This window comes from Zosterops lateralis (genome assembly GCF_965231275.1).
Source record: "Zosterops lateralis genome assembly, chromosome: 1".
NCBI lineage: Eukaryota > Metazoa > Chordata > Aves > Passeriformes > Zosteropidae > Zosterops > Zosterops lateralis.
In genome coordinates, this window is record NC_139762.1 from 82966278 (window position 1) to 83509388 (window position 543111).

The following is a 543111-nucleotide window of genomic DNA, read 5'->3' on the forward strand; positions in this document are numbered from 1 at the left end:
ATTATTAAAAGTAGTGGAACTTGTAGACATCTCATATACAAAAAGGCAACCTCTATTTCCCTCCAAGGCAAAATATGTGCATCAAAATCTCTGCAGAGCTTGCAGGGCAAAGAAATTGATATTTTCAAAGAGATTTTCAGAGTTTTTTTAAACAAAACCAGTCTTCTTTCCAACATTTTGAAACAAGCTTCATTATAGGCACCTTTACTCAGGATATTTTAGATTAAATTAAGTAATTTGTTTTTATTTGCCATGATTTAACTCCAGATGTAATCTCAGCCCCATGCAGTCACTTGTTCCCTCACTGGTGGGGTGGTGAGGAGAATTGGAAGAGTAAAAGTGACAAAATTCACAGGTTGAAATAAAGACAGCTTAATAGGTAAAGCAAAAGCAGCACACATAAGCAAAGCAAAACAAGGAATTCCTTCACTCCTTCCCATGGGCAGGCGGATGTTCAGCCATCCCCATTGGAAGCACGGCTCCACCACATGCAATGGTGACTTGGGAAGACAAACTCCAGACTTATTCTTCATCTCTCTTCATTATTCCTCCCCTGGCTTTACACCCCAGCCATGATGCCACACAGTGTGGAATGGGGTCAGTTGGGATCAGCTGATGTGGCTGTGTCCCCTCCCAGCTTCTTAAACCCCCAGTCCCCTTGCTGCTGAGTGGGGTGAGAACCAGAAAAGGTCTTGGCTCTGTGCAAGCACTGCTCAGCTAAAATGAAAATTTCCCTGAACTATCAACACTGTTTTCTGTCACGACCCGCACCGGTCCCTCGCTGGGTCTTCAGGGGCCGCAACCTTCCCCGGCGAGCCGCCCTTAACAGGGCAGTCCCAGCCCAGATGGCACAGGCACCTCGGAGAGTGATAGCCCTTTTGTGAGGGTAAAGCCTGGCAGCTCTTTCCAGGCTTTGCTGCTAAAGCAGCTCCTTGAGGCAGGTCTCAGGCAGTGCTGAAGAAAGACAGGAGCCAGGGATGATCTCCGAAGATCTTCTTTATTCGAGGGCTTGAAGACTCGAAGACCCCGACGGGGGCTAACTGCAGGGATTTTATGCTCCCAGGGAGGGGGCGGGGTTTTACAGGACAACCAATCGGGTACAGTTGGGAAACTTTTTAACAAATGGGGTTGAGAATCAAAACTTTTGGCCAATCGGGGGGAGGCTGATAAACAAATTAGGGGATCGAAACTGAACCAATAGAAAGGGAGAACTGCAGAACCATAACAACCAATCACAGAACAGAAATTAACATAAACTCTTTCAAACCTTTGTGTCCCTCCAAGGGAGGGCTGGGTGCACCAGTCTGTCAGTGTCCTGTTCAGGGGTACAGTCCTCCACAATTTTCGGTACAAATCAAAACCACCTACTGTGAAGCAAATTAACACCACTCCAGTCAAAACCAGCACAGTATTAGATTTATATTTTGCTTAATAATGAGACAAATCATAAGCTAAAGGGGAGTTCCTAGAACATAAACCAGTAACAGCAAAAATCTTGTTACAAAGATGTTTTCTAAACCTATGACTTCTAAAGTTCAAATCTCCCCTTGGTCTACAGAGTTGGGTATTTTGGTGAGTTTTTGTTGTTGTTGTTGTTGGGGTTTTTGGGGAGGTTTGGGGGGATTTTTGGGGGGTTTGTTTGGGGTTTTTTGTTTGTTTGTTTGGATTTTTTGCTGTTGTTTTGTTGTTGTTTTTGAGGGTTTTTTTGGGGGGGGGTTGTTTGGGGTTTTTTGGGGTTTTTTTGGTTTTGTATTACAGGTAATAAGCAAAACTTAAACCAAAAATTCATTATTATTTTTTTTCTATTTATTTATTTCCTAGCAAAAAATATTTACAGGAGAGTAGGAGCGTATTGAAGATCCTAAACTCTAAATGACAGAGGGGGGTTAAGTTTTCATGAACACAAAGCAGAAAAAATAATATTATAACATATCAACATTTGTGGAAAAATTAAATAATTTAAAAACAATTAATGAAGACAATTGTAAGTACAACTTGTGCAATACTGTGCAATAGTTCTTCAATAATTACTAATTAGAACTAAAGAGATCAGAAAAGTGAAAAAGAATGAACAGGAACATGTCTCGAGTATCCTTTGACAAGTGGCATAAAGAAAACAAGAAATAAAAATGAAAAGATGAAAGCTAACCTACTTTCAAAATAGTTATGGAAGCTTATTTTTCTTTATTTATTTTTTAAGAGTTGTTTAAACTGCTTATTCATAATTGAGCCTTTCAAATGCACATGATTTGTTAGAGTAATATGTACTTCAGCTTTGTCTGTCTCTTTCTGTCTTCAGTCTGACTGCTATTTGAAGGCCTTTTTTTATATGGCTGGACTAATGTTATTGCACAAATTGTCACCTTTTGAAGGCTGTGATTTCAACCTGCCTGAACAACTGCCACTTTAGTACCACAACAACAACAAAAAAATACCTTTCATGTAACAACTCCCTTCCTTTCAGAAGGAATAATGAAACAAAGCAAAATAAAAAGGCACAACCATCCCTGTTCCCAGAGGAGTCATGCTTTGGGGACATCTCCCTTCTCACCTTCCAGAGTTTCAGAGCTGCTGCACTGACATGGGCACTGCACTGCTCCCCCTGAGCACGCCCTGTCCTCACCCTGGGCTCTGCAGATAATCCAAATCTAAAGCCAACCTCGCTGTTGTGTGGGGCTTTCCAACACCCACACCCCCTCCCCACTTGCACTGGGGCTCCTCCTCTGCTCTCCCTGCCCTGCCCAGCTTTCCAGGATCCCATGGAGTTTTCTCCTCTTTTCTCTCTGTGTCTCCTCACTGGAGGCAGGGGACACTTCCTTCAATAAAATGGTCCTTGCATGAGGACACATGAAGGGATTGCATGTTTCAGGTGATTCCCTGGAGCAGAGGGTTGCTTGTCTACACTGCATGTGCATATCCAAGAGTTTATCAATACATTAGGCTAAAGCTGGTTGTCTTTAGTACTCTCAGATGTCCAGATCATGTCTGCCTAGCTGTGATGTTTATGTTGTAATTACCCAGTCAGAGGATCAATTTTAACTTGGAAGAAGATCCTACATTTTAAATCTTCTTGTTAATACAAAGGTCACTTTTAAAAAATATTCATCAAAATTTTAGTCCCCCTGAACTACAGGAGTAGATGTTTAATTATTTTTGACTAATAGCCAGCTACCTTCAGCATGGATGTCCACTCTCGCTGTCTTGAGTCTGGTCTAATGGAAATAGTCAGCCTAAGTTATTCCTTGCCAGAACAATTTTAATTTCAACTACTTTTGTTTTCCATTCAACTGCATCCTATAAAATTAGGCTAATTCTTAGTAAAACTAAGCTAAAACAGTGAGAACTGTTTTCTGAATTACTGGATGCTGAAGATCTCAGATTTTTTTCCAAAGTTTCACCTGGGAACGCATGAAAATGTCAGAACCATAAACTGGCTTCTCTCTGCTCTTTATCACAGACATAGTACTGCCTTCCCAAGGCCCTTATTTTCCTCTGCCTTGCTCGAGCCACAAGCAGCTGCTGAACAGCAATGCTCACTGGCTTTTGAACTCAAAGGTATATCCGTCATTCAAGTTCCTCTACAATTGGCAATGGGGTGTACTGGTTGCTCACCCCAAGTCAGGGTTTAAACTATGTAAGGCATAAAATTTTTTAGGTTTAGACACGGAAAAGATTGAATTCTTTATTCAGAGGTAATGAGATGGTAATTTGAAAGGAAGTACTTAATTATTATTAGTCAGATAAGGAGAAAAGTCTTTCTTAACTCCTTATGAATTTGTCTGGAAAGCCTCTAGCAATATGGATTTTCATTTTATTAGTGCGACCTATGGAAAAAACTTGACTTCTTCATATTCTTCAAAACTTAAGGCTTCTATTTTAAAGTTTCAGAGAATCAAAGCATTATTTAGCTGGTGAACATCTGATTGGAAGATATGAGGTCGTTTCAAGAGAAATATTTTTGAAAATTAGACAGGAGTCAATACTTTTTAATAGCAACAAGCCAGCAGCCAAAAGGGTTTAGTACCTGCATCCGCCTGTGGAGGAATTTAAGTATCCGGGTTGTGACAGATAACAGGCACTCAGGAAGGTACTTAACAATGAAACATTAGTATCCAGCAGATTTTCATTGCTCACTTGAGTACTGATATTGCAGTGCTACCATTTCAATGGAAAAAAAAAATAATAAAAAAAAACCACCCGAAAATTGTACCTAGCCTAAAAATTTCACATGCAGTGCCAAATACATTGGGAAATCCAGCCCCAGTCATGAGTAGGGCAGAGCGGATGTTGAAGCGCTACTGCAGCAGAGGGTTAGTGCAGCTGGGACTGTTCTGGAACATCTGTAAAGAAAAATTCAGAAAAGAAGATTATACTCCTAAGTTATCTAATGCAGCTTAAAAATAGATAACTACATAAATAAATAACCTTTTGAGCTCCAAGCCCCTGCTTAGATCCTGAACAAAAGTACCTCCAGCTTTTCTTGTGCATTTCTGTCCCAACACTCTTTCAGCAGTCATTTCATAACAGATCATCCTGTCCTTTTTTTTTTTTCTTTTTGTATCAAAAAAAGTCTAAAGGAGAAAAATGCAACTATATTTAACTTCAAAACGGTCCGTCAGTCAGCCATGCAAAAGCCTAAGTAAGTATTTCAACTAGTAAAGCACGCACCAGTTCTCTGCTGGAGCGGGTGGCAGGGGAGCGCTCACACACACACACACACACACACACACACACTCCTGCGCGATGCTGCGGCGGGGCGCCCACAGAGGGCACAGCCCGCCCGTCCCGGCCAAACGCTGCCCTGCCGGCCCTGCCCGCCCCGGGGCGGGTCTGTCACCGTGTCCGGGCTGTGCGCGGCGGTGCCCGCCGGGCCCGGCACCGCGGGGAGGGAGAGCGCCCATCGCCGCCCGAGCCCGCGCCCCTAACACCGCCAAAAGTTTCGGCCGCCGGCGTGCGGGGCTGCCCCGCCAGGCCCCGCTTTCCCCGCTGGCCGTGCCCTGCGGCAGGGCGGGCTGTTCCCCGCGCTCACCCCCGGCCGGCGGGGCTGGGCCGGGCTGGGCCGCTGCTCTGCCGCCCCCCGGCGGGCACCGCGTCCCCTCCCCGCCCCGCGCCGCCCCGCATCGCACCCGGGCGGGGAGAGGGAGCTCGGCAAGGCAGGGAGCGCCCCGTCCTGCCCCGCCGGCCCCGGGGACGGGGGCGCCATGTGAGAGCAGCGGGGCCCGTCCCCGGGGCCGCGGGGCTGCTCCGCCCGTGCCCGCACCGCCTGCGGCCGCCGCGGGATCGGCAGCTCTGCGGAGGCCACCGGGCACCGACGAGCCTCCGCCACCGCCCGCGGCCCCGCCATGGGAGCCGGGCACAGGGCGAGGCTGCCCAGCCCGAGCCGCCGCCGGGGCTGAGCGCGGCGCGGCGCAGGTACCCGGGGAGACAGCCAGGGAGGGAAGGAGGGAGGCGTCGCGCCGGGCTGCGGGGGAGCCGGGCGGGCTGGGGAAGGGGCTGGCCGGGCTGGGGAAGGGGCTGGCCGGGCTCCCCGCCGGCTCCACCGGAGGGGTCTGGCGACGCCGCTGGGCCCTCCGGAAAGTTTGGGCGGGCGGCGGAGCCCCGGCTCCTCCAGTGCGGCCGGGCCGGGCAGCGCTGGCGGGCGGGCGGAGCGCGGTGCCCCGCGGTGCCCTCGCCCAGGGCCGGGAAGGGTGGAAAAGAGCAGCTTTTCAATGGCTTTGAGGAGCGGTACCGAGGAGGTTGTGCCGGGAGGCTGCAGCAGCATCGCTTGTCGTGGCCAGAGTAGTGTACGTATTGTGGTTTGGGGTTTTTTGGGTTGGTTTTTTTCGATTTGGCGTGCAGTGTTTGAGGGAGAGGAGCCGGCGGGAGCGCCGCCGAACTCCTGGAGGATGCGGGTTAAAAGCCTCGGCTGCGGAAACTCGGAGCGGCTGTGCCTTGTCTCTAGAACACGGGCAGGAAAAGGTGCTGCTGTGTGCTGGTTTGGGCAGTTCAGAGGGGAGATAGTTTGTCTCTGCTCGCTTTGGTTTTAGTTGTCTGTAAGAGAACGGTGCTCGCCGGCAGGTATTTACACAAACCCCAGAGCAGCGCACTCAGACTCAATAAGAGGTTAATGAGAATCACCGTGTGTGCAGACAGGGAACAGCGCTCGGCTGGGTAATTTCTATCCCGGACCCTGATGGATTTTGGGGAGCTCCATTTAATCCATCGGGCGTCCGTCCTCTTCACACGTTGTCATTCGAAAGTTAAAAATAACTCCCAAGCGCTGCGAGTTTTGCCCGCACCGATCCCCGGAGTTGTGCGTGGGGCTCTCCTGGAGCCGCCCGGGCCGTGCCCAGAGCCCGCTATTTATGAGCCTTGGCAGAGCGGGGGAGGAGGAGGAGGGCTGCAGCAGCAGCAGCCTCTTCGCCTTTTGCATAAACTACCCGGGCAGGTTGCATATTGTTTGAGATGTTGCCTCGGTGGAGGCGAGGCGGGGTGCGGGGGGGAAGAGGTGCAGAAGCTGAAGTGTTCCTAATCCTTCTTTTCCTAGGGACTGTGGATCTACGAAGCGCTTCCCTCCGATGTGAACGCAGTGTCCCCTGTGGGATGCAGTAGGTGATGCCCAGCTCTACTGCAATGGCAATTGGAGCTCTCTCCAGTTCTCTCCTCGTAACCTGCTGCCTCATGGTTGCCCTCTGTAGCTCCACCGTGCCCGTGCAAAAACTGGCCAAGGCTCAAGACAAACAGGAGATAAAGGCGAGCCAGGAAAAGAGGGACCACACGTCTACAAGGGACAGCCAGACAGGTCCGGGGAAAATGAATGAGATCGGCAGGAGCGGGAGGGAGGAGGGGAGCAGGGACTGGAAGAGCAAAGGAAACAGGAACTACTCGAACAAGGAGTCCTGGACTAAGCAAAAGCAGGCGTGGAACAGCCAGGGGACGAGCAGTAAATCTGGAAGCATTCAAGTGCAAGAGCAGAGGGATGCTGCTGCTCCCGAGGACCCTCAGGTGGCCGAAGAAGACTCATCCCTCCCGGCCTCTGCTCCGAGCGCCACGGCCGAGCCCCCGGAGGAGTACGCCTACCCCGACTACCGCGGCAAGGGCTGCGTGGACGAGAGCGGCTTCGTCTACGCCATCGGGGAGAAGTTCGCGCCGGGCCCCTCCGCCTGCCCCTGCCTCTGCACTGAGGAGGGCCCGCTGTGCATCCAGCCCGAGTGCCCCAGGCTCCACCCTCGCTGCATCCATGTGGACACCACGCAGTGCTGCCCGCAGTGCAAGGAGAGGAAGAACTACTGCGAGTTCCGAGGGAAAACATACCAGACCCTAGAGGAATTCATGGTAAGGAATGAAGCCAAAAGTCATTTCGTGGGTTATTCTCTTGTTTAAAGTGGGATTATGATCTTTAACTGCTTGCTCAGAGAGTGTTCTGTGTCTCCCCCTCCTCTTTCCATTCTTGTGTTAATATTACTTTTGCAGTCCTGTGAAATATTCCCCTTAAACATGACCTTTCTTGCTCTGTGGAACTCTTAATATTTTCAAATGAGGGTGCTGATCTTTATTAATTCCTTTGGTATTTACAGTAAAAAATGCTACTTGGAAGGATGCTGCCCAGTGGTGTTACGGATTTTGTGAAAATTTTCAGCAATACATTTGTTTCCTTTTTAACTATTTATTAACTGGTAAACTTCTGCCTTTTAGTGATCAAGCAGGATTTTGTGGGCTGACTTCTATTCCTAGTAATCAGTCTGTGGTGATCCCTTCTTTTTTAACAGTCTTTTTTATTTTTCCCTTTTAACTATTTAGGTAGTGCTGCCAAGGTTGCATAATGTTTGCTTTCTATGAATGGCTATAGGCCTTCTTTTTAATCATAGCATGGTTTGCAGTATAGATTGCAGCGATACCTAAAGAAATGACTTGTAAAGCTTCATGTTCAGAGAAATCCTTTTAGACTAGGGTCTTTTTAGCATTGCTGTGCAAGGTCGTTACCATTGGAAATGCAAGATATTACAGTGCACTCAAAAGTTTTGGAGTTGGGGCCAGTTTTCTGGTTGTTGACCTTGTCTTTTTCCATTTAGTATTTTGTTGTGGTTGAGACCTGTGACCAGGCTCTAAGAATGGCTTGTCAATTTCCTTGTGAATGACAGATACAGGGCTGTTCCAAACCCGATTTCTGAATACACCACAGAGTTTCATGCTGAATATATTGAGGGGGATATGAAATATAATTCAAGGTTCTGGAAGCTGAGCCCCTCTCAGGATGGAGGAAAAGAAAATGTATTTTCGAAGGCTGAAAGTAGGTTGCCACCTTTGCTCTCTGTTATTTGCATTATCCTGAAAACTTAGCTTTGGTTCATATGTCTTTCCACATTCTTCAGTTTAAGAGAAAATGATTAACAGAGCAGAGCTACTTTCTCCATAATAATTAAGAACGTTGTCATTTGCTCTTCTTAGGCAGCAAGGTGCAGAGCACGGGTGAGTTGCAAGGTGTGGCAGAAAACATTGTATCATCCTCTCTTTTCCATGTCACCCTCAAGGATTGCATTCAACTTCAGGGTGGCAGTTTTCTACTTAAGAAGGAGCAGCTATTTCAACAGCAGCTAGTTGGTGTGACCTTTTCAGAGGTGGCTTGTAAGATCCTTTCTTTCCCAGCAAACTTAATTCTTGAGGGGTTGGCCAAAAGATGAAGCTTCTCCGCACTTTCTCCATAGGTCAGCATCTTAAAGACTTCTCCATGCTTTTCATTCACATTCTTCTACAGAGTTCAATTTCTTAGCCTTTTTCTGTAGTGGTGTTGTATTAATGGCTGTAAAACAAACCTAAAATATTGCGTTAAGTGTGTAGTGAGCGTAGAACCTTAATGTTCTCTGGTACATTTGAATATGGCTGACAGTCTTGGTAAAAATGGAGTGTTGAACAGTGACATTTACAGACAGGATCTGAAAAGATTTGGGGTTTCAGCTTTTAGCCCTTGTCTTCATATCTTCCTCTAATGAAACGTTGGTTCCCTTTGTTTTACCCAGCTTTGGACACAGAAGTGAGAAGGGATGACTGCCCAGGACAAGCAAGGCAAGTTATTGACACAGTTAGGCACTGGAACTGCAGCCTGATTATTTTCCTATGTGAGAACCTTGGTTTTTAGTTGAGCTTCAATGTTGGTTCCAATATTGTGAGCACAAGCTATAAAGGCAGCTGTTTGCCCAGGCCCCTGCAATCAGTGGAGCTGTCTGGCAACACAAGGTGCAGATGTAATCAGGTTCCTGCTGCTCAGTGGATGGAAGCAATGGCAAAATGCAAGCAACTGCACAGTTTCAAAGGTAATTTTATGAGTTTAAAGTTGATGGTCTTAGGGACATTACTAATATGCTGTCTCTTTATTAAGGTCAGAGAAGAAGTTATAAATGGATAGTGATGTGATTTTTCTCTATGTCTGTACCTACTGTTTGTGGCAAAGAGTACCAGACATCAATGAAGGAAAGAAAAGTTGACCTCCTAACATTTAAATGAGATTTTTTTCAGAAACATTTATGTATAGATGTGTAATTACACATTTTGAATCTGCTTATATAAAATTCCTGTATGGCTTGGCATGGCAAGGAATTGCCCTGACTGGAGCCAGAAGCTGCCAGGGAATTTGAGGTTTGATGAGTTTCTTTGATTTGCAGTCTGTCCTTCAGGCTTTGCTTGTGTGTGCATGTATGCATGCATTTTTGTGTTTTCAAAATGAACATGGATGTCAGCACAACACAACTTGGGTGTAAGGAAAGGATGAGGTCTCATAAAGCTGCTTCCATCAGCACCACTCTGGGCACCTGTGGGTATTGTGAGGCAGAATAGCAGTGTTATCACAACATCCATATTGGTGGAACTGGTAGCAAAATATTTGGTGAGATGCAGTGAAGCTGAAGATTTCTAAAGCACATGGTCCAAATCTTCCAAGTAAGATTTGAAAATGAAGGCTGATGTATAAAGTCTTACAAGGACCAGGAATTATTTTCAGAAGTGCAATATTTTGGAAAAGACCTGTAATTTTGTAAGCTGTTGCTATGTGTCTTTTAGAATTTCCTTGCTACCACTAATAGTATTTTTTGTGGGTAAGTTACTTGGAAATCTAGAAGTAAACAAACCCAAATGAGTTTTGAAAGATCTGTGGTATTTTGAAGGCACAGAGGAATAAAGCATGGCTGGTATGTTTATTAATGTCAGTGTAACCCCATTTATGTTCTCCTGAGTTGTATCAGTGGCAAGAAAATTTTAGTAAAAAATTCCAGCATGAAAGAAATTAATTAGGGATTATGACTGATTTCTTTTTTCTTAAATTTAGGTATTTTCAGAGCTTAAGGAACCAAATGTAGATTGTATATCTGGTTTTAATACAGCTTTTTTGTTGGCTTTATTTTGAATTTTTTGGTTTGTAATTAAAGTTGGACATGTGGTAGGAGAAAACTCAAGTTACTTTGGACTGCAAATGATTTTTCACTTCTTAATTATGATGATTTACATGAAGCTGCTGGACAGACCTATTACCCTTACTAAGCTGCAGCTTTCTTCACACCCCACTAGTGGAAAACCCAGCAGTTTACACAGTAGTGTGTTTGCTCTTTTACAGTGCCTGCAACTCCTATACCTCTGCTCATAAACTTCCCTTTAAACAATTCTAAAGGACTAGAGGTTTTTGCCATCTGCAATCTATTTTCTGCAGGTTTTGTGGCTGCCTGGTGAATACACAAGACTTCCATTGCCTCTTGTCTTCCTGCACTCTTTTCATAGGCAGAGGTACTGCTTCTGTAGAGTTAACAGCTTCATCTGTAGAGTATGGAGACATGGTACCATTAGTCATCAGAGAGAGATTGATAGCTGGTATTATTTCCAGTCTGGCCTGGTGATGTCAGAAGTGTTGAGTGTGGGTATGTGAGTGCTGCTGAGCTGGTTGCTCCCCACAGGAACAAGAGAGATGCTCCTTGCATTGGCTGCCACTAGGAACTGTGCTGCAGGGAATGCACTGGCATTGCGTGACTAGAGAGGGGAAATGAAGGACCAAATGTGTCTTTTCATTCTGATTTGTTTAGCTGCTGTTACATACAAGCACTGTCTTGTTGTCTCTCTCTCTAGAGATAATCGTGTCTCCAAGTATCGAGCTGCCATTAAGGTGCAGAAAGTGGGGCTTTTCTACAGTTCCTGCTGTATCCTGATGATCAGTAAAAAGCAATGTGCTATTGTTTAGTCCAAAGATGGACAGATAATGGCTGACAGTGATACCATTTTAGCAGCCACTGTCTTGCATGCCTGAGAAGAGCTTTGTAGGAATAAGCTCGTGGAGACCTTCCTTTTCGCTGCTGCCATTACTCAGGTTGGTGGGTTGTTACAGATGACAGTACTTACCAAGGTGTACTATAAGTACTCCCCTGAAATCCCTATTGCACTAGAAGTGTCTTCATTACCGCAGTATCACATTAACAGTGCACTCTGTTCATGAAAGATGTGGTCTTCAGGTGTATATGTTGTACAGGACAGAAATCTGTATCATGAATCATCATTATTAGATAAGAATTAGATCAGTTTTGTTTCTCAATCAATAGTAAATGACTTATTTTTCTGAGAATTTCAGCCTTTGTCAAATCTGAAATCTAGTAAACTTATAAAATTAGAATATGCTTTATTTTACAGAGGAGAGATTTTAGGAATAATATTTGCGTGCTGCCTTGTTTCCTGATTGTCATCAGATACTCTAGTTTTTACACCCCTTCCAATATTGAATGACTCAGCTACTAAGCAGGGTCCTGGACTGAGGAATGTCTGTTGTGGTGGATACTGATCTCATTCAACTTTGATACTTGGCAAATCTGCATCTTTTCCAAGTCATGGCAAAAAGTGTTAAATTTGATTGAAAGCTGAAGGTTTGCCTTGTTGATCCTGATCTTTGAAACTGAGTGCTGCTATCTTTTTTCAGGTAGGATTATATATTGCATGATATTCCTTATATTAAAAATAATATTAAAAGATCAGTCCTACTTAAACCCCATATTTTTATAATTTAATAAGTATTGTTTCTAGATAAAACTCTAGAAGGAAGGATTCTTATTACTGCCTTAATACTTAGGAGCTCAGGTTTGCTGACACTTAAAACTTCACGTGTGGTTCAAGTGATTACTTGAAATACCTGAGCCTTTCAACTCTGAGCACTGGATCAGAAACCTCCTCATCTGCCTATACTCCACTTCTGGAAGTGAACGTGACAGTTTAAAAACAATTACTGGACAAAGTTGTCCCAAAGTCTGCAATAAAGATCTTCTGCACTGGGCTGTCAGCCTCAGTGTGGGATTTCATAAATATATGCCATGGTGTTATCCTTGGTAAAGCAAAGACAAAACATAAAATGAGTAGCTAGCAAAGGAAACCTGAAATAAATAATAGTAATAAAAGCAGAAAGCAACACAGCAGGAGACCCTATTTAGGCTTTCTAAGCAGAGGGGAGGGCGTGAAAGATATATGAGTGCATAAGCAAATAAAAGCCTTGGCAGGTGGGAAGGGAAAGTAGCAAAGCATGAATGAGCATTTAGTTTGAGATGATGCTTTGCAAGCATCAGCATGTTTGAACTTTGGAAGTGAGAAGGATGTGAGAGGCAAGCAAGCAGAGAATGGATTTGAGGAAAAAATGTGATAGACTGCCTAAAAAATAGGGAGAAGAAGCAGATGATCTGCAAGTTAGACATCTGGGTGATTCTTCATAGTGAATAATTATTTTCTTTTTTATGTTTTATTTTTTTTTTGTTCTTATTGGAGAAGTGCAATGGGGGATCGTCTGCATCAGCTGGAATTGAATGAAAAAGGGTCCATAAAAAGAACAATGTCCTCCTTAAGTAAATCAATATCTGCACAGATTATAGATTTAGAGGATCACTAATAATAACGTTCAGCTGCATTTTTATCCTGTGTTCTGAGCATGGGTACCCATGGGGTTTTTTCGAGGGCAACAATGAGATTTACAGTACAACATTTATTACTCTTCACATCCTTGCTTCCCTCTATCTGGTGTGGTATGAAGATGTCAGCAGTGTAAGTGTGATGTGCCTGGTCAGGAATGCTGAAGGGACAGCTGGAATTGTACATGTGGCAAATGCAGACATTTCAAAGTCCATTTTTTACTGAAGAGAATCTTACTACTCTTTTGTTGGGAATTAATTTCTTTGAAGCAGGTCTTTCATGTAACCATCTCATGGTGTTCCTATTCTGTAAGAGTTCTTCAAACCCAGTAACATTTCACTAGGTATAAAGGATTACCTGTATTTTTCTTCACCCATTTCTTTGAATTTCAACTTCCTTTCTGAAAGTTACAAGTATTCGAAGAGTTGTCCAAAAACAATTAACCTATGGGAAATACCTGAGTTCAAAAGGATTCTTTTTTTCTTGACCTCTCTTTGAAAAAGATAATTTTCAATAAAATGTAACTTCTTGCTACCAAAATACTTTCAAACCTGAAAAAATTACAGTAGGGATTTCCATTAAAATAAGTTTTAAACTTCATGTAGCGAAACTTTTCTTCTTAAAATACATTTTTTCTCTTTAAATTATTTTTTGAACCTCTAATAGAACTAAACTACATTATGAACTTGATTTTCAGGAAGTTCATTAGAAATTCAGTAAGGTAATTTTTTGTTTTATTTGTGTTACAAGTCTTCACTGTTCTTGTTTTCAACATCCCTCTGACTGTCTCATTCGGTGTGTAGGTTCAGAGAAGAACTTTCTTATTTTGGTTTCCTTTTCCTGCTGTGGTTCCATAATTTTGCAGGAGCCTAGTCTTGCTTTCTGCCTTTTTTAGGCCACAAAACCCATTTGTTTTAGAGCGGGGAGAAAAAAGATGTGAAGGAGAGAACATTGCAGATGAGAAGGTGGGCACTGCACGCTCCAGGAGTGCCTGAAGTGAAGCAGTTAAAGGGTGACTGACCGGGTTTGTGTTTCAGGTTTCTCCGTGTGAAAGGTGTCGCTGTGAAGCCAATGGTGAGGTGCTGTGCACGGTCTCCGCCTGTCCCCAGACCGAGTGTGTGGATCCGGTGTATGAGCCTGACCAGTGCTGTCCCATCTGCAAAAACGGTGAGTGATGGCTGCAAAACTGGGAGGAGGCCTCTGTCGGAAAGATCCATGCTGCTCTGTTCTGCTTTTGAAAAATAATTCAGATTTCTTTTTTCCTCGAATGGAGATGGGAAAGAGTTGTGTGTGGATGGTGTAATCCTGTTGTGTGGAATCAGATCTCCATTGACTGGGGTGTGCTCAATTATGACCTACGGGGATTTTTGTTACTGCTGGGATATTAATACCAGCTGTTCATGTATCTCTTGGATATATAATTTGTCCAAACTCTTTGTGGCTGTGTTTTATATAGGCACACAGAATGGAACTCAGACTCTTCATATTATCCACCTTTCAACATGAGCAGGAAAAGCTACTTTTGTTCTCCATTCATATTTGTTTCCCTTTCAGATATTCTTCTACATTTTTTTTTCCTTAAGGCAAATCAAATGTACCTTATTGAGCTCATCTAATTTTCATAACTAAATGAATTAAACTCCCAAGTTTAATTGAATATTTTTTGTAACTAAATTAGATAGAAAGTCTCTCTACTCCCAGCAAGGGCTTGCATTAGATCAAAGTCTTAGTCTATTTAGAGGAAAGAAATTACATGACATACTAGCTCATCACTTATAAAGAAGAAATGATAATTTATTAATAGAAATGAAAGCTGCAAAATCTCAAATGAAATTATATTTAAAATTAAAAAAGACATTTAAAAATACTCAGATAATGTGCGCACATCTATTATTTCTCTTGAATAGGTAGGTTTCATTACATTACATAAAACAAACTGCTTAAAATTGTGGGAAAGTTGGGGGAGGAGAGAGTGTACAGCATACGGTTTCCGCAAATTCAACAGTAGATGATAAGGGATTGTTAATTGCATTGGAGGAGTTTCATTTGTATGGATATAAAAGTAATTGCTTCACATCCCTTAATTGGTTGTTACAACCCTGAAGGAATTTATTCTTGACTGTACAGCTTAAGGGCACTCTCGTTTCTGGAGATGAGGACAGGCATTTTTCGAGGCATTTAGGGACAGTTCCTGACAAAGTCTGAATTTTGAAGCTGCTGATGTCATAGCTAGCTAGTCTGAAGGATCCTTTAGCACTTGTTTGATGGCAAGAACGTTGCTGACATTGTGTGTGACATGCTCTGCTGCAGTTCCCCAGGTCAAAGTGTCTTTAGCTGGCAAAAGGTCTGTTTTCAGTGGCAGGGATGGAGTTACAAGCAGAATACGTTAAGACTCTCTAGTCTTTCCCACTGAATTTTTCCAGTGATCTTCACAGTGTTTGGAGCTGGGTACACCTTCCATCAGCACACATTCTCCCACAAGCAGCAACATAATGCACAGTAGTGGCAACCTGTTGATGGCTCTCTTTTGGATTAAGGTGATGTAGCAGTGCAGGGCTTGGCTTGGCTCTTCACACAGATTCCCTGACACTATTCCTAGAAATGAGGAAAAGTTACCAAAAATTGTACATGAAACATACCTTTTGTTGTGAGGAAGCTGCCTTTTCAGAACTGTTAAAGCTGTATTACCTGAAAGCTGAATTAAAGCTGAGTTCTGCCAGCAAGAGAAGGATAATCTTGTCCTCAGCCTCTGAATCCCCAATATTACTTGCATATTTCTCCCATATAACTGTGAGCTGACATCTCTGACCCAGTTTCAGAGCAAGGTGACCACAGCTGTCTGTTTCTAGTAAGCTGTACTGTCACTTCTCAGCATGTCATGGAACCAGCAGTGGCTTTGCTTGTTAGTTTTTAGATGAAGAAGAAAACCATTAGCTATAACAGCAAGACCAAGATAGCTCAGAAGCAGCTCAACTTTTCTGGTTCAGCAATTTCAGTATAATATCATAAAGAAAATTGTGAGGAAAACTCTACATCTGAGGAGTGCATTTTAAAAAAAAAAAAAGTTTGCTCTTAGAGCTTATCTTCAAGTATGGTACATGTGCAGTTCTCTAGGAACTTCAGTGAATTGTTGAATGTTTTTAATTAGATTGGAGCAAAAACCTACTGAGCAGGAAAACCTAGCCTGCCTCATGCTCTCATTTTCAAGCCTGCTGGAACAAATGTGAGTTGGAGAAACAATCACTGCGTTGTGCTTCAGGGTTGATTGTTACAGCGATGACATCAATGACATCATGTTAGTGACACAAAAGAGCTTTGGGTGATATCCAGGGAGCTCAGCCATTTAACCTGAATGGTGGGAAAGGTGGAGCCATAGAAAGCATCCAAGTGAGGTAACTGCCATCATGATCTGCAGTAGAGCATGAAGGGGTGGGAGGTGAAGTCTGGGTTTTCTACATTTACTAGCATTTGTGTGTTGAAAACGCACACAGTCAAACTGATTTCCCTCCCTTTCCTGCCACTTCTTAACATACAAGACCTTCCCAACTTGCCTGGTGTGAGATCGCTGGCAGTGACCCAACAGTGAGAGCTGAGCAACTACCTCTGTCCCTGGTAAGAACCTGTACAAAGGCTCCGTTAAGAAGTATGGAGGAGATCTAATGAAAGCCTGTGATTATTAGAAATTAATGAATTCAGTGTCCTGACAGGTGTGAGACCCTGTGCCTTATCTCTTGTAGGAAGGCAGGTATGTAGTTGACTTCTCTATTTTCACAAATTTGCTGGCAGCTCTTATGAGGTGGGGCAGATGTGTAACTGCACACTGGGCTTACACAACTGTGCATGTGTGTAGGTACAGGCTTGCTTTGGATGTAAGCAGTGCTGAATGAAAGACTTGTGGAGTTAAAGAGTAGTTGTATGTGTAGTGTTTAATAATCTTCTGTATCGCATCCTGACTTTTAGAAAGAAGCCTGGATAGTTCCATAGCTGAAGATGTTATTTTCTCCTTTGCGGGCAGGGACAGGGTGTGCTTTAAAAGAACATTTGCTCTGAAAAGTAGTATGTAGAAGAGACAAAGGATAACACTTCACTGAGAAGATCTTGGGATTAGGGGAATTTTCCTGCTTTTTATGTCTCAAGTCACTGCAACTAAGGGAGTTGTTTTTGTGTTTAACTTATATAAATGCCCTGAATGGAAGCAGGGGGAGGACAGAGAGGCATGGAGGAGAGACTTCCTTCTCATGTGGTTTGGCAAGTTAAGCTTCATTCTTTTGGTAGCCATCAGCACCAGCCATGAGAAGAAAAAAATCCAGAAAGTTAAATTTGACTTCAGAAAGTTGCATTAAGTAACAGGTGTCCAGTTCAGATCTCCATCCTGCTATACAATATTAGCATTGTGGTTACTTTTGTGAAAGACATCCCTGTTCACAGCAATATCACTAACCTTAGATTCTGGTACAGATTTTTCTACAGTTTGTGCAGAGTTAAGGGTAAAGATAATGGACATACAGTCACTCTTTCATTGAGAAAGGTCTGGGTACTTGTCATTGATGCGTTTGGGGCTGTGGAAGGTGGCGGGGGGTAATAGTGGTAGTGAATTATCTTGCTCTAGGTTAAATTGCCTTGGTTGTGTGTTCCACTTCCATTCCCAGCATTAGAGCCCTGACAGGCATACACAGCTGAATTCTGCTGTGCCTGAAGCCTGCAGCCATGGAGCAGCCGACGGAGTCAAGGGTGGCCCCACTCCTGCCGGTGTGCTTGCAGGAAGATGAGATTAAACCTGTAACCCACGTGGAGCCTGAGGGGGAGTTGTGGTTGCTAGACCAAAAACCATTTTGATCTAAGGTCCCCAAGAGATTTTGATTTCATTATATGGCTGAAAGATTGCCCCAGATAAAATGAAGAGGATCCCATTGCTTTCCTAGCGTTCATCTATCTGTGTGTCAGTGTTGTTTCTCTGTCTGCGGCAGGGAGAGCCAAGGTTCTCCTTTCAGCAAAGGCTCACAGCTGTACAGTCAAAAATAAAAACACTGTTGCCTGGAGGATCAAGTATGTTCTCAGGGCTGTAACACTTGCAGGAGATGTCTATTCTTACTGGCTGTGCAGTAGGGAGACTTTACTGATTCCAGTTATTTCAGGTGCCTTAGGTGGAATGAGTCAGGACCATATTAAATATTTGTGTTCACAGTTATGGTTGAAATACATGCATCATTTGGTTGAAATGATTGCTGCTAATGAGGTGCAGGTGTAATGTACTGTGTCCAGGAAGGACGGGTGGTGATGGTTTTGTATCCATGTCCTGTGAGGTTGACTCACTGAAACTTGCTATAGTACCTTTCCGTATACGTACACTATTTAGGCCCAAAGTGACTTGAAAGTGCTTCTGAATGGCAAGTGAGGACATCCATCCGGGAGAAGGAGCTCTCCAGGGAGCAAAACCCTGGTAAGAGCAGGCAGAGCTGCTGTCTCGTTTTGCCACTGTTCGTATAGCAGGACTTTGTCTCCCCTCAGGACTCAAGTCTGTTAAACAATGGTGCTGGTTGATGCAGTACTGTTACCCCTGGCATTCCTCTAAGACCCAGGTGAGAGAGGCTGTGTTGGGCTGAGAGACCTGTCTGGCCATAAGAGAGAAGAGGATGTTTTTCTGGGCTCATGAAGGGAAGTTGCACGTTGGCAGCTCTCACGTGAGCTGGCTCTTTGCTCTGCCCTGCAGCCCCAGCCTTGCACAAGTACCATGGTGAATCTGACCTGTAAAATTTAATGTCCTTCTGCAGTGTGTTTAAATAAAATATGATAGGACCTTGACCATAAGTGCCTTAATCTCAGCAATGAAGAAAGTATCATCATGCTGGTGTTCAGGTAGAGGTCAAGGCAGGACTATTACAAACATCAGGAATGTAACTGCTGTAAAATTTAGGTGATTGGTGCCTTTGATTGTCCTCTCTTCCTCTTTCTATTGTCACTTTAAATAGTAATAACCTAATGAACAAGAAATTATTTCAAACTAATCCCAGTTCCACCCACACAGTGTGCACCAGTGTGATTTGTTCCCTTCTAATATGTTTACTTGAGTCATTTGAATGCTTGTGTATGAAGGGTAACATTTGCTCCATGTTTCTGTGTGCATGAGTTGCTTAGCAAAAACTTCTGCATGGACTCTCCACTTTAGTAGACTGTATAAACCGCAAAATGGTTTATAATATGGGACTCAAACCAAGAAATATTAATGTTCTAGGGAGAATAAATATTTCAGGGAGAAAAGCACCATTTAAGTTGCACAAACAGCTGTACCTGGTTAAAATGGCCTAGAGATTATGCAAGTAGGTTGAAAAACTGTAGCAGGCATCTTGGCAGATGTATTGAAAACAACAGTCTTGCTTCTTTTAGTCTGCATTGGGTGTTTAAGTGGCTTCCAAATCTGGGAGATGAAGTTTGTAAACTAGTTGCAGTAGTTTTATTCTTGGTTCTGCTGTTGATGAAGTTGAGTTTGAGCGGAAGCTTGGTCTGTATTGTCTGAATTCAAGGAATTCCTTTAAACTTACTTCATCTTTATGCTTACTTTCTCTCTGTGAGAAAGTTGGTGGCTGCATAGGCCACATGTACTTTCTGTGCAGAAATCACAGACTTTTATTCTTGTGCCATTTTTTAGATCCAAAGCTGTTTAAATGCACATGGATCAGTACTGCAAAGTGGGCTGAGCAAAACCTTATGTCAAAACCACACAGGTCTTGTTTCCAGCTCACATCCGTGTGCATGCATGCATGTGGATAATAAGATCCACTGTTGGCATTGCTCAGGTTCAGCTGGCTAAGTATTGGTGGGTGCTGTTATTTCCTCCAAGGGTGTTTATTTAGCATACGAGTTATGTTGACTTCTAGGGTATATGTATTTTCCTAAATATAGGAACCCATCAGAGCATGGAAAGGATCTGTCTGAAAATATGGCAAAGTATCCAGTTATACTGAGCCTAGATCAGCTGCAAGGATAAATCAGTTTATATAGTGTGTATGTATTTATTGCAAATAAATATTGTGTGCATTTTTTTCCCTTCCAGGGGCCAAAATGCTCTCAGTTGGGAGTTCTGCTGTCAAGAGGCAGCTGTAACTGCCCCTGAGTATATAATGACCCATCATTTTGCTCAGAACCCATGAGGACAATTAGAAGTTATACTGATCTTGGTGTTTAATGTGATACTTTATACTTAAGTGGAAGGATGTAGAAGAGCCTATTAAACTATAAAAGCAGTGTATCCTCTAAAGTTTTCAGAACTCACTTTGCAATAGTTTTTCATTACAGGCTGTTACAGTAAGCCTGAAGAGCATTCCATTTTTTGCCTCTTACTTGATAGTGGATGCTTAAGTTGTATATCAAAGCTAAATTCTGCCATATCAGTTGACTTTTGGGGCAAGTGCTTGCAGGAATTATCATTTTACTGTAAGTTGAAGCAAAAGCCAGTGATGATGTGCCCCAAACTGTTGTTTAGTGGTGATGGTTCCAGGTGAGTGTAGGAAACAAGCCACCACTTCCTCATGGTGGTCAGAACTTCCATGTATCACAGCTACCAGGTTTCTTAAAGTGTGTTTTGTGTCAGCCTCAGGAGCAGAAAAATGAAGATGCTTACTGTGCTGATAGGAAAAGAATAGACACTGAAATCCTGAGATGGGAGAAGAAAACTTTCTAGCTACTTTCATGTATCTGATGTACTTTATAGTGTTTGTCACAGCAGTTTCATGTATCTGCCATCCTGTGTAGTTCTGGATGCTGGTTAGGGTTCAAACAGGGAAGTGCCTTCATGCCAATACCCATCAGAGTATTGGAGTAACCAGTGTGCTATTGCTTGATCTTTCCTGACAATTTCTCTGTTACACAGAACCAGATTTGGGGAGCTAGCCCATGTTCCCCAGAATGAAGTCATCAATTGCTTTAGGGTTTTGTTTGCTTGTTTGTTTTATATTTTTAAGTTCTTCATGTAAGAATTTTGTGAGTGTATATTACAGTTTCGTTTCCACATACATTGAGATAGGTAAGGTGTAAAAAGAAAAAAATAGATCTCACATGTCATATTGTGGGCTGCCCCTGCTCCACACATTGCCCCCAGCATTAGTTCTTTGCTGTTCAGGGGAAACAAGCATTAAGGGAGTCGCCTTGTCTCCTGCATCCTGTATTTCTTTATATGCTTTTCATTAGAGAAAATATTCCCAATGCTTATTTTGCTCCCCCATTCTGCTATTGGACATCTATTTTAATTTTGTATGTGTCACCAGCTGAAATTGTGGCAAACATTTGGGGGGCATGTAGACTTCCAAGGTCTGAAACACTTGTGTGCATCTTGCTGTATGCTGCATCCTTGGAGTAATATTTCCTATGAATAGAACACTTTACTATTTGATTAAATTGTGAGCTCTTAGATTCTGAAACCCTGTGCTGGTCCAGATTGAGTTACCATAGGTTAATTCATTATCCACTGTCAGCTGAGCTACTCTACTGCCCAAATGAGCTCTTAGTTGTGTTCTTTGCAGATACTCCTGTTTGTAAATAGAAGCTGTTTACTAGCTAGGTGCGACAGTAATAGGTCTACATGGCTGATTAGTATTTTGTGGTGTGATCAAAAGGAGCAATGAAGAAAGATACACACCTTGTGCATTTTGCTTTATGTTCTTTTGCGTTTTTTCATTGCCATTTCATTATGTTCAATGAGGCATCCAGGAGTTTGCCTGGCTTTGAGGAGAAATGGAGACTTATACTAAAGTGCTGATCTCCTATAGTTCTAAGTGCAGTGTAATTTTCTCTGCTTTTTTTTTTTTTTTTTTTTTTTTTTTTTTTTTTTTTTTTTTTTTTTTTTAATAGGAACTTGAGATTTAGACATTGAGGAAGATGTGAATTGATCTAAGTGACTTACTGGTTGAAGGAAACAGAGAATTAGCTGATTTCATTAGATTTCATTTCCTTACCACCTTGCTTTTCTGTGGTTGAGCTTTGCAATCATGATGGCCTTTCCACGCAGTGCAGGATTGCTAATGCCAGGTTTGTCCTAACTCAATGTAACTCCTCTTTCTTTTGAGTTTATTGAAGGTCTTTCCATGAGCATGGCAGCAATCTCAGAGGTTTTCTTCTAGTCCTGCTGAACTGTAATTGTAAATGAAGTCAAAATCTGATCAACAACAGGAAAATCTGTGTGCTTTCCTGACATGAGCTTGACCAGGGGCGGACTGTGACACCTCTGCCAGTGTTTGGAAAAGGGTTCTGAAGGAAAAGGGATGATAAGTTCTTAGGGAAAAGGCTAAAAGCTTCTCTTATTTTTTATTAATATTTGTAAAATTGCAATCCTTGTTTTTCTTGTTGCTCTAAGCAGCCTCTTACTGTTTCAAACGGCTGCAGTGGGGATCCCCCCTGTCTTGTGTGCTGTGAGAGTCCTGAATTAAGTCCCTGGCGATTACCTTTGCCCAGCCGGTCAAACATCTTTATCAGCGGGAGACTTAAGTACTTTCCTAATTTAAAATCGTGATCTTTAAGGTGGAAGGAGTTTTTACTTTGTGAACTTTTGGATTAGTTCCACAAGGGTAATTATCCATACAGTTTTGTTTCCTTGAGCGTGTGCAGCTGTAGAGCAGCAGTGATTAAAAAAAAATAAAAAAAAAAAGCCCTAAAAAAAGAAAATAACACACTTTAAGTAATTCCTTACCTTCACCAACACAGTTGCCATAATGATTAGCATTTCAAAGCTGATAGGCAATCAAAAACTTTGATTGCTATTTTCATTTAGGGAAGCTCTAATTTTTTTTTTTTTTTTGGTCTACACTGGTACTTGTTAAATTTTCATTAGAGGAATGACTTCCTAGTGGTAAACATCACTTTCTTCTAAATGCCCTGTTCTTTTGCTGAGTCTTCAACTCTATTTGGTTATTTCTGTGCTGCTAGCCCTTGGATAGGGGCCCATTACAAAACCACATGCATAAATTCTACTTACCTAACAGTCTTGTAGATGATGAGTGCTTTTTTCTCCTGCAGCATTTCTTCTTGCTATTGCACACTAGTTCCTGACCACTTTTGCGAGCAAGTCACACATTCTTTATTACCCATGGAAAACATAACTATGTCTTCACTGTGTGCTCACCCAACTCGGTTTTTTTTTTGCTTTTTTTTTTTGTTTGTTTGTTTGTTTTCTTTTCAAAATGAATTGATCAGATGGAGCAGTGGCAAGAAGAAAAGAAGAAGCAATGCATTGTAACAGGATTCAAAATACTGTTTGGTGAATAGCATTGAATAAAGAAGATCCATATCCAAACAATTGCTTTTGGGCCTCCTGTGTTTCAAATACTTGTAGTGTTATCTCCTTTCTCAAGAGGTAGTTTCACTGAAGTGTGATGTTAATTGCTTTTTCCAGAAAAAGTAACTTGTTATGCTCTAAAGTGGTTCCCATTCCTTTCTGCTAATACAATGTCAGGCCTTCTTAAACATTTTGAATTCAAAAGGAAAATCACTGGTTAACCTGGACAATTTTGGGGGAGATATGCAAATAATGAGTCCTGTTAAACATAGAAAAAGAAGGAGTAGTGACCATTAATAATATCTCATGAAGCCAAACAACAAGGCAGCACAATAGTAAATGAAATTCAGTGAAACCATGTGTTAAGTAGTGAAAGAAATTACCTGGGTATTTTGATGACCTTTTGTTAAGATTTCTGCCAAGTGGTTTTCTTTACACATCAGTGTGAAATATTGTTTGTAAACGCCTGTCAGGCTTCATTAAGAAAGGCTTTCATTTATTAGAAGTACACTGTTATTTGAAGACTGGTTCCTCCCACCTGGTTTGTATAATCTTCCATGTTTGCTGAGCACTCAGCAAGAAGAGGTTGCAGAAGTACAGAGAAGAGCAGCAAGAAATTCCCCTGAATATTCCAGTGAGAACAGATGAGGCCTCTAGTAGTGATAGTGCATGAATTAAAAATCATGTGGTAAAGTGTGGTACCAGGGGAGAGGGATAGTACCAAGGAAAATCTTCCCTGTGCTCACAAGTCAAGGGAGAAGCAAGAAAATCAAAAGATATTGTACATGAAGTCTTTAAAGCACCACATAATTAACCCATGAACTCACTGCAGAAGATAGTGCTGATACACAGTTTCCTAGGATTAGAATAAAGATCATGTCTTTGATAGAAGGAATAAAATACCTTAACCTGGCTACCATGAAACTGGCTGGGGTGGCATACTGTAGAGCCTCCCAGAAACCTGCTCATTTTCATGTGAAGAGAAATATAACATTGTTTTATACTGTCCACACCTTACAATTTCCTTTTTGAACTGCTGCTTTTTAAATTACTTTGCAGAAAAAGGATTGGACTATCTTGGCTTTAGCCCAGCCAAACCCATCCTGGATGGGTACTTTCTTGTGAAGGCAAGAAGACAGACCTAATGAAGGGATGTTAAAACAGCAGCAGTCCTTTTCCTGCACAACCATTGCTCAATCACTGTCTTGTGTGCTGGGCTACAATAGCACCTTATTCAGTACTTGTAGATGATAGAGATGAGATCTAATGAGAATGCCTTTATGGCATGGTGTGCTCTCACCTATTCTATCAACCTTTCTTTAAATGACCTAAAGGCAAGTCTTCAGTCATTAACTGCTTGTGTAATAGCTATCCATGCTGTCTAAGACTTCTGAGATTGGTCAAAGGACTCTCTGTTTTTATAGTGTGTGCATGTTTAATGAAATCTGCTGAAGAACTAATGGAAAAAAAAGGCTCAGAAGCAAATAAATTATAGCAGTTTATGGAGTTATTATGTCAATGTGATACAGGACGTGCCACCCCACAATGAAAACTAATTATCAGAAGGCCACAGCAGCTTGCTAACCTGGTATTTTGTTAATGAATGGATTAGATGGAGCTTTGACAGCCACTAACATGAGCAAATGATTGTTTTTAAGACCACTTTCTGCTGATGCCCAAGCTAGGCGATGATTATGACAACTTAGAGGCAATTCTGTATCCATTATTAAGCCTCTGCCCCTTCTTTCTCTCTCCCCTCCACTCTTCCCCACTCTTCGATAATGAAGTCTAATTATATATGTACATTTTTAAGCACTCCTACATGCGGCTGGCATATACAAGGAAGCTTCATTTACCTAGTTTGTAGGCTAGACATTAAATGTGTAAGTTGGGGTTTGATTTCAGTGTGTTTAAATAAGGTATGCTTTCCTTCTCACATGACTGTTGTGTTTTGCTGTGATTAGATAAGCTGCTAAGACATTGGAAGAATCATAAAGTCCAAGTGTTGGGGGAAGGAAAGATCCAGGTTTTCTGCCAAAGGCTGCCTGGCTTGCTGGCAAGCAGGTGTTTGTCAAGTGTACCATTTATGTGCCTGTGGTGCTGAAAAATAAACACTTCCTTGGATTTTCTTCTGGCAGCTTGTTCAGCAGAGATGTTTTAACCACTGTGCAGTCTTCATTATGAGAAGGTGATATATTTGTCAGTATGAGAGAACTTTTTAATTTCACATCAGCTGAGTGTTTAATCTTCAGTCTTCTGAAGTTAAGTCTGTTGTGACAGCTGATTCTTTCCAGTCAAAATGACTGAAGAGTCAAGTCAATTATCTTGAAATACATGGGTTTGTGTTTGTGCCTAGGTATGACTGATTAGTTTTTGGCTCCATGTTCTGTTGTGGTGCATGCTTCCTCAGGGCCCTGGGGCTCTCTCCCTGACTGTGCTGCTGTCTGTGCTGTCACCTGGCCATGGCTGTGCAACAGAAGATGCTTCCATAAAAATCCCTGTGTTATCAGCTAAATGGAGGAGCAGTCTGGAAACTTTTACAGTCCTTTAAGCAAGCTTTCAGGAAGGCAGAATTTTTCTCAAGTTTGGTTTTGAGGACTCTACCAGAGACAAATATTTGGGGTGGACAGTTTACAGAATGTGAAAATCCCCTCTGATGCCAGTCACGTCCGTGTAAATGATATACACGGGTTACAACATCTGGACAATGCAAAAGGGAAGACACATTTGGTTACAGATTCAGATAACACAAAACCCACTTATATTTACCCTAATCTGGGATCAGCTCCAAAGGGGGTTCTCACTCTCTGAGATCCAGCTGGCAGATTTCCAGACGAAAACATTTCCCACTTTGGAAACCCTCTCGAAACAGTTGTCTACAGTGGTCTATGGCCATCACCCTTTTCCTTTGCCTCCCAGACACTGGGACAAACTTTTTAAGTGAGTCTCTTGTGATAGGACAAGAGATTTTAAACTAAAAGAAGATAGATTTAGACTCGATATAAAGAAGAAATATTTTATGATGCAGATGTTGTTGATGCTCCATTGTTGGAAGCGTTCAAGGCTGCATTCTGGAGTGGCTGCTGTCATTTCGTCCCTGCTTTCATGCGTGAGGTGGTTGGTGACTTGCTGTAACCTGGGTATCCTTCCATCTGGACTATGTTGCAATGAGTATATGGGGGAAATGCCTGCCCCCAAGGGCGCATCACACCCTTGTTTTGCAGAGGAAGCTGCAGGAGTATTGCTCAAGCTGCAGGGCTGCTTTTGCTATAGAGCACTAGAGGACAAGAGGTTGCCTTGTTATTATGGATCTGGAGATGAACAATGACATTTTGGTTGTCTGCCTGAAGATGTGGGCAACTGTCTGTCATTAGTTGTGCATAGCTGATACTGTAATGCATTTGTTAGTGTTACAAGGCTCAAAATCTAGTGTTTGTATTTTGTTGCCTTTTCTGCTTTTTGATAAGTGAAAGCAGAGGTTTGGATTTAATCATAACATTTCTACAGACTGTGGTGAATCACTCTTGATTCACCTGTGACTGTAATAAATGGGAGTTCAAGGTCTCTTCTTGGCTGCACACTCCTTGCGGTGAGGATAGCTTTGAATCAGAGCAAACTCTGTAATTATAGAGAAGCCCAAAGATGCATTACCAAATGGGCAGGCCCATAAAAAGCTAAATTCCCATCAGTTGTCACTAGAGGTCAGCATTAAAGTAATTTTAAGATCAAATCTCTTCTTACCATGTAGTGAATCGCCTGTAGATTTGAGCTGTGGGTGGTTGTGACACAGGTGGCACTTGCAGAAAATGAGTAAAATATGGAGCTTAAATAGTTGGGTTGAGTCATTTCATGCATTCTTTTTTTCTTTTATTTTGATACTGCTTTTGAGGTAAGAAACAAGATGATTTGACTTCTTATCTTTTCTTTTCCCCTCCATGCTTATTTGCCTACTTTATAATTAAAAATCTGTGCTTCTTCTCAAATTTGTGGGTCAGTTTTTTTAGCAAAGTTCGAATTGAATGGCTGTTAACATTATTTTCAGTCAGGGGTTGGGATCAGAAGTTGGATGTACAGATGCCCTTCAATTCTGTTGTGAATCACTGGTTTTTGCAGGACAAGCACTGGATATATAGGAAGTGGTGTCCATGTGTATAAGTGCATCTTGTGTGGAATCAGGCCTGAAACTTTCTCACCAAAGCCCTGCCTCTAACTTTGGTGTAGGTCCCTTCAATCTCCTCTGAATACTCCAGCTAAAGAAGCACTTTTTGTAAAAGGTAGATAGTGCTCTGAGTTGAATTAGAGTATTTAGTTAGTTTGATTTTTCGAATATATGTGTTTTAATGAAGTGAAGACTAGCCCTTGATGCCTAGTTTTCCCTTGTGGAAACAATATATATAGATCTAAGTCTCAAATAGTAAGATGGATCCATGCCAGGGTGTCCAGTGCATGGCCAAGTGGAGCTGCCTCTCTGTGTTGGGGTATGCAACGTGTCTCTAGGCTGTGTTCATAGAAAGCTTCTGGATACATTAAATATTTGGCTGCCTCAGAATGCCAGGCCATGGGTGTACAAGAAAAGATGCTGCCGGTTGCTGCAGCTCACTGAGCCAGGCCTAATCTCCATGGGAGTGATGAGCCTCTTGTGGAACTGCAGTTATCTTCTGCCTGTGAACTTGCAAAATTGCTTGTCTTTGGGCTTGCCGTGTGTGCTTTGTTCGTAGCAGATTGTGCTTAGCAATAATTGGCACTGTGTCTAATCCTTTCTGGTTTAGGACATGGAAGAGAATTATATGACATGACAATGCCTGGAAAATAACAGAGTAGTCTTGTGTGAATGTGGTTATTCATCAACATGGGTTTAAACACTATGGTACACATCAAGGAAGGAAAAATAGAATTGATGAGGAAAGGATGGAAAGCTCCCTGATTTCAGGGGGAGCATAGTGTCTCATATGGCCTTTGAAACTCTAAAATAATGAAGTTATTTTCGAGCATCAGATTATTTGATTATATTTACGTTTTTAATTCCAGATAAAATGATGTTATTTAAATGGGTGCCAGACTTCCATTTATGGAAGGTTAAATGGCATTTGCATTTTGTGATGTTTGAAAGACTTGACTTCTCCAAAATTGTTTTAGTGTGAGAAACCAGCCTCAGTGATAATTACAGAGAGAATAGCTTAGCATAAATGCATATATATGTGCTTTCATCACTTTCATAGAAAGACAACTGAGTAGTTCCCAGCAGTGAAATCTCAGTGCCTGTTTTCCATAAAGAAAATTCAAGAAATACTTAAGAATGCCCCAAACCAAGTGATTTGTACCCTCACAAGATGCACCTGTAGGAACACCAAGCTGCTGGGTGTGTCAGTAGATGGCTTTCTATGAGGAGTTTGGTAACATGACACAGATTTCTTCAGTCAACCTCTATTTCTGGGTTATTTTTATTAGGAAGGTCAGTGATCTGTCTGAGCCTAATTATCCCATCTGGTGACTATGCTTGAGGCACACAAGTTTCCTGCCGTTTGTGTGCACAAAGAAATGATGTGGTTACCATGTTATTTAGTCAGCTCTGGTTCCTTGGCTGCACGGGAAGGTGTCTGCTGGCAGCTGCCTTGCCTGGGGTAGCCTTATATGTGATTCTGGAAAAGAGTTTGCCTCTCCAGTTTTATGGGGAGAGCTTGCTCTACTGCTCTGCTATTGGGATTTGCATTTTCATCCCATAATTTTATTTTTTTAATGCATTCTTTTATTGGTCTCAGTTAAAAGCTGTGTGTTGGTTCAGAACTTCTCTTCAGTTTTTCAGAAGTTTCTTCCATTCTTCTTGTACCACTGAGCATTTAGGTGGGCGTTTCAGAATGACCTCCAAGTCTTCCAGCTGCATCATTTTACAGCTAGTATTGTCTATTTTAAGTGTTTATACAGAACTCCACAAGCACAGTATGTAGTGAACCCAACCATCTCCAGCTGCACAGTGCCTCTGTAACACACAGAACTTGTGTTGGAGAAAAATCTTGGTGGATCAAGTACCATGTCATTGGCCATGTGCATATGAGACATGGATGGAAAAGGAAATTATGTGTTAACTCCTCTTGGTTTATGTTTTAGCTTATGAACTACTAAAGCCATCTGTTCTTTCCTAGAGCATCCATTGAAAATGCCAGCTGAAAGAAATATAGATTACTGACATGTACTGTCACTATATATAAACCTTCACCAAGACTATGCACATACCCCAAATCTTGAGAGACATCTTCATTAATGAAGCTTGTCAGTCACAGGCAATAATATAGATATATATTTTAAGACATCCAATTCCATGCTTTGTAATCCTATTTCAGCTCTAAAAAGAATGTAATATAATTCTGGCTGGAAAATGTTTTAGATAAATCTATGAATTCAGTCAAAACTGTATGTTCTTTATCTGCTGCTAATCTCTTTCATTAGTGGCTCTTGACAAAACAGTGCAATGTAGAAGGTGGCAGTGAAACTGATAAAAATCCAATTTTCTTTGTTTAACCAGAAACAGGTGTGCAGTCTGTGTATTTTCTCTGTCAGCTTTGAGACTGCTGGTGGGACTGAGATAGGTCTGTAGATATGAGGTTTGCAGCTTTAATTCTGTCAGTGGCCGTTTTCCCACTGGTATGAGCTATACCTATTTGCAGAGGCACAGAGTAAAGCCGTGCCAAACTGTGATAAAGATTATGTGCACAGGAATGATAAAAGGATACAAAATATCATTGTATCCCAGGAACACCCTGATATGAGGAGGTTTGAAAATCTGTAATAAGGGAGAGAAAGCTTGCTCTTTTTTTGCCTTCTTTTTTTTTTTTTTTTTTTTTTTTTTTTTTTTATTTTATTTTATTTTATTTTTTTTCCCACCTCTGTCTAAAACAATTTCAAACAAGAGTGTGCTAACCTGTGTTATGTCCTTGTACACATGCAGACTTGAAAAGAGAGTAAAATCCTCTCTTCTGGTGTTGGAGTGAAAAATGTGGGCACTTTTTCTGATATCATCATTGAAATATGAAATATTTAAACAAAATCATTTCATTCATTTGTTTGGAATATAACTCAGAAAATGTCTGGGGTATGGAACAAAGTAGTATTTTTTCCTTTCCTGATAAATTTGTTCTGCTGCACCTGTCTAGCATGGATATTTCTTGGTCATCCAAGCTGGTCTTTAACTCTGCCAACATCTCAGTTCAAATATTACTTAAGTAACTTAAGGAAAGGAAACGGAAGGTATGGGAATGAGGAAAAAAAGAGAGAGAGAAGAATGAAGAGGAAGAAAGAGAGGAGAAGGATTCAAAGAAGATGGGAGAGGTGAATTAGAGACACACATTTAAGAAAAATATTGTATCCCCCATGGTGAAGTAGCCAAGAAATGCTTTTATTGTAGTCTGATGTATCTTGTTATCTGTGTTTGGAGGAGAAGAAGATACCCAGCTATAGGGTCAAGTCCAAATGTTTGTCCAGTGAAGAATTAGGGAGTGGGAGGCATGGAAAGCAGAGCTGTGATGACCATATATTCTACACTGTGATGGCCACATATTCTACACAGACCCAGCCTGCATCTGCTTGCCTGGCCACAACTCTGAAAGGCAGATGGGCACAAACTGTGTGGTGCTTGTGTCTCTGTCTTCCCTGGATCTGTCCTAAACCCAATTTCATTGAAATCATTGTTTTAATCATCTTCAACAAAGTGATCCATCACCATCTTAAAACTTTCCTCCCAGCATCATAGGAGCTAAGCAGCCATTATACTGATGAGATTATTGAGATTCTGTATGTGACTTAACATGTGGCTTTCGTCAAACCATAATTCTGTTGCTTTGGCAGGAGATTTTTTTGTTATTATTGTTTTAATGTATGAAACATAGCAGCATATTGCACAGCTAAATACTTATTAAAAGAAAGGGAATGTGGTAGTAGAGATCTGTAGTCAGTAGAGGCACTGAGGTATTCAAGAAAATTGATAGGGTTTTTTTGTTGGTGATTTGATTTTATTAAATTTCTAGTTATTGCTTTTAGTCATAATAGATTTTTCATGACCTTAAAACTAATTGTGAACAACAGAGGAACTTAAGGAAAGATTGAATGATTTCACATCTGAGTTGTTTTTTTCTGGATGAACAGACATGATGCTTTTCTTTGTTGGCAAAAGTTTTCCATGCTGCAGGTTGTACGATACCATTTTCTCTTTTGCAAGTACAAAAGTCACAAGAGAGTGTAGGAAAGAGGAGAACATCTCCTGTTGTTCTAAGGTCAATATCATATGCAAATTCTGTGTTAGGTACTGTAGGGACTCCCAGATTTTCAGTGTCTAGTGCAAGCATCCTGAGCATGAGAAATTTGAAATGGGGACCAAGGGCATCTCATCTCCAGTATGAGTCCACAATATCCCTTTGCTATGTTTTTTGAGGGAAGCCCATGATGCCCAATTCTGCTTGTAGCCATCAAAGCTGACATTGGCTAGAAAAAAATATTTTGGGTTTGAGGAATTATTTGCTTTTTCTTTCCTCTTTCATTGTAAGGACATGCCATCTGTTTCAAACAGGAAGTTCTGAAATGAGCATTTCATTGTCTGGTGACACCTGTAGTTCATGTGATTTTTTTGGCAATGGTAATGAATTTGTTGCTTGGATAAAATTACTTTCAGATGGTTTGGGGTGGTTTTATGTTTACTTGAATAACACAGAAAGGATTTATAGCACAGGTTTCTTGACCAGATCAAGCATTGTATCTCAGCATCTTAATACCTCCTTCCTCACCCCACATGATCAGAAATGTCTCTTGCTTAGAGAGGCTTCTAGTCTTGGGGAAACTTTCACTACATTTACAATTGGCTTATATTGGCAACACCACTAGTGTTTCTAAATCCATGAGCATTTGCATGAAGAATAAAAAGTAAATCCCTGCTTTAACCAGTATACAGTCTACATGCTCACTTCTCATAAGGAATACGTTGTTATTTTCATTTATACAGTTCTTAATGTCATTGTCCCCACACTATCATTACTTAAACTATCAATTTTCTATCCTATACACTGGGTGGTTTTGTCACCCTGACATGTCATCCTTATAGCTACAAAACATAGGGGATTTGGATAGCACTGAAGGATGTGTATTGAATATGGAGGGAAAAAATCTTGTTGTTATTATTGTTATTATTATTACTTGTGACCAGAACAATTCAGTACATTATACTGATAATCCTGTGCCAACGTGAAGTTTGAAAGTATTGAAAAAAAATACCGAATGGTGTCAATCATTGATCTCGAAGCTTGGCCAGTGAAGGAAGCAAGAAACCTTCAGGACACCTTTAAAAGTAATTATTATTTGTAAACATGCTTGTTCCAGATTAATAAGCTTGTTGGTTTAATCCTGACTTCAGTTTCTTTAATTGCTTTTATTAAACCACAAAGAAGGTGTACATGTCTAAGTAAATGGGGAACCTTCCACTTCCACATTCAAACCCTTTATTAAGAACATGTGTACTCAGGCATTTATTAGTGCCACCAATATTGCCATGTTGCCTGGTTCCTTTGGAAAAAAAAGTATGAGAGTCATTCTTAGATAAGGACTTACATCTGAATGAAGTGTAGTGTTTCTCAGGTAATTTTCTTGGAATAATTCTAATTGCCAGCTTACAGACTGACTGGTTTGGACCATAGCCAGGTTACATTTGGGTCATTGCCTATTTATAATGTTTTCAGAATAGACAGTGCAGGTGTTGATTTGTGTGCACTTTCCTATGGGCTTCTGCTGTTTGCAGTTGTGCAGAACAGGATAATTCAGATTGCCATTGCAACAATTTTACCAATTTTATTTAGCAAAACTGCAAGGAAGGAGTGCCTTGTCCTGGATATAGATATCTAGATAGAACAGCTGAGCCCTTTGGGTTAGCTAGTCTGATTTGACTGTGTTGCACAGCCATGGTCATGCAGTCATAACAAACTGAAACTAGGGTACACCATGCTCCAACCTTATCTCTGGAGAAAAATGAAAAAAAAAAAAAACAAACAAATAAACAAAACAGAAAAACCAAAGAAGAAAATAACAAGAAACAGCACTCCATGCTCCTGATCTAGAACAAGGTCTTTTGTTGCTACCTGTAATAAACATCAACAGTTGAATTTCACCACAGAAAAAAATACCATTAAGTGACCCATGTATCTATATTACCTGTGCTTTACAGTAAAGATAGAGTTCGGTTATTTTAAGTTTTTTGATAATGGAAGAGTAGCTGTGAGGTGAGAAAGCAGATGGTCCTTCCTCTGAACAACTGACGTCTTAAATAAAAAATTGTGCAAGCATGAGGAGAATGGGAGAAAGAAGAGTGTGTTCACACATCGTCATGGTGTGTGAAGATGCACTGTAACCCAGGACTTCTCAGTGTTGAAAGAGTTCAAGGTTTTGAACTATTCAGATCTCTTTTTCCCCTCTGCAGCCTGTGAGTTTAGCTTTCTATGAGCTGTTGACCTCTATGTCAACAGATGACTTGGACTATGTCCAACCATAGGAGATTTTCCACAGCATTGCTGTGTCCCCCAAGCTGTGATGTGGATGGCTTGGGAAGATTTGACTGAGGAGAGGTCTCTCCACTCTTCCTTCAGTCAAGATTTCACATTACCTACAGTACTGACTGCTTAGTCTACTCCAAGACATTTAGGCCTCTCTTTTATTTCTATCTTTGTCCAGCAGTTTTCTGTACTTTTCAAGTTCTTACCCACCTACAAAGGGGCAGGAGCCCCTTCCCCCTCAGCTCTTCACATGTGGATTGCTGCTACCTCCTCTTTTGGCTTCCAGGTGTCCCAGCAAGCAAAAAAGGGTTAAACCTTAGTCTCAGCAGCTCATGTAGCACCAAACAACTGGCAGAGGAGAAGAAACCAAGAGATTATCTAATGTGAATGCAGAGGGAGTTTGCACATAAAACTGGAGCTGAAGGAATGAGTGCTGCAGTGCCTTGGGAAGCCGAGCCAGCCAGCACTGCTCACCAAGGAGCCTCTGTGGCACCAGGAAGCTGCTTTCACACAGAGTAGGGTAGAAGCAATTCATCTCAAAACTACCTTGTGGTTTAAAGGTTGTACATTACTATGTGTCAGTGTCACAGTCAGGTGGGCCCTCCTCGCATGGTCAGAGACAACTCCGCTAAGTAGTGGAAATCAGGACAAAATCAGCAACAGAGAGTTGGTGCACAAGAGTTGTCATTCATTTTCTCTTCAAGTCATCTTTGGATTACTGATAATTAGAGGACGTGTTGACTCATTTGCCTGTGCTGTGGAGCTGACGATTATTTGAAAAGGAAATAAAGCGACCTCTGAGAGAGGTGGTGCTGGCTGCTCTCAACTGGGGGCTGCCACTGTGAGAATCATGTACCCAGGCATTTAGGATTGCACATCTGTTCTTTGCTGTAGGTTTAATGTGATTTTAAATAAATGGGAAAATTGAAAGGCATGAGACAAAGAGAAAAGTGCATGAAAGGAAAACTGGATGTCATTTAACTGAAAAAAAAAAAAACCAAAAACCTGTTAGAAAATGCTAGTCTTTGATGTCGTGGTTGTTTAGATCACATAGCATTAAAAATGAGATTAAAAACATGCTCATTTTATACATCATATCTTCACCATTGCAAGCACTTTCAAGTTGCAGTCAATTAAGGAGCTTTTAATGATAATGATCCAATTATTTTTAAGACTTGGTAATAAATACATCATGTCGATATTTTAAGGGTTTAAATTAATGATTTCAGTTTTTACAACTTGGTAAAAGCTGTTGTGAGAAATAGGCACACCATATGAAATTCCACTGGCCAGGCACCCTTAAATCATACCCTATTCCTGCTGCATTACAAAACATAAATCAAAATTGGAAGCCTGCAAGTAATTATTTCTTTACTTGCTATTTTCTTGGAATGGCATTATAATGTTCAAATCCTGCATGGAGGTCATGGCTAAGATGTTTCCAACAGCAGTGAATAGTTCGAGTCTTTCAGAGGTGAGGATGCACAAATTGGTGTTTTCCTATGCAGTATTCTGTCACAATTGCATGATTCTTTCTTTTCCTTAATTTTATTATTAGAGTTTTTAAGTACTTCCTTAAAAGTGGAGGAGGAAATTAAAATGGATATAATATAATGTAATTAGTGGATGATGAGCGCAGGCTCTTCTAATTATCTTTTGGGGATGACAGTAATTCTGGACAGGTGGTATTACAGATATCACCCCTGTAATAATTGCCCATAATTACATGCTTAATAGTAAAAGCACTCTGAAGTAGTTCATTCCTGTTTTTGAGCTTTGTGGAGAATCCAGCTCTATTCATTGCAGGGATCAGACTCCACTGCTGCTCTTGGCTTCCTGGCACAACAGCCCAAGTCCTGACCCTTGATCAGACCTTAAGTTATTCTCTTGAACCAGCTCTGTAAAGCAGTTGCTGTTTCTGCTTTAGGTAAAGATTCAAGAGAAGTGGCTGAAGAAGTAAGAATTCATCTGAATTGTCCTTCTGTTTCCTTGGGTGCAGTTGTTTTTTGTTCCAGCACAGCACTGTTAAAACTGACACACCTATCAGGATATGGATGAGAGGGGAGTGTGCTAGCTGTGTGGAGAAAGAAATCTGTACCTGTGCAGTCATTTATTTTATTCAGTGAGGGAAACTGAGCTCTGCTTTGGGTTTTTTGGATAGCATAGTCTTAGTTTTAACAAACAAACAAGCAGTGATTCACAGGTAAGCCTATAGTTTCAAATTTCATCTTGAAGAATAAAGACTTCATCAGTCTTTTTGTGCTTTCCTTTGCTCTGAGTTTTCATGCCAGATAAACCTAAACTGTTTACTCCCAGATTTAAGTATTCATCTTACACTGTGGGCAGGTGAACACTGGCAGAGCTGAGCTCTCTTCATTGACAGCTTCAAATGAATCATGCTGAGCCCGTGGCCTCAACACACTTCCCACAGAGTCTGGTGTTCCTCTTCTGGAGCTGGTTACAGCAGCTAGAGCAAGTGTTTATCCCTGCAACTTGTGTGCTGCTTTAGTGTTAGAAAAAAACCTCAGTTGTTTCTAAAGCGGCATGGTACAGGAAATCCAGATCTTACAAAAGAAGAAAATATTGTCACTGATAGGCTCGTGTTTGCTGCTGTATTTTAATATTTTAACCAAAATATATGCAGGTTTGTCCTCTGATTTATAATACTACGTAGAATACTATCTTTCCTTTTGCACTTTATACAATACATACAGGTGATGTAGTACATAATACTTGTATGTATAATACGTTCTAAAATAATGTACTATATAATACACACAACATAAAGTTAGTTATGTGCATGTACATGTATACACAGATGTATGTCTGCACAGACGTATTTTGAAAACCCTACTCCTGCAGGGCTAGTGGGTTTAGTTGTAATTACAGCATCTCATTGACCAGGAGAGGGTGTAACTTGTGTATAAAATCATCTACTTACAATAAGTTAATGGTAGGATCACAGCTTAGTCCATTAGTAAATGTCCCTTGGTACATATTCTGTAATTGATTTAATTGGTCTCTCTCCTAGCTTCCTTGAGCAGAAAATGCTTCTGAAAGGCTGCCATAATACATGGAAAATATAATTCAGTCCATACTTCTAATAGAGCAGGTGTCTCCCCCAATCTGTTTTAGTCATTGAGCTGCACTGAGAAATTTCAGCTTGTTACAGCCTGGGGTGATAAATTTTGGGTTGTTTCTTTTTGAGTTGTGCCTATTTGTAGATTCTTATTTGCCCCTGATGACTACTGCTCAGTGGTAGCCGAGGAGTGATAAATACATTCTTGTTCATGGCTTACGTTTATATGTATATATATAGAGAGAGAGCATATTTATGTGCTTGCAAGAGACAACCTTACTCTAAATTAATTATAAGCAAAAGGAAAAAGTTTAATATAAATATCTGAGGATAACATTGAAATACCACAGGGAAACTAAATGATTCCTGTGACTGATTTGATAAGAGAGGATGTACATTCATTTCAAAAGCCCTGGGCTCCATCCATATACTTTGTTGGTCCTGCCAGGAGGTTTTTGCCTTACAGGAGCCATCTCCAGCTGCTACTTTGTTCTCCAATCTGCTGGGCCAGTAGATAGTGTTTGGCAAGGGAGTTTGCAGAAGTGTTAATTGGTAACAGTCATTGTGCTCTTAGAAATGGGGAGGTGGCACATGAATTGCTGGTTTCTTCAAGAGAACAGAAGTGCTGATAGGAACTTTTCACACATAATGAAAGGAGTATATTCCCCACTAAATATTTGTCCAGCTGTGTAGATTTCCCAGTTTTCTTGGCCTGCAAGTGCACTAATTGATTATCACACCAAAAAGGCATTTTAATCTGTTAATGCTGTGGAGATTTTGAGCCCAAATATTAAGAACATGATTCATTTTTGGTTAATTTGTGTTGCGTGTTCCAAATTTCTGGTATCCTGGACATGTTAGATCACCAAAGAGCCCAAGCACTGTGTGCACTAATATGGGGACTGAATTGGGTCTGCTAGGTGTAGGATGAAGTACAAGCAAAGTAATTTGTGGTATAGAGGGATTTTGAGAAGGATATTTTGTCTTCAGTCAGCTGGAAGAAGAACTCATCAAAGATGTGGAGAAACTTGTTTTGCAGTTCCTTTGTGTTGTTAGATAAGTTGAGCTAACTTTCCTTGACCCCCAGGTTTATGAGCCTTCAAATATTGACGAGATGATAGTTTTTTTGACCTCTATTACTATAAGCTGCAGCTGTTTGCTTCTGTTGTGGTTTAACCCCAGCATGTAGTAAGTACCCTGCAGCTGCTCACTGGCTTCCTTCCCTCCCTGCCCCCAGTGGGATGGGGAGGAGAATCAAAAAAAAGGTAAAACTCGTAGGTTGAGATTAAAAGAGTTTAATAACTAAAATAAAGTAAAACAACAAGAAGAAATAATAATAGTAATGAAAATCAATATCTCAGATCTTTTCAGATATTAAATATAGAGCCAAAATGTGTCTGTGTTCTGGGATATTGTTCAGTACAACATGTCCCACAGCAGTCTTTGACAAGTTCTTTGACAGCCAAAAACCTGTGCTATATCTGTGTAAATTCCCAAAGTGATACCAGCACTCTTATCCACTAGTATCTCATATCTCATCTTAATGCAAAGTATTGTCAGGAGCTGAAATTGCACTTTGGATACAGATCTGTGCAACTTACCTAAGAATATTCCATGAAGTTATGTCCTGTGGTGAGCTGAAACTCGGGTCTTCTATAGTGTGACTTGTAGTGTCCCATGTGTTTGGAAAACTTTGTTGAGAATGAAGCTGTGGAGTAATATGTGACACACTTCAAGCAGCTTTTTTTTCTTTTTACTTTATGGAACAAAATCTTTCTTTTTTAGCCAAGTCCCTAGCTATCAGTAGAAGAACATGAGGCTGAAGGACACTGGCTATCAGTACAATTGTTTTCCATTGCAAGGAACTTATTTCTGTCTATTGTTGTTGTGAGAGCATGATCAGCACAGAGCAGCAATTCGAGGAGTTACAGGCTGGTATATTGTGCAGACCAAAGAGTGCCAGCTGGGCCTGAGGAGTAAAGTGATCCCTGGTTGTGCTTTCCTGAAGGTGCTTGGACAAGTTCCATATTGTGAGAAAGATGGACAAAACTCATACATCCAAGAGCAGTCCTTGAGGCACTTTTTAAGTGTGCTCACCAGCTGTGTTTAATTACACCTCTAGCTGGGTAAAATTTCCCACAAGTTTTAAAAGTCCATGGCCCCGTACCTGGATTCATGCAGCTTAAGGTATGTCACACTGTTTGAAACTTCCTACTATTTGTCTTCTAATCCTTAAAATAATCTTTCTATTTTAATCCTTCAAACAAAAATATTTTCAAAAGCCTTTTTTTTTTTTTTTTATATAGTCAACTGCTAAAATGATTTGGCATCTTTGCCTTTTTGCATCACCTATTGAGGGAGCAAGAACTGATAGACAAATGCTAGTCTAGCATGTCCAGTGATGAGTTCTGAATGATGACTGCTTTTCCACCAAACTCTTGTCTGTCTTTATAAAATTAATGTAATTTCTGCAGGCAGTGTAAAGCTCTGATGGGGGAAGGGGAGTAATTTTGGGGGAGGTTTCTTAAAAAATCAAATGGTACATGTTCAGGAGGTTGCATAAAATTTTTCTTATAATAAAACTAGAGCATCAGACATTTGCTATTTTGAAACATATGTACTAGTGAGACAAAAATCTCAGATGAGAATTGTCAGCTGCAAATGCTAGAGGAATTATCTGAAAATCCTGTCTGCAGCTGCTGAGGACAGAGCTGAGGTTAGTCAACCTGCAAGCTGTGCTCGTTTCTGTGGGTGGTTCAAATTGTCCAAATGCTTCCCCAGCACAGGGATGGTTTGGAAGGTTCAGTGCTTATCCTGTGCTGTTCTTCTGGGCTGTGCAGAAAGGTATTAGGGTGGAGAAACTGGTCTATTATGTAGTCTCTGTGTCATCAACCACCCCTTTGCCCTGGGGAAAGGGCAAACATGCTCACTGCATGTTTCCATGCTTTAGTTCAGATTCCTCTACCTGTTCACCTCCCATGAATCCCGCTCTGGCTCTTCCCTTTTGGGAGCACTGGTCACTGGCAAGGACTGGAGGACATTCTTGGTGTGCATGGATCTCTGAAGGGCTTGCAAGCTGGGTCTGCTGCAGACTCATGTTTGAATCAGTTTCAGAAGATGTTCCAGAAATGTTTTTAATCACAGACCTGGCCACTGTGTGTCTTACCCTGATCCATTTCAAAGGCTCATGCAATTGTTCTCCCCAAGTTATACTACAAAAAAGTCTCTCTTCGTTGGACATTTCCTGCTGTGCCAGGCTGTGTGTCTGTGCTGCACGCCCTGTACCAGTTAGGCATCACTGCACCTAGTAGCTTTATCTCCCTCAGGCTGGACACAGCTTTGCTTCATTTCCATTTGCAAAGGTGTTGGCTATATGCTAAAACATTAATCTTGGTTTCAAAAGAAAATGCTTAAATTCTCACCCTCACTCACGATCGTATAGTTAACTACTTTACAGCAAAGTAGCACTGGTCTGCATTCATAGGCAAGGCCCTATTAATACAGGTCATTCAAGCTCATACTTCAAAGCCCATGGAGGTAATCTGGTGTCTAACAGCCATGGATCTGCCTCATTTTTCACATGCTGTAAACACCACTAAACATATTCATACAAACCTTTGCTTTGCCGCAGAGTTTCCTCATGACCTTGAAAAAAAGGTTTAGAACTTTCTTATGTTTAAAATTATGAGAAGGAAAATCTCTCTTCCTTCATCTGTTTTTTCTTGCTTGAATTTGAATTATAGCAGAACAAGTTTTGTTATACAGTAGTACATTGTATCATGATTAGGGTCTCTGCTGGAGCATTAAATATTACTATTCTACATAATTTTCATTTAAGCAATTGTTCTTGCTCTTCAGTTGCCTTCCATGCTGGTCCTCTGTTTATGTGTGTAAGCACAGGTGCTTCATTTCATATTGCATAGACAGGCAACACTAAATTTCATAGTAATTTGAGTGTGTGTGTCTGTGTGGATGCCACCCGAACACAGAATCAACAACAGAGGTCATGTGTATTATCTGAGACTAATCTATTTATTGAACAGATGTTCAAGGGAGGGAGCAGAGCAGTCTTTCTTCAAAGTAGCACTTTTAATTTTGACTCCAATATATTCTTACTTTATGAAGCCTTGGTAGAATTTTATTGACTCGATATGTTCTTTGCAAATGAAAGTTTCAAATGCATACAGAAATTATCATAACAAGCACCAGTGTGTGTTCCTATTTGAAATTGATCAGGTTTTGAATAGCCATATATAACATTTTAGTGAAGTAAAAAATCTTCCATGGCGTGAGTTTGGGAAGGCAGTTTGTTCTGTTCTCCCCTTCTTGTCAAGCTCTTTAAAAAAAACACACCTTCCCTCCATTTGTCCTGGGTATTATTTTGCTGAATGTGTAGATTTGTTCTGACATCTCATTTGTTCTTTGGAATGATCAGCACTGCCCATGCTGCACCAGGGGTCTGCAGGAAGACAGGCTGCTTTAGCCACATGGTGTTGTGGCTCTGGCTGATCATATATTTTGATTTCTTATGTGCATTAAATCTGTACCAAAATAACCTTGAAGTAAATCTGTTAGAAGATAACAGGTGTGTCTGTTTGTCCCCTCCTTGAAAGTTCACAGGCTGCTATTAATGCTCCGAAAGGTGCTTTCTGCTTGGCCTGTGATTTCTGCAAGTACCATTATTCTAAAAGCATGAATTAGGGAACATCCATATAATATAATATACTAAAAGCATAGGTTAAAAGTGCCCAAATGCCCATAATTATTCACTGTCTCTCCTCAGTTTAATTATTTTTGGGAAAGAAGATTTGAGTCCTCGATTCACTGAACTACTTTGGAGTTAATGGTTTATTTGGGTGTGTGCACAGGTGCATGAAGACAGCAGTTTCCAGCAACATGAAAGAGTTTTGGGTTGGAGTTGCATGTGCAACTTTTTTTCTTAAAACCTGTAGGGGATCTTTAGGTTTTGGATGGTTTAGAAAAGTCTATCAAAATGCAGAGGCCAAAAATGAGCAAAAATGTAGATGGTCAGCAGCATTCCATGCCTAAATTAGCAGCTCAATCTATGTAATAACTATAGGGCAAAAAGTCATACAGCAGGGGACCCCCACAATTGTGAGGTGACACAGCAAATTGGATGGAGAAAAAGAAACAATTTAAACTTTATTAAGGTATTCAATATGATACATATTGGGTAAGTCCTTAAAATAAAATGTTACTGATTGAAAATAAATTATATGAAGAAGCTCTGTATTACCCCAGTGCTATCAATTTAAGCCAATGAACCTGTCATAAAAAAACCCAAAAAACAAACAAACAAAACCTCACAAAACAACAACAAAAAAAAGAGGCAATTATTTTTCTAGATTTCCACTAGGATCTTAATGAGACTTTTTGATTTCTGCTGAGGAAAAAAGTAAAAAAAAATGCCCCTCTGAGAGATGCAAACTTACACTAGCTGTTCGAAAGCACAAAAGTGGTTGTAATATTTTTGATCTGCCTTGAATATACCTCAGAATGTCAGGGACAGCCAAGATGTCAGGACCAGCTTTTTTTATCCATGTTCTGCCAGAGTTCAGGAGATACATGGTGAATTCATGCAACATGCACTACTATAATGAAAGCCATAATATTCATGAAGAGAAAGCAAGTCTCTAACCAAGGTGAGGAATTCCTGAGGTGAATGTGCAGCTGGGCAATACCTGTGGTGCCTGCCTGTGAGAATGTGACACCGTGCACCTTTCTGATCAGGTCAGCTGTCTGTGCTTGAGCAGGCAGCAGGAAGTGGTGCTACTGCACAGCAGATGGGTCCTGCAGCTGCCTCAGAAATCAGGAGGGGTTAAGGGCAAGAAAGGAAGCAAGGTAAATCTGACTGGAGCAGAAGGAGATGGAAAGACTAGAGGTGAAGACAGAAAGATAAATGGAATGAGAACTTGGAGATCTTCACTTACCGTAATTTTATTTTATCAACTTTAAACTTTATTAAAAGGTAGGAAAATTGCTTACAGATTGTACTTGTGTGTAGATGGCAGGTGAGGGACTTAGGTAGTAAGAAAAGTAGTGTGCTAAGGGTGATGCTGGGGGCTGCAGCACATAAAGACTTGGCAGTGGGATACATTTGAGAAAACTTGTTTAGATGTGATGTGCTCATGCCATGATAGCTGGAGGAAGAGAAAGTGCTTTTAAGTTTCATTTATATTGCATGACCTCTTTTGAAATCTCTTTAGTGCCTTGGGCCTGGTTTCCTTAACATGCAGACTTGCACATTTCTGCATGGGAACCTTGCAGATTCTTTCATTTCCTTCCTTTCTTTTTTTTCCAGGAGGTTTTTTTTTTGTTTGTTTTTGGTTTTGGGTTTGTTTTTTTTTTTTTTATCATCCTCATTACTCTCTACTGCAGTATGGCCAAGGTGCTCTCTTCTCCTAAGTCGATATGCTTAAATGCCCTGTACAGTCTTCCTACTATCCTTTCACACAGCTAATGTATGGAACGAAGGGCAGGACTGTGTCTTAAAGCGGAAAAATAAATGTGGTGAGGGTTGAAGCTTTTCCTAAAATATTTTTCTAAACGCTGGGCAAATGAAAAAGAAACCAAGCCATAGGCATTCTGTCCATAATGGGAGTCAAATATGGTCAGATATGGCTAGGCAGGCCAGCCCTCTCCTTTAGACATTTTTTCTCACTTTTTAACAGCCTGGAAGTGGAATCTGTCTTTTAACCAGAAACCCTTGTTAGAAATGATCTTTTAAAAGCAATGTCATCTGCAGGAAAAACCCACAACAGATTTGTTATTGGGGAAAAATAAGTGACTGAGTACAGCTTTTAGGAGTTCCACTTTGAAAAGAAGTGGAAGTTAAGGAGGGGAAGTGCTAAAAAACTAAGTTTTTATTCCTGACTTCCATTATGGCTGCCATTTTATCCTGTTTTAAGAGTTTTCCCCTTTCTTGCTTGTCAGCATCTGTATTCAGTCATTACTTGACAACATGATTTTGTTCAGTAAGAATATATATTCCATAATTAGCTGAAATATCATTCTCATAATTACAGGTATAGACATGTTTTACTTGATAAGACTTTGTGCACAGAGGAAAAAAATGACATAATCTGCCAAGAAGGCTTAAAATCTGAAATCTAAATTTACCAATACGATTATTTGACCGTGATTAGGGTATTTTGACTTAGTTTCAGTATCCTTTGACAGTTCTGGTGTTTGCATCACTAGCCAAAGATGAAGATGTGTTTAACCGTGGTTTTTATTGCTGGCATTTTTGAAGAGATGTTTGAAGCAGATGTTTGAATATGATTCCCTCATGGAATCTCATCTTTGCAACTGTATTATTTTGCCCTGCTACTAGATGGTTTTACCTGGAGCTGTGTTCCTAATACAGTAGAAATCAGCTGACAATCGTGCTTGAGGAAAGAGACTCTTTGATGTATTTTATTCCTTGATGTAATGTGCCTGGAATGATACATATTCTGTATAAAATTTTCCATTCCCAAGTCTTTTAGTCTATTTTAAAGCATTTACATGCTTTATTTTTTATTTACATGCTTTATTATTATTGATTTGTCTTCTTCAGAGTGTTGTGGTCAAGATTTCCCTTAAAAGTTGTTGCAGAGTTTTAGTTTTGGTTCAGGTTTTTTTGTGATTTTCCTTCTGTTCTGACCAATTTTCTCTCCTCTCTTGAAAATCCATCCACAGCTTTTGTTCCACAAAGGTTCTTTACAGAATTCATTTTTTATGCATGTTAATACAAGGATTTCAATTGCACATGCATAAATTACATATAGACTTGGAATAAAGAATCAGAAAATAAATTACTAATGCAGTAATGGTTGTAGACTTTACAAGTACATATCGTGCTATTAATGGTTATAGTGTCAAGTGCAAAAGGAGTAATTGCAAATTAAACCCTAGAGGAAGACAGGAATGAGCCTCACCTTACAAAAGGGAGTGAATTTTAGAAGATCTGCTGGTTTCTTCTCATTGGGCTGATATCCCTCCTTTTCTAGGACATCAGTTCTTCTGCAGGAAACATCTTCTTTCCACATCTCTGAATCTCATATGTTTTACAATGCTCCCATCTACTCTGTAATTAAGAGCTTCTCATTTTAATTTAGTTTTGTCTTCTAGGGAGATCCTTGGAAATAATAACTTTTACTCAACACAAGCTTCTCAAATCTTCTTTACACTGATGCTGGTGTACAGTGATCATTTTTATCACCAGAGAGTAGAAGAATACCCCCAAGACTGAGTAGCTATCACTGTAATCATGCACTAAGTGTTTAATTGTTGGTTGTAGGACATTCTGGAGTAATAACGTCATTAGAAAAGTAAAATTTAAGTCTTAGTTATACCACTTTTGTATTATTTTATTACTCTTTTTCTAGTGCACTAATCTGAGTTTCAAAAAAACCAGTCCAAAATGTCTTGGGAATCATTTACAGTTTCATAATGCTTTGGTTTTGCCTAGGAAAAAACAAACATGGCTTTCGGATAAACATAAAAGCACCAGCTATTTTCCTCCAGAACTTTTATTTCCATAATAATTGCCTTTGGAGATAATTTTACAAGAAGAAGCATATAATATGTGGAAATATTTAAGAATAGGTTTACAATAATTCTATTACTGTAAATACAAAGACTGCTTTTCATGCCTCAGTAACTGCTCCAGAGGTCTTACATGTTAGCAAAAAAAAAAAAAAAAAAAAAGGAAAACAAAGTTCTAGGAAGCAGCCCAGCTTCCCAGTGTCAACTTGGCCATCTTGGGGGCCATTTCTGGAATCCAATTTGATTTTTTTCAGGATTTTCTGGACAATTAATTTGATGAAAGGCCTGATTCAATTTCTTACTTTTCCCTGAGCATCTTTGCAAGAGCTTGATGGCTACTTCTGTGACCAGGATCCCCAGAAATACTGGAAGTGCTTGTCTCCTCTTGGGCTTAGTGCCTTGCCTTAGTGGTTGGGCATTTAAGTAGTTCAGCCTCTGACTGGGAATATCTTGTCTCTCCTTAGAACAGCAGACATCTTTGCAACCTCCATTACATGAATTTTGGCTTCTTAGATTGTGAGTTTGCATTGGCTAAAACCAGAGGGCTCTACATGAGCCCTGGTGTTTTTTGAAGGTGTCTGTATCCTGCTCTGTGACTGGGATGAACTGTTAAATCTTCCTAGCCAAAACAGCCCACCCTGTGATGTTAATGTTGGTGGCTGAATATGGAGACTCGATCCACTGATACCCCTTAACAAGTTGCCATGGGAATGTTGAAGGGAACATTGAGCTTATCATCCTCACTCTGTTTCTTTCACTAGCCCCTGGCTCAGCTGGCATATGCCCAGGAAGCCAAAAATCTTTCTGCTCCAAGGGGATTGTGCTCTGTGCTGGGCTCTGCCCAATTTCTCACACCTGTGTAATGGAAATAAAGAGGCTGCACTGACAATATCATGGGAGGAGAGCACTGCACTATCAAATGGTGCTCTTGGCTTCACAGCACCTGGGAAAATAAATGCTGTTTAAGGCTCTAAAAGTGAAGTTTAGTGGTGTTATGTAGAAGATTTTTTTCCCTTTTATATGTGCCCCTGTGAGTGACATGCAATCTCTGTCTGCTGCACTCCTCTTGGATGAAAGGATTTGTAAAACTCACAGAGGCAATCCTTATATTTAAAAAAGCTGGTTCTCATATCTTTCATGATTCATGTCTCGCACTTCAAACCATCTGTCTTTCTATCTCAACAAAAAGGTGATTCCTTAAAATAATCTTGCCAGTCACCCTGCCTGCTTTCTTCCTTTTTCCTTCCTGTTTGAAATCACACTAACTTGGTTTCTTCCAGCATCAGTGGCTTCCTGATTTTTTGCTTTTGCAATGAATCGACCCTTCCATCTTCTGGTTTCCCACTCGTCCTACTCCAAAGCATCCCTGTTAGCAAGCTTTTGATTCATGAGTTGTGTGAGGGTGATGCAAATGGAAATAAGAGGAAATTAACTTCAGGTAGTGATGGATTTTTCATGTTGCAACTTAATATATTTAGATTTGCATAATATCTGGTAGTATTTCTTAAAAGCTGGCTTTAGACATGATCCTAAGTGGAGTGTGTGAAGTCTCCTCACGAATGGTGTCTCAAATTTTCAGCTCTGACTTGTTGACAGTTTCTGATCAACAGAATAACTAATATTTGGTGCACCCATTCCTATCCTGAGTACTTCTTTCATCCAAATGGTGTTGTCTTAGTATCTCACTCAGTATTCTGTATTAGACCTTGATGAGGTAAGAGAGTGATACAGGGAGCCCGTGTGAGAAATGGGGCTGAAATGTGGGGAGGATGCCTATGTGCTGGTGAAGAGCTCAACCAGCAGACCAGACTAGTGAGCAGCTGTGCAGCACCTGTCTGCAGGATGTGCAAGGACTTGTCCCCAAGGATGCCTCTTCCTTTCCCTCCAGATACAGAGTCTATAGATGGCTGGCTTGGACCAGATCCCTCGTTTTCAGGTGGCAAAGCTGGGTGCCTGTCCCCAGAACTGTGTCTGTCCAGAAACAGTGTGCTGGAACAGGGATCAATGCCAAACTTTTCCCAGACTACATTCCTGGCCAGCCATGGGAGTAGGGCTGCTCTGGGAACCTTACTTGGGGTACCAGGGGCGGGAAGAGCATGCTCTCACAGAGACATTTTCCTGTGATTTTATATTCAGCTTTCTCCACGGGTACAAAATGCAGTCTTTCCAAAGCAAGCTGTGTCAGGGCTGTGTTTCATAACCACCAGGGGAAAATCGTTAAAGGGGATAAAAAGCTGGAATTATTGATTGAGGAGCATGGAGGGCAAAGCATAACTTCTTTTTTGCTCATAAAAATACTGTGATTTTTCTCAGTTGTGGAGTAACTTAGGTGCATCTTAAAGCTAGCTGCTAAGGAATTTTTTTCCTTACATAAGCCTAATAACTCCGTTTTCTACAAGTATATTCACATAGTAATAGTATGACATTAAACCAATTAGCAATTACAAAATTTTCTAAATTTTCACACCTATAGAAGTAATATGTTAAGACTGGTAACTAAATAGGTTCTCCATTTTCCTGTTCTGGTTCCCATGCATTACACCTGTTTTTCACAAGGACAGCTTTTTATTTCAATCAGTGAAGCTAACAATGCGCAGCAAAGGACATTGTTAGAATTCATTGAATTTTAAAACGATGCATGACATGCTGACAGTTGTAATTCATTCTTTGGCACAGATCCCTGACACTTTTATTCCTGTAAGAAGGGGTACTATTTTTCTGGTTTTAGGAGGAAGATTATTGGAAACATTCTAAATGAGAAAGATAGAAGAGGAAAAAAAGGTGGTCAGTCTTCAGTATAAATTGAAGAATATTCTTTATGGAAATGTTTGGGGTTTTTTTAATGTTTTAAATAACAGTTGTCCTTGTATTGGTCTTGGCTGGGTACTTACCTTCTATAACTCAAAGGAAATTTTTAAAATAAGCACAAAATCACTGATACAATCAACGAAATGCCACAGGGCCAAAGTCTTCAAGTACAAAGCTGAGCAGTTCAGATGTGACAGACCACTTATTTCTGTTACTGCACAAACTTTATTCCCTTCAAGAGTCTTAACCTCTGTTTCCTCTTTCTGCAGCTGTCAGCTTTGCTCACAGTTTGTCTGTATGAGAGGGTTACACAGGTGTCTGAGATTCCAAACTGCAGCTCCTTCAGTAATGACATCTTTTTCTCATTGCTGTGTATCACTTCAGCAGCAGATTACCTAGAGAGAGGCATGTTAGGGACATCTGTGCACCTACAACCAGGACAAATCAACTCCAGTGAAAAGTGGCTAGAAATCTGTCTTCTTTGTATGCAAGCCCCTAAGATCATAAGTAAAACAAAAATAAAAGCCCAAAGAATCAGTAATGATGACACAAAACAAAAAGCAAAGCCAAGCCTTTATAAAGTACCTAAAATTGCAAGGGGACTGTGTAATTGAGAGAGTTGTCACTGTCTGTTGTCACAGTCTATCAGGACTTGAATGATACTGCATTTAGGATTTTGGTATAAATCATTCTCAGTAAGAAAGATAACCTCTGGTTTAACTGTATTCAGTGTCTATATTCTGAAATGTGGTGAAAAAATGACTGATGCTTGACTGATGATGTTTTTTGTTTGGACTGAATAATTCCTTGTAGTACTAAGTAGCCACTGGCCATCCTCAGATATTGTATTTTCAAAACCCAGTGATTTACAGTCACTGGAAAAAATATACTGATTTAGATTCTGCTTCATTGCTAAAGCAGAATTATACTGTATTTTGGTACCACTTTAGCTTTTGATTTAGTTGAAATCTTTAGGGATTTTCCCAAAGTAGTTCTCTAAATCTTATCCTTTATTAGTATCCTGTATTTAGCCTGTGTTTCAGGACATAGATAATCCTGACTGTATGTGCATTTTTGCTTAAGTTACTGACCACTTCTCAGCGACCTAAGCTCAATGATAGACACTACAGCCCACCAGTGTTGCAGTGTTTTGGCTAATTAAAATGTGCTTTTAGTTACAGTGTTTGCAGCAAATCTCTGAAGCCTGTGTCATGTTTTTGGAAGAGCAGAATCTTTTTAAACTTGCATAACAGTTTTTAGGATAACTTGTTGAGGACCTTTCAACAAAGGCATTTCACATGGCTTGCTTAATCTGAAGGGTAAGCTGATGTTCCCCACTGCAAAGAAGATGTCTTAGTGCTGAGCAGGTCTTTCACCAGGGCCCCAGTTATCCTGCCAAGCCCAGCAGGGTCACTGGGATGAATAAACAGCTTAAGAAAAGGAAGGATTAACCCCGTTAACCTCAACAGCAGGGTTTTTAAGCTCCCATGCTGCAAGTGCTGGAGCAAGCAGGCTTTTACCCCACTGCAGCCCACAGACTGCCCCATTACTGTTGCCAGTCCCTGCAGTGCCTGGCAATGCTTCTGCAGTTTCTGTAACAGAGGGAAAAATTAGCAGTGATTGTTTGTTTTTAGACATGACTGCCCTCTCTGGGCTTCTGAAGTAATTTCCAAGTAGCCAGTGCTACTCCCACACACTCCCTGGGCTCCACTCCATTGCAAGCATCTCTGCAGAATGCTGCACCACAGCTCATGTCCCAGACAAAACCACCTCCTCTCTTGCAGGCTGGCTTTAGCCCAGGCTGGTTCACAGCCTGGGTGGTGCAGGGGGAAGCAGGGAGGGAAGGAAGGGGAAGCTAAGGGAAGTGCAAGCAGGCAGCTTTCTGCAAGCATGACTGGGCTCAGCAGGCAGGGACTGTGGTAAGCAGGGTAAGGAGTGCCAGCCCCCAAGAGTTCCTGTTCCTCCCACAGCATTCTCCTGGAGAAATTGGCTGCCCATGGCTCAGACTGGTTCACTTGGTAAAAAAACAGCTGGATGACCAGACCCAGCGAGTGATGGTGAATGGAGTTACATCCAGCTGGCAGCTGGTCACTACTGGTGTCCCCAGGGCTCAGCATTAGCATCACACCTGGAATCCTGTGTCCAGTTCTGGGTCCCTCACTACAAGGACATTGATGTGCTGGGGCATTTCCAGAGGAGGGCAGTGGACCTGATTTAGGGACTGTGTGTCCTATGAAGACTGGCTGAGGGAGCTGGGGTTGTTTAGGCTGGGGAAAAGGAGGCTGGAGGGAGGCCTTGTTGCTCTCTGAAACTGCCTGGAAGGAGGTTGCAGCTAGGTGCAGGTCACTTCTCCCAAGTAGCAAGTGACAGGATGAGAGGAAGTTGTGTCAGGAGAGATTTAGACTGGATATTAAAAATAAAATCTTTATAGAAAGAGTGGTCAGGCATTGGAGTAAGCTGCCCAGGGGAACAGAGGAGTCACTATGCCTGAAAGCATTCAGTAAGCATGTGGATGTGGCACTTGGAGATGTGGTTTAGTGGTGCTTGGTTAATATATGGACTCAAGGATCTTAGAGATCTTTTCCGACATAAACATTTCTGTGATTCTTTGTTATCTCAGGCATCTGACATGATTTTTCTCTATACAATCAAGCCTGATGTCTTTAATTTCCTGATCATCTGGGCTGTGACAGACCTGCAAGAAAGCTGAGCCTAAAATCAATGCACAGCTTGTTGGCATCTAAGTGTTTGTGTAATTTTCTGTGAGATACCCACAATGTTCATCTCATGTCTAATTGACGCCATTCCTGGGTGGAATACAATGTCCTTTTACAAGACATAGGACCTTTGAAAATCATTTTAAGTAGCCTATTTGAGTCTTTCTGTATTTTCTCTGATAAAGGAAGTTGTTTGATGCAGTTTATTTTTATGGCAGTCAAGCCTCATGTTTAATTGGACCCTTTTATGCTTCAAGGCTTTCTATTTGGCTCATGTGGTATTGGATTGTGTTGTGTTCGATGCTCCTTTGCTTCTTTGTATTCAGTACATAAAAAGCAGATATCTGAAATGCTGCTCGCTGGATACACCTGAAAATCTAAGGAGACAGCAGTAGTGGCAGGTTGCAGACTGTTCCCTTCCTGCAAGCCATTTCTGTCTGCAAAACTGTGCATCCCTTTTTGGTAGTGGTACTGTTGGCATTGTCAGTTGTTCTGGTAGTATTTGGCATTGTCATTCCAGGGATGCTAACGTTACCATCAAGTGCAAGGTGATAGAGAATCAGAGCTGGGAAGAAGCAGTGGTGGAAAAGATCAGTCCAGTGGCTATGATGGCATTGTTTCATGTTCTGTGGGCCTTTTTGGACACCACTGCGATTTCTAGAATTGGAGCCAGAATAAAATGTTCATCGATGGTGCTGTCAGATGTGATAAATGAAAAAGTAAAACAACAGAACATGGTCGTAAACAGGGCTCGCGAGTCTCATCAGCAGAACGTTAAAACTCAGCTCTTAAGTAGATTATAGCTGGTTTATGTTCTGGATTAAAGCACATAAACACACACAGAGGGATATGTAGGCTACAGCAAGTACCAGAGCTTTGATACCCACTTTGCCACAGCACTGATGACATGGTCACCTTGTTTAGATACAGAAGAGCTTCCTTGGCCTCTCTTCTATCTGTCCGCTCACAGCAGACACTGTTATACACATCCTTCTAAATGAGTTGACAAAATTTTATTTTAAAGTGTTTATTCCAATCTGTCATTTCTCTATGCATCTAAAAAAATATGGCCCTAACAGAAGGAGGGGTTTTATTATTCTTAAAATCGCCAAAGCTTTGCCTAGCATGAAAAAAAAATGATGCTTTCATGGTAGGTTGCATATTGCACCCACAGCTTTTTTGTTACTTCCCATAGTAACTAGGAAATATCACAAAATAGATATACTTTTGTTTTGCTTTTCCTTGTCCTGCATATATATACACACATTTACAGGAAGTCTGTTAGGATATTTGCCATGGTTCTCTGGCTATCTTAAAGCATTGATAAACTATGGAAATAGTACGTGATTTTCAGGATCTCAAATTGCTTTTAAGATTGGGTTTACCTGAATCCTTCTTCTGTAATTGAAAACTCTCTTTTGGACTTGGTTCAGTTGTGTCCAGAGGTACTGAGGCAAGTAAAAGATTTCGATGGATTGGAGAAGTCAGAATCATGACAGTAAGCAGGGGTGATGAACTTATTTTTGAGAGAGAATGAGAGTCTGTTGTAATCCTGGTCACAGACTCCTTTTGTCAGCTGCTTTTCATGCTTTGTCTTCTGAGCTGACATTTCACAGGAGATAGATGTGTTACATAAATACACACAAACCTCCACGTGAGAGGGAAACAAAATCAAGTCGGGGAGATATAGACCCTTTAGAAGAGATTAGAAGGACAAAAAGTAGGTGCCAATACTATCTCTGGAGAAAGTGATTAGATTTGAGAAGGATGAGGGAGATAATGCCCATGTCTCAGAAATCTTTCTGTTGTGGTGCTACATGGCACAGCAGCCTTATTTTAATGTCTCACTATGCAACATTAGCACAAACCCATCTCGAATATCTAAGCAGGTAAGAAGGGGCTTTGTGTCCCTGTGCACTGGGAGGTAAGCACAGCCAGCATCGGTCTGTGGTTTGGTCCTTAGCTGTCCTAGCTCCCCAGTGTAACTTCCAAAACATCCTTGGCTTTTTATTGTGGCATCGCAGGTCCTCCGCAGCAGTAGACAGCTTGAAATGCAGGCAGGTGGTTGGCTACATTTTCCAGCTCTGTCGTTTTTTAGTCTCCCTGGCATCCTCAAAGTCTCAAAACCTCAGAAAGAAAAAGGATCTGAGAGTTGGGAGGGAAGGCCTTGCTTTCTCCACCATGTTCCTGAAATGATGGAACAGCAAAAACACTTTTGTTGTACATGGGAGACTGTCAAGTAGCATTTCTGGACAGTGAAACTTTCACATAACACAGGCAGCGGCAGATTTTACTTGAGTGCAGTGATACATTTGTTTCTGTAAGATTTCTATCTGATGTAAAATTCATAAATGTAATGGAAGTGTCAGCTCAACTTTTTCATCAGTGGTCACAATAGAGGGGCAAATATCAGGAAGTAGGAGGAAATAGGAAACAAAACAGGGAATATCACTGTGCTACTGTACAGGTCCATAGTGTTTCTCCAATTTGTGTGTAGTACGCAGGTCTGATCCTCACAGCTCCAAAAAGAGGTAGCAGAACTGGGGGAGGCCTGGGGAGGTCAGCAGAAACAGTGGGGGTGCAGAATTGCAGGTGAAGTAATGGGGTGGAAGGGAAGCATAATATAGGTCAATAAGATCATGAACAGCGTGACAGAGATGGAGATGGTTGTTACCACTTCTTCTACTATGAGGATTTTGAAATGCCAAGTTTAGGTAGTGGGTGGACAACAAAAGAAAACCGCTCTACCCTGTGCACAATAGCCCTGGACCTCCTTGCAAACCAATTCTGTTTGTCTGAGTTCAGTAGGATGTTGGAGGGGTTAATCGTGAAGTAACCTTTTAACTCCATCCATTAATTCCAGTAATTCAGCAAGGAGGAGCCATTTACCAAATCTCCAATTCAGACAGTGCTGGAAGCTGGATCTGTGTGCTTGCTCTGTCCCTGTATATTTCCCATGCATCTCCTTCTGGATGCTGCTGGTGCAGGTCGACCTCTGAGCTCACCCAGCACAGCTCCTTCTTGTATATTTTCATGATTCTCAACACTTCCAGGGCAGTGTAGGACCTCTTTCCGTGTTGTAACTGTTGGAACTGTCTCCATGAAAAATGAAAAAAAGAGTAAATGAAAACAAGGGGGTGAGCTAAATGTTGAGGTTGTGTAATTTATGATGTGCACTAATACCACATGAATGATGCCAGAATGAATGATGCCAGAGATGAATGCCAGAAAACTGTCAGGGTAGATGGGACTGCCGTCAGGTGTCTTGGAAGTGGCCTGTTTGACTGTGCAAGGAGCTGTTAGAGAGGCAGCTGTGAGGAAGTTTAGTACAAACCAGAGCCCAAAGCAATCTTACACCAAAGTGTTGCATTACAGAGGTTGTCACTGTAGTTTTAATTGGCAAAAATCAACTGTGACTTATTCTCCAGGCAAGCACATTAAGTTGCAGTTGAACAGATTTCTTTGTCCATGATTCAGTTTAACACATGATGAAAACAGTTGATTAAATCGTGACTTACCAAATTGCCGTATCTCATATTTTTTACCTGATTGGAACATGTGCCCATTCAAAAGCAAGACCAGGAGGAAGAGGAAACAGGAACAGCTCCATGACATACAGCTGTGGTTTTGTGGAAGGAGGGGAGGAGTAGTTTCAGAGATGCACTTCTGAGGTTGTCAAGGTTACAGGTACTTCTGTAGGTGAGTGGTTTGGGCATTCTCTACTGAGAATTGGCATCAGCTGTTTCCTTCTGAGATAAAAAAATTTGCATTTTAATTAGATTGTTGTCTTTGTCAACACTGAAGCATAGCATATAAGTCATTGGAAATTTTCCACAGGACCAGCAAAATGATTTTAAAAAAAATTACAATAGCAGCATTTACCTCAATAATATTTTGAAACTTTTTTAGTTTTTAAGTGTTTCTGAGATGAGGATCCCTTTTATAATCACTTAATGAATTAACCACCCAAATCTGCCTTCTTAGTTCTTTAGGTTGCAGTAAAAATGTTGCTTTTAGAAGCTAGGATTCACTGTTTCAGATGCAGAGAAGCCAAGAGCTGCATGCCAATCTGGTGCTCAGTGTGAGAACTGAGGATTTGCACTGAACTTGCTGCTCTAAGACTTCACTGCAATGGCAGCAACTGTGCCTTAGCCCTGGGAAAGAAATCTGTGCTGATACCAGCATGGGATGGCTCGAGTGGAGTCTGACAGCACCAGTTGTATACTTTAAGAAAACAAACAACATCGTGGAAGATTTCAAGCTGCACTCAGAATTGATACAGTCATACAGTCATATGTCATAATGAATTTTCTGCCAGATTTAAGAGTGATACGGCAAGATCTTCATCCGCTTGAAAAAGTGCAGCACTACTGACTGTCTTAGTCCTATATAAGTGTACACAGTTGAGGATGGGGCCAGGAGGTTTATACTGCAGAGCCAACCAGCCAGTGCTGCACTGAGCAAGTACCATGTGCTGAAGTTGGGCAGAGTAGTGGTGTAGCCAAGAAGGAGCTCAGAAAGCAGATAACCTCCTCTGTACACCAAGGAGGTCAAATGCACTGCTCCTGCAGGAGCAGCACCTAGTGAGAAAGCCCACCACTGCTGTGGGGTTGGAACAGCCCCAATTTACTTGAAAATGCTTTTCATGTGCTAAGTCAGGTAATTTTGCAAACTTAAAAATGGCTAAAATGGCTTATGTTTTTGAAATCTCGCTAAATCAATATAAACTGCCCAGTTTTAAATAAAGCAGTAGTTTCAGCAAGTGCCTTTCCACTGGGGCAGCTCATCCACTCTGAATGTGGAAGACAGCCCTCCTCAATGGGAGACAGAGATAAAGGCACTCTTAAGCTTTTAAAACCAGCCTTTGTGTGCCTGCCATGCCTCCTGGCTTTCCTACTGTCTGTTCAAAATCTTCAGTTCCTCATTTTTCGCACTCTCCTTTTAGACAGGCAGAGAATCATTAGTGGCTTCATCATCATTGTCACTCCAACTGGACTTGATGATCCTTGTGGGTCTCTTCCAACTTAGAATATTCTGTGATTGTGTGACAGGCAGGGGCCAGGTAAGGGCTGCTGGAAGCACAAGAGCAGCCAGAGCAGCCCTTCACCAAGGGTCCCACCAGTGCTGTCCCCCATATACCCCATCACTGCAGCTGATCTCATCAGTCCAGCCATGTAAGTCTGTGTTCTGTCTGCTCCTCAGAGGAAGAGGAAAGGGATGAGCATTCCCTGCTTGGTGGGAAGGGAGCCACAGGACACCAAGAGCCTAGACAAGCTCATACAGCTTCAAGTTTGAATGAGGATTTAGGGTGAAGCTCAGAGTTATTTTCCCTAGAAGTCTGAGAGTTTGGAGAAATAATAAGAGGAGAGTTGTGGAATTGTTTTCCCTTGTTTGGACACTATATTGCACTGACATTTATGTGCATGATGTTGCAGTAATCCAGTCAGTTCAGCCTTTTCATTCATGACCTTTTCTGTGACATTACCCTCAATGTTGTGAGTGATATTGCAGAGAAAAAGATGAGGGCAAGGATGCCAGCTGACTGTTGTCAGCTTAAATATGATATAAGATTTGTACTTACAGTAATGGTGGGTGCAAATGCAGAACCAGAAAATGGGCAATTTTCTAAGGAAAAGTTCCATGGTACTAAAACAGTATTTGTTGCTGCCATTTATTTTTTCAGGTCCCTTTCTCAGGTAGATGGTTATTGCTCTTCTGTAGATTTACCAAAGCAATGACTTACCCCCATATAAAATAGTTTAACAGTTGAGGTCTAACCTGTTGAATCTTTACATTAAATAACTTTCTGGTGTAAAAAAGACTCATCACATATGACATTAAAGTGTTATTAATTGTGACTGGAGGCTTTTACATTCTGAATCTGAGTGAATTATGTGTATTGCACCCTTTTTACTTCATTCCCCAGTTGGTTTTTATAACCAAGTATAACCTATAACATTTGCTTTTCCAAGAATAAAATAAATCCTGTAGAGGGGATTGACATCACTTTTTCCTATGGTGCCTTTTAAATAGTGTTTAAATTTCAAGTGGTCTTGGAGGTTTCATACAAATTCTCCATGGAAAGTAGATTCTGCTTTTAATATTTTAACTCTTTATATTTTATAACCTTGTAAATCATGGGGCTGTTACAGTCCAGCATGCAAAACATTCAGGTTTCTTTACCTAATGTGCAGGTGAACTCATTTTGGGATGAAACTTTATTAGGTCCAAGAAGAATGCTGTATTTCACAGAAACAGAATTATACAGATCGACATTCAAATATTTTAAACAAAGTTCCATCAAGGACAGCATGGTTAACTCTGCTTTACCTTGGCTGAAACCCAGGACATGTCCCAGTGTGCAGTGGGGACCCAGGAGCATTGCTTCCATCCCAAAAGGCCTCCTTTCGGTGTTTGCGTGAACAGAGGGACTGAAAACACAGAACTATCCGCAGTAACATTAGGATTGTTACTGTGAAGCAGGTGATTTTAGATGAGAAATGCTGTATTTTGCGGCACTTTCTGCATCCACATGGGCAGGAAGTCACCCAAAATTGTGGAAGAAGCCATATGTTGGAGGTAATTGTCAACAGTCAATTCCAAAATTAGAATAGACTGCCCAGGGAAGTGGTGGAATCACTATTCCTGGAAATGTTAAAAAGGTATGTGGATTTGGCACTTGGGGACAAGGTTTCATGGTGAGCACAGTGGTGCTGGGTGAAGAGTTGGACTCAGTGACCTTTAAGGTCTTTTCCAACCTCAATGGTTCTACAGTCTGTGATTCTATGAAAAACAAAGTATGGGCTTAAATATTCAGAGAATTAAGAAGGAGTACAATTTGGGAAAGCAAATTTCTGCAGGTCCTGCAGGTCTCTTCTAGAGGTAACTCTTCAGTGAGGAAAGGCTTTCTTTATGGCCAGTTGGGCATCTAATTCTCAGGCTGTTGTGTGCACACAAAGGCATAACCTGTTTCAATGAGGTAACTGTTAAAACTGATTTGTGAACTATTTGATTTGTGCTTTAAAATGTGCAGCCCATGAGGTGGGCTACATTTCTGTAGAGGAAGAAGCAGCCATGCTTTTTGGGAAGAAGCAGCCATGCTTTTTGGAGCAGGTCTTGTAGTAAACCCTCAGCAATGGAAGACTGAGCCCATCTGGGATATATTTACTTCTATGGCAGCCTGGCTGGCAGTCAACAAGTGTTTTGTGCATCCATAGCCTTTAAGAATGTCAGCAGTACCAGATCAGTGTATCCTGGCTCTTCCTACAAATCCTGCCCCAATGACAGTGATGCCAAAGTGTTGTGAAGTGGCCAGGCTGTGCCTGAGCAGCTGCTGTGTGTGCTCATTGAATGGAAGGGCCGAGTTCCACTGGGGGCATGACAGTAGATAGATACATGGTTGGAGGGCTTAATGCTGCTCTGCAAGTGCACGTGAATTTTCAGGGTACAAATAGATTTCTTTTTTGACAGAAATATAGATAATACAGCCCTCACAGCCTTCTGCTTTTTGAAAGAACCAGATTGATCTTCTGAGCCTTGTGCTGGTGGGTTTTTCTCCTGCCTCATCCTTGGAAATGAAGTTATTTCAGTGTACTATGAAAAGAGGTGTTTGTAGACTTCCTGACTTACATAAAATGGAATATTTCATTTTATACATGAAAAACGTTCCTCATTCAGAAGAGGCTGAAGCTATTCCACTCTGCTGGAAATAGGCTATTTTCTCATGAAAGGGAAGATAAACTAATGTGATACTATGATTACTACAGTAACTAAAATGCTTGCTTCCAGTGGGAAAAAATGTAATAAAATGTATAAGTGGCTCTAGTAGCTGACAGTAGCACTGTTAAATTATCAACAACTGGCATTTTCTCTAGCTTCAGTCTGTGTTCATCTGCAGCACCAGGGTGTGCCCAGGTCTCTGTCACAGTTGCATGTTGCACAGAAAGGTTTTATTGCACCTTCCTGCACCGAGGGCAGGGACAGTACCACAATCATCCAGCCACCTTGGCAGGCAGGGTCCTTGCGTTCTTTGCTGCTTTTCTGCCTTGTGCATGATGCCCATGGTTGTTTAATGTGCCCAGCATTACTCAGTTTGCAATAGGTTTTCCATGCCCAGGTCTAGGACTGTGCTAGGCTGAATTGCAGTGTTCTGTTGGTGTCACATAATGAACTCTCTCCTTCTTTCAGGCCCGAACTGCTTTGCAGAAACCCTTGTCATTCCAGCAGGCCGGGAGGTGCAAACTGATGAATGCACTATATGTCACTGTACTTACGAAGAGGGCACCTGGAGGATTGAACGGCAAGCAATGTGCACTAGACATGAATGCAAGCAAATATAGGAAATCTACAAATCTACGGACTTTTCGTGGTTTTTATAAAATATCCCACAGCAGTGAGCACCCAAGATGACCCAGGGAAATCCAGATGAGAAGATTCTGGCAAGGAGCAAGGAATAAAATACTGATATTTTCTTTTTCAAAGTAACATAATACTGCAAGGCAAAGAAGTGCATATATTTAAAAAGTTTGGACATAAGAATACCTGTCTTAAATGTGTTATTTTCACAGTGAGTACACTAAAATACACTATAAAATATTCTATGTATTTCTATAATACCATTATAGAGCTTAAAAATAAATGTTTTATATAGACAATACAGATTGAAGTACTGCATTATTGCCCCTCCTCTTGTGTACGTGCGCCATGGCTAAAACATTACATTTCTGTTACAGTTTCACTATATGAGGGTTTTCTTGTATGTTTTTTGGTTTTGCTTTGGGTTTGGGGTTTTCTTGCTGCTGCTTATTTTGAGTTTATTAGAGTAGGCAAGAGATAGCACACAACAAAACTTTGACATTCTCAATTTTGGAAAAAAAGAGAAGAACGGGCTTTCAGAAAACATCTGTTCATTTATGAACATAAATGACCTGTAATGTAGAGGTGGGTCAGCTCCATATCTTGGTTTTACTTGTGCTCCTGTCTCCTGCTCCACAGCCAAGAAAACTTGGATCAGTGGGTAATACAAAACTGGTCTCTCATAGCTGCTGCTATTAAAGTTTATTCAGATGAATTAAAATTTTAATATTAATTTCAGAAATAAAATTTATCAGCAGGACAAATAGCTCCGTGACATAATATGGCATCACCAGGCTGGTGGAAGTGATGGTAAGTAACCACAGAGCATCATGGATGTGATGCATAATGAATATGGAGAAGTGCAGTTTGGAAGGGCTACAGCAGCCAAACAAGCCTTAACTGAAGTGGCTCCACATTGCTAAGTTGTGGGTAGGAGAGCTGATTAGTAGCTGCACCATTCCCTAGACCCTGCTCTTGCCACCTTGTTGGAACCTGGTTCATCATTTTGTTTGGCAGTGTGTACGGGATCTCTGACACTGTATTGAAGTGAAAGGTTTAAAACTCCATCTTTGAATCCATCAGGGGATTTCTAGCACATAATCTGACCCTGACTGCATGGGATGTGAATTACATCTCCCTGCTTCAGCCACCAACAACCTTTGCTTAAATTCGTTTCAGGTTTAGTTTAATTTGTCACCAAATCCAACAATATGTCTGCTTTGGATACCTGTTAAGGCAGTGGCTCAAGAAATACAGATTTAATTTTAAGCTTTTGCTGGAGGTAAGATTTAATGAATCAATATCTGAAACTAGAAGGCCATTCCTTAAATTCCTTCTTACCCTTTGCTAATTTCTCCTGTGGTGTAACCTGGTTACCAGCTTTGCATCCATTTAAAGTATGACTTTCTGCTGCTTCTAAACACTAAGGGACTTTTGCCAGTGACTTCAGTGGATCCCAGTTCCACTGGGATCAATCACCTCATGTCCTTATTTTGAGCATATTTCTATCACTTGGAGTTATTTGGGAGTGAAGGATGTATGTTTTCCCTAAGACATGCGATAAAGTACACCAATCCATTTCATAAGAATTAGTAGTCATATGACAGAGAGCTAGCTCCTAAGTCAGTCATGCCTCATGGCCATGTATGCTTCTGCTTACTGAAATCAAGGGTCTGCAATGCTCTGAGAGAGTGCCATGAGTGCCAGTGGTCTTCCAGGCATGACTTCTCAAGACAAGAAGTACCCATGTAGGAAGCAGCCATGAAACTTGCACATGGAAGGTGAACTTGCAACTCAGCGTGGGCTTGCCTTTCCAAGTAGACTGCTTGGTGTCTCTAAGAGACACAAATGTTTTCAGTGAACTGTGAGAAACTTATTATTTGTGTCTTTCAATCTATGGCCATAATGAGTACGTTTTTGGAAATCTCGCCTCAGACTTGTCACACTTTGCTTCTCCTTCACTGAAGGTTCTTGTTAAGCCTCATACAATTTCCTAGGTGAATTTCTGCTCTTTTAGGCAGTTCTCTTTGTTGAAGTAGTGAGTACAAAGTGAAACGGTTAGTTTCTAGTGTAGCTTTTATAAATATTTTCTACTGCACTTTTTTTTTTCCAAAATATTTTTCTTTCAGTCCTGGTGCCAACATAATAATATTAATATAATTTTTATTGTAGTAATAGGATGGTCCTTTCAGTTGCATATGCAGACTCCAGCCAGTGACTGCACCAAGCAGCACGTGGACCTTTGGCAGCAGAGTTGGGGAGCTGAGATTTGCAGCCTGATGAGTGATGTCACTTCATGCAGACAGGCTTAAATTTTTCTTCTTGTTAGAGTTGATAATGAAAATAGGGAAAGTAAAATATTTAAAGTTAGCCCTTATGGAATGCATTTGGGAACCATTTGCCTGTAAACTAATTTAATCTCAAAGCAATAAAAAACAACCCCAGAACTACTTTGGCGGTCACGTGTACTAATCTAAATGTTACACTTTGGTTGTGTAATATACCTGTTCATATGTAACATTAAAAAATAAGATAAAAGCCATCTGCATCATTTCCAGCTAAACTCCAGAGACTATTGTCTTTCCTACTGAAGCCTAGATACTCAGCTGGTTTTTTTGCTTCAGTGCAACAGGATTATGCATCCTACACATGAGGAGTTCTTCAGCTTTGCAGGTGGGTTGTGTCTATTAAAGCTGTATTTCCAGACACACTGATAACTCATGAATAATTTTGTATTTGAAGGTCTGTTTCTTGGATAATGAATATTCTTCTCAGATGTTCCTGTGTAGCTGCATTGGCATGAATATGAGATTTCTGCTTCTGCTTCACTTGCTTCTGCCTATTTCCCAGTTGAAATCAAGACAATCCTTTTCTGTAGGAGTGCATTATACATGAATTTGTCTTCCAACCTGTGTAAGCAGGTGCCTGAAGAGATTACATTCTAGATGGCTTCAGGTAATTACAAAATTGCACAGTTAGTGTGCAGTAGGATTCTCTATACTACTCATTTAAACTACAAAAATGGAAGAGCTGATGCTCACTTAAATATTATGTGAAATTCAAAAGGCAAAAGTGGACAGAGAGGAAATGTGAGAGACAGATGGGCTGACCATTACAATAGGAATGTTTAAAAAAAAAAGGGGGGAAACATAATTTTCAAAGAATATGATAAGAAAAGTAAATGAAAAAAGTATTTGGGCACAAATCGAAATACAGGAAATTCTAGTTGGCAATGAAAAAAATCATACAGTAAAGGTGAATGAATACTGGAGGATGCTGCCTAGAGATGTTTTTGGAATCTCCATCTTTGAGGATGGCCAAATTTCAACTGGGCACAGCCCTGAGCAGCCTACTGTAGCTCAACTTTCATTTAGCAAGATATTGGATAGGATGATCTCTAGAGGTGCAAAATTAAAAACCAGGTTCTAATGACACTGAATTAAAGTCTTTAATACATACAAGAAAGAAAAATGATGAATGGTTCCCTCCCTTTGGAAAAAATATGGGGAACTGTACAGTTGTACTTGTAAAGTATTTGATGTTACTTTTGTCAGTAACCTTAATACCTAAGTTAACATAGCTCCATGATACATAGGAGGCTTTTAAAGGCACACATTATTTAAGAATCTAATGTAATCCAATTAAATGCTCCATTTAGTCTCCTTATCAGGCAGTGAGTTTTCTTCACAGCCGGTGTTAACATGGGTTTTCTCTCTGCAAAAATACAACTTCCTGCTGCATTAGAAACCAAACTCATACTGGGGAGACAGCATTGAACTGAATATCACAGACTATTTTCCTGGCTATTCAAGAATTCAAAATTTTCATCACTTTTTGGTTAAAGTAAGTACTACTTTAGAAAGCACATACCTTGTTCAGTTTTGAGATGGCAGCCACTCCTTCCCAGAATCTTCTTTCCTTTGAAAATATGTTTAAGCTCAACCACACTGAAAATGAAAATTTGCAGTCTCTTGAAATGTCACATTAAACAACTTTCCTAGCAGGCAAAAAATAAACACAATCTAGTATGTTATTTATTTATTTATTTATCTTGTTATTTATTTGATATGCCTGTAAAATAAATACAGGAAAACTCAAAATTTGTGTGTCACTCACTAGTTACAGAGAAATGGAAATAGTGATATGGAATATTAAATTATCAGTAATAGGAAAAAAATCTTTTCTGGGCTAAATCAGCATAAAACAAGATTATTTCAGAATCCCAGGTTAATACTGTTAACTGAGATCAGGATTCCTTCCACAGGTAGAAATAATAAAGTCTCGGTACTTTACTACAGTCAGTGAATGAGAGAAAACATTCACAAATCCTGGTGTAAAGTGCCTTTGTTCATAGTAGGCAGAATTAAAAAGAAACCTTTATAATAATTTACTTTGTTTTTTTCCAGTAAGTTCCAAAGGGTGTGCAAACTTTGTGAAATAAAGTGAATTTCACCTATCAGGAGAACCCAATCCCAAAATATCTACTCTGCTAAAATCCATAAATGCATGCACAGAGAAGAAATTCAATATTCCAGTGTGTATGATACTCCAGGGAAAAATACATCAGGTTTATTATTCTCCTTCCAAGTATAGATGCAAATCTATAAATGCCTTTAATTGATGAAATTGTCTGCCAACCAGAGCTTTCCATTTCTGATATAAAGGAAGGCAAAAGTATAAAAATGTCAGAGTCCTGCTTAATCTAAATGACTATTTCCTTAAATAGCTGCATCCATTTCAGAGACTGATTCTCAAATTAATTTGCTATCCATACCTCAGTAAGGTCTATGTGCTGTAGTACTTGTTACAGTTTTTTTTAACAAAACCAAAGTCTGTATTTTCGCAAAAGCAATAGTGCATATTATGTTCTTTCGTTAGCCACTGCTAGTTCAAATGAATGCTTTAATTTAGTGTTGGCGTGAGTGAGAGATCATGGAGATAACATGATCTCTCACTCATGAGACATGCAGTGCTTCTGCCTAATGTAACAACCCAGTAGTTTGTTTAATTCTGGTTACCGCAAGAGAATAAGGAATCGGTGACCTTTAGTCATTTTAAGGGTTACAGTAAAAGAGAGTTCAATTTCTTAACTGACAAACATTTTGTAAGGTTCTTTCCCAGCTATTTATTTTCAAATGGCATTTCATAAAAAACTGTATTTTTTTACATTCTGCTGGTTATGCTGTTTGTACTAATGTTTGATCAGTTAACAATGTAATTCTGTAGAATTCTAATAATGCTTGCTTTCCATTTTCTTTCAAGTAGCCTTAGTTGTGTATGCCTTATAGTTACTTTCAAATGTACTGTTTTCAGTTTGGTATCCTTCAAATCAAAAGATATTTGGAGCTTCAGGGTCACATTAACAAGATATTAGTGGGAATCTTATAGAATAGTATCTTAAGATAATACATCATATTGAGAAATTATTTCTTAGCTGTAGGACAGTATTTCTTTTTAGTCCTTTTTTTTCAGAGTAGACTTTCTGGAGACATATTTACCTCTGTGGGCCATATCTGTGCTTGAAAAGCAAATACTTGCAAACCTCATTTTCCAGATATGACAAAGAGGTGAAAATGGTGTCATGGTTTCACCCCAGCCAGAAACCAAGGCCTGTGCAGACACTTGCTCACTGCCCCACCAGCAGGATCAGGGAGAGGATTGGAAGGTTAAAAGCTGGAAAACTCGTGGGTTGGTTAAAGACAGTTTAATAGGGAAAGCAAAAGCCACACAAGCAAGCAAAGCAAACCAAGGAATTCATTCACTGCTTCCCATGAGCAGGCAGGTGTTCAGCCATCTCCAGGAGAGAAGAGCCCCATCACCCATAATGGTTACTTGGGAACACAAACACCATCACTCCGGGTGTTCCCACTTCTTCCTTCTTTCCCCCATCTTTATATACTGAGCATGATGTCTTGTGGTCTGGAATATCCCTTTGGTCAGTCGGGGTCACCTGTCCTGACTGTGTTTCCTCCCAACTTCCTCACCAGCATGGCAGTGTAAGATGCAAAAAAGGCCTTGACTCTGTGTAACCCCTGCTCAGCAATAACAAAACCAACTCTTTATCATCAACCCTTCAGCACAAATCCAAAATACAGGCCCGTAACAGCCACTGTGAAGAAAATCAATTCTACCCCAGCCAAAACCAGCACAAATGATATTCACATCTATCATTGATAGATGTGTTCATCATTGATATAGAGGAACCAGATGGAAAAAAAGAGTTAAGTAGAAGATGATTATAAACTCTGTAATATTTGTTTAAAACTAAGTAATTTGTGAATACAAAACAAATAGGATTTTAAACAGGAGTCCACTAGTGAACACCATCTTAAGCAAGGCGCTTGAATGATGATGACAAGGAGTGTGTTGAGTCAACCACTTAGTAATTCTGAGCAATCTTACAAAAGTAAAGAAGATGAGTGTCAAGAAATGTATCATGGTACTTCATGTAGCTGTTTACTTCCTTCAGGTAAGAGCAGTCTTGTGCTCAACATGGTCTCCTAAAGATGGACAGATGGCTGACCCAAGTGGAATGTTCCATCCTTTGGGAAGAAATCACCAGTCAGTCAGTAGTGATATATAATTAACCCTGAAAGAAAGACTTCAGGATGCTTTTGCATTGGAGGCTGAAAGGGCAATCAGGGAGCTGAAGACTGCAGTACAAATTCCTTCCATGAGCTGACATGGAGAGAACTGACATCTGTCAGCAGAGGTCTAAGCTAAGTATGCAAAATACAAGCTCTGCTTTTGCATTCAAATAGCTTTGTGATCCAAATATTTGTCTAATAGTATTAACCTGGCAGATATTCTGAAGACCTTAAAAATTTAGTCCAAAGTGGTATGACCTAAAATATTTTACCAATATGACAATAAATCATTATTTCTTAATAACATATGTATTAAGATTTGTATTAACAATACATATTTATTGTTATTTATGTGAACAAACTGTCAACATTTTGAAAATATTCATATTACTCCATTAATATACTTAATGCAAGAGTGCAAAGAGTGAAAATCCCTCAGATGTTAGCTTTGTTACTCCATATGTCAAACCACCATCGCACTGAAGACAGTGAATTCCATTACTGCATATAACTATGGCAAAAAAAAAAAAAAAAAAAAAAAAAAAAAAAAAAAAAAGAAAAATATGGAATTTCAGTGACATTAATAAATAATATTTACATTCAAAATGTTCAGAACTCATCTTTATTTGAAATAGATTTCCTCAGCATTCTGAGTTGATGATGAAAAATTTATATATATTTTATACATCATCCATTTCTTAAACCATACTTTTCTTCACTTTTTACTCCATTTAAATATGGGGGATATGTCCATAAATTACATTTTAACATGGCCTATATGCAGTAATATTTTAAATACACTTCTATAGCTCCTTGTGTAAGTAATACAAGACAAAATAAAGCTGAAATCTATGCTCTGGTAATTATTAAGTAATAGTGCAAAAATAATACATCAAACCAGAAATAAATGTTTGATGCAGAACAAGTGTTCTGAATCAAATCTTTTTCTCCTGTTGGCTCATGTTGTGCCATTTGACAAAGTCTGCACAGTCACCTGCAGAACAACTTCACTGCAGAAGAATAACAGCTTTGTGCTCTTCGCAGAAAAAAGCAGGATTTGAGCTCCTTGGTTATGACTGTCCTGAATCACACCTCAATTTCGCAGTGGTAGCCTTTCTGTGGGATAGACCTTTAATTAACAGTATTAGCATTCAGTATGCAAAGATAATTAAGGCTTTCTTCCCTTTTGCAGAGTTGGCATTTCTCTTGTTACTGGGTTCTGCCTGTCTCAATGTTGACATCACTGTCACTGCTGCACAAACCTCCAGCAGGATTTCCAGTATTTGGTTTGGTTTATCTTTGTTTGTTGAGGCTGGCAGGATATCGTGGATCCCCAGTGGCTGTTGCTAACTCTCCAAGCATTTTTTGCCAGAGCTATTGATTGAAGGGGTTTTAGAGGTTATGAAGTGTAAGAGAGAAATCCTCTGCAGGTGATGTCAGAAGCTTGCCTTTTGCTGTACATTAGTACAGGCAGGCCAAGATGGCTTCTTTGGAAAGAGAAAGCTTTACAGGTAACTAAAGGTATTTTCCAACCTTTCTGTCTGTAAAATCCATCATCTTGTATGTAATCCTCACCAGAGGATTAATTCTTCTCTTTTTATTGAAGATTATAGGCACATTTCTAGCAAATCTTTCAGAATTTTCAGTTTATTTAATTGTAGGAAGGTGGACTTTTCTTACAATGGGGTAAAAACTTTATTTCTCAGAAGTGTCATCTGCTTGTTATCCATCAGAAATCATGAAAAACAGAAAGGAATCTGAAGTAAGGACCAGTAGCATAGTTAGCTAGCTGCTGGAAACTTTCTCTAACTGTTATATTGTTTCAATCTTTTCACTAATGGAAAACTCCTATTTCTTTATAGCTACTTTGAAAGCATAAAATCTTAACAAAATACTCTTTACAGCATATTTTACATACTTGCAACATCACACTTCACAAACCAAAATGAACACATCCTAATTTGTTCTTGTATCCTATAAACTAAAAAGTATCTTGCACTTTTTTTGTGATTTTTAGGACTATTTCAGTATTCTTTGAATAATACTTTTCCTTTTGAACTTTCAAGTTACTATATTTTGCAATATAAATAATCACCATATTATGAGAAAGAGCTGAGAAAAACCAAATTAGAACTGACTATTCAGTATCTAGTCTACTAAAAATACCACAGAAATCAAGCTCTGCAGAATAAAAATATTTCATTAATTTACTACAGCATCCCATATCAAATTGTCTCTCTAGAGAAGGCCTAAGAAACATATGACATTTTGTACTGCATTAATCTCACAGCTGCATATGATTAATATATATTTATATATATATATATTTATAAAGCATACAAGTTATATTTAAAAGTTTTGATGACATGAAAGTGACTCCATTGCTTATGTTAAGTAAAATTTAAGGATGGATCAAGCACGTTGCCAAAATACTTAATTAACTTATTCTGAAATAACTTTTTTTTTTAACATAAAAGAGGATTTTTAAAGCAGAAAAGCATTAAAAGTAATGCAAAAATATATAAAATAATTTCTCAGATGTTTGTGCTTATTAATTCTGTTAATTCCAGACTCTTTTACAGAAGCAGAAGACTAAATGGAATTATTAATCATCATTAACTCTATGTCTTTAAGACATTGCCTCTACAGAATTGCTCAGTAAAGGGCTGGCCTGAGGCTTATCTAATACTGGATGAACAAAACTTTGATGTATTTTACCACCTATGTTTTCTGTCAAAAATATTTCTCAATAGATAGGTACAGCACATAATGACTAATCAGGATAACACATTTAACTAATTCAGAAAGAGATTTAGGCTAAAAAACAGGATATTGTTTGATACTTAAGAGCCTGAGCGTGGAGAGGAAAATGAATGCAAGTTCTGATACAAAGATTTAGATTGGCAGATGATGCAGCAAATGAAAGAGGTTTATGTTTAGTGCACAGATTGTTGTGATGGCAGTGTGAAATAAATGATGCATTGCACAGCAGAGCACTGCACAACAGTATGCAGGAGCAGAACTACTGAAACACCACGTGGAAAAAGATATTCTAAAAATAATAGAGGAAAGAGAACAGGTGTAACTGAACATCAAGCTATCTTGCTGTATTGAGAAGTAAAAATAGAGCAGCCTTGGTTATGAAACTTGCAGAGACTATGCATAGATTTTTTTAATTTTTCCATGCTCTTGGGTCTACTCCATAACCTCCTTCATTCTGTCATACCCTTTTTGAGACATGAAGATTAGAAACAGATGCACTATTCAAATTTTAATGTACTTTAGAAACCCTGAGTGAGATCTGTCTGCATGTTACAAAATAGAACTGACCCACAGATGATAATATGAGGTTTTCAATGTGTCTGTGGTGCTAGACTATGACTGGTAAAAAATGTACTATAAACTTTTCAGAAAAGGAAAAAAAATCCAAGAAATCAGAGACCAGCTTGATCAGGTTTGTACAATATATAAAGAATTCATGAATGAATGCTGTAAACCATGCAGGTAAGTGTAAAGCAATACAATCTGATGTGTTTTTTAAATTAAGACAAATGTAATCAATTTGAAGGTGCCTGATATGGCAGCAATGGAATTAACTAAAAAAAGACAATGTTTAAAATGAAATTTTTAAAAGATTACTGAATGATCCTAAAAGAGAAATGAGAGTTAGAGAGAAATTGCTAAAGGGGTTACTCAGGAGCTTGCACTTAGACACACTTATTAAATATTTCCATTAATAAAATTATCAGAAAAAGTCCCAATGGACAATGCTGACAATAAAAGTATGAGAAGCTGTGAATAAAGGCAATGTGTAAATAGACAGGAAGAAACAGAAGAATGAGAATGGCCTGTATATTTGTTTGAGTAAAGAGGACTATGAGCACAAACAGACAAAATGGGAAGAGGAAGCGTGTGCTGTGACATCTTTTACGAAAGAGGTTCTTTGGACCAAGAGAAAAGAACTAATGACGTAAAAGGCACTGGTAAAAGCTCATATGAGATACCATATTATTATTATCTAGTGACTCCTGTGTAAGGATACTAAATCAAATGTGACATGTAGGATACAGGTTTGCTTTCCAGTGGTGAGGATGTGCAGTACAGAGTTTTATTTCCTTGGGAGTCTGTGTAGCCTTCTGGGGTTTTTAAAGATTATGGGGGATGCATCTCTCAGGCATAGCTGAAGCTCATATCTTGCCTTGAGGTAGAATGATAAGCAGAGGATGATAAGAAATGTGATTTGAATTCTGAGGAAGGAAATTCCTGATTTTACCAATACATCAACCAGGGAAAAGAATGCATTTTTGAGCATACTGACCCTCAAACTATGGGACATCCTCAGCTATGGGAAGTAGTAGTCAGTCAAGTTTCAGGACTGACAGTTTCAGATTCTTGGGTTCTTCAGATGTGAAAGCTTGCCAAAGCCTCTGCCAAAGATGTGTCTTGTTGCAGTCCCTGCTGAACAGGGATCAGCACCTTGGGTTGATGCTGGTGTAGGGCTGTGTAATGCTTCTGTCTAGTGCAGGAGGTAATGGAGCATGGGAACTAAGAAAACAGTATTATCTTTCTCTACTTATGTTAAATAGCCACCAGAGCTAATCTGAAATTTGTGTTTTGAAGAAAAAAGAAATACAAATTAGTTTAGTCCTGAGTAAAATATTCTCAGGGAAAGGCCAAAACAAAACTGCAGTCCATGCAAAGCAAGCGATCCTAAAATACCCCTGCTTTTCTAAACTTGATTTTCAAATTTAGATTTATTTTGAAATTTATACAGAGTAATTATTGTACCTGTCATCCTTACTATACTTAGATTTGGAATGGAGCATTTGAATTTCTAATTAGATGAAAGCATTGCATTATCATGACCCTCTTTATAAATTTAAGAACAAAAATAATCACCTTGTTTATCTCACTATAAAAGAGCCCTTGAAACATACCTTGTCAGATTACAGATTTTATATCCCAATTTAAAAAACCCACCATTGCTACTTAGAGGTCTGAAATCAATCTGATTGGTTTTAATTTGAATCAGGCCACAGAAATTTAGAGTCTGGCTTGAAATCTAAATCAACAATGTCTTATTAAACATCTGGCTAAGTACTAAGCTGATCTAGGGCTTGTTACCTTGACAGACTTGTCCCAAAACAATCCAACATGATAATCTTATGAAGTGTCAAAGTACTGAGTCCAAACGGAGCAAAAAGCTTTGCAGTATTTAGTCCTTCATCTGATAAAATAATCTGCCACTTAAGACAATAGTATGGATATATTAGAGTATTCATTCCATGGATTTCCCCTGGACAGCAGCCATCAACTCATACCATTTGCAGAGTATGTTCAATGTGATGTATTACAGAGAATAAATCAGGACTTCCCCTTCTGACTTCAGGCACTTCCTGTGGAGATGGAAACATCTCCATACAGTTTTTTGCCTAAATTGAAGCAAACATTTTTAACAGAATCTTTTATTTGAAGATGTCAGAATACTAGGAAAGACAAAAACATCTAGGTATGAGTTAGGATTGAGATGTAAAGGAAGTACCACTGAATCTTTGGGCTGTAGCTAAATGTAAACAGGACAAGTCACATTCTTGGATATGTTTGGTTTAGTTTAGATAAACCTTGATCAATTAGTTAAATGTCTTTGAAGGTGTTCAGGATAGAACTTTCAAACAAATGAACAAATAGAATTTTCAAAGCTAATTTATGGCAACTTTGCCTAAATTAGAGAGCTGTAGCCCACCTTCAGTAAACTTGAAGCTTTCCCATCTGCATAAACACTATTATATCCACTTATATTTCAGAAATACTTTCTATTTTTATTAGCTATTTTTCTTCAATAAAGAGAAAATGCCAGAAGTCTCTTGAAGCCAAGTTAAATGAAGATGATGATGATGTTGATCATGATGATGATAATGATAATGATTAATCAAATATAATCATGAAAGTCTAATGCCCTTACTAAAAAATATTTGTACAAATACAATCCTAGATAGGAAAAACATTAATTTCAATCAGAGTAGAATCTGCAGCACAAAACCACAGAAATGTTAGGATGCAAAGGAGCTCTATTCCATCACACCTATTCCATCTCCCTAGCCAAAGACAATGTTTGTTTTTAAAAATGCTTTATTTTCTCATGAATTTTGGACTATTTTTATACATGTTTTCCATGTGACTATTAAAGGTTTTAAGTGACTTCTAACTGGCTAAAATATATAGAATACAGAACAACAAAAAAGCATAGCAATCTGACAAAATCTAACATTAAAAGTTTTCGTGCTTCATATCCACACAGTGCTTTATTTGTATAAAGAGTATAGTTATATAGAGAGAAAGCTAAGAGAAAAAAGCAAATAAAAATCTTTATAATGCTTACAAGGTTCAGTACACACACAAATTGGCAAAAACAAATTCATTCATGCTCTCTTAATTTCATCCCTTTGTATTGAAAAGATGCACTTTGGTCATGAGGCTTCCCTAATAATTTAGACTCTTTTTCAGTGGACGAGATGGAAACTGCTTAATGACTACAATGTGATTTTAGAGTCCCTCGTCCCTCTGTTGGAATCCTAAGGCAAAAAAGGTATACAAAAGTATACTTCTTTCTTGGTATTGCCCCACTCTTCCCCTTTGTCCTTTCCCCTCTAAGAATCTTTGAATTAACGGTTAACTTGGTAAAAGCAGGACTCTAGCTTGTGGTTCTCGAGTGTAACAGCCAAATGCCCTGAGGCAGCTAAACCTCTGCCCAATCAATAATAAAATTACTTTGAAGTGATGGAAAGGCACTCCCATTGCACGTTAGTTATTTATAAGATAGCACACGTTCAAAGTTTCCTGGTTGGCTTGCTACTTTTTATACTCTTAATATAGATTGATAGTGTGATCTGCCTTACCCATAATGGCAGTAGAATATTAGCAATTGTAACTGATAAAATTCTATATCCACTAGGGCTTTCCTATCGATTTAATAATTTACTAAACAAAGTAAGCTTCATTTTTTTAGTGCTGTTATTCTTTATTGTGAGAGTAGCTTATTATGTTAGGTGCTGTTTTATTCTTCCATCTATAGTACTTTGCTTAATCTCTGAGGTGCATCACAAGCACTCTGCTGGCATAGGCTGATTTTTTTTCTCTGTCTAAGGAAGCAACTTTAACAAAACATAATCTGATTGTAGAAGAACAAAATCAATGAAATAATTTACTTTTTTATTTACTTGTTTAAGATGCTAGTCAGCTTTGATACAAGTATTTAGGAAATTTATCCCTTGAATAAATATCACACATCTACATCTAATTTTCAGTACACTTAAATATTTCATAGGAAATGTCATTTATTTGCAAATAGTAATGGCAAGGAACTGTATAATTTTGGACTCTTCCCAGATTTATATAATCAGAATTGCTTAAAAAAATAAGCTACTCCCTCTCAAATTCTCTGCTGTTGTGGTTTTGTGAAGATTTCAGCTTTATAAAACAGTCATACAGGAACCATAACAGTTCCAGCTCCTGGCTGTTTCTGTTATGGACTCAAGTTCTCCCTCAAGAACAATTAATCAGGTTAATATCTAGTGCTTTTAAAAACTTTCACTGCTCCAGCCCCCTACACAAACATTTCAGTTCTTGAGCCTCCTGCACTCAAACCTTTGCATTCTCTCTGGAATGTCTCTGACACATAGGAGCAAAGGGAGATTTCAAGTCCAGACTGAAGAAGAAGCATAATTACATTTTAGTAATCCATTTGCATGGGTCCACACTCCAGATCAACTAGCTGACTAGTATCAACATGTTGTGGTCAAGACCTGGGGAATTATTAACTAAACTGCTGGACTGCTCTCCAGGACTGACATTAGAGTAAGCTACCACATTAAGAATGAAATAAACTGTTAGCATTTGAATTTAACTCTTTATATTACAAGCTTTGCCTTCCTTTGTCATGGAAGTTATTCTGAAACACCAAATGTTATGTAGAAATCAAAAAGTACTTTCTAAGACTTGAAGCTACTTAAGCCATGTAATTTATATGGCTCATATTAAAGTTTGCCTTCATCAAAATCTCTCACTGAAGAATTTCTCCTACTAACATTCCAATTCTATAAACCCTGCCCACTGGCCAAATCTCATTTGTGTAGTCTCAATAACCTTAGAATTAACCTTAACTAACTGCATATGAGAGGAAACAGATTTTTGGGTACGTCAAGCGCCATCTGCTACAAATACACTTTTCAGAGAGACACAACAGACTAAAGATTTCATTGTTTAATGAAAAAGAAAAATGAAGCCTAATTGGTACACTTTGTTCAGAAAGAGATCTTTTCAAATTGTATGTCTTGGTTGTCTAATCTAACACAACATAGGGAAACAATGGCCCTTTTAGAATCAAAATAATTAGAAACAGTAAGTCCAAGAAAATACTGCAGATGTTCTTACGTACATTCAGCTCAACAAACTGACTAAGTAGCACCTCCTTGGGGTTTAGATATCTCTTTTAATAAAAAAGCAGTTCCATAAACTGATTGTATATTGGAACACTGTTAAAGGTTCCTTCAGAACTCACAGCATAAATGAAACTTTTTTTCATATGGATTCGGTGTTTAGAATGAAGGGTTTAAGAACAAATCTCAGGGAAAAAAAATCTCTTTTGGATTGACATGGCACTGAGATTTCTGACTTCCACACTTAATGCCTTTTGTGAAAATCTGGTAATGAAAATATTTTATAAAAGCAAATTCATGTTGAGGCAAAAATATTTTTTAACAACTTTATCAAAGAAGAATGAGTAACTAAAACACTGAAGGGTCTTCATTTATGTATTAACTCATTCATATTCAAACATCTAAATACCTGGATATCAAGTATAAAGTTTTATAATTATTACAATACATAATCACACTTCTTAAGAATCCTTAATTATCCTGTAATTTGGTGACATATTCCCAAGACACCTAATCGCTTGCTGTAAATCAAGCCAACTCAATATTTCTGGCAACTCAGTTTTACCCAGGTCTCCCTTAGGCTCCTTTTGTTTTAAAGAAATGTAAAATTATGAAATCTTTCTCTTTGACTGTTGTCACTTAAAGAAGAAAAAGTATTTAGGTTCATCTCATTTAATTTTAGTTCTTGACAATCAGATATCCAGCCTTAGTCTGTCATTTGGAAGCTGGTTATAAATCCCAAGGCACATCCATGGAGTGATTTATATGCTTGCTGTACGTGGCTGGATGAAGGTTATAGGGGCAGTTAAAGAATGGACTGTATCACTTTCCTTCCTGTGTTCCTCTGGAACAAGGGACATTATAACAGTTTATGATACAAAATTAACAACATCTTGATCTATCCACAGCTATAAAAAGTTCTAAAGCTATTTGAAATAATGTCAAATATGCACTTTTAAATAGATCAACTATCCTTTTGCTATCAACATGAATTTGACATTCAATACTTGGAAGCACTTTTACAATTGAGAAACTTTATTATTAAATCTTTATGATATTTTCTGCATGTAAGCGGTAAATACTGTTAAAAATAAAATTCTAATCATACTTTCAAAGCAAGGCAGATTTTTACCTGACAATGTAAAATTCTGTAGACCTCTCTGCATTTTTATGTGATGGCAAGTTGACTTAAATAGCCACTCACAAACTTCAGAAACTAGTTTCCTTAGTATCAGAAGCAATACTCCCCCAGAAGTGTTATGGGAACTGTTGCAGGGGACTGCTTAATACCAGGCTATAAACTCATGGTAATTTTTAGAATCAGAATAAGATTCAAGAAAAAATGTGGAAAATTATGAGGAACAGATATAAAATTGAAAGAAGCAAATATTTTTATATTTGAAAATAAATTTTCCAGTTTAAATCCTCAGTGTATAAATGAAACTTATTTTGCATCCATACAGAATTTTAAATCATAAAATAGCATATGCTAGGCCAGTTGGAAACACTAAAGAAATTTTTACATTTTTACAATTCAGCATTCTTATTTACATCCATAAGTAAGCCTTACTCTTTATTATTGTAACTTTTTAATATAGTTTTTAAACTAACAGAAGATTACAATAAGAGACTTGGGAATATGAACTCTAAGGTTAAGAAGTGTACAAAATACACTTTAGTATGTGGCATGATATTTCATCTCATACATTTTGGTCAGTTATAGTACATATTTTTAGTCAACTATCACAAAAGTATTTTCAAGGGTGTAAAAACTGAATCCTCTTCCCAAAAGATCAAGAAGATTAACTACTAGATTAACAACTAGATGAAAAGCAATTCCTTCTCTGCGAGCAGAAGCAACGAAACAGTTTCTGAATAGGTAAGAAATTTACTTTTATGGATGGATTGGCTATTTCACATTTACTGTGAAGCTCAATGCACAGCTGAACATCTTTAACAAATAATCTGATGTATCATGTACATGTTTCTAGTTATTTCATGTTAACCACTCCACTTATCCAAAGCTGAAGATCAACAGAGCACAATGTTACATAGAAAATACGAATAATAAAAGGAAGAAGAGGTAACATGGTGTGGGTACAATCACAAAAATGAGAAGGGATGGCAAGGAAGAAAGAAAGAATAGAAACCAAATCAGCTAAAAGGAGAAACATAACACCAAAAATACAGTACCAAATTAAGTCAGCTCATTAAAGCCTCCATCTGAAATATGCTGCTGCATATTTCAGAAAAATTTTTGTATATGTGTAAACTGCAACTTTTCTGTCAAAACTGTTTCAAAGAAACCTTTTCCTTTCTTGTTCTGTCAAGGAATCCAGGTGCTAAAAGTCATTATTATTCTGAATGAAGGCTACACAACCAAATTTTAAACTTCCTCAGAGGTTAACTGAAGTTATTGGGCTATACTGGGTTTCTAAATGAGCACTGGTATGCATTGTAAATTCAAGAATAGATGTAATTCCTGCTGAGGGCAACAGGAGCTCTTGCCTACATGTCCCCAAGAACAAAATATCCTTTAAAGAAAAGAAGAGCTAATAATTAATAAATAATGTTGTCTTTACAGTCTTTCACTTTGTTAAGGACTTTTTACCTGCTGACAGAAGAAAATGTAATCAGAGCAGGAAAAAATAAGCTACAAGTATTATATAATCAAATTATATGTTAAAAATGGAATCAGATAATAATCATGGCATTAACATGTGTGAAATAAATTCATATGGCTTTGCTAAAATTAACATTCTAAAGAATAACTGTTTAAATTTATAGTATTTTAATGTTATTAAGGAATACTGCCTATTCAATTTGTTACATTTGGGTTTTTGGGGGTTTTTTTTAATCAAGAACTGTATCATATGTTTCTCAGTCAGCCACTGAGCTTCACTTATGACTCTGTAAATGGCATTAAACAAACTGCCTGGTAGTCACTAATATTAAAAACTATTTCCCAGAGAAACAGAATGTTCTTATCTCTGCATATTAAATTCTAAGTAAGTCAATTTATTTAAAATAAGCAAGACATAACTGAAAAAGTAAAACTTCTACAAGGCAACACCACCCCACTTACATGGACTGATAACTCAATATAAGCAAAGTAGTTTATTATGAGGATTCTGTCAGGTTTTACTGCTGTTAGTTTATAAATAATGGAAAAAATTGTGGACTCCACTCAAAAATATTACTGGGAAAAAAAGAAAAAGTGTGTAAATAATCTCTTTTTATACCTCTGTGTAGTAAAACAGGATATCAACATTTCAGTCTTCGGAACTGCTTCATGAGCTAGCTGCTGCTGGTGTTTAACATGCAGTAAACCTCAAAGTAAGCAAGACAGGAAGCTTATGTTAACCAAGTACTGCACAATGGACCTTCAAAACTTATATATCTATGCCAAAATAAGAAATGTGTTTAATATCATATTAATATCCTTCTGAAATAATACTTCTGAAGAGAATACTATGCATTGTCATGGTGGCCAAAGTCTTAACACAACTCTTTAGTTCAAGGCAAAGCGGAAGTAAGCTCTACTTCAAAGGACAGATCATGAGCATGGCTCTTAAAGTAAGTTTTTCAATTGAAAGGGAAGCACTGCTGAATGTCTGGGTTGAGCACTGATCATGAGCCAAAGAGATGTCCCATGCATTCTGAATGTGGATCACTTGATGACAGTTGATGAGTTCTTTCCTCAAAAGTATTCAGGTAGTAACGAGAAAGGGTTTAATAATCATATGCAGTGCATCTTGCTGCTGAAAAAAACCCCCTATATTAGACTATAATAATTGTAATAGATTTTAAGGTTAAATTCTCACTTTAATAAAATATTTTGAGAAAAAAATATTTTAATTCCCTTTTCTGCCCAAACCCCCCCGCCAAGACTTTTAGCAATCTAAATAATTCAGACCTTTTATGCAGACAATGCAAACTTAGACAATTAGTGTGGTGCAAAAGCAGCATATTTTTAGACTGAAAAAATCAGATATCTATATTACACACATCTTAGGGCTTTTACTTCAGACCAGTCCTAATCTGGTTTTACAGGCTGAGCACAGATTTCTTGAAGCAAACCTCTCCAATAAGCTTCATCCAAAATGAATCCAGTTTGTGCACTCAAGAAACCAGACAACGATCCAAACAAAATGTGGTAAGTGGGTACAATCAAGCAATTCACTTCAAAGTCACACTCCTATTCAAAACAACATGTTGCTGTAGCTGCATGCTGGTTTTCTTGGTTTATGATTTTAAGAAAGATATTGAGGAATAAAAATGACACAATTGAAGTGCATCTCTTTACATTATTTGCAGGAAGATGTAGGACAACTTTGTTTCCACAAGAAACTGTTTAAGCTTTTAATTATATAGATGACTGTTTTAAAAAAAAATGAAGTGCTAATGAAAATGAAAACTATTAAAAAGAAAATGTAAATTCTTTAGCAAGAACGTTATGGGATTCCATATTTGCCTAGGCTCTCACAAGAATGGTGCACTGTTCTTCATTTTTTGGATGATGGTTTGGTTTTTGTCTGTGAAATAGATGTCATTTTCTCCTGTGTGCTGCAATAGCTAATAGATTAACATTGTCAGAAAAACTGCATAGATTTAATAACTACATGTAGTTCTGATGTTTGACATATGCAACCGTGTGGGCCAAAAGCAACAACACTGTTAGTTGATTGATGGCTGGAACACCTTTAAGATGTATCAAGGACAGCTTGGTTATATGTATAACATATGTAACTGAACTGAAAAGATGACAAGAAGTCTGAAAAAGATAAAGGTTGGAAACCCAGTGAAAGTGCCAATAATATTTTTTCAAAGTACATCAGCAGCAATGGAAAAGTAAAGTGTTCTTCTAATGGACTGAGTCACTGACTTTATTATAGAAATTTTTTATCCTACCTAGAACAGTGAATGCTTCATATACCAGAATAGATCAGAATTTCTACATGGGAACTATTAATTATTTTACTGGTATGTCTGAGTGTAAGGAATCTCCTTTCAGATCATGTAATCATGAGCCTGTTATATTGTTGGTTTATGTGGCTTTTTTCCTCAGTTCTATAATAGAAAACAAACTCAAAATGCCTTGCTCCATGGGATTATCTAAATGAATATTGCCTACTCAGCTGAATTTGGGTTCTCATACAGTTATTTTCAAAGCAAAATTTTTAAAGTGACTAAGGTATACACCCTTCCCTGAAATCTAGAATTTTTTCATGTTACTTTTCTGCAGCAGATTCAGTAAGAGAGGCTTTTAATGTGAATCACATTATATATTAATCAATATGTTTTAATGGCAAGTTGAACATGAGTCAGCAGTGCCCTGGCAGCCAGAACGGCCAAGTGTGTCCTAGAGGGCACCAGGGACAGCATCACCAACCGGGCAAGGGAGGGGATTGTCCTGGTCTGCTTTGCACAAAGGTGACCTCAGTACAGAGGTGTGCAGTTTGGGGAGGCACAATATAAAAAAGACATCAAGCTCTCAGAGTGTCCAAAGGAGGGCAACAAAGATGGTGAAGGGTCTGGAGGGGAAGTTGTATGAGTAGCAGCTGAGGTCATTTGGTCTGTTCAGCCTGGAGGAGACTGAGGGGAGACCTCACTGCAGTTACAGCTTCCTCATGAGGGGTAGAAGAGGGGCAGGCACTGATCTCTCCACTGTGGTGATCAGTGACAGGACCCAAGGGAATGGCCTGAAGTTGTGTGTGGGGAGGTTTAGTTTCAATATGGAGAAAAATTTTTCTCCCAGCAGGTGTTTGGGCACTGGAACAGGCTCCCCAGGGAAGTGGTCACAGCACCAGCTTGTCAGAGTTCAAGGAGCATTCTGACAATGCTCTCAGGAACAGGGTGTGACTTTTGGGGATGGTTCTATGTAGACCCAGGAGCTGGACTTGATGATCCTTGAAGATCAGTCCCAACTGAGCTTATTCTGTGATTCTGTGAACTGTAAAACTAAATGAGGAAGTGAGTTAAGGAAAATATTTTTCAGCTCTTATGCTATAGAAAACAGGGGTACCCATTGAAAAGTGATCAAGTTTAAAGCCAAACCCACTGTTTTTTAATATTATACATACTTGGATGGTTGGGGTTTTGTTAGTATGGTTTGTTTGTTGTTTTTCTGATGGGTTTTTTTGGTTGTTGTTGGTTTGGTTTTGGTTTTAGTTTAGTTTTTGTTTTGTTTTTAAAGAACAGTTAAAAATTAAAAAAGTAATGTCAGAGACTAATGTCAGAGAATTTGGTTCAGGGTGTATCTAAACTGCAGACTGCCAAGAGCAAGAGTCAACACCATGAAAACTTCATTCCATTTTTGGTCTGTTGTTACATTTTTCCCCTAACAACCTTTATATGTTACTGTAAGAGACAGAAAAACAAAACTACAAATGGACCTCTGGCAGTTCTCTTAGGTAAACCTGTCTTGTGGATTTTGGGTTTACATGTAGCTTCTCATTTGCTGTAGATGTCAGGAAAAGGTTCTTCCCCTGGAGAATGGTCAGGCACTGGAAAAGACTCCCCAGGGAAACAGTCACAAGCACCAAACACGACAGAGCTCAAGAAATATTTGGACAATGCTCTCAGGCACAGGATGTGATTCCTGGGGATGGTGCTGTGCAAGCCCAGGAGTTGGACTCAGTGATCCTTGTGAGGCCCTTCCAACTCAGATTATTCTGTGATTCTGTGAATATGTCTCTATTGCACAGGACACTTTTCACATGCCCCATGGACCAATGGCGAATTCAGAGGTTCCCTGGAGTCAGTGGAAATTGGCATGTCTTAAAACTGAAATTCTTTTTAAATTAATGATAAGAGAGAGAGCTAGACTTTTTCCAGGACCCTCCGGAATTAAAAGGATGCAAAGCAGAGCTATTTCTGTGAGAACTATGTTATGGATTCTAAATCCCACTGAAAAAGCATGAGTGATGTATCAAGCAAGGTTTATGACTCCCTTAACTTTGTATAATTTTATTTAAAGCTAATGTTCCTACTTTTAATTTCTCTGTTTACTAAATTTTAAACCAACAGATTGATTCTTCTTTCAGTTCTTTCAGTGTAAAAAATCAATTACTCCCCATCCTTTCTCCCCATTTCTTATTCAGACCAGTTTTACAGTAGATCAACTTCTGTATTTTGAAATTATACAATAAGAACAAAATTAAATGTCAGCAGAATCCTGCTGATGGGCTTTTTAGAAACAGAATTTTCAGATGTTTAGAAGCAGCTATCAATCCAAACCATAAATGGACATGCTCAAATTTACTATTGGGCATGCTTAAATTTAAGTAAGGAATATATAAAGATGTCCAAATAGGGAAAATCAGCAATTAATTATTCATGTACAGAAACAAAAGGTAGCATATACATTTATATATGCATATGTAAAACTTACATATGTATATATATGTACATATGTACATATATGATAAACTTGAGTTCACTGAAAATCTTCTTAGGAATGAAACATGCTCTATTTTGTAGGACTCTGACAGTCTCATCAGGAAATAACTCATGTACCAATTATAAGGATAAAATGAGTATACAGCTAGACACATCTGCTAAAAGCAGTTTCATACTTCTGATTCTCTTTTGTTTCCTATCTACAGAAGAACTCTTTTATATACCAACAGAAGGTTTTAGAATGTCTGGGGTTTAGTTTGTACTTGAGAGGCTGAATGCAGGTATTTAATTTCTCAGTTGCTCAGTTGCTTTGTTCTACAAAATTCTGGGATGCTCTTTTTTCAATATGAAAAGACAATCACAATCTTGCCACACATATATTCCTTCTATGCATGTATTGGTAAGTGATGTGCATGAAAAGCAGTTACTTTCCTGTAAATCTAAATTCCTATGTTCATTTTCACCAATTGGAAGAGGCCTATTCCAGTGTTTGCATTTGGAAATAAAAATTGAAATACTATTTTTTGTTGTTTTTCTATTTGGCTGCTTAGAACATCAAAAATTCTGGTTAATGCAGTAAAACTCTAAGATCTGAACTTAAGAAGCAATTATTTTGAGGAGGTTTTTTCCTTCATTCAAAGTGTATTTTAAAAACCTCTTATTCTCAGCCAAACCAAAAGCTGCTCACAAACTTCAAAGTACAATTTCCAGATCTCAGTACAAAAGAGCCACTAGGCCAACTGAAGAAAAATGGTTTGCTAATTTTAAAGTTGTAAGGATTTTAAATTAAATTTTGTGCAGTATTTAATTTTTCATTACTCTATATGTGGACTGGAACAATCTGTGAAAAAGGCTGCTTGTTCCAAAAACAATTGGGTTTTAATGCTACAGAAAGGAAAGTGCTTATTGCAGTTTGTGGGCTTTTACTGTAGTCGTGTTATTTGAATGCATGTAGCTAGAGAGACTTTTGGGGCACAAAACACCTTCTTAGGAAGTGTATGTGTCAAGAGTTAATGTGTTTGAAAGAGAATCTAGTTTTTCTAACTCTGACAGATCGTTGAATGAAAGGCTCTCTTCCTGCAGTTGTTATGCTTAAGCAATTGCATTTATTTATTTTAGAGCATCCCAAGAAGAGGTGTTTTATTAGTCTTTCCTAAAACTTGATTCACAATTCATCATTTCCATTCTTTCTTTCCTACAACCACATTGAAAATGAAATCATGTATCAAGTAAAGTTTATGAATCCTAATTTTCCACTGTAACAGAGACTGGTTATGACAGATACTAGAAGGCTCTGTGGTCACAAAAAACCCAGATTTTCTTTTACTATTTAGAGAGGATTACATCCATTGTTAAAGGAGGCCAAATGATCAAATTCTTCTTTTTACACAGCAAACATTTAATGAGCTAGAAACTTTAAGTAGTTTTTTGTCTGTTTATATTTTCTTTGAATGAAAAAAATAAAAATGTATCAGGGCTCTAAAGTAAGGAGTGTCTCTATGGTATTTACAAAGTCTGTGGTGGCTGAAGATGAAGTCCTTTGATTAACATTTTTTAAAAATTCTTTTTCCCAAACCTAACTCATCCCTGTACAAAGTTAAATCAGGGAATCATAAGTTTTTTTCTTTTTCTGAAATGGTTTTTGCCCTCCTACTGCTGTTTGCAGTACACTTGAAGTTGCCACAGAGCTGAGAATCCCTACCACCATAGTTTTTTTTGCTAGTGAACCAAGGTTGGCATAGCAACTTGGGATACTTCTCAAGCAATCTGCCCTAAGGGACTTAACCCTGTCAACTGGAAGAAGTCTGAGGTCTCCATGGTTTTCTGTTCTACACAGATGAAACTGCAGTTTGAGTAAACAGGAGCTAGAGGAGTGAAACAGGGAATTTTTGTTAATTGTGAATCAGAAGTTTTCTTCTGTCAGATCAAATTAGGCTCAGTACTTAGATACATGACAACACTCCTGACTGTGTCTGTCATGCATCACAGACTGGGCATCAAAATATATCAGTTACAGTGCAGGGCATTCAGATAACCAGAATACATACATCCAAAGGGAGATTAGCAGCTTAAACCACAAGGACATCGCCCACAGCCTTAAATACAAACAAAACCATTTTGAGGCAAAGAATGCTAAGAATTCAGAGGGCAAAGTCCATCATCAGATTGAGAGCAAAAACATAGGGTAGTATTAGATAAAAATCATGTAAATGAGAGATGCTCTATCATGATGGTTGGCATGTAGAGGATTAAGAATGAAGAACCACTATGATATAGATGATATTTTAGATTGTGTAATAGGAAAATATCAGACCAAGGACATAGTTCTGATAAATGCTAGTATAAAGTAAGAGGAAAGCAAATAGGATAGGATTTGCCTTGTAAAAGAATGAATGGTTCACAGCCTAAATTGTAAAATTAATAAGAGATTAAACGGGCTTATCATTTAATCATAATACTTCTTATTCTTTTTAAAAATGAAATTGCATTAAAAGGTAATTGAGACATATGTAGGAGGGAACAAAAAGCATAACTTGGGTTCCCTGCTCAGACTTCAAAAGATGTTGTTGACGAGCCAATCGTGATCGCTAAGCAATCCTTTTTACTTGATAAGAATAACATATATACAAGTAACCCAACATTCTCCATGCAGAAGCAATGATATGGGGTTTTTAGTCATACCAGAATATTCAGACAATGACATCACTAGAGGCACCTTCTGAAAAAGAATTTTGATACTCTTAAGATCAATAGGTCGTCCTAGCTGATACTCAGATTTTTTACCATACCGTTAATGCAGAAAACAGCACACTATGCATTTTCATTGTACCATACTATATCATGGAAATAAATGCCATTTACAGGTTTCCATTTTTAACCTTGAAGCAAGAAAATTAATATTAATTCTACATGTTAATGCATTTGCCAATCTGATTAGTCATTTTCCATTGCAAATCTTTAATACTTTTTCTCAAAGTTTACTAACCTGCAGGTTTATTAGTAGTTTATTGGGGCAAAATTTCATATGTTGCAACTGTTTCTGTCTTCACATTTTTTTATTTCCTCAAAGTCACTTTGTTCCCTCTTAGAGCAATAAGAAAAAAGCCCTCTGTATCCATAAGTAGCAAAATTATTCTGTCATTATCATCATAACCTGCCAAGGTGGTAAATTCTATCATACCACTGTAAATTTCCATGACAGTTTTGCAAGCATGTCTCATAGGATACAGAAGGACATCTGATAGAAAATGAAGGCTGAAAAAAATATCTGCACCCTTTTTTTTTTTCTTCAAAATAAAGTCTTACTCTTTAATTAAAGTTCTTTGCTACTGTTCTTATTTGTTCATATTTTCTCCATCATGAAAATATTTATCTTAGATTAAATAGTGTTCAAAAAAAAAACCAGTAATGTCAGATATTTTAGAACTGCAGAATTTTAAAAGTGCAGGATTGTATTGAACCAAATTTTTGTGGGGAAAAAAGAAAAACACAATTTAAAATAAAGATGTTGCCCTGCATCTCAAAAGAACACTGAAGACAAGCCTAGTATACTCACAATGGTCTGTCCCAGATATAGTGAAAATATTCTTTTTAATACTGAATTGTTTAGAAACCGAGTTGGGATAAAACACTTAAATATTACCTTTTAACTTTCAAATTTCACTGAGCCATTTAAGTAGTATTCATATTTACAGTTATTAAAGTCAGAGGATAGAAAAAAAAATAATAGGATGAAGCTTTATACCATTCAGAGCCATTACTGAACATTAAATAATATTACAAACTAATAAAAGAAATCTTCAAATTATTTCCCAGAATTGTTTCACCTTTAGAGAAAAAATTAACTCTCAGATTTTCCAGTAATTATTTTGTTTAATGAGAAAATAAAGTGGTAACTTTGTATTCTGAAGTTAGATACATGCAATTTAGCAATACATTCTTAACTCTTCCTATTTATTTACTTTTTTCACACAAACTTCAGACTTCAGGTTCTGTGAACATAACAAGTTAGATGAAGTTGGAATATCTTCAGTAGAAGAAAGCAATATTTTGAAGTAAACAATCCTACAGATGAGTGAAAGAGTACAGAAAATGTTATTATTGTTAAAACAATCACAGAAAATAATTACCTTGGTTTCATGAAAATTATAAGCAAGAATCCAAAGAAATATTAAAAACAAATTTAAATTCTGTGGGATGACCTAATAAATGTAATCAGTCAGTCCAGAATTGTAATTATCAAAACACTTAACATAATTAAAAATCATTCAGTAACAAGGGATTTGATAAAGAAGAGCCTTTTCTTTTAAAAATATTTTCTCTTCATACTTAAAGAAAAGCAATGGAAATACAACATATCCCACTATTTTTAAGCTGTTTTGTCTTGGTGCCACAGTTAAAACTCTTTAAGAGTTGAACTTGGAAGAGGGAACAATGACATTAATACAACTACTTAATTTATAAGAAAAACCAATCAGCATACTTTAGGTTAATCTACACTTTTTAAAAGTTGTTTTCTTCAATGGGTACTCAGTTAATATCTGCTTAATATTTTTACAACCATGACTCATTATAGCAACAAAAAACAATGCCAAGGCCTAATATCAAAAAAGCGCCCTTATGCTAAATAGCACTTAAGTTTAAACTTAGTTTTATATATATACATGTTTCTAAAAAGACCTGTTACATTTTAAATTAAGGCTGTCCATATTGAGGAAAAGGAGAATAAGCACAATATCCAAAATGTGGATAAAATTCAGCTGCCTTGTTACAATACCCTCAGTCAGCAGGTCAATCCATATATACATCAATCATCAATCAAGCAGTGAACTTCTGTCATGACTGTGACCTCCTTAATTTCTTCATGAGATGAAATATGAGGTATTTTATTTCTGCTGTAAATTGCTTTTATTTGAAATAGAAATGAAAAATGTTTATAAAGATTGCAGAGATCTGCAAGAAGTTCAAGGCTTCCAGAAGAAAAATGAATTTTTTTGGTTTTTTGTTTGTGACATTCTAGAGCAGATCAGATCTGAGGTTCTCTGACAGAGTTTTCCTGAACTGAAGCCAGCAGGAAGATAAGAACAGCTTTCAGCCTCTCAGCATTTTGTGTTCTTTGTCTCCACCTTCTGCTTGGAAAGAATGTGAGTTACAGGGAGTTAAGGCATTGGGGTTTCTAATACTTTTGGAGAAATCTGGGAAAGAAAGTAAATAACAGTGGAGGAGAAACTCACAAATACAAAAAGCAACAGTAAAATACTGAACGTATCATCAGTAGTAATTATTTTATGAAGGCAGGCTAAATAGCCATGTGACTTGAAGTCAGTGCCTGTTGCTAACTTAGATTCAGTAGTCAAAAACTAAAAGCAGCAATAAATAGTCAATGAACAGGTTATAGATTGAGATATTTGCTGTGGACAAGAAGAAATACTGGGTCGAATCACTTTGGATTTATCTTGATTTAAACAATAATTTAAGCAATAATGGGTAATCATGAAGTCATTGCTTCTATTACAAAAAATTGCAATTGTACTTCTCTACAGTGTTGTGATGGAAAACAGAAGCAAGGCAAATTCTCTGGCTCTAAGGACAAGACAATGAGAGTAAGTTAAAAGGACTGTACTTGTCATGTCACAATGTCACCAGAGTATGCCACTGAAGATACTTAGAAAGTAGGAAGAAATAAAACTTCACTTGAGAAGGAAAGGAAAAAAAAAAGAAGTATCTTATAGATGGTAGATTTCTGTGATTAACAGTTTAATTAACTTCATAATATTTTTTTGTTATGTACCACTTTCACAACTTTGTTTGAGGCACAAAATTTTTTAAACAACTTTACTTTCCCCAAAGTCTTCCTGGAATAATTAGATGCTTTTTATTGGAAAATAAAATGGATTAGAATTTTTTCACTGTAATATTTAAGTCTTTTAGAACTCTTCACTGGCAGAAACAAAATTAGTGTTTCATTAAAATTCTGCTCCCGAAAGAACATGAATGCATTCCCCATTGACAAAAATGAACATATGTTCTCATTTTAATAAAGGCATACTAATTTCTAACAAATAACAAAGCTACCTGAAAAACAGCCTGGTTTAAAATTCCATCTGCCATTATTTTCTGTCATGGTCCATAATATTTTATGAACAGTCAAATTGATTTATGAATCATAATTGAAAGGAAAAAAATCATAATCCACCAAACCCAAGTAAGTTAATGAAAGAAAAACTGAAAAAAGTGATATTTTAAAAAGAGTATTCAAAGTTTAACATAATGCAATGGAATAAATGTATCTAGAAATATTAAGCACTGCAAACTGACAAGGTATGAGAAGATGTAGATTAAATAACTTGTGGGGGGTTCTCGTACTACTTAATGCAAAATTTATTTTTTTTACAATAGCACCTTAAACCTGAAGATGGAGCTCTTGAACTGTTTATTTAAAAGAACTAGGCAAAGAGAAAGCAATACAGTTACCAAAAGAAAATAGTGTAGAACAACTGGATTTACTTTCTTAGTATTTTCAATGGCATTGAATGTTCCATTGTGAGAAAGTCACTTTAAATGCTCTTTCAGGCGCATACACATTTCACTTGCATAGCAGCCGTTTCACTCCACAAATCTTCCTGTCCACAGATGAATTACAACTCTTAAACACTCCTTTCCTCACATTTGAAACAGTCTTTCAAAATTTTTTCTGAATTTTTTTTTTTTTTTTTTTTTTTTTTTTTTTTTTTTTTTTTTAGATTTCTTACTGGAATTCCTTTGGAATTGAAATGGTACTTGCTGCAGCAGTGTCTAGTACAAATGATTTTCCTATTCCTTCTCTCTCTTTAAAGAGTGCGTGTGACCAGGTTAAAGAGACACATTCCACAGGGGAAAGAAGAAAAGGTGTCAAGAAGTCAGTAAGTCCCACAGAAAGAGCCACAGAACATGAAATATAAGGGAACAGCTTGAACCAAATTTTAAAGCCATTAAATATATATATTCCATCTCTTCTGTCTGAATCCATCCTTAACAAGCAGTGGGAAAAATCCTTTGTTTCAGTACTTTCTGAGAAAAAATAAATGAATTTCTGAATTAACTCCCAAATTAAGTTTTTTAATCAGACAAATACACTAGAAATACATAGGGTCTGATTCCTCATTGGCTTGTATTTTTACAGGTGTTACACAAAGTATGAACAACAGTTCCTTTTGCAGAGGAACATAGATGAAGAAATGCAGTTTACATCACTATCAGACAAGTAGAAGTTTGGGGCAAATCACCCCCAAGTCTAGGTAGTTCAAACCTCCCAGTTTTATGTGACCATGCCCTCAAAAGGTACATTTGGCATACAAAGTATCTGTTGTTTGAGGATCCCTTACTCAACTTTAAAATCAGACTGAGTTAATTCAACAGCTTTGCTACTAATTTATGACATGAAAACAGGCCAAAAGAGCCTGCAGTGAGTTAAATTCAAGTGTACAACATTAACATCTTGTTCAATGCATTTATAATCTACTTGGGCAGCAGTACAGATACTACTTAAACACAGGCAAATTGAATTCTCATATTTCTAAGGGGCTCTGAATATTGGACAAGTCTCAATTCAAGATGAGAAATAGTAGGTGGATTGTTCCCACACAGGAAAACGAACTTTCCTGCTCCACCCTGAGGAGGAAGTTACAACTGTCTCAGGTAAAGAGGGGTCTCTTCCCACTTCTTGTTCACAGGAGGAATCAGGATATATTACACCAATTTAACATTATTCCTTTGTCCATTGAGTTGAAAGGAAATGCCATTCACCCCCTAGAGTTTCACAACAAGTACATCCTATTTCATAAAATATTTTTTTTCTAAATCTTTCAGCCTTAAAATTAGCATTAGAGTTGCAAAATCAAGTATCTTCACAATAATTCAGCAGAAAATTAAATTTAGTCTGAACCTTGCTTTGGCAGGAAACAGTTTAGAATGAGCCATAAATAATTAAACAGTCCATTTATTAATTAATAAAGTGCTGTATTATAATAATATTCAATTGGCATAGTTTCAATTGATTTATTTTGAAATGAAAATTCTATAAAGTGATAGGGAAAGATTTAAGTCATGGTAACTGCTAAAAGTTTTTTCAAAGTAATTATATTTTGAGATAGTTTTTGTAAAGAGATTTCTGTACCAAAAAGATTATATAAATAGCAATTCTACTTACTTAAATTATTTTCCTCAATCATGATAATAGTCAAGTGGTTTTCTAAGTCGAAGTATTTTAATGACAGCTGGTATTTCTAAACTGCCTATTCATGGTAAGTGCTGTGCAGAAATATTACCATTTCTATTACTTGTTGTTTTAAAGTCATACAGGAGAAATAATTTCAGTTTCCAATCTGTCTTATTTAGAGAGTAACCCTTTAGACAAAAAGCCTGCAAGATATAAACTATATTATGTAGATATTTATATTTTCTTTCTGACAACTACACCATTCATGTGTTTCCTAAGTTCAAAAATAAACTTCTTTATCACATAGCATGCTAAAGTTAAAAATGCAGTATCTTTTCAGTAAAACAGAAACTTCCTTCAGATGGCTCAGAAAACTCAAATGTAATTAAGACACTTCAGGAAACATGTTCTACATTGTCCTCAAAAAGTTTAATTAATCAGTTATTTAAAATATAGTGCCAAAATTGTCAACATTAGTAATAAAAAACTCCACAAAAACCAAGAAAACAAAAAAACCCCACAAATAAAAAGACAAACAAAACCAAAACCAACATGCACACACACACACACCACCAAAAAACCCAAATAAACAAACCAAAATTAGTCTTGTATTCTTTACATTAGTAAAGATGTAAAAATCAGATTGTGCTAATAACACTCCAGTGGAAGTGTCTTTTTTGGAGCAGACAATGTCTATTATGCCTACTCAAACCAAAGACATAAGAAATATTCTGATGTTTTAGTGACTATGTACTAAAATACTGCATATGTCAGGATATGTACAAAATACCTTTTTTGTCAGAGAGTAGAACTTTGAATTTTGTCTTTGATCACAACCAGACCACAGAATAAGAAGATCCACCATGTTTGTACACTAAATAAATAGCCTACTTTAATACTACCAGCAAGCTGAAGCAATTTACAATGTTCAAATTTCAAAACCTCATAAGAAGCAGAGACTATCACTCCCACAATGGCATGCAACTTCTTTGGCACGTGGGAAAGTGAAACACCCCTCTCTCTAGCACCCTCTGCTCGTTTTTTGTGGAGGAAAAAGATCAAATTAGATAATCCTTTAGCTTTCCTGCATCCATCTGCAAATTGATACATGGGAAGGAAGTTCAGTCCCACGGCTTGAGTGTAGATGGGTAAAGCACTGGCAGGTGTAAAACAAAACCCACAGGGGAAAGAGAGCTCCTGTATTATGGAACAGCATATCCCAGACAGCACCACAAACTTAAACCCAGCAGGCTACAAAGAGGGTCCTCCCAAGTAACCAGCGACAGGACCAGAGGAAATGGCCTCAGGCTGCACCAGGGGAGGTTTAGATTGGATAACAGGGAAAATGTCTCCACTGAAAGGGCTGTCACGCCTGGAACAGGGCGCGTGGGTTGCCTGCAGGAGGGTGGGCAGGAGGAGGAGGAGGAGGAGGAGGAGGAGGAGAAGGAGAAGGAGAAGGAGAAGGAGAAGGAGAAGGAGAAGGAGAAGGAGAAGGAGAAGGAGAAGGAGAAGGAGAAGGAGAAGGAGGAGGGCGGCCCCTGGCCCCCCAGGCTCCCCAGGGCACACTGCCCTGCCCTGCCCTGTCCCGGATCCTCCCGGGCGGAGGCGGTCCCGGGGCTTTCCCGGCCGCAGCTCCCGGCTCGGCGCTTGCACCTCCGGCCAAAGCAGGGAAGGGAGGGGAGGAGAGCAGAGGCTTTCACATCCTCAAACCCCGGGGAAACATCTGCTGCCGCCGCCGCGGTGCCATCCGACATCGTCCCGCCGGTGGGTTTAGCTGATCCCAGCCCATCCCCGCTCCAGGGGCAGCTCCCCGAGCCAAGCCCGGCTGGCGGAGCCCGGCCAGAGGCACCGGGAACCGGCCTCCGCTCCCTGCAGCTCCTCCTTAAAAAAATAGGAGCCAAGGAAGTTCCGGGTGCAGAGCCAAAAACCTAAAGTGTTAAACCAGACACTGTGGTGGGGCATCCATCGCTCTGCTGCTCCCTCTTCATTGCACTGCCACAAAGAGACAATTAAAGTGTCTGAAATCCGGGGGCATTTCCATGCTCCTGTGGCATTCTGGTATTAAAAATTTGTGCTGGAGTAGAGAAAGGATTTTCTGAAAGATGGAGGGAAGGAGAAGAGGGGTGAGACATGAGGAATTCTCTGGGGAGCAAATAAAGTCTGATAGAAAAATAACATTTTATTGGAAGATTCAGTATATTGTTACTTTTCCAGAGAATGAAAACAGTTGTTTATGTCAGAGAAGCAAGAATAATCCACAGGAGTCCTGAAGCAAAGTAAAGGGCAGATGTAGCAGAGAGAACTAGCCTGGACACAAAACATATCCATCCATGAGCTTTTTTAGGCGTGGATCACTTCAGAATGTTGAAATAGAATGTAGAAACAAGTCGGCCTTCTTTGGCAAATTCACCAGGATGAACAGGATAGAATCCCTGTCAATAAAATCCGAGGCAATTTAAATTGCATTTCATTCTGTGATGGATGCAACACAACAAGAGTCACTCTTGTGATGTCTTCCATCCTGGGCTGTATCTGAGTCCTCTGTCTTTACCTCTCCTGTCACCTCCTTCTAAAGCTCTCCAGGAGGAGGTAAGAAGGTAGGGAGGAAAAAGTCAATCTGCACCACTGAATGTAATTTCTAGTGTAAAACATTACATTTGATATGGAAACTACTGAGAGTCAGTAAATAAAGACATCACTATGGCATTTTAAAGGCTTGTTACTGGTAGGAGTCAAAATTTGGAAGTTTTTTTTCACTTAGGTACATGTAGAGTTATGATAGGAAGTGGACACAGGATGTATCAGACAGAGCTCTCTTTTCAGTGTGTCGGCTTAGCCTTACAGGGCCCACACTGCATATAAAACATTCTCAGGTCTCACTACAATTTGTTATGTGTGTCCCCTTGAAGGACTACATTACAGTGACAGGCATGAACTGAGTTTCCCACCAGGATAAATTTCATTAGGAGGTGTTTTCCATCATTACCAAACAACAGAAAAAATCTGAGCATGCAATGGCACTCTTCTTTATGTACCATACTTGATAAATCTCCTTTCAGGAAAGAATTCAGTACTTAAACACTGCCATGCTCTTCTATGTACCTTTTTTTTTTTTTTTTTTTTTTTTTTTTTTTTTTTTTTTTTTTTCTGGAGAATGACCTCTACTTTTACTGTGATTTATTGGCTGAGACTTCAGATCTTGGAGAAACAGGAGCAAGTTGCATCTTTTAAGTTTACTGCCACACAAGGACAATAGAAGAAAATGACTGGTTTTTGATGGACTTGAAAGGCAGCAAGTGCCTTTGAAAAGTCTTTAACTGCCTTGTCAGTTGAATGAGTTTACAAGATGCTCACCAATGGTAACCAAGTCTGTTGAAGAAGAAGTGTATGCCTGTTATGAGGGGTCTTGAGAGCAATCACGGTTTTGCCACCTTTGAAGAGAAAACAGTAATTATTTCCTTAAATTCTATCTAATAACTCCTCCAGAAGGGGCAAATGATCCTTTATTTCCACACCAGGATGTTGTGCCTTTAATAGATCCGTGCTCAGGTGTTGTGAGTCCAGCAGCAGGTGCTGAACAGCAGCCCAGTGTTGGAAGAACTATTGAATCCATGGCAGACTACAGTGATAGGAAACCTCACCAGTGTCCCCATCACAAGAGAGAGCCCAGCCTGACCACAGGAGACCTCCTGGAGGAATCCAGCCCAGACAGAAGGTGGAAGTTCAGGATATGACTCAGAGGTAAACTATTTTTTTTTAATCATCAAAGAAACTAGTGGTGCTTAACAAATGAATAAAATGAGTTTCTGAACTCCATTCCCCAGGGTCCTAAAGGAATAGTCTTATAAAATACATTTGTCCTGGGTATTTGAAGTGAATATAACTGCAGTAGAGTGTTTGTATGATTCATTGTTGCTGCTGTAGCAAAGAGTTACCAGTCAACAAATTCTAATGAGAATTCTAATGCTAAAAAACCCAAAACAACTTTGAAGGTAATTAATGGGTTTTTTAAAAAATCAATTTATGTAAAATGTGAAGTTACTTACCATAGTTCTAATGAACACCTACTTTAATGCAAACCAAGAAACCCAACTCACTCCAAAGCCAGGAAATCCCCTGGATATTTCTGTGTATTCTAGTATTTCCTGACAAGTTGCAGTGCAGCATATTTAGAGACCTGTTCCAGTGTCTAGCTGATCAGACAACAAAAGTTCTTGAAGACTGCCACAACATATTGGTCAAAATACCACATTTCCCTCTTATTTTATATCAGTGTCTTACACATAAATTTGGGTCTGATAATTTTGTAGTTATTTTAGACCAAAATGGGAATTAATTCCTTATAACATAATGTAAAATTGGCTTGATGCTTTCAGAATTTTCTGATAAAAATTGTGGAAAGCGGAAATACCTGCCCAGGGCTTATAAGGATAGGCATAATTAACAATAAGCAATATGTTTGAAGTTAATTTCAGTGACTTGCATAGAGAAAGGCTCATTACAGATAGAACAAAATTTTATGGTATCTCACACTACATGCATGAGCATGTAGGATGAGGAGAGGCATTTTTTAGAACAAAACAGAGAAATGTAAATAAATGTCTAGTTCCATTTTGCTATGAAGTAGTGCAGTTACTGCACAGTTAGCAATACTTTATACATGTTATTGTCACCAAAAGGTCTCTAAGTGCCATAAATTCTGGCAGTGGTTTTGGTTCCCGGCTTCTGTCTTCCAACTTTGCATTTTAAATCACTTCTTGTTACTGTAGCTATATAAAAGAACTGTAAGGAACCCAAGAAACCACAAGGCATAAAAAATAAACTACATAATTTTCCTTTTTTTTTTCTTGCCCATGCCATGTAATTTTCACTCTTATTTCTCATTTACTTTTTTTTCATTTACATATGAAAATTAGACTTCAGACATCAGTCAGAAATGTTCAGATTTTTTTTCTGCAAGCCTCTGGAAAAGTGAAGGGGAAATAAAGATTTTATATAAGCATTTTTATCTTCCCATTAGTTTTTCCAATGCAAAGAAAAGCAGGCAGAGAGAGACATACTCTGAGAGAGACATACACAGAGACAGACCTGAAACAAACACAGACAACATCTGAAGCTGGATGCCATCGAGTCAGTAATCTGGGTTACAATCTAGAAAGTGCTCTGAGATGGACAGTAGTTTCAGGAAGCAGATAGAAACTGTCTGGTGGCTTTCTGATGTTATTTTGTTCAGGAAAGTTCACTATTATACTAAAATGCTGACCCTGCTGAAGTTGTCCGGAAAAGTCAAACTGAACTTGGGGACAAACCTTGAAACAGATACAGTGCAGCATAAATTTCTTAAAGGAGTGGTGTAAGTGTTTTTCCAAATCTTATTTGCATTTACAAGTTTTCCTGTGATGCTGAAGTATTAGTTACAAATGTGTAAATACTGATATAAAAAAGTAGATGAGTTGTTAGGTACTATTTTTAATGAGACTACATAAACAAATTCCATATTTTAGCTATATGATTCAGGGCCCAACTACCAGGCCCCAGGCATGTGATGTAAGTTGCTAACCTTTCTAGATACCAGCCCCAAGACATTCCACAATGAAGTCATTTAGGGAAGTTGTGCTGAAAGAGAGATCAGTCGGGCATTTTGCAAGCAAATTCTACAGTCACTTTCTCCACTGTGTCTGGGATGTAAAAAAAAGAGACAGAAGCAGCCTTTGAGACAGATGAGCTGTGGTATATAAAATATCTGCAATAGAGGAGCTTCTCTATTGTGAGAAGATGTAGCACTATGGCTTTGGCAGCCCACAACTTTGAACTTCTCTAGCAGTCTTTTGCATCTGCTGAGCAAAGCAAACTCTGTGAAGCTCTGTAATAGCAAAGCAAATGTGAGAAGCTGATGGTGAAGGTCATTCTAAGACTGAAGAATCAGAGGAAGGACAACAGATGAGGAGCTATTCCCCATGTATTCTCACTCCGTATAGGGGAGCTGCTCCATGCTACAAGACCAGGCTTCCAAGTGTTTGCCTGGAGTCCCCTTCTCTCACTTATATAACAGTTTTTTTCCCCTTTTCTCTCTGGTCTGAAGTTTTCTTTGCAGTGGTTAGGAGGAGGATGATCTCATAATTTGACCATACAGGTGTATTTGTATTGGGGACCTGGTGATGAAATCCCCTGACCAGTTTGTAAATATTCTATTTGTAGGCCTTAGCACAGAGATTATGGGAACTGCAGAACTAACCAGGTTATCTGACAAGTCTGATGAAGAGCAGAGAGGATTTCTTGCCCCTGCTGGAAGCTAACACTTCTGAAGACAGTTTTGTCCAAAGCTGAGAAATGAGAAATAGGAAATACTATAGAGTTAACTTATAGACTTGGGAGTAACCATTTTTTAAAAAAATAAGTAGTTTACTCATGCTGCTACTAGATTTTTGGATTTCTCCAAAAGCCTAAGTAGTCCAGCATTTCATTCAAGACTGGATAATTTGTAAAGTCATAATCTGTCCTCCAAATATTTTCCTGTCATGCAACGGTTTGTTGATCAGGGATTCATTATCAGGAGATTGTGTGTTTTAGTTAATAGTCACAGATTTATAGCTTTGTGTTCATGAATCAAATATACATGTCAAATATGCATTTGCTTTTTGAGCACATCACTGACTTTCCAACTCCTTTCTTACAGCTAATATGTGAGTATGTTAGGCCAAAATGTCCTAGGCACAGATGTGTTATCTGAAGGCTCTCTACCAGCGATCTCTATCCACCTGAAAACTGATCCTTTATCCCTTCTTTCTATCTGTGAACTTCTAACCAATTATTTATCCATGTTAAGATCTTATCTTTCTTCTACTGTTTCTTTAAGAGGCTCAGTTGAAGAGTTTCATGTAGAACTTACTGAAATAGTTGTGGTCATATTATATTAATTTCCCTGTGGTCTTTGCATAGGAAGACTTCCTTTCTCAGTGGTTCCTCTGCTGAAGCAATAAGTGTTTTCTCCAGAATAATCATTATTCTGGTGAAGTAATCATCCAGGATTAATGCAGTATTAAGCAGCACGTTGAGTGAGAGGTATCTCAAAGTAGGATTCCAGCCTCCTCTACATTTCAAATATTGATAGAAAATTACCTTAGCCAGTACTTATATACTTAGTAAGTTAGAACTTTTGACTGCCTGTAGAAATAGAAAGAAGAAAGAAGGAAGTTTAATCAGAAGTAACAAAATATAAAATAAAGCGAAAAGAATTGCGCAACTTGAAAAACAACGGAACTATTTATGGCCATTCAGACTTTGACAAATTAGATGTCTGGACAATCACCAGCCAAATTAAGTTCAACTAGGGGGAGTGATGGAATCTGCACTCTGGTTGTACAAAGAAACTAGGGAATGAGACGCTAGGAAGCAGTGCTGTGGAAAGGAACCTGGGGGTCCTGGTCAATGGCATGTTGAACAAGTCAGCAGTGCCCTGGGACCCAGGAGAGCCAACCTGTCCTGGGGGACATCAGGGACAGCATCACAGCTGGGCAAGGGAGAGGACTGTCCCACTCTGCTCGCACAGAGGTGACCTCACCTTGAGTCCTGTGTGCAGTTTTGGGAGCCACAATATAAAAAAGACATTAAGCTATTGGAGAGTGTCCAAAGGAGGGCACCCAAGATGATGAAAGGCTGGAGGGGAAACCATGTGAGGAGCAGCTGAGGTCACTTGGTCTGTTCAGCCTGGAGGAGACTGAGGGGAGACCTCACTGCAGTTACAGCTTCCTCATGAGGGAAAGAGGAGGGGCAGGCACTGATCTCTTGTCTCTGTGGTGAGCAGTGACAGGACCTGTGAGAATGTTCTGAAGCTGAGTCAGGGGAGGTTTAGGTCAGATATTAGAAATATGTCTTTACCCAGAGGGTGGCTGGACACTGGAACAGGCTCCCCGAGGAAGTGGTCACAGCACCAGCCTGACAGAGCTCAAGAAACATTTGGACAATGCTCTCAAGCACATGGTGTGACTCTTGTGTATGGTCCTGTACAGGACCAGGAGCTGGACTCGATGATCCTTGAAGATCCATTCCAACTCAGATTATTTTGTGATCCTGTGAAAGATGGCCTACAACATTCTCAAAAATATCTGTGCTGGTAAATACCCATAGAACAATGAAATGTGTAATAGCATACTGCCTAATAAGCTAGTAGTCATCTGGAAATAATGTAAAAAAATTGAAATAATCTCCTTAAGGCCAAGTGCCATTGAATAAAACAACTGTAGTTTCACTAAGGGTTAGATTATTTATCATGCTTACAGTTAGGTATTTCACTTTGCATTTGCTTTTCACTTGCCCAGTACCAAAAGATTCTTCGTTAATTCAAAAAGTTCGGGTTTTTTCTATTGTTTGTTTTGCCATGTCCTTTCTAATATAAACTGGTGGGGGTTATGCTTAGTTACAAGCAGTTTTCAGGGAGTCATTTGTATCTTCTTCTTCCAAAAGACTAAAAGAGAGACAAGAAGTAATGGTAATAGGTTATATTTATTTAAGGGGTCAAAAACAATGCAGTGTCCACAAGTCAAATACTAAATGAGCTACCATTTATTTTTAAAAGTTTTTTCTCTACCTTAACAAATATCACATTAAGTTAGTTTACTTGGGGTTATTACCTGTAACAATTATGATTTTTAATAAACTAAAATTCAGTGTTGCAATTGGTTCCGATTGCTGCCTAAAAAAAGCCTATTAAGTCAGATTAATTAGCTAATGTTGCATAGAAGAAGCATGTAATTACAATTTTAGGTTGTTGGAGGCACAGATTTCAAATAGGATCTTTTACCTTTCCACAGAGATTTGGTGATTTATAAGTTTCAGTTTTTGTGAATATTGGAGATGTCTGAATAGTCCTTTCACAAAGTCTGTGAACAGTTAATTATCTCGGAAGACTAAGTTCAACAGCATTCTAAAAATCGAGAAGATATTCAGTTAATACCTATATCAAAAAATATGTTCTGCATGCTTCTCCTGTGAGAGAGTTATATATAAAAAGCAGAACAGAAGAAATCTGTAAAGGGAATGACTGTCATGATTTCATACATCTGATGTTTGCATTAAGACATGACATTTATGAAAACACCATGGCAATCATACCCACGCACAGACTCAAGGGGTTTTTTGCTGTCTGTCCAAAACAATCACTTCTGCATTGGTGTCTTTTATTTACTCTGTATTTCACCTATTCAAATTTATCTCAGAGTGAACCATTTTAGATGAGTCCAGTAAAAGTTCATCGAAGTCTTAAAAGGGGTCAAATAAGAGCTAAGTTGAGACAAAAAAAAAGAAAAGATGCTCAAAGTATGATAGAAAAATAAGAACATATCTCCTGTCCATACTATGGGCCAGAAGGTTTGCTCAGGCAAACTCAATGGATAGGTGAGTTATTGGCAGAGTGAGACATACAGTGGGAGAGACAGGTACCTCAGCAGGGTGGAAAAAAAGCAAGGTAGATAGATAATGCTATCATGATTTCTTGAATGATGCTCTTTAGAAGGAATATAATTGTGGACAGTGAGAATTGCTTGCAGGGACAGAATAAGAAAGAAATTCAGACCTGATGTTAAATTTTCCTGTATTCTCAAGAGCTCAATGAAATAAGTGCTGCTAGAAGGGAAGTAGTTTAATTGTAAAGAAAACTTGTTTATACTGTCCTATGAAATTTACTGAAGTCCTAGTATCAGAAGAGGCTAAAAGATAAGATTCTGCCTGCTGAGCTGGCAATTCAGCATATATGTCAAACTAATCATTTGCCACCGTCTTTTAACAATTTCAAATGAGCACTGCATTATTCCAAGAGCAAAACTTTGACTTGTCACCACCTGTCTTTTGGGACCTCATAAATATTCTATCAGAATGTTCTGCCTGGTGAAAAAAAAAGTGATTGATCCATTTTGTCTGTAAAAGTGTATCCCAAAGCTCTCAAACCTGTCCTATCCCTTTGTATATGTAAGTACAGTGTCTCTGGGCTGTTTAAATTTTTGTAATTTTTAGTTAAGTCCAAGCAGTCCCTCTCTCACTTTCTGAAACAATAATCATAGCTGGACTATGTTATTAAATCTTAAGGCATTTTCTGGTATCAAAGGAGAGTGTATGCTGAGTCTCCACAGCTTGTGGGTATCTCTAACTTTTTACCTGTAAAACAGAAATCAGAATCTGTTATGTCCACTTTGTAAGAGTATCCCAGTCTGATCATAAGAATAGCCAAAAGGATGAAAGATGACAAATTTCCATCTTATTTCCATTTTTCCCCAAGCCTTTCTGCACATATGTATTAGAGTTGTCATTTGTTATGTGCTGCAAGTTCAGCAGATGATTGTTTTCATCTTGGGATATGCTGAGCACACAGGGCCATTCATCTCTGTGCTTTTTCTAGTGCACCATTTTAATAAATAACTAGGAGTTTGGAGGATGCAGTGTATGGTTCAGCTGCCTCCACCAGCTGTCTTATGAATAATGTACATCTCTTTGATTTACATTCTATCTGCTGTGTTGGTGCAGTAAATTTTGAAGACACTGCTGGTGTAGACTTAGTTCCACTTAACCATGTGCAAACTTCAAAGCCTCACTACACAAGCACTGCACACTATGTTTCATTTCTTAGCATGATTTTGATAGAGTCTCTTGAGTTCTTGTTACCTGAGAAGAGGGAAAAAATTGTTAAAAATCTGATCTTGGGTGAAAAGAATGGAAACATGCTTATTTTTCAAACTGTACCATACTTTCATACTTCAAATGTTTCCTGTTCTATAGTACTAATTGTCTGTTGCATGTTTGATGAGTAATGTGATTTGAATATTGCTGTGTCAAAAGTGTGTGATTGTTAACTTTAGTCACTAGATGGCCTTTGAGTGTGCAAAAGCTCCCTGAATGCTGTTGGAAAACTATACTTTTAGCTAGATCATTAACTTTGCAGTTTTTTACTATAAGGCATCCCTAAACCTGTCTTTAGTAGCTTGAGCTGATAATTAAATGCTTACTTGCAAACTTTTGGGAAAGGAAAATGGTAAAAGTAGCAGCTAAATGATAAAAGAGGAACTAGACTGGTTTTTTTTGGTTTTTTTTGACTTAAACAGAATTTCTCTTTGCATCAGCCTTTCCTGTGCTCCCTTGGAATGGTCCTCCTCAGTTCACATTTTTGAGGAAAGTACAGAAAGGATACTTCACTGGTAAAGCAGAAATATTGCCCTCCCTGTTCTGAAGAAAAGACTTGATGCTGGCTATTGCATCAGAGTATATGCTAAACACTCCTGGTTGTTGGAATCTGCCTTGTGAGTAGCTCAAATTTCTGAGCTACAACTTAGATCTGTTCATTTATGTTTCTTACATCTGTTTCTGGGTGAATGTATATCCTTCTGCAGTGCATCACATACTGTTACCTGTGTGGGGAACAGCACATCATTCTTCACACAGCAGCAGGTTCCCAGGTAAAGTGAGGTGTTAATCATTGTAAGGTCATCACATGTGACCCATATTACTGCAAACAAGCCTATTCATCCCAAGCTTTTCATGCACCATTCTGATTATTTTATCTCGCCTTCTGCACAAGTCATCTAGTTTCTCAGAGCCGGCATCTAACTTTTCTGCTTGAATTGTAACAAAAATAGTATAAAATGGTTATTGAGAAATGAATGTGGTTTCAAAATACAGCACATACAGAATACAACATTGTGCTGAACAGAGATGTCTGAGTTGCTGTGAAGTTACAGAGTTGTTAACCCTTATTCTGCTAGATTGTACTGCTGTTATGGTGGAGCTTTGAAGAAGAAAAGCAGATGTGTGCACTCTGCTGCAGGCAGACATCCTATCTGGGACTATCTGCATCACGTGTTATCATGGAGGATTTGTAAGTTTGAGCAACTGGTTCTGCATTGCCTTCTCTGAAATGATGCATCTCATTTTTAATGAGTGAGGCTATGGATTTCATTGATTTCTGGCAATAAGGAGACCAAGATCTCTGAGATATAGAAGATTCTGACATCTCAAAGCTCAAAAAATCTCAGTTGTGAAAAGCTTAATTCCATCTGAAAAATTTTATTAAGTTTCTCACAATTATCTGTCCATGACTGGCAGACATCAAGATTGCTATGATTTTGAGCAGAAGAAAGTCAGAAGGCATAAAACTTTGCCTATAATTTATTTTTCTCACTTCATGCATTTGCTAGTAGTTTTGGAAAGATGTGTAAAGGCCTTGAAACTTGACCAAAATCCTTGAATAGTCAGATACATACTTTGGACTGAGAAGCCTAAATATGATTTGTAAGTATAAAGTGTAAAACTCTTTTAGTAAAGAGTCACTTTCACTCTCACAGGGTAGCAGCAGCACTTCCTGCTTGCTGCACTTGGGCAACAGCATCAGTGCCTGGGCATTACTCCAGAGTGAGACAGTGTCCTTCCCCAAACCATGCAAGAAAGTGGTTACCATTCAAATTATTAGCAAAGCTGAAAGTAACTAAGAGTCATCTGTCATGTAGCTGCAGAGACAAACAGGAAGAGTGGTGAACCTGGGCATGTTTTTTATGTTAGCCTTGCACCCACCCTCTCTTCCTTTTGGCAGAACAGGAAACCATCTTCTGTTTTTCTTCTTTTTTTTCTTAAGGAATTAGAAAAAAGATAAAATCTTAACCTGTGCTGTAGTTGAGCCTAAAAGCCCCTAATACAAGATCAGCATTGTGGAGAGCTGCTGTGCATATATCCAGGACCCTAGATAATATTCTGAATTCCTTACCCTGCAACTTGGAAGCTTTATAGATGTAAATCCGGGTGCAACAGGTTAAGGTCATTCAACAAATTCCCGCTGGGAATCTGTAGCAAAGGAATGAAACTTCTCGTATCCTGAGTCCAAGCATGTGCTATTTTTTTAACTGAACTCTCATCTTTAGGCAATAGTGCTGTACTCAAACTCGGTTTGTATTATATTAGTTAGGACAAAGTGATGGTCATAGTCCTTAAAAATTAGGCTGAAATAAAAATGAAATTTAGGAATCATAATCACGTGTTATCTGGCTTTTCTCAGTGGTTCAGATACGGAATAACTGTGGGAGCTTTCAGCACATGTAAAGAGCCATGACATAAATGTTGTGATTCATCTAGAAGTGTAAATTTAAAACAGTAAATTTATGAATGTGAACCTATTAATAACTGTGTGTGTAATCTGGTGGCAATGGTCACCAGACCTGGAATGGTTAATGAAAATTGCCCAAAGAGATCTATGGATGTGCTATTTGGGTTAGAATCTTCATATTTGGACTTGACCAAAAATCCTGGATCATAATTAAGTTCTTCTCATTCTCTTTCCAGCTGTCATTAAAACCTGGCTCTGGGGAAAGTCATAAATGTCACAGTCTCTTGAGGCCTATTCTAGCCCAGGAATGTAGCATCCCCAGATATGTTGCAATGTATGCCTAAAAGCTGGAGTCTTCTATCATTTCTTTGCCAAGGATAACATAGAAATAAGTTTTTTTAAAAAAATTTACAGTCAAAAAATTATAAAGCTATTGTGGAAGAGCATTCTGAAAATCTTTCTCTGATGCAGTCCTCTTTCACCAAGAGACCTCATGAATATTCTTATAAAACTTATAATCTCCTTGTACAGCTCAGTGCTTCGCTGAATGGACTACATTGTCAAAACACATGTGGTGTAGGCTTGAAACTTATCTCTTTATCCCACTAATGAACGAGGTTCCAAGTTGAATGCATTGACTTTTTTTTTCTTTTCTTTCTTTTTTTTTTTTTTTTTTTTCAATGTATGTTGCTTGTGTGATTTTTTCAGATGTACTGGATAACAGTTACCCAGTGTCTCAAGTGGCTTTTGTGGTATTTTGAAATGTACTAATTTTTGTGCATACCTTCTTTTTCTTCATTTTTTTCCCTACCTTCTCTACTTGTCTGCCAACTGTAAATTCCCTTGTATTTGCATTCTTGTTTTTTCAAACCCATGAAGTGTAAATTCCATTGGAATCAGTGAGTTAAAGGTATCTGCTAAATAAGGTTTCCTGAACAGGGATAGGATTGAGAATTTGTTCATATATTTTGCAGAACTGAGACTTTTGGGATTTCATTTACAAGACATTAAACTCTGAATTGATTATGTCTGTTTTCCTTGGTTATTTTTGCTTAGTTTATTACTGGTTTGATTGCTAATGATTTCCTTATAATATTCATTTATTTGTAGAAGATCAATACAGCATTTGGATTTATATGCCACATAACTACCCATGTATTAGGTAGGTAAGCAACTGAGTGCTAAATGAGTATGTTTTGTGCAGCTAGCCAGGCTTTCAAAAATAGCTCAGCAACCACACATGAAAACCAAAATTCTGAAAGAGCTCACATTCTGGGTGCACGTTGATCGCTTAGCTCCTGCGAAAATCTGACCACAAACACCACAATCTGATCTCCTGTGTCTAACTGCTGCTCCAACCCACATACGTACCAAGGAAGAGGAGGACAGTCCAAATACTGGAAAAACATTGTGTTTTCAGAGGAAATTTTGCAGCAGAGCTACAGTGACTTCCAGGAAGGCTCAGACTGACAAATTCTCTAAGCACTTTTGAGAGGTGCCATGTTATTAAAAAGTGAAAATAAATAATGGCCCAGATCATTGTTTCTTACTAATAACTACTTTGAAATATTGCCTTTCTTATTTAGAAGTAGATTTTGAACTCAACAATTTCAAAAACTGTAGGAAAACTGCTTTTATTGGATCATGTGGGTTTTCAACATAATCATCCAGTATTCTTCTTATCCTAAAAATCTTTATATGTATATTTTATTTTGTATAATTCTACTTCACCCCCAGCCACCAGCTTTTTTCCCTCTGTTGGCTTCTTCCCCAATCAGCTACTGAAACAAGGTTATGCTCTATGTGGTATTTTAGATTCTGCAGGTGTTTTAAGGGTCAATGGAAAAAAGCCTCCCACACTGGTGATGGGGATTTCCTCTGTAGCATTCAGGGGCTGGGCTCTGGTCTGACAGGCACAAATAACTCTTCTCCCTGGTATTGTTAGAGCTCCCTTACACCTTTAGTGAGCTGGCAGAACTTAATGCAGTAATAGTGTAGCACATTTAGTGTATTCCAGCATATGCAGCAACAGTTCATATCAATCAAAGTTTATTTCCTGTATCTGACTTGTGCTTTTCTCTTTAGTGTGTCTTTTGTGTTATGATACAACAACTTCCTGATTCACTGCAGTGCCCATTGGAATCTGCCTCTTGACATTTGACAAAAGCATTTAGGACAGCGTTAATGTTTTCTTCTTTCACAGAAAGGCCTCTGCCTCCTCAATTAAGTAAAAAAAGTGGCGCTCATCAGCTTTTCAAAACTTTCTACTCTTTCCTCAGCTCCTAATCCACAGTAGAGGGCAGTGCTTACACAACGCATGTGCATTCTCGCCAAGTGTTAGTTACATAGTAGCACTTCTGCAACATCGACTGATGCATTGCCAGAACACTGATAAAACAGGTTACAGTGTTGGTTTTTGACAGGCACAGACTGACAAGGCTGAAGTGAACTGTCCAACGCCAGCAGCATTGTGTGTGTGAGGAAGACAACAGGGTCTGATCAAAAACGCTTGATCGAAATGGGAAACATGCAGTTGCTAGGAAGACAGTCGTAAGTGTTTCAAGTCCTGCAGGTCTTGCACAAAGTTATTCTCTGATACTACCAGTTTTTCATGGTTTCTCAAGCACATTGAGCAAAATGCTACTATCACGTCAGTGTATCTGTAGTGACTTCACATATTTCTTCAGTGTAGTCATTTTCCAACTGACTGTGTGCATGCATCCCTTGGAAATTCAATTTATCAGAAACCTCACAGGCCACAACTAGCTGTGAGCAGGACTCTCTGCTGTCTTGCACCTTGCACAGTCATTTCCAAGGGCTTACTGTAGAGTTTTCTCACAAAGTATTCTTTCTTCAGAAACTGACAGCTTGTCTATCGTATATGCCTGCTTAGTGGTTCTCCAGTTTGACTCATTCAAGGGGTTGTGGAGGGAAGTGTGTGTTGAAATATCCTACTTTGGCATTTTACAAATGAGATTTTATTGCTGGCCTGAAATGCTACACAGAAAAGATACTACATACTGAAAAATTTGAAAGCAGAATAAAATTATTTGAAATTGTAGAAACAAAATTTTCCAGTTCAACATAATTCAAAATATTTGAGAGAATTGCCATTTTGATGGTTTTATCTTTTCAGGAACATGAAATCCATTTTTAAGTACCCATTCCCTATCAGGCTTTGATGGCTGAGGGAGATGGGTGTGAAATGAAACTCAAAATGCTGTCAGTCCTATTCTTCTCTCTGCATTAAAGCATTTTGGGGTGTCTTCACAAGTAATCGTAGGTATATTCTTTCACAACATGAGGGAATGTATGAATTTCCTGACACAGGATTGTGCCTGAGGCATTTTACCTCCAGTTGTTCTTTTTGGCAAATAGGATCCCAGATCCACCCTTTTGGATGTAGAAGGGGACAAATGTTAGTCACGTTAGTTACATGTTGGTCTTCCTGGAAGAGAATTTGAGGTGGAAACCAGCTGCGAACCTGATATACTGTGAGTGAGATCCAAAAAGCCTATTTTATAATAGCAATAACCAAAAGAATTATAAATTATAATGACTTCATATGGTGATTTAGTACTATTACAGGAGTGTCTATCAGAAAGAGTAAGATGTTATGAACTCTTTTCTTGTAAGTGTTAAGGTAAGAGTCTACCAGGTATCTCACTAGATGGAATTTTTGCACAAAGAACTTGGGTACCTCCATTGCTCAAGCTGAAGTGTTAGATCCAAGGTTTTCAAGAATTACAGATTATGTGGGGGAAATGTAGATTTCACTCCCATATAAACAGGTGATGTGGAATTTACGTGGCAAACCTGGGCATCCAATACCCTGGAGGCACTCTAGACTGTCACTTCCAGCTTCTGAACAGTGTGAATCCCCTGTGAGTCCTGTGTTATAGGGAATTATCTCAGATACCTTAAGGCATCTCAAATAGCTCTAAATATCATTATGAAGGGCCTACTAAATTAAGTCCACACTGATCTTCCTGATCATTGCCAGGAAATAAAAATCTACAAAGACATCCCAAGATGGTGAGGCCCCACCTCAAATCTGCTGTCCATTTCTGGGCCCCTCACTACAAGGGGACATTGAGGTGCTGGAACGTGTCCAGAGAAGGGCATGTCCAGACTCTTCACCATTCAGAGCTGGTGAAGAGTCTGGAGCACCAAGTCTTTTGAGGAGCAGCTGAGGGAGCTGGGGTTGTTTAACCCAGAGAAAAGGAACTTCGGGGGGAACCTTATACCTCTCTACAGCTACCCAAAAGCTAGGGAGGGATCAGTGTCTTCTCCCAGGTAACAAGCAATAGGACAAGAAGAAATGGCTGCCCAGAGAAGTAGTGGAGTCACCATCCCTGAAGGTATTTGAAAGACATGTAGATGTGGCACCTGGGGACATGGTTTAGTGGTGGACTTGGCAGTCCAGAGTTAACAGTGCATTTGATGATCTCGGAGGTCCTTTCCAACCTTAGTAATTCTATGGACATAAAAAGTAGAGGCATACCAATGCAGAGGCACTCAGAATCACTACAATTCACTTGAAAAATCTTAGTGCCTGCACAGATTCAACTATCAACACTATGTATTTGTTACTGTTGGTACTAAGAGCTGCTAGGATGATAACAAGGAAGTGCAGGAACCAGAAAGATGTCATGGTTACAGAAAGAAAGCTTGATGACGGCAGCATAACCACAGAGGAGTTTTGTGTGTTGCCCAGTGGTAGGCTGGCACTTAGTTGTTTTCTTCAGCAGCAAAAACATGGGTTAGCAGCTCATCAGAGAAAGCACACAGGAGCTAGACGGCATGATCCAAAAAAACAAAAAACAAAGGGGTACTTTTTTAACCTCAGTTTCTTCTGCTTTATCACCTACATAACCGCAGCACAGTTTTGCATCTTCTTCGCAGGTTCCCAGGAAAGCAGATGCTTTACTGTAGTCTAACCTTGCTTACTTTCCTGGTACCTTTAGCTGCTCTCTTTTCAGCTCTCTTCTTCTACAGATCCTCATAAATCCCACATAATATGAAGGTTCCAACTTCTCTCAATTGTTTTTAATAGTCTAGAACAAGTCTTCATCTTGGATCATTTCTCAGATCAACTTTTGGGTCACATTTACCAATTTATGATGCTTTTGTCTTTTCTTCTACTTTTGCAAGTTTCAAAAGTGAGAAGTTTTTATCAATCAGATGCCTCATAGGTGTATAGTTGTTATGTGATTTAACTTCAAATAGGCTTATAAAATGCTGCAAGCTAATATAGGACTTCTTGTTGTCATCTACTTCTCTTTGTGATTCCCGTACACTTCCAAGGAATTTCATTACCTGTGACAGATGTATCTCGGAATGTAGCCCATCTCCAGGGTAATAAAACTGGGTTCACAGTTTGACTGATCCCTTCAAAGTGATATCCAGGTATATTTTCAGTTTTGGATGAGTTCATGTGCTTACAGTTGCAACCACCCAATGTCCATTGTGTCCTTGGTGGAATCCTGATGTACAGAGAGAATTTTCTACAGAGTGACCTAATGTGCACATAATGTAACAGTTCTCTACTTTGACATGAAAAAGCAAATTTGAATGCAACCCATTTTGGCCAACTCTGAAAACATGTTCCACTACTGAAAAAGATTTTCAAGTCATTTTTTTTTTCCCTGCACAGCTGCTGTAAAGACAGAGAGCAAATTTGTTCCTTCCCGAACTAACTAATTATTGATTCCATGTAGGCAACAGCTTCCTAAGTGCTACAAAACCTCTGTACTGATTCTACAAAGCCACCTTCTCTGGAGACTTGTAGACTGTAGCATGGTCCAGGGAGTGTAGCAGTTTATGAAGGTATGGGTTAGTGCAAGATTACTCCAAACTAAGAGAATTAGGCAGTCCTTCTGCTAACCGTGGCCGCAAGGACTACAACATACGCCACCAGTGCTCCCATGCCAAATACAGCTGACTCAGAGGCCTGTGTTATGACTCTGGTAGGTAGATACAGCATTCTATCATTGCCTTTGCAGTTCCAGTGAGGAATTTCAGAGCCAAAATTCCCACTACAAAAGTCAGAGATACACAAAGTCTAATAAACTGTATCTCTCACATGCGTCCATTTTTTGCATCCTGTTTTGAACTTGGTTGTGGAGAAGGAGCTCATCAGCTGCATGATACTAGTAACTCTATGCACTTCATAATAAAGGAAAATATTTATTTTTACACAGAGTACAGCAGAAATGAAGAATACCTCAGAAATTATTTGAAAGGAGGCACTGCTATCAGTTATATGGTGTGAAGACTCACAAATGACTAACAAAGGCAAGGTGTATAATCCCAAATATTTAGTTGATTCAGCAGATGAAACAGTTTGTTGTGAGTCTTTATCTCTATGAGCATGGACAGTCTGGATGTATACGCATGATTCATGTGTGTCCTATGTATAATTGTATAATTCAGCAGTGTCCTACTTTGAGATGTGAATACAGAGCAATATAGATGATATTCTCTGAAAAACTTCGAGTTGCAAAAAAGGTACTCTGTTGGGGGTTTATATTGCTTTATTTCTAATAGTCATGGGTTATTTATCTGAATGCATATTAGTACCTATTTTTTCTTTAATTTTGTCCATCTCTGCTTCATCTTGCAACAACTGCTATCAATTTTTTATTTGTGCTGCTTCAGATAAGTAGAGGGGTTTTTACTCCATGTCTTTAAGGAGTTCTGCTTTTCATTTTTACATTAAAACAGCATCAGAATTAACAAAAGGCTTTCATTTTCCAAGATGTGGTGCATACTATCTCAGTTCACTGGTGCACTCACACTAGAATTTAAGTTGGTGTCTAAGCAGTGTTGTTAATACTACATCTTAATAAATTCTAAGAGAAATTTTAGAGAACCTTAGAATAATTTGGGAAATCGTTTCTGCTTAACCCATGAGAAATCACACCTGTTGGCTTAAAGTTTGTTATGTAAATTCCATATTTGAAGCTAGAAACTAAATATTGCCCAAATCTGTATCACATTTTTAAAGAATATTTCCTTGCTTTTTGTGCTCTATGTAAACTCTGTGACTTCATTTCTTCTTTGTGATTAAATGTTGCTTCTAATCATGAATATCATACAGATACTAAACCTAAGCAGACTGAAGAAAAAAAAAAAATCTCTAAAGAGCTTGCCTTTACAATGTCTAACCAGAGACTTTGGCCAAGATCATCAGCTAGATCATAAAGTTGTTTCCCTGACCTTAAAAAGCTATGACAGTTTATACATTCTAAACACTTCCCATTCTATTATTAAGAGATTTTACCCCATCCATCTTTGATAAACCCTATCCATTCTAGAACTTGTCTATAAGTCATATTTCAAGCCTCTAGTCATTTAATTTACCCTTCTCCAGCCCCATTCCCCTTTTAACTGTTTCCTTTAGCACTCCAAATATTCCTGGATGCACTGCCAAGGTTCATTGGTCAGCAACTCACCCGGCAAATTCTAATCTTCCATCAACAGCCCCATCAGTAATTGCAGGAATGCATGGGTAGGTATGAGGTATATTTCTCAGCTCATTCAGAAAAATTACAGGGAAAATCATAATTGCATTTATTTAGTTAAAGAACAATTAAATGATACACATGATGTTCTATTGGCTTAAAAATTACAGAACAATTGGGGTTGGATCCCACCACATTACTGTCATGCTAATCTGAAATCCTTTTGAGGTTTTAGAATTTTTCTGTAACATTGTATGTTATATGTTGAAAAGGTGACTTTTTTTTTTTTAATTAACAAATGTCTTTGTTTTTTTCAAAGAGGCCCACGAATGTCAAAGTTATCAATTCCCAGAAGAAAAATGTGTGGAGTTTCTCAACTGGTCTTAGCAGACTTATGAAACAGGTATTTTGTATGAAAAAATGGTGGCTAAAATGGGTGGGTTCACTTAAAAGGCAGTGAGAAGCAAAGTCATGCCATGCCACCACATTGATGTAGCCTGGGACCCTGTGATGGTGAAATCATCATAGCTCCCCATCACTATTGTGGCCACCTCATGGTGAATTAGTAATCTTTATTCTCTCTTGCTCTTCTATACAAGGCTGCTTAAAACTATGGGCCAATGTAAGTATTTAGGTGTCTAACTTGTTGATTTCAAAAGATCTGGACACTTCAAAATTGCTGAAAAATCCTTTTCCTTTTCTTAGCATGAAGAGCTTCTGATGCTGGCAAAGAAATAACTTAGTCTTTCTCCCTAATAGCTTAGTAACTATTTGTGTCTCCTCTCTCTTTTATGATTTTGTGCTTTAGATTCTGCTTTCTTGTTATCAATAGTGATCTAGGATATGGTGACACTTTTCCAAGTTTCCACATTTTCCTGAGATATTAATCTTCTAATTAGACTTTTAATTGGCCTTAAGATTCTATTCACAACACATCACAATTTTTTTTCAGCACTGTCAGTGAAAAGTATCCAGAAAAGGCTTAAGGAGATTTAGGGTGCTGTATGGCTTTTAAAGAGTTCACCTTGTCAAGAGTTTCATCTTTTCAATGAATGCCCTAACTTACTTTTCTGCTGCCCTCCACCCAGTCACCTCTGCTCTCTTTCTCTTGTGATTATACTTGCAAAATAGGCAGTCACCTGTAGTTATGGGCTGCTGTCGACAGGGAATGGAAACATGCAACAAAGTCCTGCGTCTCCATAATCTGAATAAACTGAACCCAAACCAGTCTCGTACAACTCTAAATTGCTTGTGAATGTCACAGACAAATAAAAAAGGCAAATGCATCTTAGCAAAGATCATTGAGAGGCTTCATTCACGTACCAGAATTCAAGAGCAAAAATGACAGGCACCGCTGCAACCTGAGGGAAATATATCAGTTACTTCCTTTTACTTTACACAGATGTTACTGTGGGTGTAGTTCACAGTGGAGGAATTTTCTTCATTTTTAGTATATAGCAAGAACAGGGTTCTCATTCTGTGCCAATGGATACTTCCCAGAATGAGGACAGAATCTCCTGACCTTTGTGAAGAAGGTTGTGTAGGAATACACTAGCAAGCATAATCATATCCAGAGATTGCAGAGCAGGTTTTTCCACCCTTTGCCTGAGCTTTATGGTACATTTCTCGGAAGAGATAGTATCCCTGATTGCAAAATTGCAATAGGTCTGTGGTCCTACTTGTGGAGTAAGTTAGTGTTCACTGAGCTAAGATGGAACATTCTAGGCCTTCATGAAACTGTTATATAAACCTATGACAGATGCTGAGATCTCCCCTCAACACTAGGTACTGATGCCTATAAAACAGACATGCATAACATTTGATTGCTTCCCTTTATAAAATAAATTATAAGAATTCCAGCTGATTTCAGGGTCACAGGTCAAGCTAGATTATAATGGAGAGGTGAAGAGAGATTATTCCTGTAATTTGGGGTCAGACAATTTGCCTCCACATGCTTCTGATGTAGGACATGATCTTATCCTTACCATTTGTAAAATGGTGGCTCCTTTCTTTGTCTCTTGGACCATTTTCAAGCAATGATTGTAATAATTTCTCAGAGAGTAGCAAGTGATGGCATGTAGTGGATGTTTTTCAACTGCTGTCTACAACATGTGGTCAGTGTCCTGAAGACAACTATAGATATCTAATGGAGTCTCTTGTGTACTGCTATCCTGTTCTAATATTCCTGTCAAAAGTATCAGCAATATCAGATTGACCAGGCAGCATGCAACCATTTCTGCACTGTATTTCTATTGCACAGTGCTCCCACAGGATGTGCAGCAAAATCCTGTACACCAGTGCCAAGTGTTCTGAAATCAACAGGATCATATAGGAAATGAAACAGTAGAAATACAATTTTCTCATTTTTGAATATGAATAGTGTTTTTATATGTCAAGCTTTATTGTTGTATTTTAATCTGTTTTTATTTCCAGGTAATCCCAAGATGGACAGAAAATTATGTTTTAAAGTCTCCTAGTGTAATTAAATTCTGTCAGATCTGTTTAGCTTTTGCATAGGAAGGAATGTTTTATGTGTTGTTTTGTCTCGTGTCCATTGCTACCTGGAAAATGTAAATCCAATTGCATCCAATTTCCATGGGTTGCATGGAAACCCATTGGTTTCACCAGAGTTAATCTAAGATAGTGCTAGATTTTGTTTGATTATTGAGAGAGTAACTTTCTTGATTATTGAGAGAATTGAGAAGCAACTTTCAGAAAGTTGCTTTGAAGATTTCAGAAGTTATCTTTAGGTCAAAAAATGTTTTTTATGTGAAGAGTAAGTGAACATAAATGTCTGTGGTCAGTTTTGTGTCAGCTATGAGAATTGGGCATCTAAAGCAGAGGTGACAGTGCCAACAAAGTATTTTTAGAAGGCTTGAAAGCCAGATCTCCAGCATGAGCTTCAGGCACCACAGGGTCTTATGTGCTTGAAAACATTTGGCATGGTCATGGCATGTCTGCACATGTACTGTGCAGGTTAGCTGTGAAATAGCCGTGTGCATGAATGAGTGTGTGTGTGTGTGTGTGTGTGTGTCTGTCTTGTGTCTCTGTGTGTTCAAGAAAGGCTGGAGAAGCTCTTCAGGAAGATTTACCACCATTTATCTTAAGGGGACTGATTCTAATACTATTGAATATTGCAAATTATTAATATTTGCTGTGGCCAATGGGCATAAGTGTTTGTGAAGAAAGCGGTGAGAGGGGGAAAAAGAGAGAACATTTAGGAATATGACAGCATGTTTTAAATGTCCTTTTTGTGACTGCAGATACATAGCAAAACATGGAAGTTGACTCAGTAGAAACACTTAGGACTTTTCTCTCAACTCCAGTTTGTCCTCAGATTTCTATCAAAGCAGAATAAAAAACTATTACAATTTAGAGAATGCCAGTCCTTTTTATCTGGATAACTGAGAGCTTCGGTGTCTGACAGTGAGGAGGAAGGAAATGTATGAAGATGTGCAGATGCTTTAAATACAGAACAAAATAATAATAATAATACAGAAGTGTGTGTTTGCGGTAGTCCTTACTGCATTATTCTCATATTTATGACTTACTAACATTGACAGTTAAAACCATATTAAGAACAAGAAGAGACATAATTCAAAGTCTTGAAACTTGTCTGTACTAGATTGCCTTGTTAAGTAAGGTTGAAAATGATGCTGTAGCTGCTCCATACATTGACCTAAACATTTTGTGTACACACACACACACACACACACACAAATGTGGACACGCTTATGTGAATGTATTATTAACTATGAAATCATTACAGGGCCACAGCCCTTCTCAAGCTGTTCTGAGTGTGCCTTGCAAAGATGGTTAAATGTCACAGAATGAGATTTTAACCTTTACCAGTACTGGCTTTGTGTGTGTAGTGAATAAAAGGAGCCAAGTTATGTTCCCTGGTTTGGAGGCTAATTAAGAATGTGTGCCTTACATGCACGCCTAAATTCTTTTATTCTTAACCTGAACAGGGAAAATTTAAACATGGAAGATGAAGGACCTCTACTTAAGCATTTGTCTTGGTACTGTTCATTTTCTGATCTTGGTGTAGACAACATGAGGAAGGAGCATGCCAGAGAAAGAGAAGCTCAAATGCAAAGTTGTCAGTCAGGAAGTTCTACTGTGCTCCAGGGCCAAAATAGTGCAAATTGTTATTCTAATTCAGACAGCCTTGTAGATTCCTCAGAATTTTCTGTCCTGAGGTCTGTGGTATTATCTGAATAATCTATATTTCTTCTCTGTTAACTCTAATGCCTTCTTTTCTCCAGTACAGGCTTCTCCAGGCTTTTAAGGTACATACATGTGTCAAAACAAATGTTTGTAAGAAGAAGATTTTCCACAGCCACTTAAGGGCTTTCGGTGAAGGATTATAAAGTGTGCCAATGGTGAAAGACCCTTTCAAGAATAGACTGAAGACTTATTGGAAATACTGAAAAGTAGGGAGAACAAACCACAGAGCCAAAAGACACACATTACTCAGAAAGAAGTAACATCCCTTAACAAAGGTATTAGATCCTCAGCTACAAAAATGGGAACTAAGCATCCAAATCCCTGATACTGCTGTGCGAATCTCAGTCAGAGAGGATATACAAACCCCTGTGTGTAACCCCTATGTGGAATGTGAGGTGACACCTAAGCAAGACATTCCCCTAATAAGATTGTGGAAAGTCGTTTATTCTGAATTGGGGTAGGAAGATACCAGTCCTTAAAATGTCTGACTTACACAGAAACTTCTACATTTCTAGCTTTCTGTATTTTTCTCATGCACAAATCACTAGTCCCAGATTTTTAAAAGTAATGTTTTCATCTAATCACTTTCTGTGTATGCATTGAACTTATACCTAGCATGTACATGTGCAAAATTAAAACGTATGTTGAGGTGGAGGAAGGTTGCAACCTGCTTTTGCCTTTTGTTCTTCTCCATTTGGAGCTACACATGTATACAAGCCAGTGAATATTTTAGATGAAAACATAGCCACTTTTGCAAATTTGGCTTATTATGTCCTATCAAATTATTATGTACAATGTAAAAATATTTACAGATTTGTTACTGGTTACAAAGGCTGTGTTGTTCTATGCTTGAGAAGGATTCCAATTAAATTTTTCAGAGCCCCAGTTGTGTAGTGCAAAGAGTGATGTGACATTAGGTACAAATGTAGGAACTGACTTTGTGCAATGCAGTGCAGATCCCTGCTGTATCTTGAATAAAAACTTAAGTTCCATTCAAACTAGCTGATGAAAACAGATTACATTTTAAACCAGCACTGCTGGGCTGAGAACATTGACTACAAAGACAGATGCCATTGCTTGAGTAAGTTCAGATTGGTTACTTTATGTATAAAAGCATTTACATATGGCATAGTTAATGCACAATAATCTATGAATATGGGAGATATATTTAAAATGGGTGGGTTCTCAGCTGGATAACACAGCATATTTTCCTCCAACTTTATGGATTGACTAAAAGCCAGAACCTCTGGCTCTAATGAGGGGAAGATGTGTCTTAGAAATCCTCTAAAGAAATCCAAATTGTAAAAAAAAAAAAAAAAAAAAAAAAAAAAAAGGCATGTTTTACATGTCTTCATACTGATAGATCAAGCTGAGGACATTTATTAAGAAACAAAACTAAACTAAACTAAACAATGAGGAGAAACAGATTTTTTTTAAAGCTGGTTTCTAGTTATTTTCAGTTTCTCGGAACATTTCAATAATGAATAAAAATCTCTAGAACTTAGAGACCAACTTCAAGGGAAATGCTTGTATCCAAACTATAAAGAAATCCCTCATTTCACCTAAAATAAAACTAACTAAAACAACAATAATCATGTTTTCAAACATTTCTTTCCCATTAAGAAGTTCTCATGCTTATAAAAAAAATCTATTTTTTTCCCTAATATTAAAAGACAGTACTCCCTGAAATCTCAAGGAGGGAAAATTTTCATGTAGAAGAACTAACAAAAATAGCAATTAAAAAATAAGTATGTGACACACTCAATATAAGGTCTAGCCCAATTCTACGGGATGCAGTAACATTGCTCTTGATACTAAAGATGGAGAGGAATTTTTGCCATCATGTCCATCCTGTAAGTTGTACTACTTCATTGAATCTGAACCCGTCTAGATTCATGAGATTCATGGTGTGATGATCTGGTTATTGCTATTTTATAATTTTATGACTCTTCCACACTGCCCTAAAGAGAATTAACCCGCACATCCTCCCCTGCCCCAAATATCCTTTCACTTGATGCTGTAGCATATGATATAAAGTATATGTTAGAAAGTTTATGAAAGACAGTTTTTATTAAGTAATCTCTTTTCCCTCAGGTGGAAACCGGTGAATAAATACTTTAGTTCATGGGACAACCTCTGCCAAATGCCTCGCTGTATCGTAGGTGGTGCTAAAGTGTACACAGGGTTCATAAAGCAGTCACATTTCAAGTCACTAGAAATGATTTTTGGAACTGTTCCTTTGAGAACAGATCCAAAAATCGACAGCTAGATGAACAGGAACAGACTTGGCTTCCGGTGTGTAGTAAAACCACTGAAAAACAATGCTGCTCTGAGAGAAATGGTTTCCTGGGTAGAATTTAGCTGGTTTTCCTCCTACAGTCATCTAAAGCCTTCTGAAAGTATAGTTTTCTAAAGCAGAGGATTTACACCATGCACAAGTCATTTCATTTGCATCTTGTTTCACAGAATTTCTCTTTAGAACCAGCAGGCTTTGGAAGTTAAATGATTTGAAGTTGTTTCGTGTAAAGTAGTTGTTAGTATAGTGACCATGCTTTTAATATGATCACTTTGACGTGCACAGTAAATAATCATGTCTTAAACTATTCTATTTCTTTCTAAATATCTCTAAATAGTATCTATATATTTTTGTATGCATAGCAACTAAACCCTTTCAAATATATTTATGCATTATACTGAGTGGATTGGTCATAAAGAAGCATTTTGATATGGGAAAATAGGTACAATAGAGCAATTATCATAACCCAAGTAAAGTTCATATTTTTCAGACTAGATTCTTTTTCCTCTTGCTCCTTTCAGAAATACACATTTTAAAAAATTGGTTTCCTTTGGTTTGTTTGTTATTTCATTCCTAGTGCTTCTCATCTGCCATCTAGTAAAGGTCATAGAAATATTAATGTACTTCCAAAGCAAGAGGACCAAAAAGCTTTGCTTTCAACATAGCTTAGAGTATGGGGATGCAAATTGCAAAAAATCAGTGGCCTGTATCTTCTCACAGAATTATTTAGTAATGAATATACCAAGTGAAAAGGAAATGTCTGTTGGGTAAACAATATACATAAACAACTTCATGGTAGGAAAATTATATAAGAGGCAGTGGTGATCCTAGCTTGAAATCTTGAAAATGACTGGAGAAAATAAGGTACTTATAGAGAAGTCAGAAACCAAAAGCTTTTAATAACTGGAAACTTTGGTTTGTTTTACTGCAGATGGAAGCTTCTCTTATTTGATAAAATCCAATTAAAACAGAAAAACATAATCAACAAGTAGAGGGGTTTTTTTTGCTTTCATAAACTGGGAGACTACGTATGATTTACTTGGCAAAGTCCGGCAAAGCAGAAGAGGAAAAAATGTACAGTTGGGGTATTCCCCTTCATTGGTGGCTAAAATCCCCTTGTTTCAGGTCTCAGCGTCTCTTATCCCTTGCTGTCTTTTCTGCCACCCCAGCAATGTGGGACTCAAGAGCCCTGACTTACACTTTAGAACAGGACTCTATGTTTTGTCCAGTGTGCAGGAACACAAAGCAGCCCTGCAAAGTACCTATCAAGCCATCCCAGAGGAGATTGCTCCCAAAACACTGGCCTGAGTGCTGAGGCAGGATGGCTGCTTATCACCTCCTTCATGTCCATTTGTAGTTCGAACATGTAATTGCTGGCTTTGCAGTAAGGACTGAGGACACCCCTGCTTGTGCAAATACCAGTGTGTGACATTTAATGGCAGTAACTCTGTGCCTCATATCTTCTCTGAAAAACACCAGCTCTGAGAGCATCCTTAGAAAATAGCTGTAAAGGCTGAGAAAAGAAGTAAGTGCCCAGACCATCCCTCATTTACAAAATATGACTTTCAGTGGGGCTTCTCAGAGAAATAGGAAGCAAGCCTAATTGTAGTTATGGAACCAGACAAAATCATTGCAGCTGCTCCGTGCTCATTACTTGGTCTAGAAATAAGCATATCTAGTAAGTTTATCACATATAGGCCCTAAGAGTCAAAGACCTTTAGGCATCCGCATTTCACTGACTGGTAGTTTTGTGTGCCTGCAAGGGCAACTTTGGAGTATCACTTATTCAGCAGCTGGTCACACTGGGGTGTCATAAGAGGTGCCCCTGCTTGTACTGCAAGCCTCTGGTAGTATCTGTCTTATACATAGACGATTTTGTCTATAATCTGTCTTATATACAGACAATTTTCAGCCATTAAAAAGACAATAACCAGGTTCCATCTTTAGATGAAAGGCATTGCATGGCTCCTTGTTGTCATCCTGTATGAAACAAATCTATATATGTAAATTACATGTACATTCATTATCTTAGGATTTTGTCATGAACTCCAGCATTCTCAGAATTGGAATAAATGGTGAATGTATCTCAGCTCATTGCTGGCTCTCAGTTTTAGAATAGCTTACAGCTTGCTGAATCCTGTAGTATAAACCTTCTCATTGATATTTATGACCTCTAAACATCACACCCCCCCAAGTGTAGAAGATTTACTCTACATCACCTAAGCTAGTTAACTGTTTTGTTGCTAGTATGAAGTCTAACATTCAAATATTGCAGTTATTCAATAAAGTAGGTAGTGCATTTATTAAATCCATGAATTTCCTCCAACAAGGAGTTTCCTTGAGTATTCAGAGAGTCCACTTCTTTTAGGTCAAAAAAAAAAAAATGTTATTAGACTTTCTCAAAAACTGAACCAAGTTTCTTACAGGACCTTTGTATTTTTGAACAAAGAATGTCCAGAGTATTCTGCATGAAGTAAAGGTAAAGCTCTCATCTTTCTGTCATGTTCAGTTCACCAATGACAGCCAGTCAATTCAGGATAAAAAGCCTATCCAAATCAGAAAGAAGTCCTGTCCAGTTAACCAGGTACAGACCTAATTTCCAATTTTCCTACATCATGCTTTCAGTTCTCTTAACTTTCTTCTGCTACACACACACTCCTTTAGTATGGGATAAGAGAGCCTTGCTTTGTAAAAAAATGAGAAAATCAAGGAGGAAAAGGGATGGACAAAACCTAAGTGTTCCTACTAATATTTTATTGAAATTAAAATGTAAGCTAGTTTCTTTACCTGCAGCCTCCAAGTTGCTCTTGCTATTTCTCTGTCTAATTCTAGCCCTAACCTGAAGAGCTATTACTGTGAAATCTCATAGAACTTACTAGGCTCATTTACATTTTTTTTTTTCTGACAGCCTTGCATGGAACAATTAAATAATTTGGGTAACCAGTCACCCCAATCAAAATATTTTCCAGTTAATTAACAGATCAGATATCAGTGAAGAAAAGCATATAATTGTATTAGCCACTATCAGTTTGAAAGAGTAACTATGCTAGTATGTACACATCTCAAATAATGACACAGCCAGCAGACTTTAGATCAAATTAATTTACATTTAAAATAATTAAAGAATAAACGACAAATGATTGAAATTAGTGAAGATTTTGTAGAAGGCAAGCCACAACACAAATGCAAGTGATTAAAAAGAAAAGCTTTAATGAAGTGTCCCATGACTTCAGTGCTGTGTAAATCAGGCTGCAGCTTTCCAATGGCTAAAAATTCAGTGCATGGAAGGCAATATATGCCTAAACCAGAATTCAAATGGGATTTAATTATTCAAATAAAAAAATTGAGGTTAATTCTCCTCCCCACAATATGCATCAAGCTGCACAACTGCCAGCACATTTTGAGGCTGTCCCTTTGGCCAGAAAGTTGCCTAAACACTGAGGCTGTGACCATACTGGTGAATTAAAATACCTCAAGTGCCATTTGATGGAACTTTGGTCAAGGAATAGCCAATATCCATGCTGTTGACATGACTCCAAAACAAGGGTACCACAGATAAGAAGAGTTGATAATTTCTGCGTATTTTGATATTTATGTCTGAGACATTTTTGGGTGTGTGAAGAGTGCTGTTCAGCATGGAGCAAAAATGTGCAGAATGCCAGGCTAAAAATCTAATAGTGTAGCTATTTCTGCTGCATAGCCAGGAACAGTCTCCAGTGGTGTTTAGTTAGCACATATAGACAAAATGGCAGAAATTTTCTTCAGAGCTTGCATAGTTACCTGATAGTGTACATACATAAGCCAGATGAAGCTGCAGAGGTGAACAGCAATAAAAAAACCTGTTTCCCCAAGCTACCTGTCCCCTGAGAATTAGGGTATGTCCTTGGGAAGAAGAAATATGGATAGAACTCGCAACTGTGATGGGAATAAAATGGCCATAAGCCTCAGAAAAGAAACATGGCATCATAAAAAAAAATTGGTTTGGAGAAGAGCTCTGGAGGTCGTCTATATTAGCTCCAAATTCACAATGAGACCAATGGTAAAGACAAAACATATTGCTCAGGCCCTTGCCCAGCTGGATTATAAAACTTTTCCAAGAATGGAGGCTCCACAACCTCTGTGGGCAACATGTTCCAATGCTTCCCAACTCTCCTTTTGAGCCTATTTTCCTTGTAGTGCTTTTGTTCCTGTTTGTGACCATTGACTCATGTCACTTGGCCCTGAACCTCACAGAAACATCTGGCCTTGTCTAATCTGTAACTACACCCTCCCATCTGACTCCTCTCCTTCAGGGTAAAGTAACCCAATAATTCCCAAGTCCTTAGATGATGTGATCCAGACCCAGAACCATCTCTGTGGCCCTCCTCTGGACAGCCCTGTTTGTCAGTAGTCACCTCCCCTATCTCCTGACATCATATGGTTTATCCAGGCTACTTGAATCCTTTAAGCCAGGACACTGATGAACTTCCATACCACATAAAGGAGATGTGAGAAGCAGGAGGAAAGAAGGGAAAGTAGTTTCCCAGATTCTTTTTTATTAGAAAGTAATCCTGTAGATTTTTTTTTGTTGTAAAGGCTATACTCCTAGTAAAAATAATAGGGTTATATACTGACACAGTAAATCTGCTAATGCACATGTATCAGTGTGTGTCTATTTATGTATAGATATGTATGTGTGTATCTTAACTGTCTGGGTTAAAGTGGCTACACACCAAGTGCTGCAGACAGCCCAGCTTCAGGTTTGCACCTGCACCTGCCATTCCTGCCTCTCTTTAGACACCCTTCCCCACGCTCCTTTTGTTTAAATTAGGGATGTGGCTTTCCCTCTGAGAGAAGGTTACCTCAAAATTTGATCTTCCACTACCTTCAAGGCACTTGGTCTCTTTCTTTCTCTGTTTTTGCCCCAAGTAACTGCTCATTGTAAGAGAATTTACTGACACTGATTTTTGCATTGCTCTGAGAGCAATATAGTACTTTACAATCCTAAACTCTTTTTAGAGGCATTTCTGTAGCATGGATGAGTTTTTTTAGTACAGACAGGGTGTCAGTTGACTTGCAACAACTAACCTGCCTCCATATAACACTTGCTGGCAGAGTGCTATGAATCTCCTTTATATCAGCTACTCCTCACTCTAATTTACCTTTCAAGTGGGCTAATGAAATGCATTGCTACAGTCCATCTGTCTTTAAAAATAAAAAACCAACTCACTACCCCAATTCTGCAGTACAGAATAGCAGAGAAAAAGAATCTAATATGACAGAGACAGGCTCCCATCATATTTGTAAAACTTTCCTAGGAAGGAAATCCTGTCAATTTTCAAAAGTTCCTCGCCTATCCAGACATTTCATTTAGACCTGTGTTTTTGTGTATAATAAATTGCTTCTAGTTGGCTGAAAATCATTTTTAGCTCTTATCTCTGTGATCGGTTACCCCTGCTGTTCTTTAATGGCCTTCACCTCATTATGCAACTAGTCATTAAAAGCTTACTATACAGTACAATGGTAGCTTATGTAAAGTGATCTATGAGAGCTTTATATAGGCTTACCAGCCGCAGCCTTAATTTTACTCATTCGTCTTAATTTTTTGTAATCATTTTTTGTAAAAAGGGTATAATGTCAGGCATGCTTCCCTGCGACTGACAGATCCAATCTAGCAGATAATTACCATAAGGAAATTGATGTTTTAGTGTGCAGGGGAGAATTTAATTTACTCAGACATCCTACAGTACAATACATTCCAAAAGATATGAGGATTTAAGTTTTTAAGAAATTAAATTTCACTATTTAACATGATTACTTATGTTGAACATCATTAACTAGCTTTTTTTTTAACTGTTTGATATAATTACAAGAGCAGCTATGTGGTCTAAAATCCAAAGTTGTCTTTAAATAAGGGTTAAGGATCCATGAAGTACAGAAAAGAAGGTTGCATTCTTTCTCTCTCCCTCTCCAAGACTAGCCTTCCAGCAGCAGCATTAAAAAAATCTATAGAGATTAACTGAGCCAATGTATGAACTGTAGAGCTTTTTCCAATGATGTTTTAATAGATACTTTATTATCAGCCCATTCCACCTCAACTCCAGAGTCAGGAAACTCTTTAGTTGTATTCACAAATACAAATTCCTTATCATGTTTCAAAATTATAGAACCATGAAAGAGTTGTGGATATCCCAATTAAACAAGGTAATTAATTTATGTTTAATTTGAGGCATTTGATTACTTTAATTGAAACTTGTGTGATTTAGAATTAGATTAATTTAGTTAATTTCTATAAAACTCTTTACTCTTTATGAGAAAGCATCATTTCTAACACACAGCATGTGTACCTTGCAAGGAGAACACACACAAAGCACAACCAGGAAGACCCAAAAGGTTGAGTCTTTTGAAAAAAAAAAAAAAATTAATCTTGAAAAGCCTTCTCATATGAAGTCCAGACGTTTTGCTTGTTCACTAAGCTTCCATATTAGTAATACCTGAACCAGACAATTAGAGCAATGGAATTTTATAAGCCTTCTCTTTTTCTTATTTGTTTTTTTGAAATTCTGATAAATATTTTAACACGACTTTTCTGTCTTTCATTTTGTCATGAGGTTTTACATCCAGATGACAAAAAATTCAAAACTGTTGAGAGTGTGTAACAAATACTTGTAAGATGCCAGATCTGTCAATAGAATTTGAATAGCATGTGCACAAGTGTTGTACAAACAGAGCTAATGATGATTTAAAATATTCTCTTATGATGCTCTTTTCATTCTGGATTGAAGTGCCCTCTCCAAGAGAGGAAGCTCCTATCACATGATGTTCTAGGAATTATGCTGGTCAAAACCTTGACTGACACCCTACCAGGGGCACAGTCAGGACAAGGGATCTTTTTCTCCTCCTGAAACTGGAGAAAACTCATGGGCTCCTAACCACCTTTGGTCTGATGGCATGGTACAGAGAATTTCTGCTCAGATATCATTTTCTCTTATTCTTTATTATTTAAATAAAAGAACTAAAGCCAAAGAAGGAATTTTAGTATGGATAGAGTAAGACCAACCGTTGGTGCCTCAGATAATCTACTTGAAAACAACTTCTTGAGACAGCTTTGTCAAAGGCATGCTTTTCATCTTTGTAGAAGAGAAGGTAAGAAACTGAAAATAGAAGGAGGGAATTATGTGACTCAGTATTATTTCTAAAATTAAATGTAAAACCGTGCCATTTTTAGTTACAACCAGAGATACGTGACGTAAAATGGAAAGAGCATAATGTCAGTAATGACATCAGTCCTAACTCCAAATTAGTTGTTTTTACGAAGAACTGGGCTCATAAGAAGGCCCCAGAATACAGAGAAGAGCCAGTCAATAACACCAGAAATATAGCAGATATGATGACTCTGAAGGGACTGCAGGTCACTGAAGTCAACATCTCTCCAGGTCATGGCTTACCTGGGGGATACAGCAAGGAAGCAAGAGCGAGCAGCAGTAGCTATGGCAGACTTCGCCAATTCCTGGCATGCTGTCTCCACCAATTTCTTTTCCAAGTGATTAGATGCACTGACAACATAAAATGTTTTCTCAGTTTTTAACCATGACCAAGTTTCTGCTAGCAAAATCCTTTTACAGAATTTCTTAGGAAATTAAAACAGGAAAACAATAGTTTAAAAGGAATTATTTCACTTTCTGAAGCTTGCCAAAGATTCACCAGCTTGTATAAAAATTCCTTTCTCTGAGAAAAGAAGGAAAAGGCCTTGCCTGGTAGATATTTGCCTGAGCTTGGCTTGCCTGTGATTAAGGCAGAGCCTTGGGACCTGAGGAGATGAGCAGCTGGGAAAGCTACATTTATCATCTGTGCCAACACAACAAGGCCTTTCTCTCACAGGTGTTTGCAGCCTTCAAGAAATCGTAGTCCTAAAACTTTCGAAATAAGTAGAGGAAAAATTATAAAATTCAATGAGCCCTCAGTCAGTGACCCTGACAGTACTTTCTGAACCATTGCCTACCTTAGGCAGTCTAGACAGGAACTGGGCTGGTGCGTGACAGATATCCCAGCTGTGCCTCTGCCAGGCACTGCATCTCCTCCCCTCAAAAAGCCAGATCCTCAGTGGGCACCCTGAAAACTTACACATGCAGTATCTGTATGGAGAACAGTGCACACTTGTACATAATCATGCACATTTTTATTATATGTATGTATAAATGTGTATATAAAAGGATACATAGTGTCACAAATATGTACTTTGTACACTATATATATACAAAAGTATATAAACCCACATTTCACCTGTTTACTAAAGCATGCAGATTTGTGGGGCTGTCAAGTCCAACCCAGCAGCCTTTGAGCATAGGTAATATTCTGCTCTTTTACAAGACTCTTTTTATAATGATTTTTTTTACACCATCCCTAGAGTTGTGAAAAAAGCAGTGAAATTTTTTTAAATTCTGTTCTGGGTGAGGTTTGTTTGGTTTTTTTATACAGAGAAGTGTGTTTTCCTTTTCTCTTATTCTCAGAAGACAGTTTTACCTCATAATTCCAAAAAGTTGTCGTTTAATGCAGAGGTCAGGCATGGAAATTTTTACCCTGAAGGGTAAAATTTGCACAAGCATTTTAGGTGGGTGACCAAGAAAAGTGGGTTAGAGTGGAAATTATTGCACAACATGGACAGAGACACGTAGAGAGATACCACGTCTGTCACAGACTAGTTTATTAATGAGGGTATGCCGTATCCTCCTGGCATGTAGCAAAAACCCTAACTTCCACTGAAACTGCATCAGAGATCAGTTTTTAAACTGGTAAGTGCTCTTGTCCTTTTTCCCTTTCTTTTTATTTGTTTTTGTTTTTCTTAAAGAATGAGAAGTTTGATGTCACCGTTTTTAGTCAGAGAAGGAAAGATGACATCCCCTATACCTGTGCAGATCTGGGACCAGACCACCAGAGATTTCCCTGGGAGATCTGAGTCTCACCTCTCTGTCTGAGGTCTTTGAAGGCACGAGGTGTGTTTAGAAGACATCAGGATATAGTTCACAAAACAATCCCACCAAATAAAAACATGTGGTCCAGGATACACTTTGGCTAGAGCTGTACGTGACTGATCCTGTCACCGCACATTGCAGGGAGCCATGGACGTGTCTGAAGGGAGCACTATTTTACATGGCAAATGAATTTTAAATGGAGATTTGGAAACTATGGGATGGTTACCTCTCACTCAGGAAAGAAGGGCAGACGGCATCTCATCTCGTGTTTTATAGGGAGACAACAAATACGCTTACTCTAGGATAAGGTCCTGGAAATGACAGGCCCTGCCAGAGCCATACATCCCCCAGCACAGGGCCGTGTCTCCCGGGAGGTGTTGGACGAGCGGGCAGCCCTGACCTCCTCTGGGCCCTGCCCGGCCTCTCCCGCTCTCCCACAGAGCAGCCATTTTGCAGTTGTGACCAGCCCTGTGCTGATAATTCTTTTCCCTCCTCAGGGAGTTCCTGTGAAATCATGCCAAACCCCTGACAGCCCTTTATGGTCCTGTGCCCAGAGGCCAGGGGTGCACTGCAGACACCTGGGCAGCCCCAGGCCGGGGGCAGCAGCAGCAGGAGAGCCCGGCCGGTCCCTGCGGCGCCCCTGGAGAGCAGAGGGCCACAGGCTCCGTCCCGAGCACCACAGCTCTCTCCCAAAGGTATGTGCTTTATATTGTTTGGGTTTGGTGGTATTTTATAAAGTACAGGCTTCTGGAAAGCTTGCTGCAAAGTTTCTTTTAAGTTGGTCTTAAAAAAAATTACCCCGTAACGATTCTTCCTTAAGGCTTTCTCCGAGTTAAATTCATCGCAATTCTGGTTTTCTTGTCATTAAATAAACTAGTTTGATTTAATAATTGTGTTTTATTACACCTGAGTGTATCTAATACAGTAGAGGGCGGGTTGAGTGTTTCTCTTTGGCCGTGAGCCGTGTTTGTTCCCGGAGCCTCCCGCAGCAGCTCGAGCAGGACGTGCCGGCAGCGCCGCCATTTCCAGAGGCCGGGCCTCGCTCTGTGGGTTATTGCACACACACTTCACTTTGTCATGCTAGGAGTCCCTGTTAATTGCTTTTCCTAGTAAATATGTACATAAGCAGACCTACCAAATGATTGGACAATCTCTTTTCCAGGTATTTTGACTTTGCTAGAGAGAAGGAGGTCAGGGAGAGGGGTGTCCTCAATGGGGCTGCAAGCCGGCCTGAGGGAAGGGAGCTTTCCTGGGTGCTGGGGATGCCCAAGACTGGGGCACATTGCTGCTTTCCTTCATTACATTATCACCACAAGCCTTTCCCTGCCATACCTTTGCTCCAAAAAACCTGCCAAAGCGGAGTATTCATCAGTGCCCATATTTGACACGGCCTTCATCAGTGAAGCAAAGTTACTCAAGGAAGAAGCAGTAAGGGATGATCAAGGTTTGGAGAAGTGCAGGAAATGAGCATGCTGACAGTGAGAGAAAGAGTGCAACCAAAGTGCTGAACCTTGACAACTTTGAGAAAGAGGGAGATGTGGCTGGACAATACAATGACTGGAGGAAGAAGTGGAGTTGAGGGTAAAATGACTGGTGACAGCAGGGAAAGGTAAAGGGAAGGGATGCAGATGTGAATGTGAGTTAAAGGGCAGACCACAAATATCACTTTGTCAAAGAAAAGAAGCAAGTGTCTGGGTGTGTAAACAGCTAGGAAAGAATAGGTGTATAGGCATATTATGTAAAAGTTTCTTTCTACTAAGGGCAAAGGCAAAATTCCCATGGCTTTATGAACAGATGGTCATAGATTTGCAGAAGCTGCCAAGCCCAGAGCCCCAGCCTCACTAAGCTGTCTGAAATGCTGTGAAGCCAGACATAGGAACTGGTTTGGAGTTTTGGGTTTTGTTTCTGCTTTGGACATCAGCTTCAAGAGCTTCAAGAGGAAAAGGGTATCATACATATAAGGACTAAAACTGGGAGAATGCATCTGCCCCAGTAACAGCCATAGGGTTTGGTGTGAACATCTGGAGTAACTTGCAGAACTTGGTGTTCTGAACTCTGACAGCTGGAATGAGCAGTAGGTTGAGTACCACCTTGGTATTTTAAGTATTCTTTTATTCTTTTTCATGAAAGTCTATAAGGAACTGAGTAGTCTTTTCCTTCAGTGTGTATACTTAGTTAGCAATAATGATTGCTCACACGAACTGTGTGACTAACATATAACTTACTTGGATGTAAGGTAGACTGACAATGCTGTGGCCTAAAGCCTGGCCTCTTCTTCCAAAAACATGACTTTAAAATGACAACAAAGAAAGCCTCCTCAAGAAATATGTTTTAATTTAGCATTCTTACATGCCGTTAGATATTCTGGTTTATTTGTGTTAGAACTTTATTTAACTGTGATGTGTCCAACCAGCAGGAAGGCTGTTCCTGACTTCTGTGGGCTTGGAACAGGCCGTTTTGCTGGCAGATAGATCATGTACTTAACCATGTCTGCACTGAAAACAGAGCCAAAGGTATAATATCACACTGTGATACCAGTTGATAAAGAAGGCTGCTGAGCTGGTTTCTCACTAAAGTCACAGAATTCAGGCAGTGAAATCCCTGGAGCATTCAGTCTGCTGCAAGCTGTGCAGGTGAAAAAGAATCAAACTAGTGGATTGGTAGCTAGATGCTAGAGAGTAGATACATAACTGCTCAGGATAGTTATTCCTTTGAAAACTTGGTTATTTTTAAAGTAAATCCATCCTTGTAACCAAATAAAGAAAAATATTTTAAAATTTACTGAAATCCTTTTTGGTTTTTTATTTCTGCTACTACTTCCCTTTTATATGGCAGTTCACTCACACTTAGATTCACTTTCTCCTGCTTACAGCAGCAATTTGATATAGTAGTGAATATCTGCCATGATTTCAAAGAAGTTTTCTGCAAGTGAAGAAATAAAAATGAATCATCATAGTCTTCAGTTTGAAGGTGTCTAAAAGCACATGAAAATATTTCTGTTGTGAAATCAAGTGGACAGTTTAGAACTTGATAAGAGAAGATCTAGTAGACATATATTTTTAGACATTTAATATTTAGTAACCACTGAGATTTCTCTCCAGCTTGAAGGCAAAGGCTCCAAGTTTGGGAGACATCTTTTGACCCACAAGTATTTCCCTAACCCATTGAAAATAGAACATGGAATTAAGAGAGCTTTAGATACGAACTGACCTATGTCTGATCAGCAAGGCACTTTCTCCAGAGAAACAGGTTTGAGTTGAATATGTGTAGATATTCAAGAACTGCCTGGATGCAATCCTGTAAAATGTGCTGTAGTATGACCCTGCTTGAGGAGGGAGGTTGGACAGGATGTGGCTCTCCTCCCTCACCCGTTCTGTGATTCTGTAAGACCTCACAGATGAAAAAGCCCTGCAAGCATTTAGTTACAAGGGAGATGGCACTCCTTCTGACAAGGTGCTTGTCTCAAATCCCCGATCCACATCTCTGTAGTCTATTCTTGGGACAGGGGGAGAAGTTTCTCATTGCAGGAAAAATGCCTCCTGCTCTCCTAGCTGGGTCTGCAAGCTGCACTCTCCTCCTCGGCAGTTTTTGTGTACTCCAGACAGTGATTTTTGTGGGATACTGTGTTATGCACAGACTTCTCTCTGTGCATGATGTAAGGGTTTGAGTTCCCCAGTGAGAGCAGTGACCTCTGCCAGGTAACAAGGGGCACCTCTCAGTGCCTTTGTTCTGCAAATGTGGCTTTCTGCCTGTATATCCTAATTCTTCATCTAGGGACAGAGACACCTTCTGGTATCAGGTACTTTTTGGAGAGATCCTGATTCCTGCTGCATGCTTTCAAGCCAGAACTAGACTATGGCTGTAGGATAAATATCCCAGACAATGACTAATTCCAGTTTGGTACACAGTGAGGAATAGCATGCAGTTTTAAATATCAATCATTTGTGTCTAGTAATGAGCATTTCTGGTTTCAAGATGACTAGCATAAAGACATCTGTGTTCCATTTTATGGCCAAGAGAATCCAAAAAATATAAAAGGACAAAAAAAACTAAAGTTAGAGATAACTCATTGTGTTCATTTGCCTGTGAAAAAATTATGTACCTTGCCTTAACATGGGATGCAGGAAGGGATCACATGGAATCAAGTTTGCATCCCTGCGTACCAGAGTGCCAAAGAAAGCCCACATCTCAGCAGTTCCCTTGGCGCCAGAGGAGTCCTAGGTTAGATTGAAGCCAGTATAGTAGCTCTGTTGTGCTGCCTCTCTGGGGAAAGAGGGGCCATGGGCAGAGATGTGCTTTATAAAGAAGATTCTCTCTACCAGCACAATCAGTCGAGCCCAGAGCCGTATGGACTCTGTGCACAGCAGCTGGACTTGCTGTGCATGATCACAGCTCCAGCTCTGCCTTGATTCAGTCAAGCTCCAGTGCCCAGTGCCACTGTAACCAAGTCAGGAAAACATCAATCACTGTGTGCTGTAGGGATCTGCCCGGAGCCCAGGGCAGCCAGAGCAAGCCTGTGCTGGAATCTCAGCTCTTATTGTAGCCCTGCCAGCCTGAACCTGTCTTGGCTAAGTCAGTCCATGTTAGGGGCTCTATCTCCAAATGCAAACACGACCTGTGAGTTATTACAGGGCCTTCATCCTACCAGCAATCCTGACATAACGTCAGCTGTTGCTCCCAGCCATCCTCTCACACAATCTCATAAATACCACTGCAAAATCTCAGGTGTGCTGGAAACACTGCTATATCAGAAAGAAGTGTATTCTTCGTGTTTTCTTTATTATCTTAAGTCCGGTGTGGAGGAAATCTAAAATTTTCTGTTTCATCTCTCAGATTTGGCTTTGTGTTTTGTCAGTGGATTTTGTTTTGGCAAATTATAGGAATAGATGCTCTTGATGACGAACTCATCCCTCCTAGATTTAAACACAAGTTTATTCAAACTTGTCTTTTTAAGATCAACTTGACATAAGTTCAGAGTTCAAACTGAACAGTGCAGTGTTTTCTCCCTGTTGAAGAAGAGAGAATTAATGAGGAGAGGCATAGCTAAAAGGCTCACTGGAACTTTTATTGGAATCCTATCTAAATTTGAATAGCAGAAATCATTAAGAATTCTGCTACTTATTGAGAGTCTCACTACTTCCTTTTTTCAAACAGGCTGATATATTTCTAGAAGAATCTTTCCCACCATATTTTTCACATGTACTTCCCATTCCAAACTGAAAAGAACACAGCACAGATTTCTTCTTGATAAGTGTGTGCACAGGCAAGTTCCTTAGCATCCCTGTTCAGGGAAATCTCTGCCTTTGTTTAAAAGCACATGTTCTCTGAGCAGATAGTAATTTACATTTTTTGGGATGCCATCTGCACTTTATCTTGTAATCCCAGGATGGGATAAAGTACACTTAAATGTTGGTGTTAAACTTTCAAAACTTTAACTTACAAGAGTGTGAGGATGTTCTGTCAGTGAAAATTTGAGATTTTTCAGCTTACAGGAACTGAATGAATTGCATTTTATCCTAGGGATATGTAATCAGTTATATTTTCTTTGATCTTGCAGATAAGTATTAATGATAACCAGAAGGAGAATCAACAAAGAAGTAGACTCATATCTATTCTCAGAGTACTTGATCTGAAACTGGAAGATTCAAATCTTGTGGACTTATATTTCATCCATAGTTTCTTGGTACTCTGTATTTATGATAGAAGGGTAAGAGAACCTCTGCCTCTGGACAGTTACCTACTTCTTCAAAGCAGCTGTGTAAAGTGGTTTCTCTCACAGGACATGATTTCAGGAGGAATGAAGGGAAAAAGAAAGGAATCTCATCAATTGAGAATTTGATTTATTTTATTGAAAGAAGGCTTTGATATTGTTATACATATATATAAATATATGCATATACATATATACATATACACAAATGCAATTTCACTACACTTAGACAGTGCATTCATTGAGTTTAATGCGTTTGAAAATGTGAGTTAGTTCAAAGGGGATTTCTGTTTATTAAATGAAATTATTTTTTTCCTCTTCTGTCTGCTTTAGCATTCATAGGAACAGTTTTCAGTTGTGATTCTCCTATTGCTAGCTCTCCCCCTGAAAAAAACAACTAGAGTATGTGAGAACACTTACTGTAAAACAGAGGTTTCCCAGCAAGATCACGTTCAAGAATTGGGCATGCCCATCTATAGAGTAAGTGTCTTTTAGTGGTCTGATGATCATTACTCCTGCAACGGAGGAAATTACTATATTCCTTACTCAAAACATTCTTACAAACTCAAGCATGACTATCAACAGTACATTTATTCGTGAAAAGGAGCCTAAAAATTGTAGGTGTTCCTCTTACATCAGCTTATATCCTGTTGACAACTCAAATGACACTAGGCCTACTTATTAGTTTCTAGTGGTTTAACTGACAACTTTTGGTCTCATAAATGTACTATAAATACTATCTGCAGCCCAGCCTTGCTGTTCAGTGGTACACCAAGTGTTCAGATGGCTGAGAATGCTGTTTCCCAATGGGAAATGTGGCATTTGGCAATCGTTTATTCTGATTTCCTTTGAGGATATGAAGGAAAGATTTTACCAAAGTAATACCTGAGTAAAAAATCAAGCAACAAAATGATTAATACCAAAGCACAGACTGTAGAATGAATGCTAAAGTGCAGATTTTATTATATCTTTAAAGTAGATAGGGTGATTGCATACTTTTACCTCTATAGGGAAATACATTTGTGCTTTCCACACATGAGCTTGTGGGAAAATTGCATGGGATTGATTTCATGAGTTTGGAAATGAGCCCTGGTGTTGAGAACTTCACAGCCCCAACTCTGAACTCACTTGGCAGCATGGATGTAGGAACCTTTTTCTCCCAATGAAGTCACTCCTGCCAGTGGTTACAACACAAAGAGGCTCATAAAGGACAAATCGTAATATAACAAAGTCCCACCATAGGGTGAAAAAAAACCTGGATTTTTTTTCATCTGGAACAAGACAGTTTTTAGAGAGAGAGAAAAGAACCCACCCTAAATGCTTACTGGTTTTGGTTCCTGTGGAGCTATGCTGCCCCTCTCTTGTCAGGAAAAATCAGGGAAATTATGAGAGACTGTGAAGTGCAGGTTTAGCCAATGTAAGATTAACACATTTACTGAACTTTAACCTCATTTTTCTAGTACCTAAGTTTACCATGTTCCTCATTGCAGTGAGGAACAGTCAAACTGTCAAACAGTCAAATTTCTTTTGTTCTTGGCCTCCTTCTTAAGAACATGAGAGTTATGGGGCTTTGCTCCTACACCACCTTAGGCAGCAGACAAATTGGCTGGTGACTTTCATCTGAAGTTGATGTGATGTCAGGATCACAAGATACATTAAGTTCCTACCAGCCATTTTAGGGAATTCGTGCCTATAGGTAGAAAAGAGTCTGAACTGAGAGCAAACAGAGGTTGATCCCTGCCCAAACTTAATGGCAGAGGGAGGTGACCAGGAAACCTGTGCTTATTGCTAGGCTGCCAAGAAGTGTCACCCAGAGGCAGCCACCGAGTCCCTCTGTCTCGGATAAGCGTGCAGAGGATGTGGGAAGAGAGCAAGAGGAGGGGAGAGTGATGGAGAGACACATGGGAAGGTCAAGGTGGCTTAGGAGGGGTTGGATTTTGCAGGAGTGGAACATTTGAAGAATAGGAAACTTCATTCCAGAAGAAACAATGCTCCATGTTCAAAGAATTATTTATTTTTTAATATATATTCAAAATTCTGTTTCTTTTTTTGTGGTTTCTTTTTTTGCTGCCCACATTCATTAATGAAGCCTGTGACAAGATGAAGTTAGCAGTTTGGGCTGTATATTTACCTCTGGAAGATTTTAGCCATCACTCAGAACAATATATTAAAACTCTCAAGAGAAGATGCAGATGCATTGCACTGAAACAGATAAATGCTGATCTCAGAATAAGACATGAGACTTCAACCTCTTCTTTTCAGTCTCAGAATAATAGACTCCCTGCTGAAGCAAACAGAAAATGTGTTGTCAGTGCAGATAAGAGAACCTTAGAATACCTTGAAACTGTGATTCAGCACACTTGAAGTTGCTACTGTTTTACAAGAAGGTGCTGACTCATTTACTAACTGCATGCAAAACAATCTAGAAGTGCTACTCTTTTTCTCCAGAAAACTTTATACATTACTATCAATAGCAATCACAGAATCACAGAATGGGTCAGGATGGAATGGACTACACTTCAACAGCTCCAACCTCCCTGCCCAAGCAAGGTCATCCCAAAGCTCATGGCATAGGATTGCAATCAATTGCAGTCATGAGCAAAGGATGGCCAGAAATGAGTTTTGGAAAGGCAAATGATTCTACACTTGCCAAAGCTGATCAGTTCTTGTTGGGGATTATCAACAACTTTCAGGAACAAATCTGATCACTGGTCACAAGAGACATCCTTGTTCATCCCTGGTTCTAGAAGCTTGTTCTCTTGTGGTGTGATGAGGTAGGAAAGGGATTGATCAAACTTGGAATGTTGTCAAAGGAACTGATAGAGACAGAGAGAAGGCAGTCAGAAACAGGTACAAAGTTATTCTTTCTGTTGTTTCATGCTTTTTAAGGCAGACTGACAGGTCAGGTCAACAACCAGATTTTTCTGTCTTTTTTATTTCTTCACAGCAGCAAAGAGATAAAGACTGTCCCTGCAAAGAATTTGGTAAATGTCTATAACCATTTATTTGGTAAGGGTTTTATTGTGAGGCTTTTTTCATAAAAAATAACATGCTAACTGAAAGGTAATTTTGTTCACATTTCCTAACAGTGAATGCCCTAAAAGTCTAGGAAATGCCAGTGAAGGAGTCCTTAGTATCTGGATAATCAATATCAGATGATGCAGCATTCAGCACTGCACTCTGATTTCCTCCAGCAGAAGTAATACTTGCCCTCATGCAGCATCTGACCACCCATACTGCGAACCTCCAGTTACTGCCACACACGTCCAAACTGACTCCAGCTTCAGTAATGTGAGATGTCGTATGGAAAAATACTGCACTGAGTGAACACACAATGTGCCTGGAAGTTTTGAGCTGTGTTGAAGTTGAAAAGCAGTGCTCTGGAGTCCTCCATCACCTGTGCCTTTCTTCCTGATTTCACACCTCCTCACATATTAAATATCTTTTCAGCAATTTTGAAGTCCTTGTACAGTCTATCTGACTTTTACTAGGGAACTTACTGAAATGGATGCCAAAGCAGCTCTATAGCAAAGACCCAGGTCAAACTAGTATTGATATAACCTCCTCAAATCTCTCTAGATGGAAACAGATGGTGAAACTATCCCATGCTCCTTCTTCAAGAGTTTAATCAAATCACTTTTTTTTTTCTTGTAAGGTAAATGACGGCAGGACAGGTACGAAAACCGTGATCAATGATCAATTTGCAAATTGTCAGTCTCATTCTTCCTTTAGGGTCACACCCAGGGAAACTGTCTCTCCTCAGCAGACCTGGGAAGTGGATTCAAAGTGCTTGCTCTGCATCTCTCAGGGTAGTATCTAAACTTCCATTTTCTGTATTCTAGCTGAGCAATTTATCTCATTTATTCAATGTGTAACGTGAGCCTACTACTGCCATTTGTGCTTTTGTATAGGACTGGCTGTATTAAAAGCTGCTGATATAAAGTAATATGAATCCCACCATGGAGAGGCAGGAATGAAGTGCATAGCTGCTCAGAGGGATCTGGACTCCAGCAGTTCTGAGATGTGTCTGGAGATCAGGGGTTGACTGGAAGAAACAAAAGTACCAGTAGGGTTAGAGTTTGGTGTTGAGTGGAATGGATGAGGAATGAGTAGCACATAAATGCTGGATTTGTGTGCCCCAGTGCCTCTTGTGGATCCAGCCCAAAGCTTTCCACTACTGCCCCGCCAAAGTGCCTCAAGTCTGTCCAGCTGGGAGATGAGAAGCTGTGCCACTTTTTATGCCTTTTCTTACAGTTCCCTGAAGGGTTAATTAGTACACAGAAATAATAGTAATTCCTTGTTCTTTTTACAGGGCCTTTCATCAATAGAGCTTAACCTTAGTTTTAGGGAAACTAAGGCAAAAAAGCTGATATTTGCCCAAATTCACACATCTAGTGAGGCTTAACACTAAAGGTAGCTTAGTTTTGTGTATTGACTTTTCTTTGCACATGCCCCTAAAGTCTGATTTTGGAACTGAAGAATTAAAATCAGCCTGTACTGCACATTCCTGAAGACTTGTACAGCTAGAAATGAGAAAGACCACAAAATATTGCATAAAAATATCTCCATTGAAACTGGAAGAAACTTGGACAGCAAATTCACTGGAGCAGGATTTTAATCCAAAATAAGAAATGCATATTCTCCCATAAGTGCGTATATGATATATAATTGTAGTATAACCTTATGACACTACAGAGCTGCACGACACTACAGGAAATACACAAGCACAGGACAGTCTCCACTGGAAGAGTTTCACACTCGAGTATTTGCACCCAGTCTCTTCTGCATTTGGTTTTCATGGGGTCTACAAGAGACAGGACAATGGGCAATCATAGCCCTCCTCTCCTTACTCAAGAGAGACACAAAAATATTAATCTAGTTTAAATCTATAGCATAGTGATTTAATATTTGGTGGTTTGTTGTTTTTTTTTTCAGGAAGGGAGTAAGATTGATTTGTAGATACATCCATGTCCTCTTGTCATAATTTATTTTGAGAAAAACTATAAAGCACTGATTTTCAAATCTGACCTGTAGCTAATTACTCAAGTGTATGGCTATAATGAAGTTTATTGCACCATGCCCTTGGTCTTCTCTTCTCATGGAAAACTTATTTTTTTTATTTTTTTATTTAATTTTTGCCCATCATGTAGCATTTCAATATTATCCCTTTAAATATGTAAGTCTTTTGAGGTTCTTGCAGTGCTTCTAATTATGCTAGCTGCCAGGAACTACTCTGAACATCATCTAAAACCTAAGGTTTTTTAATTTATTTTTTCTTGTTTGTCTGTGCCTTGAAAACTGTTAGTTACAGCTGTGTGGCTTCTGCACTTTGTTTTTATCATCTAAAGACCTAAAGATAGAGTGTATTTTCTCCTCTAGTGATCTGCTACCTGGCCTTTTCATTCTCTCATCCTTTGAAATGCTTCTGTTCTGCTTCCTCCTAAAGATGCCTCCTCCCCACCTCTCTGGTCCATAATTTCCCACTATGCCTTGTAGCATTCAATCCAGCACGGGAGGTGTTAAAGCTGCTGTAGAAACAGGAAAAGCTGCTGCCAGCTCCCCTGCTGTGGAGGATCCCCACAAAGAGGGGAATTCTCTGAGGGAAAAAATGGGAGATGCAACTCTCATGGCTCCAGCTGTGCTGCACAAACAGAATCAAAGGATTGATGGAAAACCCAAGCAAATTTTATCTTGTTGGAGGAATACCTGTTTGAAGAATAATGTGGTGTAATTCAGAACATCACTTTGGCTGATGCCTCACTGTTGCTTTTTGCTTTCCCTACTGTTTCGCATTTCTCTGTGTGGCACTTACAGAGGCAAAAAATAGGTGTTTGCAAAGAACTTCCAGAGCAAAAGCAGAGGGAGTGCTTGTTTCCTGGAGATTAGTTTATACATGGTGTGACTCAACCCTGATAAGATCAGCTTATAAGAGGATAGCTGATCATGATTTCTGATTAGGTTTTTTTCTTTTTATTTATTTAGAAGTTTATTTTTGACCTAGAGCGATATTTTATAGCTGGCATTCATTCCTACAGAAGTTGGAATCCTATCACAGTCCACAGTGGAAGAGTTGGATTTTAAAGGATGAGTCTTCATAACCCATGGATTAGCTCACCTTTGTCACACGGCTCACTGAGGTGATGCAGCCAAGGTGGCTGTTCTTGTACTCAGACTCTCTGTGTTCCAGAGGAAGTCTGTGCCTGAATGCCTCTGGTCTGCAAGACACTGTACAGGCTTTTGATTTCAGGAAAAAGAGTTGAATCCAGAGGCAAAGGCACAGTCTCCAGCTACACAGGGCCAGTGGTTGGGCACTCTCAGAATCCAAGCCTAAAGCTTCCTTGGTGTCACCTCACATAAGTGTGTATGGATGACTAGGGAGCTTAAAGGTCCATGTGTAGTGCAGAGAGGAAAACTCTTAGATGGGAAAAGACTCAGCCAAATTAGTGCAGAACTCCATTTCAATGGGAGAATTTTTGAGCTGACAAAGCCATCACTGCCAAAATTACCAGTATTGCCACGTTAGTTAAGGGTGAGAAACTAACCCCAGAGTTGTCACATACAGCTGCCAGGGTGCTGCAAGCAACCACTGCAGTCCTTTTTCTGGCAACATATGTGGTGTATGAGACAGGCAGTTTAGGAGTAGTATCTTTTAGCCAAGGCTGCTTCCAGTGCAGGTGGAGGATTTACAAAATGAAAAAAAAAAAAAAAAAATTGGGGAAAGTAATTTAAAAAAAAAGCAAAAGAATGTGGATTGGATTGCTGTTGCTGAATTATTAAGAATTATAATTATGTGCAAATTGTTCATTTCTGGTGAATATTTAGCGCATGGAGTAGGTGAGAGAGAATGGCTGAAAAAGGACACAAGACAGATGAAAAATTTCAAATTTTGAAATCTGTTATTAAAAGCTTTTACTTTGTGGTGGGGGCTTTTTGGCTGGTTGTTTTGGATTTTTCTGTCAGTTCTTCAGAAGGAAAACAGTTTCTCAGTAAGGTCTGAAGTTGAATGGTACAGTGAGAATTGACATTAATTATATGACACTTACAGTAATTGATGTTTAAGATCAAATTTAGAGTAAAATGTAGTTTTTGTTATAACTACTATTTCCCTATGCAGATACGAAAATGTTGTGTCCGTAATTAAAAGACAAGTCAGAGATGTGTAATGGCTCAAGTTTACAAGTTTATAGTAGATGAAGGTGTATTTCGAAGTATTTACACTAAAACTATTGATATTTAGGAAGAGCAACTTTTTTTGAGGCAAGTCTGAATGTGCTCCCTTCCAAGTAGGATGCAATTCTCAGTGCTCTCTTCTCCCACCTTCTGCCCACACAGATTATGTGAGAAATGTTTCAGTGCCTTACTATATATAGTCAAGGCTTCTTAACTCTCCCCTGGAGGTCAGTGGGAGGTGCTGAAACCGAGATGTGGGAGGAAACGAGCCACGTGGGAGTGAGCAGCAGCGTCCTGAACCTGGGAGGCACTGGGAAGAGATGGGTCAGCTTCAGCCGTCACATCCAGCAAACGTCTCAGTGGGGGTGCAAGGGAAAGAGTTGGTGCAGAAATAACTGTTGTTAATAGTCGTGTGGAGGTGGAGTGGGGCTTTTGCTTTAACTGAGAAGTTTGAGCTGTCTAAATGAAGCTGAGGGGAAAGGTGGGACTGAAGGATGCCAGTAAGAGGAAATTGTGAATACGCTTACAGGTCCCCTTTGTGAGCTGGCAGACTGTGTACTGGGACAATCTCCAAACAGGCTGGGCAGAAATGATGTAGGAAGAGTCATGTATTCCAGTGATTTATGATAGGAAATTTCCCATGGCTGAAATATTTGTCATTACTGGATTTGTCTTGCTCTTGTAGTAGGTATTATTGTTATAATCTATATAGCTGACCAGAAAATATTCCTCAACTCTCAGAACTTTCCTACCCTCCAGTTGAAATCTGGAAATGGAGAAAGACAAAAATTTCAAGTGACTTTTTTTTAATAGTTTGGTGGACTGGTTTTTTGGCTTTTGAGGGGTTTGGGTTTGGGTTTTTGGGGGGAGTTTTTGTTGTTGTTTTGTGGGGTGTTTTTTTGATTTTTTTTTTTTGTTTTGTTTTGTTTATTTAACAAATTTTTTTTATTGGAAATATCTATCTGCACTAATGATTGACTCTTGCACTGAGATCTGGCTTGAAGGGCTGTGTTCTCCACAAACAGGTGCAAAAATGAGAACCTGCTCCAAGCATCTCTCAGCCTTGGAAGCTCAGGGACAAATTATCTACTTTGGAGGAAAATGTGTGGTGTGTTAATATTTTTTTAGATAATGAGTTTTAATTGAAGACATGTTAAACAGCAAAATTGCAGGGGAAATCTCACATGGCTTTGAATGGGACCTGCAATTTACTCTCCCTTTAGATGATATGTTGAATCTGATGGCTAATCATGACCACTGAACAGGGTTTAGAGCAGTTTCTATGTAACTTGGCATGCACTTTTCAAATTATTCTTTTTCCCTCAGGCAAAGATTTCTTCTGTGAGGAAGGAATATTCATTGCCTAATTTTACAATAGGAAAATGTTGTGGGTTTTTTCTGGGTTTTGTTTGTTTGTTTGTTTGTTTGTTTTTGGTTTGGTTTGGTGGGGGGTTTTTTGTTTGTTTTTGGGGTTTTTTGTGATTTTTTTGGTGTGGTTTTTTTTTTTTTTTGTTTTGTTTTGTTTTGTTTTGGATTTTTTTTTTCACAGAAGTAGAAGTAAGTGAGGAATAGGACGCAGGTTCTCTTATGTGAAAAGCCTTCCTCTGTCGGTTTTAGAATTCAATGAACTTTTGTGAGTTTGTATATGAAGTAAGCTCCATTGGGTTGGGCATTATCCATTTCCATCTCAAGGAATCTTACTCAGCTTTAGGATGTCAAATAAGGAAAGTTTTCATTTATTCATATTTCAATAGAATACACGTGACTGGGTATAATCATTGAGTAGTTTTTTCTTTCAAACCCAGTAAAATGAAAAAGGAGATGTGTATTGGACAAAACACTAATATTTCAGAATTAGAAAGGAAAAAAGTAGGGTAGAAAAGAGGAACTATTTTATTGGGTTGCAACTTGCATTCTTTATTTGGCATCTATTTCATTATCTCCTATTTCCTGATGATAACATAATGTCCTCTCTTTTCCTGTTACCCAAGCACTTTACAGAAGATGTGTTGCATGCCTGTTGGCAATCATGGACAATTTGACATTCACAGCTTCTTTTTACATGACTTGACACCAGTTCTTTTTCAAAATACTCCCTCCCTCATCAGTGGAATACATCTCCCCCTTCCCATTGCAGTTTTACACACTGAAGAGCAGCAGATATTATCTGCAACAGGTTTTAAGATCCAATTGTGTGCGTTTGGACTGAGTTCCTGTTCTTGGATATTACCCTTTTGGAAGTCAGGGGTGCTCCTGGTGGTCCTGGGGACATGGGAAAACCTATGACTTACTAGGTGTCAGAAGGAAACAACTCTGTTTCAATTTCTTCCCGGGTTGGTTTTAAACAGCAGGTCTAGAGGAGCTGTAAGGTCTTCTGTAATCATGGTGGGTGCCTCATTGCTTTGTGAGCAGCCCAAACACATTCTTTATGTGAGACCAAGAGACACGTTCCCTCACTCATGTCAGGTGTATTGCCATATGTAAATATAAAGCCAAGCTGACATCTGCTCTTAAACTTGCTGAGAAAGGTTCCCCTTCACCCTGGAGACTCAATTACCTTCCAAGCAAGGTTCCTCCCCTGCCACACAGCACACAGCTCCCTCTATACAGCAGGCACAGATCTTGGAAATGTTCCATCTCTGAACTGCTCTGACTCTTCTCTCCCACCTGGTGCTTGGTCACAGTGTCTATCCTGGGCCCTCAGCAAGAGACAAAGATATGTTTTGGAAAGACAACACATCTACTCTCCTTTTCCACAGCCCTCTGTTCCACTGATGGGAAAACCTGCCCTCCTCAGAGTGTCTGCCAGTACTGCTACCTTGGCTTGACCCAGCCTTACCCTGAAAGTTAACCTTTTGGTTTCAAATGTGTGGGTTGTAGCTGTATGGATCCACAGAACAGAGATTTTATTACAGCTTTCTCATAGGTCCCAATCTGATGGAATCATCACTTCTGAGGTCAAGGGCAGGACCTCCAAAATTATTACCTGAAACTATCCTCCCCCATCCTTTTTTCAGTCACCCAGCAGACACACAGTATCTCATCCTTCCATCCCAGCTGGTCATCTTCTTTGGGATAAGAGTGAAGACACAAGTAAGTACCTCAACTATGGGAGCAATTAGTGACTTGTTTTCATTAACTACTGGTTTGGGGTCAATGGAGGTCCACAGTCAATGTCAATATTTTCTGTCTGATGAAAGTTTTCTGAGTTCAGTGATGCATTTTCTTTTCAGGTTTGACAGTTCATTCTGCAGGGACTCCAGTGCAGACTGTGAAGTAGTTAGATTTTCTTTGCCACTTCCACTCCTGCCTTATGTCCAGGCATTTTTTCCTCCATTTTTCATTATTCATTACACAATGAATATACTGAATTGGGATTGTTGTGCACATGTTCTTTATGGATGTCCATTCGCCCTATTACCAATGCTTCTTTTTTTTGGACTGAGCTAGTAGCTTTTAGGGCTTTTTTTTTTTTTTTTTTTGCAATTTCTTGACCCATAAAGATGAAATTCTTACCTGGACTTTCACAGAGTAAGGCTTGTTTCTTCTGTGACTTTATTTTAAGAGAAGTCTTGTTGGTGCCTTCAACAGTGCTGAGCAGGGATTTGTGTGAATGCTCAGCTATCTAACAGAAGAACCTAGTCTGCTTTTTTAATTTTGGGGTTCAGTTTAAAGTAACAAACCCCAAATCCTGAATTTCTCAGATGTCTGATTCTACCAGTGGTCACTGCAGTGGTCAAACCCAGTTAGAGGCTATCCTGCTTTTCCGGCACCAATCCTAGCAGCATTCACTGCAGAACTGCTACAATGGTTATTTAACTTCCAGTAGGCCCTGAGCTGCTGAAGATCACACTTTGTGTAAAAATATTTTAAATAATTAATATGTGGATATTAGATATTATTATGCTGAGCAAGAAGCTGATGTAGCCAGAGAAAAACTATATCTCATCTCTAATGTATAGAGTATCTATTAATCGTCAATGGTTCCTGAATTGCTAGTAGGCAGAAGTTAAATATAACCTTATATACAGTCTTCTACTGAATTCCCTAAATTCTCCTTATTTTAAGCTACTTTTAGGGAGAAGCTGAGTTATATACTTGCTAGGGTAAGTCCAAGCTTTTGTTTTGTTTCTGTAGATATTAAGACACACCTTGTCCCTTATCAAAGAGAATGACTAGATCTGAGAAGCACTTGTGTAGGAATGTGGAGAAATACTTAGGATCTTGATTGTTTTTCCAAACAGGATCCCAGGGAAAAAAAAGTTGTATTCCATAGATGACATCATATAACAGTATCATATCATGTGTCAGTTGACCTGCCAAACCATTCAAAGTGCTTTCCAGGGCTATGCTTTTTTTTTTTTAATTAGGCATCATATTCAACAAAAAGAAAGTTTTCCTCCTTAATAATTGCAAAATTTGCATAATAAACTCATAATCTTACTGCACATGACATTTGCAATGGTTCAAGCCATGGGGCCTTAACTGAGAGACATTCATGTCAAGAGGACATGGATGGTAGAAATGTCCTTTTAAATACAACCAGCCCTTGCAACTGGGGCAACTTTCATGTGTGAATCCACTGTTGGTGCTTAAAGCAGCGAGTGAGTTTGGGATGATCTGGTCTAAGGGCAGAGACTGTGGAACAAGAAATTTCTGTCCATCGGAGTTTTCTGTCTCATCTGGAACATCTAGTGCTTCAGTGGGTGGGAAATACTGTGGCAATAAGGAGGCAGAGGAGAAGGTCTCTAGCTGCCCACGCTTTTCCCCATAAAAGTACACCAGCCTAGTGTAACGATGGGAACAGAGGAGAACTTAATAAAAGAACCCCTCTTGTCCCTTTTGAACTGTATAAGCATGGATCTTTGGCTAGGACACCTATTGTATTGAACAGTGAGCAGCTGCTGCCAATACACAGTTGAGAACTGAAGGCTATTTAGAGAAATAATTGCTTTAGTTTCCAAGATGCTCTTGGAAATAGGATCTAAATTTCTTATTATAATCTTACCTGGCAAAATACAGTATGTTCTAAATAATAATTAAAATTCTTAAATGAAAAATTCTCAAAGAAAGCAGGTCAGTCTTTCAGGTTTGAAATGGCAAAAAAGTAGGAACAAACAATCCTCTCGTAAAAGGGAGAATATTATTTTTGTCCTGTTCTCTCATCAGAGTGAGAAATGGAACACCTGCGCTCGTCCTCTCTGGAGTAGTGCTTGGGACTGTATTTTTCACTGGGAGTATCTTTCCTTCGAAAGAAAAATGTCAAAAACAAAGATAGAGAATTGGATACTTTTATTTTTCTAGCCCACCCCACAGGATATGATGTAGAGTGCTCTATTGTTTACATTTCTCCAGATTAACTATTGTATTTTGGTAATTTTTTTTTTAAGTTGTGCCTTCTTAAATTGTTTTTAAGGAATAGTGCTTCTCAAATGCATCCGAAGTTACTGAAAGTTTTTTAAAGTGTTGGCAGCAAGCAGTTTCTTGCCTCTTGCAATTAAATGCCCATATTCCTCTCTTATGCTGATAATCTTAATAATACTTTTTCAGAATGGCAGAACTGAGAGTGTACCCAGTGAGGGAACACAGGTAGGGCCCTAAATACACAAAAAAATCCTTCATCTGAGTGTAATCTTACAGTCACTTCCTAAATACTATCTAATACTGGGAATCAGGACATTGGTTAAGAGGTTGCAAATTCTGAGAATTCATCTCCTGCATTTTATAGTTAAGCATTTCTTCCCTTTTTTTTTTGTAGTTCACAACCAAAAATTTAAACACTTGCTATCTATCTCCCTTTTAATTGAGACAGCAGGATCTTTTCTAAGATTCAGCTGAAACTGAAAAACAAATTTTCCTTACATGGCATCCAAGTTTTGACTCAAACATAGATGCTATTATTTGTATATCAAATAAAAATAGATGGCATAGTATTTTAGGACTTCACCTCCTACCTTTTTATTTCCTTTTTCCCTTCCTGTTCCTACTAGCCCAGATGGTTTAGAACTGAGAACTGCAGGATTAACCTTCAACAATTTATTTATTTCCAGAATTTTTACTTTGTTTTCATCTCCATCCTTTAAAATCCTTGTTTTTAAATGAAAATTCTACAGTCCCTTCCCAACAATCTTGTCTTACTCTGAGTGTTCACTCAACTTTTTCCAGAAGTTTGGATCACTCATTGGTCTCATGGTTCTCAGCTGAAAGGAAGACTTGTGCATGACATTTTAAAAAACACTAGTTTTGATGAGTGAGATAATAAATGTTCAGCATTTATCTCTTAATCCTCTGGCTGATGCCATGCAAAGATGTGAGTACCAAGGAAGAGAGCCAGCTGGGCTTCTGCCTCACGAAACATAATCGTTCCCTTTGCTGTTTATCACACCAAGCACCACACTACCATCTTCCTCTGTGAGGAGCCTCCTAAGGGCTGCCAGCTGAAGTCTGCTGATGGCAAGGGGCCTTTGGGGACTACTGTGCCATCCACACTGGAAAAATAGCCTCCCACTGCAGCACATCTTGTTTCTGTGGAACTGTCTTGGGGAAGGACAGTGACAATTCCTCTTTAGAAATATAGTATCAATGTTCAGTGTCTATAATGTTCGGGTCAGAAGCTCACCTGTGTTATATCACAAAGTATAATTAAATTATTGGAAAAAGAAAGGGAAACACAGAGAATAATTGATAACACATTTCTGTGGGCCATCTATTTTCTTTGGGGAAAAAGAATAAAATCTATTTTTGAGGGGCAATCTATTTTCATGCCTTACCTGTTTTCCACCAATGTACACAGATAAGACAGATGGCTCACTGTCCGTTTTAAAATTTGCTGGGGAAGCAATTCCTTTTGTGAGTGAAGTTAGTCTTCCCAACAACCAAAGAAGTCCAAGCCTAGGATTTTCCCACTGTAACCAGGTCTCCTTTGCCTGAAAGAGCTACAAAGAAGAGATATGCAGACAACTACATGTGTAGGTTTCCCTGAACAGCAAAAATTAAAGGGAAACAGGGTCTTAAACTAGGGGCAGGAAATATAATTTACCAGCTCTGTGAACTCTGTCTGGGTTGAAACCTGTTCATTTAGCAGGCATTGAACCTGTTTGGTAATTTTTTATTTCCTGCACCCATTTTTTCTATCTCACCCTGTTGGAGTGCATTTCAGGGATGCCTGGAGGGATGACAAGTTACATCAGCCAGCAGTGAGAAGTGTGGGTGATCAGCATCTCATAAGTTTGGACCCTTCTACGAAGACTTTTTTGGCTGGAGTCAGAGAGCAGGGGCAAAGCACTTTGCCCACAGCCTGACTTGGAGTTCTCTGTGCTTTGAGCGATGCTGACAGCAGTCAGAAAACTATAAATCCATCCTGTGCTTCACAACCCCAGCAGCAAAATTGCATCAGTTTATCTGTGACTTAAGAAGGAAGACTCAAGAGCAGTTAATGTATAAGGGAGCTGATCTATAATTACCCCAAGAATGAGTTTGAAAGCATTTTTAGTGATATAAAATGCAATAGCAGTGTTACATAAGCACAGCAACAATCATACCATCTCTAAATGGTTGCATACTGCCTCTTTTGACAGCTGTGGTGGAAAATGGATCACTGGATGGTCATGAAATGAATATTTTCCCTAATCAGAATGGAGAGCTTTATTACCCTTATAATTACTTGTTTAGCAGTCACTTATTAATTTTTTTTTAATCCATGAGTAATAAAATGGGCCTGTTTATTAAATAACATTTTAATTGGGAATCATTTTTAACATGTGCCAAGCTCTTAATGTTTTCTCCTGTGCAATTACTTAGATAAATGCTTTTATTTCTGATAACTCCATTGACTCCATAAGACAAACAAAGCCCTCCCTGGTATACAGCCCATCTAACAGGCTCCAGAAGCCTTAGCTTCACTCAAACAGCTAATTTTTAACATATTGCAATAGAATATTGCTTATTTTACTAAATCACTTTAACAGACTCCTGATAGATACTGTGTATTTACAGCTCATTTGAATTCAAATTTAATATTTTTGCTCAGCTTAATTTTTTATTGAGTGCACTGGAAACCTTGCATTTAAACTTTTTTTTTTTTATTTTCAAATTTCACATTTTCATTAAAACACACCTCAGAGGCAATGTTGACAAATCATTTTGCAAATGTCTGCATACTACTTGGCCATGTATAAAACTTGTTTAAAACATTATGAATGTTGATGTAGTGTTGAGTAAATATTTTAAGTGTTGATTTCAAAATAGTCATGCTCATTCTGAAGAAATGAAAAGATCTTTCTTTTGTCTCCACAATAAAATCTGAACTTTAGAGGTGGAGGAGGTTGTTTGTTTTTTTCTCTTTGCTATTATTTTTCAAAGTAGGTTCAGCATAATCAGGGTGCCTTCTCGCTTACATAGACATATTAGCACAGTTTCTTATTTTCTCCTGAGACTGAAACCCTCACTCTGATCAAAATGAGAGATGGCTGTCTTTTCACTAACACAGAACATGAGTAAATCAAAGACCCTGTGTTTGTGCAAGTAAAGCCATTTGGCCGTGTAGGGCACTTAGGCTATTGGGGTAATGAAGTTTACATTCTGGTAATAGCACAGGACCTACAGATTCCTTGCCCAGTGCCAGCTGATTTTAGTGAGACTTTACAGATTTCTGTTCACCAACATTTTCACTCTTACTCTGCAAATACCTGTTTTCCAGATCTCCTGTTTTATCCCTAACCTTTCTGTACAGGTTTGAGGTTAAAACTGGCCATGATATGTAGCAATACAAATTGTATAATGAGACTAATTTTCAAACCTGGGCTTATATTTAAGTTTTCTTTGTCATTTTTAGGACGGTGAACCTTGTGTCGTAGAGGCATCTGGAATACTTGCCTTTCAAAAGTAAATGCAGTTTCACCAGGAAACTTTAGTCAATGTGAGGTATCACTGTATAAGGGAAGCCATGTGTTCCCTGATTTTTATGAAAACATTTTTTTGGAATTATTCTACTATGTGGTATTTACCATTTCTCACTGGAATGCATAAATCCAGTTTAAACCTAGTTTTGAAGGACGATTGAAGCAAACTAATGGTTCTCATTTAATGACTAAAATGAGAAACAGAATCTGTTCTGAAATTAACATTTCCATTCACTCGCAGGAAAAAAAAGGGGAAAAAAAAGAAAAAACAACTGAATTTGACTGAGGAGTGGTCTGCACACCCAACTGAAGGCTTATCTGCATGTCAGATACATGAAGCAAGTCTTACCATCCCTTATGGCTTTGGTGAAATCTTCCCTGCTTACAGTTATATACTGTACCATGTAATAGAAGCACTGCACACAATAAAATCACCTTTGATTCTTACAAGAGGATAATGCTTTGACTGGCATTGCTTCCAAATGAAGCCTTGCCTATACTGATACTTCTGTGTATTTTCTCCCCATTTGTGTCATGACAGAGCAGGGTGGAACTCAATTCATATTTTTCATGTGGTTAGAAATTAGATTTGAGATCTACATCTGGATCCTGGGGCTTCTTTGGCCTTTTTGGATATTCTCCCCGACACAAAGATGTTCCAGTGTTGACTTAAAAATGATAATTTGAGAAGTTCCCTAGACTGCTGCCATTTAGAGCAAATCTTATTGTCTCTGTGATGTGCTGCCTAATTCCCAGGAGTAAGAAAAACACCTTCATATTGTCTCTGATATTGTCAGAGCCCTTTGGAAACTTTCTAAATTGACTTCGAGGTTAATCAACCTTAGTTTAGGCTGGGAGCTGAAATGTCACTTGAGCACAAAAACCACAGACAGTTCTGGGCAGTGTTGCTAAACTTCTGAAAACCAAATCCACCAAGTTCATTGCATGATGAGGGAAACAACTCAGCTCTGTTCATGGCTGTCTTGTGGTCTTTTCTTCATCCATTTCAGCTGGGAAACACAACCTGATATTTGATAGTCACAGCCCTGAAATCAACTTTGATAGTTTGGCTTTACCTACAATGTCTGCTTTTCTTTCCTGATAAAACACAGTAAAAGCTCCTCCTCTCACCCTGTTTCCTGCTCTCCCCACGCAGACTTTTATCTGATCATCCCTGTTGCAGCTCTAGGAGACTGAGGCTTAAGTTTCCCATCTGCCTATGGAGAAGAGCCTGTATTTGTAGTAAGAGAACCTGGTCATTTGGTTGAGCTGCTGGTGTATTGGACATTTGGGTTAACACTGTCTCTGTCTTGTCTATTAAATCCCAACAGTTCTAATCAAGTGAGGACGAGGCTTGAAGCCAGGTCCTGTAGCCGAGCACTTTTCCCGACTCCACAGAAGTGCACAGGAGATGTAGGGATTCAACCAGCAGGGTGCACAAGTAAATCTGAGTTTGCTCAGGCAGAGGAGGGTTATCTCCGTGGATGCACAGTATGTGCATGGTCTTTAACTGCTGGCTTGCAAAAAAACCCAGAGTGCTGACCTCACTGGGGGGCTGCCAGATTGAGGTGGGAGAGGAGTCTTGATTTGAGTCTGGATTGTTCTACTGAGTTATCTAAGCAATAGCAGCAACATAAATGCCAGTTTAAGACCTTTTGTGCATCAGCTTCCTTGACAGTTGAGTCTGAGGCTTGGACCCTGCCTGTGTCTGAGCTTCTTCTTCCTCTCTGAAAAAGTCTCCTGATGTGAAGATTGCCTTATCAGGACAACCTCAACTCAACTGAGTGTTTGGAGACATTCTTTAGATGAGATAAGTTTCCTTTTTTGCATGAAAGAGAAAAAAAAAAAGAAAGAAAGAAAAATGAGGAACACTGGCGCACTTAGGATTAATAGAAGCTTTTCTTCTTAAACAGTTTTAAAGTCTAAGAGACTGCTACTATGTCTAGCTGTTCTGGTTTCAAGGAGAGATGCAAACAATGCTTATCAAACTTGACTCTGAAAAGACAGTAGGTTTTTCTGTGGTGGTACTCCTCAGTTTCCATTGCACTGGCTTGTCCTATTTTAAATTTGTAATGAAAGAAAAATTTCTAAAGCTGGTAATCATGTGCCTTCCTTGTATAAAAACACATCTTGTTTTTATCATCAGTAACCTGCACTACACAAGAGCTCTGACACATACATTTCAGGATAGATTAGGAATTGCCTGCTCCATTTGCATAACATTAAAATCACTGTCTAGATACACAAAATAAAATGAATACCTTCCTGATTCTCTAGTATGGGCTTGCATGAAAACGATTTTACTTTTTTTTTTTTTTTTTTTTTTTTTTTTTTTTTTTTTTTTTTTTTTTTTTTTAGTGAAAGCAACAGCCCCTCTCTTTATTTAGTAGATTGAGAGAGAAGGATTTGATAGCTGAGTGAGGGGATACCTATGTAATTCATTTTTCTTGGACAACATGCTTACTTTATTCTTTTAAAGAATAGGGTGGGGGGCAGGGGGGAAGGGTTGCAAAAAGCATATGGAGAATGTGACAGGCTGCTGCTATCTGAGTCCCCATCATTCCTTGCAGCTGCCAGAAGCCAACCGCTCATCTTTCCAAACCACAGGCTCATGCTGGTAATGATATGATTTCCTCTATCTTATATTTTGTGCTTCAAGAAAAGCAACCCTCTCAAAATTCTACACACTCAGTTAATCAAGGTAGCATTGGCTTCTCTCATCCTACTAAAGTGATTCTTGCAGTGGTGGGACAAGGATCTGGAGGCTTCATCTTCTGTCCCAAGCAGTGTTCGCCACCATTCGTGTTTTTCTTGATTGCCTTGAGCTTTATCCTCCTTCTGACTACTAAGTAGCACCCTCGCCAACTGAAAAAAAAAATGAAGGGGACTTCATATAATTTGGTTTCATACTAGTATAAAATGTTTAGTATTTCACTTTCTTGGGAAAGTAATCTACATATTACAAGAAAAAAAAAAAAAGAAAAATTGAGATTTTGTTGTTGTTGCATTATCACCACTGTTCTGTATTGAGGGCTTTTAAAATGCTGACTCTATGTCTATAAATGTTGGAAGCAACTGGTATCTTACAAAGAGAAGTAAGGCTACACTGGTGTTGAAAGTATTCTTATTGACTGATTTCTTATGATTAGAAATAACTTCCAGTTTATTCTTCAAACAACCAACTCATAATCCACATGAAGCCTTTCTACGCCTATTAAAAACAAGCTGGTTTTTTTAACTTTAAGAAACCTTAATTTTGGTTTCCTCAAGGCCAGAGAACGAGAACTTCAAAACAACAAAGGAAATGGTAGATCAGGAGCTGTTGTCAGTGAGGATCAACATGGGTGAGAGCAAAGATTCTTGTTTGAAAAAGAAATTGCTCAGTGGTGGAGGCAAGTCGCAAAGGCCCATTGAATATCAGAGCTTACATTTTGATAGGCAATAAAAATTATAGGTCAGAAAGGGCACCAAAAAACCACTTGGAGACTTTTTTTTTTTAAGTGATGGAATGAATTGTACATGAAGGATCTAGGCAAAGATTCCATTTGGTTAAAAGGGCAGGAAAATGTAATGAACCTTCTATCCATATTCTGAATGATTGTGATTGGAGCTTGTCATGATAAAATATATTTTATGAGAAAGAATATTGCAGTAATCAAGACACAAGGGGATGAGAACCCAGAGTTAGCTGTTAACAACTGTTGGATGTATAGAAATAGTTTTCAAGTCTTTGAAATAGACTGAATGTGAAAAAACATGAGAGAGTTCTGAGTTCAGGATGGGGGTTTTGGGTGACAATGTGAGAAAATAGGCAGGATGCTGATTCTGCACACTATTATTCAGAAGGAGGTAGTGGTCAGAACTCAAGGGAGAGAAGTGACATCTGGTTTGGCACTGTTGAACTTGGGCTTAGAGAAATATTCTCAAAAGCATGTAAGAGGAGGCTGAATTTTCAGTTTGAACAGAAAATTACAAAAACCAGACAGTCTGTCAGTTTGGAATTGCTACCTATAACTTTAATTGGAAAAGCACCTTACATCTTCTTATTTTGGAGGAGAAGCATGGGATGAAGAGGTCTAGGACAGATCCGAGAAATCTGCCAAAAAAAAAAAAATGTTAAAGAACAAGAGGGACTTCCAAAGATCATAATGAAACTAGGAGGAGAACCTAAAGTCAGCAATGGTTTTAAAGCCAGCAAGTCAAAGGGAGATAATGTTAAAGAACGCAGACAGGGCAAGAAGAAAAAGAAGAACAAGTTCTGGCTGCTAAATTGGCTGTAAAGTGATCATTAGAGATTTTGACCCAAACAGCTGGGGGTGGTGAGAAGAATATCTCTATATCCTTGCCCATACCGATTATACTTCACAGGCATCTGGCTTGGCCACTGTGTAAGACAGAATATTGGGTTAGATGGTCCTCTGATCTGACCAAGTTCAGCTGTTCCCAATTTCAGTGGAGTAAAAGGTGCAGAAACTAGATTAGACACTCTTAGGGTGGAAATGGAATGCAGGAAATCTTATCAGTGCTTGCAGACAGTACACTCAATGTGTTCAGATACAAAGGGGAAATGTAGGAGGTAACTAGCCAGGCAAGGGAAGTCAAGGATGGGAGAGCCTGCTGTAGAATTGGCATGGGAACAGGGGAGATGGATTAGCACAAGTAATGAAGGGAGTAAGAATGGGTGTGAGGGAGATTGAGGGAAGATTTGGTGGACAGTTACTTGGGAAACTGGAAGAATTAGAGGAAAATAATTGCAAAATTCTTGTGCCTGTGGGAGTGGTGAAGGGAAGTTGCAGGACATGGAGGAAGAAATGTGGTCTGTTGGGAGTGTAGAGGTCACACCAAGCTGATTTGCAATTGTTACACCTTTGCAAATTGTGAACAGAAATAACACAGTGAAGTAAAATTGAAGCCATCTGATATTTAATTATTACTATAAGGATGCAATATAAGCATATTTGTGCACACACAGCTTGCAGTACTTTGGTACACAGTGGTGACCAAGTGCTCCAGTTGCCTCAGAATAAGTAAAGAAAGCACAATACCTTCAGTGTTTTGGATTTACCTTCAGGGCTGCCAGGTGCCATTCACACTGGGGGCTGCTGGACAGGTCGCTCTTCCTACTCTGCATCAGCAGCAGCCAACTTTACCCCCCACTCAATCTCCATCTTGCTTGTCAGTGGGAGACTGGGTGTGTAGATTGCTTAGCCCTGAGCAGTGTCAGAAATCCAGTGTATAAAATGGGTTGGCAAGTGCTAGAATGTGTTCATTATACTTAACAATTCCCTAGAAAAAGTATTTTTGGAGATTATTTCTCCCCAAAGGATCTAACTGAATTTTGGAAACCCATGCCACTGTATGCTGGCTTTCCTCGAGGGAGTCTGAAAATTCCATCCTGGCCAAAATAGCAGCCTTGTGGCAAACTAGTCCTAACAAGAGTACCTTAATTTGCCATAGAGCAGTCAATTAAAACTACTTAAAATAAATTGAGATCTCAACTCACTTGAGGGATACAAATGTCAATATGTAGTGGTATAAATGTATCTGATGAACCAGAACATGTTTTCACCTGGAGAAATTCTGGCAGTACTGGAGATTGAAAAATAGAGGTTCCTCCTCAAAAGCCAAGCCCAGCAAACAGATTCTGACTTTGCTTAACTATTTCTGCAGGAGGAGAGCAATGAGAACCCTAACTACAGTTCTTTAGAGGGTGCAAGCAGTATTTTATTGCATTATTTCGTTATGTATTTATTCATAAGATAAATTAAAAGCTGTGCATGTTCATGATTTTTTTCTTGCATTGCCTTAATGTAGTTAATAACCTGAAGCTACTTTATTTTTGTAAAGCATTTCTATTCTTAAATTTTCCAAATATGACAATGTTTCTAATATTTCTTCATGCTCTGAATTCTTCATGGAAGGAAAGGCACTGAAAGAGTACCCATAAAGGGGGCTAATTTGTCCAGTTTTGTATATTTAAATAGCATTCTTAACTTGGTTTTCTGATGAATTTTTCCTTGAAATATTACCATTTTCAGACTGAGATCTACAAGAAAAAGATCTCATTTACAGTAGACCAAACTAGCACTTTCATAGCTGGCTAATTTTCCTTTTTTGCCTTACTGAAGTGTGGAATCTAGTTATGTTTGGGAGTAGAGAGTTTTGATTTTTTTCTTGGGTTTTTTTTTTTTTGTTTTTGTTTTTGTTTTTGTTTTTGTTTTGTTTTGGGGTTTTTTTATTCATATTAACCTGTAGTGGCAACCACAAGAACAACAAAGTGAGGAAAAGCTTTCGTAGTAAATGATTTCTACGAGTATTTCTAAAATAATGGGGAAAAATGAAACTGCAGATTCTGAAAATTCTGTGATTCTGAAATAATGGTCAAATTCTCATCTCCTTTTTATTTCGAAATCAGGTGATCCACTGCAACTATCAGTTGCAAGCAACAGTTAGGACACAGAGCTTGAAGATCACAAAACAGGTTCCAGGATTCCCTGGAAAACTGTAGCTGTTGTTTAAACATCCACACAGAGAAATACACCAAGAAGTTAAAAATTAAAAAAAGCAGAGAAATTAATGAGGAATATTGACAGCTTCATCTGAGTTCAGCAAGCACCATTGTCCTCTGACTGAAAAACTGGGTCATATATGTGGATGTGTATTATACTGGTTCAGCAGATATGAGTGATAGTATTTTTTGAACCTCATATGCAGCATTTTACATGTTCAGTCTGGCTTTTTTTTTTTTTTTTTTTTTTCAGAACTCTGAGCCCTACAACTGTTGGAGCTAAGCAAGAAAAATGTTCTCATTTGCTATATACCCAATTTTATCCAATTTTGAGACAAACTTTTCCTCTATGTAAGAATAAGTACTTATTGATTTAAGAAGAAACAGGCATATTGATCCAAAGGAAAAATACACTGTACATGTTGATCAATATTTACCTTGCAGGACAAAACATCCTGGTATTCACTTCAAGGCATCAATATATACATATTACTGGATGTTTGTGTCATTAAGTTAGGTAACTGGGCTAGATCTCCATCTAACAGTATAAACTCTCTTAATGATTATTTTTCTAGTCAAATGTTAGTCTCTAAAGGGAAGAAGGAGTTAGAGAACCAGAAAAAAGAATAATTGTTCACCTCCCTCGAGATAAATAATACTTTTCATTAAACTCAGCTGATGCCTATCAAGAGACGCTAGACTGATTATAAAATATAAGCCGTGAGAAATACTCCAAATTCCTCCTAGAAGTATTTACCTGTTCTGAGGTAAAACTGGAAATCTAAGCATAGATGCTTGAAGATATTGAGGTGCAGAGCTTGTAATTAGTTTGATATCAATTAGCTTGTAGAAAAAGGAGTAGTTTCCTCTTAATTTCCAAGGATGGGACACATCTGAGTTCACAGAATACTTTTTAAAATTCTTTGCTATCCAGGGCTCTTGTCTCTTTCAGCCTTGCTGCAGGCCAGAGGCTTCTTCTGTGTGGAATTCATTGACATAGAGCTAAGCATAAATTACACAAAGATAAACTAATTATAGTGTAATGGGGCAGTCATGGTGCGCATTTTTTTTCTCTGACATTTCTTTTCTGTCCCATAATAGCTCTAACACTGAGTTAATCATTTTTATTTAAATGTTTTCTTTATGGTTAATTTCACCCTAATATCACCCATCTCCATCTTGAGTCTCCTGAGGCACTCTCCATAAAGGACACACCCAGGGAAGGGGCAGGCATGGGACAAAGAGCTGCTGTGACAGTTACACACTTTGTATGTATTCTCAACAGGATCAACATCATAATAACAATGTGTAATACATGTTGCTTCAGACCAGAATAAATAAGATGACCCTCCCTTCAAAAAGCCTTTATTATATCCTCATCTAAGGAATTGGCTTGAAAGCTGTGGATTTTATCTGCATGGCTTTGCCCAGATGAAGCCCTTCCTAAACCTGTCTGTAGCTGAAATTCATGTTTAAATTCTCATCCCTTGTGTCTTACCCTTGTCAGAGACAAACCTGTCCTCTCCTGTTCATGTGCATTCAGAATACTGGGAACATCACTGCACATGGTTTGGAGAGTTTTATCCACTTCAGGGTCTCCATCTTTGATTTAATCTAATACTTACTGTACTTCTGCTGGAAGGGTCCTGTGTCCCTGACTGCTCTCCCCAGCCTGCTTGTTCTCTTTTCAAACCATCATTTTCTTCTTGCAGGGCTGGGAAGGATATATCTGTATGTTCTACCCCAGCTAATTCGTTTTCTCCTTTGAACCTGTTTTTATCTGTGGGATAAGAGAAACTATACAAATAATATAAAACCTGATAGCAACTACAGTGAGGCTGCACTTCAGTCCCTGGCCTATTTATTTGCTTGATAGGATCTCACCTCTTCCCTGGGTTCCCTGAGCTGTGTGTAGCTGTTGTTTATCTGTTGTCTGACTAAATATAGGTCATTAACTGTTTGCACATTGCCACACGTGATGGACTCCTATACCCTGATTGGCATCTGCCTGTTTTCAGGTAATGCAAATAATAAAAATAATCTGAAGTACAGCTTTTTAGAAGCCCAGATACTGCTTATCTGCCAAACAGGCATCCCCTGCACCTGGATGAAGGGAAGAGATACAATGTTCCCTACCTCTGCTGTGCATCCACAGAAGTGAGCAGCCGTACACTGAGAGTTGGGCAGCTGTGCTGGTATCTACAAGCTTTGATCAGAGTTTACATGGCATGGCTTTGGTAGGGAGGAAGCTGTAAGGCATCCCTTCTGTGAGCTGCTGCCCCTTGTCAGAAAGATGCAGTTCCAGCCATCCAGAGCCAAGGCCATCAGCAGTGCTGGTGACAGCTCTGGGGAAATGTCTGTAAGAAAGCTGAGCTGCAGCTGTGAGCAAATGTGAGAGAAGGAGCAAATACCAAGACCAGCAAAGAAGGAAGAGGGGGTGCTCCAGGTGCTGGAGCAAAGGTTCCCCAACAGCCCAGAGAGAAGACCATGGCAAAGCAGATTGTGCCTTGAAGTACATGAAGAATCTCAGTGGAGCAGATATCCATGAAGATCATAGAGGACCCTATGGCACGGCAGGTGAATGTGCTCCAAAAGAAGTTGGAAAACTCATGCTGAAGCAGGCTCCTGGCAGGATATGAAATGCAGTCCAGGGAGAGGAGCACACACTGGAGCAGGTTTTCTGACAGGAATTGTGACCCCACAGGGTATCGAACCTGGTATAATCCACTCCTGAAAGACTGCAACCCATGGGAAGGATACATGTTTCCTAGGGCCAAATGGGTGTACTTCTTGTAAAGTTGAATTGAACTTTATTAATACAAATGTTCAGTGAAAGTGATTCAGTCACAGAATGAATCCTTTAGATTCACTAAAAGGTAAATATTCTTGCCATTTTTGGACAGTTCAGAAACAAACATATGTGATTCACATAATCAAATAAAACAGTTGAATGTCAAAACAGCAGGCAATGCAATTGGTTCAGAGATCTTCACTAAATATATATCAGTAGTAAATTAATTTTAAAATTAGAATTTGTTACTGGATATTTTGTGAGCAGTGATGTTGAATCGATCCTTCAGATATTAGCAGTGCTGTAATAGTTTACCCTTTCTGAAAATTGAGAGTAACATACTTCTGAATCTTTCTAATCTGACTTCATTAGAGATTTGTGAATTGAAAAAATAAACAAGAGACTTTAAGAGATTTAAAAGAAAATGCAAAAGCAAATCTCTGTGATGAGTACATCAGTTCATTAACACAACCTTGCATTGCTTTCTGCTTCTTAGTAGACAGCGGAGTTACAGCGGAGTTGTGGCATTTCACCTTTGCCAAAAAATCCACCATCTATCTACTTTCAAGCTTTTTTATCTATTCATATGAATTTTTAGGGAGGAATCATAAGAGTAGTTGAGAAAGAAGATGAAGTACCCATTTGCCAACCAACTACAATTCTAAATTTCTGATGTCTTCCTTATTAAGTCAAGATTAGGACTATGCAGAAATGGACTTATATCTTTTTCCTACTTCCAGCTACCTTCTCATGTAGGATTAATTTTGGCAGTAGACCCTCAAGAGAAACATCAGTCAACCCTTAGACAACTCTATTAGTGGAGAAAGACCCAATTAACAATGCTGTTCTTGGAATAGGTCCAGTGTCTGATTAGGCTCAGGAACATCTTTGACTCTGCCTGAATATATAAGTTGTAAACACTGTGATCTTCACCTCGTAAACAGACAGCTCTAGCACCTCCATGTAATATATGTAAAAAAAACCCCAAAACAAAACACAAAAAAAAAATAAAATAAAAAAAACCACACACACAAAAAAAGATACAAACCAAATAGTTTGATCCCCAGATGTAATGGATGGCCAAAGGAAGTGTGCAACAAACCCTCCTAATTCAGCCTCTTTTGTATAGAATACTTTTACCACACTTTTCTGAGAAGAAAATCAGTTGAGACATTTAAACTGAAGTATAGCCTGAACTGTACAAGTTTGGAAAGGATCAGTAACAGAAGAATTAAGAGCAGAGAACATTTTTCTTTTTAATGGATGATTGCCTTTTTCTTATCATAGGCTCTTTAGATCATATTATCCAACCCCACTGCTGAAGAAAGCTCAGCCAGGGCAGGTTGCCAAGGACCAAGTCCACCTGAGTTTTGAACATCTGTACAGATAGAGACTCCTCAACCTTTCTGGCAAACATGTTCAAATGTTTGAACACACTCAGAGTAAAAAAAGGACTTCTTTGTGTTCAGGTGCAATTTCCTTCATCCATTGTCTCTTGTCCTGCCAGAGAGAACCACTGAGGAGAACCTGGCTTCTTCTTCTCCCTTTTCTCCCATCATGTATTTAGAAATGGAGATCCCTTTGGGCTGCCTATTCCTGGGCCTGGACAATTCCAGCTCTCCCAGCCTTTCCTCAGAGAAGAGGTGTTCTAGTGTCTTCATTGTCTTTCTTGCCCTGTGTTGTACTCTGCATGTTTTCCCTCATCTGATCAAAGAGCTCTGGAAACCTTGCAGATATGTACTAGAAACAAGATACGTATCATTACATAAATTACTGAGGTACTGTTCTGAGGCATTTTAAGAAAAAGGAATATCAAATAATTTTACATTTGTAATTCTGAACAAAGTATTTCTGTTCTTAGTTTTGTTAGAAATCTAGAGTAATTATTGAACTTCAGTAGCTGTCTCCAGACGTAAATGGAAGTTGAATTTTACGTATATTCTATGTAAAGCTAGTTGCAAAAAAGAAGCATAAACTGAACTTCTCATTTAAAATAGCTGAAGAAGCAAAATTTTTTCTATAGGCCATAAGAGGCATTTCAAAACAGAGAGACTGAATTTTGGTTTCAGTTACATTAGACTAAATTCTACATGCCATGTTTTTATTTGTAGAGTCATTGCTGGGTAGTCTTTGAAGCAAGAAGTGTGGTTCCTGCCAGTCTAGTTTTATCCTGGCTGAGGGTGCTGTTGGTGGCAGCAGTGTCTTAGTCTTCCGTAGTCAGAACTTTCCTATTGTAGAAGGAAATTGTGTCCTGTTTTCCTCCCCTGACACCAAGGTTTTACTGTATGTAACCAAATCCCTGACAAAACAAATTAGCCTGTGATCAAGAATGCCCCGTCTTGCTCAACAGACTGGGCAATTCATGTAGCCTGAGAAGACATCAGCTTGTGATAAGGTGACACCTATTACCTAGCACCACTGTGCACAGCCTAAAGATAAACAGCAATAACTAGAGTGTGTCTATCCTATGAAATGGACTGGTGGTGTGGCTGGTTCCTATCTCCATCATACTTGTCCTGTAGGCAGACCCAAAGCCCATGTTCTTCCAACAGGTTCTTCAGGTTACCAAAGCCATCTAAGTGAAAATGACAGAGGTCAACCAGCAAAACAAGGAGATAACAAGTTCAATGTGAATGAGACTTCCTGAATTCGTCCTGAGTTTGTTCTTAGCTATGGTCCATATCCAGCTATGAAAAGGAAGTTTTAGATGGGATGCTTTTCAAACAGTGATATGACAGAATGTGTGGGATTGATGATGTCTCCAGTATGCCCCTTCCCAAGTGTTTTGGGCATGTGTACATGGGTGTGTGCATATGCACACCCATAACCAGAGAGTTTGATTCCATTAAAATTGTAAATACATGAAAACTTGAGATTCTCCTGGCTGAAGAGCAATATGATTCAACTTCATGGTTACACATGAAGTCATGCAATATGCACCTCTCCTTGATTCCAGAAGTGTCTGTAGTCATATTCAGCCTATTACATTTCCTTACTGTAAAATATTCCCTTATTGTAAAATCCTTCTACATTAAAAAAAAACACCAAGAAATCAAACAGAAAATCCCCAAACAAACCTCCCTCTCTTCCCATGCACTATTCCTAAAAAGGAAAGAAGTTAACAAAAGCACAGATAACAAACCGTTATTCTCTTCTTTCACCTACACACAGATTAAAATCTCACATTCCTGTCATCCATATTTCCTTGCATTAGTACAGCAATTATTTATCTCATGTTTGTATTATTGTCTATAAGGCACTAAGAGATTCTCTGGACTCTCAGCAGCTCACAAAGAAGGAATGGAGAGGCTGAGGTACAGAAAACCATACGAGGGTGGCTTTTGAATCTTACACAGATGACTAAACAGTAGCATGGAAGAAATTAGTGGAAAATACACAGCCTGGAGAGAGGAAGGGACTTGTAGTTGAGTTCGGGGAAAAAAGCCTGAAATGCTTATACATAAATGAAATACTTGAATTATGAGAGAGATGATGTAAAGGACAGTGGGAAGCCAGCATTGGGAGAAAGGTGAGTAAGTATGATGCAACAGTGCCTGAGGAATCAGCACAACAATGCAGAGAGGAAAATTACATGAATAGATTGATGGGAAAGAAAGAAGATCTTGGTGGGGATATTTTCTGTTTATGTATCCATAGCACAGGTGATATTTCCCATGATGCATAAGGAGAGGAATATGAGGAATTTTGAGACGCTTTTGAGGTCAAAGCATTAGGGCTTTGCTGAGAGGTGACAGACTTCTTTTCTAAAGATAAAAACATGAGACTACAGTTTCATGGATCAAAGATTCTAAACAAAAGTCAGTTAGATGTTAGACATTATGTGCAATTGGAGCAGTGATCTGTATTTCCTAAGTAATATTCAAATACCTGCCAATCAACTGTTTAGTGCAAGTCCATGATATTTTTTAAGCATTACTGGAAGTCCAAAGTATGAAGAGCCATCTGAGAGGAATTTCTCAGGGTAAGGGAACTAGCTGTGATAAGGACTGAAACAAGCTGGTCACACCTGGCATTATAGTAGAAAGCACAGTTCATGGGAGACTTCTGATTGTAGGATACAACATCCATTACCCTTTTGTACCTCTGAAAATTCATCATGTTTCTGATAAATCTTCACCATCCTCATCTTGATCAGAACTTCTGTATTCCAAACGGAATGAGAACTTATCACCCAACCAGTTCAGGATCCCACAAGCAAAGCCTCTGAATAATTAGAACTAGAATAAAAATTTTGTGACGGAAAGCCAAGAGAAACACCTGCCTGGCACGCTCCAACTGTTGCACCTAATATGCATGCTCTGTGCTTAACATTTTTTATTGATTCTAAATTTGCAAATCTTTCCTGTTGTACTTTTATATTTAATCATCAGCACCTGCCTCGTAATGGACTGAAGCAGCATGAATGTGGCATGCTGTCCATTTTGGGGATTCAGGTTGGTAAGACTGCTGCAGTCTTAAAAGCAATAAATGGGAAGTGGTAATACACAGCAGTAGAAACATAGTACCTCCTGCAATAAAAATTGCTATTTGTATTTAAAAATAAATCTGAAAGAAACCATTCATTGTGCAGTCTTGTTAGATGCTTCCCACAATAAATCTAGCAATGGAAAAGTCTCTCCGGCAGATTTCATCGGCCATAAGATTTAGCTGGTAGTGAATTAGACAATTCTAAGGCCATTCTTTTGTTTTGTTTTCTTTGCTCTATATTGCTCTCCCTTTTCAGTCCACTTTAGCTCATCCAAAATTCCCAGTAATGTCACTGGAAATACTGCAAGAGGAGGATTATAGAATCCGACTCCTTGGGGAAGTGCCTGAGTGTGTATCTGCAACTATCCTTAAACAGATTTGTTTGAAGCAGCTCTGGGCTTGGGGGACACTACTGGGACAGTGAACCTCTCTTTACACTGGCCACTGCTGCTCTCCCAGCAAGGAACCTGCTGTACCTGAGAGCAGCGTGGCACCAGTGAGCTCAGTGCTGCCGGGGCTGTGCTGCTGGTCACTCTCCAGGGTGCCAGCGGTAAAAGGATTTTTCACAACCTCTACTAAGTATAGGGAGCTCCTAGGAGCTGTTAACAAACCTAAACACAGTGAATTACAGAGGATCACATCTCGCAGTACTTGACTTTCACAGGCTCGACTCACACATGTCTAGCAACTCAATTTTGACCTTAAAACTTTGTCAAGTATTTAATGGGACATGGCTTGTGCAGTGTAAAATCTGCCTTTAAAAATATATGCCAGATCAGTTCCCTTTTGGTGTGCTGGAAGACAAGGGCCCAGTGGCAGCAGGAGCACAGGAGAGCAGCAAACAGCTCCTGAAAGAGCCATTCCCCAGTGGAGTGTCAGTCCTTTTACTTTGAAATATCCAAAGTAAGTTGGAAAGTTGCTGAGTTCCCTTGAGTTAACTAGAAGCTTCTGCTTTTGACGGTATCTGGTGAAGCTCTTCCTGCCTGTATTCCTGGTCCTGCTGAGGATGAGCTCTTTGTGATTTGCTGGAGAAAAGCACTAACTGCAAGGCACATGGTGCCTTGTGGATCTTTTTTGTGGACCGTTTGTAAATCTCTTTCTTTTCTTTTTTTTTTTTTAACTACCTGGGAGTGTCAGGTGTTCTACTCAGCAAATGCTCTTGATTCCCTGCATGCAAACCTGCTGGAAGATATGGGGGTTTTCTGGAGTAAATATGAGGAGAATCTCCCTTTGAATTTCAACCCCATCAGATCCATAAAGCCTACTTATAAGTTACAATAAAAGCAGGGTTCTACATCTCTTTAAATATGCAGCGTGAAAAATCAAAATATTGAGAAGCACCATGTCTACCTGACTCATCTCAGGCATACCCAGATACTGTCCCAGTTTGTGAAGCACACAGCAGTCACATCTGCAGAGCTTCTCTGAGGGAAGGAGTGCCTGAAATAAATCCCCGGGTACAGTCTTGCCATTTCTGTTCTAAAAAAAAGCCCAACTTACCCTCGGAGACCTAATTTTGGTGTACAGTAGAAACTTTTAGGAAGCAATAAACAGTTTCTGTTTCAAAAAGCTTCCATTCTAAGCTCCTGAGCTTTCAAGTACCTACGTGCTTGTTTAACTTTTTTTTTTTTTTTCAGTTTAAGTCCATGAGCTCATTTATACACATGCATAAAGCTATGGCTAAACTTTTGTCACATGAGAGCAGAGATAAAGGTAGGATGTGAGAAAGGAAGTATTTGTTATCCACATCTTGAGGATGAGGAACTGAAGCACAGCAAAAAACTGAGATCCTCATCCTCCACAGAGTGTAAATGTGCTTAATTCTTAAGCATGAGTAATTTCCATCAGGTTTGCCGTGCCCTCCGGACTGAAGAGTAAGGTCTGGATTGCAGCGACTGTCTCCGCTACCGATTTTAAGTAAGTTACTTAAATTCTGGTCCGGCCCTTGCATTCAAGTGCGCAAAAAGCGCGGGACGCGTTTTGCACGGGATACGAAAGACCGGGCTGAAGTAAAGAAGGATAATCTAACCCCTCAGCTCTGGAGTATTACAGGTGGATGTCTGCACCTGCCGGCCCGTGACTCCCAGCAGTATCGCTGTGCCCGGTCGCCGCCCGCCGTGCGGGGACAGCCGAGTCCCGGCACCGAACGAGCCCGGCCGCTCTCCCGCTCTCCCAGCTGCGCGCAGCCGGCGGGGCGCCCCGGGAACAGGTACCTCTGGGCAGGTCAAAGTCCCTCCGCCCCGGGGGTCGCCCGCCGCCGTCCCAAGCCCCGGCACCGGCGGCGGGGGGATGGAGGGGCGTGCGCGGGTGCGGAGCGGGCGCGGCCGCGCGGGGCGGGCGGAGCGGCGGGGGAGGGACCGGGCGCGGAGCCGCCGCCCGCGGGGCAGAGCCGGCACATGGAGCGGCGCCAGCCGCGCCGCCACAGCTGCCGCCCGCCCCGGCCCCGGCCCCGGCCCCGGCGTAGCAGGTACCGCGGGGCGGGGGGCCCGGGCGGGCACCGGCCCCCAGGGCGAGCGGGGGGTCAGCCCCGGGTGAGGAGGGGCCGCGCAGAGCCCGGGCTGCCGCGGAGAAGTTGCCGGGCGCGTTAAGTGGGAAACTGCGGAGCAGAGTCATCCCATCCAATCCCATCCCATCCCATCCCTTTCTCCCCTTCTCCCCGTCCCGCACTTCTTTTTTTTTTTTTTTTTTTTTTTTTTTTTTTAATTTGAAAACATGGAGCCGAACATAGAGCTCGAGTGTAATCCAGGCGTTTTAGAGCGCTTCCTTAAAATTTCAGAGATGAGTAGCCATGAGGAGCTGGCCGAGGAGTATTCATTGATTCAAATGCGGATTGGTCTGTGCTCTCCTCGAGTCAGCTCCAGCACTTAGGTTCAGTCAAAGCCCGCGTTCCCAGTGCTTGCGCCTGTGCTTTGCAGAGGGGAGGCAGGTACGGACGTCGTAAAAACTATTAGGAAACTGTAAAATTAGCAGCCCCAGTGCGTTTGAGGGGAACGGCATTAGAGAAGTTGCTGACTTCCGAATAGCGGTGGCACCAGAAGTTTCCCTCCTTGCCATACAGCCTGTCGCACAGCTGGAGGGTTTTTTCACCCTGCTCGGCAAAGTCACCCTCTCTGTGAAGGGGCAGTTTCGCTCTGTTGTCGTTGCTAAAGAAGATGCGTGTAGTTAGAAACTTTGTGTGTGAAGAAATGAGTTCCCACTGCAGCAGTCGGTTCTAAGGAAACTTTAAATTTTGTGCTTCGAGAAACCTGATTACTTCTTGGATTACTTTTCTACCTTGGTTAAAAAGGTATGGTATCACTGCCAGACATTGTGCAAAGCATTCTGCTTCCAAAATTGTCAATAATACTGCATCAGAAAACTTTGTAGTGTATGATTGCAAATTATCGAAAAAAGTGATGTTTTGTGGAATGGAGGAATGTTTAGACCTGTATGGCCACTGGCTTAAACTATGTAAATTGTTGTAGAGGAATATAATGTTATCTCTTTTTAATTTTTCTTTCTTTTTTATGTTTATTTATTTATTTATTTATTTCACTGAATCTTAGTGCAAGAAGTGTCTTCAAGGACTTTGTGTGGAGGCTAGAAGTTAGAGCTTTTTGACTATGTATTTTTTTCTGATATCTGGATGGTACCAAGGTTACATTTACTGTCCGGATGTCCAAACCCTACCCAAATTAAATAAACCAGGTATATAATATTTTGTGCATTCACATTAACAACCCATTTTCTGGACTTTAATAGTTTAGTTTTAAAATTTGAAGCTGTAATGCCTTGTAAGGTCCAAATCCTTTAAAAGCCACGCTTTGTTAGTTTCAGTTGACTGCTCGCATCAGTTGTAACTCACGCGCACTCTGCGGTACCACGGAGTGTGACTCGCTAATGACTATGGCTGTGTTAAACCTTATAAATTATCATTGAAATGTAAAGAAAAAGCGTATTAATATGCTGCATTTAGAAATAGATACTAAAATTCCTTTCAAATACTTGGAAATACTTTATGTGAATCAGCTAAGCAGGAGCATGTGCTGAGTGGCTTGTGGCACTGCTCTCTCACCTTGCTAGTGAATCGAATAGTTTAAGGTATTTGAAGCCTTAGTGAAATAGAAAAATGAAGGATGCAATGCCTTTAGCTTCTGAATTTTCCAAACAAAATTTTCGCACTTAGGTAACTTTGCTTATTCTCTGTTCTCTTCTTTACTGAGGGAAAATATAAGTCCAAAAAGTGGGAATGAATTTGCCCGTGTTACCATGAAAATGGCCCATTCATGGGTTAATATAATAGTAGATACAGTAGTTGACACTGTGTCTCTTTTAGAAAAGGTTTCATTGCTTCCATGCATAGACTTCTTTCTAAGATTGGCATGTTCTGCTTTGATTTTAACTCATGGTAGTCAGAAAACTGAATAAAAAACACAAGATATACTGCTTAGAGTGCCTTATGTCCCCACCCCCTCAATTCTTAGCAAAACTCTACCAAGTTTTAGTTAGATGGCTGCATGCCTTACTTCTTTATCAAAGCCTTTGAAACTGAAGCCTGGAGACATGAGAAACCAAGTGCAGACCATGTGCAAGACCAAGAATTCTTAAAACAGTTTATGTCCTTATGATAGCTGTCTGTAGCAGAACTGCAGGGGCGAAGTGTCCCATATACTGCAGAGCTCTGCACTTCACGTAGTTCATGTTTCTATTACCCCACCCTTCCTTCCAGCCATAAAGATCTTCTCACAAGTCTTAGTATTGATGACTACCCGTGTGGTGTTCTTTTTTTCTTTTGAGTAAAGTAGGTGAAACTCAGAACATGATATACTGCAAGTTTATTTAAAAAAAAAATTAAAAAGTAATTATGTCCCTAATTATAAGGTAAATTTAAGATGAAATCCAAGGAGAAATCAGGTTTATCCACTGAGTGAGAAGACTGACCAGACTAAAGTCAATGGAAGTCCAGTGCTGGGCATCCCCAGCATCCAGGACTTCAAACCTAATGCACTGATCCTTACAAGAGTCCTCTACCTACTGGGTATGGCTTCCAGGGGAAATGAAAGGAACACAGAAGCGTAGTATGAAATTGTACTGACTGTCCTAATTCAGTCAGGAATGACTGATGGATCCTAGTATTTGAAGAGGAATCACTAATGTCTCTGGGCCAAAGTAATGATAAGAAGACAGGGCAGAGGACTCTTTTTCTTTTTTCTCTTCATCCTATCAGTAACTGGAGAAGCTGAGGCACTGATCCTATGTGCATCCTTTATTCCAGCCGAGTATTTCTCAGGGTGGCTACTTAACTACAAGTGAGCAAAGTGCCTTGGTGTGTTTTTACTAGGTCCCATACTCCTGAGTTGCATTAGAGAGACAAGCTTGTCATATACCTCAGACTTTCCACTCCAGCTCCCAGCTCCCTCCAGGAATGATCTGGTTGCCTGTTCTCTTATATAAACATGAACAACACCTTTGTCATTTGTGTTGCATTCAGTGTACCATTAAAAAATGCAATAGTCTCCATCTCAGCATTACTGTAGCAGTTTTCCTTTCCCTTGTGGACCTTAATGCCAAAAACCTGGTCTGCTTGCCGCCTCCACTGCATAGCAATGCAGAAATGTAACTGGATAACCAATCCACGGAGTTTTACAACAATGCAAACCTTCTTTCTCATCATTAAAATTGGATAACTCCAAAATGAGCCAAAAACATTTCCAGACATATTTTATTTGAGCTTAGGTACTTCTTATACTAACACCACAATTTTGCAGAAAAAAAGGAAATGGGTCCAGTCTGTATTTCAGCAACAGAAAACAAGGTCATAATGAATTGTATGCTGTTCTGGCAGACAATTCTTGGCTATGGTCTCTCAAAAAGTCCAAAAGATATCGAAAGTCATGGATCATAGCCTAATTGTGTGGCTCTATGTCAGAAAAAACTTCCATTGAAGGCTTGTGGGATTTTTTTTTTCCTCCTGTTTTATGTGCAAGAAGAGCTGGGTCCATAGTAATTTTTGTTTTTTGGTCAAGATTCACATATGTACTTCATTACATTTTGACCAGTCATTACTTTCTACTATTATTAAAAGTAATAGAATTAGACCAAAAAAACATCATAGTAAAATAGTAGAATTTAGTGTAGCAATAATGGAATCTTTGGAAAATGTTGTCATCCTTGTGAGAGTAAAGCAGGATGCGCTGCTGGCTCCCCTGGAATTCCCCTCCCAAGTGACAAACACCACTTTTCTAGCAAGTATAAAATTACTCAGAAAGAAAGAACACTGGGAATACATTATGCCAGTTGAGAAGTGGAAGATAAATACTCTCATCAGTATTTTCTGGGACTATAATTCTTTGGGAAGCCTTTTAAAATGCTTGAAACTCAATACAGGAGTCAAAAGAGGAAAGACCATTTCTTCACTGGTATTTTTTCTGTAATCCAAAGACTATTTTTGCTCCCCCACCCGACACTAGAATGGAAAAGTGTTTAGAGATGAGTGTGAATGCCACCTGAAGCAAAGCAGACAGCCTCAGTCTTGTCAGCTTCATGGCATTTTTTGAACAGGAGGCTACTTTAAATACCTTCCACTCATCCAAAGTAGCTGCAGGAGTTTTCTCTCTTCAGTGGCTATCCAGCAAAGTGGACTGACTTCAGCTGGAAAACTCCCTTCTTCCAAGGTCAACTGTGGCTTCTTGTCCCTACATCAATCTGTACATAAACCTAACTACAACTCAACAAAAGTTTTGTTTGCTTCCTAAATTGAAACAGAATTATGTGTACCCCTTAAGGTACATTGCAATGCATCTTTAGTAAAACCTCGACAACTTCTGCCTTACCCTTTTCCTTCAGAATGCAGCTTCCTCCATCTTTAAGGTGGTGAACAAGGAGATAGTGGGTTTTTGCACTAAGCAGTTCACTACCAACACTGTAGTGGCTGCAAAAGCAGGTCCTAGTCCTGAAAGATACATGCATATTCTTAGCTTTGTTTGTACCATTGCAAATTCTTGGGGATAGGACCATGCCGGCTCGGGAACTGCATGGCACACTCATGCTTCCTGTATAAATGCTTCCAAAGGGCGTTCAGACTGCGGGTTTGGATGAGCAGTCACACTGAAATCATTGTATTTTTTAAGCTGTGGGAACTGTCCAGTTCTTTTGCTTATTTCACTTATTTCATGTGAAAGATTTATATTTCTTCTTCTGATCCCACTTACTCCAGCTTTCTCAGTGAAAGAGAAACTTGCTCTGTAAGAGAGATCAGATTCCCCACTGAGTTGCTTCATTTTTCTGCTTGTTTAAACTCACTGAGAGCAGCAGAGCAATCGCAGTATAAAGCTGGAATTGACCATAGTGGATTTGACCCAAAATATTTGCAAAAGCAAAATAAGTTAATTAAAATATGTAGTGTAGAGGAATTTGCTAATTTCCCTTAATTTTAGGAGCTATTTTTAGGTTTATTTAAGGGCAGGAAAAAAAAAATCACACCAATCTCTAATATGCTTATTCAGGCTGGTAATGTCCTTTAATAAACCATAACAGCCTGAACAGTTTGAAGGGAAATTAGGAAGCAATTCTGTGATCATGAAGCAGAGTTACTGAAACCTCCTGTAATTCGGACAAATTGACTACTAATATATTGTACAGTACACTTGGCAATTAAAATTCTCAACATAAAGAGATGCTTTTATGTTTTCTCTATTGAATATTTAGATACACTGTGGTGAGGACATCCTACGCTTTTTAAATCAGATAAATAAAGATATAGAAAAAGTACAGTTCTTCATCTGCTGTGTGCCTCCCCTTGAGTGAGAGCTCTGGAAGAATATCCAAGAGCTCGATTTGGCCTCTTGAGAATATGCTGTGTTCTTAGATTGAGTGCCTTAATTTACACCCCTCACCTTTTATAGTCGGTTTATTTATAAGATGGAAGCGTGTGCATTTTCTTTGTCCTGGTGAATTTATTCCACTTTTCTGCTTGATTTTTAGTGAATAAAGGTGACAGGGTTTAATGAGTTAATAAAACTTGCCCTTAATTAGGAAAATTGCCTTCATATTTTTCTCATATTGTGGAAACAATTTATAATGACTCTGGTTGCAATTCAGAAACTTGAAGCAAGAACGTTTTTCATCTTTGCAATGATATCAAGTCCAGTAATTTGTACACAAAGTCAATAAAAGAATGGATTTTTTTATTATCTCCTTTAACAATGAATTGTTATGTGAATGTAGCTCAAGCACAGAAAATGGTAGGAAGAGCACATATGAAAAACACATACATGATACGTGATGCACCTTTTATTATTTGTCAGTGATTTGAAAAAAGAATTCCCAAAGAACTGAGAATTATGTAGGATCTTTGACACAACTTTTTTTACATCCTCACAATTGTTCCCTAACACAGAAATTAATTTTACATGTGCCAGACATTTAAATGTTTCACATCTGCACTGTTAGCAGAGTTCTTTTCTTAATCTTGTGTGTTGAATTACAGTGCTTCCTTCATTTTGCAGACAGGAGCTCTCCATTGAAATTTCACTGTATGCTCATAATTGTATTGTCAATTCGTGTAGTTAACCAGCATTTACACTAGGCAGGAATAGAGAAATGACTGAATAAACTAAACATCTCCCTTTACTATGTAGAAAATGCTGAATACAGAATTAGTGCAGAGGGAAAAAAAATGATCCACTTAGTTTTATCCTTTTGTCTGTTTTAATGTAGTCCTTTAAAAGACCTGGAGTATTTGGTTTGTTTTTTTGAACAGAAAGGGAAGGACGTTGAAGTGCTCATTACTTCTCTCAGTTTTCAGAAAGGACCACCCCTCACCTTGGTAGTTATTATTTACATTGAGCTGTGTGATGAGGCGGAAATTAAAAATAGAATTAAAATGGTTCTAAAGTAGAGTCATTCACAGAGATTGTGAAGTGTAGCATATTAAATTACTATAATAAAGCTAATTATCAGCTGCTTGCTGAGATATTGAATGCTTTTAATTAAAACGAGTTTGTAGAATTCTAGCAGTTTTCTTTAAGTATTCAAAGATTGGTTATACAATACAGATTATCTTTTTTGCATGTTTAACAGTCTTCCTGTTACATGTTTAACCTATTTAGCACATTTGTACATGAAGTTACAAGTCTGTTTGTTTATATATATATATATATATCTTAGCTCTTTGGTTTAAAATGAAGCTAAATGTTAAATCCTTTTAGAAAGGTGTCTTTATTCACCTCTTGTCTTGGTTGTTGCCCTATATTCCTTGACTTCCATGGATACGAGGGGCTTGGTTCTGTTAGGTTGAGACCCTCTGGTGCAATTAGAAATGCAGCTGAACTATTGTTCTTCAGGCAGATGCAACTTGCAGCCTAAACTCCAAAAAACTGATGACACATGTATGATGATACCACTCCTTACCTGTTTTTAATGTGCAAATTCTCCTGTCAGGTATGTTAAGGGCTATAGGAGTTTACTGTGTTTTTCAGGCTGCAACGTCCTTTTCCTTTATGAATTTATTTATTAAACTTCTATTTATGTGTCTTAGGTGCTTGAATCTAGGACCCCATTTTAGGAGCTTCACTTCAATTTATGTTTTCAAGGAAATTGGGGTTTTATGGTTGTAGTTGTTGGAGTTCTAGTTTGCTAAAGGTGAAGCACCAAGTGTGATGGGGAGCCAATGAGACATGTGAGACCTCAAAGATGAGACGTGCTCACGCACCAGAGCTCCATTAGAGGCAGCTCCTCCAGTGGCCAGTGTGAGCAGTCCCTTTCCTGCCATGGGGCTGCTTACAGAAGTCGGGGTGGCACAGTCAGGCCTTTCCCCAAGGTGGCTGTGGAAGTAAAGCTGGGGTTTGCCTCTTTGCTTGTTTTTCACAGTTAACCCAAAGTTGCCACCACTGAGGAATGCATGTTCCCCTTACTTCTTATATTTGTAAAAGCACCTGCAGAGCACCAGGTCCCTTGTAGAAAGTTTATTTCCCCTCCCCTCAAGACTTTGTGAGTGCTTATTTTCTGTTTTGAGGTTCCATGGATGTGTACCTGCCCCTTGCGGGCAGCACCCAGGACAGAATTGTTCCTTCAGGCACCTTTCTGTCTGCTCAGCATGGCTACACCTAAGAATTGTCAGGAAACATGCAGCTGCATGTGGTGTACGTTTGTGGAGTCCAGAGGTAGAGCTCTCTGTAGATGGAAGGACAGCTCTGAGTTTAGGTGTGCTGGCATAGGACCAAAGTGGCTCCACAAGTATCAGCATTTGTGTTTTCATTTCCTTAGCGTGAGGTTCCATTGTGCTGAGTGTGCAGCACATCTTGTCCCAGAGAAGTCAGTACATATGTAGCTTGGGAAACACAGAAGAGAAGAAAGGATAGCTAGTCTTCAGCATTGGATTAGGTCATTCCACTGAATCACATCAATGACCCAATCTTACAATCTTTTAATATCCTCAGAGAATGGGGTTGCAGAAGGACTGACATGCTTACTCATGTTTTGTATCAATTGATGAAGCTTTGTATAAATGCTAAGCATTCATTTTCTTGGCAAGGAAGTTTACTTTTGAATTTTCTGGGAGACAAAACAATAAACCAAGATTTTCCAATAATTAATTTGCTGTGTTCTGAAAGACTAGAAAATTTTGACCTTACAATGACTTCTTCCTTTTTACACTTGGAACTCTAAAATGTCCTAAATCTACTTCTGGTTGTAATTTACATTAGGTGTAAATGCAGCAGTACTTCCAGTGATTCATGGTGTGTATTTTGATATATTATTAAGACATAACATGAGTTATATTGTATAGAAAGTTGCAAGGAGGGAAATTCGTGACGTGTAAATTTTCTTCAGGACAAATGCAGACTAACTTTAATCCAAAATTTTTGTGTGATCATAGTCACTTAGATGCTTCCTTATTTAAAACAAAATAAGCATAATCCTTCAGAAGGGCAGGGCTGCATGTTGATCATCCGGTAATTTAAAGTTGCAATATTTGATTCTTTTTCCAAAGGGTTGTAGTAGCTTCATCTTTGAATCTGGTATTCATACTCTGAAGAGGAAAGCGTACAGGTTGGAGTTCCTTATCCAAACAGCCTTGAAGAAATAATTTTATCTATTTTGAAAGGAATTTTATCTATTTTGTAGCTCTTGTAATAAGGGGGCAAACTTTGAAGCTATTTGTATTCCTAAATAGAAGAATTATCTGTTATCACCTAGGTGCTAATCGCTTTCCTGCTGTAAATGACAGTGAGACAGGTTCAGCATTTGAGAGTAAGATTGTTTCAGTCAGGTGACCACCCAGCTTTTGATTTCTAACTTCAGGCTCCTAAATTAGCTGATAACCTGAAGAGATGTGACTGCATTGAAGACAATGAAGCCATGCACACTTCTTACTCGAGTGACAAATTTGATTCATGGTTAAAACTTAAACAGTGAAAAATTACAAAATATCTTTTTCATTGCAAACCAAAATAGACTGTAATTTTAGGGGTTTATGTCAGAAACATTTCTAAAACATTGTTCTTTTAGATAAATCATTGTAAAGGTTTATTGATTTACAAATTGATAACAAATAGATACTTTAGTGCAAATTCTCATATCCATACATAGGATCTCTTATTTTCCAAACAGTGACAATTCTTGTTTCTGCTGATTGTAGAGCAGAGGAAAGGGAGAAAAATCAGGGCATGGTTTCCTATCCACGGATTTACCGTACCAAAGGCAAAAGGATAAGTTCTACTCTTAGCACTTAAAATTTAGCCCAAAACCTGTTATGTTCAAGTCTGGTGTGACAAACCTTTTAACAAACACAGACCCAAAACCTACACGTGGCCAATTGCAGAACTGAGATGGGGTGCCAGATGTCCTGTCATATATTCTTTGCTGATACAGGGCTTAAGCTGAAGTTAGCTGAGATTTCATTGGTATCTACCAGATACAATAAGAGTACAATCTTCCTCTGGGAGGGATTCAAAACACCCTTGAGGATTTTTAAAAGTTCTTTTTCTTTTATCAATTTGTGTAGTGCTTGTGGATCTTAGTCTACATTTAGGAACTATGTTTAATAGTTTTAAGTAATGATTGGGAAGGAAAAATATTTTCCATCATCACTTTTCCACCAGCTCTATTTCCTCTCAGTGCTTCATCCCTGCAGAATGGATCAGTTTTGCCGAATGTCTTAAAGTCACCTAATTTGGGGGTAAATCCTGATGCCATCAGTGTGAGATCTGAGGGTGTCTGTTTCAGGACAGTCAGTCATCTAACCACACAGAAAGCAAGCTAAGACTATTCCACTAAAAAATACCCCAAACCCCACAACAAACTGTACTCCAGTTTACTTTCATAAAAACAAAACAAAACAAGCCACCAAGCAAAAAAGTCAGCCCTGTAGTTTAGCTCTTCATTTAAGAAATCAGGAAATGGGACTTCTCCATTGGAAAGTGTTTTCCAACAGAATTCTGCTTGATGACAGCGAGAGGCAGGAAGGAATACAGCTGACAAGTGTGTGGCTTAAGTTGCAGAAATGCTGAGTGTAAGGCTTGTCATGACAATGGCAGGTAAATTCAGGAATACAAAACTAGAAGAAACTTTCTTCTTTGCACCTTCTTCCCATGGCATCCCAGTCCTGCTGAAGCCCCAGCGGCAGCGAGAAGGCAGTTGCAGTTGCAATAAAGGGCCATTCCTGAGTGTGACCCCTTTCTGGTGGGTATATTCTTGGGGTGGTTTTTTGGTTGGCTAGGGTTCACTGTCCTCTGGAAAAATATGTACTAATCAACTGATTAATAGTAGCTGGGTGACCCCAGAAGGCAGTGATAAAATGCATTCACATTTCTTTCTTTGCTTTCTTTGTGTTCAGTCATAATTGCAGGAGAAGTAAGGCACTTGCACCTTACCACCTGCCGTAAATACACCATGCTTCCAGTAACTGAGCAGGCAACAATTATAGGGTTTTCCCTCCTGCAAGAGAAGCTGCTTTCCCCACTGACTACTTTATTAAAAATGGACCTATTGAAAGCTCTTCAGTCCCATAGGAACTGATGCAAATTATTGAGTGGAAGGTGGCTTTTTGCATTTTGCAAAAATGGCTGTAGTAATTTCTGAGAACTATATATAGATGTTAAACAAATTGCTTGTCTGGAATTAAAGTTTAGGTGCAGAATAAAGCAAGATGGAGCATTACTGGATATTAAGCAGTGTTGCAGTATGTGTACAAGAGCCAGAATCCTCTTTAAGAACACCCGATGTTTTTTGCAAACTTGATAGACCATAAACTGTTCAACATCCTATCTTCTGTGGCCCTGCAGCCTACACACTCTCTTTTTACCATTCTAGCATGGGCCTGATGAGGAAAGCCAGGATTTGTAGGTTGGAAGGGGGGGGCAGCAATATATTGGATTTGAGATGTACTGTTGACATTCAGAAGCAAGTGAGTAGACCATAAACTTTATGAAATTATTAAATACTATCATTAATAGCTGTTACACTTTCCTGCTTCAAATTTTTGGAGACCAGGCTGAGGATCTTGTTTTGGGAAAAGAATCATCAGGGAAGTTGGGCTAAAAACGTTATGATAAAGTTGAAACCTTTCCCAGGAGCTCGAACTACATCCTTCTCTGCTTCCATCCCTCAAGAAAATGCTGGTTTAATTCCAGGAAGCAGGCTTGACAGTGCAAGCATCTCAGTTACAAGGAACAGCAAAGAACAGCTTCTCTGCTTGGTAGGATGTGGAGCCAGCTGCAGCAGGTGAAGATGTGACCTAACATTCCACGGCTGAACAAAGAGCTTGTTGGCTCTTTGTCCCCTCCCCACCTGAGGCTGCCTCAGCTGCCCAAGCCATACTTCAAGGTGGGGAGCAAGTTCTGATGGGACTACCTGCTCCAGCAGCACATCTGTTATCCAAGGGGCCACCAGCTGTCTGTAGCCAGTACTCGAGCCCTGGGACCTGTAGGGTCCCCTTCTGATTGAGAACCTGAGTTTTGCTTCTACCCCAATAACTCTCCACACGCTTCTCCCTGGTGCTTGTGGTCACTGGTCGCTGGCTCCTCGGAAGATGGTGTGTTGCAAGCAGAGGGCAGGAGCTTCCTGGTATCGCTTACCATGCCGTGGAGCCAGCCATCTGTCAGCAAAACAGGAAGGCATGGGTTCCTTCTCCCTCTTGGGCTTGTTTCGCTATTTTCGGGAGCTGCACTTCTCCCCCGTGCAGCGCCAGGCTGGTGCGATCTGAGGGAAGGGCTCCCGGGCGAGTGAGGGGCCAAAGCCTGGAGCTGCTGCTCTGCCCATCTGCTGTGGCTGGAGGTGTATTCATTATTAATGGAGGTAGTGGCTGTTGCTGCTCAGATATGCAGCCCTGCCTGGGTAAATGAGACATTCTTCAGCAAATTGCTTCGGTTTTTGATTGCTGATTGTACGTGTGTCACCAAGCTGACTCAAGGTTCATCGATGCATGCTCAGTAAATTAGAAAGAACATAACTATGGATCAACCAAGAGAATGAATTCTGTGCCTACAATGACCCAGGGCCATTTAATTTTCTGCTTAATTTTGTTGCAGTCAGTTTGCATTTTGGGTTATTATGCAGTAGGAAATTAACAATAAATAACAAATTTGGTCCTCCTGTGCTTGTAATGATATTTTTATAAATCTTTGTAATGCTGTTTTTCAAAGGATCAAGGTCTGTGCCAGTCTGATACTCCAGCAAGTATGCAGGGAGGAAATAAAGAGAAAAATACATTATTCTTCCCAGATAATCTTATAGTTAAATAGCAAAGGGGATTTTTTCCTTTCCCCTTCTTTCTCTTTCTATGTGTGTGAGGTGGGTTTTTTTTCTCTTTTTCTGTGTGTGTATGTGTGTGTTATTTTACATTAACATAAAGCTTTTCCTCTCTTCTCAGATAACTTGAGGAAAATGGAAACAGATGAGGCTCAAGATATGTCCCAGGTTTCAGGTGAGGTCCTTACTTCTACAAAAAAAAAAATACTAAATTCCTGCTCATCTTTCTAGCACAATACAATGTTTTTCTTTTTGTCAATAAAATTGCTTTAGTTCTTTTTTAAAACCAAAGCGGGAATTGAGATATAATTAATGATATCTCTTGATATCAAGCCCAATGGTGCATGGATTTTTTAAAAGGGACTGTGTAAATACAAACATCAAGGGAATATAGAAGCATAGATGTAATTTTGCATTAAACCTGTGGTAGCGTATCCCTAAAGCATGGTCAGGTGCAAGTTTACACCATTTCTTTTGGGAGCAAAATTTTGATTGTTACAAAATAAATATAGAATAAACGAAGTTCACCAAGTGAGAGGGGGCAAATACTAAAAGCAAACAAACTGTATTTACTATATGGGATTATTTGACTTTTTTCCAAAGCATTCAGTTTTCTTTAATCATGTTAAAAACAGAAAGGAAAAAAAAAAGGAGTCAAAAGAGCAAAAAGAAAAAAGAAAATGAAAACTGATTGGCATGAGTCTTTATGCTTGTAATTGTTTTTGTCCAAGATGAAATTTTGAAATATGTTTAAATGGAGAGAATTTGGGATTCTAAAACTTGCCCTGTAGTTGCATGAATAGGATTTTGCAGCCTTACCCCATATTGATATTCTTTGGGGTACCCTTGACTTCCTTGGAAATTAGTTCCTTAAAAAAATGGCTTAGTGAGATAAAACATATTCATATTGTTGTGCCTCTGCAGTTGAAAAAGGCCAAGTTACTGTCTTTCCCAGTTTCCCTAATATGTTGGTAGCTGCAACGGTCGATGGCTTTCAGTTTTCACTTTTAGTGTTCAGCCTGGAACACAACAGCCCTGTCGCTGAGCCCACTCACAGCAGACACCTGGGCCTGCAGCTCTTGCTTCAGAGGCAGCTCTTGGGCACTGCTGCCTCAAGACCTGGGGGCTCCAGCCCTAGGAGGTAGCTGGTAAAGGTCTGGGCACAATGTGGGTGACTATGTCACTGGGTTTTCCTGAAATAAATGAATACAGTTTTCTTTCCCTCTCTCTTTTGTTATTTTTCTATCTTTTTTCTAAAAATTTTTGAAAAGTTTTGTCAGAAATTGGAACCCAGAACTTTCAATGTCATCTGAGAAATAAAAATCAAACACATTTTCTGTCTGAAATCAGTGTAATGATCTTCCATGCCAACAGAAGATTACTAGTTATGTTTATTATAGGGAAGTCATTCCTAGTTAGCCCTGTGGAAATATGTTACACTTGCTCCTCAGGTAACAAATTTGGAATTGTAAGTGGATAAATGTACACATCACTGCTTTGTTGCATGTTTACCCAATTTGTAAATGAAATAAAATCTGTCCTATACATGCAGTTCCTGGAGCATTTGTGGCCTTAGCAGAAAAAGCAGTGGGGTTTTAGTCATTTATTCACTTTGCATCTGCTTGGAGCAGTGAGAGGCACCATGATTTGAGTCCAGCTCCTCTTCCTGCCGCAGAAACCTTCCCTGCTTGCGTGAGCTCTTTCAGACGGGAACGCTGACCTCCTCTTCCTCTGCAGCAGCACAGGCTACCCTGGATACCCCCACCTAACCGTTGTGGTGTTCTTTACCGTGGTGTGAATTTGAGCTTCACACCTGCTACTTCTTACTAGAGCCTTGCTTGTTTTTCTTTTGACATGAAGAGCAACAATAGGGGAGATGCTGCCTTGATTGGATTGATAGAGCAAACACTTTGCATTCCTTGTGGTCTCCCTCTCCCCTTCAGAGGGAAAACTTACGAGGAACTTTGCCATTTTGAATGCTTGTATATATGTAAATATATACATAGTAGATTTATGCCTGTAATTTGTGAATCTCAAAGTTTTCTGTAGTTGAACCACTGTAGTATTTTGCTGTGCCTTTTAGCTTTTCTAGCATAGCATGCAATAGTACTATTCTGCAATGAGAGAGGGTTTTCTTGAAAAAGAAAGTTACCTTTGATACGAGGGAGACCTACACAAACAGATTAAAGAAAGTCTGCTTTGGACTCTTCCTGCCGTTTCTGTCACTGAGCATCTGGTACTTTCTGTGAGCTGTGACTTGTATTGGGTTGTTAGCTGGATTTATGAACAACTGGCCAAAGAAAGAACTTCCTAATTTACTTTCATTTATGGTAAGAGTTATGTGGGAACTCACCTTCTGGTAATGAGCATTTGTCTGATTAGGTTCAGATACTGACTCTTTGTAAGCTCTTACTAGACCTCAAAAGTAGAGGATCTGGAGGTACAGGGATGTTACCTACTTCTTCCTCATAGTCTGGTGAATGCAACCCATGAGAAAGAAGTAGGTAACGTCTACTACTGATTAAAGGATTTTTTTCCCCTTGTATTTTCCTGGGTTTCTACTTGCTTCTGGGATGCTTCCTTGCATGATAAGGCAGCCCTGTTATAAGTTGGGAACCAGTTAAACAACTGCACAGTTTCAGGAGTGTGAGATGGTCCTGTCAACTGTAAAACACTTACTTATTTCTCCTGTTTTATCAGTATTGCTCATCAGGTATAGCTGGCTCTCTGGGCCTGTGAAATTAGGGGACTTGGTTCACTGGCACACTTGGTTGTGTTTTTAAAAAATGTAAATTAAAAAACAAATTTGGTTTGGTGGGTTTCTTTGGGGCTGTTTTTGTTTTTCAACCCAGAAATGAAGAAGGTCTCTAGAAAAACAGTCACCCCAGCTCAGACACAGCGTTGTGCAGCCATGTGCTTTATGCAGCTGCAGCTGACTCAGGTGTGGCAGTGGCCAACCAGGCCAGGAGAGTATAAAACTAATGTGAGTGAGCCAAACCCTGCATGCACACAGACATTCCCACCTCGGGGAATCCAGGCATGGCTGACTCCTAGAGGAACTGAAATACTGTGTGACTAGCACAGAGTTCACACTTTTTATTTTTCTCCTGAAAGTGATATTTCATGAGACAAGCAGTTGCAGTTCTGAAATGAAGAAAGAGCTGACATACATTTAACCAAATGGTATCCGGCACCCATACAGAAGAGTCAGAAAACACAGATAATATCTCACTTAACAAGCAGTATTTTTCCTGCCTTTTTTTCTTTTTTTGCTTTTCTTTTTTTCTTTTTTTTTTTCTTTTTTTTTTTTTTTTTTTTTTTTTTTCCTCAGTTCTGGGGCCTAACAGTTAAGGAAGGTGAAAAAACGGTACAAATGTTTCCACATCTAACATTAAGAGATCTCCTAGAACAAACCAGGTTGTGCTGCACTCTGCAAAAGCAGGAAGAAGAAACCCTCAATATTAAATACACACACCCAACCTTTGTTTGTGAAAGGATAGGGAATGAGATTTCTATAAGACATCCTGCCCTGGCTTTCTTTTCAACAGTCATAGCACCAGCAGCACACTTCTGGCAGGAACTGAATCATTCTCAGATCTGGATGTACATGTTAAAGGAGCACCAGGACTTTGATAGAAATAAAGGATACTAAAACCTTATTGAACTGGGCAGCTTTTTCCCTTCCTCTCTTTCTTTATGTCTTCAAGTATATTTCTGGGGCAGAGATGAGGAAACTCAAATAGAGAGAAGTTGAGGGTCTTGCCAGGCATCACTAATAGGTTAGGCTTTTCTCTGACTATTTTTATACAGAAATGGCAGTGTTGAAAATCTGAGACCATCTTGCAGAGATGCAAATTGAAATGAAGGAATATTTGATACAGCCTGCAGTTGTAATTCTTTCTATTTATGACTTAACCAACAGCAACACAAGTCAGTGGCAGTACCAGAAACAGAACTTCAATTCTACAGCTAAGTGGCTCTTCATAATAATTAATCAGTCAAAAAAACCAAAAAACCCCACCCCCTTCACCCCAAGATTAGATTCTATTTTTTATACCTCACTTCTTATGCTACTTTGTTTTGTTATGTGACTTGCGAATAATTTTCCCCGGTAGTGGCCACTAGGTATTGGGGTTGAGTTTACCTCCTTTTCCTTTGACCAGTTGTTGTTCTGGGTATGTCTGTTTGAAATTAAAATGGAAGCATTCCTACCTTTCCTCACCCCACCTTCTATTTCTAAATTCAGTGTATGTGTAAGATTGCCATGCAGAAATGAACTTACCATGGTGTAATGATTTAAATGCAGTTAAGGCATGAAATACAAATACGATGCTCTATCATATTTGAATAGAATCCAAGAGACAAAGTTCAAGAAATAGATCTATTTTAAATCCACTAGTTTTGCCCTGTATTTTTGCATGTAGGGATTTCTCAATCATGTGTAACAAGAAGAAATCAAATTATATTAAATGGGTCATTAAAGACAAATTTACCAAATTTTCTTAACTGCAGTCTCCTGCAAAGAGAGAAGCAGACTTGATCTCCAGCTTCTGCCCCACCAAGTCCATGAGGCGAGTCTGATTCATACTGGGCAAACTGCTATTAATTTAGCAAGTAGAAGACTGATACCCATTTAGTGAACCAAAGAGTTCACCACTGCAAATGTACTCTTCTGCTAACAGGTTTCTATTCCAAAAAGACTACTCTGACTTCAAAGTATCCTACTTAGACTATGTATAGTAGGATGCCTAATAGCACACTTTTAAAGATATTATTTTGTCTATTATCTGTTATCCCATAGTTCTGATATTAGGAGTTTATATTGGTTTGTAGTCAAAAATAGTCTTCAGATTTTTAGGATAATTGTTCTTCTCAGCCAAGATTCAGTCAAAGCATCAATGTCCATTGTTGTAACTGGCAGCACACTTTGATCCTTGGAAGATGCAGGTAGCTTTGGATTACTGTTACATCTTAACAAATTTCCTTAACTTACATGTAATGTGAAGAGAGCTGCCAGGCTCTTGCTTGCCCTCTAATTGAACCTCTGGGGTTTTTGGGTTTTGTTTGTGTAGAGTGAAATGTATTGAACAAACTGAAATATTTCAGCTTGTGCATCTTATCTGTAAGAGATATCTCAGCTTGGCAGGTTAGGACTTGCAATGGAAAGTTGCTCTCAGTTCTGTAAGTTCCCTACATCCCAGAAATCTGAAGAAATAACTAAATAAGGAGCTAAATAGTGAATGGCAAAAAAAAAAAAAAAAAAAAAAAAAAAAAAATTAACTTACTTCCTTCTTTTGTTTTCCTTTGCTGTAAAATTCATATTCCCTCTTGTACATTTGTGCAACCTGCTTTTGCTCTTGCACTGGGATCCAGTGGGTGTGATTTTGCCCATTTAAGAATACCCCACAGAAGGGGTATTCTTATGAGGGGACCTTATTAAATCATGTAGTTTGTCCCCGTGCCAGTGCAGGATTGTTTCTTCAATGCTCTGGAGTCCTCTGGCCGCAGTTTGGGATGGTTTACCTGATGCTGCTCACAAAACCCTTGCTCTGCGATTATTCCACATTTTGATAGGCGTGGCATTAAGAAATGCAGTCACATACTCATTTCATTCAATTAAACATAGGTTTGTGCAAACAACCCAAAACAGCTAATTTGGAAGATGGCTTAAAACTACCTGTAATTTTTCCCCATTATGATCAGTATAGATGGGAAAACACAATGCTTTGATCCATCCTGAAGACAGGGAGGAAATCATTTATTTCATTCAGATCAAGTCCATAACTGGCACCACTAAACTGCTATCACTAAAGTAAGCAACATTTGGTTTATTTTTTCCATTTATGGTAAGTGTTTTAAGGTTTAATTGATGTTTATGTTTTAATGACAGAATTCTTGTTAGGAAAAAAACCCACTAATTTGCCAGAGCTTTGTGCCATACAATTACTTCCCTTATCAGTGTGCCAATTGCCACAGGATGTCTAACAGATTTCATCAATGCAATTTGGTAACATCTCCATTTTTGAGACAAGGGTCTTATGTGAACATTACTGCATTTAAATTGTGCTCTGGGTCTGTTCTATTCTTTGCTATTAATGCAAAGGCCAGTCTTTTAGTAATAGTCAATGAAACTAATCACTTAGATAATTCCTTCAGTAGATGTTTCCAAGGCATGCTTTTGTTAGAGATGTATGCAGTCATTTTAAAAGAAGTTCTGCAAGACAGTGATAGTTCTGTGGGTAGGAGATGTATGCTGTGACTGAGGGCTGAATCAGGAAACCTGGCCATTTCTGGAAGCACAATACTTAGCAAGAGAGCACTGAAACAGTTCCACAATACCTAGAATGTGTTAAAGCACTAAACTACCTCTGAAAAACCTTTTGTACTCAAGATATTGGGGCGGGTTTTTTTTCCTATTTGCAAATAGAAAACAATAAAATCCTCGAAATTACGTGTTTACTGAACTCTGCCAATACTACATGTTTAAGAAGTCCTTGTACCTACAGGCGCTTCACTACTTGTAGGCACAATGACCAGCCAGTTCTTGATCTATGGGTATTAGTGAAGCTTGCTGGCATTGTAGCTGCATTTTTAGTTGAAGATAAAACTTTATTTTTGAGATAGTTCTTTTGGAGCCCCAGAATTACTGTGGTTTAACCTTCACTATGTCTTTGAAGAAAATATAGATGTGTTCTCAAGGACAACTTGTGGAAGAAAGAAGAGTTTTTACGAATGATGTCTATTTAAAGACCTTTGTAATCTGTCAGTCTGTGTTGGCTAACTTGGATCTTCTGAGCATAGTAGCTGGAAAACATCCATATCTCACAAATATCCAAAATGGTAGGGCTAATAACTGTGTATCCAGACTCAGTAAATTTGTTGGAGACATTGGCATGCATTCTTTTAAAAAATTTAATTCTCCTGTATTCATAAGGAGTTTTCTCTGCAGGAGAGTAGGGTTTGGTCCTAAATATCATGATTTCATAGGGCTTAGGGGTTTTTTTAAGTTTTATTTGGTTTGTGGTTTCTCTTATTGTATTATGTGAAAATGAGGCTACTCTGACAACTAACTGATGCTCTCCTCACTATTAGGAAAGGAAAGTCCTCCAACTAGTGATGTCCCTGATGATCCAGATGAACCTATGCCTATACCAGAGGACCTTTCAACTAGTACTGGAGGTCAGCAGAGTTCTAAGAATGACAGAATCTTGGGTAAGATGACAAATACACTGTGTTAAGAAATACTAGTAGATAATATAACGATAAGTTACTTTTTCACAAGTTGGTAAACAAGCAGGTCCTGTGCCTTTTCATCTTCTTCAGGTGCATAGTGGTTTTTGTGCAGCCTTTTCTTTGGGAAAGGCATCTTCATCCACAGAGAACTTATAAAGATCCTACTATTTATCTTCTTTCTAAAGCATGACTGTTGCATGAAATTCTTCCCAGGAGTTTTCATTCTGTTTAGGAAATGGAATTAAGTATGGGGTTCCAGGTCAAAATTATATGAAGTTAGATTTGATAAAAATTCAATAAATGTGTGGGTATTTTTATTATTATTTTTATTATTAATTTGAATTCTATCTTGAATTTTATTGTGTTATCTGCTATTCAGACTTCTTCAGAAATGCCTATCAGAACATACATAGTATTTATATATTTGCAGTTCCAATATCTGATCTCCATTTATCCTTGATTTTTTTCATGGGAGAACTTTAGAAAACACTTGACTTTTAGATAAAAATCCACAATTGATAAAGTCTGTTGGGTTAAAATTGTTGTCCAGAGATGATTGTGCAAAATGCTGATTATTTTTGGACTCACACAAAGGACTAGTAGTGCTGCTGACTACTGCATGCACCAGCTCCCATGTACTGCACTAAAAAGACTAAATATTGGTTGAGACCATGCCTATTTACTAGTAGGAAAGAAAAAAAAAGGAAAAGAAGGGAAAAAAGCACAGTGACTCCCAGAATGCTGTGATCAATGCCCTATATGACAAAAGAATTTCTGTAAAGGGATGGCTATCAAAGTGTAAGTACTTACCCACAAATAAAAGTATTGCTCATTATTCTTATGTGCTCACATTATTGTAAGAGTAAGGGTCAGGGTGGATGATTTACAGAAAGATTGCAAGTGCCTTTAAATAATTATTGTCTAAGGAAATCCAGTAAAGGATACTACGTGGAAAGGGAGGCACAGAAGGCAAAATAATGAATTCAACATAATACAGCAGGATGGTGTCAGAATTAGGGATAGAAGCTACTCCCATATTCCAGCAATAGCTAGTACTGAGTGCATCATCTTATGCATCTTCATTTTATTTACCATTTGATCCCCTCTTATCAAAAATGTGAGCAAAAATTTCAGCTCCTACATGCATATTGACAGGCTTTATGGAAAAAATATTTTTAAAATGCTTTTTAGCAATCTGATCACTTAGTAAATGCTTTATTTTTCAATCCAGAGAACTTTGGACAAAATCTTTCATTAAGTGCTTGTCTGTCAATTAATTAAAAAGAGTTATGTCTCCTTTCTCCCACAGTAACTAACCCTACAAAATATTTAAGTCTTGAGTCAAAAATTAAAATTTTAAGTTCTTTGTTCAAACCCAAACAGGACTTCATTGTGTTGAATTTTCTTTAATATACACAAATATCAGCAGATTCAGCAAATTTGAACTTTATATTTGCTGATGATGTAATGATTCTGCCAACAGTTCAGTCATATATCAATATGTACACATATTCTAAATATAAGTTCCATCTGTTATTCTCATTACTCAGCAATAAATACAGATTTTCCATGTCCTGACAGTAACAATTTTTCTACATCCACTTCCTCTACCCATGGCTCTTTTGTTACATCTTGTAGTGAGACATTTACCATAGTCAACAGAAACAAAGACAATTCACAATACTCTGCTTTATGGATGATCTGTAGGTATCAACTCTAGTGCTTGTAATGTTTGTCTTTTCTGTAAAGCTGCATACACTTTTACCTCTTCTATTGCTCCTTTTTGCTAGCCCTAAGCTAGCTCTCTGAAAACAGCATACTAAAAAAAGTTAATTCTCCCTTTTTACAAAAAGGATCTGCACACATGCCCCGGGCATATCAAGAGCCATATGATTGCTGTGCACATTCTGGATCTTCATTAAAAGAAAATCTCTTAGGAATAAAACAACACCTTAGGAGTGGTGTTTGGCCTATATGATCCTATAGGTGTGAAGGGGTGAAGGAAGCTCTCTTCTTATGTAGGCAGTGGCATGGCAGTGTAGACAGGCTTGGTGTTTATTGCACTGTCATTTCCAAGTCCCAAGATCTGTTCCTCACTGCTATTTATCACCACACTTAGGTAGAGAAGAATGATCTGAAAAAGTAGTTTGAAGATTGAAACATAGACAGGAGAACATTGTAAAGACCCACTGATGTTATCTGTGTGCATCTGTCAGGTGGGAGCAAGATTGTGGCCTGTGGTAACTGACAGGCCCTGCACAAGCAGATATGGCCAGCTAACAATTTCTCTGTATGACTTTCCTAATGTCCCATCTGTTTCCTTCATCAAAAGGGAATCCCCTAGCATTTGGATTTATTTCAACATAGGATTTACAATGCATTCCACTTAACCCGTAAGACCCTGAGAGATCAGCTGTCCATACAGCATACACCAAGGAATTTGAGTCAGACATTTAATGAAGAGGGTCTCTACGTTCTGGAGGACTTTTTTGTACATGTAGGGCTATGAGGTAACAATGGGAATTGCAAGTTTGTTAAATGAAAAGAATAAATATTTACCTCATCCTACTGAAATTAGGTGAGAAACCTGTTTTTAATTTTAATCAGCCTGTGAACTAGAAATGTTCAAGTGACAGCTTGCTTACTCAGATTTGTAGTAACACTTAATGAAATGATTTTTAACCCTGGAGTCAAAAGTTTAATTACCTTTTTCATCGATTTAGCATTTCAAAGGTCAAAGATTACAGGAAATAAGTTATTTTTAGAAAAGAAAGATAGGGTCTACTCCTCCATGTGTTTTCAAAAATCTCCTTTTGTACTTCTTCCAAGCCTGTACTGAGACTTTAATGTGGTGCTACAAGCTGATAGAAACATTTGAAGTATTTTTGCTCTGAGAAGGAAGGTGTTTAAGTCCCCTACTCGCCAGATTTTATTGGGTGCCTTCAGTTTTTGAATTATCATTTAAAATTACTAGATAGAGTGCAAATTTCATAAAGGAGGTGGGCTTGTGAAATGTATGTTTTGAGTTGTGTCCCCAGACAAGGAGGATGCCCAAAACATGGGTTTCTTCTGACCAATACAAAAATGATCAAGGGTGTGAAAGGGTAATTTACGGAAGTACAGTCATCAACAGTTTCTAGTAATAACCTCAAGCAGCACAGCAAAGCAGAAACATATTGGAAGAGATGTTCTGGTCACCATCAAGGCTCTTCATTTCCTTGATGAGCTTACTATGATTTTAATGTTGCAACCCCCAGAAAGCCACTATGTGTTGAGCAGCTTCCTTCTGCATGCTTAATTTCTGCTGCTCTGTCCACTAGATCTTCCTCCTTCCTTGTACTATTCTCCACCCCAAATTTACTTCTCAGGTTGATCTGGCACCTGTAACATTTTATTATTTTCTTCTTATTCTTCTCACCCATGTGCTCTACAGATAGTTTCTCTAGAAAACACAGTGACTATTTTCAGCAGGATGTGAGATTTTCACAGCTCTTTAAGTCTGTAAAGACTCTGTTGTATCGTCTCTCCTACATATCCTTCTGAAATCTTGGTCTGAGTTATTTAGAAATACACATCCCACTGAAAGTCCATTCCATTAAGAATTAGTGCTTTGCAGCCTATTTTGAACAGCCCTATTTCCCATGGCACCCTATTGGATAATTTGATTATCATTTGATAGTTCTCAGAATCCGCAAGTTTCAAGTTAAACGTGGTGTGCACCTTTTGTGGATGATCAGTACTGAACATCCTGTATGTGGTAAACAGTTGCATTTTAGGGCTGTTTGTGCACTTAGGCTGTATCCTAATTCAAGCTATGTGTGGGAAGGTAATGACTCAGTGAGCTGTAGATCAGACCCTACTTCATGGAGAGAGAGCCATTTGCTCCAGTGGTGGCATTTGTCTAGAAACGTGGGCAGTTATGCCTTCCTTTATCTTTAACTGCCCATTCCATAGGTGCCCATCACTGGGTAAAAAAAGCCATCTCACAGCGTTAGTGGCCTCCAAAAGAGGCTGTGGGCTCACCATTTCTGCACAGATAGCTGTTTGGTGCTGCAGATGACCATAAACTTCTAAGACAGAAGTCAAATGTTACCACTGTAGTCACAGATTACAGTCTGGGCCTGGAATAAATAATGTTTAGAGATCTTCTTTTTAAGAGGTGGGGAGAATTCATCACACAAAATTGGGTTGAAACTGTCGCACAATTGACAGAGTATGCCCAAAGTAACCAGTCAGGGTGATCACAGACATCAGTAAAAACCAGACAAAATTCATGTGAAGTTATGAAATCTATTTGTTTAAAATAAATAAGTATGGGGAAAAACATTAAAAGTAAGATTTTTTTGACATTTTTCTCTCCTAGTGGGAAATACCAGATGATGATGTTGCATCCCTCCCACAATTCAGTTACTGAAGCAGAAGCCTGTGTAGCTGCAGGCTTCGGTGCCTGGCATCACTGGCCCCGACATTGCCTTCACACCCTGGTGACTTCCCTCCCAGCCATGGGTATTCAGAGGTTGTAACCTGCATGAGGAGCTACTTAGTGATGCAGGCAAGTGTCCCCTCTCTGAGCAGCTCTGGTGCTTTATTTCCTTAAAAGGAGCTCAACCATTTGAGAGCATGGACACAAGCATTGCTGAGGGGCCACCAGGCAACCACAACCATTGCCATTACATAAATCTACTGCAATTCACACACAGCTGGGTGGAGACAGAGTAAAAGTGTGGAAAGGGTGCAGACAGAGGGGGAAAGCAAGGAAAGATAAAAGGGGAAGTGCCCCACCCCAGCTTGCAAAATCAGTCCTGTGGTTCAGACAGGTCCAGCTCACTGCTGCTCTGGTAATTCTGCTGGGCAGGGAAAGGGGCAGAAGAAAAAGACTGCTGGAGCTAAACATCTTTGCACACTCCTCCTTGTGTGTGTTCAGTGGCTATGAAGGCAATGTCTTGTGTATGAATAATAAAGTGGGGCATGTGTGTGCCTGGACATTCAGAGAACCAAATTCCGAGACCTGAAGTAACCTGGAGGGCTGTGTAATATGTTTTATTTACTCAGGTTTCAGATGGACATCTCTGCTGTTTAGAGGTATGGAAGTGTGTAGAAGCTGATGAGCCTTTTCTAAATAATTGGTGATAATTGCTGTATTACCTGATGTAGCCCTCATGAGAGCAGAGAGAAAATTTGTTTTAAGATGGTTTGGGGAGCTTTGAAAATTCTCTTTAACCCTCTGTGATGAAATAAGGCTTGAAAGTCCAACTGAGGAGGCTTCTGAAGGAATTGAAAAACTTGAAGCTGAAATGTTTTAGGAACTTTTAAAAATAGGGAAGTGAGGAATCTCCCCTCTTGTTTGGTCTGAAGCCCCTATTTCTAACCCCAAAGTAACATTCCCCATATGGACTGGTATTGTATGCTCTGACAGCCTGCCAGTATGATGTATAATTTTTTAAGGAGAATGCAGGAGATATTTTGTCAGGATTATTTTCATTTTGTCTGCAAAACTCTTATGGGGATTTTTATAGAAGAGGATGGGAGTGGTTTCATTGGAGAAGGCATGTGACAAGTTTCATGAATGCCCTTAAATATGCCATACAGGATATAAGTTATATTCCAGCCTTCAAAGGTATGTATTGCATGAGCATAGTGTGGAACAGTGTGCTAGAGTGAGGTGCAGAAGACCCAGGTATATGAGGCCATTGGGAATTTCCTGTTATTCCAGAGACAAGCTCTGATCTTTGTAATGACTTAGGACTCAAAAAGATGTGCACAGAGGCAAATGGAAAAATGCCCTATCACTAAAAGTAAATTCCTCTGTCAAATTTAAAAATGCTCGCTGCAAGTAATGGAGGGTGAACATTTTCAGAATAAACTTGCAAGAAATTTGTGGAAGTAAGGATTACCCAGCCTGGAAAACAGAGCTACCACAGCCCCAGAGTAGGCTGTGCTGCATTATGAGCTCAGTTCTCTCAACCCATGCAAAGCCACATCAGGCATGCAAAAATCTGCCCTCTTGATGCAACCATAGCACATGACAGAATCAAATGCTTGGGAACAGAGCTGATCCTAAAAAGGGTTGTACTTTTACAATTATTTTTATTTAGTTTTGTGAGGAATTTTTTTACTCAGAAGTATGACAGCAGGAAGATTTGTGTTGCCACTGTGTGGCAACATGATATTGCAGGAGGTGCTGAAGCTAAGGGCTTTTTCCTCCCATTTCTACAGAGCTGTGTAGCTTGTGGAGCTACAGCCTATTTCATGAGCACCTGCTGGGTAGAGCTGTGTTTTCAGAAAAGAACATCAGCACAAAAGTCAGGAAAACCCTGGGAACTGTGAAAATTTTGTTTCTTCAGTGTTGGAGAGTGGCGAGCATTGCTTGAATTGGAGAGATGCAGTGTGTTTAGCTGTGTGGCTTTAGGTACAGAGATTGAGTCTGCTGATCTAAACTGCAGTGAGAGGAAGTTCTCTTTATCTGAGCAGAAGAGATGTGCCTCAGAGATAAGCCCCATTCTAGCTCAGGAGTTAAATTTATCTAGCAGGATCTCAGCAGTGGCTGCTGCTCAACTCAGAAACAGCAGGCTCTGGCTGAAAGATGGGCATATTTTAAGCTGAGGAGGATGTCTGTAACTGTGACTTGCAGAAAATTCAGGTTATTTTAAAGGAATGGTTCTTCATCAAAAGGTTGGATTGGCCTCCCATCACCAGCCACCCCTCTGTTCTGTGTTAATTCTTGCTCCCTCTTTTTTTGTAGGCTTGCTTTATACCTTGAGCAAGTTTTCTTTCACCCTAAGTGCTCTTCAGGACTAAACCATGCGACTTAACTGCTGGGCTGAGGCACAATGCAGGAACTGCTTGCCTCTACAGAGGTGCTGTTTTGGAACCAGCTGCTCTTTTGGTTTTGTTCAGCCACTCCTCACATTTCTGTAATTTCAACTCCTGCTATGGTGGCTCCCTGGGAAGAGATGGTTTATGGCTGCAGAGGATCTGCAGCTGTGCTCTCCCCTCAGAACTGTGAACTTCCCAGGCTCTGTCCCACAGTAAAATGGGCAAACACAGTGTCACTTTGGCTTGATGCACCACATCTGAGATTTGCACGGAAGGACCTGCAGCGTGGCCATGCCTCCATAGTTTTCTCCAGTGTAGAATAAGCCCTTTATGATAAAGAGAGGGGATGGAAGAGTTCCTTTTTGGAGCTGTAGTCCTTAGACCAGGCATGAACACCACTCATTTCAGCAGGACAGAGGTTTTTTCCCAAACCTTTTCCTTTGAGCTTGCTACATGAAGTTTCTTGAAGCCTCAGATAGTCTCTCAGTAAAAAGCTTTGCCTGGCAGGCAGTAAGTAGGTGTGACAGCCACCAGTGCAGGCTTATCCTCAGCACGTCATTTATGATGAAGATGTGAGACCACAACAAACTTTTAACTCATGAAGGTGGATCAGCTAGCGTCCCAGGATTTTGGCTTCCAGAGACAGCTTATTGGAAACTTTCATGCCTCATCCAGCTGCCTCCCTGAACAAGCAAGTGAGCAGAGCAGCAGCCCAAAAGCAAGCTAGAACTCAGCCTGCAATGTGAGACATCCTGCTGCCCCCTCCCTCCCGCCCTTGCCTCCTCCATCACCCATAGGTGGATTCTGTGTTGTGAAGGTGCCCATGCAGGGACATAATTCTTCATAAATTAACCCCAGCATGTGCTTCTTTCTTGGTTTTTCTATACCTTTTGAAGTTAGGAATAGTGCCCAGTTCTTGTATTGCAGTTTAGGGTCATGTTTCTCAGAAATATTGAGGTGTCTAAGTTACCTGCATAAAAAGAGATTCCAATAAGATATCTAATCTATCATTTCACCATTAGTGAGGCACCAAATGGGCACTATGGGCACCAAATAGGATTTTTGGAAGTGAGTAACTCATGCGCTGTTGATGCAAATGAGGTTGCAATCCTAACATGGCAAAATCCATGCCTAAAAATTGGATTAAGAACCTGATTGAAGGATTGCAGAAAAAGAAAAAAGGCAGAACAAGCACAGATTTATTCTCAATTTCCAGCAAAAACAGGCCTGATCCAAAAAGAAAAGTTAAGGCACACGTTTTTCTCTTTGTTTTTCACATTCCGTTTCCCTTGTTTCTCTTTCCCCAAAGATAGTCCAAAATTATTTCACTTGGGAAGTGTAATAAATGTAGCAAAAATGGAGAAATAGGACAGCATGAATTAACTTCCATTCTTCCAAGCCACACGTTTTTAAACGCAAAAAAAAAAAAAAAAAAAAAAAAAAAAAAAAAAAAAAAAAAAAAAAAAAAAAGGAGAAGAAACTGAAGAGTAAGGAGAACTTTCACATGAACCATTTTTTTACCCTGGAAATGTTACTTCTGAGGAAGTGGCTCTTACCAGAGTTTTCAGTAACTTCTAGATTATTTTATGGAATAATATGAGAAACTCACTTGTTCCGTGACACTTCCTAAAAAAAAAAAAAAAAAAAAAAAAGATAATTGAGGTCTTTAGAATAAATTGCTAATTCCTTCATATAACAAGAATTTTCCCTCCCTGCTGATTAAGTAACAACAGAAATATTTAATGCAATGAAGAGGTGGGTTTAAACTTAAGTTGGCCACACTTTCTGCTTGTGTTGCAATTAATAGAAGAGGAAATATTCATTCTCCATATTTCATCATTTAAAAGCATCCTGTGTTTGTAAGAGGCTGTGATCAGCCAACATCCCTGCTATGGATTTGAACTTCCCAAATCTTTGGTGGTTTTTGAGTTTTGGGGATTTTTGTCTAAGCTAAGAGTTTTGTGTTCTGATTTTTAATAGTGGCTTAGGGGTTTTTTGGAGGGAGATCTGTCCCTTCTCATTCACAGTACTGTGCATCTCAGCATTATATGGGCCAAGTTATGGAACCTGTTTTTTCCTGCTGTGATCTATGTTGCAATGCTCGGAAGTGGTGGCAGTGGTTGGCGTTGAAGTGGGATGGTTTCATTAGCACCAAAATGGGGACTGCGAGCTGGGGAACGCTGTGCTGTTCCTGTACCCCTCATGCTGCGTCTGCATTTCAGATGCATCCTTCCAGTTCTTTCCATGTGAAAATTTATTTTCAGGGGAAAACAACACACGTGCATATAGAATTCACTATGAAAAATATGTTTGCATTATTATGGGGTGCTTGGGTTTTGTGCCCAGGTTTGCAAAGCAAAAACACCAATGAGATTGAGGGAAGTGTCAAATTGTGCATGATCCATCTGTACCCTGACCTTCAGCTGGCTGTTATTCACAATTCAGGCTGTGAATGTCTCTGTCTTTCCAAAGTAGAGCACTCCTCCCAGTTTCCCCAAACTGAAGCCAGAGGTGAGAATATCCCTTCTCCACTGATATGACACCTTCCTTTCTGAGTCAGGGTTTGTCCTTTTTCCCCTGAGAATCCAACTAATTTTGTAACTGGCACCTCCTGTGGGTGGTTGGTGGAGGGGATGTGGGGAAGCCCCATGGCCAGCATGGTCACTGGAGCTTTGTCCGCTGCAGGTGTGGATCTACAACAATTTATCTAGAAGTCAAATGGGAACTAGGCTTTTCTGGGGAGGGGTTGAATTTCCTGCCCATTTGTCCACATAATGGCAAGTAGAAGTAAAAATGAGAAATTATAATTGTTCTAGAAAAAGGCTTCAGTGGCTTTGGAGCCCAACACATTAAATATATGAGGGAGGAATAATGTTAATGAGGCATTACCTCTGTTGTAGTATCACATTTGTTTAATCTTGCCACTACATTGCTAGTAGATCCTTGTAAAATTGGTATCCTATCATAGGCTTATTGTGGTGTTAAGTGGAATTCTTTTTCTCCTTGCAAAACAGACTGGAGAAGTCTGATATTGTTTATTCTGTAATTACACATTAATGAGTCTGTACATTTGCTGTACAGTATAAGCATTAATAATAAGCTCTTTCCTGTATTCAAAGAAAGAGACTGATTTATGCCGTACATGATACAGCCCTTGGTGTTTAGAAGACAATGCAAATACGTTTTTTATTACTAAAGCTTTTTACAATTCATTTGTTCTTTTTAATACTGCCTTTGAAATTTGAAATGGCAATGTACTTTCCAGCTGTCAGGAGCCATTCATTCCATATTCTCCTCTTTGCATGTTTATATGTACACATATGCACATATGTGCCTGCAAATATGTGTCTGTCAGCACACAAAATTATGTGCCTGCAAAACCAACCTCCTCTATGTTTATGTCTCTGTGAAAACAGTCCACATATGCAAAACGATGTTTATCTTGAAAGCTGAGTTTTCCTTCTTCTTAAGACCAAGCAAACATACTCTCTGCACATAAACACATGCCATGAAATTTTTTTTCAAACCTAAAAGAGGAAAAGGTTAGTTCCTGCTAGCTTGTCTGTATCCCTATAAGAAACCTAACCGTAAATTCCATTTGGGAAGTGGGTAACAGCTGAGGAAGATCTGCTTGTACACGTTGTGGCTTTTGTAGTCTGTGTAAAGCTGCTGGGCCAAGGCAGCTGTGAAGGTCATGGTACTAGAAGGACCACCAAGGGGTTCATGAAGATAGAGGGAAATGGAGAAAGGAGTGAGAGAAACACTCATGCCCCCAAGTCTTCCTGCCAGCATTCTTTGCTTGAAAAGGCTCTCCTGCCTGCCACGACTGCTTAGCAGTGAGGGGTATGTGGGTCCTCAGAATTCTCTCCTGCAGCTCATAAGTGCTATTTCTTCTTGCATTCAGGTGTTCTATTAACTTGATTACTTGTATTATATAAGTAAATCCCTGTAATGGAGAGACAGGGAAACTGTCATGAAATGTTTTTCTCCAGAAGATTCTTTTGCAGTCCTATACCAAATTGAGGATCACAGTGAAGCATTAGTATATAGTACTCAGAGATGAGGGAAATATGGGTGACACATTGAAATAATCTAGTGGAAAATGCAGATATAATATCTTGTATCTCTCCTTTGAGATACAGCTTTCCACTAAAAGCTTATGGATGCCTAACTTGATATCTTTCTTAGAGATATTTCTGTAACTAACTGAGCTGACAAATACAAAAGCACAGTTAAAAGTACCACTGTAATAAGGGTAGTGATGGACCCCTCTGCTCTTCTGTAATTTGTAATTTGTATTCAGGGAATCTCCTTACGCACATCTTGGGGAGCTTCAGGTAAGTTCAAAATATAACTTCTCACAAAGACCAGGCTAGTTGAGCACAATGCAGTCCCCTGCCTTCCTGTGTGAGAACTCATGTTTTCTCTGCAATGGTGGTTTTTTTTCACCCCTCTTTTTTGTCCTCAGTGAGACAGAGCACAAATGGTTGCCTACTTCCTGAGAACACAGTGATCCTCACATTCTGGGCTGTGGGTTGTGTTTTTCACGTTCAGGCATAGGATAGGAGTTAATCAGATAGCCATGGGCAGCTCTAGCAAATAGCACATTTGCATCAGCAGAAGCTAGTTTCAGCAGACTTGCTGGGAAGGTTTGCTGCAGCGTGCCACCATCCTGCCCCACTGACAGGCACTGCACATTCTTTTGATAAAACAGATGACAGTAGAAAATGAAACTTTTAACGTTCTCTTCTTCAAATGCTTGAGAAACACCTTACCCTCTAGGTGTGAGTCTGTAATTCACATCCGCTTTCCTGGTACTCCATGATGACTTTGAGGTAAAGGAATTTGAAGCTATGGATGAGCCATACTTCATTTATCCAGGTGACAAGGAGAGCTCTTAGAACCACTCTAATGCAAGTGACAATCCTGATGGCTAACAGTTTCCAAGAGTACAAAGGCCTTCAAGTAGAATATGGGGATTACTGGCATTTGAGTGTCTTATGTGCTCAGAAATAATCAGCCATTACTTCTTTTTTCTTTTTTTTTTTTCTTTTTTTTTTTTTTTTTTTTTTTTTTTTGGTGTTAGACAAATCACTTCAGACTCAAACTTGATTTTTTTCTCTCTTCTAAATGAATGAAGAATCATTCATCAGTCCCAAATTTTTGTCTCCAGTTGCTGACCAGTTTACCAGGTAAAGGGTGATTTTCTGAAAACCGAATCTGCACACTTTCTGCAGCCTCTGACAGACTTGCCTGGCCATGACTGACGCAGCCTGTATGACCAATAGCTCAAACTGTATTTCTGGATGTATGTGTTTGTAGGTGATGAAGTTAGCAGGATTTCATTTCCTTTCTTGACCTCACTGTGCTCCCCAGCACAATCATGTCAGATACCAAAGTTTATTTTAGCTAATAAGAAGTAGCAACTTCTGTAAAACTGTTTTGCTTTTTAATGAGGATAGTTTTTCAACATTTCCATTTGCCTCACACTTGGTCCTACCACACTCTCTGGGTATTAGTATGAAATTTATGTGCTTTATGAATCCTGGGTAGGGCACTGCTGCTGTACTGTCTCTGGCTTGGTTACAACAAGGAGCTGCAACTTGGTAGCCCATGGGAAAGAAGATTTCCTAATACGTTATGGCACATTAGGACCCACATTTGTGTGTTTCTACCCTGAGAATCCATCATATTTGCTGAAAATACAATGCAATGTCTTTTCCTTTGGAATATTTGAAAAACACTTTAAACGTAATCAGAGCAGGTGCTTTTAAAAGGATTCTTCCAAGTAAAAGGCACTTACACTGGCTGGAGCAGAGCACATGGCTAGGAGCAGAGAGGAAGTTTGCCAGAAACTTTGCCTGCTAGACACTTTTAAATATTCCATAAATGCTGAGATAGCAGGAAATGCCAACAATGATAGTCTAAATAGATCATTAACCCTTACAGGAGACCAAGTTTTGATCATCCTCTGAATGACTGGCACCAGTTTTCACAGCACAGATCTTGTTCTTGTTGCATATAATTGTGTGTCCTCTGGCCATTTTAGCCCTTGTTGTTGGTGTAAGACTGAGAGAGAATTAAGCTTGGGGATTTTCTACTGGCATTTTTTCCCAATTGTTTTGTTGGGACTTTTTTTTGTCTCTGATTTTATGTTGTGGCACAGGGCTCCTGGAAAAGAACCTCTGTCACTCTAAACACTGCACAAACACCAACAGAACACCCCAAAGAGTTTACAGTCTGATTAAGGCTATATATATACATCATTGATTAATTAAGCTTTACAAGTCCTAGCTGAGGTGTGTAAGGTACAGCAGAATGAAATGTAATCAATTGTGCTGTGAAATCTAAACCATATACAGTATTCTGGAGACCAGAGAGCAAATTTGTTTTTCTAACAGATGCAGCAAAATAGTCTTGTGTGCTCTTCTCCGGGATGCAGTGGGATTGGTTTGGTTCAAAGTACTCAACTTCATTTTAAACCACATCTCTTTAGCTTGAAAAGTAAGATTGAAAAATATAAAGCAGGTAAAAGTAAATAAATGAAGGATTTGGTGATTGTACATGAGAGAATAAAATATTGTCAATGAATTATTACATCACTTGGGAAATCACGAAATAATTAGTTTCCTGCCGTATAATTAGTCTAGATCTTAGTACAGAGGAGCAATTTACTGTATCACTTGGACTTCTGGAAAAAAAGGAGAGCTGATTCCAAGCTCTATGCCTGATTTGGAAAGGCAAAATCCTCGGTTGTACCAGTGCAGTGAGTGAACTTCCAGCCTGGTGCTGATGTGACAGAATTGAATGAGGCTGGTCTTGGGAATCTGGGCAGCTGAATATAAAGTAGGGACATAGGCCCAAATTTCAGGATATCAAGCCCATACTCTGGTCCAGACTTTTCTTTATGCTGAGATGTTTCTGAAGATCTTTTGAATTAAAAAAAAAAAAAAAAAAAACTCTAGCAATTTGGTTTTGGAGTGAGATTTCACACCTCATAACTGAACATGTATTAGAAGCACTAAGCAGCTGAACTGGAGATGACACAGTTTTTAGTTTTAGGTCATTTCCCACACCAGAGGTACAGGCTGAACCCCTCTCTTCTCTCCTTTCTCAGACCACTGATTATTTTGTCATTCTGACTTCAGTGTGGAGGATAATTAAAAACTGCTTTGGCTATTAAACAGCTTATGTTTTTTTCCTTTCTTTGAGTTGGGATTTTTACATCTCTCTTGGAACAGAGTGATAACATGGGAAAAGGTCAGCTGAGGAAAGATAATTTTTTTTTCCTCCTGCATCAGTCTTAGGAAGAAAAAGTTTAGTTTTTGACCTTGAACAATCCTGGATAAGGGAGAGCTGGCTAAGGGCTCCAAGCATTTGATAACCAGTATTTTATGGGTAGAACGAAGGCTTATTAGACTGGACAGTAAGCACAGACTATGAGTAGCATTTTCACAAATACCTAAGTTAGAAAATTTTTTGGAGCTACAACTTCTGCCTTCTCCATGGTCCCTAATCTTCTGTGGAATACATACCAGGAGGGTGACCAGTGCATGGCCAGATTTCAGCTTTATATTAGGACACTTGAGAGGCACATACCTGAATATGGGAATCACTCTAAGTGGCAAAATGGCTTTTGGGTTCCCCATTAAAAAAAAAATAAAAAATATACAAACCAAAGAAGTCTTATCCCCATTTAAAAAGAATTGAAAAATGTGCAGATAGGGAAGTAAGGGCACATGATGGATTAAATGCCTTTCCCATGGCCACACAGGAAGTCTGTGGCTAAGCCAGGAATTAAACCTAGATTTCCTCAGTCTACATCCAGTGCCTTGCCCCCATTTCAGGCTGTAAAATTTTATTTGTTACCAAATTCTCTGTTGGCTGAAAGCAGTAGGACACTGAGTGTGAGAATGAGAAATATTAGAGAATAAATACTATTAATAATTGGTGAGAAACTGAGAATATTACCCATTTCTATTGCTATTTAATGTTCTCTTTTTTCCAAGTTTACGTCAGCACAAAAATCCCCTTGTGGTATTGTTCCTTAACCAAACTACTTGTGCCTTTCCCTATGGCTAGGGTTGCAGTGGAGCCCAATGCTTAGCTGTTTCCAACTGCTCTGGTTTAACAGTAAGTAACATTATGACTGGATTGGCAGAAAAATGTTTCTATTTATGCCTCTTTTGCTTTACAGTTCACATCCAAAGTCAAATAGAAAAATTACATCCATTTCCTGTGGAGAACATCCATATCTATGTTCTCTCTTACCATGCTCATTTGATTTAACAAAATATTCTTTTTCTTGAACTGCTGCATGACTGAATTTTATCCTTAGAAATCCTGAACTACATCCAGAAGGCCTCCACTGAAGTGAAAACCAGATCAGGACCAGTAAAGCCAGAAGAAGGCAGGTCGTGCCCCTCAGATCTGAGATAAACAGAAGCCCATCTCTACAGTAGATAAGATATGACAAGCTAGGCAAAACCTTCACAGTGGTTATAGTTCCTCTCAAATAAATGTGGTGGGTATTGCACAGCTTGGTCACTGCCAGCCCTACAAGAACAATGTGCTGTATAAACTCTGCCCTTGTAGACTAGAGGTACCTGGTCTGTACCTGTAGGGAACTGGGAGAGCAGTCACAGCTGCAGGAGGGGACATGCAGTGCAGGGCTCCAATAGTGATTCCATCTCAGGGACTGTTGCCATTCACTGGACTGTAGTGCTGACTCCTTCCTATGCAAGTAGGAAGTCCCACATGTCCCAAATTACACTGACTTTAGCTGAAGAAATAAACAGTGCTCAAGTGGCACAGAGGATATTTTCTAATTTACAGATAAATGGTGGGGAGAAAAGCTGAACCTGCTGATATTCTCTGTTCAAGAGTATTTCAAAGAAAGTGAAGCCTTATTAAAACCCATTTCTTATCATCTTCTGACAGCCTCTTTTGTGGGGAATAGCCCCAAATGGTTTTGACAGTTCTTTCAATAAGGTAGCTTTTATGCAGTGATGAACAAATAAATATATCACAGTAAACCTTTGTGTAACACTCCTGTCTTAATTTACATGCAGGATTTCACCACTGTCTTCCTGAGAAAGAAGAATTCAGTTAGCCAACAGATAAGACAAAAACTGGAGCTTGACTCAAAAATGATGCATAACTGTTAGTGTTGTGATATTTATGGAGGATCATTTCTCACAATTTTACTCCCTACTTAGCTCTTTATCAGATATTTTTTTGCTGAAAAGTCCCCAGGAAATAGAAGAGTGTAAAAAGCTGGTATTCCTACTCTGTTCTTAAAGAAGTCCATGTTCTGTTTTGCATCTATTTTGCCTGGAAATGAAGAAGAGAAAATTCTTCATGTGAATCTCAAACACTTTCTGCTCCAGCCAAGTTTCATTCTGAACAAGTGGGACACATGATCTCTGTGGAAGGATTTCCTAAGTTGTCTGCTCCATCCACTGCCAGCCAGGCAGGATTGCCCAGTTAGGCAATCCTTACTCTGCTTTAGCCAATTTCCTTCTGTACTCTTCCATCACTCTGTCCCCCACAGCTGCCTTTAGTAAAAAAGGCCATTGCCTAATCATGCCTTAGATATGAAGGTAAGGAATGGGCTGTGGGTTAGTTCAGGTTTGGAAGAGTCCAACTGCACACAGAGCAACACAGTTGGGTGCCTGTCTTAAAGTAGGTGGGGGAAGGAATACATGTCAAGTGGGTGAATGTCCGAGAGCAATAGTAATCTGGAAGATTGCTGGAGAGGCAAAAAGGGCTAAATCCCTCTATTTTTGTTAGTTTTAATATTTTTTTCTACTAAGCCACTAAGTATAATTCCTTGTCTATGCTTCCCTTTCTGTCACTTCTCCATAATTCTTAGCATTTCAGTTGGGCTGCTGTCTCTTGGTTGCTTCCTCTTTTCCTGCTTTCCTATATTTCATTATTTGCCCTTCTTCCTCTTAGAGTACTTTTATAACAGAGTGAGGAGGATGTGGAAATGTTACAATGTGACACACAAACTGCAGTGTCACAACTGCAGTTCTTTTGTTTCACCTCCAGGAATGCAAAGAAGCAGATCAGGGTGGAGAGGCAGGAGTGGGTAGCTGAGTGAAGGAAGGGAGAGATTTATAAATAGGGAAGAGAAATTACAAAGAAGTCAGAAAGTTTCCAGCTTGGTAATTTGAGATAATAGCTTTCCACATAGTTAAAGATAATCCCAAACTGAACCATCACTGTGTTCTTGAATTTAAGGATAGATGCAGGCAGTACCAGTGCGGGGACCTTCCACAATACTGCTGCAACAGAGGAGATATAACCATGATGTGTTTTTGAACTTGCTTGTAGAGATGAAAGCTGAGCAGAGATCTAGACCTGTATTGTGCACAGTTCTTAAAATTGTCCTTTCAAAACAACAAACAAAGAAAGAAATAATAAAACCTCAAAAGAAAAAACTATTCTTGGGGCCCATGTCTGTATGTGAAGTACCTTTGGAAGATAACGTGGTTCAAAATGAGATGCTCTCTCCCCTCCCCTCCCCTCCCCTCCCCTCCCCTCCCCTCCCCTCCCCTCCCCTCCCCTCCCCTCCCCTCCCCTCCCCTCCCCTCCCCTCCCCTCCCCTCCCCTCCCCTCCCCTCCCCTCCCCTCCCCTCCCCTCCCTTCCCCTCCCCTCCCCTCTCCTCTCCTCTCCTCTCCTCTCCTCTCCTCTCCTCTCCTCTCCTCTCCTCTCCTCTCCTCTCCTCTCCTCTCCTCTCCTCTCCTCTCCTCTCCTCTCCTCTCCTCTCCTCTCCTCTCCTCTCCTCTCCTCTCCTCTCCTCTCCTCTCCTCTCCTCTCCTCTCCTCTCCTCTCCTCTCCTCTCCTCTCCTCTCCTCTCCTCAATATCTGTGGTCTCCTAGAAACCTTCCAACTTGAGTGGTTTAGAATCATGTCATAGCAACTGGTGTAGGAGTTGATCCAAACTTGTAGGCCATGACAGATGCTAAGCAGATAAACAACTGTGGGTAGGGAGGAAATACGTCCAGACTGCTCTTTGTGGAAGGAGTTAGAGGAACAGTAGGTAAAGGTTTCCTGTTAAGCCAAGGAGACAAGGGGGAAGCTGTAATAGCTTCTCAGCTATGGCTGCAATTGGACTCAATTTTCACAGCATTGTTAGTGTGGGTTTATTTTTTCTCCACTTCCCCCAGCCCTCCACCACAGGAAGCTCAGGTTGTCTTAAAAATTTGAATATCACTAATAGTCTAAGAGATTTAAGCTCCCATATAATTTTGATACTTCAAAATTGCTCTCCACTGCCACACAGCTGCTTCCAGTCTGTGTGGTGCTGCAGTGGACCAAAGATTTCATAGTCTTCCTCTGCTGCAGATTGGAAAGCAATTGCTGAGCCATCTCTGGGATTTGAAATGCCAATACATGTCCCTTTTGTTATCTACTGCAGTACTGATCAGCTTACAGGTTATATCAAACAGAGTTTGTGAGGAGGTAACAAATGCCTTGCCTGCACATGCAAGCTAAACTGGATGCCCAAGATTCAAATACAGAGCTTGAGACAGTGGTCTAATTTCTTAGTGGATCTGCATTTGCCAGGGTGATCTGTTTTCTGATAATCTGGTTTCATTAGTATCTGAAGTTTGGGGTGCCTCGTTAGTTGCTTTTGTAAAAATCTTTTGCTGATAGACAAATGTTAAAGCAATTGGTAGGCCTATTGAAATAGTGTTTGAACACTAGTTGGGCCATATGGGATTAGACCATATTCTGTTCTATACTTCATCCAGAAATAAGGGTTTTGATGTGATAATTTCTGTGGTCTGAGTTATGTAAGTTTCTGAGGTTCATAATAGTCAGTTTTGGGTTCCTTGTCACAATTTAGTTGAGTGATTTGAGCTATTGGAGACTATTCAGTTTAAAAACTATTATTTTGAAAGACTTGCCTCTTGAAGCTCTGCCAGCAAAGTGTTGACTTGGATGATTTGTTGTTCTATTCAAGTTAAGAAAATGTTGGCCTTTTGAAGTAAGATCACCCAGCATAGTGATTGTGACTGTCTGAAGATGGTGATCTTGACTGTGCTCCCAGTGAGTTTCAAATGTCAGATTACTGATTCACCTTTCACACTCATCAGCCTTAGGTATTGCTGAAGAATTGTTTGGAGTTTGAGGAGGGTGCACCTGAGTGGATTGGCTCTGTTCTGGAGGCATGGTGATACCTGCACCAGAAACTTGGCTAAACTTCAACTCTGCAACATAGTTACTTTCTGGTTTTGGAGACACACTTCATGACAGAAATAGAGATTCATAAATTCAGTATTTTCAAATCACAGCTGAGGTGTAATTGCAGGTCAGAGTTAGGAAGTTCAGGTAGGATGCTGTAATAAATACCTTTTATATATAAAATTAGTCTTAACTTCTGACATATTTTTCTCCACATCTTTCTGAGAAACTGATCTTTTTAAAATATTATCTCCTTTAGCTTTTGCAGAAAGCTAGTGAAATCTATGTTTTTCTCTTAGCACTTCACTCAAAGACCCAAGAAAACAGTATTCAACTCTGCAATTCCTTTATGCCTCACAGAAGAGGCATCCAATGTCAGGGACAACTTATCATAGCACCAGTGTGGTTAAGGATGGATTCTGTTTAGGAAAGGGAAGGTATGCTTGTTTTTCCTGAGGCAAAAGCAAGAAAACTGCAAGCATGAAAAATGGTCAAGAAGTGAGGAAATACAATAAGTCTCTTAAAAATGTGTACTAAACTGTGTTTGTAGACTTTCAGAATAATCCTGATCTCTGAGAGTCTGCCAGCATCATTTGGGGTTTCTTGCCATTTCAACATAGAGGACTGATTGCCAGAGAGGGAATACAGGTGCCTGTAGCAAAGCATTGTCTGTGATACACAGTGGGAAAGAATTGATATTGTCCTGACTTTTTTCCCCTCAGCAGCTATCAGATATATACATATTCAGAGAATTTCTTTGAGATTTCTGTAGAAAAAATTTTGCCTCTCCCCCAGAAGATGTAGATTAGGATTTCCTGTTTTTTGGAATGTTGAGTAAACTAATCAAGTAAACAGCAGTTTAGATTGCAAAACTTTCTCATAGTATCTCTGAAACCCAAAAAAGAAGAACCTTCAAAAGCATCTGGAAAAATAACTAAGCACTCAGAGTTAACAGACCTAAAGCAGGCTTCGTAACTCAGCATCAACTTCTTTGCACGGTCCTCAGAGAGAACATCTACTTTATCACTCATAAAGTGATGACTGTATTTAATTTGCTTTAGTCTAAAATAACTTTCAATATCCCTGGGTTTTTTTTCCTCTGTGTCAGATGAGGAGGGGCACAGAAGACTCTGCTCAGCAATTTGTTTTTAGAGTAGGCAAGATAATAAAATTTTCATAGTGTGTTCCCTCCCAAGTGCTGAAATGGCTGGGTTCCTCTCCATTTCATCATCTGACCTCTTCTCAAAAGAGGACATTGACAGTGCACAGCTTTGGCATGACACCCAGAGGCACCTCCCCAAACCTAAACACAGCTGCTTGGTCTAAATTTAGATCTACTGACCCTTTGACAGCTATGGGGAACTATGTACAGTGGCGTAAAATGTTGCTTAAGGCATCTTCATGGTAGCTGAATGGCCCCTGGAAAAGCCCCTGTGGGTCCATTCACTGATCATGAAGGCACAGCACATTGTTAACATCCGTGGACTTGTTAACGCCCACAGACTTGCAGGGGCCTAACCCTGAACTAGAGTAGCTCTGTGCCACTCCAGGCAAAAAAAAAATAAGGATGTGCAAGCAGCTCACTGAGCTAGAACATGAAAAGGGGAGGATTTGCAAAGAAGGGCTAACTTTGTATCCAGGGCAAGGCAAAATCAGGTTCTCAGAAGCAATGTATAAAATAGTTCATATCCCTTTCTTTCCCTGAACCACAGAACCAAGGGCACTTCATTGCTCCCAGGTGGTAGTTTTGTTCTTCAGGGCAGCAACTGTTGCCTTCATCTGGCACCTGACCAATACCCTCTGTGTGTATTCAGATTTCATAGCTTTTCTCTTGGTCAAGCAAGCTTAAAACTTCCCCTCTAACTACAGTTCACATTATATATACGTAACTAATCACCTTGTCTGGTTTTAACTGTGTTTCTGCACTTTTTAAGCCCTTTGCCTTGTTAAGGAATGCCCACAGTAGCTCCCAGATAAGGACAACTTCCAGCCATTGACAGTATAGCTTCATAGAAGAGCCTAGCTGTCTCTTCCACCTTTGTGGAGCTTCTGGTCTGCCTGTTGAATTTCAATATAGTCATTCCTCTTCTCCAAAACACTAATCTTTGCACGTGCATATTCCCTTCATATTCTCCCAGCTGCCACATGCGACTGCCTCTAGCTAGAATTTTGTTGCATTAGTTGAGGATTAGAGACTTTCACTAAAGCATGCCTTGTGGAAGGATTAGAGAAGGGAGATGCCTTATAAATGTTAGGATATCATATATCTGAGGCTTTGCTTTTCTTGAATAACTGTTACTGTGTGAGGAAGAGCATAAGCCACAATGATTGTGCCTGTAGTCTTTTTGAAGAATGCAGCTTCAGAGGTTCCAGTCTCAGCACATAAGCACATGTACTCACAGACACACCTGTGTGAGCTGAGAATGTTTTCAAGTATGGTAGTGTTTTCACCTTGCTGTTGTGCGTTGTTATTTAAGGTAACTTTGCTTTTAAAAAATTCCTGGTAAGGGCCCTTTTACTTCTTCCTCATCCTTTAGTGTCCATATTTTAAAAATTTAGTGAAAGCAGAAGAGACAAAAAATTTGAGGATGAAAAGTGCTGTTCTTACTTCTCAAAGCAGAGAAGTGTCAATAAAGTCTGTTACCAGCAAACCTGCAGCAGTTCCCTTAGCTTCTCCATCATGCAGCCAGTAAAAAATGCAGAGCTTTTCCAATATAGGAAGCATGGATTACACATACATGTAGAACTTGAGAAACAGGTTTAGTATGGCATTTCCTGACAGTGCTCTTTCACTTGCCTTTAAAATTTAGATTTATTTGTAGTTCAGATTAAGAACATCAATCAGCCAGGTAGTTAACCGCTATTTAGAAAAACAACTTGAATCCAGTACAAAATGTACCAGGAAGTGTCACAACAAAGACAAGAAATATGAACTAGAACAGCCCCTTGGTTTGGTTACAGATCATTTCCTACTGAAACACAAATTTAGAAAGGTAAATAAAAGGCACAAATCTTCAAGTGTATATTTGAGGGCATTATTTGAATCTGTCTTTAACAAATGCATCCTTACTGGTCCTTTAGAAAATTCCTGTAGATAACTAACAGGAGGCTGCTGGGAGAATGCACAACAGAGCAAAAGCCACTTTTTGTACCTAGAGAGGACGTACTTTGTTCGTTGTTTTGTTCACTTGTTTGATTCCGTGCAGTTTGACTTCACTAGAAAATCCCCTAGAAAAACATGTTGATGTGCTTTGCAATGCAGTGAAGCACAGTTCCCTGCTCCTTTCTGCTGAGGACAGGCTGTGTGTGCTGACAGGCGCTGGTGCTGGCACACGGCGTGGGCACCCCACCAGACAGCGGCAGGGAGAAGCAGCAGTCATGGATGATGACATGGGTGGAGCTCCTCACACCAGTTGTCCCATGGGAGATAGCTTATCTGTGGATGCCTGTGTTTCTGGAATAACATTAATTTGATTGAAAGCCAGAATTAGAGTAGGGAAGAAATTGGCTGCCAAGGGCTGATTGGCACTTGGAGTCAAAGGAAGCAGCATGGTCCCAGCAGGGAGGATCTCCTTATCCGTCAGCACCAGCCTCTCTACCTGCAGGTGTGTCTCAGCAGCTCCTGCTACTACTCTTCCTTCTGTTATTTTTATTTCCCTTTGAAAATGCCCTCTAACTTTCACCATTTTACACAGAGAGACCCCACAAGCACTTGATTAACTGGCCAATGCAGTGCTATATGTAGAAAGGAGGGAACAGAAAGTAATTTTTTAGAGCACTTGAGTGCATCTGTAACTAAATAACCAGTTAGTTTGATCATCCCATCTGTGTTCTGTTATGTCATCTAAATTATGCTGAAGAAGAGCTCAAGGCATTGCATTATGGTTCTTTTGCCCAGACCTTTTGTTGTCATTTTTCACACCCACACAATTCTTCTTGTCACTTCAATACTCATAAGGGAAAGATACTATTAATGGAAACATAATTTAAGTTAAAGAATTGGTCTTCGTTGTTTGTTGTCAAGTTTGGCTGGTGAATAATGACTCCTTAAATATTCTGTGGAAAAACAACTTTCATTTCTGAGAATGGCATCCTCTACCTGCAGTGTTCTTGTGGGGTGAGAACAGAACTGACACCACAATAAGTGACCTTGATGTGAGAAGGAAAAGAGGAAGGTTTTCAGTGCATAAAGCCAAGTGCTAGAGCTTTTGTATGCCATTACAAAACAGAATAGTTGTTACATCTTGTATCAGAAATAACAGGTGGGATTGGTGACAATTTTCTGTTTTCTGAGTACCTACGTAAACACGAAGAGATCCTGTCTGCATTTATTGACACATGTTGGCATGCTGAGGTGATTTATTTTGGCCTGATAAATGGGGTTTCTTCATCTTATTCTGTGTTTTTAGCAACATTTTCTATAATTTGTTAAAAAGGATGGTGTTTAATATTTTTTTTTTCACCATTACAGCGATAAGGTACTGCTCAAATCAGTCAGGTATGGCTTCTGGTTGATTAGTTATGGTGTCTTCATGAGGTTGGATTTTAAAACTGCCATTTAAGGATCAACTAACATCAACAAAATACTTCTGACTTGTCTTAGAATAACAAGTGAGCCATGAGAACAAAAAATTACATGCACCCGAACCATTTGCAGCCACTTGAGGAGAAATCTTTCTCTGCTCTTGGCTACAAAGTACAAACAAGACATTGCATGACACAAAACCAATTGGGGTTTTTTTTCAAAGGAAGTCTAAAGGATAAGTTCTTAAAGGCAGGTATATGTCACATGAGACAATTTAGTACTTACTGGGATAAAAGGTCAAATTCCATTAAAAATCAAAGGGAGTAAGGGAACTCTATTGTTTATATGCCTTAGATGCTTCAATGTGATTTGTCTTTCTCTGTTACTCTTTAAATACCTTCAATAGCCAGGTCTAATGCTTTTTACTTCTTTAAAAATCCCACTGGAGAACAATATGACTTGGGAGGTGAATTTCCCCCTTCCAAATGTAATCATGGCCCCAGTACTTAGACCTATGCCATTGCCAAAGTCTCACAAAACTGAAAGGACTTTATAGCTGGGAGGGAGTCCCATAGCTAAAAGAGAAGGTAAATTTGATTAAAAACAAATTACTAATTGTTCCCATGCATCTTTTTTCCAGCTGCCTATTTCTCTGTCCTTCGAAAGCCACCCTCTACGTCCAGTTTCCCAGGAGGTCTGTTTGGTTTCTCCTTTCCTCTTACTATCAACTCTTTCACTCATTGCAAAGTGCCTCCCTTACATGTCCATGTTGCTCAGCTCTCTCCAGGGAAGCGTGACGCTGTCTGCTGTCATACCATCCTGCTTTCCTGACTGTCCCGGCCCAAGTCTGATGTGGAGCCAGCAATGCTGCTCTTCAGTGATAAATTATATCATCACCTCTCTCCCCTTCGACATACCAATTTATTTTTTTTTTCCCTAAGAGTTGTGTAAATCACCTTTAGCTATAGAATACTGAACAGATGTTTTAACATTAATTTAAAATGCTCTTCAGAAAATCCAAGTGGAATTCCCAATAAACATAAGAGAGCACAAGAGACCCAGCCAGTGTCCTGCTTTTGGGTAATTTTTTCACACTCTGGATATGTAAAAAAGGAGTGGGAGAAAGCTGTCAGTTCAGTGACATTAAATAACTCTGCACCCCTTCCATAGAAAAAAGGGTTTGTATTAAACACCTTTTAATTGTGATAATGTGTACAAAGGGAATAAAATACAGAACCCTTTAAGGTCACCTCCAACCAAGTTGAAGTAAATTAATTAATGAATAATTTATTAATGGTGTTAGAAGAGCCAATGAGAAATTATTACCATGAGTTATTTTAAAGCTAATTAATATCTTCATATGTGTGTACATAGCTATGGATGTGCACAGAAATTATTCCTACAAAACTCTATTGGGTAACAGTTTCAGAAACCAGTACAAAGTCTGAGCATATTCTTAATCAGTGCGCATGAAAAATAAGGTTTACAAGTATTTTTCACATTGCTGTTGCTCCATAAGTGATTTCTCCATGATTACAAGGGAGGGACAAGAATCACTCTCACAAAAGTAGAAAACACTGATGATTTTTATTTCCAGTATGAGTCCTCACAGAAAAAAAAAAAAAAAAAAAAAAAAAAAAAAAAAAAAGTGTAAGAAAGTATATCCTGCCTTCCCTGTTATTCAGATTTCGTATCAGTGGGGCTATTTTCACTAGTTCTCATATTACAGACAGATTTGCAAGAAGTTTGAACAGGGAGAGATTTTTTTTGTTAATTAGACCTATAAAATTTCTGTGAGAGCCGGGGTGAATCAGGTGCCCTCAATGTCTATCAGCTATATGTAAACCTGAATACCCTCTTCTTCCATTGCATAAGACCAGTGGGCGTGAGAACAAAACAACACAATTTCACTTTTTTATAACTGCAGAGACTAGAAACAGGGATGTGTAAGGAAGAGATCTCTGTCACAGAAAGAGGGCATATTGGCAAAAAAAAAAAATTCTGAGGAAGCTGCATCGTAGGGGCCTGCATTGACCCTTTTGAGACACATTAGCAAGAGTTCCTCTTGACTTCAGCAGGAATTAATGCTCAAGCAAGGGGAATACCCAAGAGTACATTATGCTTCTAGAGAACATGATAAAACTTGTTGGCTGCTTTGGAAGAAAAGGGCGTTTTCTCAAATGGGAATTGTTCTAGACAAGTCAGGATTCCCCTGCCAGCTGTCCTTCTCCTGTTCCTCCTTCATCCTAAACTGCTTATGTTGCTTCTGTGATGATAGTTTTGTCTTTCTCCTAGGTATTTTTCTTATAGCAATAGTGCCATCTTCTTTTACATTTACTGCTAGCAGTACCACAAACCAGCATCCTGTTTGCCTTCTTTATTGCAGCTGCATACGGGGCGGAAGGCTTTAGGGACTTTCATGCAATAATTCCCAAATCTTTTTCCAGTAAGTATACTGAAACTCAGTTAACTACAGAGCATTTCCATCTAGTTCCTACTTTTAAAATTTTTGTTTGTGTCATTTCTTTTCTGAGTAATGTATGTTTGTCTGCATGCACGTAAGTAGTCTGATCTTTTTGTTTTGTTCATGTGTATTTCGTTTTAACGTAAAAGAAAATCTGCTTCAAAAGCCACCTTCTCCAAATCCCTGGCAAGCAAGGAGTCTATAATTGTTTAGTATAAATATATATTTATTATTCTTACAACTGAAAGAAAAAAATTACATATAAATTGTGGGAAATCTTGTCATATACTCAAGCCAAACATTTCAATTGCTTCCATTTGCCATGGCAAAAACAGCAGTATGAGGTTGTAGCCCATTAAATTTGCAGAATCACTTCTGTTTAATCAGTCATATCATCTTTTTAAGTCACTGTGTGGTCCTTGATTTTTATTTGTCTATAAATTATTCCCCTTTTTAGAACATACATTTTAAAGGAAAACTGCTATTTATTTAAAACACTTATTCTGTTTTGCACATGATTTCTATTAAAAGTGCAATACTTGAAAAATCATTAAAATACCTAGATTGATAGACTTTTTTAAGAGGTGTCAAGCAGTATTCATAAATGTGAACACCTTTAGGCTTCTGTTTCCCAGTAGGATTTTGAGTCAGATACTCTTGTCAGTTACATGTCCGTGCAGTCTTTTCTGGGACACCTGTGAGGTTGCAGGATGTATCAGAGAAGAGCTCATCAATCCTCTCCATTTCAAAGGAATATCAAGGTCTTTCAACCTCTTGCAGAAATTATTGCCTGTAGTTTATTGTTATCACATTTCTAGACCATCACTTTTGAATAAGGTTACCATAAAAATGTTGTTCCACAGAAGGAAAAGACCTAGACTTTTTTGGATTAAGCAGATACCCTATATTCTTAGCTATCCGGAGAAGCAAATTCTTTCCTTTTTTTGGGTGGAGTGGGATGAAGGTAGAGGGTTTTTTACTGTATGGAAAGTAAGATTTTGGGCAATGTAAATGGTCTTTTTCAGCCTAGTGAAGTATTTCTTCACCAAAATCACCAGATCAGAAAAGACGGAAATAACAGCAAAGATTATTTTTTTTCTACATAAAACACCACACAATCATACAATCGTGTGGAAAGAAGAGAAATGCATACTGGCATGAATTTTTCTGGGTCTTGACCCTTTTCCTTCATGTTAAATTCTGCTGTATTCATATCAGATCAAATTTACTAACCTCTATGTATCACATGTTGTGAGGCTATGGCAAATTTACACCTAAATTCTTCTTCTGGCTGCAAGAAATTGTCACCTATGGGATTACAACAAAAATTATTTATCCAATAAAGTCATAACTGTTCTTCCAGACATCTTTCCTTTTTTTTTAATGTTTTTTTAATCATAACTTCTGACTCTAGTTATCACCTCCTATTACTCAACAATCCTAATCCTGCTGTCCTAGAAACACAACTGTCACTCTCATAATTTCCTTAAATTCTTCCTTCCGTCTTTCCCTATATCAGTGCTTCTATATCAGTGTTTGTACTCTCCTCTTCCATTGTTGCTTATCCCATATAACTGCAAACCAAAAATTTGGATTCAGTACAATCTTTGGAATCTTCCTGCCAAGTGGAGAATGTTGCATTTTCTGTTCATTTTTATCCATTGAGTTGAGTTACTTACTTTCACAATTGTTTTGGACAAATCCCTATGAAGTGGATTAATTTTAACTTTCATTCCAATTAGCTTGATTGTCAAAATGAAAGCTATAAACACAAAAATATCAAAGTGACCTAGAAACAGACTTGTAATATTGTTTGGGTTCCCTGCTCCCTGGATGCCTTGTATTTGAATTACTGATATTCACTGTTCATTGCTCCATGTGTTACAAACTCATCACATTGCCCATAGAATTATAGTTGAGGTCATAGCATTTATTTAGTGATACTGTACCTGCTGTTTAGAAGTTAACTCCTTTCATGTGATTGTTTCTTTGCCACGTTATTTGTTCTGTAACCAAACTGAGTGGCATCCTGTATTGTTTCTTTCAGCTGGTAATATTAAAATAGAGACTCAGAGTGATGAAGAGAATGGGCGTGCCTGTGAAATGAATGGGGAAGAATGTGCAGAGGATTTACGAATGCTTGATGCCGCAGGAGAGAAAATGAATGGCTCACACAATGGCCCAGGCAGCAAGGCTTTGTCAGGAGTTGGAGGCATTCGACTTCCTAACGGAAAGCTAAAATGTGATATCTGTGGGATAATTTGCATCGGTCCCAATGTGCTCATGGTTCACAAACGAAGCCACACTGGTAAGGCCTGCCATAGTTTTTCCTGTAGTTGACAAGATCTGGCCACATATTAGTAACTAAGACTTATTTTCTGTATCATGCACATGTTGCCTCTTGTAAGGTAATGCAGCATTGATGAGCCTTTGGAACTCAGTTATTTTGGTACATCCTTTTGGCCTGCACAGGAATTGAGACTTCTTCATGGAAGTCCATCTGTTGAGCTAGAAACAGTGCTGTTTGGTTTGAAACAAAAAAAGTTTGAAAAATCAAATTTAAAAGAAAAGTAAAGCAGTCTTGTATAATTTCTAAGAAATTTCTAAGAACTGCTGAACAAAAACCCATTTGTAGCTAACTCGGAAATTAACCCAACTGTAATGTTTCCAACAAAACAGCAAAGCTCATTATGGATCAGTGGTTATGTAAGTGATTGGAAAAAATACATATTAAGAGAACTGTATTGACAGACTTATATTTCATGTCCAATGTTTCATGAAGTAAAAACAAATATTGTCACAGGTCAAATGTGCACTAAAGTGTTTCCACCAGGACACTAAAAGACATGTAAAGATTTTGTGTCCCATAGAGATGGTTTTTAATTATACCATTGCTGTGAATATTCTTGTCTTATTTTTCAAATTCTGATTAGTCTCAAAGAGGACCAAAAATGAAGAGTCTGAACAAATGAAAAAGTTAAAAGTGAGGCTCACCTTGCCTGATATAAGATGTCTAAAATTTAGGCTTCCAATCTAAACTTTAATGTCATTCATAGCTAAAAGAGAAGAACCGGACTGTACTATTGTTTCACAGAAGTTGCTTTGAAAATTAATTGGGGATTTGGCATTTTTACATGAATATTCCAATGAGAGGGAATTTTAAAATATTTTAAGGTAAGAATGGTCTGTCTTATAGTTACATTCGACTGAAATAGTTGTGCCAATAAACATTTAGATACTTTCTTCCTCTATATCCTCACAGTCTTGCTTAAGTAACTTTCCCAGAATTACTAAGTAGTGAGATTAACAAAGTGTTTTCAGAGTTTAATGGAGAGGATCCATGAGAACCCCCATAGTGTGTTCCATTGCCCTCAGTGTTACTGTCTCTCACAGTAACTGTGTCTGTTCAAGCTATGGAAGTGTGGGTTCTGTTAGTGTAACATGGGTTAGCCACATTCAGAAGCAATGCTGTTACATTGCCTGCTTCAAAGTATTCTTCAATTCTATGTGATAAATCCCTCTGTCAGGGAAGAGCAGATAATTATTGGAAAATCCACAACTAGTACTCAGAAGAGAGGCTGTAGCCTACTTCCGGGATATAACAAAGCGTTTCTTGTTTCCTTTTTCCTTTCCTTTCCTTTCCTTTCCTTTCCTTTCCTTTCCTTTCCTTTCCTTTCCTTTCCTTTCCTTTCCTTTCCTTTCCTTTCCTTTCCTTTCCTTTCCTTTCCTTTCCTTTCCTTTCCTTTCCTTTCCTTTCCTTTCCTTTCCTTTCCTTTCCTTTTTCCTTTCCTTCCCTTTCCCTTTCTCTTTCCCTTTTCTTTTTGATAAAATGAATACTTAAAATGACTTGTACATGAGGCCTTTTAAACAGACCCATGGGCTGAAGAGGACGCTGTAGTGGTTGAAACAGTATGTTGCCACTTGAAATGCACTTAGAGGTAGAAGTCTTTGTGCTTGTTTAAGCAGACTGCTCTTTAGTTAACGCCCCGCCCCCCCCCGCCCCAAACACACACACACACACACACACACTGTGGCTGGAACAGAGGAGCTGTTTCAGGTCCCTAAGGGTCCGTGGCAGTGTTTGGACCAGGGCTGAATGCCCTGTGTGAGGACACACCTGACTTTAAGGAGGTGGTGGTCACAGCTGCCTTTATTTCTCTTGCACTCCTCCCTGGTCCCTGTGACAATGTCCCCAGGGGCCACCTCACTGGGTGCCAGGTCATTTCCCCAGCATAGACCTTCAGTTCCCTGAACTTCTTGCCTGGCAGAGAACTGATTTACCTGCCAAGGGTGCTTGGGGTGCTACCACGCAAGGATTGTCATTTGAAGATTTTTCCACCCTTTGCAGATCTCTTCCCTTGCCAGCTAGACCCTCTTTTCAACAAGGGAATGTAGTTCAAGCCTGCACTGGAAGCATCCCACAAGAGGCACTTTGCTCAGGATGATCCCCTTCTTCTACACTCAATAAAAGGGTGTGAAGTTTTGTCCCTAGGTCCTTCCATGGAAAGAATGCCTTTGCTTTCCCTCCTGCCTCATCCTCAGCTCCTCCCCTGAGCAGCCTCTTTGAATGAGCTCAGGTGGTTTTTCAGGGGCTGGCAAAGGAGTGGAAGTTCAGAGCTGGTAGTTTAAATTAAAGGGACGTCATGGGGAAACAGTGGTGACTGCTTTTCCTTTCAGCTGCGCTGTGAAAATTAAAGTCGAAATGGGATATACTATTACAGACATTTAACTGACTATGCTGAAGCCCATTTCAATACATGCCTGGTGAAGGAATAAGCCTCACAAATGAATTACTTTGCTGCTAATTCATGTAAAACCTGCATATGCAGTGAGGTTTTCTTAAATAAATATTTGATAAGTGAACAAAACTCTAGCACACTAAAGTGCCAAAATAAAATGACTGCCTGACCTGATAAAAGACATAATTGCTTTTAATGAATACACCTGCCAAGTGCAGATATGCAGAGCAGCACCTGATATTTCTGCCCTCTCCTGTCTGCAGGCAGCTGTACAGCACTGACTGCTTCCTAGCACCTTACTGGTTGCTTACAACAGAGCAAATACCAACCCACAGATGCCCAACTCTTCTCGTTCTCCTTCCATTTCAGCACATTCATTTTCTCCAGCTTGCCACTGTCTTGTTTGATGTTTAAGAAAAAGGAGATTTTGAAAGGAGAAAGAAACTCCTGCTCCCTGATGCTGAAACCTCAGGGTACATTGAGGATTCTCTTTCTCACTGTGCATATATCTGCATGTACATGCATATCTGTGTATGTGTGTGCATAGGTGTATATATTGCCTCCTTATATGTATACTAAGCCAATTCACTCATTAGTTCACTCACATCTTGTTACTCGGTTCTGAATGTCTCAAATTTATTTAGATAGAGAGCTCTGCAAGTCTCTGAGGGTTAGGTGACCTTGTCATTGTTTAAGAAATTAGAAGTATTTTAATTAAGATTATAAGTATTCTTCATCGAATAAGTGGCCCGGGGCCCAAGCTCCTGCTAAGGCTTGCAAATCACTGCAATGGTGAAAATGGTTGATTGAATTCAGAGTCCCATTGCAATTTTTGTTCCTGGGCCATTTGGTCATGGCTACATGCCCAAGACAGGTATGAACTGTTCAGACCTGGAGAAAATAACACACTGTTCAGACTGTTTAGAAAAAGAGTCATTATGTATTTTTTCTTTCCATTCTGTTCCATCCTCATTTTTGGAGGTATCACCATATCCATCAGTGCTGTCAGCATCCTGGCAGGTCTGGGAATTTTGCTGGGCTCCTAAAGGAGGCATTACTCACCCCAGTAGTTGCAGCATGGACAGCTAAGGGCCTACACATGGCTTCAGGGTCTTTTGGTGACAACGTTGTTTCCCTTCTACAGCAACATGAGTACAGGCTTCCTTACATCTGATCCCACTCTAAGTTCTGTAGAAGTATTTGGTGTGCAGCAGTCTCGTTTGAAGTGCTTCATCCGTCTTTTCCACCTAGTGCAAGACTTCACCCTGTAATTGGGGGAGCTGTAGGCTAGAGATACATTGCATTCTTACTTTGCCTTACATTTCATTCCTGGAGTACTTTAAAGATTCTCGATTTGTCTTCTTACAGTCTTCTGAGTAAAAATAACTAAAATGAATGCTAGAAAGGCTGCTTAGTAAGAATTAGCTGTTTCTTCTGAATGTGTCTCCGTTGCCGAGCTGAATTCTTCCTTTTACTGTTTCAGTCCATTTCTGAAAAACACTTTCTAAACTGAGTAACTGCCCTAAAGATTAAGAAGTAAAGTAGAGAGACTCTTACCTGTTTTTTTTCTCCCTAACCATACCACACATGGCTTATGAAGTACATTACAAACTCCTGTAAGGCTTATGCTGGTATTTTTGCATGCCACCCCAGCAGAACCAGATGTGGGTATAGTTTAGATGAACAGAGCTACTTGACAGACAAAGAAAGTGAGCTCATTTGGCTCGACAGGCACTGTGCTGCTCTGCTTGAAACTGACCAATGAAAATATCTTGCCAAAAAGGGGATTCATTTTGCTGTTTGCTGAATGCTAAAGCTGCCAGCCCTGATGGCAGAGTTTTTCATATTTTTGGGTTGGGACAGTGCTGCTGTCTAATTGATCTTCAGCTGTTCTGCTGCATTACCAGAAGTCAAAAATGATCAGGCTGCACAGATATGCACATGTATGGACATAAGATATCATCATAGGTGTGCAAAATGTTTAAGTGAGAGAGACAGAAGAAATAGTTTAATTTTTTTTCTTTTAGTATTTTAACTTCAGCACTGAAATCTTGAATACAATGTTATTGTTACACAAAAAATTCAAAACTAAGAATGGGTCATCTTTGGGCTGTTTCTAATGTTGATGCATTATAATTACTCCAACAGATTGAACTGATGCCCAAGAGAGACAAAATTCAGCAAATATGTTTTAAAGGCTAGTTTGACTTAGTTGAGGGCTGTATAGAGACAGGCATGCAGAAGAAATTCTTGCTGATAGAATGCTCTTTTGTGTAATTTTTCTTTTATTCCTCTCTGGTACAGCTGGAAACATATATTTTTTTCCCACTGATTTCAGAAAAGGCCTTATCCATCTAAATTTAAAAAAAAAAAAGCCCAAAACCAAAAAAGAAAAACCAAGTAAAAACCAAAAAAACCCAAACTAATAAAAATCATATTGACTTTAAACAACACTAAAAAGCAAACAACAGCCATATTAATTTTTTTGCAAAGGCTTTGATTCACTTCCTTGATAACAGGCACCAGTTTAGACAAATCAAGGCTATGTCTCTTCAAGTTTTTCCACATCTGTCCAAAGTCTAAACCATCCAAGCCTGTTTGTGCAGCTCCTCTGTTCGTACTTTACCTAGAGAAGGCTTGGGACTTAGACATGGCAGTACAGGGCTTCCTTTGCACTGTCTTAACTTCTGTGATTTTACTCTCTAGCTTTCTCTCTTTTCTCTGTCTCTTTCCTGATTTGGCTGCTTAGGGACAGACAGGTAATGGAGAAGAAATTGAAAGGGAAAATACAGGGAAAATGTAAATGAAAAGAAGTTATTATAACTGTTATAATGAAGTGCCTTTCATTTAAATATAAGAATGTAACGCTGAAATGAACTTGTGATCCTGAAATGCATTTTTAATGAGTTTCCTTTTTATTTTGCTGCTTCAGTGGCATATTTTAAAGACCCTTTGAAAAAAGCCACATTAAAAACCCCACCAAATGCCACAACATGCAAAATTGGATATTGGTTTATTCCAAAACTGCTGATCAGGAAGAGTGGCTCTTCAACACAAAATGTTGCAGTCACTTTATTTAAATGAGTTTGAATTTGCATTGTGATGTGCCATTCTGATTTAGAAAAAAAAAATTAGATTTTCAGATCAAATTGACCCAGCCAGTGAAGCATTAAGAAACTGGCAGGTTTAGTCTGAAAGCCTCATGTTATATCAAACCTGCAGCCGGTGGAAGTCACAGAGCAGCAGTGAGAAAACAACTTTCTCCCTGAAATCTTTCTCTTGTTACCGCATAAGATTTTTTTGTTCTCACATATTTTCTTCATCTTCCCATAGGAGAACGCCCTTTCCAGTGCAATCAATGTGGAGCCTCCTTTACCCAGAAGGGCAACCTTCTGCGCCATATAAAGCTGCACTCAGGTGAAAAGCCCTTCAAGTGTCACCTGTGTAACTACGCCTGCCGCCGCAGGGATGCCCTCACGGGACACCTGAGGACTCACTCAGGTAAGTGAAGGTTTGGGAATAACCAGGGCTGCTTGTCACCATACCCACTGAGGAGATGGGCATGGCCACCAAGCCCGAGAGCTCTTGTCACCCTGAGGAGCTGAGTAGTCCCATCTTGGGGTTAACCAAGCTGAGCTGGCCACAGCATGTTAGCAGCAAAGAAATGACTAAACACATGCCACACTCATGACCCCTCACCAGAAGAACTGGGTTTTTTCCCATACTTCTTGGCTGATTCAAAGTTTCTGTATTAGAGTTTCATCTTACATGCCTTGTGTGAGTAATGCATTTCATGGAAGTACGAACATGACTTAAGTTGATGAATGTTTTAGGGTTAGAGATAATATAAAGTTGAAACACAGTCTTGTATTCATCTTCAGCCTAAGTGAACACTGCCTCCAGCATTTAGCAGGAGTTATTTGTTGCACGTTGTTATTACAAGTACTTTGAAAGAGAGAGTGGGCAGAAGGCAGAGGGTGGGAAAAAGAAAAATAATCTTCCACAAAAGAAGACTCTGATGGAGTTTTTCTGTGTCTGTCTCAACAGTAATATGGAGATATGAATAAATATTTTTGAATAGCTGCACTTTCCCATTACCATGAACCTCTCATTGTTTGACAGAAGCCACAGTCACATACCTTCTGTGAAGTAAAACCAATTTAGCACATTTAAAGTGCCTTTAAAAGCAGAGTTCCATCTCATCTAGCTTCCCAAGCTAAGATACAAATGCAAATTGCTATTTGGATGGGAGACTTCCAATACACATTGCTGGAATTGACACTGGTAATGTTACTTGTGAAAGTTGATTTTGGATTCTGCGTGGCAGAAGGGGAGCTCTCAAAGTGATTTTTTTGTGCTCCAAAAAATTAGGGAAATTCTTCTCTAGCACATGTGTTGAATAATAAGATCCTTAGAGTTGATCCTAGATTTCAAAAATAATTTCCATTTCTCGTGTTTTTTCTCAGCCTGACTGAGGCAGGCACATATTTTTAATAGTATTTTGCTTGCCTCTCCCCTTGTTGTTATTGATTTTCATGGATGGACAATTTGAAACATAGCTTTTCATGTGTATATATATATATGAAATCTCACCTAGACACTCTTGGCAAACTCTGAGGATTCTGTAGTTAAAGATACAGTGCCTAAACTATAGATAATGATTACTTCCTGCAGTTGGCAAATTGACACCAATACATTATCAGACAAGTTAGATGTCTGAATCTGATTTTCATCTAAGAATCTTTGAATAAAATTCAGAAATTAAATTGTGCAACTATCTAAAATTGTGAAATCACATATAAAATGGCAGTCTTGTCATGTTAAGACAGAAAATTCAAGCCTAGAAGTACACAGAGCAGTACTGTTGGTGAAGAATTCCTAGAACTATCTAGATCTGTATTGATGTAATACAGAAAATGAATTTGTCATGCCATTTATCTTGAATTTCCAGAAGCAGAAAACATGCCATATCTAAGATTGTCTTAAAAGAGTTGAGCTGGTTCTGTTTACACCAGAACTGACCTCCAGCCAAGCAAGTCTCTACCTACACCACCAGTTTGTCCACTGACTCTCTGTGCAACTGGACGCTAAAGAAACTGCTCCCAGACTTTTGAAGGTGTCTCAGTTTCTAACCTGTGTAGATGTTTTTAAAGATTTAATATCACAGTTTTTATCTGATCTGAATCATCTAAAATCAGTTTGCAGCAGCCATAGAATTGGCCTGTTGATGTAAAGATATACAACCAGTTTTCCATTAGTTGTTTTTCACTTAGATTTTTAAATTGATGAAATTTTCCTTCACTACAGCATGGCTTTATTTTTTGGGTGGGCTTTTTATCTCTTGTCCTTACCATGGTTAATGTGCTGTTGATTGCCTCATCCGAATCTCATAATGAATTGTGTTTTTTCCAGTTGGCAAACCCCATAAGTGTGGATACTGTGGGCGCAGTTACAAGCAGCGCAGCTCCTTGGAAGAACATAAAGAACGCTGCCATAACTACCTTCAAACCATGAATCTCTCAAGCAGCATCTATCCAGGTAATAAAAGTGTCCATTTGGGGAATACTGCTGTCCTGTCATAAATGCAGAGAAAGGAGTGCAAAAGAATCAGTAGTACCATTTGTGGCAACTTTTGCTTTGGAGAGTCACACACATTCCCTGTATATATGATACTGTGTCTGGATTTATTCTTTATTTGATAAACATTTGACTGTTTTCTCACTTTGTTTAGCTCCAATCAAAAGCCAAGTAAAATTTAAACATGTAGCAACACACTTGCAAGGCTTGGAAAACATCAATTTGTCATCTCAAGAAAATATGGCTGCATCACCTACTGCCTTCTCTTGGAGGCCTATATTGCAATACACTTGTGGATGTATTTTTAATAAAGACTGAATTCCAGTGTTCTAGATAGGATGCAGAATCTTCTGCACTGCACATCTCCTCCTCTTCCCAGGCACGGCTTAAAGGAATTACTTGACCTCTGGGATCAACTCATCTAACAAGGATGAGCTATCTGTCTTGGATCTCACTCTGCCAAGCAAGAGGACATAAAGCCAGAGACATTAATTTAGGCAGTTTGACTTGAGACAGTCCAGAATGGCTAATAATTTGTTGACAGCCTTCTTCCCAGGCTGCCTTTTTAAAGAAAACTGGGGGGGGAGGTAAGGGCCTATGTTGAGACTAGTGTAATGGTGAAGATAAAGTCCATTTCTTGGAGAATATAAAAAAACTATGCCCAGAAAGAGACAAAGCGGATCTTGGGGGATTCTATTGAATTCTTGAATTCTATTTTTTAACAAACATCCAGAAGATCTGTACAGGATTGATCACAGTAATTAGCCATACAAAGTCCTCTTGAATGTGCAGTTTTAGATGGTGGAGATCCAGCTTCTCTGGTGGAGTTTAAACCCAGCCATTAAGTTCCATTTCCTGCATACCTATTTAATCCTGTCAGTATATGTTATTTAGTTTGTCAAATGAAAAAAAAAATTCTCAAATTCTCTCTGCCCTCTTTGCAATGATGCTTCATTTAAGATTTTATATCTGTACAGAACCTGAATATGTTTTTACATGCTATCAAATAATGTAAAGTATATGCACGTAATGATAGCAGTGAATACAACTGAGATGCTTCTGCAGAGACAGCATGTTAGAGCAGCACCCCTCCTAATTTTATTGAGGGGCTGCAGAATATATGAATAGAAAACCTCAATGCAATAAAATGCAGTAAGCAGCAATACTTATTTCTCAAAGAGGTGATAGGATTTAAAAGCAAATATTCTGGTTTGGGATTTCAGTCTTCAGTGTCTGGCACACGGATTTAAGTGCCTGCACACTGAATTTGAAAATCTGTGCAAATGAGTAGCTGAACTACTACAAAAGTCTTTGTGAGAGGAAACTGATGTCAGGAATCATAAACTCTAGTAAGAAATGAAACAGTTTCAGAGGCTGACCCTTGTTTATATCAAATCCTGACAGGAGAGCTTGCACTAGCTTTGAACTAAATATCTAATAATTCAGTGGGATAAAAACTTGAGGAATTAATTAATGCTTTGAATGAATCACTTCTTATATATACATTAATATATATATATTTCTTCTTGTATATGCTCCTTGTATTCTTGTATATTCCATATTTTACATAATAGGACTGCTTTTGCAATTAGAAATAAAATTAATCAACTAAAGTGTTTAAACCTCATATTCAGCCGAAGACTTCACTCTTAAAGAAATTCAGTCTTCAGTTAACAAATCAATTCTATACAGTTCTATAAAAGGAAACTTTCTTGCATTTTTCCTAGTATTTTGCATAATGAAAATTTATAAAAAAACAGTTGAGAAAGAGTGGATGTCCAGCAAATTTTACTGTATTCTATGATATATCTAGAAAAGCAAGTAGCTGTAATATCACTGTTCTTAAACTATTTCAAGGTGTGATGTGGATTTGTTGGAGCCATTATTCAGACCCTTTTTTCCCCAGCCTCAAAAAAAAAGTTGGGGCTGCTAGAGCATCTGATTTGACATTCTGCCACAGCAAGATTGCTTTTTAGAGCATTTTAAAAATACTTTTTGAAGTATACATAGAAAAAATGTCAGTAGAAAGAACCTAAACTTGTAGAAGCTTTCCATCAGCTTGTAAATCTAACAAATGTAATTGAGAAGAAACTTTCATAAGGGAAGGATAGAGTGAAAGGGAGTAAGAAGATGAACAAGAGATTCTACTTAGATTTCAACTTTTCTCTCTTTAAGAGAAGGAAGGAAATATAACACAGAGTTGGAACCTGCCAAATCTTGTGGCAAAATTCTTATTTTAGAGGACTATAATCTCACTTCCATATGAAGTTGTTCTCTTAGAGATATTACCTGGAGTTTAGCATTTGAGTTGAGTAGAAGTGTGCTGAAGTGTTACTAGGCTTAAAAAAACAGCAGGAGAAGTAGTTTATGAAGTTTTTAAAGGGTCAGTTGCAATTCTTCAGTCACTGGGAATTTTAGTTTGAAAAGATAAAATGATTTTTTTTTTCAGTTCACAGACACCAAATTATAGATAAATAGTTATTCATTTGGTAGCAAATTTCAGAGAGTTTCAGTTGCAAGTGCTGGGGATTAGTACATAATTCAATTTCCCCTCTTTTTCAATAACAGTTTTAGAAATTTGAAAGTTTGACTATTGAATACATGACTCACCTTCTCTTGAACTGATTAGAAAAGGAATGTTATTATATCCTAAACAAATATTTCTTGATCATTTAAACTTCTAACTAAATGTTCAGTCTCTTATGTCCCTGTTGAATGTCTGCTTTAAAACATTCTCTGTAAGTCTCTTCCCTGGGGTAGTACCTGGAAGCCTTGGTCAGCACAAGATGCTGGTGTGTGCTTGTTCAATAGTGGCTGTGTGCCATGAGCACCCTTTATTCTTCTGCACCTTCATGGCTAAATTTGTCTCATTTCCTGCATTGGTCACAATCTTTAGTGTCTTATGGGGCTGGAACATAATTTCATGAGACTCCATGTAACTGTCATTGGCACTGGCATTTTCACTGTCACTGCAGTATGTGCTGCTGCTGCAGCAGGACTCAAGAGCTCTTTGCATTCTCCTCAGTTTGGTTGCAGGGCGCTGTTGAATAGGACACTTCACCTGCTCCTCACAGTTATCCATCAGACCTGATTTCATATATTTCAGGAACAACAAAATTTTCACAATCATCCTTTTACGGCTGTGGTATATTGTCAGAATAGCAGTGGATTGCAGCAATGTGTTCTTAGCTATTGAGAAATACCCAGGTACCAGAGGAATGGATCCTATGAACCAGTAAATCCAGTGAGAAAACAAATTCTCAGCAGGCACAGAAGGAAAAACGTAGCAGAGTAGGGCACTTAATTGAAACAGGTCAAAGAATCAAAGTATAAAAATCATCTTTTGTGTCTTCCTTCAATATCAACTCAAAAGTTCAGGAAAAATGTCCATATCTTAGTAGCAGATAAAAGTAAAATTAACCCCTTTTTCTCCCTTGACGGACAAACAAAGAAACAAACAAAACCCAAAACAAACCCCACAAACAAAAAACCCACCAGCAAAACAGTTGTGCTGTGATCTCAGTGTATTCATCTTCCTCTTAGATGCTGGAAGTCAGAGTTACCTTTCCATACCTTTTCACAGTCATTGTTTTGACAGTGCATTTTCATACATCCCTTTTGTTTCTGCAGGAAAGTACTGAAGTAAAATATACTGAAAGTGAAATAGTCTCCTTTTCCTAGAGCCTCACAGTTAAGCTCCTAATTCTACAGAGTCTCAGCAGCAGCAGGAGGTTGGGAAACAGGTTTGAGTATTGGAATGCAGTGTTCCACTGAAGGTGTGATTTTATCAATTAAAATCATTAAAGTCTAAAATAGCATCAAGGAACTATTGAAATATTTGATGCGGGATAAAAGGGGCTGGAGACAAGGGTTGGTGTGGCTTGCAAATACATCTTCCACTGCTGGAGTTGAGAAATTTATCAATTTTTCCTGCTGAGGAAGCAATTATCATAGGGGAATTCACAGGGAGAGTTGCAGAAGGACATTGTGGGGGATTTCAGTGGGAGAGTGGAAAGATGAACTGCTTTATATCCAGGATAAAGTTAGGACCTCATTTATTCACAGAAATACAGGGTGGCTGTAGAACAAGGGTAGAGTGATTATGTGACATATAGGCAGAAACCTTGCAATTGCTATTTCATTTTTGTTTCCTAAATGAGGAAAACATCAGCTTGTATATAGATTAATCAGCATGAGGGAATTTGTTACCGAAAGTCAGAATTGTCCTGTGTCTCATATGCTGAGCTCCTTCCTCCAGCTACTTGGGGGCTAAAAGACATGAAGTGACAAACAGTTACCTAAGACAACAGTTCCATTAAAATGGAACCTGCCTAACCCTTCTGATGTCATTTGATTTCAGTCATAAAAGACGAAAGTAACCAGAGTGAAATGGCTGAAGACCTGTGCAAGATAGGGTCAGAAAGAGCCCTCGTGCTGGATAGACTAGCAAGTAACGTCGCCAAACGTAAGAGCTCTATGCCTCAGAAATTTGTTGGTAAGAGTTAAACGTTTGCTGTCTCCTAAAAATAAAATAAAACAAAGCCCCCTAAAAAATAACTTTCTAGCATTTTTACCTTTGCTTTATAATTTTACTTGTTTTGCTAAATTAACAATATGTATCTCTATAGAAGCAGATACAGAGATGTGTTGGGGAAAATAAACCCCTAAACATCTCCAGCATAAATTTCTGCATGTTTAATTTTTCACATTTGGAGATCAATTTTAACTTTTTTCCTGCCTTTTTAAAAGTTTATGGACCAGATCATTACAAAATCTGAATGGGTGCTTGAAGTTACCTTAAGAACTTGAAGATAGGAATAGAAGTTTCCTGTTGGGGTAGCATTTGATCACACTTTCAGAGTTATTTTATTGAATTCTTGAATGACATTCAGATCTGGGCATATTGGTGTTTCTGAAAGCATTTGTGAATAGTTGTGAATAGTTGAACATAGACTAGGTAATATTCAACTTTGATAAAATCTGTTTATTTTTACAACCCCAACTGATATGTCTGAAAACTGTACCTGAATGAAAGGACCTTTGTGTACATTCTATGAATGATGCAAAAACTTCATGCCCATTTTCATGTAGCAGTTCTTAACAATGAAAAATTTTACATTAAGCCTATAAAAATGAAGGCACACATGATGTTCAGTTTAATAGGCCTGTGCTAAGTAGGGATTACACTGGTTTTGCAAGATCCACAGACAATATTTTGTCAGCTGTGTAAGGTTAGTCTTCAAGAAATAAAAACATGGGAGATCAGAGGACAACATATACTCATATCTGGTTAGGTTCTTTTTTAATTCTCTGTACATTTATAAAATATTCTATAGGAGACAATCAGATTAAAGTCTCTAAAACAAAATGCTCATTATGAAGGTCTTCAGTCAAAAGTCAAGACAAAAAAAAAGACCAGTTTATAGGACAGAAAATGCAAATATACATTCTTCAACAAGGACACGGGGGTGAAAGGAAAATTAGTATTTACTAGATGAGGAAAATGGAGTTTCAGCTATGTCAAGAGGTGTAAAAAAAGGTTTTAAATTAAGTTCCAAGGCTTTTTTCAAGTCCAAAGACAAAAATTCGAGGAGGTAGTCAAAGATAAGAAATGCTTATTCTTATAAAAGGGCAAAAGTTGTAGTAGATACCAAAATATATCAACTATAACATATATGTAAGGCTCACCAGAATAGTTTAGACACTCTAGTAACTGTTTGCATTAGGCAAGATACTAAGTCTATGGAAGTTCCAGGAAGACCAGAAGTGCTAAAATTTAAAAGGTACTAGCAAGTATCTGCAATGTATCCTTGGGTGTGGACTGGATGTTTTGTTCTCTTTTTCTCTCTTCACCCTGAGAAACTGTAAAGACAGCCAGTTCAACTATGAGTTTTAGGAGGGCAGAGTTTCCTGTCAGTTTTTCAGGGTGCAGCATAGGAAGACAACCTGCTGACAGCAGATATTTATGGAAATTTGCTAGCCTTCAAAAGGAAAAGCTTTTCTAACAAGAAAATGCTCCCAAATCCTTTCCTTTCCAATCCTCATCTGCTGCTTCATACAATAGAAAAAATCCTGATTAATAGAAGGTTGGGCTGGCTGGTGAGGAGAGCTTTTGGGTACTAAAACATGTTTATTGCTCCTGTAGATTTTCATGTCATCCCAATATCTGTGCTGAATTCCAGGGAGAAGGAGCAAATGGCATCCTTCACATAAAGGAAGGAGTGTCTTCTGCTTCACTAGTTTTTCTCAAGACTAAATTAATTACCTTTTAAAAATGAGATTGTTCAACAAATTCAGCTAGTTACCTGTGAAATTCTTTCTGTATTCCAAAATGGAGTAGTTCCCAAACCCAAAAGAACTGGGCCATCCAAACCAGAGAGTGAGAACTGCATGAAAGGTTGTCATATAGTTATAATGTTTAAAAGAACAGGCAGCCAGAAGAGGAATTAAAAAATATTAAGAGAAAAGGTGCCCACATGCACTGAGTGCATTTTTTACTGTTTAAGTACCTGCAGCAGAATCCTGAGCAGTGCAAACCTTGAAGTGCATCAAACCATTAGCAGTTTAATTTACTTATGCTCTAATAACCACAGAAATGAGCTATTATTTTTAATGAGTGCAAGTATTACTGCATTGCCCAGATATAGAAATGGTACCTGCCTACCCTAACTTTGTGTCTGTTTCAGACACTTTGCTTGGAATTTTTTTAATAGACACTTGATCCTCTCAGCACAACTACCAAACAGGTATGCTACATAAAGCAAATACTACCCAAGAAACAGATATTAAAATCATGCTTTCTGAATGCTCAAAATTTTGTTTATAATGAAGACCAATCCCATTTTTCAGTGGTGTGCAATGCCCATGGAATATGAATGATTTTGGCTTCATTTTTTCCTCTTTGAGTAAAGTGTATACATTCATGTTAGGAGAGTTTTTTCTGTATTTAATTCAAGAGTCTTTTACAATACCTATTTTGAATCTTAGTCAACTCTGCCTAAAGAGTATAGCATTATAAAGGATAAATCTGGAATAAAAAAGAATGCAGTCCAAAATGGCAGAATGGTTGGGAAAGAAAACAAGAGGAACTGGAAGCTTGTGTAGCACAGCAGCTGGAAAGTGTCTGTACCCTACATCCCCTATAGGAACTTATGCAATGCTCAGGGTTTTCTTTCTCTGCTTGCAGAGCATGGAACTGGTATGAAACCATATCTTGTGGGAAATGTAGACCTCAGGACTTCCTACACTTTAGCCCCCATCATTGCAAAAGTGTTGTGCTAGAAGGTTTTTGGTCTCTTCACTGACTTTGTATGGTCAATTTGAGTAGAAACTGGGTGGAAAATTGTTGATAAATGAATGTTGATAAATGAATCTTCTGGTAAAATTTCCATGCTTCTGTTAACATTTCTTTGACAAATTAGGACTTTGCAAGACCTGCCAGTAAATTTCATGTTGATCAGGAAATGGTGACAGCACTTCACAGAGATGGTTGTGGCTTTTAGTGTTTCCCAAGATCTGAAGAGCTAGAAAATCCATCCAGACTATCAACAACATGTTATTGGTAGAACTTTGGAGCCTGTGAAAATCTTTTCCTCTTTACATTTGCATGAATTTATTAAGGGTCTGGTAATAACTTTGATGGTTTAAACTGTTAGAGAAGACTGCTCAAGTTCATAAAATCAGCATCTGTGCATTTAAATAGTTTTTCCCCACTCCTAACTTCTGCCTTCTATGTTTTGCTATCTGTCCAGTAATTTGGGGGAATTTGCAGTGAAACTCAACATTCAATACTGGGGTATCCAGCTAAATACACACTAGTGCAGCCTGATTAAAAAAAAAAAATTAAAGATTTACCCCTTACTTTTGGAATCCCATCAGAATCAAAGTTCAGTCATAAGTAACCTTGCTCTAGATAAGACTTTCTACATTGTAGGAAAAATATGCTCCAACTACAAATGCACTTATACTTTTTTTCTGTGATTCTTGGTTACTCCTGTACACAACAACTTTTTGACAGAAAATATTTAGGAACATGGGTAGTTTCTGGTAATGTGTCTTACATGGCTTATGGTAGGTGTGTGGGGATGGTGGCAATACAAAAAAAAAAAAAGTTACTGATTTTTCTTCAAAAGGACATATATGTGACCACATTGCTGATTTGGGTTATTTCTAAGAAACTGAAGGTCTGAAACTAAACCATTCAATTTTCAGTCTAAGAATGTCATACTTTAGGTAAAAATATTGATACTGTGCTTCGTGCTCTGAAGCATCAGGCCAAGCTTGCTGTGGCTGTGTGGGCACACTGGCTTCACCAGCCACAAAGGCAGTGCCTCTGCTCACTGTAGGAGGCAGGTGAGAAGCACCAGTGAGAATGGAGAAAACATTAGACAAAGCACTAGATCTGTAACTCCCATGAATCCCTGTATAATTACTTCCAGAATTTCTTTCATGCATTTGCTTTTCCAAAGCCCTCAAATTATTTTGCATGCTAAAAAAACCCGCCAACCCACCACTTTTCTGAGCAGCTGTATTAGAGAACTGTGAATACCTTAGGTGGATTTCAGAGGTGGATTCAGCCAACTCTCTTCTTCCCTGTTTCATTGATCCATAATGTTCATTTCCTTAATCTGTAGAAATTAGCCCTCTAACTCCTTACTGTTTTTCACTGCAGGTGACAAATGTTTGCCCGATCTTCCATACGATGCCAGCATCAACTACGAGAAGGAGAACGAGCTCATGCAGACACACGTGATCGACCAGGCCATCAACAACGCCATCAGCTACCTGGGGGCAGAGTCCCTGCGTCCCCTGGTCCAGACACCGCCGGGTGGCTCCGAGGTGGTGCCTGTCATCAGCCCCATGTATCAGCTCCACAAACCTCTCGGGGACAATCAGATTCGCTCCAGCCTCCCTCAGGACAGCACAGTGGAAAACTTGTTGCTGCTTTCCAAAACCAAGTCGGTCTCCTCTGAACGAGACGTCTCTCCCAGCAACAGCTGCCAAGACTCAACAGATACAGAGAGCAATAATGAGGAGCGCAGTGGTTTGATCTACCTAACAAACCACATAGGTGCTCATGCAAGAAATGGCATCTCTATAAAAGAAGAAAACAGGCAATATGATGTCTTGAGAGCGGGTACTGACAATTCCCAGGATGCTTTCAAAGTGATCAGCAGCAATGGGGAGCAAGTAAGGGTTTACAAGTGTGAACATTGTCGAGTCCTTTTCTTGGATCATGTGATGTATACGATCCATATGGGCTGCCATGGGTTCCGTGATCCTTTTGAATGCAACATGTGTGGCTACCACAGCCAGGACAGGTACGAATTCTCTTCCCACATAACCCGAGGGGAGCACCGTTTCCACATGGGTTAAAACACCGGCACAGACCGAGCCTCGACAGCTGCGTTACTGGAGCTGTACCAGCCATGACAGCAACAAAGCAAAAGTCAGCTGGACAGTAAAAGTCACAAGAGAATCAGAAGTTCAGCAATGTTCTCCCACAAGAGCAGGGTTTTCATTTTGGTAGCATGCATCGCAACTCAGTTTTTTAAATGAGTTTTTACTGAAAATGTTTGATCACCAAAAACTTTTAGTAATGTAAGTAGGAGCTTTTGTAGTCACGTAGCTGAAAGTCCTTCCCTGAACTGATGCTTCTTGCAAGCCCCCCTTGCCAGAACTCTTACCACGTGCAGGATGCTCCACACAACGAGGACACACCAGGCAGCAGTGGCCAGGTGTTCTCTCTGAACACCCTGACCATAGGGCTCTTCTACCAGATGTGTGGTTTTTTGATTTCTGATAATATTTGACTCTTTTGAGAAGATTGAACTCAACTAAAGTGGAGGGACCCATCTCAGATGACATCATGGACAGCTGGGGTGGGATGTGACCCCCACCCTGAGCCAGAAGGTTCTGAGTTGCTTTGGTGGTAAGAAGTAGAACATTTCCACCTGCAAGGGTGCTACTGGTATTGACATCAAAACATGCCTCGTTTGTGTCACTAGGTAGGTGAGCAGGAATGCAAAAGATAGAATAAACACCCTTGTAATATACTCTGTGAAGTATGAATTGCATTTAATGTATAGAAAAAGGGTATTGTTGGCTCTTCTTTGAATAAATATTTTCTCTTCCTATCCAATAAACCCCCACGTTTTGTTAAGCAACCCCTCCTTTCTCTGCATATAAAAGTTACAATGTATTTAATTTTTCTCTTTAAAGTTTTAGTTATTTAGAAAAGTATGATGTACAGTTGAGAAAGTTGATAAGTATATGTGTGGGGAGTCTCCTTGAGCACATTTTTCATCTTTTTAAACTGTCTGGAAAATATCCAAATGTCCCTCTCTTAGATATAAAAAATCCCATCTTGCTTGCACAGAAGATATCCTTTTGTAAATTTTGTGGCTCTGCTCATAAGTGTTGCACTTGATTATTTTTAAAGCACTGAGATGAATTAAACCAGCCAGTCAAAATTTGCAGCCGTCTTCTTTTTTCCTGGCATTTGCCATTTAATGAGGGACCAAGGCCCACAAAGGTGTGGAGAGCCTTTACTTCCTACCCAACCAGTCACTTCACTAAGTGCTTTGAGTTATTTTTACTTCAGTGGAACTAATTGTAAGATGTAAAAAATATTGGTTTTTGCAGCATGGAGACCAGAGGCTGCAGCTTTTTGCAGAGTGCAGAAAAGTCCACCAAAATCTTTCTCCATGGTGGGTTCTGCTGCAGGTACTGCAGCTTCAGTTAGAATCAAAACTTGTATGACAAATAGATTTTAACTCCAAATACATCTAATAAAAAACTCTTTTTTAAACCTTCTACTTAGCTTCCTCTTCCAAATATTTCATTTCTCTCCCTGAACACCCTTTGTGCTTTAAGACTGGGCAAAAAAAAAGTTTTTGCAGCTGCACGAAAAATCTGTCATTGGTGCTGCAATATTTCCTGGGCAACATTCATAAAAATAACCCATCTTATTAACCTGATGTATAAATACTTCCACTCTGCATTAGGAATGGATATTTTTCAGTAAACACAAATACCCAACAAGATTAGCACTCTTGTCATACATTTACACATTTTCCATTCACAAGTGCATGCAAGCACACGTATTTACTATAAAACAGATTTGATGGGACCATGAGCTGCTTGTACCTGGGCCAATGTGGCTTGATACTACATTTTGCAGCTATATTTGATAAACATTTCCTATATACACATACTATTACAGGCATGCCGAGTTCCTTCTGCTTTCACTTTTGCAGGTGTAGGTCAGGAGCAACAACACTGAAGCTGAGGAAGGACACTGATGAAAAAATGAATCTCAAATGTGTGCTTATACAACCTCAAGCCTTGGCTGTTCATGCCAGCTGTGAGGCACTTGCTTCACTGGACACGTGGGCACGGCGGTGTTTTTACACTGAACATGCAGAAGAGCCTGACAATGCGGTGGCTTTGTCACCAGAGGTGAATGCTGTGTAGGAATGCCCACAGACCAGTGCATACATCCACAGCAGGAAAAACATATTACTAGGACATGTTATCCCCCAAAAATGAGCAGCCTGAACTGCAGACCCAAAGGTGATTACCTCTATTCTCACATTAGAGCTCTGTTGCCTTAAGGGACTTTATTGATGCCCTCCCGCATTATAACTCAGCTGAGACTTTATTGCTTGTTACTTTCCAGCCCAAGAGGCTGCATGAAGGGTGGGCACAAGGAATCCTTGGCCACTTCCATGCCCCAGCCAGGGTCTTGTCATCAATGCCTGCTGCACCTGGCAACAAGGAGTTGCCAAATATTTTGTATAGGAATGATCTGAAGAGGACTTTCCAGGGGGTAACTAGCATGGATGAGTTTCCTTTAATTTTTACCTTTCTTTAAGTACAGTTGGAATGGGTTCATTTTTCATAGCTGGTAGGGATACATTCAGGGGTTCTTACCCCTCTCCAATTTTGATTGGTGCCAAATGAGGGGACAAAGTAATTTCTAAGCCCTGCTACAATGTCCTGTGTGAGATCAGACATCGGCTGAAACGTTCTGCTTTTATTGCTCTTAGACCTCCTTCCTGTTCTACTTAGGTTTAGGTCACTATATACCCCATGTCATAATTTTTTCCACTCTTCATTTTTAGACTCCCCCAGCTATACAGGGGAGGGGGACAGCAACTTACTCAGGTGGTTTTGTTTCTTTGCATTTACCAAAAACCAACACAAATAAAGCCACATTCTTGAACCATGTAAACAAGCACAGCTCCAGCAGAGTTCGAGTGTGCCTCAAATACAGCTTTGAAAGGTGATTTCTGATTCCTGGATAGATTTGCTACCTTCACCACATCTCTGTGCACACACACACATGTCTGAGTCCCTGTGTCTCATCCTCTTGTCGACATGCACATGCCCTCTCTGTGGCTTTGTGTATCATTAATATTTTATATACATTTGTATGTGTATGTATATCTAAAATGGTTTGTATGACATGATGATGCACTGTCACTCACAGTGGGTTTGTTTCCTGGCTCTGGAGTTTTCTTATTTATACTATATCAGAATATGTTGATGTTGTATAATAAACAGTACAGTAGTATAAGTATATTAAGACACAGTGTATCAGGGCATAGTCTAAAGGCGGAGCAAATGGCATTTTCTGTTCACTAAAGGGCTTTTATAGGTTTGCTTTTTTCCAGTGTTTTTCTCTTTTGCACAAAACCATCTTCAATTTGTTTAGAAACCAGTGGTTCAGTAATTTTACTTATGAACATGTGCAAGGATGGCATGAAAATAGGCTGTTGTGTCTGTGTACATTGAAACAAACTGTGCCCTCAGAAAAGTTTAGTGTAATCTTCTTTTTCCTCTTTTTTTGCTATGGTGCAATACTCTGATACGGCTTAGTTGACTTTTAAAAGGAGTAAATATGTGAGTGGTTTTAAGTTTATATCTGTTTTAAAAAAGTAAAAAATAATTGCTTCCCATTCCTTCCCCAGGCACTGCCTTTTCTAATAGAAAAAGTTGTATTTACACCTTTTTTTTTCCTGTGGTTTTATATTGTAACTTCATTTTCTTTGAGAATATTGTATTTAAAAAAAAAAATGCAATTTCATAAAAATTGGAAGTGTTATTAAATTATGTCTGCAAACTGAGATGTATCTTTTGAGACAAGAGAACAAGATAAAAACCCCAGAATATTTCTGTCGCTGTCCTGGTGGGCACAGCTGGAGGCTCTGTGTCTGTGGGTGGTGCCTGTGTGGGAGGGGACACAGAGCAAGGTGAGGTGCAGGTGGACAGAGCCCCATGGGGAGCCCATCCGTGCTGTCCCTGCACCAGGGAGAGTCTCTCCGTGCTTGCCTCACAATCCAATCTCCACGGCCAAAACAGCCGGGCTGTGTCACCAGCCTGCCCTCACCCCTGTGTGAGGCAGCCCTGCTCAGCCAGCTCCAGTGCAGATCAGGTCCTGAACTGGTCACCTGCTATCCAGAGTGTCCCTGCCCGTCCCAATCACCCAGGTGCTGAAGCAGCTCACCTTTAGAAGTGCTTCCCCTCCAGCCTTCTCCTCGCACTCTTCCCTCCCACCAGACAGATGGAGTCATTACATAACACAATTACTTCTGCATGTAGAGTCATGGTAAATCAAAATAAAACACAGAGAAATTATTTCTACTATTTGCCATAACAAAGGTGATTTCTCTGCGGGTGTCCCTGTTTCCTTCAGATTCCAGCACAGTAAATTTCACATCACATATTTAATGCAAACAAGCATCAGTGTTTTTTTCTCAGAAAAGGTACCATTTATAAAGTTTCAGAAATATTTCCATTTGTTAAACTCCATTATTATGAAAATGAAATTAAATGAAATTAAAAATGAAATTAAAACAACCCCAAAACAAACCCTAATAGTATTGCAATTAATTCTTTTACAGGTTACCAAAATCTAAATTGTTACATTATCAGATCCACATGCGTCAGGTCTGGCTCTGAGTTCTCATTTTGGTATCTTTAAAATATTCATGTGTCTTTTAGTGTATTTCTTAATTTTAAGATTTTTTGATTTCTTAGTTTCTTGATTTTTGATTCTTTTACAGGTTCCCAAAATCTAAATTTTCCTTAAGTTCCTTAAGTTTTTGTGGTATAATTTCATCATAAACTATGACTACATAATATAAGAAGGAACTAACATCCTTATTTCTTTGTTCCCCATCATAGCTTGTTCTCAGTAAATGAAACAAACTACAGATTTCTGTTTCAGCTGGTGACTTTTCTCCAAAACAAATATGATCTGTTTAATAATAATAGTAGCAAACACAAAAATAGACCAAATGTAATATTCTCAATCAGTGCTATTAAATCCTTGAGCTAGAGACGTCCACAGATTTAAATGCAAGTTTCTGTACCTAAAAATCTGTTCTGGGTCTCTTATCTATCCTGTTTCAAAGACTTCCTTCAAATCAACACATTTACATTTTTCCTACTCCAATAGCTTGATTAAATTACATCAGAAACTGTGGCAGGTGCCAAGACACAAATAGTTACACAGACAAAACCTACAGCTACCAGGGGTGAGTATTTTCAGCCTCGAGTGCCCAGACCAGCTTCCTAATCCCTTCATAAGCATGAAAATACCAAAACATCATTACCCTGTGCTCAACAAACAATGTTTTTGAAATCAAGAAATACACTAAAAGACACACAAATATTTTAGAGATACCAAAATTTGAACTCAGAGCCAGACCTGGCGCATGTGGATCTGATAATGTAACAATTTCCTGGGGTTTTGATGTTGTGTGGGGGTGTGTGTGTGGGTGTGTGTGTCCGGGTGTGTGTGAGAATCACTCAACATCTTACTTGGGGAAAAGGAGTTAGAAATGCTCCTGGCTTTGCCAATACACTGAGGATATTGCACTGCTTTTATCAGCTTGTGAGATGGCCAAAAGGAAAGGAAAAGCTTTCACTGAAAGCTTCATGTTTCAGCAGCAGCACCGACAATTTGAAAACTGAAAATGTGGCAACAGGAAAGTCGAAATATTTGACTTCTGAACGAGCTGTTCATGCCTGTCTTGTGGATCAGATCTCCAGGGCATCCTCCCCTGCTCTGGGCCAGCCAGGCTGCGTTCAGCAGCATGAAACACAGGACAATTGTTGTCTAGAAGGAAAATTGTACATGAGAATAACTTCTCGTCAAAATGCATCATGAAAGACAAAAATTCCTCAGACCTGGCCTGTGGAAAGCAACAGAAGTCTTAATCTTAACAGGACATCCATTATCCCAATTTCAAAATTTTGATGCTTCTTTATTTTGGCCACACAGATTTTGACTTTTCAGAGGTGCTGAAGTGAAGTCACTGACAGCAGCAGACATGCAGCATTTCTGAAATCCTGCTGTAATGGCCAGTAGATGGGCATGCAGAAAACAGGAAGGACAAATAATCGCAAAGTTTTGCTGAAAATGGGATAGATGGAAGAGAGAAATCCAAAGCCAGGCTTCAGACAGCAGGAGTTAATCACATTTAAACAAAAAAAGGCTGCACAAGCATGACTGAGACCCCACTCTTGCCAAATGAACAGATCCCTGTTAACTGCAGTGAGATTTCTGCTGCATTTATTATTACTTTTTCTTTTTTTTCTTCTTTTTTTTCTTTTTTTCACATAGAGAAAGGTCTCACTGCTTTAAAGCCATCCCAGGACATGGAACAATTCCTGGTTTTATCTGTCCTGACCACACGTATGGAACATGTGAATGATGGAGGGCAGCTGCTGCTGTTCCTGCCGCTGGTGGCGGCTGCAAATCACACAAACCAACGCCTTCCTGTCCCTTGGGAGAGAAGTGAAGGTTCTGGTTTATGAGCAGTTAGAGAAGAAAAAAAGAAGAAGAAGAAAAAAAAAAAGAAGAAAGTAGAAAAAAAAATCTACACCTTGCAGCAGACAGTGAGGCAGGGGCTGGTGGGGGTGAGGAAGTTAATCAGCCCCAAGCAGGCTGTTCGGGATGAGGCCAAACAGATGGCTCGTCTCCGAAACGGCAAAACGGGAAGCAGATGTGGCCACCGCTTCTCCCCATGCATAACTGGGAACCAGCCGGTTGGTGAGGAACTTTGCATAACAAGGATAATTTGGTATCAAAACTGTCCCTAGAAGTGATCTGAATGGATCTGGGCACAGTTGACAGTTTTCACTTCTTGTTTCCCACTCAAGGTTCAACCAGATTAAATCTTAAATGTGACCCGACTGCTTGCCGGGGGTTGCTCTCAACTCTTCTCTAGGGAAACCTCTGGTGGGAGTCCTCAGGTCTCCACTGAAGCTTTCAGGGCTAAAACCCTGATCTCTGTTCAGTCAGTTGACATTTTAGCAACAAATTTCAGCATGCTCTGATTTTTCAATCTGAAGTCCATAAACTTTTCAACAAGCAGCAGAACTGACCTTGAGCACGTCTCCTCTATTTGCCTGCATTGAAATTCATAGATCCTGGGTACAGGAATGCCACAAGTCTAGGCTAACATCCCCTGTAATCTCTTTACGACTAAGAACAGAGCCAAGGACCTCAGAGGAGCCTGGCATCCCTTCCCGGGGAGAGTCATCTGCCTGGGGGAGCAGGGATAGGAGCCTCTGGCTGAAAAGCCTCACCAACATGTCAGAGACTTTGCACCTGCCAGCCCTGCATGCAGTCCACCAAAATAACTGGGAAAATAACCTGAATATTGAGGGGACAGCATAAAACATAGATGGGATTTGTACTATGAGTAAAAGAGGGGGTTTTCTTTTTCTATTCCTCCCTATTTCGCTTCAAAGAAGATAGTAATGTCCATTTGACTATAGCTTTTACTTTATAGTGTCCCTGTTGCATTGACAAGGATTAAAGAAACTACAGCCCTAATATGTTCTATGAATCAGAAGAGAGATCCACAGAGCTCTTAACATTGAGGGTTGTCTAAATCTGGATTCAAACACTGCAGGTTTATTTCACTGATAGTTGCAGTGTACAAAAATATACCTTTATCATCTTACAGAAATTCCTCAGTGTATCTATGGGAGAGAATATAGACTTATTCAACATTGTGTTGAAGAAAAAGAACAGGGTGTAAATACTTGCCAAAAACATATCTGTGAGCAGTAACCAAACCCTGTTACATGAATTTCACTTTTTTTTTAGCACAGCACATAACAGATTCACCTCCCCAGGTCCAGCTCTGAAACATTCACGAACTCTTTACTTTTGCTTTGCATCCAGTCACTTTGTTCCTGGCTAATAATATAGATAGCGTTTTATTTGCATAGTCTAGCAAATGCACATGGGAATTGTGCTGAGCACTCACAACTACATAGGGGGTTTTTGGACTCATTAAGTATTGGTACAAATTAGAACGGTTACTTCTGCTTTGGAAACATCTGTCTTGCCACCTCTCTGTAATGGAGGCTGAGACACCAGCCAGTCTTACAAGATATATTGTAGTTATATAATGCTATTATGATATTACCTGTCAAGAGAATTTTTTCTGCAGAGTAAAGCTGAGAGGGTGAGAATACTCAGGCTCCTGAGGAGCACCCAGCACCAACAGACCCTGCAGCTGCTTCTCCCTGAGTGACAATTCCATCATGTTTGACTGACCTTTAAACAAAGGTGGGATCCTGATCAGCAGAAAGAGCAGAGGAAGAAAAGCTTGAGTGGTTTTAGGAAAACAATGAAATGCACGTGTTAATAGAACAGGTCATCTAAAATTAAGCATTTTCAACAGAATTCCAAAGCTCAGGCCAGGAGAAGGAGACTACAGGCATCTGCCTGAGTTTCATTAACTACTTCTTGATAGCTCAGGAATTGGTCATTGAAGGTAGGGGCAAATGTACCAGAAGTGATAGGCAGACCAGAAGGGAAATGAAGGGTGGTAGAAGATTGGGTGGAAAAATTAACATATCGAGTTCAGCGGTGAAGAAATTACTCTCTACCATAAGGGTTATTACCACAGAATTAAGAAAAGCCAAACCCAGTGCATTTCAGAGGAAAAAAAAAATTTCCACCTTTCTTAATGGTTGCATGCCTATTATAGTTCCTACTATACTATGGGAGAATTGTCCTCTTTTCTTGATTATCCTTAAACCCGAAATCAATTTCTGAACTAAAACTATTCTTCTCTTTGGATCTTAGTGACAACTCCCGACCCAGCAGCCCTGCTAAATCCAGTCAGCCAGCCTGGGTGTTCCCGCTATACATTCACATTTTCTTCTTGTCTTCAATACCTGACAAAGCAGAGAATTGTGTGATATAAGTCCTTTTTAACAATTCCTTTGATGCCGTCATTAATTTAAAATATTTTTTTTTCTTTTCTTACTGTCCCATTCTCTGGAGATACAGTTGTGGAGGATATCCATTTTTGTTCCCAATACAGCAGGTGTGTAGCTCTGTTGACTTCAGGAGGAGTGTGTGTCTGTGTGCATAAGATTACAAGTGGAAATAACTTGGAAGCAAAAGGTGATACAATTTCTTCCTGTTATCGTTAAATTTATTCTATAGTTTACAAAATTCAAGATACTTTTTCTGAAAGGTTGCAAGCAGCAGCACTAGTGTGAAACAACTACATCCTTCCCTGAAAGGAAAATTGAAGCACAAAACCCTCCCTGAATTGCTTATGCAAGCTAATGCAACAGGTTTTTGACAAAGTCATGATTGGGACCCAGGTCTTCTTGTTTATTCTCCAGCCACAGATTGGGCTTCCTCCTTGGTGGACAGTAAACTCAGGAAACCCCACTTCAAACCCTTGCACTAACAGCTAAGAATTGAAAAAAGGCCACAGGACTAAGAAGTCAGGCTTTACATTACATCAAAGTATGTGTGTGTTTGTGCACATGTACTATTTGTGTAAACACCACATGTCTGTCTAACTCAAAATATTCAAAAATTTTAGATTTTTAACCAAGAGCTGCCAGGTTTCCATCCACTTCTCTGTTAATGAAAATATCTTAAGTTTCCTAAATTCACTGAATATTTTTACCAAACGTACCAAGACACATAATCTGTTCCATGATTAGTTGTTGAAGTTAGACAGCGTTTTCCTTGCAAATGTGTTTAAATGATGCACAGATAAAAAAGGAAAACAATGTTGGGACAGGGGCTCTCTGTCTGGTGTACAGCCCTGTGGGCCCTTTCTCAGTTTTTTCTACGGATACATAATGTTCTGGTCAAATGTCTCTTTTATGGTGACCAGCTGATTTAACAGGTTGGGATGCTTTCCTAAGCCTTCAAAACACAACAAAAAATAACCCCATTTGCCCTCCCAACAATGTCAGAGAAGGAAAAAAAAAACAACCAAACAACAACAACAACAACAAAAACAAAAACAAAAACAAAAACAACAACAAAAAAAAACCACAAAAAAAACAACCACCCAACAACAACAACAAAAACCACACCAAAAACTCTGCAAAAAAAATAAAGGAAAAAAAAAAAGAAAAAAGAAAATTAAAATAATTTTTAAAAAGTCAGCCTATGAGGGCTTTAGTTAGAGGCTCACTTGCAACTGAAAAGATGAGGCTTGCCCAAACTTTGCACAAATAGGAACGTGCAAAATAGAAACTTCAGATAAGCTGTGGAAAGAGGGTGGGATTTCCAGAAAATAGGGAAGAACTTGTTACACCCTCCTTGTCTAACTTTGCAGGATCACCACAGCTTCTCTGGAGAAACAGTACGTGCCGAGGGGGAAAGCAAAGAGCTTTCCTTTTGGTTCTGCTTCTCCTGTATAAACTGCTTGCCTAATTTCCTTTGCAATCAGGGAAATATTTGACTCAAACCCCATCATTTCCACATCTTACTCTGCTGTGTGCTTTTGCCACAAAGTCTTTTGCTACTTCCAAAATATTATGTCATGAATACTGTACCAGGACCGTAGTTCTTCTCAAGCCCAGGACTGCATTAGTGCTAAAAGAGTTAAAGCCTTCAGGGCAGGGGGAAGAGGGAGAGGCTGGAGCCACTCAGCCCCACAGGACACCCCGACAAATTTGCTAGCATGGGGTTAGAGAAGAAATGCCTAGAAGAAACAGATGCCAGGAAGTTTGGTGGCAGCAGAAGAGTGAAAAGAAATTCACAAAAGTAAAAAAAATATATAAATTCAGAGGGAAAGGGCTTAAAAATTCAAAAAATAATTTCTTCAGGAAATTGCACTTCTTGGCTTCTTTAGGCTAAGCCTGCCTCTGCACCAGGAAAACACTGGGAGGAATGAAGGTAGCTGTAGGAAACACTGGCTTCTGCAGTGAGCTTTCTAAAAGTTTCACAGCAGTGATAAGGAAAAAAAAAAATAGTACAATCATCACATGCAGTCAGCACACGAAAAAGTGGGCCTGGAAAGAGCTATCCCAAAGATGGATATTACAGAGAAGGGATTTCTGGTTTTTTTATGGTAGTCTCATATCAATTTCAATTTTAATTATGTATGAGGAGAAAGAAAAGAAATAGTGGTTTTGGATTGATCTATGACCATCTCAGAAAACTACAAAACAAATTTCTGGACCCCACAGAGTACTTTGGCCTGCTTTATGCACAAAATTTAAGTACAGGATCCAAGAGTGCCCCTCTTCAACTTGCTCAGCCGGCAGGACAGATGTGTTACAAGGCACCACCCCAGAGGCCACCAGGAGACTTCTGCAGCATCACCCGCAGCAAGATCTCAGCAGCAGCACGTTCAGACCCAGGGGACAGAACAAGAGAGAGAGAGATGTTATCACCATTTCCTTTCCCTTCCCTCAGGCGACTGCTCTTTAAAGAAACGCTCCCTTCGAAAAAGGGAATTGCAGCAGCATTGGGCTTTCCCCCCGACCATCCATGCTGCCACACTGTGACGTTGCCTTTCCAAGGATTTGCTGAGCGGTGCTGTGTGGAAAACTAGATCTGTAGTCCAGAAATTTGTTGGCTCAACAGAAGGGATGGCTGACACAAGCTGCCTGACAAAGAGCGTGCGCTTCCTGTTGTTGGCAGAAAGTGAGACTTCATGCTGTTCCCCCTTGCTTCCTTTAAAAACAGTGCCAGGAATTGATGTAAATTGGCTTCGGAGCATCTGACCCACAAAGCAGGGAAGTGAGAAACTGTAGGACTCAAGGAGATAGAGCAATATCAGCCATCTGAATATATACAGGGTTTTAAAACCCTTCAGTGGTCGTGGATGGCATCGGCGATTTTCCCCTGAAACGCGCTCAGGGAGCTGAAGTCCCCAGCGACTCCAGGGAATTATTTCTCCAGAGAAATCAGTCAAGTGGTTTCTTCGGGCACAAAAGCTCCACAGCACCGGGCACATGGGCACGCTGCCCAGACAGCTCAGCCGAGCCCTGGCAGAGGGATGTCCCGAAGTTAACTCCTTGCCCCGCACAAAGGAATCCTGACAGGGCTTCAGGAGAGGCTCCTGCACTGCTGGCTGCCAGGGATGCTGGGCTTCCACCCTGCTGCAAGAGCACAGTGGTTTTCACTTCTGAGACAACTCCAAGAGAGCAGCAAATGCCATTTGCTACCAACCAAAACTCAAATGAATCGAGACTATTGAGTTAATTGGACTCAGCTCCTGTTATCTGTCGTGTATCTACATGTTGATACATTTTCAGGATCTTCAGCCTGGGAGACTTTTTGTATCTGCTCATTTATTCTGTTATTAAAATTTCCAAGATCAAGGATCAGGTTAAATAAAAATGCACTGTAGTAGGATTTTCACCTCTTTTCCCAGCCCCAGTTGACCTGGGACACAAAGTAAAATTAATCTTTCAGAATCCTAGCTTTGTTAAATAGGAAGTTCTTTAAGTATCAGCCTGGTTTTTGCAGCTCCCTAAAAAACAAACCTTAAAAATCAAAGTCCCCCCGACAGAAGAACAATAACAATAAATAAAATAATTAATAAAACTCCAGTATCAAGTCAGTGACAATGGATGATTTTAAGTGACAAAACAAGGAAATAATATTGACTAGCCTTGGGCTTTCCTTAAGAAATTGGATGGACTTCTTTAGGAAAAGAACTCCATCTGGTGGCAGGCCACAAAAAAAAAAAAAAAAAAAAAAAAAAAAAAAAAAAAAAAAAAGCCACTCAAAACACTACAGCTGTGTTCATCTCCCTGGGAAAGACTGCTATTACTGGAAATGGAGACGAGTCCTGGGGATAACTATTTCTCCATAAACTTCTAAGATTTATATAGCATAGACTGAGCAAGGCATCGTTCAGGCTTGCCCTAAATGGAGGCAGAGTTAAAGTTTTTGAGCTTACCTGGCTCCCATATCCTATTGCACAACTTCTGCTGCTGAGAGTGCTGTGTGACATCCCCAGGCTGAGGAACATGAGGAGCAGCAGTGCCATTGCCACCTGTGTCTGCAGGCACATGTGTCCAGGATACTGGGATTCACCCACAGACCATAACTACATTCATTCCTCCCTGGTGATAGAAATAAGGCAGCATTGCTTTTCCTCTGCTCTAGGGGCAATAGAGACTCTTAAAACATAGATTTTTTAATTTTTTTTTTTTTAATGGGACTGTTCTACAGACAAAAGGTAACATTCCCTGGCATATATTCCCTCTCCTCTGGGGTGACTAGAGGCAAGAGTTACACTACCATGACTATCTGGGGAGTACCACAACTATTTTTAAAAATACATGAAAAATAGTTTTGATGAAAGAAACCACAATGGAGCAGTCCCCAGCGTGCTCAGCCTCGTCCCTTCTGAGGCATTTACAGACAGAGTGTTAGTGTGTGTTTTCAGCAGATGACAGCAAAAGTTTCTGAAAATTTGATCTTCTGTTTCTTTGATGCAAAACTCCTGGGTTTGGAATGACTTCTGATATCACAATGTTTTAATTATCACTTTTTTTTTTTTCAGTCAGCTCTGAGACTCACTGTCATATGACAGTAAGGCACCACATTAAGCAGGGTGGAACCTTTTAAATTTAGCATTAAAATCACTGAAAAAAAAATCATAAGGCACGTTCAGAAAATAATGAACTGATCACAGAATTGTCACTACAAGCTGCTTCTTCTCTCCAGTTGTAGCTGTGCCAGCTCAGAGGTTCTGTGACCTTCTTGAAAGTGGAGTTTTCTTTTTCTGTTCTGTGCCATCACCACTAAATGTATGTTTTTATATAACATTAAGACATCGACAGGTATTGAAAAATACATCATCAAAGAGAAAACAGCCTGAAAGTATGTGTTAATTTGTGTCTGTATATGGAATTGATCTCCTCACCCACAGTACTTTTCCATTTTCTCAGTTGATTCTGTTTGAGTTTTCTCTCTTTTTTATTAAGAGAAGCTGACACCAGCTTCCAGAGTTCATGCCCTCTCTGAAAACACTTCTCCATCACTTAAGAAAAACCAGGAATTTCTATAATGCTATGTAAATGGCTATATCCCTCACTACACCAGATCTATATCCATTCTGTAGTGCAAATAATTGGTGTGCAAAAAATGCAGCATATCAAGCCAATTCAAGCTCCTAATGTCAATATTTACTCCTCTTCTTTTTTCTTTCCATACTTGGTAAAAAAAGTCCACAGGTCAAATAAGTTCTCCTTCTTCAGAACATTGAATTAAGTGTGTGAGCACGAGCTATTTTGTAACAACTCTTGTAAGAAATCTCACTGGTTACATCAGACCAGCAAGGAGAAGCTGTCACTAGTTGCAAGTGTCACAAAATAAAATTACTCATTTGGGAAAGGAGAAAACAGACTCACAGGTCTTCCCCACCACTGAGGAATATTTGGGACTGGGGACACTTATTAATCAAAATGAGTCTGCACAACAGGTTTAGGTGGAACTGCCCCAGCTGGCTGACACACTTTGGCTGTAGGCAAAAAATTATAAAGAGACAGTTTTACTAACACCAGTAATCAAAAGTCAGAAAAATCACTCTAAATTTAAAAGCAGAAACCTAGGCAACTTAATCTTATTACATTTTAACCCATAGTACAGAACTCAAAACCTGTAAGAATTGGGTAGGAATTTTCACAAGCCACTGTCCAGAATTTTGATTTTGTGAAAAAAATCAAAAAAAAATCAAAAATCTACTTCTGAAAAGAAAAAAGCTTTTTTTTTTTTTTTTTTTTTTTTTTTTTTTTTTTTTTTTTCTGTGAACATAAAATTGTTTCAGACAGTGTTTCAGAGCAAAGCATCAGCAGGCTGGCCATCATTTAATTCTTGGTGTTCAGGTGTTTCCATTTTCCATTTTCCAAAGCCCAGAGAGAATTTCAGATTGCAGCCTGCCAGTTCCAAAACCAGGCAAACTAATCTGAAACTGGAATTTTCTATCAGCAGAGTTTAGGGGAAAGCCTGAGCTCCTGGGAGCTTTTCTCATGTGGCTTTGGTGGAAAGCCTCAGAGCAGCCTGGCTGTGTTTGATTACGCTGCAGGCGCTGTAGCCAAGCAGGATGTGATAAGATCAGAGGCAGGACAGAACACAAGATGCCACCCTACCTCTGACCACTACAAACCAACCCAGCTCAAACAGAGGGGCTCTCATGGGCTTTAGGGTGTTGTTTGGGAATCTGAGAGACCACCTCAGCTGCACCCATGAGCTTGTGGTCGTGATGCTACATTCCAATTGCATCCACAGCAGCTTTGTCCCTGCTCAAGCTTGGACAGCTGAAGGTTCCCCTTTTCTGTTCCCCCCCTTCCCTGCCCAGATAACGACTCCAGTCATGCCTGGGTGAAGAAAGGGCAGTTGTTCCCCTTTGCCTCAGTGACCTACAGTGAGGAAGCACTGCATCATCTCTTCCCCCAGCCAGAAAGAAGATCTGGTGTCTTTACAGTATCCCTGCAGCTTTCATTCACCTTCCTTGACCCTCAGCTTCTGGAAGAGAACGATATTGCCTTTTGCTTACTGCTCCATCTTTGCCACAAGAAAACAACTTAATATTCCTTTAGAACAGGTTATGTGCCTCGGTAATCTGGGAATATGGACACAGGACACACCTGCTCTGAGTCTTTCTTGTAATATTTTCTGAAGATAGAAATTACTAAATTGTTGTAACACCCCTGCCCAGTTAGTTGTACAGCCATAATCAAAGTGCATTAAGAGCCAAATAACAAGGCATGCCAGAGATTTCACTTGGGTCTTCCCTGCAGAAGTGAGGATGGATTCACTGGTGACTATTCGTGATGGAAGAGGGAGGCTCCTCTGTGAAACTCTGCTGTTGAAACCAACCTGGGCAAGATGGGAAAACACAGCAACTTCAGAACAACTTTGCTGAAAATGAACAATACACTGAAAAGTTCATCTACCACCCTGCACCCATGGTCAGTCCTGCTCTGCTCCAGTTTTGTCCCTTGTCACTGACAAGCACTCTCATTTGGGGTATCAACACTGAGGAGAGATGACCACACAGAAGTGACCAGAAGACTAACCAAGAGGAAATTATTAAAAGCAGTGCAAGAGTGACATTTATTTACTACAAGTATTGTAGTGCTGAATGATGACACATCTCAACTGTTTCAGGTACCTGCTACCAAGGGGAGGATTAAACCTTTCCCCATGTCTGTGATGTGAGCAATAGAGACAGGATAAGGCACAAAACACTTTCATCACAGTAACAGAAATGAGACATTAGGGAAGAACTTTACTCACCTTCAATCTTCTACAGAAAAATCCAGGCAAGAAAGCCCCTTGATTAATGGCTAATTCATTTATGACTCTGTGTTTGCATTGTGGCATCCACTGAATACATCAAGTCCCGAGTATGATCATATCACTGGTATGGGAATGAAGTCCAAAAAGAGACCAAAGTTTTTATAAGTGCTGAATGTTTTTAAAGAACAAACGAGGCAAAACATGCACCAGGTACCACAAAAATTAATTCATCTTACACAAAGTGGGAATTTGAGGATTTCTTATAGTCCTTTCCAGACCTGTAACTCTGTGATAATGTTATTTTGGCTTCACAGCTATGACCCAAGGTTATATGAAGTTTCTCACCTAACGGGACATAAAAACAGTACTAGAGACTTAGTACTACAGCTGCTTATATCTACAGCATCTTACATGACTGTTTTCTAAAGGTAAGGTATAGAATGGTAACAAAGTATTAAAAAGCAAGGCTAAGAAATGTGGACTCCGGGAATACTGTTCTGTATCTTTGCTAAGCCCTGCTTTTGCATGATTTGTTCTGTGCTGGGTGCAGGTGTGAAGGTGTCAGCAGGGCAGGGCTGCAGGAGTGGCCTCCATGGGGCAGGGCACAATTGGCTCCAGCAGACCCATGGAGCAGATGCAGCCCAGGGGACAGCCCGCACTGGTTTGTTTGGTGAGTTGTTTTTCCAATGCCACGTTGGCTTGTGACCAGTTCCATAATTTCTGTTAGAAGGAAATTGCCTTGTTTCAGAAGTTCAGTCGTAGTGATGCTCTTAAGAGGTCAGTCTGGTTTCCATCCACCCGCCATTAGCAGGTGATGATCATTTCTGCCTCATCAGCTTTTTCCCCTCCATGTGTTGGCACAGTTTTCTGTAAATGAAAATCCCCCGGGGGACTTCATACAGCTCTGAGACAATTTAGCTAACTCAAATCCAAGATGCACTGAGAGTCTGAATTGCCTCGTTTATTAATAAGACCTGACTTTTCCAGGACTGCAATTATTTACCTTTAAAAGAAACTGAGAGATTGTGCACCCAACGTTGCTGAACCACAAAACCAGAGTCCTGCATTTCTTCCTCCAAAGATCAGCCAGCCAAAAAGAATAAATAATGAAGTACATAGGTTTCTGCATACACTAAACAGACCCATTAAAGTGGATTTATCTGCACCATTTCCCTTAAATTACAATCATGCCCTATTCCTGTGCAATTTTCTGTATTTTGTGAAATTATGTTCCTGGCAGTCGAGTCGCTGTGTGGTGGCACTGTTACAGAGGGTTATGAAACTCATCTTGGGCTGACACTGCAAGTCCTGCTGGCTCTGAGCTCTGCAGCCAAGCCCAAAGAATGCTACATGGCTGAAGAGATGGTTGTGTCACCTGCACAATTACTAAAACACAATAAACTCTACCTAATGCTCCCTTTCACTATTTCTATGTATTTCCTAAAAAGAAAGAAAGAAAAAAGAAAATAAAAAAGGAAAAAAGAAAAAAGCAGAATGTTCATCCAATTCTTGCAATGAATAGATGAAAAACCTAAAAAGTAGGAGGAAGAACGGCCTTGTCTGGTTCTACCTTTTATGTATTTGACAACTTCCACTTTGCAGGAGACAGATGCAGAGGCACAGAACTTTTGTCCCAGTCCTTGTTACCTCAGGAGGAGCTTCATTCTCTTGTCACCATGTGGATTTTCACTGGTCCCTCCTTGTAGAGCACTTTCATTAAAATGTGAAAATTCAGATACAGAGATGACCACAGAATGCTCACATAGCACACCAGAGTAATTCCCAGAATAAGACAATTATTTAATCATATATAAGGCATTTATTAACCCTTGCGCAACCCTTAATTTGACTAAACAATTAAAATTCTCTGGTGTTTCATTCACTTGACTGAACAATAAATTTAAATAAATGTTTGGAGAGAGCAAAAATCTTCCCAGTGTGTGTTTACAGCTCTCCAAAACTGAACTTTTAAAAACAGACTTAATCTCATAATCTTTACCCAAGTGGCACAAAAGTCAATTGGTTTGGACCACATCACACATTTATTCTTACAAAATAATCTAATTATTCTATTTTCACTATTTCAAAAATGAAGATAAATTCCCATACCTGAGTTTTTACGTCTGCAAAACAATTTCTGATATATATCAAACTTGACAAAAAACTATGAATAAAACTGACTTATTTGTTTAAATCAGGATGAGCTCTAAGTAATTCTAAGCCTTCCAAATTATTCTGAAATCAAGGCTCGCTATAGTCTCCTGAGCCCTGTAGTTTCCAAATGTCTTTAAAAAATGCTGCTTAAACAGCATTCATCCAGTTTCAGAGAAATCTATGGAAGGGCAGCTTTAAGCTCTGCATTTTCCCCAACAGGAGAAAAAGTTCTTTAGAGAAACTGAAAATGAAGCACAGACAGCAGAGCAGCCAGCTCTGCCACACTGACAAAGGAATCCAAAGGAAAGATTTCCATTTATTTTCCTTTCAGGGGCAGCTGTGCTCAGCCAGTGGGCAAGGACAGGTTATGTGAATAAAAGGCTGTGCATTCTTTAATGCCTTAGGTATGAATGCCAAATACAAGCCAGCCAGGAATTTCACCACTGATGCATGAGGACTTTTTAAGGAGCAGTGGAACTCAGAACCTGTTGGGACATGGGGTTTATCCTTCCTGACCACTAGAGCCCAGCACTCTCGGAGTAAGGCACCTTCCATCTTAATTTGATGGATGCAGCTGCTGCTGTTTCTGCTTGGGGGTTCAGCCAATCCAAACCAGTGGATACAAAACCACACACAGAGACAAGGACAGAGAGGGAGCAGTGTCTTTCCCAGCACACACACACACAAATGCACTCCCACAAACCCACCCACAGCCCCACCCTGTCCCTCAGCTCCAGCCTCACAACACCTGAGGTCACCAGTGTGTGACACAGCCCCCACACTCCCCAGTTTCACAAGGACACCTCACTCACAGAGCCTTCAGACACTGCCATGGGATTTAAGTTTATCAGATACCCATGCCCAGACTCTGGGCCCCCTTACCCTGCCACTGGGGAGCTCTTCCCAAATCCTGTTTTTCCTCCTTGCCAGCTTGTCCAGCCTTCAGTTTGGCAATGAGTTTTTGATCCCTACAGTACCTGGTTGCCCACACTGGCTACCCCATGGCTGGGCCAAGATCCTAAAGCCCCTGTGACCCATGGCCTCTTCTCCCCCTGCAGGTGGCCAGACCTCCCAATAAAACACACCCACACATGCTGATGCAGCACAGACAGCAAGGTCAAGCAGAAAATCATCAAAAAAAGTGTTTAATGAGAAGATGGGATTAACTGCAGTGATGAGTCAAAAGGCTGTCAGACAGGAACAATGCTCAAGAGACCTTCCTCTTCTGTCCCCTCTTCCATTTTTCCATACAAGTCCACAGCCACCTCCACCCTCTTCTCCTGTCTCTGCCCAAACAAAGCACCTCTAATTACTCTTCCTCATCCATCCCAGTTTTGCCATACCCCTACTGTACTGATACAGCATGCTGGACCTTGCAAGATTTCCCCAATATTCCTTTCAATTATTTGTGAGGTTTGATAACCTTCCCCTTAAACATCAGTGCAATCTGTCCATCTCTCCCACCAATCTGTAAATTCTGTTAGCCTCTCAATCCCACTGCTGTTCAACAATTTCTTGTATCATGACCAACAGTTCCTCACGGTCTTTTCAGCTGGCAAAGCCTCAGCCAGAGCCTGGACATCTGCCTGCATAACATAAGGAGGTTTAATTCCAGGACAGAAACAAAGTGAAGTGCAGACGCACTAAATTGCCACAGGTCTAACACGTGGCAGTGCCGAAGCCCTGAACGGTTCCTGTGAAACAGCTGTGATGCAGCTCATCTGCCACAGCCAAAGGTCTGGTTCCAGCTTTCATAGAGCTCCAGGTCCTTGGGGGACACGCTGGGCCGCACCGTCCTCAGGGCACTCTCGAAGTCCAGGAAGGAGATGGGCCGTACCTGGTCCGGCGTGATGGTCGTGATGTCCATGGACTGCAGGCTGCGGATGGGGCCCAGAGAAGCTTCCCGACAGAGCTGTGTCATGTCTGCCCCAGAAAACCCATCAGATTTCTGCACTATGAGTTTGATTTCCTCTTCATTCAGAGAGCAATGCTCCTTTGCCATCAGCCGGGTGACAATCTGCTTCCTGGCGGAGGCTTCTGGGAGAGGGATGTACAGTCTCTTCACCAGCCTCCTTCGGGCAGCTTCGTCAATTTCCTGGGGTCGATTTGTTGCTCCAACCACTAGGATACGATCTTCAGAGGAGGTTGTTGCCCCATCTAACTGCACCAGAAACTCAGTTTTTATTCTCCGGGACGACTCGTGCTCCCCCTCCCCGCGCTGGGACAGGAGGGAATCGATCTCGTCGATGAAGATCACTGCCGGCTGCTGGCACCGCGCCACAGCGAACAGCGCCCGCACCATCTTCTCCCCCTCGCCCACCCACTTGGAAGTCAGGGAGGAGGCACTGATGCTAAAAAAAGTTGCTCCAGACTGGCATGCGATGCACTTGCCTATGAGGGTCTTGCCGGTCCCAGGGGGGCCAAAGAGAAGGATCCCCTTTGGAGGACCACGCAGGCCGGTGAAGATGTCTGGTCTCAGCATGGGCCACACCACTATTTCCTTTATGGTGGCTTTGGCAAACTCCACCCCAGCAATGTCATCCCAGCTGACAGGAGGCCCGTGGTCCATGATCTCGTGCATGATGAGCTCAATCATCTTTGGTTCGATGTTCTTCAGCCGTTCATCCACAGGCAGCAATGGGTCTGCTGATTCCCCTCCATAAGGTTTACACTGTGCTCCTCCATTTTCACTTCCATCTTGTTTTGGAACTGGAGGCACAAACTTACTGAAGGGACCCCGAGACCTGCCTGCACCCAGGGACTTTTTTACACCTCCATATGACGAGATGGGTGTACGCTGGTTTTGAGATTTCTTTTGCTGATCCATCCACAGCTGTTCCTTTGCAGTTTTAAACCCAGGAGCACTGCTCTCTTCGTTTCTGTTTCTTTGGCCTGAAAAGCCATTAGTTTCTGTAGAAATGGAAGCCTGACATGGAGCAAGGCTAGGAACAGCTGTGCTGCCTTCATCAGCCAGACCATAGAATGCTTTTCTTTTCCCAGAATTTGCAGACCAGACAGGTACAGCTGACTGGTTGAAAAGAGACAGATTTTGTCCATCACAACAGTTACCTGACATTTTCAGAGAACCACTATTAGTGGCTTCTTTACTTCCAAAGAGCAGAGTTGCCTGGAAACCTGGATGAACCTGTTTGCTTAAGGAGGCTGGAGCAGCAGGAAGTGTGTCTGAAGCTCTGGTCACAGGAGGCACACTGTTTTGAAGGGACTTGGAAGATGAGGGATGCCCAAGGAGATCTGGTCCCTGACTTGCACATTTTGCTGAGGCAGCACTGAGCTCAGTCTCCCCAGCACTGCTGAAGACATCGAGTTTAGGAGGAGCTGGAGCAGCGGAGGCACTGACCCCTTTATCAGCTCGCACACGGGCATCTGCTGGTGCCATCTGAGAGCTCTGGAAAATTTTGCCAGCCTGCATCCTCTCTTGCACACACTTCAATTCAAACACATTATCTGTTGTCAAGGCAGATTGCCACTTGTCACTGTCACTTTGCTGACACGTTGCCAAAGTCAAAATGTTTTCCGCATAGTTGTTCAAGCCGGTCTCTGCGTTGCCAGAGTCAATAATCGCGGAGTATTTCTCCGCGTACTTCTTGAACAGGTTGGCAGCACAGACCTGGGAGATCTCGGAGTTTGCCCATGCATACTGAACACGCAGGATCTTGGCACGGTATCCATCTGCCTTCTGCCCGGGCGTGCAGGTGCCAGAGGTGAGGGCAAAGTGACTTTCCTGCCAGTCACTCAGGTGCACCGCGCTGGGGGCGGGGGCCTCCATTGCCGACACTGCAGCAGACAGAAAATACCTGCAGCTACAAAATGCCATTGCACACCATCTGCACCACCTGCTCCCCCCCTTTCCTAAACATTTACACAGGAAAAACCCACATTATTTTAACCGAGAGAAACAGAGCAGGAGGTCTTGCAAGCTACTTATCCAGTCTGGACACTTTACACTTTTCAAAAAGCAACCAGCTTTGTGGTGCAAAGGCACTTAGGTTCTCTTTTCTTCCTTACCACAGAAAGAAAAGAAAAAAGTAGGAGGGAAAAAAAAAAAAAAAAAAAAAAAAAAAAAAAAAAAAAGAGTTTGCTCCTAACCAGAGGTCTCCTGGGGACGTAAGTAGGCTGCAAAGAATGGTAACAGATGGCCAAGCAAAAACTGGCCTTGTTAAATGAAATCACCAGTGCTTTCACTCTTATTTGACAGAATACGGCACATAATAGTGCACCAGAGGACAGAGCATACACCACTGAAAGAATGATTTCAATTATTACAGTGATGGTAATAAAAATGAAACAATTAAGCTAGTAAGTAAAATTGCGTGCAGTGTCTCCAAGGGGAAATAAAAATGGAATGAATAATCCTGAATGTAGCAAGTTTCAGATTAAGAAAATATTAACAGATTAATAGTAAATGTTCAAAACTTCTTCCATTTAGAAGGCCCTAAAATGTCCCCATTTTACACCTTAGAGAAACAAAGCTCTTGTGTGTTTAAAGCAATGCTTGTTTCTTGGTTTCAGAAAGCAGAATTGAAATTCCTTTAGTGTTGGGGTTTTTTTAAGAAAAAGGAAAGATGACATTTGGCTCAGGAGGAATATTTCACTTGACTTGAAGTGGTTTGCTCACGTTCACAATCTATTTTCTTTCTCTGCAAAGTACCGTGTCCATACATTCTGCACCCTTCCCAAGACTGTGAGTCAAATAGCAATCCTCTGGATCAGCTGAGGACTGTGCAGGAGTGCAGATGAAGGTACAGGTGCAACGCTCATGTCAGGCTGGGGAGACAGAACTGAAGGAATCCAGGCTATGTGGGGTATCCTCCCTAATTATTTGCAAAAAGCCTGGCATCAGGATTAGACAACAGAGAACACAGTATGATTATTGCTCATATACTTATATGGTTACACACATGATCAATAATGAGGATGTAAATCATTTTGGTTTGAATGTTTCTTACTACAGCCCAAATTCGTAGAGCTGTTTAGAAAAGTTAAAATACATTTTACCTGCAAATCCAGCACCCCTACAAGCAAATCCAATTAAAAAACCCAAAACAAAACCACAAAAGTAAGACTCTCTCTGAAAAGTTACTGCCAACTTGGCACCGTGAGAAGTCTAACTTGCACCTAGAGAATCTGATACAAACTCACATAATCATCCATCCATAGCTGAGTGACAGTGAACAGGACATGAAAGGCTGCAGTCCTTCAGTTCTTTTCTCTAAAAAGCAGTCACTGTGCACATAAGTTTTTTTGTAACTGTTGAATCAAAAATATCTTAAGTGACATAAAAGCCTAAGTTCAGGAAAAGTTTAATAGCAGGTATTTGTCCCAATGAAATACTTCCATAAGTCAGAACATAAAATCTCAAGTTCACCACCACTTTCTTAGTGATTCAGTGGTCACCTTCCTAGCACTGAGGGAAGGTCATAACAAGTGAAAAGTGGTAACCAGTTTGAAATTTCGATTTGATTTTTCCCAGAATGGGGAAGGTTGGAAGAGACCCCAGTGGGCCATCTGGTCCAGCCTCCCTGCTCAGGCAGGGTCATCCCAGCACACATGGCACAGGATTGTGTCCAGACAGTTCTTGAGCATCTCCAGTGAGGGAGACTCCACAGCCTCTCTGGGCAACCTGTTCCAGTGATGTCTCTCCCACAGGAAAGTTCTTCCCCATATCCAGGTGGAATTTCCTGTGCCGCAGTTTCTGCCCATTGCCCCTTGCTCTACTGCTCGGCACCACTAAAAGCCTGGATCCATCCTCTCGACACCACCCTTTAGTAATAACTAAACATAAACATCTTAATAATCGTATAGCATCATTCCTTCCCCTAGTCTAATCCATATTAATTGCCCTCACAGCCCTTCAGCTTCTCTCCAAGAGAGTCCCAGGCACACACGTTCAGCCAGAAACTGTTCCCAGAGGAGGACATGGTCCTTGGTGTGCACGCCTGAAGCTGAGGCTGTATCCAAGCCCTGCCACCAGTGGATCTCGCACTGGGCTGCGTGCAAGCCTCAGCGCGGGGCGGGCGGGAGCTGCTGCGGCCCGCACACAGAGCGGCCCCGCACACACGGGCAGGCCCCGCACACAGAGCAGCCCCGCACACACGGGCAGGCCCCGCACACAGAGCGGCCCCGCACACACGGGCAGGCCCCGCACACACGGGCAGGCCCCGCACACACGGGCAGGCCCCGCACACACAGGGCAGGCCCCGCACACAGAGCAGGCCCCGCACACACGGGCAGGCCCCGCACACAGAGCGGCCCCGCACACAGAGCAGGCCCCGCACACAGAGCGGCCCCGCACACACGGGCAGGCCCCGCACACACGGGCAGGCCCCGCACACAGAGCAGGCCCCGCACACACGGGCAGGCCCCGCACACACAGGGCAGGCCCCGCACACACGGGCAGGCCCCGCACGGGGCCGGGGGAAGCACAGCCAAGTACACGAGCACGCCCGCCCTTTCCCTGCCCTCAGGCCAGGAATCCAGCCGGGAAGCTGCCCGGGCACGGCCGAGCCAAGGCCCCCCAGCTTTGGAGCCCTGGCGGCCCGGGGGCGGGGTGTTTCCCCTCACGGCCCAGCCCTGAGGGCCCCGCGGCTCCCTCCTTTCCCGTCCCCCGGTCCCGTCCCGGCCGCCCCGCGCCCCGCACCCACCGGCCGCCGCCGCCGCCGCGAATCGCGCGCGCCCGTTCCCCGCCCGGCCCCGCCCGCCAATGGGATAACAGCGCTCCGGGAGACGCAGCCAATCAGAGCTCGGGAGGCCGGGCCGAGTGGGATTGGGGCGGGCTCGCTGAGCCGACGTCACCCGCAGTGCTGGGAGGGACGGCGCGCGGCAGAGCAGGCGCTCTCCATTGGCTGCGCCTGAGGCCCGAGCTGTCCAATGGGCGCGGGGTCCGTGCCTTGGGAGGCGGGGCCGGCCGCAGCGCGTGGAGTGGCGCGTGCCCGCCGTGTGGGGACCGGGGGTCTGTCCTGGGTCCGGTGTGAGCGTTCCCACCTGGATCCCTCCCGTCCCCTTCCCCTGCTCCCTTCGGCTCCGGCCCGTGTCCGCCTGCCTGCCCCCCCGTCTCCTCCGCGTCCTTCCCGGGCTCCTCCCGCCCCGTCAGCGGCCTGGGGCGCTCCCCGGTGCCGGTGTCTCGGCTGCCGCGCCCTGCCGGCCCCTCACACGGGGCGGGAAAACCTTCCTGATCAGGGCTGGGTTCCTCAGCTGAGGGTCAGAGCAGCCGAGAAGGGAGAGGCTGGAGGATGTCACAGGTTCTGTCACCTTTTTTGCCTGTCCAGGCCATTTTCAGCAGCAGCAAATGGGATCGTGGAGATGTGCAATTCCCGTGGGGCAGGCGAGGTCTTTACCTGCACGGGAGGAGCGGAATTGCTGTGGCTCTTCCTGCGTCACACTCGAGTTTGGCCTCCCCAAACGGCAGGGCGGCCGCCTCCCATCGGCATTCCCAGTGTGTTCTCTCCTGGCAGACAGAAATCCCTCGGGCAGCCGGGCCTGTGCCGTGCCGGGCTCTGTCCTCGGCACCCCGTGCGGGACGGGCCCACAGGAGATGGTTCCGTGAACGCTGGCCCAGCACAAAGCCCCAGCCATAACCCTGGCTCCCGAAAACAGCAGCTGCTGCACAGGCCTTTTTGGGAGAACAGCTCTGACCAGGACAAGATGAATGACACACTGTTTTACAAGGCAAAAGATGGTGGTCCACGTGGAAGTATCCTGAGCGGAATGAGGTGGTGGAGTCCCCACCTGGATCACACTAACCCACGCTGAAATTAGCATACCAATCTAGATGCAAATTAGCACTCTAAGCTGCAGTTACACCTCTGGTATTAACAGAGACGCTTCTGTGTGGGTGAACATTTCATTTCCCGTGAGGAATCTTTCCTGCAGTTACTGTCAGGTTTTTGATATACATCAGGCTTGTTATGCCATTAGTGCAGACAGCACATTAAACTGTCTGTGCTGCTATGCAAGCTATCATCTCACACCCAGCTGGGCTAACATTTAAATAGTTTGTGACGCTGCTGCCATCAGATTTTTCCCAAGGCACGCTTGCCCAATTTCCCTGGGATTGCACAGAGGCAGGGAGCAAAGCGGCCTTGGGGACACAGGCTGCAGCCAGGCAGGACAGATGTCACGGCCCCTTCCCTGTCCTACATGAAGGCACTGGAGCTACAAGCCAAAGCAGAGCTGGGCAGGTGGCTCCAGCAGCAGATCCAGCTGCAGCACTGTGCAGAACTTGGCAGAAGGGTCAGCACTGGCCCTGGGTATGGCCAGGTACTTTTTCAGACTCCTGTTGCTGAGGAGGAAACTTCCTGCAGGAAAATTTGCAAACTCCCATTTGCAAAGTAATTTGAAGAACACATTGAAAAATAGTCCTTGGTGGTGAAAATCAGGGCACTGACTTGATATGAGTTGGGAATTTGGGCCTCTTAACAGTTCATCTGGCATGAATGAGACGAGAAAAGCTTAGTTAAGTACCAAGAGACAATAGCTGGAGTTTTGTTTCTGTTTATTAATATTGCCAATTAAAACTTATTTGTCTGTTCAGTGGGTTTTGGATACAGATTTTAAAAGGAATCAACAGCTCACAAATTATAATTAGAGCATTAGACTTCTGATTATTTTTCCATTTAGAACATACAAACTCTACATATGCTATATAGATATTACCCATTGATGGTTATTTAACCTGTCCCTACCAACCACCCCGGTCTTCAGGATTCTCAGTTTTATTTCTCGTTTTCTTCTATCTTTGAGCAATTCAAGTTTATCTCAAGGTTTAAACTGCTGTTGTAAGGCAACTTCAGTATGAGTACTACTGATCACACATGGTAACCTTCAACAACAACAAAACTGCCATGAGCAGAATCTTTTATGTAAAGGCAAGAAAAAAAAATTGAAAATTTAATAATTATAATGCAGTTCAGAATATATTACAAATGCTTTCATAAATACATATATTTCCAATATTTCACCATCAATAATAAAATATATTTATAATCTGTCATTTAGAATGCAAGTACTGTACTCTGCTAGTTAAAAAAAATAAATAAATTGAGGTTCCTGAAAGTAAAAGTCAGGCTTTTTCTCTCCTTCTCTAAAAGCTGCAGTCTTCCTTGAGATATGGATATTCTACTAAAGTACAGTTCTGGCATTTTATAATTATTTTAAATATCAAACAGTATTCATCGGCACAGACTGTGTTAGCTTTTGCACACAAGGCACAATAAATCCAGGTTAACATTAACTATTCATAAATACAGTGTTTCTCACTTACAGATAGGTTGTAAAGCTACAGAACAGAAACAGCAGTTACTTTCTTCTTTCAAAATGTTCCTTTACATGCTTCTTCCTGAGTTGATTACATAGCCCATACTTCCTTTTCAGATTATCTAATGTTAATAGTCTAAGAAGGAATTATTCCATGAAGAAAAGAGGGTATGAGAGACTGAATACTATAAAGGCCTTCAATAGTTACTTATTCGAATCATCCTAGAATTTCAGAAAAAACAGAACTGTGAACTTCAGGTTTCTGTACTAGGCTAGCCATGGGGAAATGTAATTCCATGGGCCTCATCGCTGCTGTTCATTAGTCAGATCAACTTACATAATTTCTTTAAAAAACAAAACAAAAATTAACTTTTACTCCATCAATAGTTAAAATTAGCCTTTATCTTAAATTCTTTGCCAACAGGAGTTTTTGTATCTGGACAACAGTTACTTCTAAAACTGATATTCAGATACTGAAAAACGTTTAACTGAATGCCAGTTTTGGCAGTATTTTCCCATAAATGTCTAAAGGGATCTATGTCTCATTCTGGGCTCTTGGGGACATTTCACCTCTCCTAGGTTTGGGTGTGCATTCTGCCTGCATCCCAGTTTTGCAGCAGTTTGAGGCTCACACAGGCAGGCATCAAATCATCTCTGCTCTGGTTTCCATGGAGCAGATTTCCAGCAGAATCTTCTTATGTAATAGTGGTGCCTTACCTTATGCCTTTCTTTTCCAATACTTATTAGTCAGATTTTTAATTTCAATTATAGTCACCTAAGCCCAAAGCAACTCCATTTCATTTCAGTGGAATTACCCTGGATTTACTCTGTGATAGCTTTGATCCAAATCTGTTCTCTCTCTCTCTCTTTTTTTTCCCTGGACAAACCTGGTTATATATTTCACATTAAAAAAAATACTGGTCTGTCTCACAGGGAAGGTATAATTCTTCTTTGGCTCCAAGGTTCTGGAGTTTTCTTAATGTAAAGTTGTAAATTTGTACCAGTGTGGAAGATATGTGTTATGGATGAACATTGTTTTCCAGGTCATGAGATCTGATTAATGTTGTTTAAAAAAATAGTAACAGAAAGGGAACAACTGCCAGCATTTTCCACTCTCTTCAGTCTACCAATCTATTGCATTGTACTACCACAGAAAAGCTAAATTTCATATTGGTTCTGATTAAGAGAATGATGCTGTCAAAATTTCTGACACTGTAGCTGATAGTAGTGTCTTGTGTCAGTCACCTGCTCAAATATCACTGGGCTTTACCAAATTCATTGGTATCCCTTTCTTCATCTGTTGCCTGGGAAATCAGTTCCTTATGGAAATAATAATCCTTCCCAGATTGTACCCTAGAAGTGAGAGATTAGGGAAGACAGATGTAGGGGCAGACCATGTGCCAAATTAACTGTTCTGATCCATGTTCCCTGGTCTACTTGCAACTTCCCAGCCATAGGAAGTATACTTGAAAGGGATGGAGGAAGAAGCTGAATAATTGCGCATGTTGCTCAAGAGGCTTTAAGAGTTAATATGAGCATTAAAAGGAAGATTGAAATGCAAATGTAAAAATTAATCCTACATATTATTTTTCTTGGAGCAGCTACTCATGTTTTTCTTATTTACACAGAAATAACTGTCTGGAATTTATGTATTTTAAATGGCAAAAGTACTTCTTGACTTGATGTTATTCTGACTTTCCCCTCTAACTTTCATTTTAGCTCTTTACTGCTCCTGTCTTTGACAGGATGATGTATTAATGGTTTGTGCCAAATAGATTTGATTTGACTTTTTCAGAAAGAGGTTTTCCAGTATTTTCATTTTCCATTCATGACTGTTAATGGAAGAAAACCACTGATGGGGGGACCACAGCTGATTTTGGGGGTTTGTTCTCTTACTTCCTATTTTTTTTTGTCACTGGTTTACTCATTTGTTAGCTAATTAGAGAAACTAAGAGTAACATTTTTGACATCACATTTCTAAGCACATTTTCTCAAAGATTTATTACACCATGAAGTAATCAAAATGGTAGCCATAGAAACAAATCAACTCAGTTACACAGAACATACCTTACAGACTATTTTCAAGTAATCATTGCTGATAATAACTTGATTAAAAATACAGAATACCAGGTAGCACATGGCTTTTGACAAAACTCTTCAGGAGGAGCTTTTTCAGGGACTTTTTTCATTATGAATGATCAATCTGGAAACCAATAGCTAGCATAACCTATTTGCTGGAATTTGACAAAATGGCTGTTTTAAAAACAAACCATTTAGGGGAAAGTAGAGAACCTGCTAGAAGGATGATTAGTGATCAGTTAGTGCTCATTCCCTTAGGTCTGGCTATGCAGTGAAGGAAGTCTTGAAGTCCTTTGTCCTTTGTTCATTTACAAAATTACTGCAGCAAGTGTATCATGACACATAACATTAACATATTTAGAACCTGAACTAAGCTTCCCCAAATTGAGTTTCTCCTGCAGTCATAGTAATGTTAAATTGATTGGTTTTAACACCTCTTAGTTTCATCTGTGAAGGAAGGTGGGGGGGTGGTGTTAGAGGTGAATGGGGACAATAGAGGGAGCACCAACCCTTCCATTTCCATTGCTTGGTTGAACAAAAGCTCTTGACTACAAACTCTTAAGAAATGACAGCTCAAGTCTCCTTGGCTATGTGCATCCTGAAAACAGGAACAATGAAACTACAGTATAGAGAAGGAATGACTACATTGAGTTACAACTCAACTTGCTGGCAAGGATTTTGCTACTGCAGCTGGGCTATATAACAACAGGTTTTGTACTTTTTTCCTTCATAGTTTGACTTTCCCACCTGCACCTAAAATAAAACTTGGCAACACAGAGTTAATTACCTCATCTACACATATACTTCAGTGCTGTTACTGCTGGTGGTGGTTTTGCCCCCATGTTTTCAGAAGATCAGTTGCCAGCTGTGAGATGTGCTGCCAGGCAAACTTGATGTGGGTGGATTCCACTGTGCGGGAACAAATAGCAAAACGTAGCACAAACTTCTCTCGCAGGTAGCACGGGACCAGATGGATCTTCTTGGCATCATTTATGCTTTTAAGAAGTGCCTCGTTTAGTTCATTTGAGCCCTGAAATCATTGTAATTCAATGGATATGGCAATGAATTTTAGAAACAAGTCTGGAAAATGTAAATTCCACCAAGCAGCCAAGCCCAAGTAGCACGAGTAACATGCAGCCACTTTCTCATCTCTCAGTGCTTTGCCATCAAAGGATCACAAAAAGATGATGATGTAAGAGAGAAGCTTTGAGCCACAAAGAGATTTAGGGATTACCTTCAGTTTAGAAGCAGTGTTCATACTGGGGCATTTCTGATAGTTGGCTGCCTTTTTGTGACCTAAGGTTGTGAGCTATGTTAAAAGCATTCATTATCATATCCTTGTTATTACACTCTTCTTGGATCTAATCAAACTAGCACAGGAGGAAGTTTTGCAGTGAACTATACTAACCTTCCTCACTTAAGCATGGCTGCTATGAGAGATTCTTTTGAATATGAAATCTTACCCTTAATTAAACAATTTTTAAGGTAATATATCCCTGGCATAAATAGGTTTCATATTATCAGTGGAAACCTTAACAAAGTCTTTACCTCAAGTTCTGTAAGAGTTATCCACCATAGAATCCATCAGAGGAGGTATCTTACGGGTTGTGCAACATTTACTCTCTCTATTACACTGGTGGTAACACACAATTGCAAGAGATTCTGGGAACATCTGCATTTTTACCACAGCATCCCCTTATTAAGCACTGACTCTGGAAGAAGAGTTGCAAATGGACAAATCTATCTCTTCAGCAGCACTTGTGTTGCTGTGGCAGCACTGGTCTTCTTGAGGACATCCTGACCAGAAAATACCTTCTCTCAAATCTGGGCAATTTTAACTTTCCTGCTTAGCCTTTTCCATACAAAACCAAAGCATAAGGCAGACAGTTTCCCATTGGCAGCAAGGATGAATGTATCACATTTATCACATGTATCACAATGTTCTCACATTTTTAGATCATAATAAGAATTAGGAGTTGAACTCAAGTCAACACCTTGTTCTGCCTTAGCACAAGTTGTTACGAGTTTGGTGCAACGTCCTAAAATTCATGGCTTACCCTTACTCTTCTAGGAGATATTTGTGACCGAAATGCTCCTAACGAAGAAAATGGACCAACTCTGGTGTTTTGCAAGTCTCCACCTATTACAGGTTAATCACTGGTGACAGTGATGTCCTGCTTCTTATCAAAGGTAATGCATTATTAAAATGACAATCCTCACCTTTAATATCAAATGCACAGCACTGACTTTCAGGCAATACAAGCAGTTATATGATGTTAAGTTGGCTGGGGTGAAGGGAGGAAGGAGAAAGATTAATTTATCTTTCTTCTCTTCTACTCTCACAGCTCCACCTTAGGGCTGCTGTGACACTCAGGTGTCACGTCGAATTGAAGTTGGTAGTGACTAATCCTCTCCCAGAGCTTTGAGAAGGCAGCTTTGATTGAATCTGTGAGCTTCAATAAGACAGCATTCTCACCCCCTTGGAGAAATTACTAGCTTGACTTGTATTCATCTGCAGTCATGACAAGGAGGCCTAAAACTAACCCTTTGGCATGACATATTTGATGAAATAATTATAATATGAAAGTCATAGGGAATTAGTCCATTTGCTCAACAGCCTGAAAGGCAAAAAAAGTTACATCTAAGCAGAAAAATTAAAAAAGGCTTCTCAATAACAAAGGAAACAAGAAAAATATTTCATATTTTTACAGCTATATGCAGCATTATATAGTTCAAGTCCCCTGATCCTTAGTCTTACTGTAACCACATAAAAGTTACAAATATTCTGCTTCTGAGTTGTATTTCATGCAAATTATAAAAATGACAGAAATATTTTTTAAGGAATTATATAAAAAGCAAATAAAGCTGTTAAAATAGCTATAAAAAAACTCCTGATTTGAAAACTTGCTAGTTTTTGTGGTTTTTTATAAATCGGGTAGGCAAAAAATGAAAACACTGCTCTTTCAGCATTGGTTTTCAGTGTAATCAGGCCTTTATTCTACAACTTGTCCAAAGGTTTCTGAGCTAAAGATCCAATATTTACCTCCTATTGTAAAATTGTCTTTCCCTTTAGATGTGATTTCTTCCTCTGAATCATGAGGGACAGGAGAACAGATGTAGATGAGCTACTGGTCTGATCAAAAGTGACAATTCCTGTGTTGCTATGCTCTATTTCACCAGAACTGTTCTTTCAAAGTAAATGTAGAGCACTGACTAACAGCTGTGTCTGGATCTGCAAAACTAGTGTTTGCTTGTTCCATGTGAGAGAGCAGACTGCAACCAACATTTTGTTATTGAGCAATAAAAGCCACAGAATCTATCCCTCAATATCTTTCAAAAGTTCTTGTTAGGAAAGAAATTATAGTTGTAATTCTATTGACTGAAAAAACTACATTCTATAATGTGTCCAATCCCCTAAATACAGGGTCTTTTAAAATTTTGTTTTAAACAAAACCATTTTCCTATTCCAGATGAATTCACCATTACTTTATTATTTATTTGTTAGCTTCTTCAGCCAGTTGCATCAAACTCAGGTAACTGAATGACTGAGAGAAGAATTTGTTAAAAATAAACTACCCAGAAGGAGAAAAGACGTGCTTGGAAGCCTTCAGAAAAGCTAAAAGCTCATTTAGGTATCATGTTAACTAGAAAACACTGGTGGTGTTATTATTGCTATTGTTGTTTGGTGGTCAGATTCAGTGTTACAATCCAGTCCTTCGCAGAGGCTTTAGCTGCAAGCTCCTCTAAAAAATGACTTCTTTACCTAAACTGAGACACTGATCCCCTTTTAATGTCTGATTAAAACAAATGAGCTCTGCCAACTACTGCGGCTTTTATGCTCCAAGTGTGGAATGAATTTTCTAATTTCTTTTGGGTAAGGTCTCTATATCAAAAAACTTGGCACTTTGAGAGATTTTGGGGAATAAAAGGCCAAACAGGGCAAAAGGATCATGTTCAGCAGTAAAAAAGCAGACCAGGGAAGCTGTCCTCCCATGTAACCTGTTCATAAATATATCTTACTTTAATTTTCTCAGTTTGACCATAAAATTTTATAGATGAAAAAACAGTATTAAAAAAAAAAAAAAACCAAAAACAGTAAAAAAGGTGTTTAGTGCTCTGATTTTAATCTATGATAGTAATTTTTAACAAAGTTGAATATTAAATATATACACATAAGAAATTAACTTGACAAGAAACAAGTAATACACACTCATCATATTCAGAAGTCTAGGGAAATATACTAAAACAATAATCTTTATCAAAGCTCATCACACATAGATGTAAAGTAATTTTGTATGACTGCTTTAAACATTTTTCTGCCTTGATTGTATATTTCCATACCTTAATATGCTTTAATTTCTCTTAAGCTTTTGATTCAGTTTTAATAAAATTGTCTTAAGCTTTTTTCTTTCATCTGCTTTGTTCTAAACAAACTCATTTTACTTTCCTTAAAAAATAATCAACTATATTAACTACAAAGACTATATTCAATTGCAGGTTGTGGTGTTGCTATAAACCCTGACAGAAGAATTAGGAGCTCTTAGCTGCCTTACCTTCAGCCGGAAGCAGACCAGTCCCAAGACAACCTCAGCACAGATCTCAAACCTTTCATCCTGCAGGATTAAGTGTTCAAATTGATGCGACAGTCTGATGTGCTGGGAAGAGAAAGGGTATCTACATTGAATACATTTGATTCACCAAGAGAAAAGGTGTGCTGAAGTATTTTCCATTCCTATGCTCTATTCCTTCTGCTGATGTGTGATAATATTCACGTATTGCCATCTGCCATCTGTTAACTTCCATCCCATTTATGACTTCCAGAGACCATATGGAGCCATTGCTGTATTAGCATCTCAGTCTGCCTTAGGCAGTACTGGTCTACTTCTTGAGACACTTCAACACAATTTGATATGATACCAGATTAAGAGTAAATAATTTTAATATTTCTCCTTTAGGTTTTATACCACTGTTAGTTTTGGCTGGGAATGGCTAAAGAATCCAGAAGTCATTAGAGGGAAAGGGAGAAGTGCACAGATATACAGGGAAAAAATTGTCACAATTACAGTGAATTTTGAGCTGGAAAGATACGCCTTTTTAGAATAGCTCGCTTAATACAAGAAATCCATGAAGGAAGAGAGAACTTGCTCACTATTCTGACCTGGGTGCTCAGGTTCAGTTGAAAAAAAGTTGATGGCAGTATAGTCAAGCAAATGGACAGCAAATCTCAGCAAACCTGTTGAGAAGTTACTGAGGCAAAAAAAAAAAAAAAAAAAAAAAAAAAGAATGACACTGGGCACCATGTCAGAACAATTATTTTGAAGTAGATGAAACCAAAATTCAAATAAATAGGAAAAATACCAAAAGACATACTAAAAACCAGCTGGGAAGTCTTTACATCAGTCAGTGATACTTGCATACTGATACCATGTTTTGCTTTGCTTTCTTCCAAAGAGAAAATTAATTTAATAGCACTTTCAAAAAACCAACCCATATCCTCATAAAGCACCTGTAGTACCTTATCCAGTCCCTCTCCTACTGGTTTTATCATTAGCTTAGTGTTCGCTGTCTTAGAAAAAGCCAACCAAACAAGCAACCAAAAAAGGTAAGACAACAACAGCAACCAGCCATTTGAATTATAGTTTGTCTTCATGCAATAGCCAGTCTATACCAAAAATTATCTGAAACATCTAAAAATCATGTTTAAAGATTATTCAGTTTTTATATATTTAGGATTGCAAATATTTTTACAAAAATAAACAACTAAGCCCATGTCTTTGCACTTTGACTTTTTGTAAGTTCAGGAACAGCTATTAAACAAAAATAAAACATATCACTTTGGGTCAAAGTTAAATGTGGAATGTTTCATCTCACAAGAACTTCTTCCAAAAGGACAAGGCAAAACAGAAACTACAGAAAAGGGGAAAAAAGCCAACACATTTTGCAATCTTAATCATAGCTTTCTGGTGGTTTTTTATTTCTTAAAATAGGGAAACATAGTTTAGATTGAATCAAAATATTTCTTCAAAACCCTCATACTGGTCATACTGGTACCCTACGCAACCAGCCAGTTTTCCTGTTGTTACCACTTCCGCTCTGCTGTTTGCTACATCCATTTATCATCTCCCTCTAAAATTAGCCTGAAAGTTCTTTGAGTCAGGAATGAGACCAGTGAAATGCTCAATCCCTTCCAAGCATTTGAATATTCTGCTCATACAAAGAGCATTAATTTACAGCTGTGAAATCCAACCAGAAGTATTTGCATACATAGATATTTGTATGCATAATAAGTGTGTGAAAAACATATGTGAAATAGGCAGAGGTGTTGTAATGGTATTTTACTGTCTCCTCCTATCCTCACATTCTACAGCTTTAACCAAACATGTCTTTTACACAACTCCACAAAATTCTGAACAGCATGTACCATGTCTTGGAAATCAAAGGCATAAAACAAACCATGTTCAATGAGATAAGAATTTAGCTGTCCAGCTGAATGTAATCACCAGCTAAATTTCATCACAATTTATCTGGCTAAGAATTGAATAAAGCAAACATTTAAGATCTGGCTTGCTGTGAGAAGTTTGTACAAGAAAATTCCAGACTCAAGCTGTGCACTTTATAGCAGGTGCTTATGTCCACTTTTTGAACTAAATGATTTTTCAGGAATTTGAAAGACATAAAAGCAAGGGAAAATAGAAACATTTTAGTTAAGTCACAAACCAAAATTCTAGAAGTATTTTGCATTCACATCTGGATGCAAACACTTTTATCCACAGCAAGCCTTAACAAACAGCAATAACTGGTAAAGACACTGGGGGGCACCAAGCGTTTTAGGTTTTACTGAACTGGAAGGAGAGAAAGTGAGGATTTAACTGGAGTTTCATGTGTATAGCTTTGCATAAATATAGTTACCCCAGGCCCTGCACCTTTGAACCATAAGCTATTATCCTGAATTGCTCTTAGAAAGATTGCTGCAACAGTAAAGTTAAATATTATTAATCCTGGAAGTTCAAGTTGAATAGAACTGCAGGGCATTTAGGTGTCACACGTGGCTCTCTAAGGTCAAAAGCTGTACCCACGCTCTGGACGTGAGCACGGCAATAACTCACAGGAGGACACGTGTGGCTTTAGTGCTTCAGCTTTTCAAGACAGGCAGGTACACCATGAAAATAAAGTCCTGTTTGGAAAACTGCAGGCACTGAAACTGAGGATAGGAAAGTAGAAGTAAAAGACTGACAGGCTGTTCTCAGTTTTCTGCTGAATGTGTACATATCAAGCCTGATCTATGGATATCTGAACCCTGCAAGTGCTTTTGATTTTGACATCTGTGTCAAGCTGTGTCCCTAGCACTATTAACTTAAATTTGGCATTCAAATATTATTTAACTTTTCAAAATTATTTTATCTAGAGCTGTTATTTGATTTAACAAAAGTGTGGATATAAGCAAACCAACTCATATACTGTTTCTAAAACTACCATTTGAGCAACCCTTTATCAGGTGGGTTCTCAGAGTGAAATCACATGGACTGTGCTAGTGTCCTGAAGTATCTTGGTATATAGGAACAGAATTACAGCCCCAGTCTTTGCAGAGCAGTTTAGCTGATTGAAAAAAAGAGGCTTGTAAGGAATTGTTATGTGTCACTATTATCTCAGGTAAATAACCATAATTCTTCTGCAGAAGAGTGAGAAAGGGAACAATAACCAATTAATTTGGTTATTGTGGATTAAGGGAAATGTTGTACATAATCAATAATAGGAGCAGTAAACTTGCAAGGCACTAAGATGTGGTCTTTATTTTAAAATATCTGTTTTTCTATATATGTAAGTAAATAACTATAACTATATAACTGTAACAGTTTCTGCACTGAAGGGTTCAAGCTGAATTTTTGGGCAACGTCTTCAAGAGCTAAAATAGCTTTTGATTGCAGGGACCTTCTCTGAAGCATCAGAGTACACTACTGTGTATATGCAGATAAACATACTGGCCTAGTCTTGATCTTTTTCTCCTATAGTCATACTTTTTCTCCTATAAATTTCACTTCTTTGCCTGCCTTAGCCTGCATCCCACTACACTGAAGGGAAATGCTGTCAGAAGAGTCTTCTTAACAGCCACTTGGACTGTGCCACTCTCCAGTTCAAATACTATCTCTAGTATTGCTGTTCTTTACAGTTCCAGTTTCTTGGACTCTACTGTTAATTTTTAATGGCATTCATTATCCTCAGTACACTGATTACTTTTCATCCTAAGGAGGATTCATCAAAATCACAATGTTCATACGGATTCCATACAAAAACACACTATCTCCTAAATTTCTCAAACTATTTCTGAGCTCCTTGAGAGGACTTGAACCAATAAAAGAATAATAAAGAGATGGTCAAACGGTTTGCAAATGGGCTATTTACAAATGGGCCGTTTGGATTTCACATTTATACAGACTCCAAGGGGTTGGCATCAGTCAGAGAAGACTGTTGTGTTGGGTTTGCCCTCTTTTTACATCTCTGTGGCTTTGGGACTTACCTCCAAATTTTGTATTTGTCTCTGCCCACATCCGTCAAAGATGACTACCTTTTCCTTTACCGCTGCTACAAACCCTATACTTTGCAATAGATTAATATGACATGCTGTGTGTGAAAAGAGTGCATGACTGGAATGTTTGGAAAACAAAAGAAGTTACTGTATCTAAATCCAAGTCACACATTCTCATCTCCTGGGAATATTTTAGTTTCAAAATGTCATCCTCAAGGAAATGCCAAGTTGAAGTGGTTATCCAGTAATTTTGATGTAGACCTTAAGGCTGCAAACACAACAAACATCTTTTCCTTAAAATATACTAATAAAAGAGGGGGGAAATATTTTTTGTGACAGTTTATATCAAGAAAAAAAAGTTTGTGAAGAAATAGCTACAGATGTCTTTGGTTTTCCACATAGAAACTTGCTAACACACAACAAATAGGGTGAGTTCTTAAGGATCTACAGTGGTTTTTCCCCTCTATACCATGTCAGAAGCTCAAATACCTTTGTATGGAACACCAGGCTGCACAAAAGAAGCCTAACTAGAAATCTATAAACACTGCACAGATCTTCCTAGAGTTTTCCACAACTTGGGAGCAAACATAGGCATTTCCATCCCCAAATTCCAGCCCAAGGAGCTGCTTCAAACCTCTTCTGCCCAACTGTGTTACCCTTTCCTCGGGGCAATTCCTTAATAACACAAGAGAGAGAGAGAGAGAGAGAGAGAGACCACTTCTTCCTGCTTCCCCAGCTCCAGCCCCTCTGTTCTCCACTGGAAGGTTGCAATACCTGCCTCTGCCACTGTTCCTAGGTATCTTCTCATTCTACCTATATCCACTCTATCACTCACTCAAATACATCTCCAAATCATCATATGCAGCTTCAGAAACAATTCTGGCCCCTGCAGGGCTTTCCCTTAAAACCCAGCTAAAAGTCCCGAGGACACAGGACACAGTACCAGCCTGGAACTGCCTTGGCCAGCAATGGGAACACAAAAACGGTTATTTGCAAAATGTTACTGTATGTTTAAAAGAAAGCAGCTTCTCAAGGCCAGGCATGAGACTGAACAATTAGTTAAGAGTTCAGCTAACAACTGAAGCTAAATTCCAAATTATTTTTCAGTTGGAAACTTGTCTATAGGATTGAAATTTTAAACCAATGTCAGGCTGGTTTAGATATTCATTACTACTCTACCAAATGAAGGTTCCTTACAATCTACCTGGAGCTCATGATAATTTCTGAGAAGACAGGAAAAAGTACAAGATAAGAAATGCACTTCCGAAACACAAATCTGAAAACTCACAAGAGATACCTTAAATTCTGCTATAGAAATGGAGCAAATGAAATGCAATTATTTCTTGAAATTTAAGTTCAACAGAGGCTTGCTGGAGATAGTAATTTTATTTTATTTTATTTTTTTAAGATGCTTTGGAACCCACTGAACCTGCATTCATTGGGGGTAGGTGAGGAGGTATGAGGAAAAATTAATTGAATGGTTCCAATTTGAAGATGTATGCAGTGAGAAAAATTCTTCACCTAATTATCCCTCTTGTCTCTTCATAACTTATTTTTATATCTATACTGAAGAACAATTTAGCCCTTAGAAATATAAACCAAACACACTCATTTCAACAAGCCCTTGTAAATCTTAGCTGTCTGAATTACCTTTACAAATGAGGAAACATACAAGGGTTTTACTTTGGCGTCAGTATGTTTACGAAAATATGCATTTGCTTAGCCTTCTTGAACTATATTTCACAGAAAATATCAAAGCTTGGTTCTATGAAGACAAGCAGCTTTTGGACAGTCAGGGAAATATGTGGGAGACACAGAAAGAAGGATTTTTTTGAATGGAAATACCAACCTGTGGAAACTAGCCTGACAAAAGGCCAGGCAATTGATATGAGTCTTCCAAAGCTTTACTTAGGAATTCTTCCGTTTAGTACCAAAATTTAAAGGAATGTGTGTCTGTGAGGAATTTGGTATGCTAGGCTAGGCTCTTAGCTAATGGATATTTTTGTAAATATTTAGACCCAAGTCATGGATCTCCTGTCATTAGAGGTTTCCCTGAGCTTCATAAAGATGAAAGGTATGCTTGAATTTGACTTTATTGCTACAGGGGAAGTATATATACATATATATATATATATATATATATATAAAAATTATACAGGCGTCACATGTGTTTTCTAGTGATTAAAAAACTCTCCTTTTTTTCATCATTAATAAACCTGGTAATAACAGTATTAACAAACTGTAAGTTGTACACATTCTTTTTTTAACAAAAATATATTTTAAACAGGAAAAAAAGCAACAGCAGAGGTAGACATGCCAAATAAGTCATATCCCTTAATCATAATCTAAACATCCTATCAATGCATGCACATTAATAAAATAAAGAATTAATGAGTATCTGTGTATTTGCACAATAAAACCATGGATGTGCTCTGGCTTAATTTGAGAGGGAACTGTGGTACTATACTGTGGAAATTCCAAATTCCTAGACTTTTCTTTCGTAATGATAAGCACAAAACGAATGGCACCTTTGATCCGACCATGATATGAAACTGTGACCTTACATGGGGCAAACAAGCAGCACTCCTGTTGAACTGAGCTGCCTAAAATGGTTTCCTGTGCTTTCTGATGTGTACAGAAGTCATGGAGAGTAGATGGGCAGCCAGCTCATTTTCCTTTGCCGTCCCACCCCAGAGTCCCCAAGAAGGCAATTCCCAGTCACCTTGCGGATGTGCTCCTGCAGCCCCTTGACCCCGTACATCCTCAGCACGAACCAGAGCTTCAGGGAGCGGAACCTCCTGCCCAGGGGGATCTGCCAGTGCTGCAACCCAGAGAGAAGAGCCCGTGTCAGAGATCACCAATGCAGTGACTCAGCAGAACCTACACTCTGCCACGGTTCTGAAGTGAACCACATTGCCACATCCTATGGGCACTTGCTAGAGATGCATCAAATAATAAAAGAAATATCTATTCCTGGTTTATCAATCCCTGTTTATTAATACTATTTAACATTCAAAATTTTCAAATTAAAATTGGCAAAGGGGGTTGGAGCCAGAATGGAAGGGTCACGAGGCAAATCAAATTTCCTTTGTGCATCCTGAATTCTCCTCAAAGGCTTTAGAAAAACAAGTATCTGAGAAACTCATGCACATTGGCTTGTTTAAAGTTGTGGGGCTAGCATCTTCAAAGACAGGCATGTTTTCCATTTCAAAACAACAGTGTTTCCATGGTAAAAGATTAAAATAGAGATGCTTTTAATTTTTTTTAAGTTGTGTTATTCACTATGTTAAAGAAAAAAAAACCACCAAACCCACAACTTTAGGAAATTTCTTTCTATTGCCTAAATCTAAAGACATTGCACATGCAAGACAATTTCTGCCTTTAAACATTTTTTTTTCAAAAAACAAAAAAACAAATTTCTGTTTGAGAATTGTTTAAAAATTTAGCAAGCTGCATCCTTCTTGTCAAAAAACATAAAGTTTGGAAGTTTATGATAGTAATGAAAATTAAATTCCTAAAAATACAAGTACATACATGAAATAGTATTAATTATTGCATCAATGTTGTACTTACACGATAATCTGTTACAAGACCTGGAAATTAAAGAAAAAATGTTCACATTGCATCATCATCACAGCAGCCAAAGACTTTAATCATTCTAATGTTATTGAAAAAGCTGTACCTTAGCTATCCTTTACATCTGCTACAAACTTCAGCATCATCAGTGTCAACAGGAACACTAAATATCTAGCTGGGTACTTGGCAGCATGTTAAATGAAAGTGCTTGTAATAACCTTCATTCCTTAGCTAGTCAAAATTTGCCACTAACAAACAGTTTACAGAAGAAGCACTATTTTCCTTTCTGTTATATACTGCAGATACTATGGAGATGATGGATCAAATATTATGTTTATTTTTTTCTTGTAGAGAAAAAAAAGCAGTAGATAAAAGGCCTATTATTAATTTTGGTTTAAACAGTTGCAGAATCCCCAGATTCACTTCATAACTCATTCTCTGCTGCGAAATGTAATCACCTTTACCCTAGTGAACTGGTAACACTCTTTAAAATAATCCACTTCTAAATACCTTTTCTGCTCATACATATATTTATTGCTAATTCTTCAGGATGTCTAATAAGTGACTGAAAAAATTGACTCAGAATTTGACCTGTTCCTGCTTGGAGAATAGTATTCTGCATTTTTTTTCATGATTTTTCTATTGATGGAGTGAAACCCCTTACACAGACGGGCTAAGCCACAAAGCAGTCAAGGGAGGCAAGTAGAGGACATTATTACTTGTCCTTTATATAAACACACAGTGTCAGGATTCACCTACCTTTTCTTTGAATCAAGGAATTAAACTAATTTCACAGTAAACTTGAACACGGTCAGTTACTTGCTGTAAGACAGTGACAGAAATTAAACTGACGTAATATTTAATGCATTTCTTTAGGAAGCATCTGCTTAGCTTCCTTATAATGCTTTATTTCTCTGCAGAGGAGTATCAGCTTCATAGGAGAGAATGTACTTGGATTCTTTGGGAAAATGCAAAGTACTCCTGGAATTGTTAGCTGGAAGGTAGAACTGTAGCTTCTGAATTTGACCAGTATATGCCATTTACGTAATTTTCAGCCTTTATGTTTTCTAGGGAAAAAAAATTCAAAAGCTTTTTCCTGTGTTACGAGCTCTCTTGCCAACGTTCTCTCATTTGCAGCCAAAACATAGGAAAAACACGGTCCTCCTTTCTCTGTAACAGGAGGCCATTTGGTTCTTTAACCTGTTACTATGTTGGTTTCCAGGTGGTAAAAAAACCCCAAACCCACAAAACAACCAACAATCATTAACCTGTTCCCGGACTTCAGGAAATGAATGTGGTTGTCTCTGCTTGGTAACGAGGTGAATTGATAACATCCATATTTTTCTGCATTGTAGCAGCCATTTCTGTTTGATAGCTGCAAGACTGGTAGCAAAGGAGTAAAGCAACTGGTGACAGATAAATAATCCTACGCTCCTGTAAGGGGCTATGTCTAATGATCCACAACAACGCCTTTCACAAGCTGTGAAGCAGAATGTAATCAATGATTAGTGCTTGATTCCTTGATTACAAGCCTTAGCCTTACATCTGTATTTAACCAGGAGGAATTGCATTGTGGGAGTGTATGTGGTGTTCACAATAGAGTATAAAGCTGCATTCTTCTACCACTGCCATGAGGATTTGACCTATATCCTGGGTTGCCGGGCAAGCTAGTATAATCTTCCTGGTGTGATGATGCAAATCACATAAAATTATAATTAATGAGAAAATAAAGAGTCTCCCCTTGGGGACACACATAATTGCCATATGGTTATTAGGAGTGATTGCTCACAGATAGAGATATTTTTCCGCTCATTTAAATTCTTGAGTGAGAGATGAGCAAATTCAGAAATACTACTTCGTTTTTTTCGCAAACCAGGATAGAAATTCTCAGACCTGACAATACTGAGAATTCAAGACCCTCCATTCAGCAAGTTGTCTTTCCAGGAGTGCTGACATCCCATAAATCACACAGGGGTCAATGGGGACTGCAGCACCTTCGTGTAGCAAATTTGACTGTGTTTATTAAAGAAGTATGGGTTGGAAGTTTAACCAGAGGCATTTGCATTTGAAGTATTGTCCAACTCGTTGGAAAATTGATATCAAATGGGCAGGGAGCCTAGGAAAAAATTAACATTTCTAGACTGCTAGTAATTGGCTGATCTTGAAATCATTATGTTAGACCACATAACCTGCTATCATCCTTATGAAAGGCAAGATGAAGGCTAAAGAACTCCTTCTCCAGCAGGGGTGATAAAGTTTTCAGGTCAACTAGGTGGTCTTACTCAAACTTCCTGTTTTTAAGAAAGGTTTGGTTTTCTTCAGGTGTTATTTAACCCAGGTAAGACCAGAAGTTCTTGTATCAGCACTATCAGTTATCTCAAGAACAAACTTTCGTTTTAGTTAAGGCTGGAATTTTTTTGCCTGAATATAAGTATTTTTAATGTATGTTAAGTAAAAGCTAGTGCCTTAGGTGGATTTGCTGTAACCTGTATATTCCAGTAGAAAAGACTAAAAAAAAGTATATATTTTTTCTTTACAATTCAAGCTTTTAGAGGGTGAACATCAGCTCCAGAATTACTGCATATTCCTCTTTATTGCTCTGTTCTATGTTTGCATTCCTTGGAAAATGGAGGAAAGGAATAAAATACAAGGCTTATGACAGTTCAAGATTAAGGTACATGAATCCATTTTTCCTAGGGCTTTTTAGTGAATAGTGGATTTCTGAATGGTATTAATTTAAATGTCAAGGAGTTCGTAACAGGATACAGTTCTGAACAGCACCTGCAATTCCAGGAAAATGATGAGGTTGAGTATATGGCAAGACCTTCTACAGATGATTCACTCTCTTCAGAAAGTTATGAGGGAACTTCCACCACATGTTGACACTGCACAGTTGTGACCCTCTTCACAATTATTCAGTTAATAACTAGATGTGTAAAAATGGGCTTCAGGAGGGCAAATATCACTCTGCAGTTGCTAGGTATGTGCAAGGACCAGCACTAGTCCAGTAAGGAGCTTTGTACAAAGCCTGAGATTTTTAAGGTCTTTGTGAGCATTTTGTGAAGAGCTTTTATGAGTATTTCGTGTATGACAGATAGTCTGCTCTTACCACCTTTCTCTACAGCCAGTGTAAGAGCATGACGGCCACAGCATAATGTCTAAGAAAGCTATCACTCAAAAGCAGAGCACAGACAGCAAACACAGTTCACCCCCTCTTTGTAATTTCAGAGAGTGTTTGCTCCTCATATGGGTTTCTGAAAAATTTGCATCAGAACTTGCATGAATAACTAAGAAAAAAAGTCACAGACCTTAGAAAGTCTAAAACCAATTCAGATCCTGAAATCATTTGGGAGAAAGATGTGTTAGAGAAGACAGGCTAAGGGACTTGTTACACAACACCCAATAATACATTTATCTGACAGCCAAAAGATAATAAGAATTTTCTCAACACTCCTGCCATCAATCAGTGGTAAGTCTGAAACTGGGGAAATCCCAATATAAAAGTAGTAATGCATAATGCTTTATGAAATTACTTTCCTTGTATTGCTTTTAACTAACTAAAATCTCACTAGACATGTATTTGCACTTTAATGAGCTTAGCTCCCTAGAGTGCTCAGAAAATGGAAAGAGCCTCCTAAACAACTTGGGTAGTTTAAGAACTGCCATTTTCATCTTAAGTCCTTTATTTCCCATTAAATATCAGAGTGCAAACAAAATAATAATAATCTCATTTAATTATAAAATTACCAGACTCCTGATGGTGATGCTGCAGGTAAAGAGGTTCTAATTTAAAGGCACCTATTAAATCCGATCTTTTTTTCACCCTGTATAAAAAAAAAAAAATTAAATAGAGAAATTTAAGAATAAAGAGTTAGGGGATTAAATTTCCACAAGAAGTGAAGTCAAATTGAATGTGTTTAAACTGGCATATTTCCTGCGCACAGCCTGTGCCATTTTCAGTGCTTTTTCACAGCCATATCAGTACTGTACTTACAAGTAGTTAAGTGTAAGGCTCAGCAGGAACGGGCAGCATGACTGCACGACTGCATATTTAAAAACAGACAAGAAACAGACATAGAGGATCTTTTTATGGTGATAGACACTCACACCAGAATGTGAGACTAGCTGAAGCAATGTTAATGTTTGCAGTCAACAGAAGTTGTCTTGAAATTACTGCAGTACAAAGCTGCGTGGGAAGAGCTGTTGCTTCCTAAACATTGCACAGAGCCACACTGAGGCTTTGGGGGTGCTGGCCACTATCTCTCCCTGCTGCTGTGGAAGCAGCAGCAGCAGCCACTGCAAGGGACAAGCCCCCAGTCTGACTCAGGCACCCCTTTTGTACCACGCTGCCATTAGCTGGATCCACTACACAATTCCTGACAGACATTCTACAGCACAATGTTACACTGAGAAGCAAAACTTAGTATTGCCATCTAGGGGTGGCGTGACTGGACTGAGGTTCAAAAGCCAGTGTGTCCCTTTTAGAGAGAATAAACTGTGTTTTGCCAGTGATTAGAACAAGATTTTTCTGGTTCATGCTTCATGCTGAGTAAGACTGACTCACCTCCACAAATGTTGGGGTTTATAGAGGCAGAAGAAGAAGAAACCATAAATCAAAAAGGGAAAGACTGCAACATCATTATATTATGCCTATAAATATATTACAAAGTAAGCAAGAATTATATCAACACAGGGATACTCTAAATGACAAAACCCCAAACCTTTTTTGTGTTTTAATGGCTTAATGTAGAATTTTTAATTTCTAAGCAAAAATCTATTTTCCAATATTTTAGTGTGTATGTATAAATGCACAGGCCAGTGCATATTCCCACTCTCCTTCACATCTAGGCTGTGGTCATAAAACATCTTATTCAAACAAACAAAAAGCCTTCCTCTCACTAATAGCCAGGGAAGTACCCAGGTCAACAGCTAAGTATTTGCCTTCAGGTATGGGAAGTACATAGCTGAAAATAAGTAAACTTACACACATGTAAAATAGCAACAGATTTTCAGCTAAAATAAAAACAATTAATAACCTAATTATTCCTAGAAATGTCCTGTGGACAAAAAGAAGAAAACAATAACTGAAAACAAGCCTAATTAGGAGGAATGTTTTTTAAAAATTCTAGGTTGTTTCACTGTAGTTTATTTGAAGTATTTGATTACTTTGATATATTCCTGTTCAGTAGCTCATTCTCTATGCAGCCAATCCAAGTTACAAGCAATGTCTTTAGATGTTTTGTGAGCACTTAATTTCTTCTCCTGTAAGATGCTGTATTAAACAATGGAACAGTAACTATTCTGCAGCAACCTCTAGCTTAGAAGACACACAAATGGTACGGAAGTTTCCTTAGGCAAGGCATGGAGGAAGGATGCTGCTGCATTCTGCAGGTAGGTCCACACCTCAGGCAAGTCCTAAGTGCTCAGGAGGTCCACACCAGAGTGCTCAGTGCTCAAGGTCTCTGACATAATGGTGGGCTCCCACCTCAGAGCCAAATCCAGTGTGTCAGTTGAGGCAGCTCCTGAGAAGTCTGATGCTGCCACTCAGATGGAACTGGTAAGGAAAGAGATGCCAGTACAGCTGGTAACTTGCAATGGATATCCAGTGATGCCTTAAGTTTTAGCTTTCATATTTTTTAGATTTGGTACTGTCTTAGTGTGTGACTCTGAACTTCATATAGTGTGTTAGCAAATTCTCTTCACAGGGTAGTTAGACAAAACAATCCTTCTCCAGCCTGAGAACCAAGGACAGCTGTTACAGCCTGAGGCCCAAAAGCATAAACAATGGTGAATTGAAGAGAGCAAACCGGGAGGATGGGACTTCATAACCTGAAGCTGTAATTGGACAATTAACCACAACATGTAAATGGACCAAAACTTATAGAAACATGAAAACTCGTGACCGAGTGTCCATCTTGTGTCCATCTTGTGTCCATCTTGGGTAGAACCACAGCTGAGCTTTTGTACTGCCCAAGGTGTATCCTTTGAAAGCCTTTCAAGAAATACCTACTTTATTCCTTTAATTCTGTCTAGCCTCTGTTCCAGATCACCCTCTCTAGGCATCACCAGATATTTCTCCTGGAGGAAAGGCTGGTACCTGCACAAGGTGTGCACAGGTGGATGACCTGTTTTCAGATGGCTGCATTACAAGACACAGATAACAGCCTGTGTGGTAGTAGAGGTAGTAGAGGGACTGAAATGGAGGTAGATATGTGGTCCACACTCCTACAGTGGGTAACACTGAGCTTGAGACGCCTTGGACCCTGGTGATCAAAAAAAGCAGGGGTCCAACCTCCACCCTGCAACATTCAGACCAAAATCAGTGTTTCTAAAAAACCAATGGTTCTTTAGAGGTTTTAGATGTCTGTGAGCAAGGCAAACAAGGAAAGCCTACATCAGGAGCCACACGGTGGTTACTGTAAAAAGATAAGTTGAGTGACTGTAGTGGACGACTCTCTGTTAAAGGGGCTCTGAGGCACTTGTCCACCACTCTGAAAGATGTTCCTTGACTACCTCTCAAGATGAAAATCCTTGGGCTAGATGATCTCCAGAAGTCCCTTCCAACCCCAATGAATCTGTGATCCTGTGAATATGTATTTCACAAATTATATTGGCAAACTAGAATTTTTTTAAGGCTGGATGTTATGCTACTGGACCCAGACCTAGATTAAGTATCACAGATTCGCTTATTAAGTACTCATAATACAAAATGCACAACAAAACTGACTCTAATATTTGAATATAGAAAACACACCCTTCTTGGACTGGCTGTATTAAATTCCTTTTTATAGGAAACTGACTACTGTTTTCTGTACATCAGGAAGTCTGTGAATCTTTTACAAAAGGTTTATAATGAAATTGTCTCCAAATCTGAAACTACATCAGTGCCACATATTGCACTGGGTAGCTACATAATTACATTACATATCTAATGGGTAAATTATTTTAATCAGCTTGCAGCAAAAAGAAATGTGAGTGTGTTTTGGGGAAAGTGCTGAGGAGTCTGGGTTATTTTGAAGTCTGCCTATCAATGGAACTCAGATCACTTTGGTTCTGAAATGGTGTTCACTGTTTACTAAACTCTTTCCATATTACCATAGTATCATGCTTAATACTTTTCATTGATCCTAAGACAACTATGTATCCTTCACAGTTGCTTTTTCTTACTATCCGTCATCATTTATTATTACTTTTCACCTTGTCACGGAGTGTTACAGTTGGTAATATAGGTGAATTTTGGACATCGGTCTTAGAATTAGCTGGACAATGGACTTGGCTTCAAGTCAAAGAGTTTAGGTATACATTTATTCTGTATTAAGTGAATAACCCCTATGCATAAATGCCTTACTGAATTGAAGCCTGAGTGGCTATAGCTGTGAAACTTTTACTTGGAGTAAGGAGATGCTGCAAGGTCTCTTCAGAGTCCTAGTACTGGAATCTTCCTACCTATGAAAACAAGCATTTTGTGCAATGGCTTATTTAGGAAAAAAAAAAAAAAAAAAAAAAAAAGAAGAAACAAAATGCAGAAAAATTACCTTCTTAAGTCTAAATTCTAAGCTTTACTAGAAAAAACCTAAAATCACCTGAGATGGGAACTCACAGTGTGATTGTATATAACTTGTTTTACTGTAAAGCTAGGTAAAATGCCTTTAACATAGTTCCACAGGGTTTTCAGGGAAAGCAGAATTAATGAGAAACTAAACTGTTAGGGACTAGACTGTGGTTCTTAATTGTTCTACCAACATTAAAGAAAATGATAGTGTATTGTCTAATTTGCAAGTTTGTAACAATGTCTTTGAGTGATGAGAAAAAGATGGGTGGAACTAGCGAAGGAATTTGTTTCATCATCTTCCTACTTCCTTGCACACAGAGACACAGTAGGTTATGAGGTGCTGCCACTACTGATCAATTGGGGTCAAAATTTAAGCCATCCACCTTAAGGAAAAGAAAGAACCACAAAGTGATGGAAGATTTAAATGCCTATATCAGCTGAAATAACAAAGTAAAAACCATAATATATTACCTGAAAAGTCTACTTTGCCAGGGAACTTAGAAGAGATGAAGGTTAACCAAAAGCAACTGAGTGATCACTGTCTGCATTTATTCCTCTTTTAAATAAGGCGACTTATTTCTGGATGATGTCTTACAGTCTTCTTTTTTTTTTTTTTTTAATTTTTGCAAATTTTGTTCAATTGTAACTGAAATTAATGTTTTCATTTATTTTGATAAATAGTCTGCATTTGTTAAATAGCTGTTTTACTAATAAGTATCCTTAATTGTGATGCTGGTTATCATTTTGTTTGGCACAAAATAGGATCATCTACTACAGAATGTTTTTAACAAACCCATGCTATTATTACTGCCATGATACTTTGCTTTGTTTGAAATTATGTCTATGGGTTTCTATTTTGGCATCATTTAATATCAAAATGTCTCTGCTGTCATCTGGGAAAATTGAAAGTCAGTAAAAAATTACATAAATAGGGCTTTTTGAAATCAGCTGCTTTTCATCAGCCAAATCTTAAACATTTTTAGAAAGGCTTTTAAAAGAATCAAACAAAAAATGTTATGGAAAAGAAAAAAAAAAAAAAAAGCCCTGTTTAGCATGCTGTTCATTGCACTGATATCCTTAAAATAAGTGTTTTTATGTTTTAAACAGTCTCAAAATGGAGCAAGTATAAATCTGCAGACTTTTTGGAATTTCTCTCTCTTTTTGGAACATCATACAGAGCTCAGGCCTATTTTGAAATTTCATGTTTTTGAAACTTGGATTAAATGGAAGTCTGAATTCTGTAAATAATTTCTAAGATTTAAAGCTATGCAGTTCTTGTAATTTCAATTGAGAAATATAAAGAAATGTCTAGAAAGGAAGACAAATATAAACTCATTTTTGTCTCTTGTATTGTTTTCCTTTACTGTAATACTTACCACATTGCAGAGCAGTCAAAATTCACTAGGAGCCATTTGTGAGGATTAAAGTTAAATGAATCTGCAAACTGAGAATGGATAAATAAAAACAGAATTATGAAAGAGAAAAGGTTCCATGTGCTAATGATATGACTTTGTCAAATTGTCTGTGTAAATATGAATCAACTCCTGAATTAGGTCTTTATAATGCTCATATTGACGCCACCTTATTTAGTAACTGTTGTAGTTAAATCTTCATTTATTTTGGGGGTGGAATTCACATTAGGTATGCAGTTAGGCTAGTGGTATAAACAACATTTTGAGCATTTGTTTGCAATTATACTTTCTTGATACATATGTTGTGGAAAAGTGTATATCTTATTGTGATCCTAAGTAAATAAATCTGCATACTTAGAAACTTTCACTGGAGTTCTTATTACAGTTTCCAATAGCAATTCCCTAAGCTTTCTATTTCCAAGAACATTAAACTAATCCATATAAAATTCATATAGAGGACGAAATTATATGTATAATTCAGAATCTGCACATCATATTCCTTAAAAAAAAATACAATTGACTAGAATTTTTTTTCTTTTCTCTCTTTTTTTTTTTTTTTTTTTTTTTGACAGGGTATTTTCTTTCAGTAGAAATTATTCTTTCATCTAGATCAAAAGAAAAAACACCAAAAAGTAAGCACTTGCAATGAATACATATTTATATACCATGTGCCAGGCCTGGTTTACTTGACATGTTTAGGTGAGGCATCAGAAGAAACCCAGGTGGGTAAGATGGATACCATTTCAGAAAGATTTCATTCATGTTTTCTGTTTTAACAAAGGCAGAAGTCACCAGCCTTAAAATGCTGGGGATGGGGACCTGGCAGCATCATGGTCTGACTATTCCATATAGCACTTTTCTGTTCTCATTTGCTTCTCGTAATCTTTCCTGTCACCTGTAAACAATTAACAATTGCTCTAATAAGAGAAGATGATCTGTCTGTCTATCTATCTATACATCTATCTAGCTATCACCCTGTACTATGTAAGCTAGGAAATCTATTCATGGTTGTTAAATATTTACCCTTATGAAAAATGCTGCCCCAGACAAGGGATGCTGTTTCATTTCCTTCAGGAACCAATAACAATAATTTAAAAAATATTCCCCCACAGGAAATTACAGCAAGCTTCATTTGCTGATAAAAAAGAGACAGAAAGAAATGCTTTATTTGTGAGGGGGTTTTCCCTCCTCTTCTTCATTAGTCACTGCCTATCAGTGCTGTGTTTAAACTTCTGGCTTTACCAAACAGTAATATTTTCTCCACTGACGTGGAAGACAAGGACTTATCTGACTGAGGGGAGCAGCAGGAAATTGAAGTATTCTTATCTAAGCAACTGAATGCCAAGTAGCTCAGCAAGGCGGGGGGAAAGGAACAGCAGTGCTGTTGGGGGAATATTTCATTTAGGTCTCTTGGTTATTAAACCCTGTCTGTTTGAGATACAGCCACTGGCTCTATACTATATGGCTTACAGGATGTAAGAAGAAAATCAGACATAATGAGCTCATTAATTTGTTAATTTGTTTTTACTTTTTTTTTTGTGTAATGTAAAATTAGGATGTTACAAATATGTCTTTGTCAATATTTGGGGAAAAGCTCCTCTTTTGTATTTGTTATTCTGAATGACAAGTATGACTCCTCTTCTTATAGAGGAGTACAATTGCGTAGTCCCAGTACAAACCATTAAAAATTTAAAAATTTCAGTAATGTAATAGAATGTACAGAGATTTGTAGTGCAAACTGAAGCACAGCTTACTCAGAGATTCTGGAAGAGCTATCAATCTTGGGTGCATAGGAGACACACAAATTCTATGAAAGAGCAAGGTTTCAGCAGTCTGCTAGAGAAAAAAAAAACACTCATTCACCTCCACTCCATTTAAAAGATGCCTGAATTCAGGGCAGATGAAAGCACTTCCTGCATAGGCTGCATCAATATGCATCCAGATATTTTCCTTATTACCTACAAAAAATAATTGAAGGAAATAAATTAAACTGCAGATTAAAAAGCCTAATTATTTTGCATGAAACCAAGTGCCTGAGAGGTTTCTCTTTGATGTTATTATTTTCCCAATTTAAAATTAAATGAAGAGATTAAATATTTCCACCACCTGGGTTTTGATTAATATATAAAAATGTATGTATAACATATTATTTTTCCTTCCCACTTCTACTAGAAAAAAGTTACAGAACCATAGAATCATAGAATATCATGTATTGGAAAGGACCCATAAGGATCATCATAGGTTTATCTTACTAAAATTAAGCAACATAAATTATTTGGCAGTTTTGATTTAAGAACCATTACAAAATATACTTAAAAAAATGTAACTTGAGATTTAGCTATCATTTCTATGATAATAAAACTACTTTAGCAGGAGGAAATAGAATATTAGCTGTGCTCCCAACTTCCAATTCATGAATCACAAACACTTTTCTAAATAGTACTTTGTACATATTGATAAATGTGCATACAAATGGTTTTGAACTATGTGCAGCAAACTATTTGTTTCAAGGATGGAGACACATGTGAAAGCAAGCAGTGAAAGGCTAAGAAATGCAAACATGCTACTTTGGATTAGTCACTGAATGGTTTCTGCAGAACTGTTTTGGCATATGAGCAGCTCACGTATATGGTGTAATTAAGTATTCACACTCTACTAGAGAACAGTATTTTAATGCTCTCAGTAACAATTACAGTCTATCAGTTGATGGCTGAAGCCCATATTACATCTTTACACTGGCCACCAAATAATTTTGATGGTTATTTCCACATATAGAGGTATATCCACCGAGATCTGCAGTTGGGCACCAAGTCCATGATGAAATTTGCATTCTTGTGAACTAAATCTTCTTTTTGCATGAATGTCTGGGAAAGCTAATAAAATACTATTCACAACATCCACAACTTAGGTTTACTTGAATGCATGTTGAAAGTTTAACTGATTATCTATTTTTAAATACACTTGGTTTGAGACACTGCCTTTATATTATAGGACTGCTCCTCATGAATGCTAAGGAGAAAATTAGGCAGAAAAGCTAGCATGAGACTTTCGACTTCACTGGTATGCCCTCCTCCTGCTGGGTTCTGCTGCACAAGCAGGGAATCATTGAAGTGAAACATATGATTACTTGCTAGGACTAAACGTATTGGTGTCACTATTTTAATAGTGACCCTATTTTAATAGGTCTGTAGGAATACCACAAATAGCAAAATAATCTGCTAAGAAGACTACGAGGAACCTGTTTAAAAAGAAGAATTGGGAGAAAACGAGTCTCTGGTGCTTGTGCTGAAAGGCAGGAAACCTCACAGAGGAAATGACCATCACAAAAACCCCAAAGTTTACAATCCCACCTGAATGAATTAACAGGACATCAAACCAAGCTGTGTTTCTATGAAGTTGCTTCCAGCTGCTTCCAGCTATGGATTTCACGTTCTAAATGTACACTTGAAGAGATAGGGTGTGCTTTGATACCATTTTCATCAGCCAGCAAACATGATTTGATCAAGCCCTGCTGCAGATCAAAGCTTGACACAATAAACCATAACACAGAAAGAAATACTTATGAAGAGTCCATGATTCGATCACTGTATTAAACACACTGGCATTTGTCCTATTTTCTTGGAAGAAGAAGGAAATTGGGAAGAGAACAGTAAGGATTAAGAACAGATGGGGATTTTTGGTGCATATTTCCCTATCTTTTATAGCTGTTAGAAGGCAGGTACAAAACACTTGGCGCAGAGCAGAATTAAGAGTTAAACTTTTCCTTGATATTCAGCATTGCTCTAGATGCTCTTGCAGGTAGAAGGGCTTGAAGAAGTATGTTACAAACTGAGGAACTTACTGTCTTAACTGACAGTATTCCAAAATACGTCCCCCTTCAGAAAAGAAACCCTTAAGGTAATGTCCTCTAGCTCTTTCAACAGCTTGAGAATGCACTTTTGCTACTTGACCTAATATTAGAAATAAAACTGTAACTGAAGGTCACATCTCTAAGTAGCTTTATTGTATTTGGACACTGATATTGCATAATGTCCTGGAAATAACTCAGCATGGCTTAAACTGGTATCTGCAATTTTAGAAAGAAGCAGCAAAGACTTACAAATAGGACCCAGTTCTAACAGTTTGTCAAAGGAGCAGCAAGAGGTGGTTCCAAGTGTTGCACAGAACTGCAGAGCCAAAAACAAACAAAAAAAAGTGTTACAGCATAGAAAATCACCAAATGAAAAAAACAGTCTGCAAAGGTAGAAATAAACAAAAAGAAAACAAAAAGAATAGACATTATAAAACAAACAAACAAACAAACAAACAAAATGCTAGTCATTGCCTATTGTTAGTGGAACTTCTAAGACTATGGGTGGGTTTTTTTCAAAGCTCCCATAACAGTCCATTGAATTAGATGCATAAATTAAAATGTTTATATAGAATTGAGTGATAAGTACTGCAGTATAGGCACAGTGTTGTGCTGATCTGTATTTTATATATTTTCTATATGTTCCACATGCTTATTGTGTGGCTCAATTCTACATTAACATATGCAAATCCCATCAAAATGATTTGCAGTTCATGGTACATAAGCAAGTTCTGAACTTGAGCAACTCAAAGGTGCTGGAATTATTGTTGACAGAATAGATTGACAAATGTTGCTGTCTTGATCAGTGCCACAGCTCTGCAACAGAGATTTGTAACCAGTTTATGCTCAAGAGATCTGCAACCTGGAACCTGTTCACTAGTAACATATGTTCACTATTTGGCTTGCAAGACTTTTTCACAGAGAAACTTCTTTTCCCATATTCATCCTAAAACACTGGAACAGTTCTTCCTTCGTTCTGTTAATGTCTCATTAAATGTATCCTTCTGTGCGGCCAGTGGGCCAAAAGCAGAGGCAACATAAATGCTGAAGTTTCACAGTAGAAAGATAATATAACTAAGTGAAAATGAGCTCTTGTAATTTATTGGGAATGTGTAGGTAGAATTTTAATCAAAAAAACCCAACTACCAAGGGTATATAAGCTGACATAATTTTATTTTTCATTGCTACACTTACGTTTTAAACATCCTGTCTTATTTCTGAAAGCACTAATAAAGCCTGAGTATGGTTTTTGTCTTTTACTAGTTTTTTACATATTAAAAGACACTTTACAGTTTAAAGAGACAAATAAAGTATGCTGTGTTCTAGTCAGAGTATTGAAGTACGAAAGAATTAGATAATTTATGCAAGGTCATATATAAACTACAGTACAGCTAGGAGATGACTATAAAAATGCCAAAACCCACAATTTTGCTTCTTTCATTTTAGCATTTCTGGTTACCTTTTCTGCCAAGTACACTCTCAATGCAACATACTTTGTTCCTACAGTTTTTCTCTATATACCTGGAACTAGCCACAGTTCTGTGCATATGTGTGCCCATGTCCCTTAGCAAATTCATTATGAGACCAGTAAGAAGAGAAAAGAAAACTTAAATTATACTTGTCCATCCACTAGACTTTTCAAGAAACAAACATTCTGTCACAGCAAAACTTGAAAAAGCCATTATTAAAATAAAAAGGGGAAAATTCAGTATTTTTTCTATATTAAACTACTAAGAACCCAAGTTTGAAACAAATACAGTTCTGAAAATGAGAGGCATATTGTAAATATATAGTTAATAAAATCGTGAGCTAACATATTTTTCCTTCAAGATAATCTAATCTAATCTATACCTATAATAGGACCTCCTATATTCCTGAGACACAGGAGAACAGAAAACTGAAGTGCATTGAGGTACATTTAAGAGCTCTCTGGAAGGCTAATCACCCTCTGAGAGAGGCAGCTCTGAAAAGATCGCAGGGTATTTTTTTAAATAGCAGAAAAAATTTGATCTCTGTTTTTCTTAAGAAGGCATGTGCGTATGGAGTAAAAATATACTTATCACAGTGGAGGGTGCCATGAGGAAAATGCCAGCTATATATTTTTCTATATGTATAAAGAATAGGGGTTAACCCATTGGATTGGGAAAGAAATAGAAAGAGTGCACTATAGACTTAACTCTGCTTTTACACCTATATTTTATGGTAATAGGGTATGAATTTTCTGACAAGATTAGAATAAAATTGCCTTGGTTTGTCCAGCAATTAAAGTAATGATAGAAATTTCACAACTAAAAGTTACACATTATTGTTATTAGTTTTGTACTGCAGTTAAGGTATTCTCCTAATCAGGACAAGGAGTATGTTTTTTCAGTGAGAGATTATATGAGTTCAAACACATGCTTAGTTGTTTAAATAATGGCTTATTCTGTAAAGTATACCTCAATTTCTAAAATAATTTTGTTTTCCTCTCTGCAGGTGTCTAAGCCTCAAAGCTACTTGCTTTAATTCTCAGAAACCACTTAAGAGTGACAGCATCTGCTCCGGTCAGGACTCTCATTACCCCACCTCAGTACTACAGAATGAATCTAACTCAATTTGTAGCCTGTGTAACACCAGAAAAATCACATTTGTGCAAAGGGCAGGGGACAGACTGCATCACAGAAATGGGACTGATGGCTCAGTATAGCCTGCAGGCCTTTTCCTTTTCAGGTTGTGCACTTCAAATTTGACTCAGCCCTTGGTTGTGAATACAAAGCAGCTAAAATACTTAACTCAGTCATCTCGTGTTTTACTTTCCTGAAATGGAGAGCTACGTCGGGAAACATACATAAATCTTTATGATTCCTGAGAGCAATTTCTCTATTTTTTCAACTAGAAGACCTCCTACAGCTTTTGAAAAAGATGTGGACACATTTTACATTGTTCCAGCACAAAGCTTTTCATTTGCAAATAACTAAAATGAGGCAGAACTTTCAATGTTCACCTACTGTTTTTCTTTTCTCCCATTCAGTTCTTGTCAGCTTGCACTCATGAGAATGTCTGTGGCCTGAAGAAAACTGCAACAGGTCTCTAAATCACCATTCAGTATTTTACAGAACAGCAATCATTCACTAACTAGACATCTGTACATGTCTCAAGAATGTTTCTTCCAAATGGAAATCTGTGATCAGGATCTAAGTGTTCTACTGAAAAGATGGCTCCTCTGTCAGTCTGATCCTGATTTATTATTTCCTGAGTGAGTCTGGATACAAAACAACTGCTTCTTAATTTCCTGTGGATCACATTCAGAAGAGTCATTTCATCTAGAATCAGAGAGATTTCATGCTGGGCAGCAGGTAATTGTGTTGTCACAGCTTTATACTGGTATATTATACAATATATGTTGAAGTATATTGTATCTTGTATATGCCAGCTGCAATCTGTCAGTGCTGACTTACAAAAGAGAGCACAAAGCTCACAGGCCACCTGCACACATTTAGGTGAGCTAGGCTTGAATGCAGTGGGCACTCTATCTGAATTTAGAAGTGCTTAACTTAGTGGTTTTCACTTTTGAGCATCCCAGCCAACATTCTGCCAACACCAAGGCCTGTCTCAAGCTGGGAGTACAGGGCCCAGCTGAGAGAGACATTTACACACAGGCTTAACCACCAGTGTGTGTTTACAGGTAATGAAATGGACATGACTTCAGCACGTGTTTTAAAGCTCCGCCTTAACCTGGGGCCAGATGAAGGGCTGCACATCATCCGTGCTGGGAAATGGCTCCTCAGTAAATTGTGGCAACTTGAGTGCCTCAACACCTGACATGGTTAAGTGCTTTGTTTGCACAGTCTGCTTGTTTTACCATATGAAAATGTCTCTGGTTTAGGTTCTGCAAAAGTATTTTGAAAGGGACAAATTAACACAAGTCTGAACTCAGAAATAAAAGAAAGAAAACAAAAGTAGAGATCTGGGTACCCTAGTGGCAACAGCTTTTACTGAACAAAATGATATACACATTACTAGTGCTACAAGACATTGATGGTGGGTAGGAATGCAAAGATTCCTTTTAAAGACAATGTCTCTCCCCAAAAAAGGCTGAGTGGCAAATCCTATGTACATGAAAAGCAAGCCTTTAATTAAGAGATTGCTGTAATGACAGAACCTGTTTCACATCAAGCACACCTGACCCTGATTCTCCACTCACCTCTACAGGGAAAGCACTGCTATCGAGTTCAGCATAATGGTTCTTCATTTATTCATTAAGTATAAGAGGAGAAACATGCCTAGAAGGCATTACAATTTACTTGTATTTTCTTTTTAATCCCTTACAAAACCTTTTCTTGCTTCTAAGGGAGACTGTAGCAGCTTGGACACAAACAAGACATCTTCATTAGGAATGATGTCTCTGCTGTCACAAGTCTCTTCGGGCAGAATTTCCTGCATCAAACTTGTTGCTTTGATGTTGAATCACTCCCCTTAGTGAAGGATCAGTGAATACAGGGAGACAAGGAATCGAGTGGCGTAAGGTGTTTCCTTGGCAATGTGCATATCTTTGTCACCAGAACAAAATACAACAGCACCAAATTACTCAAGAACAAAAGAAATGGAAAGGCTTTTGAAATCTGCAAGCCAGTAAAGGGGGCACTAATACAGTGCAAGGAACTGCTGCTCAGCATGACAGAGAATTAGCACACCTTTTGTGTTAAGAGGCCAACCATACCGATAATGAGATCTAGTTTAACCTTAGCTGACATATTTTATGTATACAAATGAATGGAAGACTTGATACAGGCTGCATTAACTCAGACAGAGCCTCTGCTGTCTTTGAAAGCCTGTTTTGCACAGCTAAACAAACAGAGGAAGAAAAACAGCAGTTAAATCACCCTTTGTAAAGGTGTCACTGAATACATAAATTAGAATTTTTTTTCTTTTGCTATGCATAGAAAAATTAATCAGGTATGAATATTTATGAGGGGCCAGTTGCAATTTTTTGCTAATAGACAAAAGCTGAGGAAAAAAGACATTAATTTTATAGTTACTGCATGAAGATGTGATATCCTGCTGTATTTGTAATTACTTAAAATTAACAGGGAGATACAGAAACAGGACCCTATCTAAGGTATTATGAGCTGGAATCATAACACAGAGAAATAAAACATGCCTTGTGGCATGTTCTTCACCTCAACAGGTGTGTCCTACAGAAAAAAGTTCTTTTTAGAATGCCTAGAGGTGCTTTTTTCTCAGTCAGAATCTTGTAATATTGTAAAGCAATTGACAGGATGTGCTTGGTCATCCTAAGGACTCGCTAGTTCTAGGCACCCTAAAAATTAGCAGCGTTCTGCACATATGAAAACCACTTCTCATTCTGGTCATCCTCATATTACATAAAAAAACATTCTCTAAAGGTTAATAACAAGAAGACTAAAAAGATTATATTTTCAAAAGAGCTTGGTGAAATTTAAGCTTCTTTGTGCCATTTGGCACTAATCCATGACTATAAGCAAGCTTAATCTTCTAATTCTTCTGAAAACAGTTCGCAGAAATTTAAGTCACATTATCCCTTTTCAAAATGTTACAACACAAAAGGAAAGAAACAACCATTGTCAGACTTGACTTTTCTGTGAAAAAAAGTGAGTTATTTTTAAATCTCTTTAAAAAGTCCCATTTCTGAAGCCCTCAGTTTCAAATTAGTTGTGTGAAGATTTTTTCTTCAGTGGAAGCCAGTAAAAACATATTTTCTGTAGCATGTTATACCTCTGAATAGATCTATACAGCCTGTGGTCTGTATCACGTTTAGTAGAGCATAGTGCTTGGAAATAAGCAAAGAATATTGTTGGTGATAGGCAAAACCACAACAGAAGTTACTTACTTCATGGGAAAAACCAAATGGCAAAATCTTGTTTTAACTTGAAGTAGTAACGTGGTATTCTGAACTGGCAGGAGGAGTAGATCTGATGAATAAGCAATTTTTCTTTTTGATCAGGTATTTATCATGGAGGAACCAAACTTTTAGAATTTTATGTACTCTAACAATAGTCTATGTCAAAATTTGGGGGATTATGAGTTTAAGCTACTGGGACATAACTATATTTGCCTTCACTGTCCTGCTGTGAAAGCAGGAATCTCTGGAGAAAAAAAAATAAAAATAATAATAATAATAATAATAAAAAAAAAAAAAAAAAAAAAAAAAAAAAAAAAAAAAAAAAAGAAATGGTGACACCTAAAGTTTCCACAGCCACAATCCCTATAGCTGACTCATTAGAGATTAGTTACATACTCACAAGTACCTGACTGACAATGTCTGATCTCAATGATATTTGGGGTATATTATGGAGGCTCATTTCTTTGCTAAAGTACTATCAAGGGGATATTATTGTTTCTTGAAGACACTTGAGCTTGAAATTGCTCAAGTTTATTGCCTTTAAACTTGTTTTATTTGTAAGTAAGTTGGAACCTGAAAAATAAAGGTAAACAGTTCAGAATTTAGGAATTCAGAGATTATAACACTGCAGGACTACATGCAACTACAAAATTGACCCCAAACATCATTCTGCTGAGAAGTACAACCAGCTGCTCCAATTATTTTCTCTTCCTGCACAAAAAGGCATGTGAAGAACACTCATAGAACCTCTTCTAGCTCAGCTGCCCATCAGTGCTTCTGTTAGGGATGAAATCATCTATTCACGTCAAAAGCATCTTATCTGAAGCATTAAATCCACTGATTTGTTAAAATCCACTACTCACAAAGAATGGTATAAGACCGGCAGCTTTGTCTTCATCCAGAACTTTCTTCAGGGCTGAACCACAAACAGTGAATGTGTCATCTGAAGGAACATTTTTAATCTTCACAGCACCAATTAATGCAGCCCTTTCCACAGATGAATGAGCCTACAAGGAAATGGGCAAGTTTTAAGACCACACATTTTACTGGAATGTAAGAAGTTATTTGAATTTACAAACTAAAAAAGCAAAGTCACACTTGAGATGCTGGGGCTGTTAATGGTATGTAATAGATACATACTTCTCCATCTTTCCTGTAGGTAGATGGACACACACATATATACACATATACATAAATACACACACACAATAAACTAACAGCAACCCTGACATTTCCTTGAGACCATTGCCATGATCACATTAGACAAGAGTTCCATTAACCTTAGTGAGAGCTTTAATTTACATGGTAGGACTGATGTAGAGCTGCAGGATTTGGCTCTAGATCAATCAAAAGACGTGCAGACAAATCATATTGCCTAATAATGATTCAGCTGCTTGCTAGCATTTATTTATTGTGTATAGATTTTCTGAACTCTAAAATGATACATGTCACAGTATGGTACAGACATATTTTCTTACATGGCCATTTTTTTTCTGATTATATACTGACTAAATTGTGGTTCAATCCTTCATACACCTTTTTTAGGCAAGTAAGGATCATTCTCAATGTTATTTTATTTACAACTCACTTCATTTGAATTCCCCTGAAAAAAATATTGTTTTAGAAAATAAATCACATCTCTATAAATAAAAACAAAGATATCTAAGAAATTCTTATATATTTGTGAAATACAATAGAATAACAATGGGAATAAAAACTCCATTGACATTGAAAGGTACATTAGCAACAAAATAATCTCCTTAAAGCATGATTAAAACAAACAAACAGAAAAGCTATTTTACCTTCTATAGTTTCATTAATCATCATTAATTTGAAAGAGGAAAATCCCTCACCTTTTCATATCATGACCATTCACAATCTCCTTGTTGATCTTGCCAGTGCCTTTAAGACTGCTTATTAATTCTATATTAATTTAGCATATAATCACAAAAATAACAATCCAAAATTTTGTTGAACTAGACTAGATGAAGTTTTTGCCTTTCAGCTTAACATATTCCTGGAATGACATCTTTTAAAGACAGATGTACCATTAATTTGTATCTCAGAAGTGCCTCTTGTTAATGTGCTTTGGTAACTAATTCGGCACCAACTTGAGAAAATTTGGAAGCCTAGACTTGAAATGTAACTTTTTAAGTGGAAAAAAGGTGTATGACATAGTAATACCATACTTCATTCAAGTGTGTAATGGAAAAATGTATTTTAGAACTTATTTATACTAGAATTGCAAATAAGCAACTACAATAATACACAGAGGTTGTTAGCCAGTCAGAACCCCTAAATTGCTTCATCAAGACTCAAAAATTGTAACGAGATACTTTTCCAAATGCATTCTGGCATTGTTCGGCTCTATCAGTGAATGGTTTTCCCTCCCACAGAATGGCTTATCTTAAACTTTATTTCGTGGATTATTGCCTATGAGTCACACAGGTCTGTTCTTAACACAGAAGGAATGGTGAGCTGGGCAACAATCTGCTTGGAAAGGTCAGCAATATCTTAAGGCAAATCCTTCTGCAAACATAAGATCCTCTGACCTTCAGTAGGCAGGAAGGCCTGTCAGTCCTCATTTCAGGTCAGCCTCTTATATGGGACAAAAAAGTCATAACAAGTAAAGGTTTTGTGCATCACTGGGTCAGTTAGAGCTCTGGGACTGGTGGTCTGCGCAATACTGACCTTAGGGTCCCAAACAAACAAAAAAAGATAAATATCCTTTGTGCTTCTTGAAAGCAGTTATCTTTTCTCATATTTTCTTGTCCTGAATCTTCTCACCATGCAAGTGTAATTCCTCCTCCCATCAGCAAAGAGCAAGTGTAGTGTTAACTTCTTCTACATTGCTTTCTAACATACATTTAGTAGTAAATCAAAGTAAGGCTGATGCCTGGCCATTTTACTCTACACATCAGATATTACTTTAAAATAAGTATTAAGTATTAAGAGAGGGGTTTTTTTTCCATCTCATTGACATGAGGTAAGAAAATGTTACACATATTAAGATAAATAACATTGCATGGCCTTCAGTGGGATTAGTGTGTCAGCAATGTAGCAGCAGTAGAACTCACATGAGCAGAATTTCTTTTCATTAACATTAAAAGCCTCTCATAGTCATGGCCTGCTGAGAATTTAGTGTAAATCAGTCTGCTAAATACTACTCACAGTCAGAAAGCAAGGATTACATTTTCTGTTTCCTTACAAGATTTCTTAGTTGGATTGGCAGATGGATATCTCAAAGGTTTTTCTTGTTGTTTTTGTTTAATTTTTTTTTATTTTATTTTTTGTTTAAAAAAAAAAATTGGCTTCCTCAAGTACTGTGACCAATTTACTTTATATTCATGCATTAGGTTTTTCAGCGGCCATGCATCTGTACCCATGCATGCATATAGCAGGAGGATGTGTGTGCGTTTGTTTGCACATGTGCTTGTAGGAGGAAAATACTGTGTGCACAGATGGACATAGAAGATTGGATGTCACAAAAGGTACCCTAGACTTACTAAACATAACTGAAATAAACGCCTTATTTAATTGTCTTATTTACTTCAAACAAGCTCTTTATAAAGATATTTAACAGTGACGTCTGGATATTTATCCTTTATATTATGACAGCACACATGACATTCCAGTTCACTTACCACAGAATCATAGAATGGCCTGGATTGGAAGGAACCTTACAGATCGACTAGTGCAAATCCCACTGTTGTGGTCAGGGACATCTTTCTTTAGACCAGGTTGCACAGAACCCCATACATGCTGGCCTTGAGCACCTCCAGAGGTGGGATATCCACAACTTCTATGGACAACCTGTTCCAGTGCCTCACCACCCCCACAGTAAAGATTTTCTTTAATATAATCACCCTACTCATGTTTTAAAATCATTCCCCCTTGTCCTGGCACTGCATGCTCTTGTAAAAAGTGCCCCTGTGTCTTTCTTATAGGCTGCTTTAAGTCATAATTATGTCACCCCAAAGCCTTCTCTTCTCCAGGCTGAACAATCCTAATTCTCTCAGCCTTTTCTCATAGAAGAGGCGCTTCATTCCTTTGATCATCTTGATGTCCATCCTCTCTACTTGCTCCAAAAGGTCCATGTCCTCCCTATGCTGGGGCCCCCAGAGCTGGATGCAGCCCTGCAGGTGAGACCTCACCAGAGCAGAGCAGAGGGGCAGAATCCCCTCCCTGGCCCTGCTGCTTTGGATGCAGCCCAAGATACATTTCACTTCCTGGGCTATGAGTTTCTATGGCTGTCTATGTCCAGCCTCTCATTCCCCAGCATCCCCAAATCCTTCTGGGCAGGGCTGCTCTGGATCTGCTCATCCCCCAGCCTGTGGCGTTGCCCGCTGTACTGGAGGTTGCCCACACCCAGGTGCAGCACCTTGCACTTGGTTTTGTTAAACCTCACGAGATTCTCACAGAGCAATTTTCAAGTCTGTTCAGCTCCCTCTGGATGCCATCCCATCCTCAGGTGTGTCAACTGCACCACTCAGCTTGGTGTTGTGGCCAAATTTGCTGAGGGTACACTCAATCCCTTTGTTTACATCATTAATGAAGATGTTAAACAACACTGATCTCAATACAGACCTCTGTGGAACACACTTATGATGAACAGTAATATTTAAACAACCAAAATCAAATAGTCACCAATCCAAAGAGTTTATACTAAATGCATCTGCCTATTCAGATGGCTGAAATTGTTAAGTACAGACATTGTGTTTCCATGTTAATGAGAGGTATTCACCTGATCAGAAGCATAAGCCACCAGCCTGCCCATGATCTCTGCTTCTGTTAGCTCAGGCCTCTCTGACTGCACCTGTCTGATAGTCTTTGTTCTTGCAGCAAGCAGTGCAATCAGAGTGGCCTCACTTGCACTTCCCTGTGGGATAAAATGAAAGAAGATTCAAAATGAAAACATTGCAAAAAAGGCAAAGAGACATTCTGCACGAATCTGTGAAGCAGTTAACAGAAAATGCAGATGAGAAACTGTGCAATCTCATGTTTTTTAAAAATATGTCTGACAGCAAGGGAGGAATCTCTGATCTTGGTCTCCTCCTTCCTGATGACTCTGCCTGTTCTCTTAAAACTCTACGCTTGTTCAGTTTAGGCTACAGCCTTGCAACCTTGCAAGTGCTAGAAAGCTGGACTTACAGACTTAAATGTACGTGAAAAGGCTCTCAAACCAGGCACCAATCTGCTCTTAACTCATAACAATGTCAGAGTAACTGTTGATTTCTGTTACTCTGGATCTCTACACATTTAAGTTCCATCACAAGCTGAATGCCAGCTCTCACTTCTATCAAATAACATGCCTAATTATATGCATTCTTTCATATTAAAATTACCTTGGGAAAGTAAAGTATTGTGACTAAGAGAAAACAAACAAACAAACAAACAAACAAAAACCACTGAAAAACCAAAACTGCTATGATTCAATTGCACTTCAAAGTATTAGTTATGTATGTTTTCTTCATCACCAACAAAGATGAAAGCAACAGTAACACACTTTTTGACTCACAAAACATCAGTTTAAGATGTGTCTTGGATACTCCATGATAACAAAAAGGAGAAATTTTTGTATCAGTTCATTAGCAAATTTCACAAAATACAACTTCCCATAAATTCTTTATATGGTTTTTATCTAGAACATGCACCTGAAACATGCCCTAAACTACTCATTTAAACTGTAAGTAGCACTTTGTAAATACATGCTCATAAATTTTAGTGTATTGGGGAGTCTCTATGCAAGATGAAGGTTTTAGGTAGTTTCAAAGTTGATCGAACATTGTGTGAATCATAACAGTGCTCTGAATAGAGTCATTTATTTTAATATCTATGTTTCAGAAATATCCCCAGTGTCAACAAACTACTTTTGGAGCGATGTTTCTTGTCCTGTACCAAAATTCTCTCCTCCCTCTGTTGAAGACTTGTGTATACTTACTAATTACAACACATTTAAATATTTGGGAAGCGATTTTATTTCCCTGAAGGTGAGCCTGATCTGACAGATTTCATACGTGAGAATGATCCCAGTGAGTTTGGAGTTTCTCTTGAAGTTAGCTGAGCTATTGATATGAGACCAAGCTGCCTTCTACACATGTCAACATCTCAACAGTGAATGAATGCAATCCAGCTGAAATTCAACAGCCTCATCAATGGAGTAATCGGGGAAGAGGACAGTCCCAAAACATTCACTGAATGTATTGCCAGTGATTAATATATTTTATCTGCCTTTTTGGTAGTGTGAGATTTGAGGAATGTAGACCCCTGGGCATAAACACAAGCTGGAGACAGTTTTGTGCACTTTTTTTTTGCATTTTTTATAGCTGCTACTGCATATAGTATCATGGCAACTGAGGAAAATATTACAGATACAGTATAGAATTAGGATACAATTACTCCTTTTGGTCAAGTAAAGTAGAACTTCCATGTGGAGGCAAGGAGTGAAGGAAATTTGGTCTACTAATTACAGAAAACACAATTTGGCAATCTTCTCATTTAATGTTATTCTGTATATGGTCTGTAACTGGACAGAGCTCTCATCACAATATCAGAACTGGGAGAAATCATCCTACTTTTTCTGTCTAAAAAGTCAAAATAGCTGAAATAAAATAACCGTTTACACTGTTAGTGTATTTCCAGGACATGTATGGAATACACACATTACAAAACATGGGCATTAATATATAAAAGAAAATGGCTATAAGAAATTACAAAGGTATTCATTTGAGATCAAGAAATTTAGGCCCCCACTATTCTGATGATCACCTGGCTGGGTGGGCAAATGACTTAGGCTGAAGAATAGTTTCAGCTTTCTAAGGAGTGCACTAAGATATCCTGGTTCTTCATCTATGCTGGTGCATAGTCAATGTATACAACAGTTCTTGCATGAATTTTCTTTTACAGAAACAAGGATGAAAAGAAAAGGGCCCATTGCCCAGCTGCATTTTGCGTCCTGATATACATCTAGGACATAGCCTAAAGGTACCTGAATCCAGCAATCTGGAAATGCTTTTGGGCATCTCATGATAGACACAGGGTTTTCCCCTTGCCTCAGTTTCCACAAATCACATTTTTTATAATGAGTCACCTTTTTTACACTGAAGCTTTTTACACTGTTTGCAGAGCCTGGTTTGCAATGCTCTTCTATACACTTGGCATCAAAGTCTTGTGCTAAATATTTTTGAGGAAAAAAACCCCACCTTGGTTCTTGAACTACTTGGCTAACTGACAAGTAAGATAAATCAGCAGTATTCTTTGCCTGGCCAAAGATAATTTTGTCTCACCCCTAAAATACTTTTTCTTAGCAAAGCAAGAAAACTCTTCAAAATTCAAAGCAGGTACACTTTCCAACAATTTATCTAGAATGAACAGCAGGATACAAACTTCAGGAAGAAGGCTGCTTTCTCGCTTATTTTTGAAAGCTGTTTTTTCTCCTCTTGAATGCTGTATTCTGCATTAAGTGAGGGATGATGATACCTTTGCTTTTACCACAGGCAAACAAAGGTTGCCATGGCAAGCAGGCTCAAGAGGCGGAAGAAATATCAGCAAGAGCTGATGTTCATGTCCACCAGAGCTCTGAACTGAAATTTTCTTTCATCTTTTGCCATTTTGAAGTGTCATCTTGCACACAACAACAAAGTGCTTCATATTGACATAGACTTTCAAATGTAATTAAGAGGCAATTTTCACAGGCTCAGCTTTATCCAATAGCACAATAATTACTTGGCATTTAGGAACAGAATGACTGGCACTTTCACACACTCACGTTGTGCTTGCCTCACGCTCTCTTGCTTGGATCATTACTGTTTAAAGAGCAAGACAAGAAGATATGCAGCCCAAATGACTGCATCATAAGCTGGAGCACAGAGTCCACTTTTGATTCTGCAAATGACCATTTCTGACGAAAATTATGGGCAATCCAGCACTGTCAGCCTGGAGGGGCAATATTTCCTGCTGTTAACAATCAGACATAATTGCTTGCCTTAACTGGTACAAAAGAGATGCTTCTATGATGCATGAGGGAAGCTTGATTTCTTGAACATAAAGCCCTCCCTATCAATTGTAATGATAAAGACACTAACAGAGCAAACAGATTAATAACAAACTATACTGGAAATACACTGGTGCAGGTACAGGTCTGTCTAGGACAACAACAACATTTGAGTTAAATTCATTCTTGCCTGGGAAGATGTTGGGAGCAATTCATTGGAACACACTATAGGCATTTGTAGCTGAGATTGAAGAAAGAGGCCCCTAGTTCTAACATCTAAATCAGATGTATATTAGAAGCCTATCTTAGTATAAAATGGATTGTGCCCTGGCCTCCAAAGATCAGACTCCAGAGATTATCATAGGAGCACAGAACAATTATTTAAATTTCAATCTTCTTCACTGAAGAGATCTGTTTTAGATAGATTAATAGCTGTGACCACAGTAGCATTTGCAGAATGACCATGTGCTAGCAGAGCCATGGCTGACAAACAATATAGCTCTATTATGCATGCAAGATTGCCCATTGATGATATATTCATTATTGTTCAGGTTATCTGTTCAGACATTTTAAGTTTCATTCAGCATTTAATGTCAAAGTTTGGGGACTTTTTTCTAGTTTGGATATGCAGTGTAGTCTCAAAATTGCATTATCTATTGATAGAACTGCTTAGGTTCACATTTTAAGCAGCTCTTATTATAATATTCTGATATTTCCTTTTGGTATATAATAAAAAGTAATTTCAACCTCTTTGGCAAAAATTGATAGATCTTCTACTACATTCTGCTGTTTCTACTTATCAAAGTTTATCTCAAATGTTCTGTGGAAACTGACTGAAATAAACAATTGCACATATAAAAGGTAGACTTCTAACCTCAGCTATGAAACGTTGCTGCATATTTTTGATAAGTATGAGCTCAGTTCACTGAGTAACAAATTAAAGTCTCCATCCTACACAATTCTGATTTGAATTTTAAGCCTAAATTTTTAATTGAGCTATTAAAAATTCTTCACTGAGAAGTGTTTTAGAAATTAGCTGCTCTAAAAACAAAAGCATTACTTTCATGAATGATCCTGCCCCCTACTGACATTCTCACATACCATCAGTCCTTCCTTTGAAAGGAACCCACGTGGGAGCAAAAAAAAATATATATTTCCTTCATTAGTGTCCTAGTATAAAGACTTTACAAAATCACGGATTCACAAACTCAGTCAGTATTCTTTTTTCATGTCCTCTCTTACCTGAATGACTCCTCCACCTTGGCCATCCTTCCCAGCCAAAAACTCTTCAGGCAAATTAACCATCTTGCCTAGCCAATCCAGCATGACAGTCTCCAGCTCTGTGCAAGCTGGACTTGCAGCCTGTGTTGAAAAACAGAGCAGAGGGAATAATCTCACTAGACCATGAAGAGAAATCAGATCTACCAGAGCAAGAATAATTCTCTCTCTCTCTCTCTCTTTCTTTTGCTATAAAGGAAGAGATTGGATTACTAATGTCACCAGCCAAGTTAGGGACATGTAGACCATTTTGTGCACATAGTTTCTAATGCTTACTAAAAAAAAGTCAAAATAGGCCTTACGTAGAACCATGGCTATCAAATGTCAAAGCTAGGATTTGTATCTTGCATATTTTTTTTTCAACAGCAAATACCAGCCTCTTTTGAGAAGTGTCTACCTCATATGAATGTGGGGGTTTTAAGACAATTTTCCATTCATCCAGATGAAAAGAGAAATAACAACAATGGGTGCTAAACAATAGTTATACTTATTACTGGATTACCAGTGTGTTTGCATTGCTATCACTAATTCTAAATGTTGGTGATTTTTTCAAGAGCAAAACTTGTATGAGGAAATAGCCTTTTATTCCTGGAGTCATTTACAGTGTCTATTGAAAAACTTTAATTAACCAAGGAAATTTACCTAAAAAAATACTCCTGTGACTTCCCTGCTATTAATCAATAATTTAATTGTAGAATGCTACTGAAATGCTTAAAATCTTGGCAAGGTGAAGCATCATTACCACACACCAGAGTAAACTCACCCAAGAGAAGCCCACACATCCTATTCCACCACACAACATATCTGCAAGAAGAGCTGGGAAGGAAGAGGCCGCAGGGAAGTAGGCAAAAAAGTATGGACTGTGCCAGTGAGTCACCTGTATTAAGGGGAAAATAGTTATTTTTAACTAATACAGGAAGAAAAAACAAATTGTCACAAATTCAAAAAAAAAGTTAGAGCTCGCGACAAGCCAACAGTTCTTGACTAGCTGGCTGTAACACAGGATCCCATTTTTTAGAAAAAAAACTTACCTTTATTCATGATTTTTTATCCATCTTTTACTCAAAACAAAAATAAGTAAGTTCTCATCCCAACCCCCCCAACAGCTCCAAAATCAGAGTTCTTCATTTGTCTTCCTAGAAGAGAAGAACTGTGGAGGTTGTGGCAGCCTGAGTTTCTGTGGAGGACACTGCTCTTGATTCTTTACCATCAGGGAATCTCTGTTATTTTGCTTTTCCACCTCTGTCATGCAACTGACATAAGAAGAGTGTCTTCAGTGCAGTAGAGGTCCAGAGAACTCTCTTGCCCACCCACTTGAGTTGTTTGTTAATTCTCAGGCACTGAATCTGACCAAACAGCTCCTCACCACAAAATGAAACAACCCATCCCAGTATACAATATCTTTTATAGAAAATCAAACTCTCATCTCCCTTTAACAAGATGTGATTTACATACAGTTCCACTTTGTATGAACTAATATGAGAGAACAACATAGTAACTACATAAATGGTAGTCAATTGTCTTTCAAAGGCAATCTTTAGAATTATCTTATGTAACATCCAAACAATTTTAAGAATCTGTGAGATACTTGATACTGCTCCCAAGCTCCAGTCTAATAAAATTTGAAAGCAGGAAATGCACAGCCACACAGCAGCGTTCGGTGGAAGTAATGTGATATGCGATATGTTTGGCAAAAACAGCTTTCACATTCAAGGTAAAACACAAGTTTTTGAAAATGTCCTTCCAGAGCTGTAAGCAAGAATTCAGCAGATCTACATAAGATGTTTTTAATGGCTGGAAATCCAGAGGCTGCTGAGTTATTGAAGGCTAGCCTTTTCTTACATAATTTTGTTTCCTTTTTAATACTGGAATTCTTCTGTTACAACTGGAAGATAGTAAGAATAAACATTCTCTCTTGCCTGAGTTCAGTGTTTCTCTGCTGTTTTGTTCCGCATTCCCATCTCTGATGAATTTTAGCTTTTACACTCCTCTCTCCCAGTCTGTGATAAGGTTTCTGGTTCTGGAGCTCACTCAGGGATTGCTGTAACACAGTGCTCTGCATGCTGCAAGTAATTCCTTTCTTTCCTCTTCTAATCTTCCTCATGCCAACAATCAGCTCTTATTTAAGGGATGTGGTCCATGCCAAGGGGAAGCAGTCTTAACTCTTGACAGAGTGAATCTTTTCCTTGCTGCAGTGTACCGATTTCAAATGTTTCCATCTCTTTCACATGAAAACATCTCCTATCCATTACAATTTTCCACAGCCTAAACTAGCCCTGCTATGTTCAAGATTTCAGTTTTACTGGTCACTAGGTAAAAACCTGTCAAATCAATTATCCAAAGACAAGCCACTGTGAACCTTCTCAGCTGCATCTCATATTTCGTCAGGATATCTTTCTTTGCTGTAACAAAGTTTTTACAAAGTTTTAGAGCACTTGTGGCAAATGCTTTCCTTCACAAATCAGAAAAAAACCCCAAAAAAGCCCAGATGGGACATGGTTCTTCACAGGAAAACAATAAAACATTCAAGAAGCAGTGGCCCCCGATAGGATCCACACGCAGAGACTTTCACTGATTTCTGTAATGAGCCAGAGCTGCCACTGTTCATCTCCCCAGCTCTAATCCTCTGTGATCTGCAAGACTTGTGACATTCATCTTGGGTTAATCAAGTTAAACTGACTGCTTGCTGGGAGCCATTTGCTTGATGAAACACAGCAGATTCCAGTTGCACCACTCACACAAAGCGAAAAAGCTAAAAGCCCTGGGGCAAGTACAGCTGCGCTTCTTCCTCCTGCCTCCCCTTCCCCCGTCCCTTGAAGCAACTGTAAAATTCCTTTTTTTTCACCATGTTGGAACAGATACACTTAGTCAGATATTGGAAAGAGAGCCAGACGTAATTGATGCCTGGTTTTTTTAGCCCTCTGCTGATAAATAATGATATACAAATTTCTTGAGTTCACTCTAATTACCACTCTAGTGCTTCTCAGAGACATTCTATTTCCAAGATTTCTTCTAAGGATGTCTTTCTCTGTCTTGCTTAGTCTAAGGAATAGTCTTCCTTTACCACACACTAAGGATAAGTACTTCAGCTGAAGAAAGTTCATAGATTATTGGATCCAATGTGAGGAAAATCATCATCTTGAGTACTTATGTACCCAAATACATCAGTAGTATTTTGAAGTATTTCAAAGTAGTATTGCTCTGCTAGGGATTAAATTTGGTTTTTTATTATGAATATGAAGGTAACATTAAAAGCAAAACAATATGTGAAAAACAATAAATTTACACTAAGAAGAAATAAATTACATAATACAGGCAATTAGTAGTACATGAGAGATACAACGGTGATTTAAAACAATGCATTATCCTTTCTATAAATACTGTAATCACTCAGGGTCTGCAATAGCTGGAAAGCCTTATTTTTAAGCAAGAGTTTAGAAAATCATTTTCGGGTATGATTCTTAAATTAACTTTAAAAGGGGGTTTAGTTATTACAGGTTGAAATTTGGCAAGTTAAAATTACCTGAGTACTGTGCTGGTGCAGAAAACACTTGGCTTTGACATACTTTTTGACTAGGTAAGACTAGGACTTGGCTAGGGCTTAGGCATTAACTGGAAGAGTTTTCTTAATATATTTTTAAAACTTTCTAGTAATAGTAGTTTTTTAAAAAGAAAGCTTTTTAAAATTATATATGTCTTGTAGATATCTATACAAAGATTAAGTTTGAAAGCAGCCGGCTTTGTCATTTATTGTTTTATTACACTGTGACCCGAGAGCATTCTGGGCCACGGTAACAAAACTGCTGCCAGAAGGTCAAAAGAGGTGATCCTTCTCTTCTATGCAGCACTGGTAAGGCCACACCTGGAATGCCACACCTACTTCCGGCTTCTCCAAGGAACATGGCCACACTGGAGTGATTCACGTGAAAGACCATGGAGATGACTAATTGCTGCATCTGCCACGTGACAAGTGGGTGAAAGAGCTGAGGTTCTTCAGCCTGCAGGGAGCTCAGGAAATACTTTATTAATGTGTATAAACACCTCATGGGAAGGTGTAGAGAAGACGGAGCCAGATTCTTCTCAGAAGCACCCAGTGACAAGACAACAAGAAATGTGCACAAACCGAAATAGAGAAAATTCCACTTAAACATAAGAAAAAGCCTTTTTACTGTGAGGGTGATCCAACTTTGGAACATGACAGCAGAGTTTGTCCTTGGAGATATTCAGTGACCAGTTGGACGTAGTCCTGAACGCTCTGCTCTAGCTGACTCAGCTTTGAGCAGTGGGGATGGACCAAATGATCTCGAGATACCATCCAATCTCTACTATACTTGACCTCATGGTTCTGTGCCCAAGTGAGACTTCGAAACTGAGTATAAGCAACATGGGTAGAATCAGTTACTGTAAGAACTGAAATTTATATTGTGCTCTTTGTAACACTAACATTTCACACCAGTGGAAAAATTTAGCATAAAACAATTTTTCTTCAAAATGTATCACTTTGTAAAAGTAAATTTGTTTGCAGGGCATGTAAATATCAAGAAAATGTCAATTTAGTTAAGAGAGAACATGGCATGTTGATGATATAATTGGTATTCCATGTCCCACTTTCTACTCTCAAGTGATTCATCTTCTTATTTTTTAACCTATTATTTTATTAAAAGTTCTCAAGTGTTCAAAGTGTTTTCTACTTCACAGATACTACTATTTTCCTCCAATGAAAAAGAAAAGCAGCAGCAGTTAAAGTATTTGCTTGTGTTGGACATAATTCTCTTATCTAATCTGCATTGGTTTAATTCTCTTGGATTTAAGACTTCATCCATAAACCTTTGAAAAGAGTGCAGAGGTTTCAATTGACTTCAGTGGCGCTTTTGCCTGTTAAAGTACAGCAGGGCTGGCTCCAAGGAAAACAAGATAAAATCATATTGAATAACAAATATTTACATTGATCAATGAAAAGGAATTGGTATTACGGTACACTCACTAAAGCCATTTCGATTGTGATGTCCACTCCCATCACAATCGTATCATCTGGCCGTACTCAGAGAAGAAATCCAAAGTGTTTATTGCAGAGATCAAAGGAGAGATTCCTCATTAACTTTTATTAATAATTCAGTCTTCTTCAAGCTACTTAGAGGCTTTAGGAGACAAGCACATATTTAAAATATAAAAGGTGTACCATAAGTGGAAAAACAGGAAAATTTCAAGCCTGAACAAATGCCAGATGCTTTGTTCTGCATTGTCTGTCCAATACTGATCTATTCAAGGACTAATATTTAGGCAGTGTCCGTCTGCCTTAAAAGCTGCGAGAAGTAGTTGACATTTCGGAGAGTAAGTCAACAGAACAAGTATTGGGGAGAATCCTTTCTAGTCAACTCTCTAATAAAAAGAAGTCTCCTATGAGAATTTTAACATTTAAAGATCAGCTTGAAGACACACTTTGGGCACAGCAGACTAATAAAAATACTATTTTGTAAAATATTTACTGTGCTATGAAAGTAGTAAAAATATCACATGAAACTGAAAGTTATGAAGTTTTGCCTTAAGCAGTTCAAGGGAGGAAAGGGAATTATTTTCAAAAGTAAACCATGCATGAAGCAAAGGAATGATTTGATTATTTATAGAAAGAATGAAAAACATTAGATCATATTTAACCTTGTAAAGCTGACTCCTGCCCTCTAAAAGTTAATGAGTGTGGGTACTTATGTTGGTAAATCCACACTTTCTTTAAGGTGTTTGAAAACCTAAATGCAGTATTGAACATGGCACTACAGTTCCATTTTTCTTACCCCTGGCATGATGATCTTCTCAATGTCTTTAAAGACATCCTCAAAGCTCTCAGGGTCCTGGGGTGCACAGTCTGCAATGAGGGGCCGTAGGTATCCTGGTTCCACATCTGGGAATACCTGTCGCTTCTCTATCTTCTCCAGGTAATCCGCAACATAGTCCACCATCTCTTTCCCTCTCTTGCGGAATTCTGCAGCATCCATGGGTAGCAGAGTTTAGGGCTTATTCTCAGAATAAAAAGGAAACACTTTAAAAGAAAGAGAAAAAAAAAAGTCATTTTTGAAGGAAAATTTTACTAGTTTAAAACCTGTTATTCATATGATTTATAGATAGACTCATATCATATGGTCATTATAGGATTAGATTAGATTAATACAGATAGACAATAAATTTAGCACAGAAGAACAGTAGAAGCACATTGATACAGATTCAAATATTACAGATTTATTTCCTACAGATGCTGGTTGACACAAGGATCTGGCACTATTACGTGGCACATAATCAGCTCCCCACTACCTTATAGAGAAGTGTAAGAAAATAGCCTGCTGTGTGTCCCTGTTATAATCTGTAATAAGAAGCTATAATAATCACAGTTATTGCAGTGATCCACTGTTCTGCCCTGTCATTTTATCTGCTTCTCGACTCCTGTCTTGCTTCAAGATTTAGCTTCTTTACTCTTTCACTGTAAATGCACATGTTGTGTCATGTACAAAACTTTGTTTCCTAGTGAGGTTTCAAAAAGAATTCTAAGTTGATCTGTACTGCATTTTGCAGGAGAATGTGAGGAAGCTCTGTCTGGGGCTGTCCATATTTCTAAGATGGTTGGGCTGCAGCTCCAGGTGTTGTTTGAGATGGGCAGATTGTGTGAGCACACCCAAGGTGATACACGGCTCAGGGAGATGAGCTGGAGCTCGCCTGCACAGTGCTCTGCAAACATAAATTCATGATACTATGGTGGCTGCTCCTGCCACCCTGGCCCACCCAATTTTATTACTCTATGTAGCTGTGCATTTTGAGCACTCAGTGAATAAATGGCTGAAATTTTTTATTCACTGAGTACCAAAAAAGTGTCCCAGAGTCTTTATACACTCAGACTGAGGGATACTGTTCCTTGGAATCCAATCAGAAGACTGGCAAAACAAAAAAGGATACTCACTGCTGGTCTCAAGAACTATTGTGCTTAGCTCACACACCTGTAGATCTTCACTTTGTTAGGAAATAATTATATTAAACACAATGTGAATATTAGATAATTAGGAGACAACTTTTCAGAGATCAAGTATTTGTGATAAGGATTTCTAACCAAGGACATCATTTTGAGTTATTACATTTGAATTAGAACTGTAACATCACAAAAAGAGAACATCATCAATAAGTACTGTCTTAGAGACATCTCTGCTGCTACAAACAGAGGATCTGGGACTTGTGTGGAGAAGCTGCTGCTGCTATTTAAGAAGGCAGGGTGCTGCTGTAGGTCACAAAACACTTGGGAGAGCACAGTAGGGACTTCTAGTCCCCCAGAGATGGCTGTTCCTGTTGCTATTTTACTACAGTTTTAGTATTCTCTTTAATCATCATGTAAGTGTTTATTTGGCTCTGTCTATACCTTTCATCAAGGGGTATTAGGACCTTTCCCATCTTTGCTATTAAGTTGCTGGAAATGCATTAACAGTGGTCATTACAGTCCTTAGAATGTGCAGTGGGCAGCTTTGTGTGTCACCTCCCTTTTGAAAAGCTGTGTTTAAGTGAGCAGTTTTGTTTCTGTTCCTTTGAAATCAGGATGATTCAATTTCTTCCATACCCCCTAAATCTTATGTGCATTTTCATTTAACACATCTTTGTTCATTGTTCAAAATTTTAAAAAACTTTCTAAAGAAATCAGCATGAACTGCATCAATCAATATACATTTCTGTGGCAGCAATCTAATTACACACCAAGGTTTAGATATTTTTGCCAGAAGAAATATAAATATTGTACTGTTGCACTTCTTTTTCAATGTATCTCTAACTCAATCCTTAACTCATGTTATTATTATTTCTTTTATGCTACTGCATTCATAGGTTCATTGCTATATCATGCCCTAAAGAACTTGCATGAGGTGATCTGTTATTTTTTCCTCTGGTTTCAGAGAAGAAAGCTGTGAAAAAAAGCATTTAACATACAACTGACAAATCAGTGGGAGATGCCTGAGGCTGAACTGACTCAGAACATGAAGATTGGTGTTTCCAGCACTGCTGTTGCTCAGCACTGTGCTACAGTTATTCCTACAGACCTTTACACATGGATCAGTTCAGCTGAGATTCTCATTCCACATCTGTGGTTCCACTGAACCCCAAGTACAGCATCAAGACAGGCAAGAGTATCACTGTGTAAGAGCATCACTAAGCTACTCTCTAGTTTTACCTCATAGTAATCAAAGGGACCACTTAACATAAAAACTTCTGTGGATCACATGGTCTTTTCCTGTATTAAAAATCAAATGGCAAAAACAAAATCACATTGTGTGTAAGCTCAAACCAGCTCAAACACACAGGAAAAAAAAGAAGAATTTATCGGAAAAAAAGAATTTACTTTACTTTCATATTACTAGAACATACATGGTATATTTTATAGCTTGTCACCATTTTTCCACCACCTAATTTTTCTACCTGAAATCTGTGGCACAAGTAACATTTGCATAATCTTGTTGCTACACAGTATGCTGATATAATTTATTTTTATTTTTGTTACTAGAAGTTTGGATAATACTTTTGGATATCTTTTTGAATATCAGGATAAGCAAATAAAATATTATATCTAAATATTAGATACACATTCTGTGGTTTATTGCACAGACTATTGCTACGGAACTCAATTTGACAAAATACACATTTTGTATAATCACTAAGATCTTGTTTGTTATTGGCTAACTTTATTTCTTCCCAAAAAATAGGAGGTTCACTGGTTCATCCTAGCATTGTTTTGGCTGCACTCCTTCTGTCATAAATCACTGTTGCAATAGCAAAATTCAGGTAAAGAATTAAATTACAGGGGAAACCCACTGTTTTGCATGGAAGAAGTAACTGAACCAGGAAGCTTAAATATTAAGAATTGAAGGTTGAGCCTTTCATCCCAATTGTGCTACAGTGGTTGCAGTGTTATAAATTGATATGAACTAGTATTTACTTAACCTCCAATACTCTTAAAATTCAATTTGATGCAGAGAAGTATTTCAAACTGCTTCAATCTGAAGCAAAGTATTTAACTCTACTTTCCTCCAAAGACAATACCAAGAAATTAAAAATCTACTTTTTTCTATTCATGTATTGTTCTTCCTAAAAGTCCTTCCCTGAAAATTCCATACCTACAGTAATATATGTATCTCATGGGGGAACTGTGAAGGCATACTCCTTGCAGGAACACAGTGGCCATCCTTTTCACCTCCTATTTTATACCTGTTCTTCCATGAGTGACAAGACTCACTTACACTTTCATCCCTATTTTTATTCTCTTCCTGAACTGTTCGTCTGTAGATCTCACTTCATCTGCTGGAAAGTACTATTTGCTATGGAAGCCATCTCCAGCAGACAATTGTAATGCTCACTAGTGAGTACTACTAAAATGCAAATTACTTCACTTCTCTTCCAGTACAGAATATCTCTACCTCTTGCATGCACATAAAACTCATGCACAATGCAACAACACAATGCATAGGGAGATACCTTCCCTCCACGCCAGTATATTTTAAAAATATAGAGATTTTCTAAGTAGCAGAATACCTCAGACAACTCAAGTCTTAGGGTTTAAAATTAAAATACTGTTTGAGAGAATCTGTACTTTCTGAAGGGCTGAGTGTTACAGTCTGCATGCACTCAAAATATCCACTTAACTTGAAGGAACTTAAGCTGCAAAATGATGCAAGCCAAGTTTCTAAAACTAAATGGAAATTTCAGAGAAATTAAGCCTCTCTCTAAAGTATTTAATAGTGGTCTATCTTCTTGAAGGCCTCTAAAGAGTGAGAAAGTCTCCACACTTTCAGAGACCCCACACCTCCCAGGATGAGTTTCAGCATATTCAGTATCTGCGAGCAGAACCCCAAGTGAGGAGGGCACAGCTTCCTCAGGAAGTGCCCTGCCCAATTATCAACCTCTACTACACTGTGAGAAGTCTGTATGCAAATTCATTGACAGCCTCACTCTGATTGATAAAATACAATTTTACCAAGGATATATTCTGCCTGAGCATTTTTGTTCCAAGCAAAAATCAATGGCTATTGTCACCACTGCATACTTGGGATGAAATCCTACTTTACTGGAGAAGATTGAGTTCTACTCTAAACTGCAGGTAAAACCAAGAAAAAATATGTTAAACCTTAAATTATATTGGTGTATCTTTTTTTACTTATTCATACATAAACTCCTTGGTCTTTGATTTTGCTGTAATTTGTCAGAGGACAAGTACACTGCACAATCTAAAGTTGATACATCCTTTGTTGCTTTTTTTAAACCACTCCTTCTACATCAGTGCACTGAAATTAGAATACAGCCACTTTTATTTTACTGAAGTTAACAAAGATTGTTGTTAGTCTTTAGATTGGATATGTTCATTTGCAAGAAGTTTTCTACTTTATCTGAGACTGAACCACACAAATGAGTAGTTTACACACAAGTAATTATTAAAGATATTTATATATTATAAGTATATATAAAAGATGTTTTTAAATATAAGATAGACATAATAGGTAAGTATAATATTATGTTGATAACATTCAGCTTATTCATGATTTCTGTTAAAAATGTATTGTCTATGATTTTAGAATCTGGGTGAGATTTTTTCGTATTTACTAAATATAAATGTAAAATATATCTAAATGCTACCAGAAAATTCATTATGAGGGAAAAAAAAAAAAAAAAAAAAGAGAGAGAGAAAAAATATGAAAAAGCAGAAAAAAGAGGAAAAAGAGGAAAAGTAGAACAAATGAGGAGAGAGGTGTATTTGAAACATTATAATTTTATGTCTGCCTCTTCTCCAGTTCATAGAACTAAAACACACAACAGATAAAATCTTTTAGCAGCTCCTGTTTATAAATACAGACAGGAAGAATGCACAGACACATTAATAGCTCCTAAAACTGATAGCTGCTCAAAAAAAGTAATAACTGTGTATCTTTCCAATACATGAGTCAAGTGCATTTTCTATTCTGCCAACTGATTTTTTCAGAACCAAATGTAATTTAAGGGTTCATGGTGCTTCAGTGACACCACTGAAGCCACGAGAACTTCCTGCTACTGAACCCAACTGAAGGTTTTTGCAGCTGTTGCCACTGTTAAGATGAACTTCCCCTGCTGGCAATAGGATATTGCCAGAAAAAGAGCCAAAGGATAAATTTTATTTCAGCACAAGTAAAAAGGAACTGGATCTACTCTGTACTTCTACCTTTGCACAAGTCAAGAATTAGGAGTATATGTTACAATCCCTACATTTTATTTAAAGAATTATATTTTCCAGAAGTTGCTAGCTGTATTCATTTACTGTCACTGGCACAAAGTCTGTAACTTCATAATGTTCCCTGCTGAGGTCTCACTACACTGATGGCAAAGGGTTATTTCTAAGGAAAACTTCACCCTAAAAAAGTCATGCATTTAATTTACCTTGAAATTTTATTATTCAGAATATTTGGCAGAAAATTTCTCAAGTTCTGCTTGGTTATTGCAAGCACTGCTGTACTTGGAAAGACAAGATACAAACTTTTGTATACATGGGATTCTACATAAATGTATATAAGGGGTTACAGCTGATATACATCAGATGTAAAAAGCAAACACAACACAATAGGTGTACACTATATTGTGCAAACTTAAATTAAAAATAAATGCTTCTTTTTATTATCATCTCTAAAATAATACAAGCTGGCTGTTTATTAACTGAGCTCCCACTCTCCATAACCAATTGTTGCATTAATCCAAATGTACCTACTTGAATTTAATAACCATAAATTCTTAATGATAAAGAATGTTACTTACAGTGAGTTGGTAAGGTTTTTGCCTCTCCCCTGCCCTTCTCAGTGCCTTTCTTTGCTCCTCAGTGACAGCTATAAAGCAGAGCGGATGCAGTTGCCAGCATATATAGGCAGAGTATCCATGTCCCTCCAGCCTATCACAGCCACGGGCTTTGCACTGAACGTGAGGCAGCAGCATCTCCCCCTCCTCCCACAGCTCCTCCAAAATACACTTCGCAACGAAAGCTCCCTGAAAAGCAGCGGGACTCGACCGAGGAACGGCTCTTGCCCAGGTTAACTCTGCAGCGCCCTGTGTTTTCTTCCAGGAGCTCCGTTCACAAGTTCACTAGCAATGAGTGTCTGAACACCGCTCCCTGTCTCTGCTGCGCACTCCGGGACATTTCTGCTGAGGCTGCTGCAGTAAAAGCAGCTGCTTTGATCCACTTCTGTGAAACATTATTGCCAGGAAAGAAACACCGACATGGTTGAAGTACCACTCAAGTGACGGCAAGCTTCTGAGCAGGTATATAGCTGTGGAACTAACATCCTCTGATAAGCTTTATCCAACTTTTTCCAGTTTCTCTATTTAATCATATGTACACTTAAAAGCAATTCTAAGCATTTAAGATTCGTTTTCCTATTCTAAAAGTTTTATGTGGAGTTGTCTTTCCTAGATGAATGCAGGTGATTTCCTGTCATTTTTATTTCAGTCAAGTTAATCTAAAAAATAGTACTATCAGCACTTCATAGTCCTAAACAGCATATAGGCAGGAAATGTGGCAGATTTGGGATTGTCATTGCTCTCAGACCAGTCTCCAGTCCACTGCGGTATTATTACAGCCAACCTTTTAGTGAAGGAGGAAAAAGTCACAGCTTTTTAAAACTGTGACTGTCACATCAGTTTTAAAACTGTCATGGCTGTATTTGCTCTTCTAATGTTACAAGACCAATGACAACTCTGCTACAATTCTGGAAGAGCCTATTCAAAAGAAAAACAGAATCTAAACTCCCCAGGTGAGGTTTCTGGTGTCACTGCACTTGTGCCAGATGTTATTCTATGATCTGACTTGCATTTCCAGTGCCTGGGCTGTCTGCTGTAATGATTAAGTTCTTCAATCTTGAAAAGCATCAAGAAATCCCAGAGTCAGTTGCCACAGCCTCTGAGATGTTTTCCACCTCAGATCAACTCCTGAGTGCACAGGGTTACAAATTGGGCATATTGGGACCCCAAAGGAACACAAGCATTTTGGAGACTTTTCCTATTGCTTTCTTTCTGTCTGTCTGAATTTGACTGAAAAGGCTGAAAATTCAAAATTTGTTGTGAGGGTATAAGAGATGCAAAAATTGAGGTTGTCTCTAATAAACTTAAAGACAACTGAAATCTCACTTCAATGTTTCATCCAAATAGACTGGAAAAAGTAAATAATTTCCAAAGGAAATTAAAAATGGAAACTAAAATTAAGATTGGAGTATTAAAATGCTGGTTTAATCAGTGTTGAAATACAACTTCAAAGTCACTTGATGTGTTTTGATTTCTCTGCTGTACCTGTAAAGCTTGCTGTGAAGAGGCAATAGTCATATTTTTCATTAAAATATTTCTATTTGTAATTTCTCAGGAAGAAAAGGGAAATAAAGTGTGAAGATACAACAGGCAAGCTGGAAAAGAGGAATTAAATGCCCTTCTAAAAAGCATGTTCTATGTCTCTTCTACAATTTAGAAACTCTTCTGCCTCATACTGGTTTGATAATTCTCATCATCTATTGTTGGCAATAAACAAATCTTCGTTTAAGAGAATCTTTCTGTGGCGGACGAAAGGAAGATCATTAAGTTTTCTATCATAGATGCTGGCTAAGCCAGACCTGTTGTGACCCTGTGACTTTGTTCCAGTCCCTTCTGACTGCTCTCTATTTCACAGCCAGAGAACAACTTAATTTACTGCTGAAACACAATGAATAGAGACCCCCTCTTTAGTGCCAAATTGTTCCAAAATTCAGGATACCAGAGTGTAAGAAATAACAGATGATCCCAAAAGGTTTAAAGGCTGGGGCTTGTTGGTAAGCACCCAACAGACCTATTATTCACAGCTAACAAGAGACGAGCTTCAATATGTTTTTGCACATGGAAGTCAACTGTGATGATGATGCATAAATGATGCTGTGCCCGTGCAGTAATAGCACTGATTTATTACCATTACTGAACCCTTGGGTTTGCAAACAAGGTGAGACAGAAGCTGTGTTTGAACAGGAGGCTCCAGCACAGCACCAGAAAATGAAGCAATATGTTATCAGTCATAGCAGTCCCACTGTCAGTCCGTATGCAAAGACATGGATCAAAGCAGAGGGGATTAAACAGTTTGTACCCACTTTGTAACAGCTTTCACCTCTTCCACAACTGTACAATGCAGGCTAGGAATGAAAAGACAGTGCCTTCAGGCTTTTAGTCCAATTATGATTAGATGGCCCTACTCCCAACTCCGTTTTTCCCTCACCTGAATAGGCTGAATAGGCTGAGACGCTCTTCTCATGCTAGCCTCTTGGTGTGGTACTAGGTATTAAATTTGATGAAGATGTGTTTGGGCTGTAGTTCACTAAACCTAACATTACTCAAAAAAACCTGTTCTGAGCTATAACATGAAGGGCTTAAAATTGACTCAGATATACTCAATATCTTAGACATTGAGGAAATAATTTGAAATAGTTAATTAGGGATCTAGTGCAATGTTTGTGCCTTTTTTCCACATTTGGTGTCAAAGGAACAGTCACTGTTGCCTATGCATAAAAAAGCCCACTGGTTTATTGTATTTGGTTTGTTCTATTGTATTTGGTGTCTGCTGGAAGCTATTTGGAGACTGCAGGCATTTTTTTCAGTTTTCCTTGCAGTTGCTCCTTCAAAAAGAGAACAGTAGTAGAACCCCATCTTTGTCTTTCTTTCCCCCCCCGTATATTCTTCCATTAATGTAAAAAATACTAGTTACAGGAAATTATCTACAAGAAGGTAAAAGTAACACAAACAAGTGAGAATGGAATAAAAATCCTTTTATGTTTGGTAAAAAAGGTCCAAATCTGCATAAGCACCAAGATTAGACAAGAAAGAAGAGAGTATTTTAGATAAAATCTGCAACTAACAATTTTCTAATTAAAACAAAGGGTATATTTCCTTTGGAAGAAAGTAAGAATTAAATAAAGCCTTCAGACACAAATAGATGGATTACTCTCAACGTATGAGATAAAACCTAAGTCTCCTGCAGAACATAAGTAGACTTTGCAACAGATTAGCCAGGAGATGAATCTGAGACAGAGCAGACAATCTGGGAAAGTAACTCTCCTCTTTTTTCATAAATATTTTATGTGTGACTTGTTTTCCCTGTTCAGTTCTTATTGCTGGTTGTGTGAACATGTGAAGGTAAACCAAAGAAAAAAAAAAAGAACTGCTAACAAAGTGAACATGGACACAGACTCACACACACAGTTTCAGAGGAGTTAATGTATGACTTGCTGGTTTGAGGCAGCCTGAGCATATCCATACTCTTATGGAAGCAAGCCTACAGAAGAGAAAGGTTGTGATGAACTGAAAAAGTGTCAACAGAAAAACTGACAGGCTGTGAAGAGTCACAGAGACAGTGAGAGCAGGCTGCAATCACAGTAGGCAGACTCTTCCAATACAGAGATAGGAATAGCTTCTGCTGTGAGCTGAGATGTGCTTACCTAAGGGCGTAGGCACTGCCAGGGCACTCGTCCAGCCATGTATTGCTCACAGAGAGAGTGTTCTCAAGCATTGACTATTGTGAGCTTCACAGAAGCTGTGGCTGACAGATGAACTGCTATGTGGCCTAAAATGTGCTGTAAAGACCTCATGTTAGAAAAGCAAGTCGTAGCAGATAGTTTATGAATGGAATAACCCCCGTGTGGATGAAAAGACAGACCCAGGTGAGGCAGGAGGAACAAAGATGGCTTGAGATACAGAGGGAACATAATGCAGTGCTTGCTCTTCAGCAAGTGATTTGTTTGGATCACTGTTTACAAAGGTATCAAAGAACACACAATGCTTGGTTGAGAAGGTATTTTGCCCCTGATTGTGATTAATGCCTTGTCACAAAGGCCACGCAGTTGCAATAAGCTTGGAAGAGCATTTGCTACCACTGTAAGACTTGAGTCATTCTTTAAAGGATGAGAACATCACTAGAGTCTCTTCATAAAGGGCATGTTGGTGCCCAGCTGTCTGAGGTTACAGTAAGTACTACGGCAAGGGATCACACCAGTGTTTCTTGCTGTACTTCCCTGTCAGCTTTTCTTCAGAGGTGTCTTTGGCTCTCCTTCAGTCTGTGCTAACACATGCATCTTTCCAGAATAGACCAATGAAAAGCCCTAAGAGACTTTATGCTCACAAGAGCACACTGGAGAGGACTCTTTACTGTGGGAGGGACCCTATGCTGGAGCAGGGGAAGGACTCTTCTACCTTAGCAGTGGGAGAAACAACCTATGATGAACTGACCAAAAATGTCCATTGCCTGTCTCCCATGACTGCGGGAGAAGGACAAGGTAGAGTTTGGGAAGGAGGGAGGGGTGAAGCAAAGATGTCTTAAAGATTTATTTTATTTCTCATTATCCTGCTCTGATTTTGTTAGTAATGAATTCAATTTATATCCAAAATTTGAGCCTGTTTTGCCCATGATAATATTTCATGATTGATCTCTCCCAGTCTTTATCTCAACCCAGGAACCCTTGGTTACATTTTCTCTCCCCTGCCCAGCTGTGGAGAGAAGTGGCAGAGAGGCTTTGGTGGGTGCTGGCATCCAGCCAGGGTCAACCCACTACACAAATATCCCAAAATGAGAGCTCTGGAGAACTGAGTGGGAACCAGACCTTCCACATGCACAGGGTCTCCCTGGTCATGGACACACATTCACAGCTGAAGCAATGAGTAAAGTAATATTTGCTCCCTTCTGCTCTGGGCTGTTGTCTTTGCCTCAGAGCTGGGAGTGATATATGTATACAGCACACCTGTTTGAAGGCAGAAGATGCGTTTACACTAAGATGAGTCTTTCAATTGAGCCACATGACCCTGCTCCTGACAATAAGATTAGCACAACCATTGCCATTTCCTAAGACAAACATGTAAGTGTGCTGTCACATATCACCTCCTTCTCTTTTCCCCTTTTCAACGCTGTAGTTGTCACCAAGATGTGATAACCGTCATTACAGAGCAGGCAGATCCCCTGTCAGCATTGCGAAAAAACTATTTATCCATGCAAAATTGCTACCAGGATGTGGTGGCACCCGCCATGGAACACAGAAATGTAACAGTACATGAGATTCTGCCTATAAAAATCAAACAGCTGCAAGGCTTGATGCTGGACAGCAAACCTCATGACCTCTCAGTGGTCTGGGACACAGCCCCTGCTGTCTTCTTCCTCTGAAGACTGAATGAATCATGTTCTCCTGGGTAAAGTCTGAGTCCAGGTTATGATTATTGTATCATGTACTGATTACTAAGAATTTGACACAATCTGCAGAGGGTCCAAGTGACTAAAAGTGTAGATAATTAAAGACTATAGATAGTAAGAAAGCTACAATCATCACTAGAAATTTTGCTTAGCTGAAAGTATAATTAATAAAAACTGTGCAAAAATAAACCACACTAAATCCTAAAAATTGTAGATAATAAGCCATGCTGAAAATTAAGTGTTTCATTGTAGTAATAAAGATCTAATTGTACCTAAAGCCTTGTGCCAAATTCTCATTCTACCAAGGATCCCTAAAAGAATCTGTTTGTCCCTGTGACATTAGGTGACAGAGCCACCAAGTGTTCACATGCTCCATCCTGCCAACTCCATAAGAAAGGCAATCATCTCCAGCTAGGAGGGAAAACAGTGAGCCAGGAAAGATAACAGCTTAAGCTGCTGCAGGTAGCTTCACCACAGTGCAGCCAGCCATCTCCCCACTCGGAACTGCTTGCCATCTGTTCTCCTTATGATCTTGTTCACTTCCACACCTCAGATAATCACAGCTTCCACATTATCATTAGGAGAGACAGGCTCTCATTTAGCCAGGACTTACTGGCAGAGACAGGCAGTTACATAAGGAGGACAGGCCAATGTATTCATTACATTTGTACTCAGAGGCCTTAGTTCAAGCTCCTGCTTTTAAGTATAGATGCAAGTCTTTGCCATATGCTGTGAAATGCTGGGTAAGTTCAGAGAGGAATTTTCCATAAAATATTTTGCTAGAAAGGGTTGTTCTCTTCCAGTTTATTTTTCTGTGCTTCCACGTTTGGCTCCAGCTGGATTTGGAATCAAAACAGCCTAAATGTAGGCCAGGTTTAAAGTGGTAGCACCGTCTGTCAAAACTCTGGCAGTGTCTGTCTCTGGTCAGAGGCACAAATTTTGAACTTCTCAGTGCTGAGGTCAGATGGTACCTGTCTAGAAGCAAACTGTTTTCACAGCAGTCTGATATTCTGCATAGTTCTCTGAAAGACAGTCGAGGAAAGTTTTGGAAATGTTGATATTTCTATTTTCTTCCTTCTTGCTAACTCTTAAAAAAGCACTCTCTTAATTAGTGATCTTGTTCTGTGTAGTCTTAAGAGACTCTCTTCCACCTCTACCACCAGGGCTAACTTTTGTCAGCAGGAAGTGGCTAAGAAATGTCATTTTTCACTGTTTTTCAGTGCTCAGAGAACATAGAATGGCACGAAATTATGCTTAGGGAAGGAGAATTACTACCACATTTTATGTTACATACATTGCAAAATATAATGAAGCAGGATAACTTACCTGCCCATAGTTTCTGCTGAATTCTAGGGGCTATTTTCCGTTTCTCTCTTTCAAAAACACGCCAGTCTAAAGACATTACTGTTGCCCATTGAAGCAAAAATTAAGAAAACAGCTTTGTAACTACATTCTCTGACTTGTGAATGATTTAAAAGCAGTTAATATTTTATACTGGTTGCTAATTTTCTTTCTTAATATGTATACTCAGCATGTAAAATCACACTAATCTTTCATCAAAATTATCATTTATTTACTTTACCTTACACTATAATGAACTCATACAACCCAGGTCTACATTTTATGTGACTGTAGTCTTCAAGAAGAATAATTGTGGAAATTAATTTACTATATTTAAAAAACCCCAAAGCCTAACAATATTCTTCAGCTGTGAATACAATGCATATCAACCACATTCCAATCCTGCAACACTGCTAAAATTAAGGATATAACTCAAAGCTATGTTAAACAAAGGATTAAGTACAAATCTCCTTACTTCCCATTCACTGAAAAAAAAAAAACAAACCAAACCCATGAAAAACAGTGTTACACTATATTCAATGGATACTTACAAAGAAGAGTTCTTTTCTACCAATGCTAGAATAGTGAGCTGTCACAAAAAGCCTGGCAGTATTTCTGGATGCTCAAGACAATACAGTTCTCTTCAGCTCTGCAGCTTTCAGCTCTGCTAGCTGCTACTGCTGCTGTCCAGGAAGACAAGCTGTAAAACTGTGATGACCAGGCGATCAGAAGCATCCTCAACAAGCACATGGAAGAAGATTGGGGAATAAGGGTTCCAGAATCTATGTTAAGACTCAGAACATTTGCTATAGTTCTGCCTGTTGAATTTGAAATAGAGATAGGTGGAGCTGTGGGTTTTCTTACAGTGAAGCTGTTCATATTCTCATCAGGCATCTAAAATCGATTTTTTTCTTACATGAAAAATGGGCTGAATATTGCGCCTGGGATTGAAATGGGGTTGTAGAGGCACTGTGCAGTGAAGAAGGGAATGATGTCCAAATTACAGCAGGGGATACAACTTCCTGTACTCACAACTTAGTTACACTCCATCATTTAGCACCACCTACTTCATATTTCTCTTTATGTTTGTCCTCTTAAACATCTATTGAATAAGCCATTCGTGTTCATAATATTTCCTGTTTGGTTGAAAAGATAACCTTCCTGCTGTTTTCCAAATAAATGAATGGTGCTTCTATGTCTATGTTCTGCTTTCCTTCCAGTTTCCTTTAACAGGTACTTTTCTTGAGCAAAAGAATGTTTTATCTTGCTTTGGATACAATAAATTTTGATTTATCATTTTAGCAATTTCAAAACATCTCCACTACTTATCAGAGGCTTCTGTTGCTAAAGTAACTACCAGTTGTCTGTAGGAACTGTATTTTTTTAAAAAAACCCTAATCCTCTCCTGAAAACAAGTGCTGGATTCATTTCTAACATGAAGTTGTGCCGAGCGGCAGAAACCACAAAAAGATGACAAATCAGAATGTGGCAGCAAGGTCAGCTGGACTAGATGTTATAATCTTTGCACTGTAATTATGTTTTAACAACATGATGTAGTAACATTCAGAAGTTCAGAATAGCAAACATCTTCCTTCACACAACTGTTTTTTGTAATTCGTGTACCAAACATATATACACTAAAAATAAATAATTGAAAGCAATCTGCAGGAAATAGCCTCCATAGCCCCGTTCTTGTGATGGAACTTAACCCCCAAAACAAGCAAGATAAATTAAGGATGTGTCCACGTGCCTTTCCTAGTAAAACAGCATAAACAAGCCTATAGGTCCATCAAAGAACCTGCACAACATCAAGATCATTTTAAGTTTAAAAATCAATGAAACATTCAAATTAGGGATGATTTTCTAAATAAAATGGTAACCAAAAGGTATTTTTTTAACAGCCATTATCAAGAGCAGGATAAATAAGAGCAAGTGAGAAAGAAGGCACTTAACACACAGAACTTATTGATCTGTGACAACATTTTTTATTTTGTAGTATTAATAACATTGTCTTCCCTATAGCACCTTTAATATCTTACTCCTTCTGTCAGCTATGAAATTATGACCAAATTTATGTGCTTTTAAAATGACTATTCATAAAGAGATATTACATCAAAAACTGTTGCTCCAAAAGAGCACAACGTATTTTTAAGGAATATATATTCAAAAGTGTAAAAAATCTGCTCCTGAAAATTTAAAAAAATTGTCCAAAAAACCTTCAGAATAAAGCAAAAGCTGTAGAAAAAAAGACTGACAATTTTTTGTCTTATTTTCTTTTTAACCTTGAAAGGTAACATGTGATAAAGCCACAGTCATAGCAAATGAGTAGTTCACCACTCAATCTTAAAGTCATTTAAGGACTAGTATGCAATTAAGTAATTACTGGGCTGAACAGAACAGCAGTCAACATGGTAACAAATTACTGCAATGATTAATTTTTTTTTTTTTTTTTTTTTTTTTTTTTGAGGAAAAGAAAAATTAAACAGACAAAAAATATGTTTGCAACTCAGATTTTTGTACAGAGCTAGAATGGAAATCACCCAAAGGCAGGAACATACTCATTAGGATGTACAATAGAAATATGTATCAATAACCTTGAAAAGGAGGAGGCAGAGGTAGGCGTAAGAACAACCCAGGGCATGAATTCACACAACAGTTGTGTGCCGTGGGCAGATATTCTTGAGATCAGCCTTATAACTAGCTGAGCTGCTGATGCAGCTACAGAGAATCCTCACACTTACATACAATTATAATAAAGCATTCTATTTTTTGTGCCTTATCTTTAATTTCAAAAAAATTTTGTGCATTATCTTTCATTAAAAAAAAAAAAAAAAAAAAAAAAAAAAAAAAAAAAAAAAAAAAAAAAAAACCACCACACTTGCAAGGCTCTGGGTTTTACTTTTTGAATTTAAGCTTTTTATTATAAGAAATGTCACCTTCAGCAGCCTAGCACAACAATAGGCCCCTATCCTGGCAGGTGTGGCAGGCCCCAGGATGTGGTCCTGCAACACTTGCTCAGGAATCAACACCTTTGTACCTGCTCCCCAAGGAGAACAGCACAGTAAGGGCCCATTTAAGAGCTGGCAGGGCAGGCAAATGAGGAGACAAGTAGTTGCCTCCATGAGCAGTGCCAAGAAAAAAATCCTGGCATGTGCAAGGCAACAGAAAACAGGAGAGAGAGCGTGTGAGGCACCTGTCATGTTAGCAACCAGAAAATGAAGGACTTCTGAGGGCCTGAAAAGATCTTGTAAGAGAAGCTTAACATATATAAGCATGTACTTCTATACCCACCTTAGCAGAGGCTGTATGTCATTAGCCTCAACAAACAAGGAATATATAGCTAAATAATTGAATAAATTCTAGTATGATGATATAAAGGAGGATTCTAGGGACAGATGTCAACATTAAATACAAATTTCCTTGGAAGGAAAAGAATAGTGAAGAAACAGAAGATGCCATAGGAAAAAAAATATTAAAATGCTAAAAAAACATTAAAAAAGAAAAATTGCAGCACTATGTGTAAAATATGCATCCAGTCAGAGGCTGCTGGTTTTTCCTGCTGGCTGAGGCCATGGCTCTGCTGCTGGCTGGTGACTGCATGGGGATGCCTGTACTGGTGCTCTAACTGGGGTGCAAAATGCTTTTTGTTTGAGCGTGCACATTCCTCAAAGCTAGGCTTATCCTGTTATTGTTTACAAAGCTTCACAAATGCTTTCTATTGCTTAATAGGTTAGTTTGAATTAATCAGTTGAATTGGTTAATTAATGTGAATGAATACCAAAAAATGTATTTGGTCTCAGGGCTTCTATTTCTGAGCAATAATATGAAGCTTGACTTCGTATGCCAGTTTATTATTGGTCCTTGATAATAATAGTGTTAAGCAGTCATGAAGAGGTTTTCAAGTTCTCACAATCAAGTATTTCATCTGATTCTACACTGTGATATTAAATTTTATTTACACATTATTTTGGAAACTTATTGATATGAAGGAATTTTCTTCATAGATTAAGATCATCACTAAGTTGGTTTTAATTATTAAACTTTTACTATTTAATATGAAGATATCTGTAACACCCTCTCTGGTTTCTACTTTTCATGAGAAATGTTTCAAAAAGATACTCTCTAGCCTCTCTAGCCAAGATTTCTTTCTTTCCAAAAATCAATTATTTTGTTCCCTGTGTGTTTTGACTTGCAAAGAAAAATCTCTAAAATTTGCTGGTCTTTTATACTTGGATAGAAAATATGATCATCTTATGGAGTATCTTCAGTATGTGTCAATAATCATGGCCAACAGACCACAGAATCACAGAATGGGTCAGGTTAAAGGACCACAGCAGTCTCCTGGCCCAACCTCCCTGCTCAAGCAGGGTCATTGCAGAGCAAATGGCACCGGATTGTGTCCAGATGGTTCGTGAATGTCTTCAGTGAAAGAGACTCTACAACTTCTCTGGGCAACCTGTTCCAGTGCTCAGTCACCTGCACAAAAAAGTTCTTCATATTCAGGTGGAACTTCCTGTGCATCAGTTTCTGCCTGTTACCTCTTATCCTATTGCTGGGAACCACTGAGAAGAACCTGGATCCATCCTCTTGACATCCTCCTTTCAGACATTTACCCAAATTCTCTTAGATATTTGTCTTTTATTAGAATACAGGCTTACTCATCATCTCCCATCTCAGACCTCTCACTACCCATCACCACAGCAAGTATTCTTTCTGGTCCATTCTTTCTGTGTCCCATCTTAACCACAGCTGGAGGTCTCAGAGTCTTCTCCTTCAGCTGTCTTAAATATATGAAAGCCACAATACCTGGGAGCCTTTATATTTGTGAGATACAAAAACTTGCAGCGAAAGGGTATCATTCCACCATCTCATTATCCCCCTCCCCCCTCGTCTTTTTTTCCTATTAAAGATGCAGCCATAGGAACTGGGGAGAAGAGCGAGGAATGTCACATCCTGAATAGTCAGTACAGAATTGCAGGAAGCTCGGTACAAATAATCTGAAGTAAGACAGGATACAGAGAGAGTTAAGAAGTCTTAAGGGTCAAACTTAGTCTAACCAATGCTGGATGAAAACCTCTGTTTAACAAGTAGCATGATCAAGAATAGCAGGAAGTTTGGATCCACTAAGAACAAGTTGGAGAATTACAGGAAAAAGATTCTAGTGACTTTTGATCAATTGTTGGAATATTTCTCGAACATTCAATATTCTCTCAGATTCACTTTCAAAAAGACTTCAGTGCCTTCCTGGAGCACAAGAGAAGATTTCTCTTCAAAGGCACTTATGCTGTCCTCTGGGGGAGATTCAAATGAGTGGGCCTGGTTAGCTTTGAAAACAGAACAACATGAGAGAAACCAAGGAAAGGATAAGTGAACAAAAGAATACGGGGAGAAGACAAAGAACTTCTTTCTGTTTTTCAAATTCTAAAAGCCCAAGAGGGACAATCCTGGGAAATTAAAGACAGCACATTAAAAACAGACAGAAGGAAACACTTTTTCACATCACGTGTGGTTAAAACTGTAGAAAATATAATTACCACAGGAAGAACTACAGTCAAGAACTCAGCAAGATTCTGATGGGTTTGCAGATGTACAAGGATATCAAACATATCAAGAGCAATTTAAAACTGCTGGAAGGCACATGTATTTCTTCAGGGAAAACTGTCCAAGCATTTTAAAAGTGCACAAAGACATGTGCTAATCAGACTGAGAGACAAAGAAAAAGGTCTCTGCAAGATAATGCACCCACAGGATGCCGTTAAAGAAATGACACCTCCTCTGAAATCCTTTGCATTCATTCTCTCTCCCTCCCTTTAAAGCAGCAGCACAGAAAGGGACAATATCTGCCACACTGAAAGGCCATTTCCTTTAGGGTATTGTCCGAGATGAAAAGGTGTCTGCCAGCCATTCTCCCAGCATACTGGCATTTCAGCAGTCTTCAGCTCATCCCATGTGTCTGGAAATGTGTATTTGCCTTGAAATTCATAGAGCTGGTTCTACCATTAGCTGGATCCTTTCTACTTCTCTGAGCTCAGATTGTTTTAAAAGCAGAAAGCACCATATGTAGCATATCTGTAATTTCCCATCTCGCTTTTTTTGCATGACTAAGTAGTCACAGTAATGAAGCTTCCCTTTTGCTATGTCATATTAACTGTACCTGTGCTGTCATGTGTCAGAAAAAAGCAAATCTAAAAACTGTGAGGTTTATTCATTTAAATGAAACAGTTTGTCAACAGCATAACTGAGTGCAAGTGAGGCTAAAAACACAGAGAGGTGTTATAAGTGACTTAGCAGCAGCATTACTCTGACACTGAATTTCTAGGCTTCCTAAACAATACACCTCGGTATATTTTTTTTCTAGGACCTCTTTTTCCACCAGTTTTAGTCAGCTACTTATACCCTGCCTACTGAGCAGGAAGTGATTGTTCCCTTCCTTTTTGTAGAGTGAACTCCAAATTATATGCCAGTATTGCTGACACCAGTGCTTGACGTTGCCCTAGCAATCAGACAGTAGATGGTACTTGGTATATATATAAAAAAAATAATTCTGAAGCATAAGGAATGTCACAAACCCAAGTTTGGCACGACTGGCTTGAAACTCTGAAATGCTAATAATAACCCTGACTTAGGGTTATACATATTCCAGCTTCTACTGGAATGCACAGTTGCTGTTACTATGGCTTCAATTGCCTCCAGTGTTAAGATCAGATGAGTCCCATGTCCTCCCTCATTATACTCCTTTCAGTGACTGAAACCTTTCCACCTTATCTTTGCTCAGAACACTTCAAAACCTTCCTAACCTTTCTGCCTCATATCCAGTCTTGCAAAGATAGGCTGCACATAACAGATGGGGAGATACATCCTCTACAGAGGCTGTTTTGATAGGTGACACAGTACTGGAGTCACATCTTTGCCTTCAAGTCATCCCATGTTCCTACACTGAGACTCAACAGCACAGCACTTCACTGAGGGAGAATAAATGAAAAAAAAAAATCATGTGCTGCCATTAATCCTTGCATCAGTCTTAGGGACAGAATCTCTCTGTCTGCCTCTGAAGGTATAAAAAATAAAGTCAGAAATAAAGTAATATGTCTGATGTAATACAAGAATAATAACATTAAACTACATTTGACTCCATGTAAATCACCCAATTTCTCTGAAAACATTCGACCAGGAAAGATAACACTAATTTCTATTTACACCTTCAAAGCCTAGCAAACTTGCCCTGAATTTTAAAACAAAATGTTTCTTTCAAAACAAGCAAAGAGTGACGGGGAAATGAGGGAATGATACAGTATTATTTGATAGTAAACTGTAAGAGCAACCTTTTAAGCACACAATGCTCTTGCCAGCTCTCTGACAAAGAGCCTAAAACTAAAATCCCAATTTATTTTCCAAGAAGTGAGTATTTACCATAATATTTCTTCTTCTGTTTATTCTTTTGGTTTTTAATAGATAGCGATACAATCCACACAGGATCAAGAAAACAACAAAACTGTTGTTTCATCCCAAAATTTTCAACAGGAAAGATATCACTTCTAGGAGAAAAAAAATATAATCAGCATGAACTGGTTTAATGAGGAGACACTCCTCAGAGGAACCCTGGAGGATTGTGGAGGCAACAGACAGCTGAGATGAGGAACAGGATTGGGAATACAATATGCTGGAAGTAAATTGTGTTTGTTGTATATGTTGAACTTCTTTTTTTTTTTTTTTTTTTTTTTACTTAGCAATAATGAAATATTGCTGGCCATGTATTTTTCTGATTACAGAGTATATTATCTGTGATTGAAAAAAATACACTTTTTTGTGCCTCAGAAGAATGTGGTGAACAGTTCTTCATAGAATCACAGAATGAACTAGGTTGGAAAAGACCTTTGAGATCATCAAGTCCAACCTATGACCTAACACCTCCTCATCAACTAAACCACGGCACTGAGTGCCACATACAGACTTTTTTTTTTAACTCATCAAGGGATGGTGACTCCGCCACTTCACTGGGCAGATGTTTCCAGTGCCCAATCACTCTTTCAATGAAGAATTTTCTTCCTGATGTCTAACCTAAACTTCCCCTGGCACAGCTTAAGACTGTGGCCTCTCGTTCTGTCAGCAGTTTCCTGGGAAAAGAGACGGATCCCCACCTGGCTACAAACTCCTTTCAGGAAGTTGTAGAGAGTGATAAGGTCTCCCCTGAGCTTCTTTTTCTCCAGGCTAAACAATCCCAGCTCCTTCAGCCATTTTTCAAAGGGCTTGTGTTCCAGGCCCTTCACCAACCCTGTTGCCCTCCTCTGAAGGCATTTGAGCACCAAAATGTGCTTCCTAAATTGAGGGGCTCAGAACCAGACACAGCATAATGGAAAGACCAGAGTAAGAAACATATGCTAAAGCAACACAGAAATTTCCCATTGATGTGTATCAATTGACCAATCAAAGAAAATCTCTTACAACTTTAAACAACCTCTGGCAATTTTAGCAAGAAATTGCAGTTTCCTCACTTTGTGTTCCTGGTGGGGGATGCACATTTTGAACATCAGAATCCCAGGATGCTCTTCCTTGAGGTGTCACTCACCCAAGGAAACCATCCAGCACGTATCACAGGTATACTGCAAATTTGTTTTTCATTGAACTTTCATCAGAGTATCTTCTTTTTCCCTTTTACTTACCATTGACATAACCAGTAAATTTCTGTAATGTAAATACTGATTGCCATTTTATTTCTCCTTTCCTTTTCCAATTTCAGCGCCTTCTTACTCTTCAAATCCCAGCAATGCTGTAATAATTTTTGCTGTTTCACACTTAGCCCCACATAAAATTGTAGTGCCAACATATGAAGATCACTCCAGTCCCTGAGCCACAAACAGGATCTCTACAAGAGTATACACCTCATGTGACAGGTTTACAACGAAAACAAGGACTAGAAGCACAAAATTTTCAAACAAATAGTAACTTTTTTCCTGACCAAATTTGAAAAGATTAATAAAATTACCTTGTCAGCTGGGATCCAGCTCCAAGACCGCCCAGTACATCATTTAGAGGTACTGCCATCCCTCCAGGCTGCTTCCCTTAAGCAGCAGTGCCCTCAAATCAATTTTTAGCAGCAGTTAAGAAGAAGTTCTCTTAAACACGCTGTGAATTGCAAAGCTTTGATTTCAAAATACTTCACGAACTCCTGACCCTTTCATCAAAACTGGCTTAAGCACATGTCAATTGCAATATTTACATGTTGCATATTATGCTGCACTGCTAAACACTGACTACCTACAGTTTAACACCTAACAAATTGTGTGGGTTTGGTGGATCAGATTATCTGCTGAAAGTGCAGAGGTAGCTCCACTTTCCGACATTACCAAATCTATCCTTACCTTTTTGGGGAGTTCACTCCTTTTCCAGATATCTTGGAAACAGGTATTGTTTTTAGTTCCCTACAGCTCCCTGTGAAGAAGAGGTCACCAGAAGTGGCTGAGGAATTTTAAACTCAAGAAATTTCTAAGGCTTTTCCAGGAGCTATTGGGCTTCCCTGGCGCTGTGCTGGCCCTGCACTCACTCCTAGTTATCCATTAACCAGGGTGGCCCCAGGGCAGCTTTATCAGCCGCTCTTTCCGCACGTGGGGAATCCAGAAAACCCGTGGGCTCGTTCAGCCGCACAATTCGCAGTCATTGCGCTGGGGGGACGTGGGATTTCTCACGCATTCACAGAGCCGGAGGTGAAAGGCCCAAGGAGAGGTGGGAAGGAGGGAGCATCTGGCATGTCCTGCCGCTCCCGGGGCAGCGCCACGGAGACGTCTGAGGAGTCACACGAGCCAGCCAGCGGGACAATGTGGGAAACCCCAGAGCTCCCGGGGCAGCGGCTCCGGTGACCTCAGGGGCACGGCCAGGAGGAGGAGACCCCCCTGTCCGCACCCGGGACACGCTGCCTTGGCGGGGCGGGGCGGTGCCGGCGCTGCCATTTGCAGCAATTGCCGCACCGGAGACACCGCCTGCGCTTAGGGCTGTCTGACAGCACTTTCATAGAGACGGGCCCCGGGGTGCTGCTATAGAACAAAGGCACGGGAAAACCCCTCAGGCCGGCGTGGGGCGGGCCGGGGCTGGGACAGGAGCCCGGCCGCCCTCGGCCTCGCCAGCCCGGCCTGTGCCAGCCCTGAGCCCGGGCACGGCCTGGCCTTGGTGTCCGCGGGCCCGCGCTGCTGTCGCTTACCCCAGGATTTAGACTTGTCAGAATTGGAGACTAGAAATCGGGAGAATGGGATTGCATTGTCACCAGCTCCCGTGTGGCAGAGGCGGCCCGGGGAGCCCCTCGCTGGGCAGGACAGAGCCCGGCCAGCCCCTGGGATCCTCCAGGCGGGATGGACCGGGCCGGCACCAGCAGCCGATCCATCAATGCACATCAATGCCCCCAAGGCGGGTGTCAAGAGGATGGTGCCAGGCTCCTTTCAGTGGTGCCCAGAGACAGGATGAGGAGCAATGGCCGTAAACTAAAACACGAGTTCCACATCAGCATGAAGAACTTCTTTACATTGAGGGTGGAAAAGGCTGCTCAGGGAGGTTGTGGACTCTTCCTGTCTGGAGCCATTCAAAACCCACCCGGACACGTTTGTGAAACCTGATCTAAGTGACTGTGCCATGGCAGGGGGTTGGGCTGGATGGTCTCCAGAGGCTCCTTCCAACCCTAAAAGTTCTGTGATTTACTCTTTCCATTCTCTCCCTGCCTGAACAGCTTGGGAGAGCCTGGACAGCTCCCCATGTACCCCCACTCCCAGCCTGACCCCCCAGCACAGCTCCCTCCCTCCCTCCGGCTTCACCATCGCTTCCAGCAAGAAAAATCACCCGGCTTGAGCAGGTGCAGGCCCCTTTCTGCTCCACAGATGTCAGTGGTGTAAGGAAAACCTGCGTTATACCCAGGAGAACCCTTCTCAACACGTCCCTGTGCACCGCTGAACAAAAAGGCCAGAGAGACCCACTTGTATGCAGTGAGTATATTCACTTCGGACTTGAAAGGGAGTAGTACCTATTCTCTGTGTAAAGCTCATTTTAGAGCTCAGTCCCTGTCAATTATGACCCAGTTTTGAGGCTGAATGAAAGCAGATACTACTCTTGAACAACTCCGGAGCCCTGCTGGACTCAGCTCTCCCGTGGCAGCCCCACAGTGGCAGCACACCCTCCCAGGGGCAGGCTGGAGCAGGGGGAGGCACAAGAGGACAGGACAGCTGTTGGAGACCCTGGAGGCATCACTTCCTGGGGTGGGGTGGTAGGGAGCAGATTCAATACTTACCTGGCTGTTTCGCTAAGGGCAGCCTTAATTCAGTCAAAGGGAGCCTCCAGCTGACTGTAGAGCAGGTTTTCTTGGTCGTTCTTCAGGTTTTAAGTGCTACCTTCAGTTACTTTTGTATGAGCCAGCCCTCTTTTGGGCACATTACTGGATCAGATGAAAAGTAACTCTAGCCCTTGTCTTAGTAGTGGACATGCAGGGAAGATGTACTTCCATACGTGCTGTCAAGTAATGATTCTTCCCCTGAAGACTGCTCCTGGCACTTGGTGACATGTGACCAATGGACTTTCAGAGAAAAGGATGGTATTTTTGTGGTTATTATCCATCAGCTGAGTTTCTCTATCATGATGTGATAGAAGCCCTTTGTGAACCCATGTGAACTTTTGCCACGTGCTACGTTTTGTGGTGGACAATGCAAGAGATTATATTAGCAGTTGATGAAGAAATACTTCTGGTTTTCCTGAACTGGTCCTCTGCATACTTGAGGTGACCTTTGTATCAAAAAAAAATCTCATAATTAAGTGTTTTGTTTCTGCTCAGCTGCCTATGTTTATCTATAAATCTATTATACTAGCTCACTAAGCTGTTTTATTATATATTTGATTGTTCTTCTGACCCTCATATTTGGTCTTATATTTCTACGGCATCCTGTCTCCTTTTCTGCTGTCATTGGAGTTCCTGCTCTCTTACACTTCGGCGGAGAGAGGATGCAATCCCTTCCCAGGTACATGTGTTTTTCTGAAGCACTCTGTTTTCTAGAGCAGGTCAAATGCTTGTTCCAGCAATTGAGTTGAAGTATTTTGAGGCAAACTTTGTGAGCCTTCAATGACTTTCACCCTTGTTTAGCCAGCTGTTTTCACAAACCTTATTGTCTAGTGAGAAAAAAAAAAAAACAACAACAAAACCGTAAATAAGTCTTCTATCCACCTTCTGTCTATAATTACCAATTTACATTCTTTCATAACTAGATGTTTGTGGGGTTACTTTTCAGGAAGCTCTAATCCTCACAGCTTGCCTCATTTCTGTATTTGTTTATGATTCTGAGAGTGCTACAGCAACCTGAAAGCTAGGAGATGGTAAGAGTCATAGAGAGCACATTATTATCATGCACAAATTCAGCAGCAAAGAGAAGTATTATGGAGGGAATCGAATAATGAAAAGGTCTAAATAATTTAAAAATAGGATGTGCCTAGGATTCTTTGTGGAGCAATGATACTGCACGCTTTCAGGACTGTGCTTAGCCATTTGCTTTAACCATCATTGTTCTTGGCAGAACCATACTACCATACTCTCAGCTTCCTTTTCTTCTAATGGCAGGCAGACAGGTTGTTGTGGAGAATGGACAGGTTGTAGAGAACACCCATTCCACTGCTGTTTCTCTCCTTGGTAATGCAAGATGCCAGTCCTAACACTTCTGGAGAATATGTTTCAAAGGGCAAAAATATAGTGGGAGTTTTTATATAGAAATATCTTCACAAGTTTGAGAGAAGAGGAGGGGGAACTGACTCCTAGGGAGTGGTGAGCAGCACTCAGGGCATCACAGCACTGTTTTCACTGTGTTCCTAGTCACACCCAAACCACCCCTTGGATAATACTGCCCAAGAGTAATTCTTTTCTCCCTTCCACTTCCCTCCCTGTGTTCTGAGCCCTAAGGAGTTGTACCTCTGTACAAAGCCAAGCTGAGCCTCAGGGCCCATAAACCCAGGCTGTAGTTCTGCTCAGGGCTGGCAGCTGTTTATAATTGAACCTTCCTGTTCCCCAATTGTGGCACCAGGATCTTGCAGCCAAGGGATGGAAAACACCTGATTGTAGAAAAGCATAACAAACCTGGGCAAGTAACAAGTGTTGTAAGACCCTGTTAATCAGAGCTTAGTATCTTGTGTGAACGTATTTTTCTTGCTAAAACATCTGCTGGTATCTGTGCAAAATGACAAGCGTTTTGTCATTTTGCAGAATTGTCTTTGGGCTAAGGGTTTGCAATGTGTGTTACACAAACGAATCAATTTTCAAGTCTTGGATGTAAATAATCACAGTATCTAATGAAAATCACATAGGTCTTGGATATAGTTGGGGGCTATGTTGGATTTCCAAATACTAATTAAATTATGCTTCAAGTTAAAGAAGGAAGATTTAGGATGCAGAATCAACCCAAATGAGGGCAGCATGGATATTTCAGAGGAAGATATCTTTTTTCTCCATCTGCTGACATTGTTACTGAAGTTTCCAAGATGTCAGAAAAACAATGTCTGGGACACAAAGCAGTCTACAGACTGGACATTGACAAACCAGATTAAAGCATTACTAAATTAGCATTAACAAAGACCAAAAGTCATCTAAAGTTAAACTTGAAGGGAAATGGCTCACTTGGTGATGTTTTTCTCATCTGTTTTTGCAGGTACAGGCTGAAGCAACAATTTAGTGTTAAAGTAATCCTAACTTAAGGGTTCTTTGTATCAGGATGAAAGTCCTGCAGCCACAGGCTGTAAAACATGAGTTTGATAAGAATTTACTTATAGGCCCAAATGCATTTAAGCTGTTTTGCCTGGTGAACTTCATGCTAGAATGCTTTATGTGGGATCAGATGTCTGATCATGTCTGTTGTTCTGCAACTAATGTAAAAGAAGCAAAACCCATCAGGCAAGTAATTCAGATCTGTACCACAGACCCACTTCTGGCCCAGACTAATTTTGTACTGGTGATGCTCTGATAGCCCAAGTACTCACTGCTCATGCCAAGGGCCAGATTTCACAGGTATCATTTTGCATCTGCCACAGAGGTGGGTGGGCAGTTTGGACAAACATGCTGGCAGCACTACCTTGCCACAGGGCAGGCTTACTGAGATCTTTGTACCATGTTACTTTTTTAACATGCCATCTTCTTGTCTGTTCCAAATGCAATATATACAATGAAGCAAGGTGGGGTTTTGGTGTTGATTTTTTTTTAAACAGGTTTGTGTAGAATTATTGTCTGTGACTTTTAATGATCATAGTGGGAGTCAGTTTCAATGTTAGTATGGCTGCCTCTAGCCAAGCAGGAAATAGGCATCCTCAAACCTTTTGTAAGCAAGCAGTCCCCTTTGTTAACTTAGTGGGGAAGAAAAAAAAAAAAAAAAAAAAAGTTACTGCATGCAGGATAGTGAATTCTAAGCACTGTAACATGTATGTTCAGATAGAAAAAAACTTGAGAAATATCAAAACCCAAAGGAAGTACTCTGCCTCTATGTGCTGATAAATAAATTTCATCATGCTAACATATTAGTCATGCTGCAGTGCAATAAGGAGACGTCACATCAGAAACCAGAGTGTAACAGAGTTTTGAAGTTTGATGGTTTCTATGGATTAACAAGAAGAAAGTAGGAAAGGATTGTGTCCATAAAAATTAAAGTGAAATATTCCCAACCTTCTGTTTTTCTATCTGCCAGAAGAACCACCAATCCCTCCACCCCACTCCTCCATCCTCCTGGATTTTTTAAGTAAAGATGTATTTTGTGCAGATGGTGCTTTTCCACCCAAAGTCTGATAGACCACTCAAATACAAGGATTACAGGAGTAAATGGCTTTCTGGAAGTCCTATTGAAAAGTTTTCTGATCCAACAGCTATCAGGCCAATAAAGTGTTTTGTGCAGTCTGCATTTTCAATGAGAAGGTTGGTCATAGTTTTGATATGATTCTAGCAGCCTTTCCAAATGAATACTGAAAATATCATAGCAGAATATCCCAGTATTTTTTCTTAAACAAAAGGAGTGAACAAGTTCTTTTCTAAATAAAATGGGGTCTATCTTAATAGGAATCTTAAAGACAGAACAGCCAGAATAAAGTTTCTTGGGGATTGTGTTTTCCTCTTCACTTTTCAAAAGCTGTTTAACATGACCCACCCAATTAATCTGAATTAAGGCAAGAGATACACAGTGTACTGATATATCCAAAGGATGACATTCATTCCAATATAAAATGAATAGCATTGTATTAACGTTTATTTCTAATTACAAGAAACAGAATATCAGTCCCTTATTTGTACAAAAATACCTGAAAGATTACAATTAGGTTCACAAGCCAAAAAGCTATTTACAGTATGAAGCAAAGCATATTGAATAAAGGTTTTGTCTCTTAAGTTAATACCTTTTGCATTCCCTGAAACTTTAAACTTTATTCCATTTTACAGTCACTAAATCTTGCATTGTGACAATATAATTTACGATAAGCAAGTCTTGCCACTGGAAAGGTGCATTGATTGGTCAAACTGTCAGGTATTTAGTGCAGAAAAGATAAGACAAAACATCTAAACTGAGGCACGTGTTTCTTCAAGATTAATTAACAAATAAAAAGTTTTTTGTACTTTAACACCTATCGTAACATAACTTAACTAGTAACCTCATTACCAAAATGGTTTGGCATTTTCCTTCTCAACATATTCAAGATTGCTACATGAAGTATTTATTTAGAAAATAAAATCACAGGCAAAAAGATAAAAATTCAACAGGCTCCAAAACAACCCTGAGCATCCCCTTTACATTCATGTCATTTAAATACAAAAATAAGAGTCAAATGTCCTTCAGTCCTTGGTATTCTGAGCTGGCAGCCAGCTGAATCTGCTGGAAAACTAAGGTGGCATTGACTGTTTTCCAGCAGAAAGAAGACAAAGCAGTGATCTGCTTAAGTAAGATTGTTGCCACTTTGAAGGTGGTCACTTTCTCAAAACAGCTCACTTTAGCTGGGAAGAGTACAAAATACTAAGTCAACCATCTACATACAAAAATCATGGTTCATAGTCAAACTTTTATTCTCAATTTAAATAAGATGCAAAGTTTTTTTTTATAAATATGAAACACTGCAAATACTATCCGCCTACTGGGAAAAATGCATGGTTGTCACTAAGCTATGTAAACAGAAAAACTTAAAACTACAGCATAAATGGTCTTATTAAACTGGTAATGTAGTCAATACAAGTATCTTTTTTCTCCTAATAGGGGCCAAATAGAAGCATGCAAAGTGAAGTCAGACTTAAGTTAGCTTAATTTCAAGGTTTTAAAATACATTGTCTAGAAAGCAGGAACACTCATTTCACTATGTACAATTAAAAAAAGCAAAACAAAACAAAACAAAAAAGGCTTCTACTAAAAACAAAATCAAGTTTCTTCATTTTTAGTATCTAGACATTAAATGGAAAAAAATACTAAATGTGTTCTGTAAACTAAAATACAGTGTTTCTATACCATTGACATAGTTTAAGCTGATATGGACGACTCAGGCAGGTTATGGTTTGTCTTAAGCTATTCTTAACACTACATGAAGACCTAAAAGTGTAGGATTGGTTTTCCTTCTTTACCCTTTCAGATGGCTAGGATTTCAAACCCAGTGGCAAATATTAAGGATTAACTAGCCTGTGTAAATAATTTACCATTTTACAAATGCTCCGTTCTGCACTACACTCTGCAAGTTCCCAGGGTGGAATACTTCTCACTGTTGCTAATGGCACCAAGCACTGGGAAGTTACTTCAGTTCAGACAGTTGCTGAAGGAATGGTTGGTTGCAACTGCAGGATCAAGGTGGGACTTGTCTGACTTTTATACTGATTTATCATCAGAAGGAGTTATTGTGTAAACATTAAATAATTCATTTGAACATTAACAATAAAGTAGTTCTGATGACAAACCAGCACCAGAGCAAGATACATGCTTGTCTGCCACAGGTACTGGCGTGCAGTAGCACACATGACACAGGGATCACCAGTTACCTCAATGGATGATATTGCCAGCAGCTACTTCACAGTCAAATCTGTTTCTATTCCCAGCATGTTCCTTCTCACAGTGTAAACTTTCATGGCCCTACAAAAAGCAGAAGGGGTTCCGTTCTTATGCCCTATCCCCAGGAGAGCATTGTGTCACTGTAGCTTTACTATAGCGAAAGAGCTCTTTGAAACAGTCTGAAAATTCAAGGAGCTATAAAGCTAGAAACACTGGTTTTTAATTTTTTTTTTTTTTATTTTGTCATACTAAGACTACCTGCAGAAGAATCTTCTCACAAAAAATGGTGGTTTCAAATACAAGTGTAGTCATTCAGTCCTACTCTATTTAGTAACAGTAAGTTTCCTCAGGAAAACAGTCAAAAGGCTGTAAAAAACAAACCACCACTCCAATAATAAAAATTTGTGCATAGAATCTAATACAGTCTCTGCATGACTGGATGCCACTAATACGCCATCAACATACTACAGCCGTAATGCTACAAGTCAACAGTTTTAAGAGTACGTATATTGGTGGTATGTTCTTTTAGAATTGTGTCCTCATTGCTTCTTCAAAGACATCTGCAGATCATTGAACCTCAGGTCTCCAGAGAAGTACTGAGACATACGTGCGCACGCACACACACACACACACACACACACACACACTTCTTGATTTTCTTCTAGATCCTTTTAGGCTGAAGCATTCCATACATTTTAGGGTGCAGATTAATACCCAACTCCTGCATGAATTTTAAAAGCCACATCAGCTCCTAATATAGGCTGCATACAATATCCGAAACAAAGTAGGAGTGCAAAAAAAGTGATCAATACAAAAAGTAAACACACTAGTCTTAATTGTCAAGATTATTCCAGGGCAAGAGTTCTTTTCAAAGATTTCTCTTCACACTTGTTCCTGTTAAGTGGCCCAGCCAAGATAGTTTCCAGTTTTGTTTCAAATTTACTCATTGTTTTACAGACCCTCCCCCCATTTTTGGGATGCTGGGACACTCAGCAGCAATCTCTCTTAGGTGTTAGACAAACCAGCAATCTTGGTCTGTTGGCACCTGTCGAATCCATCCCTTTCAGAGTCCCAAGGTGCATAATATTTTTTTTTTTAACCAACTTACAAATCTGCCAATTCCCCAGTGTCAACGTTCTCTTACAATTACTCTTCTATCAAATCCAGTCTTCAGTGAGAGTCAGATTTGAGGTCATAAGGCCACTCGGATGCAGTGGTGTTTGAGTTTGCAGGGCAAGACTCCTTTGTTTAGTTGATAGAATTCAACAAGCTGGATTAGATCACTGAATTTGGTGTTCCCATCATCCAGACTGAAAAATATCTGTCCATCATCTTCACACTAGGGAAACAAAACATCCATTTCAAGTCAGGCTGCACATGAAGAGATACACGGGCGGAAAAACTAAGAGAGTACCACCAGTGTGTGACATAAATACATGATGGGCATTCGGTTGGCACTTGGATATTCAAACAACCCAGCAGTTCTTTATGAAACCATGCACAGCACTAGAAAAGACATACCTTAGCCCAGCTTATAACATTTTGATTATGGAAGTGAAAACTTGTGGGCAGAGTAATTGAAAGTTGTACAGACAGCACTGGCATTCATTTGATAAAACAAAAATGCCCCAAAAGGATTTGTTAGCTGTTTGTACAATTGGCAGGCTAAACAACAGAAGAGAGTCTGGAACAATAAAAAGGTTTACATACCCTGAAACTTTTCATGCTTTTTTGGATCAAGATAAAAATCAAATTGTTTTCCAACATCTCAGTGTAACATTATTTGAAGCTCAACATTATTGGATAACCTCCAGAATAAAACTTTTTAAAGTTTCCCAGAGTTATTCTATGTTAGCTTAAGTGCAAAGGGAGACAACAGCTGCTGTTGTCCCTGACAGTCACAGAGAACAAATTCTGTGCATTACACAGATTTGTGTAACGTAGTGACTTGCACTAGTTTTCTGCCAATGTTAATAATTTTAATCAGACATTTGTCAATTCTAAAGAATATCCACTTATATACTTGCTTATGGAAACATCCTTGTTAGTTACGTGAGTAATTAATAAGAGTTCTCCTCAGATGTTGGCAAAAGCTTCATGGTTTAAAATTTCAGGTTTCGGTATCAAAAATAATCTACTTACCGGCAAGATTTGAAAATGCTTTATTTTTTGATGATGGCATAACGTAAGTACAAATGCCTTTGGATTGCTTTGGCTGTCCCGGAGAAGAAATAATCTAGGAGAGAACATTTTTAAGAACAAATTGAATATCCCCATCTGTTTGTTCTTAAATAATCAGAACTACTAAGTCATTTTGTGGCACTACTGAACTCTTCTTTAGTTGCATTGAGAGGTGATGCTGTAACTGGCAATTTGCTTTCAATTATTATACCATGGCTATGCAACATTAATGGATGAAGAAACAAGAAGTGCAAGATACATGATGGTAGTTCTTCCCCTAAGAATGTACCTATGAGGCTTTTTTTAAGGTTCCCTCTAACTCAGCTTTCCATTAATGATATGTACCCTCATGAAGAAAATGTTATCATTTAACTCTAGAGAAAATCTGAATTTCTGTAGATGGGAAAGTAATATATGGAAATCTGCTCCCACTCTACAGTATATTGCATCAGTTCACAGAAAACCAGTGTCAGCAAAATTATGTGTAGGTTAAATGGCTGCAATTGCACAGAAACCACTCAATATTTCTTAAAATTATTTACCAGTTAAGTGGCTTCCACATTATAAAGATGGAGAAAACACACACTGATTTTTCCTCTAGAACAGCCAAAGTATTTTTCCCGCAGCATTAGTGGAAAAAAATGTTCATTAGCTGTACAGCTACCAACATCATACACTATGTACCTGTCACTTTGAAGTTAACCCACAAAACTCAAGTCCTACCCTAAATGGACTTTATTTAATATCCACACTGGGAGGAGGAGAAAAAAAGCTAGATAAGAATTATGAACTAAAGAAACAGATCCTCTCCAAGCCACAGAAAACAAGAATATACCTTTGGTAGAAGGCTTATAGCACTAATCACTAGTGGATTTGTGAGATGGCTGGACAGGACTGGGGCAGACCTCTTAATTGCTGACCACTAAGCCAGGAACACACTTTTCCAAGGTGCAGTTGCAAGAACTGCTTGTAGTTTTAAGAACCCAAAAGAATTTACTCTCCAGCTCCTCAGAACTGATTGAGATTTGTCCGTACCACAAAAATGCACCATCATAACCAGAGTCAGTTCTGTAGTCAGGGACAGGCATGTCCTGCCACCCTTAGAAGCCATTTAAGGTATCTGAATGTTCCATTCCAATCCTAGTAAGAACAGATATGTGGAAAAGGGACAAAAGCCTTTATAAATTAGGATCCATGTGAGGGAGAAAGACCTTATCTGCCCTGTGGTTACTGCAGTTCATGCAGGTATCTCTAAGTTATTTTTCATCTAGCTGTTTTAGATAATGTGTGGTACTGTAAGCTGGTGGCACAAAGCAAAGGTCTGCACAACTGATGCTGCAACTGTTTACTCAACCTCTGGCAAGCAACTAGCTTCCACACAAGCAATGACTACCAAGAGAGATGCATCCTCAGCAAGAACTTCCAGAGATATCCAAGACAGCAGCATCAGCTGCTCGTATACAGTGTTGAGCCTCTTCCATGAACCATCAGGAGACTATTAACTTTCTACCTTCTTCTGTTCGAGAACACACAAAGCAGGAAAACATGGGTAAGAGTTTTCCACCCTGAAAACCATGATCCTTAGATCTCAGAGCACATAGGTAACATGGTTCTTTTGTCACTGCTGGTGGACCGTACTATGGCCAAACTAACCAATATTCATGTTCCACAGAGACTAAGCTGATTAGGCACAGATTTAAATTTAGGCACAGCATCAAACACAGGAACACATTTACAAAGACCTCAAGAAGGATGGGCCACCAGATTCCTAAGGCAACAAGACAAAATGAGCCCAGGATTATAACGTGAGAAAACCAGAAACTCAAAAAGTTAGCAGGGCTCCTTTGCTTTTCTGTTGGACCTGCTTAGCTAAAACCCCCTGTCTAACCTTAGGCTACACAAAACCTCCCAAAAAATAAGCAAACACTGCTTGATGAATATATATATATATGATTAGTGTTACTTCTGAATCAGAAAATGCTGAAGAAAGGTTTGAACTTGACTGTCTCATGTGAAGCCAACACTGATGTTTCTACCTTAACCCTGAGAGCAATGAAGATAGTGAACCAAAGGCTGAACCGTGCCTTTCCCATCCTACAAATCAACAATGCTCAATGCAGTTCAAGCAACTTCTCTTCAATAACTGTAACTCTATATAAATAAGGAAAACAGAGATGCTCAGAAGATACTTAAATCTAAACCACAGACTTTTTACAGAGTGCTGGAACAGGTACTTCCATTTCTTTGCTCTAGAACAGAAATAGTGAGCAAGCACCATTAGCTGCTCTGATTCATGCAGAGCATGGATGGCTGATTATAAATTTGTTGGCAAATGGTTAGGTACAGCTTTGGCTGAAAAATATGTCCTCAATGCAGATTACAAGAATTGACTATTTTTAAATTCTAACATGGTCTAAAACTTGACTGCCTCTGTTGGAAAAAAAAAATAAAAGACACTTAATATATTCCTAAGATTTTGTTTTTCAAATTAAAAGTTAGGATCTACTCCTACAAGCACACACTGACTTTTTGGAATCCAGGCAGGTTATAATGGGACTACCTGACAATCAGGTTACTCAGAAGTGCTCATAAACCTGTAAACCATTACAGCAGAAGTTGTGCTCTTGTCTACAGACCTTACTGTCAAATCATAAATACTGAACAAGAATACCTACCCATCTACAAGCCCTTGTTGCTTAATAATCCTGTGAGATTCTTCTCTAGAGATTCTGCCGTGAAACCAGTGCTGTGTCCTATGAATAACTGGAGGAGAGAGGAAAAATAGGGAGGGGATGGTTAAAAACAGTTACACACAAAACCATTTTTTCCACATACTAATTATTTAAACATTTTAAAAGTGGGTATAGTTCTCTTACAGAATATAAAGTATCTTCCATCAACCTATACAAAAAAGAATCAATATAAAAAAATGCATCTACTTAATATATCAAGTAGAGAGGCATTATCTCCATCTCTTTTCCAATTTTCAGATATACAATTAGATAAACAAGAGAAGTCTCTTACAATACTGTCTTCTCATAGCTTCTTGAACATACTAGGACTAACAATCCTTAGAACTTAATGTATAAACTAATGAGTTAGAAACAAGTCCCTCTAAATCTCATATAAAGAAATGCACTTTAGATGGTGCTTTCAAGAGTCAAGTTAGCCCCCAATATTTTTTATCTTTGTTGTTTTGTCTTTCAAATAGTATTTTAATTTCTGTTAACAGAATAGCAAGAGAAAATAACTGTGTTTCCTCCAAGAAGTCTAGGATATTAATATGAAGTTTCCTGTCATTTTATTAAATTTACAGTCTCAAAGAAATGAGGACTTGAATATTTCACATTTTTCGGTTACTATGGAACAATTTCTGCTTTGAAAACTCTCATTTCTACTCTTTAAAGATTAAAAGATCACTCATTGACTTTCTTTGTCCAAAACGGCAAATTAACTGCTGGATTCTTTTAAATGGAAACACTTACAGAATGTCTATTTTTTACAAAATATGAGTTTCAAAAGACTAGTCCTAAAGAAAACTTTGAGTGGGCCATCAAAGGAAAACAAGTTTCTTCTATGGTCTCCATATGGGTAGGCATGTTAATGAAGCTACTAATAAGGATTGTATTTGACACCAAGGCATTCATAGTACATGGCTGCACTCTGTGTCTGTATGAAATGCACCTTTTCTTTACCCACAGAGGCCTCTGATACTATGGTCACAAACCATCAGAATTTACCTGTACTCAGTGTGGAAGGATGGAGTGGACTTTGGCTACCCAAGATGTTCATTCTTGTGCTACGTTTCTATAGAGAAAATGAATTACCGTTAAATCCACACTAACGCCTCAGGAGAAGAGAATTAGTGCACATGCAATATAGATTTAATTTACAGGAAACTGGGGGCTGGGCAGATTTAATGCAAGGATGAGAAAAAGAAATGCAAATTTGAAGGGGGCTAATCTACAAGCAGCAGCTCATTTCAGTTGGCTTAAAACACAAGCCAGATGTTAATGATAAAAGCTCAGTATCTTAAAAAAAAATAAAATAAAAGGGAAAAAAAAGACAGAAAAAAAGAAAAGACTGATATGTTTCTGCTCAGGCAAAACACCAGGCACTCAGTAAATCAAGCAGTATTTCCCTCCCGTACATAAAGCACCAGCTAATGCTTCAGTAATGACTCCTTTTCCCTAAAAGACGAGCATGTGGGAAAACTTGTACTGCAGCTGTCTGTCCACAAGACACTATAAACAAGTTACATCAGTTTTCATTGCAAGAGGTCCTGCCTCTTGTATATTCTGCAATTAAACTTACTGGGAGCAAGCCATTAGTCAGAGCCCCAGCCTCTTCCATGTGGGGAAGCATTTAATTTGACATATTCCTCCTCAGAGACTGGTTTTGCAAACTGGCAGTAAAGTTCTGGTGGGTCTGCTTTCCCCCTCAACTTTCCTCTGGACACTAGGGGGACAGAGAAGCAGTGGTAGAAGGTTGTTGTGAATGTGACAGTTTTGCTAAAGATGGATATTGACTTTCAGATCTGCATGCTTGCAGTGTGATTGCTTCAGGTCGGAGCTAAGCTATACTGTGACCAGCACTGCACTAACATCATAGCACACTCTGTGTTTTGGCTCTCAACAGACACTTACTGATTGCAAAAATAGAAAAGAAGAGAAGATAGCTACCCTCCAAGCATGTCCTTCTTCCAAGGCAGCACTCTGTGCTTCAGCAGGATTTTCAATAACTCTTCCTATTTGCCCCGAAAAATCCATTGCTACTAGTGAGTTTTCAGATACACTTCTCTGAAAAGGAATTTTCACTTGTTTCAAAAAACAGGGAAAGGAAAAACCAGCTTGAGAGTTTCATTTCAAACTGTTTTGGTTTCAAAAGACTGTCTAAAGTCCTCCTTCAACAGCACAGAAAATAAATAATTTTTTTCCCCTGTCAAAATATTCACAGACATAAAAATAGATGATTTTTCTTTTTTTGATTGTAGGGGAGGGAGACAATTCAAAGGCTCAGAATAAAATCTGTTTGCTCAAGTTGCCCACTTGCCCTATTACTATATTCCAGTCATTTTCAGGGCCAGTTGGGATCCAAATATAGGCTCTTTCCTTTTAGGTAGTTAACAGTCAGCTTTGGCCCAACATATTTTAGGAAATCTACGTGTTAGTTTTGCCAGACCTAAGCTGGCTTCTGCAGAGACAGCCAGATGTCTCTGTGCCATACATCTCAAAGAGCATGACGTAGCCAAGATTTTTCAATCATGTGGATCATGTAAGCCTAAGATAATGGAGAGCCAACCACGGAAACTGTACTCATGCAAAACATGAACTTTACATTGATTTGCTACACAATGCTGAATTTACATTTCTTAGTGTAAAATTTTCCACTTTTAAAATGCAAAAGCAAATGCATCTTTTTCAACATCATACATCAGTGAGGTAAAGTTCATCACTTACTACTGGAGTGGAAAAGTGAGGAAGCATGGCTTTTCGCTGCTGGGGAATTCTATAATTCTGATACAGTAGCATTCCATACTGCCAACAGAAACACAAGGACATTATTATTCAAATATATGCCCTAGGAAACAAACTGTAGTGATTTCATAATACCACTTACACTGGAGCAAAGTGCCATCAGTTTATTATTTTCCTGATCAGAAGCTCTCCCAAAGCCATTTGCATTGAGTAATAGTGATTGGCAGGTGGCAATCAAAGAGTAAATATGCACAAAAAAGTTTTATTTAAGAAAATACAAGCTTGAGTGATATAGTTATTTTTGCCACTCTCAGCTACCACCATGTTTTACTTGTAGAACACACGCCTTCAGTCAAGATCAGAACACACATATTAATTCCCTTCTTTTTACCCTCTAGAACTTAGAAGTATTCTGCACAAGACATTCAAACTCAGTATTCATAATGATAAAAAATAAGAACCTTTCTAATTCACTAGCTCTTTCAATAAATTTCACTATCACTTGGTTCTTTTCTCATCCTTAAAATAATAAGGTAATTGATTTCCAGTCTTGCCCTTGGTTGAACATGATGAATTTTAGCAACGCTAGTAGCCAGGATGGTAGATAAACACCAACTCAGTGCCTTCCCTAGAGGCACAGTGCTGAAGCAGAGCAACATTGCTTACTGAATGTTCTAACTGAAACAGTTTGTACAATTTCCAAACACGGTAATATAGGACTATGGAAAGTTAAATGAGATGGTGAATAAAAAGGAGGGTTATGGACACAGCCTTGGGGCAAAGCCTTAATTTTCACTGACTGTACACCTTTAATCATCGTTTGGTGTGTCTTAAAAACAAAGTCATTTTTTTCTCTGTACGTAGGATGTAGTAAGGTAGAAAGGAAAACACAGCAGTTTTCAAAGCAGTACATTCAAAAAAGACTTAGAACCAAAGCAGAATTTATGCACATTTTCCTATAAAGATCAGGAAGTTCTCTCCTTCAAAGTGCACAATTTGGTCAGCTTTTTCCTCAGTTCCCTCCATCCTGATTTTGTTTCAAAAAGCAGTGAAGCCTCCTATCATATTATCAAGAAATTTCACTGTTTGCTCTCAGATATGAGTAACTTTCACCCAGATATAGGGTTACTTATTTCTGTTACTTCTTCTAATAGAACTTTCAGAAAAATGTGGAAAAAAAAATAAATTGTTAAAGGCATTCTCTTCTGGTAAAGAGAACCACTTACCATTATGGAAACGTTTGCTTTAGCTTTATGATAACTTGAAAATACCTTGTTAAGCAGGTTTTTTAATTCATTCATATATCTCAAATTTGGGTCCAAAACTAAAACTATACTTGATTCATATGTGGAAGGAATAGATCTCAGTCCCCTGCTTAAACTCTTAGGTGGGACAGGTCTGCTCAGCATTTTGTTCTTATACATATGGTTTTGGAGCAGATGATATTTAAGAACATACAGGTAATTTCTCATGAACAAAATAACAAACGCCACTTAACTCTAGGTGTAGCTTTGCAAAAGTAGAAGAGATTAGCTACCTTCAGGAGTCGGAAGGCAGTCATCCAGCACGTCCTGCTTTGCTCGTCTTCAGCACACAACAACCGCAGTTCCTTGGTTTCATTTCTCACTCTGTTTGGCTTTAAAGTATTAGAGGGAAGTCAGACACATTCATTAGAAAACCAACAACACTGCAAGCTTAGAATCACTGTAAGCAGGGTAAAGGCAAAGTACAGTATTAGTCTAAAGAAGTAGCCAGAAAAAGCTCCCACCAAACTGAATTCAAAGCTCAGGAGAGGCTGACCATGCTTTGAAGGAAATCACTTTCTCAGCTGGGTCTGACAAGATCAAATGTTGATGCCTCCTGACTTTCAGAACCTGGTGTCACTGATCCTTGTAGGTCCCCTCCAACTCAGAGTATTCTATGATTCTATAGTTTGAAATAACCTGCAATCCTAGCAGTTTATAGGAACAAGGTACTCCGGCCATACTAGAACCAGATGTGGGCACAGTTTGGGTAGTTGGAGAGGTTTTTCGTTGTTGTTTGGTTTTTTAAATTATTAATATTGGTTTAGGTTTTGTTTCTTTATTTGGGGGTTTGGCTGGGGGTTTTTTTTTGTTTATTTTGTTTTGGTTTGGTTTCAGATCTGTGAGAAGTTTTATAAACCCCCATTTCTAAATGAAGGATGAAAGTTTCCAAAACTGAGGGTAACTGAAAGTTTGCTTCCATCAGTTCAGGATCTGTCCAGCAGCAAGTCTCTTTGAGGCAAACCTTGCTGTCTACCTCTGGAAGGGCTGCTAGGAAGGAAACTACTTCACTACTGTCATAAAACCAGCTCCCAGCCTTATTTTCTTCTCAGAAAATTAGTTTTCAAACCTTTGAAATACTTTCCAAATGAATCTTTCAGCACAACAGTTTTAAAAATCTTCCAAGGCAACTAGTTATTCTCATTTTCATTTTTTCAAGACGGTCTTCCTCTTTAAATAAAGGCAAACCCACAATAAAATTGCACCCCATCAGAGCTTGATCCTTTTCTGCTATATAGTTTTGGTGCTTGCTGTCCACAGAAACTTTTCTGTTTGATTAGAGAACTTGGAAAAATTTTCATCTGTGAGGTGAACCAAGGCCACCTCACAAGCACACCATGCTTCAGCACTGAGCTGCTCTTGCACAAAAATTTCCCAAACCAAAGGAGCACCAGATAAAGTGTTAAAAGTGTCACATAAAATGATGACAAGATTCACAGGACATGCCTGCCAAATGAAAGATGTTAAAGATCAAGTCCTTGTGACAGAAAAGATTTGCAGAGTTTTACATACAAATCCCATTTAGCTGGGGGTTGGGGTGACTCTGAGCTACCAACCCCGTCTGGAACTTTAGAGGAACTCAGTGAGAAGATTTACCTTTATACAAAATCCATATTCTGCAGGGGCATTGTACAACTTCTTGCCTGCTATCAACGAGAAGATATTGCTGTCTTCTAGGTCAGCCAACAATTGCAAATGTCTTGGCTCCTGGGGAAATAACATGATTTAGCATAGGTAAGTGAAAGGTTTTGGAAGATGCTGTGCAAGTTCTGCAGTTTCTCAAGCCCAGCCTCCAACAGAGGGCAGTGCACGAACACTGCTCCTCTCCCAGGCAGCCTCAAGTGGCCATGGCACACACCCCTTTCAGATCAGCCTACCAGCAGAAAGTGCTTGGTACAGGAAGCTCACAAAATACTGACACAAAACCATCACATTTTAAATGGCCTGGCCTATTACATTGGTCCGGAGAAATCTGAAGGTTAGCAAAACTTTAGGGGCCACAATGATGTTGCCTGGCTGGTTTGTTTTTATTTTATAATGAAATTGTATGGCTGTGTTCATGCATTGAGAGCCCAGGGCTTGACTGTCATTTGATCATGCCTTACTTATCTTTTTCTATGGAACAAAAAAAGGGAACACTATGTGGAGATTAAAAAAATAAAAAACAGCAAAAATACCCACTGTAAAAGCAGAAAATGCTTTCACATGCTAGTAGTGTGCAGCTTCTTTTTTAATCTTACCTTTGAAGTTCCTTTTGTAGAACAATAAAGTCCTGATCTCCTCAAACACATAAACAGTTTCTTCCATGATTTCCTACCCAGCTCTTTCACATGCAAGAAACCTTGAATTTCAGGACAGCTACTGGAGTTTAAAAAGTTCTGTTGGAGAGGAAAATGTAGATGAACATTGTATCCTATGGATAAATTATAAAATTGTGACTGTATTTGCAGAATGGGGAAGAAAATGGCAAATCACTTTGCTGACTTGAGGTGCAGTTTCTAGGCTTCAACTGACCTAGATGTTTCATCTGATTTATGACCAAAACATATATTCCTGCTCCTCCATTGCATCTACCTGGCCATCTCCTCCTGCAACTGACACCTTCCTATTCTCTGCATCAAAACTTAAATCTCAAAAAAGCTATTGCTTCCCTGTATCCCCATTCATCTTGCACCTGGCCTGAAGGGAGAGAAAATAAGCTTATTAATTCTTAAAATAACACCTTGTCACAGCAATTTTGGTAAATAGTCTAACTTAGAAACATTGGCCAAAATCTCCATCTTTATCCTAGTTTTTGAAAAGGAAGAGCCTATTTCAGGATTTAAAGTTGTCCCAAGACAAGAGGCATACTAGACAACAGAGTATTTAACTGAAAATAAAATGTAGAGCAGTCAAGTAAGTGCCAACAATTATACCAGACTTCAGGACTGAGAAACATTTAAGTTCTTGACATAAGCAGAGGGAGCACATATAAAATAATTTGATTTCTGATATATAACAGGAAGGAAGAATTAATTATGGTAGGAGAACTGATGAATTGCTCCCTCATTACAACAGGCCAAGTTTTTAAATGACAGAGGGCTTGATCATAAAGTTAAATGCCAAATTAAAATTGAACAAATATAAAGAAAAATGCATAAACTTGGTTGGCCTAGATGTCTCTGCAATTCTTTAAAAGTTGTGTTTTGGTGTGGACAACGTCCACAGGAAACAAAACCAAAACACAGCGCCCTGTGTCAGAATTCTTACTTGCATTAAACCCTATTTTTTTTTCCACTCCTCCTCCTCATGTCATTTAACAGAACGGGAAAGAACAATCAATTTTCTTGCTATTTGTACAATGAATCCACTTCTCAGCTGTGAAAGGGAAAGACCAAAAGGAGAACAGATTCTTTTTGTCCAGTCAGTTAAACTAAGATGGTAAGCTTTTTTGCATTTCTGAGCCAGGTTGAGACTAGGGAAAACAGATCCCACTGATTTAATGCTACTGTCATGACTAAAAATATTAGCTCTTAATGTAGTATATGATATCATGAGATGATATTTAATATTCTTCCCTGTTATGCGTATATATCTAAAACCAGTGAAATTACCAGTTTTTAAGGTGGCCTCAGATGCAACATGCTTAATGACAACTAGGCTGCAGGAGGTTTACCTTCAATAAATTACAACTGCCATCAAAATTCTGAAAAATGGTTGTGTGTTTTTTAAAGGAAAATAAGTACTTAATATAAAAAATTTAGTAGAAATATTTGTATGAAAATGAAAGTGCAAAAAATAAAATTTTTAATGACAGTTTTTTATGGGTAAATGATGAACTAGAGGAAATCTGCTCACCCTCTTTCCCCCATTCTCTTGTGTTGTTAACCCCCATGACTTATGCTGCTCCAGGACTGTACCTTTCTGAGCCTTCCCAGAAGCAAACTCCCACCTCACGAGGCTGTACGGTTTTCCTTTTGCTACCACTTGAGTTACCCTCCAAACTTTTCTATCTTCAAGAACATTTCACTCTTTTGGGGAGTCCTGCTGCTTGTATTAACAAGCAAATTCAGTTCTTCACTGAAACTACAGGAAGAAGGGTCCAAGGTGTGAAGACTCTCTTCCTACCAGTCTGTGGCAATGCCACTCCATGCCAGTTTTGGTTCCTGATTACAACCTCATTGCACATGACTTTCATTTATAATTCCAGAAATTGGCTTGATTTTTCTTTTTTTTTGTTTGCTTGTTTCCCAGATATAAGTGGATGCTAATGTTTTAAAATCTTCTCAGTGAATGTAGAACCAGAATTTAATGGACTTTGAAATGGTTATGGGACAAAATGAATGCTCTGGATCAAAAGTCAGTGGAAACTTGTCTTTAAACAGAGAGTCAGTGCATATTTGCAAACATGCAAAATGACAGAAATCAAGCTAGAATCAGTTATTTGTATATTTATATTCTTAATATATTTGTGCTTTATAATTTGCTTGTTATTCATGATACTGTCTTCCAGGCACCATGGTTGTATGTTCTTAGTACAGTATTTCTTTAATAAACTGTGTTTTAATTTGGTTCCAGAGTAGAATGTCCACAGGTTGAGAAAACAAGTGAAATGAGAAGGATTTAACTATGGGCTTAAGATTGGAGTGCTAAAATGGAGAGATTTAAGTGGATCACTTGCAGGTCAGAGAGGTAGCCCACCCTCCAGCACCATCCTTGAAGGCCAAACAACTATGCCACCAGCACGGTTCATTTATGAGCAAGCAAGAAACTGCAGATTGACACCAAAACTTGAGCAGAAATGCAGCACACACGCCACCACCACGCAGATTGCACAACTCTACCAACACATAGGCATAAGGAACACACCCCAGCAATTTAACTCGGGGAGCTTTAAATGGGATTACTTTGCAAATACTGTGTACAAATTTCTACTTGCACTTACTTCTTAGGGCATTATTTTTCTATACAAAAGAGCAGCTAGTTGGCTGAACCATGGGGAAGTTGGTCCTTATTGTCAATTCTTGCCAGGCACAAACATGGGACACAGAAAGCAAAAGCAAAACCTCTCATCATCTCAAACTCATCTTCTAATATCCACTTGCATTTTTACACTTTCTCCTGTGCTATGATGTGGAGTAAAGAAGAGTACTTCTGTTCTGCCTTTTATAAAAGGTATGTTTGTTTTTCTAGAAATATATCTGCCAAGACTGTTTGCAAGTAACATTAGGTGGCTAAACCAAATACCCACAGAGTAAGTTGAGTATTAATGGAACAAATATGTATGACCATAGCTATGAATACTTTGTGTTTACAATTTGCACCTCAATGCCACCGGGTAAGATCTTTGTCAGATATTTTCAACTATAGCCCCGTATGCTAATTCACTATACTGGTCTTTCTCTGACTGACTACTTTCCAGATTTCTGAATTCTTTTCCTTCCTTCCTCTCAACTCCTCCCCTCCAATTCCAAAACCTTCTTTGTCCATACAGATAATTTACAGTACCTGCAAAAGTTGTGACTGTGGGATACTGCCATTTGTTTGCTGGCACCAGGCAACCATTTGTTCTGGAAAGAAATTCTAGACACAAAAGAAAGACAATTGGAAGTCACATTATATTTGAACACTTACAGAGAACTACTGACATTTTATTCTGGTCATTAATTTTTTGGAACTATCACTATTAAATCAATTTGGAGATCCCTTGACACAGAAAGTAATACTAGGGCTTTTCAAGTGCAGTTCTTCCCTTCCTTATGCTCACCAGATGCCCATACAGACAGATTGTGAATTTTTAAAATATCTGATATGCAGCATTTCATAAGTGCATTTTCCTCTCACTTCCTCTTCTACTGAGGACTTTTAAGGATCTTTAACAGCCTCTACTTCTTGGGAAGGAAAGGATGAATGGTCCTGTAAGCTGAGTATGCAGTGACTCCTTGCTTATTGCACCAATGATTTGACTTAAGGTTTATTCCTCCAGTTCCCCTTTTATCTGCTATGTTGTAAAATTCCTGTGTAATTTGGTACACTGAATTTACTATACACAGAAATGACATGAAATCATTCTTTAAGTTTTTAAACATTATTTGAAGCATGGAGACATACAGAAATGCCTGAAATAAAACAATGACTGATTATAACAAGATGAATCACAACAAAAACATTTCCAGTTTAAAACATTTGTCACTCTTCAGGAATATAAATTTCAGTCTTTAGGGCATGAAGAGAAGGGCTGAAGAAGAGTCACCCTTCTGCCAGGTAAGTTGCACAACGAGTTATGAAAGCTAACATTTACCAGCCTCTCTTGAGTAGAAACAGTGCCATATGGCAACAGCTAATGCAACGGATAGGGAGCCTTCGCATTCTTACACCGCAAGAATGATTTATTCTGTGATTGCAGGAGCCTGGGACTGAATGCCAAGCATTCTGGGTTTTACTCCCATGCTCTGCTATTAATTATAATATACCACATGAAACTAACCAGCTCCTATGATACCAAAACTTCTACACAATGCTGAGATGTTCTTAGGTTATCAGATGGTGAGATCAACAGAAGTGGAAAACTAGGAACACTCCATGTACAGAAACATTTCACAGAGTAAGTCAAGGCACAGACTCTGAAACAAGCACCAGCAGATGACAAATGTACATGCAAGCACACGTGTGAGGCTGCAGCAACTGTGCACTTGCATCTATGAGCAAAGCAATTAATTTATTACCCGCAGTTACTTCAGCAATGAGCTTAAATATGACCTCATGTGTCTTTTATTCTCTCGCACCACAGATGCCTGACTGACCCAAGATCTGTTCTTACCTAACCACCTCTGGATTACCCTTCCTCAGCTATCTCAACGGGTCGCACCAGCTGACATTGGTTCATGCCAACAGTCTGCTCCAACATAATTGTTTAGATAAAATGTGAAAAAGTCACCCTCAGATAAGCAGTTACACAGTAAGCAGCTTGAAATTACAACTTTCAAAGGATCTTAGAAATGCAGGAATAGGTACAGCTATGGCATACAGTACTTGTCAAGCATGGGTGTACAGAGGACATAGAGAGAGGGCAAGCTACTGTGATCAGTAAAGAAGGCAGAGCACACTAGTAAAAAAGCACAGCCAGAAGTGAAACAATGTTCAACATACGTAGCAATAAATTGGAAATTCCTTGTATGGATTAAGTATTTTAGGGGTTACCCAGATAGGTTTGGTGTTTTATTAATTATTACAGTCAGAAATAAAAATATTTTTATACTGCTTGTTATGTGATGAATTTGCTTTGAATCAAGTAACTTTGACAATAATGAGTATATTGCACTTCTGATTGTTTTTCTTAAACCAATGAAGATTTCCCAGTCTTGGTCACTCTCCAACATAACTACATACATTTTGAAACAAATATATTTAGTAACTTGAAAACACTTGGGGTTTTTAGGCTAGAAGGAAAATACAAGGAATTTAAATATTGATTAAAATTTCTTTGGACATATTTCTATTAGTTGGTTGCCTATTTTTTAAATAATAAATGTTTAAGACATAACAGGGGCCAGCAATGTTATTGCAACCCACCCCTCTGTGGTGTAAACAACTAAGTAATGAGACTCACCATGGGATTTTTGAAAAATTCATATTTTGCGTAATTCTTCCTGAACAAAAATTTGCTTTCACTTCCCATTGTGGATTCAACTTGAACTATGAGCTCATGATCTTCCAAGCACCTCTCTGTGGAAAAAGAACACTATGTTAACACAGAGCCAACCAGCAGGAGTGAGACCAACTAAGAACAGAAGTTAAAACAACCCAGTGCAATTCCATTACCTTTTAAGAAATTAGCAAAACACATTCTAGCTTTCAAACCACATTGCCATGAGGCAATCCTTTACTTTGTAATGTATTACAAAGTTTAACATTATATGGCAGTGTTCTTCAAGGAATTCCTGTATCAGGGCTTTATAAGCACAGACTTTTGAGAAAGGAATAGATTTTTTTTGTGTGTGCAGTAGCTACAGTAATACAGACAAACCTCTTCTTTTGGCACCAGTGCTGTGGAACTGGCAAGGTGGACAGGTTTAAGGGGTGTCTTGCAACCCAAGACAAGGGGGAAAAATGTTACAGAAAGGCCACTGTTAGGTCTTGAACTGTCACAGAAATACAGTGTTGTATTTGATCACACTCTATAAAACCAGTTCATTTCAAGGTGAACTTCAGGCCTTTATTGTAGATGCTAGACAATGGGGTTTATTATGAAAGAGGTCACAGGATCTACTTTACAGGAATACTGACAGAGACAAATGTTTTGTACACATGACAGGGCAATTTTCTGCTCTAGATTTGGTTACAAGGTAACTCCCCATAGCCACCACTTCTCTGGTCAAAAGAATGGCACATCAAAGCATGAACAGATAGCTTAACAAACCCAATCTACTGAAAGTAGTAACTCAAAAGAAGGCAACTGGCTAAGTGTGCACGACTTAATGAACTCATTATCTTGACAAGTCTTCAGAACTTTCTGAGAAAATACTTAGGTATTTTTCAAAAGTTTTAACTAGTCAGTGCTTTCATGCCTTATATAATACAGAATTTAAAAACTAGGTCAAACAAAACATAACTTCTGCAAAGCTTTAAACAAAATGCCTGTGACTTGCTGACCAAAGAAGTTTGGAGAGTCCCTTCCCCACTTTGTGTTCCTGCACTCCTTGTATTCCTACAGTAAGAAATGCCAGGGTGCCACCTAAGTTCTCTTGGCTTGTTTTCAGGATAGAATGCAAGCATTCATTGGCATCTCAAAAAGAGCAAGCTCTGGAATATCACTTGAATTACTGAACTCAGCGGATTACGTGGTGCTCTTTGATTGAAAATTTAACCTGTGACTGAATGATCCCATCATCTTTTCCACCTGCATTTAGGTTGTCAGTCATCACCAGCTCACTGATGACTTCAGCATTTAATGTGCATTTGTGATGTCCGGCTTTGCTACAGATTGTGTTTTCAAAGGGGTTAACATTGAACAACCTCCATAGTGGGCTGCTCTCAAACAAAGAGCTGTTTCTTAGTGCATCAGGCGTAACACCACTTTGAAGGGACAGTTCCCTGGACTAATGTGTGCAACAATACTGCTACGGGGTGGCTTTTAAATAAAGGACACTTGGCACCACCTCAGCATTCATCACCTAAACCTACACATTTCTAGGGGCTTTGCAGATAAAATTTCAGATATTGCTAATCTGGTGCTACTATCATGGTTTTTAAGCAACTGGTGAAGTCAAATCTCCATATTGTGATGAGGACTGTGGGCCTATGAGGGTGAAGGACCTGTTTTTTAAATTATGCTTCCTCCAAACAACATTTAATTACATTGGTATGAAGCTTCATCACAGTATGAACCCCAAAAGACCACATGTCCTGTTACAGTCTTGTTCTGCCACCACCTAAAGTTGTGGTCTTCGCCTTCCTAACACATTAAAAATTACTTGTCAGGAACAAATTGTTCTGAGGAAATGAAGTATAGATGAACATTTGTCAATTGGTTTTGTATTTCAACGTTTAGTTTGTGTAAATATACTTAGTGCCTGTTTCTTAGATGCTTTAGACAACTGACCTAGATGTATTCTGTTACTACATCAAGACCCTTTTGAGATTCTGTGGTAATACTCTAAATGACCTAATGTTTATGTTTTCATTTTGATGGTCAAAGCCATCTTGGAGAAAAGATGCAGCATTTCATAGCACGTGCATGCAAAAAAAGGAAGCTAGTCCTGGTCAATTTGCTATTACTTCATAGAAGTTGTACACTTGGGAAGTGCCTGGTATTTTGCACTCGGTTGGTACAAACGGGATGAACTTGACACACAGCCTCAGCCCTGCTTTGAGCTTCCTGCTACAAAACTAGAAGCACAGATGTCAGCCTGTTAATTTCAGTTCAATAGGTCAGCCTGCCTTCAAGTGGCATTGCTGTTGAAGTGACCAGAAATGTGTCCTTTCAGTTCATCTGATAGGCCCCACTCAGTCTCCTCTACACACTTCCTGGACTAGACTTTCCCCCTACCCCACCCAAGTTAACCTGCATTATTATCAGAACTTCTACTGAACTCTAGCAGTGATACAAGGTGGGAAAAGGAGCTGGATTCCATCATGATCAACTCACAGGCATAGCCCAAAATTCCCAATCAGAGAATCACTACGAATGACAGGTGGATCCCTGTATGAAATAGCCCACCCTGATTTTGCATTTAAGCAAGCACTGTGTTTAACTGTTCTACTTTTAATTCGCTCATATTAAGGGAAATCAATGCATGTTAACAAAAAAAATCTAGGTACAAAACTGCAGCAATGCTGCTTTCTTCTAGCCCTCACATATTTCAGAGCCCTGCGACGTTCTCTCCTGCTCTAACTGTATTTAGTAAGGTGTACAGTCAATTCTGGAACTGGAAAAATGAAGTCTGTAGGTAGGGAGGGATTCTTTCAGTGTCCAGACACATACAATCAATCATGTGAATGTCTTCACCATTTTTTTTTTTTTTGTTAATGTCCAATACATAGAACTCTGTCCCTGTCTTAAATTGATAATAGTTAAGCCTGGAATAGAACACAGGGAGAATACCACATTTTATAAATAGGTTAGGTATACTTATAGTAGCAAATGAAATAATGGGACCAATTCAAATTTCATAGACTGCCTAAATAATGACTACAACGTGCTTTAGATATTAGTGGTACGGTGCAGCAGGAACCACTTTCAAATGTCAAATCAAGAAAGTCTGATGGCAAATTGTCACACCACTGCCTCCAGTGACAACACAAATATTTTGTACGCCAAATAACTGTTTTAAGTTATGTGCAAACACACGTTTTATATGGAATATAAACATTAATTATATGGAATATACTTGGCTATGTGTGTGAAGTGAACAGTGAGGTGAGGGTTCCTTACAAAGCGGGACCTTGAAGACCAACGCAAAAATAAATATGCAGCTGGCTTCAAAAATTTGATCTTGTCCTCAGTCTGTCCAACAGTAAAACAATGGATTGGTTCTTCAAACCAAGCTCTTTTGGAAAGTACTATCAGGCAAAATATGGGAAGGGGAAAAAAAAGATAGTGAACTAAATGAAGGAACTTCTCTCTTTTGGTGAACTTCAAGACTATCAGGTAGAGCATTAAGTCAGTAAGGATGTATTGTATAACAAATAACGTCTTCTAGAAACACAGAATTCTGACTGCTCTTTAACCATACTTCTTTTCACATACAGTATTTATTCACCACTTTTTCACACTTATACTAGCAATCTTATATCTAGAGGAACAAATATGGACCATCAGATGCCTGATGGTAACTTCATCCAGGTTGCAGACTACCCTGACAGTCTCTAAAATACAGGAAAGCATTTAAGCTACAGACAAGCTAGAAATAAGCAGCCAAATAATAAAAAATTCAATCTGCAACCAAAACTGGTGGAAGCATAAAAGTTGGTATTTAAAGTTTACTGAATATGTATGCTTTAGACCCCAAATTCAAGAAACTGGATGATGTTGTCTCCTGTTAAATGAACTCATTTATTCCCTTTTCTGTCCTCATCCTTTCAAATATGTGAAATCTGTATAATTACATTTTCTTGAATTCTTTAAATATTTTTTTCTTTGTCTGTTGGCTTTACACCCCCAAAGGCTGCATTACTTCTCACACAGATCTACTGTGTGGCCTACAGGGGACAGCCCTGTGGAACGAAGTTTGGTGGCTGCTGAAGCCCCAACCTGCACACCCCATTTCTCTGGGGGCCCGCTTTGTGCTTCAGTGTGAAACAGAGGTCCAAAGCAGGCAGGTCCCCATGTATATAAATGCAGCCCGATAAGTATCTTGCTCTTTTCCCATCATTGTTAATTACCAAGTTATTTGTGTGTAAACAGAAGCTTTTGATTTCCTAATCAGCCTCCTGCCCGATTCATTCAGAGATGTCACACACCAGAGTTTGACAGCACAATTAGTCACCATGGAAGCTATTGTGATGTCACAAACACTGAATTGTGGCATCATTGAATGAATCTGGCAGGAGAAGGATGTTGGTTACAAAGGAGAAGGCTTCTGTTTACACAATACCTTGGTAATCAGCAATGATGGGAAAGAGAATATAGAAAAAGAGAGCCTGGTAGTTTAATGAGCATTGATAAAACTGAAAATTTGTAAAGGTTTTTTAGAAGCGCATGTGGCGTATTAAGCTTCGGAGATAAAGATTCTGTAATTTATACCTTAATTCTTCACCTCACCCTATGTCCTCAGAACTGAAAGTATATCACAGACACGGATCAGTGAGTGTTTCATGTTAATTTTTTCATATATTTCTACGTTAGGAGAGATAATAAAACCACTAAATAATCAGAATATCCTACGTGTTTGGCTTTTTTTAAGTGTTAGTCTGCAGAGCAGTGAATTTATTAGTGTTTAACAGTATTGGTTTAAGGCATCGCATTTCCAGCAAATCATTTCCATTTTTTATTTGTAAGGGTTCTGAATTACATTTTTAGACATAAAACCCCCTCTGTTAGCTACAGATAGCATTCACAATTCCAGTGCTGGCGATTGCAGCTTATGATTTTGCCTTCCTCTGTTTTCTAGAAAAAACAGTCCCCATGAAGTGTATCGACTAATACTCCAAATGCTACACTTTTTAAAGCGTTATTGTATGCTTCGGAGAATTATAGGTAGCATTATCTGAGCGATACGCTGTTGCAAGCTGCACAGCAGAACCCTGTAACTAATCAGTGCCACAAAATAACAGGAAAAGCAAGACTGAATAACATGAGATCCTTTCAGGTACTGTAATTAAACCAATTCACGGTGTTATTTAATTCCCCACGGTTCTTCCTCTTGCTGCCTTCTTGAAACTGTAACCATGACACCTTAATTTCAATCAGGTGGAGGAGCTGCTGCCTGGAGAGCAGATACCACCGCTGGTCCAGAAATTGCCCATGGATTTGCGGGTGGTGCCACCATTTTTTCCCTGCCTGAAGTCAAGTTTAGCCAACCCCCTCCCCCACCTCAGCATGTCAAGCTTTCATAAGCATTACTGTAGGTACGTAAGGCTGAGTCTGTTCGCCCAGGTCTCCCAGCTGGTGATGAGCTGAGCTGTTTCATAGGACTGTACTCTAAGGATCAAGCTTAATTTGCCTAAGCTGTTTATTTGCAATAGCTTCAGACACAGCAAGGTAGCAACTGAGCGCTAGCATGAAGATTAGACAATTCTTCTTTTTTTTTTAATAATAAAAAATACAAGGATGGGAAATAAGGGAAGGACTTTAAATGGCTTAAACGCTTAAAACATCAAATTGTAATACACAGAAAGCACGTATGTGACTTCAGCTAATTGTACAAATAAAAGCAGTGGAAAAGAAAACGTTCTGTCTGGAAGCACATTTATATGAATTACACATATTTTATGTTCCCAGGTAACCATGCCACCCCTTTGACCATTCCCTACCTAATCCTAGGTGAGGGTGATGCTCCACTAGAGTCCAGCTGTTATCATCCACACAATGACTTTTGTAAACGAGCAGCTGACAGAGGTCCCTGGCTGTCATGTCTGCTAGAATCTCGACCACTTTGCTTGTTCCATCTTCACTAAAGACTTTTACATCCTGCAACATAAAGGGTACACTTACAGATCAACAGCTCTGAACATAGGCAAACCACACAGCTACTGTAGAAAAGCATCATCCTCTTGGTGTGAGGGTTCCAAGCACCTTGGCAGCCAGGACAAATGAAATGGATGATTCACTTTATAACACTTTCTCTCGATGCCCCCTAGACCTATTTCCCCTCCCCCCTCCCCAACACCTCCCTGCACTAAACAAAGATTCAGCAGGGTTAATACGACCACGTACACAGGAAAAGTGAGAGAGCAGGTTCTGTATAAAGCTGTGTAAGGTAAGCAAACGTGAAACAATGTCGAGAGAGTACTTTGGCAACAGTGGGCGAGAGAAATCACATCCAGTCAAACACAGACAATTTTCATTGCGATCCCATAGGAGGCCTCTGAACAGTCACAGAGGAGCAGGCCGAGACCCCGAAGATTTAAAAAGGCTCTCTTGTTCCCCACTAACTTTTGATTGTTTCATGTGGGGAAGTCCCACTCGCAGTTTGCCGGCAAATCAATTACCTAGCAGAGTCCACACATTTCTCTCCCTGCCCTGACTCCTCTTTTGATCCCAGCTTGAAAGTAGTTTGAAACCAAATCTGCATACGCTGCACATCCTAAATATCAACGGGGATGAGAGAACAAGTCAAGAACCTTCTCCCCCACCTCCTGAATTATACAGATGCTTTCCTCTTTGCATTGTTCTGCTCAAGCCAGAGACACTTCCCGCAAAATTATTTCTCCGGGCAAACGTGCAGGTCCCAGATTTAAATCAACTCCGTGTTTAAAACGCTTCCCATCCTAGCGAGAGAAGGAGAGCCTAACAAAAACCCGGAGGGTAATTCGATATGGAAAATCTTACCTCAACGGCACGTAAAAGGCAGCAGTCGGAGGAACAAGATGGCATTTTAAATGGGGATTGCCTCTTGAGAGTTAGTTCTCTGCCTCCGCCGACCCTGTGCAGCCTGCGGCTGGGCGCCCGGGGAGCCGGCGGCGTCAGGGGCGGCCGTGCCCTACCTGTCACGTAGCCCCTGCTATGGGGACTGTTTCTGGGGAGGGAAACAACTCTGCCAGAGCTCCACTCAAAGGGTTACACGCAATCTTTGCGGTAGTGAATCAAACCACACTGTGCAGACCAATCCTAGCCCTCCCTCCGACTGATGTAATCATTTCCCACACACTATCAGACTTCCAAATTATTCCCGCCTCCCCCACCCCCCAAAAGAAAAAGAAGGAATTACAAAGGAAACGTGGGGTTTTTTATGAGGACCTCGGGGCGCTGGAGCCCCCAGGGGCGGGCGCGGGGCGCGGACACGCGTGTGCTGCTGCTGCTGCTGCTGCCCCGGCGCCGGGGCCGCTCCCGCCCGCGCTGATGTCACCGCCCGCAACTTGGGCTCCTCAACTTCCCCGCCGCCGCCGCTCCCCGCCCGGGCCGGCCCCGCGCCGGGGGACAGCGAGCACGGCCGCCCCCGCCCCCCGCGCCCCGGGTAGGCACGAGTTCGAGCCCGGCGAGGGAGGAGTTAAAGCCTCATCCAGCCCAAGTGACTCAAACCCGCGCGTTCAGGAAACGGCTCCGTCTGACAGCAGGGATGAGGCAGCTCTTTCAGAAGTGGGCTCTGGGGAGGAGAGGAGAGGGAATCCCTCCCGGTTGCTCTGGGGAAGGCACGCGTGCTGTGCTGGGTTAGGGCTGCGCTCCTGCCAACGCTCGGCCCAGCCAGAGGCATCCTCACACACTCGGGAATTTGCTGGGTGTGGGGGCGCCCCCGTTTTCTGTCCTGGGGGCAAGTCTCTGATGTGCCACTAGCGCCGTGTGGCAGCAGAGCCCCGCCTCACACCCGCAGCGTCCCGGCCCGGGGGGAAACGAGGGGATGGATGCCCGGGACATCCACTGCCCCGCAGAGCCCGAGGGGGAGCAGCTCCCGTGTTCCCCCCCAGGATGGGCGAGCACACCGAAAAGCCAGTATGCAACAAGACAGAAAGTAGCTGTTCTGTTTGTTTCAGTGGGGAATGGGAGAGTAATACCCGCTTGATATTCTTTTTTCTTCTACTTTTTATAGTACAGCCAAAAGTTGGTGGTGAAAGAATCCTTTTCTACTTTCAGGTCACTCTGTGCACGTAACTGCACTTTCTGTATTGAAACTAAACTCTTTTGGATGGATTTCCTGCCTCGGGAACCAACCTGGTGACATCATCCATTCATTAGTCACGAGAAGCACAGCCCTCTGCTCTCCGCCTCGGCTTCCACAGGGGAGCCCGAACCGGGAATACGCCACAGCAAACACCACTTTGGCAACTCCTGGAGGACAAACCTCCCCTCTTTTCCTTTCCTGCTGGGAACAAGGCAGGACAGACTGCACCTGGTCATTGCCAGTGCCAAGTTCCAGAAGAGAGGCAAAGCTCTTCTGCTGAGGGTGCCCCTCCAGACCGTGCAGGTGGAAAAGAAAGAGCTGTAAGACAACCACCACACTTTTCTCTGCTCCCAAGCATGGAAAGCCTTAATGCCGTGTGGCCACTGGAAGAAAGCTGCAGCTGTCTTTTATGCTCATTCATGCTGTGCTCTCTCGGTATGAAGTAAAGGGGTCATGGGTACGTGTCCCACCCTCCCCCTCCTTGCCCAGAGTCTGAGCTGATGCTGATGCTGATGCCAGCCTCCCTAAAGTACCACAGCACTTCAAACTATTGGATATCCAACGCTCCAGTTTGGTGTACGACTGCTGTAACGCCATGTTCCCTCCTCCAGAGAGCCAGGCCGCAGAAGCAGCACCCACCATCCCCACACCACAGCCACTATGGGAGTTGGGTTACAAACATTGATATGTTCATTCGTGGGACCAGTCAGCCCAGGGTGTTAACAGTGCCTTTAAAGCCCAGGGGCTGGAGTGCAGAGGGTGGGCAGCGTGAACACAGTGATGAGCAAGTTAACTTCACTATTAATAGTGCTGTGTTGGCCATCAAGGACAGAGCAAGGCCATGTATCACCACTGACATCACAGATATAAAACACTGCATCAGGAGGGGATGCAATGGCCTGAGCTGAACCTTGCCCCAGGGGACAGGAGAGAGGCAGAAGTGAGAAGAAACCCTGTGCCTCTGCAGAGGCAAGAGTGTAACAGCCCCTAGGAGGCTTACATGGAAGGTAAGGGGATTTTATGCCCCCACACAACGCTGCAGAGTTATGAAGTATAACCACAAATACAAAACCAGCTCGATGACAAAGCTTCACCTCCAACTTTCTGACAGTTTCTTGACAAAAGACACAGACAACTGTACTCCTGTATCACAGAGGGGACTGAATTTAAAGTCAATTGGTCAAATCCAATTCTCTCACTTCTCCTTTTTCTTTTTCCCCCTAAGGAAGCACCTCACACTTTAAGGGCTCTCTATTCAAACTTCTTTCAGCAGAAACACTGTTTCACTTCCAAAATTGATTTGGGGCCTATTATCTACAAAGGAAAATGAAGCAGGATTTATTTGCATAAAATACTCCAATAATGAAAACACTTAGCCTGATGAGAGGTTCAAAAAGTTAGTCTGACACTTTTGCCCTGCATCCCTCCGAGAAATGCAATGAAATGCAACAGCAGACTGCCTGCAACAGTGATTTACAAAAGGCCCTAATTACGTCAGCAGCACAAGGCACCTTCTATTCAAAATTAAGGTTAAGAATGCTAAGCCAACCAGAGCACTATATTGGCTGAACATTCAGTGCTTTACAGCGCAAAGGAGCAGATAACAGACTGCACCATTGTTCTGGGAAGAAGTCTTCCCCCAAGCTTTTCTTTTCTTTTTTCGAAAGACAAAAAGACTTAAAAAATTAAAAATTTAAAAGAACATTAATATTCATCACTTCAGTGGTTTCGTTTAATGGGTCACATATCTTGAGTATCTTCATGGCTGTTTCATCTTCCAGCCTCAGTTCCTCAACCTCACTGCAGTATTTTGTGTCTATCAAGTAAAGCAAATATTTTAGGAATGTGAAGGGAAAAAAAAAAAAAAAAAAAAAAAAAAAAAAACACAAAAAAAAAACCAACCCAACAACAAAAACCAGAAAACCCGAACAGTCATGTGATAGTCACATCATTTCTTCTCTGCTTTTTATGCTATTTCTCTCCTTTTTCTTCAGAACAAAACCTATGACTATACACAATGATCACAGAAATTCACTCTCTTACACGATGTTATGCTGAAAATCTTCAGTGGCAAACAGATCAACATTTGCATTCTACAATCTGAAATTAAACAGTGTAATTTATAGCAGTGCAGACCAACCTGTGATATCCTGGGTTATGACTCCAAACATAAGAAGGAAGCACCAGTTATCAGAAGGCCCTCTGACTGAAATCTAATAGATGAAAGGTTTCAGTACACTAGCTCTTCGAGAGTTCCCCTTTATAAGAGATGCAGATCAGAGACTTCACAGAAAGCTATTAAAATACACTGAAGAGACATTACTAAGAGCTGCACAAACAGAAAATCAGTCCAGCAAGTTTTGACTTCAATCTCCCAGTTTCACTCATCAAGATTGTTCAGACATGACAATCATACAATGAGTGAGGTAAATAGAAGGAAAATGGAACTGAAATGTATGCATGTACCTTGTGCAAGCTGAAGCAGCTATTTACTGCAGAAGGCACCTATGTACCAGGCAGGTACTTGCTGTTTTCACTGGAACCCTGTTTTGATGAGATCTTTTTTCTAAAATCTTTTTATAATCAAAGCTTATCAGCTCACAAGAGCAGAGTCAGAGTCACTGGAGAAATGAGGAAGCTTTCAATTAGGTCAACTCAAAGCTGTTGAAGACTCAAGCTCAGCCTGCAGGCTACCCTTGAACTGCTATTTGCCTGGTTGAAAAAGCAACAAATGAAGGAAGGTTTTGCTTCCTAAAGTTACAAACCTTTGAAAAAGAAAGGCCTCTAAGCATGCTCTGTGCACACCTGACAGGCAAGCAACTCAGTCAACCAAATCTGCATGCTGGAGCACCAGCCAGTCCTCCTTTACTTGGCCAGCAGCATAAGGGCAGCTTTATAAAACATGGAAATTTCAACTGCTGCAATGAAATATATAGGTCAACCCTATGGCTTTTTTTGCCTTCTCTGTTGCACTGCTCATGCAAAAAAATAGCCCTTCAGACAAACAGCAGTGGTAACAGCACTATACCGTGGATAAGATCACCTATACACAAGGCATCAGATAGTACTTCCTTATAAAAGAAAAAAAACTGTGAGGTATTTGATCATTGCTTTTTTTCCCCCTTACATATACACATAAAACCCTTGGAAATACTGAGGTTAAGGTTCTCATAGCAACATTAACTCTCTCCTCTGGCATACACTATATTTAGGTACACATTTAAAAGCCTATGAACAACGAAGGAGAACAACTGTTGTACGATGAAGATCTTAGTCTATGACTTTCATATTCAGAACAGCAACCTAAAAAAAAAAAATTCCCACAACCTCCCACTTTAGTTTGTTACGTTTTAAAACCTTCATTCTGTCCCCCTTCACTGGGCTATTGAGTTTTAAACCCATTTCCAAGGGTCAGAGGAATAACCTGACCTGAAGGGGAATCATAATATCTTATGTTCAGTGGTCATCAAAACCAATACTTAAGTCCTAAACTCCATGAGGGTTGTACCAGCAAGAGAGGTTTTGGGAATCACAGAGACGGGCAGGGCAGGATTAGTGCCGGGTTCAGGTCAGCATTGGTATTTGGAGGGTTAGCTCTTCTCAAGCCATCATGTATGAACATCCAGTCACACATGAACACAGTAATTTTGCAGAGTTACATTCCTTGTGAAAGTAAGGGAGAGCGATGGAGTAACTCAACATCTAAAGCTCATGACAAAGGCTCCTGATTCTGGACTTAGAAGGGATGCTGTAAGCTATGTTGGCTGAATTCAGGCCACTGTGGTGATTAATTGAGCAAACACCTCTCTGAACTATTTACGTCATGGTTTAACCCCAGCCAGCAGCTTAGCCCCACACAGCCACTCACTTACTGCCCCCAGTGGGATAGGGAAGAGAGCTGATGGGAATAAAGTAAGATAACTGATAGGTTGAGACAAAGACAGTTTAATCAGGAAAACAAAAGCCATGCATATGACCAAAGCTAAACATGAAATTCATTCCCCACTTTCCATGGGCAGGCAGGTGTTCAGCCATCCCCAGGAAAGCCCATCATAAGTAATAGTGATTTAGGAAGACAAAAACCATCGCTTCAAATGTTCCCCCCCTTGCCCCCATCCTACCTCTTCCCTCAGCTTCACAGGCCAAGCATGACACCAAATGGTGTAGGATTTCCCTTGGGTTAGTTTAGGTCAGCTGTCCCGACTGCATCCCCTTGAGCCTCTCGAGTTCCTCTCCCCTACTTGCTGCAGGGGTGGGGTGAGGGCCAGAAAAGACCTTGCCTCTGTGTAAGCACTGCTGAGCAGTGACTAAAACATCTCTGGAATTATCAACACTGCTTTCATCACAAATCGGAAACATGGCCCCATACCAGCTACTAAGAAGAAAATTAACTCTACCCCAGTCAAAACTAGCACAATTACACACTGCAATTGTTGACATTTGAGCTTAAAGAAATAAACAGTTTGTTAAGTTGTATGTATACAAAGCACATTTAAAGGAACATATACAATGAGCAATTTGGGGTACTAATAAAGTTTAAAATAGAAATATTGTAATATTAAGCCAAAGCTTTTCCTCCTCTAATTCAAAACTGCATGTGAGAATGTTTATTTGCTATGTGGGAACTGAATTATCTACCTCTATCTTCTCAAAACTTAAAGTGTTTCTTAAATCTAAAAGTATTGCTCTCTGTATAGGTTTAGCATTGTAGAGCGACTGCATCGAAGCATCTTCAAAAACCTCAGCTATTTACCTACAACTGTGCAGAGCACATTTGCAAGACATAACCACTGCCTGCATGAACAAAAGATTTATTTCAACGTGTGTGCACATACTTAGAGGCTGAAGGTTTGGAAACTGTAAGCTGCTACCCTGTAATTTCCATATTTTAAAAATAAATAGCGGAATGCAGTTTTAAGTGATATATACTTAATACAGACAACACATCAATTTTGTGACAGTATTCCCAAAAGCTGTTTCAACTCTTTCCCACTTTGGTTTAATGTTCAGACGTTCAGATAAATCATTTGACCTGTCTGACATTTTCACATCTTCCCACTCAGTTCCTCATTTGCCTCTCGTTTTTAGGTAAAAGAAAGGAGAAAAGACTTTTTCAATCCTTGGAAGAGTAACAATAGGCCTTTATGAATTTTGCTGAAGCTTCAGGGTATTTGCAGAATGCTGGAAGAGAGAAAGCTTGGGAAGCAGTTTGTATAGGTTTGACAGTCCACAGCAGCAGGAAAGGAGTGCAGTAACAGCTAGCTCGCTCAGCTCTGGATCTGGGGGTCCAGACTGTTCCAGCATTTTCTGTTAGTTTTGACTGTAAGTCTCTAAATGTGCTCCCTTCTCTCCATACAGCTCCTCCTAACAGCAATTTCTTTTTATGCAAAAATCCTTTCTGGTTTCAAGATCTTTTACATACATTAAAAAAGACAGTTACTGACACTGTTACACTCTTTTCATTATGTAATGAAAGGCATTAAATGATTTTGCTGGCATTAACCTTTATCTTTCATATATTTTATTGTGCAATTTATCCCTAGATAGTCTGCAATTTTCCTCAGCTGTGCTTACAGAATGCATTATTTATTGTCTGAATTTGCTCCAAGAGAAAGGTTTAGTACAAAACTTCTTGCAAACACTATTTAAATCACTAACAACCCTAGAAAGGGTAATACAAAGAATAACCATAATAATTTCTTGATTAAATCCTTAAGTAACCAAGCTAGTTACTGAGTATTTTAAATTGCTCTGCCATTATAAATTACACTGTAGAAAAGGAATTATTACCACATCTTCCTTGCTGCACAGGCTTCCAACCACAAGAACCACATTAATTTGAAGCTTGGCAGAGGGTGCAACAAGGCTCCAGAGAAAAGCTTCCCATAGGATTTAGGAAAATAGTACAGGTCCCCAAGACTTGGATGGCTCCTTCTTTCCCAGTGTGACAACAGCAGCTGAGGCCCTTGTCATCTAGGACCCAGGCCACCCTATGAGCCAAAAAGCCATTTCAGCACAGGGCTTGGCAAGGTGGAATTGGCTTCTCTTTGATTCACAATTATCCAAGCAGAACTTCTGCGTGGGTAGCTCACAAAACCCCCCTTCCCTTGCATATTTTTCTGAGGAGAAAGGAGCAGAGAGGTTGGCAGAGCAGACAACAGGAACACCTTTAAGGGCTGCACACACACCTAGACCTGGCTCCATCACTCTATCTGCATCTACAGGTCCAGCCACATATTATTACGAAAGGGACCAGATACTGCTTTCAAAGATGACTTTGGAGACTGAGGATTAGTATCTGAAAATGTGTTTTTAATGCATGAGAAAACCTTTGGGGTGGTGTTTGTCTCTGATGTGATAAAATGGTACCTTGAGATTTTGATTGTGGTTGATGTAGTAACAGAAATAAAACAGAACAAAACCAGCAGCCCAACAACAGGGGACAATGCCAAAAAAACTATTTTTGGAATGTCCAGACACAACAAAACAAACACGTTATTTTAAGAACGAGTAGTTATGAAATTTGTCTTGAAAAAATGCAATCCAATTCACCTACTCTGGTAGCAGAGTAATCTAAGCTAGCATTAAGATGTAGCGCTGGACAGAAATTAAACTTAGAATGCACTACTGGTTAAGACAAAGATAGACCCTCTTCCCACTCCTGTGTCTTCCTCCATCCTCCCAAAAAAGTAATCACAAGGAGTGAAAAAGCCAAGGATTTAAGGACTTGTGAATCTGTTTCCCAGTGCTTACAAGAGCAGAATTCCTAAGGTTTCCTCCACATCCCTGAGGGCTAAAATGAATTTAAAAAATCAATCAAAACAACTCCTTAGCTGAAGCCCCAGCTCCTAAATATGGCTAGAACTGACTTCAGCAGCATGAAAAGAGTTTTCAGAAACAGATACAGTGGTGCACTAGATTAAAAAAAAATAAAAAAATTTTTAAAAAAATAATCAATTATCTATCTTTACAAGAGGTCCTTTATTCCTCACACACACACACACACGCACACACACATCCGGATGAAGCAATGACATCCCAGAACAGGAAGTTTCACCAAAGATGCCAGGAGAGAGGGGGAAGGTGGAAAGCAAAACAAATGAAACTTTTAAAGAAAGACCTCTATGAATTCAACATGTGTAGCTTGATAAGAATCAAGTATGATATGTCACCTGGAGACAAAATACCAGGGCTACAACCAACATAAGTGTGAAAATATGAAGATGAGAACAACTTAGGACAGTGAAAAAGATCATGGAAGCTACTGGAAAAAAAAAGGCAAAACATGGAGAAAGACTCCTCATGAAAATTGGCCATAACCTATGGACACTCAAGGAATGATGACCATTTAGAGTAGGAAATTTACAGCACAATGGCTTCCACACGCTGAAAATCCCAAAAGCTCAAGGACATCTTGGAAATACAAACTTCCCGCACTCCGACGGCATCAGGCACAACGCGGGATCAGTTTTTCCAATCGGGCTGAGTTCATACTGCTCTGACAGCAGCAGCAGGGTACTCTATGAGGAGAGGGTGACAGGCTGAACTCCAGGAGCATGGCAGAGCATCCCTAATGCCCGGCCATCAGCTGCCTCCGCGCTGTACAGTATTCAGCAATATTGCTTCACTTCCCGTCTCCCAAGCTACGAGCTCTGGAAGCTGGCAATTCCAAGCAGTGAGTATCAGCTAATTGTTGCTGCCTGCAATGTTCAGGATGTTTTATGGGTCAGTTTGTCACATGCACATAATAAATGCTTTTAACAGAGCTGCTCGCATTGGGCAGGGAGGGGATTTCTGAGCAACTGTGTAAGCATCGATTGTGTGGCCAGAATTAACCCCCTGCAGATCTTTACCCAGGAAAAGTTATGTCAATGGAAGGAGAGAGCTTAAGTTACCCTCTCCCCAAGGCATGTGTAATTCTCATTTTCAGTGATTTCTTTAATGGGAAGAAAACTGTTCCACGAAACTGCTCTGCTGTTTAATTTTTGGTAGATTTAAGTATCAGAGGAAAATAATGGTGTGATATAGCAAAAGTTTCCAGGGCTGATGTAAGATGTAAGGTTATGACATCATGATTAAGCTGGATATTCTCTCTTACTTGCAGCTAGCCCCATGCAAATCTCACTCTCTTCCAACCTGCTAAGAATTATTCATTTTCAGTGGGAAAAAAAGTGAGAAAAAATATTGGCATAAATCCAAAAACAATAATACCAGAGATTTATTAACATACAGTGTCTAACTACCTCACCCCAAAATACTTCATGAAAACCTCCAAGGTACCAAGCAATTTTTCAGATCTCTCACTGCTCTGCTTCACTGCTGCACCCATCCATCCATGCACATTACAGGAAGATCAACTCTCGAGTTTAAGTCCACAGCAAGCATCTCTAACTTATCTATTTCCAAGTTCCCTCTCCAGGGCTTGCTTGAGATCACTTTGCACACCCCTTCCTCTGAGCAGGGGCACCACAAACAAAAAAAAACAAACACAAAAAACCCCACACAACCAAACCCTTTGCTTAGCTTACAGGGACAAATTCCCTGCTGCCATGGTTACCACTCCAACTTCTCCTATGGAACTAGAAATAAAAAAAAAAAAAAAAATTAAAAAAAAAAACTTCCCTGAGAACAGACGGCTATATGTTAGCTCTCCCTCCCCTCACTCATCATTGTTAGCCACTAAATCAGCTACATCTGGCATATTTAATTTGGACTAAATAAAATGTCACTAATTAAAAAGATGCCGAACAAGCAATCCATGACATTATAGAAACAGCTTGGTATTCAGCCTATTATGAACTGAAAGGAATCAACCAGTTTTTACCAAAAGCTGAGAAACAAAGGCAACTAAATGGTCCTCTATACAATCCTACTCACAACAATGTCCTTCAGCTCTCCCCTATCATCTACATGCACTGAGGTTTCCAGGCATTAATTCCTGGAGCAGCAGTGGCTCAAAAGTGAAGTAGTTAGCTCATTATAAGGTTGTATTATACAGATTGAAGTCTGCAGCATTTATACCAACTTTTAAAAAGAAGGTTACTTTGCTAAAGTGACAATAAGTAAGACATTCATCAGGCACACACACAAGTTGCTTTAGAGGATCTGTGGCCACAAACAGATGAACAGTAACAGCCTCTCCTCTCATGTTCTCCCCAATTCTCAGTGGCCTGATCTGAAGTATCACAAACTGCTCCATCCTTCCTCTCTTGCAGCTCCTCTCTTCAGCCTGCTCCTGAAGATTAACATGTCAGCTCTCTATATCTCCTGCTGCAGGTCACAGTGCAGAGACTTGAGTGCTGCTTTCTACCAACACCAGAGCAGCTCCTCTTACCCTGACATCAATAAACCCTCCCCACCCAATCCTTCCCATCATACTGCACACGTCTTTCTCCTTTGCAGGTACATCATTATCAGTATTCCACTGCTGCTTATCAAACAGATTTCAGTGCAAAGCTGCACTGAATCATATAAACCTCTTTTCACAGCCCTTAAATGTTTTCCATCATCTTTTTTGCCAACTGGTAATCTTTCATTCTATCCCTTGTGACTAGTTGAATAAGCATTTGAGTGATGTTATTTTTAGTGTCTCTAAGGCTGAGGATTTCCCAAGAGAACAGATCATCTTCTACGTGCTCCAGTCCAGGTTCTCATCATTTATAAATCAGATGACTGGCTCCTCTATTTTCACTGATATATTACATAGAACACATATTTAGGTGTACTTTGATTGCCATTGTTCAATTTCAGTACTGTTCATAATCAAATAAGATCCAAACATTCAACACAGAAATCCATCCACTAAAGTAAATTTTAATAGAATTCTTACAAGATATTCAAGCGGATTATGCTGGTAATGCTGGTGGCATGCCAGCCAAGCAAAAATATTACTCTTAGAAACTCAATAGTTACAAATGAAATAACAAGGAGATTTATCCTCATAACTCCAAACTTTATTGTTAAAGACATGAGACAGAGATTATATGTTTAAAGATCAACACACCTTTACCCATTTTTTGGGTTGAGTTTCTTTTTCATTATAAAAGTTTAAGAACAATCACAGGCTCACATAGGGTAGAGGGATGGAAGGAATCTGTGGAGGTTATTTGATCCACCCTGTAACTCAAGCAGGGTCACCTAGAGCCCTTTCTCTGGGACAGCGTCCAGGTGCCTTGGAGTATCTCCAAGGACAGTGAATCACAACCTCTGTGGGCTGTGACTGAGAGCAGTCAGTCACCCTCACAGTTAAAAGTGTTGCTTCACATGCAGAGGAAACATCCTGTGTTTCCATTTCTGCCTGTTACCTCTGGTCCTACAGAGGTAACAGCACTGGAAAGCCACTGGGTCTGTCCGCTTTGCACCATCCTTCACGGTAATTATACACATTCATAAGATACTCATGAGCTTTCTCTTCTGCAGGCTGAACAGCCCCAGCTCTCTCTGCCTTTCCTCACAGCACAGTTGCTCCTGTCCCCATATCATCTCTCTAGGCCTTTGCTGGATGTTCTCCAGTACATCCATGTCTCTCTTGTGCTGGGGAGCCCAGAACTGGATCCAGTACTCCACATGGGGCCTCACTAGTGCTGAATAAACCTCCCTTAACCCACTGGCGATGATTTGCCTGTGGCAGCCCAGGATATCATCAGCCTTCTTGGCAGCAAGGGCATATTGCTGGTTCACATTCAACTTTGAGTCCACCAGGGCCCCCAGGTCTTTTTCTGCCAAGCTGTTTTCCAGCTGGGTGACTCCCAGCATGTACTGGTGCCTGAGGTTGTTCCTCCAAAGGTGCAGGACTTTATACTTGCCCTTGTTGAACCTCAGGAGCTTTTTTTCAGCCCATTTCTCTAGCCTCTAAGCTCTTGTACAGATAGCAAAAAGTTACATAACCACAACACTAACTAAAAGCATAAAAAAAATCTAGTTTGATCATAGATCAGGAACCCTAAATGGGTCTTTTTGTAGGATTCTTCATCACTATTTTCCCAAGCCAAAGTGGTTCAAAGTTCCCTTTAAGTTAGTGTTATGGTCTGTTTGTCAAAGGCTGATGAACTGAACAGTGCAGGTATAAATATGAAGTAGCGTGCTGAAATCAATGTCACGATAAAAAAAAGCTTCCTCATATAGAACTAGATAACATAATGCCAGAGATGTGATGCCAAAGCCTGCATGAAAGAAAATGCTACTTTTTCATTCAGCATCTGCTTCAGATTATTTTACATGGAAGTCACTGCTGCTCTGAAGCTGTCAAGGCACAGTCAGCTTCCAATTAAGCTATCTTATCTTTGAAGTTAATTGGAAGCAAAGCTTTCTCCTCCCTATAGGCATCCCCCTACAAGCAGGTAATCTGAGATAATTTCCAAACATATTCATTCTGTGCTGTCCACCCAATTAAGTATCTTACACAAATGCAATCAAAGAGCCTTCTCTCTAATTGAAAAGTTTGTGCAACAATTTTCATAAGGATCCCATTAAACATTTAAAATAATTACCTGTATTAAAAAGACAATTATATTCAAATAGCTCACATGCCTAGTTTCTTTGTTTAGTGTAAGCAAAAGGGTATGAAAAAAATCCCAAGAGGAAAAGAGCAAACATTGGGTGAATCTTTTAAGACAAGAGACACTCTCTAGAAACCAATTCTGCATGATATTAAGCAGGAAATCTTTTAACAGTGGCCTTTCTACTGAAGCAGATCATAGAGAAACCAACCATTTCCAAGACTCTAAAAGGCAATGACAAGGAAGCTGACTCCGTATTTTTATGTGCTATAGATAACACACAAAAGTCATTACCCGCAAGCATGCTTCCTTCTGCCCCTTTCTCCTCTCCATAAATTATTGTCAAGAGGTTGAAATCCAACATGCAAAGATACCAGTAACTTTATCTGTATCCTGGCACACATGGTAATTTTTTCTCAAAGGATTTTGATGGCTCCGTATTTATATCATGGATCTTCTTTAGGATTATGCTGAGAAAAATCTGGGTCATTGAAACCTTCTTGAACTGAACCACAGAGAAAATGAAAGAGAACATAAAGGCACTGGTGTCAGGTTTATTAAAGGAAAATGCCTTTTCCCAAGCTCATTTTTCCCCCTAGATTGACTGGCAGAAGGTAGATCAACCTTTGGACATCCTTCTTATTCCAAATTTTCTATTTCCATGAGTGAATAATTCCATTCCCTTTCAAAATAAAACATTTTTTAAAATACTGTGCTCTTGACTCACAGACCCAGCTATGTAAGTTTAAGAAAGCTAGTCTCAAAAGGCAAAAGTACAATTTAGATCAACATATAACAGAAGACATGTAAATATCTCAGGGTCCCGGGCAACATAATAATGAAATGGTCCCTTCCAGACAAAACTTGAATAAAATGTATTTCAACGTAAACAGTGTTTTTCTCTTCTGTTCCTTCTCCAAACAGTAGCTTGGGTTTGATATGAATCTGAATACTAAGATCATCTTCCCTTAGTCTCTATGCTTATTGCTTCTTGTAGTTATGTAAACTACTAACATACATTTAAATATCATTCTATACATTTCAAATTTCAATATCTAATTCTTCCATTCAATTACCATGTAGAATTTCATAGGTTAAATACATAGTTTTACATGAGAAAACTCATTTATTTTGAAGTGTCCATTAAAAACATACTGTATTTATAACTGGAAATAAAAATATTAACTATGAATGAGTTCTTCATTTCTAAGTGTCAAACCAAATCTGCTGACTTCAGCAGATCTCAGTACTTATCACTTTCAATTCATTCATGTAGAGACAGTTCTACATATAAGAAAAACTTTATTGCCTTTTCAAGCTTCAGAAGGTTGGTGGCTTTGGGGGGTGGCAGAGCATAAAGCTTCTTACTGAAGATACATCTACCTTGCCTTTTATAAGCATAGAAAAGTGTCACAACACTTGCTTCTTCCACAACTCCCCCATCTTCCTGCACAAGATTACACATGGCAAAAGCAGAATTTTTTTGCTACCTGCAGAGTATTAAGAAAAAATACTTGGTACTGAAACTATTCTTGGTTCAATGGCTGCTTATACACTCTTCAACATAACTGACCCTAATAGCCCTAAAGTGTAACTTGTAATAAATAAGTGGTTTTGAGGATTTGTTTCCAGAGTTCTGTAGGTTCTTCTTTCAGTGAACCCAGCTGAACGGAAAACAACCCAAGTTTGCTTGGCTCACATCAACCAAGACTCTACCAACCTGTGCACCCTACAAATTTCACTTTTTAAAGCTTAACAAAACAGCTAGTGCACAAATTTCTTTCAGCTACACCATGAAAACCATATTGAAGGAAGACGTGAAAAGCTACATCCTCTTGGAGTGTGATATAACACACTTCCCTTCCACAGACAGTGCCTCTTTAAGCCAAATGTCTTAATTTTCTCTGCAGCCACTATTATTTTCCATAGGTACAATTTGGATTAGATAAATTACCAGATAACCTCATTCTGCTGTTCTACATGGAAAGCACCTTGAGATGACAAATCCAGTTTTTTAGTTAGCTAAAACATCAGAAAGAGATCTTAATTACTTTGTGTCCTGGGTTGCAGTGTAGGATGTACACAAAGTATTTATTCTATCACCATCTTCATGAACTGTTGAAACCAGGTGGGCTAGTGTTTTCCCAAGCCCCCTGCCTTTTCTGCTAATGGCCCATTAACGCCTTTGGGGTGTTTTTCTGCTAATGACTTCTGGGGTGTCTCCTGCTAATGGCCCATGAGTCACAGGTAACCCCCTCCAGGGGTTATCTCTGTTAATGGGCCATCAAGGACCCATTTCACACTTCTCATGCTATTGTGAGGTGCTCTGCCCAGGGGGAGGAGCCAAGCATTCTCACCTGGATATAAGCTGGGATTTGGGACAGTGCAGTGGGCACTTACCCACTGGATTCCCAGAGGACCAGAGCTCCCAGACCTCTCTACAGGATCACTGCTTCAGGAAGAGCACTTCACCTGGACTGCTTCCACCATCCTGCTCAGGTTGTATTCTGACCCTGTCAGTGATTCCTTGTGTTATTGCATTTATTTTATTTTATTTTATTTTTACCTTTTTACCTTTCTTCTCATTAAATTATATCTCTGACTTGGAGCCTCTCACTCGTTTTGTTTTCAAACCACAACACTTTGATTGTCCATTACAAAGATAATCAGATGGGGAAATTAAACCTCCTTCTTTCTTCACAAACCAACTTGAGTTTCTTGCATTTGGTTTTCTACGCAAAACAAAGAGCTAAGGGTAGCTTTCCCTAGTACAAAATCAGAAAGCAAATCAGAGGTAAGTTACTTGCTGAAATGGCAGTCCAGTTCTTCAACCCTCTCTCTTAGAAACCCTTGCTACTGCTCTCCCCTCAATGGGCTTACTGGCTCTTGAAGAAGAGAGATTTCCCCAGCCCAGATTCCTATTAGTTACTAAATTTTCTTTTTTCTCAAAAATTGGCATCACTATTGTGTATCAAGTACAAATGGCTAAAACTATCTGCCCATGCAAGTCTGTATTCCCTCCCTAAAGCTTATCTATACTCCTCTATTGAAAAGGAGGAGTTACCTTGAGGAGTTACCTAATTGAAAAGGAGGAAATACCTCAAATGTCTGAACACTGCACACGGAAGTGAAACTGCTAAACAGATGTGGAAGAGTACTGACTTGAATTTGCACAACAAGACTGTGATATGAAACTCATCACTTTTCACAAGCCCTTAACAAATGACAGAAAAAAAATCAGCCCTGGAGCTGCCAGCATCTCTCTAGATAAACAAACTCTGCTGTTTTTTCCAGGAGTAACTGAGGACACTGGCCATTCAGGCACATGGTCAACAAAAATTTCCCACTTAGAAACGAGACCCAGTTCGGTCCTAACAAAACAGCTTGGTAACTTAGGGGAAGGAAAGGATCTTCATGATCACAGATCACTACCTGGTTTGCATTCCACCTGAACCACACAGAGGTGGCAGTCATTTCAGCTGTCACCAGCCACCTCAGTCAGAGCACATCCTGTCTTCACTAGTCATTCAGGTTCCCACTGTGGTCAACAGAAAGAGGAAGAGGCACTTGTGCAACTTACTATCTTTTATAGCTTTACTACCCTAAGACAGCATGAAAGCACTCGAAAGGTACTTCCATATGTCATTAACCAGAGACAAGCAACCCAAATAAGAGGTGAGGAGGCAGAGAGCACACATCAAGGTCCCTTGGTCAGACCATAAGGCTCATCAAGCAAAATATGGAATGCAACACCTTCCCAAAATAGCACTTGCTGCTGTTTTTGACAGGAAGCAAGCCTTTACCTGCAGAGATCTGTGAACAGAAGGACAATAAAAGGCTGGAACTATCATGTCTGCATCTGACAGCAGGAATCTGGCAACTTAAGGGTGATTAAACCAAAACTCTGACAGAGCTTTTAAGAGACTTATGAGTTTGAGCCAACTGCTAATTCAACCACTCAGGATACAAAGTCAGACAGAAAAATGTGAAGATTACTTTCACCAAGAAATCCCACTACCATCCTTTGAAGTTAAAAGTTTTTTATCTCCACTTCTTCCAAGCTGAGATTCAAAAAAGAGCTCCCTGTAGGTGGGCAAAACAGCTATGCTTAGTCTATATGCCACTTTCGAGCAGCAAAAAAATGCCACTGTAGAGCACATATTATGAAAAGCATGGCCATTCCTACTACTTGTCTGTCATAGGTAAAGATTTCCAAGTTTGTCTTACATTAATGCACACATTTTATAATTCAATATGCAATCAATAATCAAAATAGGTATTTAATTCCAGTTACTGGTAATTCAGCTGCAGCATACAAACCCAATTTGCAATCATGTTATGCAAAGTCAAATATGTTCTTCAAAAATACTTCATTATGGTTCTAATGCAAAAGCAGAATTGTCCAGCATAAAGAAATACCCTTCAACAACCATTCAAAAGATATGTAAGTCACTGTAGGAAGACTGGCTTTGCAAATGTTTTGCACCAACAAAATAAGGTTTGTATAAAAAATCATGGAAGTCCTTCCATATCAGGGTCAGAGTTCTGCATTGATCACAAGTCTAAGCCAAGCAATCTGTACTACTATCCAGTCAGACTTTAAATATCTTCTCTTCAAATATTTCTAATGTATTTCTTGGTCTCAGTGAGACCTTACTGGTTTGAAATTTTATATAAATATTGTGACATAATTTAAGAGGAAAAATAATTACTTTCTCCTTCTCTACGTTAATGTATTTTAAAATAAAGAAGTGAAGATAGTCAACTAATTCTCCCACCATCCATCAGTCCTCATACCTATATATTGCCACGAAGTTGCACCAAACATGTTCAGAAGACAGAGCTGTAGTAGAGATCAACTCAATTATGCAGAAAGCAGAGACTGCTGCAAACTCAAAGAATACAGTCATTGTGAATTATGTCTGACACTGTACACACTGTACAATATTATTTTTGCTGGAATTTTACTAGGGTTTCCCCTTTCTTAATGGTTCCTATTTGAATATAGGGCTATTAGCAATTCCAGGCCTCTGGCACAGGGATAAAACAAGCCCTTTGAATGCAGATAATCCTTGAGCATTTTGATAGACAAGTTAAATATCACAGCTTTTACAGCTGCACTTTGGAGAAAGCTTGGGAAAGAGACAAAGAGGAGAAACTGATGTGAGCATGTTTACAGTGCTGTAAAATTGATTTGATAATCTTCAGAGCTACTAGGTTATTTATTTATTTAAGGGATAAAAGTAACATATAGAAAGCTTCCTATGAAGTTCATTCAGCTCTTTCATTTTTATGATTATACACCATCATAGCAGTCTTTCACCTCAGAGCCATTCAGACATCAATGGATGAACTGCTGAAGACACCCAAAGCCAGCATCTGCTGCACAGGCAATTTCTCTACTAACTGAAAGACTCCATCATGCTCTGTCTCACTTCTTGCAGGATTTCTTGCTACAACTGAAATCCTAAAAGGTTTTTCTGTGACCTCTGAAAATTGCCCAAGTGCTATTCCATGGACACAGAGGGCAAGACACCATGAAACCTTACAGACACAGCAGCTAGTGCAACCTTGGGCAGAGCACAAAGTTAATTTCTTGTTAGCCAGATTGGCTTGAAGTTCCTCTGTATTACTCGGAGTGTTGCAATTAAGTACTGCTCTAAGCTATGCTTAATTAGGCTGTAAGAAAATGCTCATATGTAACCTGCATGCAGTGTAAGGCAGAACTGAATATTCACTGGGAGAATATTCAAAGGGAAATTACACTGAAGGTACATTTGCACAAATATAGCTGGCAGCCTCCTGATTTTCCCCTTCTTATTAATATCCTAGAAAATACTAAAAAATGTGTTGCATTGTACAAACAGTTAGAAATTAACAATTTTTATCTCTGGGACTGAATGTGGTGCTCTCATGCCCCTCTCAGCTGACAAGCACTTCACTTCCCCTGGAATGACAGGCTCTCGCTCTGCAGAAGATGAAAAACTCAGGATTTAGATTATCTTTTCCACATGTGCAGTCAAAAAAAACCAACCAACAACCCAATGCCAGAAGACCAACCAAAACCCCCAACAGACTCAGATGCAAATCACGGTTGCTAAGTATCCCCAAAGAAAAACAAAAAGCCTAAACCAAAAATTTTCACCTAAAACATTGACTGGATTCACATTCAGGAGTAAAACCCAGTCTCAGCACCACTCATGAAGACAATAAAAGAGGTTCTCAAATATATTTAGGACCTTTTAAATGCTAGAAATGAAATGACATTAGCTTCAAGTGCAGCAAGAGCATTTTTCAGCAAAACATTATTTGAGTCTGCCTTTTAGAGCATGCTCATTTGACAAGGCTGTAACAAGAGGCAAGGCTCAACCTCACTTGGATGAGCTTTACAGCCTTAACAAGCTAGTTTGTTAAAGAAAAAAGTTCAAAGGTCAGCCATGGAAAAAAATACATAGAACAAACTAGCATATAACACAGAAAAACACATGGAGAATATCAAATACAAGGTTTTACTTGCATGACTAGATGATGTTATTCCTGTAACATTAGCTTTCTTTTCTTTGCCTCATAAAGAGGAGAGTGATCTTAATATATTTAATGTCTATTTCTTTTCAAGCTGTCCCATAAATCCATTATAAGGTGACAGTACTGCAAACAATCTTTTGATTTTCTCCTATATACAAACATATATATGTGTATGTGTGTTACATATATTCTTCAAACTTTTAAACATAACACTGTTCTGGAGTTTGTGAAAACTTAGTAAAAAGCATTTATAAACTGAAGCACAACAGGTATTTTTTCAATGCTAAAATTGTGTACCTGACACCTGATGCTTATGAAAGATCCCATCTATAGCTTGTTCAGCAGAACTGAGTACTTGGTGAATGAGAATTGCTGAAAACATCTGTAAAACCATTTATAAGCTCTAGAAACACTGTGGTTGTCTTGCTTTACGTGGATTTTCATATTCAATAGGGAAAATAAATGTAACCAGCAACAATGTGACAAGCAAGTGACTTCAGAGTAATTAGCTGCTCTTAAACTTTGCAGGCAAGGACACGTTCACAAATGACTCATAGCAGCCTGAGGGCGACTTGTCTGTAAAATTAAATCCAGGTGTTTTACTGCAGGGACACTGTTACTTAGCTTAGAATACTCTCACTAAAGTTTTGCACCTCCTTTTTTTTTTTTTAGCAGTTTTTTTTATTTTCAGCAGTTTGTTCCTTATGAATGGCTTTTTCCCACTCTTATTACCAATTCTGGCAAGGATGATAAGGAATTTTTAAAGGTAAACGTAAAAGGCGAGAGGAGGAACACAAGCAAGGCCAGCACTTGGTGAGGCAGCCAACCTTCCCTGGTGACTGTCAGGCACTAGCACCAGACCCAGCACTCAGGAGCTGCTTCCTCTGCGGTTCCTGAGCGCGATTCAGCAAGCCCAATTCCTCCTCCAACAGTGCGGGACATTCGGCAGGCCTGAGGCACAGAGCGGGAAATAACATTCCTATGGAACGTCTGGCTGGACAATGCACACAGTAAACTTAGTGTGTGTGCAGGGTGAAGCAGTGTCCTCACAGCCCATCTCTAAATAACCCTAAAAAACAGAGCAGTTCCTCACTCTGGCCAGACAAGAGATCAAGGGCCAGCTGAAAAGACCTGGGTGCTATAAAGTGGCACCTGTTTGGTAAGACACAGAAGCAGCTTTTAACAAACTCTTCCACTTTCATCCCCTTCTCCCATAAAAACTTACAGAACAGTGTTTTCTTTACTGTTAATAAAATCTCACTGGAAATAAGTCCGCTGTGACAAAGCTACTTTATTCACATTCCCAGAAATATCTCATGCTCAACATGGGATCTTGGATCCAAACTTCCAGCTGATAGTCAGTCCATTCTGTTTCAGAGTGTTATTCATTTCTCCCTCAGCAACACCAGAAAAACCCAAACACTCCAGGCATGAAGCAAAACAGCAGTATTTCCAATTCTGCTGCTTCCTGAAATGCAGCAGGAGAAACCAGCTCGAGTAATCCCGGCAGCAGCAGGGTCCACCGCTGGAGAGAACAAGCAACCCTAATGCCAGTGCAGAAACATGAGATGTAGCTTCTATGAACCAATGATAGCTTGTCCTTTAGCAAGTCCAGATTAAACTCACTTTAATGTAAATTTTGTGAATGATGTTCAGGTTACAGCCAGGCTGAAGCAAAGATTGAAGGTACTTACATTAATTAAACAAAATCACTTTTTAGTACAGTAATTCTGCACTCCTAGGAAGAATAATACAATAAGAATTTGATAGCAATAGGAGGCTATAAATCAAGAGCACAGAGAATTGAAACTCATCCCACAATGATTTAATTAACTCAGTGGTATTCTTCTAATACAAAAATGCTATTAAATTCCTACTGACATTTCCCCCTGTTTAGGAAATGGAACAAAACTGTATCTGCAAGCTCTGGCACAATGCAAGAACATTCCATTACCAAAACAATGAACTAACACTAAGTTCCTTCTTCCCCATGCATCCACACACAAAAACCACCTAAGTGAAGATGGGCATTTCAAATAGATTTCCACTTTTATCATGGGCACAGGTCACTGTCAAGGAAATTAAAACAAGTCCAAAGAAGCCTTTTACCTGCTCTGAATGAACAGCATTCCTCCTCACACTTTATCAACAGCTGTGCTGATGGGTTGGAAAGGAACAAGCCAAACACTGGCTTTGCCTTCCATCCCTAGAAGTGGATGCCAGCAAGCAAGCAAGCAAAAACTTGGGTGTCTTCCCAGTCCTGCACTCCAACGTCCAGGGATCCACCAGCAGATCAGCTGCAGGTGCTGGCACAGCTCTTCAAGAGCTGCCACAGCTCACCTTAGGAAGGACCTCGTGGTCAGCTCACCTACCAGCTGCTGGTAACAAACTGGTTCCACAAGGTCACATAGGACACACACAGCAGAGGCTCTAAATTATGAGTTGGTGCTTTCTTTCACCTGCCCCACTGGGTAGTAGAGGTCCAAAAAGGCTTCTATCCAAAATGTCTAAAGTTGACCTGAACTCACACCTTGATTCCAGGCAGTACAGATGTCACACAGACTCAGTGTGGTTATTCCTACCTTGCTGAATGACTCCTTAAAGGCTATCAGCACAAAGTTATGACATCTCTGATTAATTTTAACCATTTGTTTATGGCATTATTAAAGTCACTCAATATAGTTCTGTGTTTTTTTAATTCCCTACTGCACTTATGTTTACACCAAAACCCATTCCTGCCTGCTCCACTAGGCACAGAGAGAATTAGAATTCCACTCATATCATGCTTTCCCATTTTTCACTGCCTCCTCAGCCTGATAGCTCCTCAGTTCTGTCAATTCCTGATCAAAGTATGGAACAGCAACTTTATATTCTTACTCTGCCATTAATAAAATATAGCAAGAGGAATGTGCAACAAAATGTGCAAGGGCACATGTAACTAAGACGCACACCCAAAAACGCGGTGCGAACACGCTAATGCAGTTACCGGTCAGTATTATTACTGTGCCACAGTTTTTTAAAACAACTGCAGGTATTTCTCTGTGGCTGGAGATCCAGGTGGGGGTAGCAGCACAGACGGAGCAAGGCAGGCTTGGGCCAGGTTAGTTGGGTCCTGCCCTGTGTGCCAGCCCACTGTGGGATGGATGGAGCGTTCCCTGCCCTGAGCACACAGCCCTCCTCCCAGCACACCCCCACAGCCCCAGCATCACCTCTGGGTAGGGAGCCAAAATGCTCCTGGGAGCTGGGCCAGGTTTGTGTCACTAGACACAAAAAAAAATCACAACAAAGAACATAGTCTTGGGTTTGAGCATGAGATACCCTTAGTATTTCCAGTAACTCACGTTGGGACTGTAACTACTGTTCTGGCACTTTCCAAAAAAGCAAGGACAAAGAGACTCATTTCTTTCTACCACAAAGCTTCTTGCTGTAAGAGGCATGAAGAAGGAGAAACAGCAGCTTTGCCTCTGTGCTGATCCCAGTCCTCAGTGGGCCACGTGCAGGGCTCCAGCTGGAGAGCCTGTCAACCCACCTGGTGAGCAGCACTAACAGCACCAAGGGCTGCTGCTCTTCAGCTTAGTCCAGAAGGCTCCTTAGACCTCAGATATTCATCACTCTCTTCTTCAGTAATGAGTAAATGTAACTTTCAGAATGATGTGAACTCACCCCCATCCTGATTTCAGGACAATGTGTTTCCATGAGAGAGGAGATAAGATGAAAGCAATGCAATATCTTTCATACACCACCCATCAAATTTAGCTCATTTAGTTTAGGAAAATGTTATTTCTCCAAATGAGAGAGGGGCACCCAAAAGCCTGCTTTCATGCAGTTAGGTCACAGCCCTGCAGCAGAACCCTGCTTTTTCCCCTATTTTTTCCAAACACAATTGCAACTGCCTTCAAAAAAAGTATGAGAGTTAAACATGCTAAAAAGCAATTAATTTATGATCTATTTACTTAGTGTAAGAGACTTGCTTCAAAGAAAGATTTGAGAGAAATAACATTATGTGTCATGGCAGATACTCATGAAAACCCATGTTTTAAAGTTGGGCCAAAGAGAATGCCAGGACTTGGACCTAAGGAAATGATCAGATTATATCCAACTATAGATTTGGCCTGTTTAGAGAAAGTAATGCCCTGTTGACTCAGTCAGATGCCAGTATTTATTTTCAAAATGTCTTGTTGCTAAAGATTGTTCCACTGAAAGATCAAGTACAAAATTTGCTGTGACATACACAAAATCTAACTTAGTACATAATGCCAGCATTATACAGAAGTTCGTATTTTTATACAGCTTCTCTTTAGAAAATCAACATTCTCATCTTCAAAAGAGCCAATATAAAAGTTTTATGGGAAGAAAAAAAAAAAAAATATGCATTATAACATGTAATTAGAACAATAAAACTAAGAAGTCTGTTTACACAAGTTCCCTTGAAGGGTAACTAAATCCGGAAAAAAGAATGACATTAATTCATATCCATTTGTGAATTTAATTTGCTAGAAAAGAGTAAATAATTTGGGTACATCAAACTGCGTTTTGGAAGTTTGCCTGGGCTGTATAGAGGGGGGATGTGAGAAATTTGCCCTATTTTTACAGTTGAAAGCTTCATTGACTCACACAAGATACTTAAGCCTAATATCCTGTGGCATTGCAGTGACCTACATGTAATTATTGCATGCTTTTTCCAAAATATTTGTACACAACCAGAAATTATAACCTAAGTTACCAACTAGTTCTTCGTTTATACCAGCAACACAAAGATGGACTTAATTTGGCAGTAAGGTGGCTGTCTGATGTTTTTAGCAATCTTTTGGTCAAATGTTTGGTCTTGGTTTGGTATAATTTTCTGGTTTCCATTTTTCTTAGACAAACATATTTATCCTGTTAAGTAAACAATGTTTTAAAAACTTTCAGCTGTCCCTTCTCCTGGCCTGCAACCACAGCCCCTCCTCAGACATGGGGTGATCTTGAGTTTGTAGGTGTGCATGAGCCTTACATACAAAGATGTGGGGAAAAGGGAGAAAAATATCAAGTGGTCTTGCAATGCCACAGGGTCACCCAGACCATGTCCTTCCTGCTCCTGCCTTTTCTTGCCTTTCCTATGCACGGAAAGTGGGAGTGCTCTCAGAGGTCTGCTGAAGGTTTGGGCTCTGTGGTGACGGGCAGACGTCCAAACTCACAGACAACGCTGCTCTCAACTCAAGGATTTAAGAGTTCTTTGCCAGCTACCACTTGAAGGATCATGGTTTCTCCAAGCACAAGACATCTGCACTCTCTCAATCACCACACCAGCAACTGAAGCAGCCACTGACTCAGCATCACAAACAGTTGGTACTTTTCATCCAGGTGCTCACCGGCTGGTTGGCTACATTACTAAAACTTCAGCTGTGCCAATTTTTATATGTGCTGTTTGCTATCAACAACCCAACATCTAACATTTTTCACTGTAAAACTAAGCTCAAAGTAGACCATTTCCACCTGCAGACCTGTAGTAAAGGATCATACTGATGAACTCCAAAGAAGCATCTATCTCTTTAATTACAAATAATTTCTGAATGACTATCACCAGTTGTTTAGTCACACAACCCTATTAGCACAGATGCTGCCACTGTGGATGTTGTTCAGTGCAGGACAGCCTTTGAAATGTAACCTAAAAGTTCACAGTTATTTCTCTTCTAAGTCTTTTACTAGTAAATTTTGTGCCACTTTCTCAATCTTCATCTGCTCAGAAAAAAATTATCCACAAGATTTAAGTTCTTTTTCGAAAGCTAAGAAGATTATCCAGAGTTTAAAAAAAACCTCAAATCTGAAATGATTTCAATATGCCTAACACTCTGGTTTTACCTCCCAGATTGCTTCTCCCATTAAATGACTATCCCATTTGCCTACACGTGTTTTTAGTTTTGTGCTAGTACTGAAGACCTGCTATTTCTCACTGCTGTCTGTCTTCTGGGGAGCAGCTGCAGCACACTGCTGCAGCCATTAGCTTTAAAAGCAGCATTCAGTGCCTGACTGGCAGTAGAGTTAGAGGTGGCATATTGCTTCCTGCCGTGGTGAAATTTTCAAAAAAATGAAATCACTGCACTTTTTTGAGTACAATAAAGAAAATGCTTTGTCATTGTGAGAAGACAGAAAAAATAACCTAGCATTAAAAAGTAAGATAAGTTTATTACAGGTATTTTTCACTGTTTTACTGTTTTTACCTTTCTTTGCTGAGCCAACAGTATGAAACAAATGCAGAGCAGTGCATAAAGCAATGCTGTGAACTGCTTGTTAAAAAAAGCAGTGGCAACTGCATGAAAAAAAAATAAGGAAGAGACTCAGAAGCAACAAGGAATTTGTATCTAAGACTCCAGCTAAAAAATAAAATTTTGCATATGAAAAAAGACAGTACCCATTTTTTCAGCCAAAAATATAATTCAAGCTTCATGACCCAAAAGCTCCTTTACTCACTCTTTCATTCACACATGCATTCTTTTCCTATAAGGAGCAACATACTGGGGAAAAGTATAACTTTTAGTAAAACTTGAATAGAGCTGGCATTTCTTTATGCCTAAGGCTTTGCAATATGACATGAGACTCTTCTATGTTTAACAAGACTGGATCTTTAAATTCCTCTTGCATAACCACCTCCAGATTTTATCATTGCAGAGTTGTATTTCACAATTATTAAGTAACACTGAGGTGATCCAGGAGGAACAATACTAACATTTCCTTTCTTATGAAGTCATCAGACTGTCCAGCTTCCTAGTGATCTCTCCACTGTTTCACATGGTCAGCAAACATAATAGTCACTTGTTTCTGAAATCCCTAAAGGCCACATTAACCTGAGACTCTCTCAAGTGCCACAAATATGAGCTGACCAAAGGCAACACTTCCTTCACACCAAGTGTGTGCCATGATGCCCTGTGTGCTCAGAGCTGCAGCACTGCTGGCTGGAACTGCTATTTGCTTATTTAGTTGTAAATGCTTGAGGAGCACCAAAGGAATTCACTAGCACCTCATATATCCCCTGTAAACAGAAAGGCTCATTCCCATCTCCAATTTTAATCTGTGTTCATACTTTGCAAGCGGAGAACCTGAAATCAAACATCTGGATGTTTTACCTTAGTTAGCATTTAACATTGTATTTATATTTTCCTTAAAGCACAATTTATTTTCCCTATCTGTCAGGTATTAAAACATGCTATTGCAGTCCTTTAACTAAGCTCATCATTCGTTTTATTAATCAGTAGCTTGTATTGTATCAAATGACATTTATCTCATCCAGAGCATGTCCTAGAATAATTTAGTCAAATTCCCAAACTCTAAAATTTTTTAATGGGTTGAAGTTGGAAAGATATATAACATTCCCAAAGTTACCTTTTTTTTCTTTTTTTTTTTTTAATTCAGGATGTTTAGCAGACTAACATGAAGGGAACTAAAACTGAGTTAAACAAATTACGAGGAAGCTGAACAGAAAGATTATTTTGTTATCCAGTGATATTCCATGTTTAAAATTGAGGTAGTTTTCTTCCTTCATGAAGAAACCAAACCTACTCTCTTTTCCTTTTACCATTAAAAATTTAAAACTAGGGTTTTTTCAGTTTTCTTTCTCTAACTCTTCATTAAAGAGGGCAAAATACTTTGTTACAGAGGAAAAGAACACTTTCCTATTCTTCCCTCACCCAGAGCCAGTGTTTCTCAACTGCCTCCAATGAGCTGATATGCTGAAATTAACAGTGTATTTGCATCTACAAAAGAAACTGTTATTGCTCAACATGCTTTACCTCCTCAGCTTGTACCCTAAAAGGTTTTACCACTATAATGGATTGTCTTTGATTAAAAGATTCAGCAGCAAGCATATCTATGCAATATAAATGATTTCAAAACATTTGTCAAAAATTTTCATTTTAAAGTGAGGTAGAATAATTTTTAAAAAAAATTCTAAGGTAAAACTTGGGAAAAGATCTTCTGTTCTACCTTTATAGCCATCTTCTTACATACATTAAAAGACTGGTTATTTTTAAATTTATCTGCTGTTAAACCACTAGTTTCTAAATTCCATCTCGCTGGAATAAAAACTGACTCACAGATCATTTAGGGTTCCTTAAGGTTTTACAGAGCCAAGTTTAGGGTAGCTTGGGTAATTTTAGTAAAACATAGAGCTAAAAGGCACAGAAACCCTGAACCTGGGGAATATTTGGAGAGGTAAACACAGGTTCACCAGAAACTAAAGTTTATTCACAAAGACAGCTATGCTGCTGTCCTGCTGGCAAGTGCCAGGAGGCAGAATTGCCCCTGGTTTTATCTCCCCAGAGTCACATCAACACTGCCTGGGCAAAACAGCCTCTCTGCTTAGCCAGGACCTGGGTCTCTGACAGGGTCCTGTGCTAAATTCCCAATGGGAAGGCTCATTTTTTTCCCAGGTCATGATTTGGCTACCTGTCTGTCTTGTATGTGTAAGAAATACAGTAAAACCAGCGGAGATGCACTGTCTCTCTCAGGAAAAGAGGCAGCTGTTTATGGTGCTGTAATGCAACACAGAACATGGGAGGGCACACATTTGGGTCTACTGCTTGTAGCTGAACTGCCCACCCAAGCCCTTTATCTCTCAGAGAGGATGTAGTAACTAATTATAAACTAACTGAGCACTGACACAGAACTTCTTAATATTTTTGGGTACTCAAGAACAGAATTGTTGTAAGCCAATAGTCAGGGCAACCTATCTTTTCATTCCCATGCAGGTCAGCACAGTTTACAAAATAAAGGTTTTCGAGCCCAGCTTTAGTCTTCAAGTGTGCTTGAGGAATGATACAAAACAAGACAATTGTTTCTTATAGAGTGGAGTAGGACAGAGAAGAAAAACTGCTGTGTGGCTGAAGTTACTGCTCTGGACCATATGAGAACTCAGTCTGGGATATCTTAACTGCAAAGAACCCAGAAAATTACTCCATCAGCTTTCCATGGGACAACCTTCCCCTTAAATCCCGCTAAAATGAGCTGTGCTTAGTTACAAGCTCTAAGAATACCTTTGCTTTTTGAGCAGCTTCATGAAAAAACAGCAAATAAAGCACCACCACGTCTTTAAAGAATTTATCTGTTCAGTGTTTTAGTTGCACCTAGAATATGCAGCACAAAAGTTGCAGATCCTTATCCAACTCAAAGCTAATTCACTTGACTTCAGAATTAGTAAACCTTTAGGTTGAATAACAAAATCTGAAGGCTATTAAGCATTACTGCTCTATTCACATCATGCATTTATCTGAAAGATGCTTACTTCATTTGTACACTTCTTTACAAACCTTTCAAAGAAGGTCTGAAGCCTTTTTGAAGATACTCTCTCGGCCAGTGCTGCCCTACTCACGGACAAGGTCTCCAAGTGTTTTTACTTATCTGGAAGCTTTCTTTCTGCCTCCAAACTGAAGTAGTCCACTGCTGGTTTGCACGCGAATGGATAACCCAAAGCTTCATCCCATACTCACATGCTTACTAGCAGGTTGACTCTGAGGTAAAGATCCAGGGGCCAGCACTGGAGAGCTTGCGGGGCTACAGAGTTCTGGGAAGGGATTTGGGATGGCCGGCAAAGACGATGTTCGGAATTGCTGCTCTTCTTCTTGAAGACGCCTACAAACACAGAAGCACTATGCATTAAGAGGAGCAAACTGGCATCTCTAGACCTGGCTCTCCTGCTCCAGTCTGTGACAATGACACTAAAAACAAGGAATCAAACCCACTCCTTTTCTAAGTAACTGCATTACACTTACAGCTACTCCTAGCACAAAGTAGGTAATTGCATGTGAAAAATGACCCGTCAGGCATCTATGCTTGTTTTGTTGCTCATAATTTGATTACTTGGGTGAGTAACTGAGGTAACTGTGCAAATAAAATAAACAGAAATATCTATCTGTACTCATTGTTGTAAGCACTAGATTACAAGCTTAAGCTGTGTGTGCCAGAAAGTCAGTAAAGCTCTTCCAAACCAATGTGAAAGAAGAGAAAACAATGGCAGTCACTCAGAGCCAAATTCCAAGTGGACTTGAAAACAAACATGTACCCCACTGTAAAGTTCTCTAAGCTGAGACTTAAACCAATACTGTCACCTCATTATAATACCAGATTCTATCTCCAAGCAACTCGGCATTTCCTGGAGAAATGAAAATGAAAAGACGTGGCTTTAGCAACAAGCAATAAGGAATTACACTCTCCCACCGTATGCCTGTGGTAAGTTACTGTTCAGATGAGTTTGCATCCACAGAAGTACACCTCATGAGCCTGCATATAACAGAGTTTTAAGTTCCAGTTTATAGTACACCTGCAGTGCCCACACCAACAAAAGAAAAACTGAAGCCTACCAGAACAGCTGTAAGACCTTTTCATGACTACACAGATAGCTTTTGGTTTCCCTGCTGCCAGGGCATCACCACTGAAGACACACTAGCTGACTGCAGCAGGCTGCCCTTCCATGCCTAAGCAGAAGGCACCATCTAGTGGCAATCATGAAAGTTTCCAAATCAACTAACTCCTGCATTTGAAAGGCAAATCATTAAAAACTCAGTTTGCTCTCATTTCTCTGCATGCCTTCAGCAAGCACAGCCTCCTTAACAGAGCTGCCTGGGAGACAACTGCTGGGTTTGCCCTCGGCAGCATGTCCCACTCTCACTGTCTTTGCCTGTACCAGAACCTGGACAAAATTTAACTACTGTGAAATCTGCTCCACAGGTAACTTTGTCCTGTAGTTTAGTTACCTTGGTGTTCCATGAATGAGTCTTACAGATCTGGGGGGGTTGCAATAAATAGCAGCTTCCAACTGTAACTATGAACTGTGGCAACAACTACCTCACCTGCTTCTTTTTTTTGTGCTCCCCTTGTGTGCAGTTCTCTACAGCACAGGGTAATAGGACAGTGTAAGATTTCTTCAGATCAGTAGACGTCATATCTGTGCAACAGTGTGCTGTACTGCAAGTTTTTGACTGACCTCCACCATAAGAAGTGGAACCACAGACTCAATAGAATTAGAAGGGTGTGGTTTCCTGAAGCTGGGAATTCTCTGTGCTGTCCTCTGCTGTGCCTGTACTGCTGCCAGTGGATCATTTACCTCGTAACTGATACACACACAAACCTGTGCTCCTTAGGTGACCACAGTCAGTCACTGTTCTGGTGGCAAACAAGATGGGCCCAGATAACCCTGAATAGAAGCCTCACCATTACCTTCTTTGATGATGATAAACACACAATGTTCTGGGGTGCATGGAAGTACAGATTTCAAGAAGGCAGAGTGTTCTCAAAATAAGAGCTGCTAAGTTTTTAAATACCAAAAATAATTTAAGTGTTTTGACTGAGATATTTACAAAACATCAACAGCTACAGTACTCTAGAGAGTACATTTTCTAGTACAACCCTATTCAAGGTTAACTATGAACCGATGGCATCATCAGCTGACTTAGTTCCACTGCATATCCATTCAAATAGAAAAGCTGCCTGTTTAAAGGATACCATTCCTATAAGCAATACATCAGCGTAAAAAGTTAGCAGCCACCCCTTCCACACTTGGAATTTTTCTTTTATTATATTATTACTTTTCACTTCTTTCAAAGAAGAAACTGTTAGCTAGCAGGAAAGAAATTAATTTACCTACTCATGCTGATAGGGGCTCCCTTCCTTCTGCTGCCTAAAAAGACTTTAAGAACCTGTACATCACCTATATACTCTCCCATCACCATCAAGAGTTTTCCACTTGAAGCCTGAATTCCAGTCTTCAGCCTTCCAACAGGGAGACAACTTTAACACTTTCTTTTTGTAATGACTTACACAGCCCACTCAAGTGAGTGGGTTGAAAGTGCTCTGGGAAGAACAGATAAATAACTAAGACATGCTCTGTTTTTGTTTGCTGGTCTTAAACTATTCAGGAAACCTCCACAAAGACAGAAGCACTTTCTGTATTTCAAAAGTAGTTGAGCATCCCCTCATCTATTTACATGATCTCTTATGTTTAATAAAATCTATAGGCTGTCAGTACACACCAGACTTGAGAGCACTGGTTTTAACAGTTTGGAAAAAAAATCCAAATATGGATATCACTTCTGCCAATGACACACTGCCACGAATCAGCTATTGCAGAAACATCACACCTTGACTAAAAGAAGGGTGACAATATGTGGAAATATCATGCCCTTCACCTACCCTAGTACATTTTTCTAGGCAAAAGTCCAGTCTAGCACTATTAAGTTCCTTCCCAAAGTGGATCTATTTTAAAATACAATTCTTTTGAAGCCAGCTCCCGACAGCTTAGGGAAAAGGAGGGGAGTGGCCCGTCCCTACCTGACTGCCATGATGCGCACTGGCTGGGAGCGCTGCACCTTCTGCCGGGGGGACGTGGGCTGCAGGACGCCCGAGCCCGGGGACGGCACCTGGCTGCGGCTCAGCTGCCCGTTCTGCAGGAGCGGGGCCGTCTCCGACTGCATGCTGCACGTAGAGTACAAACTTTCAAATGAGGAGTTCATGTCGTTCACCAAAGCTTCCAGGTCCACATCATCATCTGTAACAGAAAAATAAAGGTGGTATAACACGCCTGGAAGTCCTAGGTAAAGGAAATGTGGCAAGAGGAAAGACTAAGTTTCAGTAAAATGATCACGTAATTACTTAACTACATTGTTACAGTGCAAATTATTATTGCAGAAATAATGTATTTCTTTTAGAGTAGAAAACCACAACTAGTAAGAGGCAGAAGAGCCAGCAATGTACATTTGTTTTGTCTTCCATGGTGAAAAGCTATGGACACAGAATAAACATTACACTCTACTATATATATGTATGTATGTGGGTGTGTGTGTATTGAACCAGAATTTGGTGGGATTTTTAAAAATGACAATGCTAATGTGAAGCAACACTGATAAACTGCCATAAATTTCCAAAGCACGTCACTTACAAATACTCAGTTTGGCTTGGCAATGTATCAAGTTTAGACTGTCCAACACTGCAATAAATACTTTGCAAGACTAAATAATTTAGAAGAAAAAAAAATCAAGACAGTGCTGCAGTGCTGGAAGATATCATACAAGTGATTGTTATATCTTGTTAGAAGTCCTACCACCATAGTTTTGTGATATAGTATTTTGAAGGGCAGTCCAATGACTTTCATATAAAAAAGATTATCTCTATCCTTGCTCTTGCAGTGTGATAGATAGACTTCTACCTTTAAGATTTGCAAAGTAAATCAACCAAGGATGTGGTGTGACTGACTGGAGGAACATCAGTCCCTAAAAAGGGCACCAACCTTTCTATATACACCACCTTACCTCACTGTAAATAAGTAACTTGTGCTCAATCATTCCTCCTTAACGATCATAATTACTCTGCAAGACAAGAGAACTCTGCAAGCCCTTTGCACTAACCACTCTCTGAACTCCTCTTGCAGAGCACTGTAATTACTCCCTAGCCACAAGTTACATCACTCCCTATCAGGAGTTCAGCGGGCTGACGAACACACACATCGATATCTGCTTCTGGTTACAGCACAGCCACTGCCTGAACAGCTACTCCTGACCAAACAGAGCTTTGTGCAGTCAAAAAATGTACCTTTATTTTCCAGCTGTATCAACTGGCCTGGCAAAACTTTCAGCTCTATTGCTGCCTGCAAACTTTCTGTCTCACAAAACTCTTCATGACAGGGACAGAAAGTAGAGACAAGCCATAGAGCTGGCAAACACACAATGCTATGCAGCTTTAACACACTGTATTTTCCAATATCCATTCTTTTGCCATGTTTTCTAGGTAAGTGAACCATCAGAAGCAGCTTGCAACCAGCTGCACTATTTTCTTTTAGATATCATAAATGATTTTGTACAAATATCACATTTCTTGAGGATATAATCTAAAACAGCATCACTCAATTTGTGTCCACCAACAACATACCTTGATAACCATAATGAGATCTGAAGATGGCATTTACATGCCAATTGTATTGGGATGCTGATGACCTCCATTCTCAGTCTTGGGTGAACAAAAGATCTGATCAGAATAAACAAGTTTCTGGCCATGCCCCTACACCTGAGCTTTATTTAGTGACCTGAAATACCAGGTTTCTCACTGAAAGTCAGTAGGCTCTTTACTATAAATTAACAGCCACTTAGCCTTCACTTAGAACGTACTAAAGAGGATTTCAAGGTTTGAACACATTAAAAAAACCCAAACAAAACACCCCATCACCCCACAAACAGGTTTCTTCCTTTCAATTCTTTATGCTAATTTCCTTCTATTTTTGTATTTAACAGCTACGACACTACTACTAAGATTCACCTTCACTAGGTTACGCCATCTCTGTATGTCAGCTAGTTGATGCATTTTCAACAATCTAAGCTTTGCTTTGCTTGGACAAAGTCTACAATAATTTTCCTGCTATTTTTAGCGATCTTGAGACAGAGCTGCAATTTAAATTTCATTCCATCCTCCAGATTCTTATCCTGTTTGGAGAGGACATATCTAAAACACTTCTTGAGCAATCACAAGGGAACCACAGAAGTAGGAGTATAAAGAGGGAGAGGCCGAATTACAAGGCTTTTAAATTTTATCATTCATCTAAAGTACTGAGCTGTAGGGTGTCAGATGGCTGTCAAGTAAAAGCTCAGGGCTTGGATGCAGGGGACATAAAAGACAGACCCTGACCACAGAGTCAGGGAGTAAATTGCAGCAACTAACAGCAATTGTTTAGCATGGTGAAAAGCAGAAAGGGGAGAAAGTCGAGGCATATATTCAGTGGAAATCCATATGGCTTGGTCTCTGGGGGTGGTAATTTATTAACAATTTAGACAAAGCTATTAGTGTGGAAGATCATTAAGTTTTCAGGTGACTGTAACAAGGGAAGAATGATTAAGAGTCATCTCAAGCTATCCCTGAATAAGCAAATAGTTGCAAAGGTGTCCTACTTAGCCTAATATGCATAAAATGAGGCACTTCTTGCAAAACACTAAGCAAAACAAGTACACAGTTTAAAGCATTAAATTACCATTAGCAGACTTTTAAGTATATCAATTACACACTTAAATTCAATTTCTAACAGGACAGGCACTGACAAGGTGCATTGAGAGTTCTCCTAGTAATATGCTGCACTGAAGTCCAGAATCTAGTTTCTCTCCTCTGTCAGCTCTTTTTTCTGTGGGAGCAGCACTGTTAATAATAGCCCTCAGTCTTGCTACAAAACTTTTGCAGGAGCAAAAGATCCTTAAGATCCATGAGCTTTTTGAAGACAAAGCCTGCAATCTTGAATTCCATACAGTTTCATCTCTATACAATGACATTTACTACCAAATACCATTATGTTTTGGAGAGATTTCAGCATGATGCAAGAGGAAACCTCACTGGTGTAGCCTACACCTCAGAAGTGCCAGCAGATGTCTCAGCCTGCCAAGTAATCCAGTATGTTACTGTGATGGCTCTCCACAGAGCTTAACTAAACAAAAATCAAGTAAGCCCTCCACAGGACTTCTAACTGTTTCAACCATATGCAGGTATACTGTTCAGAAGGGTATTTCATACACAGTGCAATCCTTCAAAGTATCTTTCTCTACCAACCAGTGAGATCCTGCCTCCATCAAGACAACCCTATACAGAAAAAAAAAAAAAAAAAAAAAAAAAAAGAAAAAGTTGACAAAACTGACTTTGAGAAGGCTTGCTGGTTAACAGCACAGTTTGCAAATCATTGGACTTCGAGCCAGCACAGCACATGCTGGTGCTTTAAGTGTGCACACACAGATTTTGTGACTGACCTGAAAGGATCTAGCAGGCAGAGTTGCAGGTAGCTGAGGAGCTTCCAGCTCCCCAAACATCCTGCATACATGCACTTCCAGGGATTCAGAATTATATTTTCCTTAATCTGTACTGAATTCTGCCATAAGATCAAGGAGTACAAAAGTGGATATTCAAGGTCTATTCTTCCATTTCAACTGAACAGCACAGAGGCTACTTATCACTTTCATCCACAAACATGCAAACAGCCCTTGGCTCTTAACTGTCATTTTTTAAGGAGAACACTTGCAAAACCTAGCTCTGACATACTTCTGGTGGTGGACAGGGTACTGGCAGTTTTGTAGACTCTTCTGTGAGCAATGTTCTTTCCCAAACTGGAACCAAAGTGCACACACTGGCAGCTGTCTGAACTTCCTTTTGTTTCTTTGCCCACAACTTGTTAAACTTTGGCTTTGTTCAGAAACCAGCTCCACTGGATGTTGCAAGTAATATTTTTGGTAAAGTAAATCATGATTTCAATTACAAGAAAAGGTTTAAAAGTTCAATTCAAGGAAAGAGGAAAACTTTGTTACAAAAACTCTACTAAGCTAGTGAGATAAGCTACCATGCTCCATTTAAAAAAGCACCTTCAATATATTTTTAATATTTTCGAGCATAACACAGGAGAGACGATAACCTCTAAAAATTAGGCTTGAGCAAACTTTAATCTGTACTTAACCGTGCCCCACTTGCCTTTCTGCTTCTAGTCCTCTATCCCCTAGATCCTCCTCTATTTACTTATTTTGGTAGTTGTTGGCTTTGACATGTTAAGCTCAGCTAACAAGACTAAGCAGGATCCCTCTTATTCTGAAGCAACATAAAGCTGAAATGATCCTGCTCATCTTCATCTGTGCTAGTTTTCTGAAGAAAGCAGGTATTTTCATGGCTGTCAAGGGGCTCACTGCATCACAGAAATTCTGTTTATTGAAAAAGAGATGAATATGGAGAGAATCTCAGCTTTGGACTACAGACCAGGATGCATTTCATGTCTCTAAATGACAGTTCAGCAAATACCCTTGCCTTTCACACATGGCTCCCAATTCATAAGGGGACACTTTGAAAAACATAACAGGACCTAAATTAGTAGTAATTTAAGAGGCTTGTAAAAACATTTTCTTTTAATAAATAAATAATTTATTTCTTGTTTTCTCATTTTTGAATTTAATCATCCATTATTATCGCTCATATCAGTTCCCAGAGATAGCTCATGCAATAGCTACAAGGAATTTGGTAGAATATTTATAAAAAGACTATAGCACTTTTCTGTCACCATGGAATTAAGTCTGACACCATAAGAAACTTAACAACACATACACAAACAAGTGTTTGATACAGTAAGGCAGCTGCTGATTGATCACTTATTCCTATTTGACAACCTAACACCAGCAGTTCCCCAAAATGAGTTTCAGAGCAACACATTCAAGAGCCATCTTGACAAAACAAAAAAGCTAAGATATACCTAATATAAGATTTCATATAAGAAGTATATATAAAGTATATACATAAGAAAAATATAGAATTTCATATAAAAAGTTAGCTGAGTAGAGCATGGTATCCAAGTTGTGAAACATGTAAAACATGATGTAAATTACAGGTGATATGGGGAAAATACATTTATAGTAAAATGAACAGAAGAATTGCACCAGTATTTGAAAAGAGAAAAAAAATATACAAAATACTTGTGCTATCTACCTCAAGATCCTGTTTGAAATCCTCTAAAACCACATGTAAGTTAGCCTGATTCATACCAGTGATACAATTATATTTTGCAAGGGCTTTGGCATTGTGGAAATCTCGTGTTTTACAATCAAAAATGCAGGTAAGGATTATCCCAGTGAGATGTGTATACAAATTCTTTTTATAAGACGACCCCTCATATTAAGGAGATCCCTTGCATAAGATCACTGCAGCATGTCCCTCCAGTACCATGTCCAAATGCCATTATGAAAAGACTTCAGAAATCTCCATCACTAAAATTTTTTGGATGTAACTACACTCACTATGTTTACACAAATGTCTCATATCCCTCCCTACTTGGGTTTTAGCTTCCACTAATGCCACAGGCACCAGTTGATCTGCAATTTTCATACAATTGGTATCCACAGCCCCCTACGGATGCATGTATTTAGTACTTGGCAGCTTCTACACCTCTGAGAGACACATGCAACAGAAGGTGGATGATAATAAGCAGATCTCTTACAATTTCTTAAAAACCCCACAGTGTCCTCTACAGTGATGCTACAGCTGACTGACACCCTCCGTTCCCAATATCAGTTCCAATTCTAAGCAATCTTTCCCCTCCTGATTTCATGAAAGCTCCATATGGATGGGAAGTTTAGCACAAGAAACAAAAAGACAATATAAAAAAACATTTGCAAACCCTATGCTTTCACACTGTTCTCCAGATCAGAGAAGGCTGTCAGACAGAATTATAAAAATATCAAGACTGCTTCAGTTGAACTTTAGAAGCTTAGAGGGTTTTTTTTGTTCATTTCAAGTGAAAGCAGAAGACACAAACACAACTTTGCTTGTCCTGGAGGCAATCACCATCTCCAGAGTAGCCACAGTCTGAATTAAAAATTACAAGCCTGAACCCCAAAACTTCATGCACTCCTGTAAGTCTCCTTATGGGCCTCTGTACTCATTTCCTTTATTGCATTTTAATGTTCTTCAGCTTAAGTGAAATTCCCTATTTTTCGTACTGCAACTACGGTTGCTGGCCTGCAAAATGTCACATCAGTGCATGTGCAGCTTGCAAAATGCTAAATGGACCGTGCCATGGAGAGAAGGGCAAGAAACAGAGATGCTGGTTGGTAAAAGAGCATGAAATTGAGACAGGCATCTATGCTCTTTGAGTGCACTGAAACACCACACAGAGAAATCAACAGTGAACTTGTAACTGCTCCAGTATTCTCCAGGTAATTTTTAAACCCCACACGCATCTACTCCCATTTCTGCCAGTAAGGCTGTGATGGATAACACCAAGTAGACATACATTAATTACAGGTGCTGCAGAGAACTCTCTTTATTATTTCACACCTCTCTTCTAAAGGTTCATGGTTGGACTCCAGATATGTTCTCAAAACACACCTGATAGATTTCTTGAAATAGAAGACAAACTAAATTGAACAAAATTAATGTTGCTAGGTAACAACTATAGGAATAAGCTACATAGGAAAGGTGCTCATAAAAACCCAAGGCTTCAATGAGTAACGAGAACAATTGGCTACAGGTGCCCTGCAGCAGGAAGAAATGAAGTTGCACTTCATCCACTTGGATTAGTGGATAAAATGAGTTTTAGGAATTCTGGAAGGTTACATTTAGGAAGGTTAAAAAAATGAAAAATTCAGTTCTCATCTACTTCACACTTAAAGCTTGACATACTAAAGAGCAAAGATGATGAAAGCTAGGCATTTGGGGAAAGGGAGGGGGACTGGGAGGGTTTATTTGTTAATTATGGGGACGAACTAAGGCAAAACATGTCTCTGATGGAGATTTTAATGGTTTTGCCCTTTGATGGTGCTGCAGTTATTTACAGACAACATTCAGAAGCACCTCCCACTGTACATGCTCCCATTTCTAACCCAAGGACTGCAGAGTCAGGTTGGTCCTTTTGTGGAGTGGATGGATATTGGTTGTCTAAACAGACGATTGCTGCAGGTGGGTATCACCACCACCACTGCTGAACTCTTGCTTGACTCTACTGCACACACAAGTGTTGAAGCACCAGTATGAGAGAGGGGCTTGAAATCCAAGGAAACCACCTAGAATTCTGATTACACACATTCCAACTATAAGAGATAAGATTAAAATATGTATGTCATGGCCAATCCCTTTTCCAGACTCACACAGTCCATTTAGAAAACAGAATTCCTGATACCCATTTTGTCAAAGGAAATTTGCAGCTTCAGGGAATAAAAAAATTTAAAAAGAGAGAAGAAAGTATATCCTCCTTCCTAAAAAAAGCATCAGGTCAAAGTTTGAACCCAAAGTCAAACAGGACACCAGCTGATACTGTGTTCCTGCACACTGGGACTGCCCATCTCCTGTTGGGTGAGCACACCCTTGTCCAGCTATCACTGATGATAGCAATCAGGCAGTCACTCAGTCAGTCATCACTGATGACAGCAATCAGTCAATCAACCTTTTGAAAAGGTTTCAAAACCCTCTTCACAAGCCAATGCCTGCACAGCCACTGCTATATAGTAACTACTGAGTAAACATATCACTTAAAGCAGAATACCAGATTAAGTAGACCTCTGGGAAACCGCAATTCTTGAGCAGATTACAAAATCCAGAGAAAAGATTAATTTTCAAGTAACTGGTAACATCTGCAGTTTTTTTCCATGAACATGAGGTTCAGTGGTTTTCCTGTACCATTTTCTCATGTCACTTGCTTATAAATCATTGATTTAAGAAAAAGACTGATAAAAAGACTGACTGACTTTAAAAAGAAAGCATTTCTTTGTTTGGGTTTATCAAGACAAGGAAAACCCAAACCAGCCTCAGTTACCCAGATAGAAGCAGCACCATGGAAGGCAGAATGGGATATTCCTTTAGAGGCCAAGCCTGGGGTCAGAATAGACTAGTCCTCAAAAAAACCCTCAAGGACAGAGCAGCTACATTGGTAAAGGATGCGACACATCACAGGGTGCACAGGCCAAATGGATTTTCCTGGCCCAAAAGGAGACAGGAACAGAAGGAAAGCTGAAGTGTAAGCCACAACTTTGTGAGGAGTAGTCATGAACCTATAGCCTTGTTGTGGCCCACCCTTAACTCAGGACAAAAAAAAAAGAGTGAACGTGAGACACAGACAGATCAACTGACCCCAGGGATTCTCCATTCAAGTCTTGCCTTCCTGGTGAGGTTAACTGGGTGCCTCATTATTGATGCATCACCTCAACAGCAAAAGTGAGAAAGTATATCCCAAAATTATGATCATAGAAAGACTGTCACTTATCCTTCAAGAGGACATGGGTGTAGGAACACCTGGGCAGCAGAAGGGCTCCTGGCCTGTGCAGCCCATACAAACCAATCAGAAAATCCACTGGAACTTTTCAGACAGGCAGGCAAATCCATGTTATCCTACCGAGCTATTAAGGAACTTACGAATCAGAGCTCAAGAAGCACAGCACTGGGTGGCAATGAAGAGGTGAATTGAAATACTGTCAGCTGACCACAGGGTAAATTCTTGACTGCATATTATATTAGACAGTCATATTTAATGAGAGAATGGCTTTAAGAAGATATGTTTTATCAGTGAGAGCTGCAATTTGACACAGAAAAGATCAGGTTTAGTTGCATTTTTATTGAGATTACCTAGTCCTACATCAGAAACAGAATAAAAAGCTTTAAAATACCTAATAATTAAATATTTTTCTTATGTTTACCTGAAAAAATATTTTTCCCAATTTATTCTACCATTTCCTATATATAGATTTCTATTCATAGCACTTCTCTGAAGTTTTACTTGGATGTTTTATTCTTATTGCCCATGTCAAAGAAAAAAAAGAAAGTGAGAGTGCAAATCAAATATAGATAAATAACATTACTACACAATTTACAGTTCAAAAGGAAGTTAAAAATTCAGACAGATGAGAAGACCTACATGTGTCTTGCAAATCTAAAGCTATTAAAGGCAAAGTTGAAAACAGTCGAAGCATCTATTGCTTTTCTTTCAGGACCTTGTGTTCTCCCTCCCTGATTAAACACCGTAATACCCAGCTGAGGAATCCCAGCTGAACAATCCTTACAAATCAATATAAGAACCAGTATATAAGATTAGTCTCTCCCATCCTGCCAAGAAAGCCCAAGCTTCATCCCTGCTCCGGGAAACATCATGCATTACCTCCTAACGTGCTGCCTTGGCTCCAGCCAAAGCCTGCAATGCCCTGCCTGCTCCAGCACCAGCACCTGCTCCATCTCAGCATCATCCCACTGCTTGGAGAAGTTCCTGCCTGGCAGCCAGCAAGCCCAAGGCTTCTTGCCTAGGGGGTTTCGTTTCAAATCCACTCCACAACAACTTCAACAAAGCTTTCAAGTAAAGAGTGGTTGGATTAACCCAGAGAGTCCATTAGCATTTCTCTTCAGGAAGTGACAGGTCTTCAGAGCTCGTGCTGAAGCATTATTATTATTATTATTATTGTTATTAAATTAGGTGTGTCCCTCATCACCTGATACCTGAGCTAACCTTTACTCCTACTAAGGTTAAACCATGAGTTTTAAATTTTGCTTCAAACAGGTTTGCTGCTGCTTTAGAAAGAATGTTTGAGGACATAATATAAGTTCCAAAAGTTGCACACGGCAATTAATGAATCAGCTGTTCTTCCAAGTTAATTAAATATTGCATTTTCAGCATATAATAGTTACCTAGCTATGACTGATGGACTTACAATGCAGACAACTGGAATATTTCATATTTAAGGTACTTTTTGTCCAACTTAACAGAACCAAAGTCATATGAAAAAGTAAAACGTTTAAGTGCCAGGGTAATTTTGGTTTCTTTTTATCAGTTGCTTTAACAGTTTAATATTAACTGCGATTGTCATTTTGGTAAAATATCTACAAGAGACTTAACTGGGGGAGAGTTGTTTGTAATTGCAACACTGCATTAAAAAAGCCTCCTTTAAGAGCCTGCTGGGGATTAAAATAAATTTACTTGTAGAACATTAAAAAATGCCTCTGACTTGACTTTTAAACCCAGTACCCAACAAATAATGATGAGCAAGCCTAACTACCGTAGCTCCACTTCAGAGATGAAGGGAGCTGCCATTCAGATGCCCTCTTACAGCGCAGGTAGCACCTCAATAAAAGCTTTCCCTACATTTCTTTGCCCTACTAAAGGAGCAGTGTTTTGGGGCACACATTTAATTTCATCTGCACACAGATATGCTGTCCCCCAATCAGCTGTCTATTTTACGGTCTCCTTTCAGGCAAGCCAAGCAGCTGCTTCCAAAAAATCACAGTCTTTTGGGGTGCAGAATAAGGAGATCTCCTCCCTTGGCCTTGGCAGCAAAGGGTGGATAATTTGTGAGGAATTACTTCTGTAACGAAGTGTGAACCTCCACTGCACGAGAAGGGAACGGCACAGTCCTGCCGCACGGATCCCCAGATGGCAAAGCATATTGCTGCAGTCTCATCCCAAATGGCGGTGTGGAGCCACCGCTGAAGGTGTCTGTGCCCCACTCCGCTCAGGAGGAAACAGTCATCTATAAAAGCTCTGCCATGCCTCCCTCTGTCGTGACTGCACTGATTCCAAGAACTCCCGTTAGTCAACCTGTTTTGGGTTTTTTTAACATAAATTAACAACTAAAAGAACCCCAACCCCAATCAAAGGATTACATCACCAACAACAACCCTGAGACCAGCAACAATACAAAGGAACAAGTAATCTACACTTACCATTCAAAACTTCATTGAAAATCAGTAACATCAGCCTAACTTTATTTAAGCCTAAGAAAACCATGTGTTTATGTTTCTCCTGAACTCACCAAATCGAGTTTCCTTTCTTTTCATCTAGGCAAAGCCTGGTCCTTCATGATTTATATCCCACGGGTAAGCTGCACTGGTGAAAATCAGTCAAGATCAGGCTCACCACCCAGAGGCAAAATCTGCAGGTGTGCTATACAGAAGACTCATCACAGCTCAGCATGAGTCAAAACAAACTTGTCCATTATGCCTGTTTTCCTTGTGAGATGCACATGCCTGATTTCACAAGGTGTGTGCGTTCCCACTTCAGGTACACAGGGCATACCCTGCGATTTTGTGAAATCAGCCTGCCACTCTTCCCCATCTAGATGGTGTTCATGGAGCCAAATCCCTTGCCTAGACTCACCTCCTTGCACACCCACAGAACAAGGCTGGAAGCAGAACACAAGATATTTTCCCTTAAGGGTACTCTGTTAACAGACCATCATTTCTCATGAGGCCCCACATGACAAGGATGCCACTGGCACACTCAAACGAGCTTGCAGGGCACCGATGTCCTGCACTGCACTGCTTTAACTCACCCCACCACTCCTCTTGGGAGAGATGCCCCAAAAACCTGTGGACACAGGGTCAGTGTTCTCAAGAGGTGAGACAAACTGCTCACCTCGCTCTGTTTCACATCTGAAATACAGCCCAGAAAAGCAGAGAAGACTGGCTTGCTCTGCAAAAGCACACCCACGTATTTACAGACCTAGAAAGGCTTAGACCTAGAAAGAGGCAATGCGTCAACAGGACAGAGCTCAAGGTAGGCCAGAAGTGTTGCTGTAAAGCCCGAAGGCTCTGAAGGACTTCTTCTCTGTGTCTTTTTAACAAAGTCAGCACCTCCAGGTTAGCCATCATCAGAATAATAGCCACGGGTGTCCCAGCAGCAAGTCCTTCCCAGCTTTGGTTCTCCGACAAATGACTCATCAGTGATGCACCCTAGCCTTAGAGGTGACCTGTATTTGGACTTTAGTATAGTCCACATTCTCCCCCTGATGTGTATTTCTTTTCTACTTAGGCTCTAAAATTCACTGTTATCTTTCTGAAGATATTATAGTTACATACAATATTCTGAAGAAGATTTATGGCTATTTTGGAGCCTAGAAGCTACCTAACTGAAGACCCAATTGTCTTTGAGTTGCAGACCTTGCAACTTAAAAACCTACCATCTACAGTACTTCAGATTTCAGATGGACTTGGAACACTCTCCTATGCCTGAGCTCTCCAAGATTTTTCAACCACTTAAGGACAAACCACAAAAACATACACAAAAAGAGTAATTCCCTTTTGCCCTTGAACAGCAGCAAGCTCACAAATTAATTGCAAAGATAAAAAAAAAATTAGCAGCCCCAACAAAGCCTTATTTTAAATATAAACTTACTACCATCCTAGCTTATAAAAATTTAGAAGTGCATGTACATGTAAATTCTCAAGCAAGGTATGATAATTAGGAGGGTTAACGAGGCACAGCCAGCTCAAGACGCTCCTGCGCAGTTACAGATCCACTCAGACAGTGGTGCTGTAACACACCCAAACATCACACTGCTCCTAACCTCATCTTGGACATGGCACAAACTGCCTGCAATCTTGATTTGGACAGAAAGACTTAAATATTGTTACTGCAATCCTAACGCCATTAATGAAATTACATACTAATTGCTTTGGTCAGTAGCACCTTATATACTTTAATTACTTAAGCAGCTGCTTGCTGCTAAGAACTCCAAATTTAGCTACATCTCATGCTATATTTTGAAAGGTTTTTTTTGTTTAGCTGGTTTGCCCCATCTAACTGGCTTTTTTTTTAGCTGAAAGTGCAACTAGCTTGACAGAATCTTGTCCTTTTTAATAGGCACAAAGACTTAGAAAACGTAACAAATTCAGATTGATCTTCCCCTTGAAGCTTCTTGGCTTTAAGAGAAGTGCTGCAACCTTTTTCAACCTCAATGCAAGAATGTCAGCTCCTTTGATGCATTTCTCAAGTATCCTCACATGACACAGCTTGCTGAAGTGCTGTCATGAACCACTTGCGGCATAATGTTTACATAAAGAAATAAGTACTGTGCTGCTTATCACAGTCAGGTAAGCTGAAAGACAGTGATGACTGAAGCTTACTGTTACAATGGTGCACTGTGGTAAAAGATTTAGCGCAGAACTGACATCAAATTACTAGGGAGTTGTTTTTCTGCAGATGTTGCTTATTTTATTAAGCTATGAAATTTGAGGGGTTTTCTCCCCTCCTCTTAAAGCAAGTCTCGATCTTGCTATATCTGCTTTATAGACAAAGTAAGAAATCAGAGTTACAGAAATGTACTATTCCAGTTCATTTTGGGACAGCCTTAACATCACAAGTTTGTTGTTTTTTTTTTTTTCAAAGCTACAGGCACCATAAATAATGCAAGACTACAATATTATCTTTTTATATTTTACTTCCCTTTAAAACATTCAAAAGCATTTTCTTTGGTATGACAACATACTTTCACTGATGTTCCTCAATCTTTTCTTAGATGGACCTGAAGATCATCTGACTAGAAAAAGAAACAAACCAACAAGTACAGACTTTGTTTCCCTGTTTGACAAATTTACAACTTAAAGCACAAGCCAAGGCAGCTGCAGTATAACAATGCAGAATGTATAGTCACCTAAAAGTATTTTTAATCTTTAGTAGTGAAAAATAAATGAAAGTTATTTCTCTTTTCTGACGTGTTTACGCATCTAAACACACTTAACTCTAACCATAAAATGAATAAAACACCAACATATGGTCTCAGAACAGGAAAGACCTGCACTAAGAGCTTCTGCATCACATAAAGCACTAGAAACCACTTCAAAGTTTCCTCCATCTCCAAAAGTCCTCCAAAGTAGACACTTCATATGGTCTTCCTTTCAACTTGCAGTGAACTAATTTTTGAGAGTTATCTTGCTGAAGAGGAACACCTTGTTTTATACTTGACTCAAATGGATTTCAGATTCTTACTGTCTTCCTCTTTCACCACAGTAGGGTATCAATTCATTGAGAGCTACTTATGTTCTTTTCTACCCTATTAGCCTCTCTAGTGTCCAGTCTGTCAACAACATCTCCCTGTTCTGCTCTCATTAGTGATTCTGTCTGTTGGCCCCTCGAAACTGAGGCTGCACTAGAAGATTCTGTCTTCCCACATGCTTTCAATAAAATGCATTTTGTATAGGTCTGCACATTTGCCTGAAATTCACGGAAAGGTTGCAATCAACCAGCTTAATAGAAATGACTCCACATTTCTACTATTTTTCCTGTTAAAATATCTGTATTTCAAGCCCAGTATAAGTGTCTAAGAATGCTTTTATTGCTGCATTTCATTTCACTTGTCGAACCAGAATAAACTTCCTTCAGAGAAAGTGGTTTTTTGCTATTACAAGTACATTAGGAAGAGTGCCAGCACAGCTGTACCATCAAACCCCTGGGAGACACCAGACCCCAGGGAATGCAAATGTCTGAGAACATCTCTTTTCAGGGGAAAGTCATCAGCACGAAGATCACCAAGTCTTCTTGCCCAAACACCCTGGCTGTAAGAAAGGAGGCATTCACCCCAGCCATGCCTTCAGCAAATTTCTCTGATCGTCTCACTTTGCCTTGGAGCCAACAATCTGACAGATTCATCTCTAAACTTGCTCTTCAGAAAGAGGTCTCTCTGTTTTGTATTTCACCAGCATAACACAGCAGGAGACATGTATCCTGGCCCCAAAATCTCTGCACTATTGCCATAAGGAGGAAGGGTTGAGAGGGTTTTTTGTTTTGCTTTGTTTAGTAGTTTTCTTAAACAGAAAGTTTATAGAGATACACAATGGTAGAAAGATATTACCACAAACATAAATACTGTATTAGTAGACATTTTGGCTCCTACAATAATGAAAACAAATTAAATCTCTTTCAACAGTTTCATTTCAGCAACATACTAAAACCATCTTAAAGAAACTCCATGGCTTTTCACTTATGCCTCAAGTGTTTTCAACTTATCTCTTTATCCCACATTTAATGCCTTTTTTTTTTTTTTTTTTTTTTTTTTTCTGTAGTAAATGTCATCTGGCAAGTCTGGTCACTACTCCCCACTTTAATTTCAACCCCTACATGCACAAAGCTTCAAGTACCCTTCAGCTTAATTTACTGACCTCCTCCCTACTGTGAGTCAAGACTTATGCACCATCAATCAAAGCACATTTATGGTACTTAGAAGCTGCATCATCTCTCATCACTTCCATGTCAAAGGCTGCATACAAACAAGTCAATTTACAGAAATGTTACCCGTCATATCAAAGTAATACCCTATGGTTTACCCAATGCATAAGGACACAGTCTCACATACGTTCTCATTTCAGTCTTGACTTCATCTCTGCAGAACTGGCTCTCAATACCATGAACACAGCTAAAGAGAGACTTCATCTTCAAAAGGACCATGCACACTACCTAAGCAGATCTCAACCACATATTTGACAGAAGTTGTGCAATACCAACATCCTCATTTTGCTGATGGGGAAAATGTAGGCAGACATCTACAGCTATTTGTTTAATTCCATGTAGAAGCTGATTCATTAAACGAGTGCTTCTAACCCTTCGCCCTGCTCCACACAGGCATGGTGGTCAACCCCACAAGTGTTTCCCAGCTTCTAAATGGACAGGACTGTGGGCTTGTGGAGAGCCCATAGCTGCTCCTGCATGGTCATGTAAAGAAACATACACTTGTCATCATCCTGCCATGATTTCTGCAGCACAGCTTGTGGATGCCTGAGTCATAGATGGTTAGCTACCACCACATGGGAGCCAGGTCTGCTGGTGCCATCATTACCTGCTACAGTTCGCAACCACTCGTTCTCATCTGTGCCTAAGAGTCCATGCAACCCCACAGCACAGGCTAAGGTTCATTTGTTACTCCATGCAACTCCCAAAAGGAGTGAAAAATAACCATCCCCCCAACAAGGACCCTGCTACCTATAAAGCTGCCAGCCAGCCCAAGGTCAGCCACATGCTTTCAGCAAGGACTGGCTGTAAATACAGGCAGGATACTCTGCAGAGATGCAGGCCTTACAGAAAGAATCAGAAAGTTCCTGTAATCAAAGCCTGTGCCATTTTACACTCTTCTTGGAATCTGAAGTCTGACTTCATTCATGAATCTTAAATCATTTTTTAAACATAGAAAATCATGTTGATACTTAAATAAACATAACTCTGCCACTAAGAAAGCCTACTTTCACATTCACCCAAAACCACAGAAATTTATTAGCCAAATATTTTTAGTGACTTTTTTTTTTTTTTTTTTTTTTTTTTTGATACACCACAGTGTATGCTCTTTTTGGAATAATTAAGTTAAAGTATACTTGCTGATACAGACCATGAGTGCATTCCAGTGTAATTTTTTTGTCTCAACTAAAAGAGATACATTCCCATGCTGGAAAAATCTTAAAATCTGCAGTCCTTGACTTCCCAGTCATCTGGCAGAACCAGTCTTTATTTTATATACAAATTATAAAAGACATTTCTAAGGAAGATCATGTTTAAGTTATAGCTTGAACTGGGTATTTTCCTCTCAGCTATACAATGTGTTATGCCTTTATGTGACAATCACACTTTTCTAGTACTTAAGCTCCTGAAAATTGTTTTAATGTGCAGAAAAGGATACTAAAACCTTACACTAATTCTATACTTGTTCAGACTGCTTAACCTAAATTTGGTATAATACTGTCGGCCAACTTTTAAAATCCATTTAATTTTTAAGCACAAGGACAACTTTTGTTTAACATTTATAGTTCTTCCTCTAATTAAGACCAACTAACAAGTGAAAAGGAGGAGCACAAAGTAGTTGAATCAAGGAATCCTAAAGCACCAGAATCCTTTGCCTAGAGAACTGCAGTATCAGAAATGTGCCCCATTTCACTATTGCAAAGAAGCCCTACCCCATCCTCGTTCTATTTTTCACCTCTAGAAATGCTATAGAGCTAGACATTGCTTGGTTGATTTTTTATTTGATAATTTTTATTTTTTTAGATGACAAGAAAAATGAATTTCTGTACTAATTGCTGAGATGATAAAAGTGCTGCTTTAAAATTTAAACTCATAAAAAAAGTAAACTAACGTATACTTTTCTTCACCTGAGGCACTGGAAAGAAGAGACAGAAACCAAAGGTTAGGACACTTATTAGGACAAACAATGGAAGGAAACTAAGAACTGTACTGCCTGTTCTTCACCCTGTCACTACTTTGACATAGACCAAAAATATAACTTTGAAGGTCAGGAGAAAACGAAAATCCAAAACTCAAATACATGTCTCTCTGAGAATTGTTGCAGACAAGAGGTCTGCAATGTGTCAGCTATTAAAAATTACCTGCATCACAAGAGGGATCAAAGGTGCATGGCTGGTCAGAGACAGAACAAAAATGAGTTCAATGTGCTTCGAAGAGGGATAGGAGTAAATCAGGACTTTATCTGGTTAAATGGATTATATCTGATTCCCAAATTGTTAAATGTTCAGGTGAAGTAAGGCTGTTAAAAAGTTTCTTGCAAAGATGAAGTCTGACCAATATCAATTCAAGGAGCAGTTTCTGACGTTACATCTGCCCCTACTTCACAACACTACTGCTACCACACTCTTTGAAATCAGTTTCATAGAAAATGGGGTCCATTTTCCCCCATTGCCTTCAGAAAGCACAGAAACACAGTTAACACTGTTCTCTTGAAAAATTGGCCTGCTTTTACCAAAGCAGAGAGATTTATAAAATAAAATAGCCTCCCCTCAACAGTCACAGTGATTTCAAACATTCCATGTGCTGCAGATAAATGGCAATCAGTTTCTGACAGATGATACTCTTAAAAGTCTGAATAAGCAGAATAGATTTATTTCAGACTTGAAAACAGAGTCATGAAACCAGATTAAAGCCCTAGAGCTTTCCATGTAATCAGATACTGAAAGTCAGTTCTCCCTCCATTAAAGCTGACCTTGCATAGTGACATTGTACTTTTATCTCAAAAATTATAGATACTTCTTAAAAGATTATTTTCAAAATATATAACAGTATAGCTGCAGTGAGTGTGGATTGTTTCCATCTCTAAATATAACCTTCCCCTTTATATATCAATTACCTTTGAAACTTAGAATTTGATTTTGGTTAAGGTGTCAGAATTCAAAGTTAATATTCTGATGTGGCAGAGACACTGTTTTTACTGAACAACTGTCATTGTTACAGCATGACTAAAAGCCAGGCTACATAATAAATCAACTTTCTTAGCTGGAAAGCTCATTAGTACTGAGACTATTTTAAGTGCCCACAGCCATGTTTTGACATTTGGCTATAACACCTTCACTGAAAGGTTCAAAAGATTCTTACATAAAGCTAAATACACTTAAAACATTCCCCATAACAGAGAATATGCAAAATCCAAGACCATGAAGGAAGAGGGTGCAGTAACACAGGCAAGAATTCAACTCAGCCACGTTAAAGATCACCCAGAAGCTATCAAAAGAGCCTGTGTTGATACTATTAATTTCCATTCTTTTGTTCTAACATGTTGACAGTAGAAATTTAGTCAGATTCCAAAAGAAAACATAAAGGCAATACAGTTATGCCGGAGAACATAAGAGCTCATCCCATGATTTTACAGTTAATTTTCATTGATTAAATTAGAAGAGGATATTTCAGATCACTAAGCTCAATTTTGGACCACTAACGCCCATGGAAGAAATAAGCTGCCCAGGAGGCAGAGGAAGACCTAAGACCAGAAGTGCCCCAATAGTTTTTGGACAGTATAAATAACTATATAAAATGATTTTTAAAATAGTGAAATCTATCACATTTGACTGCTTTAGCAATGGAATGGTGCAATTTGCTAAGCAAATATACTTACAGAGGAGGGAGTGCACCACCCATAGGATAACAGACTTTTTTCCCTCATGACAGGCATGAGATAAACACAAGAAATGAGCTCAGCTCTGATACCTGGGAGAAACCTCATCACGAGGTGGATACTGAACCACTGGTTTCCCTGGGATATCTGAATTTGCCCAGGCACACCATTTCAAACAGATGTGTCAGACCCATGAGCTCAAGCCCGAGAAACAGAACGCCTGGAACAACATCGTTCCCATGAAGGGCTTGCAGGCTGTCCCTCCAAGAGCCCTCATGGTGCTCTCCCTATTTTCTGAAGGGACCTGTAACGAAGCAAGTCAAGCTCATCACCCAGATGCCCAATTTATTCCTTCCCCTCCCAAAGCCTTAGACAAGAATTTAACAATAACAAGAAAGGAGCTTCTAATTGCCCTGAATTCATGCTTTGTAAATTTACTCCTCTCTGTGCCATGGTAACTGCAGATACAAATCTTGAAAGAGAAGGTGGAGGAACACCCATCTGCAGTATAAAAAAAAATCCCAAACTATTATTTCAGATGTCATACACCCATAGAACTTCAGTCCCTGAGGGATGAGTATGGTGCATCATGGTCTATCTTGAGCAAAGAATCCAATTTCCCAGCCCAGCCCCACTTGCTCTTCTGATGCAACTGCTCTGCCCAGCTCTCCCTTCCAACACAGTAAGAAGGTCATTGCAAACCTGGTAGTAACTTCACCACTCTTCCATAGGCCACAGGAAAAAAAAAAAAAAAAAAAAAAAGGGCTTTAAATTAATTTAATATTGTAGCACTTCTTGGTTTAAGCTTATTTTTCTATGTCTCACCTTGTAAAACTTCCAATGAACAAAGGCCCCAAGGCAAACCCTATACAAACAAGACAGTGGGCTCCTTCCCTGCACTGAATCCACTGAATCCTACCGTGTCAGAGAAATTCAACAGATTGATACATGGAATCCTGAGATAATAAACAAGCTTAAAATACCATGCTTGTCAACGATGAAATATTACAATGGTTTTTTAATTCATATCTTGTGGCTTCAGAGGAACACAATTAATTTTAAATATGTCTAAAACTAATGATTTGCAAGCTGATACTAAAAGGTTGATACATAAAAAATAAAATAAAAAATAAATTAAAAAAAAATACAATAAAAATGAAAACTAAATCCATCAGTTACCTACAAATGTTTTTCTTTGACTATGCTACAGTTTAAATAATTTTTGGTCTGTTTCTTCTCATTTCACTGTTTTCACTTAATCTTCATTATATTATGTACAGAGTCTTCCAGCTAAACTCGATTAGTTCAGTTCATCTGTCTCTTGTAGCTCGCTGCAGATCTCTGAAACAATCTGCACTAAACACCAATCTATTGTCTTCTCTTTTCATATTTTTTTTTTCAGAGTTCTGTCAGCCCAAGGGTTTGGAAACTAATCTAATGAGGGAAGTTAAACTTCCACACAGCTATTATGGTGCCCTCCTAGTAGCCATGCTAACAAGATTCATCACCAAATATAAATGGAAGCATTCTCCAAAAGAAGACAAAGGTACTGTAATGAGCTAGGCAGGAAGCAGGGCCTCCGCTCTCCGTGTAAGATTAGTCAGTGTAAATCATTTTGGCACTAATGGTGGCTTTTTTCTAAGGCTGGACAATGACAACAACATTTAATACAAAGCACGAGAATTCATGAATGTCTGGCAGTATTGTCTTCGAAATACAAACAATGTTTGTTTTTCATTCTACACTTTCAATTCAGTACCAGCTGGATTCTGCAGAAAACATGGGTTAGTTCTGATACAGCAGATAACCAACTCACCCCAGTCAGATCCCACAACTGAGGCATTTCAGAAGCAGCACCGAGTGTTACTAAACACACTCCTCCTTAGCTACAGAATGAATAACAACATCGCCTCAACCTCCCTTGTCTACCCCGAGGCAAACACAGAAGAAAATATATTAAAAGCAAGTAATAACAACAGTGGTGGAGAAAAAGAGTCCTACACAGTATTATTTCTCTGGGCTAAATCTTAGGCATTGTAATACTTCACCTACACCCATGCTCATTCAAAAGTCTGCCTGTATTTACACAGGCTTATATTTTTTGGACACAGGACTGTTCTAGTGTGTGCTAGAACGGAAGTTTCCACCATGCTGGCATTTACTGTCTCTATAAAAATGAATGTATAAGTGACTAGCCAGCAAGGTAGAGGACAGGATCCACCTCAAGGGTCAACAGCAGTATGATGCAACTTTTGGCAGATGCCTTGGATCCCTCTGGTTTCACTGGGAACCAAGTAGTCTGTACCCACAGGCAGGAAATCTGATGTCCACCACATCTACAACCAAAGCATATTCAAGACTTCCTGCCATCATCAACAAAGAAAGACCAAAGGCTGTTGAGAAAGGACAGCTGTTGGCTAAAACAACCTTATCACCATTTCCTCTCTGCTGCTGGAGCCACCTGGCTGTGGAGCCAGAGGTACCTTAAGGTTCAGCTCAGCTCTGTCTGCAAACTGCAAACAAGAACTGAGAACACCTTGGGAAAAGAAGACTTCTGGTGAATGCACTAATAAAAAGAAGATAAATCTTTCATCACAGACCCACTGCAAAACACATTTGTACAGAAACTGACAATCATCCCACGAGTACGTCCATACAGAAAGTGCCAGCACTGCATGTCTAATACTTCCACTAAAAGGCAAGGTGACAGAATGTACCTTATTTATGCCTGGCTTTAAAAATTCTGAATAAGAAGTGGCTACACAATCTCAAATACTACATGTCAAGTACCAATAAAAAACATTGCTCATAAACTTCACATCTGGGACTGGAGTTGGCAGTATTTGCTGCCTGCTAGAAAAACAAACAGAAAAAATGAGCTCCAAAATATGCATCAACAAAGAAAATCCCAGAAATACAGAGCAAGAAGAGAAACAGCAGTGGCATGGTGGGCAGAAGTCCACCTGAAGTCCAAGAGTCAACAAATTCTGTTGGGCTTAGAGTTTTCTGCAGCATAGTGCATTTTGCCATCATAATTCATATAGCAAAGCTCTTCCACAGTAGCACAGGGAAATCTGTAAGATGCCTTTGTCTTGCTACTGAGACACATTCAAGATTATATTTGGTGGCATTGCACAGCAGCATCACAGAGCAGCCAAGAGGAACAGAGGCTGCACTGCCAGGGTACTTGGGGGAGAGAGGAGAAGCAGCAGCAGAAGGGACAAGGGAGAGCAAACGCGGGAGCCCATCACCGCTATGGAAGGCTCTAAATGGCATCCTGTGTGAATGGGAGGGCTGGAAGTAAAATCACTACCATTGGTCCCCAGCTCTGCTTCTCACTATTGGACAGAGTACAAGTACTCTTGTACTTGGCTACACACTACAGAAAACTTGTCATCGCAAAATTTTAAAGATTTGTGACTGCTGAATCTTTTGCCAAGTAAAAAGAACAATACCTGTTGCTGCCTCCTAAGCATGCTCTCACTTCCTCTTGGTGTTTCTGAAGATGGTAAATAATTGTTTTGCTTGTATCTTCATCTCCTGCCTTTTCCTCTTCAGAAAAGCTACATAGTTTAGACACATTTTTCTTCTTCAAGCCTAAAGGCTTTACTACAACTTCTGGAAGGACTGTTCCAGAAATACTTAGAATTGCTGGTTATTAAATGTCAAATCCTGGCTGGCTGTTCTTAACTTTCTCTAACTTTTAATAGGTATCTGAAGCGTATCTGTTCCTCTGCATTAGTGGATACTAATATCGTTCAGCAAGACAGCTTGCTCTTTCCTATTACATTTGATTTGTGAAGTATCCTATGGGAATATAGGAAAGACATCATAGTTCACACTCCTCGCATTTAGTACCTTTACAAAACTTGCCCAATTAGCAGAATCATTGAAAAGTGATAAACTAAATAATGGCTTAGATATAAAAATACTTATTGTTAAAGTAAGCAAGTTTATTGGCATATCGACACAAAAGCAGTTATTAAACTATTTCTAGGAAAAAATACTATTCCATCTGCACTCAATTTTGCACATTAGTTTCACGTGAAACCTTCCTATTCTAAAGACTCCTCACTTTACAGAACTATCTTCTGCTCCCCAATCTTTACAAGATATTCTTTTGAAAGAAGAAGCTGAAGAGTTATAAAGCATCTGCTTGTGTAAAAACAGTGATTCAGCAGGAAACACGTACTTGAAATACCCTTCACAAGAAAGGGCTTATTCACTCGGGGACAGTTGGCAGGGCTATCTCAGTCTCCACTTGAATGCTCTTTTTCCAGTTTGTGTTAAAGGGATTCAGATGCCTGGGAAGAAGCTAATCACCATTTTTACAGGCTGTGGAAGCAGTCTTGGTTCAGAATTGCAGGTGCTTATACCAAAAGCTCTCCCAGCGAAAAGCAAAGGAGCACAAGTTAATGTTCAACAGAAACTGGCAAATCTGCTGCGCTCACTGAGCAATGTGGTCAGGTGTGAACTGCAAGTGCACACATAAAACAACGTAACAACTATGGCTGCTCAAAGTTCAGCTGCAGCCTCTAACGCACAATACACTAAAGAAAAAAAGGCAGAGAGCATCAAACGGATTATTTTAGCCAATTCTAATCCTTTCACAATTTCTGCTATGCCAATCATAGAAAGCTTTAGGTCTACTAACAGGCATGTGCTTAAGTCAGAAAGTAATGTTGCATATAACTGGAAGCAAAAATTGCCATAGTCTGTTGCAAACATCTTTATCATCAACATAATCAAGGCGTACCACCAAACATTAATTTGCAGTGCTTCTGCAAGTTGCTTCTGGATACAGGTTTACTATTTTAAGCTTTAAACAAGTGTCAGTGCCAGCAACACTTTAATAGAAAGTAATGGATAATTAAGTTTAGTGTAAGAGCAAGAAAAAACAAAGAAAATAGTGGCCACAGCATGTAAAAATCCATTTCATGCTAATAATCTAATCTTTCTGTTTATTATGTGACTAATATGACTGTATGGGAGCGAGTTCAGACCATATCACAACACCATGAGCTGAAGCTCTTCATGTTATATTTTTCTGTGTTCTTTCTATTCATTAATCTGGAATTCTAAAATATACACCAGGTCTAAAAATACCTGTACGTTCAAGTTCTTGGACAAGAATATTTATTTCATATGCTATGAAAACAGCATAGATGCTCCTACTTGGACAGAGCAAACACTCAAGATATGACACAACATTATGCTTATGGCCACTTCCATTTTCAGGAGGGTACCAAAGCAGCAGGTACCTTGCAGAACTCCTACAGCCCAGCTCAGCATTAAAGGCCACCTCTGAGCATTTAGGTTTCAGTTCTTAATCGAGACCACTAACATAACAGCATCAAGATTGATACTGTACCATGCACCTACTGCAGCAACAAAATTAGAACGATTTTAGAAATAGTGGATTTGATTGCTGTCAGTCAGCTGATATAGAAGAACAATTCCAAACAAATTATGAATGCATAAGCAATCTTTACTTCAAAAAGTACTGAAGAAACATTAACAGAGTCTTGCTCGAGAAACAGGCATTAAACTGCCACTACTCCCTGTGCAAACCATTTTCTTTAAAAACAGCTGTTTCCTAAATTAATTTGGACGTTTGTCTCAAAGTGGCTGAGAAAGAGCCACATGTCAGGTGACACTGTATGGATCCTTTTGCAGTACAACAATACTGATAGAGGAAAAAAAGGATCTGAAAAGGAAGTGGGAAAATGTCAGGCTGCAAAGCTGGCGTTCTGCCATCCAAGCACAGTATTATCTATTTCTTCTATAAATGTTTAGACCTCAAAAGCAGCAGACACATGCACTGTAACACATGAACCTGGACCACACAGGATGTGTTCTCCCCACTCCCCAAATCCCTTGATTAAAGGGGGATATTTACAAATAGCTTCAGAAGTCACATGTATGGATCTGTTCTATGATTTGCAGATCCTGATATAGGTGAAAATAATATAACAAACGTTATTAATTCTAAAACACATGAAAAATAGAATTTTTAAAATGTGTTCTAGGCATACAAACATGCCAGTACACACTGCCTGTGCTACCGTAAGTTTTAGACTGGATTACATGGCAACCTGTTGCCTTCTTTTTTCAATTGAAAGTAAAGCTTTAAAAACACCAAAACACTTGGAGCGTGGAAAGGGGAGCAAGTTAAAATACAATCCTCATTACACTCTGGAACTTGTTTGTGCACCTTTAATTGTCTTGATAATCTACAAGTCATGAAACTTGAGTCTTGATGCCCTTGGCAATTTTAAAAAAGCTGAATTTTTAAAGGACAAGTTAAGCATGTCATGTTTGGCAAATATTTTAAGTAATATGCTTGTAACCTTTTTTGTTTCAATAGTCTTGTTCGGTCTGCATTACTATTAGTTGTTGCACTGATGAAACAACATTTGAAGATGACCTTCAAGGACTTGGTTTCAAATTAAACCATCAGGAAGCATGAGGGTAAGAGGGTTCACTGCTTAAAAGAACACTATTATCCATTATTTCAAACCTAAAACAATAAAAGCTGAAGTGAACAGTCTCTATAATAATAGTAACTGTTGTCTTGTAGGTCTCCGAACAGATAGAAATCAGTGAAGACAGAACTTGAAGATTGTTTTTTAGCTTTTTATGAATGATCCTGTTGAATTACAGAAGCTAAACTATTACAACTACATTACAACATCTCGTTCAGGGCTATCTTTTCACAAATGAGCTGATTTCTGTCATGGAGAGCAAGTAAACATGCTTTTTTCTTCTTCTCCTACTGCAGACAGCGAGCCAGAGCCTGTCTTATGGCAGTCAAAGATTTTTTTTAAATGCAACCTTAACATTAAAAATGTTGAATTTAATGTCAGTGCTTCCCTCCTCCTTACTCATAAAAATAGGAGAATATCCCTATCACCCAGGCTAGTAATCCTATCCTGGGCTACAAGGTTTGAGATGCATACAAGTCCTTTGTCACTCACAACTCAAAGGACAGTTGTGACAAAACCCAAATTCTTCAGCTCTCCTTCTCCAACCACCCAGAATATTTTCTTTTTCCCCTATTGAGAAGGAGAAATGGCAACATGGAAGCAAGATCATGCCCGCACACTCCTGAGAAGCCTGGAGTTCCGTGCACTATTCCTTACCTTGGTGGTTCAGAGAGATGCGGTTAGATGGCTCTTGGAAACCTGGTTCCACCAGATCCCGCCGACCATGAGCTGAAGTCTGATCTACATTGTCCTAAAAACAGAAGAGCAGAATATCTGATCAAAACCAGGCATTCTGTACTCCCTGCAAGCTACATTACATGGAGTCAAACCACCAATACAAAACAAAAAATCCCTGTCATGCCTCTGGAAGGAGAAACCAATGTCAGAGAAGGTGGGGGAACAGCTCACAGGGGGACACTAGGCTGTCACATTAATACGTGTGGCATGCATCCAGAATCAATGACTGTGCTGTTGGCTCATCTGTACACCAGTTCCCATTTCAAATGGAGAAACAGTGATGTAAATGCACTTCCTAGTTTAACAAAAGCTTCTTCTTGCATCAAATTATGCGGAGGCTTGGGGCTTTGTTTTCTTTAATTCCAAGTCTGTGGCTTACGGCTTTGTAACTAATTAACTGGACTGAAACAGATTCAGTAGTGAACTACTAAACCTCAAGAGAAATCAGAAGTTCAGTTTAGATAAACATCCATGACTCTGGATGCCAACCTGTTGTTTTTTTTCATACTGGAATTCTCACAAGATCAAGTTTCATGAAGTTTTAACACAAACTGAATTTGGCTGAATCTAAAATACCACGGTTTCTCAAAGATCTTGCCAAAGAAGACAACTAGAAGAAAGCAAGAAAATTGAAATATAAACAAGAAAATAGGAAAAGCAAGATAAGTCACATTTTAGAATTATAAGAAGGAGATTTAGAGCAGGTGTGTGGTTTTACAAAACTGGCACACATTAGCATATACTAAGTTAATATGCAAAGTTGACTGCACTGATACATCACCAAGCATAAACTGCTGCAGTGATATACTACACATGATCCTGCTGTGCCTAAAGTGTGGGCTAAATACACAATGGCATGACCTGCTTTTATGTCAAAACATAGGAATCACCTTCATGGGAAATGACATTGTAATTAAGGCAGAGCAGAAACAAGCACACAGCGAGCGGCAATTCAACTACACGCAACCGTGAGCCCTCAGTCCAGCACTGACAAAATATAAGCTAATGCTCAAAAAAATCATAATGGAAGTAGTGTTTGGAGACTAGAACTGTATACAGTTATATAGTATATGAAATAAAGTATCTCTTCATCAGAGAGACTGTCTCAGCAAATGCTTGAGCTTTGATTCAAGTACTCAAGCGCTGCTCTCAAGTGTCATCACCATCAGGGATCAGTTCAGGAGCCCACAGGCATTTATAAGACAGAAACTGACAATAGTGGTATGACTAAAGAAGGTTTTTATGAGTAAACACTGTATGATAAGATACAAATGGCATCCATCTATCTATGCCAGATACAACTGGGACTACTTAAACTTCTGCCTCCATCCTGGCTATCTCCCCTTATAGCTCTTTACATTCTTCGCACTGATTTTCACAACACTGGATGTTGTTTCATGCACCAGATCTCACTTATCTCATGAGTTTTTGTTATTGCTTCTCAGGAATCAAAAAAAAAACCCAAACCACATCAGACCTTCTTCTATCAGCACAATTGTCTTTGTTCTTACTTTCTTGAAACACAGCAGTATTTGTTAGCTCTTTCACTGGAGCTAACTGACCACTTGCTAGGAACAAGCAACTCACAAGCTCCTGTTTTCATCAAATCCCTTGCAACCACAGGGTATCACATTCTAACATTTATTAGTACTTTTGAAGCACTAGTCATTCTCACTTTGGGACACGACCCAGCCACCACTGATCTGACCCACATCGTCTCCATTTTAAACTTGAGGCAGGAAATTTGGGACTTGCAGAGTAAGAAGGCAACTGCAGAAAGGATATACAAAATTATGAATCTGTTCCCCAGACAGTTCAGTTGTAACTTTCCAAGGTGCCAAAGGCAGCAGCGGGGAGGAGACGCTTATCTAGGAAAAGTTTCAAAGCTGAAGCTGACTGCTCTCAGTACAAAGAGTAAGCATCACAGGCACAGATAACTCAGGAGAACATCCCTCCCTAGCCCAGATCTCTTCCCTGTGCATTTCCCTCCCCAAAATTCAACATGACCAGTTTTTATGGGGTAGCTAAAACCTCACAGATGTAGTTCAGCAGCATTAGTTCCACTTCCCAGGAAGAAGTCACAATGTCTAATGGATGGATGCAGCAACATATTGCTCTTGGATGGGAAGAGCAACAGGGCATCCCAAGAGAAATAAAAGCTGGAACAAGAAAACCAGCTATAAGCTATTTGTGACGTACCTAAATGTGTTTTCAGTTGCCCCAACATGTAAAAGTACCCTCTGGAAGGCAAGATTCATGAAGTATTATGTAGTAACAAAGGTGAAATGGGGCCGAGATGCATGATTTTACAACTGGGTTTCCCACAGCAGTAACACACAAACACTTAACTGAGAGACCTTATTCCAAGGTTTCACCTGGCTCCAGGCCTGTAACTCTTCAATTAAACCAGACTTTTCTTTTCTTTTTAACCAGCAATTGCCAAAAATTCACAGGAATAGGATACGCCCTCTCTGGAATCACCTTACATCTTGTACCAGAAGATGCTGAGAACCACAGGCCTTACTCACAAAGTTAAGCCAAAGCCATGGTAAGGTAGATCAAAGTATTCAGAAGCAGAGGTTACAGTGACTAATGACTGCTGCTGGTGCCCTTATAAAGCTGATGCCTCTGCCTGTTGCGCTCGGTGCAAACGCCTGCCCACAAGATCCAGAGAGTTCTCTTGCAGCTTGAGCAAAACAAGGAGGCAAAGGTTTCCTCCGGACACTGCGGACCAGCAAAACCCAGGTGCTAAAGCAAAGCGACAGGCCGTGCATAAACAAAGCCACACCTGTTAGAGCAATGCAGGCAGTGGAGGGGAAAAGGTAAGGGCGGTGAGGTTTAAAGAGCCAGGGGTAGTTTCACATGACCCTCCAGAATCTGTTTGTGTCCGTTGTGCACAGACAAACGCTGGTACAGGGCCAGCTGCAGTGGAGATCACACGCTGGAACAAGGGTAAAAGAAGAAAGGGGAGGGGGGCAGGAAATAAAGTTATATAATTACTCTGTGCCAGCAGCCTTGTTGTCAGGCCCCAGCTCAGGGGGCAAGGTGGGCACCTGCTCTGGTCCATCACCACCCCCCCGCTGCAGCTGGAAGCGGCCTCCAAGCAAGTCATTTGTTTGCTTCATGGTTTAATCCCCAGCTCTCCCTCCGCTTCCAATAAATGCTCTCAATATGAAATTAAAGCATGTTACTTAACTTACTGTACCATCCAGCTATTGTAGTATTTTTAGAAGCTGGCTGAGCATTAGCCCTCACTGACTTTTTTTTGCATGTGCTGTTTCCTCTGTCAGTCAGCCTCTGCAACCAAGGATGATTTAACCAAGTGGCTAGCAAGACTGCTAGAAGGACCTGAAGCAGGGTCTTTTAAAGCATTAGCATTTCATAAAGTCAAACACACCATCATTACAGGTTAGATTACAGCGTCCTTTTGCAAACCTATGTTGCATGACACAAAATGTGACGTGCTTGCATCGCCTTAAGAGCCAAAGTCCACTCATAGACAGTGTTATCTCTACGTATCAGTAACCAGGACAATCTAGATTTATTTTTCAATCTATAACCAGGCCTTTCAAGTTGCACTCCTTTAACTATGACATACAATGTTTGCTGCTGTTTGTGCTAGCACGATAAGCATTTCAGTTATCTAAGAAAACATTAAATCTCATCTTTTAATCAGAGAATCAGCCAGACATACACTACAGCAGCTCTGCTGTCTGCACACGTGCTCTTTAATCACCTCTTTGGCTCCAAGTGCCACTGTTCCCACCTGCAGTTTAGCTCAGGAGAGTATTTATCAGTATGAGACTTCATTATTAGACAGACCAGTGTGTCGTTATCACTCTACTGCTGCTTCTCTCATCCTGGTTTTTTTAGCAAAGGTTATCCAGTCAGTCATTCAGGGTAATCTAAAGGTAAATAGTGCTTAGAGAAGGGAGGAGGCAGATTTGAATGCACAAATAATGAAGTATCATTTATACTTCCCCTCTCCCTCATCTTTTGTAAAGAAGGGGGTCTAGCATTAGAGGAGACAGAGTAGCTTTCTGGAGAAGTCTGGAAATCCCCTGAAGGCTTCAGCCTCTTCTAATTTCAGCAGTCTCTGGAAGTTTACAAGATGAAGAAAGGCTACAAGTGGCAGCACAGCTTCTCGGAAGCTCCTGGGAGCATGGCCAGACTGAGGATGTCCAGACCACCAAGAAGACAGTCCCTGTTTTTGGATTTACTGTAGCTGTCTGCAAACCCACACTGCCATGCCCCTGAACAAAAGGTTCAATTGAGCAAGAGTCACGCGTACTCATGCCAGCAGTCCCACAGCAACAAATTAAGATCATGACATACTTCTGATGTTTGTACACCATCCAGCACAACAGAAAGTAAAGTCAGCCGTGCTGTCGGGTCTCACCGCGATTTAGGAGACTATCAAGGCAGATATGCCTCAGTTTGCAGAGAAGGCACTCCTGCCAAACAGGAGCTCCTTGCCAACCTGGTGGTGCTTCTTCATCACGCCAAGGTACAGGTCTTAAAACTAGCTGAGCGTAAAGAGAAAATTACCAAAGCCATTATTTGAACCACCACAGCTTTACTCTGTTCAGGTAACTTGTGTAAAGCAAAATGAAGTACCCTATGTTAGCATAGACCAAGGAAACTATTGCAGAGTGCTCAAGTGTAAGTGGTTCCCAGAAAAAAAAGCAACTACATAAAATTCACTGAAAAGGTGAACACCAAGGGCTGTGAAAAAGTAGACACAGCTCCAGGCTTCAGGAGCAGAAAGGGTATACTTCAAGAAATTACACTTTCTCTTTGTATCTGCAACTTGTTGCTGTTAGAAGAAGAACACAGATAGACAAACATTTCTTTATCTGACTCAGTACTGTCATTCTTAACATGCCCCTGGAGTTTCCTTAGGCAATGAACAGATTAAACAGCGTTTCTTCTGAGGATGCCTCATAAGATGCTTCACTTTCCAAACAAAAGACTGTTTGCATTTATGTAAAGTAACTTCCTGCACTGTTTTTTAAGCTATGCTGATTCTTTATACCATGATTTTGCAGCTTTGGTTTACTTCAAGCATCAAATGCACAAAGAGGATAATAGACTCAATTATGCTGAGTGCCGAGTAGCCAGCTATTCATCTCAGTAAACTCTCCTATAGCTTACTGGTATCCACAGCCTTCCAGAGTTCCTGCTCACTCAGTTTTACTCTCAGCCTTGTGACAGCAAACACACAGGCTATTACAAGAATAAATCCAACTGACATATCCAGACCAATGTTCAAGTTCTAATCCAAACTCCACAGTCCAGATCAATTAGTAATTCATGTGACACTCCTTTCTTAAAAATACAGCAGCACACTCCCCTACCAGACAGCTGTTTGATACAACGTATTTCAGCAAGTTGACACCCCAGAGTCTGAGGAAATGTGTTCCAATTAAGAGTCCTGAGGGAAGTGCAAGGTTCTTGGGTTTGTCCAAAGTCACTGCTTTGCAAACTATTTCAAGTTTACTCAGAGAGAGTGTGTATGTTTTACTGTTTTCTGCCAGAGGGTTTAACATGTCATACAAATAAAGAAAACACAGGCTTTGCACACTAGGCAAAAAACTTTAAAGCGCATTCTCAGACAACCCACATATTACATAATTAAAGACCTGTAACCTGGTTTCCTGCCTCTTAACTACAGTCATTTGACTAGGTAAGAGCCAAGTGAAAGGCTCAGTAAGTCAACAGAGTAACTGTGAACCTAGAATTTCAGCATTCCCATTGCTAAGAGAGCTTGTACAAACAAGGGCTTAAAATAAAGCCACTTAGCTTTGTCAAAAGTTGGGCTCTCTCTCCCAAAGTAGCAAAGCCACTAACTGCAGGAATCCTTCTGATTTTACAGTACTGGCTGTCAAGACTGGGAGCAATAACCCCAGAGACCAAGAACAAACAAGCCAGTTCGGGATTACAGGAGCAGCAAAGGCAGCAGCACATTCCTCCCAACACGCCACCGCACCTCCAATCCTCAGCGCCACAAATCACTGAAAACACACGATACCCTGGCAGGGCACACGGACCGGCTGTGATCCACACATTCCTACAACCCCCAGCAGACGTACCAGCCCACCATACAACATATATGAGAGCTACAACAGACCAAGAATTAGCAAAGGGAAAAGGAAAATGAGGGTGGCAGACATGACAGACCTGCATCTGTGTTCCATGTCTCTGCAGTGTCAGAGAATTTGTTAAATGAATCACAGGAATTATATTACGTCCCATGATACAGGGGAAAGCAGAAAGGCTTGTCAGTCTGACATTGGAAGAACTTATCTCCTGACCCCTTCTGGGCTTTAGCAACTCACTGATCAGAAAACCTTTAAGTCTAAAAAAACCTGGGGATTTGAACCCTGTTGACAACACTGAAACCTCATAGTGTGCATGCTCCAAGCCACTGAAGCTCCCTAAAAGCTATAGCCCCACAAACTTACAGAAGCCATTGCTACAGCTGAGCTAGAAACTTATTTTTCTGAAGGCACTTCAGATTTATTTTTAGGAGTCTAGTTATGTGAGTTATCACTACCTGCATTGCAATTGCTATCAGGGCAAACCAAAAACCACCATCACCCACCTTCTTCCTGTTACCTGTGCCCCAAATCCCAGCGTCTCTTTGGCATCCAGGAAATAATTTAATTAATCAATGTAGTCTAGCAAGAGCTGGACCACATCTAGCAGCCTCCAACAGTAGCTGGTAGCATCTATTTACTCCTAAAAGGCTTTTCTCCAGTAAGGCAGGAGTGAGCATAGTGAGTGTTAGCTGACAGCTCCAGCGATGCACTTTTACAGTGTGCATACGGGCTAACATTAGAGATTCAGCTTCTCTGGTCTGATCTTTGCAAAACTGACATTAACAGGGCTTTCAACACTCCTGAACCCAAAATTTGGCAAGAACTCTCCCACTAGATACAGTCTTCCCTTAGTAGGAACAAACCATTTCAAAAAATTGAGCTGTCTCCCCATACTTTGCACAGAGAAAATGGATAGTATAATCCACAGTGTCCACTTTTTGGACCAGACTGCCATTTATTATGGCAGAAGAAAATTCAATGCATCAGGGTTGCTGTCTTTTAATCAGCTAGCAATGGGGGAATCCAACTGACAGGCTTAGAAATGCTAAAAGCTTTGTTCTATTTTTAATGAGACTAAAACCACTGTGGCTGTTAGAGACAGTTTACATAGTTTACAGCTAAAATAAAGTCTTGAAAGAAAAGAAACAATTGCACAAAGTTCTCAGTGAAAGCAATCATTCCTTAGAGGTGTCTTCACCTATAAAGTACTTAGAAAAATGAAGTATTTACTGACTGATCAAGAATCCTTTAACATCTTTTTTTTAAAACAAACTAGGTTTATTTTCATTTCTAACAAAACACCACAGAATAAATGAAGTTTATATTAGGAAATTCTTCACAGTAGGAAGGTCGTATGCTTATATGGAAATTTTATTTCTTCTGCTGGCACTCATAGAACCTGATAACGTATGTCTAGCTTGTACTTAAGTGTAGATTAGCCTTACCTCCAAAGCAAGTCACTCTCATTGGCAAGGGACTGCCACTGACAAAGACAGATGTTCAAAACTACATCCTTTGCTGCATGTTCTAAGCTCTTTGGTTTTGGTCAATACTGACTCAAACATTAAATCCTCTGAAAAATCTGGTTTTTGTGAGACTGAACCGTACTTATCAATAGGAATTGAATTGAAAATTTGAGTTTTGTTACCATGAGAAAGTATAACCTAAAGCAGCAAGTCATATTTCTCTTTTTTTTTTAAGAGGCTTTTCAGTGAGGTCTTGTATCAAAGTGACACCTAACAGACTACACTAGTTAAATTGAGTCAAAAGCACAAGTTTATACATGTTAACTACTATACTGGATGGTGCTCACGCAATCTAAGGGAGTAATGGAACCCACAACAATGTGTTGTTGCTCACAAAACCTTCAGCCTATTCAAGAATCCTTACCAGGGTCACTTTCCATGTTTTGTCCAAGTTTCTGAAGTGCATGGTCAGACTATATTCCTTCTTCATCAGAAGGACAAAAAGAATCATAATGGGAGTGAATATTTGTACCCTGGTGCAATGGCAAATTTCAGCATCACACATTTGCTAACACACCTGTCCAACCTGAGAAAACATCTTCAAATTTATTTCCTTTAAGCTTGTATTAAAAAAAGGAAAAATTAAAAAAAATCTCGTATATTCTTTTTGGAGGAAGCTGTAATGCAGAAAGAAGGTACAGGATATTTGATCTTTTCCAACACACTGGCCTCCCCATGCCCAGACCTGTGAAATACAAGGTAGCTCATCTGTTCTACTTGGCATCAAATCCACTACAGCTTTGGTTATAGCAGCACTGCTGGCCAGCTGCTTCCAAGAACATTGGCTTTGGGAGTCAGGCTTTGACAGCATCCTTCTATCACGTGGGCAGGAGACGTTCCGCAAAATGCCTTCCTTGGACAGCCTGTCCTAGCACAGGCTAATGATGCCCTGAATTAACCTTGGAAGGCTCAGTGCTTGAAAGGGTGAGCTGGTGGACTCTGGATCTTGCACTGCAGCAACACATTTGTGTGTCTCACGCCAGGGGAGGGAGGAGAGAAGGGAAGACACCGCCTGGATTGAAGGAATCACTGTTTCCATACAACTGCAGTCTCTTCAGGAATTTATATTCAAATCTCTATGCTTTGGGAAGTGGCAATTGCAGCAGATAACCTAAATTATATTTAAGTGTATGTAAGCTTATATCTAGGAAGCCCTAGACATCAAGACAAATGAAACTCAACAAAGGAATGCAATACGAAATACAAAGGAATTTATATCATCTGAATGTGGGTCTGCTCTCTTACCAGCAATAGTACTATCCCCCTTTTGTCTTTGTGATGGTTCAGGTTCAAACTAAGAATCTGAATGGGCCAACAAGCGAAAACGTTGCCCTCAACAGAAGTGATAAAATTATAAACATCCTGTGGGAAAGGAGCCGCTATGCCCACACAGACCATTAAAATTTACTGGATGTCAGTGAGCAAAGTAACTCTCACCTGCTAATGAAATTGCTCTTCAGACCTTCAAATTGATAATTTGACCAATATCAAGCGTCACGTTGAACAAATTCATACAAGACTACTTTGCTATCCTTCTTCAACTATTAGCAACATGGACCTCATCACTACTTTTCAGCCAATTTGCTCAGTTGCTGAAGTTTAGGCTGCGCTTGGTACCCCTCCCCTCCTTCCCATCAGTGATCTTTGGCACTAGATACATAGTTAACTCTGCCGAGAAGTGCCTGCCCCATCCGATCAAACCTATGATCCTAATTACCTGAACCACACACCTTTCCACTCAGCTAAAGATCCATTCTCCTGCTGTTACATGGTGCCATCTGCCCCAGCACTCATTCCTCACTTCAGACAAGGGCATTTGTAGCTCAGATGACTTGCTCTCAATTCAATACAGAATTACTCTTTACACATCTCTACAACAGCAAGCATTACCAAATAAAAAAAAGACATTTCAGAATCTGAGATATGAGGCAAATGTTTATACACTTCAGTTGACTGCTCTATACCCCACTTAAAGCCCGCAGAAACCACAGACAGACGTCTAAGGCACAGTGATTATTCATGATTAATCACCTAGCATCAGATCTTGTACTGGAACAGACTGCTGCTGCATTCTCCCCAACCAAATATCAGAAAGGGTTACAGTGAGCAAAGCAGTAATGTAGTTCATGCAAAAAAATGCTGGAGTCCAAGAAACAGTCAGCAGTATATGAGTACTTAAAATAGTTGTTTTGTACTGCATATTCAACAGTAATGGATTACTTTGCAAACCTTCAGAATAGGAAAAAAAACCCCAAAAAACTCCAACATCATTACCAACATGAACAATATGCCTGAATATCTGCATTTCTTTCCTTAATCATGAATCTCATTTAACCTGTGCAGCTCTAAGAAAGTCACATACATAATTGCACCTTTCACATTGTCCTGGTTTAGGGGAAATTTGGGAGGAAACTTTCAAAGGGGCCCCTCTAGAAAGCAATTCAAGGAGCCCCTCCTCCAGCTGTTTCAGGAAAATATTTCCTTGGAGAAAAGTGAAAAAAAAACAACAAACCCTGTTTATTTAACAAGCAAAGTATTCATAAGCATACAAAATTGAACAATGTTAAACAATAAGACCTCTTGCTGTTCTGAAGAGAGATGGCAGATTCAGAAAGTCCTTTTTGTGGGGTGTAGCTTGGCTCTTTCAGTCCCTCATCAGTCCCTCCTGCACTGGAAAATGCCACATCCCAGGCCCTTGTGGGCCACAGGTGTGAGCTCCCGGTGTTTTCTGGGTTTTCAGTCCAGAGCAGGCTGATCAGTTCCAAGAAAAGGAAAAACCACAGTCTGGGGAACTTCTCTGACTCAGCTAGCTAAAAAAAAAAAAACCTAACTAAAAGCAACGGAGAGCTCTGTCCCACTGTCCCTGCTGCAGATAACACAGGGAGAAGAATGCAGAGGAGCAAGTGCTGTTTCTGCAAACAAACTGTGCACTTTTCTTTCCTCCCTTCACTCTCAGAACCAGTCTTAAAGGTGTTGAACTTAATATCCAGCCTAAACAGAACAGACAGTTGGGGATACAAGCATCATAAAGTCACCCTAGGACACACAGTAATGTTCAAAACAGTTTTCCTAGGGAAAAAAATAAATCCTCAGTGATGCTCTATCAGACTTCAGTAAGTTGCCACCCCCAAATATTAGCACATAATGGTTGGACAAAATTTCTAATACAAATTATGCTGCAGCCTGCATTACAGAAATATCTACATCGAAATTGTCAATTCACAACATCTGGAAAGAAAACAAAATTTAGATAAGACTAACAACAGGAGCCATCCTGACTATTCCAGTGCATCAGTGTCTTACTCCAATTTCTCAAAATGAAAGAAACTTACAGGGCTCAGTCTTCTTCGGTATCTTTACCGATAATTTGGATGAGGGTATCAATTGTACCCTCACTAAGTTCATGGGCAACAACACTAAGTTGGGTGGGAAAGCTATCTGCTGGAGGGCAGGAAGGCTCTGCAGAGGCATCTGGATCAAAGGGACATTTATATGAGGTTCAACAAGCGCCAGCTCCTGGACTTGGGTGACAATAACCCCATTTAACACTCCAGGCTGGGGAGGAGTTGCTGGAAAGTTGCCCAGTGAAAAAGAACCTGGGGGCACTGGTCAACAACAGCCAAACATGAGGCAGCACGTGTCCAGGTGTCCAAGAAGGCTGATGAGGTCCTGGCTTGTATCAAAAACAGGCCAGTGATTGTCACCCTGCACTCAGCCACACTTTGAGTCTCTGTGTCCAGTTTGGGGCTCCTTACTACAAGAAAGATACTGAGGTGCTGGAGCAAGTCCAGAGAAGGGCAACAGCACTGGTGAAGGGTCTGGAGAATGAGTCCTACAACAAGTGGCTGAGGGAGCTGGGGGTGTTCAGCCTGCAGAAAATGAGGCTCAGGGGGGCCTTTATCACTCTCTACAACCAAAAGAAGGGTGTAGCCAGGTGGGGGTCAGCCTCTTCTCACAGGCAACCAAAGACAGGGTGGGAGGACATAGCCACAAGCTGCACCAGAGGAAGTTCAGGTTGGACATGAAGAGGAATTTCCTCACTAAAAGAGATGTTAAACATTGGGACAAACTTTCCAAGAGGGTGATGGAGTCACCATCCCTGGAGGTTATATGCCATAGTCTAATTGACAGGGTGGTTATCTGTCAAAGGTTGGACTCAATGACCTTAGAGGTCTTTTCCAACCTAAATGATTTTCTTAATCTTCATTGTCTGTAGAAAAAGAAGTATCTAGGTTTGATACAAGCACCTCAAAAGTACTTTTTAGCCTGAGAACTTCTCTCAGTGCTCTGCCTAGTTTACCTGGCTCTATTCCATTTTCAAAAATCTAAGTACCATATGAAATATGCTCCATCGTTGCACTTGTTTCAGTATCAATAAAAATATATAATCGTATCTATCTGTCTCAAGGTAGTGGCTGCCATGTTTTCCTTTCCTTGAGGAAAGGGAGTTAATTGCAAGTAGCTCTACCAGTTATCCTGCATTAAGAAGATGGCTTTATCATAAAATCTTTATTGACTTAACATTCTCTGAAGGAAGAAAATTTACAAAAGATCAGCAATTTGCATTTAAATAGTAACAAATTACATGTAAAATTGCACGCTGTCCCAGAAAGCACAATACAAAGTATAAATCTTCAGTTTTTGCAGAAGCTGGCACACTAAAAGCAAGCACGTCAATCACCTCTTCATGCTTGGAAGGTTTTCTTTTTGTTTTGTTCTGTTTTAAAGTTGTTCACAGTGTAAGCGCGTCAAGTGACCACTTATTTTATACAGCTCCTCCCCACTTCTTTTAACACCCACTGGACACATCCAAGGAAGTTATCCACAGCACATCAGAACATACACTGAGGCACATGGTTAGCAGCAGCTGCTTTAATTCCACACAAAGCCTCTGAGGCTATATTAAAGCCTCCACAGATCAAAAGGGCTTCATAACTACCAGTATGCTACTGGAGGAAGATCTGGTGTGCCAAATATTGCCAAGGCAGTACATGAAACAAAACAAGCAAACTGCCTCCAAACAAGACCTGCCCAGAAGAAGGGTCTCCAGACAAGGAGATGTGAACAGAGACTGCAAAGCTGGTCAGCCAGAAGAAAAGTTCAAGAAGTCCCACAGTAATAAATCCACATGCAATGTTTCATCATGCTGGCTTTAGCAACACTGAAACACTACTACTTTCAACCACAAGAACATCTCTGCAAATGGATTTCTACTGTTCACTCCAAGAAAAGGTAGGATGCAATAGGATGAGCTGCTGTTCAATCAGTATTGAAGTGGCTTTTCTTTCTCTTCTGTGAAACCACTGCTGAAGACTAGGGAGGGGAAGTGACTTGTTTACCTTGCAGTCCCAAGGGGCTGGCAGCTTGCACACGAGCAGCCACCACACTTCAGCTGAATGGGGATTAATTCAGGGTGTACCTTTAGCAGCACAACCAGTATTTATTGTACTGCTTCCTCTACTTTTGAGCTATTCTTTCTAACCCAAAAATTAAGGCCTATGAAATAAAAGGTAGTGGAAAAGATCCCTGCTGAGATTAAAGTCAAATTGGAGATGGAAAAAAAAAAAAAAAAAAAAAAAAAAAGAAGAATCATAGGATGAGGAGGAGAAGAGAAAAAACTTTGAACTAAGCTTCAGAATCAAGCTGTAGGTGAGAGGAATGGGCCACCTTCTGGATAGAGATAAACAGAAGACTACTTATTTAGTTAAAACAAGAAAATTAATTGTGACAAATTACCTAGAAGCCCATTAGCACACCACAATACTGATAGCATGTGTGTAATCTCGCATCATAATAATAGATGTTTTTGTGTCAATATCCCTGTTTAAGAAGATGCTACTGACACAGTTGATGCATGAGAAGTTTCTGGTCTTGTGGGTTTGGATTTATTTTAATCTTCAGGGCAAGTCATACTCAAAAGATATGCTGTCAGAAAACTATTTTTCCAACTTGCTCTCATGCAGCATAGCAGTTATGGTTTGTGACTTAACCATACAGACAGTTCATGTTCAACAGCCAGCAGCTTGTCATAACTCTTGAGGACATAAAGGGCTCCAGAAAAAACAAGATTTCAAGAGATGCCTTTTTCAGAACATCTTTAGCACATTTCAGTTAGACCTTTTCACATCATGGCAAAAAATAATGTATTTTATGCAAAAATCACATCAGCAAACACATAAGAAGGAATTTTTTCCATCAGATTTGCAACACACTGCCTTATATACTTCTATATGGTCAGAAGTAGAGAAACAGGCCCTCTGAAGTCTTAATTCACATTTACCTTAGAAAACAGGCTCTACAAATGCTTCCAGCTACAAAATGCCTCAGGTGACTACCTCAAATACTGGCACATACATCTGAGTTGAAAAACTCCTTGGGTCTGTCCTGAATTTGAAAAGGAAAAAAAAATTCACCTAACTTAAAAGGGCATGTGTGGGTGAGTAAATATGTTGTTGCTTTAATAAATGGATTATTTATGTATGTATGTAACATGTGTGTTACATATAATCCTGGAGCTACCTTCTGTAGAAATCTTTCCAAGAGGTCAAGAGAAGACGTCATGGTGATGTGGCCAAAAATAATGAGCCCAAGAAAGAGCTCTGGAAGAAGGAGGATATGCAGAGGGGGAACAGGGTACGAGCAAACAGAAAGACTGTGCAGGATAAATGAGCTTCACTCAGCCAGGTGGCAGGAGACCCAGAGCCCACAGAGGGTGATGAGAAAAGATGGCCCATGGAAGTGGACTAGCCACAAATACAGTTAACTGTCTCCTGTCATCATCATTGCCAAGATGTCTTCCTGAAAGAGCCTGTGATCTCCTTACAGGAGAGTTAGAATATCTTCTCCCAGTCTCCCCTAGGCACTACTCTCCATCATCCTGAACATAACCACTCAGAGACCTGGGAAGTCAGGTCTCTCCCAGAGATGGAAGAGGTAGAAAACCCACAGGCAGGAAAGGGAGATGTTAGCCTTGCCAGGCTAGGCACAAACCCTTTGCAATCAATAATACCATGCATTTGAAGGCTTTTGTCAGCCCTTGCTCCCTGACCTGCATTGCCTTCGTGCTCTCCAGGTATGCAGGTGGCATCCCCTCTGCAGTGGGTCCACAGTGGAGAAGAAAGGCAACATCTGGCCAGGACTCCCCTAGTGCCTCCCCACCAAATGACTCGGAGCCAGAGGCAGTCATGACCAAAGGAGAGCAGCATTAGCCAGATCTGAGGGTGGATGCTCATAAGCCACTCAGCAAGGGGGAGCTTCCCTACACCATCCTAAGGACAGTCCTGGGGAGAAAAGGCTGGCAGGAGGTCCTTGGAGAAGGCAGCACGGGAGACTTGGATGTAAGCCTTGTGAGAGAGAGGAAACATCAGGGAAGCCAAGAGAGTGCCACAACAGGAGACTGAGTACCAACACCCTGGCTGGGAAGCCACAAAGTACAGTGCTGGGACAGGAAACACCTGAACAATTGGCTAGTACCTCTAGGTTCTCCTTTGCTTCTGTCACACTGCCAAGCCCCTCATTTTCCACCTCAATACTTCTTCCCAAAAGAAGCACTCACCATCTTTAAGAAGATTAATATTCAGAATACCTGTCTTGCTCAAACCAGAAGAGTCCATTTTTGCAGCCAGGTGCATGGGATGGGGAGAAACTTGACACAAATCAGCTAAATCACATTTCTGACCCACTCACAAGCAAACAGTGCTGTTCCAGCTGCAGCCAGCACTGCACAATACAAAGATTTCTGGCGTGGGGTGAAGATCACAAGTGACCAGTGAGCCAGCTAGGGAAGCATTTTCCTGCTTGACCAACAAGCTGGCAAAGCCAACTGATAGACAAAGAAGAGCCATTTGGGGAGGAAGAGGTTGATGGCAGTGGGGATGATGCAGAGATGACAGTAATGAGTAAGCAAAGAGAACAAGACTACCAGCAGCAGAATTACAGTCCTGGACTGTGGGAAAGCAGATTTTTGGCCTGTTCAAGGATCTGTGTGCAAAGCTCTCATGGCAGACTTCTCTGAAGAAACAAGGTAACCAGGGGAACAACCTGATCTTGCAGGATAGCCTCCTCAAATCTCAAGAATGGTCCACTGTGGCATACAGAAAGTCACAGGGGCATGGCAGAAAGCCAGCTGAATGGACAGACATCTCCTGCCTCAGCTTAAATGCTGAAACACAAAGAAGGTTGAAGCAGGAAGAGGTTATGCAGAAGGAACATGGAGACTGTGCACATCCAGAGGAGTTGGATCAAGCAAAGGATGTCAAGAAAAAAACAAGAAATTGTTATATAGGCAAGTAAGGACAAAAGGATTGCTAATATTAGTTTTGTGAGCTCTCGGTTGTGCACAGGATCCAGCAGCTAAAGACAAAAAAGAGCAGTGATGTTTTTGCCTCAGTTTTTCCAATTGCTCTTCATGTCTCCCTGTTCTTTGAGTACAGTGTCAGCATCTGGAGGATTGAACCATTACTCACAGCAAAGGAAGGTTAAGGATCAGACAAGCTAACTAGGAGCAGATAGGATGCATTAGAAGATGCTAAGGACACTAGCCAATACTATGCTAGCAAGGCTACTCTCTCATCTTCAAAACAGTAAGTCACTAATCAGAGTATGATCCTGGTGACTGCAGAGGCAGAAAACACATTCCTCTTCAAAACAGGTGAGGATGACAAGAAGAACCAGAAGCTGGTCAGCCTTGACAAGTTGGCAAGAGTATCGAGCAAGTCCTTCTGAAAGTCACTGCCAGGAACTCAAAGGACAAAAAAAAAAAAAAAAAAGGAACTTGTAAATCTATGCTGGCTGTTCCAAAGAAAAAGTCATACCTGTCGGCAATTTTATTCCATTTATACTAAGGGTCTTATTTCTCAAGAAACCAAAGCACTTACTCAGATCATGGGTCATTGTGCTGCCTTCTGATTTCACCTAGCTGCACATACTAGGTTTCTCCAAATACATAGTTAAAATTTTACAATACTGGACAATCACATGGGATTTTTGGAACATCTATTTTCATTAGAAGAGCAGGTGCTTCATTTGTACTCCCCACAGCCCAAAGCAACCTACCTCAATACAGTTGAAAGCTGTAGAAAAGTCAACTGAATACTTGAGAAGAACCTACTGCAACAGCACAAAATTCATCAAAAATACCTCTTTGCCTTCACTGAAGTATCAATTCTACGAATCTTATGTGAGCTGAAATAATGGCCTGTCACTCTCCTACACTAATAGCTTCAAGAACTTCTTCAAGAAAGGTGCCAACATCACTTTGTCAGAAACCCCCTCCTGAACTGTACAGAAGTATTCACTATTCTGGGGAAGTTGCCAGCATGACAGTATTTACTGTATGACTAATATGCATTAATGAAGCACAAATGGACAACTATTTACTTGTGCTAATAACTAAAGCACTTTATTAGAGCTAAGGCCACTAGCATGAAGGATTGCCAGGCTCCCCCACTTGCCAAAATTATGTCAAAAAATGGAGCCAATGTGTAAGACATCAAGAGCTACAGCCAGTGTATAGTAGAGTCTTAAGTCATTGTTTAACATTCAGCTTGCAAAGGACCAGCATGCTCCAAAACCACTGGCTGTTTCCGAGGGCTTGCCTTTTCATTGTAGAGGCTAGAATTTCAAATATGCACACTGGTCGCACCAGAAGGCAGGCCAAAGCTATCTTAAAATAGCAGTAAAGCCTGAGAGCTTTGCTGGGCATTTGTGTTCTACTTTTGATTGCTCACGGTTCTTTCAAAACCAGAAATAAAAACACTGTATCTTAATGCCTCAGATTAAAATATCAATACTATCTAGCATGAAAGGCCATTAATACCAATAATCTGGCCCTTTGTTCATGAAGGATTCCTGAAAGCTGATCAATTTGGTAAAATTCCACCCTGAAAAAGCAAAATCAGCCCTACAAGAACGAAGTCCTTGCTCTGTGCACCACTTTCCACCCCACCTCTCCACAAAGGGAACATACCTGAAACACTAGGAATGAAAGATACACCTCAAAAAGCACCAGAGTTTTGTGGGAACCTAGGAATAGCTTTTTAAAAAGACCACTTTAGGTTACATTACACTAGGAATGGAAAGAAAAGTTCTTAGGAGATGCAAAAAAGAGCAGGTAAAGACTGTTTTCAGTCATAGCTAGTACTAGGTGGACCTGATATATTTATCTCTAGCTTCACAGAGTAAATGACACCTTCACCACACCAAGGACACTGAGTTCAGGCTCTCCACTCTTCTTTGAATTAGCAGCTTCAACTTGGAGCAGAAAGTCTGCAAGTGTAGAAACAAGAAGATCTGTGCCATGAGACATCACGTGAACAATAAAGTCTGGAAACTGTACCCACAGTTTCTTTCTAGAAGCAGGAAAATTCTCAGATTTGATCACACGAACAGCTTCACGCAGAATCACAGGATTTGGGGTGGTAGTTTGGAGGAGTTTTTTCCTCCTTCTTTAACTTAAAAAATATCTATAAATAGGTGCTTATGAAATATTGTCCTTCCTTTGATCAAACAGATTATCTTTGGACTATGTAAGGCAAGAAAATGTACTGGGCATAACTTTATGCAAGTTCTGTATCTAGATATATTTCTAGGAAATACTTAAATATAAGGCAACATTGTATCACTGGTCTTTTCCAAGGATAGAAAAGATCTCTCTGAGCCAACTGGCATGGACAACAACACTAAGAATTATCTGAGCCACAGTGCTTTCTTGAAAAGTGACAGCTCCAAATACACAGCAATATTATCTTTCTCTTAAAAAACAAAATAATCTTCTCCATTGGTTACTATTTACTCATATGTAGAGCAATGAACATCTGTAGGAGGAAGGTTCATTAAAAGCACAGCCCCCCCCAAACTATCACTAATGTAATTCCAGTTGGCTATAACCAATGCAGTTTAAAAAAAAAATGCTTCTTTTGTATTTCAGGTTTCTATCTTCTTATATTTTTGCAGGCATTTGAAGTGTGAAGCTGTCTTAGGACTGGTACATCAACTCTCTTCTGTTAAATTAGAGCTGCTATGAACATAAAAAACTCATACTGGTACTTCTCCAAAATAACCAGTTGGTAAACAGCTTGTTAAATATTTACTCATTTGGAAAAGATTCAACTCATGAAAAAATATGCAGGACTTTGTTTGGTGCTATAGTCTGCTAAACTGATTGTTGCCATTGCTTCAGAATGTTCTCATGAAGTTTTGTGAGAGAACAACAGAAAATATATCTATTCCTATCAACGTGGGTATGTTTTGAGTCTGGAAGTACCATCTTAAATAGAAGGTTTGTACAGAAGTCAGAACCAAAGGAGACCCACTGCTTTTGATTTTCACACTATCCCTGAATGACTGGTGTTGGACAAGACCTCTGGATGTCACCTGGTCCAATCCTCTGCTCAGGCACGGCCACCTACACCCTGAGATCGTGTCTGGATGGCTTTGGATGATCTCCAAGGATGGAGATTTCATCACCCCTCCTAGGCAACCTCTGCCAGTGCTGTCACTCTCACAGTGAAAGAGCATTGCTCAATATCTAGAGGGAACCTCCTGTGTTTCAGATCATGTCCACTGGCTCTGCACACAGGGAAAAGACCCATTCTCTTTACAATGTTTCAGATATTCATATACATTCCTAAGATCACCCCTCAACTTTCTCTCAAGTATAAAAGTAGCAAACCATAGGCTTAAATATGAATAAAAACCAGAGCTAAATCAGGAGACTGCTTGCATTTAATGACAGGGTAAGTCTAGTGTTCAAGCATGAAATCATTAACAGGAAGATGCAAAATTAAACTCCTTTATTTCCTCACTTGATTTGCAACATCTATATTGTTTCCTGACCAACGGTAGTAGCAATGCAAGTAGCAAATGGTATGATTGACCACTAGAGTCAGGAGTCTTTTTTTCTCAATAGGTTGAAAAAGTTCATATAATTGGAAAATGTGGACCGAGACACTTGAACTTTCTTGTTTGCATTCACCTTCAAAAAATACTTCATGTTTTGCCAACCAACTTCTGTAAATTAGAATACAAAAGCAGAAGTGCAAACAATAAGGTACATACTTGTGACTGGACATGTAGAAAGGTAAACTGATACATCAAAAACCAAGAAAAAAAATTTGACCAGTATTTCTTGTAAGGAGGGAAACCATAATCAATTGTATATAAGCTTACTGCAAGATAGAAATTTCTTCAACATTACTTTGCTTCATATAAAGTATTCTGATGATCCAACATAAGGGTGGCAAGCATGCTTCCACTTCTCTTTAGGAGGTCCGGACCCCACTTTAATTTCAATGTTAATGAAAACAACTCGTTTCAGGACAATTTTTTAAACAAATTTCTTTCCAAGAAAAATAAAGGCTAGAAATCCAGTTTCAGTTGGTCTTCAATGAAAACTAACAAGCAGCATCAACTCTATCTGTAAAAAACATTTGCAGTCTGCACTCAGGGAGACAGATTTCATAACTTCATATTGGAGGCAACATGTCTTGTAAAAACATTCACTAATGTTCGCGCTGCTTTGTACTTTGTCTGCTCCAGTCCGTCAACCCTCTGCACCACATACATGTAAACTGTTAAAAGCAAGAGTATCGTCAATAAAAGATTTGTTGACTGACACCATATTTCACAAATCTGATGACTTTCTGCATTGGCAGTAGCAACATTTCAGCTTTTCTTTATGCAATATGTAGAAGAGTGATGCAATGTAATAATGCATCTGGTGTTTTTTCACTCAGTTATGCCCAAGGACTTTGAAAGCCTGCTTGTGCACTCTGGTCCTTCATATTGTCCTCTTAGTGTGAAAAACTCAAACTCCAGAACTAATTTTATGCAAGCAGAATCCTTGTCTGTTTAAGCCTAATAAGAGGAGGCTTAAGATTCAAAGCAGTTTGTTTTGAATCCTGAAAATCATGTATTGGGTTTGTGTGAGAAGGCTTTGGCAGTGCAGGGAGGGACAGGGGTGTCTTCTGTGAGGAAGAAAAAAACCATCTGTTCAATTAAGTCCTGGTTCTGACCAAGACAGGGTTAGTGTTTGCAGCAGCTGGGAGGCAGCATTGCTAGGACAGGGAGGTTATTCTGTACCACCTCACCTCATTGCCTGGGGTGGAAAAATGGAGATTCTGAGGAGAAGGCGTTTCTTCCTGATGAGCAAGCCTGTCACTGGTCAGGTTCCATGAGCATTTATTTTGCATGTGAAATTACTCTCCAAGAAACACTTAAGATGTCAATATTGTTGCTGTTCCTTTTCTTATCTCATGGCTGTTTCCCAGTAAATAGTTCTCATCTTAACGTGTTATCTTTGCCTCTTCTGCCTCGAATTCTCCTCTCTGGCCACCTCCAGTGGTAGGGCTGGGGAGGTGACCCAGCAACAGTGTGGTTTGGAGAGTCTCAGTGGTAGAACTACATCAAGGAGCACCATTCCCAAACCATGACAGACAGCAGATGAAGAGAGGAGTAGGAAAATGTGAGAGAAACACCTCTGCAGAAACCAGGGTCAGTGGAAAAGGAGGGGGAGGAAGTGCTCCAGGATCTGGAGCTGAGGTTTCCCTGCAGCCTGTGGTGCAGCCCATGGTGAGGCAGCTGTGCCACTGCAGTCCATGGAGTCCCACAGGGAAGCCAGAGATCCACCTACAGCCCATCCAGGGCCCTGTGCCAGAGCACGTAGATGCACAAATGAGGCTGTGACACTGCAGGAGCAGGCTGCAGGCAGGACCTGTGCACGCAGGGAGAGAAGAGCTCACACTGCAGCAGGTGAACTCCACAAGGCACAGCAGTCTGGTCCAGAAGGACTGCACCCCATGGAAGGGACCTATGCTCATGTGGGAAGAACCCACACTGGAGAAGTTCATGGAGATCTTGTCTCCCTGGGAAGGCCCCCATACTGAAGCAAGGCAAGAGTGTGAGAAGGAAGGATTGTCAGAGACAATGTGTATTGAAGTGACTGCAATCTCCATTCCCTTTCATCACGGGAGGAGAGGAGAGAGAACAACTCGGGAGTGAAGTAGAACCTGGAAAGAAGGACAGGGTGGGGGGAATGTGTTTTTAAAATTTAGCTCCATTTCTCATTACTTTAACTCTGATTTGATTGGTCATAAATTAAACTAATTTCCCCCAGTTGAGTTTGTTTTGCCTGCGATGGTACCCAGTGAGTGACTTCTCCCTGCACTTATCTCATCCTGCAAGCCCTTTATTATATTTCCTCCCCCCTGCCCAGCTGAGGAGGGGCATGACCAGAACCACTCTGGCCTGGCCGCTTTCTTACCACAACTGGCAAATGACATCTCCAAAGAATCGATAAACAATTGTCAACAGCCAAGCTAATAAAGATATTCAGTGTCAGGCAGACAACGAGGGCCAAAACATAGGTTTCAACAGCCCTTTCCAAGCCCACTTGGATACAAATTCTGCAACTAAATGTTTTTCATGTATGTTTTGTTAATGATAAAAGACATTTTATGCACAGAAACATGGACTGCAGCATGTATACCTATATTAACACTAAATAACAGACTGTTATGTTCTATACCAAAGTGGCAGAGATGACTGACTCATATAGAAGGCACCTGGATGTTACAAGCATGAGGATTATTGCATCCATCAAGGTAATTCTCAAATTAAAGGTTTATTCAAATCAAAAGGTGGGGTTTTTTTCTCCCTTTCACTAAAAGAGAAACTCTCTCTTCTCTAACTGCCCAATCTAAGCAAGCCACCTCTGAAAATAAAAAAAGCAAGTTTCTCAAAAAAACACACTCACTAAGATGAAGCACACTAGGAAAACAATATGCCATGGACTTTGATCAGATGGCATCCAAAGGTGTCTCCTAACTTACAGTATCATTTTATTGAAAACAAGGATCAAAGCTTGCCGTACTAAAACCTGGAGAACCTCTGCTCCAGATGAAGAGAGAGCAATGTTGCTATTGTAGTTCTAGGATTGGCAGCAAATCACCTTCACATCCACAAATCTGACATCACTGAAAGAGGCTTTCATTATAGTAGCTACCCTCTGATTAATTCTCTTATGTATTTAATTCCGCCTCTTGAAGTGCACAAAGCTTCTCAAGTATGATGTGCAATATTCTGCACTCTTATCTGATCAAGAGGATTATTAGCAATCCTGAAATCCACAGCTCTGTATACATAAGAGAAAGCAATTTCCATTTTCTCCCTACTTTGTGGCCAAGTGCTTGTAGTCCATTTTATACCAAGTTACAAGTTCTTTCTCAAATAAGAATTCACTAAAACCAAACTATATTAATTATTACTGAAGTCATACCTGCATCTTGGTCATAAGAAAACAAACAGAAGGCAGAAGGTGGAAGAAGAACAGAACATTCCTGTGTGCCCAAAATTTTAATATTCATAAAATGAGAAAAAAAAACCCTCGATTTTTGTTATTTATGTCACCGAGACTTGTACAATTAAAGCAAAGGGTTAAAGAACTAAATACTCCCCAAGAGTTCAAGTCACTGCACATAAATACTGTTGTGACTACAGATTGCAAAAGAACGGAAACACAGTAAATCATCCTGTTTTTTCTGAGAAATTCTGGGACTATGTTCTGAATTTCCAGGAACAGAAGACAAATACTGCCAATTCTCACTGCTGGATTTTTATTGAAGAGTTCAAGAATTTGGAAAGGACCCCTGAAAGCGACTGAAAGATAGTATTGATTTTTTTTTTTTACAGAGCTAGAGATGGTTTCTAGGAGAATGCACTCAATGTGAGTGGTTTATGTGCTCACTCCTGAGAAAGTTAAAAGAAAAAGAAGAAAAAAGCTCTTAAACAAGACCTGAAAGGTTCTGAAAGCATCGAACCTTGCGAACAAAGAGCCCAGTAAGAAAGTCAGAGATCTATACCTTGCCCATCTCTCCACAAACATTAAAAAAAATGGGAAAACGTGGATTGGCAGCAAGACATTCTAAAGGATATTCTGTAGAGCATACTCACTTACCCAGGTTCTCATTTTTCTTGCCTTAAATATAATCCCAACCTCCAACGTGTCAATTTATTCTAATACTGAATTTTCAGCACCAAGGTCCCAACCTTGGGATCTCTGGAGCTGTGTCCTTCATAGCTTTTCATTCACATTAAGTAAGAAAATGTGCTGAAAAAATAGAATACTTCTTTACACTCTCATCTAGAGCATATTTAGTTTAACCTTCTTTCAGCCCTTTACCAACAAAATGCTTTCACTGCAGCCAAATTTGAAAGACAAGTTGATGAAAGCTCCTAAGTCAGATTTAGTAGGGGTGGAAAAACAGATGTTCAGGGTTTTTTAATGCAAACTTCAGTTCTGACAGAAGGCACAGTAGTTGTGAATGGGCTTCCACAGCTAGTCTTCAAACTGGTTATAAGCACTTAGGGTAGTTAATACACAGTAAGCTTTGACCAAAAATAACTGAGCCACTTTCCCACCATCTTAAGTCACCCCATGTTGCTCTGACACTTCCAGTCTGCTGACTGCTCCAGACTAAAGCAGATTATCTATAGAGTTTGTCAGAGAAAGGGAAGTACCAAAATGAAAATTCAAGTTTTTACTTCCTATGAACCACAAAAGACACTGTTTTCACAGGAGAGATTGACACTTAGTTAAAAAATTTGCAGCTCAAAAATGACTGCCTAGAATGTCAAGTTTCTCTTACATAGCTCTCCTTCCCCTCAGCTTCACATCATGACTCAGATGATGCTCTAAATGAATTGGAAGCATAATCTCACAGTGCATCAAAATTATGAAGTCTAGGCACATCTAGTTACATATTCTTTTAAACTCATAGATCCAAGTATAGTAACAGATTTTCAGGACATCCAATTTCTCAAAGTCCAGTCTATATTTATAGCTGTAAAATGAGCTATAAAAGAACTGTTACGTTTTTCCTGCTATTGGGAAAAACATTCAGGTACATTCAGCTGACAACTCAGCATATACTAACATTAGATTTTCAACTAATTAGAGGTTTCCTGTTGGAAAAAAAAATTAAGTTGACATATTACACAACATGTGTGAATCCTAATCCTAAAGAGACTTTTTGGAAATTCTGGTTTTGTTTTTATCCGTTTTTTTGCTTTTCTTCCAAATGAGTAGCATGACTGTTGTAATCACTACCAGCAATGTTTCTCTTGGGACAAAAGGAAAAGGTTTTAATGTCACATGACACTGTTTAATTATTTGTGTATCTTCAGGGTCCAAAATCATAACTAAATGCTCAGGGTGGTAATCATACTATGAAAACAGAAGAATAAAACTGCAAAGAAAAGATCATAGGCAAACTAGCAATTTACAGTTTCATAAAAAATACAAAGCAAGCATTATGCCAACTAAAACTGTCCAGGCAAAAAAAAGAGAACTTTTACACGAATTTTTGTCAAGTACCTTCGAATTCAGCTGAAGGTTCTTTTAAAATATACTCTTTGTAATATGCCATATTGGCTGCTTAGATACAGCACAATGACTCAAAAAGCATAGGATCTAACCAAGTGTAAAAATCTCTGCCTTTGTTCCTACAAATATAGCATTCTGCAAACAGATACATTTTGGTGCAAGGCATTTCACTGGTACTGTAGCTTGCCACATTTTCTTTGGAAACGAGTTCCTTCTCCCAAATAAGAAATGGCTATTTCAAAGACAAATATCAAATCCGTATATACATTAATGACCCAGTTTTTTCGGCAGCAGAACTTGAATACAGGATGGTAACAGAGGCTCTGTTTCCAAAATGTTAGCAAAGCCCAGGGAATTGCCAGACAGCTATTAGCAGTTTGATGAAAAGTTTGAATGCACAATCAATCACCAGCACACAGCAATATGATGCTACAAGCTGACACGAACATGCAATTTCACAACTTACTATCCGATAAGGAAGATGTAAAAAGGAGTCTGGGCAGCCAGCTAAAGCCATTTGTTCCTTCAAATTTTCTTCAAATTACATCTACTGCTTCCCAGGACCTGCAGAGTACAAACAAACTGTCAGAAACCATACTGAAGGCATTTCATCAACTTATTATTGAAAACAGTTGGAGGAGGAAGACTGAGAAGATCAAGATGAGGTGATGAGGATTTGCATCAACTTGAAGTAGAAAATGTGCACATTTGCTGCCTGTAGCCTAGCAAACACATTCAATTAGATACTTCATTTAAAAACCCAACATAACAATTCTCAGGCTGTGTGGCTCCTGCTTTATTTTCACTGTTTCAGCAAACATGAAGGCCTCCCTTCACAGCAAAACCCCAGCCATTTGAAAACTGGCTCTCACCAGCTGAGGCTATGTTTTCAATTGTGGAAAGAAAACACTGAAATCTCTGAGTTAATTAAGATGACAGCCACTTATCACAGAATCATTTAAGTTGGAAAAAACTCATAAGATCACCAAGATCATTATGCAGCATCAGCCTTCAATGTCTGGCTACACAACTTCTAACCTTTACTCTTTCCTGCCTGTCGTTTCCTCCAGGGTTTTATTCACACACAATATATCAAATAGAGTGTCACATACAATTCATTCAAGTCTTGCACTTGCTCTTCTGAATGATTATTAACAGCAACTTTGCAAGGTGAGTTGTGTTTTCTCTAAAGCATCACTTTGTGATCGAATAGAGCTTGGAAAGAAATCTGGAAACATTTAGAGGTACGTATGGCTAAAGAACTAAAAATAAGAAGGCAAGACAATGTCAAGAAAGTTATTATAACTGCCTCATAACAAAGGAAACAAAAATAAATAAAAATAAATAAATAAATAAATAAATAAATAAAGCACTATTTGCTGCTCCAGCATTTCTTCCTACCAGTGGTGGACATATCCCTGCAGTGCAACACAAGTGATGCCATCTCCAAGTAGATGAAAAAGGCACGACTGCGGAACAGAAAGCAGACTGCAAAGCACAGTCAGAACTTTTACTTCTACCACCAGCAAGCTCCTGTCTGGTTCGCTGTTAATTATCAATTATATGTTCAAAACAAAAGCCCAACTTTTAAACAGGCTACCCACTGCTCTCTGGTAAGCACGAACTGTCACCAAACCAAAGCTGCCAGCACAATTTATGGGACAGTTAAGTGAGGGACAAGGGTAAAAAAACATCTTGGACAAACTGTTCCCGGATGACTTCCTGCCTACGGTCCACAAACCATGCACTCATCAAGGAAGCTTTATTTTACCTAGTTCCAGGATGAGTTTGGCTGGGGTATGGTAGCTTCCTCCTCTGTCAGTAAGGCAGGCAGACTCCTGGAAACAACTTTCCAAGAAGTAGTTACTGGGCTTCTGCAGTGATCAATTCATACAGCCAATTACCCTGGGAGGAAACTGGTTTTGGCAATAGCAAGTCTGAAAATCCATTTAACTAAATATGCACAAATTCAGTTGTTTATTCTAGGTAAGTAAATACTATGGGAAAAAAAACCCCTTAAACTCAAAATCTTACAGGACTCAAAGTGGGGGGGAGGCCACATCAAGCATTTAACTCTGCAGACACATTATTCAACTTGCACTATTGCTAGTCTTTAAACATAAACAGTGGTCTACAGCCTTCTAGCTACTTCTCCACACCTAAAAGTTTGCAGTCAGTTTGAAAGACTGATCTGAAGATTTCACTTTAATCACCCAGTTTGTTCTGGGAGAATTAAGCACAGATTTAAGAAAAGCTCTTAATCTTTTCACTCGGGGGAGTACCATTTTCTTTTCTTTCCCGTAAGCACATCTATAGAGAAATTAAGCAAGCCATCAAGAATAAAGAGAACAGTATTATTGGCCTCTAAACCCACCAAGACTAAAGAAAGTTTACATAAAGGGGGTAAGGGAAAAGAACTGAGCTTTACACTGCAACAGTTTTATGTTTATTATCACTTCAGTATTTAGACATCAGGAAAAGGCACAACTGCGGCAAATTTACTGGTAGGTTATTTAGGACTGAATATCAAAATACTGGTCTTTTGACATTTCAGCAAAAGGCTCCAATTCACTTATAGCAAGATAGATTAAATATGTTCCTAAACAATACCAGACCAATTTGTCTACTCTTGGGCGTGCTGCAGTTTATACCACAGCCCCATTACACCAGTGGAAGATCATAAATTTCCTCAAACAATAGTTGGAGTCAAGACTGTATAATTTATCAAGAACCATTTGCTTTGCTGCTACATTCTTGAGTATTCATTTGTTAACGCTGCAGAAACAGAGGAAAGCAATAATCTCTAGATGGTATCATTCCTGGTCAGTCACACATTAACACTGATTTAAGATCTCATCTCTTTTGTCTGTCTAAAAACAGTTTATCAACCAAGTCCTACCCCAGGGAATACAAAAAGCCTTCGCTCACCTTTAAGAACTAAGGTCCTTTGTACCACATCAACAAGTAATAAATTTCATAGGGACAGAACTCTACACCAATTCACACGTTCAGTAGATAAATATTAGAATTTAAAAAGAAAAATAGATCGATTTTTCCTGTGCTGTTGTCTTTAAACATGGTATTTAGCATGTCACTTCTCGTCAGAGACTGTAGCTGCACACAGACATACATGCTCTTTCCACACAATTCACACAGCACAAATCGCAGAGATATCCAAGTGCCAAGTCACTGCCCTTTTCCTAAAATGCCTTAGATGGGGGAGGGAAATTCCAAAGGACTGTAAATAGGAAACAAGCTATGTAGTTGATCACTGTTACAAAACTCAGGGCATTCAGTGGTGAGAACAACTGCCATGCAGCATCCAGCGAGAGAGCCTGTGCACATTCAGAAAGAACCAAGTGATTTCAGGTCTGAAGTCTTTATTTGCTTCAGAGCCCTGCCTTGGACAGAGGCCCTGATAGAAAGACAGTCATGATAAACCGCATTTCAAAGGTCATGAGACTAATTTTTGGTATGACATTCTCCAGAATAAAGAATGGACTATTGTGAGGCATAGCTTTGATGTCTCAGGCTCTCAAAAGTGTTAAACAAATTCACACCATCTAAAAGATTGATATTAATCCTGCACGGAAAACACTGCATGCATGAACCCTGGAGATGTCACTGCTCTGAATAAGTCGTTTAAGTCACAATCAAATTACTCAGATAACCAGCAGATTAAGTTGTCTATTAATTGCAAATTAAGCCCATCACCAGGTATGTTTTTCTGATTTATCACTTGTTATCTGCACATTCCCAGCAGAGGAAGCGGCATCTCGCCCAGCACTCTGGAAGCAGACACAGCCTACGCACCTAGAGATACTGTGGTAGGAAAATGGCAGGGGTATGGTCACTCTGCCAATTCAGGAAGTTTTCCAGGTTCTACATGTGCCATCTGTCAAAGTCTTTAAATTCAAGAGAAAAATAATTTTTAAAACGCAATTGCTTGCAGATTAGTTAGGAACAGGAGGAGGAGGAGGAGGAAAAAAAAGAAAAGGATTTTAACCTGGCAGAGTTGCAAGACAAGCTCCAGAGCTCTTGAAAACTAGATTTATGCTCTTTTATGAAAGGTAACTTAACAAATTTGTTGAATGTTATACCCTTTTAAGTATTTCATCATTTTTCTTCTATAATGTTCTGCTTTCTATAGCTGAACTATTTTGAAAGAGGGAAGGGGAAAAAGCTTCAATATAGCCTTAATTCTGACCTGAAAACCTTTATCTAAGATCTCAGGTTTTACATACAAGTTAAAAACCTTTCCCTCTCTTTAATGTGGATCTTATTCTCTCAGACGCTAAGTATCACTATTCCATTTCGCCCCACAATACTGAATAAGGTTTAGCAGACCAAACCTAGATTTTCCTAAAAAACTAGAAGAAGGTCTTAAAACTGAACCAATACAATATTGTCCCCTAACTCACCCTCAGGACTGTCTGAGTTAAGTCTAGTGGACTTAAAATTTAGTATCTTGAAGAACCCATGAAGAAAAAGATCCTCTCTTCTACACAAGGAGCAATCTCCAAGACTTCAACTAAGTGCTCTCCTGGCTGTAGGCTCCCTACTACTTCATATCATCTAGAAAAGTGACCTGGTTTTTTCTGCACATGTGTGCGTACATATATATATTTACATACACACAGGTCTATCTGTATCACCAAAACAGGTTAACAAGATGAGGGGAGGCAGTTCCATGGATACACCGAGCAACCCTCTGCAACACAGGCATGAGTACCCATACTCTGACACTTTCTTACCAGTCTCCTTCTATTGCCATAGTTACAATGGAAATAAAGTTGGATACAAGCAGCATGAGGCATGCCAGTGAATTTTCCGTAGTTGAAAGACCTGACAGCTAGCAATGTCCCCAGCTGCACTGAAACTGCAGGGCCCAGATGTGCTTTTGCATGCAAGACCCAGACAATTTCTCACAAAAATGAAGCCTGAATGACTATGTGGGCTGAAAAGAAAGTGCCATCAGATTCCTGAGCTGGCTGGACCAAGGAGACTAAAACACCCTTGGCAGCACACAAGTTTGAGATCAGATTTCATCACAGCTTCAGCAATCAGTACATGTAAAGATTTCTAAAGCATCTTCCCCTTTTTTAGTGATAGCTTCAGGTGGAGCCTGTGTCAATTTACAACACTAAGAATGCCCCTCACCCTCCCTAAGGGATAACTTGGTCAGCATGACTGGATTCATCACCTCAAACATTTTACTGACCACTTTCTCAACTTACTCAGTTCAAACACACACTTGGTTCAAACACACACTTGGTTCTCTCCCCAGCTCTGCATGTCCCTCCTCACACCCAAAGCCTCCAGTCTGCCCATGCTGAAAAATAATACCTGGCTAGTTTCCCTTCAAACAAGTTTTCTTCCTCCAAAACACCTCCCCAGACACTCCAGAATGGAATTACTCTCCAGCCACAAAAGGCTTAATGACATGATCATCATCAACACCCTGATGGCCTACTGAGATTAGCAGCAGGTAATATTTAAGAATACCTGCAGCTTTCCTATTTCTCCCCATTTCCCTTACCGGAACTGGTATCTTCACACTCATTTTGTTATACATACGTACCCAAAAGACATTTGCAAGTCTATGATATGGAGCAACTGCACAACTAGAGGAACACTTTGAACATCTTTGAAAACAAAGCATTGTTCTAGCTAAAATTTCAAGCGAGTGTTGCGCACTAAAATGAAAAGCACTGTTCAAAATATAAATCATCAATCAAAAGCACTTCAGCTACGTCCAAACACTCCCACGAAACCATACTAAAAAATCTGGTCTTATAAAAAAAGGGAATATAATTCTCTTTTGCCATTCTTAATTGCAAAGCTGTTAGTCTAAATATTACACCTTGTAAAGGAAGCCATTTGCCATTGTACTTTTGCCAGAAAGTGAAGAATCTTGGCAACGGCAATTCAGGCTTTTGAAAGCCAAAACAGATACATACTTCAGAAGAAGCACAGAAGAGCTGATGCCATCCCACTTCGAGCCTTGCCAAATAAAATTAAATAAAATATACGCAGTTCAGCATTTTTTGGTTTCCTGAATCTGCCTAAAATTTTGAAAGGGCTTAAGACTCATAGCCTGTGAATTCACGTTCACCTTCTGACAGAACAGTTTCACTGACTGCAAAGATAAGGTCCTGAGAAAAAAACAGTATTTTTGTCCAACAACATTGGACAACACCTCCAATAAAAAAAACCCCAACCAACCAAGGGGAAAAAAAACCCAAACACACACACCAAAAAAACACCCCAACCCAACAAACCAGCAAAACAAATCAAACAAAATCAAAAAACCAAACAACAAATCCCAAACCTATAATAAACTTTGAAAATATTTACAAAACTCTGCAGTTTCACTGTCCTCCTTGATCACTGAAAATCCTCTTTGTCTCCTAATAGCTTCAAATCCATAACTTTGAAGCAGGAACTTTGGCAACTAAACAGAGACTTGTACCAAAGTCTAAATGAAATGTTAATTAGACAGAAACTGAAATAAAAACCATGTAGTATACAGCAGACAACCCCACCAGCAATCCATATGCAGAGGTTGGGAAGGTGCAAGGATGCATGACTGGGACATGAGAAGTACATGAGTAAGGCAGCCCAAGGTGAACTTCATCTGACAATGCCATGACTAGTGGTCTCCAATTCTTCATGTACCATTTCTCACTATGTCCTTTGCCTCCAGAGAGCCAGAAAAACATCCATTCTCTCTGTGTTGTCATTGTCTTGCCTCCCCTCCCCACCCGAATTTAGTCACATTTCTCATAAAACAGAATCCAGAATTTTATAATTTTGGGAACCAGTCTAAATAATTATTTCCTTATGTTATTTTAAGCTTTTATGATCCAACCTGAAGACTTAGAGTGAAGTTATACAACAGTGAAGATGATTTAATAGCTTGTTACTGCCAAGAACAGGACAGACATCCCACTCTCTTCATCAGCCCTTGCTCTGCTTTCTTCCTCCACTTCCTCCCAGCAGCTTCATGGCACTCCCTCCTTCTCCCCCTTTTGTGTCATGTATGGCCCTTAATGAGTTCAGCTTGTGTTAATTAACGCATTTGTTTTGCTGGGTTAGTGTTCTGCTAAGGAAGCAAATGCAATAAACTTAGATCTGACAGGCAGTTCAGTTGGCACAATGTGAACAGCAGGAGACCATGAGCAAGAGGGGAAGAGAACAGGATCACCCCCTCTCCAGCGGCAGCAAACTATTACATTGGCCAAGGCAACCTGTGAACTTTCTTTTTCTTTGTTTACTGCCATTAGGAGCTGGCAAATCCTTCCTGCTGCACATCCGTGAGAATTAATGTTTTCCAGGCATCTCACAGAACTTAAACATTCAGACAGATCTCCAAATCTCCAAATAAAATACGGAGTTTTTCTCAAAGGCACTTACTTTCACCTTTTGGTACCAACTCAACTAAAGTCTGCTTTTGTTGCATACTTACCAAAACACTGCTTTTTGCTTCCAATACACTACTGAGCCTTTACGCTTCCAAAAGGCAACTAGTGTGAATAGTTCTTCCCTCTGCTCTGCAGTGGGATTTGAAAGCCAAGGGCTCAAAACCCAACTCAGAAACTAAACTACACAGACATTTTTCTAAACAATAAAGTTCATCAGCCTCTGCGCAGTGTTGTTTTTTGGTTTTTTGGGTTTTTTTTTTAAGAAGGTCAGCTCATTACAGATTCTGTCTGAAACCATAACTTAGTCTACATACCTATCCATAAACATCCATTGGAAAGATATACGAGACTCAACTTGCCTTTACTAAGCTGACAAGATGGTAGCATGCACTCTTCAGCTGTTACTTTTACAGCCTCCTGACAAAAGTTAGGAGGCTGTAAAAGTAACAGCTGAGGAGTGAATAATAATAGTTGAAATATATATACAAAGGTTTGATAGAGAGACTTAAATTCATAGAGTAGCAATCTGCAGCAAGGATGCCCTTCTCCCAGCTTCTGCTTCCTTATTTCTCTACAATGCTCCTTCATTTTGGAGGAGAATCTTACAAAGCAGACAGAAACCTTTTTTCTCTTCCTGGCTGATGCAAAAGACAAAGATATATTAAAAAAAAAAAAGAAACAAAGAACAAAAGGCAATCTCCTATCACATGACCTACTGATCAGTTCTCCAAGCATTTTAAGCCTGTTTCATCCAGATAATGCATTCATCAATCATCACAATTATTCACAGCCTATTTTTCTTTACTTGGATCTTTATGCAGGGAGCTCCATAGCTTCTCAAAGAACTTACTAGGTTTTTGTTACACCATACTAGCTACAGAGGGCTGACCATAAGGCTGACTTCAACATTCACAATTGTGCACAGAAAGTGACAGGCAGGTGTCTATCAATACCATTCACATCCCTCCTTGGGGTCTCTCCTGCTCCCCAGCATTTTCAGGTGGGTTAAAATACTTTTCCTGGATTTAAAATTTCATTATTGTGGACCAATGACATCAGACATTAGGGTTTTTGCTTTGACAATTTACAGGGTTTCATAATGATAGTTAACACAGTAATTGTACATGTATCACTTGCTGTTCTCTTGGTACAAAGCTTTTTGGGAAGTTATTAACTTGAGTATCAGCAGCTTCTATATAGACATCAAGCTTTGTGTTTCTGAAGAAAATCAGTTGAAAGAGGCTTTTACAGTTATCTATGATTTATGTTCGTGAATAAGGACTGGTTTATTTACATAGTCCCATCCCATACAAATGGTTGAAGCTAGAAGGCAAATTTAGACATTTTGACTCAAACTGCAAGCTACTCAGTAAGATGGTATCTTTTTGAGATATCATAAAAGGTACACTTAAGTGAGAAGGTTACTCTCAGTATACCTCATTTGTACAGTCAGAACGTTCAAAATAAAGATTTTCTGCTTAGCCTCTGAAAAAAAAAATCATCACATTCTGTGAGCAGAGATGCATTCTCCAGCATCAACAGTACGTTAATTCACCCTCCAAGCAGTTTTGTGGTAACTATTCCCAAGCATTATTTATTCACAAGAATTCAACTGTTGAAACAATTCTGACACCATAGTAAGTAACAGTAGCAAGCAGCAAAAATAAACAAGCAAACCCCTTTCACCTCTCATGCACAGAACGGTAAGGGTTACCACAGAACAGCTTGGAGGTGATAATTCAACAGAGCCAGGAGAGCTCTGGACTACATCAAGCCCACGCAAGCAGGCAACGACCAATTCTGCTTCCAGCTGCAAAGAGGCAACTCCAACAAATACTCCAACAAATACTGCTCTTGAGATGAACAGAAAACCCTGTCTTTTCAAGAGGGCTATAATAAAGAAGTGCAAGAAGTGCAAGGGATAGCACACAGAAACTAAAGGAATATGTACACCCTCACTTGACTGGAACATAAAATCCTGTACCCACTTTGGAGACTGCACTCATTCACTCCCGTACCCACTTTGGAGACTGCACTCATTCACTCCCATGCAATGAAGCACCAGCAGTGCCAGAGCTCGCTCAACTGCAAAAAAACTGCTTGTGGTTTTAAGATACTGATGTCACAGATACCCCATGTGTACTTTAACGCTGCCTCACTAACAAATCACAGCAATCTCTTCTTAGAGCAAAGAGACCATTTTGTAATCTCAAATGCATTTGCTGGCATTATGCAACACACAAGCTTCAAATCCATGGGTGGCTTACGGTTAGCAGCAGGCAATCACTGCCGACTTTCAGCACACAACTAAAATGTTACTGGTGCTCTATTCTTGAATACAGGCTAAGAATTTCTGTAAATAAATAAATAAAGAGAGGATATCAGCAAATTCTTTCTTACCCTCTTAACGTTTTTTAGCCCTTGAAAAACAATTTCAAGCTGACATCTCAAAAGCGAGTATGCTGACCTACTTGCAAATATAATACCACCCTGGGACAAACAGGGCATAGCTTTTTCAAACAAGTGTAAACAAAACAGAAAATAAACCTACAGAATAGGTTAATATTTTGTACAAGAGCTAATGTTCAACAAAAAGCTGAAATCTGTCCAACTGATCACATGTTTCATGTGCATTAGTGAACACTTATTTACTGCTATTAACTTGTACCTGCAGAGAGGAAGAAAGAGGATATTCTTCCTTTGATTCTGAAGGTCACAAGGTGACCAAAATCCCAGTTTAATGAAGACTATAGTGAGGTTGCAAGTGTCACAGCTTCCACCAGCCCTTTCAAAATGCAATGCTGAAAAGCACAGGGAAGAAAACTGAAGTAATACCACCCAGGCTTCATAGACTATGTCAACTTAATTAGAATGGTATTTTGGCAGTACTGAAAGATTACATATCGAAGGCTGGGTAGCAGGCCAAATAACTCAACTAGAATATTTCGCCAAGCTACCTACATTAAGAGCTACTTCCCTGTACTTTCAGGGTGCCATAAAGGAAATCTGTTGTTTCAGGCCTTATGGAGCTGTTTAACAGAGGTATGAAATGTTGAATATCCCCAGCACTGAAGTTTTACTAGATATGCATTAAACAAGGAACATCCCTAGCCCCTTCAGACTCCAGAGCTGCCAAAGGGGAACATTTGTTCTCCAAAGGTGTAAGATCCAGATGTAGCCCAATGCCTTCCCTGTGTACCAAAATACTTTAACACCTGTACTCCAAGCCTGGAACCCACACACAGGTCCCATCTGCATTCTCTGACCTCCAAGGTTGTCCAACTGGTACTGGCAGCAGTGGAAAGGAAGGAGAAGATAGCATGTAAGTGTCCCCCTACACAACATCATTTTACAGGCCTGTAGTACATTGCCCACAGAAGGAAATCAACCTCCAGGCTGCACACAGAGCCGACTACAACACTATTTCAGGATATGAAGGCAGTCACATACCCTAGGTGCTGGTGGTACCCCTACAGGAGAAATGTACATGCCTGCACTGCCACATCAGTCAGGGAGGAGAATCAGGCTCTCCTTATGTGCAGTCCATCTCATCCCACAGCAGCTATCTAGATGTCAGAGAAAGCTGAGGCTTGCATGAGATGAGTTTAAGAAGCCACTTACAACCTACACAATTCAATGAAGTGCACCACTGGAGCACCTGGTTCTTTCCATTGACAACAACAGGAATTTAGAAAACCGGTTCAGGTGTAGCCATCCATGATCAGGAGACAAAAAAACAGCCAAAGGAATCCTGCCCCAGTGTACACTACTGAAACTTCAAACTCTCAGCACCTCTGGACAAGACTGAATTACATAGTCATGCACCATCTCCAGACTTTCGGTCTCTGTAGTGCAGAAGTCAATCCTGACAAAGCTTCAGTTTCTCCCAGCAACTTTTAGGGTTTGATTTCATTCAGTGTGTATGTGTGTATAATACATACATTATACCCATGTATTACACGCATGCACTTACATGTGCCTGTGAACTCTATGAACTCTAGATGAAGAGATTCTTCAGCAGCAGCAGCACAAAATGCAAGATGACATAGCAGAACTCAGTCAACCTCATAAAAAATAAAAAAAAAATCTCAGTTCTCTTCCCTGAGTTTCTTTCACTGTTCAATGCAGATTTTGTTCACACTTTGCTCTTCCAAAAAGTTCTCCCTCTCCAAAATACACTGCAGTATAATAAAACAAAATGTTTATCAAAGGAGCAGATGAGCTCTCTTGCAAAAGCCTCTGTGAATATCAGAGATTTGAATTTCTAATTGCTGTTGTTAATTGATAAAATAACAATTCCAAATTTTTTTGCTACTTTGTATTTTGATCTATAAAAGCATTCACTCATCATTAATACAATCAATTTGACAGATGCATCAGAAAAGTCTCGATTTTCATTTCAGCCTCGCTAATTAGCAGTTCTATTTTATTAAAAACCAGCTCTGCATGAAGAGATGGCTTCACACAACTGCCTGTTTTACACAAATACCTCCCACAGGCTTTCATGCTACTTTCTGTCACTGGAAGAGGGAGAATATTCCCTTCACCTAATGCTCTGATGCTTACAGATCTCAGCAATTACTAGCTTGTAATATTCCCCATCTCCTTCAATGGACAGCAGTACCACAGCATTTTCCACCAATGCCTGATATTCTCTCCTCTTTACAGCATTATTGGGTCTTCAATAAATTGCACTGTGGCTTGGAAACTATCACATTTGTTTCCTGCAACATCTTTGCCTATGCATCTTTTCCAGTCCAACAACTTGTATAAGTCAATAGCCTAAAATGAGCAGCACAACATTCATGAGGACTCTCCCATTTAACTAAATGACAACCTCCTCATTATACAAACCCAAAAGGTTTCTTTCCAAAACACAAGACAGAAGCTGAAGTTCATTGAAGCTGGATGCCTCTCAGGAGTCAGGTTTGAGAAGGCTGCTCCATACAGAAGTGCCCTTCTCTCTGTGGCAGGCAATGACACAGCCACTGTTCCCAGAGAAGCTCCCAGTTGCAGAACTTCCTAGTCTTGCCTCTTAAGCTGCAGGCATACCCTCATATTCTGCTCCTGCAGAAATGCAACAACACATTGCCTAATGCAGCACTCCGTTCAGTGTCAGTGGGACAAGCAAGCAGCAGGAATGACACAGCTATAATTTTTCCCATTACAGCAAGTAGCAGCAGCACTTGGTCAGGAAAGACCTTGCAGCTCAAGTTAAGAAATGCAAGATTATAGAAAACTACTACCAATCCATGGGGATGGAGAAATATTGAACACACCAGGAAACAAGCACCTGAATCGCTCCCATGGTCTAAGGGACAGAAAGACATGGCTGATTTTCTATCACATTTTGATGATAGATCCCTAAGTCTTAACACAGATCTGTCTTAGGCAGGTTAAACCTTTTAAGGTTTAAAGGTCTAATGAGATCCACTTTTAAACACAACAAAAAAGAAAACTGGAAAGTGCAAAATCACTCTGCTTTTGCGCGAAGTTGGAACACAAACAGTTCCTTCTGTGGAGGCCACATATGCCAAGAAGGACTAGGCTCTAGCTCCCGGCCCTTGAGCAGTACTTAAGTTTTCATTCTCTGGATGGAAAGTATAACATTGCTGATAATTTGCACTGCAGACAAGTTAAGAAATCACCCCGTATAGTCAGACAAAATTAAGCAAATGGGTCACTCGTTACCGGAAACCTTCTCCCTGATATCCAGTGACAGGATGTGTGGGAATGGTTCACAGCTGAGTCAGGGGAGGTTCAGGCTAGATACATAGAAACATTTCCTTTACCAAGAGGGTAGTCAAACACTGGAACTGGTTTCCTAGAGGGGTGGTCAGGCATTGAAGCAGCACTGGAAATAACTACTTCTAAAAACATCCATCTCAGAACACTCGGGTGCTCTCTTGCCATCAAACTTAAGCTCATGGAAAAAACAACAGTCTGCTGAGAAAAAGTAACCTTCCCATCAACTACCCTGTTCTGTCTCAAAGTAAGAGGAAAACCAGTCAGAGTCAAGAGCAGTTTAGGAGAAATGGTTTTATTTGACACTGAAAAGGACTAGGAAGTTCACAGGATAGACTGTCATGTCCAAAGTGAGGGGCTGACGACATCCCACAGCCATCTCGGGAACCACCTGACCCCCACTGCCACAGTGCCCCACACCTTACACATAGTTCCCACTTCTCATCCAACACCCTCACTTTCAGGATGTGGCTCTTGTGAAAAGTGTGCAAGCTCACACTGACTGCTGACCAGTGACATTGGCCAGCAGGGGACCAGTTAACAATACGAATTTCACAAGCCCACAATTACAAAACAGATATGAGCAAGTACTCTGTTGGCAATTAGAGCTCCAGCTTTATTTTATTTATTCTAGTATAAGAACAGATGTTGCAGTTATTCAAAGGTTTTCACAACCTTAATTGCTGACCTTAATTGTTGTTAATCTTTCCCATGAAGTGGAGACAGACAGACGCCACCCATATTTTGTGAAGAAGATAGTGAGCTGCAGGGTATGGATAATAAAAGACAGTATTGTCTGCCTTCTCCCTCCTGTGTGAAATACAAGGGTATTGGCATGAAAGCATGAAACAAGAAGAATGAACAAGTGACTCAGCAGTTTAATTTCTTTTTTTTAAGGACGCATTTGCTACAGGGCTGAACCTTGACACGGACATTTCTTCCCCCTCCTCAGGAATGGGTGAAGCTTCCCAGTGCCAGCTAAGGAAGTGCTGTATTTAGCCTTCACGATGCCTGAAACAGCTGATACACAAAGCACCCTGTCCACCTCACTGAGCATCACTAAAGCTGTAGTATTAAGGAGCAAAGTGTTGAGTTTCACAGAGCAGTATTAGGTTTCATAAACAAGTTCTCAGAGTGGACAAGAAAGCGGCATTTAATTATGTGCTAGAAACATCGCAGAAGATACACGAGAGCTTTCCAAGTCTTTTCCTTTGCTAGTGGGAAGCCTGTCTGACTTCTTACTCAGGTGTGGAAATTTTATATCCATCTTTTTGCTGCAGAACTTGGAGATTTAAGTTTTCTAACCAAGAAGTACATTCCTCTGACTTTGTTCTGCCAAGTGAACTTGAAGATGTTAACTTGGTGTCCCAGTAATTTGAGACCAGACAGCGCAGAGGAGGGACACAAGTTCAGCAATGAAACTCAGGATGTACTGATGCAGGCATGCCCTATAACCTAAGGCAGGAGTCCCAGAAGTCAGGATAGTGAAGATCAATTTCATGCTTATGGTGCCTTCAAGCAAATGCCCAGAGTGAACTGGAGGCACAAGACTTAACCCAAAGACCAGACTAGAATGGCATCAGCTACCAGCTCTGCTGCAAAATACAGGAAATCAAGTCTTTCCCCCACCTTTCACATCAAAATTCACCTTAACTGCAAACATCTTCAAAGCTTCTTGACAGAAAGAAAAGGTAAGGACTGTTTTCATTTTAGTTCCTTAAGAGATGTAACATCTGTTCATTAAAAAAAGTCAAAATAGATAAGCCAAGCAGGCACCATGTATACTAAATAACTGCTCACATTTTAAGAGCAGCATTGAAAGATTGTTATAAATTGCACAATAGAAATAATTCAGCCAAGATTTCTAAAGGAAAACACCAAACTACCAAGCTGTTAATTGCTGTATATATCCTGTCATACCTAAAGGGAATTGGACATAGCATGAAAGATGCTAAGTTGTAGGTTTTCAGAATTGAGTTCAAAGTAAATCCAGGGAACTTAAAAAACAGGAAGAAACTTCTTTTCTGAAAGAACTAGCTAAAACTAGATAATATAGACATTAATAATCAACAAGATGGCACGAGCAAATGTCAGTACAGCTTCTGCAGAAGTTATGGCTTAAATCCACCCAAAGTTTATGACACTGCATGAACAAGACATAAGTGGGAATTATCCCTAGGGGCTCTTAGAAGGACCTGAACTGCTGTAGCTTGTAGGAGTGGTTCCCCCCCTTTGACATGCAGCTAAAAAGGATAACAGTTAAAGGTAGGAAAACATGGAGCTTTTTTTCTGTACAAGAAGTCTTCAGAATTACCACAGCGGCCATTCTTTTCAACATACCCTTAAGCTCTCTGAAATGTGTCAACCAGGGAGGTGACACAAAGTTTGCCAGCAGTATGATGTGTTCAGTCAGAGCCTGAGCTTCATGCAAAGCACAGCAGAAGGATCTCATGAACATACACAAATCGATAGCCAAAAGGGAAACTCTGATTTAATTTCCACAAACTCAAGCCAATGTGCTAGAAGAATAACCCTGCCTGTGTGTACCACTGAAGTAAGTGTCAGGAGTCTGAAGTCTTGTTTGAAGTACCATCTTAGAGGAAAGAGGGAGGGAAGGAAAAAAAGAGCACACAATATCACACAAGAAAACATAGTATTAAGAATCAAGGAACTGCCACAAGCAAAGCAGAATCATGGCAAGTCATTAAACCAGGGCACACCCACTTCTTAAAAACTGTGGGCTGTTATGACATTGAAAGGGTAAAACAGAATTAGAAAGATACAGAGAAGAGGAATTCCTAAAGAAGAAACTAACAGTCCTGGATCATTTGGCACAGAAAAGAGACAGCTGAAGGAAAAGAAGGCAGACATCGAGACAGCTATAGGGGACATGGAAAAAGTGCCCAGAGAATAAGCATTCTCTCTCAAAAGAAAAATTCAGAAAATCTGAAACCAATAGGAAATATGAAAATCTTTCCCAAGGATTTATGAACGTGTTAAAATAATAGTAATATTTTAGGCAATCATTGGAGAAAGCTCATAAGGGATGGCAATGATAGTAATAGATGTACACACTCCAGATAACTGCAGCACAGTTCACCATGAAGTAGAAGGGTCCAAAAGCAGAGGAAAAACTTGCAGGCTTTCTGCCTAAGCAACTGCAATTCAAATCAACATTTTTCTTTTTTTAATTAATATTCCTGGCTGAGAATTGTGAGCACTAGACATTAACCTAATGGGGTTAGAGGCTCCCATTAGGGGATGGTAGTGAAGAAGAGCTGGAGGAACATCACCGCAGTGCCAAAGCACCACCTCAGCACTGCCATGCTGCATTCTCCAGAAAACACTGCACCAATCTAACAGATTTGCACCTTTAACAATTTGGCACAGACCTAAAAACTACAGTTGCTAGGCATCCTCCATGTAACATTTACTTTTAACAGCAAGTCCTGCAGGCTGCTGCAGTATGCAGAAGGTAGAATACATGTAGCCCACAAGTTGACAAGCACATGCCGAAATGCTGGCTCTCTACAACACACAACGTGATCCGCTTCGCCAAAGTGCCTCTCCCACTGTTTCCCCTTGGGAGTTTACTATATCCATGATGCAATACATTTTAGCATTGAATACAAAAGGTGCTGCTTTCATAATGGGCATCTAGGAAGACCCATCCTTTCCATTTCAGGCCAGGGCAAGGGCAGATTGAAATCTAAGGTTTTAAAGAACATGATTTCTGCATGATTAAGGAAACCTGACTAAATCTTCCCAAAAATCACAAGGCCAACACCATACTGAAAGCTGCTAAGAGACCAGAGCTGAACAAAGCCTTGAACATCTCTTATCAGCTTTTTATTTTGAAAAAAAATGTAGAGCTACTTTCAAAACAGCATGAGAGTCACAACACCAGAAAGATTCTGGCTTTTTCATGTTCTCAAAATAGCATGCTAGAAAGACGTCTACAAAAATAGAAATTTTAGGTGCATTTCACTTTCATCTCAAGCATCAGCTCAAGTCTATCCAACGCAGCATTTGCGTAAGGCTCCATAATGCATTCCCTCATCCACAACCTCACTCTGATCAGTGGCAGAAAATTGTGATCAGATGCAGCCAATCGCTTGAAAGCACTCCAAGACCAGAGGATTTGGATGCTGGAGCATGCTTGTCCCTTCCCCATCACCCCACACACACTGTGCACTGAGAAATTCAGATTCCTCTAACTGGCTTCACTGAAATCCAAGTGATCTAATAGAAGGTGGCAGCCAGCAGCATCACCAAAAATAAAGCCACCAGAGAGAAACTAGTGAAGTGTAAAGTAATGCTTTGTTTCAGGAGGCTAAACGTGCAAATTATTTTCACTACACTTCTTGACACAGAAAAGCAACAGCAGCAGCAACAGATTTCAGGAACTACACTCCTTTCTCCCTGCCCAGGAGGCAAACCAAGGGAAAAGCAACTGTCTTCAAACAGCCCCTCTGCTCCTTGACTGCCCAAATTCACCCTTGCTGCTCTTCTGTGTGGCAGAGTGAAGCTCACTCAGTGTGTCAGGGAGAGCACCACTCTTCACCTCCTCCTCCCTGCCTTCTAGGAATTTCCCAAGCCAACACTGGAGGATTAGGAGCTGTAATGCTATTAAACACTTCAATATCAAAATGTGAACTAAAGCATATAAAGTCTGCCTCAAGAAGAGGGGTATTTTGTTTTGGGGTGGGTTTTTTTGTTTGCTTTCTTTTTCTTTTTTTTTTTTTTAACCTCTGGAAAAGCACCTAAGGAAAACAGTAAGGAAGCAGTGTCAAAACTGGCAGCTCCGCAATCAAAACAGCCGAATTTACGTGCACACTGCAGCCTGCCTGCTACTTCAGATTACTTATTGCAGAGCAACAAGTCATTCCCTCCCTAATTGGGTCCCAGTCTAAAATAGTCCTGTTATTTTTAGTACAGTACTTAAGTATCTGAACTGTGCCCTGTACTGCCAAAGCTGGCATGCATCCCTGGCCATACCAGAAATTCCGTTATTAAACAAGAACACACATGCCACATACCCAGGCCGACGTTTGTTCTTCTGCCTTGTCTTTAGTGGGCGACTTTAAAGACTTTAAACATTAACAGCCAGCCAAAAATGGCACAGGCTTATATGCTAATTCTGCATTTAAAGCCTCTCTCCCAGCTACTGTGCAACAAGAGAATCAACCCAGCAAGGGGAGACTGAGGGTTGCAATACCACTGATTAGTTAGAGGCAGTCAGTTTGGTTTTCAGGCACAGACAGAAGATAAAAATGGGATTGTTTAATCTCCATTTTGCTTGGTTTGCATCCACACAAGTTCTGGGGCACTGGAGGAGAGGGTAAATCTAAAATGCACTCTAACTCACCTCTCTTCTGTCCCTTTCCACACTGCACATATACTATTGATTAAATTTAAACTAGTCAAGAAACAAAAGGCCTGTGTTAAATATGTTTACACACACCACAGAAGGAGGGTTATGTAAGCTCTGTCTCACAAACAATATGCTTCTTCTGCAGAAGAAATGAGATGATCAAAGCATAACTTGTGCATATTTCCAAGTCAGTCTTCCCACCTTCCATCACAGGGGTGACAACCGTCCTGCAGCATGCTAATTCTGGAGTGCAGGGAGCAGAACAAAATCTAAAATATCCATAGGCTGCTCCAACAAAGCTTTACCTGTCACTGTGAGCTGACTGTCCCTCACCTTGTGCTTCCACTATAATCTCGTTTTTGTTAGACCAGGAAGAACAAGTTCCCAGGAGGAATTTACTCTGTACTTTTACCAAGTACTTTGCAGCAAGGAAGTCAACTCTATGAAAGAGCTTTAAAGACAAAATCCTAACCTGAAAGACGGCTGCCAGCCAACAAAAATTTGTTAGTCTCTATTACCACTAGACCCATCTGTTCTTGAAACTGTACGTTCCTTTTCAGAAGGGTTCTTATTTTGTGAACAGCATTAGCATTGTTCACTCTCTCCACTCTGTCAACATCCCCTTATCCAACATGCTTCTAGATCTGGTGGTGACACAAGACTAAGCCTCTAGTTTATCATATCATTATCTAGTCATTTTGGGTTCATCAGTATATTTCAGTGCTTTCTATTTTCAATTATTCTAACCTCAGACAGTAGCAGAAGCAACATATGTAAAACCTTTCAGGGTTTCTGAATTATGGCTGAGCTGATCAGGGGCACCAACTAAACATTCTTCTCAAACTCAAGCCTGACAAAAAAAGCTGAGGCAAAAATTCAGCCTTTTGGCATTTGCCCTTTAACCATTTCAGTATATTGATTCTGGATAAAAGAACTTGCTTTGTATTTGAAGAGAGCTTTCTGCCACTGAGTGTTCATTCTCTCTCATCTTCAGTTTTTAGTTAATCCTCAGATCCAAGATACTTAAACTTTGTTGTTGCCCACACATGACAAAAAGCAAGCAACAGTTAGTCTGTCTGTCTTGCTGGGTAAAGAGGTCAAGCAAAGGCCATCCATCTGCACTCCACTAAAAGAGCAATAGCCTGCAGACAATTATTGCAATACCAAAATAAGTGAAAGTGAAACAAGAGACATCAAAAACTCATTCTGTAATTCCACAGCAATAAAATAATAATTAAGGGAAAGGTCAGTCAACTCATCACTTTCTCAAAAAAGCTACAGGTAACAACAACAAAACAAAACCCAACAACAAACAACAAACAAACCTAAACTACTAGTAGTGAGGATAGGAGAGAGGAGATTAAAAAAAAAAATCAACTTTCTTTCAAATTACCTGGTTTTCATGAAACTCAGTAATGAATTGAACAGTTTCTATTTTTTTTAAAGCTTCAAATTGTTAGCAGTTATTTTTGAAAGTCCACAGTGGATTGACAAGGTAGCAGAGGCTGGAGAATGGCAAACAGTGATTTCCTACAGAAGTAGGAGGGGAAAAGAGTGGAAAGAAAAACATTAAGAATGATACTTGTTGCTTAATTCACACATTTGCCATTAAATCCATCTGCTAGCACCAAGAAGAAAATAAAAGACTGAACTCAACAAAAACTGCTTGCTCATGTATAAGCCAAGTCAAACCAACTCAACATCCTACTATGTCAGAATAATGTATTTTAGGAAGACAGAAGCAGCAGACACACTGAATCTGAATCCCGTCATTAACAAAACCACATCAAAAGATTCAAACTGCATTCTTACAACAAGATAAGAAAACTTTGTCATACTGTTATCAATGCAAACAGTCATCTTATGGCAGATTTGAAAGTGACTGAGCAAACTGCACTGATTTCTATTTGCTTGGAACATCGAAAAAAATTGAAATGTTCACATAATAGCCTGACATATTGAATAACCTCTGCAAAGATCTGCCCTGGTCCCACACTATTCTAACACTAATGATCTAGATAATGAAGGAGAAAATGACACTTATTAAACTTGGGGAAGCTGCTAACTTAAAGCTGTCAGCTTGCTGGAAGACTTAATTCAAAGCAAGTTTTAGAAATTGGAAAATTCTTTGTTGAGAGAGAGGCAAATACCATAGAGGAATGTATAGAGGAACATATGTGAGAATCATGAAGCAACAGTTCTGCTCTACTTGTGGCTGATAAAGCTGATAAAGCTTCCAGCACGAAGCTGTACCCAATCTTCAGCAAATTTCAGAAAAGATCAACTGGAAAGCATCCAAGCAAAAGCAATAGGAACATCACAGAATTAGAAAAACATGACATCTGGGAGGAAAAAAGAAAAAACAGAATTAACTGGAGCTCAGCCAAAAGAAGCAAAAGTAAGGGTCATGATGAAATCTTTCAAATCTATGAAAGCCTTCTGCAAAGAAAGGGAATAATATCTTCTCCATGCCCACAACTTTCAGAAGAAACAGAAAGGCTTAAAAAGCAAAGATCTAGGAAAACATTACTGTACTGGGTGGAGTGAGGGCATAGGGGAAAGATAAAAGAGAAGCACCAAGTCAAAATTGCTAAACGGGAAAAAAAAACAGTGAGTCAATACCCAAGACTGTGTGAGGAATGAGCAGTTTCCCTTAACCACTGCCACCAAGCTGCCATCAGAAACACAGCTACACTCCAGCTTTTCGTTGACTAGTTTACCTGTGTCAAGTCTCCTTTCCAGATCTAGCACTGTGCTACAAGAAAAAGAAGCTTAAAGGATGCATTGTCTCCTCTCTTTCTGCAAAGCACAGTACCCAAAATGAGAATGCCAACAGGCTGCATACCAACTGTAACCTTCAGGGCTGAAATGTCCTAAAAAAAAAAAAAAAAAAAAATCCAACCCTCAACCAACTCAAAACCTTGGGTGTTAAAATACCTTTACAGGAAGAGTAACACAGGCACTTACTTCTATTGATACACAGATCCAGCTGTATCCTAACACCACAAACAAACCAGAACCTGACAACAGAAAGACACATGGACCCTCATGCTATGAATTCTGCTCTTCAGTCTCAGTCTGGAGGACGAAGAACAGAAAGACCACATTGACTATAATGTCATGCATATTTTTTTAATACTTAGCCTCAATCTACAAGCTATAGATCAATTCCTCATAGTTCCACTTCCTGTGAGGCTATTGAAGGATACAAGGAATAGAGAAATTACTTCTTGCAGAAGAAGGTGGAAGATAATAACCTGTGCATGGCTACCCCAGCACAGCTAACCAGAGTCAGTACTGCAAGGTGCAATCCTATCATTCTGAAGCTTGGCACTAACACTTATTCAGTAGCAAGCATCTCTGGAAGCTGGTGGAGGGCAGGAGTAACCAGCAAAATCTCAATCCCTTCAATTTTTTTTAGCTCATGGACTGTGAGCACCAGTGTATTCCAAACTGCATTTGCATTTGTTCTCACTATGCAAAACCTCTGGGAACATCTACAGGAAATGAACTCTGATTAGACATAACTGCAAGCACTATCACCTTATTCAGCCAATTTTCACTCTCCAGGCCCCCTCCCCACACACCAGTTTGACCTCCACCGTTTGCATCAATGGAAGTAGCTGGGGATCAGCATTTCACAGATCTCCCAAATCCCGGGTACAAGACTTATTTCAGCTTTTAACCATGCAACTGGAAGATATTTAAGCATGCCACAGAGGCTTAAGGCTTACAGGAGGCTTTGAAATTGCATTTGCTTTATATTGTGCATGTCAAAAAGACAGTTATTTGTCATCTTTTCTTAAGTATCCCTAAGTAAGATGCTGATGGAGATATAAATATTCATAAGGCTAGCTCATGCAGTTTTCCTCAAATCTGACTAGATCCAACTCCCTCTTGTTTTAAGAAGTAGGAATTACATGTAAATATCACAGCAAAGGAAGGAGACATAGATGTTAAGATGTAGGAGTTAAGATCAAGTTTCTGTGCATGGGAGGGACCCATTGTGGATTTACAGGATTAGTGGCAGTGCCCATCCGTCTCCATCAGGAATGACCCTCTGCTCTCCACTTTGCATATTTACAGTTGCAGATACTGGGATCTTGGAGCATGAGGCTGACAGTCCACAAAGGCAAAGCGCTAGTTCACTCCTAAACAGTAACAGGGCTGGAAATTACAAGAAGGAAAAATAAAATGGTTTTAAAAAATAAAATCAATAGTTATAGACACTTGAAGTCAAGAAAGTTAAGCACACATTGCTATTTCATGTAGTTCAACTGTGCCACTGTTTGCATTCAGCAAAAGGATTTTTGCTCAGGTGCCTCACCATGTGGTTATCCCTGGAATCCCTGACTGTCCAAACGGCCACCGGGCCACAGGATACAGCACACAGACACCCACACTTGTGGTTTAGACCAGGACGAAAGCCAGGCCAAGTTTTAGACCCAACTTAGCTGTATCACAAGTTGGATGTTTACTAAGCACTGTGGTATAAATACTCCTTCTCTCCTCATTTTTTTCCTAACACTTCCTCCACCTTTGGAGAAGCCATCATTTTTGAGAGAATTTAACTTCCATGAGCTGGGACTTGGAAGCAAAGACAGAGTGATAAAACCATCACACAGGCAAAACACATCCACCAAAAACTGCAGGCTTTTCTCATACAGATGCCTCACAGCAGCTCCAAGAAAGTGCGAGCATTACTCCAAAGAGATAATCATATCAGTAATCATTTTCAGACCCATGACTTAGCCATGCTGTGGGTTAAGACATTCCCCTCCATCCATCATCTTCACCAGAGAAGGGTGGGGGTGCAGCCTACTTTGCCTTTTCTATACATCACACTATAAAGACACACATGACTATGGAAGTCAATTTGATTCCTTCTCATCTCACACTGCTGAGAAGTGGGTGCACTACGAGGAGGGAAAAAAACTCCAAAAGATCAAGGGGATGAAAAAGTTGAGCTGTATCAATATTGCCCTTCTTTGTGCCTTCTCTTCTAGGTTCTCAGCACAGCTTCTTTAAAGCAGCTTTCCCTCTCCTCTCCCAGGGCTACAAAATACACGTATGAGCAGAGAGGTCACTTAGAAACTGCTGATCAAATGCTCAAAACCAGACTGAAATAGTTTCTAGTATTTATTTCTATTTCAGTATGTATCAAAATTAAAAAAAAAAAAAGTCCAATCATTTTTAGTTGGCTTTCATTTATAGTCTTAGATAAATTTTCAATTTTTAGTCTGTATTCAGTTTTTCCTCCCTAATAATGGGATGGCTCAATTCTTTTTTACAGGATGTCGAAGAGCAGGAGACTTTGTGGTGTTTCCTAGTGGAAGATGGCATAAAAATTCAAAGCTTTATAGGTTAGGTCAGTTTTAGAATACAGCTACTTCAGATTGGTTTACACAAATCCTGTTACTTCTTCAGTGACCAGGCAAATCTTTAGGAAGATTACTGCCATGCTATGAAATCATCTCCATTGATAAAATAAAACATTTGCAATCCAGGCTGCACTTAAAGCAACAAGATTGTAAATAGACCCTTATAAAAGTGACAGAAAGTAATTAAAATTCATTTAAGCTACCTAGAATATTTGGTTAATTTTAAACTGCTAATGGATTTCAGAGACAGCATCTCAGGTGAAAATCACTTTTAATAAAACCTTTCAGTCTCTTGGTTTTCTAGGGACCTCATTTGATACGGCTAAGGTGTCAGGTATCCTGAGTTACCTCGTTACAGCACCACTTTTAAGAGGATCCCAGAAGACTCTAGGAAGACTTAACCTGAAGCTCCCTCCTCCAAGCCTCTCAGCTCCACACACAGCCACAGCCCTACAAACCTTCCACACTACCACTAAACCCAGCAGCCTCCCAGCCCCATTCAGAACTTCAACACAAACCAGCCTTGCATACACACCACATTGCTGAAAGGCTTCATCCTAAGGTCCTAGGGATTCCAAAGAAGTGTTGGATGCAGCATGCACTGAACTGCAGAAGAGATACACCTCTCTCAGACACTGTAAAAGGGCTGTGTAATACAGAAATATATCTAGTGTACATATATATTCCACTTCAAAAATCTTCATGTTTTCAAGACGGTAAGCAAGGATTTAAAGAGTTCTTGAGCTCCTCACACAAAGCACACATTTCTTCCTTGCTTGGTTTCACAGAGTTACAACTGCAAAATTAGAGGATATGGGCAGGAAGAGGTGACTAAGACCAGGTACTGGATGGAAGCATCACTGTCCACACAATGCAACAATTTATGGCTCTAACATAGGTTTAGGCAAAAATTCACTCTGACCACACCACCTGATCTGTAGTCAAACATTGACTTTAGACAAGCCACAGCTGCGCACAGGAAGAAAGCTTCAGTCCCCACATACTTTAAAAAAAATAAATAAAACAATTAATTTTTAAAAGTACTCATCCCATGAATGCTTCTCTGGCTGGATGAGTCTTTTCTGAACCACTGCCAAAATCAGTACAGATATGACATGGCTGAAGGCAGAGTACAAATTGGCCAGATATCCCAAGAAGAGGAAGAAACTTGCTATTTGTACACAACCACATTATGTGCCCATGAAATTACTGCTCATTCATTACTTCCTTCACCTCAACAGCCCCAAAACCTAACACAGCTATGCAAAGCAACTGAAGCATCATGAGTAGCATTTGTTATAAAACCTGAACTTCAGTCAGCAGCTGACAGGGAGTGCTCAAAGTAAAAGGGTACAGGGAGAACATTTAATACACATTTTGTCACTCTCCAAATGACCTTGCAAAAGACAGAAACGGTTTCTAAATGAAGGCAAGTCCCTGTAACAAAGGCTAAGAAAAGATCTCTTCCTCCATTGATCCAGGAAACCACATACAATGGAATTGGTATCCAGCCAGAAGGACTAAGCTAGTCAAAACTCAACCATTTTTGTGCTAAAATTATGGAAAAAACTATTCAGAAATGTTTCTGAAGAGAAGCCTCAATCACTTCTGTGCAATCCTGAACCCAAGAACCTGAACTCCAAGCTTTCCCAAACTCTGTTTGGAAAAATGAAGAGAATCCATGATATGTCACCCTGCCCCCAAAATCAATCCACATTTACCACAGACAAGAATAATAACTGAAATAACTGAAGAACTTCTTTTGGTTTTCAGTCTGCAGAGCTGTTGGTTCTTTGGGATTTTTTCAGGCTAAAGCAAACTACCTTTAGCATGGCTGAGAAACTGCATCTCTAAGGCAGCCCCTCAATAGCCACAGGAGTTCATGGGCAAGATCTGCCCCACACCCATCAAGAGCATTTCCTAGCAGAGACCAGAACAGTCACCTCAAATGCCTTTATTTGACTTTGGCTACAGAAACCCTTCTTGATCAGAGCAGAACGGCTGAACCAGCTCACAGGCAGTTCTGGGATTCTGAGACTGGGAACAGATGAGACGTTCCAGGAAAAAAACACATTTCAGCTGGTAACTGGTCTGAAACAAATATGTTTTACCACTACGTTTCAGAGCAAGTCAACCAAATCTCTGGTGTTTGAACAGCTATTATGCTTGCTATTTTTCATAATATGAATAATGATGGATTTATTACCAGTTACTTCCTCAGTTGCTCTGTTTCATGACGATCATATAATAAGATACAGCTACACATACCTTACATAATCTCCTGAAACTTTGAAGGTGCTATTTTTATCTTCTTTAAATGTGCAAGAGCAATAGTAACATTTTTGTTATGGCTGAGTTGCTCAATATAAAACCCCACCTAGCACTGACACATTTCATATTCCTTTTTAAGAAAACAACCCAGCACCATAGGTCCATTTTATTAAAAAAAAAATATTAAAAAGACATGAATAAAGATAACATTGCTTTGGCCACATTCCAGGGCAGCAAAGAGATCAAACACCAGGTTAACCCCCACACATTGCAGAAAACACCCTTCAACACATAAACCTTGCAAATACAGGCAGGCTCTGGAGACCCTCTACAAAGCCTGGTCTAGTCTTCAGCTTGCTTGCTTGTGTAGCTCCATAAGAGCTGTTGAAATTCACAAAGAAAAAAACATGTTGATGGGTTGCCAAGCTGGCCCAGCAGTTTGCTGCCCCTGAAAAGAAATGGGATCTATTCTTCCCTTTCTCATTTCTTTTCCTTTCCTTGGAAGAGCACCTCAGCTCACCTCAGCTGCCCCAACACACGCTTCCAAGAACTGATCCCATCCTTCAACCCAGAAGAAAACCAATCCCAGAAAAAACAAGTACACAGGACAGCTTTCCTACCCAGTCAGAGAGTCAGCTTTGCACACACACTGTGAACCACCAAGCTGGCCCAAGGCAAGACACCCGAACAGTCCAACAAGACATCTCAGCTTTTGGTAGGAGTCAGCTCTTAGCGTGGCCCACATCCTTTGAGAAATTAAGATGTGCCTCTCCTCCAGGGGAAAAGTTTTTAACCTCTTCAAAGTGTAGAGCTTTCACACACACAAAAAAAATAGTATTTAAATACTAAAGAGGTAAAAGCGACCTGAGCACTGTCAAATTGACCTGAAAGGCAACTTCACATCACCTACAGACATGTCACCTTAGCTCATGTGAATTTTAAATGAGACCTCTGGGGAATAAATCTTGCTAAGGAAGAGCGGGACTGTTGGACATGAAGGACCTAAGAAGTTCTCAGAGAGGAATACAAGCAAAACAAAGTCAGGCTGTTACAGCACAGGACTCTTCCACCAAATTTTTCAAAATCAGTTTTCCAAACATCTGCGAGAACTTTTCCTGCTCCTGAGAAGAGTGGAATCATTTCCAAGTAAATGAAGACAAATTACACGTTTATCAAAATTAGCTAAGGCTTAGACTAGCAAGACACCTTGCAATGTTATTCTCCTACTGAAGGCTGTATCAACACTTTTTCAAAGGACTCCGGGGAGGAAAATTATCCAACAACTCAACCAGGCATTACAAGTGTCACCACACACTTAAACTCTATCACCTGCAACAGCCTTTGCAGTGCTTCTCTGACTTCCCATGTGTTAAGAGTGTAATCCACCATTGCTAGCAAGGAACTCCACAGAGATTTTTCCTGACCTTTTTTAGCATCAGCTCTGGAACAAAAAAATGCATGCTGAATGTAAAATAAGCCTGAGTACACATTAGAGATGTCAGCAACTTGAACAGCATTTGCTCTCCACTCCTACAGCTCATCTTATACTCTTGCTGCCCAATTCTCTCAAAGCCTTTTGGAAAATAAACACAATGCCTCTTTGAAAACTTTTCAACTGCTAAATGTGATCACTATGTGTAATGTTATAATAGCCTATCAGTAAAATACATAGCGAAAGAATCAGTTAATGAAAATCACACATAGACTGTGACATTCCAGTTTATTCACTTCTAGAGCATCATAAAGGGCTATTTTGACTGCTTTCCCCTCACAGAGCTGTGCTGGTTTCAGCTGGGGTAGAATTATTTCCTTCCTAGAAACTGGTACAGAGCTGTGTTTCAGATTCAGGATGAGAATACTGATAACACACTGATGTTGTAGTCATTGTTGAATAGGGCTCACACCAAGTCAACAGCTCTTCGGTTTCTTGCCCCACCAGTGAGGAGGCTTGGGGTGAACAATAGGCTGGGAAGGGATACAGCCAGGACAGCTGACCCCAACCAGCCAAAGGAATATTCCATACTATATGGCATCATACATGGCTGAGCAAAAAAATTGGGGAGGAGGCAGTGGCCTGCTGCTTGGAGACTGGGTGGGCATCAATCAGCAGGTGGTGAGCAATTACACTAATCATCACTTGTTTGTATACTCTTTTACCTTCCTTTTCAGTTCTCCTACACTGTCTTTATCTCAACCCAGGAGTTTTGCCTCCTTGCCAATTCCCTTCCCCATCCCACTGATGTGGGGGGAAAGTGAGTGAACAACTGTGTGGTATTTATCTGCCCAACAGGTTAAACCACAAGGGCCTTCATTACAATCGTCATTTAAAAACTAAAGCTAGGTGCCCAACAGCCAGGGAGGGGAAAAAAGCAAACCAAAAAACAACAATAAACCAACCAACAGACCAGGGGGAAAAAAACTCCACCACCAAACCCACCAACTTCTTGCCTCATCTTTTTAACTTCAGAATTCCTGGAATGACAAACAAAATAATACAACAAATAACAGTAAAAAACAAAAGATGACAATGTTACAGCTGGTGAGCTTTTTCATAAAGCATTAAAAATGCATGCATTGTGCATCTAGATGATGGCAAATCTGCCTCTAACATAAGATGCAGAGGCAAGAAGTACTTTTCTCACAATCATGCTGCACAGATATGCTTCTCTCTTGGAAATTGTTTACTCCATCTCTTGCTGTGACCATGTACAGTAACTGGAATATCACAGTTAGAGATGGACAGAATAAACAAAAGCAACCTGACCCGGCAAGAAAGCATCTGCCAGCACTTGAGCCATTGTTCTGCACAATATCAAGGCTTGAATTCTGACATAATCCCCTGACATCTTGGGTGATGTCAGCACGAGCAGCTATTAGAATGAAGAATGATCCCCCACAAGACATTAATTCAGAAATAATTGATGGTCTTACAATACATATTTCTCCCTAAACATTCTCCTAAATGGACTTTAATACATTTGAGCCAGAAAGGAAAGCAGGCCTTTTAAGAACGCTTGTGATATTTTTGTCTTGTGCCAAAGCCTTCTGAATTTTTAGCTTTTCCAACTCCTTGAAGTTTAATTCCACACTTGTGCTTTGATATAATAAAAGCTCCTCATTCCTTTCCAAGGATGCTCAGAGCTTTAACAGTACACTAAGCAAGACCAACCTACAGATTTTACCTTCCCCCAGTCCTTCTCACCCCCTCTCTCAATTCCCATTTAAGGAGAGAGAACGTTCTCCTATCTGAATCCATACCTAGTAGTTTGGCAGAGATGAACATCACAGAAAGGAAGGAAAGAAGCAAGCAGGGAGGGAAAAAAAAAATCACCTCCCCATTTTTATTTCTGCCTTGAAAACTTCTGCTCCAACCCTTTCTAATATACAACTATCTTGTCCTATTATCCTCCAATAGTCAGTATCTGGAAGAATTTTTCTAGCAGTTTTTCTCTAGTAAAGGATTCAAATCCTTGCAATTAGTTTTGACATCTACAAATATATGAAGCATGCACAGACACAGAGCTCTGCTGCAACTCCCTGACAAAAAAAATACATTTAAGTATCAAATCAGAATCACAGAAGCACAGATCACTCACTAACAGCAACATCAGCAGTGAAAGAGATGTGGCTGACATTTAATGCAGTTTCTCAAAATTTAAATTAATACCTGAAGATAACCTAGAAAAAGTTCAGCAAAATAAAAAAGTAACTTCTGAAAATTTAGTCCATGCTACAAACCAACAACATGAGTTTGGGCAGAGCTGCAGCCATTAGATCAAGTCATCAAAAGGGAGAATTTAGATGCTGGGCACTGAAAGAAGTCTTTAAGTGTTCATCCAAGGGCTAATCTCCACCATGAAAAGTCTACAGACTTACAGATTCTCCCTGCTTATTGATTTTCTCACCAGGGATGCATAATGGAAGAATGATACTGGTCTCATGGAGTATTATCCACCCTTAGCTGCCTTCAGCAACCACAGGCTCAGCTTGGATGCAGACACTCAAGTTCTCAGATTTCTCTGCTGACACAGATTCTGCAGCAAGAGCGTGAAGGGAGTGCAAGGACCATGCTCTGATGTTTACTGTGTGAACAAATGCAGAAATCCCCACTGCTGCTCAGCAGGAGAGCTCCTTCCCACTGGGTTATAGGTTTATTCCAACAGGATGGTATGGTATTTCCTCTATGGTTTGTCTGCCAGGAAAGTAATTTCCTATTTTTGTCCTGTTATGAGCTAGTAGAAGCTGGCATTGATGGAGGCTGGGAAGAATGAGAGGTTGGTTTGCTAGTGGTTTAACTAAACATGTGTTTACAATTACCCCATTCATCCTTGTCTGTGCAAAACTGTCTTTTTTGGAACGTCCCCATGGTCTTTGGATTTGGCCTCCAAAAAATCTGAAACAGATTCACTAAGAAATACATTGTTTGAATATTACTGCTAGAGCAACAAAACTGTCCAATGGTAATATTGCAACCATTAATGCAATTGTTGGGCATTAAGATCAACATAGCTGCTCAACTTGTTGTTCTTGGCCAAAGGATGACAGGTCAACAGCAGGAGGGTAAGATAATGGGAAGAGCTCTTGCAGCCTTCCCCTGGAGTCCAATAAAAGAATACAACAGAAACAGGGCATCCTGTTTCTTTCACAAATATTCAACAGTATCTGCCCACAAGAAGAGAATGCAGAGATGGCCATGGTGTTCCCAGTAATTTGTCTAGGACACTCATCACCTCTGCATCCAAGGACCGTGACTATCACCATTGTCCCAAAGCTCTTTTCAGAAATACACAGCACAATATAATCTAGACTTTCAACCCCCCTCACGCTCTCTCCAGCTCTCACTTCAGGGAAGAATAAACTGACTCTGTTCTATCATCATGTGGTAAAGGGGGAATGTCTCACTGCTGATCCTTTCTCCAAGAAGAGGTCAAACTATTCTAGCAAATATGCCCCATCCCATTGTACCTGAAACAGCATAATCTCAAAGACAGCAGTCTTGAAAGCTGCAGAGTTCCAAAAGAGACACATTTCGCCTCTTTTAGTATCAATGAGGTAGACATTCAAGCCATGTGTCTAGATTACTCCAGACCTAGTTTGGCAATCTACAAGCTTGATATAACCTGTAATTTTACTTTGTATCATATGTCAAAGAACTACACATTTTCCTCTATCATTTTACTCGCTCCAAAGTTATCATTTGATACCCAGGGATATAATGGGTTACCAAATGTTTCTGAAAGGATTCAGGAAGAAGAAGGTCCCTCACACTAATTCACAGCAGTAGTTACATTATCCATGTATTATCCATGATATAAGAGAAGGTGTCCTACTCTGCTAAAAAGATCATCCACTTTAAAACAACTGATCTTCATGACAGCTTTTGCTGTAGCCATTCAGGAGTGATAATCTGCATTCCCCATGGGTTAACTAATTGGGATGCAATTAGCAGGTTTCATTAAAAGCTCTCTTGACTTGTAAATGAGCATTAGCATTGGGCTTTGGAGAATCCATCCTTATTCATCCTGACTATATTTTTGTTCAATCCACACCTGAGTCTCTGGTCAATGCCACTACAGGTTGCTTGCCTGTAAAAACCCAAGCAGCAGCCATAAATCTGGTGCCACATTCTAACAGAAAGTAACTCACCCAGTGCTCAAAATCTTCTATTTTTGTGAGTGACTCTTCACCATTACACCATTCCCTGGTCTTTTCTTTTACAGATGCCAGGAAAGACAGAATTGTTCACAAGGGCACTACTCTAAAGCAGAGGATGAACTTACAGTGCCTTCAGTCCTGACAGCTACATCCATATGCTCTGTATGAACTGATCCATCTATGAGTTACGAAAGATCCTAGGAAGGCGAAGAAGGAAGTTTTCAGTCAATGGAAACACATTAGTGTCAATGCGAGCATCTCTTTATCAAAGAGTTTCAGGATACCTTGGCACTGATATTCAGTGTACATGTACATAGGACATTTGAAGCCCAAAAGCTCCTGGAAACCATAAACACCACCATTTTAGAGGAACGGACCTGTACAAAAAATGTAGCATTTGTCTGTCTCTCTGCACATGTACCTGTTGACAAGATGGTATCCAGGGGAATAAAGAATGTATAAACAGAGAATGTTGAACATATCCAACCAAATCTTATTAAGTCAGGCTGTTCTAGTTGTTTCATCACTGAAGACATGAAGAGACTGTTCGCAGACATGCCTCATATTGATCAATATGAGGATGCCTCACACTGATCAAGAGTTTTCTTTAATGATGTTCTCATAGTGGAATTTGGCTTTCTAGGATATTACTCTTCACTTTCCCAACACAACAGAGGAGCCATATTGAGCTAAAGGGAGAACTGCTGTCCAATTCAACAGATGGCATGAGAATAGGAAAGACCTGGCAAGGGACTACTTCAGAAGAGCACAGTTCAACATGTATAAAGAAAGAGAAATCAGTGAGGTCATCTGTTTACTTCATAATACTACGTCTCAAAACAACCACTGGTTTGGGAGAAAAAGTAACGGGAATCAAGACCATTTTGCCACATCCAAGTTTAGATTGCAACACGCTCTCCTGACCAGCAGGCAGTGTAAAGATAGCAAACCTGTAAATAAAGCTCAGTGCTAATAAAGGGATTCCTTGGCAACCTCATTCCTTGAAATTCCTAAAAAAGATTGTGGGGTTTCAACTTTTTGGTAAAGGATCTCCATTCCTAGATTTCCCCGGGTGAAGAGTTGCAACTGGTATATTTTGAACATGGCCAGGAGCAGGTCCAGTTTCCAAGAAAAACAATCCTAACTTCTTAGCCTGCTTTCCTACAGAAGGAGGCTTATGCAATCACACTGTAGCCAAGCCAGTTGGCAAGCTGCATGCAAGCCTGACAGAGGCAGAGGTCTCAGGAGTTATCTTCCTTGTTTATGAAAACACTGAGCCAGTGGGCACACTTAAGAAACACTGCACTGTGAACTGGCATCAATACTCTCGTAGCTGAGATAAATCCAAAGAAAAGCAGGCTTCTTAGTCTTAGTTTGGACAGAAATGTTGGCACAAAGTGAAGAAAAGTTTTTCCCCTGACCCCATTAATAAAGTTCACTCAGAGGTTTAGAATAAAAGGGCCAGAAGAAAATAGTAAGGGGTTTCACCAGTGTTTGCTGCAACCAGTGAAATTTTTAATTGAGCAAATACTTAAATGCATCCTAAAAGTGCATACCACTCGACATCAAAATGCACCCCTCCACCTATTTCCCCCATTTCAGTGGTCTGAAGAAGCACCTGAGTGCATTTCACACACAAACATACACACACACTTCCCAAGAGAGAGCTGAGCTAAAGTTTTACCTAGAAATCTGGCCTCATTTAGCACCATCACCACCACAGCCACATGCAGAGAGGCACAGCAAAAGGAAGCAACAGCAAGGTCCCACCCAGAGTGGCAGCACCCAGGGGCTCAAACCGAGCCCCTCAGTTTGCCTGCAGCCACTGCTACATCAGCCCAGGGAAGCTGACGGTGCCTCGTAGTCTAGAGGGACATCTGCTCGTTTGGGGCTGTCAGGAAACAAATTCCCAGCACAACACTCTGGTGCTGCTGGCAGAAGCAGTGCATGACCCAGCTATGCTTCTCCTCTGCCAGCTGGGAACTCCCTGCCTTGGAAGGATACCTTTGCCAGAAAGATCCAGATACTTTTTGCCTATTTACATCCCAAGCATAGATGAGAACATGACCAAAGATTTCTGAAAAACCTTTGTAATTATTCTTGCTAGAGTCATTTAAGCACTCGCAAGACAGAGGGCTGCAAACACTTGTTTTATTCACAGAGTGAATTTTATTCACAGAGTGCACACTATACACTTCAGCAGAACTGAGATGCAGAGATCCATTTTGCATTTAGGCAGAGCTTTTGGCCTACACATTAAAAAACACAGGAACATGCTACTGAAATCCAGGTGTGGCCGTATGCGAGGATAAAAGCCAACTCACACAGTGCTAAGAGAGGGGATAGTTTGATTAACAAAACCAAGGAAAACCATGGGAGTACCACAAGATCTTTAATATGTAGCCAGGGCAAACAAGACCTACTTTAAGAACAAATAACGTCCAAGTGAAGAAAATAAATCAGTCCATAACACGGTAAAATGATCACCGGAGGCAAGCGTCAGGGTCTGCTGCTCTGTCAGTTCACTGTTTGCAGCAAGGCAACCAAACAGTGCTCTGCAGGCTCTGCTGTTTGCTCTACACTGTGCTGAATTTTAAAAAGAATCCAGTGTCAGAGAAAGAAAACCGAAGCAGCTCTGATATTAACATACACCTGTACAAAGGCAGCCAGAGGAATACAGTGCTCCTTCTTATGCTGCTCGGAGAGGTTAAGCCCTGGAGGAAGACTAACAGCATGGGAAGAGCATCCTGCTTACCTCCCGCACCCTGCCTCAGCCCCAAAACCATCGTGAAGCACAGCCAGAGCTCTCATCTAAAGTTTCAAGTATATTTCCAAACAGGTTTTTTAATCTCCATGCGTTTGTGGTGGGGTTTTTTTTAACGTGTCCTTATAACTCACTCCTTTTAATCCTGGGATTAGCCTTGTTGCCCTTCTCTGTACCTTTTCTAGGGCTGTAAGTACAACTACTAGCCTCAGAACGCAGGAATAGATGGAGCTGGAGTGCTAATGCATCCTTGCTACACATCCCACAACATCTCCGTTAAAACACCTAGGCACCTTTACCAGGCAAAACAATTTCAGCTGCCCCTCAGAAGGGTAACTGAAGGTGGCAGATGCCCACAGACCCTCTATCCTGCCCCAACCCCAAATTCATTCTGCCTTAGTGAAGAGAAAAGCAAACCACATTCTTCGGGTCTGTTTTAGAAAACCTGATCAATGCTGCTTTGACATACCAGCAACACATGTTCCCATTTCAACAAATGGGAGCATTTCAGGCAGACCACCACTTCAGATGGAGTGGGGCTCCCGGCTGCTGAATCAGCACTTTCCATCCTGCTGGCAATACAGAGTTATGCGACGCTTCAAAGGAAAGCGGGGAAAAGGGGGAAAGGGGTGGGAGGGGGCGCTGGCACTTAAGCAACAGAAGCCCGCGAGAGGATTGTGCAGGAGTTCATCTGCCAAACCAATTAACTGCAAACTGTTCTTACAAAGATGCCACAGTTTCGGCCCCGGCTCGCAGCTCCAGTTATACAATGCGGGCCAGGCGTGCGCGCCTCTCCCGGCGGGGCTGGGGCAGGGGAGGCTCCGCACTGCCCCCGGGAGGGTCTGCGGGCCAGCCGGGGCTCCAACGGGGCTGGGCAGGGCCGCTTCCCGCGGGCACACGGCCGCACATCCCGCCGCAGGAGGGTGGCAGCACCCCGGGGTGGCATTTCTGCCCACTGCCCACCCGCACACCCCGGACCGAGCGGGGGAAAGAAAGGCCGGGCAGTTTCGGCGGCAGCACCACCAGCAGTCGGCGGGGCAAGGTCTGCGCTCTCCCCCAGCGCGGGGCGAGGGGAAAGCCCCGCTCCCGGCTCCGGCTCCGGCTCCCGCTCCCGGCTCCGGCTCCGGCTCCCGCTCCCGGCTCCGGCTCCCGGCTCCCGCTCCCGGGCGAGGCGCGCAGCGGGCGGGCGAATAAAACGCGGCACGGAGCCCCGAGCCGGGGAAAGGGCCGGTCCCCGAGCCCCGGGCCCCGCGCCGGGCGGGGGGCGCTCCCCGCGGGCACCGGGCGGGGGGGGGTCGCCGGCGGCCCCAGGAAAAGGAAGTTTGCTCTCCTCCTCCTCCTCCTCCTCCCACCGGCCTCCGCTACCGAGGAGCCGGCGAGCCCTCACCCACCCCGGCCCGGCCTCACCCCCTGCGGCTCCCCGGGGCAGCGGCCGCCCCCCCGCGCCCCCCGGCCCGGCCCCGGCCCCGGCCCCGGCCCCTTACCTGCTGGGCGGGCGGGCAGCACCGACCCCGCCGGGCGCCGCGGACCCGCCAAGTCTGGGGCGGGCTCGGGGCTCGGGAAGGGTCGGGAGCGCGGGCGGGGAGCGGGATCCTCCGGGCGGCGGCGGGAGCGGGGAATGGGGCGCGGGAGAGCGAGCTCTCGGGGCCACGCGCCTCAAAACCAACAACAGCAAAAGAAAAAAAAATTAAACTGCAAAAAAAAAATCTAATTAAAAATCGAACTAATTAAATTTTTTTTTTAAAAAAGGTAATTAAACAAGTCAAGGGAAAAAAAAAAGGGAGAAAAAAAAAAAAGGCAAAACACACCCAAGGCGAACGGGGACGTTCGCGCCTCCGCAAGGCGTCCCCGGGCTGCGGGAGGGATCTGCAGAGAAAACTTCTGCCTGCCCGTCTGTCTGTCTGTCTGTCTGTCCGCGCCGCCGGCCCGGTGCTAACGGCGCCCGCCGCGCTCTGCTCTCCCCTGGCGCCCAGCTGACTCCGCCGGGCCCGCCCGCTCCGCCCCGCTCCCGCCCCGGGCCCGCCCCGCTCCGTCCCGCTCCTCCCGGCTCCCGCCCCGCTCCCGCCCCGGGCCCGGCCCGCTCCGCCCCCGCCGCACGCAGCCGCAGCCCCGCCGGGGGCAGGGGGCGGCGGGAGCCCCGCGGGCGCTGTGGCGGCGGCTCTGCCCGCCCTGCCCGCCCTGCCCGCCCTGCCCGCGGGGCCGTGGGGGTCTCCTGCCCTCTGACAAAAGCGCACCCGCAGGTAGCACCGCCGCCTGCTTTTCTAGGGAAGGGCTGGTTTTTTTTCTTTAAAATAAAACCAACAGAGCATCTGCACAGGCGAGGCGTTTGTGCTTGGACTGTTTCTTTAGCCTCATCGGTCCCGTTCTCACGTTTTTCCCCGGCAAAGGGCGCGGGGCAGGTTCCCCCGTTGCCCTTCCTGCGCTCCAGACCGCCCGGAGCGCTCCCGGCGTGTGCCCGCGGTATTGGGGCTCTTCAGGGCTCCCCGCACTGCAGAGCGCCCCGTTCTCCCGGGATCTCAGGCTGCCCCCTGCGCTCCTGCAGAACTTCTGTGCGCTGGGACCTTTGCTGTTCCACCACGGCAGCTCCGAGCCGCCCGATTTGCGAGTCGCTTGCGGATAACTCGAGCTGTGGAAAAGCTCTTTCGAGGGAAGCGAAGCTGCGCGCTTCCTCAAGAGCTTTTGTTTTAAAACGGATTGACTTCCAACAAGAGCCGTCACACTCTCTATGAGGAGAGGAATATTTACTTCACTAGACGCGAAAACACCCCTCGTAACAAAGTGGTCAGCCCTATAAAAGGAAATTGAGCCCAAGGAGGAGTGGGAGAAATCTCTGGGCTTTTCTTCCTAGACAGATGCACGTACACTAATGGGAATATTGTGGCTGAGCGCCCGAGCTGAATATATTTTGAAATGTAACATGATACCTTCTTTGCTCTTGCTCTTTCTTCCTCCGTGGCTCTTCTTTACTGTATTTAAAGGAACGCTTTTGTTATCAGCCCGCCCCTCAGTCCCCGCGTTCCCAGCCACGCTCTGCTCTCGCTCCCTTCTCACCACTTGCTCTCCCTTGTTCAAGTCCTCAAATAATCTCTCCAGCTTCCTTGAGCGTGTCACCTCCGCCTTTGGGACACACGTGCCGCTCTGCTGCCGGCTGGCTGCTCCCCCTGCTCGGCCACAGCCCCGCGGCCTCTCCTGGGCACCAAGGGCGCTGCCCTGGGCCATCTCCACTTGATGCGGTGCTGAGCGCTGCTCTTCAGTCTGTCAGCACCACTGCTGCCTGGCCTGGCCTGTCCTGTCCTGACCCAGTCCATTGGGTGCTTGTCCTGTGGGCTGTCACTTCCCAGTCCCGTCCAGCCCTCTCTTCCCACTGCTAGGCCGGTCTGTCCTGCCTTCCTGTGAGCCACTGTTCACCCTGAGCTTGTGTTTGGTGGGTCCAGCCTCAGAGTGCTGGTGCCTCACCAAAGGAGAAGCTGTCTCCTGTCCAGGTCGCTATTTAGTGAAAAGGTGAGTGCAGGTGGTATCAGATTCTGCCTGAGATTACTCCAGAGGCAAGGAGGCACTCACTCACAGTAGGCTGGCATGACAGTCCTGCATGCTTACATAAGAAACTTTCTGCACATGTAGATCCAGCCCAGATTGGAAGGGAACTCCAAAGATCACCTGGCCCAACTTTTCGTGGGAAAGGGATGAGATTGTCACCCTGTCCAATCGCATCATGAAAGCTTCCAGTTGTGGGGATGCCACCCCATCCCTGGGGATGATTTTCCAGTGGGTGATAGTTCTAACTGTAAAATTTATTTTTTTTTAGTGAATCAAATTCAGGTGGAACCTCTCCTCATGTAACTTGTACCTGTTGCTGCTTGTCTGCTCCCTGTGCCTCCCTGTAAAGTGAAAATCTCCATCTTTTGTGCAGCCATGCATGTGCCTGTATGATTTGACCAGGGTTTGTGCAATAGGTGTCCAGTTCTTGCTGCTTTCGCAGAACCTGCTGCTATGGGCACGGCCAAGGACTTCAACACATGGCTCTTCTACACACTGTTTAATGCTATTTGTCCCCGGCACATTCCTGAGCTTCGCAATGCAACAGTTATACTTTGTCATCTGTAGTATTTCCACCCTAGAATATCAATTTACAGCCCTGAGTTACAGCGTGTCCTCAAAAAGTGAGAAGTGAAAGGAGAGAAGTTATATAACTGGTCTGGAGCTGCAGAGCCAGCCAGCCACCAGCAGGATTGCATTGCAGGGATTCCCACCTTCTAAAACATCACCTTCTTCCCCAAAAGTCCTGCTACCTCAACTTCCAAGGCAATTTATGTGCTTCATCTCAAAACCAGACTACGTTTGTAATGGTGATGCTCCACGTCCAACACTGAAGAGAAACTGGAGGAATAAAACTCAGGTATTTTTGAAGCATCACGCAGGCAGCCACCTGGCTCCCTTCCAGTATGCTCTTCCTTTGAGTATGCTCACTGTTTCTCATATATAGGACTGCTGATCCATCAGTTAATCATATTAAGTACCTAAAATTAACTTTTAAATTATTAATGCATGAGAACATATCCGTTTGCCATGTACATTATTTTAAAGGATTACAGTGTGTACACTGAATGCCATTAACATTACATTTTGAAGACGGTAAATTGACTTGTATGGAAATCAGAAGAGTTGATGGATTCCTCTAAAGATGCTTTTGACAATGATAGAATGTTCAGCTGAAGTATTATTATTAAGCACGTGTCTGTACTAAAATTTCTTTCTAATACATACAAAAATAAGTGACTGCTCAATATATTTTTCATTTTGTGGTGGATTAAAAAATAGATACATATGAACATTGAAAATACTCATCTGACAAATAAAAACATTAGGAAAGATATGTTTAGTTTCCTAGACTACAGCTGTATCGTTCAAGACAAAACTGTACTGTCATATGATTGTTTATCCAAAATAGCACCACTAAAATCGTTAAGAGGAGAAGCAGCAATGCATCTTTTCAGTAGCAGTGAAGGACATGCTTATCTTTTCTCTTAAATAATGAATCTCTGGCAACACCCTACACAATGCTGTATCATGAAAATAACAGCCTAAAATGCTGATATTTTCTCTAAGAAAAAAAGATGAACATCTTCTGCAAGAAAAAGCACACATGAAATAATGTTGGCAATAATGTACTCTGACTATGTAAACATTATTCCGGCTCAAGGACAGTCTAAAAAGTAAAGGCAAACAGCTTTGGCAAAAGCCTTGATCCTGTCAGGACTTTGTGCCCAGGAGAAGTTTGTCCCAGCCTCCCTGTTCTCTTCTTTCCACAGAGGTTAGGGTTTGGATGGGAGAAGACACATTTCTCTGACCCATGACGGAAGAAGATGGAAGAACTAATGAAATTTCCTGGCTGTGCTCAAGGGAATCCAGGCCACTGGGAGAGAAGAGGACAGGGTGTGCAATCCCCTCCTGGCTGGAGAGTGTCTCACTGCCCTGCATCTTCTAAGTTCAGAGCCTGTGGCACAACTAGGCTTAGGATATCACTTTATTCTCCAATACACTTTCTCAAGAAATCCCAAAAGCCCAAAAAAAGCTCTTTTTACCATTTATACTCCTCAGGAAACTTGCATTAACACAAGTTTTGCATGTGCTAAGGGTTCAAAACCAGGTCCAAAATATAAGCAGAATATAGGCAATCTCTCTCTATTTAGCACTACATTTAAGACTCAATACCTGATAATAAATGGCTGCTGGAGTTTAAGTACTGTGGACTTGGTTTGCTTTCCACAAAGACTTGAACTCTGCAGGGTGACTTTTCATCTTGGAACTTAGCCAAAGGACATTAAGCTCTACAATTCAGTTAGTTCCAAGAGAGAAAAAGGTCATTTTCAAGTTTTATTAAATAGACTAATGAAAATTGTCTAGTAGATATGAAGTTTTCTTTAGGAGCATTATTATATTTCATATATATACTGAGAACAGGCGTAATTTTCTTTTCTATTATGTTGATTTAGGAAATGAAAATCCAATAGCAGAAGATCTGAAGAGGAGAGATCAGAATCTGGCCACTGCTTTCCCTCTCAAAGGAACTTTCATGAAAGCATTATATGAAAGTCGGCATTAAGCATGATTTTTAACTAGTAGAATGCACTGATAAAAGAATCCAGCTATCTGAAAAGGGTCAACTTGGTCATTATTGCCTGGTAGGTATATAGGCAAAAGTGCTGACCAACCTTTGAAATTATAATAAGTTTCTTTTGTTATGGACAAAGCTTTTCACCTTAAATAGACGGGAAGTCTTCTAATACAGTAGAATTTTAATAATGCTTAATCTGAAACAACCAACTCAAAATTATTTCTGTTGCTTTTACGATAAATGAAGCAAATGCTTAAAATATTTTTAAAAGCTGCCCCCCAAAAAATAAGCCTTTTTAACATCAAGATGGAAGTGGGGGGAACATTTTCCTTCCTGTCTACATCCTTCATTCCCATTGCATTTATTTTATCACTCGATGTATGGTGGAGATTGTAAGCTGAAAGGGGAAATGAAAGCACTAAGGGAAAAAACTAAACAACTTTGTAAAAACACTCACTAAATATAGCTGTTATGAGCTAAAGGATACAGAAGATTTTCAAAACTTTACATGTTTTCCACTAAGTATTTGCTCAGTTCTGATTTTTAACTGATTCAGCAAGCACTTCATCAAATACATTAGTTTTAGAAGTTTAGAGACTTCATCTTTTGCCCAGTTATTATCAAAAGCATTTTTTAGTATCAGTTGAGTATAGAAAAGACTTTTTCTGTAGTCTATGTCTAAAGACTAGTGACAGAAAAAGAAAAGCTATGGCATGGCCATAACTGAATAAGCTCACTGTGTTCATAGACCACATTGTGAAGATCTACTCTTTGTTGCTAGGTAAGTTATATCTCTATTTACAGCTTTTTCAAAAGGCTGAATAGTCAGGGACATTTTGTAATTTGAGATGGAGTCCTAAGCTCTAGTGAGAGAGATGTGCTCTTCCTGGACTGTAGAAAATAGAGCAGTTACACAAGGTGGTGTAGAGGAAAGGGGGATTTTTAAGCAATACTGATCATTCAAACAGAAACGACATAACAAAGATGCATACATTCAGCCCACCCTTCTACAAATACACATCTGTTCCCACTGCTAGCTCCACAATTAACACATAGACTGATTCAACACGAAGAATTAAAAATTGCTGTATTCTCTCAGTTCCAATGAAGTGATGAAGAAAATGGGCACTTTTGGACATCAAATGTGTTAAGTGAAATGACACCTTAAAAGTGATTACTTTCCCCAAATCAAAGCCAGATGCTTTCCTGATGCATATTAAATTTTCAACTAGGATGCCAAATAACACTAGAAGAAAAATTCAAAATTACATTGCAAGAGGAGGAGACTCAGTTCCAACTATACTTTATATTCTCATTTATGACATGAGAAATCAGGATTTATTCAAAATGTAGTGCTCATTCACAGCTTTGCCACGGATAAGGAGAGAAGGCAACAAAAATTGTGACTCAGAATGAAATCCAGCCACACTGCAGTCAGTGGCAAAACTCTTAGAGAGCTTAGTGTGACTGATTTTGTCTCAAGTATTTTCTTGGTTCCTGAGGGAGGGGCAATTAAAATAATAATAAAGACAAAGAGAAAATCTCCAATGCCATAACTTGCCTGCAGGCTGTAGCTTTCAGAGCATATTTTCACGACAGCTGAAGCAGGATCATCAGGCTAGTGCCATCTGAAAACCAGAAACATTTGAACAGTGTAAACAAAAATAGATTACATAGAAGTAGCTTTTACCAAGCTGAGAGAAGAGGCACAGCAATCCAGCTGCACTGGACCCAAAACAGATCTTCCCTCAGTCAGTGTGCTGAGCTGTGTGCAGACCTAGCAGCCTCTGAATTAAAATGCAACACTGGCCTTGCAGGGAGCCAGTGTGCCTTTTGTTGGCTTGCAGGGTGCAGAGCTGAGATGTGTTACATGTCGATTCTCCCCATGTGCTGTAGGCACCACCACTCTCCATAGCAGCCAAGCCATGTCTCAAGGCATTCTCCATAGCAGGTGATGTGAGACCATTCCCATCATTTTTGAGACCATTCCCATCCTGGGACTTTAAATAAACAAAATGCAGATGTCTAATAGTCAATTCAAGTCTGAACTAGACTTTTTGTATTTAAACTGCCATTTGCAAAGGAAGTAATATTTTACTTTCCTGGTGCCACAATTGCCAAAAAAATTGCCAAACCAAAACCAGTGTATGCTGCGTTGTCACCTACATTAATCCTTTGTCATACAGCTTTAGTCTCTCACTAACTCTACTTAGCCAATTAAACCAAAACTTTCTCAGAAACTGGCTGGTAGGAAAGGATTTCCACGCATAGCAAGCAGTGGGCTGGCTGCTTAAACAGAGCATTGAGAACTTGTGTTGAAATAGAAATTTTGTCTGCAGTGATTTAAAAGTGTATTTTCTACAAGTCTTGTTTATTTATTGAACTATACTAAAGGAGTAAGAAGTCATTCTCCTGTTTAAATTATTTCCTTCTGTTTAGAAAAATAGTAATCCAAGGAGACTAATGGGACTTGCACTTCATATTGTCTGGCCAGAAGCAGGCATTTAGTGTATCTTTATTACAGAGAAATCATGGAGGATGAATTATATGATATACACAAAGTGATATATGTCCTTTGATAAGAGAGCAGTCTTTCAACAGAAAGGCCTGCCCTGTAGTTGCTATCCTGACAAAATGAAGATTTCTTGGAGGTCCTTCCAACCTTGATGATTCTGTGATTCCTCTCCTCTCAAAACTGTGATGACTGTTCTTTATCAAAGAACCTCTTATCCATAATTGTCGGATGTATACAAATAGTCTGCACATATTCTTAGAGCAATCTGTTACTTTCTTGAGAAATAAATTTTTGAGGATTCTTTATTTCACTATCAAAAAATGTGATTAAAGTTACAAATGCCAAATTGCCCCTGACTGTTTTCCTCTGATGCTTTAGGAGATGTGAAATCAGTAGCTCAGGAATTCATCTCCAGTGGCACTCTACATCCACAGGCAGTGAGAAGTCTCAGGGACTCTCACAGTAGCGGCTGCAGCAGCTGAGAGGAAATCTACTGATGCTCCTCAGGAACCTCTCACCACCTCTGGGTGGAAGTTTGGGACAGGCAAGCTGGACACCAATTGCCTAAGATTTAGCTGTGATTTGTTCTGTTTTTCTAAACTTAGCCATGTAAAGATGCACATCTGTCTAATCTCATATGCTAATTGGACCTCAAAATGTTTAGTGAAAGTGAACAGAGAATATCTTTGCAGGAAAAACTTTCAGAACAGTTGCATCCACCAGGTAAGATCAGTTCTTTCTCCTTGACCAAGAGCCTTTTTAACACACACTAACTACTCAGGGAAGATTTAGACAGGCTGCTGCATGGCAAAAAGGCCTCAGCTGGGCTGGGGCTCCAGCAGTGAGGCTCTCTTGAAGCAGGAATGTGGCTCCTCTGTGATCATGTGCCCGCCTCAAGGGTGTGGGTTCTGTTCCAAACAGCTCTTGTTCTAAGATGACAGATGACATTTCTGGTCTTACATTGATTGCTTTGTAGGTTCTCCCTCCTCCCCCCAAAGATTTGGTGATCCTCTTATCCCAATATTGTTTGGCAAGCACTTGAACGGACCTTTATTTCAGCCATGCCTGAGGGATGAGATAATGTAGAAAATGCCATATTAAGAAACAACCGAACAAACTTCATTCTGTGAACCACAATGGAGTGACGATAGAGCTAGGATATTTACAGCAAATCAATGAATCTGTCTAATTACTATGCTCTAATTTAGATCATTTGCTTCTACAGTGGGAGGCAGACTACTGGTGGATTGTTCCTCCTTCTTGAAGACCTAGAGCTACATATGTCATATTGTGAAAATGAAATTGCCTTCATATTACTCACTAGGAAGCAATTGGAGTCAGGCCAGGAGCAGATGGCAGCTCAAAAGGCAATCCTCTTCCTCCTTGCAAAGTACTATTACTTTGCACTTCAGTAGCAGTATTGATCTAAGAAACTTGATGCCTTTTGCAAACAATAATGAACATAATTTTATCGTGCCCTGGTAGCAAAGTTAGTAGGATTTCTCTGCTTTGGCACATGGGGAAACTGATGCATGTCAGGTTTACAGCATTCCCATGGCCACAGTTTTCCAAGAGATTCCATTCTCCTTATGAAGAAAAATCGGCATCTCTGAAATTTCAGCATTCTGCCACAAGCGTGGCACTCAAATATCAAGGACATAAAATAAGGGATGCTAGTTAGAGGCAGAGACAAAGCTGTTGGCAAAAAAGAATTTCCCAAGCCCCACGAGAAAGTAAGTAGCTGGACCAGGACCTGGAGCAGCTCAGTCCTGGGCTGTGCTTTGTAGGCTCTCCCTGTGGGCCCATGGGGAGTATCCAGCTGCTCTTGAAACAGCTTGCCCACAAAAAGCATCTCTTGGACAAGTTAAGCACTTGTTTAAAGTGAAGCTGAATTTCTGAATGTGAATACCTTCTAGGTGCTATACCTTGCAGCACAGCTGGATCCAAGGAACCTGCTGAGATGGAGAAACTCTCCATAAATAGACATCAGCATGTTTCCCTCGTCAGGGCTGACCAAACCTGAGCAACAAAAGAGACATTTTTAAAATGGAAGAAGCAGAAAGATTTTCCTACTTCTTACACTGATATAGTAACCAGTACAGTTATGATACTGAAATGTGAAGAATTTCAGCCCAAATGTTGGGTTACAATATAAATAAGTTAATTTGAAAGTAAGAGAAAGCTTTCATACTTCTCAGACCTTATTCTAATGTGCAGTGATGTGAAAAACAAATCCCTCAAGCATGAACAACATTGGACACACAGCAAACAACTTTGCTATAAATTACAGTGCATAACCTCAACAGCAGATCTTTACAGGGTCTAAACTCCCTATAGAAGTGAAGCTATGAAAACATATAAGAGCCAAACATTATCTTCAGGTGTATGTTGAATACGTGTGGAATACATGTCATGGTTTGCAAAGTTTGCAGTAGCACTTAGGTAGATGTGAAACTTTGGCATGACTTGAAGTGGTGTTTCTCCTCTTAAGGATTTTATTTCATGCTTACAGAAGGGTGACTTCTCATGGGTTTTTGAAAGTGGACTCTTTCATAACAGAAATACTTAAAAATTATCTTCACCATGTCAGTTAGAAAAGGAGAAAAAGAAAGCTGAATCAGTGGCACACTACATAGGAGACAAAAAATACAAGTTTCTGAAGAGTGAAATTCAATTTTTCTACTAGCAGTTCAGAAAATTAGTTTTGCAAAGAAAAAAGCTACTTTTATAAAAAGGTATTTTACTTTATAGATTTTAATAAATGTATTACTCTGTGTGTGTTACTGTGCTGACACTCACACTCTGCCTGGCTACTTTTCAAGAAAGCAGGCTGCATTGTAAAGTAAGATCCCATTCTGGTCCCAGTGAGGTTGAAGTGCAAGTTGGAGTCAAGCTTGATTTCTTCATCTCTAAACTCTGCAGCACATGCTGTATAGTTAAAAATCACTTTTTCTTTTGATTGTTTATACACTAATATTTTAATTTTTCTATATTTCCAGGAAACTGAAGCGAGGTATGTAGAGGAAATTTTATTCTTTGTCTTCTCACCTTCCCATACACTGAGGCAATGAGGCAGGGCACATTTCTATTGTCATGTGTGGACAGACCAAACGTTAACAAACAGCAAGAAATAAAGATATTTCTCCAGGACAGTGATACTTACCTGATGGTAAGTTTTCAGAAAGCAAGCAGTAACTGACCCTAAGGTTCAGGTTAGACATTAGGAGGAATTTCTCCATAGAAAGGGTGATTAGATATTGGAAGGAGCTGCCCAGGGAGGTGATGGAGTCAGTGTCTCTGGAGTATTTAAGGAAAGACTGGATGAGGCATTTGGTGCCATGGTCTAGTTGACATGGTAGTGTTAGGCCATAGGTTGGACTCGATGATCTCAGAGGTCTTTTCCAACTTAACTGATTCCGTGATTCTGTAAAATACCAGTACTGAATTTTATGGTCAGATAACCTTTATATCTGCAGTGGAAAGCATCTTTTATTCAGGTGCACTGGGGAGTGTAGCCCTCATTACAGCAGAATGCAGGCGCCTACTATCACACGAGAATCATACATGGCTGTATAATTTCAACATCATGTCATGTGAATTCCTGCTGCCTTACTGAGCATGAATATCTCTGGGAAACACCAGTGCCTGTATCATATGATAGGACAAAGACCAAAGGGCATGCAGGAAAGGGAGCAAGAGGGAGAGAGGACTGTACCCTGGATACAAAAGGTAAAAAGAAGACTTGATGTGGCCAATATGTTTTGGGATGTGTATCCATGCTGTAGAGTTTGATTAAAAGAACAACATTTTTGAGTCATTGTATGTCACAGCAAAGCAAGGATCACATTTAAAGACAAGTCTGCTGGTACAGAACAGAGCTGATGTGGAACTGGAAGGCACAGTTAAATACACACTGTGACAGACATGGGACTCTTCGTTTAGCAGATAGCATTCACACACAGACATCCTTCCAGCCTATGTTATATGCTGCATCAGCATATTCAGTGTTATTTACACCAAGGAAGTAAGTAAATTATCTTCCATGAATAGCAAAAATCCCAGTCTCCATTTCTCTTTGAGAAATACAGAAGTCAGTAAAGGCAAGCCAACATCATAAATCCCATTATTTGTATTACAAAAGTTCTCAGGAACTCTGGTCAGCATGACATAAAGTCATTGCTCTGGTCAAACACTGGAAAACATTTAATTAGCTTATAGAGCTATTAGTTGATCTCCATTTTATTCTGTGCACCCCATCATAGAATACCCAATAACTGAATTTGCCCTTGAATACAATCATAGGAAATCAAAGTGTTCTCACTTTCTTGACACAGGAGGGTTTTGCAACAGCCATAGCAACACAGCTTCACACTCACAGTGTGAACACTAAAGTCTGCATAGCACAAGAACCTTGACTGTATGATGGCACTGTCCAATCTGCCCCTGCTGTGTATGAGTCCTGGGACTACTGATAACAACTGGACTGGCTGGGACAACTTGGGTAAGCAAGCCACTAGCCCTCTAGTTGTGGGTAGTCACGGCAGGCAAAGACTCTGAATCCTTGGGGACTTCTATCATCAAGTTCAGTCTTAAGAAATTCTTCTACTTGGCATACAATCCCTTTCATGAGCTTGTGAAGCTGAATGATAAAGCAATTTAAGTTACTTCTCTTAACTCAGTTCCTCCCAATTAGAAAACTATATCAGAATTGCATTCCTCAGGTAGTCTGCAGCCATCTTCTAATTTTCAGCCTAAATATATTCACAGCCAATCTTATTTCCTTCCTGACACCATTTGTCTGTCTGGTCTATTTGTGACTCAGTCCTTATTTATGACTCACCGGTGTGAAAGATAAGATTTGTGGCTTAGTGAGTGGCCTAATTGCCCAAGCAATGATTATATTGAAATACTCTAAGGGAACATGTAAGCGCCCTTCTTAAAGTCCAATTAATGAAATATATTTACATCTAAACAATCATAAATAAAAAATTTAAAACGTATTTGATCCAGAATTTTCTGGATAAATATTTAGACTGTGTTTGCTAATCACCACAGCAAATTTCATCCTGGTCCTCTCGTTCAACATGTGTACAAAGAAAAAGGCAAAGTAGTGTGGATTATATGATGATGCTACCTTTCTCTGTTTCATTAGCCTCCAGCTGTGGGAGTGACCAGCTTTCATGATGTCTGTGCTAGGCTGTGGTTCATGTGAACTTAGTGGAGCCAATGGAATGTGGGTGACTTGGCAGAACAAATGGAACAAATGGCAAAAGTTGTCTTGGTCACCCACCTGAGGGAGCATGTTCTGGCTTTGGTTCATCAGCTCTGCCCCATAAAGATCTGGCTGGAATTTCAGCTTCTTATGGATGTTGTGATAACAGCAGTGGACAGCAAAAGTTTTCAAAATGTGCTTAGATCTCAGTTCTGCAGCAGACTAATCATGGTTGGTTTGAAGATTTTGCAAGAGCAAAATTAAAAGTTCATGTAGGGTGCTTGGAGAAGGCCCAGGAGCACTTATCCATTACTGGCAATTGTTCATTTTATTATTCTTACAGTACAGTCTAGAGATATCAGCGACAGACGTCTTCATTGTCCTCAGCAATGGGAGGATAATAAAAGGCCAGAACAAATGGCCAGGTTTTTTCCACATTTGTTGGAGAATTAGCAAACATTTTCTTGGAAGATGTTATTCTTTTTTGATGGCAGTCAATCAAATCCCAGTTTCAGCTCTACTCTCCACCATCTATTCCTTAAGTGTTATTATAGACTCCAGCCTCAGGTAGCACAGATCAGACAGAGTGCTGTGTCAGTCACCCAAGCTGTGCTGATTTATGCTCTCTGCATCACCTCAGTGAGGACAATGACGTTACATGGACTGACACCAGCGCAGGATCTGGCCCTCGGACGCTGTCAGTGCCATTTACTCTTCTCTTTCTGCTTCTTCCTCAGTGCAGGGAGATTATTCTGGCTGACTGCAACCAGGAGCCAGGCGCAACTCAGCTCCCTTCCTGCACCCAGCCTCCCCAGCTCATTAGATCCCAGAGGAACAGGGGTGTGGGAGGGGAGAAGATCCGGCCCTTTAGAGGTGGTTCCATTTATAAATATTGACTTTAATGCTAATTTCATGTAGTTGCTGGTAAAAGTCTTTTAGGCTGAAGCAGAAGGCACACTGCAGATGGCAAGGATATTTTTCACAGTTTTTATGGTGGATAACAATATACTTGACATTTTGCTCATTAAATGTGAGCCCTGGTATGTGAGTAAACATGCTAGGCATCTGTGCTCTAAAATTACCAGTGTGAAAAGCAACAACTCAAATGTTTCAGTCAATAAATGTACAGCACAGAAGCAACATTCAGCAACTTTCTGAATGCTGTGTGCAAGGCAAGGACTGAGTTTGCAGTATTACATGGAACACTCTAGAACCAACAAGGAAGAAATAACATATTGCTTTACAGCCCATATTTTTGAGGGAGAGGATTACATCCAAAAATCTCTAAAGTCAATGTAAACACGTGGTAGACCATACCCATCAATTTGTGTTTCTAGAGGAAATGTGCCTTGTCAACCCGCAAAACTACATCAGAAAGAAAGGAATGGTACCAGAATGAGCTGAAAAGGTGGAAGAGATGGTCTGTGGAGGAAAAGGCAGTTTGCCATTGTGGAGAACAGTCGACTGGGACAAGAAGGGGCAGAAGGACAGATGTGTGTCATCTGGACACACAGGACAGTGTGAGCACTTGTGATGGGTGACCAACCATGAGGAGATCAAGCAGAACAGGTGCTACAGGACTACCACAGGCACTTTTCTGCTGCCCACCTTTGGGTTTTCACGCATTCTTAAAGAAATGAACAAGAGAAAGTATGAAAACTCAGGTAGAAAGAAAAGCTTGAAGGGTAAGATAGGCATAGGATATTAATCTAATATACATGCTTTCTTATCTTTTTTCAACATTTTGGAGATATTATCTTGAGACAACTGCAATTCTGAGTGAACTAAAACATACCTGAGGAAAACAAAATTTAGCTTAGGACATTCTGTGGTGTATATGACTCCAGGCTCTTCCAGAAACCAATACCATGCAGGCAACTACAGCAAAGTTAAAATTAAAAAAAAAAAAAAAAAAAAAAAAAAAAAAAAAAAAAAAAAAAGAATGATAACAAGATTGACGTAAACAGAAGACTGGTGTCTTGTAGTTTTACTTGTGGAATTAGCATGTGTTTTGGCATATTTCTTTTTGAGAAGACAAACAATTTACTTAAATCTGTGTGATGGAAATGAGTATGAAGAAAGTGAGACTTGCCATATGAAATGATGATTTATTTAAAAAAGACCAGGAGGATTAAGGTAATGCTGACTTCTTCATTATGCTCCATCTCTCACAGCAGTGCTGACCTATAAACATGGTTTTATATCACAATATAAACAGATGTCTTCTCCCTTTTCTCACTCCTTCATCTTCCCTCATGTCTCCCAATTATATCTACCTTCATCCCAGTGTTAAATTCCTATTTTCTTTGACAGCTACTATTTAAGTCATGTCTTATTTCTCCCTCCAAATAAAAATCCTTTAAACTTTTGTTACCTGCAGGGAGTCAGCTCTTTGGTATATCACATCATCATGTTAGAGACACTATTAAAAATAAAAGATTTTAAAATCAACTTGAAATGGGAACTCTGATATTAACTAGGCTACACTACTTCTTACTGCAATAGAGGGTTCTGCCAAGTGAAGCAGTGGATAAAACTCCTGTTAATATAAGTGGAAAGGAGGTTAGATCTGTAATTGACCAAACTAAAAGAGACTGGATGGATTTTACTCAAAAAGAAGGTAAGTACTCGAAACCTTTCACCTTTAGACCCATCTAGCCACCCAATCTAAGAATCTTCATGCTTGAAACCACATTCCTGCACTTCTTCTTCCAATAGTTACGGGCAATCCAAACTTGAATGAAAACAAAAACAACCAAATCCTGAATTTGGGACAGAAGAGTTTAAGTAAGTGGCAGTCTCACACATCACACTTAGCAAAATCAGAAGAATTACTGAAACCTAAAAATGTGGTAAGTTAATTTTCATAACAAACTGTACATTAGGACATCTTCCTGATATTTGAGAATTCATGCCTAAAATATCTTCATCTCTCTTTTTAAGTGCTTCATTCTCAGGGGTAGGCCTCCATTCTTTTATATACAACATCAAAGCTGAGAGGGTTAACTGCAGTTACAGTGTCCAGAAGTTACTGTGACAGCTAGGTATACCATTTTTAGTGGAGAAATTAAATATGCAGGAAGACCCATCTGGTCAGATTATTTCTGAAGGTTTAATATCAGATGTGGAGGAGCAATGGGCACCATACCAGATTAGCAAGCTCTATAGCTGTCCACATCAAGGAGTGTAAAGTCTTGCACTGATATCACCTTCTTGAAAGGGGTGTGTGACAAACTGTAATAAATAGGAAAAATGATGAGAGGAGCAAATATGCAAAATTTAAATGTTAAATTAAACAGCCCTCAGCACTGAACTGAGACCTACTAATTAGACACATTAATTCAGGCATACATTTTTCTAGGAGAAATTATGGTAATTTCTGATGTTTCTTCATGAAGCAGTGTGAATTTGCAAGTAGTGTGAAGTGAATCTCTGAAGATCCTACCGAAATCAATCACATTGAAAGAAAATAATTTTTCTTCCTCATCCTCATTTGCTTCAGGACCCATCAGGTAGGGCCCCCAGAAATCCTAAATCCCAACTCCCATAGTTTGGTTATCACACAGTTTTGAACCAGGACTAACATGTCTTCTGTTTTGTGTTATGTATCCAGTTCAGGCAGCTGAGGTAAGAGATTTGGGGAATAGCAGAAACACATAATTGATCGCCTATTTGTAAATACACTACTGCTGTTTCACTGAGGAATCCCTGCTTGTGGAATAGCTCTGGAAAGCAGGAGGGTAGGGCTTGATGTGAGGAAGGGTGACAGAATCTAGAATTTGCTGTTATATTTTCCTAGAAATGCTTATAATCAGTTTGTTGTGATGATTGATCTGTTCCACTGCTAAATGCTCTCAGGCTCTCACTCCTTATTCAGCAGGGAATTAGTAAGATCCCATGCTCAATATCAATATACTCGTTAGCTGACACCAGGGCACTCAGAGCATGAGATGTTTATTCCAGACAGATAGCAGTGAGATGTTTCCAATAATTTCTGAGAAGGAGACTTGACATCATGACATAGATTCTGTAATTTAGAAGAAACTGTGATTGGTAAACTGTGGCATCTGCTCTGCATTTCTTAAAAAGAAATCCTAGATAGTTGGCAGAATTGTGGAGGTTTTTCCAGCTATCAAAAAATGGACATGTTACTAACCTGGCTTTGAAATTGTAAATATTACTCACATGCCTAAGATCCTGAGAAGCCTCAGAAGCAAAATGTCAGTATTGAAGTGTGGTGTGCTGTGGCTTATCCAAATTAAGACCTCCTTTGGTGATAAAGCATTTCTCTCTGAGAACTCAGCATCTTGCTCAAGTTGCCACATATAATACACCACCAAATCTCAGCTGATCTAGGACTACCGTTTACCAGCTTGCAACAAACCCACGGTATTGCAGATGCCCCCACAAGACAACAGAATCATGTTCTGGGTCAGGATTTCTGGTGTTGCAATAATGTTGGACGAAAGATAATGTGACATCAGAAGTAAACAGTGCAGTCATTCAGGAACTGGCATTCATTCCTGCATGTGGCAGGTGTATGTTCTTTGTCCACATCCAGCACCACCCTTCTGAATTGCTAAGGGGAAAAGGTTGTCTCTGGAGTTTTGCCACACAAAACACATTCAGTGCTGGTTTCCAAAAATGCCTTTTTTTTCTTCACCGAAGATGCTTTTCCATGGCTGCTGTCAGGTGAGGAATATGAGCACACAATGAGCCCAGAGGATGTGAAGAAAGAATGACTGGTGTATCTCTCTGAGACTGGCGGGATATCCATCTTACCAGTGACTCAAGTAGGTATAAAGACTAGATATGCATCAGCTAGATGACTTTTTATAGGTAAATGCAGTCAATATCTATCATGTGCATTCATTTTCCTCTACATGGAAGGAAAATGTCTTCAGAATTCCTGGACAGAATATCTGGAATTACCAATTCCTTGGTAGTATTTGGTCTTGATAGAAAGCTGATCTAGCCCATTATTTTCTAAGTTCTTGAAGACAGCAGTACTGCAGGTCTGGTGGCACTCAGCATCTGACTAACTGGGCCTGTGAACATAACAGAGCTGTTACTGGGTCAGACCCAAGGCCACCAGCCTGGTGCTCTACCTGGAGGGATGGCCAATATGTAGATGCTCCAGGGAGAGCATAGAAGCAGATCAAACGCAAAGTGGTATTTCTTTCAGTAGTTCCCTGTTCTTCATGTTTTGTGCCTCAGGGATTCCCTGCATGAGAGTTATCTTCTTTTAATTTAATGTGTTTGCCAATCAGGTTTTGCACCCATACAGTTTTTAAGTCTTCACAAAATTCTGTGATTAAACTGAGGAGCTGCTTATTATAAGTTGCATAATGTGGTATCTCTGTCTATTTTAAACCTGTTGCCTGCTGTTCTTTTTTGATATCCTCTGATCACTATATCATAAAAGAAAATCAGGTACCATTCCCTGTCCACCTGTCCTCTGCTTTGTTACTCATCTCTTGGAAAGAAGGTGGCCTTTATGGGATGGATCTTAGCTCCGTTATGTCTCAGCCTCATTCAGGCCTTCCTGCACTGCTTGAAACATTTTGCACCAGGCTGCCTGTGATGAGAAGAACCTCTTATCTATCTTCCCTTTTTCCTCACAGCTACTTTTTAATTTCACATGCTGTGAGAATATAGTCTTTCTTACAAGATGGAGCTAGAGCAAGCATCCTGGGAAAAGAGGATAGGAAGGAAGAAGAGAGTAAATTTCAGATATCATGCCAGAAATGGATAAATCTTAGCCAAAAAGTCCTCTTAGGGCTTTCTGTATGGAAAAGTGAAGATGGAGGAAATGCAGCATCTCCTTATCCCAAACTGAGACCCACAGCTGTAGAAAGACGCATTTCAAAAGCATCAGAGTTTATTGGGTCCTGACACAGACTCTGCTGTACTAAATACCTGGAAAAGGTATCCAGGGAAAACACCACAAGATCTGTGCCATGCAGAGAAAGAGAGGACATCCAGGGATGAAATCAAGGGCAAGAGCATCCACACAGATTCACCTTGAGGTCTACACTGTGCAAGGACTTACAAATTAAAGAAGGATGTGAGTTAAGGCAGATCTCTGGATGAATTTGCTGTCTTTATGGAAGTCCCCATCACTGAGAGCAGAAAGGAGCCTTTCACTGGAGGAATTGCTGGGTCTACACTAACCCACCTCCATGCCAAAGCAAACATTATTCCTGCAGGCCCCTCCGTGCTATGTGAGGAGTACAGTTTCAAACCTCCCCTGCTCCAGCCACTTTGGGCACTAAATGCAAAACTGCAGACCGGCTTCTCATCTGGTTCAGACTGGCGCAGCTCCTTCAAAATCAGTGGAGTTCCACTGCCACCCTCTAATTGGGGTTTTGGCCCAATATTCAGCCTTCAGTTCTTTAAGAAGGCAAGTTGCAAATGTTTTTTAAGCCATTGCAGATGTTCCTCTCTTTTGCCCTTCTTTTCTTCCCTCCCTTTCCCTGCTGCAGCCGTCTCCCCCTGTCTCCTCAGCTCACATAGAGGGCATTATTAGTTACAATTTACAGGGGGTGGAAAACATTAAATCATGGGTTAGGAAAATAAAGTTCTTACCCTGCAGCAATCAGAGGCAAGCAATACTTCACCACCGAAACACAGCATGTGCAATGGTGCATTTTAACTGGATTCCAGGGCACAAAAATATTTGCAGCTCTCGATCCTAAATTATACCCACATCCAATATCTCAGATTTTCATATTACTCAAACATAAAACTGTCACCATGTACATTTGGGGCTTAAATTATGTAGAGATGATATTTTATTGCATAGAATTTGTTTGCATCTCTGTGGAAACCTGGCAGCTATCCCACTGCTGAAGTCCAAAGGGGCAGTGACAATTTAGGAAAAAGCTGAGAGACAATTCAAGAAAACAAGCTACATATGCTTCGTTATCTAATTTCTAGGGGGGGTTTTGGTGGTTTTTTGCTTGGTTTTTTTTTTTGGTGTTTCTTTTTTTTAATTATTATTTTATTTTAATATTGGAGGGAAAAATTTGTGGAAGAAAGCATGATTAAATAAAACCTGACCTTGAGTAATTTGAATGATAGACCAAGCAGCAGCATAGTATATTTTCACAGGAATTGACCTTCACCCTGTTTAGGTTCCTGTCTGGGGTAGAGTTAACTCACGTACAGGATTGCATAAGCTACCTGTAAGTGGTAACACTTCAGCCTGGGGGAAACAAACCTAGTTGTCACTCCTGTGCAGCCACGGAGCAGGTAAAGACAGGTGGGTGTGATGTCCTGGGATTTTGGTATACAGGAAAAGGGCTTCAGAAACTTAGGACTTGACTATGATTTCTCCTCCTATGCCCTGCCCAAGTGTGTGCTCCTGCATGTGCATTCGCAATATCTCCTTAGCCCACTTGGTTTGGAAGGAGTGGTGCTGACACCAAGAGATAAGGTGAAAGGTGGTGGGAACAGGCCCTTTCTGATCACTCCAGGTGGCACAGCAGCAGCCAAAAGAAGACGTGAGCTCAAACACCTTTCTCTTGGAATAAAGTATGTGTAGGGAACAATGAATTGCAACCCCCAAATGTGACCTCACCTCCATGAGCAGCACAGCTATTTTCTCATACGTGGCAGAATCCAATTGGTGAAGATGTTCTCCAGCCATCCAGGGGGCAAGCTTGCTGCTTGTGCCTTGGAGATGTGTGCTGGGACCACGCAGATTTCACTTCTATATTCTGTCTGAGCTGGCATATCATGCCCAGTGTTAAATTTGGTGGGAAATGACTCTGAATGAAGGGTCTTGTCTTTTGATTGTTGAGGTGTGTCTGTGTGTGTCTTAAACTCTGGGATGGGGAAAAATAATTAAATAATGCATTATTTTTTTTTTAAACAAAAATAATCAGTTATTTCATTATGACTGGACTATGATAAAGTTAAAGAAAAAATAAAGGAAAATAATGTCTAAACAGCTCTCAACAACATTTCCTCCAGAGCAATAGAAAATTTTCCTAGCTGGTGTTAATTTTCGTGCTTCTGTGGGAGAAGTGAAAAAGGCATGCTGAAAGTGATATTTTTGAGATACCACTAATAAAAATGCAGCATAAAAGTAGCACCTTAATTCTGTGTTCCTGCTGGAGAACACACTTTTTTAGCTCAGGTTCTTCCTATCTCTGCACTCTGTGCATATAGTTATGACCAAATCTGCACTACAAATGCTGATGTCAGCATGGCCAGCATTTATCAAGACCAGTTCATTTACAAACTACACTTCATGCAACCGAGTTACTCTAGCAGGTATCCAGTTTCTTTTTCTTGCCCTCGCTTTTAGTTTTGGGTGGACTACAGATAAGGAACTGCTCTGCTGGCATCCTCATGGGTCAAAAATGGAAAGGGTAGCAGGCAGACCAGATGTTGCAACCCTGCCTGGAAATTCTGTATGTACTGCTCTGGGACACTCTGATTGGGACACCCATTAGTCTTCCCTGGGAAAGGTTGTGTGAAATGGAAGCCCATCCCAGGCAACTCTTCTCCTATCTCCTATCCCCTATCCTGTGCATGGGACAAGCCATTAAGACATGGCAGTGCCAGCAGCAGTTGCCCATGTCTTGTGTGGTGCTTATCTCTATCAATTCCTATTTTTGCACATGTTGTATCTGAAAAAGGGTAGTCAAGAAAACACATCCTGGGCATCTAGGATGAAGCACAAGGAAGGTAGCATGTGCTAATGAATGTCTCCAAAATGCAGGTGGAGTATTTTAAGCATGTGCTTACCAAGCCTGCTTCATACTCTCTGTAAAAGTAGTTCTCTCCCAAGGCAACTGCAGGCATTTCTCCACTTATAGGCTGCCCATACTTCTGCATTCAGCCACAGTCTCCTCAGATGCCACCATTCTGAAGAACTCTTCCTCCTCCCACTGACTTCCCACCAACTTCCCACCCTTACGTGCGTTCGTGCTTAGCACGTCCTTGCTCCCCACAGTTTCTATTTTGAGGATGGAAGGCTCCCTGCTCACCCTGCCCCACCCCCATCTTCAGGTAGGGGTTTTGAGGGCACAAGAGGGTACCTGAGTTTCCCTCCCTCTCTGCTGCAGCCTGTAAGACCAGTGTTGGGTACAGCAAATCCATCTGCCCCTGGTACTAGGATACACTTTCTCTCTGGTGGAAAACCCTACTAACATTGAAGGAAAAGAGCGTTTCCATGTCTGCTGCTCTGCGCTTCCCTTGCTTCTCCCCAGAACTAGTGTAACTGTGGGGGAGGGAGGCACAGAAAAAGCACTCCCTTCTATGCAGAGCATTTGCAGGCACTTCGTGCTTTCATTATATAAAATTTTACGAGTGGATTTGCAAATATTGAGCACAGATATCACAGGTGGAGAGACTCAGGAAGAAGAGCCCTGGGCCAGGCATATATCAGGGTAAGAGAGGAAGGGGGAAGGAACATATCTACTAAGCAACCTGTGTTATCTTTCATTGATATTTGTATGTAGAGCACATATATTTGTGAAGCGTAAAACCCCTGTAAAGAAACGGTCTCAGAAAGATATCTCCAGATGCATATTTATTTTTTTAAAGAGAGTACATAGCTATAAAGCTCTCCAGCCAATTTTTTATTATTATTATTTTGTTAGATTGCCTGAGCATTCCTTCGCAAAATGAGCTAATAAAGCTAGGAAAACTGATGACACTGGTGCTTGGACAGCTATCAGAGGAAAAGAATAAAGTATTAGTGTAGGGAGAGAACTGAAACATTTCCAGAACTCCATTAACAGAATGAGAAGTGTTTTCAGAGAAGATGAGCTTCTATATTAGGAAAGCTTTACTTATTTCCTCTGAGATTCTGCCAGTCCCATGGGAGAAAGAAAAGGCAGTGGTGGGGGTAGGAAGAGAAGAGCAGCAAATAGACAAGAATTGAGAGGATTATGAGGAGAAAAATACTTTGCCACTTTTTATAAGGGATAAAAAGGGTATCCTCTCTGAGCATGAGAAGCACTTTCTTTAAGCAGCACCTGCCATACAGTTTTCCTGCAGTTTTCCAGGATTGGGACCAGATGGGAGATTCATCCTTTGAATCAGTGGTACACACTGAGCATGGAGGGATTACACCACCAACCTCCACACATCGACACTGCAGTGCAAGCATGGCAACAGGAAAGTGAAGCTGCAAAGAAAGTGCACCCACATCCAGCCCTCCAAAACACACACACAGAGAGGGGGCAGGATAGCAGAGAAAAAAGAGGTTAGAGAAGTGTCTTTGTATGACTGAGCTGTAGGAGCAGGAACTGCTAGAAGCTAAAGTGACAGCAGCAATTAAAGACAAGAAGAACCAACATCTGTTGATAAGATGTGCTGCTGCAAGTGAGATGTGTTTACAATAGCTGAAAGAGATCAGAAGAAAATTTCTACTCCTCTCCACTTACTCAATATGTTTGACAACTCTCTTGATATTTTAAGTTTTAGTGTCTTTACTCTTTAGCTAGTTAGTTCTCCTTGTTTGTGCAAGTCCTGCATGACAGTATGTGAAAGAAAACAAAATTTAGAAAGAGAGCAAAATCTGATTGCAACCCCCTTTCTCAAAAAAAAAAAAAAAAAAAAAAAAAAAAAAAAAAAAAAAAAAAAGGTGGGTTGTCTATCTCTTCTCTTTAAAGAGAAAAGGGATTTTAATTTCTAGTTGATGGCTGTTATGTGAGAAAGTGGATCCATGGCAAAAGAAATCCTCTAACAAAAATAAAAGAATCATGGTGGGAGAGGCGGAAACTATTTGCTATAGTAGTACAGAACTCATAATTTGCTGAAAATCAAAGCCTGACATCCTAAGTGACATCTTTCCAACGCTGGTTCCTGTAAGCTCTGTCAGTCTTCTTCACAACTTTCCTCTATCTTGGTTTCCCAGGCTCATCAATGCACTCATCAGACATGGCTAAATGCATGGTAGCCCTGTTTGCTGGGAGTTCACACCTCATTTACATGAACACAAGCCGCCAGAAAAGCTACAATGGCAGCTTTGCAATCACCACTTCAGTGAATGGGGCAGAGGCAGGAAAGAAGTGAGATGCAATCAAAATAGAATATGAAGGGTCACAGCTTGGAATTCAAAAAGTGTTCCCTTATGCTGCAAAACAGCACAGGCTCCTGAAAACCTACCACAGAGAATCATTCTGTGGACAAGTGTGGGGGACCGGACATCCAGTGGAGACTTCCTACAGTGGATGCAACAGCAGGACCCAAGGATTAAACCATTGTTGCTTGAAACCTATGAGATCCCAAACTTCTGATGAAGTGGCCACCCAGTCCCTACAATACCTCAGCTAAATATTTGTAATGCTCCTGCTTTTCAGCTACATGCTCCTACCTCCCAATAATAAGAGAATTAGTTAATTAGCCGTCCTGCCTCTCTAGGAAAGGCAACAAAGAAAAATGAGGGAGCAATGCAAATGCAACAGTAAAACAATTAGCAGAAGGAAAGTAGAATTTAATGTGTGGATTTGAATCTGTCTGTGTTAAAGATAACAAGGAGATATGTGTGCTACAGAAGTGTAAAGAAGCCTATCAGAATAAAGGCAGAACTACACATCAGACAGAGCTGTAAAAGGGAAATTCTGACTGAGCTTTTGCTTGGATTGGTACTTGAATACAATGCACATTTTTCAGTCCTGCTTCCATACAGATGGACTTGATTTGACATCTTCTGGAAAGAATCTGCGTTTCTTCCTCAATTATGCAACTCCTGGGTGACTATGAAGCTCTGGTCTGATGTGGCCTCTGTGTTGCTCATCACTATATATCCTTGTAATTTCTGAAATACTTAACAGATGTCAACAACTCTAATGTCTTCCAGCCATCAGTGAATTGCCCCCCAGTGAAAGGCTTCATTCTCCACCCAAGTCCAGATCTGGACACCATGACTTTAAATATGAGAGATGGAAGAGTCCCAGCTTTCCCAGACTTGTTCACAGTTCAGTGGCAGATGACCCATAAAAGCTAAACAGGGAAAACAAAAAACTGTTTCTTCCTTGTATGATGATTAGTTCTTAGACCTTGCAGTCTTTACATATTTGTGTTGTGGCTAAATCCTCAAACAACCTCAGTAGTTAGTCATCTAGATTCTGTTGCAATTTTTAGGAACTTCCTACTAGAGGCCTTTAAGGTGGAAGGGCTTTCCCTCAAAAGCCTCTTCCATTTGCATCTGCTGGAGAACTCTCCCTAACCTCCTCTATTAAATTTATATAAAAGAACAGATTTTGTTCCGTCCTATCTTTATAGGAATTAGGAAGGGGAGCCAATTGCAGGGTTTTTTTCACATGTTGCATAGGAGAGAGCAGGTCCAGGATATTCTGGTTCCAAAGAGACTTAATTGTAGAGGCTTTCTTTCGATAGCTATTTATTTTTATCCCTTGCTCACGATTAGCTAAAAGGAGTTCATGTGCAAACTGACAGTACAGCAGAGACACCAGTCAGATCTAGGAGAATTTCCTCCCCTGCTAAGTGGCAGTTCAAATCTACTTGATCAGCAAAGAAAATGTTCACAATTTGAGATTCAAAATCATACAATGAGCAGAAATCTTTACCAATCCCTCTATACAACTGAAGCAAAGCAATTTCTTTTTTATTCCTGATAACATACATTTGTATCAGATAAAGTGTCTCCACTGGGTCACGGACTTTGCAGTAGGATAGCCAAAGCTAAATAAGAGGCAGTGGAAGGATAGTTCAGGTAAAACCAAAAAGGTGAGTATTTTAGTCCTTCATTTACCAGTACACAATTAAACGCTACATGGAATTAAAAGAAACTTTATTATTCACCCTAAATAGCAAGTCCCTCTGCTTTGTGTATCCTTGTGCTTTTAAAAGCTGCTAACCCTACCTTGGTGAATGTGCAGAAGGAATTTTCCTCCACTTTCACTGTGAGAAAGGCCAAACCCTCTGCAATTTAGAGAAACAAGCCTCTGCTCCCTTGTGTTCAAGTGTGGTTTCTGAGTAGATAGCTGACCTCATTTCCCTAGGCAGCTTTCTGACAGATAGGGAGCAATGTACCCGTACGTTCCTTCTTTTTGTTTTTGTGTCTAGCAGGTTAATATTCCACGGTGCTGTGGGTTCACTGGGAACAAAAGTGCAACCAACACATAGGTGAGCTCTGTCCTATCATGTAAGACAGGTTGCAATGAATCACACGTTTATGACCTAGTAAAACCTTCGCACTGTCTATTTTAAAGCTCAGGTTTGAGGGATGTATGCTTTGTATTGTCCTTTAGGAGGAGTAAAAATTGATTGCTCTTTTTATTGCCCTTGCAAAGCTGCTGTGGCACCAGTTCCTGGACAGGGACGGGCTGAGTAGCGCTCAGCACGGCTGGGAGGCAGCGGTACAGGAACAGCTTCAAAGTCTATTTTCCTTCTATCTTGGGGCCATTTCACTGAGGTTTCACTGTAGTGACCTATACCAGCAATTATCAGGTCCAATAGATGGTGTGTTTCAGAGTTATGAGTATTGTCAGGACATAGCCAAACTTTGTGGTGCCCCAGACACACAGCAAGCTGAATCATCCCCATGTGTAGTTATCTCATTGCCATTTGGTCTTCCTGTAAGAAGTCAATTAGACCTCACTTTTGATCAAGGTGCAGTACATGCATATGTTGCTACACATGCAAAAGTGCATATGAAATTGCCTGAAAAGACTGACAAGACAAAATATCCTACTGATTTGTAATGGAAGGCTTTTCGCACAGATGAATAGATATGTGGGAGAGAAGATGTGGAATGATGGAGAGACAAGCCAGAGGAAAAGAAAATCATCTAATGATGTGATCTGAAAGACTGAAACTTCTTTTTACTTCAGGAAAATAAAATGGTCAAAAGCAGACTTCTTTGGTTACTCAAACCACAAGGCATTGTATTAAATATACTTAGGGCTTCTTTAGTTGAATTTCTTAGTTGTTTTTCTTGGAGGTTGTTTTGAATTTTAGGAGAGAAACAATTTTTCAAAACATGGGCAGTAAAATACCCAGGGCAGATGAGGAGGTTTTAGAAAAATTCCCTTAGGAAAGAGTATTTGAGTACTTTTTTCTTTCTCAATACATTGCTTAAAACAGGCATACAGCTCACAGAGGTGAGGTGATTATCAGTACCAAATCATCTCCATTGAGTTCAACTGAATTAGACATCCTGCTGGCAGTATTTCTGTGCTTAGACATTTACAGATTTGGGCTGTTGCCTAGGGAATTGGCCTCATTAGGAAACTGTATTGTATATAACAGTGACTATGAAGTAATTTATACAAACCGTGACTGGCTATCCTTTCTACACCACAGAACAGAAGAAATCCCACTTGTGCCAATTCTGATTTAACTTTGGTGTTAGAACATTGATGGACAACAGAGAAAGGATATGTCACATCAGTTACAACCATATTAATGATAAGGAATTGTTAAACATTCTGTATCTCACAGAAAAAAGCACTTCAGTCTAGAAATATTAGGACTGTATGAGTGTCTCAGATAGCACTTAATTTTATTCAGTGACAGTGTCTTGAAGCAGATAAAGACATCTAATAAAAGCATTAGCTATGTCAACGGAAGTAAAATATGTCTATATATGTGTGTGTGTATAAACCTATATAAATATATATACAGATATATATGCCATTCAAAAAACTTTAAATTGATTTAAAATGCCTAGAGACATTTTCATTTATTTAAAAAAAAACAAACAAACAAACAAAACAAAACAAAGAAGAGACCTTCATCTGAGTCCAAGACTGGAAATCATACAACAATCCAATTTCTGTCCAAGTCAGAACCTGGATGGCATTGGTTTCTGTAGAGCTTTTATTCTTGCATGCATCCAATATTTTATATAAACACACGCTTTTCAAAAGAAGTTATTTAAACGATGTTAAACTAAATCACTTATAAACCAAATGACATTTTTTAAAATCAATGTAAGAACAACTTCATTGTGTAGGCAAGTCCTTAAGAAGTGTCAAATGTGGGAAGCAGGGATTGTAGATGTATTTATCTGATAGTGTTAGCAGAGAGGTCTTCAACGCTGCTATTAGTTTAGAGCAGCAATTTGTCAGCACATCTAACTTTTGGAAGGGATAATTCTCTGCTCAACATTAGCAATCCTTTGACTTGCCACCAGGCTTTATGCATTTTTAAACTTCTTAAGGTTCCCTTAGCCTAGTATGTCTGCATAAATAGGCATAACTATTATGCCTACCTTACTACCTGGCCCTTGCACTCATCTAAACTGTGTCTACCTGTTGCCTCAAAGAGCACAAAGTATAATTTAAATCTGCAATTGCAGGGTGCCAGCCTCACTGCCAACTGCCGGGTGGGAAAGCCGGTTAGTGAAAGCAGTACCAATACATAAATATTATGTAAATGCATCTGTAATATAAATACCACAATACTGACAGCAGACTGGCAAATGAACATGGAGAGATTCCTCTGTCAACATTGTAAAATAGGATCACTGAATGAAAGACCGCTGTGTGTATGCCTTGTTCTGCCAGCTGTGCTGCAGCACGTGCATCTGGGGTTGGATGGCTCAAGTACAATATTATGGGGCTTTAGGGAAGTGACTGACATGTAGCCTGGTATATTACAGTTCCTGGGCAGGCATAACTGTGGAGGAAACCTGGGCACTAATGTAACTGAGATTCTTCCTGTGGTTATTCAGTGCTGAGCTGTCAGAAGAGGTTTTGACACAGCAGGTGATGAGACAAATGACTTTCTCTTGTAGGACATCTGCTCAATGGGATTGCCAGTTAGTGCATTTCCCTCCTCCATGCAGTCATATTGTGGTCAGCCAAGGGATGATCTTCTGGTGTTTACTCTCTGTGGTGTCCGAAATCCTGCAGCTCTCCTCTCTTTGATTCTCAGCATGCCCTGACTTCCTCTGGATGACTGCATGTGTGATAGAAGTACTTTTCCCCTCCCTAGGTAGGAACTTCCAGATTAGATTTTTCTTTCACATGTTGTTTCATTAGCTGTGTTCTGCTGAAGGAAAGCCAGGCACGATACCAAGGCCTTTGCTTTGGGTCAAAGATACTTTAGGGAGCAGCACTTGGAAAGCCTTTACATCAGGAGAAAGTTGCAATGGGGGTCTAATACTTCCAGAGAAATAAAGACTGCCCAGAATATTTGAGTTCCACCTATTGAAAAAGGAGAAAGTCCCTGACAAGTGGACTAAACTGATTAAAGTTTTGGAAGTTTTGCAGGGGAGATAAGGTGATGAGCAGTAGCTTTGTAAAGAAGGAATCTAGAAGTGAAGAAAGATCAAAATATAGTGACACTAGTAAAAAGTAAAGTGCTTTTTTAGAAGTTGAATGAGCTGTGGAAAGCTGACTTTAAAAATCACCTTATTTTGTCACTTAGGTATAATTCATGACATTAACATTTATTGAACAAAAAAAATCTGAAATTATACAGCTGTTTATTTTTAATAAGATTATTATGGTGAATTTTTATTATGACATGAATAAAACTAGTATGGCTAATTACAATGTCAGCACTTGCACCATCTTGTTTAATCATGTTTAACATGAAGAGGAGCCCCTGGTTAGTTTTATGTGCACATCTTGACCATCTCCTAGATGCTTCTTGTGCATGCTGGAACTGACTGTCCTGCTCTTCTCTGTCTATTTACATGTAATTGTCTCCTGCAATGGGCCCTCTTGGAAGGAAAACAAAAAGAGGAAAAAACAAAACCCAGAAGTACAGTACTTGGACTGCCCTCTTGCTTTTTTCCCACCCTTCCAGTCAGGCATGATTTTAACAGGTTCTATCTTGAGAAGTACTAAATCCAGAAACCAGTATTTTATGCCATCTGGAAGCTTGATATCCTTGTTTTTCAAATGGCTTACAAAATATATCTAATTCTAAATACTCACATATTATGGGTGGCTAAAATCCAATTCAGAGTAGAATAAAAGCTAATTGAACAAGGTAAACAGAGAAGCTAATGTATCGCAATGCACCAGGAGACTGGAGGAATCAACACAAAAGAGAGACTGAGACCTGCTAATGGACTGAAAGAGAGAAGATGTTTTCCAGACAGAAACACAAAATGTAAATGTAGAAATGCTTGTATAGAAGCTGGAAACAGTAGGAGAACTGTGCAGGGTGTAGGAGTTGGGGCAGGCAGGGAGGATGTTTTGCAGCAGCACTCAGGAGCAGACAGGGGTGCCTATCAGAGTGGGACACCAGCAAAAAGGCTCAAGCTGGGAGATGGTAGCATTTTTATTCTCAAATGCTGAGGAAATATAAGTAGGAGAAGTGAGCCATGGAGGATGAAAAGAGAGGCTTGGTAATAATACCAGAGGATGAAAGGCAGACAGATGAAGTAGGCTTTTGGCCGCCCTCTTCTCCACCCCTGAGAGAAGCAAGTGCAGAGGCTGCAAGGATGCTGCTGCTCTGCAGACAAGGGTAGAGTCCTTTGCCTTGGGTGCTAGGAAAGACTGCAGTGCAAAAACCAGCTTCTCCAGCTTGGCATTGGGTTTAAAGCTTCAGGGAATGTTTATCTTTAGTGCGTGTGTAAATAAACTTGTGGATACACACACACTTTTTGTTTTCTTTCTTTTCAGAGTTGCTGTAAAAATAATCAACAGCACTGCCAGGTAGCCTTGAGCTTACTGCCTTCTCAAAGATATGGACTGCTGGTTCCACAATGTACCTACAACAACTACAGAGGGTGAAAGAAAGGTGAAAGAAAGGCAGAAGAATATGCACAGTAAAAATAAATACAAATAAAATTCAAATAAAGGAAGGACACATATTTTCTACCTTATATTTTTTGGGTGCAATATGAAATCAAACTTCTGTTCCTGGATAAAAATATTTGCAGTACAACTTCTGAAGAATAAATGAAAATGAGGGCTATTAATGGTTACATAATAGGCAAGAAAAAAACCCAAACAAACTCTGGCTGCAACTGTGAGTTTTCAAAACTTATTGAGAGAAGGGAATTTTCCACTATCTGAAACCTTAGTCAATGTGGAAATGTAGGAGGATTGTGTTCAGGACATCTCATGGTACTGCAACTAATTATGACCTCTAGTTAACATAATCCAAAGACAGTGGTATGCAGCCCTTTGGCAAAGTTTGAATCTGCTATACTAATCAAGCACTTTCAAAGAGACATATTAGACACACATAGATTGAGGAAAAGGACCCTGACTTCTATGAATAGGCTAATCTTGTGCCCTCTGAAGGAAAGGGATTTTTCCCACTGCTTCATCAAGAAGGAGAAATCTCCACTCTTACAGTGGCACCAGACTTTCCAAACCTAACCAAATTGTTGTTTTAAAAAATGAATCATTGATCCTTAAATGCATCCCCAGATGTTCATATTGAATTTGCAGTATTTAGCATGCTGAGCTTAATTGTCCATTCAAATCACCCTAACTGAGGAGTGCTCTGCTTAAGGGAGTCACCATATGCCAATATAAAACCTGTGTTAAGTGACTGCAGAATCAAGCCTACGCTGTTTTACTTTACATCACTATGCATTGCTCTAATCTGCGGGAGAAATAATTGCAAACGTTTTAACTGTGAAAGAATAGGGAGTCATCAAACCTTCAATCATACTTTCATATGCAGTCGCACTCCACTTTCATAAATAGGAATTGGAATAATTATAAAGACATCATTTTTAATTGTCACTCATCATTTATTCGACTCCTTAAGTAGAACACACATTTAATTAATGCCTTAGGTTTTAACGTCAATTACCACATTAGATGTTCTCCCATATTCATTCCATCTGCTACAAGTAAATACTTTACCACTGCAGTTATACACCCATATAAGATCATGATCACAAATTTTCCTGCCTCCTCATGACCTATTGTACAGCAAGTGAAAAATTTTGCAAAACACAGAGACAAAAAATAAGTTTTGGCTTGAAATTAGAGATATTTTCTTACAAGCATAAGGAATTTGCTCAACTTGCAGGTACTAGTTTAGCTAAGAATGATATGTTGCTCATAATAAAGATGCAGAGCATGTTTGGGCTCTGAGATGGCAGTTTTAATATCTTTGGATTACCCAACACTCAGGGCATGGGACATCATTTTGTTGTTTTGTGGTTTCAAGCCTTTTTTCAGCTGTCTTGTATTTTTTAGTAACTAGTTTGATTTAAAGTCTTCAAGTGATTTGGATTTGTCCATATTCTTCAGTAAACTGTGCTAACAACTGCTTACATTCGCTTGAGTTGTTAGATCAGCATCCTTATACAATTTACTATAAAGCGAAGTCTTCTCAGCCTTTCTTGTTGCCCTTTTTTTATGTTCTCCAACTTTTCAGTGCCCTTTTTCTAGTGTAAATTCTTCATCTTTCAGCTGCAGTCTTTGCATTACCTCAGGCAGCCACAGGAATCTCTCTTCTCAGCTTGTTCATCCCCTTAAGGACTCCCATGTTCCTTCTCCACACTTGGACACCCAGTCAAGTCAGCTGTGTGCCACTACTCCTGGGTTTCACTCAGGTCACTATGCTCTGGAACACTGCCTCCCTCCCATCTGTCTGCTTTATTCCCGTGATCTACCAGACTAATCTCTCTGCAGTGGGGGCAGACACTGCTATCCAGGCTGCCTTACCCAGTGAGGAGCCTTATGCAGAGTCAAGGCTAAAGCTACGACAGCTCCCAATGTGTTCTCCTGTATAAATGCACCTTGCACTGACCCCATGGGGAATGGTCATTGTGCTACTGCCAGGAAAACCTTATGGCTGCTCAAATAGGCTGAAAAAATAAGACAAAGGAAAGAAAGGAGAACACACAGGTGCCCCAAATTTGGTCTGGTCCAAGACAGAAGGAAGGGGAAGAGTGAAACATCCCAGGTAGAGGAAGATGGTCTGAACATACTGACACTGCTCAACAAAACCAGCTCCCCGAGGAGCTTGTCAATAGGGTATGCTGACCTCGCTTGCACTGGGGTCCTACTTCATGAGAAAGATCGATTTTACCAACCAATCTCTCTGTGGCAGAATTTGGAGGCCTTTCAATTCCTCCATTCTCACACCGAGAGCCCCATGCTGACCATTGAGAATGGCCAGCACCGACAGGGGGGACCGAAACAGCTCAGCTCCTGGGAATGTGCCTGAAGCTGGCTTGCCAAACTGCTTGCAAGCATTTTCTGGGCCATTTACTGCTACTCTAAAGTTTTTTAAGTGTCCACATGCTTTAAGTGCAACTAACTGCTGGTACATCCTGGGAACACTTCTGCAGGGATATAGGTAATGATGGCCTTTACCCCAGTGATCACAGGGTGTTAGGAGGGAAAGGAATGTGAGCCCAGATGGCTCCCCAAAGGTGCCAGAGGCACACTGGCAATTATCTCCTCAAACACAACACCAAATACTTGTATTCATTGTAGTTAGCTTTTCCTCTCAAAAGAAGTTATTTCCTCTGGCAGGGTCCACACAAGTGGAAATCCCACACTAACCCATGGTCCTCTGTTGAAGTGGCATCCCCAAACTGGTAATCTCTATTATGACTTCCCCAGCATCTGTCCATTGGGTGGAATGACCTGAAAATCAGGAAGAACAATGAATCCCAGGATTCCAGTGAGCACTGGCACTCCTAATTGCTGCCCTACACAATGGGTTGCTGTGTTACCCCTGCTAGAGGCTTCCCTGGGAACACTGTCATCTTTTGAGTAGTCATTTCAGTCTTTTAAAGTCACCTTAAATAACTAACTAGTATGACCTTAGCATTTGCTCATCACCCAGCAATTTCTTATGCTGAGAGAAACTGCATGTATTGCAGAGATATCTACTTCTTTAGAACAGAGTTGTAGCTTATGTGCTTGGTCATATAATTTTAAAGCAATAGCACAGATTTGGATGTTCATTTAAAAAGTGGATACGATAAACATTAAAAATAAATATCCAGCAAGGTTATATTTTATAGTAATGATGCATTTATAAATTTTTTTTTAGGGTTGAAAGAATGTTACAGGCTTGACGTGACAGTCCTATGAATGAATATTCTGTGTGGTATAAGTACTTTATGAGAGAATGCTGAAACTGGACATGAACTGTAGGAACAAGCAACATACTGACTTGATGAACTTTTAAAGAATTGATTAAGTATTAATAAACCTCCATAAATAACAACTTCAGCATATTCTGAAAATACAGTTCTACTTAAAAGATTTTTGTGGGAAACTGAATACCACAGACCACAATGTAAGATGAACAGTTATGAAAATTAATGTCTCTTCAGGAATTCTGAAAGACCAGTCCTCCCGAATATTTAGTTTCATCATTTTATGTTGACTTGTTCAGATGCCAGAAGCCAGTCACTGAGGTTCAATATACTGCCTCCCAAACTGCTGTATTTCTAATAGCCACAGACCTCAGATTTTTGGAAGCAATTTGATCACATTTCACATTCAATCCAAGTAAGGCCTTTGAACTAACCTGCCTCAGAAATGTTACCCTTTTCTATTAAGTAATAGTGAAAAATATAAATTTGTCTCAGATTTTCCATATTCTTCATCACAAATCTAACCCCCTGATCTCTAAACCCCAAGAATTTATAATGGAGTTCAATTGCAGAGATTCCAATTCTGGCCACCCATGTATTACCAGACAAAACGATATTTATGTTTTGTTCCTATGCCATCAATTCTTTCAGTTACTGAATGAACCAGATCTTATGTTCTTAGTATGTACAAATAACAAACATAAAGAACTTGTGAGAAATAAGGGGCAGAGGTGAAATAACTAGGAAGCATCCACTGAGTATTATGCCCAGCTACTGACTGTTCTTGGAGAGAGTAAGAGTTGCTGAAGACTGAGGAAGGCTGATCCTTAGAGCTAATGCTGCATTTTAGTCACTGTCACTGACCATACCCATTCCCTGTTGGGACACACTGGCACCTAATGTGTCCTCATTTAAATGTTTTTAACTTGACAAAAACAGAACAGAAGCCTCAAGCAGTCAGTCTGAAGCACAGGTACCAAGATAGGTAATGTTTCTCTATTTGCGCTTGTGTGAGTTTGAAAGAGGATTTGTTCTGATGTTCACTTTTCCCTTCCCCACATCCATCACTGCCTTTTTTCCCCAAATGATGGCTGCATTGTCACCAAGCTCTGTGTGCTCATCTAACTCCTTCCAGCAATTCTTGTAATGGGCTGAGCAGAAATGGCACAGGAACAAAAGATAGAGTCAAAAAGCAGGAGATACTACCCAAAAGCCAGGAGTTGGGCATTTCTCTACTGTTTCTGAGACTCATTATTCTTTCTGTCCACTACATTTATTGCCATGGTGTTTAGGAATTTCAGCCCTGGATTCCCATAATGAGCTATTTCTATGAAGTGCTGTATAGAGGCAGAACAAAGAGATGGTACTTCCTTTAAGATCTCACCGTGGACAACAGCAGATGGTGATGAGCAGACAGAGGGGGAGTACAGGAAAACAACAAGACAACTGTGAAACTAATTAGGATTGTAAAACTCTGGACAAGTCTGGTCACAATAGAAATATTAGTGGGTTTGGAGGGTACATTATTTCAGCTTTACAATCAAAGATGCATCAACCAGAATAAATCTACAGGGAATATTTTTTTATATGTCCTTGTTTCTGAGAAGGGGAAATCTAGTAGAAAACACCTCGAATCAGTATGGATGCACGCAAAATATGCAACCTCTGTATGATCTTAAATGCTTTTATTTCCCTCTTTTTGTTACCCTTGCATTATTGAAGACAAGCCAAAATACAACCCTGTTTTATTCTGCACTTAAGGACAGTTAACTGTCTTTTTCATGAATTCAGATATCCTGCAGGGGACAAATGAATGCCCCAATTTTTCTTTTTCTCCTATGTGGCAATTGTGCTTTTTTGTTGGGATGCTGCTCACATTTAACACCAATTTTTACTGTTCCTGGGGGAGTATTTACTTCTTAAAATCTGCAATGTCCCTGTGATAATGATACTTAATTAAAAAAAAAGGAAACAGACCTTACTGTTTTTCAGTTTAGACATTACAAACACTGTTTACCCTCCCAGTACCATTTTATTTCTCCCTGAGACATCCACGTACTGTCATTGTCTCCATATTAGTCATGTCACAGAGACAGCAGAATCAGCTGAGAATTTATAAACTGCCTTTATATCTTTGACTGTTTGAGATTCAGATTCCTCCCTGGTTCTCCTATGTTGCATATTTTGCTGATGCTATCTGTCACTCATGCTCTTCTCTGTTACCTTTGACAGAGGGCTCTTTATTAGAAACATCCCTTCTACCAGCTTTCTTTACATTCCCAACTTGCTCCAAGTTATTAGTCTATATAAAGCAATGCAGTGCTTTTCTGTGATTTATCTCAGCAGACCTTGGAACCACGTTAATCGCCAAGTTATGACTGTCTGTGTATCAGGCAGAGGAATGTGTGGGTAGCATTTGTCTCTGCGAGAAGGGAATCCAAGAGCCAGCCATTAGGATATTATTAACTTTCTGTCTTAGGTTGAAATATTAACATGTCTCTTCAGTGCACTGGAAAATGCCCCTGAGCAATTTGCCAAATATTCCAGTCTCCAGCAGCAAAAATACCCCACAACCCAAGCTCCAGCTTGATTCTACAGCCCCCAACATATGCCAAAACCATCATGATGTGAAAGAGTTTCTGAGGTAAAATATTCGCAGAGTACCTCACAACAAGCATCACAAGTCCCAGATGCTCCTTTCTTTTGAGCTGATGTTCCAGCCATGGTGAGCATAAGTCTGTGTAACAGATGTGAAAGAAAAAGTTCCACCTACCTCACACTGTAGGGTGGGAGACAGTGCCTGCTCTGCCTGGAAAACATGCTGAATATCTCTGCAGCCCTTTGTAAAGCCAGTTAGCACTGGTTAACGTTTATCTTATTTAGTCTTTTAATTCTAGCTACCAGGTAACTTTCTGCAGATCAAAAAAAAAGGTCAGGAAAAAAACTATGGAACACCATTTAATGTGTGTTACAAGTTTTGCCAGGTATATTGCAGTAATATGCTACAGGGAAAATGGCTTGTTATATGGATTTCAGTAAATGCTGAAATATGTGTGTATAAGATTTATATAATACACATTTGCTAATACATGTATGTAATTTTATTTATTTATTTATTTACAAATAATTTTTAATACATATAAATAAAACCATTATGTATATATGTACGCATACACACACACACATATATTTTCCAGCTTTGACCACCCAAATGTTTGGTGTCTAATCCAAAATTATTGCCTAAATTGCCTCTATAGTCAGTGAGCATGGGTGACTTCTGGAACAGACTAGACAGGACTAGATTCCTTACTTTTAGACAGCATAGTAAATGTTCAAGTAGTGCCATCTGATAAGCTCAAACAAAATGTATAAAATATGATTCCAGAGGGATTAGTATGTTAATATGCCTTCTCATATAGGGTCCTAAAATTTTTATACAGGACTAGATCTTTTCAGATCAGCTGCACTGATCCATATTGCACTGGGGACATAGTCACCAAAATTAGTGATACTTGACAGTGGAGTAAGGTGCTGCCTGGCACCGGTCCACAGTGTTGACACAGGGTAAGGCCCCATACTGAGGGTCTGAATGCACACTGTAACCTATGTAATATATATTGTGATCTTGGCATCCTTCAGTTCTGTTGAGTACTTTTGTGCACAGGCAGGTTACTAGTCAGCATGAGAAAGCCTGGCAGCACACTGTCCAGATGTCATGATTACAGCAAAGACTGAAAGAGCTTTCTTAAGTAAAGGAACATGTGACAAACACTTTGTGATATCATCTGTGGTAAAAAGTTGCAAAGAGAGAGGATGTTCAGGGAAGAGCCAGAGGCCTTTCATTGGGCCTGAATATCATCCCTTCAGTGGAATGAATCAGATGGCTGCTCATGAATACTCAGTTTTATCACCTTCAGAAGCCAGTCTGCATTTCTATCAAAAAAGAACAAACTCAAATTAGACAACAGCACAAAGCTGCACCAGGGCATGTTCAGTCTGGACATCAGGAAACATTTCTTTGCTGAGAGAGTGGTCATGCACTGGAACAGGCTTCCTAGAGAGGCGGCTAATGCCCAAAGCCTGTCAGTGCTTTAGAATTGTTTGGATAGTAACCTTAACAAAGAGCTTTAACTTGGTCAGCCCTGAATTGATCAGGCAGTCGGACAGGATGAGTGCTGTAGATCCCTTGTAGATCCAAACAGTCTGTTCTATTCTATTCTATTCTAGTCTAGTCTAGTCTAGTCTATTCTGTAAAATCTTAGCTTAAGAGAGATTCCATTCACCCTGCCATTTTCTCCAGTACTTTGTTTCCTGAAGAATAAGTCACCCTGTTCAGTACTTCTGAAAATGGGCCTCCTGCTTGACTCTTGGTTGGGAAGGAAATATCTTATCATGAACGAACATATTCTAGTGGCTTTTTTTTCCCACCTGCCTGTAGAAATGTATTATTTTGTAGTCAAAGACCTGAAAAAAAGTTGCCTACAAAGGAACTTACAGGAAACAATTGGGAATTTCATCTTGTAGTACCTTTAAAACTACCTTTGGAGACACCAGGAGGAGTAATAAATACAGCATGGTGTGCAACTGCCTTCCTTTTGTATGGATATTTTTCATATATATTTGTAACAGTCAGTTGCAAATTTCCAATAAACAGTAATGAGTATTGCTGTAGATTACTTCCTGAATATTTTGGTAAATGATTTTCTGGCCTTGAACAACCTGAAGGGGAAATGGTTTTAGTGACGACTAAAAGGAAGTACTGTGCTCCCTTTTTTTTTTTTTTTTTTTTTTTTTTTCAGGGGAGGGGGATTTTCCCCACTCTTTTTACAAGAAACTGTTTTTATGGGTGATTACTTGCCTTAGTGCTGCATATAACACTACTGTATACAAAGCATTACTGTCTGACCTCCTCGTTAATTATGCTAAGCAGTACAGCTGCTTTACACCAACTGATGAAATACAACAAAATAGCTTGCCTGCCTGAGGATATTGGCTTTCTGAGTCAAGAAAGAGGCAGAAGCAAAGTTTGACCTTTAATCTAAAGTTTAGATTTGTGCTGAGGGTTGCTGGAGACAGGGCTTCCACACATGCTCCAACACTGCTGAGTTCAGCATCAGCACAAGCTCTATCAGTCACCAGGGCTGGAGATGAAGTCCTTGTTTCTCCTTCACCAAAATGCAAAGTGCATGTGGTGTAAGGAAGCAAAAATACGGCTCAAGCTCTAACAACAGCTCCCAATCAGTTGATAAGTTGCTGTATTCTGAATGCTACTTCCCAGGTAGGAGGAATTTTCACAGGGTGGAAAAAAATTCATCACAGCCTAAAATAAGCATTTTTGAAGAATGGCTAAGTAAAGCTAAAAAAGACAACTCCTTTGATGCCATCTGGTGCTGCCCATTAACTGGACAACTATTCTCTTTTAATTAGGGACTAGCCCTGGTATGCCTTGTTATATCAGTATCACCATAGACCCAGATACAGAGAGCTCTCTATGTTCTTCATTTCCACTTTGTCCTCTACTACACAATAATTTTAAAGAGAATTAATTTTCCACCAGTGGTGTTAAGTGATTTCAAATCTTTGTTGTTGTCATCCTTATTCCAGGGAGACTTCAGTAAAATGAAGTGGTTCTCTATAGGAGTAAGCTCAACATTATAGGTACAAGAACACACTACAAATCACTATGCAGATTTACTTTCCATGTGTACATGTGATTGAACCTGAGACATAGAAATTGTGTTCCCCAAATTCACAATGATTGGAAAATGTGTTCCTCAAGTTCAGCTTTTTAATTTTGAAAATGTGCTGTTGGACACCATCTCTGCCTCTGGTGGGAAATGGGGACAAGTCTTTCTTTCCCTCAAAACTTAAAACAAAACCAAAAACAGAATCAAAATCCTTGTTGTCATGATGATTACCTGGGAGTATTCCATCACCTAGAAACAACAGCTCTGTTAGTTTGTGGGCTTTTCTTTGTCATTGTGGTGTCAGACAACTTCTAGCAGACTGAGGGAAAAATTCTTTCTGGGTCCATTTTCCAGATGCCTCTCAGATGAAGAAGATGATTTTCCTTCTTGGCCCTTTGCCACTCTGTTAGCTGGGCTGCAGTGAGCCATGTTTATAGTTCACATGGCTGAAGATAATCCCAACAATACACACAGTATGAGGAGAGTACAGCTGGACTTCTGGGAAAATAAAACATCGGAGGATGAAAAAGCAGAGGAGGTGGGGGTTTGGGAGCTTCAAGCTTTTCTCCCTTCAGCCAGGGTAATCAACACAGTCATAAATTAAAAATTTATTCCAAGACAACACATAAGTTACGCAGAAGTCATCATCATCACAGGACTCTTGTTCACAGAGTCCACATAGACTTGGAGGGGAAAAAACGAGTCTGCAAAGGGAATTGTTATTTTTATCAGTAGTTAGTCATTATTTGTGGTCTTTTCAGATAAGAAGGCAGAACATATTACAGTACTTATCACCAACATTATCTGCTATTAGACACAACTGAACTGTATTATTGCTTCTATTTTTTATTTGTTTACATTTTTTTCAGTCTCAAAGCCGTTACACAGAACTCAGCTCCATAGCCTCCTTTTTTTGTCTTTCTAACTGTACATAAATAATTTTCTTAGCAATAGCTTTTTCAGAAATCAAAGCTAATTTTTGTAAAGTGTGTGAGGTCTTTGTGGCATTAAATGTAACACTGGTCTTGTGTGGCAAGAAAATCCTTCTACATTTGTCTATTCAAGTATAAAATAACATTGATACATGCTCCTCATTAATCCAGATTTGAGCTTTATGATCTAAAACACTGTTGTAACCATTAATATTATTTTTCAGTGACAGAATATAAAGTCTATAAGGTAAAGAATGTAGTTGATGGGTTCTTTTTCTACTTTAAGGCCAAGTTCAATAAATACTGTATAAATAACATATATTGGAAGAAAAGTATCATTGAAGATCATTGAAGCCAGCATTGCATAAATTTCTGTGACATTCTGTCTTTTCTCTGGACTGCTCACCAGTCATGAAATATTTCCTGCTTTTGCCTGTAAATATCATTTGTTGAAAAAATTTGCTGTTTGGTTTGGGTAAGCGGTATGTCTACCTGTAGTTGTTCTGCAAGTTATTTGCTCTGTTTTTTTTTTTATCATGCTGCGCTGTACTGCATAATTGTAGCACCTGGACTCGTTGGCTGAAAATATTTAACAGGAGAACGTTGAGGAGCAATTAGAAAAAAAAAAAAAAGGAAACAAAAGCCAGCAAAACAACCACCTCTTGCAACTTCAGATCAGATAAATATTCTAAGGCAACAAATACTATGACGTTACAAACAGCTCAAATTACAAAAGCTGATGCCCTACAAGCAGCTGTAAGATTATTTATTCACACATACATTTGTAAATCTTCTTCTCATCATTCAGTTGAATCCTGGGATAGTCCAAAACCAGTGTTTTATAGTGTTTAGTGTTTATAAGGTCCCTATAATTGTAAAAATTCATGAGAGTCTGTCCTGGAACTGAGCCAAACAAGCTCTGATTAGCTTCAAACACCGAGTCTTGTTAACTTCCCCCTCCAAATCTCTACAAAACACTGTTTTTCCAACAGTGGAAGTCCCTTTTTCCCTTCTGTTCCCACAAACTGCTTAGTCTAAGACTCTATCAGGGTATAAATTCTATCAAGGCAAAGACTGGAGACTAGACAGGTACATATATTCTTTCTCAGATTCCTTCCCTTTAAGGATTATTAGAATGTATGGAAAACTTACTACAGCTTTTGTCTATTCAGAACTTACCCACCACAATTTTTCTTTGCCCCCTCAAGGCAAGTGTGGTAGATGCATGATATGATGAAAGTCTGAAATTATCACAGACTAATTCACATGACAAATAGAACTTATATCAAGTAGACATTTCTGAATTACTTTTAAAAGTAGCACTTTCTTTCTTTCTTTCTTTCTTTCTTTCTTTCTTTCTTTCTTTCTTTCTTTCTTTCTTTCTTTCTTTCTTTCTTTCTCTTCTTTCTCTTCTTTCTCTTCTTTCTCTTTCTCTCTCTCTCTTTTTTTTTTTCTTCTTTTTTTTTTTTTTTTTTTAGGAAAGAACACACAGTGAATGTATGAAGGTACTGTATAGCTAAGATTCTATTGCTAATTATTTGGCTTAGTTGTAATTTTTTTTTCTGGTTTGTGACCATACGAATTTCAATTCAATTCAATTTCAGTTTCCCAGGTCAGTCTTTACTGTGTTTCAGGTCACACCATTTGGATACCACTGGTGAGAACAGAGCACATTAAGGATGGTTTAATCTCAAAAGCTTTGCTTCTGGGAATTTTGAAAAGCATGAAGAAACATCAAAACTGAATCTTCATTCATTTTCTGTCTTTCATGGCTACAGCATTAGTTACCAATTTGGGTCCACAAAAGTAGGATAAATCATTTATTTGCTTGAGTGTTTTAAATAAATTGCTGTACAAAGGACTAAAGCTGGGTGAAAGGCAGTGGTTGGCTTTTGAGCATTAAGTGGCCGAGTCTCAGAGAGGGCTCACAAGCTAGAAATGCACAGGAGTAGTGATGGGAGTCAAATTTGACCTTTTTATTTGTTCCAGGAAAATCTTATTCATCTGCAATGCCGAAAATGTTCCCTGTGCCGCTTTTGTTTCAGCAAGGCTGGGAAACAGGAATACAGCAGTGGCAGGACAAAAGCTATTCTTGCCGATTTCCCAGCTCAGCTAAACCTGAGACAAACTGGAAAGCCCCTGGGAAAGCCTGGAGACTCCCAGCACAATCCAGGGGCTTCAGGAGACTTGTCCACAGGGAACAGGAACGGGAAGGTCAAGCTTGGAAAGCAGCAGGAACAGCCTTTGGTGTGGTATTTCTGTACTGCCGCTTCCTGCCTGGGCTGAAGCAGGGAAGAGTGAAGTATGCGACATTTTTTAAGCAAGGTTCTCAGAGCCCTGGTTGGGTGTACTCTGCCCACAAGGGTCAGGAGGCAGGCAGCAGAGCTAAGGAGATTGTGTGGATATAAGTCCCTGGTAGACGTGGCAGACTGTCCCTTATATAGCAAGAGTCGCTAAGTGGATAAGAGAGGGTGCCAGGGAGTGGCGTCAAGGGTGCCGGCCCTGTTTCTGCAGTGCTTGTCTTGCAGCTCATGCAGACAGCTTCAGGTGGTTATACCTGGATTTCCTCTGCTACAAGCACCCTGCAAAGGCCCTTTGCAGTCCTAAGCAGAAGCTTGGCTATCTACTGATAACAAAGATACTTCAGAAGCGATAAGCCTTACCAGTTCTATAGTGCAGCACTGAAAGGTGAAGAAATACTCGATACCTGTGCAAAAAGGATGCTGTGATGTCTAAATCACATCAGTCTCAAATTTTTCAGGTATTTCCTTCTTTCTTTCTGTCTGTTGACATCCACAGTACACTTTAATAAGATTTACCCAGAACATCACTATAATAACACTACTACAGTTCATTTCATGGTGCTGCTGTTAATATTTAATGGAAAATGAGACAGGTGCCCCATTTTATGAGGCAATAATATGTTTCCTGACTGGGTAAACTATGAATGCTGAAGGATGGAATAGTTTTTCCCTACATGAGGAGATTATGGCTAAGGGAAATAGGATGTCTACTCTATTCTCCTGTTCTCCAGAGTTGTCCCAGTTAAACAACAACATTCCCCAGGCTGCCTGCCAATCCAGTTTGCTGTGACCAGCTACCATCTTCCACGTCTCAGAAACCATCCTATGTGACTTCAGCTGCTTAGTGAATAAGTAGAGTGGCTACCAGATCTAGAGAAGAACGAAATAGTGTATGAAGGTACTTTCCCACATCAAAATTTATCTTTCCTAAAACTACAGGAGAAAGAACAAAGAAAGGTAGGTGCAGTTTTGTTCAGTGTGAAAGAGGCTCCTGCACTGAAGGATCAGAGCATCATCTGCATCTGACACAAGTCAGTAGTGCTCTAGTGCTGGGATATGTTTGGGTAAGAGTTTGCTTAATTGCATGGTGCACTCAAAGCCTCCTGAAATGAAGCCAAAATGAGCATCTGTGTTAGAAATTCAACCCCATGATCAGGGTCTTCTTTGTTCTTCCTCTTGCAGACTATGAGCTTTCATTTTAAGTTTTAACCCAAAGGCTTTTGTGTTTGTTCTAGGATTTTGCAGATGGTGTAAGAGAAAATGAATAATCTTTGGACATTTTGGAGCTGGATATCTACAACATACAAATGCAGAGAAACTCAATGACTTTTGTTATCCTGAGTCCTCGTATCTATATCTGTCAGAACTATAAAAAAAGCAAAGCCATCATAGTTTATGGTGATATAATCCCATGTCACGTGTGAACATAAGACTCAGAGCACGCCCTCCTGCTGTGCGCCTTTCAGCCCAGACAGTACGTCATGCTCGTGCCATGGGACCCTCTTGTTTCTCTCTCCTTGTCAGACAGAGCTGTTCAGCCTGACTCGTTTCCCTCAGGTGCTAAGATGTTTCAGTGACTGAGTCCCTCATGGAGGAACCTCATTACCAGCCCTCTTTGTGAGGTCAGCAGGAGAAGATGTGCATCTTCCAAGCAAACCCAGGGGTGCAAGAGGACAGCCTTTTTTCATGGTCAGCTTTTCTTTTACCAAGTTGGTTCCTATCTTCCTGTTATGATGATGGTTGGGACAAGTCCAAGACTCTTAACATTCCAACAAAAAACTCAATGGGCAGCCAGCCTGCAGCAAGTTCACCTGGTTCTAACCAAAATGGGGCCTGAAGAGACAAACTAGGCAATTGGAGACTGATTTAGTAACACTAGGACGGACAACATGGCTGAGCACCAAACAGTCCCTTTATCAGGGCATAGTAAAATGACAATTGCTCTGCCAGAATTTTCCTTCTCAAGGTAGTTTTCTTATGATTTTGAGGAATCCTTGAGGGTGGTTGCATCACTGCAAAAGGTAACCAGGTCTCAGCACCTGCTGCTGTTTGTTTTTTTTTTTTTTTTGAATGCCTCCATTTGTTCCTCATCTAAATTTGATTTCCAAATACATAGGTAACTGAGCATCGCATCCTAAGTGACACAGGCCTTTGGTAATAGAATGCTAGGATGTGTGGCTTCCCACTTAAAAATATTTTAAACTTTACTTCTGCAGTTAAAAGTCATGTTTTAAACTGACTACGAGATCAAATATATGCAGTGAAATTAAATTCTTCTCTCAGGATCGTCAGTTATGCTTAACTGTTTTTATGGCATTTGAAGATGAAGTTTTGGATTATCTTCTCAGAAAGTTTTTACTGATTGCCCACTATTCAGGCTAGGTGTGGAGGAAAAAAACAACCACATACTCTATGTGGTTAGATAATGGGCCTAGGAGAGGTCAGACAAAAGGACATGTGAAAGGGGACACATCATCAGACACTGCCTTTGGATTTCAGGCAGTTCATAATCTGAAAAATTACCTCATCAAAGTTCTCTATCCAACACATTTTGACCATATCTTTTTTTTTTTTATGAGCAGCAAGTTACTGCCTGTGTCAGCATTTTGAAGTCTGTCCTATCATTTTCTTTACTTTATAGGGAGAGAGAGTTTCCTGTGGTCATGTCTGTGTAACTCTCCCAGCTCTGAAAGGTGAATGCCGGGTGTTGTGGAGCTAGTACTTAATTATTTCATGACTGATAGGAAGAGTTGCTGTGAAGTTGTTGTGTGATGTCTTCTCTTAAATTTCCTGGCCTCATTTCTATCCTGTTTCCTCTCAAAACAGAGCTGTCTTTCACTCAAAATAAAAGCTAGAAATAATAACCACAAACTGCAGGTCCAAAAATCACAGTAGCAATGCTAGAAGAATGTCCTCTGAGCTGCACCAGTTTATAATTAAACCATTTGTCTTTCACAAAAGGTGTCTAGGCTATTCTGGTAGGATATTATATTTTTATAAGCTTTTTTTTTTTTTTTTTTTTTTTTTTTTTTTGAGATTTCTTTTCTGTTGGAGAACCAAGTATTTAAACACAGTCAGTAGCAGCAAATAATATCCTTCTGCTACCATTTTAGCTGATGCATTTGGGACTTTGGCAGACTGCAGTGTTCTTTCAGCTAATGGTTAAAATCATCACTACATGCAAATGTTCCTCAAAAATAGCTCCAGGATCTGCCTCTGCAAGGTGCTGAGAAGCCTCAGCCCTTACCAGTATAAAGTAGGAGTCTGGCAATCATCTCATCTCTTGGGATCAAAGGACGGGAAAGGCTGAATACTGAGCTTTGGGCATGATTTTCTCTTTCCTGCAGTTGAAGTATTCAAGTTCCGAAGCAGTTCATAGTTTGAGTGGTGTAATCACTATTCATCTTTTCTTAATTTTTCCTAAGATCCAGTGACTCAGCAATCAAAGTCCACCATATTAGAGGTGATGAGACCCTCCAGTGGGCATTTTATATTATCTGGAGTTTTCCTGACTTCAGCAGGGTGCCACTCTCCCCTTCTTCTCTTGGCTCTCAAGAGGACTAAGAAATTACCACACAAAAATTCTCAGTCCATCTGACCCCATGGGTCAGACCCTTTGGGTGTTGCACTTCACCATAGTCCCATCAAAGCCACCCAGAGAAGACATGGACAATGGCCTGGGGACAAATCATCAGTGCTTTCTGCCCTCCAAACCCACTTCATTCTAGCCACCTCAGACTCTGTATTAGCTTTTCATCTATTGTCTCTCTGGCTTCCCACAAGTTATGAAAAGCGTTTTGTCATGTTCTCCTCCCTTCTTTAGCCAGCACTTCCTAAGCATCCAAGTGCCTTGCATTTTCCACAGCTGGCCTCTAAGACAGTTGCAGCCTCGGGCGCAGGGCTAGGTATATCGGCTATGGTCATGATTTATTTTTGGGATGCAGGACTATGCCCACATCTCAGCAGCTGTGAATGCTGGCATGTGCTGGGGACAGGAAAGGTTTACATTGCCTGGATTCCAGGGGACTGATTTAGAGCAACTCATTTTGAGGCAGTTGGCCAGATAATACCCATGCTGACTCCCCCTGGAAAGCTACCATCTACAAACAATAGGGTCTCATCTTCAGCTCTCGGGCAGTGCCCTCAAGAAAACCAGCCTTCTCTTTGGTTCCTCTTTCTGTTGCACTCCCACTCCCTGGTGGGCAGAGGACAACAGGCATTTGTTAGGATTGTGTTTCTATCTTTTGTGTATGCCTATTACTTGTATGTCTTTTCTTAGGAACCCGAGGGTGCCAAGCCCACCTCTCCTACCAGCACTTGGGGAATCAGAGCTGCACTGCTCAGCAGCCAAGTGTGTTGATGGAGAGGTGATTTGGGTGGTTTTTTTGCTTCAAGTCAGCATCCTCAGACCACAATGGGACAGTGGGTGATTAATTTCTGTCACTTTTTGGAGCTGTGACCAGCTCCAAAGTAAAACGTTTTGCCCTATCACAAACAAGATATGATGCAATGATTAGGAGAACAATTAAAACTCTTAACGTCTTCTATTTAATGACCATAGTAATGACAGTAATGGCAGGACAGTTCACCCTCGCTGAGCATGCATTTCTTAGTAACATAATACATTTATTAATGTATTTTAAGGCCTTAAATCACCCTTGTGGTTATGATAAATGAAATGATTCAATAAATTAAACATAGTTTGGAGAGAGAGAGAGAGTTGGTGAGTGCTGGCTGATACCTGGTTCATGTAAAAATAAAGCAGCAACAATCCCAAAGCTTTGCTTCGTGCAAAGCTCTTCTTGTGGTTAGGCTTGCTGGTGGTGCAGTGTGAGGTGCTGTAACCTGTTTAAGCTGCCTTGCAGGAATCAGCTCTGTCTCATCTGGCCCTGATTCGCTGCATGACAAATGCGATCTCCCCTGCACAGCTGGGAATAGAGCCATGTCCTCAGATCGCAGCTCATGAAAAATCTGGGTGGGACAGCATGTATTTTAGAAATGCATGATGCAAGTAAATTGCTAAAGCAGCCCCTTTTTATATGATGGTTTAATTAACAATCATCGTGTTACTGCATTTAATATGATTCACAGTGCTTAACAGAAGATTCCTTTTCCAAGGCAGGGACCATCCCTTCCCTTTATGATTTAGCAGGCTTTTCCTCACTGGTGTAAGGAGCAGAGAAAGTCCTTTGTCTTGTTCCTGAGCTGAAAAATGCCAGACTCCAACATGTGAGAACTGGAGACAAGGCAAATCACAACCCAAATCACTTTTGTCCAGATCTGGAGCCCATTGGCAACAGGCTGAGGGTGCCTGAAGAGTCCAGACAGAGTGGAAGGTAACCCCATGTAACACTGCCAACCACAACAGGGAGCACTTTGAGCAAAAGGTGCACAGTCAGCTGGCTACTGTTAAGGGAAATTTCTGGAAACTATTGCGATCCTTAACGTTTTAAAAAGATGTTTGTGTCCTGAGCATTTAAACTGTGAGGGAATTGGACCATGCCTCTCTCTCTAGACTGTAAATAATTTGCAGTGAGAGCTGTTTTTATCACTGTGCTTCAAACAACACTCAGCATATTGCTGGAACCAATTATATAAATAAATTATATAATATGTCCTTGGGTAATTTAAATACCATGCTGAGTAGTTGAAAACTGAAAGATGCCCAAGCCAAGCTTGAAAATAAGGAGATAGAACATTAGATAATTCAGTCATATTTAGTATAGTTTTTATTATCTGTAGCAGCCTGGTAATATAGACAGATATTTGCATTAAAATACCATTGTTCCTCCAAACAGATGTTTTTGTATTACTTTCTTTATTGTGTTTAATAACATATTATAAAACGTGCTGTAGTCATAACACATTGTTAAAAATTTTCTTTAGATACAACATTTACTTTTGATTAAACAAATGTGCTGGGAGTTTAGGGTATCCCAGTGTAATTTAATGTTATTACTCTGCTATTTTGGTGCAGATAATTGAATTGCAGAATGGGCTACTTCAAGAAAATATGAAGAATTACTTTCTTTGTTTCTAAAACTTAAGGTAAACAAATTTACACCTACATGGTTTAGTGATGAATATCTTATTCTGTTGAAGTTCAAAATAAGTCACATATCCCTCCTTTAGCATAGTTTCTTGATAATGGCAAAATGCTAGTTCTCAAAATACAGATTGCAAAGCAAAGACCCAGATGAGCAAAGTCAGCAGATAGCAGATATGTTGTGCTGGACACATCATGAATATAAACAGATTAAACTCCATGGAGCTAGAGAAATGGAAGGTCAAGATTTTTAATCCTTTCTTACTCAAGGACTCTCTCCTGAACATAAAAGAGAGGTAAGTTTCTCTATACTAGAAGACTGTGTGTACAAGAAAAAACAATTTAAAATCTTTTAAAAAACTTAAAATAAAAATAAAGGAGGGTAACAGCAAGATCAACTGGTTTCAAAGAAAATTATGCCAGTGAAGGATGAAAATGGGAGAGCAGCGAACATGAAATTGTCATGGGTAAAGAAGGGAAGGCAAAAGCTCTAATGACAAAAGGTCATCAGTAGTCGGGAAAGGCACCAATCCCTTCTTACCTTTGATTTCCAAACATATTGATACCTCTTTATAGAAGACATTACAGAGGTTAGTATCTGCTACATTTTGTCAGGACATGGACTTTTTTGCACAACCTGTATAGTTTGAATCTTGATACCCAGAAGGCATTTGACTACTATAGCGGTGGGTGATGACCAAGATTGTGCTGCAGGAGGTGAAGGACAAATAGAAATCTCTGGGCAAAACACTGCTTTAAAATTGTTAGTCACCATCATATATGCACAGCCCTCTGCATTTGCTCACAGTAAAAGGGAAGCTGTCTCTGTTCAGGTCACCAGGTCAAGGTGTCCTTGATGTAGATAACTTGATCATTAGCTTCTTAGCACAAAGTTTGAGCTTTAATATGTATTACTTAGCTGCATATCATATAACCTCAGTGAGTCTGTGTTGCAGACTATCCTTATCTAAATGATTAACATTAAATCATGAGTGGTGGCTAAAAAAAGGTGCAGGAAAGATCAAAACAGTGCCCTAATTAAGCAGCATCCCCTCAAACACATTTGCAGTCTCAAGGCGACTTCTCAGTCTGTGCTTCTCAGCCCAGCAACAGGATTGTTTGCCAAAGTTTAGAGGAGAGCTGTTGAAAGACAGCAATCTGCTCAGGGCCTAATTCTTGGAACAGGGAAAAGAGGAAATTCTCATTTGCAAAAACTGGCATGCAGAGGAGCTGAGCCCAAAGCGTAACCAGGGCTCAGTTCACCAGTTGAGTTATGCACCCCCAAAGCATGAATTTGATTTCAGATGGAGGTCCCACAGCATGTGAAGGACATTGTGCTCTGCTGGCATGAAGGTATAGACTGCAAATTGAAGTAAGGAGACATTAGTTCATTACACCAAGAAAGAAGTGAAGGACCCTGACTACTTAATGGAAAGAGTGCTTCCCTCCTTTAGGGAGCTGGGAGAGGTCTCAGAGAGGTGAGATAGACGACAGCTGGGGTCAAGGAAATGTGAACTGCATCTACAGCTCACTCGAGGAACATAAAGTCACATTTATAGTATTTGCTGATGAATGGCAAGGTTTTACTGTACATCCTGGACAGTCTATCCTGTGCTGTTAGAAATCATAAAGTAATTCAATATGTGATAAGGGTGTAGCTTGATACTCATGAAGTCTGAAATCAGTTTCTGCAAAGAGTCACGCCCTTCTGCTTCGATGAACTGCTGAATAATAAAAGCCTTTGGACTTGGCATTCAATGAAAATGTGAAATTGAGGTTAAATGCCAGTTCTTCAGTCCAAACACTTGGGGCTGGTTGAGGTGAGGCAATCAGTCACTCCAAGGATGTAGGGATGCCTCACAGAATGATTTCTTCCCTAATTTTTGAACCAACTTCAAGGATTTTCAGGCAAACTGAAAGCTAAAAACTCCTACTTGAGTAGAAGCTTCTCTCCCCTCTTTTGTTTACCCCATTCAAAAACCTTGAATTGCACTTTAAAATAGTTGACAATGTGTAACCTTAGGAAACCACATTCCCAGTGTTCGAACATATTTTGGGACTTTGCTAATATGATATTAAAGTGTATGAGACACACTGGCTACCATTTGGTCTGAAGGAAACAACAGATGCCAGGTAAAATAAGAATCCAGTGCTGCCAGTTGCAAGGCCTGGAGGAAATACCAGAGATGTCAATGGAGTAGAGGATGGTGATAATTCTAGGCTATGTCTACACAGCTTGTCAAGCACAAATAGGGAAACTCTGGTGCATCCCCTGACCCCACACTCTGCATTCGTGCCACTAACTCGACACTATTTCTCAGTTAGCCTGTTGGTATGAACATTGCATAAGAAACTCTGAGCTATAAACTGGATTTGCTTCTAGGTGAAGCAACTTCAGGAGCCATGTAAGAGGGATTGCTTAGATGTAGTTTTTGTTGGATAGAATATATGGTAGCTGGCAAGGCAGTAAAATTTCATCTTTCCTATCTGCACAAAAAACCATCTTTCTCACATCTGAATTCACCCATCTGCCTGCACATCCCTCCATTCTTCCTTTGAGTCTTACCTGAACACAAGTGTAAGAGGGTTGTTTGTTAATGTGGACACTGCACAGATGGTATTTGTTCTCAAGAGTACTCTTTCCTGTGAGACCTTCAATGGAAAAATTGAGTCTCAGGCCAGATTTCTCTCCTGGCCCTGGTAGGAAGCAAATTCCAGTAGTGTCCTCCATCAGCAGAAGAGCGCATACAAGAAAGCTGTGCATGTTTTCTCCATCTCTAGGATGCATTTTAGTTTTTGGCCTTTCCTCTTTAGTTTCCTGCTTGTTAATTCTTGCAGAGGAGGGCTTTTATGCCTCCTTCTCCAGGCTTTCCTCACTGTAAATTCTTAACTTCAAAGATGTTCTTCAAAGTACTTTTGCTCGCTCCTATACTTGAGTGAAGCTTAATAGTCCTCAGATAAAGATCCTTACTGTTTCACAAAAGGAGAATGAAACAGAGGCTTATGTGGTCTTAAATTCAAGATACACATGAATACAAAAACTATAGATGAACTGTTTCAGATGCTAGAACAGGAAGGCTGTTCAGAACTCTGGCTTTATGGAAAAAATAGCCAGAACTGGGGTAGCTATAGCAACATGCATATAGCCATGTTTGAGGGAAATCTAGCCCTCATAATGGGTAATCCAATGAAGCAAACAAAGCAGATACCTAAATAAATGTAATAAAACTATTAAAATTAATTTAAGATTAATATATCAATATAAAAATCCTTTGCACAGCATGTGACAGTTTTAACTCTTCAGCCTCAGCAAGCAGTAAGGCTTATCACATCCCCAAACTGTGCTAGAAACAAACTGTTTCTTAGAAACCAACTTCAATTGTCAATCTGATGCTTTATGCACATGTGTGCACATGCACTCACCCACATTCCACGGGCCTTCCATCATATCTGCTACCTGTATGCACAGTGCTTGTGCACGTGTACATATTCTGAAATGCTTTTTTAAAGCCATGTTCTTCCTTGATCTCCGTGATAATATCAGCATGAAATCCTTGCAGAAGGTGGTGCAGAATTTGTGCCCTTCTCCTCAAGAAGCAAAGGCCCTTGGCCTTGCACTGGAGCCTCCCCTTGGCCTGTCAGCAGCATGGGACCTCGGGCACAGCTGGAGTTCAGCAATGACAAAGCAGCACATGCTGGGGTTGGAGCTGCTTCTTTACAATATCCATCGTCTTCCCATCAAACTCACCACCTCCCCTTCTCCCAGAGCTGGACACAAGCTTCTCAGTGAGGGAAGGGTAAAAGTTCCCTTGGTCTGAAAGGTAGTGAACAATTCCTTAAAGCACAAATTTACATTTTATGATTTTGGCCCTCTTTCTACAGTTTCTCATTCTTGGAACTCCTTCCCTCTTTTATGATCCAAGCAGCCGCCCATTTTCATTTAAATCATTTCTTGAAACACTTTCTCTGCAAAGCCTCTGGCTACAGATGACTGGATATGGCAGAAACAGTGTTTGAATTCAGAACAAGGGTTTTGTTTGAGCAAATTGTTTGGGGGATAGCCACTTTTTATACCACACCTGATATTCCACAGAGTATTAGCATGCAAACAAAGATTTATTATTCACTAGTCATTATTTCACTATTCTTCTGTTTAAGAGAGATCCACTCATCTAATCACAGCACCAAGGGAATAGAAACATATCACGTCATTTAGTGTATCAATTACAGGCCTTAGATGAGGATGAGCAAATAGTCATGGTGAGTGGTTTGCCATTTTACCTGTTCTCTAGGGTGAAGAATGAGGTTCTGTCTGCAAGCAAACAAACAAGTGAGCATTTCTGAGTAATTGTTTGCAATCAATAGCTGAAGCGAGTATTTTTTCCAGCAGAACTCTGTCATGAAGAAAAAATTATTTTAAAACAGGGTGAAAAAAAGTACTTAATTTTGTTATTTTGATTACTTGATTTGTGGAGGGTTTTTTGCATCTTTATGTTCTCTAAGTTAATTTGCAGTGCCATAGAGGAAGTGAAAAAAACCTCCTTTTCACAGTAACTGCCAATGCTAATATTCCTAATAACTTTCAGCCAACAGTGCAAAAGCAGATTTTCTTGAGCTGCAGTGAAATGCAGTGGCAGAGGAGGGAAGAGTTTTCAGGAAGCATTTGGGACAGAACCTTTCCATGCACTCCTTCTCCCATGTGCCTGTGCGTGCTTGCACACATAGGCCTGTGTGCACACCATGGTGCCAAGTGCTTTGCCAATACCACCAAAAGCTGAGCACCTCAGAGGAGGAGGAGGAGCAGGACAGGAAAATGACCACCACAAGCCCTTTTAGTCCTGGGATTCCTTGCACAGAATACCAGTGGCAGATTTATGTGCTACATGCAGCAGGCCAGATAATACAGTCGTGGGAGGAATGCCCAGTTGTCTATGTGGGCGCAGAATCTCATCTCTGAGATCTCTGAGTACCATAAATTCTTTCTAAGATCAGCCAGAATTATGTCGATTCAATCCAAGACATCATTAACCTCAATAATTGTCTTGTCCCTTTGGTCTCAAGGCTCTACGATTTTTCATCTCCTTTCCCTCTGTCTGGAAGTCCAGAAAATAGGCTGGATCATGCTGACTTAACTGCTCCATCAAGGACTCAGTGGATGGGAACAGCCGTCCTTCCCTGAGAAGAACCCAGCTGAATAAAGTTAGCAGAACCATTTGACACTAACTAATCAGGTAAATGATGATAAGTGCCCTGTAGTGAGACAGAAATATGACACAAAACAAACCAAAGGCTCTTGCTAAACATTTGTGTTCACAGGTAAATATTGTGTGACCACAGCCTGTCCATTCATAAGGTGGCACCAGGAGGTCAGGTCCTGAGCGTGGCCATTCCCCTTGGTGTCCCCTTCCCACTGAAACCACAGAGGCCAGCTGCTGGCCTTGGCCAGGGCTGTGCTAGGGGAGTACTGTCCCACACTGGCCTGAATTGCAAAAAATTCTTTAAGAGTTTCCAATCACTAAATGTGCATGTGTGTGTGTGTGTTTGTGTATGTAAAATATGGTTTTCCAAACAGTAAATTTTTCCAAACAATAGATATGCACGTGTGTGTGTGTAAAATATGGCAGATGTGAAAAATCCTATAGAAAACCTGAAAATCATGTCCTTAGAACAGAGTTAACATGTAGGCTGCCTTTCGTGCAAATACATCTTTTCTAGTTTTTTTGCTCTCTGAATCTAAACCCAGCAGGTTGTTCCCTTGTTTCCCTCTGAGGAGATGAATGTTGCCACCACTTTTGCTGTGCAGTATGGGTGATGTCTGTGCTCCATCAAGCATTGCCTTATTAGCACATCCTGCAAAGTGATAACCCATGGTGTAAAGCCCTTGCCTAACATTTATAAACACTTCCTCAAAGAAACGCCAGGCACTCCAATGCATTTAATTTTAGAGAAGCAGCTGGTCCAAAACAGTGGAGACTGTATTATTAGTGTCTCTCTCTCTCTGGGGCAGGACTGATCACGCTTTCCCATGGAGAGAAGGGGCAGATGTGGGTTAGGAGCAGCTTTGGTGTCATCCAGGAGTCTGGTTTTACTGTACCAACAATGCAACTGCCCAGAGAAGGGGAGATGACCAAACTTGGTTTCAGCTGGCTGTATACTGCAGTGGTGGCAAACTGAGCTTGAGAAAAGGGTTAGGGATACTCAGAAGGGTGAAGTGTTGCATTTCAGGGGGTGCTGTGGTGAGGGGGAACAGACAAGTTATGCAATTGCCTTTTCTTCAAAAATGAAGGCAATTTAGTTTTTCTGGGTGGTCACAGGAAAAAAAAAACTCTATTAGCATAAAGGACTATGCCTGTTGGAAGCCCACAGAGATGCCCAGCAGAGCTGAGTGGTACCAGAATAACCACTGGTCTGTACAGACAGACCTAAACTACAAATCCTCTTACCCAAGCACATGTTCCTCATCCCAAGGGCAGTGAGCTGGTGCAGCCTGAGCCCTGCTTAATTACTGAGTAAGGAGAAAACATATGGAAAACCTCAGGATGGGGAAGCAGCACAAAATGTCTCTGTAGAGCGCCTGTGCCAGTAACACTGCCCTGCATCCTGCTAGGAAGCGAGCCAGGGAGAATTGCCTCAGTGAGACGAGCTCTGAAAGCCTTGATTCAATTTATACCCAGCTCAGCTCCACGACTGTCTCTTAGCTGCTTCAAATTACTTTCTTTTTGGCAGCCCAGAAATTAAATGTTAACTCAGAGAACTGTATTAATCTCTATTAGGAGGGAGCTGGAGTCTAAATAGCTCGAACCTAGGCTTTCTGGTGTGTCAACTGAAGCAACATGCATTTATCCAATCTATAAATCAGTTTGTCTGGCAGACCAGCCAAAAGTAGGTGCCACAAAAATACAATAGTCTAAGCAAAATATTTATCTTGAATTTTTTTATGACCTCCATAAAAAAGCCCAAAACAAATATGACAATAAAACTATGACAAAAACTAAGAACTAGTCTGGAAAAGCTAAAAATACTAAAAAAAATTTTAAAATTTATTTATTTTAAGTTGTTTCCCAACACTGCAAAATACAATGGCATACTGCAGGTTTTCTGCTGCTATTATACTGTTATATAAGGGAATTTCCCTTTTAAGTAATTCTTATTTAAGAAAAGAAGCTGAAATTCTTTGCTATAATATACTATGCAGAGAAAATGTTTGCTTGCCATCAAAACCCATTTGTCTTTTTGAGGCAATGACCAGCACAACACGTTCAGGGGAAGGGAAAAAAAGGGCAAGAAGTGCTAAAATGAGCAATTACCAAGGAATCTGCCCCTAGCAAAAGTTGCCTTCTAATCACTGGGCAATTTATTATTATTTAAGATCTAAAGCATGGTGATTTATATCCCTTGTAATTTGTTATTCTACTGAGTGCAAAGCTCGGTGTTTTTTATTATTCATGGGCCTTTTTAAATCTTATTTCTTTGCTGACCTCAATAATAGCAGCTGGGGCAGTAAGTTTCACAAGTTAATTATTGGTTGTGTATAAAGGCCCTTCCTTAAAAGAATTGTATTTTACTTACATTTGCTTCTTAATTTGCTTGATCCTCTCCTATTCCTGCACTCTATGAAAACTTCCTCTATCAGGTTCATTATTCTGCTTTAAATACATCCTCAAAAAATCATTGTTCATTTGTCTTCTTTGTCAGTTCCAAGTCTGTGCATCCCTTTCTGTGCAGACAGAACCTTTGTTGTGACCATTTGTACCATAAATACTTTCTCCATCAGCTGTCCCCTGGCAGGCTTTACCAAGGATCTCCAGGCTGCAGAATTGCTTTGCCCTAGCAAGGTGACCATCGGGATGTTGGTAAACAACAGCAAAGATTCAGGAACTCTTCCCAAATTCTCTTCCTAATTAGGAAGTGAGCCCCTGAGCAGAGCTCTGGACCAGCCACGCTTGCAACCGTCTGCCAGAGCTGTCACAATGGGGAAATGTATTGTCCCTGAACAAATCCTGCCTGACAGTATGGACTGAAAATAGTGCTTTGCTGGAGCTTGCCTCCTTCCATGGCCCTCACTGGAGAGTCTCTCCTCCCACCACCTCCCCTGGCCTTCCTACAGCCCCCTTGGGCCAGGGCTCCTGTCTGCTTCTCCACAGGCACTATTATCAGGGCCAGAGGGCTGGTGTCACTGACACTCAGTGACAATTATAATCACACAATCAATGATTTCACAGTCCTGCCCTATCCCAGGATCACTCTGCTCTTCCTCATCTCACGTGGGAGTTTAATTTCTCACTTAACTGTTTGAGGAGATAGAAACCCTTCTTCCTATTTCATTTAACCCATGTGCCTGACTCCAAGCCTCCTCACATACTGCACCCAGCCCTGGCCCATGCCACCAACCTCCTCCTGATGCAGAAATGCCTCACCTACCCCAGAGCATCTCCCTTCTTTTTGTGGTCTTGAAGAAGGGGCAGTAGAGCAGAGCTGGGATGCCACAGAGCATTTTGTTCCTTGAGTGGTGACTTTTTCCATTGCTGCTTTTAAATGATATGGCCCTGCCACAAGGAGTAATTCTGGCAGATGCTCCATGTAACAGAACTCCAGAGCAATCACCATGTCTCAATGCACAGGCAACAATACCAAGATGCACCCAAACTGCTTTAGCTGCAAAACAGTGTAATCTGGTTACCAAAGATTCAAGAAGTGCCAGTGAAAGATGACAGGAACAAGACTTCCTGACTTGCATTTTGCTCCCTGGTGGTTTCTCTCTTGGAAGTCAACAAAGAGAAGGAGTTCCCATCCCCGCTCCAACCCCATTCCCATCGCCAGCACAACAGTATCTCTGCCTGCAGTTGCTACTGTCTCTACCTTGCTTCAGAAGCAGGGATTAAATGACCCATGAGTATGTATTTGTGGTGGTATGCAGTAAATCAAATATCCATTTGGGCAAGTCTTGTCTGGGCTTCTAATTATCTTGAAGTATTTGATGTTGACAGCTTGGGATCTCATCACAAGTTTTGCATTATGTTAGCTTTCTTTTTCTGTTCTCAGCCTGTTGCCTGGATGTAGTGATATCATTTGAAGGCTGATAGTAATTTTTGAAATAGTAGTTCTGAGTCTTCCCAATTGCACTGAATTGCACAGAAAAGAAACAAAGAATTTAAAGTACTTATTTTACAAGGATTTAAATTAATCTTATTAATTTGGTAGAAAAAATCCAAATGTGCTTTTTATTTACTTGGGCTGATGAGATGATGTGTACATCTCAATCTCATTTCAGAAGCTCAAGTATTTTCCTGATATGACTGAATCCTGCAAGAAATATGAGTATTCATCCAACATTACTGGAAACTCTGTTCTAGTAGTCCTAGGGAAAGTGAGATAGTAGGAGTCAGGGCACATTGGTGAAATGAGCAGTGACCCAGCCACCAGGGCAGGCACAGGCAGGAGATGTAGGTGGACTCAAGGGCAGACCCCTACAACAGGGCCTGGAACTTGTATGAATAGGGAAGGACAGTGAGCAGAGGGTGGCTGTGCAGGGGCATGAGATGTGTGTTTGCATGTTCCTGTGCATGTGTGTGTGGCAGGAACTGTGACCTTGCAAGGGAAGATGCCCCTCAGTGCAAGAGGACACACAGGGGGAAGCACTTTTCCTTGAGTATGGGTAAAAAGAAAAATGGCAAAAGCCCCTTTTATTGCAGCTAACTGCCAGAGACTCCAGGAAAAAGCCAGGAGGTTTTGATATGTTTCTTTAAAGAGGGAAGTTTTATTACTACTTCGGGCAGGCATCCCTGTTGGTTTGTCTGGCTGGGGAGGACCAGTGCAGGGTTTTACAGAACAGCAGACACAGGTTGCTGAGGTGGGAAGGATGGGAGAGTAGGAGACACTGTTTGAAGGAAGTGGTAGAAAGAGTCAATATACCCTAGATAAAAGAGTGACATGGCTGTAAGAAGTGATGTGGCATCTGAAGGCAGTTTGGAATGACAAGACAAGAGACACAGAGCTATGCAGCTCTTCCCTCACTGGGCCACATCTCCTAAGCTGAAAATTTGTGTTGCGTTGGGCAAATACCTGTTTGGACAGTGTGATCTCCCCAGAGCCATAGGATTGATAGGTCACCCCATGATGCTGGCTCAGGCTGGAAAGGGCACAGTAAACCATGACAATCCTGACAGCCCTGCCCAGCTCAGCCCTGTCAGCAGCATCTCCTGGTCTTCAGACATCTTACAGCTCCCTCGAACAAACACCTGACAGTCTCTTGGGGTGCATCTAAGCTACAGTGGAGAATATGCACTAGACTACCTGGATCTAGTTTCTGCCTCTTCCTCAAGCTCACTTGAGAAACAGCCTCCCTCTTCACCTTTCTAAACCACAGCTGGCTGTGCCTCCAACAACACATCCCTGTAAGGGTGTCCAGCAAGGCGGCTACCGACACTGAGGCTTGGGAGGAGCTGACCTCTGTTTGCAGAGCTGCTTCATGAAACAGTGGGCAGTGCTGCAGCACATGGACAAGCTGGGTGAGAGAGAGCTTGCCAGGGCTTTGCTGGGCTGACCAAAGATTTTGTGGATAAACCCCATCACCCTCCAAGAAGTCCTTTCCTACACCCAGTGTGGCCATGGGTGGGGGCCATGCTGAATATATGTTCAAAGGCCTGTCTTGGAGATAAGAGTTATAAAGTAGCGTAAAGAATACCCAGGGAAAATCCAGGAAAGCTCTGGTCCTACAGTGCTGCAGGGGAACAGCAAGTTTGGGGATGTCACAGTTTTACTTTTCCTAATACAATTCTTTGTTCAGTGTTAGAACGAAAGGACCCCAACACTTTTTCCACCTAGAAGTAGCTCCTACTTTATCTTAGCTTGTGTCACGTGTATAATTGAGGAGTGTATCAGAAAAAGAAGCTCAGACTGTTCCATTCGGTCTCAGGACAGGAGAGCTATGAGTGCTGACTCAGGAAGAGCTGCCTTTACTCTAGAAGGAGAGGATTTGTCCACAACCAACAATTAAGATACCATCTCTATTTGATACAAAAATCACTCTTGTAAATGCTCTATAGGGTAATATTTCCCTACAAATGCACCTCAATTCTATTAATGAAATTGTGAGACATTTTTGCAATATTCAGTGCAAGACAGGACATGTATAGCATGCAGGGTGACAGCACCTAGCCTTTTCCCATCTAAGAAAATACCCAGAAATGCTGTACAATGACAGCAAGCCTGACCTTTTCCCAGAGAGCAGCATCAAATTATCAAGTCAGAAAAAAAGAGAAGCAGTCCTTCTAAGAAGGAAAGTGAGCTCTGGAAACCAAGTAATTTGATGCCCTTTAATGTCTACAGCCAAGCTGTGTATTACTTGGAGAAGTAAGGAAAAAAAAAGCGGCAAAAAAAATCAAACCACCTTTCATTCCCATGGGGAGGTCACAGAGTTTATCATGTCCAAAGGCTAACAGCCTGGCCCAGAGGCTACAAAAACCAGCAGGAAGCATTCCCTCAGAAAATGATACATCTTTTCCCCTTCTGTCAGGATTTTGCTTCTCTAATCAGATAAAACCACATATTATATTCAGTACCTTAGAAAAGAAAGATATGAGATGGTGCCTTTTATTCAACTCCTTTAAGGTCTTAAAGAGAACCATAACAAAAAGTCCACTCTACCTGACTGACCACTTCTCTCATCTCATAAAAGATAGGGAAGCTGTTTATGTATTTTCTTTAAACTTTAGCTCAGAAATCAGGTTCTCTCTCTCTCTCTCTTTTTCTTCTTGCAGCTCAGACTTTCAGGCATGCTTCTTGCTGTCATACTTGATGTGAGGCTGAGGTCTTGGAGAAAGCCATCCACCTGTGCCTTGTAGCAGGAGAACCTGTGGAGTACCACTACTACTAGCAAAGCAACCGTGCAGGTGAACCCAAATGTGCTCAGCTTTTTTGCTTCTACACACTGAACTCTCAGCAGTAGAGAGAGACAGTTTCTCAAAAATCATATGACCTTCTTTCTTCAGCAAATGGTAAAGAAATCTCAAAATCCACTTCATTAGTCCTCTCAATGAGCATGAACAAAGCTATCAGAAAGCTACCTTATAGGTCAAAAGAATTAAGCAAACATTTTAGGACTTCTTCATGCACTTTTAGAGGAATAACAGGGGAAAAAATGGTCTTAAAGAGAAGTTTCTATCGCAGAGACATCAAAGCTTTTAAGCTTGGGCTATTGTAATACAAGATGATCCTAAAAATTGCCCCAAAACAACAGCTTGTTAAGCAGGCAGGTACTTACCTGTAAGGCTGAGCAGGCTACAGAGCCCATTTCTACCACAATAGCTACCAGCTATTCTGCTGTGCAAATACTCTCCACTATATGGCTGTAAGCAAGCTCGGATCTCAGCAGAAGGGAGAAAACACCCTTTTGGTCCCTTGACAGCAGCTGCCTGGCATGGAAATGTGGTTTGAACTTGCAGTGGAGAGGCAGGGCTATAACCTAAGAGCTCACTGTGGTTGAACGTGAAGTCAATGAAAGTCAATGTTTACCCCCTTTTTTCAGCTCAAGTTTTGCAGCATTTCTCCAACATTTCCAAGGGAAAAAGAACTATAAACTGCCCAGGAACTCATGTGGACTCAGCTTAAAAAAGGGACAGAAGGACTGCAACTGCCTTTCAGTTCCTATTAAGGCTCCAAACCCTAAAGCTGGAAAAGTGATGATCTGTAAAGGGGATAAGTGTGGCTTGCATCAGCAGAGAAAAAAAAAAACAAAAACACTTCCAGCTCTATATCCCCATGGGAAATTTTGCTTTAGGAAGTTCACAAGCTTATGACAATCACATAGACAAGACTTGGCAAAAGGGAGTGACGGCTCATAAACCATCCATAGAGCCGAAGAAAAATTTGAGTTGTGTCACTGAAAAACTTTTGTTCATGATCTGAGGGTAAGATTTACACTCTTGGGGGAGCAGATTTTTGAGACAAACCAGTCATGGTGGAGTTTTAACTCAATAGCCTGTGGTGGGATAGGAAAAGTGAGGCCTCAAGACATGGAAAGCACTTACAGTCATTCTTTCATTAACGCCCATCTATTGGGACTGTGCTTAAATGAAACCAAGTATGAGCAGATTCTTGCTGTGCACCTTTGACTGTCTTCAGTCAAATGACCCCATAGGACCATAATTACTCCAGAAACTGGCCAGATTCCATGGCTAGGACTGCATGTATAAAAAGGGCTTAAGGCCATCACCAGTGAATTCATTTGCTGAGGCCCTGCCACACTCTGGGAGGCACAGTGCACCTGGTGGCTTTTGAAAGAGGGCTCCCTGCCCCTGCCCTCTCTGTGACTTCTTCTTCCCTCTATAAAATTTGCTTGTGCATCAGAAAAATCCCTCTAGGTACCCTGAGACATCTCAGCAGCTGGAAAGACCTGTGCCCTCTGGGAGAAAGCAAGCCAACCTCATTTAGTTGTTTTTCAGCAGGAGCTAGGGTTATCCTAGCAGTTGAGCCGGTTGCTTGCCAGGAGGAGCAAGGGAAGCTAGGAAGGGAGTTTCTCAGGAAAACCTCAGACTTTGGCTTAAAATATGTGGGACAGGACTTCAGGGATGAAGTTGGGCTGTGAGTCAGGACCTGAAGACAAAATAATTATTGATGCTTGAGCAGCATTTGCAGAGGAGAGAGGAGAGCTGTGGACTCTTCCCAGTTACACCTGGAAGTGATGAGGCACAGAGATGAAATACAACATGTTTTTAGACATCACTGATGTTTCTGCATGAGCCTGGGGTCTCTGAGGACAGCAGGGTTTCAGTCAACATGGGGCTGGGTGCATATTCTGGAGATTTTCAAATGAAGCTTTAATAGGTCTGTCATGCTTATCAGCACCTCTAAGAGCTCTGGGTTTAGATAAGCACTGCAGAGGATGCATATTTAAAAAAAAAAAAAAAGGGAAGATTCTTATTTTTTCATCCATTACTTTACAAGTTTCCTTTTTAACCTCCTCAGGAGGTAAGGCACCTGCTTGTGTATATATGTGTGTGTGTATATGTGTGTGTGTGTGTGTATGTGTGTAAAATCTTTTGCATTCTATCTGAGTTGTGATTAAGTACAAGGCAGTCAATATAACTCATGGAATATATTTCAATTTCTAGATACATAGTGGACAAAAGGTTGTTCAAGACCCTGTCTAGTAGCCCATCTTCTTTCCGTATCTCAGAGAAGAGAGAAGAATCATTAGGAAAGAATATGTATTTTGAATAGTCAGAGTTCTTCATTTTTTCCTGTATGGACATTTTCTTTCTTAAGCTTGCTAGTTTATCCTGAACCCTTGGACTTCAAAAGAAACCCCATATAATTACAGGATTTTTTTTTCCTTTCAACAGTAAAAAGATAATTGAAGGGGGAAACAATCTATTCCTCTTATGAATAATCTTCAGCTTGGGTGTATGACTGCTCTGTGGTCAGCGGTTTGTTGACCACTATGGTCTGACTGTGTTGGCTGTGAGGAGACTCTGGATTCTGAAAATCTCTGTCCTCTTTGCTATGCAGTGATGCCATGAGCTCCATCCCAGCTGCCAAGGTCTGCTCTTGCCCCCAGCACCACAGCTGGAAATTTGGCCTGGGAAATGCTGAGAGCAAAGCGTGTTATGCCAGAGCTCAGCGCTGCAGTGCGTGCCTGGGACAGCTGTCCTGGTGGGAGGAGCAACCTGCCAGAAGAGCACAATTAACCCAAACTGGATCATTACTGAGTGAGCCTACTTGTGTTAAAGTTGTCATGTGCTTGTACTTGCTGTACCACCCCACAGCTCAGTTAATTACTTGTAAAGGTCCTTTGTGATCTCCTCACTTCTTACTGAAAGGTCCTGTAAGGGGCATCACAGATTTAATTAGCTGGACAAAACTTAGCATGGGTATAACTAGGGGGCAAGGCATGACATTTCTGCAAGTGTTACTCATTCAACAGTCTACATTGAATCATGAACTTCTGTAGCTATTTTTGCCTAAATTGTCATCACTGCCAAGAGGAGTCCTGGTATTGCCCAGGTTATTGTGGTCCAAAATAACACATGAGCATGTGGGCTTTGGAAACCTTTTTTATAAACTAGCTTTGGAGTTCAATCACCTGTCTCTATCTGGATTTATAGGCAAGTGGTTTTTTTTTTTTTTTTTTTTTTTTTTTTTTTTTTTTTTTTTTTTTTTTTTGTTAAATGGGTATTTAAAGATGACATGAGAATATAGTTTACTTTGCCTGCCAAATTTTTGTCCCATACTTTCATGGGTTGTGATTGAGGTCTTGCTTCTACTTGTGCTAAAACCAATAAGAGTTGTAGCATTTATTTTGATACTTCTGTGCCCAATGCATTCATATGAGCATTTGCTGGGACCTGGCAGTAAAGACAACTCAGCACCTTTAATCTAAGCAGTGCCTCACAAACATTACCCACACCACCTTTCTGAGGCAGCCATCCACCAAAAATATCTGCAGTTCAACAGCCAGGGAAGCTGGATGGGTTAAATAATCACATTATTATGATAGTCACAGATTAGGGGGCCCACAACTGCTGGCTCTGATTTGGCTTCCCAGTGCTTAACAAATGCACAACAATCCAGCTCCCTCTTCATCCTCTGGCAGGTTTCCTTTGAAGCAGACAGGGCAGAGGAGGCCAGCAGAGAGGATATCCTGTATGAACAGAGGCCTGGAAACCAGGACATGCAAGAATGGAGTGATTTGCCCGGGGTCACGGAGGAAGTCTGTAAGGAGGCAAAAATGTAACCCAGGCTTACTGGGTCTCAGGACCATCCTCTGTTCCAAACAGAGGCCAGAAACTGCACAGGAACCAGGAAGTTTTTAGCTACTGGACACATATTGATATTGTGAAATTCTTGTTTGTTTGGATGACTGTTCCAGTTTCCCTAAAATTGCCAGAAATGTTTTGAAAGCTGGAGTGCCACCCTTTCAGCAAAACACATCCAAGCCTGGGAAAGGGCTGACAGAGGAGCTGAGGGTCCATTACAGCAGGACACTGTACCATAGGGAAGATGTATCTCACAGTAGTCTGAAACCACTGATTTACAGCTCCTTTGCAAATCCCCAGCAAGCCTTTACCCTCTATAGGTCCCCTAGTTCCTCTTCACCCTGAATCAGTTTTCTGTTTTGCTGATAAAGTCATTATCTTTCTTTCTTTCTTTGACCACATTGGGCACCCTGACCTTGCAAAAATGAGACAAAATACCACACAGGGACCTAATGATTTAAATATGAGACTGCACATTTCATCTTGAAATTCAGAGGACCTTATTAAAGTGTGGAGGGGAAACAGACAGAAGTACAGCCTTTTGTGTTTGGTTGGGTACATGTATTATTTATGATGTAGAATGAATGTCTGATTACCTTGAATCTTGATATGTAAGGCAAATGAAGAAACGTTACCTCTTTATATGCAATGCTACAGGAAAGTGGTTTCTTCAAGCCTCTGATGTGGGAAAAGCTGGATTATGGCACATTTCTTATGTTTAATCTGCAGCTGAAAGGTAAACAGGCACAGTTGAATTAACAACAAGGACCTACAGTCATCTGTGGGGCAAATTCCATTGTATTTAACAGTATGGTACCAGAGCTGTATCTACCCAGTACTCGCTGATTAAAACTTCATGTAATGGCAATGTGATTACTGGCAGAGCAGTGACCTTCACCCTTGCAACTCAGCTTCAAGGGCCACAGAGCTCTGCAGCTGAATAATAGACTTGTGTCTGCAGAAGACTTCAGTCATAAAAATCAAGGCACTTCCCTGACTTTGTGATTTTCCCATAATGGCCATCAGGATAGCAGGTGAATTAATCCATTTTTCACACTGCCAAAACGTCCTCTAAATTATTACAGACAAAGAGAGGAAGAGTGTGAATTCATATTTAGTGGGAAAAGACTTGAGTCACCAGCTTGCATACTCTATCTATAATGCCATAAGTAATCATATTGTCAGCAGGTATTTAAAAATAATTTCCACTCCATTCTTTAAGTTACATTTCTTATCACCTAAATGGAGATGCTGACTCCATTTTCTGAGCACAACTAGAGGCTGTGAGAAACGAAGTCCTTCCCTTCCCTTCCCTTCCCTTCCCTTCCCTTCCCTTCCCTTCCCTTCCCTTCCCTTCCCTTCCCTTCCCTTCCCTTCCCTTCCCTTCCCTTCCCTTCCCTTCCCTTCCCTTCCCTTCCCTTCCCTTCCCTTCCCTTCCCTTCCCTTCCCTTCCCTTCCCTTCCCTTCCCTTCCCTTCCCTTCCCTTCCCTTCCCTTCCCTTCCCTTCCCTTCCCTCCCACAGGAGTCCTGACAGCAATAGCTCAACCATTTCCCAGTCACTGCAATGCACAGCTCAGGCATTTTCCTGTTACATACAGTGACCTGTGAGTGTTGCCTGTCTTCCCGGTATGTTTACATAGAGCATATAAAAAAGGACAGAGCACCCACACAGATAGATATACTCCAGCGATGTGAGTTTAAATATAACTAGAGTTTGTAAGGCATTCTAAGGTGAAAAACTTCACATAATTGGTTACTACCCTTAAAATTGTATTTCTTCTCTTTTTTTGCTTAACATACATACAGTGTCTGTAAGCGATGACAACTGAATAGGCCATTATCTCACAGGATAATGGCTTTCTGCTTCTACATCGTGCTGAGTTAAATTGGAGCTACCCAGGTGTGAGCAAGGGAAGGATGTTCATTTCCAAAGCAGAGAGACTCAGAGTGACAGGCTTCTGCTACCAAAGCTTTATTCCTCTCCTGTAAAATGAACTTACGAAGATAGTGTAAAAGTAACTTTTCCTGTTGCAATGTGTTACAAAAAACTGACTCTCATATCTGTTGTCTGCTGCCTCTAGATATCAGCAAAACCATGCCACACGCATGGACTATTTTAGCAGACAACTAAAGTAAATGAAAGCACTTGTCCTCCTCCACCACCAGATTCTGATAGCCTGATCCAGTGAAATTACTAATACCTGAATAATCTCATTGATTTTCTGCAGCTTTTTGGCAGAGCAAAGCACTGGCTGCCATGAGGGCATTTCTACACAGAAGGTGCACTACTGCAAAGGCTTGGCTACACACAAAATTGTAACTACACTAGTATAGTAAAAATGGTTTAATTTCCCTAGGGTAGAAACAGTTACACCAGTATAAAGAAGCTTATTTATGCTTAAATTTCTATTTCCATACAAGCAGGCGAATAAGCTGTACTAGCATAAAGCACCGTTGTGCCAGTACAAGTGTCCCCAGCTAGTGGTTCTATTGGTTTATCTACTTCAGTAAAAAATATCACACCTTGAATGGAAATAGCTCTACCAGTACAAAATCTGAGTCGAACAGGCCT

At 39.9% G+C, this 543111-nt stretch overlaps 6 protein-coding genes and 1 long non-coding RNA gene across 21 annotated transcripts; 3 read left to right on the plus strand and 4 right to left on the minus strand.

Moving 5' to 3' along the window:
- The first annotated feature begins 6560 nt into the window (after positions 1 to 6560).
- VWC2 (von Willebrand factor C domain containing 2) lies at positions 6561 to 59401 on the plus strand. The gene is made up of 3 exons (XM_083870992.1): positions 6561 to 7314; positions 13935 to 14064; positions 59026 to 59401. The coding sequence occupies exons 1-3, from the start codon at positions 6595 to 6597 to the stop codon at positions 59175 to 59177; spliced, it is 1002 nt and encodes a 333-aa protein (XP_083727118.1). The 5' UTR covers positions 6561 to 6594; the 3' UTR covers positions 59178 to 59401.
- A 33808-nt stretch (positions 59402 to 93209) lies between these two features.
- SPMIP7 (sperm microtubule inner protein 7) lies at positions 93210 to 110408 on the plus strand (the record flags this gene model as incomplete). The annotated part of the gene is given in 4 exon segments (XM_083856545.1): positions 93210 to 93255; positions 93258 to 93528; positions 100228 to 100461; positions 110297 to 110408. Coding segments are annotated over 4 exon segments (663 nt in total).
- A 52779-nt stretch (positions 110409 to 163187) lies between these two features.
- Positions 163188 to 232717, plus strand: IKZF1 (IKAROS family zinc finger 1). Of its 12 annotated transcripts, none has more exons than XM_083858473.1 (10): positions 163188 to 163318; positions 176253 to 176306; positions 183224 to 183343; positions 207542 to 207595; positions 209288 to 209347; positions 211413 to 211673; positions 217438 to 217605; positions 219517 to 219642; positions 224042 to 224176; positions 228353 to 232717. In XM_083858473.1, exons 2-10 carry the CDS (start codon positions 176267 to 176269, stop codon positions 229054 to 229056), a joined length of 1668 nt encoding a protein of 555 aa, XP_083714599.1. In that variant the 5' UTR covers positions 163188 to 163318; positions 176253 to 176266; the 3' UTR covers positions 229057 to 232717. The 12 variants fall into 12 exon arrangements, with proteins under 12 accessions (XP_083714599.1, XP_083714595.1, XP_083714604.1 ...); XM_083858469.1 differs by lacking the exon at positions 163188 to 163318 and adding an exon at positions 163509 to 164687; XM_083858474.1 differs by lacking the exon at positions 163188 to 163318 and adding an exon at positions 163813 to 163868.
- Positions 232718 to 248547: 15830 nt separating this feature from the next.
- On the minus strand, positions 248548 to 252169 carry FIGNL1 (fidgetin like 1; the record flags this gene model as incomplete). Its single annotated transcript, XM_083861398.1, has 2 exons — positions 248548 to 251185; positions 252130 to 252169. 2 exons carry the CDS (start codon positions 252167 to 252169, stop codon positions 249108 to 249110), a joined length of 2118 nt encoding a protein of 705 aa, XP_083717524.1. The 3' UTR covers positions 248548 to 249107.
- Positions 252170 to 257515: 5346 nt separating this feature from the next.
- Positions 257516 to 326876, minus strand: DDC (dopa decarboxylase). The gene is made up of 14 exons (XM_083861411.1): positions 326697 to 326876; positions 304577 to 304821; positions 299551 to 299664; positions 298752 to 298871; positions 294261 to 294395; positions 290380 to 290523; positions 283906 to 283972; positions 281670 to 281764; positions 279771 to 279838; positions 274590 to 274666; positions 270840 to 270859; positions 269989 to 270087; positions 263296 to 263397; positions 257516 to 259772 (listed from the first exon to the last, which is right to left on the minus strand). Exons 2-14 carry the CDS (start codon positions 304775 to 304777, stop codon positions 259557 to 259559), a joined length of 1458 nt encoding a protein of 485 aa, XP_083717537.1. The 5' UTR covers positions 304778 to 304821; positions 326697 to 326876; the 3' UTR covers positions 257516 to 259556.
- Positions 326877 to 332563: 5687 nt separating this feature from the next.
- On the minus strand, positions 332564 to 476936 carry GRB10 (growth factor receptor bound protein 10). 4 transcript variants are annotated; one of them, XM_083855373.1, is made up of 17 exons: positions 476491 to 476936; positions 440859 to 440956; positions 415305 to 415398; positions 389363 to 389579; positions 386527 to 386668; positions 356758 to 356914; positions 350894 to 351009; positions 348793 to 348867; positions 345546 to 345683; positions 344902 to 345012; positions 343539 to 343637; positions 341984 to 342061; positions 341171 to 341323; positions 340265 to 340331; positions 339200 to 339287; positions 336486 to 336579; positions 332564 to 335682 (listed from the first exon to the last, which is right to left on the minus strand). In XM_083855373.1, exons 2-17 carry the CDS (start codon positions 440907 to 440909, stop codon positions 335536 to 335538), a joined length of 1827 nt encoding a protein of 608 aa, XP_083711499.1. In that variant the 5' UTR covers positions 440910 to 440956; positions 476491 to 476936; the 3' UTR covers positions 332564 to 335535. The 4 variants fall into 4 exon arrangements, with proteins under 4 accessions (XP_083711499.1, XP_083711500.1, XP_083711498.1 ...); XM_083855374.1 differs by having other exon boundaries at positions 341207 to 341323; positions 476815 to 476931; XM_083855372.1 differs by having other exon boundaries at positions 476815 to 476931.
- An 8625-nt stretch (positions 476937 to 485561) lies between these two features.
- LOC310914703 lies at positions 485562 to 512650 on the minus strand. The gene is made up of 4 exons (XR_014591075.1): positions 512590 to 512650; positions 491997 to 492082; positions 490644 to 490726; positions 485562 to 485655 (listed from the first exon to the last, which is right to left on the minus strand). It is a non-coding gene; the product is annotated as an uncharacterized lncRNA (long non-coding RNA).
- Positions 512651 to 543111: the final 30461 nt, after the last annotated feature.

What these genes read in the sequence shown, in the direction of transcription:
- VWC2 (XM_083870992.1), top strand. Translation starts at nt 6,595, where the DNA reads ATGCCCAGCTCTACTGCAATGGCAATTGGAGCTCTCTCCAGTTCTCTC. An exon ending in AGACCCTAGAGGAATTCATG is followed by an intron (nt 7,315 to 13,934) that starts GTAAGGAATGAA and finishes TTTGTGTTTCAG; the next exon opens with GTTTCTCCGTGTGAAAGGTG. An exon ending in CTGTCCCATCTGCAAAAACG is followed by an intron (nt 14,065 to 59,025) that starts GTGAGTGATGGC and finishes TCCTTCTTTCAG; the next exon opens with GCCCGAACTGCTTTGCAGAA.
- IKZF1 (XM_083858473.1), top strand. Translation starts at nt 176,267, where the DNA reads ATGGAAACAGATGAGGCTCAAGATATGTCCCAGGTTTCAG. An exon ending in AGATATGTCCCAGGTTTCAG is followed by an intron (nt 176,307 to 183,223) that starts GTGAGGTCCTTA and finishes CCTCACTATTAG; the next exon opens with GAAAGGAAAGTCCTCCAACT. An exon ending in ACACCTGAGGACTCACTCAG is followed by an intron (nt 217,606 to 219,516) that starts GTAAGTGAAGGT and finishes TGTTTTTTCCAG; the next exon opens with TTGGCAAACCCCATAAGTGT.
- DDC (XM_083861411.1), bottom strand. Translation starts at nt 304,777, where the DNA reads ATGGATGCTGCAGAATTCCGCAAGAGAGGGAAAGAGATGGTGGACTAT. An exon ending in AAGGTGGAGGAGTCATTCAG is followed by an intron (nt 294,396 to 298,751) that starts GTAAGAGAGGAC and finishes TTTATCCCACAG; the next exon opens with GGAAGTGCAAGTGAGGCCAC. An exon ending in GCATCACCATCAGGAGTCTG is followed by an intron (nt 270,860 to 274,589) that starts GTAATTTTATAA and finishes TTTAATTTCCAG; the next exon opens with GTCTTGTAACAGATTATCGT.
- GRB10 (XM_083855373.1), bottom strand. Translation starts at nt 440,909, where the DNA reads ATGGCTTTAGCTGGCTGCCCAGACTCCTTTTTACATCTTCCTTATCGG. An exon ending in TACATCTTCCTTATCGGATA is followed by an intron (nt 415,399 to 440,858) that starts GTAAGTTGTGAA and finishes TTCTGTTTTTAG; the next exon opens with GACAATGTAGATCAGACTTC. An exon ending in CTTTTCTATTTTTGCAATCA is followed by an intron (nt 340,332 to 341,170) that starts GTAAGTGTCTGT and finishes TTTTCTCTATAG; the next exon opens with AAACGTAGCACAAGAATGAA.